Source organism: Podarcis cretensis, assembly GCF_951804945.1.
Source record: "Podarcis cretensis genome assembly, chromosome: 8".
Taxonomy (NCBI): Eukaryota; Metazoa; Chordata; class Lepidosauria; order Squamata; family Lacertidae; genus Podarcis; species Podarcis cretensis.
This window is the reverse complement of record NC_137177.1, coordinates 1,415,822-1,860,525: the sequence shown is the minus strand read 5'-3', so window position 1 is coordinate 1,860,525 and position 444,704 is coordinate 1,415,822. Positions and strand designations below refer to the sequence as shown.

The window sequence follows — 444,704 nt, the reverse complement described above, 5'->3', positions numbered from 1 at the left end:
ATAAGAAAATGCAAATAAAGTGGGCAGGAATCTGCCCTTTGACCTTGGGCTGGCTAATACGAGTCTCAGCCTAAGTCACCTCACAGGGTTGTTGGGTGGATAAAATGGGTTCTGCTGCCTCTGAATTCCTTGGAAGAAAAGTGGGAATAGAAACAAAAACCTTCCCGTTTAAGTTAACCTAAATATTTCGTGCAGCCTAGGATAAGACCTGAATGTTATTTGGGCGTTATTTTGCACGTGTTGCCGAAACACCAGCTCCTGGGTCAAGGTGCCCTATTTCATTATATATCTTGGTGAAGCTGCTGCATGTTGAGAGAACTGAATAAGAAAGAGGAAAAAAAAGCAACCAGCCACTCTCTGCTCCAACCAACCAGCCACCCTCTACCTCGACTTTTCCAAGGGGACCCAGGCGTCCTGCCTGTTTCCTCTCGGCGTTCCCTCTAATACAGCAGCTAGCCGGTCTCATTGTGCAAAGAAGAAAAGAGAAGACGTCGGGGGGAGTCGGTTGGGGTTGGAGGGGGGGGAGCGGTTTGGAAAGTTTTTGCTTTTCCGAGGGGCGTGGCCTCTGGCTGCCGGAGGCGGGGCCAAGGCCCGCCCTGCCTATAAGAGTTTCGGAGGTGCCCCTTGACGCTTCCATTCATAAGCTGCGCGCCTGCCTTCCTGCTTCGGTTTGATCTCCAGCCTGTTCCCCAGGGCGCACCTGCGGCTTCGTCTGCGCTCCCCGCCGCTTTGGCTCCACTTCCCCCCTTCTGCTGCTCTTGGACGCCGCTCGCCGGGGACTTGGCTCTCTGCAGAGCCTCAGGAGCTCGCCTTCCTCCTCTCCTCGGAGTCCCGGCTACATGGCTCTCCGCCTCCTCTTCTCCGGCTTCCTGGCGCTGCTGTGCGCCCCGCGGGTGAGTGCGCAGCGACCGGATTCTCGCGCGTAAAGAGAGCGCGCAGCCGGACCCGTTTCCTACGCGCGAGGAGTGGTGTAGGCGTTAAAAGGTGCCTTTGCCTCCCGCTCCCGATGCCTGTTTACGGAGATTTTAGGTGCATCCGAGGAGGACCAGGTGGTTTGCTGCGAATAAAGTAGCCCTTTCGCTCGTGTGTGTACAGACACTTGGGTATCGATCTGCCCAAGCTTTGCTCTTGAGTAGGAGACAGACAGACAGGAGTGTCAACTTGGCCCCGCGGCCGTGGGTGCCGTGCAGCGTGCATGGCCCTGGCACCGAAATTTGTGGGTGCCCCGGGCCCCTTAATAGAATTTTGCGGGTTCCCGGGGACCCAGGGAGTTGGCATCTATGGAAGGAGACTGGTCCGTTTGCGTGCGCTCTGGGGAAGAAGGCTGCGTTTGGCACCCCAGCCTTCAGGTTGCAAACCCCGAGGTCTCAGGCAAGGTGTTCATAGTAAAAGGAAGGACGTGTCAGATGTCGGGTTTTTCAAGTTTCTAGTCCACATTACTGTGTATAGGTGGGAAAGGTGTGCAGCCTTTTGGAAGCCTGCGTATCTCTAGATAGGACTTGCTTAAACAAGTGCTATCATGAAACTATGGATCCTTATAATAGCTACTTCTTATTAATTGTATATCCTGCCTTTCTTCCAAGGACCTAAATGTAGTATAATATGGCTCCCCCCATTTTATCCTTTCAGCAACTGAGTGTTTCCCAAGCTTGGGTCTCCAGCTGTTTTTGGACTACAGTTCTCATCGTCCCTGATGACTGGTCCTGCTAGCTAGGGATGATGGGAGTTGTAGTCCAAAAAGAGCTGGAGACCCAAGCTTGGGTAACAGTGGTTTAGGTTGAGGGACCAAGGTCATGTGGTGAGGGTCATGGCTGAGTGGCCCAGTCCTCACCCAACACTCTTAATTTAAGCAACTGTGATGGTTACTATATCCTTCGGAAATAGAGCAGAACAGAAGGAAGCTCTTTGTTTGTTTGTTTGTTTTTAAAGGAATCTGGTCCTTGATTGGTAAAGCAAAAGGAACTTGTGTGGAGCACATCTGCTGTTGTCTTCAGAAGTTTTTTGTACTGCATTTAAAACAAAATGTGATTTTTAATTAGGCTGCTTCCTGACAAGGGCTTCATACTGTAAATGGGTTGTTGCCATATTGCAAGTGGGTTGTTTGCAACAGGTTTTTTTGAAAAAGAAGCACTCAGATTTCAATCCAGATTGAATAAAGAGGTGGGGTGCAGGCTGATGTTTTATTGATGTACGTACAGTATATGTATTTATCGCTTCCCCCTCACTGTGCAATTCCAGAGGCAGCTCAGTACACCAACTTTGGGCACACTTTCGGAAAACGCTATTTGCACGTGTGATGATAACGGGTGTCTGGTGAGGCTAAGATTCTGATGCAGCAATTGCACAGAGATTAAAAGGGCAAAATCTGGAAATGTCTTCTGTGTCTGTGCACAGCCCCTTCCCCAAAACTGGGATTTTAATTAGAGTGGATGACGGTGTTCTAAAAAGAGAAGTTTGGGGGTTGAAGTTTGCTTAGATTTGGTTGCTGTGTGTGTCAGTGGTAAAGAGAAGAGTAGTTGAATGAATCGGGATCTTTCTCGAATCAAAGTGCCGTTTTGTCTTTGTTTCCTGCGGCCCCCATGAAAACTTGTTGCTGAATCCTTTGTGAACTGGGTTTTTCCTCTCCTAAACTTTTGCCTTTTCAAACCTCCATCCGCCATAGCCAAAAGTTAGGGATGATGAGAATTCAGCAACAGCCACCACTGTTTGGCCACCACTGTCCTAGACTTTAAAAAATCTCTAACTCAGCAATCTGTTTGGGCAGATGAGCGCATGGATGTTCATTCTTGTGTGCTGTTGGCATGAAATATTGAGCAGGAGTGATAAGCCCCTTGCCTTGGCTACTCCTTCTCTGACCTGGCAACGAGGCCCCCGCCTGGTTGCAGAAGGCATTGACCTGAAGGACAGGAATAAAAAGAGCAGATGTTTTCTTCCACCTAATGATTCCAACTTTCAGGGTATGTGTTAGGGGTGTGTGTGTGTGTGTGAGAGAGAGAGAGAGAGAGAGAGAGAGAGAGAGGGAGATCTGCACATGGAAGTATTGCTTTAGTAGTGGATTTCTCGCAGCATTTGTGGCTGTTTGGGGGCATCCCCAGAAATCCTCTCTGGCCCATAGCATGGACCTCTTATTTGGGATCCACAGATCTGGTTGGCCACTGCAAGAACAGGATACTGGATTAAATGGGCCCTTGGCCTGATCCAACAGGTCTCTTCTTAGGTTTGTTATATGGACATCAGTGTAGTCATGGAATCAGTCAGAAGGGATCCCCGGGGGTCATCTAGTCCAGCCCCCCTTGCAATGCAGGAATCTCAGCTAAAGCATCCATGACAGATGGAAACCCAACCTCTGCTTCAAATCCTCCAGGGTAGGAGAGTCCGCCACCGCCCTAGGGAGGCCATTCCACTGTCTAACAACTCTTGTTTTTACACTTAAATCTTACCTTCTTCCTGCCCACCCTGACCTGTGCTCTTTCTTGCCAGGCCATTTGCATTTTAATCTTGCATCGCAATTCCTCCGGTCTCTGCTGGACCAGCGTGTAAGCACAGTGATCATCTTTTTGACACACACACACACGCACGCACGCACACACACACACCCTTCTTCACTGTCCTCTTTGTGCGCTTGGTTCTTGCCACGATAAATTAGTCTTTCAGGTGTTTTTGGAACTGTGTGTCGTCGTCCCCCACCCAACCCCATCTTTATTATTCCAAAGTTGACCCTTGGTGTTGAAACCCTTTTTCTGGCAGTGTTTTGGATCACGGTTGTTAAATGTAGTTTCATTTAAAAAAAAAAATATTTATTAACATTTTAAAGACTGCAAAAGAAAGACAAAGAATTAAACAAAATAAAACAATACAATACAAAAACACCACACAACACCAACCCCCAAACATTAAATTAACCAAACCAAACAAACACAATTTAAAACACATCTAATAAGTTCAGTATCTTAACTTTCATTTACTTGTTTCAATGACCTCCTCACACCTCCCTTTTTTGTATTCCACTTTAATTAACTGTTTCAGCAATTCCTTTCCATCTTCCTCTGTTTTCTGTCCTGTAATTTATCTTAACATATTCTAACCTTATTTTTTCCCTTTAATATATAATTGTCTTAACATATTTTAACCTTATTTCCCCTTTAATACTCTAATAATCTATTTGTACTTAATTCCTTGTAACATTTCTACTAAAGCCATATAACTCCTTTCCAACATTTTTCTAACACTCATTAATTTTACAATATTTTTATAAATAGTTTTTAAACTTTTTCCAATCTTCTTCCACCGACTCTTCTCCCTGGTCCCGGATTCTGCCAGTCATATCCGCCAATTCCCTATAGTCCATCAACCTGGTGATCTTCTGTCCGATGCTCTTGACTCTTTTCCAAGTCCCTTCTGCGAGTATTCTTCATATTTATACATGAACTTTACTTTGTCTTCCACTGATCTTATTTTTATTTTCCTTCCTTTGAGGCTAAAGAGTAGATCTTGGGGAAACTCCCACCTAAAGATGATCTTATTCCTTCTCGACAGGGCAACCAAATCTCCGTAGTTAAATCTAAGATCCGAAAGGTATTTCAGGACGTCTTTCAAAATTTCCACTCTTGACTGTTGTTCTTCTAAGTTCCTCTGGTATTTCCAACAGTCTCTTATTTTGTTCTTCTCTTTTTCCCCTCCTCTTCCAAGTCTGAGAGCCCTCACAGTTTTAATCTCTTCTTGACCCAAGTCCCGGTCCCAAAAGTCATCAAATTCCTGTGTAAGGAAATCTATCAAACTTTCCTTCTCCAGTTCAGGTAGGGCTCTGATCCTCAAAATCTGATTTTCTTTAAATTCAATCATAGCAGGCATCAACTTATGGTCATCAAATTGCATCTGTAAGGCTGGGACTCTCTCTCTCTCCAATTGTGTTACTTTAGGTTCAACGGCAATAACTTTCTCCCTAGCCTTCTCCGCAGTTTGCCATGTCAAAGTAGATTCCTGTGTCAGTTTCTGAATAGTTTCTATATTGGTGTTCACTTTTTGTCCCAAATTGTCAATTTTGGTAATTACCACATCCACCTTTTTGTGAAGCTGTTCCAGTGAGTCACTTATCTTACATAATACAACCACTAAGGCCTCTTCTGTCAACATTCTTAACCGATTCAAGATCCCCAGAATCTCACAGGTTTTTATCTTGCAGCTGGAAATTCCCCCAGCTCAACTCTTGTGACAGTTTCAAAGGCTTCCTCTAGAGGGAAACAGTTTCTATTTGTATTAGTCCTTTTAAACTCAATTCAAACAATAAAGTTAGTTTCAATTTTCTGTTACTTTTACTCCTTTTTAAACGCAGACGGAGACAATGGAAACAATGTATTCCTCTTATTTAAACGAACTGTCAGTGAACGTTCTAATCACGGTCAGTCCTGTTGGCAGCCCGTTTCCAGGTTCGGAGCGGTGGTATATTAACTCTGTTCGCTCTCTCCTGCAGGTATACTCAGTCCAAAACTTTCCCCCCTCTTCTCCTGCCACCAAGGGGGGGTTTAGTATTTTTTACTGATGGAAATTTAGTCCTTTACAATAGGCTTTCTGAGACTTCAGCTTGCATCCTCATTGCTTCAATCTATTTGCAAAAGGGGAAGGTGGACTTCCTGTTTTAGACCTCCCCGTTTCGGCACCAAATTAAGACGTTTAAAAATCCAATTCTCCGCTCTACTCACGGGTAGTTGCTTTAAGATCAAATTGTCCACAGGAAAAAGTCAGCGCTCTCTGGCAACAGCTATGCGGCTTCGCTCCGTGGAAGAAGCAGTCAATTCGAAGCACCGCGCCGCTCACCCCACGTCACTCCGGATCCCCGAAACTGGGTTTCCCCGTGAGTAGGGGAGGCGCAAAAGGTGCCAGCCGAATCCCACGTTCACAGGCTTCACCCGCCTGTGATTTTTAGTGGGTCTCCGCCTTCGCCGTGGCGGCCAGACCCGGATTCCTACGAAGCAAATTCCTCCCGATCAGAGGAATTCCGCCATTACCGGAGGCGCTAACCCGGAAGTACGTTAAATGTAGTTTCAGCCTTTCTGATCCAGGACTTTAAATTGTGCTTTTATAACAAATTTCCTTTTCTACGGATACTGTAATGTTTTACTGTTGCTAATGCGAATAAAGTTTATTTATCTTCTTGGTGTTGAAAAAGCAGACTCTGGATGCTAGTGTGGTTAGAGTGTCAGACTCGGACCAGAGCGCCGGGTTCAAATCTCCACCCATCCATGAAGCTGACTGGGTGGAGCCCGTCACTGTCTCTCAGCATAACCTACTTCTCAGGGCTGTTGTGGGGATTAAATGGAGAGGGCGAGAACAGTGTGTGCCACCTCAGACTCCTTGAAGGAAAGGTCATAGAATCATAGAATTGTAGATTTGGAGTGACCCCAAGGGTGATCTGGTCCAACCCTCTGGAATTCAGGAACGAAGGAGAGATCTAAAATGTACCATAGTAAAGATAAAGGTAAAGGTACCCCTGCCCGTACGGGCCAGTCTTGACAGACTCTGGGGTTGTGCACCCATCTCACTCAAGAGGCCGGGGGCCAGCGCTGTCCAGAGACACTTCTGGGTCACGTGGCCAGAGTGACAAAGCTGCATCTGGCGAGCCAGAGCCGCACACGGAAACGCCGCTTACCTTCCCGCTAGTAAGCGGTCCCTATTTATCTACTTGTACCCGGAGGTGCTTTCGAACTGCGAGGTTGGCAGGCGCTGGGACCGAGCAGCGGGAGCGCACCCTGCCGCGGGGATTCGAACCGCCGACCTTTCGATCGGCAAGCCCTAGGCGCTGAGGCTTTTACCCACAGCGCCACCCGCGTCCCAAGCAAAATGTACCATAATGAATATTAAACTCCGGCTGCAATTAAGTTTAGGCTTAGGCTGCAATCCTTCTTGTAAACCCTTCCAGGAAAGCATGCACAGTGGTACCTCAGGTTAAGAACTTAATTCGTTCCGGAGGTCCGTTCTTAACCTGAAACTGTTCTTAACCTGAGGTACCACTTTAGCTAATGGGGCCTCCCGCTGCTGCTGCTGCCGCGCCGCCACCGTGCAATTTCTGTTCTACACCTGAAGCAAAGTTCTTAACCCGAGGTACTATTTCTGGGTTAGCGGAGTCTGTAACCTGAAGCGCCTGTAACCCGAGGTACCACTGTATAGGCTCAGGTTATTAGTTATTATTTTTCACCTTCTTCAATACTGGGGTGTCTTTATAATAAAAATAAATAAATAAATAAATAAATTTTTATTTGTATCCCGCCCCCCCCCCCGGCCAAGACTGGGCTCAGAGCAGCTAACATCATAAAAACAACACAATGTGCATAAAAACAGACACCAATGAATTAAAATGCATCTTAAAATTAATTCAGACAAGTTAAAATCTAGACAGGTGGCAATTACCAGGTTGGAGTTGAGAGTGGTTAATACTTGCCAGGATCAATTGTTGCCATTGATCATACAAGGACCTGTGAGTGGATTGGGGCCTCCTTCTGGCTTGTTTTATACAAAGGAAAGTAAGTACAGTGGTACCTCTGGTTACGTACTTAATTCGTTCTGGAGGTCTGTTCTCAACCTGAAACTGTTCTTAACCTGAAGCACCACTTTAGCCAATGGGGCTGCCTTCCGCTGCTGCCGCACTGCCGCTGCGTGATTTCTGTTCTCATCCTGAATCAAAGTTCTTAACCCGAGGTACTATTTCTGGGTTAGCGGAGTCTGTAACCTGAAGCGTCTGTAACCTGAAGCGTCTGTAACCCAAGGTACCACTGTAAGTCAAACTGCATCCTGCCCAAAGGCCTGGTGGAACAGCTCTGTCTTGCAGGCCCTGTGGAAAGATGTCAAATCTCTGGTGACAGAGCGTTCCACCAGATTGGGGCCACGGCCAAAAAGGCCCTGTCTCTAGTCGAGGTCAGTCTAATTTTCACCATGCCGGGGCCGCTTCAGGAAGCATCTGAGGGGTGAGCTATCTGGCCATAGATTCAGTGAGGAGAAGCAGGAGAGCAGCAAATTTGTTTCACGTGGCTGTTTGCAAAAGTGCGAGGGTTTCCTCACAAAAGTGGGGCAGGTACTACGTCTATAAAGTCTTTATAGTTCCTCCAGGAAGCTAGTCTCCTTCCCTCCTGCCGCCAAAACACACAAATATATCTACCTCCAAAGTTGGGAAAGTAGGGTGGAATTTGTGTGAAATGTTCTGTGTGTATATATATGAGAGAGAGAGAGAGAGAGAGATGCACAACGGAAATGTCTAAGCAGAGACCAATGGAAGGCCAAGAACTGCTGTTTCCAGAATGGACGGAAAGTGTGCAGTGTAATTAATGTAGACTGTAATCTAGATTCTGCTGTCAGTGCAGTGGATGCTCGGGTTGCGAATGTGATCCATGCGGGGTGCACGTTCACAAGCTGCAGTGTTCGCAACCCACAGCTGCGCGTCTGCGCACGTGCGGGTTGCAATTCGGCGCTTCTGCGCATGCATGAACCTGAAATTAACCCGTTCTGGTACTTCCGGGTTTTGGCAGTCCATAACCCGAAAAAACACAACCTGAGGTATGACTGTAACCCGAGGTATGACTGTATATGGTTTGCTATTGTTGTAAAAGAGACGGAGAGTGACTTCAGTTTCCTGCTCTAGATGGGGGTGTCTGGGAATGAGACATTGCTTTCTCTGCAAAAAGAGCTCAGAGGAAGAAAGAGCCCTTGGCATGGTCAGATGATGTTGATGGGGTGGGGAGCATGATGCACGTTTCTGGGCAACATGTTCCCCACAGACATCTGATTAGAATCATAGAATAGAATCATAGAATCATAGAGTTGGAAGAGACCACAAGGGCCATCGAGTCCATAGAATCAGAGAATCCTAGAATCATAGAGTTGGAAGAGACCACAAGGGCCATCGAGTCCAACCCCCTGCCAAGCAGGAAACACCATCAGAGCACTCCTGACATATGGTTGTCAAGCCTCTGCTTCAAGACCTCCAAAGAAGGAGACTCCACCACACTCCTTGGCAGCAAATTCCTCTGTCAAACAGCTCTTACTGTCAGGAAGTTCTTCCTAATGTTTAGGTGGAATCTTCTTTCTTGTAGTTTGGAACCACTGCTCCGTGTCCGCTTCTCTGGAGCAGCAGAAAACAACCTTTCTCCCTCCTCTATGTGACATCCTTGGCCACTGTGAGAACAGGATGCCGGAACACTGCGGTTGGAAGCAGCGCATGGGTGGGAAAACGACAAAATGTCCGGCAAAATTTTGCCCAAAAAGCTCAACAACTTCGGACATCATTTTTTAAAAAGTTCGAGAACTTTTGTGTCTGGATTTTTACTTTTTGAAATATGACAGACCTACTCACCAACAGTTTGTAGAAATCAGCAGGCAATTGTTAATTTTTTGACAGCATGGAGATGAACACTTTCAACTGGTTGTTGTTGTTTAGTTGTTTAGTCGTGTCCGCCTCTTCGTGACCCCCTGGACCAGAGCACTCCAGGCCCTCCTGTCTTCCACTGCCTCCCGCAGTTTGGTCAAACTCATGCTGGTAGCTTGGAGAACACTGTCCCACCATCTCGTCCTCCATCGTCCCCTTCTCCTTGTGCCCTCCATCTTTCCCAACATCAGGGTCTTTTCCAGGGAGTCTTCTCTTCTCATGAGGTGGCCAAAGTCTTGGAGCCTCAGCTTCAGGATCTGTCCTTCCAGTGAGCACTCAGGGCTGATTTCCTCCAGAATGGAGAGGTTGGATCTTCTTGCAGTCCATGGGACTCTCAAGAGTCTCCTCCAGCACCAGAATTCAAAAGCATCCATTCTTCGGCAACCAGCCTTCTTTATGGTCCAGCTCTCACTTCCATACATCACTCCTGGGAAAACCAGAGCTTGAACTATACGGACCTTTGTTGGCAAGGTGATGTTGCCAAATCCAGCTGTACTTCCTGGCACAAGAGCTCAGGGCTGTCTTAAGCATATCCGGTGCTATGGTGCAAAAATATCTCCGTTTTCCAGAGTTGTTGACCTTTCGGGGGGGGGTGTGCTTTGGTCTGGCTCCTTTACATCGTGTGGTCCAATGTGCGCTTGGCGCTGCACATAACTAAGAGGCGCACAGATTGCAACCCAGATGGCCTCCCACGAAACCTCCCTCTAGGCACCTGGTGCCCCTGAAATGCCCCCGTCTGGGGAAGTCTGCGCCACAGGAGGGCCAGCAAGCAGATCAGGTAGTTTGCCGGCTGTGCCATCCTCGCTCGGCATCAGGATCGCACAGGGCAGACTCCGCAGGGAGGTGCGCAGGCAGCGACGCAGCCAGAGAGGGGTGCCCTGCGCCCACCCCCGATCGCACCCGTCAGGCACCCAAGCTGCCCCGTCAGGAGGGGGATGCAAAGGGGCTTCCCTGAGCCGGACGCAGCATGGCTTAGAGGGCGGCTTAGAGGAGGGGAGCGGGCTCCCCCGGACACTCAGCCTGTGGCACCCTCCAAAATCTGGCACCCTGGCGCCCCGCGTCACTAATGTCTATGGGTAAGACACCCCTACAAGAGCTTCTGAAAAGGTTGGTACCTCTGGTTACAGACACTTCAGGTTACAGACTCCACTAACCCATAAATAGTACCTCGGGTTAAGAACTTTGCTTCAGGATGAGAACAGAAATTGCGCAGCAGTGGCACGGCGGCAGCAGGAGGCCCCATTAGCTAAAGTGGTATCTCAGGTTAAGAACAGTTTCAGGTTAAGAACGGACCTCCGGAACGAATTAAGTTCTTAACCTGAGGTACCACTGCACTCTGGGAACTGGCTGCAGCATTGGAGGGGCTTTATGAAGTTTCAGAGGTCAGCAAACTTTTTCAGCAGGGGGCCAGTCCACTGTCTCTCAGACCTTGTGGGGAGCTGGACTATATTGGGGGTGGGTGATGAACGAATTCCTATGCCCCACAGATAACCCAGAGATGCATTTTAAATAAAAGCACACATTCTACTCATGTAAAAACACACTGATTCCCAGACCGTCCGCAGGCCAAATTTAGAAGGCGACGGAGCCGGATCCAGTCCCTGGGCCTTAGTTTGCCTACCCATGAAGTTTGTGCTTTGGGAACAGCTACAGTGCAGCCCCCCCCCCCTGCCTGGGCCAGGGGGGTTGTGGGCTGAGGCCTCAGGGCAAGCATATTGGGTCCAGAGCATAACTTGGAGGTTGGCTAGCTGACAGTTGCCCACTGTCGACATTTCACTTCCTGCTTGGATAAAAGGCTGTGAGGAAGGAGTAAGGATGGGGAAAGGGACATTGTTACTGCCACTTACTGCTGAGCTAGGTTCAAGGTTCTTGAACAACTTAGGTCAAGGGTACCTCAGGGATTACCTGAACCCTTACATCCCAGCTCAGATCACTGAGATCTGCTGCAGGCAGTGTTCGAAATTAGCCAGGCGCTAGGCGCATTTTGCACCTGGCTTTGGACCACTTGCGACCAAGTGAAGATTCCTGGGCGTCATAATGGCACCTGATGTCTCCACCATCTGGGGATCATTGGATTTGGACTGTTTTCACACACTAATACCCCACCCTATAGTATTCTGTCAGTTCTATTTTATCTGCACAATCAGAAATGAATTTCTGGAACCAAATTGCATTTTCTGGGCAGCCTGAGCAAGAAGAGTCACTGTTAAGAAAAAGAGGTTGGAATAATAGGGCAATATATATGTGAAAAGACCCTGATGCTGGGAAAGATGGAAGGCCCAAGGAGAAGGGGACGACAGAGGACGAGATGGTGGGACAGTGTTCTCGAAGCTACCAGCATGAGTTTGACCAAACTGCGGGAGGCAGTGGAAGACAGGAGGGCCTGGCGTGCTCTGGTCCAGGGGGTCACGAAGAGGCGGACACGACTAAACAACAACAAATATATGTGGACTATCCCTCGACCAAGTGACTTCTCTTCTTTCAGTTCTCAAAGCTCTTAACCTAGCTCAAGGTTGCCATCTGAACTAGCCAGATGTTTAACTGAGAATCCATCACAGTCAGTCCATTACAGTGGTGCCTCGCAAGATGAAATTAATCCATTCCGTGAGGCTCTTCATATAGCGGTTTTTTCGTCTTGCGAAGCAAGCCCATTGACAGCTTAGCGGATTAGCGCTATTAGCGTCTTAGCGGCTTTTAGCGGATCAGCTGATAAGCGGCTTAGGGCTTAGGAAAAGGGGGGGGGAGGGGAAAACCCCCGCAGGAACTCGCAATACATTTTCGTCTTGCAAAGCAAGCCCATAGGGAAATTCGTTTTGCGAAGCGCCTCCAAAACGGAAAACCCTTTCGTCTAGCGGGTTTTCCGTCTTGCAAGGCGTTCGTCTTGCGGGGCACCACTGTATTTGAAAAGTCTTTAGAGCTGTCTGGCCCCCAAATGGCAATTAGACATTCTGTTTTGGCGACTGCAGCGTTGGTTTAAGGAGCCATTTGGTGCCTAGTTTATATATCCGAGTTTCTAACACTGGCTTCAGGTACGTTGTTGGTCATTCCCCAGGTTGGTGAGGCTCATTTGACAATGAGAAACCAAGCCTTCTTTGTCATTGGCCCAGCCCTGTGGGATACTCTGCCAACAGTATGGAATAACTGTGCCAACTTTCTTTTCCACCAAACCTATGAAGGCAGTTAAGAATTCATCCTTCCATAATGCGTAATTGATGTCTGTATTTAACCTTAGTATGGTTTTCTATTTCTATCGCTGCAAACCGCTTTGAGATACACCATTATTTCCCCGTGCACAAGACGAGGTTTTTTATTTATTAAAAAATGATGTTAAAATTTGGGGCTCACCTTATACACAGGTAGTGCGGGGCGGGGGGTGATTGGTTTCAGCTGTGAGCAGGAAATTCTCCGCGTCACGAGGGTGGGCGATTGGTGGCTGTCACAAGGGCTGTTTGTGATTGGCTGCCGCTGCGGCAATTGGGCGGTTGTTTGGCGGCTGCCGGCGTTGAATGGCAGACGATTGGTGGCTTCAGCGACGCTCGCGTTTGTCAGTATTTGCGCGTTGGGTGATCGATTTTCGGCAGCCCCCCCCCAAAAAGCTTAACAACCCTTGGCAGTCTCCCCCTATTTTCTTAATTTTGAGTCCCCCAAAATAGCGGGCGTCTTATACATAGGGGGGGGGGGTGTTATACACAGAAAATATGGTTATATATCTATATCTATTTATGACGTAAAGGTAAAGGACCCCTGACCATTAAGGCCAGTCGCAGACGGCTCTGGGGTTGCGTGCTCATCTCACTTTACTGGCCAAGGGAGCTGACGTTTGTCCGCAGACAGTTTTTCCAGGTCATGTGGCCAGCATGACTAAGCCGCTTCTGGCGAAACCAGAGCAGCGCACGGAAATGCAGTTTACCTTCCCGCCAGAGTGGTACCTATTTATCTACTTGCACTTTGATGTGCTTTTGAACTGCTAGGTTGGCAGGAGCAAGGACCGAGCAATGGGAGCTCACCCTGTCGCGGGAATTCGAACCGCTGACCTTCCGATCAGCAAACCCAAGAGGCTCAGTTTAGACCACAGCGCCACGTGCGTCCCTTATTTATGACATAGTGGTATACAAATATTGGTATCAATAAATGAATAGTTCAGTGGCAGAGCATTTGCTGTGCACGATGCAGGAAATTCCAGCATCAATTGCTAGCGGCATTTCCAGGAAGGGCTGTGAAAAGACCCCTAGCAGAAATCTTGGAGAGCCACTATACAGGGTTATAAAGACTAGGACTAGCCACCTGGGAAACAGTTTCTACCCAAATGCATTTCTAGTTTTAAACGCAGTATAAGGAATCTCTGTAGGAGTATATTGTATTTTAAAATGGGGTTTCAGAGTTTTTAGGGGGTTTTGAATGTCTTATGTAGATTTTTCAATTTCATTGTTCTGTATGGAACAATGACAATAAAGATATCGTATTGTATCGTATGACCAGTCAGTGCAGAAAATGCTAATCTGGATGGACCCAATGGTCTGATTCAGTATCAGACAGATAGCCTCCTGTGTTCCTGTAAAAGCTGAGAGGGAGGGGGCTGCAAGGTCTCTCCTGCGTTAACTGGTTTTCCCCCACCCTCTTTTTATTGCTCACAGGCTGAGCTGGCTGGCGTCTTTGAACTTCAAGTCCACTCCTTCACCACCTCCAGCCTGCGGAGCTTCTGCCACGGCGGCCAGCCCTGCCGCCTCTTCTTCCGCGTCTGCCTGAAGCACGCCCAGGCCGTGGTTTCTCCAGAGCCCCCCTGCACCTTTGGGGCAGCCTTGAGCGACATCGTCCCTGCTGACCGCAATGCCGTGGCCACCAGCGGGCCGATCCGGGTCCCTTTCCACTTCAAGTGGCCGGTGAGCTCCTTTCCCCCCAGGCCTTAGCTCTGCATGTTCTGAGCCTCTCAGTTTCAAACTCAGGACAGGAAGCCGTGCTCTGCACCCCTTTCTCCCATGGGATCCTGATGAATTTGCTACCTGTGTCCCATATAGTGGGCATTTTCTGTCCGGCACATGCCTTGTTTCTGTACTTTAGTGTGCAGCAAGAAGGTATGGGAAAAGATGTGTTGCGGCATGTGTGGGGCTAGGATATCTGTTGGGGGGTGCAGAACCTCAGTTAAGTATTTTTATTGATTTACTTGAATGTGTGGGAATGTTCAGGGTGGCAGGAGAGGATATATTGTTTATTAATCTCCTTTCTAACTTGCTATAGCAAGTTCCTTTACTTAGCAGAGTTTACATTCCCCTTTTTACATGCACAGCAGATAGCTGGTTGCAGGCTCGTGTGAGCCTCTCACTATTATACAATTCGGTCTGTTTCAGATTGAATTGTACGTTCCTGGTAAGTTCCCTCAATCCTTAAAAAAATAAAGACACCACAATCTTATTCAAAGTCCAGGGCAGTCTTTAGCATATGTGCCACCGAAGTGCAAAGATCCACCCCCGCCATCCCCAACCAGAGACGAAACAAGTCCATGGTTCCACTAGTGACTCCGACTGCCGGTTATTTCTCTCGTGGGCTCCTTCTACAGTTGCAGCCTCGGGCTGGAGGCTCCTTCGCCTCGCCTTCGCCTCCCCAACCCACCGCCGGAGCCGCTTCCTGCGAGAAGCTTCCAAGGTTTTAATTAATTTGCAGCAATTAAAGCACGGTTAAGAGAGGAGGTGTGGAACAGCGGCGCAGCTCCCCCACAAAAAAATCTCCAAACAAAAACAGGCGTGGGGTTGCCCTCCCTTGTTCCCATATTTCTTTTCTTAGCGGGTTGGAAACGGTTCGCCAGATGATTTTTCTTTCGATCCCACAAACTTGAGGGGAAAAGCAGAGAGTGCCACTGATGGCGTGGCATGTCTTTGGTAAATGAGTGCACAAAATTGAAAGTCCTTTAGTGAAACAGTAGGCATACATTTTGGTAATACCTAGGTATATATGTATTTTATTTTTCTAGCTTGATCAAAATTATTATTTCATAACAGGTAGATAGTTAAGAGCTTAGGTGGCTTCAGCTGTGGGCGCCTGGTGCCCCCTAGAATTCAGTGTGCCCGGGTGCCCCACAACCATGGGTAAAGACAGCCCTGTCAAAGTCAATAAAAGAAGTTGACTTACATCAGTTCACAGATGGATCTCTGAAGGCGGACTTAGTTACCAATGCAGTCATACCTCCAGTTGAATGTGATTCGGGTTGAGTGCGTTCGAGTCGCGCTCTACGGCAACCTGGAAGTATCGGAGCGCGTTACTTCCGGGTTTCGCAGCTCACGCATGCGCAGACATTAAAAATGACATCATGCGCGGAAGCGGCAAAACGTGACCCGCGCATGCGCAGATGCGCTGTTGCGTCTTACGTTCCGTTCGGGATGCGAACGGGGCTCCGGAACGGATCCCGTTCGTATCCCGAGGTACCACTGTATGTACATGTGGATCTATTACAAATGGGGGGATAATCAGGAAGAATGGCAGATGAAGTTGATGGACTACATGGAATTGGCGGAAATGACTGGCAGAATCCGAGACCAGGGAGAAGAGTCGGTGGAAGAAGATTGGAAAAAGTTTAAAGATTATTTACAGAATTACTGTAAAATTAATGAATGTTAGGAAAATGTTGGAATGAAGTTATATGGCTTTAGTAGAAATGCTATAAGGAATTAAGGATAAATAGATTAATAGAGTATTAAAGGAAAAATACGGTTAGAATGTATTAAGATAATTATAAGATTAAAAATAGAGGAAGATGGAAAGGAATTTCTGGAAAAATTAATAGAAGTGGAATACAAAAAGGGAGGTGTGAGGAGGTCGCGGAAACAAGTAAATGAAAGATAAGTTATTGAAAGTATTTGATGTGTTTTAAATTGTGTTTATATAAAAACACAAAAAGTATTTGATGTGTTTTAAATTGTGTTTATGGGACGCAGGTGGCGCTGTGGGTTAAAGCCTCAGCGCCTAGGGCTTGCCGATCGAAAGGTCGGCGGTTCGAATCCCTGCGGCGGGGTGCGCTCCTGCTGCTTGGTCTCAGCGCCTGCCAACCTAGCAGTTCGAAAGCACCTCCGGGTGCAAGTAGATAAATAGGGACCGCTTACCAGCGGGAAGGTAAACGGCGTTTCCGTGTGCGGCTCTGGCTCGCCAGAGCAGCGATGTCACGCTGGCCACGTGACCCGGAAGTGTCTCCGGACAGCGCTGGCCCCTGGCCTCTTAAGTGAGATGGGTGCACAACCCCAGAGTCTGTCAAGACTGGCCCGTACGGGCAGGGGTACCTTTACCTTTACCTTAAATTGTGTTTGTTTTGTTTTGTTAGTTTAATGTTAGTGTTTTGTTAGTGTAATGTAGTGTTTTTGTGTATTGTATGGTTTTTCTTTTCTGTAGTGTCTAAATTGTTGGAAAAGGCAATAAATATTATTTTAAAAAATAAATAAATGGGGGGATAATCCCAGTGCTTCTGGGCAGTCCTAGCTAGAAGCTGGTCAAACGAAGAAGGAAGTGAAAAAGAGAGAGGTGTGCTGTGTGACTCGTCCTTTTGTTATCTGGACAGGCTAGGTCACGCCCACCTTCTATCACATGCAGAAGGATGGATGCTCCAGCCAGGAGGAAGAGGAAGTTTCGACTGGCTGGACCAAACATCCCCTTGCATGTCCACTCTAGGAAAACAAGGAATGTTGTATTTGACTGCTCTTAGTGGATTACATTCCACAGAATGTGGGGGTGGGGAGCTGCCCCCTTCCCACCCCCTTGGCTACACCCATGTGTTGAGCGAAGGCTCACATCCATATATACGTGCCCAGCTTCCAACTGTCTGGAGACCCAATCTCCTATCTGGTTTTTATCCCGCCTTTCTTCCAAATTGCTCAGGGGTGATATGAATGATTTCTCCCCTTTCACTTCCTTTATCCTTGGGTTAGACGGTGTTTGAAGTCAATTCCCATCACCTGCAGCCAGCATGACCAACAGTCAGGGCTGATGGGAGTTGTAGTCCAACAACATCTGGGGAGGGGGCAGCAACAGGTTGGCTACCTCTGTTTTATCCTGCACAGCTGGATCAGACACAGTGATCCGTTCAGTTCGGCATCTTGCTGTTCGGGTATCACTTGGAAACCCATGAGGAATTGGTATTTGCAGACATTTTGGGGGGCCCCTGAAACTCGAGCTTCCATGGGGGCCCCTGCACATCCAACAACAAGGTCTGGGTTGGTCTCTTCTTCAGTCGGGTTCTTCCGCAACAGATCACGACACCTTCGCAACATTTGTGCTTCTCACTCTCAACCATTGGGATTGTTGAAATATATACGAAAATGGAATAATTCAGGGGTCAGCAAACTTTTTCAGCAGGGGGGCCGGTCCACTGTCCCTCACATCTTGGGGGGGCGGGCTATATTTTGGGGGGGAAATGGACCAATTCCTATGCCCCACAAATAACCCAGAGATGCATTTTAAATAAAAGGACACATTCTGCTCATGTAAAAACACGCTGATTCCGTGGGCCGGATTTAGAAGGCAATTGGGCCGGATCCGGCCCCCAGGCCTTAGGCTGCCTACCCATGGAATAATTCATTTGAGTCACTGGACTCAAAGTGGGTCTCGTTTTAGGCAGTATTTGCCAACTCAGAGTTTCTAATTCAGCCTTTCTCAACCTGTGGGTCCCCAGATGTTGTTGAACTACAACTCCCATCACCCCTAGCTAGCAAGGCCAGAGCTCAGGGATGATGGGAGTTGTAGTCCAACAACATCTGGGGACCCACAGGTTGAGAACCGCTGCAAGGCTTTTCCTCTTTATATTTCCCCCGTCCTGCCCACTCATATACCTTTCAAGGTATTTTTACCCATTTCCTGCAATTTCTTCTCCAGTTCTCCTTTCACACTCAACTTATAACTTAGTCTCTCCCCCACCATTGAAAAAAGAAGCCATTTTATCTCATTCTTCCCCTCTAATTCCTTTTGCATTGAGCCCTTTCTCTCGTCAGAGTTTCCTCTTATTCACTTCTCTGTTCCTATTTTTTTTTAATTCTCTTTTTATCTCGCTTTCTAATTTCCTTTTACACCTCCTCTGGCCTTTCCACTGCCTTTTCATCCCTTTCTTCTCCACCCAAAAATGCTTCTCTGTCTCTCGGCCATCTTTACTCATTTCAGTGGTGTAACCAAAATGTGTGCGCATTATCGAAAGACAAGTAAATTATCAAATCATGTGTGCGCATTATCAAAAGACAAGTAAATTATTAAATTATATGTGCGCATTATCAAAAGACAAGTAAATTATCAAATCATGTGTGCGCATTATCGAAAGACAAGTAAATTATCAAATTATGTGTGCGCATTATCAAAAGACGAGTAAATGCTTCTTCTTTTTTTCCTTTTTGGTGGTATGGTTTATCCACGTGCAACAAATTTGACCAGGACTTCTTTAAAGAAGTGATACCCTTGTTAAGACTGCTGGCCCTGCCATTAGGCAGGATGAGGCAAGTGCCTAAGGCAGTTGATTTTGGGTGTCATGACAGCCAACTGTTAAGTTAATATTATTATTATTATTATCATATATTATTTTACTGCCAGGGAAGAGGGGAAGCAGTTATGAGATTTTCTGCTTCAGGTGCTAAAATAAATTAGTCAGATTTTGGGTATTAGGTACCTTGACTTGGAGTGGAGCTGGGGGGTGGGGGTGGCATTTGCTCCTCAACAATATTATTATTAGTAGTATTATTATTACTACTACTACTACTACCGTATTCTTCCATGTATAAGATGCCTCCTATTTTTGGGGAATCAGAATTAAGAAAATACACTATCTGTGTATAAGACAACCCCTTATTCTAAACTTAATATTAATTTTTAATCTCCAGCACCGACTTTTTTCATGTATTCCTTAACGCATTCCTGCTCTTTATTAATTTTTTGATTAGAGTAGCCTCTAATTGATGCTGTTAATTTTGCCATCTCCGCAAATTCAAGAAATTTGGTTCTCCATTCTAATAATTCTGGTATTTTATCAGTTTTTTGCCACTACGATTCTGGCTGACGCGGTTGCGTAAAGGAATACATTCCTTTTATCCTTAGGGATGTCACTCGATACTAAAACCAGCAAAAGTGCCTCTGGTTTTTTACAGATCGAATTCCTAAATACAGGTGAAACTTGAAAAATTAGAATATCGTGGGAAAGTTCCTTGAGTTCTGTAATCCAACCTGAAAGGTGAAACAAATATATGAGATAGACTCGTGACATGCAAAGCGAGATATGTCAAGCCTTGATTTGATATCATTGCGAATGAGCCTGGCGGACAGCTGATGAAAAGCCCCAATTAACAATCTCAGAAAATTAGAATATTCAAGGAAATATTCAAGGAATATTCAAGGAAATCAGCAAAACAAGGATTGCAAATCGAGCAAGATTGGACCTCTGAGAAGTAGAAGCACATCTCGCTTTGCATGTCATGAGTCGATCTCATATATTAGTTTCACCTTTGAAGCTGAATGACAGAAATGAATGAACTTTTCCACGATATTCTGATTTTTCGAGTTTCTCCTGTATCTTTTTAAAGCTCTTCATGTATCATAATCCAGAATTGTTTCACCACTTTGCACCCCCACAACTCTCCTCTCTGCCCCCCCCCCAGCATTTTTCCTGACGTATAAAAATGGTTTCCTTGCATTCGCCAGCTTGTGAGAACGGACCTTGCGTGCGCAAGTCCTAGTCTTAACCGTAGCTGAAAAAGTACCAAGGTGGATGCGAAATGGCTGCTTGACAGCAGTTCCCTCACACCTCACCTGGAGTACTGTGTCCAGTTCTGGGCACCACAGTTCAAGAAGGACACTGACAAACTGGAACGTGTCCAGAGGAGGGCAACCAAAATGGTCCAAGGCCTGGAAACGATGCCTTATGAGGAACGGCTAAGGGAGCTGGGCATGTTTAGCCTGGAGAAGAGGAGGTTAAGGGGTGATATGATAGCCATGTTCAAATATATAAAAGGATGTCACATAGAGGAGGGAGAAAGGTTGTTTTCTGCTGCTACAGAGAAGCGGACACGGAGCAATGGCTCCAAATTACAAGAAAGAAGATTCCACCTAAACATTAGGAAGAACTTCCTGACAGTAAGAGCTGTTTGACAGTGGAATTTGCTGCCAAGGAGTGTGGTGGAGTCTCCTTCTTTGGAGGTCTTTAAGCAGAGGCTTGACAACCATATGTCAGGAGTGCTCTGATGGTGTTTCCTGCTTGGCAGGGGGTTGGACTCGATGGCCCTTGTGGTCTCTTCCAACTCTAGGATTCTATGATTCTATTCTATGATTCTATTGTGGGTGTTTACTAAGCCTGAGGCGGCCATTTCAGAACAACAGCCTCACCTCCCATAACAGTACTTTGGAAGTAAAACTAAAGTCAAAACTCTCTTTTTCCCCCAAATTTATTTTCATTGATTTTCCACATTTATTTATTTATTCAATTTTTTTAATTGATTTTCCATTTTTTTTAAACAAACAAACATAGATCTCAACCGTTTTTAAACCAATCCTAATAACATTGTCAAATGACTTCCTCGTACCCCCCTAGTTGAATTTCAGTGTATGTCATTTTACGTTTTCCAAAACCAATTTTCTCGTCAGATTAACTTGTTCACTTAACATCTTTCTTTCTTTCTAATGTGGCATTAAACATATTAATTCCTAACATTACGTATTTAAATCCTAAGCCTATCTAACATTTGCAAGCTTTTCCAATTAAATTAACTTAACATATTTAACTAAATAGTCTTTAAATTTCCTCAATTCCTCCTGGTACTCCTCCTCCTTCTGGTTGCGGACTCTTCCAGTCAGGTCGGCTAGCTCCGAAAAATCCATCATCTTCATCTGCCATGATTTTCCACATTTATAACAGATATAACATATAAAACACACAAAAGAAAACATGTTACAATACTGGAAAAAAATAAACAATATAAACACTTATTACTTCTAAAACCCAATTTAACTTTCATTGTTAACTGACTGAATTTCATTCTATCACCTTGTAACAGTTCTAATCCTAAGCCTATTTGATACTTTCAAGTGACTTCTAATTATCTTATGCTACAATATTTGGCTAAATAATCTTTGAATTTCTTCCAATCTTCTTGATACTCCTCTTCTTTCTAGTCGCAGATTCTTCCAGTCAGGTTGGCCAGCTCCAAAAAGTCCAACATCTTCATCTGCCATTCTTCTACTGTTGGTATTTCTTGAGATTTCCAGTTTTTAGCTGGTAGCAGTCTTGCCGCTGTATTGGCATACAAAAACTAAGATCGTGGCCACTGGTCCCATCACCTCCTGGCAAATAGAAGGGGAAGAAATGGAGGCAGTGAGAGATTTTACTTTCTTGGGCTCCATGATCACTGCAGGTGGTGACAGCAGCCACGAAATTAAAAGACGCCTGCTCCTTGGGAGAAAAGCAATGACAAACTTAGACAGCATCTTAAAAAGCAGAGATATCACCTTGTCCGTATAGTTAAAACTCTGGTTTTCCCAGTAGTGATGTATGGAAGTCAGAGCTGGACCATAAAGAAGGCTGATTGCCAAAGAATGGATGCTTTCGAATTATGGTGCTGGAGGAGACTCTTGAGAGTCCCATGGACTGCAAGAAGATCAAACCTATCCATTCTGAAGGAAATCAGCTCTGAGTGCTCACTGGAAGGACAGATCCTGAAGCTGAGGCTCCAAGACTTTGGCCATCTCCTGAGAAGAGAAGACTCCCTGGAGAAGACCCTGATGTTGGGAAAGATGGAGGGCCCAAGGAGAAGGGGACGACAGAGGACGAGATGGTGGGACAGTGTTGTCAAAGCTACCAGCATGAGTTTGACGAAATTCCATGAGGCAGTGGAAGACAGGGGTGCCTGGCGTGCTCTGGTCCAGGGGGTCACAAAGAGGCAGACACGACTAAATGACTAAACAACAAGTCTTGCCGCTGTATTGGCATACAAAAACATCTTTTTGGGGCTAAAGTGAAAACTAAAATACAGCAACTGCTAATTTTTTTAGCACATATGTCACTTGGTCTGCTTCTACCGACCAGAAGGGAACAGTTATGTGAACAGGAATTGTTGCTGAGGGCAATGGCCGAGTCCCAGCGCCACCCGCTCAAAGTGGCGGCACTCTTGCCCTTCCAGAACTTGAGATTATTATTTTTTTTCGTAATTGTAGCCTTGCGTAAAATAGAACGAAATGCATTTAACCACGAGGAGGAGATATAACCATCTTGGGGCTATTGTTTTGGCATTTTGTGAAAGAATCACCAGCCTTGTTGAACACAAACTCAACCGCTGGCCCATTTGAAAATAACTGAGTCTCAAGAAGGAAAACAACAGGAAGATTTAAAAGAACTATTAGAAATGACTATCAAAAGCAGCAGAGATATGAGATGATCAGAGCCGCCCCCCCCAGACTCGAAGCATGGGAAGCCCCAACAAAAAATTTATAATTCGGCAGAATATTTGGATTATTTGATATGTATATGTATAATGTGGAATATTTAATGTGATTTGATTGGAATGTTAAAATGGAAAACTTAATAAGAATGATTTAAAAAAAGAAAGAAAATAACTGAGACTCAAAGTTGTTGTTGTAGTTAGTTACCTGCCCTTTGCTCTAAGGTCCCAAGGTGGGGTGCAAAGTGAAAACATCATATTGAGAACACCTTAAATCACAATCACAAAAAGTAACGTGGCAATTATTGTTATCCTTGAAGACTGATGAAGAAGCTGAGGCCTTTCGCTGCACCATAATAATAATAATAATAATAATAATAATAATAATTATACCCCAGCCACTCTGGGTGGCTCCCAACAAAATATTAAAATAGAATAATTCATCAAATATTAAAAGCTTCCCTAAAGAGGGCTGCCTTCAGATGTCTTCTAAAAGTCTGGTAGTTGTTGTTCTCTTTGACATCTGGTGGGAGGGCGTTCCACAGGGTGGGTGCCACTACCAAGAAGGCCCTCTGCCTGGTTCCCTGTAACTTGGCTTCTCGCAGTGAGGGAACCGCCAGAAGGCCCTCGGAGCTGGACCTCAGTGTCCGGGCAGAACGATGGGGGTGGAGACGCTCCTTCAGGTATACAGGACCGAGGCCGTTTAGGGCTTTCAAGGTCAGCCCCAACACTTTGAATTGTGCTCGGAAACATACTGGGAGCCAATGTAGGTCTTTCAGGACCGGTGTTATATGGTCTCGGTGGCCGCTCCCTGTCACCAGTCTGGCTGCCGCATTCTGGATTAGTTGTAGTTTCCGGGTCACCTTCAAAGGTAGCCCCACGTAGAGCACATTGCACTAGTCCAAGCGGGAGATAACCAGAGCATGCACCACTCTGCCGAGGCAGTCCGCGGGCAGGGAGGGTCTCATCCTGCGTACCAGGTGGAGCTGGGATACAGCTGCCCTGGACACAGAATTGACCTGCGCCTCCATGGACAGCTGTGAGTCCAGAATAACTCCCAGGCTGCGCACCTGGTCCTTCAGGGGCACAGTTACCCCATTCAGGACCAGGGAGTCCCCCACACCCGCCTGCCCCCTGTCCCCCAAGAACAGTCCTTCTGTCTTGTCAGGATTGAACCTCAATCAGTTAGCCGCCATCCATACTCCAACCGCCTCCAGACACACTCACACAGGACCTTCACCACCTTCACTGGTTCTGATTTGAAAGAGAGGTAGAGCTGGGTATCATCAGCATATTGATGAACACCCAGCCCAAACCCCCTGATGATCTCTCCCAGCGGCTTCATATAGATATTAAAAAGCATGGGGGACAGGATGGAACCCTGAGGGACCCCACAAGTGAGGGGTCTGAACACTCAACCCCCAACACCACTTTCTGGACACGGCCCAGGAGGAAGGAGCAGAACCCCTGTATAATAATGTGTGAGGGAATTGCCAGCTGGTTGCCAGTCTACATCTCTGCCCCAACATGGCCAACACATTTTAGTCACAGTAGGCCGTGTAATAATAATAATAATAATAATAATAATAATAATAATAATAATAAATTTATTTATACCCCACCCATCTGGCTGGGTTTCCCCAGCCACTCTGGACGACTTTCAACAAAATATTAAAATACAGTACATATCAGGCCCATTCTGGAAAGGCAAGAGTGCCGCCATTTTGGGGGCTTCTGGGATTCGGCCATTGTCCTCAGCAACCATTCCTGTTCACATAACTGTCCCCCTCTGGTTGGTAGAAGCCTGTACAAGTGACACATTTGCTAACAAAATATGCAGATAGCTCTTCTTCTTCTTCTTCCCCCTCTTCAATTTTACTTCAAAAGTAGTTTGTTGTGGCTGCTGTTCAAACATGGAGAAGGCGTATAACCCAGTCTCACAGTCAAAATAAATTAAAGCAATTCTTTAAAAAGGTAGTGAAAAAAGACTCTTCTTAAAAACCTAAAAACTCCCTTAAAACGGTCAAGTCTTCAAAAAAGTTATATGATCTAAGAAGGTCTTTAAAAGAATCCTTCCGAAAGAATTTAAAAATTCCTTAGAGACCAACTGAGTATAATACAACTCTTTTGAAGACTTGATTCTTTAATTTATTTTGACTACGGCAGACCCAACATGGCTACCCACTTGAATCTCACAGGCTTCATTAAAGTGGTTTGGACCCTGTTCAACATATTTTAAAAAGGGAGCAGATTTTATGATGACTGATGGTGTGTGGATTTTTTTTGAGAGAGAAAGTGTGTGTGTTATTTTTATTTTTTTGAGTTTTATTAATTAATGTTATTGTGTTACATCGGTAAACATTATCATATTACATCACAGGGCTTATTATAATATAATTTTCAGCATGTATACAAAGTTTATATACAAGGTTTATATACCTAAAGAAAAGAAACAAGGACAAAAAACTATTCCAAAATCATACATGTGCCAACACTTTGGACTTCCTGTCTATCCCGTTATATATTCCTTTTTTACAAATGAATGTACTCTTATTATTGTATATTTCTTTACATTTTATCTAATACATTCCTATATCAGTATGTACCCTTGGGTCTTATTTCTCAGCTCAGTCAATCAAATGTGTGTGTTTTTAACGAATGTTTTAAAGGATTTTTCTTCTGTTGTGTGCTGCCACAAATGTGCGTACAGGTTTAAATGGTGGGATATAAATGTTTAAATTAAGGGAAATTGAGGTTCTCCCATGTTCCATATACTTGGGGCTATTCTAAACTTGGAATTGTTTTTTTGCCAAATTAACCCCCCCCCCCATGAGTAGTGAAAACTGGCAGCATTTTATAGTAGAAAAACATCTGCTGTATTTCCTCAAGTCTCTCACTTGTCTTTTCTGTTTTTCCTTCACTCCCAGGGCACCTTTTCCCTCATTATTGAATCTTGGAGGGCAGAATCAGGAGAGCCATCGACAGGTAAGTAAAAAAAAAAAAAAAGTTATACGACGAAAATATTCAAAGTGCTGCACATTCATAAGTCCAAACAACAATCCTGTAAAGTAGGCCAATAGCACACCCAGAACAATAAGAGAGAGATGAAACAACGACCAAAAAATACGCTAAGGGGGCAGGAACATAGCTGTCAACTTTTCCCTTTTCTTGCGAGGAATCCTATTCGGAATAAGGGAATTTCCCTTTAAAAAAGGGAAACGTTGACAGCTATGGGCAGAAATAGGAAAGTTATCGTGTGAGAGATATAGAAAACGCTACATTCCTTTTTTTTTGCTTGTTTGTTTTCATTGAGTTTATTTACAACACATAAACATACACACTTGTCAAACTAAACTTGGAAATAATAGTACAGAGTCAAAAGAAAAGCAAACAACAACAAAACACACACACACAAAAATACAAATACAGTGGTACCCCTGGTTATGTACTTAATTCGTTCCGGAGGTCCGTTTTTAGCCTGAAACTGTTCTTAACCTGAAGCACCACTTTAGCTAATGGGGCCTCCCGCTGCCGCTGTGCCGCCAGAGCACATTTCTGTTCTCATCCTGAAGCAAAGTTCTTAACCTGAGGTACTATTTCTGGGTTAGCGGGGTCTGTAACCTGAAGCGTCTGTAACCCGAGGCACCACTGTAAGACATGATAACGTACAAAAACTTATACAAAACAAATACAGTGGTGCCCCGCAAGACGAATGCCTCGCAAGACGAAAAACTTGCTAGACGAAAGAGTTTTCCGTCTTTTGAGTCGTTCCGCAAGACGAATTTCCCTATGGGCTTGCTTCGCAAGACGAAACGTCTTGCGAGTTCTTGCGAGTTTTTTCCCCTTTTCTTAAAGCCGCTAAGCCGCTAATAGCCGTGCTTCGCAAGACGAAAAAACCGCTAGACGAAGAGACTCGCGGAACGGATTAATTTCGTCTTGCGAGGCACCACTGTAATCAATAATATATATGTACCATAGTAAAAATATTCCTTCCAGAAGCACCTTAGAGACCAACTAAGTTAGTTATTGGTATGAGCTTTCGTGTATGTGCACGAAATATCTGAAGAAGGTGCATGCACACAAAAGCTCATACCAATAATTAACTTAGTTGGTCTCTAAGGTGCTACTGGAAGGAATTTTTAAATTTTGTTTCAACTACAGCAGACCAACACAGCTACCTACCTGTAACTAGATATATGTACCATATTTCAGTTCTTCTTTTCTTCTAATTGACTTCCTTCATCCTCAACATGGTTCTTTTTTTGTTTTTGGTAAACAGTCTCCTTTTTAGAATAATAAATTATTATTATTATTATTATTATTATTATTATTATCTGGCTGGGTTTCCCCAGCCACTCTGGGCAGCTTCCAACAAAATATTAAAATACAATAGACCGTCAAACATTTAAAGCTTCCCTAAATATGACTACATTCCTCTTTTCTTTTCTTTTTTGCATATAATTTTATTGATTTTCAAATTTTAACAATTATATAGTACCATAACATAACAACCATTATCTCATTTGCTCTGCCGAGAATACGACTTCCCTCTGTCCTTTTTCTGGTTTCCTTCTGTTACATTTTATTTTGCACATTTGTAACACCTCCATCCTATATTTATCTTAACTTGTCTTAACACTCTTTTATCTTAAATAGAATGTTAATTCTTCTCACGAAGTGAGCCTTATCTTAGAAAGCATTACAGTCCTTATTCCTAATAAGTTTTGAGGTAAAATTGTTCCTTTAAAAATGTGAACCGAAAAGGCTTATGAATTATCCTTAAAACTTCATATACCGTATTTTTCGCTCTATAAGACACACCAGACCACAAGACGCACTTAGTTTTTGGAGGAGGAAAACAAGAAAAAATATATTCTGAATTTCAGAAGCAAGAACAGCAAGAGGGATTGCTGTGCAGTGAAAGCAGCGATCCCTCTTGCTGTTCTGGCTTCTGGGATAGCTGCGCAGCCTGCATTCGCTCCATAAGACGCACACACATTTCCCCTTACTTTTTAGGAGGGAAAAAGTGAGTCTTATAGAGCAAAAAATACAGTATATATATTTTGTATTGAAGGTCTTAAATGTTTGTGGGTTTTCATTTTTGAGTCATTTTTGAGTCATTTTTGAGTCAAAAGCCAGGTGGAACAACTCTGTCTTACAGGCCCTGCGGAAAGAAATCAGATCCTGCAGGGCCCTGGTCTCATGAAATAGAGCGTTCCACCAGGCTGGAGCCATCACTGAAAAGGCCCTGGCTCTGGTTGAGGCTAATCTGACTTCCTTAGGGCCCGGGACCACTAGGGTCTTGCTATTTATGGACCTTGAGGCTCTCCGTGGGGCATACCAGGAGAGGCGGTCCCGTAGGTACGAGGGTCCTAGGCCATGAAGGGCTTTAAAGGTCAAAAGCAGCACCTTAAATCTGACCCTGTACTCCACCGGGAGCCAATGCAGTTTGAAAAGCACTGGGTGAATATGCTCCCATGGCAGAGACCCCGTGAAGAGCCTCGCTGCAGCATTCTGCACCCGCTGGAGTTTCTGGGACAGCTTCAAGGGCAGCCCCGCGTAGAGCGAATTACAGTAGTCAAGCCTGGAGGTGACCGTTGCATGGTTCACTGTGGCCAGGTCGGGCCATGAATGAAACCCATGAGCCTGGAAAAAAATCTCAAAAAGCCTAAAAATACTTCTCAGAGTGCTGTTAAATCCTTACATGACTATTTCATTCAAAATGAGAGCTCTTCAAAGAATGCAGTTACATGAAAGGAACCAGGGGCACCGGAGAATATTCTCACCTCACCTCACTAACCAGGGCTCTGTATTCAGAGTTCAGGCAGTCTCAAATTCTGCACTTAAAATGTTATGACCACAGTGTGATCTGTGGAAATTGGAACAAATTTGCATCATTTCATATTGTGTAATTCTGGTTTGGGTAGTCAAGGGGAGAAGCTCAGGAGGAAAACTGGAAATAAAAGCTGTTATCGCTTCTCGGCCTTTTGGCTAAGATCAAGTGGAAATAAAAGCTGTTATGGGCATCACAAAGTACCCATTTCAAAGAAGAAACACTGACTCCATAGACACCGCCCCTTCACAAAACAAAATATAGGCAAGAAGCAGAAAAACCCCTCCTAACAAAAAACAATTTCTATCCTTAGCAAATAAAAAGTAGGAGCCTTAGTGGGAATTGTGGCGTCCAAGATGTAGGCTAGCTAATGTCCTACACACAGTGACGGTCAAACTTCTTTAGCTTCTGAAATCTTTGTAGGCATCAACAGTTTCAAACATACCCCACAAGTGATAGGAATTTGCAAACAAGGAAATGGTAGTTTCTGAGGAAGCTGGGTTCTGCACTCATGGCCACATTTTGCATGTCTTCTTTGCTTCCGCACCATCATAGAAAACTCACCAAGCCCTGGAAGTGATTGTTGGTGCACAAAGCTGTCCATCTTAATAATAGCATCCTTATTTTGCCAAGCTTTAGGAAGCATGGTTTATGAAGTGCAAGATGTGTTTCTGGTCCTTAGGTGTGACCATTTGGATCAATTTAGAAAAACAGCAACAATCTACAATCAAAATGTTTTTAATAGAAAATGTTAATACTAGAAAAGCAATGAAAGGACACAGATAACAGCTAGTTTTGCGTAGCAGTAAGGGGCACAAGATTGAAATATATGTTCACCCATGACACTTACGTGGTGCCTTGCAGAATGCTGTGGTGAGACTCCTTACGGGGTCCTTGCCGTGGGATCACATTCACCCGGTGCTATACCAGCTGCACTGGCTCCCGGTGGAGTACAGGATGAGGTTTAAGGTGCAGGTTTCGACCTTTAAAGCCCTATACACCTAGGGCCCTCGTACCTACGGGACCGCCTCTCCTGGTATGTCCCACGGAGGACCTTACGGTCTTCAAACAAAAACATCTTGGAGCTCCCGGGCCACGGGGAGTTTAGGCTGGCCTCAACCACAACCGGGGTCTTTTCAGCTCTGGCCCCGATCTGGTGGAACGCTCTGCCACAAGAGACTAGGGCCCTGCGGGATTTTTGGCATCTTTCCGCAGGGCCTGCAAGACGGAGCTGTTCCACCAGGCCTTTGGCCAAGGCACAGTCTGACCCCCTCCTTGGGTAATCCTCATAGAACTCTAGCCCAATGGTTGCCATTAATTTGATTCTGAATTGATTTTAGTATGTATTTTAATTAATTGACTGTGTGATTTTATGTACACTGTGCTATTTTTACTTGTTAGTCGCTCTGAGCCCGGTTTTGGCTGGGGAAGGCAGGATATAAATAAAAATATTATTATTATTATTATTATTATTATTATTAGGCCAGTTACTGTCTCTCAGACTAACCTACTTCATAGAGTTCTTCTGAGGATAATATAAGGAGCAGGAAAAACATGTACACAAATGTGGAGTAGTAGTAAAGAATCCCAAGGTTCTTATATATTTATTGTGTGACTACATTTGTAATTCTTTGTACGGTTCTGGTCACCTCATCTCACAAAGGATATTATAGAATTGGAAAAGGTTCCAAAAAGGGCAACCAAAATGTTAAAGGAAATGGAGCAACTCCGCTATGAGGAAATGCAGCATTTGGAACTTTTTAGTTCAAAGGTGAGTAAGAGGTGACATTAAAAGGTAAAGGTAAAGGGACCCCTGACCATTAGGTCCAGTCGTGACCGACTCTGGGGTTGCGGCGCTCATCTCACTTTATTGGCCGAGGGAGCCGGCGTACAGCTTCCGGGTCATGTGGCCAGCAGGACTAAGCCGCTTCTGGCGAACCAGAGCAGCGCACGGAAACGCCGTTTACCTTCCCGCCAGAGCGGTACCTATTTATCTACTTGCACTTTGAGGTGCTTTTGAACTGCTAGGTGGGCAGGAGCAGGGACCGAGCAACGGGAGCTCACCCCGTTGCGGGGATTCGAACTGTTGACCTTCTGATCGGCAAGTCCTAGGCTCTGTTGTTTAACCCACAGCGCCACCTGCATCGTTACATAAGTTTATAAAACACATGCGTGGCATGGAAAAAGTGAATAGAAAAAAGTGTTTCTCCCTCTCACAACACTAGAATTCAGGGGCATTCAGTGAAGCTGAATATTAGATGATAAAGTATTTCTTTAGAATCATAGAATCCTAGAGTTGGAAGAGACCACAAGGGCCATCGAGTCCAACCCCCTGCCAAGCAGGAAACACCGTCAGAGCACTCCTGACATATGGTTGTCAAGCCTCTGCTTAAAGACCTCCAAAGAAGGAGACTCCACCACACTCCTGGGCAGCAAATTCCACTGCAAATTTACACAGTGCAGAGTTAGACTATGGAGCAGGAGGCAGTGATGGTCTTGGGTGGCTTTACAAAGAGGATTAGGCCGTTTCATGGAGGATAGTGCTGTCAGTGGCTGCTAGCCATGATGGCTGTGCTCTGCCTGTACCTTTCCCCTCAAGTGTGCATGTGACCAGTACAGATGTGAAGTGTGCTCCTCTTACTAGATTCTACAGAAGTATCCAGTATGAATTTGCTCATTTTGATATGCACAGAGCTTTCTCCAGCACAATTTCTTGAAGCCCCTGCCTTCCAAGAGCCTGTGATTCTTGGATTCAAAGGTTTGAACCTCACTTCTTGTTGGCTATTTGCAGTTGAGTAGCGCTGCAGAGAGCTTGCTGGGGAGACCATGCATAACAAGGAACTCAAAAAGAACTTTAACCAGGTTTTAATAACAAAACAAAAACTCCTTTTACACTTAAGATAAGAACAACAAACATGACCCAACCACCAACCCATCCCCCAGGGTAATGAGAGAGCTGGGTGCTGCTCCTTATATACTATGCCCAAATGCTGACACAGCTTAATTAACACAACCTAGCAGCACCTACTATGTTTCATAGCTGTAAGACTGGGTCTCGTTATTTGCCCTGGCCCTTAAAGACATACACAACTTAACTTCCGGGTTAGAGCCTCCGGCAATGGCGAAGCTCCTCCGATCGGGAGGAACTTGCTCCGTGGAAAGCAGGGTCTGAACCGCCTCGGCGAAGGCGGAGACCCTTGGAAATCACAGGCGGAAGAGCCTGTGAACTTGGGATTCGGTTGGCACCTTTTGCGCCCCCCTTACTCGCGGGGAGACCCGGTATCGGGAATCTGGAGTGACGTGGGGTGAGTGGCGCGGTGCTTTGAATCAACCGCTTCTTTCACGGAGTGAAGCCGCATTGCTGCTGTCGAAGAGCGCTGACTTTTTCCTGTGGACAATTGGATTTTAAACAACAACCCGTGAGTAGAACGGAAAATTGGATTTCCAAATACCTTAATTCGGCATCGAACGGGGAAGGCTCAAAACAGGAAGTCTGCCTCCCCTTTTTGTAAATTGACTGAAGCAAAGTATTCGTAAGCTAAGGTTTTGGAAAGCTTCATGTAAAGGATCAAACTTCCATTGATTGAAACTATAAAACCCCCCTTGGAAGCAGGGGAAGAGGGGGAAAATTTTGACCAAGCATGCCTGCAGGAGAGAGTGGAAAACTAAATTACCACGTCTCTGAACCTGGGAACGGGCTGCAAAAAAAAAAAAAAAAGAAAAGGAAAAAGGAAAAAGTCCATTGACGGTGAACAGTACATATTTGACAGCTAGCTATAAGAGAAAGATACTGTTTCCATTGTCCGCTTCTGCGTTTTAAAAGAAGAAAAAGTAACTGAAAATTGATACTATTTTTCACCTTTGGAACGATGTTGGAAAGGACTGAGTTTTTGAAACTGTTACAAGAGTGGAGCGGAGGCATCCAGCTGTAAGATAAGGACTTTGAGAAACCAGAGCTTGTCCTTGAACATCCCAATAATGTCGGTTAGGGAAGATTTAGTGTCTGCATTTTATAAGACAAACTATTTGCTGGAAAAGTTTCATAAACAGATAGATGCTATGGCTATTAAAATTGACATCTTGGGATCAAAAGTGGGTATTAACACAGAAGTTGTCAAGGATCCGGCACAGGAATCTATCATGACTGAATAAATCGTTGAAAAGGAGAATGAGAAAGTTGCTGTGGTCGAACCTAAAGTAATACAAGGGGGAGCCTTAATCTTACAGATGCAAATTGAGGATTACAAATTGAGGCCCTTTATGATTGAAACTAGAAAAAGCCAGATCTTGAAGATTGGAGCCTGGCCTGGTCTGGAAAAGGAAAGTTGGAGAGATTCCCCAATGCAGGGATCAATTGACTTTTGGGAAATGGATTTGGGTCAAGAGGAGATTGGAGCTTTTGGGGCCTTTGGTTTTGGAAGAATTTTGAAACAAGATTTGGAATGCTTTATGGATCCTAGCTTTAACTATGGAAATCTGGCTGTCCTGTTAAGATGGAATAAAGGCATTGTTGGGATGGAGCTCCCCCGAGATCTGCTTTTTAGCACTAAAGATTATGAACAAGATCGGCAGAAGGGACGTGAAGAAGAGTTAAGAGCCTCGGATATAAGATCTCCAGGTTGATGGACTGTTTGGAGTTGACAGAAGGGACGGCAGAGGCCGAGACCAGGGAGAGGAGACGGTGGAAGAAGTTTGGGAATTTAAAGTTTATATTTGGAAATTTTGTAAAAATTTAATGAGGGAGAGAAAAATCGTGGAATGAAATCTCTATGACCCTAGTGGAAATGTTTTAAGAGTTTAAGTTCAAATAGATATTTTAATTTTAAGGAGAAATAAGATTAAAAAAGCAAAAGCAAAAACGGATTGTTAATTGGTGAAAGAAGAGAATGTAAAATTATAGTGTATTAAGATAAATTATAAGGATAAAATAAAGAGGGAAAGGATTTACTGAAATATTTAACTGAATTAGAATACAAAAAAGGGAGGTGGGAGGAAATCAAGGAAACAAGCAAATGAAAGATAGATTATGTGAAGGTTTGATGTGTTTTTTGCTTTTGTTTTTCCTTTTTTCTTGATCTTTTTTTTCCTTTTTTTATTTGTATGGTATTCTTTTTTTCTATTGTGATACACTGTTTTGTTTTTTGTTTAAATTGGTGTTTTTCTGTTTTATCTGTAACCTTTAAAACCTCAATAAATATTATTATTTTTTTAAAAAAAATAAAGACATACACAACTTGTGAAACAATCATGAACCTTCACATTTTACAGTGACCATTCAACACTTCTGACTCTCGCTCTCCCTGCCCACCATTCCTCCCATTGTTTGATGACTTATCCATCTGCCAACTTCTTTTCTCCCTTTCTCCAGAAGATGCCCAGAGGTTGATCAGTCGCTTGGCTACGCGCCGCCGCTTGGCTGTGGGAGAGGACTGGTCGCAAGATGTGCAGCTGGGAGACCAAAGTGAGCTGCGTTACTCCTACCACGTCACCTGCGATGAGCACTACTATGGGGAAAGCTGCTCGGACTACTGCCGGCCGCGGGACGACACCTTTGGGCACTACAGCTGTAATGAGCTGGGCAGCCGAATCTGCCTGGCAGGGTGGCGGGGCGAATACTGCTCTGAGCGTAAGTAACCTCTAAGGAGAGGAGGGTGTAGCAACCACAGCTTGTAGTAGTAGGGGGAAGGAATAGAGTTGAGACGCTGGCATTTCACTTGCATGAATTTAACACGACTCCCATTTAACATAAAACAATACAGTCATAGAACTGTTGAGTTGGAAGGTATGCCAACGGTCATCTATTCCAGTGTTTCCCAACCTTGTGCCTCCAGCTGTTTTTGGACTACAATTCCCATCATCCCTTGCCACTGGTCTTGCTAGTCAGAGATGATGGGAGTTGTAGTTCAGAAACAGCTGGAGGCACAAGGTTGGGAAACACTGATCTAGTCCAACCCCCTGCAGGACAGGACCACAGCTGAAGAATCAATGTCAGGTGGCCAATACTAAATTATCAATGCATCTATAGTGGGAGAGTATATGGTGTTTTCTAGTGACCTACATACAGATCCATATGGCAACAAAAGTCTGCAACCCTATGCAGGCATGGCCAAACTTGGTCCTCCAGCTGTTTTGGGACTACAACTCCCATCATCCCTAGCTAACAGGACCAGTGGTCAGAGATGATGGGAATTGTAGTCCCAAAAGAGCTGGAGGGCCAAGTTTGGCCATGCCTGCGTGGGGTTGCAGACTTTTGTTGTGGAATCTGCTCTGCTAAGAATTATTAGGAAAGGGATTTAAAATAGGTAGTATCATAATAGCCTTTACATATTCGTAAAGGGTGGCTACACATGGGATAATGTGTGTTCGTGTGGTTGCTTCACTCTAGAGGATATTATTACTTTTATGTGGTATTTATTACCTGGACTTCATCCTATGGTTCCAGGGAAGCTTACAACATTAAACCACATTAAAAACAATAAAAAAGAAATGAAGTAAGATGGGTCATGAAGTATATAAGGTACCGTATTTTTCGCTCTATAAGACGCACCAGACCATAAGACGCACCTAGTTTCTGGAGGAGGGAAACAAGAAAAAAAATATTCTGAATCCCAGAAGCCAGAACAGCAAGAGGGATCACTGCGCAGTGAAAGCAGCAATCCCTCTTGCTGTTCTGGCTTCTGGGATAGCTGCGCAGCCTGCATTCGCTCCATAAGACGCACGCACATTTCCCCTTACTTTTTAGGAGGGAAAAAGTGAGTCTTATAGAGCAAAAAATACAGTATATACTGTAGAAACAGAAAAAGGGAGAAAAACAGAACAAGGGACGAACTTTTTTCCGTTGAGAAAAAGCTATATTGAGTTTTTATAGTTTAGAAAAAAGGTGACTAAGGGCATGTGATGGGCTTGTAAAATTATTTATGGTGCAGAGAAAGGAAGAAAGGTTTTCTTCCCTCTCCCATAACATTAGAGTTCAGAGTCTCTCCACTAACTTGGTTGGCAGTAAATCCTGGATGGACAAACTATTTATTTACACAATGGCGTTCTCTGCCAGAAGATTTGTGATGGTTCACTAGGGTAGATGGCTTTCATATTATAAGAAATTCAGATAGGGTTGGGCTTATTCATAGCTATTTCCTGTGATGCCTAAATGGAACTTCCAGGTATGGAGGCAGTCTACCTCAGAATGTCAGTTGATTTTGGTGGGGTAAAAGGTTGAAATATTGCACCTTCGTTCTCTCGTTGTGGGTTTCCTAGAAACACTTTCCCAGCCACAGTTGGAAACAGGATTCTAGACTAAATGAGCTTTGCCAGCAAGGTAGTTCTTACATTCTTAATCATGGATCACTTTTCTTCCAAGTCAATCCATAGCGGTAGGAGTTTTTTTGGTGGTGTAACACCTCTTTATCAAACTGCTGCCTTAACATATAGTAGCTATGGGATATATCCAGACAAGGTCTACTCAGAGTAGACCCATTAATGTTAGCAGACTTAAGTTAGTTTTGTCCATTAATTTTAATAGGTTTACTCTGGATGCAACCAGTGGTGTACCTAGGGTCCCTTGCGCCTTGGAAAGGAGGTATTTTGGTGCCCTCCTCCCCAGAAAAAAAATCACTTTACAGCAGTAGCCCCATGAAAATATTCTACATTTTATGTGACCTAAGTACAGTGGTGCCCCGCAAGATGAATGCCTCGCAAGACGGAAAACCCGCTAGACGAAAGGGTTTTCCGTTTTGGAGGCGCTTCGCAAAACGAATTTCCTATGGGCTTGCTTTGCAAGACGAAAATGTCTTGCGAGTTCCTGCGGGGTTTTTTTCCTTCCCCCCCTTTTTCTAATCCGCTAAGCCGCTTATCTGCTTATCCGCTAAGCTGATAAGCCGCTAAAAGCCGCTAATAGCGCTAATCCGCTAAGCCGTCAATGGGCTTGCTTCGCAAGACGAAAAAACCGCTAACGAAGACACTTGAGGAACGGATTCTTTTCGTCTTGCGAGGCACCACTGTACTTGAAGTATTCGAAGTGAAGACGAAGGAGAAAGGGCAAAAAAAATGTTCACACGTCTTTGAGCTGTGGTGCAAGAGGACAGTAAGTTTCTCTCCCACTTGATCTTGGCCTTGACAGCGGTAGTGCAGCGCTGCACACAAATACATCACACACTCCATAGTTTCCAGCAGTCAACCTTCATGCAACCTTGCCATTTCTCCTACTGCTCAGCTCCAAGCTCTTGTCTAAACTCATGACCATACACAGATAACTGGAGACTGATTTCTGTGATGATTTTTGCGCACAAACACACACACACACCCCAGGCCTGCGCCCCAGGCGAGGGCTGGTTTTGTTAGCCCCTTATGCCTCTGGACGCGGGTGGCGCTGTGGGTTAAACCACAGAGCCTAGGGCTTGCCGATCAGAAGGTCGACGGTTCGAATCCCCGCAATGACGGGGTGAGCTCCCATTGCTTGGTCCCTGCTCCTGCCAACCTAGCAGTTCAAAAGCATGAAGGGCAAATAGATAAATAGGTACCGCTCCAGCAGGAAGGTAAACGGCGTTTCCATGCGCTGCTCTGGTTCGCCAGAAGCGGCTTAGTCATGCTGGCCACATGACCCAGAAGCTATATGCCGGCTCCCTCGGCCAATAAAGCGAGGTGAGTGCCGCAACCCCAGAGTCGTCCGCGACTAGACCTAATGGTCAGGGTCCCTTTACCTTTACCTTTAACCCCTCTGGATACAACCCATTATTTCTGTTAATCAAGAGTTTTCACCATGTTGGGATAATTTCAGTGCTGGAACATTGACTCTGCACTGTTTGAATGAGCTCCCTCCTTTTGTGTGTGTGTGTGTCCTGGGGGGCGGCGGGTTGTAACTGCCTTCTTAGTGTAATTCTCACTGTCATCAAATATACCTGGGTATACAGTGTTCAAAACACTGCAGAGCAATTGACCCCCTTAGCTATAGACTAGAGATGGGGAACCTATGAGCATCTGGAAGTTTCTGGGTTACAGCTCCCATCAGCCCTGGCCACTGACCAGGCTGGCTGCTGGAGTCAGAAAACACCTGTTGTTGAAAACAGTGGCGTAAGAAGCAGGTGAGGGAGAAACGATGCCTTATGAGGAACGGCTAAGGGAGCTGGGCATGTTTAGCCTGGAGAAGAGGAGGTTAAGGGGTGATATGATAGCCATGTTCAAATATAGAAAAGGATGTCACATAGAGGAGGGAGAAAGGTTGTTTTCTGCTGCTCCAGAGAAGCGGACACGGAGCAATGGTTCCAAACTACAAGAAAGAAGATTCCACCTAAACATTAGGAAGAACTTCCTGACGGTAAGAGCTGTTTGACAGTGGAATTTGCTGCCCAGGAGTGTGGTGGAGTCTCCTTCTTTGGAGGTCTTTAAGCAGAGGCTTGACAACCATATGTCAGGAGTGCTCTGATGGTGTTTCCTGCTTGGCAGGGGGTTGGACTCGATGGCCCTTGTGGTCTCTTCCAACTCTAGGATTCTATGACCTGGAAGGCCCACAGGTTCCTTATTTCCCCCATTGTTGAAAACAGTGGCGTAAGAAGCAGGTGAGGGAGAAACAATTTTATGTGTATTTGCAGCCTTTTGAGAGTCTCCTATGACCCCCAAATCTATAGGAGAATTTAGATAGCTACCAGGCCTTGACAAATAGACCCTGACAACCAAAAGAAAAACATTGCTTATGCTGAAGGAACAATTGGGGTTTTAATGTCAGTGCAGTTAAAAGGATCAAGGGATTGTAGGGAAGGACTAAAAGAGTTGTTAGTTTAGAGAAAATAATAGCAATTTTAAAAAGTTTTTAAAAATAAAAGTTATAAACCATGGATTGAAGTGCCTAAAATATTTTTCTCACTCCCATTAATTGAAATGGTTAGGTTTAGTGCAAAATTTATTTTTAGAATTCACTCCCAGAAGCTGTGGTGGACCACTAGTGTGAACTAGCTTAGATAGTCTTAAGAAAGTTTGAGTAAACCCATCAAAGAGGAGAGGTCTTATAAACAGATATTGTCCAAGAAACGTAACTGAAACCAATATGTTAATCATTCTCTTGTGGTTGAGCTTTCAGAAACATTTGGCTGGCTGTTGCTTGAGGGAGATTGGTCTTTCTGACTTAGGCAGTTGGGTTCCCAAACTGTCACACTATTGAAAGCAAGGGATTTTCTTAAAATGGGCAAAACCACCGCTAGCAAGAGACAGCCTTTCTTTCATGCCGTGAGGGAGAGAGAAGTCATTCCTTTTGACCAGGAAAACATTGTTGCATGGCAAGGTCCCATGAAGTGGAATAAAGACACATGAAATAGTATTTTAGCTTAATGGGCGAAAAAGGCCTCAACTTTATTGGTTACAGAATGTGAGTGGTATTGGCTTAAAGGTAAAGGTAAAGGGACCCCTGACCATTAGTTCCAGTTGTGGCCGACTCTGGGGTTGCGGCGCTCATCTCGCTTTACTGGCCGAGGGAGCCGGCGTTCAGCTTCTGGGTCATGTGGCCAGCAGGACTAAGCCGCTTCTGGCGAAATCAGAGCAGCGCACGGAAACGCCGTTCACCTTCCCGCTGGAGCGGTACCTATTTATCTACTTGCACTTTGATGTGCTTTCGAACTGCTAGGTTGGCAGGAGCAGGGACCGAGCAACGGGAGCTCACCCCGTCACAGGGATTTGAACCGCCGACCTTCTGATCAGCAAGTCCTAGGCTCAGTGGTTTAACCCACAGCGCCATCCGCGTCCCTTTGTATTGGCTTAGGCATTGGAAACCACACAACTATACCTGACTCCTGCCTGTCTGCAGGAGTCTTGGAAGGGTTAACCACCAGTAGGGGGAGCCCTGCTGATACACATCAACTAGGGACTCCCCCAGGGTCACCGCTAGGGGTCATGCCATGGCCCTAGCGCCCCCCCCATCTTGGGCTTTGGATGGAGACCACGCCCCCTGGATTCTTTTAATGGAATACCCTTGAATTAGGAGGGTTAGGTGATGGCCACTACCTCCCCTCCCCTTCAACCTAAGAAAAACAGGGGCGAGTCCTCCGCCGTGGGCAGTTTAAATAGCTTGTGCCATGCCCCTGGACTGTCCGATTTGGACGGCCTAAGGATGATGTGGCAGAGGACCATCCAATGCTCCCAGCCCGCAACGGCATCTCCGGGATGATGTTTCCGGGAACGGGAAATGGCTCTCCCTCCAGAGTGTGGAGTGTGATACTTTCTGAAGATGCTCAGAGGCGCTACCCTTTCACAGCAGAAAGTGTGATTAATTCTGCTGCTTGTCTTTTCCTGAGGTTTCTGGGATCAGAGATGGTGACCCTGTGTTGCTCATACAGATTTGTGAGTTATTTAGATGTTAAAAGGATTAGACGGGGGGGGGGGGGAGAGACACACAAAATGTGCACGTGTGAACGCCTTCTAATCCTCAAAAGTTGAAGCAGGAGAATGGGCAGAAAGGGCAAACTTGGCCTAGCTCCGCAGCCCTTGTCGGTTTTGCCAATCTCCATGGAAATGGCTGTGGGCCTGGGGAATCCTTCCTTTTACAGTCCCTTAAATCACAACGGTTTAATTGCCGCACAAAGCTTCCCCTTGGAGCCTTGGCATATGGAGGGGCTGGTTAACTTCCCAAGGGGAAAAGGGGGGGGAGGGACTGGATAATTAACTAGGGTCATGTGAACCACACATTCCCCATTCCTTTGTTATAGTGTGCCTTAGCTGGATGTGGTGGGGAGGCCAAGTTTTAAAAGTGGGTCGGGGGGGGGGAGGACACATTCCCCCCTCTTTCCCCAGACACTCTGCTTTTGTTACTGAGGAACAATGGAGAGCAGCCAGAGATTAAAAGGGGTCGCGTGTTCCAAGCCAGCCATGCCCTGTCCTGTGGTGGCTCGCTTTTTGGGTGGCATGTGGGCCTTTTGTTTGGTGCAGCGGCAGGCGCCAGATGTTGGCGTGACGCGTGAAATCTATACAGCAACAGCACTGGCTCTCTCCCCCCCCTCTCTCCTCCTCTCTCTGCTTCCCCTCCCTTCTTTTCTGTTTAACTCTTTTCAGCAATTTGTCTGCCTGGCTGCAGCAACAGCCACGGATACTGCGAGAAACCTGGAGAGTGCAAGTGTCGTATTGGCTGGCAAGGGCACTTCTGCGACGAGTGCGTCCGCTACCCAGGCTGCCTCCATGGCACCTGCATGCAGCCCTGGCAGTGCACCTGCCAAGAAGGTTGGGGAGGGCTCTTCTGCAACCAAGACCTCAACTACTGCACCAACCACCGCCCATGCAAGAATGGCGCCACCTGCACCAACACAGGGCCTGGGAGCTACACCTGCAGCTGCAGGGCTGGTTTTGCGGGGACGAAATGCGAGATCGAGACCAACGAATGCGACAGCAACCCTTGCAAGAATGGAGGCAGCTGCAGTGTCAGTATAGCACCTTAACCCTCAAACTCCACCTTCCTTTCTCCTAAACCCATTCTCACAACTTCTATAAGTTTTGCACATCCACCGCGTAACAACAGATGCGTAGGTATCTCTCATTAGATTACAGGTGGATAATGTAATTTCTGTGTTCTGGGATGTTTCCAAATTCACATTTAGTAATCCTGGAAAACAGTGTGGGCTACACTGAAGAGAGAGAATGTAGGTTACTAATAGTAAAAGTTATAGGAGCTCTGTGAGCAAGTTGAAGTCTTGCACCAACTATGAACTCACTTAGGGAAGCTGCTGTTTTCTCAGTCTCTGCATATTAGACATGGCCTACCATACAAGGAGGTTGTAAAGCTCATTGAGACCATGTCTGATGTATTTTGACACACTGGAATTGTGGTTTAGAACTACTAGAAGCTACCATCAGGAAGGTGTGGCAGTCTCCATGGAAGTCCCAGGTTGTATGTTGTCACTGCCAGGTATAATGCTGAACCACGTTTAGGAACCAGATGCGAATTCTATCTCATATTACATGACAGACTTCCTTTGAGGGTTGGGGGAAGGCATTTCTGTACTAAAGTGTGCATCTGAGACAGTGGCGTAGCGTGGGGGGTGCAGGGGGGGCCGGGCGCAACATCGGGGGGGGCGCTCGCCGCCTCCGGAGTCGCCGAAGAGCCTCGGGCGCAGGCTGTAGCAGAGCCCCATGTCTCGCGGAACCAACGAGCTGTGCACGTGTCCGGGCTGAAGGCATCCGGCAGGCAGCGGCTCTCAGCGCTCGCTGCAGTCCCTGCGCGTCAGGGCCACGGAGGGCGCACCAGGCAGCCCCTCCTCACAGCCCCGTCGCCGCCACTGCTGCTGCAGCTGCTGGGCCATGTTGCATTTTCCTCGCCTCTCTGCCCTCCTCCTCCTCCGGGCAAGCGGCGTCGTTTGGGCGGCAGTGCCAGCGGCAACTCGCCTCAGATCACCTGACACGGACCCGCTGCCGCCGCCGTGGCTACCTTACCGTAAATACCCCAGCCCAGGCAGCAGCAAGAAGAAGCTGGCAGAGGCGGCAGGTTAGGGGTTAGGGGCGCAAATTACTTGCCTTGCCCTGGGTTAGGGGGCGCAAATTACTTGCCTTGCCCCGGGTTAGGGGGCGCAAATTACTTGCCTTGCCCCGGGTGCTGACTACCCACGCTATGCCGCTGATCTGAGAGAACTCTGCTGGAGACAGATGTACCCTCTTCCCTAATGGTTGCAGCAAAGCCCAGTGTTTCCCTTGGTTAGTGTGAATGGTACCCTGTGCTGAACTCAAATACCAATTCAGTTGTGTAAAACCTGGCATACCCCTAAGATCACTTGTGCATAGAATCATTGAATCTTAGAGTTGGAAGGGACCCCTGCGGTCATCTAGTCCAGCCCACTGCAATGCTGGAATCTCAGCTCAAGCATCCATGACAGATGGACACCCAACCTCTGTTTAAAAACCTCCAAGTAAGGAGGGTCCACCACCTCTTGTGGGAGTCTGTTCCACTCCTGAACAGTTCTTCCTATCAGAAAGTATTTCCGAATTTTTAATCTGAATCTCCTTTCTTGCAAATTTGAAGCCATTGGTTCGAGTCCTCCCCTCCAGAGCAGGAGAAAATGAGCTTGCTTCATCTTCCATGGGACAGCGCTTCAGATACTTGAAGTGGCTATCATATCTCCTCCCAGTCTCCTCTTTTCCAGGCTAAACCTACCCAACTCCTTCAACTGTTCCTCATAAGGCTTGGTTTCCAGACCCTTGATTGTCTTTGTCGCCCTTCTCTGCACACATTCCAGCTTGTCAACATCCTTCTTAAATTGTGGTGCTCAGAAGTGGACATAGTACTCCAGGTGTGGTCTGACCAAGGCAGAATAGAGCGGTACTATGACTTCCCTGGATCGGGACGCTATACTTCTGTTGATGCAGCCTAGAATAACATTCATGTTTTTTGCTGATGCATCACACTGTTGTCTCCTCTTAAGCTTGTGGTCCACCAAGACCCCTAGATCCTTTCTACAAGTACTGCTAGTATGCCAGGTGTCCCCCATCCTGTATTTGTGCATCTGATTCTTCCTGCCTAAGTGCAGAACCTGACATTTGTCCCTGTTGCAATTCCTCGTAGGAGTATGTATGCGAAGGTAAATTTGTGTAACTGCCATGATTTCTCTACTCTGAACTTGGGGGGCTTGGAGCTAGCTAGAGGGCCTATTCTTTTTCTCATATATCTAATGGGAACAGTCTTTGCAGATTCTACTCAAGAATGTTATTCATAAATGCCATCTTTCTAAGAAGAGGGTGCTGTAGGGAAATCCTCAAGGATTAGTCATTTCGCAAATCAGAAGAGCCTTATCTTTATTTGAAAACTTGCTGGTCAACTTCAGAGTTAGCACACACAGTGTGCACTTAAGATGATGGTGACATGAAGTGGTGACAGGGTGGATTAACAATGTGTACGCAGGTGGCGCAGGTGACCCGGAAGCTGTACGCCGGCTCCCTCGGCCAGTAAAGCGAGATGCGCGCCGCAACCCCAGAGTTGGTCACGACTGGACCTAATGGTCAGGGGTCCCTTTACCTTTACCTTATACATACATACCAGAAGTCATAAGGCCAAACCCAGAGATGAATGACAACTTTCAAAGGTGAAATTCAGTAGCCCAAATGGGAGATCAAATATGTTTTGTACAGACAGTCTGGCCGTAAGCCAATCACCCCATGTAGCAGATTTGGGGCAACACTTTGGGAGATGAAGATGGGACATAAATCACTAAGGGAGTTCTCCTTTCTAAGCTATGCTGAATTAAACTGAATAGAATTTGCACAGCAGGCAGCAAGTGTGAATCTGGACCCTGACATGCTGGTATCCAAGCCCTAACCCTCTAGGAATCCAGGGTGGAACAGGGAGCAAACATATATTCCCTTGCAGATTTGACATTGCTGTGCCCTGAACAAGACACCCTTCCAATGAGTTCAGGTTTTAGCTAGCAAAGGTGCTCTTGCATTCAGAAGTGCCAATGACAACTTTGTTTAGGAAACCAAGGATTATGAAAAAGAAATGGTTTATGTTGCACTTAAATGAAACTGATTCAACACAAGCTGGCTGAAAGGTAAGGTTTCTGGGGAGGAATGTGCAGCCTGGCTTCTATTTATTTTCTATTTTTCAGTGTGGGAAAAATGCATCTTATGTTAGGTTTCTTGTTGCTTGTTCTATTTCACCTGTGCTTTGACCCGTGCAGGTGGTCTTAAGAGAGTCTGGTTTATTTTATTGATATAGTACAATGCATGCGCATTGGTGTCCTGAGTGATGCAAGTTGCTCCTACCCCAAGCAACTTGTGCTTTAAATCTTAGAATCATAGAATCCTAGAGTTGGAAGAGACCACAAGGGCCATCGAGTCCAACCCTCTGCCAAGCAGGAAACACCATCAGAGCACTCCTGACATATGGTTGTCAAGCCTCTGCTTAAAGACCTCCAAAGAAGGAGACTCCACCACACTCCTTGGCAGCAAATTCCACTGTTGAACAGCTCTTACTGTCAGGAAGTTCTTCCTAATGTTTAGGTGGAATCTTTTTTCTTGTAGTTTGGATCCATTGCTCTGTGTCCGCTTCTCTGGAGCAGCAGAAAACAACCTTTCTCCCTCCTCTATGTGACATCCTTTTCTATATTTGAACATGGCTATCATATCACCCCTTAACCTCCTCTTCTCCAGGCTAAACACGCCCAGCTCCCTTAGCCGTTCCTCATAAGGCATCGTTTCCAGGCCTTTGACCATTTTGGTTGCCCTCCTCTGGACACGTTCCAGTTTGTCAGTGTCCTTCTTGAACTGTGGTGACCAGAACTGGACACAGTACTCCAGGTGAGGGGGGGGGGAGGCAAGGGTAACTCAGGCTTAATTTTTGTAGCAGATAAGAATCAAATGGTTACACAGATGTTTTAAGGAGGGTTTTTAGGTAAAAGGGAATAGTCAAAGTGGCTTGCTCAGCAGCACATGAACAAATGTGTGTCTACTGCAGGATTTTAAGACAAAGCCCACTGGGGGAGAATTTTCCACCCTTGCAAAAGCAAACACCAGCTTCATAAATGGAATATGCAGCAGGGGAGAAAATGAATCAATTCAACTTCCAAAGGTGCTCCGATACTTTTCAGTTATCCCTGCCCCCAAATAATGTAATTTCATTTTTTAAAAACCTGCACCTTTACATGCAAAGATGCATTTAACTTTGCACTGAAACTTTTTACACCTCTTCTTTTTCTTCCCGCCAGTCACAATAGAAAAATATAAAGGGGTGGGATTCTCAAGGAAATTCTACATCACTTGCTTAAAATTAGCATTTGTTTCCTAAATGTGAGGGTTTGTCATCATGTCATCCCCTCCCCCCTCCCCTGCAAACACACTTTCTCTTGTAGTTGGATAATGTTTGAAAATGGAAAATTTATGCTCAGTGCCATTTCTTTAACTCAGTGGTTTTTCTAGGTTTTTCTGCCCTCAGGGAGCTCTTTTATGTTAAGTGCAAAACTGGGGAGATGGGGAACTATAAAGGACCCATGTTTCAGTGCCCTGGGTTTTTCAGATGCCTGATAATGCTTTAATCTGAACTACTTCTAGAGTAAAAAGTGTGTTTGAATGCTTGAAGGTAAAGGTAAAGGTACCCCTGCCCGTACGGGCCAGTCTTGACAGACTCTGGGGTTGTGCGCCCATCTCACTTAAGAGGCCAGGGGCCAGCGCTGTCCGGAGACACTTCCGGGTCACGTGGCCAGCGTGACATCGCTGCTCTGGCGAGCCAGAGCCGCACACGGAAACGCCGTTTACCTTCCCGCTGGTAAGCGGTCCCTATTTATCTACTTGCACCCGGGGGTGCTTTCGAACTGCTAGGTTGGCAGGCGCTGGGACCGAGCAGCGGGAGCGCACCCCGCCGCAGGGATTCGAACCGCCGACCTTTCGATCGGCAAGCCCTAGGCGCTGAGGCTTTTACCCACAGCGCCACCTGTGTCCTTTGAATGCTTAAGCACTTACAAATGGGTATCCTTGGATCACCAGAACATTTTGACATGTCTTACATCTTGATTCAGCCTTGAATTAGCCCTCAAAACTTTACTAGTCAGCCTTCCCACCTGATAGTTGCTTGTTGTGTGTTATGTTGCAGTGATTTTTAAATGCATGAGCTGCAACTATTCTTACTGTGAACATGTGTTTAGTGTTGATATTTTAGCAAAGGGTGCCACCTACTGGAAAAATCCTGAACTTGAACTTCTGACATCAAGTTTGTACAAACCTCTCCAAACAGTTCCAAGCAACTTTCACTGTTAACCTTTATACAGATACAGTGGTACCTCGGGTTACATACGCTTCAGGTTACAGACTCTGCTAACCCAGAAATAGTACCTCGGGTTAAGAACTTTGCTTCAGGATAAGAACAGAAATCGGGCTCCGGCAGCAGCAGCGGGAGGCCCCATTAGCTAAAGTGGTGCTTCAGGTTAAGAACAGTTTCAGCTTAAGAACGGACCTCCGGAACGAATTAAGTACTTAACCCGAGGTGCCACTGTATTTCCTTCAGGACAATCCATGGAGATGATGATAATTATTATTATTATTACCCATCTAACTTGTTCTCTGTGCCCAAGGGGCACCAAAGCAGATTGTGAATATGAACACAGTGGAGTCTGATGTTCAAAACAAAAATACCACACTTTAGAATATTCAGAACATTTAATATAGCTGAATAATCCTCACCGCCTTACCCTTGTAAGGTAGGGTGTAATTATTATCCCTATATTGTAACTGAGGCAACTGAGGATTCAGAGGCAAGACCACCAAATGAGTTTGTAGCAGGGATGAGATTCGAACTGGGGTTGCTTTTATTTGTAGCTCGGTCCTTTGGCCACTTTGCTGTACCCAATCCACTGAGTACCGGCAAGTTTGTCAAAATGGCAGTGTCACTGCGAGTATCCCTGTCTGTTATTGACAGAAGAAGTGCAGCATGAAATAGGGAGAACATGAGAAGCCACATCTTTCTGTTTCTACACTGCTATTCATGTTACAAGAGCCCTGCTGTCTTCCTTTATATCTGGTCACTCAGGGGAAGGTGTTGGTAGTGGAAGGAGGGCAAAGACAAGAAAATAAACCTTATTGCATTTTTCTAGGAGGGGTATATTCTAATGACAGAGCTTTCCTTTATTTTTTGCAGTATGGTACTATAACCCTTGGGAAGCGGGTGGTGCTGTGGGTTAAACCACAGAGCCTAGGACTTGCCGATCGGAAGGTCAGCGGTTCAAATCCCCGCAATGACGGGGTGAGCTCCCGTTGCTCGGTCCCTGCTCCTGCCAACCTAGCAGTTCAAAAGCATGTCAAAGTGCAAGTAGATAAATAGGTACCGCTCTGGCGGGAAGGTAAACAGCGTTTCCGTGTGCTGCTCTGCTTCGCCAGAAGTGGCTTAGTCCTGCTGGCCACATGACCCAGAAGCTGTACGCCGGCTCCCTCGGCCAGTAAAGCGAGATGAGCGCTGCAACCCCAGAGTCGGTCACGACTGGACCTAATGGTCAGGGGTCCCTTTACCTTTACTATAACCCTTGGAGCTGGTTCAGCTATATGAAGCCACCAGGACATGACTTAACCGGTAAATGGGTGCATGAATGAGGGGAAGCAACACCACTCTTCCCCAACACATCTCCTTACAGCCTCACCCTGCCCCCAAACACAAAGCACTGTTCTCTTTGCAGAGTTCACTTCCAGCACTGGAGATTAGCTGAACAGAAAAGTGCCTGGTGAGACAAACTAAGGAGGTAAGCCATTTTCTGGAAGGCTTAGCATCCCCATTAGCCTGTCACTTTTCCTCCAAAAACCAGACACACATCAACCATACTTCTCACTTTTTAAAACGTGGGTTTAATTAACCCCTTTCAGGTGCACTGCTTTTAAATGGAGTCAGTTTAAGCTATTGTTGTTGTTGTTTAGTTGTTTAATCATGTCCGCCTCTTGGTGACCCCCTGGACCAGAGCACGCCAGGCACTCCTGTCTTCCACTGCCTCCCGCAGTTTGGTCAAACTCATGCTGGTAGCTTCGAGAACACTGTCCCACCATCTCGTCCTCTGTCCTCCCCTTCTCCTTGTGCCCTCCATCTTTCCCAACATCAGGAGCTTTTCCAGGGAGTCTTTTCTTCTCATGAGGTGGCCAAAGTCTTGGAGCCTCAGCTTCAGGATCTGTCCTTCCAGTGAGCACTCAGGGCTGATTTCCTTCAGAATGGAGAGGTTTGATCTTCTTACAGTCCATGGGACTCTCAAGAGTCTCCCCCAGCACCAATTCAACTATTATATGCATATACAGTGGTACCTTGGGTTAAGTACTTAATTCGTTCCAGAGGTCCGTTCTTAACCTGAAACTGTTCTTCACCTGAAGCACCACTTTAGCTAATGGGGCCTCCTGCTGCCGCTGCGCCACAGGAGCACGATTTCTGTTCTCATCCTGAAGCAAAGTTCTTAACCTGAAGCACTATTTCTGTGTAAGCGGAGTGTGTAACCTGAGGCGTATGTAACCTGAGGTACTACTGTAATATACATATTCCTCCTCATGGAGTCTGGTCTCCTGTGTGACAAGCAGGGATACTTCTTCCTATACTTCTGCCGAGTACGACCATCACACATGGGACAACTGCATGGGCCCCTTTGGTATTGGCAGCATGAATGACAACAGAGAAAGACTGCTTGAGCTGTGTGCATCACAGCCTCTGCATCACAAACACATTCTTCCCTACCAAGGCAAAACACCAAGCCCTGGAAACATCCAAGGTCCGGCCACTAGCACCAGCTGGACTTGCTTGTCACCAGGCGATTGGCACTAAACTCTGTTTTCGTCACATGGAACTGCCACAGTGCTGACTGTAACATGGATCACTCCCTGGTTGCAAGGAAGATTCAGCTCTAGCCAAAGAGAGCCCATAACACAAAGGCAGAAAGTGCAGCCTCGAATTAACACCGCCAGAACAGTCACACCTGATCTTTGAATGCTTCTCTGATTCCGTCAAACAAGTCCCACTGAACTGCCTCAGGGATAACACTGAACCATATCAAAGAGGCAACCAAAACACAGCTTTGTCCTCCTTTGGCAAAAGAGAGCAACAGATCCTCAATTAGTTTGAGGCCGGCATAAAGGACATGTTGCCTGTTATCGCTGCCAAGCATGAGGTTCTTGTGAACGACAAGGTTGCACCCTGCAAAAAGAGACTTGCTGCACCGAGAGAGGCAAGGAGCAATGCCCAACAGATTGCCAGACAATGTGCGAAGGACTACAGGCTAAAGCTGTGCCAGAGCATTCGACTCGCTGCTGACACTGGCAACACTTATAAAAGGTACGAAGGCGCAAAGAAAGCCTTTGGACCAACAGTCAGGAAAACTGCACCACTGAAAAGCTTGTTGGGAGAGATCATCACAGGCTGCTGTATGCAGATGAAGTGATGGGCAGAGCACTATGAAGAACAGTACAGGTAAAGGGACCCCTGACCATTAGGTCCAGTTGTGACCAACTCTGGGGTTGCGGCGCTCATCTCGCTTTATTGGCCGAGGGAGCTGGCGTAAAGCTTCCGGGTCATGTGGCCAGCATGACAAAGCCGCTTCTGGCGAACCAGAGCAGCTCACGGAAACGCCATTTACCTTCCCGCCAGAGTGGTACCTATTTATCTACTTGCACTTTGACACACTTTCAAACTGCTAGATTGGCAGGAGCAGGGACCGAGCAACGGGAGCTCACCCTGTTGCGGGGATTCCAACTGCTGACCTTCTGATCAGCAAGTCCTAGGCTCTGTGGTTTAACCCACAGTGCCACCCGCATCCCATGAAGAACAGTACTCACAGATAAACATAGTCTCTGACACTGCAATTGACAGCATCCAGACTACCTGTCCTGCGAGAGCTGAATGTTCCTCCCTTGACAAGCTGAAGGACACCATCAACTCTCAGGCATATGTTAAAACCCCAGGTCCAGGAGGGAATGCTAACAGAAATGCTGAAAGCCTGCTTCAGTGCCTCCCTCATGACACATCTCCACAGCCGCCTCTTGCGGTATTGAGATCAAGGATCAGTGCCACTTGACATGTGCAACTCCAGCATTGTGACCCTCTACAAGAACAAAGGAAGGTGACTGCCGTGGCTGTAGCTATTGTGGAATCTTCTTGCTGAGTACTGTGGGTAAAGTCTTTGCCTGTGTAGTTCTCAACAGGTTGCAGTCACTCGCTGACAGCATCTGTCTATCTTGAGTCGCAATGTGAGTTTGGAGCTCAGAGGTCCACAGACAACATAACTTTATCGTTGTTTCAGCTGCAGGAGAAATGCTGAGAGCAGAGACGCCCCTTGCATGTTGCCTCCATAGACCTGGCAAAAGCCTTGCCCACCTAAGCTTCACAAGATGATTGTGTCATTCTACGAGAACATGCATGGCACTATCCAGTATGATGGCTCATGTCAGGAGTGTGTGCAGGAGCCAGGCCCTGTGACCAATAGGACTCTGCAGGACTGGGGCCTTCCTAAGTTTGTTCTGAAGAGGCAAGGCGCAGCCACACAGGTGAGGCCGATTGGTAACTCACAGCACCTGGTGGCAAGAGCCGGGAAGGGATATAAGGTTAGCATTTTCGGCTCTTGGCCACAGCAACACATTCCCTGCCTTGCTGTGTTTGACTTCTTGACTCCTTGCTTCTTGATCCTCGGACCTCTGACTTCGTGACTCCTTGCTTCTTGATTCTCGGACCTCTGACTTCGTGACTCCTTGCTTCTTGATCCTCGGACCTCTGACTTCGTGACTCCTTGCTTCTTGATTCTCGGACCCCTGACTTTGTGACTCCTTGCTTCTTGATTCTCGGACCCCTGACTTTGTGACTCCTTGCTTCTTGATTCTCGGACCCCTGACTTTGTGACTCCTTGCTTCCTAACCCTCAGACTCCTGGCTTTCTGACTCCTGGCTTCTGGACCCCCGTTCCTGCTCCCACCCCACCATCTTGCCCCCAGTCCTGACGTCCCCAGCTGGGATTTCGATCACCCCTGAACAGGACTGTGACAGCTCATCTGCAGAGGCTGTGTTTTTGCTGCGGTTGTCTTTGACATATTCCTCTCCCTGGTGCTCTCCTATGCTTTCAGCTTAATGGAAGATGGTGTGTACTTTCATTCAAGGAGCAACTGGGGTCTGTTCAACCTCGCACATTTCCGCACCAAGAGGAAAGTGTGACAGGTCTGAAATAATAAATTCAAGTGTGACGGGTCCTTAACTAAGAGATATTGTTTGCAGACGATGCAGCCTTGACAATGCACTCTGAGGAAACTCTACAGCGATTCATCAACCGTTTTGCCCAAACCTGCAGGGAGATCGGCCTGATAAAGAACAAGATCCTCGGTCAGGACATCACCAGCACTCCATGCGTCAGCATTGGTGATCCCATGCTTAAGGCAGTTGATGATTTTTGTCTACCATAACCAGCAATCTTCCCAGTGCTGGAAAATTGTATCGGCAAGGAAGCTACGGCAATGGCTTGGCTATCCAAAGGGGTATGGGAGAATGCGATACTAACATCCAGTACAAATATGAAGGTCTACTATCCTTGAGTGTTGAGCACACTCTTTTATGGAAGTGAATCATGGGCAATGTAGAACCGCCAGATGTGAAGCCTCAGTGTTTTCCACATGTGCTGTATCAGGAAGATGTTGGGCATCATAGAGTCTCAAACAAAGATGTGCTCTAATTCCCAGCCTCTTCACACTCCTGTCTCAGCAATGTCTATGCTGCCCTGGTGTGATGGCCTGGGAATCTGATTCAGAAGCTGAACCTGAGGAGTCTCAGCCTGCACAGGAGTCCCCGCCTCCAGGGCCGGCTGAGCCGGGGCAGGGCCTTGAATCTGAAGTGCCTGCACCTGTGCCGGATCCTCAGGAGCAGACACCAGATGTATCCACTCTGGCTCCGGAGGTGATTGAGGACCCACTGCCGGCAGGTGCACCTCTCCCAGTCCTGTCAGGGGAAGGTGAGTAACCCTCCAGCCTCTCCTGAACTGCAGAGGCTCAGGGCAGAGAGGCGGAGGGAACTGGTTTCTCCCAGGAGGAGTGTTCGCCTTAAGGCCAGGAGAGGCGGGTCACCTGTGGGCCGGGACCGCCCCGGCCTCAGAGAAGATAAAGGTCAGTCAGCCCGGTCCCAGGTTGCAGGAGCAACGACGTTGGAAACCTGTTTCTGCCAGCACCCAGATCTGTTTTTCCGGAGTTCCTGACCACAGCCGGCTTCTCGCTTTGGACCCCGCTTCGCCCTTGGTGGACAGTCTCTAGACCCTCGGCCCAGGACCAGACTCTGACCACACCTCACGGTAACCCCCCCCCCCGGGGCCAGGACACCTGGGCCTATCCACAGAATGGAAGATGGCAGGATAATTATTATTATTATTATTATTATTATTATTATTATTATTATTTATTTGTTTGTTTATTTATACCCCGCCCATCTGGCTGGGCCTCCCCAGCCACTCTGGGCGGCTTCCATAGAAACCAAAAATACAGTAAAATAGGATCCCTAAGGATGTGGTCTATGGGGAGCCAACTTCAGACACCAGGCCCATTGGCAGACCGACGCTGTGTTACAAAAATGTCTGCAGATGTGACATGAAGGCTGGCAACATCAACTCTGCTGTGTGAGAATCCCTTGCAGACAACCACAGTGCTTGGAGGCAGACAGGACATGTTTCCACAGCAGTGACCAGAGGGAGGAATGACTGCTGGAAGGAGTGCAGAAAGAAGAAATGCCATGGTGCTTCTGCAGCAGCACAACTGCACACCATCATCTGCCCCAGCTGCAACAAAACATGTCTCTCCTGTATTGTTCTCCACAACCACAGCAGACGCTGCAACTCTCCAACCGTTTAACCTCCAAAGGTGCTTTCCTCCATTGTCTCCTGAGACAGACAGATATCAACAAAAGGTACCATATTGCGAAGGGCATAACCGGATTCTTCCACACCAAGAAAGCAGCAACATTCAAAACAAAGAGCCAGGTGCTTTAATTTTAATTTTAATTTTAATGCATCTTAGAGTAGTAGTGCTTGAGTAAATTATTCCTGTCAGTTGTGCCTACAGCAGCTAGGTGCTTTATATTCAGTTCATAAGTTTATTGTTCTAGCCAAAGACCATGACAAACTTGTGTTAAATGATAGTATTAGTGAAATAATACAGACCATACATCCATAATATAAAAAAAAGACTTCGCCAAGTTCCAGAGCATTAAAACAGTTTCCCTTGTGCATCTGATGGCTCCAATTCTAATATTATTTTGCCTTTGTAAAATCCAGTTTGCTAACATCCATGATGTAAGAGAGAGAAGTTACCAGAGACAGTGGCGTAGCGTGGGTTGTCAGCACCCGGGGCAAGGCAAGTAATTTGCACCCCCTAACCCGTGGATTTGTGCCCCCTAACCCTAACCCCCAGATGTTGCACCCGGTGTGGCCGGCCCCCCCTGCACCCCCCACGCTACACCACTGACCAGAGACACCAGCAAATTGAAATCCGTCTTGATTTAAGATTAACCACAACAACTTATAGCGATTTTATCTAACTCCCTTTTCCTGATTTTTATTTTATATGCTTGTGTGTGTGTGTGTGTGTGTGTGCGCGCGCACACACACACACACACACGCACACACACACACAGAATTTCTCCCTGGGTGTACCTGTTTGCTTATGTGAACAAGGGTTTCAGAAAGCGATCTCTTGGACAGGTTAATAGATAATAAGTGATGCCTACCACTTGAGGTTGACCACAAATAAAATGTCTGTCTGTGTATGGGACCATGCTGTAGTGGCCATCCAAAACTGCAGTGGGCATCACTTGGAAATGCAGCTCAATAAAAGCATTTTTTACTTTTTTAAAAAAAATATTAAATTTGTATACCACTCTATGATTCTATGTAAATTTTAGCCCTTTAATCTACGCAAGTCCCCACTGTACCATTTGTATATTATAAACATTTTTTCCTCATTTAATCATGCATTTATGTGACAGCAGTGGGTGCCAAGACCAGGTCAGCAATAAATCACACACATTAAGTGATGTTAACTCTTTATTAGAAGAAACAAGGTCTGCTCTGCATTGCCAGGCCTCATGAGCACAGCAACTCTTCTTGGTAGATCTTGCCCCTATCAGGCAGTTGTGGAGTTGAAAGGTCTCCACCTTCCCACAGCTGCCTAAGTCTCCTCCTGTCCTGGGTGCTTCCCATGCAGTCTGAGACGCTGCTGCCATGTTTGTTTTTGCTCCTCTTCACATCTCTCCTGGTTCTGGGAGACCAGGGGGGAGCGTAGCTTTTTGCAGCGTGTGGTGGGGTGTGAGAGAGAGAGACACCCTGGCTTCTTCACCAGCGTGACTCATCTCTGCCTCTTGGCTTCTCTCCTCTTCTGCTTCTGCTTCTACTTCTGATTCTGGAATTCTGTCTGCCACAGACTCTTCCTGCTTTCTAAACCCCATTACCTCTTCAGCTTCTGACACCACCATCTCCCAGGCTTCTCCCTCTGACCACAAATTGCTGTCTTGCCACCAATCTCTGGGCTCTGAGTCTCCATCCCTTGAGGGTTCTCCAGCTGGTTGCCTCCCACCATTCTTCTGTGTCCAGCCAGCCCATGACATTATCCCATACATCAGGATCCTAAAAGGTTAGTTCAACACTGCCACTTTGGTTATAATTAGACAGGTATTTACAATGTAAACCTTGAAAGATACCATCAACGGTGTCTCCGAAAATTTTTACACATTACTTGGGAAGACAGGTGAACTCATACCAGTGTCCTGGAAGAAGCAAAGATCACCAGTATTGAAGCAATGATTCTTCAACATCAGATTTGTTCCCCTGGTCATGTTGTGCGGATGCCTGATGATCGTCTTCCAAAGCAGCTACTCTATTCCGAACCTAAAAATGGAAAGCGTAATGCTGGTGGTCAACAAAAGAGGTTCAAAGACTCAAGGCAAATCTTTAAGAATGTAGTATAAACACCAGCAATTGGGAAACACTGGCCTGCAAGCGCTCCAGTTGGAGAACAGCCTTTACCAAAGGTGTCCTGGGCTTTGAAGACACTCGAACTCAGGATGCAAGGGAGAAACGTGCTAAGAGGAAGACATGCTTGGCGAATCCACACTGGGATCAACTCCCGTCCAGAATGTCCCCACTGTGGAAGGACGTGTGGATCCAGAATTGGCCTCCACAGTCACTTACTGTTTGTGGAATACAATCTTTGTCGGCTACCAGTGATCTCCAAAGAAGAAGACGATGATGTAAACCATTTCCTAAATCCAAGGACGCACCTACAATGGCTTGAATTTCTGCTTGCAGTTCAGATTCTGTTTTCATTATTCTGCTGGGTTTCTTCACTGGCCAGTTATGGGTGACCACCTGTAGAACATATGGCGACCTCTTTCTTCTTCATGCACTATTTTTCCAGGTATGCTTATTAATTCATTGTTCATTGCCTTTTCCTCTTGTCTGTGCAGTAGAGCAGGAAACATGGAGTGCTGACCTGAAGCCTCCATATTTCCATTGCAAGATTGAGGCTTGAACAAATTAGGGTAGGTGAGAGACCAGTATCATTTCCTTGGAAGGTAGCAAGTGGGTTATCAGCATACTCATCCACTATCAGTCGCCTTGGATCTGAAGGGGTTAAGTTGAGAATGGAAAACAAATCCATCTCTTGAGCATTTATATCGGTGTAAAAGCTGGTAAAAGCAGAGTTAAAGTCCCAATATTGATAGATGTCATTTACCGTATTTTTCGCCCTATAAGACGCACCGTCCCATAAGGCGCACCTAGGTTTTTTGGGGGGAAATAAAGGTAAAAAAATTATTTTCCCCCCCCAGGCGCGGGGCTGGGGCGGGGGAGGCCTGAGCTTCCCCCGACCCCAGTCCCCAAACAGGCAGCTCTCTGCAAGCCGTGGGAGCCCAGGGCTGGCTCCCGCTGCTTGCGGAGAGGTCCGCGAAGCCTGGACGCACTGATCTCAGCGGGCGCAGGCTTCGGCATGCAGGCACCTCTCCGCAAGCAGCGGGAGCGCTCCCGCCGCTTGTGGAGAGGTCCGCGAAGCCTGGAGAGCGAGAGGGGTCGGTGCGCACCGATGCCTCTCGCTCTCCAGGCTTCAGCGAAAGCCTGCATTCGCCCCATAGGACGCACACACATTTCCCCTTCATTTTTTGAGGGGGAAAAGTGCGTCCTATAGGGCGAAAAATACGGTAATTGTTTGGTTACTGAATCTGATAGAGCCTTAGTGAACTCAGGCCTATCCCTGTCTTGATGTACCTTCAAGCCATCACTAACTTCAGTTTCTTTGCAACCCTGCAGATAAGCCCTAGCAGAAATCAGAATTCCTGTGTCCAGTATACCAATTATGGCATTTAAGGCTGAAAAACCCTTTCCCAGTGTGTCAGTTCTGCTAAAGCTTCTCTCTGCTGTCTATTTAGACAGGTGACATTGGTCGCGTAGAAGTTCCCACAGTGAGGGAGTCTCTGTTGTGGCGGAGTCTATTGCGCCAAGATTGTTATTACACCTAGTTGAAGTTTCATTATATGGAGGAAGCTGATGTTGCCTGGGAGCAGATATACAGTATTGGCTCCTAACAAGTTTCAATCAATTGACCAGTTAGCTAAGCTCAGGGCCGTCTTAAACATATCTGGCGCTGTGGTTCCAAGATCCCTCCGGCGCCCCCCTCCCCCTTCCCCAGAGTTGTCGACCTTTCCCCAAGCCTCTGCGGGGATCGCTCTCCACCCATGGAGGCTTGGGAGGCAAGCTGCACGCCCGTTAGCCACATGGTTGACAGAGCACAGCTGGTGGGTGTGCAGGGAAAGGGGAGGCCACCGGGAAAGGCACACAGCTCCCCCACTCGCTGGAGCACCCCTGAGAGGCCAGCACCCTGGCACAACACGCCAGTATGCCCAATGGGAAAGACAGCTCTGGCTAAGCTTTCATTAGAGGAACATGTAGCAAAACCTCTTATGTAGATAAGGCCTCTCTAGCCCCATTACTTGCACACACACCATGTAAAGCAGGGGTCACCAACCTAAGGCCCATGGGCTGGACACGACCCATGGAGGTCGTTTGACCAGCCCATGAGCCGCCCCCAAACTGAGTTGCCCACTTGTGTGCTGCGCTAAACCTGCACAGCGACTCGCTTCTGCGACGCCAGAAATCGCGCCTGCACAGGCCTGAAAATGCAGGCATGTGCGGCCCAGCCCAGCCCACGGGGGATCTCCATGGGACCAATCCGGCCCAGGCAAGATAAACCTTGCTGACCCCTGATGTAAAGGACCAGAGCTGTCCATGTAAGGCATATTTGTTGTTTAGTCGTTTGCGACTCTTCGTGACCCCCTGGACCAGAGCACACCAGGCCCTCCTGTCTTCCACTGCCTCCCGCAGTTTGGTCAAACTCAAGCTGGTAGCTTCGAGAACACTGTCCCACCATCTCGTCCTCTGTCATCCCCTTCTCCTTGTGCCCTCCATCTTTTCCAATATCAGGGTCTTTTCCAGGGAGTCTTCTCTTCTCATGAGGTGGCCAATGATTGGAGCCTCAGCTTCAGGATCTGTCCTTCCAGTGAGCATTCAGGGCTGATGTCCTTCAGAATGGAGAGGTTTGATCTTCTTGCAGTCCATGGGACTCTCAAGAGTCTCCTCCAGCACCAGAATTCAAAAGCATCCATTCTTTGGCGATCAGCCTTCTTGATGGTCCAGTTCTCACTTCCATACATCACTACTGGGAAAACCATAGCTTGAACTATCCGGACCTTTGTTGGCAAGGTGATGTCTTCTTTTTAAGACGCTGTCTAGGTTTGTCATTGCTTTTCTCCCAACCTGTTGACTTTGTCCATGGAGTTTTCTTGGCAGGGATATTGGAGTGCCTTGCCAGTTCCTGCCCCAGGTGGATCACGTTTGGTCAAAACTCTCCAGTATGACCTGTCCATCTTGGGTGCCCTGCTCAGCATAGTTCATAGCTTCTCTGAGTTATTCAAGCCCCTTCGCCATGGCAAGGCAGTGATCCATGAAAGCATATTTAGATGCTTTATGTACAAACTTGCACTTGGTTTCTATCATTGAACTCAACCCAACTGGTGCACAAGAGGAGAATCTGGAGGTAGAGCGAGGGGAAATAAAAATGGGGGCCGGAGTGGGAGAGATGACGAAGAAAAAGTCCAAGTGTTACATAAAAGGTAAGTCTGAAGGTGCTAAAGAAGTGTCACAAATTCCATGAGTAGAGCACCAGAATAGAAAATGGATATTCTACAGAGAAGAACAGATTAAAAAAAAAGATTGAAAGCAGCAGGATGAAGGGAAGACGGAATTCATAGAGTACAAGAACATTAAAGACATAAAAGCAACTTTTTGGTGAGTGCAAATAGGATAAAGAAGCTGATGTAGATAGAGATGGGGTGAAGAAAGGAAAGAGATGGTTGAAAGGACAGGTAGAATGAGCAAACCAACCAGAAGAATAAAGGCTGGAATGAGAAATAGGACAGAGATCACAGAGTCCAGATGAAAAATAACCATGATCAAAGTAAGAGTGATGTCCACAGAGGAAGGGCTGGGGTTTAGATTGTGAAGATACAAGCAGCAAGTTTTAGAAATCTGAGGAGTTGAAGGTCAAGAGGAATTAAATATACTCTGCTTAAGCGACTATGAGGACGGATAGGGACGCGGGTGGCTCTGTGGGTTAAACCACAGAGCCTAGGACTTGCCAATCAGAAGGTCGGCAGTTCGAATCCCCACGACGGGGTGAGCTCCTGTTGCTCGGTCCATGCTCCTGCCAACCTAGCAGTTCGAAAGCACGTCAAAGTGCAAGTAGATAAATAGGTACCGCTCCAGCGGGAAGGTAAATGCCGTTTCCGTGCGCTGCTCTGGTTCGCCAGATGTGGCTTAGTCATGCTGGCCACGTGACCTGGAAGCTGTACGCCGGCTCCCTCGGCCAGTAAAGCGAGATGAGCGCCGCAACCCCAGAGTCGGTCATGATTGGACCTAATGGTCAGGGGTCCCTTTACCTTTATGAGTACAGATAAAAATATTGTCATTTGAAGCATGCAGAAGAACATGAATGCAGAAGAGGAAACTGGAGACTTAGTTTTATCAGCTTCAAGAAAATGTCCTTACAGTCATGAAGGAATGGCAAAAGACAATTGATGAATGGATAAGCGCTGCTGAAAAAGGTTTGGCTAAGTACTGCTGGAACAGGTTTTGAACACAAGCAGTAGAATAAGGTAAGAGGCAAAGACTGAAGGCATGGCCAGAATGATGCCAGTATATGTAAGGCTTTTGACAAAGTCCCCTATGATAGTCTTGCAGAGAAGCTGATATAATGTGAGCTGGACAGGCCAAATGTGAGCTAGCAGCTAGGTGGTTTTGTAGCGGGTTGACCGAACCTAAAGAGTGCTCACTAATGGTTCCTTGACATCCTGGAAAAAAGAGAAAAATGGGGTGCTGTGTTATCTTCCAGGCCCGTTATTGTTCAATGTCTTTATAAATGACTTGGACAAAGGAATCGAGGGGATGCTCATCAAATTTGCAGATGCCACCATACTGGGAAGGGTAACCAATGCAGCAGAAGACAGAATCGGGATTCAATATGACCTTAACAAATTGGAAAACTGGGTCCAGACTAACAAAATGAATTTCAAGAGGGACTAACAGAAGGTTATAAAGCTAGGCAGGAATACCCAGCTGCACAAATATAAGATGGGAGACACCTGGCTTGCCAGTAATACATGTGAAAAGGATCTAGGGTAGTGGTTCTCAACCTGTGGGTCCCCAGATGTTGTTGGACTACAACTCCCATCATCCCTGAGCTCTGGCCTTGCTAGCTAGGGGTGATGGGAGTTGTAGTTCAACAACATCTGGGGACCCACAGGTTGAGAAAGGCTGGACTACGGGTCTTAGCAGACCACAAGCTTAACATGAATCAAGAGTGTGATGCAGCAGCAAAAAATGTGAATGCTATTCTAGGTTGCATCAACAGAAATATAGTGTCCCAATCAAGGGAAGTAATAGTACTGCTCTATTCTGCTTTGGTTAGACCACATCTGGAATACTGTGTTCAGTTCTGGGTGCCACAATTTAAGAAAGATATTGACAAGCTGGAACGTGTGCAGAGCAGGGCGAGCAAGATGATCAAGGGTCTGGAAGCCAATCCTTATGAGGAAAGGTTGAGGGAGTTGGGTGTGTTTATCTTGGAAAAGAGGAGACTGAGAGGAGATATGAGAGCCATCTTCAAATATCTCGAGGGCTGTCACATGGAAGATGAAGCAAGCTTGTTTTCTCCTGCTCTGAAGGGTAGGACCTGAGCCAATGGCTAAAAGTTACAAGAAAGAAGATTGCGACTCAACATCAGGAAGAACTTTCTGACAGTAAGAGCTGATGGACAATGGAATGGCCTCCTTCGGAAGGTGGTGGACTCTTTTCTTGAAGGTTTATAAACAGAGTTTGGATGGTCACCTGTCACGGACCCTTTAGCTGTGATTCCTGCATTTCAGGGGGGTTAGACTAGATGACCAGTACCATCCAACTCTACAGTTCTGATTCTGGAGGGACTGGGCACAGAACTTCAGCATTCAAGAAACAAACATAAGTATTAAGTGTGCATGTTACAAGTGGCATAAACATAATAGGGCCTGCTGCCCACCTACCTTCTGTGAGGCAGGACATTTATGAACCTATGCATGTTTACTTAGAAGAAAGTCCAACTAAATTCCATGAGACGTGCCCCAATTAAGTACGCATATAAATTACATTTGTACCCTTAAAACTCCCAAATTCAGTTGCTCTCTTCTGATTGTCCAGTGCACTTCATCCCCCCCCCAAAAAAAAACCCTTCTGGAACCAGGTGGCCTTGACCTCCTATCAATCATGTGGTTGGTTGCAATGACTGTAGACCCAAAGTGCTGACTCTGGATGGTTGAATGTTTACTTTGCTTGTTTAATACCTTCATGGTTGTCTCCAATACTCAAAGGAATCAGCTTAGTCCTCCCCAGAGATGCATCTCTTGTTCCTGGCAGTATGTACCAGAAGGTGAAGAGCTTTACAGATGTACCCTGTGCTTTAGGATGTCAACAATGGTCCCCAGTATTGCTGCATGTAGCCAATTCTACTTTTTAAAATCCAAAACTTTATTCCAGCAACCTGATGATCCTGTTTATGAAAGACTTACTTCACTCATATTAGGGCTAATAATTTTGCTTGTAACTTCAGTCCTTTTCTATCCATGCTGAGCAATATATTTTATTGACAGTAGACTACCTAGAGAAGAAGTCAGTTGGCCATGTTCCCTTCCCAGGTGGCCAGTTAGTGGGGACGGATTTGCTGAAAGCACTGAGGGAGCAGGTGCACAAGGTTTGCTTCTCTTTATGGTACAGTGGTACTTCGCAAGACGAATGCCTTGTAAGACGAAAAACTCGCAAGACCTAAGAGTTTTTCGTTTTTTTGAGTTGCTTCGCAAGACGGATTTCCCTATGGGCTTGCTTCGCAAGACAAAAACGTCTTGCAAGTTTGTTTCCTTTGTCTTGCAAGTTTGTTTCCTTTTTCTTAAAACCGTGCATTCAGGGGGTGCAGTTGCGACTTGACTTCGAGGAGCAACTCATCGCACGCGGTGTGGTAGCCTTTTTTGAGGTTTTTGAAGACTTTGGTGATTTTTGAAGCTTTTCCAAAATCCGTGCTTCGCAAGACGAAAAAACTCGCAGAACGAATTAATTTCATCTTGCGAGGCACCACTGTACTTTCAACTCCATTCCTATTGGCTTTCCAAAGATGACAGCTCAGGGAGACAAATGCAAATATGAAATGGAAATGCATCAGTGAGAAATAGGGGCTCCCTCCTCTTTCTCGGTCTCTTGCTGTCTACCCCCTATCCTCTTGAGCTTTTCCAGTAGCTTGGAGGGAGAAAGATGTAGCAAGTGAGAGATGTCAGGTTTGGCTCAAAAGCCTACCAGTTGTTGACTTTTAGGCTATGCATAATTAGTGTGGCGTATGTGTCAATATAATATTTAAAAAATGTATTGGAAGGTACTTTAACATATGCTAGCTTCTCAGTGTTAGTAATGCAAGATTTTTGGATGATCTCTCTACTTACCGCTCACCTAATTGTGTTTCTCCCATTTCATGCCTGTCTCCATGTGAACATGTGCTAATGTGTTACATTGAGTAGCACAATTGTTCAAAGTACCACCTGATTTAAAATTCCATTTTGCAATGCAGCTCTCTGAGCAGAGAAGCTTCATCTTTCTCCATTTGTTCAGTCTCAGTACTGGTGAAAATAATTTGTCTTAGATAATAGACAGCAGCTCAGTCAGGCTATCTGGAGACCATTCTACCATTTTTGTTGTTGTTTAGTCGTTTAGTCATGTCCGACTCTTCGTGACCCCCTGGACCAGAGCATGCCAGGCACTCCTGTCTTCCACTGCCTCCCGCAGTTTGGTCAAACTCAGGCTGGTAGCTTCGAGAACACTGTCCCACCATCTCGTCCTCTGTCGTCCCCTTCTCCTTGTGCCCTCCATCTTTCCCAACATCAGGGTCTTTTCCAGGGAGTCTTCTCTTCTCATGAGGTGGCCAAAGTCTTGGAGCCTCGGCTTCAGGATATTATTATTATTATTATTATTATTAATAATAATAATTTATTATTTATACCCCGCCCGTCTGGCTGGGCCTCCCCAGCCACTCTGGGTGGCTTCCATAAAAACCAAAAATACAGTAAAATATCAATCCTTTCAGTAAGCACTCAGGGCTGATTTCCTTCAGAATGGATCTTCTTGCAATCCATGGGACCCTCAAGAGTCTCCTCCAGCACCAGAATTCAAAAGCATCAATTCTTTGGTGATCAGCTTTCTTGATGGTCCAGCTCTCACTTCCATACATCACTACTGGGAAAACCATAGCTTGAACTATACGGACCTTTGTTGGCAAGGTGATGTTTAAAACGGATCTCAAGACCTTCCATGAGCCCAGTTAATTTTATGGGAGGAAACTGATTCTGTATTATCCTCATGGCTGTCTTGTAGCTCTGTTTGACACTCTTCCTGTGTTTACACACATTTTAAAGTGAGGATCTTCTAGACTGGAGTGGACTAGGGTGGTTACATGTAATCAGAAACAGGTTATATTTATAATGCCTTTGGTTTGCACAGTGCGATGTGCCTTGAGATAATGGTCTCCAAGACTTGCCCTTGGGGTGTTAAATACCACTACTCTGCCGTTTAATGTGGTGGTGATTAGAGTGCCCCTGGTCATGTGCAAAATGCTTCTCCCATTGCTGCTGAATATATTTTCAAGGAGCATCTTCCCCCAGCATGTCAGGGAGTGGTGAGAGTGAGGAGGCTTCAGAGGTAGAGCAGTCATCTGAGAAGGTTTAATGCCCCCTTTCTCAGAAATTAATAAATGGTTTTTAACCTCCTACCCCTGGAAGTAATTCCATTTGAAAAAGTTAAGGTCCTAGAAAACTATTGCCAGTCAGTGCTAATGCTGGTGTTTGGGATTGCCTGTTGCCTTGGCATAAGACAGGGCCCACAAGAGCAAAACACAAATGGAAAAGACAATTGAAAAGGCTGAGAAGTCCTGCCCACCTCTCTCTAACTGTATGGTGTGTCAGTGGTAAGTATTCAGGGCTCTGTACAGGCTTAGAAGACTGCTCTTCTCCAGCCCATGCTCATCTCTGAGCTGCCGAAAGGAATCAAACTGGTCCATGAGATGCAGAGCTGAGCCTGAATCTCTCACTATAAATGCCCTTGTGCAGAGATGCTTTTCTAGGCTCTACTTTAGACTGATCCTTTTAAACTTAAGGGCTTTTTATGACATTTTTAAGAGGCATGTCATTGGATGAGTGGCACTAGCTGTATTGTAGTAGCACTGTGACCCAGTCTTGTGTCAATATGCCTGATGGTCACAATCTGTGCACCTAGGGCAGTGGTGGCGAACCGTTTAGAGAATGAGTGCCCAAACTGCAACCCAAAAACCACTTATTTATTGCAAAGTATCAACACAGCAATTTAACCTGAATACTGAGGTTTTTGTTTAGAAAAAACAACTCGTGCATTAACAACCCTCCCCACCCACAGCGGAGGCTCCCCAAGGGAAAACGTGCACCCTGGAGGTTGTGACTCTGTTTTGCACCCCTCGATGCCCCATCTGAGGCACTTCTACTCGGACACAAGTCCCAGGATCCGTGCCCAGCCTCTAAAAACAACAAGAGCGTCTGCATCACATATCCGAATGAGACCCATGCCTCACCTGGCCCTTCCCGTTGCACCTCCCTGGCCACAAGGCTGCCTTCTTGGTCTGGGCATCCTGTGCGGAGCAACTGAGCAAAAGGAGCCCTAAAGGCGCTGCAGCAAACCGGCCAATTTGGAGATTCCGGCTCTTTACTGTCCTGCTTGCGCAGCATCCGAAACTGAGGGCCCACCATAATCATTGCCAGTGCTATTTCGCAACCTGCTTGCACAAAATACAATATGCCACAATATGCTCCGGAAGCCTCCACGCAATTGGGTGCAATGAACTCAGGCCAAAGAATAGCTGAGACCCCCATTTTGGAGAGAGTCGGCACCCTGACGGGTATAGCACCCCGCCCCTGCTGCGCACTTTCCTACGCCGACCCACTACGCACATGGTGCTCTGGCTGCCCAAGTTGAGCTGAGGAATCGGCGTGCCACCTTCGCCTTCTGCCAGTTCTGTGCTGGGGTGCCAGCATGTGTGCCCACAGAGAGGGCTCTGAGTGCCCCCTCTGGCAAGCGTGCCATAGGTTCGCCACCACTGACCTAGGGTAACTTGCAATATGATGTCAGATCTATAAACTGCTACATATGAAGGTAACCTGTATTGAACTTTTGTTTCGGTCTAAAGACCTATGACCTTTAGGTTTTCTAAGCCAAGAGCATTCATCATTAAGCCTTGCAAAACCTGAAATGCTTTGACCAAATCAAGTCTAACCAAAGCAAGGCTCCTCTGCAAGTAAAATGAAGTGAAAGATTAGCTATAAGTCCAAGGTGTCTTTCATTCCTTCTATCCTTGAAAGTGCTTTAGCTGAAACAGGGCTAGCCAACATGGAGCTGTCCAGATATTGTTGTTGTTTAGTTGGTTAGTCGTGTCCGACTCTTCATGACCCCCTGGACCAGAGCACGTCAGGCACTCCTGTCTTCCACTGCCTCCCGCAGTTTGGTCAAACTCATGCTGGTAGCTTCGAGAACACTGTCCCACCATCTCGTCCTCTGTCGTCTCCTTCTCCTTGTGCCCTCCATCTTTCCCAACATCTGGGTCATTTCCAGGGAGTCTTCTCTTCTCATGAGCCTCAGCTTCAGGATCTGTCCTTCCAGTGAGCACTCAGGGCTGATTTCCTTCAGAATGGAGAGGTTTGATCTTCTTGCAGTCCATGGGACTCTCAAGAGTCTCCTCCAGCACCGGAATTCAAAAGCATCCATTCTTCGGCGATCAGCCTTCTTGATGGTCCAGCTCTCACTTCCATACACCACTACTGATGTAGTCCAGATATTATGAGACTCCAACTCCCATCAGCTGCAGCCATCATGGCCAATGATCAAGGACAGTGGCATAGTGTGGGTTGCTGGTGCCTGGGGCGGGCAAGCCACTGATGCCACTAGAGCACCCCCCACTGGAGCCAAGCTGTGCCATGCTGCACTGCCTGTCTGCCCACGCAAGGGGGAGCCCAGCTGGCTGACATGGCCCTTGGTGGATAACCCCCAACACACACCTGCAGAGAGGAGCACTGGGCCCCTTGCCTGCCTCCCTCTGTCCACGCCTGCTCACTGTGCACCTTGGATGCTCTGCCACCTGTGCCAGGGAGGGGATCCTTATGGAAGCTGGCAACTGCCAGGGAGGCCAGGTTGCACACCCCCAGGATTTTGCCTCAAGGATGGTGGGAACTAGGGCCCAACAACATCTGGAAGGCACCCCTGGGTTAGCAACCCTTGAGCTAGAGCATTTACAATGTTAAGTATGCTTTTCAGGAGCTGAACTGATGGGACCAAGCCCAAATAATGATCAGCTGGTTCTGCTTGGAGCTTAAATGTGAGAATGTGATCAAAATGTAAACCCTATTTAAAACACATGACAGGTATGTCTTTTGTATTGATTATATGTGAGATGAACAACTGCAGTGGATTAGGGGTCTGAACACAGTGGGACATGAGCCACTGGGAATATCTCCTGTGCAAACTCCAATGAAACACACACAATTTTTTTTAATTGTATTTTTATCCAATTTTGAAGATTAGTACAGCGGTGCCTTGCTTTAAGAACAGTTCTGTTTATGAACAATCCGGTTTACGAACTCTGCAAAACCAGAAGAAGTGTCCCGGTTTGAGAACTTTACCTCGGTCTAAGAACAGAATCCGAATGGTGGAAGGGCACTGGTGGTGGGAGGCCTCTTTAGGGAAAGCGCACCTCGGTTTAAGAACAGTTTTGGTTTAAGAACGGACTTCCAGAACGGATTAAGTTTGTAAACCGAGGTACCGCTGTATTGTCTGTCTCCTGAAAACCTGAGTTGGGCCCTGTTCTCAGACTTATAAACTAAGAGGCAAAAAATGCACAAGGAAAAGAGTCAAGAGGAAAGGTAACCGTAAAGCAAGCATTTAAATCTAGCTGGGACCGGATCAATCTCCCCTTTCCGATGGTCTTACACAGGAGACAACCTCAGTGGGTTGTGCTTAAGCCTCTTTCATCCTGGGCAAAAAGGCCTAATCACTCGGCTGTCTGTCCTTATCCTGCAGGACTTGGAGAATGACTACAAATGTACCTGCCCTCAAGGTTTCTACGGCAAGAACTGCGAAGTCAGTGCTATGACCTGCGCCGATGGGCCTTGTTTCAATGGCGGGACCTGTGTGGAGAAACGGATTGGCGGCTACACTTGCCACTGCCCAATTAATTACCACGGTTCCAACTGTGAGAAGAAGATAGACCGGTGCAGTAATAACCCGTGTTTGAACAGTAAGTGTTCCTTTCCTCTCCGCAGTGTTTCATTGCACTAATTATGGCGATCCTAATTTGGATTTTGAGTATCACAAATGCAGTGGGGTTGTTTTTTTATGCATACGCTTTTAAGAGGTGAACTGTAATCTTGCTGTGTCTTAAGCAAGGTTTCATTTATCTAGCACAGAAGACTACAGCAGTTGTAAGGTTTTAAAGAATGTCCAGTAGTCTAGGTTCCACAAAGCTTGGCAGGGTACTTGAGGAGGGACATGGTAAATCACTTTATATTTGGGTAGACATTTCCCATATCTGCATACTATTGTGTCAAAAGTGTCCGTAGCTTTTTGGTACAGAAACCCTAGTGAAGTAGTTTGCAGTTAAGACAGCATTTGTTAATTTATTGTTAAAAGGCGAAAGGTTACAAATTGGCTCTTAGGATAAGCTTTTCAGGGCTATCCTGCTAGATTACCAAAATGTATGTTGAGGTTCCCAAAAGGTAAAGGGACCCCTGACCATTAGGTCCAGTCGCGGACGACTCTGGGGTTGCGGCGCTCATCTTGCTTTATTGGCTGAGGGAGCCGGCGTACAGCTTCCAGGTCATGTGGCCAGCATGACTAAGCCGCTTCTGGTGAACCATAGCAACACACGGAAACGCTGTTTACCTTCCCGCCGGAGCGGGACCTATTTATCTACTTGCACTTTGACATACTGCTAGGTCGGCAGGAGCAGGGACCGAGCAACGGGAGCTCACCCCGTCGCAGGGATTCGAACCGCCGACCTTCTGATCGGCAAGCCCTAGGCTCTGTGGTTTAAACCACAGTGCCACCCTGGGAAGGGTTAAAGTTTGCTTGCATTCTCCCTGCCAAATGCTGTTGGGTGATGGCTCCAGTCATCCCAGTCAGTATGGCCAATGGTCAGGGCTGATGGGAGTTGTAGTCCAACTATGTCTGGCGTATACCACCTTGGCTACCCCTGATCTGCACTATGCCTCTTGATCCCCTCCTCCCCAGTAAATGAGCAGTGACGTTTTCCCCAGGGACAGAGTGAGCATGTGCCAGGGTACCCTAATGCATCCTGCAGTATAGCTGCTAGTTGTGCAGGGACCTCAGAGGCTTCGTTTCTTACCCAGAAACACAGACTTAGTCCTGAACTCTGACAAAGGGAGGGCAGAGTGTCAATGTTAATTAAAACTCCCATGGAAAGGCAGGAACAGAATATTCAGTTCTCACATGGTGAATTTCACTGGGAGGAAACTGACTTTGCTGATGTGTATAGTACTGCTTGCATAGCATCCCAAAAAAACTGACTAGTGGGTGCTAGTAACATTCGTACCACACATTGTGCATAATAATAATAATAATAATAATAATATATTATTTATCCCTCGTCCATCTGGCTGGGTTTCCCCAGCCACTCAGGGTGGCTTCCAACAGAATATTAAAATACAATAACCTATTAAACATTAGAAGCTTCCCTAAACAGGGCTGCCTTCAGATGTCTTCTAAAAGTCTGGTAGTTGTTTTTCTCTTTGACATCTGACAGGAGGGCGTTCCACAGGGTGGGCGCCACCACCAAGAAGGCCCTCTGCCTGGTTCCATGTAACTTGGCTTCTCGCAGGGAGGGAACCGCCAGAAGGCCCTCAGAGCTGGACCTCAGTGTCCGGGCTGAACGATGGGGGTGGAGACGCTCCTTCAGGTATACTGGACCGAGGCCGTTTAGGGCTTTCAAGATCAGCACCAACCCTTTGTGCTTGGAAACGTACTGGGAGCCAGTGTAGGTCTTTCAAGACTGGTATTATTCGGTCTTGGCGGCATAACATCCATGACAGCAGTGACTGTATTACAGGGACCAACCCAGGGCTCTGAGTTGCCACACCCAAATCTAGACTTGGAAGATTTATTCTGCAGCCAAGTGCCTTGAGGTTGGTTGTTAGAGCTGGGGCTTTGAGCAGAAAGCTGGAGCTGGAAGTCCAGTGAGCAGAAGATGCTGCTTGGTTGAATTCTCTACTGAAGCTCTATATCAGGCCTTATACCAGGGGTCTTCAAACTATGGGCTGTGGGCCGGATCCAGCCCACTAGGCTCAGAAATCTGGCCCGCAGACCCTGCCGCCTGCTCAGTCAGGCCCTGTGCGTATTGGGAGCCAGCGAGCGCGGTGTTTCCTTGAAAAGAAGCCTCAGATGACTCGCCACACGGGGTGGGGGACTGGGTGGGCAATGGTGCTTCCGCTGCTTCTGGAAGCTCCTGCAGCCAATTGGAAGCTGTGGACACCTCACTGCATGGGGGGGGGGGGGAGGGGACTGACTGAGTGGGCAGCCCTGCTGGTGAACGGGCTTGGTGGGCACAGCTGCAGAAGGGGCTACGCAGTGGTGGTGGTGGTAGAGAGGCGGGTTGTTTTGTCGTTTAGTGGTGTCCGCCTCTTCGTGACCCCCTGGACCAGAGCACGCCAGGCACTCCTGCCTCCACTGCCTCCCGCAGTTTGGTCCAACTCACACCGGTAGCTTCGAGAACACTGTCCCACCATCTCGTCCTCTGTCGTCCCCTTCTCCTTGGGCCCTCCATCTTTCCCAACATCAAGGTCTTTTCCAGGGAGTCTTCTCTTCTCATGAGGTGACCAAAGTCTTGGAGCCTCAGCTTCAGGATCTGTCCTTCCAGTGAGCACTCAGGGCTGATTTCCTTAAGAATGGATAGTTTTGAGCGGTAGCGTCAACCTAGTTGGCGAAGTGCACACAGCTTTGCTCTCCCAATCGCCTCCTCTCTGGCATGCGCTCTTCGGCTCCCACTCCCCTTCAGGTTAGTGCAGGTCGGGGGCTGCGGTTGTCCCGAGAAAGTGCACGAGAGGAGACTACTTTTGCTAGAGGCCGCAGTGAGTCGTGGTGATGGGCGACTCATGGGCAGGCCGTGCTGTGGGGATCGGGGGTAGGGAGATGTGGGCAGGCTGGCGCATGAGGATTTTGGGGTTGAAGGGCAGGCGTGCTAGCTGGGTGGTGGTGGAAAGGGGTTAGGGAGACACGCAGCAAGTTGGATAGGATAGATAAAACTTTATTCGCATTAGCCAATGGCCATAGCAACAGTAAAACATTACAGTATACGGAGAAAAGGGAATTTGGTATAAGAGCACAATTTAAAGTCCTGAATCAGCCGTCAGTTAGTGGCCCTTATTCTGATTGCCCCTGCTATGAACCCAGCGACCTTTGCTGTTATCTGCTCATTTTGATCTGATAGAAGAAAGGCCATTGTGGCAGTGGCTGAGCGCCCTGGGATGGTTAGTACGAGTGGGGTGATTATCTCGTTCCTCAGGTCTTTGTAGAGAGCGCAAGACAGGAGGACGCGTGCCGCTGTTTCGGTGCTACCGTCTCCATAGGGGCAAAGACGTTTCTCAGGCGGGATCTTTCGGAATCGACCCTCGAGTACCACAGATGGCTAAACATCCAGTCTTGCACGTGTAAAAGCACATCTGTATTTTGGGATAATAAGGTTGTTCCAGATATGGGGCCAGAGAATCAAAATGGAGAGGTGGAAAATGAGCAGCAAGTTGGGTTGTGAGGATGGGGCTTAAGGAGACACAAGTGCAGCTTGGGTCATGGGGATCTGGGTTAGGGAAGCACATTCATAGGCTGGGTTGTGGGGAAGGGGGTTAGGGAGACGTGTATAGACTGGGTTGTGGGGATGGGGGCATGGAAGGCCTGCATGTAGACTGGGCCATGGGGGTGACGGAGATCCATGTGTAGGTTGGGTTGTAGGAATGAGCATTAGCGATACTGACCATCTCTTTAGCCAAAAGCAGGCCCATACTTCCAACTGAAATACTTGTAAGTTTATTAAAATTGTTCTTCTTTTTAAATACTTATTGTTTTTCCTGTTTTTTGTGCACTACAAATAAATTACCGTATTTCTCGCTCCATAAGACGCACCTGACTATAAGATGCACCTAGTTTTTAGAGGAGGAAAACAAGAAAAAAAAATATTCTGAATGAAACAGCGGATGTATGATTTTTGTGGTTCATGCTGTGGCCACAGACATGTGATCTGGTGGTGAGTTTGGGGTAGTCCAATGCAAAAATCCTGAGAATCCATGTGGTTCCGTTCTTTGTAACCACATTTTTGTGCCTTTGCGGCCCCATGAAACAGTGGATGTGTGGGTTTTTTGGTGCAGGCTATAGCCATGGACATGCTATGTGATCTGGTGGTGAATTTGGGGTGACCCAATGCAAAAATCCTGAGGATCCATGGGCTTTTACCTCCCCCCTCCCAGGCAGCCTCCTTTATTGCTAGCGTCCCTCATCTCCCTCCCAATCGCTTGCCGATCAGCTGCTTCCTTTCAACACCCCCTTCCCACTTTCTAAAAAAAGAAGAAGCATGATCTGCTTTTCTCCCCTGGGCAATTCGGCTCTAGGGACCACGCATTCGCTCCATAAGACGCACAGACATTTCCCCTTACTTTTTAGGAGGAAAAAAGTGCGTCTTATGGAGCAAAAAATATGTTATGCGAAGTGTGCATAGGAATTTGTTCATATTTTTTCAAACTTATAGTCTGGCCCTGACTGTGTCTGAGGGTCAGTGAAATGGCCCCCTGTTTAAAAAGTTTGAGGACCCCTGCCCTTGACTGACGCAGAGTCATTTAAACTTCCTTAGCTTAAATCACTGAATTACATCACCAAGAAAAACAAATAAATGTTCCAGTTTATCATCCATATATTTCCTGAACAAGCTACTAATGGACTACTATTATAAATAAAGCATATGGTCTATGAACACAATCATACAAGCCCATGTGCTTTTTGCACTATGGATCTGGCCTGACTTTAAAAGCCACAGAACATTTGTGAAATTAAGCCATTATGGTTCTCTGTGCAGTAAGAAATTGTGCAAATAAACCACAAACAACTTACTAATCGAAATATTTGTGCTTAATTTTCCAGAAGCAAGCGTAGGTAATTAGTGGATAGGTAAAAGAGGTAAAGGTAAAGAACCCCTGGACGGTTAAGTCCAGTCAAAGGTGACTACGGGGTGCAGTGCTCATCTTGCTTTCAGGCCGAGGGAGCCGGTGTTTGTCCACAGACAGCTTTCCGGGTCATGTGGCAAGCAGGACTCAACCATTTCTGGCGCAGCTGAACACCATGACGGAAACCAGAGCAGCGCACGGAAATGCCGTTTACCTTCCCACCGCAGCAGTACCTATTTATCTACCTGCACTTTGACGTGCTTTCGAACTGCTAGGTTGGCAGGAGCAGGGACCGAGCAACGGGAGCTCACCCCGTCGCAGGGATTCGAACCGCCGACCTTCTGATCGGCAAGCCCTAGGCTCTGTGGTTTAACCCACAGCGCCACCCACGTCCCTGTTAGTGGGTAGAAGAGCAGCATGGAAATATGATGTCCAAACTGTTTGCTTGGCAGTACCTATATATTGCTGACCTATACATGATATTAGGACGCAGGTGGCACTGTGGGTTAAACCACAGAGCCTCCTGGGCTTGCCGATCGGAAGGTCGGCGGTTCAAATCCCCACAACGGGGTGAGCTGCCGTTGCTCAGTCCCTGCTCCTGCCAACCTAGCAGTTCAAAAGCATGTCAAAGTGCAAGTAGATAAATAGGTACCACTTTGGCGGGAAGGTAAACGGCGTTTCCGTGCGCTGCTCTAGTTCGCCAGAAGCGGCTTAGTCCTGCTGGCCACATGACCCGGAAGCTGTACGCCGGCTCCCTCGGCCAGTAAAGTGAGATGAGCGCCGCAACCCCAGAGTCGGCCACGACTGGACCTAATGGTCAGGGGTCCCTTTACCTGTTATACATGATATTAATAGTACTTGGCTGGGGGAGCCACCTTAACTGGGTGGCTGCATCCAGACATCACAATGACTCAGTGTGAAAGAAATGACGTTCTTCTTCCCCTTGCATGTGCCCCTCTTCTTCTCAAGGGTGGCCATCAAGACAGAGAACTTTCACTTCTATTATTGATTAACTGAAGTTTGATATTATGTCCAAAGCCTGAACTGTAATTAATTTTAATAAGCATTTGTTGAAAGAAACCCGCAACGTAAATCAGTTTGCAGTTGGCTTGTTCCAACAAAATTCTGGTTAAGATTAATGTACTTGTCAGAGAGTTGTGGATTTGGTTTTAAAGAGCCTACGACGTATTGCATTTGATTATCTTCAATTTAGTTTTCTTTCTTTAAAAAAACACATTTTTACAAGCACACTTAATATGGTTGACAAATCAGGTGCAGGTTTTCTTAATCACAGATGTTTATCCACCCTTGCTCTGGACAGACAAGGCCTGGTAGTAGCAGCAGTAGTAATAATAATAATAATAATAAATAACAATAATAATTATTATTATTTGTACCCTGCCCATGGTATAAGGCAGGGGTCCTCAAACTTTTTCAGCAGGTGTCCAGTCCACTGTCCCTCAGACCTTGTGGGGGGCCGGTCTATATTTTTGGGGGGGGATGAACAAGGGACGAAGGACACTGTTGGCATTTGATGGCATACACAATGTTAGACGATGAGCAATTAAATAGTCCTGAGATGCCACCCAATCTTAAACAACTCCTAACCCACAATAATACTACAACCAGACCTAACACGGACACTGGCACCAGAGCCTGCAATAAACCCAGATGCCAACTTTGCTGCCACATACACCCGGACAACACCATTACTGGCCCCAACAACATCACACATACCATCTCGGGACTATTTAATTGCTCATCATCTAACATTGTGTATGCCATCAAATGCCAACAGTGTCCTTCAGCTCTCTATATTGGACAAACAGGCCAGACCTTACGCCAAAGAATAAACGGACATAAATCGGACATCAGGAACCACAAGACAGAGAAACCAGTAGGAGAACACTTCAATCTCCCAGGACATTCTATACAAGATCTCAAAGTAGCTGTTTTACTACAAAGGAATTTCAGAAATAGACTGGAAAGAGAAGCTGCTGAATTGCAACTTATCACCAAACTTAAAACCATGGAGAGACCTGGTCTGAACAAAGACCTTGGATTCTTATCTCATTATACATGACAAAGCCATTTTTCACCTTCTCACCCCTTGCTTTTTCCTGTAAGACCTATTGCAGTCGTTAAGAGTCGTCAACAGGCTCATCACAGCTATCTGCCAATCACCCAATCCCACCACCCTTCTGAGTAATACCCCTCCCCACCTTCTCACTATATAGAAGGGTCTGGAAACTTCTGTTTCAGTGTATCTGAAGAAGTGTGCATGCACAGGAAAGCTCATACCAAGAACTGACTTAGTTGGTCTTTAAGGTGCTACTGGAAGGAATTTTTTTGTTTTGACTATGGCAGACCAACACGGCTACCTATCTGTATCCTGAACATTGTATTTACAACGTTCCGATAAACAACTATTATGGGTTTAAAGGTAAAGGTAAAGGGACCCCTGACCATTAGGTCCAGTCGTGGCCGACTCTGGGGTTGTGGCACTCATCTCGCTTTATTGGCCGATGGAGCCGGCGTACAGCTTCCGGGTCATGTGGCCAGCATGACTAAGCCACTTCTGGCAAACCAGAGCAGCGCACGGAAACGCCATTTACCTTCCTGCTGGAGCGGTACCTATTTATCTACTTGCACTCTGACGTGCTTTCGAACTGCTAGGTTGGCAGGAGCAGGGACCGAGCAACGGGAGCTCACCCCGTCACGGGGATTCGAACCGCTGACCTTCTGATCGGCAAGTCCTAGGCTCAGTGGTTTAGCCCACAGTGCCACCCATGTCCCATGTGTGTGCCCCATGCCATGATGTAATGACATTCCATGCCATGATGTCACATCACTACGTCATGATGTTGCAACACAGGGCGCGCATGTGCTCCAGGAGCAACTGGGCTGGGGCTTGGGTCTCCACTACAGCACCTCTATTGGGGCCTGCTGCAGCTACGGACACACCCCAGAAGCACGGCAGCAGCAGCAGCAGCAGCCCCCAACAGAGGTCCCACAACAGCAACTGGGCCTGGGCCTGCGTGCTCCGCCAGAGCACCAGAGGAAAGGCTGCAGCTGGTGCCAGCAATGTCCAGCAGCGGAGTCAGAGGCGTTTTCAGCTCGTGGTCAACGATCTTCCATGAGTCATTGACCTGCAATAGTTCGGTGAGGAAGCCAGGACACATGCGCCTGACGTGCCTGCTTGCTAAGCAAAATAGTGTTTGTTTCTTTTCCTTTTTGCCTGGTGCAAAAGTTCAGTTTGCTTCCCGACCGATACTCTGAGCACTAAGCACCCTTTGAAGTAGGCAGACAGTGGCAGGCCAGCACTTGACCAGGGGCTGCCAGGCTTAAGGCAGGCAGTCGCTGACCAGTGAGATCTGATGATCTCTCCCACCAACAAAGGCAGGCCAAAAATACTCGTACCTTATGCCAATCAGGTTGAGCTCCCAGCTCATGGCTGCTGCCTCGCATGTTGTTGATGAGGATGTTGATGATGACATCGAAGTGACTTTGCTGGGGCGTAAGCTTGTGTATATAGAGGTCTTTGGCTGTCCAGACGACAGAACCCCTCTCTTTAGCCTTGTTGTGGTTCAAAGGAAAGAAAGCAATGCATTTGACAACAGGTTAGCCTGCCATTCAAAGCCATTTCTGGGGTGTGGCCGCTGTCGCATGATGACAGCTTCTTGAAGCCACAGATGAGAGCTGCGTGCAGGGCGATGGGGAAACCAGTGGTGGATCACGAAATGTTCCCCACCAGAGATACTGCCTCTCCCCTAACACCCCATGCACCCCATAAATTGAATAACAACAACGACAACAACAGCCACAACAACAACAACAATTACATAAATAAATACCTACTGAGAGAAATTCTGGCATGTGGAATTTTTACTCAACAATATCTCTGTTTAGAATTATTTATGTATTAGATTTGTATACCGCCCTTCATCCGTAGATCTCAGGGCAGTTTACAGCATAAAAATACAATATAAAAACACAAAATATAAGATACAGAATAAAAACGAGAACATAAACAAAACAAAACAATAACCCTCTATCCCACAAACACATATTTTAAAGGGTATAGGATGTTAATCAGACAAAGGCCAGGATGAAGAGGAATGTTTTCACCTGCCCCCTAAAGGTGCACAATGAAGCATCCTTTGTTGTTGTTGTTGTTTAGTCGTTTAGTCGTGTCCGACTCTTCGTGACCCCATGGACCAGAGAACGCCAGGCACTCCTGCCCCCCGCAGCTTGGTCAGACTCATGCTGGTAACCTCGAAAACACTATCCAACCATCTCGTCCTCTGTCATCCCCTTCTCCTTGTGCCCTCCATCTTTCCCAACATCAGGGTCTTCTCCAGGGAGTCTTCTCTTCTCATGAGGTGGCCAAAGTACTGGAGCCTCAGCTTCACAATCTGTCCTTCCAGTGAGCACTCAGGGCTGATTTCCTTCAGAATGGAGAGGTTTGATCTTCTTGCAGTCCATGGGACTCTCAAGAGTCTCCTCCAGCACCAGAATTCAAAAGCATCAATTCTTCGGCGATCAGCCTTCTTTGTGGTCCAGCTCTCACTTCCATACATCACTAATGAAGCATCCTATGGACAGTCAAAGCTGTGCAGTCCTTGCAGGTGGGGGGGAACCACAATCCACAATCTGCAGTGCTCTACCCACTTATCTTGGGGTAAGCCTCATGGAGTTACTTATGGGCAGGCATGTATAGGATTGAACTGCAAATGTATCTGTGCCTAACTATGTAGTTTTATCTTCTTTTTAAAGAGAATGAAAGGTGGGAGTTGAGACCGCTGGTATGGCGAAAGAGCAAATATTTCAATTCTTTCCCCTCTCCATCCGCAGTCCATGCCTACTTTCTGGTAAGCCCCCAAATAGGAATGAGAACCGTTTTTCTGCTGGTGGAAAGATCCCAACCTCCCCTGTGCTCTGTGGGCCACTTTGACAGGTGGCCGTCATTATGATGTGTGATTGCAGCTTCAAAGGGGCTGAAAGTGAATGCCTTTGAAAGCGAGGTACTTTCAAATGAACTCACCCTGCTTTGTCAGTTTGCAGGCATGGTTTGGATTCAAACCACTCTTGTAAATGGACTTTTCCATTCACCATTGATGGGGTTGAAAAATAGTTAGCAATTATCATCAATGTTATTTGTGTCTTGGAAGAACACAGGTGCTTGTCAGACCACCTTGTTTTTAAATGTCTGTATTAATTCACAAAATTATACCCCTGCATACCTAACGAAACCATTGTCTTGTTTTGAGCAGCCCCATCTTGTGGAATTCAGCCACTTGAGTTTGCAATTAGAGGAAACCCATGGAACCTGCGACCATGTTGCAGCATGGTGTGTCCCTGTTTAGGATGCCTAAACTGGGATCAGCTTTATCTCTTTTGTCTGATTAAGTTTCACTTTGTTAGTTTGCATGCAGTCTTTAAAGCACCTTGGTGCGATTTTCACTTGCATTTGTGCAATCTGATGAAAAGGTCGGAGAGCAGTGATCATCAATGTACTGATGATGATATCTTACTCTTCATTAAAAGGTAAACAACGTCTGACAGTTAAGTCCAATCGTGAACGATTCTGGGGTTGCAGCGCTCACCTCGCTTTATGGCCGGGGGAGCCGGCGTTTGTCCGCAGACAGTTTTTCCAGGTCATGTGGCCAGCATGACTAAGCTGCTTCTGGCGAAACCAGAACAGCGCATGGAAACGCCGTTTACCTTCCTGCCGGAATGGTACCTATTTATCTACTTGCACTTTGATGTGCTTTCAAACTGCTAGGTGGGCAGGAGCTGGGACTGAACAAAGGGAGCTCACCCCGTCACGGGGATTCGAACTGCCGACCTTCCAATCGGCAAGCCCTAGGCTCTGTGGTTTAGGCCACAGAGCCACCCGTGTCTTCATTACAGCAGTATAATTACCGGTACTTCCTAAGCCCTAGAAATGATTCATCTTGAAACAGGAGGTCAGTTCAACACATCACATGCAAACAACATGAAAAGTACTTCGCGTGGATCCTGTTTTTTCAGGCTCCAACAGTCTCCTGCTGCAGGAGGAAGCCCAGCTGCCTGAAGCAATTGGAGAGGGCTGGGAGGGGGGCAAAGAAGAGGCAGGCATCTCCTTGCAGCAGGAAACTCATTTGCTGTCTTGTGCTATCCCCCCCCCCAAATGCTACAGCCTTGCCAAGATGAGCTTCACTGCACTCACTCAGCAGGACCAGTTACCAAGTAAGCTGAAGTAACTGTGCCTGAAAGTGATACCGTATTTTTCACTCTGTAAGATGCACTTTCCCCCTCCTAAAAAGTAAGGGGAAATGTGTGTGTGTCTTATGGAGTGAGTGCAGGCTGCGCGGCTATCCCAGAAGCCAGAAGAGCAAGAGGGATTGGTGCACAGCGATCTCTCTTGCTCTTCTGGCTTCAGGGATAGCCATGCAAAGCCTCTTGAGCGCAGCCGGAGCGCTCCTCCCTCTTCGCTCAAAAGGCGTTGCATTGCTTTCTTGTTTCTTGCTTTCCTCCTCTAAAAACTTTTTTTTTTAAAGATATTTATTAAGGTTTAACAATTACAAATAAAAGGAAAAACAGACAATAATAGTAAGAGAAAAAGAAAAAAAAGTTACAATACTTCAAAACTATAAAGAAGATACAATACTAAAAAGAAAAAAGAAAAACAATACAACTAAACAATAACAATAACATTTAAAAAACACTAACATCCAGTATTTTCGTATCTTTATCCTTCATTTACTTATTTCCTTGACTTCCTCACACCTCCCTTTTTGTATTCTAATTCATAATTGTTTCAGCAAGTCCTTTCCCTCTTTCTCAGATTTTGTTCCATAAATTTATCTTAACACAATTTAACCATTGAATTTTTCACTTTAACCCATTAACACTCCAATTTAACTTAATTCTTTACAACCTTTCTGCTAAGACCATGTAAATTCACTCCAGCATCTTTCTAACATTCATTACCTCCGCTAAAAACTAGGTGTGTCTTATGGTCGGGTGCGTCTTATAGAGCGAGAAATATGGTAATTGCTGACCTCTCTATAGAAATGTTGTATTGCCAGTATCTGTATTCACAGAATAATAGAATCTTAGAGCTGGAAGGGACCCAAGGGTCATCTAGTCCAACCCCCTGCACTGTAGGAATCTCGGCTAAAGCATTCAGGACAGATGGCCATGAAAACCTCGAAGGAAGGGTCCACAACCTCCCGACGGAGACTGTTCTACTGTCAAATAGCCCTTACTGTTCAGATGAAGCCTATTTGGGGATTCTGGTAAAGACGTCTGCATAGCATGGATGTTTGCTTTAGTGTTTCCAAAATGGCTGCTTCTTCACCTCGTGTTTTGCAGAGTAGTTCTTACCTCCCACAAGTCACTGCCAAGTTGTCTTTCTTTCCCTCTTCCTGGATTTTAACCAACTCAAATCCTCGATTAGCTGTATTTGTTCAGAAAGCATTTTGTCAGAACCAGTGAAGGCGGTGAAGGTCCTGTGTGAGTGTCTGGAGGCGGTTGGAGGATGGATGGCGGCTAACAGATTGGGGTTGAATCCTGACAAGACAGAAGTACTGTTTTGGTGGGACAGGGAGCAGGTGGGTGTGGAGGACTCCCTGGTCCTGAATAGGGTAACTGTGCCCCTGAAGGACCAGGAGCGCAGCCTGGGAGTCATTCTGGACTCACAGCTGTCCATGGAGGTGTAGGTCCATTCTGTATCCAGGGCAGCTGTCTACCAACTCCACCTGGTACGCAGGCTGAGACCCTACCTGCCTGCAGACTGTCTCGCCAGAGTGGTGCACGCTCTAGTTATCTCCCGCTTGGACTACTGCAATGCACTCTACGTGGGGCTACCTTTGAAGGTGACTCGGAAACTACAACTAATCCAGAATGCGGCAGCTAGACTGGTGACTGGGGGCGGCCGCTGAGACCACATAACACCGGTCTTGAAAGACCTACATTGGCTCCCAGTACGTTTCCGAGCACAATTCAAAGTGTTGGTGCTGACCTTTAAAGCCCTAAACGGCCTCGGCCCAGTATACCTGAAGGAGCGTCTTCCCCCCCCCATCGTTCTGCCCAGACGCTGAGGTCTAGCGCCGAGGGCCTTCTGGCGGTTCCTTCATTGCGAGAAGCAAAGCTACAGGGAACCAGGCAGAGGGCCTTCTTGGTCGTGGCGCCTGCTCTGTGGAACGCCCTCCCATCAGATGTCAAAGCGATAAATAACTACCTGACATTCAGAAGACATCTTAAGGCAGCCCTGTTCAGGGAAGTTTTTAATCTGTGATATTTTAGTGTATTTTTGGTTTTTATGGAAGCCGCCCAGAGTGGCTGGGGAAACCCAGCCAGATGGGCGGGGTACAAATAATAAATTATTATTATTATTATTGTCTAGAAGCAAACTTTCTTTGTTCAGCCTTCTTATGAAAGGCTTTTCATCCTCAAGAAGAATGTGGTGCATGATGCAACAATTGAGATTTCAGAGTTCTTTGACAGAAGTAGGCCCTCATAAAACCACATTCTTTTTGAGGATGAAAAGGGCATCAGACTGCCAGGAGAAGTTCATATTTGTTCATATTACCTTACCTCTTCAGCAAGGTAAAAGATCCACAAACTTCACAAACTTCTTATAATAGACTTGCACCATTCCTTTCTCCTTGTGGAGTCTTGTGGCCTGGCAAAAGCAAGCAAATGTTACTTTCCATGCAGGTCTTGCTACAGAATTATTAAAAGCTAAAAAGATTTCTAGTTTAGGGAACTGTGTCATTTTGTTTTGTTAGGAATTTGTGGGTTTAAAACTTGACTTCTGACACTATGTCAAAGAAGGCTTTGAGGACAAACCAATCTGGAACCTACCAAGAACCTGTATGATTCTTATCATAAAGAGACAAACAACAGGAACTCCACTTTTTTTAGGCAGCATCGACAGAAGTAGAGTGTCCCGATCAAGGGATGTAATAGTAAAGATAAAGGGACCCCTAACCATTAGGTCCAATTGTGGACGACTCTGGGGTTGCGGCGCTCATCTCGCTTTATTGGCCGAGGGAGCCGGCATACAGCTTCCGGGTCATGTGGCCAGCAGGACTAAGCCGCTTCTGGCAAACCAGAGCAGCGCACGGAAATTCCGTTTCCCTTCCCGCTGGAGCGGTATCTATTTATCTACTTGCACTTTGATGTGCTTTCGAATTGCTACGTGGGCAGGAGCTGGTTCTGCCTCGGTCAGACCACACCTGGAGTACTCTATTCACATCTGAGCACCACAATTTAAGAAGGATGTTGACAAGCTGGAATGTCGAGGAGGGCGACAAAGACGATCAAAGGTCTGGAAACCAAGCCTTATGAGGAACAGTTAAAGGAACTGAGTAGGTTTAGCCTGGAAAAGAGGAGACTGGGAGGAGATATGATAGCCATCTTCAAGTATCTACAAGTAGCTGTCACATGGAAGAGGGGACGAGCTCTGGAAGGTAGGACTCGAACCAATGACTTCAAGCTACAAGAAAATAATAGTACTGCTCTAGTCTGCCTTGGTCAGACCATACCTGGAGTACTGTGTCCAGTTCTGGGTGCCACAATTTAAGAAAGATATTGACAAGCTGGAACGTGTGCAGAGCAGGGCGAGCAAGATGATCAAGGGTCTGGAAGCCAATCCTTATGAGGAAAGGTTGAGGGAGCTGGGCGTGTTTATCTTGGAAAAGAGGAGACTGAGAGGAGATATGAGAGCCATCTTCAAATATCTCAAGGGCTGTCACATGGAAGATGAAGCAAGCTTGTTTTCTCTTGCTGTGGAAGGTAGGACTCGAACCAATGGCTTCAAGTTACAAGAAAGAAGATTGCGACTCAACATCAGGAAGAACTTTCTGACAGTAAGAGCTCATGGACAATGGAATGGCCTCCTCCGGAAGGTGGTGGACTCTTTTCTTGAAGGTTTATAAACAGCGTTTTCATGGTTACCTGTCACGGATGCTTTAGCTGTGATTCCTGCATTTCAGGGGGGTTGGACTAGATGACCCCAGGGGTCCCTTCCAACCCTACAATTCCATGTCTAGAGGTGCTTACCCAACTGTCACTATCTTCAGATGGGATTCAATCACATGCCAGCAAATTTGGGTAGTGCAATTAAAGTGGATTCAATGCACTTTCACAACAATCCCATCATCTTTCTCTCTCAAGTCAGACTTCTTCTTTTTTTGCAAGAGGAAAAGGGAAAGTGATATGATAATGCAATAGGAAGTGTGGAATAGCAATGCAATGTCACCTACTCTCCCTGCCCAAAAAAATCTTGATGAATGCTCAATCGCCAGGTTGTGTGGCTGACCTAAGTGCAATGCTGCTTACTGACTGAACTATATGTCAGTTGCACCCACAAAACATAGCCACAAGCCAGTGACAGACCTTGGGATCTCAAATTTCAGCAGTGCCCTGTGCAGTGCAAAAAGGTGACGCGGGTGACGCTGTGGGTTAAACCACAGAGCCTAGGACTTGCCGATCAGAAGGTCGGCGGTTCAAATCCCCATGATGGGGTGAGCTCCCGTTGCTCGGTCCCAGCTCCTGCCAACCTAACAGTTCGAAAGCACGTCAAAGTGCAAGTAGATAAATAGGTACCGCTCTGGCAGGAAGGTAAATTCCATTTCCGTGCGTTGCTCTGGTTCGCCAGAAGCGGCTTAGTCCTGTTGGCCACATGACCCAGAAGCTGTACGCTGGCTCCCTCGGTCTCAAGCGAGATGAGCGCCGCAACCCCAGAGTCGGCCACGACTGGACCTAATGGTCAAGGGTTCCTTTACCCTTTACCTCTTGCACTCCATTCTAAAACATAGTTGCAACACATCCCTTAAGCTTCATGGGCAGTGCAACCAAACTGGCTGCGCTGCCTTAAATCCGCCTCTGCACAAGCCACTAGGGATCCCACAGAGGCAACAGCGGAGGAAGCCGCTCAGGCACCTGGGGCAGCGTGCCCAAGGGCAGAGCACATCGCGAAGCCTCCAGAGTCTGCCTGCCTCCTCTCACTCAGCCACCCTACAGCTGGGGGGGGAGGGAGCAGTGGGTGGACAACTTGGGCAGCATGGAGCATTGACGCGCCCAAGCCACTACGTCTCTCCCGGGAGTGCCGCCCGGCATTTTGTCACACACACCCCAGTGGTGACACCTGGGGCAGTCTCACCTACGGCACCCCCTTTCTCCGCCGCTACACAGAGGCCTCACACAAGAAGAAGAAGAAGAGGAGTGGATTTGATATCCCACTTTATCACTACCCGAAGGAGTCTCAAAGCGGCTAACATTCTCCTTTCCCTTCCTCCCCCACAACAAGCACTCTGTGAGGTGAGTGGGGCTGAGAGACTTCAGAGAAGTGTGACTGGCCCAAGGTCACCCAGCAGCTGCATGTGGAGGAGCGGAGACAAGAAACCCGGTTCCCCAGATTACGAGTCCACCGCTCTTAACCACTACACCACACTAGAAGGCAAAGCATAGGACTGTTGGTAACCACAGCATGATTAATCAATACGTATCAATTAATCAATACGTGATTAATCAGTGGAATGTGTGCACAGCATGACAGCTAGGATGATCAAGGGTCTAGAAGCCAAGCTTTATGATGAGGAATGGTTGAAGGAGCTGGGTATGTTTAGCCTGGAAAAGAGGAGACTGAGAGGAGATATGACAGCCATCTTCAAACATCTCAAGGGCTGTCACATGGAGGGTGGAGCAAGCTTGTTTTCTCCTGCTCTGGAAGGTAGGACTTGAACCAATGGCTAAAAGTTACAAGAAAGGAGATTCTGACTAAACATATGTAAAAACTTTGTGACAGTAATAGCTGTCCAACAGTGGACTAGATGATGGTTTGGATTAGATGCCCTTTGGGGTCCCTTCCAAGTCTACAATTCTATGATTCTGTGATTCTGCAGTGTAACAGAGCAGTGTGGCCAAAATACCTTCATTAGCAGTGCTTCAGAGGTGGCTAGAAAGTACTTTGTTGATCATGGATAACAAAGTGAATTGGAAAGCCTAATAAGAAGCCCCTTCATGGATCACCGCCTTGTCGTCGCGAAGGGGCTTGAATAGCTCAGAGATGCTATGAGCTGTGTCGTGCAGGACCACCCAAGACAGACAGATTATAGTGGAGGGTTTTGACTAAACCTGATCCACCTGGAGCAGGAACCGGCAAGCCACTCCAGTATCCCTGCCAAGAAAACTCCACGGACAAGAACAACAGGCATATAAAAGTTATGACGCTGGAAGATGAGCCCCTCAGGTCGGAAGGCGTCCAACATGCTACTGAGGAAGAGCGGAGGATCCAGAGCTGATGAAGCGGCTGGGCCAAAGCCGAAAGGACGCTCAGTTTCGGATATGCCTGGAAGCGAAAGGAAAGTCCAATGCTGTAAAGAAAAATATTGCATAGGAACCTGGAATGTAAGATCCATGAACCTTGGTAAGTTGGATGTGGTCAAAAATGAGATGGCAAGAATAAATATTGACATCCTGGGCATCAGTGAACTAAAATGGACGGGAATGGGCGAATTCAGTTCGGATGACCATCATATCTACTACTGTGGGCAAGAAACCCGTAAAAGAAATGGAGTGGCCCTCATAGTCAACAAAAGAGTAGCGAAAGCTGTACTCGGATGCAATCCCAAAAATGATAGAATGATCTCGATACGAATCCAAGGCAGACCTTTTAACATCACAGTTATCCAAGTTTATGCACCAACTACCGGTGCTGAAGAAACTGAAATTGACCAGTTCTATGAAGACTTACACATGACCCAGAAGCTGTACGCCGGCTCCCTTGGCCAATAAAGCGAGATGAGCGCCGCAACCCCAGAGTCGGCCACGACTGGACCTAATGGTCAGGGGTCCCTTTACCTTTACCTTTTTATGAAGACTTACAACATAAAAGGAACAACTGGCAAGTTTGGCCTTGGAGTTCAAAACAAAGCAGGGCAAAGGCTAATATAGTTCTGCCAAGAGAACAAGCTGGTCATCACAAAAACTCTTTTCCAACAACACAAGAGACGACTCTACAGATGGACATCACCAGATGGGCAGCATCGAAATCAGATTGATTATATTCTCTGCAGCCAAAGATGGAGAAGCTCTATACAGTCAGCAAAAACAAGACCTGGAGCTGACTGTGGCTCAGATCATCAGCTTCTTATAGCAAAATTCAAGCTTAAACTGAAGAAAGTAGGAAAAACCACTGGGGCGGTAAGATACAATTTAAGTCAAATCCCTTATGAATACACAGTGGAAGTGAGGAACAGGTTTAAGGATTTAGATTTGGTGGACAGAGTGCCTGAAGAACTACGGATGGAGGCTCGTAACATCATATAGGAGGCAGCAACAAAAACCATCCCAATGAAAAGGAAATGCAAGAAAGCAAAGTGGCTGTCCAATGAGGCCTTACAAATAGCGGGGGAGAGAAGGCAAGCAAAATGCGAGGGAGATAGTGAAAGATACAGGAAATTGAATGCAGATTTCCAAAGAATAGCAAGGAGAGACAAGAAGACCTTCTTAAACGAGCAATGCTAAGAAATAGAGGAAAACAATAGAATGGGAAAAACTAGAGATCTGTTCAAGAAAATTGGAGATATGAAAGGAATATTTCGTACCAAGATTACCATAATAAAGGACAAAAATGGAAAGGACCTAACAGAAGCAGAAGACATCAAGAAGAGGTGGCAAGAATACACAGAGGAATTATACCAGAAAAATAGGGATGTCACAGGCACCCCAGACAGTGTGGTTGCTGACCTTGAGCCAGACATCCTGGAGAGTGAAGTCAAATGGGCCTTAGAAAGCACCGCAAATAACAAGGCCAGTGGAAGTGATGGTATTCCAGCTGAACTATTTAAAATCTTAAATATGTTGTTGTTAAGGTGCTACACTCAATATGCCAGCAAGTTTGGAAAACTCAGCAGTGGCCAGAGGATTGGAGATCAGTCTACATCGCAATCCCAAAGAAGGGCAGTGCCAAAGAATGCTCCAACTACCGCACAATTGCACTCATTTCACACGCTAGCAAGGTTATGCTCAAAATTCTACAAGGCAGGTTTAAGCAGTATGTGGAACGAGAACTCCCAGAAGTGCAAGCTGGATTTAGAAGAGGCAGAGGAACCAGAGACCAAATTGCAAACATTCACTGGATTATGGAGAAAGCTAGAGAGTTCCAGAAAAACATCTGCTTCTGCTTCATTGACTATACAAAAGCCTTTGATTGTGTCGACCACAGCAAACTATGGGGGGGGGGGGTTTCTTAAAGAAATGGGAGTGCCTGATCACCTCATCTGTCTCCTGAGAAATCTCTATGTGGGACAAGAAGCTACAGTTAGAACTGGATATGGAACAACTGATTGGTTCAAAATTGGGAAAGAAGTACGACAAGGCTGTATATTGTCTCCCTGCTTATTTAACTTATATGCAGAATTCATCATGCGAAAGGCTGGGCTGGATGAATCCCAAGATCGCTGGAAGAAATATCAACAGCCTCAGATATGCAGAAGATACAACCTTGATGGCAGAAAGTGAAGAGGCATTAAAGAACCTTTTAATGAGGGTGAAAGAGGAGAGCGCAAAATATGGTCTGAAGCTCAACATAAAAAAAACGAAGATCATGGCCCCTGGTCCCATCACCTCCTGGCAAATAGAAGGGGAAGAAATGGAGGCAGTGAGAGATTTGACTTTCTTGGGCTCCATGATCACTGCAGATGGTGACAGCAGTCACGAAATTAAAAGACGCCTGCTTCTTGGGAGAAAGGCGATGGCAAACCTAGACAGCATCATAAAAAGCAGAGACATCACCTTGCTGACAAAAATCCGTATAGTTAAAGCTATGGTTTTCCCAGTAGTGATGTATGGAAGTAAGAGCTGGACCAAAAAGAAGGCTGATCGCCGAAGAATTGATGCTTTTGAATTATGGTGCTGGATGAGACTCTTGAGAGTGGAAAACAGGAGGGCCTGGCGTGCTCTGGTCCATGGGGTCACGAAGAGTCGGACACGACTAAACGACTAAACAAGAAAAAGAAGAAGAAGAAGAAGCAAGAACTATGTTGTACCACAGTCTGAGGAAAGAAATGCTAAATGTTATTCTCAAGGATATCAAGGTTTGACCAAATACTGCAAGGGAGCCAAGCAGACAGTTCCAGTACCAGGTCGCTGGCATAAGGAACAGACTCTCACCCTGTGACTGCTGCAGAAGGAATAGATCAACACAATGGAAGGAACATTTAAATCACCACACCTTTACCTGGTAGATCTTGGAAAACACTTGTTCCAGATGAACTCACTACTGAAAACATGACCCAATTTATGGCAGTAGGTCATTCAGGCAGCTTAAAACTTTAGCCATATTATCACTAGTCATCACTACCCTCAAGCAAACTGGGAGGCAGCGAGAGCAGTATAGGCAGGAAAGATAATCTTGAGACAGCATGAACCACATATTGCTCATTTACGTTACAATCATCTCCACTGACAGCAATTCTGCTGAACTATTATAGCTATGGATAGATAAATTTGAACACCTATTCCAACCCTAGAGAATTTCATTGCATAGTGGCCTGACCTGCAAAAAAGTTGCTTGTTCAGACTATGAAGCTATAACTTGTGCAATTCATTGAGAGAACTATTGCGTTTAGAGCCTTGAGAGAGTTTTGTCCTTGAGACTTTGAGATGGGTAAATGATTACCTGAACTACCAAATGTTGCACAAGTGCTGATTTATTTGTTTGTTCTTTACACAAAAGGCAGTACAGCAAATGTATGAATAGTGTCATTTTATAGTTAGTGCGCTGTGGGTTAAATCACAGAGCCTAGGGCTTGCCGATCAGAAGGTCGGCGGTTCAAATCCCCGTGACGGGGTGAGCTCCTGTTGCTCGGTCCCTGCTCCTGCCAACCTAGCAGTTCAAAAGCACGTCAAAGTGCAAGTAGATAAATAGGTACCGCTCCGGCGGGAAGGTAAACGGCGTTTCCGTTTGCTGCTCTGGTTCACCAGAAGTGGCTTAGTCATGCTGGCCACACGACCCGGAAGCTGTACGCCGGCTCCCTCGGTCAGTAAAGCGAGATGAGCGCTGCAACCCCAGAGTCGGCCACGACTGGACCTAATGGTCAGGGGTCCCTTGACCTTTACCTTAGGTGGCACTGGACTTAGTTGTAAGAGTCGGGAGTTTCTTGTTGGAGAGAGGCATATTGCCTATCTTCCTGGCTGGTGTGTCCTACAAGCCTTCCATGACTAGGGTTGCCATGTGTTCTCTTTTTTCAGGACACGCCCTCTTTTTCAGGGGTAATTTTTTTTTTTTTGTCCAGGTGGATTTTTTAAATTTGCCAAAATGTCTCTGGTTATACTTTCTGGATGAGACATAGACATAACTGGTGGTTGAAGACTTGCTTTCCTCTACTCTTCTCCTAATCCCTTCAACACTGTATCACAGCTTCTGTAGCCTACATATAGTAAGGTAAAGGCCCTGACCATTAGGTCAAGTCATGGCCGACTCTGGGGTTGCGGTGCTCATCTTGCTTTACTGGCCGAGGGATCCGGTGTACAGCTTCCGGGTCATGTGGCCAGCAGGACTAAGCCGCTTCTGGCGAATCAGAGCAGCGCACGGAAACGCCGTTTACCTTCCCACCAGAGCGGTACCTATTTATCTGCTTGCACTTTGACGTGCTTTCGAACTGCTAGGTTGGCAGGAGCAGGGACAGAGCAATGGGAGCTCACCCCGTCGCAGGGATTCGAACCACCGACCTTCTGATCGGCAAGTCCTAGGCTCTGTGGTTTAACCCACAGCGCACTAACTATAAAATGACACTATTCATACATTTGCTGTACTGCCTTCGGATTTCGACATCAGGGTTGGCCCTTGTGGAAAGGTAACTGCCTAGGTAGGAGAAGTGATCAACACTTTCCAAAGTTACACCAACGTTACACTGCAGAGGGGTTGTTTTGTGCTTGGTGCAGCACTTCAGTTTTTTGGATGTTGAGCGATAGACCGAGCTTTCTGTAAGCTTCTGCGAAGATATTTAGGATGGAGTGGAGGTTGTCCTCTGAGTGTGCATACACCATGTTGTTGTCAGCATACTGAAGCTCTATGACGGAAGTTATGGTAACCTTACTCTTTGCTTTCAGCCTACTCTGATTAAAGAGCTTTCCATCTGTTCAATACATGATTTCTACTCCTGTGGGGAGTTAGCCTGTTGGTTTTTGGCAAGTTTTATTCGAAGGGTTGAAAGCCACTCATTAATGCCAGTAAGGATTTCTGACAAGAGGGGGGCCACTAGGGGGCGCATTGGAAGATGGCTGACAATACCATCTCTCCGACCCACACGGGGTAATTAAGAGGCTGTTATGGGAGTAGGCAGCCTCCCTTGTTGCCCCAAGGGAATGGGGAACACTGGCCTTGCCTGCTGTGCCCATAAATCACCCCCTAATTCGAAAGAAGAGGATGAGGGCACTAGGCAGAATGCCCCCGTGTGGACATCGGCTCTCCTGGACACAGTCTCTGATCGCGCACTAGCTGCAGCAATTTGGAATAATTAATTACAAAAGAAGCAAATGCACATATTTCAAGTGAAGAAGGGGAGTGAAGTCTGCTAATTTAAGGGATCTCTGCGAAAGAAGATGACGGGTTGGAGCAACAGGAATATTTTACGATGAAGATACACCAAAGGCTGGGTATGTCGGCAATGGGACTGAATGGGGGGGGGGGACCTTTTCTACTTTCCTTCTATGTGATTTACTAAGAACCCCTCCTCATTAGAACCATCGGTTTAACTGACCCAAGCAGGATTATTAAGGTCTGTGTGGAGATAAACTTTAACCAAAAGTATGCTTTATGGAGATCGAGAAGCAATAAGAGCTTTTGGAATGGCGCAGCAATTAATTCAGAGTCGCCATCTTGCCAAAGGATTTATAGCCGGGAGGAGGAACAGACTTGTTTTCAGACTGCATTCCTGGTGAATCTCCTCAGAGGTTTGAGAAAGGAGGCAGACTGGTGAAGATTAATGACGCTAAGACTGTTTTGATGTATGGAAGTGATGTTATATGGAAAACGTCTGGATATGGCTACTGGATTAAATATATATATATATATCCACGCAGGATTACAAACTGTTTTAACCAGCTTGTGGAGACTATCAGAGGTCACAAAGAGAAAGGAAAAATATATGAAAATAATAACAAGAGATGTGGAAAAGCAATAAGAAAGGACTGGATAGTACTGTGAACATCATATGGTTAGATTTGTGGACATTAAAACAGCAGTAAGAAGCAAGAAGTTGATTGGATCCCCTTCGGAACTTGAAATATGGGTACCCCCAACAAAAATTTAAAATTCGGCTGTGTAATTTGGAATTTATGTAGTTTAGTTTGATTTGATGTGATTGGTTGTTTAATAAAAAATTATTCTTCAAAGGACTTCTGACAAGAGCTTCACAAGATCATTTTTGATAGCAAAACCTACTCCATGTATTTGACGTTCTTGTGTACGTAGACCTTTCCAGAAGAATGTGTAGCCTCCTTTTTCTTCCTTCACTTGTCCCTCTCCTGCTCTTCAAGTTTCTTGAAGCGCTACAATATCGATGTTAAAACGTCACAACTCTCTTGCAACGATGGAGGTCCTTATTAGCTCATTAGCTGTGTTATCCAACAAAGTCTGTATATTCCATGTTCCAAAGTCCAATTATATTTTACGACCACTGGGTGGTGACCCCACTGGGTGCGGTAATCCAGGGAAAAAAGGAGGCTATGTTTAGAGACACCTTTTCTAGTCTCGCCCCCTTTTCGGGGTGAGCAGAGTAGATCCTAAATAGGACTTCTCAGTCATGGATACAGCTGCTGAGCTACTCAAGGGCCTCTTTCCTTGCGTCAGAACGACTGAATCTGTATCCACACCCCATATGCCGGTACATGACATGGGGCTTCCAGATTTCACGGTCCTGCCCTCATTACTATTTGCCAATCGCCATGAGACATTTTTTGGGTTTTGGATGGGTTTGGATGTGCGTGAATTTGTTTTATATGTAAAGATCAGTGCATGGTGACCAACATACAGTCTTCAAAGGAAGGCTCTATTCCAATGGCATGAGTATCACGATGACCGGTAGATTCTTATCTGCTACAGCCTTCATCCACCTTCACAGCTGTTGTAACATACCGCTTGTTATCTTCCACCTGTTCTGCCATTGAGGACTTCTTGGATCATTCTTTGTCTAGCTCCTCCCATTTGACCTTACCACATTGAGTGACCCTTCTGGGTGTACAAGACCTCTGATGGCTTCGCTCATAAGGATCATAGGAACGTGTGAGGCCACTCACCACAACAAGGGGATGATCCAAACCCTGTGAGAAAAACCAGTTTTGTTCCCCTGTTGCAGAATTGGGGATGAGAGTGAGGTCACTTAGTGAGTTGTTGTCTGCCTGTGACGAGATCTAAATCAGAAATTGCCTATCTCCCTCTATGTTCTCGGAAGCATGGTTATTGAATGCTTAAATTAAGCCTCAATGGATTTTGAGGATGCTGGCTCTTCAAACGAAAACATTTGCTGAAAGAAAGCTGCTCTTAAAGGCATGCCTTCATCTCTATGAAGGAAACCACTCAGACTCTCTGTCTCCATTTTGCAGGGTATGGATGAGAACTTCTATGTTTGGAGATAGTACGCCAACAAATATTGATTTCTGTTGGCGAGGGCTCTTGCCTGCATGCTCTGCTTGTGGACTTCTCAGAGCCAAGTGATTGCTCTGGTCACCGTAGAAAACAAAAATGCTGGACTAGATAGATTCTTTAGCCTGATCCTGTAGGCCTGCTGCTACATTCTTCTGGTAATAGGCAAAGGAGGTGGCTGCGATAACTTTATGCATTCCTATTTCCTTGAGTCGTGAGAAGCCCCAGAAGCTGGGACTCAAGGCAGCTCACAACATATTAAGAAATATACTTACTGAATACAGTGGACGCTCAGGTTGCGAATGTGATCCGTGCAGGAGGCATGTTCACAACCCGCAGCACCACATCTCCGCACGCGTGAGTCGTGATTCCGCGCTTCTGCGCATGTGCAAGTGCCAAAACGGTTCAGCACGGTTCGTAACCCAAAAACACGCTACCTGAAGCATCAGTAACCTGAGGTATGAGTGTACAAACTAATACAAACTAGATAAACACAATACAGTAGTTAAAATAAGATGGAATGCATTTAAAACCAGCATTAAAATAATGATTACCTTGATAGTTGAGAGATACCCTGAAGGAAGGAGACTTTTGTGCTTTCTAAATATTTCTTTTATTAACACATCCAAAAGCAGAGCAGCAGGTCCCAAGAAAACAACTCTGCAGCCTCCTTAAGTGGCACCCCCAGTTTTAGCTGACTTCAGTGTGAAACTCCCAACTTTCTCTTCTGAAACCACCTGATAGTGGCACACACCTGCCCTTTCCCTCAATGGAAAGGTCTCGCTTTCTATAAGCCTTCTCAGTACCTCATTCAGTAACTTAGATGTTGACAAGATGTTGTTGCTGTTTAGTCGTTTAGTTGTGTCCGCCTCTTCGTGACCCCCTGGACCAGAGCATGCCAGGCACTCCTGTCTTCCACTGCCTCCCGCAGTTTGGTCAAACTCATGCTAGTAGCTTCGAGAACACTGTACCACCATCTCGTCCTCTGTCGTCCCCTTCTCCTTGTGCCCTCCATCTTTCCCAACATCAGGGTCTTTTCCAGAGAGTCTTCTCTTCTCATGAGGTGGCCAAAGTCTTGGAGCCTCAGCTTCAGGATCTGTCCTTCCAGTGAGCACTCAGGGCTGATTTCCTTCAGAATGGAGAGGTTGGATCTTCTTGCAGTCCATGGGACTCTCAAGAGTCTCCTCCAGCACCATAATTCAAAAGCATCAAGATAGGCTTGCCATATTTCAAAAAGTCCAATTCCTGACACCCCCAAAGTTGTTGAACTTTGTTGAGCTTTGTCTTTCTTTTTTTAACTTCAACTCCTTCCTTCCTTCCTTCCTTCCTTCCTTCCTTCCTTCCTTCCTTCCTTCCTTTCTTTCTTTCTCCCCTCCCAGGGGGAAGGGGGCAGTGGCGCAGCCTCCCTCCCAAAAACAAACAATAAAAAACAAAACAACCCAGTGTCTCCAAGAGCAGATTCGTCTTTTTCTTCTAGCAGGGAAAGAAAGGGAGGTTCCTTGTGGAGGTCCCCCTTGCCCCTGCTTTGGGAGGTGGGACTGAGGAGGTAAGTTCCTTTGGATCTGCTCCCAAGCAAGTGGCCACAGGTGTCCTGTTCCCTTTTAGCCGGGCTCCTTGCCTCCTGCTCTGCGTCCTGGGAAGGGGAGCGATTGTCTTCCTCGAGGCAGCAGCTTTGGCAAGGTAGTACAGTAGCTGTCGAGGGGGGAGGAAGGTGGGGACAGGATAACTGAGTCGTCTTTTTTTCCCTCTCCGGGTGGCTGGCAGACTCTCGCCCTCCTCTCCTGCTTCTCAGCTGGGGCTGCTGCATGTGGGGAGGTCGGGAGCTCAGTGGGGGAGGGAACCGGGTTACCATACATACGGGAAATTCCGGACATCTCTTTGAAATTCAAAAAATCCCCCAGGATGTCCAATTTCCTGGCACTTGCAAAATTTTCCAGACGTATGGCACAAGCCTGTCACAAAACATCTCCTAACCCATGGGTAGGCAAACTAAGGCCCAGGGTCTGGATCCGGCCCACTCGCCTTCTCAATCCGGCCCATGGACGGTCCAGGAATCAGTGTGTTTTTACATGAGTAGAATGTGTCCTTTTATTTAAAATGCATCTCTGGGTTATTTGTGGGGCATAGGAATTCGTTCCTTTTTTCCCTTCAAAATATAGTCCGGCCCCCCACAAGGTCTGAGGGACAGTAGACCGGCCCCCTGCTGAAAAAGTTTGCTGACCCCTGTCCTAACAGATTCCTTTGATGAAACATCAAGTCAACCATTTCTGGACTGTTAACTAGTAATCTGTCTAATCTGTGAACTGCCCTGAGACCCCCAGGTAAAGGGCGGTATATAAATTCAATAAGCAACAACAACAAAGGGATGTTCAGCCATCGGCCATAGCAATCTGAACGTCAGTTTTATTAGTCCTTCTTTTTCTGGGTTCTTGAGACAGCGCTTTGGCTTGTTACTGCAGAGCAAGGAGGAGAGTAAATCTTCCCATCTCATGCTTCCCTACCCATTTCCAATGAATGCTATGTGAGAGGAGAATGGCTAAGAGATCAGGGATTGGGGAGATGGCTTGAGAGGGGAAACACAACTCCAAGCCTCTTTTCGGAGCAAAATTAATTATGTCAACTGGCAGAGGGCCGGGGTAAAGGATACCTGTGCTCCAGCAGGTGAATGAGGTACTAATGAGTTTCAAGTTTTGCTGTTGTTCATGACAGATTAGCATAGAACTTGGTTTCCCAAACTGTGGTCCATGAGTTTCATTCGGTGGCCCAAAGCATGTCTGTGAACTTGTCATTGAAGATGAGAGACAATATATTAGTCAATACAGTGGTACCCCTGGTTGCGAACGGGATCCGTTCTGGAGCCCCATTTGCAACCTGAGAGAAACGCAATCCGTGTCTGCGCATATGCGCATGCACGGGTCGCGATTCGCCGCTTCTGCGTATGCGCGTGACATCATTTTGAGCGTCTGTGCATGCGCAAGCGGCGAAACCCGGAAGTAACCCATTCCGTTACTTCCGGGTCGCCGTGGGACGCAACCTGAAAAGATTTAACCCGAAGCGTCTTTAACCCGAGGTATGACTGTATAGTACAGTGGTACCTTGGGTTAAGAACTTAATTCGTTCTGGAGGTCCGTTCTTAGCCTGAAACTGTTCTTAACCTGAAGCACCACTTTAGCTAATGGGGTCTCCTGCTGCCACCACACTGCCGCTGCATGATTTCTGTTCTCATCCTGCAAGCAAAGTTCTTAACCCGAGGTACTATTTCAGGGTTGGCGGAGTCTGTAAGCTGAAGCGTCTGCAACCCGAAGTACCACTGTATGTGGTGTTGTGGGATGGGTAGTACCTCTGGTGGGGGCCATGTTGTGCTCCTTCTGGGATAGTTTGTCCCCCTTTGGTCCCCCACCCTGAACTCATCTCTCACCTGTGGCTCCCAGAAGTTGTCAGCGTGCCACAGTGGCCACACCCCAGAAACACAGGGGCGTTGTGTGGGTTGCCGGCACCTGGGGCAGGGCAGGTGTTGCTCCCCCCTGGTGGAGTGGGCAGCAGTCAGTCCCTTCACCGGCCAGTGTCTAATCAGGAGACTCTCTCCTTGCAAACTAGCTCCATCTTGAGAGCAGAGATAAGGCAGAGAAGTGAGAAACCAGGAGCACCGCTGTGTTGCCTCACCCTCCTGTCCTTGCTGCAAGGCAAACTGGGCAACATACATGGCTCCGGAAGTGCTTTCCTAACTCCCTTTTCTTCCCTCCCTCCTTGGCGGGCAGTGGCAACCCAATGGCACCCTCCCTCTTCCTCTCTCCCTCTTGGCCAGCCCAGGTAAGGCACAGGTATGGCTTCTCAGTGGTGGCTCCGACCTGGTGCAATGCGCTGTCCCATGAAATTATGGCCCTTCAGGATTTAACCTCCTTCCGCAGGGCCTGCAAGACAGAGCTATTCTGCCTGGCTTTTAATTTGAATTCAGCCTGATCTTTTATTTCCCTTCTCTTCCCTTCCCCTTTTATGAAGATTAGCCGCTCAGAGACCCCACAGCTAATTCTCCCCTGACCTCCTCGCTGGCCCAAGTAGGACCAATTCAGCCAGCTAGCCCTGGGGATTATCTAATTGATTTTTGAATTTTATTGTTATGCATGTTTTTATACTGTATTTTATGCTGCTTTTATAAGTGTTTTAAGTTTGTTGTTAGCCACCCTGAGCCCGGTTTTTGAACAGGGAAGGGCGGGGTATAAATAGAAGTTTATTATTTATTATTATTATTCATTGGCCATGAGTAGAAGGAGGCCTGGGCGCAACTTGCCTCCCTGCAGCTCTGGCCTTGATGAGGGAGTCTGTTGTGGGGGTGCCCAGGGCCATGGCTCCCCCCACCCATGCTATGCCACTGTAGGAATGGCTTCAACTGGCGGCTAAACCAGGTGAGGGTGGCTGATGGCACCTTGTACTCCTCCTTCCAGCAACTCCTGCAGCCAAACTGGTGCAAAACATATTGCTCTGCTTGTTAGAATTCCTGCTCCATGATTGCAATCATGGGATTGTTGTCTTTCACATGACATTATATGTTTTGACTCCACAGAGTGGGGAGTGACGGAGACAGGATGTTTGTGTTCCTGTGTTCCGTGAAGGGGGACTATTGTCCTTTGTTCTTTTTCTCTTTGCTGTCTGATGCTAGAGAGAGAGGGAGCCGTATTGCAGTGCTCCGTGTGTGTTTATATGTAAATAAAGTAGATTAGCCAAAATGCTGAGTTGCTGAGGTCTGTTTCGCAAGCCGCGAAAACTTTGCAGATCCCTAAGTGGGCTGATGTCTGTTGGCATTGGTCGCTGTGATGTTTGGGCAGAAGAAAGCTTATGAAGCTCCCGAATGATCGGCCAGGAGGGAGAAAACATGCCAGTCGGGCATGTGTCTCTGCCAGGCTCCTACTCGAGTGTAGGCTGAACTCCTGACACTGCTTTCCTTTGGACCACATCAACGAGACCGAGGGGGGGGGTATTGTTCTCTGGGCAGCCCATGACCTTCATGCACACTGCCCAGGCTTGCGCTCCAGAGAGGTCACTTTGCTACTTTTAACGCAGCAGTATGACTTCACCCCTGTAGGCGCACTCCATTGTCTCTCAAGACAGACAGATGCCAACGACAATAATATAATAAAAGAAACAATTAAATGCAATTAAAAATCACAGAGTATCTACATGGTGCATTGCAGCTGCTATAGCAGCCAGAAAAGCCATTAAGCGTTCCACCAAGACCAGCAATTTCCAAGTGGTCCATGAGAGGTGGAGGTGGGAACTGCATACACAAGAGAAGCTGGAGAATGGGGAAAATAAACAGAAGTTGGATACTTCTTCCCTTTTCTTTGAACGGGGTTCCTCCTTCATGCTAGCAATTTCAATGATAACATTTAATACAATTGCATTTCTTTTTAAAAGCTGAAGGTTTCGTTTCAGTTGACTAAATATCCTTTGATTAAAGCTTAATGTGGTTTACAGGCAGGAACTATGTGATTAGCACTGCTATATTCAATGGTGCTTACTCCTGTTGTTGTTTAGTCGTTTAGTCGTGTCCAGTTCTTCGTGACCCCATGGATCAGAGCACGCCAGGCACTCCTGTCTTCCACTGCCTCCCGCAGTTTGGTCAAACTCATGCTGGTAGCTTCGAGAACACTGTCCAACCATCTCGTCCTCTGTCGTCCCCTTCTCCTTGTGCCCTCCATCTTTCCCAACATCAGGGTCTTTTCCAGGGAGTCTTATCTTCTCATGAGGTGGCCAAAGTCTTGGAGCCTCAGCTTCAGGATCTGTCCTTCCAGTGAGCACTCAGGGCTGATTCCCTTCAGAATGGAGAGGTTAGATCTTCTTGCAGTCCATGGGACTCTCAAGAGTCTCCTCCAGCACCAGAATTCAAAAGCATCTATTCTTTGGCGATCAGCCTTCTTGATGGTCCAGCTCTCACTTCCATACATCACTACTGGGAAAACGATAGCTTTAACTATACGGACCTTTGTTGGCAAGGTGATGTCTCTGCTTACTCCTAGAAAGCTGCAAAAGACTGCAGTCATGCTAATCCCAAAAAACTGGGCATTGTGCCAAGAACTGCTGCTCTGTTTGCATGTTCTGTTGGATCAACACAGCTGCCTGCAATTTTTGATTCTCCTTGGAGGGATGGCTTGTTAGACTATTCCGTTCCACCTTAAGTACAGGCGTGACTGTTGTGTGTCACATGCCTGTTTACACTCCAGCACAGCTTGCTGGGAACTTCTATTTGTGTATAGCTTTTGCTTATGCTGCTTGCTTGGACACAAAAGGGAGAAGACATGTTTTTTCCTTTGTCTTGATGTACGCTGAATAAACTGCCTGTAAATATGCTTTTGGGACGTGGGTGGCGCTGTGGGTTAAACAACAGAGCCTAGGACTTGCCGATCAGAAGGTCAGCGGTTTGAATCCCTGCGATGGGGTGAGCTCCTGTTGTTTGGTCCTTGCTCCTGCCAACCTAGCAGTTCGAAAGCACATCAAAGTGCAAGTAGATAAATAGGTACCACTCTGGTGGGAAGGTAAACGGCGTTTCCATGCGCTGCTCTGGTTCGCCAGAAGCGGCTTAGTCATGCTGGCCACATGACCTGGAAGCTGTATGCCTGCTCCCTCGGCCAATAAAGCGAGATGAGCGCCGCAACCCCAGAGTCGGTCACAACTGGACCTTTACCTTAAAGGGGTCCCTTTACCTTTACCTTTAAATATGCTTTACACAGCCTCTCTCTGTCACTTCTGTTCCGTGTTAATTACTCTGCTGATTAGAGCGTGCTCCAGCTTCTGAAGGCTTCTGAAGCTGCAGGTCGCTGTTTCATGCTAAGCCAAGGAGATTGCCTGGCCGGTGGGCTTGAGCCAGCTGTGGGCTTGCCAGTTGCCCCAGTTTGCTTGGAAGCATCCCAACATGGCTATGGGGGTTCAGAAGATGAGTTCCTGCACTTCCACATTTATATCCCTGCTTGGCAATAAACATGGGATCATAGAATCTTGGAGTTGGGTCCTCTAGTCCAACCCCCTTACAATACAGGAATCTCAGCTAAAGCATCCCTGACCGATGGACACCCAACCTCTCTTTAAAACCCTTCAGGAAAGGAGAGTCCACCCTCTATTGTGGGAGTCTCTTCCCCTGCTGAACAGCTCTTACTGTCAGAAGATTTTTCTGAATGTTTAAGCAGAACCTCCTTTCTTGCAACTTGAAGCCATTGGTTCGAGTTCAGAGCAGGAGAAAACAAGCACACTGCCTCCTCCATGTGACAGCCCTCAATATATTTGAAGGTGGCCTGGCAAGAGAAATTGATGGGTTATGTGGAATTGGCGGAATTGACATACAAACTGCGAAACAAGGACAACTGTGACTTTAAAGAAGAATGGGAACTCTTTACAAACTACTTTAAAAAAAAACACAAAATGAATTGGCAGGTTTTGAATAAACATACACAAATTTATTGATTGTCAACATAATAGACAGATAATTTAAGGATCTTTACAATTTTATAATATGCAGAGAATAACATGTGCTGAAAAATCAGAGAGAGGAAGCTGAGGGAAGTCTTTGGGGGGGAGGGAGGGTTTTTCTTAGGGAGGGGGGAAATTGGGGGGGATGAAGATGATATGCTTTGATACTTGGTTATGTTGGAATTCATAATGAAAATTATTTTAAAAAAGAAAAAGATATTTGAAGGTGGCTATCATATCCAGGGACGCAGGTAGCGCTGTGGGTTAAACCACAGAGCCTAGGACTTGCCAATCAGAAGGTCGGCGGTTCAAATCCCCGCTACAGGGTGAGCTCCCGTTGCTCGGTCCCTGCTCCTGCCCACCTAGCAGTTCGAAAGCACGTCAACGTGCAAGTAGATAAATAGGCACTGCTCTGGCGGGAAGGTAAACGGCATTTCCGTGCGCTGCTCTGGTTCGCCAGAAGCGGCTCAGTCATGCTGGTCACATGACCTGGAAGCTGTACGCCAGCTCCCTTGGCCAGTAAAGCGAGATGAGCACCGCAACCCCAGAGTCGGCCATGACTGGACCTAATGGTCAGGGGTCCCTTTACCTTTACTATCATATCTCCACCCAGCCTCCTCTTTTCCAGGCTAAACATACCCATCTCCTTCAAGTGCTCCTCATCAGGCTTGGCTTCTAGACCCTTGATCATCTTGGTTGCCTTCCTCTGTGCATGCATGCACACGAAAGCTCATACCAAGAATTAACTTAGTTGGTCTTTAAGGTGCTACTGGAAGGAATTTTTTTATTTTGTTTTGACTATGGCAGACCAACACGGCTACCTATCTGTAACTTCCTCTGTGCATGTTCATCTTATTCCTCTCCCCATAATTTGAGCACTGCTTCTCACCCTTGCGGAGGGCTTAGTGCCTGATGTTGCCTATGAGACTTAGAGGTTTCAGACCCCTCAAACTAGGAACAATACGAGAGTATACCCTATTGAGAATTCCCCAACTCCCTTTGCTTCCCTATATGCAGCCAGTTGAGAAGACAAATGGTGCATAGCAGCGTGCAAGGCTGAAAGATAGGACTCTGGTCCCTTAAATTTCTGCTAGCTCATGTCTAAGAGGTGGTGCTTGTGTACTCCTTATGGGCTCCTTACGGGGTCCTCGCCGTGGGATCACATTCATCCAGTGCTTTACCAGCTGCACTGGCTCCCGCTGGAGTACAGGGTCAGGTTTAAGGTGCTGGTTTTGACCTTTAAGTCCCTACACGGCCTAGGACCCTCGTACATACAGGACCGCCTCTCCCAGTATGCCCCGTGGAGGACCTTAAGGTCCACAAATGACAACATTTTGGAGGTCCCAAGTCGCAAGGTGGTTAGACTGGTCTCAACTAGGGCCAGGGCCTTTTCAGTACTGGCCCCGACTTGGTGGAACGCTCTGTCCCAAGAGACTAGGGCCCTGCAGGACTTGACATCTTTCTGCAGGGCCTGCAAGACGGAGCTGTTCTGCCTGGCCTTTGGTTTGGACTCAATCTGACCCTTATGTTCCCCTCCCCTTATGATTTTGACTTTTAAAATGAGGCTGCATTTTTAAATTGCAATTTAACTGTATTTTAAATTTTTTCCCCCCTTTTTTTCTCATGTTTTTACTGAAATTTTATTGGTGTTAGCCTCCCTGAGCCCGACTCTGGCCGGGGAGGGCAGGGTATAAATACAATTATTTAATTATCATCATCATCATCATCATCACTCAACAGGCCTGTCTGGGTATCGAGGTTCGGTTACCTCCTTGTTACCTGGATTGGAACCTGATTTTTTTCCCCCTGCTTTAACTTTCAAGACTTCCAAGAAATTGAAATTTCTTTTTTTTTTAATTCTTTTTATTAATTTTCACATTAGATCACCAAAAAGAAAAACAAATCAACGGTTACAACAGTTGTAAAAAACCCCAACACACACAAAAAAGAAAACTAAATAAATATCAATACATAACGTATAAACAATGTCGATTTCCATTACGCTTCTTTGTCTTCTCATTTATATCTTTATATCTTTAAATATTTTAATCATTCTTCTACACATCTATTGACTTCCATCCCTCCCGGTTTCAGGGTTCTTAGTATGAATAGTTTGTTTCTCCTGCAGTTGATAGTTATAATGATTTGCACATCGTAAGATCTATATCAGTCCTGCTATAGTTTTTAGGTTCTTGTAATTCCCTTCAATATAAATCATAAATTTATTCCAGTCATTAATAAACTTTGTATTCTTTTGGTTTCTAATTTTTTGTGTCATTTTTGCAAGTTCTACAAATTCGAATAACTTTGTTTGCCAATCACTAATTGGTGGGATACTTTGGCTTTTCCAATTTTGGGCAATTAATAATCTAGCGGCAGCTGTAGCATACTGGAATAATGTTTTATCTTCTTTTTTAATTTCGTCCCCAATTATTCCCAGAAGAAAAGCCTCTGGTCTTTTGGGAAATGTATATTTAAATATTTTTTTTAACTCATTGTAAATATATTCCCAGTATTTCTTCATTTCGTCGCATGTCCACCACATGTGGAAAAAATTACCTTCTTTAGTTTTACACTTCCAGCAAAACTTATTCCCTGTCTTGTACATTTTCCCTAGCTTTGCTGGGGTAATGTACCACCTGTACATCATCTTTTCTAAATTTTCCCTCAGTGTTACACATGCCGTGAATTTCATTCCGCTAGTCCATAAATTCAGCCACTTATCATACTCTATATTATATCCCAGATCCATTGCCCATCTTGTCATGACCTCCTTTATTTCCTCATCTTTGGTGTCCCATTCTAATAGTATATCATACATTTTAGATAATAATTTGGATTTACCCTCTATTATTTCTATCTGAAATTTGGATTTCTTCTCATTCATCCCTACTTTTTTATGTTCCGTCCATATTGCGTTTATTTGGTGGAATTGTAACCAGCTTGTTAATTTCTCTTTCAGTTCCTCATATGTTCTCATCCTCCATCCACTTTCTGATCTTATTAGTAAACCTTTTTCCTTCCATATTGGTTTTTTTGATCACTGAAATATCGATTGGTGATAGCCACCAGGGTGTTTTCCATTCAAGGAGTTTTTTATTCTTCTCCCACACTTCATATAGAGGCCCCCTAATAATATGACTAGAAAACCCTTTATGTACTTTTTCTTTGTTTTGCCATAGGTAGGCATGCCAGCCGAACCTATTGTCGAACCCCTCGAGGTCTAATAAGTCAGTATTTTCCAAATTGATCCAATCTTTGATCCAGCAAAGGCAGGCTGCCTCAAAATATAATTTTAGGTTGGGTACCGAGAATCCCCCTCTTTCTTTCCGGTCTGTAAGGAGTTTGAATCTAATTCTTGGCCTTTTTCCTTGCCATATGAATTTCGAAAGAGTTTTTTGCCAATCTGTAAACATTTTAGAGCCTCTGATCACGGGGATGTTTTGAAACAAAAACAGCATTCTTGGAAGTAAGTTCATTTTTATTGCCGCCATCCTTCCCATCCACGAGAGTTTCACTCTGCTCCAGGTGTCCAGGTCTTTCTTAATCTGCTTCCATGTCGTAAGGTAGTTGTCTTGAATCAAGTTTATATTTTTAGTAGTTAACCAAATTCCCAGATACTTTATTTTTTTTGCCACTTTAATTCCATACTGTAATTCTAGCTTTTCATTTTCATCCTTTTGCAAATTCTTCGTTAAAATTTTGGTCTTTAATTTATTCAATTTGAAACCAGATACCTTACCAAATTCTTCTAACATCTCCAAGGCCTTACCAACACTTTCTTGTGGGTTTTCCAGGGATAGCATCAAGTCGTCGGCATACGCTTTTAACTTATACTCCTTTGTTCCTATTTTGATCCCACGGATCTCTGATGTTACTCTTATTTTATTTGTGATTACCTCTAGTGCCATAATAAATAGAAGCGGGGATAGAGGGCAACCCTGTCTTGTTCCTTTTTCAATTTTAAATGAGTTTGTTAAGTTATTATTTATAATCAGTTTTGCAGATTGTTTCGAGTATATTGCTTTTATTCCGTTCATGAACTCGCCCTCTAGCCCCGCTTTTTCCATGCTCTTCAATAGGAACTGCCAAGAGACGTTATCAAATGCCTTTTCAGCATCGATAAAAATCAGCGCCGCGGGTATCTCATTCTTACATTCCAAGTACTCAATAATGTTTATAGCGTGCCTTACGTTATCTCTAAGTTGCCTATTTGGAAGAAATCCTGCCTGATCTTTATGTATTAAATTTACTAGACATTTCTTAAGTCTGCTTGCCAACACCTCTGCGAAGATTTTATAATCATTATTTAATAGTGATATCGGTCTATAGTTCTTAATATTCAGTTTGTCCATATCTGGTTTAGGGATCATCGTTATATAAGCCTCTTTCCAGGACTCTGGAATCTTTCCTCCTTTCAATATCTTATTCATGGTGTCACATAGCACTGGTGTTAATTGGTGTTCTAATACTTTATAGTATTTGGCTGATAATCCGTCCGGTCCTGGGGCTTTTCCTGGTTTCATCTTCTTTATTGCCTCCTGGATCTCTTCTATTTTTATGGGATTATTTAATTGGTATCTTTCTTCATCTGTTATGGTCTTCCCACTATAGTCTTCTAAATATTTTTCTATTTGGGCTATTCCTTTCTCTTCTTTTTTATACAGCTTCTCATAGAATTTGAGGAAATTCTCTTTTATTTCTTTTGGATCTTCAATCAAGTGCTCTTCTACTTTTATCTTATTTATTACACTTTGTTCTTGCCTTCTTCTCAATTGCTATGCTAATAATTTGCCCGTTTTGTTTGCTGATTCGAAATATTTTTGTTTCATTACTTTGATTTTCCATTCTATTTCTTGACTTGTTAACATTGAATATTGAGATTGTAACATTTTTGTTGTTTGCCTGTTTTGATCATCGTTGGGGTTTGTTATTAATTTTTTCTCACACTCTCTTATCTGATTGAGAATTTCCTCCTTCTTTTGTTCTCTTACTTTCCTCCTGTAGCTGTTTTGCTGTATAAAAAACCCTCTTAAAACCGCTTTACTAGCATCCCAGACTATGTCCAGACTTCTCCCAGTATTGAGATTCAGGGTAAAGTATTCTTTTAAGGTGGTTTTGGCTTTTTCCACAGCCTCCTCATTTTCTAATAGGTATTCATTTATTCTCCATCTGAAACCGCCCTGTGATTTACCTTTTATTTCCAATATAACCGAGTTATGGTCCGAGAGAGTTCTCGGTTGAATTTCGCAATTTGTAGTTCTTAATGCAAGCTCTCTAGAGACCCAGATTTGATCAATTCTACTCCAACTCTTATGCGGTTCTGAGAAGAAGGTGAATTGCTTCTCTATTGCATGTTTGTGTCTCCAAATGTCTATTAAATCTAAGTTTTCTTCCAAGTTCTTAAAGGATTTTGGCAGCTTCCCTTGTTTATTTTTCCCCTTTCCTAATTGTTTATCTAATTCCGGTTCCGGCACTCCATTAAAGTCTCCCATTAGGATCGTCTTATTAGATTCCAACTCCAATAGCATTTGTTCCAGTTTCTTAAAGAATTCTGGCTTGTTCGAATTTGGGGCGTATATGTTTATCACATTAAGCTTTTCACCTTGGAAGTTAATTTGTACTCCCAAGATCCTTCCTTCATTATCTCTACAGATCACTTTGGGGTCCTATTTTTCTTTCACATATATCGCCACCCCTCTTTTCTTTTCCGTTGTGCAATTTATAAACCCAACTCCCAACTTTTTATGTACCAGGATATGTTTGTTTTTTATACACGTGTGTAAACAGATTACGTCTAATTTCTTTCTTTTCAACACATTTACAATTTTATTCCTTTTGGTTTTTTCATTCAGACCATTCACATTCCACGACAGAAATTTTAAGTTCATTATAATGACTACTTTTCGGTCTACAAATAATTAGTGATTTAAATTCGAGTGGTTTTGTTTTCTCTGTTCTCCTCCTCTTCTTCTACCTCTTCTGCTACTACCTCTTCTTCTTCTTCGTCTGCTTCCTCTCCTCTACCTCTCTCTTCTTGGTCCTTTCCTCTTTCTTTTTTCCTTCTTCTCTCCTCTGTATCCTCGTTTCTTCCTTCATATCTCTCTTCTATTCTTCCTAGCTCTTTCTCATATCTACGCAGAAATTTCTTCACTTCTTGCTTCTCGGCGATCCTGAATCTTTTGTCTTTATAAAAAAAGGAGATTCCTTCAGGGAACTCCCATCTATATTGTATATTGTTCTTTTTTAGGACATTTGCCAATTGTTTATAGCCTTCCCTTTTGCGCAGGAGTCTGGTTGGTATCTCTTTAAAGATGATGATTGGTCTGCCGTCAATGACTAATTTTTTTTGATAGCTTCTTTTAATATCAAATTTTTCATCTCTATCGAGTTAAAGATAACCAAGCAGTCTCCTGCAATTTTCCTTAATTTCACTTGTTTTGTCTTTATTTTAATTCTGAAAGCGTTTTCCATCGTATATGCAACCTCTTCTTCTTTCAATTCTAACCATTTCGCTAGCTCTTTGATCATTTTTTCCTTAATATTTTCATTTATCTCTTCACCTACTCCCCTAAATTTCAAATTTAATTGTTTTTGTTTCATATTGATCATCGCCAGATTGTCTAAGATTTGGTCCTGGTTTTTATTTAGTTCTCCTATCTCATCCCTTATCCTGTCTGTCTCCTTTCTTTGTTCTTTCATTTCTTTCTGTATTTTTTTATTTGTTTCCTCCATAGCCTTTGACCGACTTGCCAAGTCTTTGATTTTGCTTGACAGTTCCCCAACTGCACCCTCTATTCTCTTATCTATTAACTCATGCATCTCTCCTAGTTTTTTTTCCATATGTATTTCACTCTGTTTGAACTCCTCTTTTATTTTTAACCATAAGATGTCTAAGTCCTTTATCTCTTCTTGTCAGGATGTTTTCCTTTCCAATGGTGTTCCTCCTGCCTTTTTTCCTTCTTTCCCTGCCATTTTCTCTTTCACTGGTTTTAAATTAAATCTCCTACAATACTTATTCTCTCCCCTAAAGGGCACACACTCTAAGCTCTATCTAATTAATTATCGAGCAATGAGTTCAAAAACACTCTCTTAGACACTCTCCCCTAGGGGGCGCACACTCTGAATTCTGTCTAATTAATTATCGAGCAGCGGATTCACGAACACTCCTTTAATCATTCAGAAGGAATGTATGAAAGTCAACTCTATACTTATAATAGATCAGGCTCGTCTTTAGACACTTTAAATTCCAATAAATTCATTTGAAATTTCATTTTTCGTTTAATCCCTGACCATTACCTCACAGCACAGTTCCCACAATTGCCTGGGAAGAGGGAATGTCCTTTTAAAGCTATGCAAATATATTCTCTGGTTTTTGGATGGGTTTATTGCTTTGCTTGATGTATCGTGCTTTAATAGTGACTTACTCTAAACATTTGTCTTGGGGTAGAAACGATGGCCTGGTTGCCACAGGTGTCCAGGACTGAATAAACTACCGTATTTTTTGCTCTATAAGACTCACTTTTTCCCTCCTAAAAAGTTAGGGGAAATGTGTGTGCGTCTTATGGAGTGAATGCAGGCTGCGCAGCTATCCCAGAAGCCAGAACAGCAAGAGGGATTGCTGCTTTCACTGTGCAACGATCCCTCTTGCTGTTCTGGCTTCTGGGATTCAGAATATTTTTTTTCTTGTTTTCCTCCTCCAAAAACTAGGTGCGTCTTGTGGTCTGGTGCGTCTTATAGAGCGAAAAATACAGTAATTATTTGGCTGGTTTTAATAATAATAATAATAATAATAATAATAATAATAATTTTTATTTATATCCCGCCCTCCCCAGCCGAAGCTGGGCTCAGGGCGGCTAACAACACTAAAACAGTGCAACATTATAAAAACATTATAAAAATGAATTAAAATCAAAATTGATGGCAACCATAAACTAAAGTTTTGTAAAGATTGCCAAAGGAGGGAGTCAGGCTGTGCCCTGTCCAAAGGCCTGGCGGAACAGCTCTGTCTTGCAGGCCCTGCGGAAAGATGTCAAGTCCCGCAGGGCCCTGGTCTCTTGGGACAGAGCATTCCACCAGGTCGGAGCCACAGCCGAAAAAGCCCTGGCTCTAGTTGAGGCCAGCCTAACCTCTCTGTGGCCTGGGATCTTCAAGGTGTTTTTATTTGAAGACCGTAAGTTTCTCTGTGGGGCATACCAGGAGAGGCGGTCCCGTAGGTACGAGGGTCCTAGGCCGTATAGGGCTTTGAAGGTTAAAACTAGCACCTTAAACCTGATCCTGTACTTCACCGGGAGCCAGTGCAGCTGGTATAGCACCGGATGAATGTGATCTCTAAGCGAAGGCCCCGTAAGGAGTCTCGCTGCGGCATTCTGCACCCGCTGGAGTTTCTGGGTCAGTCTCAAGGGCAGCCCCACGTAGAGTGAGTTACAATAATCCAGTCTGGAGGTGACCGTCGTGTGGATCACAGTGGCTAGGTCAGGGCGAGAGAGATAAGGGGCCAACTGCTTAGCTTGGCAGAGATGAAAAAATGCCGCCTTTGTTATAGCTGCAATCTGCGCCTCCATGGAAAGGGAGGTGTCAAAGATTACACCCAAACTCTTAACGGACGGTGCTGGCACTAATTGCACCCCCGCAAGAGATGGGAGTCGCCCCCTCAATCCCATATCGTCCCGCCCCAGCCAGAGGACCTCTGTCTTCGAAGGATTTAACTTCAACCGGCTCCCACGTAACCATTCAGCCACAGCTTCCAAGCATCTGATCAGTGTGTCTGGGGCCGAGTCAGGATGGCCATCCATCAACAGATATTGGGTGTCATCAGCATACTGATGGCAGCCCAGCCCAAAACTCCAGACAAGCTGGGCGAGGGGGCGCATAAAGATGTTAAAAAGCATCGGGGAGAGTATTGCACCCTGGGGCACACCACACACCAAGGAGTGGCGGGATGACAATTCCCCCCCAAGCGCCACCCTCTGTCCCCGACCAGAGAGAAACGAGCGCAGCCATTGAAGGACCGTGCCCTGGATCCCCACGTCGGCAAGGCGGTGGTCCAGGAGTTCGTGATCGACCATGTCGAAGGCTGCTGACAGGTCTAGAAGAATCAGCAGCCCCGACCCGCCTCGATCCAGCTGCCTGCGGAGATCATCTGTTAGGGCGACCAGAGCCGTCTCGGTCCCATGACCAGCGCGGAAGCCGGACTGGAATGGATCCAGAGCCGATGTTTCATCCAGAAACCTACCAAGCTGTTCAGCAACCGCTCTCTCAATCACCTTACCCAGGAATGGAAGATTCAAAACCGGGCGGTAATTGGATAGATCTAAGGGATCTAATGATGTTTTCTTTAAAAGCGGGCGCACCACTGCCTCCTTCAGTTCCCCTGGGAATGTCCCGGTGCCAAGGGACAAATTGATGATATCCCCCAGGGGGGCCCGCACCTCGTCTGGACATGCTCTAATCAGCCAGGACGGGCACAGGTCGAGAGGACAAGTGGTGGGCTTTCCAGCTCGGAGGAGTCTGTCCACATCGGCTGGGGATATCCGCTCAAAGTGGTCCAATACTGGACCCGAAGACAGTCGAGGGGCCTCCCGTTCCTTTATTGTATCCAAATTGGCAGGGAGGTCATGGCGGAGCAACAGGACCTTCTCTGCAAAAAAGCTCGCAAATGCCTCACAGCTGTGTGTCAAATTGTTATTTAAATTTGGCTGTCCTTCGAGGGACGTTAAAGACCGAATTATACTAAATAATTGCGCCAGGCGAGAGCTAGCGGATGCAATGGAGGCCGAGAAGTAGGACTTCTTAGCGGCCTTCACTGCCATCTCGTAGGTTTTCATAAAAACCCTATAAGATGTTCTTGAAGCTCCGTCACGGGCACCCCGCCATACTCGCTCTAGCCGTCTGAGGTCCCGCTTCGTTTTCCGGAGCTCCTCGGTAAACCAGGGACCCCGGTTTCTGCGGGGTCACAGAGGGCGCTTAGGTGTGATCTCATCGATGGCTGCCAGGAGCTGGGTATTCCAGCCCTCAACAAGCTCAGTCAATGAGTCGCCAGGGGGAGCAAGGTCCCGCAAGGCTTGACGGAATCTATCAGGGTCCATCAGCCTCTGCGGGCGAGCCCAAATCGGCTTGCCACCTAAGCAGGGTGGGGGTGGAACGTCAATCCTGGCTTTCAGAGCGTAGGGATCAGACTATGGCACCTTCATCGAAGGAAACATGATCACATCTATACCGATGCCAAAGATCAAATCCAGCGTGTGGCCTGCTTGATGTGTGGGGCCCGAAACAAACTGGGAGAGCCCTAGTGTCGCCATGGAAGACACCAGGTCCAGAGCCTGTGAGGAGGGAGTGGCATCAGCATGGACGTTGAAGTCCCCCAATACCAATAGGTTAGGGAACTCCAAGGCCCAGCCGGCCACCGCCTCCAGCAGGCCTGACAGGGTGGCTGCTGGTGCGCTAGGTGGCCGGTACACCAGCCGGACAGCCAAGCTCTCCTCGGAGCCCCACACTAGGCCAACACATTCAATGCCGGGGATCGATGGCGATGGTAGAGCCCTGAAAGAACAATCTTCCCGGATTAATAATGCCACCCCTCCCCCCCAGCCCACAGTCCGTGACTGGTGGAGGACGGAGAAACCCGGGGGCGCCATCTCTCGTAAGGTAACAGTTTCCCCTTCGCGCACCCAGGTCTCCGTCACACAAGCCAGGTTGACCCCCTGCGAGGTGAAGAAATCTCGCAGGGTGGCGGTTTTGTTGTCTATAGACCTAGCATTGCACACCAACAGTGACGGAGGTGAGTAATCCTTGCTCACCCTACCCTCGTCTCTCGGGATGGGGCGCAGATTGGAACAAAATAAAAATACATGGATAAAAACCACCGTTTATGGTGGTACAACAAAGTAAAAAGTTTTCAGCCATTAACCTGCTTGCATGTCTCTGTAATTTCCTCTCCTTTCCTTTCCAGGTGGCCACTGTCTGGATCTGGGCCGCAGCGTGATCTGCAAATGCCGCCAGGGTTTTGCTGGCCCTCACTGCGAATTGAACATAGATGATTGCGCAGGAAACCCTTGTGCTAACGGAGGCACATGCATCGACGGCCCCAACAGCTACACCTGCTCCTGCACCCTGGGCTATGGCGGAAAGGACTGTGGTACCCGCATGGATGCCTGTGGCTCCAACCCTTGCCTGAATAGTGGCACCTGCTACACCCACTTCTCGGGCCATGTCTGTGAGTGCTCCTCCGGCTACATGGGCTCCAGTTGTGAGTTCAAAGTTCAGGTTCCCACCCCTGTGAGCAGCCAGCGGGTGGCTGAAGGTCCTTTTCCCGTTGCCCTGGCCGTTTCCTTTGCTCTGGGGCTCATGACGTTGGTGCTCGCGGCATGTGCCGCTGTGGCTGTGCTTCGGCACATGAGGCAGGGCCGCAAAGCTGTGAAAAGCAGTGTCCGCAATGACCTGGCGACCATCAACAACCTCAAGGAGAGAGATGGCTTCCTCATCTCCCCCGGGCGCTTTAAGGTCTCGAACAAAGACAGCCGATTCGGTGGAGACCAGTTCAACTGCAAGAGGAAGTTGCTGGATCAGAGCCGTGAGTCTGTCTGCAAGAAGAAGCTGGAAAAGTGAGTGGTACCCATCTGTCCCATTTGGGCTCCTTCTGTTTGCTTGTAACTTGAAGACTGGGGTGAAGTTCTGGGGTAGGGTGCATGGGCAAATATTAGGACAAGGTTATTAACGTATTTATGGGACCGCATCTCCTGGTCTGCCCAGCAGAGGACCTTAAGGTCCATGAATAATCATAGTTTAGAGGTCCCGGGCCCTAAGGAAGCTAGATTATCCTCCCCCAGGGCCAGGGCCTTTTCAGTGATGGCTCCGACCTCGTGGAACACTCTGTCCCATGAGACCAGGGCCCTGCAGGATTTAACCTCCTTCCACAGGGCCTGTAAGACAGAGCTATTCCATCTGGCTTTCAATTTGAACTTAGCCTGATCTTTTATTCCCCTTCCTTCCCTCCCCCTCCCCTTTTTATGAAGATTACCCACTCTGGGATCCCACAGCTAATTCTCCCCTGGTCTCCTCGCTGGCCCAAATAGGACTAATTTAGCCAGCTAGCCCTGGTGATCATCTAATGTTTATTGGACGGATTTTCCCCCTAAACTGATTTTTGATTTTATTGTTATTCATGTTTTATACCGTATTTTATGCTGTTTTTTGTAGCATCAACTGTGTTTTAAATTTGTTGTTAGGCGCCCTGAGCCCTGTTTTCTGAACCCAGAAGGGTGGGGTATAAATAAAAAATTATTAGTATTATTACTATTTATTAATTGGGACTAGGCATTTCAGTCATGTTACACCAGTGATTTATCATCTACACCAGTTTATCATCTACACCTAGTCCATTTCTGGGTCCACTTTAAAGTGCTGGTTTAAAACCTTTAATAGCTTGGAACTAGGATATCTGAGGGACGCGGGTGGCGCTGTGGTCTAAACCACTGAGCCTCTTGGGCTTGCCGATCAGAAGGTTGGCGGTTCGAATCCCCGCAATGGGGTGAGCTCCCATTGCTCGGTCCCAGCTCCTGCCAACCTAGCAGTTCGAAAGCACACCAGTGCAAGTAGATAAATAGGTACTGCTCTGGCGGGAAGGTAAATGGCGTTTCCGTGTGCTGCTCTGGTTTCAGTGTTCCGTTGCACCAGAAGCGGCTGCCTTCCCCTGTATATACCTTACAAAGCCTTAAGATCCTATTCAGAGACCATTTTCCTTGTACCCCGGTAAAGCGGATGGCTGCTGAGGGTCTTCTCAGCTGTGGAATAGCCCCCCCCCCCCCCCCGGGAACCCTGGCAATGCCTTTATCTGGTGCTGTTTACCCAAGTCTTTTAAAACACTTGCATTAAAAAAGCAATGATGTGGCAACTTGGACACTTTATTGAAGGCAGCCCTATTTAGGGAAAATTTTAATGTTTGATGTTTTGTCGTGTTTTTAATATTCTGTTGGGAGCCACCCAGAGTGGCTGGGGTGTTATTTATTTATTATTCTGAACTGCTACTTTGGGGCTCTATTCTCATCTGATAGAATGAAAGATTTCTATTTCATTTGATGGTTTATTGTGCTGCTCGTATTGCATTTTATTTCATGCTTCTGTGAGCTGTTTTCAGTAGTAGTGGAAGTAATTTAATTTAAAAGTCCATGTAGATTTGGCAGGTAAGTACAAGAAAACAAGACTGTCCAAGCTAGTGATGCTCATAAGGCTGAGACATTGAGTTTATGCTAACGTGTTGGCTTATTGTAGTACATCTAAGAATATGTATATGTAGAAATCCTCGTTTGCTTGTGAGATGATCCTGTGATTTCTTCAGGAAAAACCTATCTGAGCAGGATCCTAAAGGACTCAGAGCCTCATTCGTGGGATTGCTCCCGGAAACTGCCATTTAGATCTACCTCTTCTCAGTGTTTGTGTGTACATTTGTGGGTAAACAGGAAGGTTTTACAATGTTCATCTCAAATTTTAAAAAAAATCAGTTATTTCAGGATACTGTGTAAGGGAATAAATGCCTTTGCATTTTTAGTGCTTCTGGTGTGGGCTATATAAATTACACAGAGGAACAGCCCTTTAAGATGGACCACCATTACATTATATAGGCAATTACCATTAGCATCCATCTGTCTCATCAGACAATGGAAGGCACCTTTGTGGGTGAAATCAAACCATTGGAGGGTTACAGCGCCTGCTGTGGCTGTAGAGACCGATACAGGAGAGATATATTTTGCTGCATCTGGGGCAGATGAAGGCATCAGGTTGTGTTGCTGCAATGCTCCAGGGCATTTCATCCCAGTGGTCATTCCACCTGTGGTCACTGCTATGGATACACAACCTGACTGATTGTCTCCAGGCAATGTAGCTATGACTTAAGAGCATCTGAACTGCCTTACCATACTGGACTTAGCAGTCATCTAGTGCAACACACTGTCTCCGACAGACAGCCTGTTGATGCTGGAAACTTGTGTGTGTGGAAGCAACTGTGCCTTCCCTTCTTGCTTGTACCCCAGTATTCAGCACTACCTCTGAACACTAAAGTTCCATTTTTATCCCTCATGATTAATAGCAATCTATAAACTCCATGATAAACAAATTCAGAACACTCTACTGGTCAACACCAAGTTTTGTAGCAATTAATTCTGTAAGCTTATTTCTGCATATTGAGAAGAAATATTTTATTTTGCTTTTGTTCTCGATCAATTGCAAATCAGTTTCATTAGATGGCCCAGATCCCAGAGTCTTCATTTTCTCTTTCTCAGCAAGTGTTTTCTACCAGTAAAGAGACAGTAACTGTGAAGATTTACCGTATTTTTCGCCCTATAGGATGCACTTTTTCCCCTCCAAAAATGAAGGGGAAATGTGTGTGCGTCCTATGGGACGAATGCAGGCTTTCGCGCACCGACCCCTCTCGCTCTCCAGGCTTCGCAGACCTCTCCGCAAGCAGCAGGAGCGCTCCCGCTGCTTGCGAAGAGTTGCCTGCATGCTGAAGCCTGCCCTCGCTGAGCTCAGTGCGTCCAGGCTTCGCGGACCTCTCCGCAAGCAGCGGGAGCCAGTGCTGGGCTCCCACGGCTTGCAGAGAGCTGCCTGTTTGGGGACTGGGGTCGGGGGAAGCTCGGGCCTGGGGGGAAATAATTTTTTTCTCTCTTCTCTTCATGCCCCCCTGGACCAGAGCACGCCAGGCACTCCTGTCTTCCACTGCCTCCCGCAGTTTGGTCCAACTCATGCTGGTAGCTTCCAGAACACTGTCCAAACATCTTGTCCTCTGTCATCCCCTTCTCCTTGTGCCACATGCATACACTTGTTCATAAATTTTATCAAAGCTTTTCCAGCATCTAATGATAGAATAAGAAAGTCATCTTTATTTTTATTTAAATCTATTAGATCAACCACTAAACTGCTATTGTCTGTAGCTTGCCTAGTTTTAATGAATCCTGCCTGGTCACTCTTTTTTTAAAAAAACACCACATTTTTATTTGTTTTTCCACAAATACAATAGCCATTAAAAGCTTATCCAGCAGTACAGCTAATGGTGTTTGTTTCATCCATTGTCTCTAGACATACACTTACACATTTAACATTCAAACATATTACTTAACGTAACCTCTCCACTGAGAATATTGAGCGGTTGGTATGCGATCTTGATTTTGGTCATTAACATAGTTAAAGACAGGGGTCCACATTTCTTGGAAGGTGTCTCTATTCTTTATGTCTTTAATTGCCCCCCTGTGTCTGGTGAGACACTCACACATTGCTGTATCCCAGATATTATTTTCCCTTATGTTCAGGGGTATTTTAGTCTGGTTCTTCCATTGCTGAGCTATCTCTAATTGTGCTGTGGTCAGTAAGAAGCCTACTAATTCACCTAGCTTACGTCTAGATCCAAAGATCGTAGGGCTAAGACAGAATTTGGAGGGTTTGGCCTGTAATTGCAGATATAATGGAGAATATTCCAAAAGTTTTTTATGTAAGGTCATTCCCACCAAACATGATTAATGAACCAAGTGACCCCCTGGACCAGAGCATGCCATGCCCTCCTGTCTTCCACTGCCTCCCTCATGCTGGTAGCTTGGAGAACACTGTCCCACCATCTCGTCCTCTGTCATCCCCTTCTCCTTGTGCCCTCCATCTTTCCCAACATCAGAGTAGTCACTCTTTATTATTGGCGATATCAATTGTTGCATTCTATTTGCCAAAATTGTTGTTAAAATCTTTATATCTATATAAAGAGCCAGTGTGGTGTAGTGGTTAAGAGCGGTAGTCACGTAATCTGGTGAACCGGGTTCGCGTCTCTGCTCCTCCACCTGCAGCTGCTGGGTGACCTCGGGCCAGTCACACTTCTCTGAAGTCTCTCAGCCCCACTCACCTCACAGAGTGTTTGTTGGGGGGGGAGGAAGGGAAAGGAGAATGTTAGCCGCTTTGAGACTCCTTAAAGGGAGTGGGCAGCGGAGGACCCGTGCTCTCCCCACTGGTCTCCTGCGAGGAGTCCTGGAGCCTTCTCTCCGATTCCCCCATCTGCCCCCCTCCTCTACTGATGCTACTCTGATTTCCTTCCCCACCAGATGGGCTGCCTCTCTCCCTACTGGGACCCTCTCCGGCATCCCTCTGGAGCCTTCCCTCCGCCTCTGGCTCCGATGGCAGTTCCCTGACATGAGAGTAGGTGGCTTATGAGTTCTTTGTAGTGTGAGCATTATTGTCTTGAAAAATATTCAATAGGGCCAGTTCTGGTGTTGCTTCTAATACTTGTTCTATTACTTTACATCAGTAGGACTGATGTCCAAAAGGGTTGGATTTTGGGACAATCCCACTACATGTTGAGGTATATGCCTGAAGAGGTGTAACGCCTGCGGCATTTTGGTGAGGTTCCTGGATGTCTGAGTGCCAACTTCCATGGTGTTAGGTACTATCTATAGATAAATTTCACGGTGAGTTCCCTTCTATTGACTGAGATGGATCTAAATGATGGTTTTGACCATAGTCTCTTTAAGCCCCTTTAAAAAACTGCAGAGTTTTATGTTTGTAATGTTGGAATTTACCAACATCTCAAAGATAAAACCCTGCAGTTTTTTAAGGGGCTTAAAGAGACTCCGTAGTTTTCTCTGGGTTGGATGGTTGTGAAGGTTTCAGAGGCATTGAGAGAGCCTTTGTTTTGAGGTACCATATTTTTCACTCTATAAGACGCACCCAACCATAAGATGCGCCTAGTTTTAGAGGAAGAGAACAAGAAAAAAAATATTCTCTCCCTCTCTGTGCAGCGCCTCTCCATCAAAGCGGGAGGAGAAATGGAAGGGGCTCCATTTCTCTTGCCGCTTCGCTGAAGGGGCGCTGAGCAGAGAGGGAAAGCTGTGCAGCACTTCTCCAGCGAAGCGAAGCCAGGAGAGCAAGAGGGATCGATCCCTCTTGCTCTCCTGGCTTCAGCGAAAGCAACGCGAAGCCTCTGGAGCACAGCGGGAGCACTCCCGCTGCACTCAGGAGGCTTCGGGCGGCTATCCCTGAGAACCTCCAAGGAAGGAGAGCCCACCACCTTCTGAGGGAATCCATTCCACTCTTGAGTAGCTGTTACCTTCAGAAAGTTTTTTGCTGATGTTGCAGAATCTCCGGTCTTGTAACTTGAATCCATTGGTTTGGGCCCTACTCTCCAAAGCAGGAGAAAAGAAATTTGCTCCATCTTCCATCTGACAGCCCTTCAAATGTTTGAAGATGGCTCTCATATCTCCTCTCGGTCTCCTCTTTCCCAGGCTAAACATACCCAACTCCCTCAACTGCTCCTCATAAGGCTTGGTTTCCAGGCTTTTGATCATCTTGGTCACCATCCTCTGTACACATTCCAGCTTGTCAATAACCTTCTTAATTTGTGGCATCCAGAACTGGACACAGTACACAGGTGAGTTCTGACAAAGGCAGAATAGAGTGGTGCTGACTTCCCTTGATCAGGAGACTAATCTTCAGTTGATACAACTAAAATAGTACAGTGGTACCTCAGGTTACAAATGGTCCAGGTTGCAAACTCCACTAACCCCAAAGTAGTTAGCCCAGGATGAGACCGGAAATCGCGCGCTGGCGGCAGCGGGAGGCCACATTAGCGAAAGCGCACCTCAGGTTAAGAATGGTTTCGTTTTAAGGACGGCCCTCCAGAATGAATTAAGTTTGTAACCCGAGGTGCCACCAAATTCACCTTTTTTCTGTTGCTGCATCACAATGTTGACTCATGTTAAGCTTGTGGTCTATTAAGACCCCTAGATCCTTTTCAAATGCAGTACAGGCCAGCAAGCTGTCCCCCATTTTATATTTGTGCACCTGGTTCTTCCTGTCTAAGTGTAGAACCTTGCATTTCTCTCTGTTGAAATTCATTTTGTTAGTTTCGGCCCGGCTTTCCAACCTTAGGATGAGTTAGGGGTGAGCAGTGAGGTAGCCAGATTTGTTGCAGAAGAAATTACTCAAGGAAGAAGAAAAATCAAAATTGTTTTTTTTCATAAGCTAGAATTCAGATGCAGTTTCTCCAAGCCTAGTCACTGAAACTCTATGTCAGGCATCCACAAACTCAGCCCTCCAGCTGTTGTTGGACTACAACTCCCATCATCCCTAGCCAACAGGACCAGTGGCCAGGGATGATGGGAATTGCAGTCCCAAAACAGCTGGAGGGCCGAGTTTGGGGATGCCTGCTCTATGTCCTGCAGATTTAAAAAGCTACACTGGGCTTATTTTTAATTGGCATTCATGATGAAGTAAGACTTGGCATGCAAACTCGTTCATTTGGCACCTTTAGAACGATGATCTATTTCATCCAACTGTCTGTGTGACAAGTGATCAAGGTGGCCACTTACACATTGCCAAAAATGCAGAAATGCATCACTGAAAAGGAGGATAGAACACAAGCTTATTTTTAAAAATAAGATGATACTTTAAATGGATAGAATGCTTACCTTAATTTAAAAGAGAAAAACAGTGTGTCTCATTGTAGTGGAAATGACTGTGACCAGGTGTTTTCTGTGTGCCTGCTTAGCCTTCTGCCCGGATATTAACTGTTTAAGGAGAACTTCAACAGCCCTCCTGTTCTCCCTTCTTAAGGTTCTTTATCTTGAAACTTAGGGCTTATCCACACTTCCACTGCTCCCTCCCTCCGCCCCCCTGGGGAAACAGCTCTTTAGTGCTCAATTGGAACAAACAGCAATTTGAGTTTTCTTTGGATTCAGGTTTGCTCTGATTTTTTTTTTTTTTTACTAAATAGCTAGTTTTCCCTGGGAATGGAGCAGGGCAAGGGAGAAACTGGTCAGACCTGTGCCCTGGACTTGTGTGGAAGTGTGGATGAGTCCTTAAACTATGTAGACAGCCCTTCAGAGGACTGGCACTGTCCTTTGTAAAGTACGACATATGGCCACACTACAAATGATATTAATATAATCGTGCCGTTGCAATAGCAGTTAGAGAATCCATAATTGTTGTAATGGGAAGTTAGAGAATCCATAATTTTGCTAGGTTATAAAACTGGTATAAATGGATAGTTAGTTTAACACTATTTCAGGTTTTTTAATACCCTGCGCTTCCTCCAGGGCACAGGGTAGCTTACAACACAACATAAACTGTAAAATACAGTATAAAATGAAACAACAATGAAAACAGCAATATTGAGCCCCAACACTGGGTTCCAAAAGCCTGGAGAAATCCACAATAAAAATGCATAACTTTGCTAGTAAGGCTCACTGAGCTTTTGTTTAAAAAAGCATCTTCTTCACCCAGCAGAAATGCAAACCAGCTTTAAGTTGAAAATTTCAACAACCTTACGAAGAAGTTTTATCAATTAAACTGCTCCTCTTAAATAAGACTCCCATCAAATAAAAAGAAGTCTCCAACCACTGCTTCATTCTTTTCTTTCCTCTCCTTTATTAATGTTTTTCAGTGTGTTTTCTTTAAAATGATACTTTACAGTAAAATAAATTCATTCCCTTCTTACATTTTCCATTGTTATTGTAGTGACTGCAGTAAGCAAACTTTACCTTCGGAAAACCTTACCTTCTGTGAATCAAATCAATTTATCTATTTCTGCAATCTCCAAACGCTTGTGGATTTTCCCAGTTATGATCCCATATACTCAATGCTGCTTTAGGCAGCAGTGATGTGGTAGCACTGGGGAAGTATTGCAGAACTACTAAATAAAGCAGAATAAATCTACCACTGATGTACTATTGTTGTGCCAAAAACAGGCTGTAGATTACAGCTTGAAGGGGTCCACAAAATCAGGCTCAGTTCCTGTTGTTTTAGAGCTAGAACATGGATAGGCAAACTAAGGCCCGGGGGCCAGATCCGTCCCCATCGCCTTCTAAATCTGGCCCGCAGACGGTCTGGGAATAGTGTGTGTTTCTCCCCCCCACCCCCAATATAATTTTTATTGACAAGCCAATCAAATCACATCACATCAATTCCAAATTACACAGCCAAATTTTTAAATTTTTGTTGGGGGTACCCATGCTTCGAGCTCAGAAAGGGATCCAAACATCTCTCTTGCTGCTGCTTTAATGTACTAAGTTCTGTCCAAATAGCATTCACAATTCTGTTCAATCTTCTCTTTGTTATTTTCCTCATCTTCTTATTGTTATCATATATTCCTTTCTTTGTGATCTCTAGTAGTCTCCACAAGCGGGTTGAAAACAAACGTTGTTATATCCTGTGTGGATTTTGCACTCCTCCAAGAGCCATATCAAAATAGACAGACGCCATTTCCGCTCCTCTGTACAAAACATTTCCAAAGTCTGTCCTTTAATTTCCACAGGCCTGCCAGTCTCTCCTCAATTTTCTCAGGGGGCCCTGCCAGATCAAACTCACAGTCCAGTATAATAACAATCCATGGTCCTCCTCCCCCTCGATCATCCTGTAGCCAGGCCTGCCGTAACAAATCTCTTTTTATAACTGCGTCACAAAGAGCTTTCATTCCTTTCCCGATGTTTCCACAAGCCATGTCTTTGATTAGTGATTTATTTTCACACAGTTCTTAATCATCCTGCTTGTAATCAGTAATTGCAACGATTCTTTCTTGGGGGGAGGATTGTTAGGTACTCACATAAGATAAAAAAAGAAAAGTCCCCCCCCCCCTTTTCAGTCCCGCTCCGACATACCGATCCTTTGATGTATCTTCTTCTTGATTTATTGTTGTTGAATCTAGCCCGTCGCTCCACTTCACAGAGATCACTTCAATTAGCAGTCTTATCTCCCAATCTTCACTCGAAAAATGTGCATTTGCTTCTCTCTAATTGTTTATTTTGAGCTCCTGCAGGCAGGCGCGCGATGAGAGACAGCGTCAGGGAGAGCCGTCCCCCACAAGGGCTGTGTGCCTGGTGCCCTCACCCCCTTCTTTCGAATCTGGGGGTGATTTATGGCAACCACAGGCAAGGCAGTGTTCCCCATTCCCTTGGGGTAACAAGGGAGGCTGCATACTCCCATATCAGCCTCTTAATTACCTCGTGTGAGCCGGAGAGATGGTATTGTCGGCCATCTTCCAATGCACCCCTAGTGGCCCCCAAGTGGAAATCGTGTGTTTTTACATGAGTAGAATGTGTGCTTTTATTTAAAATACATCTCTAAGTTACTTGTGGAGCATAGGAATTCGTTCATATTTTTTTTCAAAATATAGTCTGGCCCCCCACAAGGTCTGAAGGACAGTGGACTGGCTCCCTGCTGAAAAAGTTTGCTGACGCCTGATCTAGAATCTTTGCATCCTCTGCATAGTACCTCTGGTGGGGGGACACATCATGCTCCTTCTGGGGTAGTTTTATCCATCTTTGGCCCCATCCTGCACTCAGCTGTCCCCTGTGGCTCCTAGAAGCTATCAGCATGTGACAGCCTCCACAGCCCGGGAACAGCTTTGGCTGGCTGGCTGGCTAAACCAGGTAAGGGTAGCTGACGTTTGTATAAGAAAACTTGTTTTTAAGGGGATAGGTTCAGGGCTCCTCAGGAGTGGGCCCTAGCCAATAGAATGGCTGGGGCAGGTTCTGCTGGGGGTGGATGCACTGGGACACCCGATCTCAAGTGATAATGGGTAGGAGGAGTTATGCTAGCACCAGACCATGTCAGGTTTAGTCGTTATCTGAAGACTATCCCTTCCTCCAGGTCTGTTCCTGACCAGAACGATACTGGAATCAACAAGGGTGACCCACACGACTTTAAGGTGCTGCTGTGCAATGGCAGGTCAATCATTCAAAAGACCACTGCCATCCATGATTTGTTCATGGGTGGAGGGATCTGGCATGGTTGGACATGGCAGATGGGTCTGTTCTTGCCACTGCTTGTCTGCCAGCTTTCACTTATGCACAGCAACCCTGGTCACGTTGCGGTTATTTTTAGGAGGTCATTAGCTTGCACTAGGTGGCGTTCTATTGGGAGTTTTCTGAGTGCATGTTCTGGAAGTTGGGAAATAGGAGCAATACAGGATTCCTATTGGTGTACGTATTCCCCGCTGCACCAAGGAGTCCCTGGCTGAGTTGCTTCAGGTTATGGTAGATGTTCTCCAGGAGACACCTAGTCTGGTTGTCCTAGGGGATTTTCTTTTTCTTCTTTGGCAATCACTAGTAGCCAAGTAAGATGGTCTTCTATGAACATGGTCTTAGCGGTGTGTCTACAGATGACTGTGGAGGCCAGTTCTGGATCTACGTGTGGGGACACAAGTTTCTGGGCAAGAGTTGATCATGATGAGGGTTTGCCAAGCGTGCCTTCTTCTTAGCTCGTTTCTCCCTTTTGTTTTGAGTTCAAGTATCTTCAAACCTCAATTTAAATTATTCAATCGGTGGCATTGGTGGAGGCGGGGCCAGCCGAATGGGCCATCAGTGAGCAGGCTTCACTCAGGTCCGCTCATGGTGTTTATTGGGGGGGGGGCGCGACAACAGAACACCCGGTCGACTTTGGAGCTTCACTCACTCACCCATCCCTGTGTTTTATGCTTGAATATAGGTTAACCTCTTCCTTCCAGGTCAGTGGGCGTTGCTACGGTCTTTAGATAGTTGCTGTTAAAGGACCGGGAAGAAATTTCTCCCTGCTTTGCAGGTTGTGCCTTCCCCGTAGCAATTGTCACAACTTCGGTGGTTTCAAGCCTTGGGCGGAATCCTTTAGTCTATCTTACCTAAATTGGGGGGTGGGGCGTAAAGTGGTGACTCCCCCCACCCCGCGATGGCAATTCCAGGGTTCCCCGTTAAAGGGGTTTGTAAAAAGGGAGTCACTGGCCATACACTGAAAGGTTAACAGGGAACTCCCCTGCGTTGTGCGGAAAAGGGGGGGGCTGCCTGCGCACACAAACGTCTTGCAGTGCCCCCACCCCAGATCTGATTAACCCTGATGAGCCTCAGTCCCCCGGCTGGGCGGCTGGGAGGGATACACGCCCAATGCCTGAGCCAAGGTCTTTCCTACATCTGAAAGAGTTAATAAAGTTGTGGCCAATTAATTAAATTGATTAATTTAATTTAATCAATTTAATGACACCAAACTGGGAGGGGTGGCTAACACCCCAGAGGACAGGATCACACTTCAAAAGGACCTTGACAGATTAGAGAACTGGGCCAAAACAAACAAGATTAATTTTAATAGGGAGAAATGTAAGGTATTGCACTTGGGCAAAAAAGATGAGAGGCACAAATACAAGATGGGTGACACCTGGCTTGAGAGCAGTACATGTGAAAAGGATCTAGGAGTCTTGGTTGACCACAAACTTGACATGAGCCAACAGTGTGACGCGGCAGCTAAAAAAGCCAATGCAATTCTGGGCTGCATCAATAGGAGTATAGCATCTAGATCAAGGGAAGTAATAGTGCCACTGTATTCTGCTCTGGTCAGACCTCACCTGGAGTACTGTGTCCAGTTCTGGGCACCACAGTTCAAGAAGGACACTGACAAACTGGAACGTGTCCAGAAGAGGGCAACCAAAATGGTCAAAGGCCTGGAAACGATGCCTTATGAGGAATGGCTAAGGGAGCTGGGCATGTTTAGCCTGGAGAAGAGGAGGTTAAGGGGTGATATGATAGCCATGTTCAAATATATAAAAGGATGCCACATAGAGGAGGGAGAAAGGTTGTTTTCTGCTGCTCCAGAGAAGCGGACACGGAGCAATGGCTCCAAACTACAAGAAAGAAGATTCCACCTAAACATTAGGAAGAACTTCCTGACAGTAAGAGCTGTTTGACAGTGGAATTTGCTGCCCAGGAGTGTGGTGGAGTCTCCTTCTTTGGAGGTCTTTAAGCAGAGGCTTGACAACCATATGTCAGGAGTGCTCTGACGGTGCTTCCTGCTTGGCAGGGGGTTGGACTCGATCATATCACCCCTTAACCTCCTCTTCTCCAGGCTAAACATGCCCAGCTCCCTTAGCCGTTCCTCATAAGGCATCGTTTCCAGGCCTTTGACCATTTTGGTTGCCCTCTTCTGGACACGTTCCAGTTTGTCCGTGTCCTTCTTGAACTGTGGTGCCCAGAACTGGACACAGTACTCCAGGTGAGGTCTGACCAGAGCAGAATACAGTGGCACTATTACTTCCCTTGATCTAGATGATATAGTCCTATTGATGCAGGCCAAAATTGCATTGGCTTTTTTAGCTGCCGCGTCCCGTGGCAAGGACCCCTTAAGGAACCACGCTGCGGCAATCTGCACCTGCTGGAGTTTCTAGGTCAGCTTCAAGGGCAGCCCCGTTTAAAGCGAGTTACAATAATCAAGCCTGGAGGTGACCGTAGCGTGGATCACAGTGGCTAGGTCAGGGCGAGAAAGGTAAGGGACAAACTGCTTAATATGGTGGAGATGGAAAAATGCCACCTTTGCTGTGGCTGCAACCTGCAGCTCCGTGGAAAGGGAGATGTTGAAGGTTACACCCAAGCTCTTGACAGAAGGCGCTGGCACTAATTGAGCCCCCGCAAGAGATGGGAGTTGCCCCCCCAACCCCATGTCGTCCCGACCCATCCAGAGGACCTCTGTCTTTGAAGGATTTAACTTCAACTGGCTCCCACGCAGCCATCCAGCCACAGCTTCCAAGCATCTGGTCAGTGTGTCCGGGGTCGAGTCAGGGCGGCCGTCCATCAACAGATAAAGCTGGATGTCATCAGCATATTGATGACAACCCAGCTCAAAACTCCAGACTGTCTGGGCAAGGGGGCGCATAAAGATATTGAAAAGCATCAGGGAAAGGATTGCACCCTGTGGCACTCCACACACCAGGGAGTGCGACAATTCCTTCCCTAGCGCTTTCATCAGCATATTGAAGCTCTATGACAAAGGTTATGGTAACCTTACTCTTTGCTTTCAGCCTATTCAAGTTAAGGAGCTTTCCATCTGTTCGATACATGATTTCTACCCCGGTACGGAGTTTCCCTTCAACAATGTGTAGGATCCTGGCAATGAAAATAATAACTAGAGTTGGGGTGATAACACATCCCTGTTTAACACCTGATCCCTCTGTGAATGGTTCACTTTGAGAGCCATTGTTATCTGAGATTGTTGATGTCATATTATTGTGGGGGAGCTGAAGGATGTTCACAAATTTATCTGGCCAGTCAATTTTCAAAAGGACATTCCACAGGCATTATGATTTACAGCGTTGAAGGCCTTAGGTCAATAAACACCATATACAGCAGTTGGTTTTGCTTTCTGCATTTTTCTTGAAGCTGTTGAGCAGTGAAAATAATGTCCACTGTCCCTGTAGAAGGTAGACAACCATTTTGGGATTCAGGAAGGGTAGCCTTGGATATAGTTAGGAGAAGGTTTGCTAAGATCCTTGCAAGAATTTTGCTGGCCGCAGCTAATAAAGAGATGCCTCGATAGTTTTCGCAATCCATTCTATCACCTTTCTTAAAGAGATTGATAATTTTGGCATCCCTAAAGTCTGCTGGGGTCTCTTCTCTCTCCCAGATATTTCCGATGAGCTTGTGAAGTTGTTGTGTTGGTTCAATTCCGCCCACTTTGAAGACTTCAGCAGGTATCCCATCAGTTCTGCGGGCTTTGTTTTTCATTTGGTTAATAGCTGTACACAGATTTGGAGAAACTCCAAGCACATCTCTAATTTGTTTTTTGTGGAATTTGTGAGAGGACCTAGCAGATACAGAGGTGATGGTTAAGGAGATGCTGGTAATTTTCTTTCCAGCACAAGGCAATAGCTTCTTTATCTTTTCGAAATCTGGTACTGTCTGTTGAGCGTAGTAGGGTGAATAAAGCATGATTTATTGGCCTATAGATGGTCTTTGTGGCTTTAAAGAAACTCTGTGCATGAGTGTAAGCTAAGTGCTGGATCTTTTGAGCTTTTTTTTAATCCACCAGGTATTCATCAGTTCTCTTTAGGGACTTCTGACAAGAGCTTCATAATATCTTAAATGGATTTTAACATCCATGCCAACATGACCTCACAAGGGGCCACTCAGGGACATCGTGGAAAGCATGGCCTCCATGGGGCTGTCCCTGAATAAGTTTGGCCCAACTCATAGCCGCGGACATGCCTTAGACTTGGTGTTCACCTCTATGGATGTTGGTGATCTGACACTAAGTAAAAGTGAAACAAAAGAAGTGCCATGGTCAGATCACTTCCTGGCACCACTTGTCTTCTCTGCGACCCATGCCCTCCACAGGGAGATGGGACCAATTTGGATGGCCCGCCCCACCACTTAATGGATCCAAATGGTTTCCAGAGAGTGGTAGGGAACATATTATCCCATGTTGATGGCCTGACTCCCTTGTGGCCCACTGGAACATGGAGTTAACCACGCTATCCACTTGTCTGGCACCAAAGCGCCCTCTCCAATTGCATGGAGCCTGGACAGTCCCATGGTTTTCCCCAAAGCGGAGAGTGATGAAACAATTGCTAAGACAGCTGGAGCGCTGGTAGTAGAAAAATCATTCTGAATCGGACTGAACATGGGTTTGAGCTCAACATCAAGCCTACCAAGTGGTGATAGCAACAGAAAAGAGGACCTTCTTCACTGCCTCTATTGCATCTGCAGAAAATAGCAGCAGGAGACTCGGGTGGTTCATAATCTAACTGAACCACCGTAACCATTGGGAAGACTCCACCGTGGTAGCAGGGCCGGCGTAGGAGAGTGCTAGAGTTCTGTCTACTCAAGTTGTATGGGATCAATTTCAATCTATTACCTCAGAAGATGTGAATAGGCTGTTTGGATGAGTGAAGCCTACCACCTGTCTCCTTCATCCTTGCCCATCCTGGCTCATAAAAGCCAGGGCTGCATGATGGGCCCCGTGATGTGGTGAACACTTACCTCTGTGAGGGAGTCTTCCCAGACCCACTTAAAGAAGCAGTTATTAAAAAAAATATTTGGATCGAGCCACTATGGCCAACTATTGCCCAGTCTCAAATCAGTGTGCAGGTGATGTAGAGCTCTACCTACCCAAAGTGGTGTTGGGGGATGAGTGTTCAGACCCCTAGGCTCTCATTTGTGGGGTCCCTCAGGGTTTCGTCCTCTTCCCTCATGCTTTTTAACATCTACATGAAGCCACTGGGAGAGATCACCAGGGGGTTTGGGATGGGTGTTCATCAATATGCGGATGATACCCAGCTCTACCTCTCTTTTAAATCGGAACCAGTGAAGGCAGTGAATGTCCTGTGAGAGTGTCTCGAAGAGGAGGATGGATGGTGGCTAACGGATTGAGGTTGAATCCCAACAAGACTGAAGCACTGTTATTGGGTTACAGGCAGCGGGTGTGGAGGATTCCCTGGTTCTGAATAGGGAAACTGTGCCCTTGAAGGACCAAGTGTGCAGCCTGGGAGTCATTTTGGACTCTCAGGGGTGGAACAGTTATTCTGAAGTTTCTCAAAGGTCTGTGCATCACTCCATCCCATAATACAATGTTTCCAAACAAACAACAGCCTGCAACAGTCCTCTCTCCCCCACTGGTTAAGCTATGTCTCAAATCTTTGCCATTTCCTCCTCAGCCTCATTCATCCTCTATCTGAAGGAACCCTGCAGATACAATTTCATTTCCAGTAACACTTCATTATGATCAGAGCATGTTCTAGGACATATTTGGATTTTTGTTACCCTTGAAGCTATATCCCTTGTAATCCAGAGGTAATCGATTCTCAAGAATGTTTGGGACGAATTTGAAAAAAAAAGTATAGTCTTTCTCTGTAGGATTTCGTAGTCTCCATATGTCTGACAGGTCATATTTGTCTACCATATCAAAAAACAATGTTGGGAGTCTGCCTGCTTTCTGCTCTTGTGATTTATCCATAAGTGTGGAGACTACTCTATTCAAATCTCCCATTAATATTATTTTATAATCCAGGTATTCATTGAGCTTTAAATCCAAATTTCTAAAAAAATCCACTTTTCCATCATTTGGTGCATAAATTCCCAATAAAAGATATTTATCACCTTGTGCTGTGATTTCAGCAGCAATGTATCTCCTATCTCCCTTCTTCATCCTTAAACAACAGCTTGGGGGTCCATTTTTCTTTGACATAAAAAACCACTCCTTTTTTTTTTACCTTATCTGATGAAATAAAGTCCTGTCCAAGTTTTTTATTTTGTAAATTTTTTCTATGCAATCTAGTAACATACGTTTCTTGTAAGCAAATTATATCCAAATTTGTCTCACCAAGATATGAAAAACTTGGCCTCTTTTTTTCAGAGAATTTAAACCATTAACATTCCAGGAGTAAATTTTTAAAGACATCTTAGTTTTTTAGGGGCCTTCCGCACCCAAAGGAGGAGAACTTTCCAAGCCGAGTTCCTTTGCATTTTTCTCCAGAAATCTCTCTTTCTCTCCCACAGTTCTGATTTTTTGTTTCCTCCCCTGAAATTCCCGCCTGAAGAAAATATTTTTCTTCCTTAGAGCAGTTGCCAGATCTGTGTAGTTATTTCTCAAAGATAAGAAATGTATTGGGACTTCCTTGAACAAAATCACAGCTTTCCCATCTATCTTTAAACTTTTTTTATAGTGGTGTCCTAATATCATATCTCTTTGTTCTTTTGTTTTGAAAGTCACCATACAGTCATGTGTGATTTTAGAGTCCTTTTTGGGGCCAAATCTGTATGCTTTATCAATCCACAAATTTAATTCTTCTTTTGGAATCTCCCAATAAGTTGAAAATTCTTCAATAAGCCAACCCCTCAGATTGTCCTGCTGCTTCTGGACTACCCCTCTCAATCTCAAAGAGCCTCCTTCTCCTTCAATTGAAGAAACGCAATTGAATTTTGCGCTTCCTGCTGTACAGTTTCTAAGTCCCAGACCCTTACTGTTTCCAATTGTGTAATTCTTGCCTCATGTGAAGTCATATCTGACTTCACTATCTTCAGGTCCTCCTTCAGTTCAACAAAGTCGTTCCTCAAATCTTGAATAGTGTTTTGGTTCCCTCTTACTTCTGTTTTAATTTCCTGAAGAAGCTGCATTACAGATTCTTCAAATGTAGGTGTTCTTGAGTCTCTCGGTTTATTTTTGGCTTTGTCTGGTCTCTTTGGCTTCTCTGTCTTGTCTCTTTGTCTCCCCCATCCATACTTTCTCTCTTTTTTTCTTCCCAAGGTCAGCTACAGTCACCAGGGGGAGATAATAAAGTAAGCAGGCTAGGTTCCCAGCTTTCAAAAGTCCCCACTCCAAAATAAGAGTCTTTCCTTCCCACAGTCTTCTAATCTGTACAAGTCTTTTTGTTTACTCCTCTAACCAAGTCCCCAAAAGCTTATTTCAAATCTTTCACTTAGTAACCAGAGGGTAGAGATACAATTCCAAGTAATTTTTGAGTTCTGGCAGCTGTGATTACTTTGTATTCCCCAAAGCGGAAAACAAAAGTTGAAAGTATCCGATTCCTTTGTTACGTCACAATGGAGTCTAGCCTTCCCTTTCCTGGGAAGTCTGCTTCCACAAAGATATAACAGTTCAAACAGTTCCCGAATTCTTCTGCAGGGAAATTACTTTTTGTCTCCCCCCCTTCCCCCTGCTAGAAAGGGGGTACAGTGGTACCTCGGGTTAAGTACTTAATTCGTTCCGGAGGTCCGTACTTAACCTGAAACTGTTCTTAACCTGAAGCACCACTTTAGTTAATGGGGCCTCCTGCTGCCGCTGCGCCGCCGGAGCATGATTTCTGTTCTCATTCTGAAGCAAAGTTCTTGACCTGAAGCACTATTTCTGGGTTAGCGGAGTCTGTAACCTGAAGCGTATGTAAACTGAAGGTGTATGTAGCCTGGGGTACCACTGTAATTAGTACACTTGAAAGTTTCTAAAAAAAAATAAAGTTAAAGTTGCGGCTTTTGGTAATGTTAGCTGCTTTCACTTTTACTTCAGCGGAAGGGATCAACCTCCATTTGTAAATCCCTTTCCTTCCCAATTGGTAAATCCAATTTGAGTCACTTTACTCACGATTTTCAGAAGAATTAAGTCCAAATTTTCTTTGGAGGAATTGGCCGCTCACGATCACCAGACTCAGAGCTTCGCGCTTTGAAGGAAGCGAGTTGATTCTCCAGTGCCACCGTCTCCAACCCCGCTCTCAATCGGCACTCTTTTTTGAGCTTACCGAGGAGCGGGGGAGTCGTTCCCGGCACCCGCAGGAACTCCAGGTCCTCACAACACTCGATCTGAGGGTTTTTCAGGGTGCCGCTGCGCTCTAGTGGCTCTCCCCTGTCTTCAAAGCGCCGGTGCCCTTTCCACGAAAGAACTCCTGTCCGCCATAATCGGGCGAGCCAACCGGAAGTAGATTTCTCAAATTCTTTTGCTTTCTGACTTGATTGCAGGTTACGTGTTGGAATTGGAATTATTATTTTTTAAAATAATATTTATTAAGAGTTTAAAGATTACAAAAAGAAAGAAAATTAAAACAAATCAATATAATACAATACAAAAACAAAAACACTACGTAAAACATTGAATTAACAAAACAAAACAAAAACAATTAAAAACACTTCCAATATTTTCAATCTTAGCTTTCATTCACTTGTTTCATTGACTTCCTCACGCCTCCCTTTTTGTATTCCACTTCAATTAACTGTTTCAGCAATTCCTTTCCATCTTCCTCTGTTTTCTGTCCTGTAATTAATCTTAACATATTCTAACCTTGTTTTTGTCCCTTTAATACATTAACAATCTATCTGTACCTAGTTCCTTATAACATTTCTGCCAAAGCCATATAACTTCATTCCACCATTTTTCTAAAGCTCATTAATTTTACAATATTTCTGTAAATAATCTTTAAATTTTTTCCAATCTTCCTCCACCGACTCTTCTCCCTGGTCTTGGATTCTGCCAGTCATTTCTGCCAATTCCATATAGTCCATCAGCTTCATCTGCCATTCTTCCCGGGTGGGTAAATCTTGTGTCTTCCAATACTTCGCGATGAGTATTCTTGCTGCTGTTGTTGCATACATAAAAAAAAAGTTCTATCCTTCTTTAACACCAATTGGCCGACCATGCCCAGGGGAAAGGCCTCTGGTTTCTTCAGAAAGGTATATTTAAATACCTTTTTCATTTCATTATAGATCATCTCCCAGAAGGTCTTAATCTTTGGGCATGTCCACCAAAGGTGAAAGAATGTACCTTCAACCTCTTTACATTTCCAACATTTATTTTCGGGCAAATGGTAAATTTTTGCAAGCTTGACTGGTGTCATGTACCACCTGTAAATGATTTTCATTAAATTCTCTCTTAGGGCATTACATGCCATAAATTTCATACCTATGGTCCATAACTGTTCCCAGTCAGCCATCATAATGTTATGTCCAACATCTTGTGCCCATTTAATCATAGCAGATTTCACCGTTTCATCCTGAGTGTACGTGTTGGAATTGGAATTAATGGGGGAGCAGTTGTATGCTGCAAAGTATGACCCTATAGACACGCCCATCTTTCCTTCACATCTCACTCCCAATCAACTAATTAACAGGAGCATGTCCCACCCAGCAGCTTCATGTGGATGTTAAACAACTTGGGGGATAGGATTCAGTCCTGCGGAACCCCACTTTGAAGGTTCAGTGGGGCTGAAAAGCACTCCCCAAGCAGCAGCCTCTGGGAAAGTCCATCCAAGTTGGACTGGAACCTCTGCAAAGCAGTGCCACCCATCCCTAGTTCAGACAGTTGCTTCAGAAGGATACCATGGTCGATGGTATCAAAAGTCGCTGAGAGGTTGAGGAGAATTAACAGGGACATGTTTCCCTTGTCTCTCTCTCGACAGAGGTCATCAAACAGGGCAACCAAAGCAGTTTCTGTGCCAAAACCGGGTCTAAACCCCGACTGAAATGGATCCAGAAAATCAGTTTCTTCCAAAAGCGCCTGGATCTGGTCTGGGTGGGGCACAAATAATAATTTTGTTGTTGTTTTAAGAAACTCTGGAGATAGACTCTTGATTCAAATTGTCACCTGCCCCCCAAACATCAACATAAACCCCCACTCCAGGAACTCTCATGTCAAGTTTGGGGATGATATTTGAAGAGGCAGCCAAACCTATGTAAAAAATGGGCTAAGTCACACCGAAGTCATATTTTGGACCACCACCTTGATTCAAAATGGCAGCTGTCAACTTCAGGACTCCTCGTGCCAGCTTTGGCAACAATATTTTGAGAGGTGGCCAGATTTATAGAGAACAAACAGATAGACAATTCTTCAAAAAATCTAGTCGATATCTTCATTTGCTAGATAGCGAGGGGTGGGATTTTAGGGGACAGGTAGTCTAGGACGTCCAAGTAGCATTTTCAGAAGTTTGCTTACCTTCAATGGTCAGGTGGCATTGCGGCCTGGCCATGGGCCTCATCAGCGTTCCGGCAGCTGGCTGGGGAAGGCTGCAGAGTGGGTTCGGGGATTCCCCAGGGGGCAGGTCCAACTAGCCAATGGGCCTTGCTTGGGTCTGCCCCCTGGGGAACAAATTGAGGCGATCACAACACTCCTCCTCAGTTTTTCTGTGGTGGTTAGGCATTGGGTAAGCCTTAGTCAGGCATCCCCAAACTTGATCCTCCAGATGTTTTGGGACTACAGTTCCCATCATCCCTGATGACTAGTCCTGTTAGCTAGGGATGATGGGAGTTGTCGTCCCAAAACATCTGGAGGGCCGAGTTTGGGGGTGCCTGGTCTTAGTCTTGGCTGGAGGGGAGGTTGTAGCCTCGACCTGCCCCTCCATTTTTCTCAGTCTGACAGTTTCCTATTGTGAATGTAACCAGACATGTTCCCTCAAATTACTCTTGATATAAAGCAGCATTAAAATAATCTAGACTAGTACCAGCGTATAATATGTAGGGTTTCCTACTATCAGGAAAGTTGCATGTGTTAGGAATTTGATACTCTTATCCATTCACTTAAATTTTCCAGCAGTTCTGATATTTTATGATATCTCCCATCAGCAGACTGGACACATGCTCTTTCTGCAAGAGAGACTCCTTTCATCAGATCTGTCGGAGGACAAACAACAGAGGGCTGTGTTGTTCTTTAGTCGTTTAGTCGTGTCCGCCTCTTTGTGGCCCCCTGGACCAGAGCACGCCAGGCACTCCTGTCTTCCACTGCCTCCCACAGTTTGGTCAAACTCATGCTGGTCGCTTCGAGAACACTGTCCAACCATCTCGTCCTCTGCTGTCCCCTTCTCCTTGTGCCCTCCATCTTTCCCAGCATCAGGGTCTTTTCCAGGGAGTCTTCTCTTCTCATGAGGTGGCCAAAGTAGTGGAGTCTCAGCTTCAGGATCTGTCCTTCCAGTGAGCACTCAGGGCTGATTTCCTAAAGAGGGCTAGTTTCACACAAATCTCTGGGAGCCAAATCCTTCAAATGGTCTCAAGGATTTCAAGCTAGTTATCTGCAGTTTTAATTTTAGCTGGATACAGTGGTACCTTGGTTCTCAAACTTAATCCATTCCACAAGTCCGTTCCAAAACCAAAGCGTTCTAAAACCAAGGCACGCTTTCCTGCAGAAAGTAATTCAAAATGGATTAATCCATTCCAGACTTTTAAAAACAACCCCTAAAACAGCAATTTAACATGAATTTTACTATCTAATGAGTCCATTGATCCATAAAATGAAAGCAATAAACAATTTACTACAGTCACACAATCAATCAATCAGTAGCTGAACTGGGTTCCATACAGTCACAAAAACAAACAAAAAAGAACCATAAAAACAAAAACACAAAATAAATAGCAAAAACAGACAGACCTCAGTGTAACACTCAAATTGGAAGCGTAACAGTCAAAATGGAGCATGTTCAGCTTCCGAAAAAAGTTTGCAAACTGGAACATTTACTTCCGGGTTTGCAGTGTTTGGGTTCCAAGTTGTTTGAGTACCAAGGTATTTGAGAACCAAGGCACCACTGCATGTGGAAATCCTTCTTCAGACATTATGCATGGTATTCAAGTAAATATTACTCAGAGTAGACCCATTAAAATTAATCAATCCTGGTCATATAATTCAATGTGCCTACTCTGAGTAGAATCAACTTGCATAATACTATGTCATTTAAGACTGATAAGATTGACATTTTATTCAAGAAGAGCTTCAACCTTCTAGTTGATCTAGAACTTTCATTAGCCAGGTCTCATTCTCAAATACTGTTAAATCATCAAATATTCCAAGGATATTAATCTCTCTTATCACTTTCTCCATCAACCATTTAAATGTAGCTGGAGCCTCAGTCACTCCTTGATGCATCCTTCAAATTGATAGAAGCCCAGAGGGCAAATGAAAGCATTTTTCTTTGTTTGCCTCTGCCATAGTAATTTTATAATAGCCACTCCTAAGTTCCAGCACTTTAAAACACTTAGTACTTCCAGTCAAACTCTTCGATGCACCATCTATCCAAGGTGTATTTATCAGGAATGGTCTGTCAGCTTAATCAGTGCCTACCTGTATGGTACAAGTCTTTTTGCACACAATTACAATGAGTGGTGCAAATGGACTCCTGGATGATCCCTGCAAGAAGTAGTTATTAGAATCATAGAACTATAGAGTTGGAAGGGACCCCTGGGGTCATCTAGTCCAACCCCCTGCAATGCTGGAATCTCAACTAGATCACACAATACAGATGGCCAACCAACCTCTAAAAACCTCCAAGGAAGGAGAGTCTGTACCACTGTTGAACAACTCTTACTGTCAGAAAGGTCTTTCTGATGTTTAGTCAGAAAGTCCTTTCTTGTAACTTGAATCCATTGATTCAGTTCCTACTCTCTGGAGCAAGAAAAAACAGTTTATTTAGGCATATCCCATGTCCTCTCCCCCAGGCTTTTCAACATTTACATGCAGCCGCTGAGAGAGATCATCAGGGAGTTTGGGCTGGGTGTTCATCAGTATGCGGATGATACCCAGCTCTACCTCTCTTTTAAATCAGAACCAGTGAAAGCGGTGAAGGTCCTATGTGAGTGACTGGAGGCGGTTGGAGGTTGGATGGCGGCTAACAGATTGAGGTTGAATCCTGACAAGACAGAAGTACTCTTTTGGGGGAGAGGAAGCGGTCAGGTGTGGAGGACTCCCTGGTCCTGAATGGGGCAACTGTGCCCCTGAAGGACCAGGTGCGCAGCCTGAGAGTCATTTTGGACTCACAGCTGTCCATGGAGGCACAGGTCAAATCTGTATCCAGGGCAGCTGTTTACCAGCTCCATCTGGTACGTAGGCTGAGACCCTATCTGCCCGCAGACTGTCTCGCCAGAGTGGTGCATGCTCTGGTTATCTCCCGCTTGGACTACTGCAATGCACTCTACGTGGGGCTACCTTTGAAGGTGACCCGGAAACTACAACTAATCCAGAACGTGGCAGCTAGACTGGTGACTGGGAGCGGCCGCCAAGACCATATAACACCACTCTTGAAAGACTTACATTGGCTCCCAGTGCGTTTCCGAGCACAATTCAAAGTGTTGGTGCTGACCTTTAAAGCCCTAAACGGCCTCAGCCCAGTAGACCTGAAGGAGCGTCTCCACCTCCATCGTTCAGCCCGGACACTGAGGTCCAGCTCCGAGGGCCTTCTGGCGGTTCCCTCACTGCGAGAGGCCAAGTTACAGGCAACCAGGCAGAGGGCCTTCTCGGTAGTGGCGCCCACCCTGTGGAACGCCCTCCTATCAGATGTCAAAGCGATAAACACTACCTGACATTCAGAAGACATCTGAAGGCAGCCCTGTTCAGGGAAGTTTTTAACGTGTGATATTTTACTGTATTGTTGGTTTCTATGGAAGCCGCCCAGAGTGGCTGGGGAGGCCCAGCCAGATGGGCGGGGTATAAATAATAAATTATTATTATTATTATTATTATTATTATTATTATTATTATTATTTCTTGTTGGAATTGTCTGCATTTGGGCCCTTCATTATTTCACCTTTAAGAAACTTCCATTCATCTTGGACTCCTTTTGCTTTGAGTATTTCTGACCATGGGACCTTATCCAGTAGTTCCTTACTTTTTGAAATCCGCCTTCTTAAAGTCTAGAGTGCATGTCCAACTACACTCAGCTGTCCCCTTGTCTCTGTATCATGAAGCCCAAGAGGACATGATCACTTCCTCCCAAGGTTCTCTGTACTTTCACTTTGTTGACCAGTTCCTCCCTGCTGATGAGGACTATGTCTAAGACAGATGACAACCATGTTGCTTCTTCTACTTTCTGGGAAAGAAAGTAGTGAGGCAATGGAGGAATTTGTTTGATCTTACATTCTTGGCAGAGTTTGATTTCCAGTAGATATCAGGGTAATTGAAGTCTCCTATGACTATTATGCCTGTTGTCTTTGTCCATGGAGTTTTCTTGGTAGGGATACTGGAATGGCTTGCCGGTTCCTGCTCCAGGTGGATCATGTTTGGTCCATCTTGGGTGGCCCCGCATGGCATAGCGCATAGCTTCTTTGAGTTATTCAAGCCCCTTTGCCACGGCAAGGCAGTGATCCATGAAGGAGATGGTTGGATAGTGTTCTCGAAGCTACCAGCATGAGTTTGACCGAACTGTGGGAGGCAGTGGAAGACAGGAGTGCCTGGCATGCTCTGGTCCATGGGGTCACGAAGAGTCGGACACGACTAATCTGCTGGAGGAAGGCATCATCCAGGTCTGGCTTGACAATCCATAGCAGAGACCCACAGTAAGGACATTGTTGTTTCCCTTCTATAGTTTTTACCCATATACTCTCAATCTGCCCTCCATGCTCTAAGTCATAGATCTCTTCACAAGTGTACAATCCTTTACATTTAATGCTAGTCCTCCTTCCTTCCTGATCTATTTCTTTTGAGAAGGATTAACACCTCGGTTTCTACATTCTGTGGGATGTGGGTGGCGCTGTGGTCTAAACCACAGAGCCTCTTGGGCTTGCCAATCAGAAGGTCGGAGGTTCGAATCCCCGCGATGGGGTGAGCTCCCATTGCTCGGTCCCTGCTCCTGCCCACCTAGCAGTTCAAAAGCATGTCAAGTGCAAGTAGATAAATAGGTACCACTCCAGTGAGAAGGTAAACGGCGTTTCCATGTGCTGCTCTGGTTCACTAGAAGCGGTTTAGTCCTTCTGGCCACCTGACCCAGAAGCTGTCTGTGGACAAACGCCGGCTCCCTCGGCCTATAGAGCGAGATGAGCTTGCAACCCCAGAGCTGTCCGCAACTGGACCTAATGGTCAGAGGTACCTTTACTTTACCTTTTCTACATTGCAGTCATGAGTCTCATCTAGGGTAACCATATTTCAAAAAGTAAAAACCAGGACCCCCCCGAAAGTGTGTTGTTGTTTTTTAGGAAGACCCGAGAATTGTTGAGCTTTCCCCCCCCCCAAAAAAAAACTGCCAAAAAAGCAATTGACTTTCAGAAATTCCCTCCTGCACGTCAATTCTGTCTTTGAAATCCCAGTATTATCTGCAAAAATCCAGACGTATGGCAACCCTAGTCTCATCCCACCAGATTTCAATACAGTGGTACCTCGGGTTAAGTACTTAATTCGTTCTGGAGGTCTGTTCTTAACCTGAAGCACCACTTTAGCTAATGGGGCCTCCTGCTACCGCCGCGCGATTTCTGTTCTCATCCTGAAGCAAAGTTCTTAACTTGAGGTACTATTTCTGAAGCATCTGTAACCCGAGGTGCCACTGTAATGCTTTTTAGGTCATATTTGCCATTCTGTATTAAGAGCATTCATGTAGAGACAACTGAAACCATGACTCATTCTACTGCACACTGTTGCCTGTTCCCTTCCACCTGCCACCACCACATTTCATTTTCATTTATTCAACTTATTAGTTGCTTGACTCTCAAAGGTCTCCCAGTGACTTACAGCAACAACACACCACACACACACACACACACACACACACCCCATAGAGGGGGAAATTAGAGGGAATCATAGTACATTAATATTTCATATATTGTAACATCCATTAAAAACATACTCAAATAATAAAGCAATACTCAGACCCACTAATTATCAATAAATAAATAAAATCTCACCCTCCCTCTAGTCCAAAAATCATTCACATCAAACCAACAATTTCTCCCCTTTAGCCTCCCTACTCTGTCCAGAAGTCTGATGCCAAGACCAGCTGTTAGAATCAGTGGTGGGTCGGCCAAGTGTCCTCCAGGAATAATTCGGCAACCCTCCTCTTCCTTCAGGGGGAGCAGTAGCACAGCAAAGCAGGAAGATGGTAAGAAAAGTTTTACCTGCTTTGCAGTTGACCTGGCTACTGATCCTCTCCTGTTGCTCGAGAGCCAGTGTGGTGTAGTGGTTAAGAGCGGTAGTCTCGTAATCTGGGGAACCGGGTTCGCTTCCCCGCTCTTCCACCTGCAGCTGCTGGGTGACCTTGGGCCAGTCACACTTCTCTGAAGTCTCTCAGCCCCACTCACCTCACAGAGTGTTTGTTGTGGGGGAGGAAGGGAAAGGAGAATGTTAGCCGCTTTGAGACTCCTTAAAGGGAGTGAAAGGCGGGATATCAAATCCAAACTCTTCTTCATCTTCTTCCTGGCAGTCCTCCTTTGTTGTGTCATGTTTCTCCAGGGGTTCATCTCCTGCACTGGGCAATCTTGTAGATGTTCTATTAACACCCTTAGGCACCTGGGAAAGTCATGGGTCATGCAGACAGCTAGGTATCCTACCACTTTGACAAAACCAGGTCCTATTCATTTGATGAGAAACCTTTGTGTTTAGATGCCTGTTGTAATTTCAAACACTCTTTCCACTCCATTGGTTCAAGAGAGTCCTTAAGGTTAAACTTCTCTGGATCAATGCAAAGGGTTACCTCACTGTGGTCTTGCCTGTCACCAATTATAGCAGCCTCATAGATGTGAACTCAGTGCTATCCCTGTAGATGCCGTGATGTCCCCCCTAGATTCATTCCTCAGAAGGATCTATAGTTCTTCAGTGAAGATGTAGGCAAGGCTACATCTAAAAGTCCTCCTGGCAACTCATTGTTTGGTGGGATTTATGCTAAAATCATCTGATTTGGGGGGGATCAGAAGGGTATTAACTCTGCAAGCGACAAATGTCTTCCCTCCAGCAGGAAGCGTTGTGAAACTTGTTTGACTGAGACCAACAAACTATCTGGAATCTCTTCTGGTTCAACCTTGACCTTTTGATAAGCTTTCAGCTGCATGCAGAGCCAGCCCACAGATGAGGCAGGTTGTAGTACCAACCTCAGGCAGCAAAACTGCAAGTTTCAGTGAGAGGGGGATGTTTAAGTGGAGGAATGAAGGCAGCACATTCCCATTTCACCTTATGTGGTGAAACAGGACATGCCGTCCCTCACCTCATGGGGTGTATTCTCAAGGCTTGAGCATACTGGGGTCCTACCAAATCTCCATGTCTTTGGTACAAGCAGCCAAATACTGGCATTAATTCCTATAATTACAGAAAGGTCATTGTACTTTTAATGAGGGTGAAAGAGGAGAGCGCAAAATATGGTTTGAAGCTCAACATCAAAAAAACGAAGATCATGGCCACTGGGCCCATCACCTCCTGGCAAATAGAAGGGGAAGAAATGGAGGCAGTGAGAGATTTTACTTTCTTGGGCTCCAGGATCACTGCAGATGGTGACAGCAGTCACGAAATTAAAAGACGCCTGCTTCTTGGGAGAAAAGCAACGACAAACCTAGACAGCATCTTAAAAAGTAGAGACATCACCTTGCCAACAAAGGTCCGTATAGCTAAAGCTATGGTTTTCCCAGTAGTGATGTATGGAAGTGAGAACTGAACCATCAAGAAGGCTGATCGCCGAAGAATGGATGCTTTTGAATTCTGGTGCTGGAGGAGACTCTTGAGAGTCCCATGGACTGCAAGATCAAACCTCTCCATTCTGAAGGAAATCAGACCTGAGTGCTCCCTGGAAGGACAGATCCTGAAGCTGAGGCTCCAATACGTTGGCCATCTCATGAGAAGAGAAGACTCCCTGGTAAAGACCCTGATGTTGGGAAAGATGGAGGGCACAAGGAGAAGGAGATGACAGAGGATGAGATGGTTGGACAGTGTTCTCGAAGCTACCAGCATGAGTTTGACCAAACTGCGGGAGGCAGTGGAAGACAGGAGTGCCTGGTGTGCTCTGGTCCAGGGGGTCACGAAGAGTCAGACACGACTAAACGACTAAACAACAACACCTTTTGGGTGCTGAGCACACAAATGCCATTATGCCAATCTTTTTCATTCCAGTACCATCTTCAGGACACTACGTTCTACAGTGACATAGCCTGTATGGTGTTGCTTAGGCAAGTCTTTCTACGGACTGGAGACAGGGGTGTCATAAATGCTGTTCATACCAGTTATTGAAAATTATGGTAACTTGTGATCATCTGTCTAACAAGGCTTCGCAAGTCCAACACCCAAGTTTAACTGTGATCATTGGTGCTGGCCCAATCAATCCTTGGGAAGTAGTTAGTGCTGAGGACAATATGCTGATAGTGGAACTGTTTCTTGTTGGGGAGCTGAGGCACTCCAGAACTGCGCCACATATGCTTTAACCCTTTACTAGCCTCCTTATTAGCCTCTGGGGTTTTTTGGAGACAATAATTATAATATCATCTTCTCCACATCTATAACAGGAAGATCCAACTGACTCATGACACGGTGCGGGACCAAAAAATGTGCATCTTTTGGTCTCATGTGCATCTTTTGGTGTGGCCACAGCACGGGAGCCAAAACGGGACATCTGGGATTGAGATGAGAAGTTGGAGCAGCTTCTGTAAACCTGGGATATCCTGCTTAAAAGAGGACAGTTGCAGTTGCAGTTAAAATGGGACAGTTGGAGCCCCGTTTGCATCCTGAAGTGAACGCATGCACGTCCGCAGGTCGTGATTCATAGCTTCCGCGCATGCGTGTGACGTCATTTTGAGCATCTGCCCATGCGCGAGTGGCGAAACCCGGAAATAACGCACTCCGTTACTTCCGGGTTGCCGCAGAGTACAACCTGAAAATACCGGTACTCATCCCGAAAGCTACTTCAACCCAAGGTGTGACTGTACTGCATCTTATGGCCTTCACTTATACAGTGGTACCTTGGTTTACTAACTTAATCCATTCCGGAAGTCCATTCTTAAACCAAAGCGTTCTTAAACCAAGGCATGCTTTCCCATAGCAGTGGGGGACTCAATTTACAAATGGAACACACTCAACAGGAAGCGGAACATATTCTACTTCCAAGACAAAGTTCACAAACCAAACACCTACTTCCGGGTTTGCAGCGTTCTTAATCCAAGTTGTTCATAAACTAAGCCACTATCCCTCTCTCACTAACACTTCAATGCAGTTTCTATGCAGTGTTCTAGAGATCTCACCAGGATTTGCACTAACTGCAACATCTAGTTCAGAGTGAATACAAGTAATTCTGCCACCATATTGATAAGCACATTTGGCAGAACAGGTCTCTGAACGGTGAGACATTCCCATTAGACCTAATCAACCAGTTTACCATTCAAAACAGCTCTGCTGGATGATTCACTGAGGATACAGTAGTGGCAGAGAAGTGTGCTTTTTTTGCTGCTACTGTCACATGTTACGCAGTTATGCATTCCAACCTGTGTTATTACAGGACTTTCACCATCTGCACGCTAACTCTTTGGCTTCTTTCCTAGTTTTGATCTCCTCTGAGTGCTCAGGGTCACCGCAAGCTCCACCAGATCACAGAGGGCACTCGGGAGTGATCACATCAATAGAACTTCTCATATTGCCATTCCATAGCAAGACTAAGGCATCGAAACACCCAAATGGCTTGGGTTATTGACACGATCGCCCCTGAGCGCCCTCTCCCACTTCGTGGAGCCCGTTTGGGCCCCTGGTATACTCCAGAGCTTAGGGCAAGGAAACAAGCTGGGAGACGACTTGAACGTAAGTGGAGGAAAGATCCAAAGGAGCCTACCTAGTGGCAGTGAAGGCAGCAAAGAAGGCATACTTTGCTACCTCGATTTCATCCTCACTATGTTGTCTGGGGCCTTTTACAAGCTGGCCTGAAGGAGGTGGGAGAACCAACAGTAGCTTGTTGTGACTCGTTCGCAAGGCATTTTGAGGATAAAATCACTTGCATCCACCAAGACCTTGACTCTGCTGTTATAGCAGAGGAATCTCATGGGGTGCCCAGAGCACAGACTAGTCCTGTTGTGTTGGATGAGTTTCAGCTGGTAGGGCTCAGAGACATGGACAAGGTGCTTGGATCGGTCACGGCGACCACTTGCGCTCTAGACCCTTGTCCCTCCTGGCTGATAAAAACCAGCAGGGAGGAAACAGCTGGCTGGGCCAGGGAGGTGATCAATGCCTCTTTACAAGAGGGGTGGTCCCTGCCTGTTTGAAGGAGGCAGTGGTAAAACCACTCCTTAAGAAACCTTTCTTGGATTTGGAAAACCAAATGAACTACAGTTGCTAATCTCCCTTTTTTGAGCAAGGTTCTGGAGCTAGTAGTCACAGACCAGATCCAGGCACTTTTGGAAGAAACTGAATTTCTGGATCCATTTCAATCGGGGTTTAGGCCCAGTTTTGGCACAGAAACTGCTTTGGTCGCCCTGTATGTTGACTTCCGTCGAGAGAGTAACAAGGGAAACGTGTCCCTGTTAATTCTCCTCGATCTCTCAGCGGCTTTCAGTACCATTGACCATGGTATACTTCTGGAGCGGCTGTCCAAATTAGGGGTGGTTGGTACCGCTTTGTGGTGGATACAGTCCGACTTGGATGGTTGTTCCCAGAGAGTTCTGCAGGGCTCAATCCTATCCCCTATGTTGTTTAACTTCTACATGAAACTGCTGGGTGGGGTTGTCCAAAGATTTGGAGTACGTTGTCAGCAGTATGCTGATGACACTCAGCTCTATTTCTACTTTACATCTGCAGGTAAGGCAGTGGAAGTGCTGGACCAGTGTCTTGCCTCGGTAATGGGCTGGATGAGAGCCAAAAAACTGAAGCTCAATCTGGATAAAACTGAGGCACTGTTAGTGGGTGGTTCCCTGGATCGGATGGGTGGGAGATTGCCTGTTCTTGATGGAGTTACACTTCCTCTGAAGCAGCAGGTTCATACCTTGGGGGGTCCTCCTGGATCCTTTGCTGTCACTCGAGGCTCAGGTGGGCTCAGTGGCCCAGAATGCCTTCCATCAGCTTCGGCTGGTGGCCCAGCTATGCCCCTATCTGGACAGGGATAACTTAACTACTGTTGTCTGTGCTTTGGTAACCTCAGTGTTAGATTACTGCAACAAGTTATACATAGGGCTGCCTCTGAAGATGGTTCAGAAACTTCAGCTGGTACAGAATTCAGAGGCTAGGTTGCTCACCGGAGCAAGACGGTTTGAGCATATTACACCAATCCTGGTCTGATTGCACTGGCTACTAAGTAGTTTCCAAGCCCAATTCAAAATGCTGGTTTTGACCTATAAAGCCTCAGGACTGCAATACTTCAAGGACCGCCTCTTTCCATATGAACCTACCCAGACCCTGAGATCATCTTCTGAGGCCCTCCTTCGTGTGCCTCCTCCTCAGAGGTCCGGAGGGTGGCAACACAAGAACAGGGCCTTCTCTGCAGTGGCTCCCCAGGGAAGTTTGCCTGGCGCCTTTATTATACACCTTTAAGTGCCAGGCAAAAACATTCCTTTTTAACCAGGCCTTTGGTTGATTTTATTGATATCCTATGCCCTTTTAAAATGTTGGGATTTTTTTTATTTTTTTGGGAGGGGGTGGGGTATTGGGTTGTTTTTATTTTATGTACTTTGCGGTTTTATATTTTGATTTTATTCTGTTAACTGCCATGATACCAGCAGGTATAGGGCGGTATACAAATTCAATAAATAAAAATTCATTACACACCTTTAGGTGCCAGGCAAAAACATTCCTTTTTAACCAGGCCTTTGGTTGATCCAACACCCTTTTAAAATGTGGCTGGGGGGGGGAGTTATTGGGTTATTGCTTTTGGTTTGATTTTAGATGTTATGGTCTTGTTGTGAACCTATACCTTTGGGTATAGGGCGGTGTATAAGTTAAATGACTGACTGAATAATAAATAACTCGCACACCATCCATGTCTGCTGAAAATTGCCCAAGAGCCAGCAAGAATCCCCCAGATCCTATAAACCTTCTAAGGCAGACCATCATAATTAGCAGTTCCCACTGCTGCTGGGCGGATCTGGCACAGCCAATCCAAATCTGACAAAGGAATTATTCATCCATGATAATGGGGAAACAAACACTTCCCCGACTATTGGTTCACTCCCACCCTGATTTACTACAAAGGTGACATCAAGAGTATGACCTGAACAATGCACTGAATCAGTGATGTACTGAGACAGCCTATGGTTGTCATGGTAGCAACCCAGTCCCAAGCCTGGCCAGACAAGGCAGGTTTAGGATGGAGAATCCTAGAACAGTAGTGTTGGAAATTGAGGGTCATCTAGCCCAACCCCTTGCAATGCTGGAATCTCAGCTCAAGCATCCCTGACAGATGGCCAACCAACCTCAGCTTAAGAACCTCCAAGGAAGGAGAGTCTGCCACATTATTATTATTATTATTATTATTATTATTATTATTATTATCATTATCATTTGGGATGCCCATCAAATTTGCAGGTAACACTAAACTCAGAGGGGTAGTTAATTTGGCAGAATTAGGATTCAAAATGACCTTAACAGATTGGTGAACTGGGCTCAAACTAACAAAATGAGTAACAGTAGGGACAAATGTAAGGTTCTACATTTAGGCAAGAAGAACCAGATGCACAAATATAAGATGGAGGAATACCTGGATTACTAGTAGTACATGTGAAAAGGATCTAGAGGTTTTAGTGGCCCATAAGCTGAACATGAGTCAACATTTTGATGCAGCAGCAACTAATAGCTGGTGCTATTCTAGGATTCATCAAGAGAAGTCTAGTGTCCAGATCAAGGGAAGTAATAGTACCACTCCATTCTGCCTTGGTCAGGCCACACCTGGAATACTGTGTCCAGCAGGATAGTGCAGAGAATGGCTCAAATGAGAACTCAGTGCGCAGAGCCTATATTTAGTACAGGGTCATGGATATACACCCTGCCTGCACACCCTACCTGGACGAACTTGCAGACAACAACACATTGGATTTGATGAGGACCTACATGTAAAGTCCAGTGTTTATAGGCATGAATAACCTGTTTGTGTCCTAGAGTCTTTTCTTCTTTGTTTTTTAGGTTAGGCTTTTTTCCTCATTCCAAACCTGTCCCCTGCCCCAATTCATAATTGGGGGCAGGCAGGCTGGAGACAGACTTTTTTATTTGTTTACATCCATTCTATCTTTCCACTTAGGGTGGCACTCATTGGTCTCCTTTTCCCTGTGTTATCCTCAGAGCATCCCTGTGACCTAGTATTAGAATTATTACAATTATAATTTATTTTTATTTTTTTGAATTTGCATTTTATTTATTTGTTAACACTCTTATATTACATCGGTAAACATTTTCATATTACATTACAGCACTTGTTGTTTAGTCGTTTAGTCGTGTCCGACTCTTCGTGACCCCCTGGACCAGAGCACGGCAGGCACTCCTGTCTTCCACTGCCTCCCACAGTTTGGTCAAACTCATGTTCATAGCTTCGAAAACACTGTCCCACCATCTCGTCCTCTGTCATCCCCTTCTCCTTGTGCCCTTCATCTTTCCCAACATCAGGGTCTTTTCCAGGGAGTCTTCTCTTCTCATGAGGTGGCCAAAGTCTTGGAGCCTCAGCTTCAGGATCTGTCCTTCCAGTGAGCACTCAGGGCTGATTTCCTTCAGAATGGAGAGGTTGGATCTTCTTGCAGTCCATGGGACTCTCAAGAGTCTCCTCCAGCACCAGAATTCAAAAGCATCAATTCTTCGGCGATCAGCCTTCTTGATAGTCCAGCTCTCACTTCCATACATCACTACTGGGAAAACCATAGCTTGAACTATACAGACCTTTGTTGGCAAGATTACAGCACTTACTATAATATAATTTCCAATATGTATACAAAAATTATATACAAAGTTTATATACCTAGAAAGAAAATGAAACAATAAAAAAAGAGAGAAAACAAAAACAATTTCCCCAAAAAATATCATATACATAACAACACACTAGACTTCCTGTCTATCCATCCCATTGTATATTCCTTTTTTACAAATGTATGTACTCTTATTATTGTATATTTCTTTACATTTTATCTAATACATTCCTATATCAATATTTGCTCTTAGTCTTATTTCTCGACTCATTCTCACTCCAATGTCAATCAAATGCTAGCATAGATAGTGAACCTTTACTGTATTTTTGAACATATGTTTTATATATCTCCCACTTTTCCATAAGTTTTTGTTTTGAATTGCCTCTCAGGGTATTTGTTAACTGGGCCATTTCAGCACATTCTTGTAGCTTGTAATGCCAGTCCATTATTGTCGGGGCTTCTTGTTCCTTCAACAATTATTATTACAATTATAATTTAAATTTGTATACTACCCTATACCCATGGATCTCAGGGCGGTTCACAACTTAAAATTACAATATAAAAATCACAAATCACATCGTAAAAATAAGAACAAAAACAAACTAATAATCCACCCTTCCACAATGCATGAAACAGGCCATTGGATTTCAATCAGCCAAAGGCCTGGTTAAAGAGGAGCATCTTCGCCTGATGCCTAAAGGTGTATAATCGAAGGAATGGGTTTCCCAAACCCAAAACTGACTATGCAGGCAGTTTTAAACTGCACCAAAATCCCTATTTTTCCTTAGCTAAAATGCATAAACTTGAGCCGTTGAGCAAATGCATAAGAAGAACACAGCTCTCTCCTTTATCAGTTTGTGACGTCAAGGATGACCCTGACTGTACCAGTAGAACAGAGAAAAGACGTCTGTGCCTTATCTTATGTTCTGACCACAAAGACGCACAGACCCAAGTCTGGGAACAACGCCAGAGTGTGTTCTCGGAAATGGTGACCTCTGGCTCCAAGATAAGAGTAGGAACAGGAATATCCTTTTATGGTCAGGAGTGTGGGAAGGAAATCCCTTTTATGGTTAAGAGTGCCAGAGCAGGAACATCTGTGATGTCAACCTGCGTGGATAGGCTGACGTGGCTGGATTCCTGGGGAAGGGGGGAGAGGGTGCCTGGAGGATATATATACTGCATGGAATTTCTTATTTCTTTGGACTTGCTGTGGACTGACCACGGAGGTGCCTTTCTGCTGTTCCGGAGAGCAGAAATAAAGAACTCTTTCTCTGAACCAACCCTCGGTGTTATTTGACTTCCTTCCACCTGTCTGGGAGCAACGCAGACCCAATCGGCGAACTCCAATAAGGCTACATTTCTTGGTGCATTGGCCGGGATACATAATGAAGGCGCTAGTCGAACCTCTGTGGCGACAGAACGAGCAGGGAGCAGAAAATGCCCATTCTCACGTTGCCACCCTCCAGACTTCTCAGGGTCTGAGTGGGTTCATATAAAGAGAGGCGGTCTTTGAGGTACGGCAGTCCTGAGCCATTTAAGGCTTTATAGGTCAAAACCAGCACTTTGAATTGGGCCCGGAAACTAACTGGTAGAAATTGTGACAGCAGGGATCCCTTCTGAACCAAAGTAAGACACCTATTTGCTAAGCATTAAGAAACTGCAATGATGACAGCAGGGACCCCTTTTGAACCATTTCAGTTACTTAAGGGCTAACCAATTGCAAAATTGGAACGCTGAAGCGTCCACAACAGTCGTGCAAGGAAGGAGGAGAATAAAATGAAAACTGAAAATTTGGGGAAAGGAGCAGGCATATCCTAAGGGGCGGAGGCTCCTACAGGTTGTCTTTCTCCCTTCTGCTGTTGCATTCCTGTTTCTGAAACTCACAAATCCATGTTGCTATCTTGGAATAGCAAATGTATGTGGTATTCCCTCACCCTCCTTCCCAGTAGAAATGATCCACGAGTCCTCAGATACTTCCTATATCCTTTTCCTCCACAGTGCTTCCTTCCTAAATCCATTTGGATTCAAATGCAGAATGTTCTATGTGTATATTCCTCCCATTCTTCATACACACACACACACACACACACACACACACACACAATCATTTCCAACAGTCATTTAACATATATTTTTATCTTATAGTTTTTCAGACTTCCGTCAACTATCTCTGAAGACTTTCCATTCTTTATCACTTAATCTGCATTTCTTAATTTCTCTATTACTTTTAATTATCCTTAACTGATATTCTCTTCATAATCTTCCTTGCAATATTTCGCATAATCCTCCTTACAAAACTTCTTGCAGTCCTGCTAGCGTAATCTGTTTATTACAATTGCTTTTCAGATAGTTCAAATATTTACTCCAGTCCTCTAAGAATCTCTGGTCCCGCAGGTTTCGAATCCGTCTTGTCAATTTGTCTAATTCTGCATAGTCCATTAATTTCATTTGCCACTCTTCTTTCGCTGGTAATTCTTCTTGTTTCCACCTCCCATTCTTCTTAAATCAGTTGTGCCTTTGCAGTAATGTGACCCATCTAGCAGTAATAGCATTTTTGAGTCAGCCGATTCATAAACAAGCTCTGAAGAGATTTCTCTACAAGTGGAGCAGATGTGGCTGATCATGTTGAGAAAAGGTGTCTTAATTGCTACTAATCATGATAGCTAAATGAAGCACCCATGGGCAGAAGCAGCTTATGTCTAAGCACCAGATACTGAGGACAAGGATGTGCTTTATTTGGGAGTTTCCTGGAGGTATCTGCCTGGTCCCTTCTGGAAACAGAAGGATGGGCTAGAATATGAACCCATCTTGATGTGTCCCTGCGAGAAAGTTCTTAATTCCTTACTTTCCTGATGGAGGAGCACGTGTCCAAAGGCCGCTTTAGCTTATGGAATAAGCTGCGCCGCTCTTTGCATTTTGTCCAGTATGGCCAACTGAGCTTCTGTTCTGGCGTTATTACTAGATTTAGCCCTGGAAATGTTCCCAGCTCAGGAAAGCACCATATTTTTTGCTCCATAAGACATACTTTTTCCCTCTTAAAATCTAAGGGGAAATGTCTGTGCGTCTTATGGAGCAAATGCGTGGTCCCTGGGGCTGGGGGGACGGACCCGGGCTTCCCCCACCAGCCCTGACAAGCTCTGGGAGCAGCAAGGAGGCTGCGCGCAACCTTTCCGCTGTTCCCCGACCTGCGGAGGCTTCGCAGGCTGCCCCAGAAGCCAGAACAGCTAGAGAGAGCACTGCGCAGCGCTCCCTCTAGCTGTTTTAGCTTCTGCCTTGGCATCCCGCTGCCCTGGGTAGGCTTCATGTGGCTCTTGGGGGCTTTTGCAGGAGGTGGGGAAAGGGACAGAGCGAGGCTCTCTCACTTCCCCTACCTCCCGCAAAAGCCCCCAAGAGCCGCATATTTTTTTTCTTGAATTCCCCCACACACAAAGTAGGTGCGCCTTATGGAGCGAAAAATACGGTAATTTGTCTTGAATTCCAAATTTATTTTGTGGTATGTATTGTGAAACTGACTATTGCATTATCTTCAGTTTTCTCTCCCCCGTTAACAGCAGTCACCATGACCCAAAATTAACAAGAAGCTCAGAGGCGCTTTTAAGTGTCTCGTGTGTCAATTGCGTATCATCTTGTAGACCAACTTGCAAGGTAACAAAACATTAAATATTAGCAGCAGAGCAGAAAGCTTTCTAGGGCAGTACAGGATGGTTTGGCAACCATCCCATGATCTAACACAGGATTGGGAGACCTTTGGGCTTCCAGATGTTTCTGAAGTGCAACTCCCATCATCACTGGCCATGTTTGCTGGGGCTGTTGAAAGTTGTAGTTCAGCAACCTTTTAACTGTTGCTGTTATCTCCCTTTCCCTGTTTCTTGACACTCTACAGGAGTAGTCAAATATCAGGATGATAAATTGGGTGTTTAAATATATTAAAAATTGAATTTTAATGAAAATTTTGGGGTTTCGGCTGCCGTTTTCTCTTTAAAAAGAACCTGGTTTGAAATGAAATCTGAATTTAATGCAGACATCTATCAACTGAATTTATGACGCTCTAAGTAACTTATAAAAGACTATATAATTGGGCAGCTTTTTCTCATAAAGAAAGAACTGTAAAAAAACACACCACATTTTAGTCTTGTCATTTTATACAAACCTGTAGTTTATATAACTGCTTGATACTGAAGGCCAGAGTGGCAAATTACCACAGCCATCATCCAGTTTTCCATCTATGCGACCTTATTTATGCTTAGGGACAGCATGTTCTCTGCAATTAGAGTCGGTAGTATAATTATGAATGAATATGGTTATAGCTACTAATTATAATACACTTTGGTAACTCAAATAATAGATGAAATAATTAAAAGTGAGGCCAATAATTCAAAATAGTTTTTCCCCTTGATGATTTAAATCAGCCAAAATTGCCAGATATTGTATTCTCAGTGGCTGCTCTGTTCCTCATCATGTATTTGATGGTACAAATTATGGGTTGTCTCCAACTAAGTTCTCTGAGTATACCCACTGAAATTAACAGATCTTCAAATATCTTCAGGGCTGTCACATGGAGGAAGATCGGGTTTTCTTTGTTTTTGGAGCCAGTGTATAGAATGCCATTCTCAGTGTTACAAAGCTATTATTGTCACTCAAAAGAAACAGGACCATTTCTGCTGGGGCGTACCTGTTTGCTTTTGTGAACAAAGGTTTCAGAAAGAAATCTCTTGAGTCTCTATATAATGGGCAGGCTAACAGATAATCAGTGATGTACAGTGGTACCTTGCAAGACGAATGCCTCGTAAGACGAAAAACTCGCAAGACGAAAGAGTTTTTTGTTTTTTGAGTTGCTTCGCAAGACAAATTTCCCTATGGGCTTGCTTCGCAAGATGAAAATGTCTTGCAAGTTTGTTTCCTTTGTCTTGCAGGTTTGTTTCCTTTTTCTTAAAACCGTGCATTCAGGGGGTGCAGTTGCGACTTGACTTCGAGGAGCAACTCATAGCACGCCTTTTTTGAGGTTTTTGAAGACTTTGGTGATTTTTGAAGCTTTTCCAAAGTCCGTGCTTCGCAAGACGAAAAAATCGCAAGACGAAAAAACTCGCAGAATGAATTTCTTCTTGCGAGGTACCACTGTATTCCACCTGAGGTTGACCACAAATACAAAGTGTGTCTGTGTACAGGGCCTTCTTGTGGAGGCCATCCAAGACCACAACGGGCATCACATGTAAATGCAACACAATAAAGGCATTTATTAAGGAAGCTGGGGAGAGTTTGGTCAGATAACTAGCTCTAAAATGTTCTGTTCTCAAGAGTGGATACCAAGGGGTAAATTTTGTGTTTCCAATTAGTCGTGGCAATGCTGTTTTTCTAGAAAAAAATAGACCATCTCTCCTGGTATGCACTGCGGAGGACCTTAAGGTCTACAAATGACAACATTTTGGAGGTCCCGAGCCTCAAGGAGGTTAAATTGGTTTCAGCTAAGGCCAGGGCCTTTTCAGTACTGGCCCCGACTTGGTGGAACGCTCTGTCACGAGAGACTAGGGCCCTGTGGGACTTGACATCTTTCCGCAGGGCCTGCAAGACGGAGCTGTTCCACCTGGCCTTTGGTTTGGACTTGGTCTGATTTATCAGCTAGTTTAAAATGAGGCTGCATTTTAAATTGCATTTTAACCTTTATTTTAAATTGGAGGTTTTTTCCCCTTTTCCTCCCCCCCCCCCTTTCCCCCTATTACGTTTTTACTGTGATTTTATTGGTGGTAGCTGCCCTGAGCCCGACTCTGGCTGGAGTGGGTGGGGTATAAATAAAATTTATTCTTATTCTTGTTATTAAAAAGAGGTGCCGGAACTCACCATGAATGCCTCCCTTGTTCTCTTATAACGGCACCATCCCTGAGAGGTGCAGAAATTGAGTTCTGGCTGGGAAAAGCCCTGATTACAGGAGACCCATGAATGCAAAGTCCATGGTGTTTGTTTTTTGAAGTGTAGGGGTTATTCTACACCGTATTGGAGGTTTCACCCCAAACATGCCACAAAGAGGAACAATTTGTGTTCACTGTGCATGTAAAATGAGGTCATCCCGTGGATAATCTCTTCAGTCACGGAGTAGCTGGCAGAATGGGACTTTTGAAAAAAGTAGGACTACTAAAAGGAGTGTTCAGAGGTCTACTAAAAGGTAACAGAACTTCTGGCAACAGAACAACCTCCCCTGCTGATCTTAGCACACAGATCATGCCAGCAGGTGATTCCAGTCACACGACATCAGGTTTTGGACAGGTGGTTGTGGTTTAGGGAAAAACCACAGGCCACATGCAAGCCAAATTGGGCCTGGAGGCCAGAGGAGCTTCACAGCTGCCATGAGAATGTCATGTGTTGCTGCTGGCAGTGTTGAACCAAGCTATGGAATGGAGATGGTGGAGCCATATGGTCCTTAACCTCAGGCGGCAGGGCTCCAGAAGGAGGAGAAATAAAGCGGTATGTCATCTGCATATTGAGGATGACACACTCCAAATACCACACTTCAAGGGGCACTGTCCCCTAGTGGTTTCACAAAGAGGATGAGAGTGAATATGGAACCTTGCAGAACCCTGAAGGGAAGAGGCAGTGGGGTTGAACAGAAATTCCCCAGCACCTCCAACTGGAAACAGCTGTCTAGGTAAGAGAAGAACCACTGCAATACAACCTGCCCACACCCAACTCAGGCTGCCTCTTCAGAAGGATACCCTGGTTGATAGTGTTGAAAGCTTCGCAGCTTGTTTTGATGCACACTGGACCACTCTCAGCTTTCAGCTGCAAATTTAAGCAATTGGGAAATCTGATTTGGTAAAATATATGCTTTTTATTTATTTATGATTTTATCATATTGAAGAGTTTAAAATGTTCATAAATATTAATAAATCTGTCTGATGACCCTGATGAATGTGCCCTCTCAAACCAGTTGAGTATGTAAACACTCCCCTTTTTTGTATTATTTTCTATTCATTGCTCATTCTCACCTCACCCTTGCTTTCCAGAGTAGCAACAAGAGAACACTTCCCTTGCCATGAGCTGATAACAGACTTTAAACATGAGGAGCAATGATAAAGCCAAGGCCTGTATGCTCGTTCAGTGGGTAAAGAGAGTCTACTAGGTGTATGTTATGAAGGTGGTTAAGCAGGCAAGAGTGATCAAAGGTGCCATAAAGTCTTGATGAGAACTGAGTTTTTAATTTCTGGATTGAAAATTGCCACCATAATCAAGGCTTACTAGGAGGCAGAGTCCACTGCCACTTAGCACTGTGACTTGTTTACATTACCAGTTGGGTATGCTGTACAGAATGTCTTTTTTCGCTTACTGGTGAATGGCCCTAACCATCCCGTTCCCACATATTTTGGGAGGGAACAAAGCTTCCCCCTCCAGTTTTTAACATCCCCCTTGCTTCTTTTTTCCCTTTACCGCAGTAAAAAAACTGAGCCCATCCGGTCCATTGCTCCTGCTGGATACCCCAAAGAAGGCACCTACCACCCCATCTATATCATCCCAGACCAGATGGAGCAGTGCATTTATGCAACCGAGGTAATGAATATATGCTCACTCCTCCAGCCTGCCCACTCTGTTACCCTGGAACTAGCTCGGGGTCAGAGATGGCAGTCACTTCCCATCAATACGGATCAAATGGTCATGTAAGGTTCACAGCTGATGGTATAACTATACACAATCCAATAGCAGAATCAGAAAATGTGCCAGTTCTGTCTTGTCCCAGGGCTCATGGTGTCAACTTATTAAACACAAGCAGGGCCCCACAACAAAATGTTGGCTGTTCCTGGGGGAAGCAGCCTTTGAAGCTCAAGCAAGTGTTGGCTGACAGAAGATTGAGTGAATGGGTGCATGCCTTTACAGTCGTACCTTGGATCCCGTACGCCTTGCGAGTCAAACGTTTTGGCTCTTGAATGCTGCAAACCCAGAAGTGAGTGTTGGTTTGCGAACATTTTTGGGAACCTGAACGTCCAATGTGGCTTCCGGTTGGCTGTAGGAACTTCCTGCAGCCAATCAGAAGCCGTGCCTTGGTTTCCGAACGTTTTGGAAGTTGAACGGACTTCTGGAACAGATTCCGTTCAACTTCCAAGGTACCACTGTATATCTTGGCTTCCTTTTCTCCATCCACCTTTTCAAGACAAATAATTTCACTCTTCCCATCTTTCATTTTCTGCCTCCTTTTTTATTTTTAATGACACTCACACCTCTTAGCCAGAGTTGCAGGAATACTTGCTGAAGCAACGTCATTCGGCTGTATCCAGCTGCCACTGTGCAGCCTTCCAATAAATGCAACCACAGTCTTCTAAGACTTTAAAAATCTGCCTGAGTTAGCTGCAGCTGCTGAATGATATCTGAGCAGTTTCTTACTATGCTTTAGGAATAAATTATAAATAGCTAGAGAATAATCTTTTCCCTTGAAAAATATTACATCATGAAATACACTGGAAATCAAGAACCATCTACTGTTTTGTTTTGTTTTTTACTAGCTTGAAAGCCCTGAAGTGGCTCAGCAGAACTTCTTTACCACTAAACCACATCTCAAGGGGCAACTACCTTTTCAAGGAAAACACTTTTAGGGTAGAATTTTATGAAAATCTTAATGTCACACTAATCCACACAGATATATTTTTTCTAATTCCCATCTTGCACTTCAATCTCGTTGAAAAGCAAGTTGTGTTTTTTTACTGGTTCTGCTAAAAGCATGAAACAGTCTCACATATTCATATTATAATATGCATATACATTCCAGGTTTCCTAAAGTAACCAGCCCATATTTATTGTATGTAGATGTTTGTATAAAAATATATCATACATACATTTTGCATATAGTTTTGCGTATAATTAGTTCGGCTTTTGAAAAACAGCAACACAACAATGCATGAATGGCTCTGACCTAGGCACTCAATGCAAAGGCGCTCCAACGCAGGAACTGCCAAATTTCATGTATAAATCCTCTTGCATCTCTGACCACTTTCTTTTAGCCCCAAATTGCTCAGAGCAATGCCCTTTCAATTTTCTGCCAGGATAATAATAATAATAATAATAATAATAATAATAATAATAATAATAATTTATTTATACCCTGCCTATCTGGCTGGGCTTCCCCAGCCACTCTGGGCGGCTTCCAACAAAACACTAAAATACAATAACCTATTAAACATTAAAAGCTTCCCTAAACAGGGCTGCCTTTAGATGTCTTCTAAAAGTTTGTTAGTTATTTTTCTCTTTGACATCTGGTGGGAGGGTGTTCCACAGGGCAGGCGCCACTACCGAGAAGGCCCTCTGCCTGGTTCCCTGTAACTTGGCTTCTCGCAGCGAGGGAACCGCCAGAAGGCCCTCGGCGCTGGACCTCATTGTCCGGGCTGAATGATGGATAGCACACATCTCCCTGAAGCCGTAGTTCACTGCTCCATAAGCTTCTTGCTGTTTGCTTCCTGGCCTTTGCTCTGCATCCGACCTGCATGCTCTGTCCTTGGTCCTGACACCGGACAAGCTCATCACCCCTGATTCTTGCTTACTTCTGTTTGCTACCTGCCAAGCTACCTACTCGACTGATGCAGTGAACTCTTGAGATATAGTGAGGGATTATCCAAGTTAACAGTGTGAGGATTAAAACTAATGGAAACAAAAATCACACTTTCCAAAACACTAAATATTGTGCAAACCAAATACAACTATGCCACTGACATATTTTTAAAAATATACAACCATGTCATGTTTCTTTACTCAAGCCCTGCAGAAAACAACATACGTAAGGTATTCAGTCTTGGTACGGTAACTGATCTCTGAAAATATTTTTAAGGTCGAGGCCAAAGTGTCTATGAAAATGGAAATGTTTAGGTAGGCAACAGGTTCTGAGTTTCCAGTTTTAAAGTTTGGCTACCCTTCAGCTGCGGTCCTTGTTTTGGTTGTTCAGTGTAAAATTCTCAAAGGCATTTCTGAGAGCTGGTGGTATAAACAACATTGGAGATGTGTATCTGACTGAGCTAGTCTCATGTGGTTGCTGTTGTGAGGTCCACCCTGTCGCTCCCCAATCTCTGCTCCAAAGCTTTTTCCCTCCCTTACAAAAATAGCCAAGGAGTTCACCCTATTGGAAGCCACAGATTGCAATAACAAATTTGATCCTTCCTCCAATGAGTTGAAATGGATTAGTTTCTCACTGGCTTTCTCAACCTCGGCCCTCCAGATGTTTTTGGCCTACAACTCCCATGATCCCTAGCTAGCAGGACCAGTGGTCAGGGATGCTGGGAATTGTAGTCCCAAAACATTTGGAGGGCCAAGGAAGCCTGGTTTGGCCACACAAGGACCTTGTAGAAAAGAGGAGTGGGCAAAGTGTTACTAGTCTGAAGCCCCTCCAGTAAGTTTTTAAACTGAATGGTTTTTTTCATGCATCCAAGCCCAATTAATCTCAGCGAACCCATTTGATAAGCATTGCAGGCAAGGGTATTATATTATAACTAGTAGACTTAATTGGTACTACTGTGCTTTGGCTGATTAACATTCTATGTCCCTTTAAATGTGTTTGTGAGAGGGAGGTTATTGGTTTTCCCTTGTTCTTGTTTTTATTATGTGTTTTGGGTTCTCATTTTGTACATTTATGTGAACTGCCCTGTGCTCTTTGGATGAAGGGAGGTATATAAATTTTATTGATAATGATAAACCTCTGACAGTTGATGGCTAGCAATAATAATGTATTTCATGATTAGTCTATGGGCCAAAAGGAATGATCAATATCATTTTGAAGGATTAAACAAAGTAGCTTCCCCAGTGCCTATGACCCTAATAAAATTATTAATCATAGTGACCATCAGTGATGAGTAGCTGCTACCATAACACCTAGTGTTTTTGAAAAAGAAAACATGTAATATTCAGTTTGAGGATATACATTGTACATTGCGCAAAAGGGGTTCAAATTGACCAGAAAAAAATCTATAACATAATGAGAAAATTGAGGGCAGGGTATCGTTGAAAAGATGCTAAACAAACCCCAAAGCTGTAACTCTTGTTTTTTTTAGATTTTACTTATGGGCCCAATCATTCACAGAGGTTGAGTTTTGCTCTACATCAGCATGTGCCCTATTAAGTATTATAGGCAAGTGCTTTATAGCCTTAGAGAGATGTGCACCGAATCCTGAGTTTTTGCCAAGGGATCGTTACATGCAGGAACAAACAAATCAATGGACACACTCAGCATAGGGTGATGGAGGATGGATTTCCCTGTTTCGTTCAGGAAAGTTAGGCAAGACATGGAAGCTGCTGAAGTAAAACCAGCAGAAAGGTATAATGTGCAACACCACATCAAAATGTGTGATCATAGAATCATAGAGTTGGAAGAGACCACAAGGGCCATCGAGTCCAACCCCTTGCCAAGCAGGAAACACCATCAGAGCACTCCTGACATATGGTTGTCAAGCCTCTGCTTAAAGACCTCCAAAGAAGGAGACTCCACCACACTCCTTGGCAACAAATTCCAGTTTCAGCATATGCGAGAAAGCAGAGGTAACATGTCTTTATGGGGGGGGGGGTATCTATATATTGTGGGACGCGGGTGGCGCTGTGGGTTAAACCACAGAGCCTTGGGCTTGCTGATCAGAAGGTCGGCGGTTCGAATCCCCGCAAAGGGGTGAGCTCCCGTTGCTCAGTCCCTGCTCCTGCCAACCTAGCAGTTCGAAAGCACATCAAAGTGCAAGTAGATAAATAGGTACCGCTCTGGCGGGAAGGTAAACGACGTTTCCATGCGCTGTTCTGGTTCGCCAGAAGCGCCTTAGTCCTGCTGGCCACAGGACCCAGAAGCTGTACGCCGGCTCCCTCGGCCAGTAAAGCGAGATGAGTGCTGCAACCCCAGAGTCGGTCATGACTGGACCTAATGGTCAGGGGTCCCTTCTGTAAAAAAATTAATCGGTATGTCAAGGGAGGGGAACTGAAAACCACATTTTGAAGCCACAGAAACTATAATTCCCTGGTGTTTTGTGTATGATGTGATCAACTACTGTCATTACCTTCCATGGTACACTCATCTCTCAACTTACACAGGGGTTATGTTCCGGGGCTGGTACTTGCCAAACTTGCATATAGTCAAAACACAACTCCCTGCACCTCTGAACACTCTCCCAAGGCCACATGCACCCTCCCAAGGCTGCTGTATACTCTCCCTGCACCTCCAAATGCTCTCCCAAGGCAAGTGCAATGGAGGGTGGGATTGCCAACAGTTCCCCCCCCCCCCCGGATGCCCACCTTATTATTTATTATTTTCGGCCAAATGCGTAGTGCTGAATTCACACAAGTTAAATGTAAGTTGCAAGTTGACTGTGCAGTGGTGCCCCGCAAGACGAACACCTCGCAAGACGGAAAACCCGCTAGACGAAAGGGTTTTCCGTTTTGGAGGTGCTTCGCAAAACGAATTTCCTATGGACTTGCTTCGCAAGACGAAAATGTCTTGCGAGTTCCTGCGGGGTTTTTTTCCCCCTTCCCCCCCTTTTTCTAAGCCGCTAAGCCGCTTATCAGCTGATCCGCTAAGCCGCTTATCAGCTGATCCGCTAAGCCGCTTATCAGCTGATCCGCTAAGCCGCTAAGCGCACTAATCCGCTAATGGGCTTGCTTCGCAAGACGAAAAAACCGCAAGACGAAGAGACTCGCGGAACAGATTCTTTTTGTCTTGCGAGGCACCACTGTATTTGAAAGATAGGTTGAACTTATCAGGTCACCCCCCCCCCCCCGCCCAAGCGGTAGATACTCTGAACAGATTGGACAACATAATTATGTTTGGAAGGATGCCAATGGACCAGGCCATTGAAGACACAGTTAAAAGGATGTGTTTGCCAGGTGGGACTAAAGGATTCAGTTCTCGTAAAGAAGCAGCTATCAGGTATCACACTCCTCCGGATTATGGAAGTCCATGTATTTGTTAACTATGAAACATGACTGCTGTTACAAACAACTGGTTTATCTAAGCCAAACATGACAAAGTGGGTGTGAGGCCCATGACAGACATGTTTCAAAACACCTGAGTAAAATCTATTCAGTTCTGTGACTAGAACTGGTGAGGTAAGCTGGATAGTGATTTTTTAAAGGCACAATAATTTGGGTTTACTACAAGTTTCAGGCAGAGAGACCCAAACATAAATGAAGTAATAGGATTCTCAAATTGCAACTGAAATGATCTTCTACCCTTAACAGAATGGCACAAGTCATAGCTAAAGGAAGAACCGTATGCTGAATGATGACAGAGCTCTGTTTGGATAGATGATTTTGACTGCGTAAGGCCATCATTTGTCATTTAGAGATATTCTGGACCATTTGGCCCACTCAGACCTTTGTCATTAGCGATGTGCTGTTTATTTATCTTTTTACACAATTAAGGCTGCATTCTTATACACACCTACCTGGAAAAAAGCCCTATTGAACTCAGTGGGATTTAAGTCTTGAGTAGGATTGCAGTGGTGTTTTGTTTTGCAGAGTATAAATGATCAAATCAAAAATCAAATCAAATTCATTGTTAGCAGCCATGGTGTTAATAATTTTACTAGGGTTGTAGGTTTGTTTGCTTTTTAAGCTACTATGTTGAATCCTTCCAACTGGTATGTTTTAATGGCCAGCGGCTACAAGCAAGGCAAACCCGACTGTCTGATATCAGCCACGCCACTTTTAGATCTGTGACCAAATCGGCTACGTTTCCTGAGATTGTTCTCTTATACCGAAAAAAGTAAAAAGTGGCTCTCAATATTATCTGAATATACAAGCCCCCTCCTTGATGTCAACTTCTAATTAATTTGGACATCAATGTGGATTTTGAGAACTGTGAACAGGTATTGACCGATGGCCAAGACCCAGAACAGGCTGTAGCTCACACAACTGGGATCACCCCCTTGTGTGATGCAGCCAATTCTGCGTATGTTTAAAACTTGCTATTGGTGAGTTTCACAATTTAACATTATGGGGCAGGAAACATACAGGGGCCAAAAGTGGCTATCTTAGCTATAGCAGCAGAAAGAGGTTTATCATCCAAATTAAATGTGCATGGCTCCTTTTACACTGATGCAATAGATGAGTTCTACAGGAAGTCTCGACGGTCGAGCTCTTGTACAAATAATGTGGGTAAGCCGAAATAATTATTTATTTTCCTTGATGCATGCCTCGAATGGATAAAACAAATTTACCCATCCATAGTCATACTTTTGCTGAGATTAAACCTTACAACACTGGTTCAAAGTGACGGAATTCCCTTGTAGAAATATGTGTAAGTAGCAGAGTAATACAGGAGTTTAATTGTCACAGACAAGGATGGTACAAAAGCTTCTGTTTAAAAAAGAAAATGCAAGCCTTAACATTTCAGGATCAAGAATCTCAACATGAAATTCTCCATCCGTGAATAGAGTGTATACTGGATCAGGTTATATCTCCCACTTGCTCCTGGCAGAACAGTGTGAATCAGCAAACTTTATCCCTTGTGGCAAGAGGGGAACCCATGCGCTGCCTGTTCCGCGGGGGTCAGGACATGCGCAAAGGTCCCCCCCATCACCATGCGTTCCTTTTTTTAGTACAATGCCTCAGAATTTTTGTTTTCATTTGACCCATATTATCCCTGACATGGAGAAAAAATACCTACCAGGCCTTGCTAGGGCTGGGAGAACTGGGAAAGGCATACACAGCCAAGACGTCAAGGAGAGCCCAATGGAAGGCTCAGGTGAGTTGACGGAGGCAACAGCCCATGCCCATTCTAGAAGATGTAGCTTCCTGATCAGAGGGTGGCACCTCCAATCACTCATTGCCCACTGGCACCAAACCCATCTGGAGCATGGCAGTCATTCCTTTCTCAATGTCGCCTTTGGTTTTGGTTTTAGGGAGTTCTGGTTTTCTATGTTGTTCGTATTTTTGTGTGCAGTGCATTTTGTGGGTTTGATTTGATGTATAGTTGTTGTAAGTTGCGTTTAGTTTCTTTCCCCCCAAAAATAAGATACTTAATTTTAAGATAAGTAGAGTGCAGCTCCCCAGGAGTAGGCAAAAGGGCTGCTGTGCAGCATGAATTATGGTCTTTCTACATCCAGGGATTGTATAGCCACTCATGTATCAATGGCCCAGCAGTCTGACAGCTCTGCACATGGAAACCCTCAGTGGTGGGGATGACCCTGGGGTATCTCTCCTACTGGACAGAGAAGAACACCCAGGGATGAAAGTCCTGCTCCCCTTTTTCAGACAGATGACCTTTTTTTGGCTCTTCTGATCAAAGTGGTGTCTGGTTCTGGAGCAAGTGGTAGAGCCTGCAGCCCAGAAATTCCCCATCCCCTCCTGTCTTGGCCATATAATTCCTCTCCCCAATGCCTTCAGATAGGTGCATAAACCAGGGACTGGTGCTCACCCTTCGTGTATAAGGAGTTGTCAAACATATGGAAGCACTCCCACCCTCGGCAGTGGAGGATGCACTCTTGGGCACTATTCTCCCCAAGGATGGGAGACAACCAAGTTCATGTAGGCATTTGCTATCTCTAATTTTTCTGGGGAACATCTGTCCTCGTGGCCAGTGATTTCCTTCAGCGGAACAAATGTTGCACACAGGCTTGCTGAAGCTTTCTGAGGCTGATCACTTTATGGTTCCAAGGTCAACCTGACTCTAGCACTCTGTCACTTGGAGAGCAAGCTCTGGGGGAAGTGTTGGTAGAAACCAAGATAAAAAGAAACCTTGCCTTCTGTCCAAGGAGGGAGGGAAATGTATGACCCATGAGGTGTCCCATGGCTTCCTTCACCCCTTGTACCCAATTCTGATGCAAGGAAACCAGAGCTTCCAAAATAGAACCTAGACCCCTTCTGCTACGCACCATTCTCCCAAGCAAGTATAGAACAGGTTGAAGACCTCAGCAGTCATAAGATCAAAAGGAGAAATCAACTGTGTCTCTCTTAGGAATTGACATGTTCTCCAAGGGACAGGTTTCTTCTCTCAAAAAGGATTCATCAGTTGACTCAACAGTTAAGGTGGTGTGGTTAATGTAAGATGTTAACATTCATGTTGTGTTTGATTTCATGTTGTGTTTGTTGAGAGGTGTCATGTTATAAATTAGGGGTTTTTTATGATGTTGCTGGAGAAACACCTCTTGCCTCTTACTCTCTATGTCAGCATGATGCCGCCAAAGTGTAGCCATTACCTGCCCCTTCTGGGGGCACAGCTCATTCATTGACAGCAAGGAACCGTCAAACTTCATTGGAAGAAGGATGTAACAAAGACATCCAAGATTCATCTTCAGCTTTTGGGGAGGCAGCTAGTCCAACAAGTTATTTCTCCTTAAGCCTGGAAGACAAGATTGCCCATCCACAGTGTTATGTTAGCTTCTGTTTGAATTAAGATGACTATTGAGAACATCTCTGCCAGAGGGTACCTGCTTTATACCTAGAACGTCCTGAAGATGTTGAATCATCAGCTGTTGAGAAAACACCTTCACAGTAGTCCCAATGCTTCTTCCTCTATCAGCGGAAGAGGATATCCTGGAGCAGTGTGTTCAGATGCAGAGGATTTGGGTCCAGGAGAATAGAGCGTCAATGTATATACAGGGCAATAGCCTGCACACGTACATCATCAGCAAGCAACAAAGTGAGCAGTGTTACCTCAAGATTCCTAATGAAAGGAGCAGAAAGAGCAACTAGCCTAATATATCCACAATTCTACTTCCTATGCCTTCTCCAGCACAGCTGCTTTGAAAAATCAAAAAAGGCAAAAGCCATCCTAAGCATCGTCTTGTTGACCAAGGCATCTGGGTTTTGGACCTGAGGAGGGTATGCTAAGCTCACCTGTGTGGCAATTGGGGGAGGGGGGTCTTTTGGGCCACAGAGCTTTTAGTGCAGTGCAGCTTGAGTCCTGGGGTTGACACCCTTCCTGGCCCTCTTTTTCTCTGTTAGAGCTTCAGGGAGTTTTATTGTTTTGAAGATTATTTCCAGCTGTAGAGTGACAGTTACACCAGCTTCATTATATCCCCAAATGGGGGAGGGCGCCTCTCACCAGAAGGAATAAAGTTTGCTGATTTACATGGTCCCCTACACGAGAGCAAGGGGCAGGAGTAACCCGCCCAGGATACCCTCCATTCACCAAGGAACCTCCACGGTAAGTCCAAGGTTTCTTTCTCCAGCTTGGCTCAGGTGTCCCTCCAAACGATGTGCTAAAATCCCTCTTGGGGCTGTAGGAGGCAGGCTGCGTAAGGAAAATTGGTTGGAGACTGCCTCTAGGAACCCTGCACAGCCTCAGCTGAAGAGGGCAGGGTGCTCAAACAGGCAGGTGAGCCAAGGAGTATTGTGGGAAGGAAGGTGAGCCCTTCCTCCTCCTAAGTCTTTGTTTACCTAACCACACAACTGTAAGGCCGCATCAACTCTGACCACATCAGTTATCTTTTCTTTCTCACATCTTGCACATGGCCAAGCATTACCATACCACCTCAGGCCAGATCCCAGAGAACCAACACAGTGCAGTGAGACTGTGGTAGCTCCCATGAGTAGGTTGTATAGAAATCCATCTCTCCCCTCTCTTCCTAGAGTTGAAGCTTTAAACTTTGCAGGCTTGGGGTGGATACCAGCAGCATTATCTTTCATTTCTGGGCATTTTTAAACTATGGCATCTTCAGAAGAGACTCTTCTTCTTTTTTTAACATATATAACTTATTTTGTGTAAGCTAAGAGGAAATTTATACACTGAAATTTAAAAAAAACCTCAGGCATGCACATAAACCTTGTTAGAGGTTGTTCTACATAGCATTCTCTTTTTTTCCATAGGAATTTCCCCAAACATTTACAACCCATAGTTTTACTGTACATACAGCCTAAACCATAGCAATCTATGATCATGTCAAATTTACACTGTGCAAAATCAAAATATATGGATAGTGGTACAACAACAAAAAATGTAACAGGTATATTTCAGTGTAAGACATTTAGACAGTTTTGGTCCTTCCATCCCAAAGCAAATTGATTAACACATAGGTCTCGAGAATCAAGTGCTTAGGCAGTGATCACTTAACTAAAGACTCTTTTTGTGAGCCACTCATAGCCCCGGCAGAAAAACAAAAACCTCTGTCTCCAATAGTTTCATTTTCCTCCCTGCCAGTAACCATTGGAAAGGAAGATTTCACAGGCTCTGTTCACAGCCAAATCAACATTTTATCATTCAGGCTACTTGATATCAGTCTAAATGGGGAAAGGTGGTCCAGAGATGATTCCAGCAGCATCAGTGTCCCTAGAATCATGGCAACTGCTCTGGAGGTCTCCTCAGGGCCAAGTAGGAGGGAAGTAGTCTTGGTCCCCTAAAATATGGAGAACACTCAGTTACACTCGCTGTTGCCAACTAGATCTTTTGGACTACAGGTCCCATAAGCACTGGAAACTGTCATCTAAAATATCTGGAGGCTGCCAGATTGGCAAAGGCCAGCTCGCATGAAATAATTTGTAAATTCACCAATGAAATGTGTGTGATATGCCTTAGCACAAAGTACTTGCCCCCCACCCTGCCAAAAAAAGACTTGCTATTGGAGGGTATCACTCAGAAGAGAGAAGCCCACAAGACCAGAGAGGGAAGAGGGTGGGACTGTTCTATAATTGTCTTAGTTCCAAGAATGAGAAGGAAGACGAATGTATTGTGAACTACAAAACAAAACAAAAAGCAGGCAACTTGCAAAACCCAGATCTTCTGAATGGGCGTTAAAATGGAACTGGACGATTTCATGAGATCAAGAGCTGATAAGGACTTTGTGCCAATAAGGATAAGGCTGTCATACAAGAGAGAACACCAGTTTTATTCCATTGAGAGGTGTTCTCAATATCTGATCTTGCCCAATGTTCAGAAGCATGTTGAGAATAGTGATCACTCTACCATGGGAGCCCTAAATACATAGTTCTGCATCTCTCAACTATCTGCTGACACGTGCAAGAGAAAGTCAGACATAAACATATCTTTTAACAGCAGTAGGGATGTACAACATCCCCAAGTTTGGCTCTAAAATGAGCAGGATTTTGCGAGCATTTCCTTCAAGCGAGACTCTCAAAAGATCAAGCACTTTGGTAAGTGAATTTAAATAAAAAATTGGAAAAGTTCTTATATGCCTATTGGAATCAGCAGGACCCTGGCTTCCACATAACCCTAAACTATGGCTTAGTGAACAAACCCTTCCCAGAAGCTTTACTACGGTTTACTTACTGCCAAGAGACCATGAGCTAAAGCCATGGTTTGTTGTTGACATGAATTTTGGTTCCCTTAGTTATGACTTGGCAAGCCTTCCTTTAACCACAGCTTGTTTGGCCACCAGATGCTCACCAGGCTACAAAGGCACAAAGTAAGAGCAGAAGGAAGGGATGCAGGTGGCGCTGTGGGTTAAACCACAGAGCCTAGGGCTTGCCGATCAGAAGGTCGGCAGTTCAAATCCCTGCGATGGAGTGAGCTCCCGTCGCTCGGTCCCTGCTTCTGCCAACCTAGCAGCTCGAAAGCACATCAAAGTGCAAGTAGATAAATAGGTACCACTCCGGCAGGAAGGTAAACAGCGTTTCCGTGCGCTGCTCTGGTTCGCCAGAAGCGGCTTAGTCATGCTGGTCACATGACCTGGAAGCTGTACGCCGGCTCCCTCGGCCAATAAAGCGAGATGAGCGCTGCAACCCCAGAGTCATCCGCGAGTGGACCTAATGGTCAGGGGTCCCTTTACCTTTAAGAGCAGAAGGAAACCACAGTTTGTTTGATCACCTGTAAGACAACTCACATTTAACTTGTAGTTTGTTAAACAAGCCATGGCTTAACGTTATGTGTAAACCCGGCCATAATTTCCAAAGCCAGACTAAAACCTCCATGTTTCACTGATTTCAATTGAGACATGCTGCAAAACAGCTGCTGGGAGAAAAAGCAAACCAACTGCTGCTGTAGCTTGCTTTTTGTCCCTCGCTAACCTTTTCATGGCTTCAGGGTCTTTAACTCCGTCTGTTCAAGTTAATAGTGATTTCAGTACTGAGAGCTAAACATGCTGAGAGTCTACACACATCTGGAACAGAAGAAAACATCCCATCCACCACTGAAGCTATTTCTGCTCCACCTGGTGTTGAGATCATGAGCTCTGGCAGTAGCCAATGTTGTTGTTGTTGTTTAGTCGCGTCTGACTCTTTGTGACCCCGTGGACCAGAGCACGCCAGGCACTCCTGTTTTCCACTGCCTCCCGCAGTTTGGTCAAACCCATGTTAGTAGATTCCAGAACACTGTCCAACCATCTCATCCTCTGTTGTCCCCTTCTCCTTGTGCCCTCCATCTTTCCCAACATCAGGGTTTTTTCCAAGGAGTCTTCTCTTCTCATGAGGTGGCCTAAGTCTTCAGGATCTGTCCTTCCAGTGAGCACTCAGGGCTGATTTCCTTCAGAATGGAGAGGCTGGATCTTCTTGCAGTCCATGGGACTCTCAAGAGTCTCCTCCAGCACCAGAATTCAAAAGCATCCATTCTTTGGCGATCAGCCTTCTTTATGGTCCAGCTCTCACTTCCATACATCACTACTGGGAAGACAACAGGCAGTAGCCAATATCTGATTGCAAAAGTAGCCTGTCCTGCTACGCAGCTTCACCTTGATACCTGTGACCTAATGAGAGGAGAACACCAATGACAGCAGCAAACAGAATGGTGCTGAGCAAGAACCACCTCAGGAAGAAGAATCCAAGCAAGTTCTCACTCAGCAGCAGCAAAACGAGCCAAATGTTGGCAAGGCATTGCTTTCCTGTAATCACTACATAAATACGAGGTAGTCACAGGCAGTAGCAGTACTTTTCTTATATCAAGCGTCTAAAGTGGACTCCTTTGCACTATTCTGTTGGGAATCTTTGTAGCATCTTACTGGCCTGGACTTGCTGACTCTAATGATGCAATGGTAGTCTTAACTCCCATGGGCTTATGATGGAGCGTGGAGGATTTAAAGATAGTGCAAGGACTATGAGCTACACCCAACCAAAGTGATGATCTGTGATGTTCTGGTGTTCTTGGAAGGTGGCCTCCAGAAAAGTCTAAATCAAACACCAAGTGATGGGGGACAGTTCTGTGGCTGCTTGGCATGAAGGCTGCCATAAACAGATTTGCCCTGCACGCTTCCCACCACGGGTCCGCAGAGCTGAAACACAGTCAGCAGCAAAGCATGAGGAAATGGTCCTGAGTCTTGATTAAAGAGCAACACATGATTGTTCTAGGCAGCTTTATTGCCTCTTATGAAGCTTAACGGTTGCTATATACAGAGACTGCCGTGGATCCCCACAGGAGCAGATCTGCTTGCATCCTCTCAGCAGGTCAAAACCGAAAACTCTCACAGTCACTCAAATAATGCAATTTCACTGTCATCTTTGCACCTTTGTAAACAATCCTGCTACACGGCCAGAGCTTCATGTTACATATGGAAACTCACAGACATTTTCCTGAAAGAACGACCAATATCCCCAACACCCCCTTCTCAGTCTTTTCAGAACAAATATTTACAGAGCATAAACAGAGTGCTTACTTAGTATGGTTGTTGCTGTTTAGTTGTTTAGTCGTGTCCGCCTCTTTGTGACCCCCTGGACCAGAGCACGCCAGGCACTCCTGTCTTCCACTGCCTCCCGCAGATTGGTCAGACTCATGCTGGTAGCTTGGAAAACACTGTCCCACCATCTCGTCCTCTGTCATCCCCTTCTCCTTGTGCCCTCCATCTTTCCCAACATCAGGGTCTTTTCTAGGGAGTCTTCTCTTCTCATGAGGTGGCCAAAGTCTTGGAGCCTCAGCTTCACGATCTGTCCTTCCAGTGAGCACTCAGGGCTGATTTCCTTAAGAATGGATACATTTGATCTTCTTGCAGTCCATGGGACTCTCAAGAGTCTCCTCCAGCACCAGAATTCAAAAGCATCAATTCTTCGGCGATCAGCCTTCTTTATGGTCCAGCTCTCACTTCCATACATCACTAACTTAGTATGGTTATCAAAACCATGAACTTTTGTTCATCCATCATTTTACATTTAAGGAATGTCAAAGGTTTCGTCATTGCATCAGCAACATTCTGGTTCCTTTCATAGTACACTGGCATAATTACATTCTGTGCCACGTTACTGTACATTTTACATTCTGATATTTAATTTTGACATGTTTTGATCTTCCTTTAAAATGATCAGATTTAGCAAGAGATATGGTATATATGCCTGATTATCAATAGAGACATTTAATGGAGATTCACCTTTCATTCCCATGTCAATTAGTAACTGTTTAAAATAGACCAGTTCACTGCACAACTCACTCAGAGAACAGTACTTGGCTTCAGTGGAGGATACACTTGCAAGACCCTGTTTTTGTGATTTATTAGCTCAGTTTGGGAAAGCTTAATGGAAAAACTTAATTGACTGAACTCTTTTTTTAAATGCAAACTGTCACCTCTTAGGCAGAGGTCACTTGCTTTGGTATGGTCCACCTCTTGGAGCGGCACCTGAGACCATCTGGAGAACAGCCAGCTGTGCACTACCCTCACCTGTGATTTGTCCTTCTCCAGTTCTCTCAAGTGCTACTCTAACCTCCTATAGGAAGCTGCCTTATACCGTCAGATCATTGGTAGCTGCACCGCAGCAGTGTGTCTTTGGGGCAAATAAAACCCCATTAAGAGTGGTTATTCCTGGCTGGCTCTTCTCATTCAGGGCAGACAAGGAGGAACCTTAAGGAGGGAGGAGAGCCCATCTTCAAGTTCTGCTGCCTTCTTCCCAATGTCTGTCTTCATTTTTAAAATTTATGCTTATTCAGGAACTAATGGTTAACAAACTAGGGTTGGGAGGCTGCAGAAAAGGGCAATATAGTGTTCCTAGAGGCAAACTCCAAACAATTTCTGTTAGGGAAATCAACTGTACTCCTGGCCTCAGAGGTGTTTAACCTAATCTTTTGGCGCGGCACCTGAGAGGATGTGAGGACGTCAACTTACAGGTGAGTACACACAGTTGGCCACCCCCTGACATTTACTGCTGGGCTGGGGAGTTCTGTGTATATATATATAGAGAGAGAGAGAGAGCGCATTACAAAGAGACTCCCTTTTCCTATTTACACCTTGAGCCGAACTATTTGCTCATATGAAACAACTCTACAGCACCAGCTTTGAGCTGAAGAGAGAATACTTTAAATATATCCATTATACTTTGTAAGACAGTGGTTAAACACCTCTCCGCTCCCAGTACCCCTGCTCCAGTGGGTATTATTTCAGTCATCCTGGATAGGTAGGTCAGTTGTACATGGGGGGAAAATGGTGCAGGAATCGCAATATTCATCATCTGCACAAAATTAAGAAGAGCCAAAAATTTCACAGAGATCCAGGTTTTAGAAATGCCGAATGACTGCTGGTGGTACCCGGAATCTGGACGTCCTTCCCGTGCCTGCAAGCCCCCTCCTTACCTTGGGCTGGTTTGCCGGTTTGGTGGTGACGCACCTCTTGCTCCTTGCAAAGTTTTCCTTCCTTCAGGGAGCTGGGAATGTGAGCAGCTGCCGCTGTGCATTACCTTCTCAGTTTCCTGAATGGAAAAGGTATTTTGCGCTGGGCAGGGCAAAGGAGTAGCAGGCTTCTCAGTGGCTTCTCCAGGAAACTCTTGGGTCAGGAACACGCCAGGCACAGCAGCAGTCTATCTGGGCATCCTATCTGGCATGATGATTAATCCAGAGTTGGCGGGGCTAATTCCTTCCTTGGAAACATGCTCACTTAGTTTTGGGGAGGGGGGGGAGGGGGAGGGCAAAAAGGCAATACTTGGTCATTGTGTTCCGTTCTAACCCTCCCTCCCCTTCTCCCTCCTTTTTCATATTCATTTCTAGGTCTGAAGAAAACCCTTCTCCCAAGCCTTGGACTCCACCACCTGAATTTTATTTTAATTCCCCTCCAAATTCTCAGCTAAAGGAATGTTTACAGAGCAGACTGAACGGACTCCCGGAGCAGCCAATGTCTTACCATTATTAATTTTTTTATCTATATAGTATTATTATAAAAAAGACTCCTTTTTTAAAGGAAAATATTTAATATTTATTCTTGCTGCTATATTTTTTTTATTTTTGCATCGAGAGCAACAGACTGACTCAGAATCTTAGGAAGCGATCGCTGGATTGGAAAGTCTTTGAAAGTCAGAGCTGGGTTTTGGAGAGGTTTGTCTGGGTTTTCTCTTGAAAGAGGGAAAAAGAAGGACGGAGGCTGATTTGGGGGGGGGGGAGGCTGCCCTAGGATTGTCTAATCTGGAGAAAAGGCAGGTCCTTTTCCCATACAAGTGCCAGGAAGGAAGCGATTATTTTTTTCATGTTCCTATTTTTTTATATGTTTTTAAACTGTTGCCCTTTTTAAACCGGTTTCCCTTCCGTTTTGTGGGCTCTTCGCCTCAGCCCACGGTGACTCTCCTCTCAGTCTGAAGGAGTGCAGAAAAAAACAACACCCCCCCCCCCAAAGAGGAAGCTATGATTGATTGGATTTGAGTGATGCCTCACCTTTCAACTGCAAAAGAATCCACAAGGCACCTTTCATTGAAAAAGGAAAAAGGAAATAAAAATTAAGAAAGCACAGTGCACATCTGTTGGCTTGATGTGGTTGTAAAAAAAACCAAGGAGGAGAGGATCTGCTAAGGGGAACCCAGGTGAGATACTCACCTGTAAAAGTACCTGACAGGACAGGTTCCATGTGTCCTCCTTATTTTGCCAGTAGTGGTTCCAGAAGAAGCATTTTTCAACTGAAGGAAATGGTATGGTCGCACCACTCTTTATCACCATACAGGGACAGCATTTATACAAGGCAAGTAGCACGTGGGAGACTAACAGATTCCTCCCTTTGTAGTGGAAGTTCCCTGGTGTGTTGGTTTTAATCAGAGACTGGGAGCCTCTGGTCCCCAGGCTGGGTGTGGCCCCTGGAGGCTTCCCAGGGCCACTCTTGCCTGGCCCCACCCTCTCTCCCTCCCGTTCCATGGTGGCCGTAGGAGGGAGGGGGGAAAGCAGCAAACAGCAGGTCCCAGGGACCTGATCTGGATCAGGACCAAGGTGCAAGGTGGCCATTTAACCCTCCAGTGTGGTCCTGAGCTGAATTGTGGCCGCCCTGCTGCCCATCCATAGATCCTCAAAAGCTCACTTAGGTCTCTAGCCCCACCTACTGCTGGAATATTGCCTGCAAAGATTCCCTATCGCTCTTCTGAATGATTTGGGAGGAAAACTCAACCAGACTCATAGGGGACACCGTTGTCCTTCATTGCGATGCAATACAGCAAGAGGAGATTCTTTGTGTCCTTGGGGTGAGTTGCTTCCGAAGGCTCACCACAACCCCATCTGCGCTCCCTCCACAAGAACAACCCCCCTTGGCCACCACCGAGGCCTCCTGGTCATGGAGATGGGCCTGGACCAAAAGCAACATGGAATATAAAAGCGCACTCTGACAAGAGATAAGTCATCATTTTTGGCTATCAAGTCAAAATGGAATCCATTGTGGTTTACGTGACCAATTGGATGAACGTCGTGATAGCTTATTTTGCTTTTTTTTTTAAACACATTTTGAGAGATGAACTTCTTGTTCTGTTACCTCACAAATGGCAATTTGAAGCTTCATATAAAGAAAAGTCAACATTTCCCCCCTCCAATAATGGTGAGTATTTTTTTATACAAAAAGGATGGAGTGAGTGGAATCATGCTTTGGTAGCAACTCAGTCAGTTTACTACAGCTGCGGCAACCTTTTCATTCCATTAAAAAAAAACACCTGCAATCCTAGACTTGCTTACCTGGGAGTAAATCCCATTGAAATCAATGGCTTTTACTTCTGAGTAGTCGTGTAGGATTGCAGTTACATTTTCAGCCTCTGATCCTAATGTCACAGATTTTAACAGAAATATTTTGGTGATGCGTAGCAGTTCTTGTTCCTTTTTAAACTGTTTCCCTCCTGCCCCATGTTTTCTTTTTTAATTTAAAAACACAATAAATGCTGTGTACAAAAAAAGTCTGCTGGAGATGCTTTATAAACATATTTAAGTTGTATATACTGTATATTTATAAGTGCCATGTTTATATATCCTTCCCCACCCTCTGTGACTTTTCTTATGTATGGTCCTTTCTCTCAAAAGAAAGTTATATAAAATATCTATTTTGCTCAGTGAAACCTAATCTGCCTGAAGCTGTTTTCTTCCACTGTTTCACTTCATTTCTATACCACACCTTTACACAACCACCACATCCAGGTGGAACTTTTAGGGTGGCTGTGATGGGGACAAACAGCCGAGCCTGTGCCCAATTTATTGCACTGGGCAGCGGACTAGCTCAAGAGGTTTTGCCGCCCAAAGCGCTGGCACAACGGCAATCTGAGAGGAGCAACCCAGGCTCCTCACATCATCATCCCAAAGTCTGTGGTCTTAGCATTCATTGACATTGCCAAGGGTACCAGCGTGTGGCCTCCCAGTTTGCATAAGGCTGTTTAAGGGGCATCTCTAAAACTGCTGCCACCCCAAGTGGCTGAATGCATTGTTTTGAGTTAGGCCTGCCCTCAAGGGATACTTCCATGCCCACTCAGGTCCCACCACACTGAAAAACAGGCCGCAGGTGGAAAGCCACCAAGGTGGTTGGCCTTCCATGGCTGCCACCATCCCAAGCCTGGGGCCATGCTGGGTGGGCGGGCTTCATGGGAGTTGGAGTCCAGTCATATCTGGAGCTGAGGCTCCAAGACTTTGGCCACCTCAGGAGATCATAGAATCATAGAATCATAGAGTTGGAAGAGACCACAAGGGCCATCGAGTCCAACCCCCTGCCAAGCAGGAAACACCATCAGAGCACTCCTGACATATGGTTGTCAAGTCTCTGCTTAAAGACCTCCAAAGAAGGAGACTCCACCACACTCCTGGGCAGCAAATTCCACTGTCAAACAGCTCTTACTGTCAGGAAGTTCTTCCTAATGTTTAGGTGGAATCTTCTTTCTTGTACAGTAGTTTGGAGCCATTGCTCCGTGTCCGCTTCTCTGGAGCAGCAGAAAACAACCTTTCTCCCTCCTCTATGTGACATCCTTTTATATATTTGAACATGGCTATCATATCACCCCTTAACCTCCTCTTCTCCAGGCTAAACATGCCCAGCTCCCTTAGCCGTTCTTCATAAGGCATCGTTTCCAGGCCTTTGACCATTTTGGTTGCCCTCCTCTGGACACGTTCCAGTTTGTCAGTGTCCTTCTTGAACTGTGGTGCCCAGAATTGGACACAGTACTCCAGGTGAGGTCTGAAGAGAAGAGAAGACTCCCTGGAAAAGACCCTGATGTTGGGAAAGATGGAGCGCACAAGGAGAAGGGGACGGCAGAGGACGAGATGGTGGGACTGTGTTCTCTCCCAGCATGAGTTTGACCAAACTACGGGAAGCAGTGGAAGACAGGAGGGCCTGGCGTGCTCTGGTCCAGGGGGTCACGAAGAGTCGGACACAACTAAACAACAACAATAATATCTGGAGGGCCACAGGTTCCCCACCCCCCTAATGTAGGGGGAGCCCTTGTGAGGAGCAGGAGAATCAGAGGTCTCACACTCAAAGAAACCAAGCGCAATATTTGTGGGAGGCAGGCAGTGGCATCATCAAACAGGAATCCTTTTCCCTGAACCAGCCCACCCAAAGTTGCAAAAACAGTTTAATAAAGCATCCCTGCTTAGGGAAGATTTTAATGTTTAATAGGTTATTGCATTTTAGTGTTTTGTTGGAAGCCGCCCTGAGTGGCTAGGGAAGCCCAGCCAGATGGGCAGGGTATAAATTATTTATTATTATTATTATTATTATTATTATTATTCCCCCAACTATTTGCAAAAACTTTCACAATGTTTTGCGCAGAAAGGACATTCCATGGGGCCCAGTTCCCGACACCTCTTGGGAGTTAAAGGGTCTGAAAGACGTTCCTAACTTCCATCCACTTCCTGACACTTGATAACCACACATGGCTTTTCGTTCTTAAATGGAAAGGGCAAATAATTTTTCTTCCTGCTGACAGTCAGTTTGTCCACTATTGTAGTAAAGGGGGGGGGGGATCTTCACAGTAGGGATGGGAGAACATTTGACTGTACACAGCCAGCTACCCCTGAATAGAGGCCCCTTGGAGATGAATTGGCTCCCTGCTTGGCCAAAGCTTTGTCCCCCTATGCCCGCCCCCAGGAGCAGAGCTCCCTGAACTAACAGAGGAAAGTGTTAATGGAGAAACCATAAGGCAGGCAAGTGAGAGAGGCGGTGACCTACCAGCTCTGGGGCAGCTGTTTACAAGCAGCTGTCAACACATGGCTGAGAAATGAGTGTGTCCACTCAGGGTGTGGGTCATGGCTGTCAAGGCTTTGAGATGGGCATGCTGGGGAGTCATGGCGCTCCCATGAAAGGAATGTTTTTTTTAAAAAAATTAAATATATAGTCACTGGTTTACTAAAAGCATTTCTCCCCCAGTGATTGGGTTTAAACGTAGCATCACATGCCGGTAAAAAGGGGGGGAGGGCAGTCACCACCCTCTCTCCATCAGATAGAATTAGAGGAATCAAAAATGACACCTGGTTGCGTTCCATTTAGAATCAAGGAAGGACACATCTAACCTGTAAAAACCATGCCTAGATTCAGCCAAAGATCCAAATACAGTAGCACCTCGGGTTACATACGCTTCAGGTTACATACACTTCAGGTTACAGACTCCGCTAACCCAGAAATAGTACCTCGGGTTAAGAACTTAGCTTCAGGATGAGAACAGAAATCGCGCGGCGGCAGCAGGAGGCCCCATTAGCTAAAGTGGTGCTTTAGGTTAAGAAGAGTTTCAGATTACGAACGGACCTCCAGAACAAATTAAGTACTTAACCTGAGGTACCACTGTACCAGGAAGCAAGCCAGAGTCTGGTCTGCCGTGCCTTTTGAACCCAGGCTCCTGTACAAATGGGATGTGCCACTGGGCCACTGTGAGGCCTTGGGCAGTTAGCCACATCTGCCTAACAAGGAATGGTGCACTGCAAATGTGCTAAGGGCACTAAAAATAACGAAGATTGTTAATAATAATAATAATAATACATTATTTTTTAAAATTGTATCTTGCCTTTCTTCCATCATGGAAACTGAAGCAGAGTCCATGTGGTTCTGAGACAGTTTCCACTCCAGGCAATGCCAAGACCCAGGGCTGCTTAGCTTCAAAGTGACTTTAGCCTCAGGTGACTTCAGATCATGCTCAATGGTGCACGCTAAGTGCCTAACATTTCAAAACAATGTTTTGTGTAAACGAAGAGGAGCAGCCTGAACAGCTTCAGTTAGCAACACTCATTACTGGGCATGAACTCTTCTTTGGCGATCCCTTGTAGCCGAGTAAGATTGTCTTCCATAAACATGGTTTTAACAATGAGTCCGAAAGTGACTGTGGAGGCCAATTCTGGATCCACACATCCTTCCACAGTGGGGACACTGGTTTCCAGGTGGGAGTTGATCCCGGTGTGGATTTGCCAAGTGTGCCTTCCTCTTAGCACATTTCTCCCTTGTGTCCTGAGTTCGAGTGTCTTCAAAGCCCATGACGTCTTTGGTCAAGGCTGTTCTCCAACTGGAGCGCTCGCAGGCCAGTATTTCCCAATTGTTGGTGTTTGCACTACATTTTTTAAGATTTGCCTTGAGAGAGTCTTTAAACCTTTTGTTGACCACCAGTATTACGCTTTCCATTTTTAAGTTTGGAATAGAGTAGTTGCTTTGGAAGACGATCATCAGGCATCTGCACGACACAACCAGTCCAACAAAGTTTGTGTTGAAGAATCATTGCTTCAACATTGCTTCATCCATCTAACACAACAGCTGTTGCTTCCTCAAACACAAAGCGTCTTACACCTGCACACCTTTGAAGATGGCATAAACAGAACTGCATGGTTCAAAAATTTAAAGAAAAATATATACTAAAACATTACTATTGGTCCAGCTATTCTGTAAGGACCTAAAAACAGCTTGCTGGATGAAGCCAATGGCCTGTCTAGTCCAGCATCCTGTTCCCAGTGGCCAACCCAAAAAGGGGCATCTCTTCGCCCTACATGCAGGTTGTGGGGCTTGAACCCGGGGCCTTTTGCATGCAAAGGAGGTGCTCTCTATCAACGACCCACCACAGCCCTTCCCCACAAATGGCTCAGCAACACCTTGCTGCTTGATTTCTAAAATAAGATGAGCTGGGTTCAAACAAGCCTGGATACTTGATCCGCAGAACTAGAAGCTGCCACCCTAGCCCCAAATATGCTGGGGTTAGCTGCAAATACTCAGTACAGTGGTACCTCGGGTTACATACGCTTCAGGTTACATACGCTTCAGTTACACACTCCACTAACCTAGAAATAGTGCTTCAGGTTAAGAACTTTGCTTCAGGATGAGAACAGAAATCGTGCTCTGGTGGCACAGTGGCAGCAGGAGGCCCCATTAGCTACAGACCTCCGGAACGAATTAAGTACTTAACCCGAGGTACCACTGTACTGCAGAAAAAGTGCGCGGGACACACTGAAAGGATGAGTTGCACATTTATCACTGAGCCAACACTGATTGAACTTTTGAATCAGTCAAGCACAGGACATTTCGGTGGAGTCAGTTCACAAGTACAGCTTCAACTCAGCAAGCAACCTGCCTGCATTCAATTTTCCGGAACTGAACCATACCTCAAGTGAAGTAAGTCTGATTTCTGACAACGTTACCAAGGGCCCATCTTAATAAAGCTGATTTATTTAATAAATCTGCATTCCCGTGGCCTGTCTTAATAGACACACACTTTGCATTCACCCAGAAATACCCTGCAGATCATTCCAGCAGTGCCCCCCAGTGTCTCAACAATGAATCAAGTCATTCTATCACGAAGTTCCAAACTGAGCACAATTCTGTTCCCTGACAGATATAAATTGCTGCTTTCGATTCACTGCTCTCCCTGATATCCCTTGATGTCAGCCCTGTTTAGGGAAGTTTTTAAAGTTTGAAGTTTTATTCTGTTTTCAGTCCTCTGTTGGGAGCCGCCCAGAGTGGCTGGGGAAACCCAGTCAGATGGGTGGGGTATAAATAATAAAAATGATGATGATGAAGATGTCCAGGCTTAGAAAGTCTATCTAGCTACATTTCAACAAAGCAAGACTACCACCAACCTGCTTCTAAAAACAGCAAGTTTCTAGATTTTATTGTTGCACGATAGGGGGGAAAGTATAGGCAGGTTTGTACAAAGAAGCCCAGAACAGAGAAGGTGGTCAAAACTGAAGGGGCATTCAAATGTTCTGAAGAAGCTGCCCGGCCAATGTCAAACCCTGTGGACTTCCAGACGTTGTTGGACTACAAATCCCATCATCCCTGTCCATTGACTAGGGTGAAGGAAGCCAAGGTCCAACAACACTGGGAGGGCCCCCCATCCCTAATCTGTTAGCTTTCTCTTGACACCAAACTAGCCAGCAAATAAATGAGGAGGTACAGAGCCCTAATCATAATTTGTTTCTTAGGAATAATTTGTACAGATTTGCATATCATTAAAATATTTCTATCCCACCTTTTGTGCCAAAGCACTTGAAGGCAACTTACGGCAGGGGATCACATTTAAAAAACAAACGAAAACCATTAAATCTGCAACATCAGTAAACAAGCATCATTTTGAAAATTAAGACACAGCCAGCAGCAAGAAACTACAAAAGCCCCCTGATATAGTCTGCAACCAGAAAGCCTTGGGCAAAGGGGACACACACACACACACACACCACCCCTGAAAGGAGCGCCATAGCCCGGGAGATACGGTGGGAAAGGACAGTTGGGGTGGGGGCCCACATGGAGAGGCCCCTCCACAGCTGAAACGGAGAGGGGAATCGGCCCTTCAAGTACACTAAGGACTTTATAAAGGCCAAAACTGGGGCCCTTAAACCAACTGGAAGCCTACAAAATGTTTCAGGATTCGGATCATAAGCCTTTTCTAACAACAGCGGTTTCCCAAAATCTTGAAAGGGGGCACTATAATTACCAAGGGTTGAGGTCTCTCCCCCCCAAAAAAAAATATTCTGCTGAAGAAGAGACCTTTGTAACCCAAGGACTTGCATGCAAGTTGTTCTTCTGCAATCCCTCCTAGCCGAGTATGATTGTCTTCCACAAACATGGTTTTAACAGTGAGTCCCTAAGTGACTGTGGAGGCCAATTCTGGATCCACATATCCTTCCACAGTGGGGACATTGGTTTCCAGGCGGGAGTTGATCCCTGTGAGGGTTTGCCAAGCATGCCTTCCTCTTAGCACATTTCTCCCTTGTGTCCTGAGTTCGAGTGTCTTCAAAGACCAGGACACATTTGGTCAAGGCTGTTCTCCAACTGAAGTGCTCACAGGCCAGTGTTTCCCAATTGTTGGTGTTTATACTACACTTTTTAGATTTGCCTTGAGAGTGTCTTTAAACCTCTTTTGTTGATCACCAGTATTACGCTTTCCATTTTTAAGTTCAGAATAGAGTAGTTGCTTTGGAAGATGATCATCAGGCATCCGCACAACATGACCAGTCCAACGAAGTTAGTGTTGAAGAATCACCGTTTCAACACTGGTGATCTCCTTGATAAAGAGTTTTGTGAAACCCTAAAGTCTGCATTTGCCTACAAGACTGGTGGTCTTTGCTTCTTCCAGTACACTGATATTAGTACGCCTGTCTTCCCAAGTGATGTGTAAGATTTTTCAGAGACCCCGTTGATGGAATCTTTTGAGGAGTTGGAGATGGCATTTATAAGTGGTCCATATTTCACAGGCATACAGTAAGGTTGGTGGTACAGTAGCTCTGTAAACAAGCATTTTGGTTTTCCTGCAATTGTCCCCGTCCTCAAACACTCCGCACTTCAACTGGGAGAAAGCCGCACTCACAGAGCTCAGGCGATGCTGGATTTCGGCATGCAACTTACAGCAGCCACTTAGCATTGCCTGCCTCTCTCTTCTCCCTGCCTTTCCACCTTAAAACAACTCTTCCCGGCCCTTCCCAAGTCCCTCCTCCCCTTGCAGTGGATTAGCTGTCTGGCTTTGATAACAGCTGCTGGGAGTGTGTGACTCTCTGCTGAAGTTGGTAGGTGTCCCGATATTAATATAGATGCACACACACAGAGAGAGGCACGCCCTGTAAACAGCTTTGGCTGCCCTGGAGGAGTCAGAAGTGCTTCAAGATGGGAGGCCAAACTTCTCAGCTCTTCACCGTCCCTGAGCAGCAGGAGATCATGAAAGAAACTGGCTGTACGGGAAAACTTTATAAGAGAGAACGGTTTGCTTTCCTTCTTTCCATGAATAGAGGGGGGAAATGGGGAAGGAGGGAGTTAGCAACAGAGCTCGGAATTGTTTTAAACCCCATTCCCCAAAATGAGAAGCCCACCTGCCTTGCAGTGCATTTGCTCTCGTCTTGCCAACCCCACAGACCAGCCTTAGATCTCTGGAGCTGTCCCAGGATGAGACTTAGCTTTGCTGGGAAGAGAGAAAATCCTGGCTGCTCCAGACCTTACACAAGGGGTGGGAATCATGGCCAGTGGGTTTGGGTAATCTCATAGGAGGGAAAGATCCAGCACTTGTGGAGAAGAGCCTGGTGACCAGAGAGGATCAGAATCGGGACTTCATAGCTGAAGCACTGCTCAGTTTGGGAGCTGGGAGGAAAGGGGTGTTGGGACTCCAGAGATCCACATCAAAGCACAGGGCAGGGAGCAATTTAAGAAGAGATGAAAGGGGGGCAGCAGCTGTGGCTCTATGCAGCTGCCATGATGCCAACGCACCCCTCTCACCTTGAGCCAGAGAGGGAACAGGCACTGGGAGAAGAGGCTAATCCGGATTTTTGGGTTCCAGCGTTCTGGGCCTGTCCTGTTCCAGCCTCACCCCAGCGGGGCCACCCGCCTCCTGTCCCCAGCTCAGGGCACAGAGCAGAGGTGAGGCGACTAACGGAGATCAGAGACCCACAAAGTCTGTTCCCAGCCAAGGAAATAGGAGTAAACGACAGCGCATCAGCTAGTATTGTGTGAGTGCAGAACTTCTGGATAATTTGCAGCTGTGGAAGAAATGTTGTTGTTTTTTCTTGTTCTGATGAGTCAGCCAAAAGCAGAGACTTGGGACACGGGAATCTTTCATCTGGGACGCGGGGTGAGGTTAGTTTGGGAGAGATCATCATGCTCCTGGGGTGGAATGTGATCCTCCCTCCTGCCCCTTTAAAGAGTTATTTTACCAAAACAAAAAAAATTCCTTCCAGTAGCACCTTAAAGACCAACTAAGTTAGTTCTTGGTATGAGCTTTCGTGTGCATGCACACTTCTTCAGATACACTGAAACAGAAGTTTCCAGACCCTTCTATATAGTGAGAAGGTGGGGAGGGGTATTACTCAGAAGGGTGGTGGGATTGGGTGATTGGCAGATAGCTGTGATGAGCCTGTTGACGACTCTTAACGACTGCAATAGGTCTTACAGGAAAAAGCAAGGGGTGAGAAGGTGAAAAATGGCTTTGTCATGTATAATGAGATAAGAATCCAAGGTCTTTGTTCAGACCAGGTCTCTCCATGGTTTTAAGTTTGGTGATAAGTTGCAATTCAGCAGCTTCTCTTTCCAGTCTATTTCTGAAATTCCTTTGTAGTAAAACAGCTACTTTATTTTACCAAGTTCTGGGTGAAAAATGAGCTGTTGCTTTTGAGCTTGGCACTGTGCCCCACCCAAAGCCTTGCATCTTATCTGGCAGCTGGCTTCCTATTGTTTGCGAAATCTCCAGAGGAGGAAAGGGAGGGGAGGGGGCTGACTTTGAGATTTCCATCCTGTTCCCCACTTCAACAAGTGGGGGGAGGGTATTAAATTCCCTCAGCAGGGGGCAGAAGGTTTGGATGTGTGTGCTTTATTACGCTGGGCTTGTCACTTTTCCCTGGAGAGAAGATGCAGCACATTTCAAAGCAACAAGTGCTGTGCCAGGAATAATAGTCACAGTGGCACCCTCCATTTCCCATCTGCCCCAGTTAGCATGGATAATGGGAGGTTGTGGGGGGGGGGGGAAGACACCAGACTGACAACCTTTGCTCTATACCTTTTCCCATTTCATCTGGTATTTGGAATTTTAGTTGCTGCTAAAATTCATTTATAGGGTGCCGCTGCAGTCTAAACCACTTAGCCCCTTGGGCTTGCCGATCAGAAGGTTGGCGGTTCAAATCCCGAGACGGGGTGAGCTCCCGTTGCTCGGTCCCTGCTCCTGCCAACCTAGCAGTTCGAAAGCACACCAGTTCAAGTAGATGAATAGGTACTGCTCCAGCGGGAAGGTAAACAGCGTTTCTGTGCACTGCTCTGGTTTTGCCAAAAGCAGCTTAGTCCAGCAAACCAGACGAAACTGATCACCAGCGCTCCCTCAGGCCTGCGACCTTCTTTTCCCCAGCAACCACGTTGCACGGTCCCCACGTGGACCAGGAGACTGCCCTGAATCTGGACAGTCTGTTCCCATTTCCTTGCAGTGCAGGCGTGCTCAAGCCTGCTCTCCAAGCTTCAAACAGTTCGCCTTTAGTTTCAGGGGAATGTTAATTGCATCTGGCATCTTCCTTTTTAAAAAAATACATTCGTTTCAAGGTCATTATACCTGCTGCTCATGGCACTTTCTTGGCTAATCATTAAACCTCTCCTTTCCTCTTGCACCCAGTCTCGGAAGCTAATGTTGTGCGCCTTTACCAGCGCTTCCAGGCTTTGGACAAGGATGAAAAAGGCTTCCTCAGGTAAGGAAGAGGGAAGGGGAGGGGAGGGGAGGGGAGGGGAGGGAAAGAAAGGAAAGGAAAGGAAAAGAAAGAAAGAAAGAGGATGGCAATCTGAGAACAAGGAAGGAACTCAGAGGCCTCCGTCTGAAGACATTGCCCCACAACCACCACCCCACTGACCTTTACACAGTAGAGATTCAGACGGCTGAGTTGAGATTTGTGCTTTTCCTAACCTGCCATGTTCTATTCTACTTGTGGACATGATATAGCCATGGGAACAGGGAGGACACAATTCACATGAGAAGTTTTTTGTTCTTAAATTAAAAATAAGGAAATATGAACTCTTCTTCAAGCGCTAATTCTCCATTTTCTTCTTCCAAGACTGGTAAAAGGTTTTAAAGTTTGATTCAAGAGCAGTCAATAAATACAGAACTAAATACGCCAGAGCAAATTGGTAAAAAAATAATGACACATTAAAGGTGAGCGGAGTGGCAATAGGTTCACCTGTCCAATGTGACAGAGCACAAGTCAGAAACATACTGCTCTAGAATTCTGTGATTCCAAGAGTCAGCAGAGTAGAATTAAGAACAATTCACACCTGCAGAGAACAGCAGTTCTGCTCTGTTCTGGGGGTCTTATTAAGTTAGTTTTTCTGCAGGCAGAAGACCCGCAAGAGGGGAAAATGCAGAAAACACAGCGGAGACAGGGATTTTCATAACAATGTCACGCTGATGCCCCATAAAAAGTTAGTAAACGCAGCAAAGATATGCCATAGTAAATGCCTACAGAAGCCCCTTAGCCACTGCTTTTGACCACCAAATTCCTGCTCATTTGTCAACACCTGATGTATTTCAGTTTTACAGTGCTTCATCCAGCTGACATAGGATGTTAGGGTGCCCTGGCAGAAACAACTACGTTATCAGCACAGCTTTCTGCACCACAACATCTGGGTGACAGATTTAGGGATGCAGGAGTTGAGCATGGCCCCTGAGCTCCCAGTACGTTTAGTAGGCTGGTCTCTGCTACGAACAGCAGTGCAGAAACTTTTATGGCTGTCCACTTCTCAAGTACTTAGGAGGACTGTAGCAGGAAGAGAGGCAATGTGGATTCAAAATATTCGCTGCCCGGACACTGAGGTCCAGATCCAAGGGCTTTCTGGCAGTTCCCTTGCTGCGAGAAGCCAAGTCACAGGGAACCAGGCAGAGGGCCTTCTCAGTAGTGGCACCTGCCCTGTGGAACACCCTCCCACCAGATGTCAAAGAGAACAACTACTACCAGACTTTTAGAAGACACCTGAAGGCAGCCCTGTTTAGGGAAACTTTTAATGTTTAATAGACTATTGTATTTTAATATTCTGTTGGAAGCCGCCAAGAGTGGCTGGGGAAACCCAGCCAGATAGGCAGGGTATAAATAATAAATTATTATCATTATCATCATCATCATCATCATCATCATCACTGCAGGCCAGTCAAAGGAGGCGGGTGTGGGGTTAACAATTACACAGACGGCGCCTGAGCCGAATGGAACGAGTCGCCATGTCTCGTACAATTTTGCTTGTTCAACCTACCAAACAATTACACAGACTTTGCACCAGGAAGACAAAGAAACCTTGGGGGTTTTTCTGACTATGACCAGAATTCCTTTTATGTGTTTCCCCCCTGCTCGTTTTGGTCATCAGCCACTTCAGATATTCACTGTGAACAGAAAAGCTGGATAAGATAAGATAAGATAAGATAAGATAAGATAAGATAAGATAAGATAAAATAAAATAAAATAAAATAAAATAAAATAAAATAAAATAAAATAAAATAAAATAAAATAAATGGAAACCTAACATAAGCCCCCTTTGAGTTGTGGGGGTTGGGCTAGATACCCCTTGGGGATCCCTTCCAATTCTGTTGCTAAAACTTATATGTTTTGTTATAGCTATGTTTTCTCCCTCCGCAGCAAAGATGACTTCGAAGGGATCGGAGAACTAGCAGTGAACCCCATTGGCGACCGGATCATTGATGCCTTCTTCCCAGATGGGTGTGTATGGGTGTGGGTGTGGGTGTGGGTGTGGGTGTGTGGGTGTGTGTGGGTGTGTGTTGTGTGTAGGGAAGTCTCTGGCCCTGCCTAGTGCCATAAAAAACAGAAACTGCCCTTGCTTGCCCCTTGCCCTCACTTCAGCACCCTGTCCTCTTCTAACAATACAGTGGTGCCCTGCAAGACGAACGCCTCGCAAGACGGAAAACCCGCTAGACGAAAGGGTTTTCCGTTTTGGAGGCGCTTCGCAAAACGAATTTCCCTATGGGCTTGCTTCGCAAGACGAAATGTCTTGCGAGTTCCTGCGGGTTTTTTCCCCCTTTTCCTAAGCCGCTAAGCCGCTTATCAACTGATCCGCCGATAAGCCGCTTATCAGCTGATCCGCTAAAAGCCGCTGTCAGAGCTGCCTCCAGGTCCCAGCTCACAGAGGACCAACGCTAGGCTGTAGTTATGTACAAAAGTCTTTATTGAGATTCAGTCTCCATTTTAAAGCCGCAGCGTGCAGCTCTACGTCCCGACCTTAGACCGGCGAAGTCCTGTCTGAGTCTCCTCCCCCTCCACACCAGTTTAAGACTCTCGCTTTGCTCCACCTCTTCCTAAATTCCTTTCTCCTCTGGGCCCTCCTGCCCGCTAGGGTCTCATCCTTCCTGGACTCCTCTGACGCTGATCCTGACGATTCTTGCCCTTCCTTCCGGCGGGCTTTAGGACCTGGTTCCCTATCCGGGCTACCTTCTGTGCCGCTCGCCTGTACCTTTGAACTTGGCGCGCGCACCCAGCCTGCAACTTTCCTCTTAACCGTTAACTCGCTCTCCGATGGAGGCGTGGCCACCCCTGACTCATCTTCTCTCGCTGGTGGTGCATATGTGGGCTCTGACACCTGGGACTCCTCCCCCCCACTACGCTCTGGTGGGGAAGCTGGTCCTGATTTCCAACTGCTGCTCTGGGAGTCCCCGCTGGCCCCTTGCTTCTGGGGTGTCCCCCTTGGGTCGCCCCTTGCCCTGCCCATCGGCGCCCCCTTCTGTGAATCTTCCGATTCGCTGGAGAGGCTCATGGAATCTATCGGGCTGCTGTCATATTCTCCTACGCTGCCCTCGGATTGCTCCCCCTCGCTTTCCATCTCCTCTCCTCCCTGCGCTCCCGCTGAGTCCCTGACAGCCGCTAAACCGCTAATAGCGCTAATCAGCTAAGCTGTCAATGGGCTTGCTTCGCAAGATGAAAAAACTGCTATACGAAGAGCCTCACGGAACGGATTAATTTCGTCTTGCGAGGCACCACTGTACAGGGAATCAGACCTTAGTGCACAAGAATGATTCTAGAGTCCATTCTATGATTCAGGGTACTGCAACAGCCAAGTGTCCCTGGAGGGCTCTTCCGCTCCCTGCTGCTTCTTGATTCTAGTCTATTATGTTCTTCCACAGATGCATTTGCTCTTGGCGAACATCCACAAGGAACATCTCCCAGCCCCAATTCCCAAGTCTCATGAAAGGGCTCGTCCTGTGTCTGCCTGAGAGCCACACAGAGTTCCTGCATTGTCGCTGAGACCCAGCCAGGCAGGAGTGGCCTCTTGCAGGCAGTTCCCCAAAGTCCACGCAAAGAGAAATCACAGGACTGAGAGGTGTGAGGCAGACACTGGCCTTGTCCAATGTAATCAAGGCCTGCCTCTTTTGCAGCCCTGATGCAAATGCATAATTAAGAAACACCCTCAGGCTGATCAGGCTTCCTCAAGCAGTGGCATGCTAAAGAGAGGAAAGGAAGTACCGTATTTTTCGCTCCATAAGACGCACCTAGTTTTTAGAGGAGGGAAACAAGGGGAAAAAATATTCTGAATGAAACAGTGGATGTATGATTTTTGTGGTTCATGCTGTGGCCACAGACATGTCATCTGATGGTGAATTTAGGGTGAGCCAATGCAAAAATCCTGAGGATCCATGTGGGTCCGTGCTTTGTAACCACATTTTTGCGCCACTGCAGCCCCACGAAACAGTGGTTGTGTGATTTTTTTGGTGCAGGCTGTAGCCCTGGACATGCTATGTGATCTGATGGTGAATTTGGAGTGACCCAATGCAAAAATCCTGAGGATCCATGGGCTTTTACCTCCCCCCTCCCAGGCAGCCTCTGCTAGAGTCCCTTATCTCTCTTCCGATCCCACCGATCAGCTGCTTCCTTTCAACACTCCCTTCCCTCTTGTTTGCCTTAGTGTCTTTACCTTAACTGGAGCAGTTTTTTGCTCCTCCTTTTCTCCTAATTTCTCTCCTCATTGCTTTAGTCTTCCTGTCTCCTCTCCTTGCAACTTCGCTGTCTTTACCTCCCCCCCCCCCCGCCGGCAGCCTCCTTTATTGCTAGCGTCCCTTATCTCCCTCCTGATCACTTGCTTATCAGCGGCTTTGTTTCAACACCCACTTCCCTCTTTCAAAAAAAAAAGCATAATCTGCTTTTTGCCCCTGGCCAATTCGGCTCCAGGGACCACGCATTCGCTCCATAAGACGCACAGACATTTCCCCTTACTTTTTAGGAAGAAAAAGGTGCGTCTTATGGAGCGAAAAATACAATAGCTCAGGAGCACAACATCTGCTTTGCATGCAGAAAGTCTCAGATTCAAACTCTAAGCATCTCCAGTGAAGGCAATGCAGAGCTAGATGGGCCAGCAGATTCCCGTGTTCCTTCCTAGTAGGTAAGATTCCACAAAGGGTCTTGTTTCTCCCTAGGAGAGAGACTACGGACTTCCGGACATTCACTCGTGTGCTGGCCCACTTCCGGCCAGTGGAAGGACCCGGAGGCTCGCAGAATGCTAACAGCCGGCTTAGCAAGCTGAAGTGTGAGTGGATATAATGGGTGTCCCAAGGAAAACAACTACAGGAGGGTGCCAAGAAGTACCCCTTGTAGCTGTAAGGGCGAAACGCTTGGTTGATTTCATTTAAATGAAAACCGAAACACAGAGTTCTGCAGTCACTGCCAAGTTCCCCGGTTATGCTGTGCAATAACAAAAGCACAGCATGCACCTGCAACCTGGGCGCTTAATGTCCACCCTTAAGCTGAACAGATCTGTGGGCCGGCAGCACAACACGGTGTCTCGCCCTAAACCTTCCCCATTGCTAACCTCCCCCCTGTTGTTCTGGTTCCTGTTTAGTTGCTTTTCAGCTCTACGACCAAGACAAGGATGGGAAGATCTCCCGAGCAGAAATATTGCAGGTAACTCTTGCAAACAACTGGGGAAAGCTGCAAGGGTGGGGAAGGGATGTGCGTATGAAGAATTAAAACCAGGGAGGGGCAGTGCTTAAAGATGTTACCCAAAGGCAAATATATCCTGCCCCCTAAACCTCAATGGAGGAGGAGAGCTGGCGTCACCCTGACAAAAGGAATCTGCTCTCTACATGCTTAGAAGCACTTTTTTAAATTCACATGTACCAGGCTAGAAACGTCTTGGGCTCAAAGCTAACTGTTGGAAGACTCAGGATGGATAAAAGAAAGAACTTATTCATGCAGCACATAGTTAAACTGTGGAACTCGCCGCCACTGGAGACAGTGACGGCCACCTACCTGGATGGCTTTAAAAGAGGACAGGACAAATTCACAGAGTGCAAGGCTGTCCTTGGCTACTACCGATGATGGCTATCCACTGCCTCCATGGTCAGAGGCTGTAATGCTTCTGAATACCAGTTGCTAGAGGGACGCAGGTGGCACTGTGGGTTAAACCACAGAGCCTCTTGGGCTTGCCAATCAGAAGATCGGCGGTTTGAATCCCCGCAACGGGGTGAGCTCCCGTTGCTTGGTCCCTGCTCCTGCCCACCTAGCAGTTCGAAAGCACGTCAAAGTGCAATTAGATAAATAGGTACCGCTCCGGCGGGAAGGTAAACGGCGTTTCTGTGTGCTGCTCTGGTTCGCCAGAAGCGGCTTAGTCCTGCTGGCCACATGACTCGGAAAAACTGTCTGCATAGCGGACAAACGCCAGCTCCCTCGGCCTACAGAGTGAGATGAGCGCTGCAACCCCAGAGTCGTCCATGACTGGACCTAACGGTCAGGGGTCCCTTTACCTTTACTTCTAAGTTGCTAGGAATCACAGGTGGGGAGAGCTGCTGTTGTACTTGAATCCTGCTTTCGGGTTTCCCACTGGGCATCTGGTTGGCCACTCAGAGAACAGGATGCTGAACTATACAAGCCATTGGCCTGATCCATAGAATCATAGAATCATAGAATCATAGAGTTGGAAGAGACCACATGGGCCATCGAGTCCAGCCCCCTGCCAAGCAGGAAACACCATCAGAGCACTCTTGACATATGGTTGTCAAGCCTCTGCTTAAAGACCTCCAAAGAAGGAGACTCCACCACACTCCTTGGCAGCAAATTCCACTGTCAAACAGCTCTTACTGTCAGGAAGTTCTTCCTAATGTTTAGGTGGATCCAACAGGCTCTTCTTACATTGCAAAGGTCACAAGTGATTATTGTTCCAGGAACCCCAGGAAATTTATCCAAGGACATCGGTGCAGAAGCACGCCCATGTTTGTGCTCCAGCCGTCAGCAGAGCAAAGCTTTAGTCCCTCATCTTGATGAAGGCAGAAGAATAGGGGAAAACAGCGCCCTTAAAAACCCCTCATCTCTCTGGCTACTCCTCTTCCCCAACCCCCAGGTGCTGAGAATGATGATTGGGATCGAGGTGACGGATGAGCAACTCGAGAGCATCACAGACCGAACCATCCAAGAGTCTGATAAGGATGGAGACAACGCCATCTCCTTTGAGGAGTTCGCAAAGGTCTGGGATAGGGGAGGTTCTTCCACACTGGCCATTCCCAGGTAGTGCCCTCCAGATGTTTCGGCCTCCAATTCCCATCAGCCCCCAGATGGGAGCAGGAGAACAAAACATCTGGAGTGGGACCAGCTTGGGGAAGGCTGGTCTATGCGCTGAAGAGATACGGACCCTGAGGAACATAAGTTTAATTTCCAGTAATTTTTTTTAAAAAGCCAAAGATATCAGACAAGTGGATCTGTGTCTTCAAGGCAGCCATAGCCCAGGTGTGGAGAACCTCAGGCCTGGGGGTTGAATGTATCCCTCCACACCCTTCTATCTGTCCCTCAGGACTCTACCCAAAATACTCCATCCTCTCTCCCCAGGCCACACACACACACACACACACAAAAAAAAAAACCACGTCCTCTGAACTCTGCTTGCCTGGATGGCAGAGATGGTTGTGGGAATGTGTGCATGTTAGCAGCTGTCCCACAAAGGTAATATTTACATTTATTGTCCCACCCAACACATCATGTGATCCCCAGAAGATTTCCCAGAAGGGGGCCATGACCCTTGGGCTGAAGGCAGGGAAGGCGGGGTATAAATAAAATTTATTATTATTTATTGTTACTATTATTATTAAGGAGGTCCCGCACCCCTACACTAGCCCCTCGCGGGCACTCGGCTCCTTAACCCCTGAGTGGTGCTTGGTCCTGGTTTCCCCACTCTGTTTGCTATTTATTAAGAGATTTATAAACTGCTCTTGAAAAAAGCCATGAAAAGCAGTTCTAGCTCTGAGAAAGGCTAAAAAGCCCCAGTAAAGCTTTTTTTTTTGGTAACGCCAATCTTCTCCACTTTGTTTTGCAGTCTGTGGAAAAGCTGAACATTGAACAGAAGATGAGCCTCCGGATCCTGAAGTGATCCATCAGGGACCAGAGAAACCCCTGACAACTTGGGAAATGAACAAGTCTGGCTCCTGGCAGCAAAGGCTGCAATTGCAAAAACATGTGGGATACTGTCGGATCTCAGCTCTGCTCCTGATGGGCCGCAAAGAAACCAAATTAGAGATCTCCATCTAACAAAGATCCCTCACTGACAACAAGATGGGATCAGGAGCTGTTGACCAACGGAGGCCTGCCATTCTGTCTGCCGTGTCTAAGCAGACCTCCATGACAATATTTCAACTAGAAGCGGCACTACCGTTTCCCCATTTTCTGAGAAGCTGTGCAATCCCTACGCCATGCACTAAAATACACATCAAACCAGATTTTCTTTTTCTTAACAGGAGGGTGCAGAAAGCAACTCTGGCACCCTCCCCTCCCCATTCGTTGCAAGCGAGCCCAAAGTCGTAACCTTGTAAAGAAACCGTGGAGCATCATGCAAAGATTTCAGAATGCAGTTGGGGCCTAAAATGATTACTTCCTTTGGAAAAGCCCCCAACAGCCTGGGGTGGGGGGCGTGGGAAAGAGGAGTTCATACCTTTGAGACCTCCCCTCCTTTTACGAAAAGCTTCGCAAAGGCAGTAGAATTTAATGCTGCCAGACAGCAAACAAACGAGTCAGAATTCATTTCCGGGAGATTTGATTTCAAGGTTTCATCAAAAAGGTAATACAAACTGGAACTGTGGCACTGGTATCTGAAAACCAGTTATCATTCTTCGATCGCATTTTCAGTCATTAAAAGATAAGCAGATTGCATCCACACAAAGCTGGAAGTGGTTTTAAATTATCTGCCCTATTTTATTTCCATACTCGCATTCTGCAGCTACGTAGTAAGTATGTAGGAAGCTGCCTTGTACAAGGTCAAGTTTCTTCTCTTCTCTTCTTGGGGGACGGGGGGGGGGGGGGGATATGTCTCATGCATAAAAGGTTCTTTCCCATCACTCTGTACCCGATGCTTTGGGTTGAAGCAACTCCCCTAGGAGGAAAGGTTTCAGGGCTTTTAGAGCCAAAGGAAGAGGTGATGTAACAGAGGTGTATAAAATTATGAACAGCATGGCAAACAAGGACAGAAAGAAGTTTTTCCTCCCTCTCATGTACAGTGGTACCTCGGGTTACATATGCTTCAGGTTACAGACTCCGCTAACCCAGAAATAGTACCTCGGGTTAAGAACTTTACTTCAGGATGAGAACAGAAATCGTGCAGCGGTAGTGCAGCAGCAGCAGGAGGCAGCCCCATTAGCTAAAGTTGTGCTTCAGGTTAAGAACAGTTTCAGGTTAAGAACAGACCTCCAGAACGAATTAAGTTCTTAACCCGAGGTACCACTGTAATCCTAAAAGCTCGTGGGCATCCATTGCAGCTGAATGTTGGAAGATACGGGACAGAAAAAAGAAAGGATTTCTTTACACAGCAGACAGTTAACCTGCAGCAGGAGGAAGGGGTAGCCAACAATCTACATGGCTTTAAGAAAGGATTTGACAATTTCATGGAGAATAAGACTATCAATGGCTGCTAGCTGTGATGGCTATTCTCTGCCTCCACATACAGATAGGTAACTGTGTTGGTCTGCCATAGTCACCAGACCCTGAAACAGAAGTCACCAGACTCACTATATAGAAGGGTCTGGTGACTTCTGTTTCAGTGTATCTGAAGAAGTGTGCATGCACACGAAAGCTCATACCAAGAACTAACTTAGTTGGTCTTTAAGGTGCTACTGGAAGGAATTTTTTTATTTTGTTTTGACTCTGCCTCCACAGTTATGCCTCTGAATATCAGTTTCTGGAAAGGGAAGAGTGTTCTTGTACTTGCATCCTGCTTGCAGTTTTCCCGCAGCCAACTGGATGGCTATTATTAGAACTGGGTGTTGGACTAAATGGGACACTGGCCTGATCCAGCAAGCTCTTCTTGCGTGTTTAAGAAAAGGGATGTCCTGCCAGCTTGGGACCTTCTGCATGCAGAACAAGGGCGGCTCTGCCACTGAGCTAGGCGTCTCCCTCTCTCCTTTATGTTTCCCTGAATGGGAAACCTGGACTTTGAAAGTCATCTAATCTTCCTTGCTGTATTATACTGTATTGTTTTAATTAGTGTTTTTATAGTTGTTCTGATTTTGAGTGGAGTGCCCTACCTGGGTGGATGGAGCAGCCAAGTAATTTCGTTGTCCCCGAGAGGGGGCAATGACAATAAAGATATTATTATTATTATTATTATTATTATTATTATTATTATTATTTCCTACATCTTTGATGCTCTTGGTCTGTTGCTGTTTGTTGTTTAGTCATTTAGTCATGTCCGCCTCTTTGTGACCCCCTGGACCAGAGCACGCCAGGCACTCCTGTCTTCCACTGCCTCCCGCAGTTTGGTCAAACTCATGCTGGTAGCTTCGAGAACACCGTCCCACCATCTTGTCCTCTGTTGTCCCCTTCTCCTTGTGCCCTCCATCTTTCCCAACAGGGTCTTTTCCAGGGGGTCTTCTCTTCTCATGAGGTGGCCAAAGTCTTGGAGCCTCAGCTTCAGGATCTGTCCTTCCAGTGAGCACTCAGGGCTGATTTCCTTCAGAATGGAGAGGTTTGATCTTCTTGCAGTCCATGGGACTCTCAAGAGTCTCCTCCAGCACCAGAATTCAAAAGCATCCATTCTTCGGCGATCAGCCTTCTTTATGATCCAGCTCTCACTTCCATACATCACTCCTGGGAAAACCATAGCTTGAACTATACGAACCTTTGTTGGGAAGGTGATGTCTCTGTTTTCTAAGATGCTGTCTAGGTTTGTCACTGCTTTTCTCCCAAGAAGCAAGCGTCTCGGTCTGCTCGCTGCAGTTATACACTTTCTCCTTTCCAGATCAGCATTCCGATCTTAGCATCAGGCCCAGCTCAGGCATTGTAAAAAACAGAACAAGACAATTGAGAAATATGCACATATGCAGCTTATAGCCCCTTCTTCATATGCTTTGTTCAGCTACAGAAAAATAGGTGGTGTGGTTTTTTTTTTTTTTTGGGGGGGGGGGGGACTTGCAGTTGAGAATCTTGTGCAGTGAGAAGGTATCCTGATAGAGAGAAAAAGGGGTCCCATCAACCAAATGATACTAGGGAGCAGCATGTTAAAGATAACACAAACCTCTTTTATCTGGTACTAACTGTTGCCAGAGCAAATACTTTTATATGCAAAGAACTCCACATGTCAGCTGCTGGTCAGCAGGAGACGTGGGATGATCAGCAACTACACAAAGTATTCATGGTATGCTCTGGTACAAATCATGCAAAAATTTGCTGGGGCATACATTTCCCCAGTGGCGTAGCGTGGGGGGTGCAGGGGGGCCGGCCGCACCGGGCACAACATCGGGGGGGGCGCGCTTGCCGCCTCCGGAGTCACCGAAGAGCCTCGGGCGCAGGCTGTAGCAGAGCCCCATGTCTCGCGGAACCGACGAGCTGTGCGCGCGTCCGGGCTGAAGGCGTCCGGCAGGCAGTGGCTCTCAGTACTCGCCGCGGAGGGCACGCCAGGCAGCCCCTCCTCACAGCCCCGCTGCCGCCGCTGCTGGGCCATGTTGCATTTTCCTCGCCTCTCTGCCCTCCTCCTCCTCCAGGCAAGCGGCGTCGTTTGGGCGGCAGCACCAGCGGCAACTCGCCTCAGATCACCTGACATGGACCCGCCGCCACCGCCGTGGCTACCTTACCGTAAATGCCCCAGGCCAGGCAGCAGCAAGAAGAAGCTGGCAGCGGCGGCAGGTTAGGGGTTAGGGGCGCAAATTACTTGCCTTGCCCCGGGTGCTGACAACCCACGCTACGCCGCTGCATTTCCCCAAGAGAGTTCCTCGTGTCAGGCAAGAACTCAGATCTTTGTCTCATTAAGGGGCCAAAACATCTCCCCTCCCTGAACTGTTGCAGCCTTTCTGGAAAGCTGGGCACAGAATTATAAATTTTTGATGACACCATTAGCAGAGGTCCATCTTTTGTTCTCCGTTAGCAAATCTGCAGCCAAACCCAACTCGGGAGACAAAACTTGAGAAAGCCTGCATCGTCCAAGCAATGCCTCTTAGCCCAATTGTCCTGCAGGCAAGAACAGCACCTCTCGCCCCAAAAGCACACTAATGTGTGCAGCACACATACGCCCAGCCTTTACATCACTGTAATGTTTGAGAAATACCTCAATACAAGATTGTACCTCTGTACTCCATGCAAATGAATGTGGGTAGTCTTATCACTCCCTGTTTCTGTAAGGAGTCATTAAATGCAGATCACAACCACTCATAAACATGCCCTGAAGCTCCACCCTGCGAGTGACCATGACAGAATGTTAAGCCCTATAAAGCCATATTCATGACACCCCAGTATTTGCCCCGTATTTCCCATTTAAGCCCACAGGCGCCCAGCCCACCCAGCCCTGCCCCGCTACCCCCACCATTTCTCCTGCAGGGACCCCTCCTCCCTCTTTGCAGATCCAGCCCTCCCCCTGCAAGATTAAAGATATCGGCAGGCCAGTCCTCGCTGCATCATCAGATGATGTCATCTCCAACAGCTGGCCAATAGGGGAGCCCCCAGCTGGGAGCATCTTTGCTGCAAGACAGGAGAGCTGGGGAGGGAGCAAAAGCAGCTGCTGGGGGAAACTGGGGGGGGCAGGGAGGGTCGGGTGGGGAGCTCCTTTGTTTCTCTTCCCTTTGAGGCGGCAATCCCACTGCTCTGTAAATCCAACCTGGATTCTCCTCCTCGGGCGGCTGGCTTTGACATTGCAGGCTGGCTTTGACATATCCACCTGCGGCAGGAGCTCATTCATCGCTCTCCAGCAGCGGATAGTTCAGAAAAGGACTGGTCTCCCTCCGATTCTTTAAAAGGGGACTCTTTGCCTCTGCAGAGCAACTGGACTGCACCTGCTTCAGCTAGGAAAACACAGAAGCCAAGGCCACAGGGAAGGTACATTTCCTCTCATCAACCTTCGTATCAGCATCATATTACCTTTATTCCAGGGCAGGGAGATAAATGAGGGTGGGGGAGGGTAGAGAACAAGAGGGACGGAAACCCCTCTTTCTCATGCAGGGTGGGTTTCCAGGAAGGAGCATGCAGAAGAAACTGGGAGACATTTTACTGCATAGCTACCAGCTTGCGAGGTATAAGCCAGCCAAAGGCTTCCAGTGGGCAGATTAAGGGAATGGGGTGTGTTTCTGTGGATGTGAATGGATATGCCAGCAACATTGCTGGCCTTCTTTCAAGAGATGTCATTTTTTAATTAGATTTGGGACTCATTTTATTGTGGGGGGCAGGGAGGCAGTGTCAGAAATAAACCTTTTTGCAGATCCATATCCAGCGGTGCCCAGTATGAATTGCAAACATCCGCTGAAACACTCCCCCAAGTTAACCAGGGGTGGGGGTGAGTCTTCCCAGTTTTTGACAAATCTGAACATCTCTGTCAGATTTATGTCCCCCCCCAAACTGAAATATCTCCGCCCAGACCCAAAATCTGCTGCATATGTTTCTATCCTACCTCCCCCCCCCCCCAAGGTTTTGCCCTTAAAAGATTGTGGATGTCAGCAAACTGTCAACTTGCCAGGATTTCTTTTCTTAGCTAAGGCAGAAGAATTAAGGCATCACCACCAATCCTACATTGTATTTCAGTAAACACTGGCTGTTTGCAGGGATGTAAAACAAGAACTCAGGCTAAACACGGAAGAGCAGTCGGTGTCTTAACAGTGAAAACGACACAGCCCAGTAACAACTTTGTGCATATCTGAATCAAACTGGTCTGGTAGTTTTCGCTCTTCCTAGGGAGGGTTCCCTGGGAACTGTAGTTCTGTGACAGAGAGTGGGACGGCTAGGGAACTCTACCTGTTATTGCAGTGGACTACCATTCCCATAATCCTTTGAGGGAAGCCATGACAGTTCACACTGTTATAAAACTATTATGGTTTGTTGTTGTACAGAGAGGCCCTTGGAGAGTAGCCATGTATTGTGGGGAGGACGTTTCGTAGGCATGAGCCAGCGTCACCCGTCCCATGCACAATGGGAATTGAAACAAGACCTAATTTGAGCCAGGGCTGAACCTGGAAGAAGCGAAGAAGCTTCTGTGCAGACTGCCTTTCCCTCGCCTGCACATCTGGAAGGCCCTGCACATCTGGAAGGAATTAAGAGGATGGGCTCATGATGCTAGCTGAGGAGTGGAACTGAGAAAACCAAAGGCAGGTGGAAGCAGAGGCAGGTAAAATCACAGGACAGGGCACATTAACCAGGGGTCAGCAAACTTTTTCAAGGGCCGGTCCACTGTCCCTCAGACCTTGTGGGGGGCTGGACTATGGGGGGGGGGAATGAACGAATTCCTATGCCCCACAAATAACCCAGAGATGCATTTTCAATAAAAGCACACATTCTACTCATGTAAAAACACACTGATGGCGGGCTGTCCGCGGGCCGGATTGAGAAGTCGATTGGGCCGCATCCGGCCCCTGGGCCTTACTTTACCTACCCATGACATTAGCCAAGGGTAGAAGCAGGCATAATGTGGCACAGCCAACACGCACCAAATGCCAGAACGTCAAATATATTGATGGTTTGACACCAAGCCAAAAAACAGCAAAACAATGTACTCTGAATGGGAAAAACTACCTGGTACCTGTGACAAACATAATCAGAACAGAGAACTGAATTAGAAAAAACACTAAAAAGGAAAAGCACTTGACAATTTCGTCTGAGGAACCTTGCACACACAAATCCCAACTTCCTCCTCCAAACTCTTTGAATGCATTAAAAACAAGCAAAAATGGAGAAGTGCAGTTTCAAAAATTCTCTACCCAATGAATCTTTTTGTTTATCACATAGCAGACACAAGTTGGGAAACTGCAACCTTCCACACCTGCTTTCTGAGTACTCAAAACAGAGGGTCACACCTGGTTTTCTGCATGCCTGCCTGCCTGCCGACATGTCAACTATCAGTCCTGAATAGTGAGTATCTAGTGACTAAGGGAGAAGCCTTGTTGGTAAGAGGCTGTCTTCACAGCGAACAAGGGAGGTGGTGCTGGGTGAAAGGGCATTCTGAAGTCATTCCAAATTGAGCACTGGGTTTTGGGTGCTCAGCCAGGGAGGGAACGAAACCACCAATCAGAGGCATCACAGACACTGTGGATTAATTACTTCCTATTCATAATTCATAGAATCATAGAGTTGGAAGAGACCACAAGGGCCATCGAGTCCAACCCCCTGCCAAGCAGGAAACACCATCAGAGCACTCCTGACATATGGTTGTCAAGCCTCTGCTTAAAGACCTCCAAAGAAGGAGACTCCACCACACTTCTGGGCAGCAAATTCCACTGTCAAACAGCTCTTACTGTCAGGAAGTTCTTCCTAATGTTTAGGTGGAATCTTCTTTCTTGTAGTTTGGAACCATTGCTCCGTGTCCGCTTCTCTGGAGCAGCAGAAAACAACCTTTCTCCCTCCTCTATGTGACATCCTTTTATATATTTGAACATGGCTATCATATCACCCCTTAACCTCCTCTTCTCCAGGCTAAACATGCCCAGCTCTCTTAGCCGTTCCTCATAAGGCATCGTTTCCAGGCCTTGGACCATTTTGGTTGCCCTCCTCTGGACACGTTCCAGTTTGTCAGTGTCCTTCTTGAACTGTGGTGCCCAGAACTGGACACAGTACTCCAGGTGAGGTCTGACCAGAGCAGAATACAGTGGCACTATTACTTCCCTTGATCTAGATGCTATACTCCTATTGATGCAGCCCAGAATTGCATTGGCTTTTTTAGCTGCCGCGTCACACTGTTGGCTCATGTCAAGTTTGTGGTCAACCAAGACTCCTAGATCCTTTTCACATGTACTGCTCTCAAGCCAGGTGTCACCCATCTTGTATTTGTGCCTCTCATTTTTTTTGCCCAAGTGCAATACTTTACATTTCTCCCTATTAAAATTCATCTTGTTTGTTTTGGCCCAGTTCTCTAATCTGTCAAGGTTGTTTTGAAGTGTGATCCTGTCCTCTGGGGTGTTAGCCACCCCTCCCAGTTTGATGTCATCTGCAAATTTGATCAGGATGCCCTTGAGTCCATCATCCAAGTCGTTGATAAAGATGTTGAATAAGACCGGGCCCAAGACAGAACCCTGTGGCACCCCACTAGTCACTCTTCTAATTAAAGCTTGCTCCTCTTCTCTTAAGAAGAAAGGGGGGAACCCATGTACGTGGCTCCCTTCTACCCAAACCAGTTTACAGTTGCTCACCAAAATGTCTTTCTCTTTTCTACCTTGTCAACAGTGACTACTTGTTTAAGCTTCTGCTGATTGGCGATTCTGGAGTTGGGAAGTCATGCCTTCTGCTCCGTTTTGCGGTAAGGCTCTTTGGAAGGGGTGTTCTGGCACCTTGGCTAGCTTCTGCTGAAGTCTCAGAATAATTATTATTATTATTATTATTATTATTATTATTATTAATACCCCACCCTACCCGGCCAAAACCAGGCTCAGAGCGGCTAACATCAAATGTATAACACATTAACATAAAATAATTATTATTCTTATTATTTTATAAAAGGGACAAGGCAAGCAGGGCTCTCAGCCACATTTTCAACGTCAGGGCTTGCCCCAAGATATAAAGAGGAAGATGCCTCTGAGCATGCACAAAGCATCTTAGAAATAAAGCTCCTATATTTGGCCAGTCAGACTATTGGGTCCTGTACTGTCTACTCGGGGCCTCAGCCAAGGGTCTTTCATATCACCTGCTCCCAGGTGCTAGGCCTTATCCTAGCCTGAGTCCAGTGTCCAACCATCAGACATCCACCTAGTCAATGCAAACCACAGAAGTCACAAGCTGTGCCACAGAAGAAACTTACAAACAGCTCCAGACCCAGAGAAAGGAACAAAAAAATGAAACAGCAAGCTAATTTTGATTGGGGGGGGGGGAATCTGCAACCCAGGCTGCCGCCTGTTCTTCGACAGCGTGCTTGGCTTAAAAGAAATAGGTTCCAGGTGAGCCTTTTCTAAGGGTGTTTTCCCCACGTCAGAAAAAGTTTTCCTGGGTCACTTCCAGGAAGAAGCCTTATACTGTGTTCACAGGTCATAAAGATCTCATTTTTCCTTGTACATTAGCTCCCATGCACCCCCATTTTAGATAGCCAGTGCTATTTTTGTCCACATTAATGAGTGGAGCTTAACAAGAATGGAGGTGAGCTGTGATTTGTTTTTTTAAAGAAATCTCTTCCCACCCTGAAATTCCAGACATGGATGGAGGGAAGTATTGGGCTGTGGGGGAGGGAGGTGAAGGGATTAATTGAAATTGTTTATAAAGGAAAAAAAGGGGGGACACAAAATACTGTGCACATTGAACACTGGTAGAGCAATCATTTCATAATCCAACACCCAATACAGATTTATCTGCAGTCTCTTTGAGACATCAGCCATCTGCATGCATTGAGACAGAAAAACGATAAAGACTTACTTTTTCCAAGATAAAAAATAATTTAAAAAATAAATTCCAGACTTTAAATTCCCCAGATTTTTCATTTTAGCATTAGGATCACCATGAAGGCAGCCAAGGAAACTGAACTGGCAGTCAAGAGATATGGTGGCTCAAGTGCTGGACTAAGACCTGGAAAGTTAGGGTTCAAATCCCCACTCTGCCATAAAACTCACTGGGTGACCTTGGGCCAGTCACTGCCTCTGAGCCTAACCTACCTCACAGGGCTGTTGCAGGAATTAAATGAGGGGGGAGGGACGTTTGCCACCTTAGGCTCCATGGAGGAAAAGGTGGGATACAAATGCAGTCGATAATAGTGGGGTGGGTGTCAAGGTAAGAAGCTGCCTTGCAGAGAGACAGACCACTGGCCCATCGACCTTCACCCTCCCCAAGATTTGAGGCAGAGGTCTTTCTCAACTCTACCTGAAAAGAAGATGCTCTACCTCTTCAGTATCTTACGATTTCTTAACTTACAAATGATACCATACGATACGACGTCTTTATTGTCATTGTCCCATACAGAACAATGAAATTGAAAAATCTGCATAAGACATTCAAAAACCCCTAAAAACTCTGAAACCCCATTTTAAAATACAATATACTCCTATAGAGACTCCTTATACTGCGTTTAGAACCAAAACTGCATTTGGATAGAAACTGTTTCTCAGACGGCTAGTCCTAGTCTTTATAACCCAGAAGGCAGAAGCTGAAAGAGATCATTTCTGGGGTTCGCACTATCCTGAGCTATTCTCTGCAGGTTTCTTATGGCACCTGGAAGCGTAGATTTGATCCAAGGTGGGAAGAGTGCACCCAATTATTCTCTCTGCAGTCCTTACAACCCTGGATAGCATTGTTTTTCCCCTGACTGTGCAGCTCCCAAACCACACACACAGACCATAAGTTACAGTACAATGGTGAAATGCCATCAACAAGTCCTTTGAGAGATTATTTTTCCGGAGGATTCTCAGAAAATATAAGCTCTGCTGTGCTCTCTTCACCAGGTCTTTGCTGTTTTCTCCCCAGGTTAGGTCATCTCTCAACTCCATTCCCAGAAATCGAAACACTGAGACCTGTTCCACACACTTCCCCTCAATAATAAGTGGCTGAATATTCAATTTACATTTCCTAAAGTCCACAATAATCTCTATTGCTCCCACTCAGACACCAGCACATTATCTCAGCAGAATGCCACTACTCACATGGACACTTTCTTTTCTTCGTCTCTAGGATGACACCTACACAGACAGTTACATCAGTACCATCGGCGTGGACTTCAAAATCCGGACAATAGAGTTGGAGGGGAGGACCATTAAGCTGCAGATTGTAAGTATATCCTCAGGGCTGTGGAAACAGGAGGCTGGAAACTGAGCCTCCTGGATTCTCTCCCTCTGGTTGCAATGGCTAAGAGCTCCTGTACCTTAAACAGCTGCACAGAATCTAGACTCACAGCAGGTGCAGCTTTTTCTTATTGTTCCACTCAGTCACATGTAATTAAGGACCCCTTAAAAACACCTTGAATGTTCGGTGAAATGATAATCTTCCAGTGGAAGTTTTGACATTCTTTAAGAGCAGCCTTAGGAGCTGCTTCAAATTCTAGATTCGCTGACAAGTCCAAGGGATGAATCCAAGGAGAACAGTGTGCTGAAATATACAGTATGTGTATTTATGTAAATGTTGTGGCAACGGAATATAAATGCATTAAAACAGACCTATCATAACTTCCCCATGTATCTGGTTACAGGTAGGTAGTCATGTTGGTCTGCCGGAGTCGAAACAAAATAAAAAATAAAAAAATTCATTCCAGTAGCACCTTACGAGACCAACTAAGTTTGTTACTGGAAGAAGTGTGCACGCACATGAAAGCTCATACCAATAACAAACTTAGCTGGTCTCTAAGGTGCTACTGGAGGGACGCGGGTGGCGCTGTGGGTAAAAGCCTCAGCGCCTAGGGCTTGCCGATCGAAAGGTCGGCGGTTCGAATCCCTGCGGCGGGGTGCGCTCCCGCTGCTCGGTCCCAGCGCCTGCCAACCTAGCAGTTCGAAAGCACCCCCGGGTGCAAGTAGATAAATAGGGACCACTTACTGCTGGGAAGGTAAACGGCGTTTCCGTGTGCTGCGCTGGCTCACCAGATGCAGCTTTGTCACGCTGGCCACGTGACCCGGAAGTGTCTCCGGACAGCGCTGGCCCCCGGCCTCTTGAGTGAGATGGGCGCACAACCCCAGAGTCTGTCAAGACTGGCCCGTACGGGCAGGGGTACTTTTACCTTTACCTTTAAGGTGCTACTGGAAGGAAATTTTTTATTTTTTATTTTGTTTCCCCTAGTAAATAATTACACACACACACACACATATATATATGTGTATGTATGTATGTGCGTGCAATTCACCTTGTATACAATGCAGTGGGAAACGAAGCCACTGTCTTGATTCAGACCTATATGAACAGAATCAAAATTTCTGTTAAGCTCCATTTTGGTTTCACTCATTTTCTCATACTCTTATTACATTCTCTTGTTGAAAACTGAGTCACATTTCTAACACTGCCCACTAGAAGGCAGCGCTGACCAGAACAAACACATTTCTTTGCCCCACAGTGGGATACTGCAGGGCAGGAGCGCTTCCGAACAATCACGTCCAGCTATTATCGAGGTGCACATGGCATCATCATTGTATATGATGTGACAGACCAGGTAAGTTGGACAGAGAACAGCTTTTCATTCAAGAAAAGCAGAGGGGTGACACTAGACCTTAGGTAGGACGTTCCTCAGAGGGCAACTGTAATCATCACAGCACAGAATCATAGAATTGCAGAGTTAGAAGGGACCCAAGAGTCATCCAGCTCAACCCGTTGCAATGCAGGGTATCTTATCCCTTAAAGGGGTTGTCAGTATGCCTTGCAACCGATGTCAGCAACTGGGCTCAATAACTGGTTCTGCCCCGACTGGGCTAGGTGACTGGAGCACTTTCAGAGACCATCCAATCCTGGAAAACAGGTCCCAGTGCACTGGACTCACAACTGTGCACTGTGAGCACCAGGCACATGAAGAGTATAAATAACGCGGAAGCTAGCTGTGAAGCATAACTCCTTTTATTTCTAATAGCTACTACAAACTAACGAACTACTGGCTTGCATGAGTGTTACAGCTCACACTCAGCCCTCTAGTCACTACATAGATAAGACTCTCTACACAGACAAGAGTCAGGCAGGCAGTCAGGAGCGGAAGAGTAGAAGAGCAGTTTCCGCCCCCTCCTTTCTCAAAACATCAGATCAGGAGATTCTGGCAATGGGAGGGGGTGAAAATATCAGCAGGGATATCCCTGCAAGGGATAAGATACATGGCAGCAAGAAAAGCAGTTGCTCCAGCCAGCTACCTTGGGCTACCAGTAACAGAGGCCAAAGGGCAGACTCCCACAAAAATTCAGTACCACAAGATGCAGCAATGTCCACTCCACTATCTTGTTGTTGTTGTTTAGTCGTTTAGTCGTGTCCGACTCTTCGTGACCCCATGGACCAGAGAACGCCAGGCACTCCTGTCCTCCACTGCCCCCCGCAGCTTGGTCAGACTCATGCTGGTAACCTCGAAAACACTATCCAACCATCTCGTCCTCTGTCGCCCCCTTCTCCTTGTGCCCTCCATCTTTCCCAACATCAGGGTCTTCTCCAGGGAGTCTTCTCTTCTCATGAGGTGGCCAAAGTACTGGAGCCTCAGCTTCACAATCTGTCCTTCCAGTGAGCACTCAGGGCTGATTTCCTTCAGAATGGAGAGGTTTGATCTTCTTGCAGTCCATGGGTCTCTCAAGAGTCTCCTCCAGCACCATAATTCAAAAGAATCAATTCTTCGGCAATCTGCCTTCTTTATGGTCCAGCTCTCACTTCCATACATCACTACTGGGAAAACCATAGCTTTAACTATACGGACCTTTGTTGGCAAGGTGATGTCTCTACTTCTCAAGATGCTGTCTAGGCCTGTCATTGCCCTTCTCCCAAGAAGCAGGCGTCTTTTAATTTCGTGGCTGCTGTCACCATCTGCAGTGATCATGGAGCCCAAGAAAGTAAAATCTCTCACTGCCTCCATTTCTTCCCCTTCTATTTGCCAGGAGGTGATGGGACCAGTAGCCACTATCTTAGATAGGTTTAAAAGCAGACATGAAAGATTCCCCTTTAAAAGACAGAAGGAGAGCTTTATGAAACATTCCATAAACCTCCATGTTATGGCTCCTCTGTTCAGAGGCGAAATGACGCTAAGCATCATTTGCTTGAAATCAACAGCGGAGGACAGTTATTGCCCAGTTTGTGGGATTCCAAAGGTGTTATGTACTGAGTTGAATAGGATCCAAACTGCAACAGTCTGATTGGTCCTAGAACAATGCAGCAGTATGATTTGTCGGCAGGAACCACCCAATCGTGCTCCAGATAGAAGTGGATCCACAACCTGATTGGCCTACAGAAGAATTCCAGAATTAGCCAATCACGTGCAGCCCATTGTGTAAATAATGTATATAAAGTAGATACTTTGAGGGGACATTCATTCATTCCTCCTCACCACTATGAGCTGAATAAAGAGCATGAAATCCACTCTCAACTCTGAGTATATTTCAAAAGGGCATCTGATTGGCCACTGTAAGGGATCAGGATGCTGGACTGATGAATTTTGGTCCAAACCAGCAGGGCTCTTCTTATTGCCACCAGAAAGTTCTCTTGCCAAGCCCAATGTAATGAATGAGGGTAGCATTGCAAATGCATCCATATAATTTAATAGCACACATTTTTAACTAACCTTCCTGCTCCATCTATCTCAGCGTTACTGATGGGCAGGGTAAGAGAGGCAGAGAATTAACTTTTGGAAAGCATCCCTATTTAATCCCCTGGAAGGGATTCTTGCTCACCATAGGTGACTAGGCAAGCAGTTATTTAGAAGCTTGGTTGGTAAGAAGAAGCCAGGGACAGACAAATGAACAATATGGTTAGGGAAGAAGAGGGGTTTCAGCAAACATGAGGCCAGAGTAGCTCACTGCTGCTGCTACCCACATACTTAAACGAACGACTTCTCTGAACTTTGTTTGTGCCCCTTTCCAGGATTCCTTCAACAACATGCATCTCTGGCTAGAGGAAATCAACCGCTATGCCAGTGAGAACGTCAACAAATTGATTGTGGGAAACAAGAGCGACCTCACCAGCAAGAAAGCAGTGGATTACACTACAGCCAAGGTGCATAAATAGGGGAAAGGGAAGGGCATGCATCAAACCAGCTTTTACCCTTAAATTGCTGAGAAAGCAATTTCACCTTCAGTGAAACTAGCTGCATTTGCACTCTTTCATTTTCATTCATTCTCTTTGTCGTCTCTCCGACTCCTGAAGGAGCTTTGAGACTGTAAATTTCGTGATACAAGAACCTAAGCTATAAACATATTGCTTATGTTATTTCATAAACTGCAATGGCGCTAGATCAAAAAGCCAGCTTCTACCTTATGAAAAGCTGGGCAGCAGAGAGTCACCTACTGATAGTCTCCTCTTGTTCTCTTTCGGATCATCCCATACTGCTACTATTTCTACTAATAATTTTATTATTTGTACCCGCCCCATTTTTATTGGGCTGCTAATAGCTGTCAGGGCCGCAACATTTGTTTAACAAGTTTATTTAGATATTTTAAAAATGTACGAACAAAGCTTTCTGTAAAAACAGATTCCAGGGCGCTACAGAGAGAAATCTAAAATTACAGAAATAACATTTATTTGCTATGGAAAACAACAAAGCGTTTCTTGTGACATGTTAAGAGATTCTTAGTTGTTTTTGCTGCAAAAGGCTTAGCACGGCTACCTGTCTGCAGATCATCACTGAGTCTTCATTGTTGTTTTGTCTCGACCTCCCTGCACGCAGGAATATGCAGACTCCCTTGGGGTGCCCTTCCTAGAGACCAGTGCGAAAAACGCCACCAATGTCGAACAGGCTTTCCTCACCATGGCGGCAGAGATCAAGAACCGGGTGAGCAGCGGCCCAACCCAGAACGACAGCCATAAGTCCAACCTCCACATCCAGAGCGGCCCCCTGAGGCAAGAAGGGCCTGGCCAGGGAGAAGATGGCGGAGGAGGCTGTTGCTAAGAGAGCAGCCGCCCAACGAGCGAAGGAGTGGGAGGTTCAAGGAATGCACAAGGGGGAGGGAGCAGCGGTGAGCCTTGGGCCTGCAGAATGGCCAACGATGACGACAGGACCCCCTTTTTCTTCACAGCATCCCAACGTATCTTTATGGACTTGGAATGCACAACAGAACTTCTCCTGGCAAAACTGCCTTGGCCAATCTGTGTTTGCTTCATCCCGTTTCCCTGACTTTGGAGCTGTCCTATCTTTTCCTGTTTAGCAACCACCTCCTGACCTGCTGTACCAGCACACACACACACACAGCCCAGTTTCTTTCTCTTAGCAAATCTCCTCCCAGCCCAATGGAACATGGGACCTGCCATAGAATCATAGAATCGTAGAGTTGGAAGAGACCACAAGTGCCATCGAGTCCAACCCCCTACGAATTGTCTTGCTGCATAGAAAGAGGGAATCGAGGGTAGCAAGGAGGCGGAGAGACCCTTATACCAGATTCATTCGCCTAGAATTACCATCATTACCTGGTTCCGCTTCCACGCACACCAAAATGGGTTTCGGAGCATGCAATCAAGATCCCTTGGCACGGTCTAACAGCCACCACCTCCCCCTCAAGCCTTTCCTATTTTTTAAAAAAATCAGTACTGTATTGCTGAAGGCTGTTCAACTGACAGAAAGGGTAGATTTCCACTCTTCTCTCGGCCACCCCTTCCCGCTACCATCTCCCCAAAACTCCTGCCTGCTAGCTCTGAGAGCATAACTGCATTACAAACTTACATTAGTCCATGGATCCTGGGGGTCGTAGTTTGGCAAGGGTCAAGAGAAGTTTCAATTCCATAGAGTTCCCCACCAAAGAACTACAGATCCCAGAATTAAGGGGAGGACTGGAATAACTCTTTAACCTAATGTAAGCATGTGACGCAGCCATAAACACAGTACATCCACACCCAACGTTTCATGGATGAAAATACGGACACCGTTGCGCATGCGTAACATGCCTGTTCCGCCACTACAGATCACTGTCTTGGCTCTCCCCAAACACCGCAGTACATAGGCATTGTTGAAGGTTCTCCTCCCCCAGTGCACCTTAAGGCTCAATTATTTATGTTCATGTAACTTAGATATCGGTGGGAAGGGCTGAAATTTGAGGAAATCCTAGTCTGCGCACATGTGCTAACGAGTTTAGAGAAGGGGAAAGGGCACTCCCCAAAGCCCAAGCAGGGATGATGTTTCACCGTGGGCAACTACTAGGATACAGGGACAGGCAACCCACCTGCCAGCGTATGGTGCGTGATTTGCAACCTCATGGCGACGCAACTGTAACCCCATGCCTGCAACAGGTCAGAAGTCCAGGGAAACAGGATCTAACATTTTCAATAGTCCACTTGCCTTTTGGTGCTCCTAACACCGACAGCATCAAGAAATGGTAGCAATCAACTCTTGTTGGCAGAGCACAATGTCTAACTCCTTTTTCTCATCCTTTTTTTATTTTATATTTTAACATTTTGCCCTCAAGGATTGCAATGCTAATTTGCCCTTTGTTTAAATAAGTAGGTTGGCAAGTTTTCTATTCATCCAACATACATGCGTAGTATGTATGCTGCTACCCTACAGATTTATCTGTCACTCTGGAAAATACTGAAAAACTGTAAGGTGTTAAGAGAGAGCAAGCCTCCAGTCCTCATGGGTGTGAAATACACAAGGCTTCTCTGTGGAAAGCTCCAAAAGGCAGGGGCCCCAGGGCTTAGAGGAAGGGAGCTGTGGTCCTATCTGGTTCCCTATCTCCCTTCTCCACATGCCTATTTACCATGCAATCCTGATTTCAATACCCCTGCACTGATTTTGAGGCCATATTCCTCACCGCCAGAGATGAACATCAACAGGAGGCGAGGACTTTCCCACTGTCAATGGGAACTATTGAAATCAAACTGCCCAGCATATGAAACACCTGGTGGGACTGAGAAGAGGACCCTGAAGAACATCTGTCCCCATGAGCTCACTTTGCTGCTGTCGCCATATCTGGGGGGAGCACAGCCAGGAATCACATGATACCATAGGCTACTTCTTTTTAAAGGCAAAAGCATTCCCCTATAAATGTTTGTATGTGTGTCTGGTTTTTTTTTGCTTTTTTTTTTAACAGTGAACTGCTTAGAGAACAAATAAGGTTGAAAATATTTTGAAGTAAACTTTGCTTCTCTCCTTGCCCTGGGTCTCTCGCCCAAAACGAAATTTCTCTTTTAACAGATTGGATTTGTCAGCCGGACTAAACGCAGAACCAAGCAAAGGCTCGCAACATTTATAATCTGGCAGTTTATTCAAACGGCAGAATTCAGCATGAACTCCTCCAGAACTTGGTTGGGGGGCAGGGGTATAAAACGAGGGCAAGGGTTTCGTGTGTTTCTGGACTGCGTCACAACATCTTATGAAAACTGAAAGCGGTTGCTGGATGTAATTTGTCTGATTAAAAGCTTGACAGGGTGCAGATTAAAACAGAAAACAGCTCACTGATTAAGTGGAGTGATCCATCTGTACTCTCTTGGGGCGCTGGGAAACAGAGGGCCTGATTTCTGGCCGCAGCCTCTGAGCTTAGCCCCAGTGGAGGTCACAGGTCTGCCAGCATAACAGATGAAGGACAAAAGTGCAGGGTTTCAGAGTTGCTGTATTTGATGTTTTGAACTGTACACTGCCCTGGGAGTCTTGCACAGAAAGGCAGCCTAGAAACAGATCACTGCTGGCAAGGTCCTTTGCCAAACCCACTGAGTGATAGCAGTGCAGGGGGAGGGGAATTCTCTCCCTTTTTCGGTGCTGCTTCTTATTAATTTATGAATTATAAACTCAAGAGCCTCAAGGTGATTTGTAAACATACCATTTTGACATTAAGCAGTATATAAATAAATGAACAAGTTGAAAGAGCTTTTTTTTAAGGGGGGGGGGAGAGGCTTCCACTGTTTCCAGTAAGTGCAAAGAGCAGGTGTGGGTGCCTGTCAAACCTCAATGGGGATGCTGTTATGGCTGCCATTGTGACTCATGGCCATTGATAAATAAATGTGAGCAAGGGAAGAGAGAGGTCAGGGCATCTGAAAGCTCACCAGGCAATAGACCAAGATGTTTCAGGTATATACCTTTTCTTAAAAACAATTCCCAGTCTTTTAAATACTCTTTAATATATGATGGGATTTTAACTCATGCCTGGATTTTTTTTGATGTAGCCTTTTATCTGCTACACTGCTTTATAATTTGCATTTTAAACCTTGCTATTTGAGAATATAAGAAGCAGCCAGTTCCTTTCTGTTCCTTTTGACTGTTTTGCACAAGACACAGACTTCCTCTGTTATCAAGGCCACATGCTCACCCGCCAGCATAACACAGCAAATGAGCAGAGAACCAGGAAGAGCCAGGAAGACAAGAGCTGCTCTGAAGTTGGGTCAGAACAAAGGCCCATCTAATCCAGCATTCTGTTCTCCCATTGGCCAGCCAGGTGCCCCAATGGAAAGCCCATAAGCAGGGCATTGGTTCTGCCAAAAGCTCACAACATACCCTTAGGCAAGTCAGTTACCTCCCCAGCCCATGATAGCCATCCTCAAATACTTTCAATTATTGGAACACTTCTATGCCGCCTTTTGGTCAAGCAGGCCAGGCAAGTTATCTAACAATATAGTGGCACCTCTGGATGCGAACGGGAGCCGTTCCGGATCCCCATTCGCATCCAGAGCAGAACGCAACCTGCGCCTGCGCATCTGCACATGCACGGGTCGCTATTTGCCGCCTCTGCGCATGCGCGTGACATCATTTTGAGCGTTTGCACATGCGCGAGCGGCGAAACCTGGAAGTAACGCATTCCGTTACTTCCGGGTCACCGCAGAGCGCAACCTGAAAATGCTGGACCTGAAGCAACTTTAACCCGAGGTATGACTATACAAGGAAGGGGAAAAGAAAACACACACCAACTCCCAAACAGAACAAAACATCAAGCTCCCACACACACACATACACACTGTATTCAGCATTTCAACTACCCAAGCTCAAAGTCTTGGGTAAAGAGCATTCCCTTCACCACCCACTAGAAAGCAGGCAGCAAGGAAGCCAGGTGCCCCCCCCCCCCCGGGAAATGCACCAGCAAAAGACGGCAGAGCCGATCCACCCGTCTTGCTCCAATTGCACAGGCAGATTCATCTGGGGAGGAGGTGATCCTCAAGACATGGGGATAATAGTAAACTACTATTGGGGATAATAGTAAACTACTTGGCAAGGTTGTTGAAAGGATTGCTGCGACATGTGTTGGAAGTATTTCGAAGACTCTAAAGCAAGGGGTGGCCTAACTTAGGCCACCAGCAAATGTCCTGTCCCTCCACTCAGACTCCACCAGTTTTGACACTGGAGACAAAAAAGAAAAATGATAATAACGTAGAGTGTGCTGCGATGGAGAGAGCCCAAGTTGCCCTGATAAGCAGAGATGGAGCACTAGCCCCACTCCTTAGCTGATCTCCACATAGCAGGGGGGAGGGTTAGCAGGGGAGTGGGGGGGGGGCTGTGTGCAAGCATGCAAGAGCCTGTGTCCAAGAGTGTGGACTGGCCACATCCACTGCTGGCATGCAACTCCCAGAGGACTGGCAAAGGATGGATGTGGACCTCATCCTCAGGCCAAAAAATATTAGCCACCATCTGCTCTAAAGCACCATATAAATGTGCTTGTTGTTACTACTGCTACTCATTTCTCGCTTGTGAGATCATAAACTGCTGAGCTCCTGAAGCTCCAAATCATCATCATCTTATTATTTGTATACCATTTTTCCAGAATCGTGCTCAGACCAGCGCATCAGTGTCTGAAATAAGGGCACCAGGACATCTCATTTAGATAAAGGCTTTCAGAGTTTATACAGAAAGCCTGGCAATGTGGTTAATAATAATAATAATAATAATAATTTATTATTTATACCCCGCCCATCTGGCTGGGCCTCCCCAGCCACTCTGGGCGGCTTCCAAAAGAATATTAAAATACTATGATACATCAAACATTAAAAGCATCCCTAAACAGGGCTGCCTTCAGATGTCTTCTAAAAGCCTGGTAGTTGTTGTTCTCTTTGACATCTGGTGCGAGGGCATTCCACAGGGAGGGTGCCACTACCGAGAAGGCCCTCTGCCTGGTTCCCTGTAACTTGGCTTCTCGCAGTGAGGGAACCGCCAGAAGGCCCTCGGTGCTGGACCTCAGTGTCCGGGTAGAACGATGGGGGTAGAGACGCTCCTTCAGGTATACTGGACCGAGGCCGTTTAGGGCTTTAAAGGTCAGCACCAACACTTTGAATTGTGCTCGGAAACGTACTGGGAGCCAATGTAGGTCTTTCAAGACCGGTGTTATATGGTCTCGGCGGCCGCTCCCTGTCACCAGTCTGGCTGCTGTGTTCTGGATTAGTTGTAGTTTCCAGGTCACCTTCAAAGGTAGCCCCACGTAGAGTGCATTGCAGTAGTCCAAGCGGGAGATAACCAGAGCATGCACCACTCCGGCGAGGCAGTCCACAGGCAGATAGGGTCTCAGCCTGCGTACCAGATGCAGCTGGTAAACAGCTGCCCTGGACACGGATTAAACCTGTGCCTCCATGGACAGCTGTGAGTCCAAAATGACTCCCAGGCTGTGCACCTGGTCCTTCAGGGGCACAGGTACCCCATTCAGGACCAGGGAGTCCTCCACACCTGCCCGCCTCCTGTCCCCCAGAAACAGTACTTCTGTCTTGTCAGGATTCAACCTCAATCTGTTAGCCGCCATCCATCCTCCAACCGCCTCCAGACACTCACACAGGACCTTCACCGCCTTCACTGGTTCTGATTTGAAAGAGAGGTAGAGCTGGGTATCATCCACATACTGATGAACACCCAGCCCAAACCCCCTGATGATCTCTCCCAGCGGCTGCATGTAGATGTTGAAAATAATAATAATAATAATAATAATAATAATAATAATAATAATAATTTATTATTTATACCCCGCCCATCTGGCTGAGTTTCCCCAGCCACTCTGGGCGGCTCCCAATCAGTGTTAAAAACAATACAGCATTACATATTAAAAACTTCCCTGAACAGGGCTGCCTTAAGATGTCTTCTGAATGTCAGGTAATTCTTTATCTCTTTGACATCTGATGGGAGGGCGTTCCACAGGTCGGGCGCCACTACCGAGAAGGCCCTCTGCCTGGTTCCCTGTAGCCTCACTTCTCGCAATGAGGGAACCGCCAGAAGGCCCTCAGCGCTGGATCTCAGTGTCCAGGCTGAACGATGGGGGTGGAGATGCTCCTTCAGGTATACAGGACCGAGGCCGTTTAGGGCTTTAAAGGTCAGCACCAACACTTTGAATCGTGCTCGGAAACGTACTGGGAGCCAGTGCAGATCTCTCAGAACCGGTGTTATGTGGTCCCGGCGGCCACTCCCAGTCACCAGTCTAGCTGCCGCATTCTGGATTAATTGCAGTTTCCGGGTCACCTTCAAAGGTAGCCCCACGTAGAGCGCGTTGCAGTAGTCCAAGCGTGAGATAACCAGAGCATGCACCACTCTGGCGAGACAGTCCGCGGGAAGGTAGGGTCTTAGCCTGCGTACCAGGTGGAGCTGGTAGACAGCTGCCCTGGACACAGAGTTAACCTGCGCCTCCATGGACAGCTGTGAGTCCAAAATGACTCCCAGGCTGCGCACCTGGTCCTTCAGGGGCACAGTTACCCCATTCAGGACCAGGGAGTCCTCCACACCTGCCCGCCTCCTGTCCCCCAAAAACAGTACTTCTGTCTTGTCAGGATTCAACCTCAATCTGTTAGCCGCCATCCAACCTCCAACCGCCTCCAGGCACTCACACAGGACCTTCACCGCCTTCACTGGTTCTGATTTAAAGGAGAGGTAGAGCTGGGTGTCATCTGCATACTGATGAACACCCAGTCCAAACCCCCTGATGATCTCTCCCAGCGGCTTCATATAGATGTTAAAAAGCATGGGGGAGAGGACGGAACCCTGAGGTACCCCACAAGTGAGGGCCCAAGGGTCTGAACACTCATCCCCCACCACCACTTTCTGAACACGGCCCAGGAGGAAGGAGCGGAACCACTGTATAACAGTGCCCCCAGCTCCCAGCCCCTCTAGACGGTCCAGAAGGATGTTATGGTCGATGGTGTCAAAGGCCGCTGAGAGATCCAGCAGAACTAGGAAACAGCTCTCACCTTTGTCCCTAGCCCGTCGGAGATCATCAACCAGCGCGACCAAGGCAGTTTCAGTCCCATGGTGAGGCCCGAATCCCGACTGAAAGGGATTCCAAGACATGCTAGGTACTATTTTAGAGTAATAAGTAAAATTCACAGCTTTGCCTCATTTTGTACAAGCAGCCACACACAAATTCTAAGGTTTGCAATTCTTTACTTCAGTAGTAATATCTGCAAAATTAGCAGCCAAAACAAGTGCATTTCCAAACAAACACAAAACAGCCAGCTCTCAAACCCCTTGTCATAAAAGACATCCGGTTAAGTACAACCTGAATGTGTGACAATTTCTCATTCACTTCCACCATGAAACAGAACAATAGTGTGAAAATTTGTGGAGAGGAGCTGATAGAAACCAAACTGCGGTTTAAGTGAAAAATTGGCCTAGGGTGCTCAACTGGATCCTGTCATTAACTGTTAAAGTTTCAATTGCAAATAGCAAAATAAATAAATAAAAATCCCCAAAGCTAAGCCTTCAAATCCACAGTAATGAAATCTGAAGACGTTTGCTTACGTGTTCTCTGAGATTAGCGTGTGCATAAAGATCAAGGAAATGTGCAGTCTTTATAGAGGTACACAAAAGTTCGTCACACAGCCTCCTTCCCACATGGCTGTGCAACTCCTGCGTATTTCACGTTACCCTGACCTTCCTGCAACACACAGACAGAAACTGAATTAAAATGTAACAATAAACTATGGTTTAATAGCCCATTGTATATTATTCCAGGAATAAACTGCAGAGGGAGGCTGCACACTGCCTGCTCTCTTCCTCCAGCAGGGTTGAGAGATCAGAAGCTTTCACTTCCTTTTATGATTAACCATTTGATTAATCCTAAACCGGTTAATCTTAACTATGGTCTGTGTTGAAACAAGCCTGTTTCATTACCCATCCCAGAGGAGAGGCAGGGGAGTGGGAGAGCTCGGAGCTTTCTGTGCCTCATTTCCGTAACAATCACCATAGTTTGTGGCTGTGTTTGGACACAGCCCCAAAGCAGGTACAAAGAAAAAGTAGAACTCTTAAGTAAATGTCAAGTCAGAACTTTAAGCTTCAGTTACACACCCGACTTTCCTATTCCATCATAGGAAAGGACCGCTGTGAAAACGGCATCACGGCAAAACGATGTATTTAAACATTTATAGCCCCATCCACCCCAAAAGTACAGCAACGTTTAGAGCTCTCCATTTGCTAGGTGAAGATTTACCAGCCTTGCGCACACCCACCCAGCCCTCCACCTTAAGCCTGAAATGTCTTCAGTATGCAGGCAGGCAGTAGCTTAGCCGGCAGGGCACTCTAACTGGGGAAGATGTCCACCAACTGCTTTTGGGGCCACTTGCCAAAGTCTTGAGAGCTCAGCTGGGCATACACCTGGCGCTTGGCTGTCTGATAGACCTCAGCTTTGACCTAGTTGAGGGAAAGAAAGGAGGAGTCCAGAAGGGATGTTCGAGAGAAAGATTGGAGAGCCCACCAACACCCACCTTGAAATTCTCCTCATTTACTTATTTACGTATTTTCTTTATCATCTTTTTTCTCATTATTAAATTTATATGCTGCCCTTCATCCGAAGATCCCTGGGCGATTCATTCACAACATAAAATAGAAAATGAGAATACAAAATACTTAATGAAACAAATACAACCCTCCTGGGGATAGCATTCCATAAACAGGGAGCCACTGCATGGAAGGCCCACTCTTGTGCGGCCACCCTCTGGACTTCTCACTGAGACACATGGAGAAGGGCTCAGGCAGCTGGGCCTACCCTGTCAGATGGGTGGCACATAAATATATTATTATTATTACAGAGTCTGGGTCAGTTCATATGAGGAGAGGCGGTGCTTGAGGTACTGTACTGCAGTCTTGACATGTTTGTTGTTGCTGCTGCTGTTTAGTTGTTTAGTCGTGTCCGCCTCTTCGTGACCCCCTGGACCAGAGCACGCCAGGCACTCCTGTCTTCCACTGCCTCCCCCAGTTTGGTCAAACTCATGCTGGTAGCTTCGAGAACACTGTCCCACCATCTCATCGTCTGTCGTCCCCTTCTCCTTGCGCCCTCCATCTTTCCCAACATCAGGGTCTTTTCCAGGGAGTCTTCTCTTCTCATGAGGTGGCCAAAGTCTTGGAGCCTCAGCTTCTGGATCTGTCCTTCCAGTGAGCACTCAGGGCTGATTTCCTTCAGAATGGAGAGGTTGGATCTTCTTGCAGTCCATGGGACTCTCAAGAGTCTCCTCCAGCACCAAAATTCAAAAGCATCAATTGACATGTTTAGGGCTTCATAAGTCAAAACCATCACTTTGAATTGGGCTCAGAAACTAATTGACAGACACTGCAGTTGGGCCAGGATTGGCATTGTATGCTCAAACTGTCTTGCCTCTGTGAGCAACATGTCCACCAAACTTTGCACCAGCTGAAGTTTCAGAGGCAGCCCTATGTATAACATGTTGCAGCAATCTAACCTAGTTACCAGAGCACAGACAACAAAAGTTAGACTATCCCTGTCTAGGTAGGTGTACGGCTGGGCCACCAGCCGAAGCTGATGAAAAGCACTTCGCACCTGAGACTCAAGCAACTTCAATGGACTCAGAAGTACCCTCAAGCTACGTACTTGCTTCTTCAGAGGATGTGTAACCCCATCAAGAACAGACCACCTCAATGAAATGAAAACAAGGGAACCCAAACCCACCACACACTCTTTGGGGCAACTGAAAAGACTCACCTTGGCTTCATAATATGTGGGCAGCAGCAGCAAGTCCTCTCTCTTCATCTCCTGAGCCACCTTCCTGAAGGATTTCAGCATGGCAGCCTTGCAGAGCCGACTTGGGCGGTACTGGTCAAATGGATTTGTCATGCTGGCAGAGGCAAGAGCGATCCATCAACAAGGGGCTTTACATGAATCAACAGCAACACCTCACAACAAAGCAGGACCTCAACAACAAAAGCCAGTGTGTCCCAGCACACAATTCAACCACAGTACCAAGAAAGGCCATGAGTGAGAATGACCAGGTTCTGACTCAAGAATCCAAATTCGAGAAAATGTGTGGAATTAACAGAATCTGAATTCAGCAATTACCACTATGCCTTCCTTTCTACATGACCCATGCAAGCTTGCATTTTATATTTATGTGTGTGTGTGTGTGTGTGTGTGTGTACACCCACACACCCACACACCACACCCACACATTCTTCCTACATGTGATGTGGTTATGTGCAGGAGGAGTAAGTCCTCGTTTTAAGAAAAAACAAACTATAGTGTTCCATTGACATGCAGCCATTTTTAGCCTATCAGTAGTGACAAAGTGGGACATGGGTGGCACTGTGGGTTAAACCACAGAGCCTAGGGCTTGCCAATCAGAAGGTCGGTGGTTCGAATCCCCGCAACAGGGTGAGCTCCTGTTGCTTGGTCTCAGCTCCTGCCAACCTAGCAGTTCGAAAGCACGTCAAAGTACAAGTAGATAAATAGGTACCGCTCCGGCGGGAAGGTAAACGGCGTTTCCGTGCGCTGCTCTGGTTCGCCAGAAGCAGCTTAAGTCATGCTGGCCACATGACCCAGAAGCTGTACGCCGGCTCCCTCGGCCAGTAAAGCGAGATGAGTACCGCAACCCCAGAGTCGGCCACGACTGGACCTAATGGTCAGGGGTCCCTTTACCTTTACCTAGTGACAAATTAGCCTTTAGTATTGGATTTGAATTTCTTTATGGTTTTATTGCCAATGTTTAGAGCTTAGAGGTAGGGAAGACTGCACTGGACTCCCAACAGCTGGAGGACCTTTTCTTTCTCAGCCCCCTGCCTCCCAAAACACAGGCCTGAAGCAAAACTTGGCATCAAACAGTAGCTAACCCTCAGCTGTTTCCCATTTCAACCACCTGTAATGCAGTGAATTTTCAGATACCCAAACACATAGAGACATTGTCGGCTTTACTTTTGACTGGCTGCCCCTGCTCCTGAACAACCCAAATGACTTATTAGCACAAGGGGTGCCTGCATAAAGAGCGTAATTTACAGAAACAGAGAAGCCACCAAATTCTGCTTGTCGAGTCCGGATCCTTTTATTAGCAGTAAAACCACAACTGATTCCACACACACACACACACACAAACACACACACTCATAGGCCTACCCCATTCCCACACCCAAGCCCCCAGTGGCCCAAACTCACTCCTGTACTGCCTTCCCAACAGCTGCATTCACTAGTTCCAGCATCTCGTCTCCCCCACACCAGTTGAAGCTCAAGGAGCGAAACTCTGCTGGCGTGTCAAGGGACGCGGCACAGGGACCCTTAAAAAGGTATATCTGCCTGTGGTTAAATGGCTTTGGCAAGCTATCCGAGGCTGCCAGGTTCAATCGCTCATTGATGACCTTATGGAGGGTGTCATGGTCTTGGTAAGGATCAGCTGAAACGTGAAATTAGGAGAGAGAGCAAGTTACTTGCGAGGAGAAGGTAGCGAATTCTAAGGCTGATGTTGTCTAAGGGAGCTTAGTGAACAGCCAGCCCCACATCTGCACCCCACTAGAGGACTCTAGGGGCTGCCAACCCTGCCCAGGACAACTGAGGCACTGATGTGATTTAAGCTGCAGTCAGAGAGCGGGGCAAGGAAGTAAATAGCTCAGCTGCCATTTAAGGAGCCCCGACCTGCCCCTGCACTTACTGTGCCATGGGGTATTACTATGACTATTTTATTTATTAAATCTGTATACCACCCTTCATCCATAGATCTCAGAGCAGTTACAATATAAAAGCACAAAATGCAGAATTAACATAACGAAAACAAACCAATAATCCGCCCCTCCTACAACACATTTAAAAGGGCCTCAGATGTCTATCAGCCGAAGGCCTGGCTGAAGAGGAACATTTTCAACAGGCATCTAAAAGGGTGTAAGGAAGACGCCACATGAATCTCCCTGGGGAGAGGATTCCACAAATGGAAGCCACTGCAGAGAAGGCCCCGTTCTCGTGTTGCCACCCTCCTGACCCCTTGTGGAGGAGGCACATGAAGAAGGGCCTCAGAGGATGATCTCTGGGTCCAGGTTGGTTCATATGGAGAGAGGTGGTACCCCTGAAGGGAGTGTCCCCCCAATTATTTTTTATTTTTGCAAGCCCCAGAGAGTTGGCTTTGGGGGCATCCCCTGTACGAGGGTCCCCTGTAAGAGGCTCCTTAGGACCCTGTGTATTAGCATGCTGATAAAGCTCAAAATAGGGACGCGGGTGGCACTGTGGTCTAAACGACTAGGGCTTGCCGATTGGAAGGTCAGCGGTTCGAATCCCCGCGACGGGGTGGGCTCCCATTGCTGGTTCCAGCTCGTGCCAACCTAGCAGTTTGAAAGCACACCCAAAAGTGCAAGTAGATAAATAGGTACTGCTCCAGCGGGAAGGTAAACGGCGTTTCCGTGCGCTGCTCTGGTTTCACCAGAAGCGGCTTAGTCATGCTGGCCACATGACCCGGAAAAGTTGTCTGCAGAGTGGACAAACGTCGGCTCCCACGGCCTGTAAAGCGAGATGAGCGCCGCAACCCCAGAGTCGTTCGCGACTGGACTTAACTGTCAGGGGTCCTTTACCTTTTTTTAAAAAAAAAAGCTCAAAAGGATTTTTGTTCATTTAGTGCCCCAAGGCAAGGAAAGCCCAGTGTCCTGGGATGTACAAGCCTGGAATGGAAACATTTCTGCAGTTTGGCTGCTGCCAATGCAGCTCATGGGCTCTTTATGCGAGTTCTGTAGTAACAAAAACATACGTCACCTAGGACAATGCTGGTGATGTACACCGGGTGGATGATGTGGCTGAGAAGGGCCCCCTGCACTCCCAAGGCACTCCAGCGGGTCAGCTTATCGCTGCTGGAGACACAGTAGACATAGGCAGACAGCGCGCTGGGGCGGCAGTACGAGACGGGCCTGAGGACCCCTTTAACGCTGATGTGGAGCCCAATGGATGGATTCGGCTGTGGAGACACAATCCTGCAGGCCGCAGGAGGGGAAGGGGAAATTCCATAAACTCAGAGAGGGAAGTGTGGGGAGGATTCAGGTACAGGAATTGGGACTGGAAGATCCCAGTGGGTGGTCTGAAGAAACAGTGCTGCCACTGTGTTGACGCTAAGCAGGTCTGCACCCTGCCAGCAACTGGATGCAGAGACCGCCAGGGAACCCTGCATGTTACCTGGAAAGCTACGATGGAAATAAGGCAGAATATAATAAATTAAAAGTATTATTCTTTTGTTCTTAATGCCAAAAGCAGCCTCTTGGATTGGAGGAAATGCAAAGATAGACAAAACTTCGCCTTATGTAAGCTTGGCTGCTGAGCAGCTATTTTGTCAATTGTCAAAAAAACCATAGAAAGGGAGGATAAATAGCTTTTACAGGTTTTAGGGGGCTGCTTCAAAAACCTGTCTGACCAAACACAAGAGTGGGCCAGAAGTAATTAGCGTGCACCTTACAAATTGCGAATGCCTCTCTCAGAGCGCTTGCAGTTCTCCTACAATCTATCGTCTTCCTGCAGCCTGAGTGGGGATCAAAACCCTTCTCCTGGGTTTCTTAGCTTTCTCCCAAATGGCCCTTTGGGGCCAGAGGGCAAGGAGGCCAACTGCTAAGTGGAGCCATAATGAACAACAGGCAGAACCAGCTCCTTCTAAGTTCCATCCCCCTCCCTCCCACCTTCTGCAAGGGCAATGCTAAGACAAGAGGAGGAAGCTAAAAGGAAGTGCCAGTCCCCAGAACAGTTACAAGTAAGAAGGCAGGCCTGGCGGGGGCTGGCTGAGGGCAGGTGGAGGTTGACAGGATAGTGCCTCATTTGCCCTAAGGGACCAGCTGCCACTTGCCACCGAGATCCCCACCACAAAGACAAAACAGCCCATCTGACCTGCATGATCTCTCTCTCCTCCCCCCAGCTACCTCTCCCTTCCACACACCGAGACCTTTCTGCTCTGTATCCTGCTCTGAGCCACAGGCAAACACTCACCGGGTGTTCTCTGAAGCTCCTTTGGGCCTCCGACTCAGGTAGAGATGCAGAAAGTAATTTGGTTTCAGAGTCAGGTGCACCCCGTCCTCTGCCAGGCGGAAGATGCACTTCTCAAGGGCGGTGGGGTCTTGGCAGCAGTACATCAGTAGCTGCTTGTATAAGTACCTGGGAATACCAAATATTGTAGCTTGTAAAGGCTGTTGTGTCTTTGGGCCTTCAATCAGATCGCAGGGCAACCTCCTGCCACCTATCTCCAGATACAGTGGTACCTCAGGTTGCATACGCTTCAGGTTACGGACTCCGCTAACCCAGAAATAGTACCTGGGGTTAAGAACTTTGCTTCAGGATGAGAACAGAAATCGTGCTCCGGCGGCACTCAGCAGCAGGAGGTCCCATTAGCTAAAGTGGTGCTTCAGGTTAAGAACAGTTGCAGGTTAAGAACAAACCTCCGGAACGAATTAAGTACTTAACCCGAGGTACCACTGTACTCCCTTCTGTTTGTTTCCCTTTTTCTTCTTCTTCTTCTTCCCACCCCCTTCCATGTATATCAATATAAGAGATTATAGTTTGCCTACTTTACCCTCTGTAATCATTGCTTCACATATCAGTTGATTGTTAAAAGAGTTTGTTTTCATTAACAAAAAAACTAACACCATAAAATTCCAGATTTTGAAAGAGACCTATGTTTCAGTTTGCACATTGGATAATGAACTGTGAATTCAGCAGCTTCTCATTAAAGTGCAAACAAAAATTGATTTTCTCCCCAATCCATGTAACTGAGACATGTATCTTTGAAACACGACACCAACCAAAGTAACTGAGCAATGCCTGAAGAAACCCCATTGCTCCTCAGTCTTGTTACCAAACTCCTCTGCTCCTCTGTTTGAAGAACTCCCTTGTCCAGTGTGGCAGCTATAGCTAGCTGCCAACTCCAAACACCAACTCCAGTCATGGGCTTTCTAGTGATAAGAGGGTTCATCTCTACAACATGCAAGGCAGCGTTAGAGAAGAATAAAGGTAAAGGGTAAAGGGACCCCTGACCATAGAAAGATCTAGAGATATGGTCGAATTTGAAGCTTTCCTTGTTAGGCCAAATTGCAGTGATCAAAATGAATGTATTGCCTAGAATGTTGTTTTTGTTTTAGACATTACAAATTGTGGATAAACTAGATTGCTTCAAGAAGTGGCAGAAAGATATATCTAAATTTGTCTGGCAGGGCAAAAAGCCCAGAATAAAATTTAAGATACTCACTGATGCAAAAGAAAGAGGGGGGTTTGCCCTGCCGGACCTAAGATTGTATTATGAATCAGCAGCTTTTTGCTGGTTGAAAGATTGGCTACTTCTTGAGAACGCAGACATTCTAGATTTGGAAGGATTTGATAATAGGTTTGGTTGGCATGCATATTTATGGTACGACAAGGTTAAAATTCATAAGGGATTCAAAAACCATATTGTTAGGAAAGCATTACACAATGTTTGGATTCGATATAAGGATTTGTTGGAAAATAAAACCCCTAGGTGGTTATCACCTATGGAAGCCAAAGAGGTGAAGAAACTCAACATGGAATCTAAATGGCCAAAATATTTTGAAATTTTAGAACAAGAAAGTGGTAAATTTAAACTACAGAGCTATGAGAAAATAAAGTCTAAAGTACAAGATTGGCTCCATTATTATCAAATAATGGAGACTTTTAAACAAGACAGGAAAATTGGATTCCAGGTGGAGAAATCGAAACTAGAAACAGAATTGTTAGAACCCAATACTAAGAATTTATCAAGAATGTATAACCTGTTGCTGAAGTGGAATACAGTAGATGAAACTGTTAAGCCAGCTATGATCAAATGGGCACAGGACATAGGTCATGACATTATGTTTGCTGACTGGGAACAGTTATGGACCACCGGTATTAAATTCACGGCATGTAATGCCTTAAAAGAAAATATTATGAAAATGATTTATAGGTGGTACATGACCCCAGTCAAGCTTGCGAAGATTTATCATTTGCCCAATAATGTTGGAAATGTAATGAAGCTGAAGGTACCTTCTTTCACCTTTGGTGGACCTGCCCAAGGATTAAGGCCTTCTGGGAAATGATTTATAATGAAATTAAGAAGGTACTTAAGTGTACTTTTCACAAGAAACCGGAGGCATTTCTCCTGGGCATGGTCGGCCAATTGGTGTTAAGGAGGGATAAGACTTTTTTTATGTACGCCACTACAGCAGCAAGGATCCTTTTAGCAAAGTATTGGAAGACACAAGAACTACCCACACTGGAAGAATGGCAGACGAAAGTGATTGACTTTATGGGACTGGCAGAAATGACCGGCAGAATCCGTGACCAAGAGAAAGAGACAGTGGAGGAAGATTGGAAGAAGTTTAAAGTATATCTTAAGAACTGTTGTAAAATAGAGGAGTGATAAAATGTCAAGGGGAAGGGAGATGCAGAATTGCAGCAAAAACTGTTTGATGATTTAAGGTAAAATTGAGAATGATAATGAGCTTAAACTTAATTGGCAAAAAGAGTTGTTGAAAAACTGTAAAATAAGGATGCAAAAAGGGTGAGGTATGGGGAAGTCCGAGAAAAGAGGCTTATGAAAATGAGGTTAAGAAATGATATCTTTGTATGTGTTTGTATTTGTTGATGTTTGTATGTTGTTGTTGTTGTTGTTTTGTGTTAAAAATTGGAAAATTAATAAAAATTATTATAAAAAAAAGGGACCCCTGACCATTAGGTCCAGTCGTGGCCGACTCTGGGGTTGCGGTGCTCATCTCGCTTTACTGGCCGAGGGAGCTGGCGTACAGCTTCCAGGTCATGTGGCCAGCATGACTAAGCTGCTTCTGGAGAACCAGAGCAGCACACAGAAACGCCGTTTACCTTCCCGCCAGAGTGGTACCTATTTACCATATTTTTCGCCCTATAGGACGCACTTTTTCCCCTCCAAAAATGAAGGGGAAATGTGTGTGCGTCCTATGGGGCGAATGCAGGCTTTCGCTGAAGCCTGGAGAGCGAGAGGCGTCGGTGTGCACCGACACCTCTCGCTCTCCAGGCTCCAGGGAGCTATCCGCAAGCCTTGCGTGCCCTGAGGAACTCCCTGCGGGCGGCAGCCGATAGCCCGGAGCACGGGGTGCCCTTTGGAGGGTGCCCCGTGCTTCGCGCAGGTGTCCGCAGCCTGCCGCCCGGTGGGCGGGGTGCCCTGAAGCAGAGCGCCCTGCGCGCCGGACAAACATCCGCAGCATGGGGAGCCCTGCAGGAGTTCCCCGCAGGCCTCCCCACCCTGCGGATAGCAGCCTGCCGCCCGGTGAGTGGGGCGCCCTGAAGCAGAGCGCCCCGCGCGCCGGACAGACATCCGCAGCGTGGGGAGCCCTGCAGGAGTTCCCCGCAGGGCTCCCCACGCTGCGGATAGCAGCCTGCCCCCCCGGCGCACGTGGTGCCCTGAAGCAGAGCACCCCGCGCGCCGGACAGACATCGGCCAGCCCCACAAGCTCGGGGGACAGCGGGGAGGCGCGGCGCCGCCATCCCACTGTTCCCCGACCTGGTTTTGGGGGGGAAATAAAGGGGGGGAAATTCCTTTATTTCCCCCCCCCAAAAAAAAGTAGGTGCGTCCTATGGGACAGTGTCCTACGGGACGAAAAATACGGTATCTACTTGCACTTTGACGTGCTTTCGAACTGCTAGGTTGGCAGGAGCAGGGACTGAGCAACGGGAGCTCACCCCGTCAGAGGGATTCGAACCGCCGACCTTCTGATCGGCAAGTCCTAGGCTCTGTGGTTTAACCCACAGCGCCACCCGCATCCCTAGAGAAGAATACCTCTGAGCAAATACCAAGTGAGTTTCCCTAATCATTAGGTTATCCCAACCAGTCCTCAACATCTGGGATTAGAAATAAGAACCTCTTGTGATTTCCAGGAACAGTTGATTCCTGGCACCCCTCACTTGTAAAATCACATCCTGCCTTCAACCTGCTGCTTCCCTCCTAAATTGCTCCTTTAACCTGGCCGATAAAACCAGCACTGCACATCAGCGCTGGGAAGACAGGTGCCTTACCTCAGAAGCGCTCTGCGGGCAACCACTAGCCCATGCATATCATGGATTCTCCTGCCTTTGAACTCCATCCAGCCCTCATAGCATACATCTCCTGTTCCCAGGGCAACCAGCTCGTAGGTCTCCTTGTAGGAGCTCGGGCTGTTGGCAACCTCTGAAGGGACAGGAAAGAAAGAGTCAAAATGTTAATTGCGACTTCAAAGGCAAAGGCCGGCTCAAAACAGGGAGGGAATATCCAGGGAGGCAACAACCATTCAGGAACAGCCCCTTGCCTAGCAAACATTTGGGCCAAATTAAACCTTATGCTGAGTGCTCTGCTGAGTGGGGAATAAGCCAAAACTAGCCAAAACTGCTGCAATGTCTTGCTTGGAGCCGGTATAGGACCTCAACTAGATGGAGTTTCCATCCCTCCCACCTCTGGAACTACTTTGCATTTCCTTCCTCTGAAGAATGTAAGAAGAACTCTGATGGATGAGAGCAAGGATCCATCCAGACCAGTGGCTCCCAAAGTGCACTGTACCAGTGGGATTACCCAGGAGGGCACTAAGAGGCGAGGGGCAAAAGGGGGCATTGAAGGCACAAATGATTATCAGTCTTTGTTGTTGTTTTTTAATATGCTTTATTGGTTGAAAACTTTATAACAGAAACGGACAATAGATGTTATAGGCAAAATGAGAAATAAAAAATTAACAATTATTCATACTTGCTTTGTGTATAGTATACATTTGAGATTCAATTTTACAAGGCTTATCTTCCTTAAATTCCTTAAATACGTGCTTAGACTTTACTTTCTCCATGTTATTTCACTTACTATCAATTTTATTTTATAAAATTATCCTAATTGCACATCGAAGATTATCAGTCTTTGAAAAGCTGGTATCAATGGAGCAAGCTCATCCATTTTGTTAACTAATTAAACTAAATAGTTTTAACTCGATTTTGAATAAATATGCAATTAATTGTTACTGTTTTGAATTTTATTGTGTTATTATATTCCCCAGTGGGTCTTGCAAACTGCTATTCTGAATAATGTTTTTAATATGGTAAAGGTAAAGGACCCCTGGACGGTTAAGTCCAGTCAAAGGCGACTATGGAGTGTGGCGCTCATCTCGCTTTTCAGGTCAAGCTGTCTGTTTGTCCACACCCAGCTTTCCAGGTCATGTGGCCCGCAGGACTAAACCGTTTCTGGTGCAACAGGACACTGTCACAAGTCCCAGAGCACATGGAAATGCCGTTTACCTCCCTGCCGCAGCAGTACCTATTTATCTACTTGCACTGGTGTGCTTTTGAACTGCTAGGTTGGCAGGAGCTGAGACAGAGCAACGGGAGCTCACCCCATTGCGGGGATTTGAACCGCCAACCTTCTGATCAGCAAACCCAAGAGGCTCAGTGGTTTAGACCACAGCGCCACCTGTGTCCCTAAGGTAAAGGACCCCTGAATGGTTAAGTCCAGTCAAAGGCGACTATGGGGTTCTGGCGCTCATCTCGCTTTCAGGCCGAGGGAGCCGGCGTTTGTCCACATACAGCTTTCTGTGTCATGCGGCCAGCAGGACTAAGCTCTGATAATAATAATAATAATAATAATAATAATAATAATTTATTTATACCCCGCCCATCTGGCTGAGTTTCCCCAGCCACTCTGGGCGGCTCCCAATCAAGCCTGGCTTCAGCTGGGGAGGGCAGGATATAAATAAAATTTTATTTTTATTTTTTTATTAAACTGCTTCTCGCGCAACAGAACACCATGGCGGAAACCAGAGCACACAGAAACTCCATTTACCTTGCTGTTGCAGTGGGAAGGGACACTGGAGACACATCATGGAACCAGAGGAACAGTGGACCAAAAACGTTTGGGAATTCCTACTCCAGACCAGCATCTCATTTCCCATAGTGGCCAACCGGTTGCCTCCAGAAAGCAATCCAGCAAGCCATGAAGTTGTTGCTCCTCAGCAGCTGACACTCAGCGGTATTCTGGCTTTCATCCTCGAGAGTCAGTATAGCCATCATGCCTAAAGTCCAGGTAGGATTCCACCCCCACCAAAAAAACAGCAACACCCCAAAGACGACAGGGCGCCAGTGGCTCACCTCTCTCTAGTATGAATGCTGCCACACTGCTCATGCAGCCTTGGTACCGCACGTCTTCTCCGATAAGCATTTCACAGATATCACTGGTAATAGCGGCACAGCGTTGTGTGTGGGAAACTTCGATTTCTGGTGGAGAGAAAGGGGGCAGGTTGTTTTCCTTGGGGTAACTGTTTGGACACCTCTGCTTATTCTGCAAACGTGACGAGATCTAATGCCATGTGGGGAGGCTCAGCCCCAGTACCATTTTTCAAATGCCAGAGACCTCATGAAAAGAGAGTGGACACTTGCTGACTGTTCCCTCCTCAGAGGGCTGGAGACAGATGACAGTTTTAAGCATGGGCAGGCAAATTATGCAAGCCTCAGGCTGAGAAAGGTTCCCCTTCCCTTGGCACTGTTTGCCAGGGGCTCTCAAAGATCTCTGGAAGGGATCTTTCCCAGCCCTATAGTCGCCCTTGTGCAGAACCCTGTACCAAGCGCAGGGAAGGCAAAAGGCCACGGGCAGTTTGTCACTTGCATCTTAAAAAGCAGAAAGACTATTAAAAGGAATACATGCATTCAACATTTGCTATGAACAACGCATGAAAGTTATGGATCTAGGACAAGGAATTAATAAGTTAAAGGAAAGCCATGTTTTTGAAGAATGTTATTCTTACCAGGAGGCCGAGGTTTTACAGAAGAAACTGGGAGAACAGGCAAGCCTACAAGACACAAAAGGCAACTGAGGTGAAGAGATGTACTGAGAGACAGCCAGCTTGTATTAAATCTGCCTGTTACAAATTGTGGTACAGTACATTGTGTCATTCCCATGATAACCTGCTTTCTACGTTTATGTGTGAACCCACCCACACAATTTAGGATTGGAAAGGAAATGTTCAGCCTCCACCAGTTTGGAGAGACAGCACTCAACTTCAGAAATGCCTCTCAGTGCGTTGGGGCATGCAAGGCGACAGAGCAGCTCTGAACATGTGCAGAGCACCTTTCCCTGGAAGTTGCATAACCAGAGAACGCACCATGCTACACACCATCAGAAAACCAGAGCTCATTCCTAGCCCTTATGAGAACGGGTGGGGAGGATGCCTCTCCAAGCTGCTTAGACCACTTCACTATTCTAGAATTCAGAGTATCCATGGAAAGGGAGTGAGAATTTACTAGGCAGAAACTGTACATTCAAAGTACACTGCTTGCCGAGAAGTATGCTGGGAACTGTGGCTCTGTGAGGAACACACTGCCATCTGTTCCCAGGATTTTTAAAGCCATATGCTTTAAATCAGGCATAGGCAAACTCGGCCCTCCAGTTGTTTTTTTTATTAAGCTAAAGATCATCTTTATTGTCACTATCCCATACAGAACAACGGAATTGAAAAATCTACATAAGACATTCAAAAACCAACAAGCCTGCTATCCCAACTATCCCAACCTGGTTAGCCCCCTAAAAACTCTGATACCCCATTTTAAAAATACAATATACTCCCACAGAGACTCCTTATACTGCATTTAAAACCAAAATCGCATTTGGGTAGAAACTGTTTCTCAGGCGGCTAGTCCTAGTCTTTATAACCCTGTACCTTCTTCCAGAAGGCAGAAGCTGAAAGAGATCATTTCCGGGGTGCGCACTCTCCTGCGCTATCTCTGCAGCTTTCTTATGGCACCTGGAAGCATAGATTTGATCCAAGGTGGGAAGAGTGCACCCAATTATTCTCTCCGCAGTCTTTACAACCCTGGACAGCATTGTTTTTTCCCTGGCCGTGCAGCTCCCAAACCACACACACAGACCATAAGTTAATACACTCTCCAAAGCACAATGGGGAAAAATAAATAATACTACAGTTCCCATCATCCCTGACCACTGGTCCTGTTAGCTAGGGATGATGGGAGTTGTAGTCCAAAAAACATCTGGAGGGCCGAGTTTGCCTATGCCTGCTTTCAATATACAGTGTGGGTGTCTCACACAAGACATACTTTCATTTTGCTTCTCCAGTTGTGCATCCGAAACATCATCGATTGGTTGATCCCATCCATCCAGGAGTGGCTCCTTAAAAGAAGCGGAGGGCAGAAGGTGTGCTGCAGAAAGAACATCAGTGGGGAAGTGAGGAGGGGTGCAAAGCAGAGAAACAAAACACGAGAGTGGGGCAGAAGGGAAAGCAGGAACCTCCCTCTTACCCTCAACGCCCACAAAATATACTGACCTTCCAGCTCCCAATATCTACACACAAAGAGGAAGAAAACAGGGGGTAGACCTGCAGCAATCATGCAGTTTTATTTACATTAATCCACAACTGATATACCGTATTTTTTGCTCTATGACTCGCTTTTTCATTCCTAAAAAGTAAGGGGAAATGTGTGTGCGTCTTATGGAGCGAATGCAGGCTGCACAGCTATCCCAGAAGCCAGAACAGCAAGAGGGATTGCTGCTTTCACTGCACAGCGATCCCTCTTGCTGTTCTGTGTTCTGAGATTCAGAATATTTTTTTCTTGTTTTCCTCCTCCAAAAACTAGGTGCGTCTTGTGGTCTGGTGCGTCTTATAGAGCGAAAAATATGGTAAATCTTACCACGAGGCAGGGCAAAAAGAGCTACCCGTATCCCTCTTGCTGTTCTGTCTTCTGGGATAGCTGCGCAGCCTGCATTCACTCCATAAGACACACACACATTCCCCCTTACTTTTTAGGAGGGAAAAAGTGAGTCTTATAGAGCAAAAAATATGGTACTTAAGGTAGAAACAGTTGGGGTGGATGATGGTTACAAGACCCAGGCTGCTCTGTAACGTCACCCATACCTCCTGTACAAGAAGGAAGAATGTGCTTTTAACCTTTACTAAATTTAACAAGTTCTCATTTTTCCCACTGCAGAGTCGGGAGGTGTGCACATCCGGTTACCTTTTATCAGACATTCACCTCCAGTGCTTTGTAAAATATTTATTAAGCAGCATTTCACATACAGAAAGCTTGACAAAATAAATGGATCGTATGGTTAGAATTGTGATTACAAAACGAAAATGGGTGCTGCTGCAGGTCTGCTACTACTTATTTTCAAACTCTTGAGATACATAGACATTTCTAGGAATCACTTTCTGCACCATTTATCATATATTGTAAGAATTCGCCCTTTGAGCTGACACGGCTCAAGCACTAAAAGAATCCTGTGGCAACTTTTAGCATATGCATTACAGCTTAAGCTTGGTAGGATAGGTGGGATCTAAATTTAATATAAATAAATAAAATAATAGGGCAATGAAGTGGTTGTTGGAATAAATTGAGCCTTTGGATCCCTACAAAGACTGGATTTTGCAGGAAAAGGCACCGCCAAAGAGGTCAAATTGCTAGTGTTAAGAGCATCAGAGCCCTGAAGCTGGAGGAGACCAAAGACCCATCTAGTCCAGTATCCTGTTTCCATGGCGGCCAACCAGATGTCCCTAACGAAGTCCACAAGCAGGACATGAATGCTACAACATTCGGCAGGTTTAACCTGGCAGATTCCCTTGCCCTCTTAGTGCAATGGTAAAAAGGTAAGTCCAGTCAAAGGCGACTCTGGAGTTGCGGCACTCATTTCACTTTCAGGCCAAGGGAGCCGACATTTGTACACTGTTTTCCGGGTCATATGGCCAGCATAACTAAACCACTACTGGCGCACAGAGGGCCGTGACGAGTGCCAGAGTGGACGGGGTGGCGCTGTGGTGTAAACCACTGAGCCTCTTGAGCTTGCTGATCAGAAGGTCGGAGGTTCAAATCCCCGCGACGGGGTGAGCTCCCGTTGCTCTGTCCCAGCTCCTGCATGCCAGTGCAAGTAGATAAATAGGTACCACTGTGGAGGGAAGGTAAACGGCGTTTCCATGCGCTCTGGCACTCGTCACGGTCCTCCATGCGCCAGTAGCGGTTTAGTCTCTTTCAAATCAGAACCGGTGAAGGCGGTGAAGGTCCTACGTGAATGTCTGGAGGTGGTTGGAGGATGGACGGCGGCTAACAGATTGAGGTTGAATCCTGACAAGACAGAAGTACTGTTTTGGGGGGAGAGGAAGCGGTCAGGTGCGGAGGACTCCCTGGTCCTGAATGGGGTAACTGTGCCCCTGAAGGTCCAGGTGCGCAGCCTGGGAGTTATTCTGGACTCACAGCTGTCAATGGAGGTGTAGGTCCATTCTGTGTCCAGGGCAGCTGTTTATCAGCTCCATCTGGTATGCAGGATGAGACCCTACCTGCCTGCAGACTGTCTGGCCAGAGTGGCGCATGCTCTGGTTATCTCCTGCTTGGACTACTGCAATGCGCTCTATGTGGGACTACCTTTGAGAGTGACCTGGAAACTACAACTAATCCAGAATGCGGCAGCCAGACTGGTGACTGGGAGCGGCCGCCGAGACCATATAACACCGGTCTTGAAAGACCTACATTGGCTCCCAGTACGTTTCCGAGCACAATTCAAAGTGTTGGTGCTGACCTTGAAAGCCCTAAACGGCCTCGGTCCAGGATACCTGGGGGAGCATCTCCACCCCCATCATTCTACCTGGACACTGAGGTCCAACTCTGAGGGCCTTATGGCGGTTCCCTCACTGCGAGAAGTTACAGGGAACCAGGCAGAGGGCCTTCTCGGTGGTGGCACCCGCCCTGTGGAACACCCTCCCACCAGATGTCAAAGAGAACAACTACCAGACTTTTAGACGACATCTGAAGGCAGTCCTGTTTAGGGAAGCTTTTAATGTTTCATAGGTTATTGTATTTTAGTCTTCTGTTTGAAGCCGCCCAGAGTGGCTAGGGAAACCCACCCAGATGGGCAGGGTATAAATAATAAATTATTATTATTATTATTATTATTAGTCCTGCTGGCTACATGACCAGGAAAGCTGTCTGTGGACAAACGCCAGCTCCCTCGGCCTGAAAGCGAGATGAGCGCCGCAACCCCATACCATCCAGGGGTCCTTTACCTTTACCATAGCAATGCTGCAACCGCAGCGTTATTAATTCTCCTTTCAGGCCCAGTCCACCCTCTTCCGCATCTACCCTTTCCTTGTGTGGCACCGCTAGCGGATCCAGAGAGCTCTGGAGAAAGAAGAGGCTCCTCAACGGCAACGGTTTGAAGTTGTCCTTCCTTCCAAGGAGACTGCATCCGATCTTTCTGCAGAGATGCTGCGGCATTTATTTTCTGGCAACCCTCTCCTGCCGCCTCTTCTTTGTCCGACATTTTTCTGGGAAGAAGGGAAACAGATAAAAATTTAAAACTTAAAATTTAAACTTAAATTTTCAAAAAAATTTAAAAAAAAAATAAAAGGGGTGTTTACAATTACAACCTTTTTGCTTGAATGTCTAAGTTTTGTACCAATGTTGTGTTGCAGGGGCAATATAAGTTTTGTTATGTACCAAGGTTCCTGCATTGTTGGCAACCATCTGCCTCGAGATGCTATTGTGCTATTATTATATTTGGGTATTTTCTGTTAACTGCTTTGAGGAAACTACTATACATAGCTTTTAAATTGGGGGGGTCTGTCTGGATACCCTTCCAAAACCTGTGATCTTGTGAGGGTAGAAGGTCTAAGACGAAGCTTGGGTATGAAAACAAGATAATTGTGAGGAGAAGCAGGACTAAGATGTGGAGATCTGCTCCAGAGATCCAGACAGTGGGGAGCCCCAAGAAATTAATAAATACAATTTGGACTATAATTTGAACTTTTTTATTTCCGTTTTTTATTTTTCTAATTGGAGTATTATGTTTGGATATTTAATTGGATGTTTTTTATTGGAAAATCAATAAAAATGATTTTAAAAAAGAAAGAAAACAAGATAATTCTGCAAGGCCAGGGGCCACCACAGAAAAGGCCGTGTTTTTTTGAGGCGGATGACAGTCTGCCTTCCCTCATCAATGGTTATGCGGAACTTGATGGGGAGATTTTTAAGGGTCTGGATTTTCCCCCTCCCTAAATTGATTTTTGAATTCTGAATTTATTGCTATTCACATTTTATACTGTAGTTTATGCTGTTTTTTGTTGCATCAATTGTTTAAAATTTGTTGTTAGCCGCCCTGAGCCCGGTTTTCTGAACCGGGAAGGGCAGGGTATAAATAAAAAAAATTATTATTTATTTAAATGGAAATGGATTGTTTTTTAGAGACTACCAGATTAAAGAAACATGAGTTTTAGACCATTATTTGACCGGCCATGAACCATTTTGACGGGGTTCTGTTTTGTTTCTGTTTCGCAATTAAGTGGCCGTGAAGAAAAGAATTGTAAATCTGTGTAAAGTGGTACATGCAAAAACCCTGATAGATCAATCTTCAGGTTTTGTCCCTCAGGAGAGGCCTTCTTCTTCTTCCCCACTTTGGTCCCAAACAGGGAGAAAAGGCCTCTTCCAAGATGGCGCCTGAGGCGCTAAACCAAAAACTGTGGCCCATGGATTCAAATTCAAAATCTGTTGCCCGGCCAACTGATCAAACGGCTCATCCACAAATCCCCGGACTTTTCCGTGTATAAGACTAGGTTTTCTCACTCTAAAATAATCTTCAAAATCGTGGCTCATCTTACACCATCTTAAATTGGAGTCCCCAAAAATAGGGGGCGTCTTATACATGGGGGCATCTTAATAGATGGAAAGCCACTTAAGAGAGGCTTAAATTTTGTTAAAACAGAATAAACCAAACACCGCAATGGCCGCTATTGCCCCCTCCCAGAGCTTTTCCGCTCGCAAAATGGCTTCAGCTCACCCCAAGTTTCCCCAAAGCTCTGAGGACCCCCCAAAAAACATGGCCTCCTCCCCCCCAAAAAAACCTGGAGGGGATCCCCTCTAGAAAAATGGCCCCAAATTGGCATCAGTGAGGAGGATTTCATGGAGAAGGGGGGCTCACTTTTAGTATTTCTCCCCCCCCCAAAAAAAGCCCCAAATTCCTTCTCATTGCCCCCCCACAGGAGATATCCCCCTCCAAAACCCTCCCCAATAATTTAACCCAATAATTTAACCCAACAGAGCAGCCCCTTTGCCCCAAAGCTCAATAACCCCCCCAAATAAATCAAAAATCGCTCTCCCAAAAGATTAAACGTCCCACTTAAATCTCCCTCCCTGAAATACGAAGGAGACCCACCCCGCCTATCCCATAATAATAATAATAATAAAATTTATTTATACCCCGCCCTCCCCAGCCAGGGGGCTAACATCACAGTAAAAACATAATGGGGGGGGACCAATTTAAAATACAGGTTAAAATGCTATTTAAAATGCAGCCTCCACAGCCCCCCCAAAAGGTGTTTCCACACAAGCCCCTTTCTTGCCTCCCCCCCGTTAATTCGGATTAATTGGGGAGGCGCTGAGGAGGAGATGGGGCTTTGGAGCTGGGGGGGTGAAGTGGAGGGGGTATCCTATGAAATGTGCATTAACTCCAGCAGTTTGGGGGTGTTTTGCAGAAAAATGGGGTGCATGGAAGAGAAGGGGGGCGCTGAAGGCCATCACAAAAAAATGCCTTGGTGCAAACAGGTGGAGGGGGCAAAGGGGCGCCTGCTGCAAATTAAGAGGGGGGATGGAGCAAGTTCAATGCACCCCTTGGGGTGCAGAGGGGTGCAATTTTTTGGGGGGGGGAACCTGCTTGCAAACACAGCTAGCTAGAAAGCTAAATGGGCGAGGGTGCAAAATGGATGCAACAAGGAGAAGAGGCGGGGGGGGGCAAAGGGGCGCCTGCTGCAAATTAAGAGGGGGGGGAGAAGCAGGTTCAATGCACCCCTTGGGGCGCAAAGGAGGGGTGCAATTTTTGGGGGGAGGGGGTAACCTGCTTGCAAACACAGCTAGCCAGAAATCTAAATGGGAGAGGGTGCAAAATGGATGCAACAAGGAGAAGAGGGGGGGGGCAAAGGGGCGCCTGCTGCAAATAAAGAGGGGGGAGAAGCAGGTTCAATGCACCCCTTGGGGTGCAAAGGAGGGGTGCAATTTTTTGGGGGGAAGGGGTAACCTGCTTGCAAACACAGCTAGCCAGAAATCTAAATGGGAGAGGGTGCAAAATGGATGCAACAAGGAGAAGAGGGGGGGCAAAGGGGCGCCTGCTGCAAATTAAGAGGGGGGAGAAGCAGGTTCAATGCACCCCTTGGGGTGCAAAGGAGGGGTGCAATTTTTTGGGGGGGAGGGGGGAACCTGCTTGCAAACACAGCTAGATAAAAAGCTAAATGGGAGAGGGTGCAAAATGGATGCAACAAGAAGAGGCGGGGGGGGGGGCAAAGGGGCGCCTGCTGCAAATTAAGAGGGGGGGAGAAGCAGGTTCAATGCACCCCTTGGGGTGCAAAGGAGGGGTGCAATTTTGGGGGGGAGGGGGGAACCTGCTTGCAAACACAGCTAGATAGAAAGCTAACTGGGCGAGGGTGCAAAATGGATGCAACAGGGAGAAGAGGCGGGGGGGGGGGCAAAGGGTTTGATACCACGGGGGTAACTCATGGGGGGTAAGTAGGTTTTCCTTGCACCCCACGTTGGAAGAAAAGACCACGCAGACTTGCTCTCCCACCATCTAGGAACCCCGCTTCCAATTTCCCCTACCAAGTTGCAAATGAATTAAAACCCAGCTGCTTCTCCACGTGTTTGAGTTTGGATCCACTTGGAAGCTGGGGGGGGGGGGGGAGAAAGAAATCTGCAATGGCGACCAATCCGGTAAAAGAAAAGTCAGTTAATCCGTTTTATTGCACATATCCAAAGGCTGCCGCAAGGTACACAGAATCATTCAAAAATTAAAAGAAAATATACTGGATTAATACAAAAAACTTTAAACATTTGTTATCAATACGTTACCTGCTCTAAACAGAGCTATAAAAGTACCTTCATATACAAATCAAGACATTAAACAATAAAATTTATAAGCTGAAATTATCACATGGCCACTAATGCATTAAAAAATTATGTTAATTAATACAGTGGTAAAAGAAAAGGAGGGAGATCTCACAGGCTCCTCCCACCCCGCTTGGGGATCCATTGCAACACCTTTAAGGATCGCAGCCCGAGGAATGGGTGTCTTTTAATAACTTGGAGGGAGTAAAAAGCAGGATTAAGATTTGCGCTCCAGACTTGGAAGGGAAACTCACCACCCTCACCCCGGGGGGGGGGGAAATCTGCTTGGTTTCTCAGGTTAAGCCAGGTGCCTTGGGTTTATTTATTTATTTTATTTTATTTTGCACGTGCAATTTGCACGCCCCATTTACTCCAGAGGGCGCTTTGCATACGGATCCCGTGCAAATGGGATTCAGAAACAATTGCTCTCCGTCTAATCCTTGTTGTGCGTGAGGTTGTTTTACCTGCTAAAAGATGTCGATGTCTTGCCCGGGCTCACAAACGGTCTCTGCAAAATGCAGTTAAACGGTTTTGAAACATAAACGCGGGACTTTAAACCGCTGCAAGGAGGAAATGGCTCCACTTTGGACCTCGCAAGTTGCGCCTCTAGGTGGCGTATCCTAAGCATGTGATCACTGCAAACCGGAGTTTAAAGGGGTGGCGGCAGGTGACCTTTTTATTTGCAACACCATCGTGTAACATTCAGGTTTGCAAACCTTTGCAATTGCTGCCTTGAGAGCGCTTGCATTAAACAAAGATTTTAAAAGAATCGAAAGAAAGTGTTTGCTTGCTTAAATAAATTAATACTTCTGAGAATAGTAATAATAGTAATAATAATAATAATAATAATAATTAATAATTTGTACCCTCCCATATGGCTGGGTCTCCCCAGCCACTCTGGGCGGCTTCCAACAAAGATTAAAAATACATTAAAATACATTAATATATATAGTTACAGATAGGTAGCCGTGTTGGTCTGCCATAGTCAAAACAAAATAAAAAAATTCCTTCCAGTAGCACCTTAAAGACCAACTAAGTTAGTTCTTGGTATGAGCTTTCGTGTGCATGCACACGTGTGCATGCACACGAAAGCTCATACCAAGAACTAACTTAGTTGGTCTTTAAGGTGCTACTGGAAGGAATTTTTTTATTTTGTATTAATATATATATGATTTTCAAGTTGCAACATGGCAGCTCCCAGTGTGGTCAGTTTTTGCTTTCATTGGGGGAGGGGGGAAAGTTTATTTCACTGAGAAAAGTGGAAATCCCACCAGGAGGTGCGAAAGGTGATCTCAAAGCTTCCTCTGTGTTTGCAGAAACTGGTATAGTGGAAGATTTATTTCATTTATATCATACTTTTCCTTCAAATAGGTTTAATGTGGTTCTTCCCCCCACCCTCTGCATTTTACCCTCACTTTATGCTCACAACCCTGCAAAGGAGGTTAGGCTGAGTGAGAGTCTGGCTGGCTCTCTCGCCCATGAATTTGTCTAATTTTCTCTTAAAGCCATCTAGGTTGGTGTCCACCGCAGGCTCTTGCAGGAGCGACTGCTGAAGCTTTGATAAAAATAAAATTAATGAAAACAACTGATAACTTGGTGACCTGCAATGGTCCCTCCAAATGGTTCCACTGCTTGAGGTGGAAAGATCACCTTGTCTAATACAGTGGTACCTTGGTTCTCTGCAGGGACGCTGGTGGCGCTGTGGGTTAAACTACAGAGCCTAGGGCTTGCTGATCAGAAGGTCAGTGGTTCGAATCCCCACGACGGGGGGAGCTCCCATTGCTCCGTCCTTGCCCCTGCCAACCTAGCAGCTCGAAAGCACAAAGTAGATAAATAGGTACCACTCCGGTGGGAAGGTAAATGGTGTTTCCTTGTGCTGCTCTGGCTACATAACCCGGAAGCTGTACGCTGGCTCCCTCGGCCAGTAAAGCCAGATGAGCGCCGCAACCCCAGTCATCCGCGACTGGACCTAATGGTCAGGGGTCCCTCTACCTTTACCTTACCTTGGTTCTCAAACACTTTGGTTCCCAAACGCCAAAAACCCAGACGTAGGTGTTCCGGTTCTGAAACGTTTTTCAGAAGCTGAACGTCTGATGTGGCTGCTGGCTATTATTTCCGGGGCGTCTGCACCAATCAGAAGCTGCGCCTTGGTTTCCGAACATTTCAGAAGTCAAACGGGCTTCCGGAATGGATTAAGTTTGGCGCTTTTGTTTTTGCTCTTTATTTTGCGTTTTTGTTTTCGAGGCCTTTTAGTTTAATTTGCTTTTGTGACAGTGTAGAACCCAGTTCAGCTACTGATTGATTGACTGATTGTGTGACTGCGGAAATGGATAAAAGCCCACCATCCAAACAATGACTATCATCCGTGCAGGTAAGAAAAAAATTAATTTTAATTTTTATCATCTACAAAATTGTTTTATTTATTTAATAGTACAGTACATTGATTATTGCTTTCATTTTATGGAGCCATGGTCTCGTTAGATAGTAAAATTCATGTTCAATTGCTGTTTTAGGGGTTGCTTTTAAAAGTCTGGAACAGATTAAGCCGTTTTGCATTACTACCTATGGGAAAGCGCACCTTGGTTTTGGAACGCTTTGGTTTTGGAACGAACTTCTGGATTAAGTTTGAGAACCAAGGGACCACTGTAGTAGAGCCCAGGGAATTCTATTAAAAGAACACACACCAGAGTAAGTATCCATTCCTAAAGTTTTTATTTTGATTTTGGCTTCTTCTAGCCTTTTTGTCCACCTTGCAGAATTCACATCTCCGCCTGCCTGGAATCAGGGGCAGGGGTTGCGTGGGAACTTCTGGCTGGTGGGAAAATAGAAAACCGTCCTCTCGCTCCTGCAGGGCTTATAAGGGGAGATGTTGTAGTCGGAGTCCTCGATGCAGCTGGAGGAGAAATTGCTGTGGAGCAAAACCTTTATTTGCACCAATATTTGACGCCCCTGCAAAGAGGGAAAAAAAAGATTTGAGAAGAGGAGGGGTACCGTGCTATATTAGAAGCAAAAAAACTTTTGATGAATTGGAAGAGCCGCAAAAAGATTCCACTGAGCTCATGGATTGATAATATGGACAGATTAGCTGCATACGAACGAATTGCATGTCGACGAAAAAAATAAGAACGGATAAATATGAAGAAATCTGGAACGAATATTTAGATAGATAGATAGATAGATAGATAGATAGATAGATTCTTTATTGTCATTACACAAGTGCAACATTGCACAGTGCAACGAAATTGGATGTCATCCCTTAAAAAAAAAACAACAAAAGCAAAACAGCAACAACAACCAAACAAACCACATTCCAGCCACACCCACACCCACACCCATCAAACTCCCAGGTCACACTATCGAGTTACAGCATTCAAAAAGGCCACAGCTCTTGGATAGAAACTATTTTTCAGTCTATTTGTCCTTGACTTGATGTTTCTATATCTCCTGCCAGAAGGCAGTAGTGCAAACAGACTGTATCCCGGGTGAGATGCATCCTGCAGGATGTTGTTTGCTTTCCTAAGACAACGGGAACCTTATTTAAGCGATAAGGCGGGTAGTGATGGGAAGTAGGGGGAGAGGAGAGCGATCGGAAACCATTGTTTAAAAAGGTGTAGTCATAGGTATATCCGTGTATTCAAATCTGAATTGTCAAATTGTGTTGTTATTGTTTTTGTTGTATGTGTCTTTTGTGGTTGATGTTTGTATCGAAAAACGATTAAACAAATCAACCCTTGAACACTTCATAGCTAAAGAAAAGGTAACCCACCCGGACGTCGGTCACGCACTGGAGTTCATATTGGTCTCCCAGGACGGGCCGCAACACAGTTATGAAGGTGCTGAGCTGAGAATGAGAATTGCAGGCAGGATGGGGCAGAGAACTACGGTTAGGACATATACAGGAAGCTGCTAAGCCATTGGTCCACCCACATCAGTGTTGTCTACACAGGCTGCCAGCAGCAGCTCTCTGGGGTTTTCAAGCTAAGTCTCTCCCAGGCCTAGAATCATATGCTGTCGGCTGCTCTTTGGGGCTGGGGGGGGGATAATATTTTTTTCTTGATTTCCCCCTCTAAAAACTAGGTGCGTCTTGTGGTCTGGTGCGTCCTATAGAGCGAAAAATACGATAATTGTTTCCCTCAAAGAATTCTGGGCACTGTGGTTTAACCCTCCCTGAATTACCATTGAAAGGAACCCTTATTAAACTGCAGTGCCCAGAATTCTTTGAGGGGAAGGTTGTCCTTTGAAGTGATAGTGCGTACGCAACCTTTTCTGTGAATCTTTTCTGTGAACCGCCCTGAGACCTCCTGGTATAGGGTGGTGTAGAAATTCAATAAATAATAATAATAATTAATAATAATAACCACCTTAATAGACTTATTGCAGGCCAGGAGGATGAGGAGATGAATTAAAAGCGTAATGAGGTGGCCTTCCTATTTTATGGTGGCCTTCCGTAACCCACCTCCCTCTCCTCCCCAATTTCTCAGATCTCCACGGAAACAAAAAATAGGATGGAATAGGTACCTGGTAGCTCTGGATACAAGATGGGATGATGGCAGCTCTTTGAAAGGCGCTGTGTTCAGAAAGAGAATGTAAAACAGGGTCATTTAGCTACAGCAGCGACTCCTTTCTGCCCTAGAGACCACTTGAAAAATGATGGTGATTTTGGGTGCGGCACTTAATTATTTTTCTGCCTGTGGCAGCCATTGTAAGGCACACAGTACTAGATGCCGTTTGGGTTTTAGTTGTGTTTTATGTACATCTTTCACGCCAAATCCAAATTGTGATACACCGCACGGCCGTATCAGCTCACCTGTCGATGTTATATTTTGTGCGCAGGAAGAGGGCGGCTCGGAAGTATTTGTCGGGAGAGCTCAGCGCTTCCACGCAGCCGGCGCAGCTCCCGTGTTTCTGCCACTCTTTGTCCCTGTGCGGGAGGAAACAGCCGTTGGCAGGCACACCCAGCATCTCTCCACCTGAGCCTTCCCCAACTCTGCCCCCGCCAGATGTTTGGGACTACGACTACCATCAGCCCCAGCTAGTGCATGTCCCTTCTCCAACCCCAGCCCCCTTCTCTGTGAAGCCCCCTGCCTTGGTTACCAGAACTGGAAGTTGCTCAGGTTGATGAAGGATGGCCAGTGCTCGTTCAGTTCAGACGTCAAGTCCTGCAGGAAAGGAAGGTGGTGGGGAGTGTTAGTATTCCTGCTCCGTGATTGCAGTCATGGGATTGTTGTCTTTCACATGACGGTGTTGACTCCACCGAGTGGGAAGTGACGGAGACAGGATGTTTGTGTTCCTGTGTTCCGTCAAGTGGGACTATTGTCCTTTGTTCTTTTCCTCTTTGCTGTCTGATGCTAGAGAGAGAGGGAGCCGTGTTGCAGTGCTCCGTGTGTGTTTATATGTAAATGAAGTAGATTAGCCAAAATGCTGAGTTGCACAAACTCTGTGGATCCCTAAGTGTGCCGGTGTCTGGTGGCATCGGTCGCCGTGATGTTCGGGATGAAGAAAGCTTTTGAAACTCCCGAACAATCGACCAGGAGGGAGAGAACATGCCAGTCGGGCATGTGTCTCTGCCAGGCTCCTACTCGAGTGTAGGCTGAACTCCTGACAGGGAGCAGGCTACTTGAGACAATCGTATCACCCTGAGGACTACGTCTGGGGCCGGCCCTACCATTAGGCAAGTCAGCTCAAGGGGCAGATCAGGGCCCTCTTAAGCATATCCGGCGCCGTGGTGCAAAAATACCTTTGGCGTCCCATCCCGTCCCCCCCTCCCCATTTCCCAGAGTTACCGACAATTTTTTTTTAGGGAGGGAACACCAGCAGCGGCAGAGGAAGCCTCGTAGGACGCGACGGCGGTTATTGTTCTTATTTTGATTTTATATATTGTGATTTTTTCTGTGAACCACCCTGAGACCTCTGGGTATAGGGCGGTATATAAATCAAACCAACAAACCACAAGGGTTGCCTTGTCCTGCAATGCAGAAATCTTTCACTTAGCGTGGGATTCGAACCCTAAAATTAAACCTAAAATTAAATGTCTTGCGCTCTACCCGCTGAGCTGTCCCAGGTCGTTGGAAGCAGGGCCACCGAAGCCGAACTTTGCAGCGAAAAGATTCTACTCACCACCAGGTCGGAGGGGAAGAGGTATCTATATGGGCAGCAGCCCATGATGTTGCTGGGCCTGTGGATTTAAAGGGCAAGGAGAGGAGGTGAAGGAGGCTGGAACCTTTTCTATTCCAGCAGGCAATTAAGAATGCATCATATTGTCTTAATTTAACTTTGTTCTATGGTTTTAATTGTATGGTTTTAAGTATAATTGTTGTAAGCAGCTCTGATATTTTTAAGTAGCATGTGTGCGTGTGTTGTGTGTGTGTGCACGCATGTACACACACACACACACTCTCTTAATATCAGGGCCAGATTTAGGTATGATGAGGCCCTAAGCTACTGAAGAGAATGGGGCCCTTTATATGTCCAGCTGTCCTTTGTCAACAACAAATTGTCGCTATTTTTTTTTGGTGCTGAATATATGCTAGATGGTAATTTGTGGACTGAATAGGTATCTCAAGCCATTTGCGCATGTTGCCCTGCAACCAGTCCATGCAGAATGTGGGCACCCTATATATAGAAAGGAGCAAACCAGGGATATTTTAGGGAGCAGGCAGGGCCCAGGACTTACATTATAGGAGCCTACACAACACAAAACATGGTTGCTGTAGGTAGGTTTTATTTTATTTGTTTTTTATCTTATATTTTGGAAACGTACATCCACTTTTTTCCCCCTTTAAATTTTCTGGGGGCCCCACTCTCTTGGGGGCCCTAAGCTAGAACTTGTTCAGCTTATACGTAAATCCGGCACTGCTTAATATATATATTTAAGTAAGAAAATAAATACTTCACTTAAGTCCAAGCAATAAATACATGCCTCCCATACCAGCCCAAATGAGATCGCCTCACCATAATCCATGAATGGTCCAGCTGTTTGCGTCTTTTGGCAGAACGCACTCAAACCTCCTTCCCAGAGCCTACAAATGCATGACAGAGAGCAGAAGATGGGTTAGATTCCCGAAGGTACAGCATAACCACAAACCTCATTTCCCCCTTTTTGTGTTTGTGTGTGTGTGATTTGTAGAATCGTAGAATTGTAGAGTTCAAATGGGCTCCAGGGGTCATCCAGTCCAACCCAGGAATCTTTCACCCAACATGGGGCTTGAACCCACGACCTTGAGATTAAGAGTCTCGTGCTCTACTGGCTGAGCTATCCTCTATTTATTAATACAGCTTAACAATTAAGCAGAGGTTTGATTTCATTTCTGTTCTCTTCAACTCATATTTCTCCTTCTGCTATTGGACCAAGTCCAAACTCCATTGAACTACAATTCCCATCATCCCTTGCCACTGGGCATGTTGCCTGGGGCTGATGGGAGCTGGAGTCCCCCACGGCTGCTTCTTTTAACCCCTTCTCACGGATGGCGCTGTGGGTTAAACCACAGAGCCTAGGACTTGCTGATCGGAAGGTCGGCGGTTTGAATCCCTGCGCCGGAGTGAGCTCCTGTTGCTCTGTCCCTGCTCCTGCCAACCTAGCAGTTCGAAAGCAAGTCAAAGTAGATAAATAGGTTACCTTGCCTGGGCTGGTTCATTCTAGCAGAGCTCCCTCCATGGGCTGGATCGCGCATGCGCACCTGCGATTTCCAGTGTTTGTGTCTGCACAAACATGATTTCCGGTGTCTGTGTGTGCGCAGATGCGATTTTCAGCATTTGCACATGCAGAGATGCGATTTCCGGTGCCGCGCAAGCGAGTCCCTGTGCTGCGCTGCGTCGGTTTAGCGCAGTGCGCGGGGACTCAGCGAGCCGGCGTCTCGGTTCTTGGGCAGCTCGTGGGCCGGTTAAACAACCCCAAGGGCTGCTTGTGGCCCATGGGCCTTAGGTTGCCGACCCCTGGACTAGACTTAACCGTCCAGGGGTCCTTTACCTTCACCTGTTGCAACTGCTCTGCAGCTGTCTTATTTAGCCAGGTAATACGCAGAGGTGTCAACTGTTCAGAAAGGGAGTCTCCCCGAATTAGAAACTCTTACTCACTATGCAGAAGGTTCCAGGCCACATCTGGACAAAGCTCATGCAACGCCAAGGACAGGACCTGCAGTCAAAGAAAGAGAAGTCTCCCAGTTTCTCCTCCTTTCAAAAGTCTTCAGATCAGTTCATTCTTCGCCCCCTCACTTCCACCAAAAGACTGATACTGATTCACTGGAAAGATAATACTATGAAACACCCCCCCCCCCCTTGATCAAGGGATAGAAAATGAACAGGTTGCTTTTAGACGCATATTGTGCATGGATAAATGCAATAATACTTAGAATGCATTTATTAAAAAATATTACGACTTGTTAATAATTGTATACTCGTTGGAATAATCACCTTACTTATGCACCTGCATATCGCATTGAAGTTTCAAACACCTTTCTTTCACTTTATTTGCCCGTTGAATTTTTTCAATAAAATATATCTTTTTAAAACAAGATCAGTTCCCAACATTTCTGTACCAGTTTGCGGTTTTATTTATTTATTGAATTTTTTAGTCTCTATCTTGCCCAGGGTGACTTCCAACCAACCTTTCCTTTTAGTAAACACTTTCACTGTGTGCGTGTGTGTGTGTGTGTAAAAGTCCTCGTGAAAATTTTTAAGGTCAATTTCTCATTAATTACACATTTTTGCAAGCCATTTCACCTAACATATTCATCTACCTTATTTTTATTTCCTAACATTTACTGTATTTTTCCATGTATAACATGCCCCCGTGTATGACACCCCCTATTTTGGGGGACTCAAAATTAGAAAATGGGGGGGGGGAGAGATTGCCCCCTGTGTATAAGACTACCTCCCCTTTTTAACATAATTTTTTGTAAAAAAAAAAAAAAAAGTAGTCTTATATACGGAAAAATACGGTATATAGTACTTGATTGTGTAGAAAACAAAAGAAAACCTCAAAGCGGTTTACAAAAAGAGCGAAACAGTAAAACTATCAGTAAAATATAAACCACTATTTAAAACATCCAAAAAAATAAAATGAAACCAACAATCAACTAAAAACAGATGAAAACACATGTCATCATTCTACATCTCTGCCTAGGCTTGTCTAAACAAAAATGCTTTTAGCAGGTGCTGAAAAGAGTACAGTTTTATGTGCGCTTTGATACACAGTTTTGCTTGGAGAACTGTATTGCAAAATTCAGAGATGCACAAAATTCTCATGACAGCTGTGTTCCAGTTTGCATGTTGTTCAGGGAAGCGTGAATCAGGTTTTTCATTAAAACACAAACTGAAATTCTCCATCCATCCCCACCTGTAATGCAGAGACTGTTGTTGTTTAGTTGTGTCCAACTCTTCGTGACCCCCTGGACCAGAGCACGCCAGGCACTCCTGTCTTCCACTGCCTCCCGCAGTTTGGTCAAACTCATGCTGGTAGCTTCAAGAACACTGTCCAACCATCTCGTCCTCTGTCGTCCCCTTCTCCTTGTGCCCTCCATCTTTTCCAACATCAGGGTCTTTTCCAGGGAGTCTTCTCTTCTCACGAGGTGGCCAAAGTCTTGGAGCTTCAGCTTCAGGATCTGTCCTTCCAGTGAGCACTCAGGGCTGATTTCCTTTAGAATGGAGAGGTTTGATCTTCTTGCAGTCTATGGGACTCTCAGGAGTCTCCTCCAGCACCAGAATTCAAAAGCATCCATTCTTCGGCGATCAGCCTTCTTTGTGGTCCATCTCTCACTTCCATACATCACTACTGGGAAAACCATAGCTTGAACTATACGGACCTTGGTCGGCAAGGTGATGTCTCTGCTTTTTAAAATGCTGTCTAGGTTTGTCATCGCCTTTCTCCCAAGAAGCAGGCGTCTTTTAATTGGAGCAGGAACCAGCAAGCCACTCCGTTATCCCTGCCAAGAAAACTCCATGGGCAAAGACAACATGCAGAGGCTGAGAGTTCACAAATTCATCGTGTCCCACTTTCTGCCCATCCTCTCTCACTTTTGCATGAGGTTCTACCTACCTAGAGTTCTCCACCTTGGCCTGCTGCTGCCTCCAGAGATCCTCAGGACGAACCAGCAACCAGAAAAAACTCATGCAGAAGAAACCCAGAGCGACGAAATTGGCTGCCATCATACCTGCAAGCAAAGCAGAGCTGATGAAGAAAGGAGGGGGGAAACAGCAAGGAGAGGAACCCAGTCTCTCTGTCAACGTGCAACCCCGGGTATAGAAACCCTCAAGTAGGGTTCAGTAATCCCAATCTCTGACAACAAAAACATTGGCTAGATTGTTCTCAGTCATCAGGGAGTCATAGCTCAGCCACAGAGCACAAGCCTCAGTTCCAGGATCCCAAAATTAGGCTAGGAAAACCCAGCAGGGCCTCTGCCTGAGCTCAGTTGCATCAACGACCTGATTTTGTATAAACCAGCTACCTAAGCTGTCCCAGCCTGGGGTTGCACAGCAGCAATGCACATGCCCTGATACGATGTCGTCCTTTCAGTACGAGAGCCAGACACCAATCTGGTGTTTAAAAGGAGAGGTTTCGCTTCCCTGTGCAACAACTAAGAAGCAAAGGCTCAGCTCCTCCTGGAATCGCAGACTGCAGAACGATTGCTTTGAACAGACCAACTTGGGCCGCTGTAGGCAAATGTAGACTTTAGGGTTTCACAGAACTCTTTATCAAGGAGATCACTGGTGTTGAAGTGGTGATTCTTCAACATAACTTTGTTGGGCTGGTCGTGTTGTGCGGATGCCTGATGATCGTCTTCCAAAGCAACTACTCTATTCCGAACTTAAAAATGGAAAGCGTAATGTTGGTGGTCAAGGGGAGGGGGGGAAATAGGGGAAATTAAGGATGATATGTTTTTCGATAAAATGTTTTGTTGAAATTCCTAGTAAAAATATTTTTTAAAAAAACACACAAACACACACAAGCAGCTTCTGTTGCGCAAGATGCACATTGCGGTGTTACGTCGGTTGCAAGTTTTGTTACGCATAAAACACGTTTCAGGTAACACCTTGTCACATTTTCTTAATGCTAAGAACCTCAAAGAAGAGAATTAAAAGCAGATCTTTCTTTTCTTTTGTTAAGGGGGGAGAATTACATGGTGTTTTTTTACCGTTGTAACACACCCAGCCAACCTAAGTCCTATTTTGTAACCTGAATCTGATTCTGTTCCCAACTCCTGTCCCTTAACTGTTTCCATTCCAATTTGAATAAGAGCTACTATTTAACATTTTGTGCCCAAATTTCCTCTACCCTCCCCATCCTCATTTTCTTCTGTGCCGTGTCTGTTATATAGTAATCCTGCAGGGAGAGATTCTGTTGCTTTGCCTGACTCTGTAGAAGCTGCTCTGAGAAGCCTTTTGGTTGAAGGAGGGGTTTAAAAAATCTGAATGCCTGATGATCGTCTTCCAGAGCAACTACTCTATCCCGAACTTAAGAATGGAAAGCGTAACGCTGGTGGTCAACAAAAGAGGTTCAAAGACTCTCTCAAGGCAAATCTTTAAAAATGTAGTATAAGCTGACAACTGGGGAACACTGGCCTGCGAGCGCTCGCTCCAGTTGGAGAACAGCCTTGACCAAAGGTGTCCTGAGCTTTGAAGACACTCAAACTCAGGACGCAAGGGAGAAACGTGCTAGGAGGAAGGCACACTTGGCAAATCCACACCGGGATCAACTCCCGCCCGGAAATCCATGTCCCCACTGTGGAAGGACGTGTGGATCCAGAATTGGCCTCCACAGTCGCTTACGGACTCACTTTTAAAACCGTGTTTATGGAAGACAATTCTATTCGGCAACGAGGGATCGCCGAAGAAGGAGAAGAAGACATGGGCAAATGGTCTGACTCGGTATAAGGCAGTTTTCTATGTTCTAAGTGGGGTGGGTGGATGAAGGTGGGGGTGCTGTGGTACGGCAGGTGGCGGTCAGCTCAGTGGGATCCCATCCTCGTCGCCAGTGAAATATACTCGGAATTGAGAGTGGATTTCATGCTCTTTATTCAGCTCATAGTAGTGAGGAATGAATTTCCCTCCAAAATATCTGCTTTATATACATTACTTACACAATGGGCCCCACATGATTGGCTAATTCTGGGATTCTCCCGTAGGCCAATCAGGTTGCGGATTCACTTCCACCTGTAGCTGGATTGGGTGGTTCCTCCGGACCAATCAGACGGCTGCATTCTGGGTCCTATTGTTCTAGGACCAATCAGACTGCTGCATTTTGGATCCTCTTGTTCTAGGACCAATCAGACTGCTGCATTTTGGATCCTATTGTTCTAGGACCAATCAGACTGCTGCCTTTTGGATCCTATTGTTCTAGGACCAATCAGACTGCTGCCTTTTGGATCCTATTCAACTCAGTACATAACAGTGGGGTTGCCCTTGTGCCTTTACTTTCTGCAAAAAAGCTAATTTCAAAAGACAATGGGTATGTTGGTGTTAGAAGAGCACCAGGCCTAGTAGTCACCCGGCATCAAAGGCAATTAATCTAAACCCTATGGATCACCATTTAGTGTGAGGCTATGCAAAAATCTAGAAAGGGGGGGGGTCTCACTCCTGTGGGGGTGAGTTCCACAGTTTAACTAAGCTGTGGGTGAAGAAGGGCTTTCTTTTAGCTGTCCTGAACCTCCCAATGTTCATCTTCGTTGGATGCCCAAAAACTCCAAGAGCTATGAGAGAGGGAGGGAAACTTTTCTGTCTGCTTTTATTGTGCTACGCTGTGCAAAACCTGATCCCAGAATACGGACCCATTCAGGGCCAGATTTAGGTCTGATGAGGCCCCAAACTACTGAAGGTAATGGGGCCCTTTATACGTCCAGCTGTCCTATCTGGCTAGATGGTAATTGATGGACCTCATAGGTATCTCAATCCATTTGCACATGTTGCCGTGCAACCAGTCCATGCAGACTGTAGGCACCCTATATATAGAAAGGAGCAAACCAGGGATATTTGAGGGAGCGGGCGAGCAGGCGGGAGCCATGTATTACATCATAGGAGGCAACACAACACAAAACACGGTTGCTGTAGGTAGGTTTTATTTTATTTCTTTTTTATCTTATGTTTTGGAAATGTACAGTGGTACCTCGGGTTAAGAACTTAATTCGTTCTGGAGGTCTGTTCTTAACCTGAAACTGTTCTTAACCTGAAGCACCACTTTAGCTAATGGGGCCTCCTGCTGCTGTTCTCATCCTGAAGCAAAGTTCTTAACCCAAGGTACTATTTCTGGGTTAGTGGAGTCTGTAACCTGAAGCGTATGTAACCCGAGGTACCACTGTACATCCACTTTTTCCCCCTTTATTTTTTGGGTGGACCTCCAAGAGAGTGTGGGACGCGGGTGGCACTGTGGGTTAAACCACAGAGCCTAGGACTTGCCAATCAGAAGGTCGGCGGTTCGAATCCCCTCCTGTTGCTCAATCCCTGCTCCTGCCAACCTAGCAGTTCGAAAGCACGTCAAAGTGCAAGTAGATAAATAGGTACCACTCCGGCGGGAAGGTAAATGGTGTTTCCGTGTGCTGCTCTGGTTCACCAGAAGCGGCTTAGTCATGCTGGCCACATGACCCGGAAGCTGTACGCCGACTCCCTTGGCCAATAAAGCGAGATGAGCACCGCAACCCCAGAGTCGTCCGCAACTGGACCTAATGCTCAAGGGTCCCTTTACCAAGAGAGTGAGGGCCTAAGCTAGAACTTGTTTAGCTTATACTGTACGTAAATCTGGCACTGGTCCCAAAACTCACAACGTACAGCTCCAGGGCTACGAGAGAAGGAGGGAAACTTTTTCCTATCTGCTTTCTCCGTGCAATGCCGTGCATCATAACATGATCCCAGAATACGGTCCCATTTAAAGGCAGCTGCTGCCCCTTCTGCACCGCAGGCCCTCTGAAATGTCCCTCCAGCCTCCGCATTCCAGTCCAAAGTTTGAACTCGCCAGCTGCCCTTCTGGCAGGCGGTCAAGGAAAACAACTGCGGGGGGGCCCCCCCTCCCCTCCGCCCTGGCAGGGAGGCAATGCCCTTGTAAGGCCCAGCTGGAGGTCAGCAGAGACGCAGGCAGAGAGAAGGAAGGGAAGGAGAGAGATCAGGAAGGAGGCAGCAAGGACCACCGTCAAGAGCATGAAATCCCTTCTGGTAAAGACCCCTCCCTCTCTCTCTGCACGGCTGCTTGCTAAAAGCAGGTCACTAACTGTGGGGTGTTTGTGTGCCCTATTGCTTCCTTGCTCCTAACCCATAAGCTACTGGACTTTTGCTGGTGTTGAAAAACGCTGGCGAGGCCCAAACGGGCGAAACACAGTTTCAGGGTGTCACAGAAATTACGGGGGGGGGGGCACATCTTTAAAGTTGTTAAATGTTATAAATATTATGCCTGAATGTATCCTTTCAACTTGACAGGTCAGGGAAGTTACCTAGCTTTAAAAAATACAGTGGTACTTCGGGTTAAGAACTTAATTCTTTCCAGAGGTCTGTACTTAACCTGAAACTGTTCTTAACCTGAAGCACCACTTTAGCTAATGGGGCCTCCTGCTGCCGCCGCTGCGCAATTTCTGTTCTCATCCTGAAGCAGAGTTCTTAACCCAAGGTACTATTTCTGGGTTAGCGGAGTCTGTAACCTCAAGCGTATGTAACCTGAAGCGTATGTAACCCGAGGTACCACTGTAATATAAAATCAACTCCTTTGCCAGTTTCCTCCATTCCAAAGCTATTTTCCCCTTGAAAAAGGACTCCTGGAAGTGCCCAGAGGTGACAATTGCTGAGCAGATTGTTGGCCAAGGAAAGCCTAATCCCATCACCAGAATTGACAAGGGGTCCAGACATGCAAAGGAAGTTCTATTGTACTTTTGGGTGGTGGGTACTTAAGACATATTTGTCTATGCTAATCTTATACCTTGCCCTGACATGTCTGCTTATGCTAATCTTGTACCAAGGACTTGTCTGGACATGTTTGTCAAGGTTAAACTAGTGGAACCCCTGTCTAAAGGTCAAGGGACCCCTGACCATTAGGTCCAGTCGCAGCCGACTATGGGGTTGCGGCGCTCATCTCGCTTTATTGGCCGAGGGAGCCAGCGTACAGCTTCCGGGTCATGTGGCCAGCATGACTAAGCCGCTTCTGGCGAACCAGAGCAGCGCACGGAAACGCCGTTTACCTTCCCGCCAGAGCGGTGCCTATTTATTTACTTGCACTTTGACGTGCTTTCGAACTGCTAGGTTGGCAGGAGCTGGGACCGAGCAACGGGAGCTCACCCCGTCACGGGGATTCGAACCGCCGACCTTCTGATCGGCAAGTCCTAGGCTCTGTGGTTTAACCCACAGCGCCACCCGTGTCCCAACCCCTGTCTACCCCTCCCCTTTTGTGACATGTCAGTGATGCAGCAATGATGCTGTACGAACTGTATTCTGGGATATGGTGGGAAAGTTTTAAAAGTCCTTGTCACCCCATCCTCGGGGTTCAAAATTCCTCTTTGAACCTGTTGCGCAATAAACTTTGGTCTACAGCTATTTGCTCCGGTTGGTGGCTGGACTCCTTCCTTTATTCCGCAGGGACCCACGGGCTCCGCCCGAGCAGCTGGGGGACTGAGCAGCCTTGCACCTAGATTTTTCCATAACAAGGGGGATAGCCTTGCCAGTTTGTTCCAGAGTCCCCTTAAAAAGATATATATATTGAAGCAGAAAGTTCTGTGTGTGATACAGCCTACTTCGTCAGATGCATGGGGTAAAAAACAGCCATGATTATATTCCACCCTTTCCCTGCTCCTATATCTTTTTTTCTCCCCCCCCCCATTATATTTTATTAAGTTTCTACTTTTTTTGTAAGTTTCGACGTTTTCAAACCTCTACAGCCAAAATGCAATTTCGTCTTTTCTCTTATTTTTGTTGACTTTCCGCCCCGTTCTCCACAGTTGTTGTTGTTCCTCCCCTTTGGCTGCACCCTAACTTCTGTCTATTAAATCTATCAAACTGCAATATTATAATCCCGTTGCTTCTGTCGCTCAGAACTCCAATCCTTCTCGTGAGCTCATCGTACTGTAATATTTCTTTGGATAGTCAATTCTTCCGTAAAACACTTTTAATTCCCTTCTCCTATATCATGGCGTTCTTTTCTTCCTGTCCATCGCTGGGAAGTTCACAGCAGCTTTCGGAGGAGAGCGGCTCACCAGTTTAGTTACATCGCTTTATTTATCGATTGCATTTATATTCAACCTCTTACTCCTCAATGAATCCCCACAAGAACCCTGAGATTTAGGTCAGGTTGAGAGGCAGTTTCTGGCTCAAGGTCACCCAGTTGAACTTCACAGCCGAGGGGGTTATTTCCAGTCCTTCCTATTCCTTCCTCACAGGGCTATTCATTTCATTTATTTCATAAGATTTCTCTTTGCCTGTGAAACAGACACAGAACAGAGATCAGCCTTAGCTACTTATTCCATCTGCCACCCCACCCCCCCAAACCTGCTGCTTCCATGGGAGAAATACTTTACCTTTTGAAAAACTGATGTTTTGGGAGGAGCTGGAGTAAACCTAGATTTAAGCCTAGGCCCGCCTTTGCCAACTGGGTACCATCTAAATTGTTGTTGTTTAGTCATGTCCGCCTCTTTGTGACCCCCTGGACCAGAGCACGCCAGGCACTCCTGTCTTCCACTGCCTCCTGCAGTTTGGTCAAACTCATGCTGGGAATTTTGAGAACACTGTCCCACCATCTCGTCCTCTGTCATCCCCTTCTCCTTGTGCCCTCCATCTTTCCCAACATCAGGGTCTTTTCCAGGGAGTCTTCTCTTCTCATGAGGTGGCCAAAGGCTTGGAGCCTCAGCTTCAGGATCTGTCCTTCCAGTGAGCACTCAGGGCTGATTTCCTTCCGAATGGAGAGGTTGGATCTTCTTGCAGTCCATGGGACTCTCAAGAGTCTCCTCCAGCTCCATAATTCAAAAGCATCCATTCTTCGGCAATCAGCCTTCTTTGTGGTCCAGCTCTCACTTCCATACATCACTACTGGGAAAACCATGGTTTAACTATACAAACCGTCTAAATTAGGGCGGTCCAACTTTTCCTACCAAGTGGACTGCAAGAGCCCGGAGGCCCCACACTGCCTTGTTTTGGGGAAAGAGGGGAGAAGCGAGCCCAAAATGTTGTTGTTGTTGTTGATACTTATTATTATTTATTTATACCCCACCCATCTGGCTGGGCGGCTTTCAACAGAATATTAAAATACTATAATGCATCAAACAATTAAAGCTTCCCTAAACAGGGCTGCCTTCAGATGTCTTTTAAAAGTTTGGTAGTTGTTCTTCTCTTTGACATCTGACAGGAGGGCGTTCCACAGGGCGGGTGCCACCACCGAGAAGGCCCTCTGCCTGGTTCCCTGTAACTTGGCTTCTCGCAATGAGGGAACTGCCAGAAGGCCCTCGGAGCTGGACCTCAGTGTCCGGGCAGAACGATGGGGGTGGAGACGCTCCTTCAGGGATACTGGACCGAAGCCGTTTAGGGCTTTCAAGGTCAGCACCAAAACCTTGAACTGTGCTCGGAAATGTACTGGGAGCCAATGTAGATCTTTCAAGACCAGTGTTATGTGGTCTTGGCAGCCACTCCCAGTCACCAGTCTAGCTGCCGCTTTCTGAATTAATTGCAGTTTCCGGGTCACCCTCAAAGGTAGCCCCACGTAGAGCACATTGCAGTAGTCCAAGCGGGAGATAACTAGAGCATGCACCACTCTGGCCAGACAGTCTGTGGTCAGGGAGGGTCTCATCCTGCGTCCAGAGGCCGCCTCAGCCTCCCCTGACCCAACTGGTAGTGGAGCAGCTGTAAGTGATGGCCCAGCTGGAGGCAATGAGGGAATCCCTACTTCTGGAGCCAGGGCAGGCTCAGGCCCCTGACTCGGCCCAGCTGGTGCTTGTTGCAGGGGAACCTGTGCAGACTGGGACACTTCAGGATCAGGTCCCAGACTTGGTTCAGATGATGCCTGAGGCAAAGGATCCGGTGCAGACTGAGTCCCCTCTGGTTCTGAGTCCGAGCCTGAGTCCCAGGCCATCACAAGTCCTTCTTCACACAGCGCATGGTTAAACTGTGGAACTCCCTGCTACAAGGCCGCAACGATGCAAACCAACTTGGATGGCTTTAAAAGAGGATGGAACAAATTCATGGAGGAAGAGAGTTGCTGGAAACCACAGGAAGGGAGAGTCGCTCTTGTGGGAATGTTCAGGGATGCAGGAGAGGATAGATTGTTTGATTATATCCTTTTCCAACTTGTGTTAACAAGTTCACAATTTAGCAGAGTAACATTCCCCTTTTTAAACTCGCAGCGGATGTGTTAGCTCAGGCTCGCTAAAGCCTCTATAATAAGGTAGATAATACTTTATTCGGCTATAAGCCCACAAGGTAAGACAAATCAATAAATAAAGTAGCATTTTACATTCTAGAATACGCTGATGATGCTGTGATCCTCTCATATTCAAGAATCGGTTTGAGGAGGGAGGGCCCTTAAGATTTTTGCGTTATATTGCCAAACAAATTTACTTACTATTAACCATTCCAAATCTAAAGTCTTAATTTTCTCCAGGAGTCATAAACTGTATAAGTGGGAACTCGAGGGGAAGCCAATTGAACAAGTTTACAAATTTCAATATCTAGGAATTTACTTCCAGTATAATATGGGATGGAAAGCGCATATCACATACCTACAAAATAAGGTTAAAGCCCTTATCTACGCTCTATTACGCTTCTTCTATACTGAGGGGGCTATGCATGTTCCATCCGCCTTAAAAGTTTACAGTGCAAAAGTGGTTGCAACTATGGCCTATGGGGTCCCTTTATGGGGCGCCTTTGTAAACCTCATGCCTCTGGTGACATTGCATAATCTTTTTCTAAGACGCCTTTTGAAACTGCCCTCCTGTGTAAGCAACTCTGCCATTCGCTTAGAACTTAAGACCCCCTCCTTAGAGATTCTGATGTGGAGACATGCCTTTAATTATTGGCTGTCCCTTTGGCATAAATTGCCAAATTACCATCTTATTCAGTGCCTTTGGAGAGACGAATTCACCAGCCCATGGGCAACAGAAATCCATTCCAAACTGTTGTCTTATGGAATCTCTCCTTCAGATATACTAAATTTAGATCTAATTACAGCTAAAAAGGTCATCAAACAAAGATTGGAGGAGGTTGATTTGCAACAAAATCTTACTACAGGTGGAGGTACATGTTCCCCGATAAATCAGGGCATTACATCTATGTCCCAGATACCTCGATATCTGTCTACCTTATCGGTTGCATCGCATAGATTCGCATTTGTTAGAGCCAGATTTAATGTGTTCCCCTCAAATGTGCTGAACAATAGATTTTCTAACGGTAAAACCTCTGTTTTATGTGCATGTGACAACAAATCAATAGAATCCCTTTATCATATCTTGTTTGATTGCCCTTTATACATTGTTCCCCGATCAAGGATTCTGAGTTCTATCATTCTGGAAATTGTTGCTAAACCTCTATAATAACCGTTCTGGTATTTCCCGCTTATTCCCCCATAAAAGATAAGACACGACACAGTCTTCTATAAAAGTATAAAAAGGTTTACTTACACATCATTCTGTTCACAATAGGATCCCAGAAGGCAGATTTAGCTTAGAAAAGTAACATACACCTGGAAACTATCTCATAAGGAGACTGTGATGGCCTGGGATTCCGATTCAGAGGCTGAACCGGAGGAATCCCAGCCTGCACAGGAGTCCCCGCCTCCAGGGCCGGCTGAATTGGGGCAAGGCCTGGATTCTGAAGTGCCTGCACCTGTGCCGGATCCTCAGGAGCAGGCACCAGGTGATCCCACTCTGGCTCCAGAGGTGGTTGAGGACTCAGTGCCTGCAGGTGAGTCTCCCCCTGGGCCCAGTAACCCTTCAGCCTCTCCTGAACTGCAGAGGCTCAGGGCAGAGAGGCGAAGGGAACTGGTTTCTCCCAGGAAGAGTGCTCACCTTAAGGCCAGGAGAGGCGGGTCTCCTGGGGGCCGGGACCGCCCCTGGCCTCAGAACAGATAAAGGCCAGTCGGCCCGGTCCCAGGTTGTGGTAGCAATGTCGTTGTTGAGTTCCTGTTCATGCCCGGACCCAGACCTGACTCTTCAGTGCTCCTGTCCCCGCCCGGCTTCCTGCTTCGGACCTCGCCCTGCTCCTTGTGGACTGATTCCAGGCTAGTGACCCAGGACCGGACTTTGACTACGCCTACAGTAACCTTCCCCCCGGGATCAGCACAGAGACAGTCCCTTTGTCCTCTCTGGAGGCCAAGAGGGCATCTTTGGCGAAGCAGATGTTGCTTCTTCCATGCATGTAGTCAAAGAGAGAGATGGCTGCCCTGCCCTGTGTTTTTGTCATTACCTGCACAGGTGAGGCCACGCCCACCTCTAGTGCCATGCAGAGGAAGTCTGTCCCAGCCCAGAAGGAAACAGGAAGTTGACCTGCTGGCTGGACAAACATTCCTCCCCATGTGCGAACATGCTCCCTCTAGGAAGGTTGTACTTGACTACTCTTGGGTTTCACATCCGACAGCTCTTGTGCTTGGATCCTGCTTCCTGGTTCCCCACAGGCATCTGTGGGAAGATGCTGGGCTAGATGAGCCACTGGCCGGATCCAGCAGGCTCTCTTTATTCTCTTACGTTCATGGCTGGTGGGGGTTTTGTAGTCGAAAACATCTGGAGGGCACCCAACGGGTCTGGAGTGGGGTGGGGAAGGGGGGGACAGGTGGCGACCGTTCTGCATGTCACTGGACCCAGGTTTCACTTGTGTTTTTAGAGCCCCCCAGGGACAAAGCCCTGAGTGCTTTTACATCTCAGCTTCCGGAGAAAGCAGAAGTTCCAACGACGGCTGTAACCACAGCTGGCTAAATACCTGAGTTAACAGTGAACTAGAATTTACATGCAGCGAACTTAAGAGATTTAATGGCAAACCTTTGCAAACATTAAGCCGGTTCGCTTTCACAACAACCCTATGAGGTGGGCTGCAATTATCCATCCATCCCCTGTGCCAAATAAATAAATAAATAAATAAAGCCCCACCCTCCCCAGCCAAGACCGGGCTCAGGGTGGCTAACACCAGATAGCAATACAATTGATTAAAATACAACTTAAAAACAAGATTAAAATGCAACATTAAGATGCAGCCTCATTTCTGTAGAAACTCAAATCAAAAACTTTTTGGGGATGAAAACATCAGCAACGCTAACTATCCAGACTGGTAGAAAAAACCAGGGAAGTCCCCAAATAGGAGTTCCATCACAGAAGGAGAAAGGAAAGAGGGGGAGGGGATCAAGTTGATTCCAAGCCAAAGGCCAGGCAGAACAGCTCTGTCTTACAGGCCCTGCGGAAAGAAATTGGATCCTTCAGGGCCCTGGTCTCATGAGACAGAGCATTCCACCTGGCCGGGGCCAGTGTTGAAAAGGCCCTGGCTCTGGTTGAGTCTAACTTCCTTAGGGCCCGGGACCTCTAGGGTGTTGCTATTTGTGGACCTTGAGGCTCTCCGTGGGGCATACCGGGAGAGACGGTCCCGTAGGTACGAAGGTCCTAGGCCATGAAGGGCTTTAAAGGTCAAAACCAGCACCTTAAATCTGACCCTGTACTCCACCGAGAGCCAGTGCAGCTGGAAAAGCACTGGGTGAATATGCTCCCATGGCAGAGACCCCGTGAGGAGCCTCGCTGCAGCATTCTGCACCCGCTGGAGTTTCTGGGCCAGCTTCAAGGGCAGCCCCGCGAGGGAATTACAGTAGTCAAGCCTGGAGGTGACAAATTCGTGAAGGAAAGGGTTATCCATGGCTCCTTGGGACTTCCTAATGCGATTCTCCTTTTTTTGTTCCTCATTTCCTCTCTTCGCTAGGCTTCCCGTATCAGTTCTCTCCGGTTCATCTCCACCTCCGCCCCTCGGACATTGAAGAACAAGGTCCCAGAATACCAGAAGCTCTTCCAGGTGAGAGATTTGGCTGCGTCCAGAAACCAGCTGTTTATGGTAGCAACAGCTTTGCTCAACCAGACATGGCAGGAGGGAGGGAGGGAGGGAGGGAGGGGAAAAGAGAGAAAAGAGGGAGGGGGAAAGAAGAAGGGTCTAGGCTGGTCACAGGTGTCCTCCTTTTTTATATATATAGAATATTTATTAAAGTTTTCAAAAAATAATACAATGTAAAAAAAGAAAAGAAAAAAAACAACAAAAATAAAAAAGGCTTAAAAACAGATAGAATTTTCATTACTTATTTTCTTTTAACTTATTTTCCAGACCTCCTCATACCTCCCTTTCTTGTATTCCAATTCATAATGTTAGTTCAGCAAATCCTCACCATTAGTTTTTACTTATTTCTAAGCCTTTTTTTTTCATATCTCTTAAGCATTACAGCTGGAAACCACTTAATTTCTATCCAACATCATTCTAGCATTCATTAATTTTACAGTATTTCTGTAAGTAGTCTTTAAATTTCTTCCAGTCTTCTTCCGCCGACTCTTTTCCCTGGTCTCGGATTCTGCCGGTCATTTCTGCCAGTCCCATATAGTCCATCATCTTCATCTGCCATTCTTCCAGAGTGGGTAGATCTTGTGTCTTCCAGTATTTTGCAATCAATATTCTTGCTGCTGTTGTAGCATACATAAAAAAACTTCTGTCCTTCTTTGGCACCAATTGGCCAACCCTGCCCAGGAGAAAGGCCTCTGGTTTCTTCAAGAAGGTATATTTAAATACCTTTTTCATTTCATTATAGATCATTTCCCAGAAAGCCTTAATCCTTGGGCACGTCCACCAAAGGTGAAAGAATGTACCTTCGGTCTCTTTACATTTCCAACATTTATTATCAGGCAAATGATAGATTTTTGCGAGCTTGACTGGTGTCATGTACCACCTGTACATCATTTTCATAATGTTCTCTCTTAAGGCATTACATGCCGTAAATTTCATACCGGTGGTCCATAACTGTTCCCAGTCAGCAAACATAATGTTATGTCCAACATCTTGTGCCCATTTAATCATAGCAGACTTCACCGTTTCAGCCTGAGTGTTCCATTTCAGCAGCCACAGGTGTCCTACTTTTCAAAGGATGGTTCTCTCTCTGAATAGAACAGTGGTGGACTCTCCTCCCATGGAGGTTTCTAAGCAGAGGTTGGGTGTCCATCTGTCATGGATGCTTGAGCTGAGATTCCAGCATTGCAGGGGTTGGACTAGATGACCGCAGGGGTCCCTTCCATGATTACTTTGATGATGATAATGATGATGATCTTTTTCTTTTTCTTTTTTAAAAATTTTTTATTCAAAATTAAAACAAAACATATTATCCAGAAACATATCATCCTTATTCCCCCCCCATTTTTCCTCCCTCCCCCCTCCCACACAACCCCCCCGACCCCCACCCCCCGACTTCCCTCAGTTCCAGTCTTTGGTTTCTTTGAGAATGCTGTTTTCTGCATGTTACAAAGTTGTATAGATCTTCAAACTATTTAGCTACTATCAATACAAAGTTTGCGAATATTTATTCAAAGCCAGTTGGCTTTGTTGCGTCTTCAAATACTTTGTAAAGGGTTCCCATTCCTCTTTAAAGTCACATTTATCCTTGTCCTGTAGCTTATATGTCAGTTTTGCCAGTTCTGCGTAGTCCATCAATTTTTCCTGCCATGATTCTTTAGTTGGGGTTTCTTCAGTCTGCCATCCTTCTGCTACCAGAACTCTCGCCTCCGTTGTCGCATACATGAAGATGTTTTCCAGCTTTTTTGGCAGGTCTTTCCCTACAATCCCTAACAAAAATGCTTCAGGTTTTTTAACAAATGTTAAATGGAACATTTTATTCGATTTGTTGTATATCATTTCCCAATTTTTTTAAATTACATTACAACCCCACCACACATGATAAAATGTCCCATCCTTTTCCTTACACTTCCAACACATATTTGAACTAGTTTTGTACATTTTCCCTAACTGCACTGGTGTCGTGTACCATCTGTACATCATCTTCATGTAATTCTCCTTCAATGATCGTTTTATTATTTATACCCTGCCCGTCTGGCTCCGTTTCCCCAGCTACTCTGAGCAGCTTACAGCATCTATAAAAATAGCCTTCTTGTGTTTTGGCTCATTTTCCTTTTTTTCCTTTTTTCCTCCCCCCCCCCCCTTTTCCTCCTCCTTTCCTTTTCCCTTTTTCCTTTCCCATAATGGCTTATGTTCTATGCCATGTACTTTGATATTTTTTGTAGTTTTTTTTAGCTCTTTCCATTATTATTATTAAGGATTTTTCTTTTGTAATTTTGGTTCTTTGTATTTATCTGTATTTGTTTAAAGCTAAATAAAAGTATATTTTTTAAAAAAATGTAAAACATCAGACATTTAAAAGTTTTCCCCAATACATACCGAATGAAATCAAACTCCGAACCTCCCTTTCCAGCAACAGGGGTCATAATCACTGTTTCCTTTCTTCAAAATAAATAGAGTAATATCATATTGATAGCAGGTTTAGAAGTTCTCCAACGTCATATTGAAGAACGCCCCCAGAATTCCTCCCCAAACTGATGATGATGATGATGATGATGATGATGATGATGATGATGATAGTAACAAATTTATACTTCACCTTGTCATCTGATGAGACAGAGTAGAGTTTGGAGGGCCAAGTCATAGAATCCTATAGTTGTGGACAGGGCCGGATTGAGGTTTGATGTGGCCCTCAGCTCCTGAGGGTAATGGGGCCCTTTCTATGTCCAGCTGTCCTTCATCAACAACAAATTGCCACTGTTTTTTGTGTTGAATAGATGCTATATAGTATGGGACGCGGGTTGTGCTGTGGGTTAAACCACAGAGCCTAGGACTTGCTAATCAGAAGGTCGGCCGTTCGAATCCCCGCAACGGGGTGAGCTCCTGTTGCTCGGTCCCAGCTCCTGCCAACCTAGCAGTTCGAAAGCACGAAGTGCAAGTAGATAAATAGGTACCGCTCCGGCGGGAAGGTAAACGGCATTTCTGTGCGCTGCTCTGGTTTCGCCAGAAGCGGCTTAGTCCTGCTGGCCACATGACCCGGAAGCTGTACACTGGCTCCCTCAGCCAATAAAGTGAGATGAGCGCCGCAACCCCAGAGTCGGCCACGACTGGACCTAATGGGCAGGGGTCCCTTTACCTTTATATGCTATATGGCAGGCACGTCCAATGGGTAGATCGTGATCTACTGGTAGATCACTGAACGTCTGTGGTAGATCAGTGGTAGATCACTAGCTCCCCCCCCAAAGTAGCTCAACCACTATGCCCTGCACCCCTCAAAACAGGGCTTTCCTCCTCCCTAAAAAAAGCTCAAAAACTCTGACCTGAACCCCTAAAAACAGGACTTCCTCTTCCCTAGAAAAAGACCAGAATCCCAAAAAACAGGGTTTTCCTTCCTAATAAAAGCTCAACAACTTTGACCTGAACCCCCCAAAAGTGGCCAGTTTTTAATTCTCTGAGTAGATTTCAGTCTCTTGGGAGTTGGCCACCCCTGCTATATGGTAATTTATGGACCTAATAGATATCTAAAACCATTTGCCGTGCAACCAGTCCATGCAGAATGTGGGCACCCTCTATAGAGAAAGGAGCAAACCAGTGATATTTTAGGGAGCAGGTTAGCAGGCGGGGCCCAGGACTTACATCACAGGAGCCTACACAACACAAAACACGGTTGCTGTATGTAGGTTTTGTTTTATTTGCTTTTTATCTTATATTTCGGAAATGTACTGTAATGGTTCTAGGGGGTTGCTCGTGCGTAAGTTGGCGCCACACCTGGCTGGGTTACCTGGGTGAACCCTTTCTGTCCGGACAGCCACCCATCCGTGGCTGTCTCAATCGCTGGCAGAATCCGTCAGTGGGTGTTTCTTGAACTTCTTCCAGCAAAGAAGTTCTTTGACGCCCAGTCTCCTCCTACTCTCCCTGCGCGGAAGTCTTCTGCGCAGGGAGGGTGTGGGCAGCAGAGGACCCGTGCTCTCCCCGCTGGTCTCCGGTGAGGAATCATGGAGCCACCTCGCCAATTCCCCCTTCTGCCCCCCTTCTCCACTGGTGTTACGCTGATTTCCTTCCCCAGCAGATGGGCTGCCTCTCTCCCTACTGGGACCCTCTCCGGCATCCCTCTGAAGCCTTCCCTCCGCCTCTGGCTCCGATGGCAGTTCCCTGACATGTACCTCCAGTTCTTTTTTCCCTTTAATTTTTTTTTGGGGGGGCCAAGAGAGCGGGGCCCTATGCTAGAGCTTGTTAGGCTTATACGTAAATCCGGCTCTGGTTGTGGAGTTGGAGGGGATCCCAGGGATCATCCCAACCCCCAGGAATGCAAAGTTCAAAGAGGGTTGCCTTGAAGTTGCTCGTCCATAGCGAACAGCGCCCAGTGCACCCACTGAGCATGATGCACACATATTGAGGTGGACTGGGGGGAGGGCAGGTGACTAGATGACCTTTGGCGTCCCCTCCAATGAATGGGGCTAACTCCTTGCCTCTCCGCAGGAGGACAATGGGTTGCCTGTGTATCTCAAAGGAGGCACCATCGACGCCATGATGTACCGTGGAACCATGATCCTCAGTGTCTTTGGTAAGCAATACCTCCGTTCTTAATTCATTTCCAGATTTTGCATAATTGTTCAGAGGTGCTATCCTCCTTTAATTTTTAATTTTTTTATTTAACTAAAAATATAGTTATTTTTATAGTGGGTTGTATTGGGTTTTTTTTAAAAAAAGGAATCTGTGTTTGTTTGTTTTTAAAAAAATAAATCTTTCCCCTCGCTTGCATGGAAACAGATCGTTTGTGCTTGGAATTTGGGGTCCGTGGCCTATGAAACGACCTGAAGTTCAGTATGTATAGCAAATGTAGAAGACAGGTGAAACACCACAACAAACCAAATTCTCTCTTTCACTCTCACTGTCAAAAATAGAAGCCTTCTTGCTTCTCTTTGCGGCGAGACAAAACGGAGAAATGAAACACAACAAAGTGAGAGCAGATGGGCTTGTGTTGTTTTTTTTTCTGTCCATAAATATTTCCTTTTCAAACTGCAGCCAAGCTCAGGGAGCAGATTGTGCCTTTATTTGGCCTGAGAATGATAACGGTGAGAGAAATCTTCCGAAACTTTTTGCGGCCATTCTTTCCCGTTCCTTGGTGGGTTTGGGGGCCAGCAAACTCATTGCCCCTTCCTCTTGGACGAACGGACCTACAGGCTCACATACAGACAGAGAGACTGGTTTGGATAACCCTTGGTTGACTTTATTCGGAGGGATACATTGGGGAGGAATGCAATGCACAAGTTTCTGATTTCCATGCTGCCGCCACCACCCCACCCCACCCAGGTTAGAATCCAGAAGTCAGCTTTCAAAATCTCCATAGACTTAGACATTATATGTGGTACCCAGGGCTACAACAAGCAAGAAGGACCTTCAGTTACACAGTGGAACATCTCTTTCCACAGCCATCGTTTTCACACACCCCAAAAAATCTGCTCTGTGTTACAGATTGTGTCACCTTAAACCTCATTAAACACCCTTTAGCTGGCTCTTGCTGAGTTCAACTGAGCAAACCTTTAAAAACAATAAAACCAGGCCAAGCAATTCCCAGTTCTAACTTGATCGGAGAAAGCCTTATTATCCGAGCAAAACCCAACTGCAGAGGTCAGCAAACTTTTTCAGCAGGGGGCTGGTCCACTGTCCTTCAGACCTTGTGGGGGGGCCGGACTATATTGGGGGGGGGGAATGAACGAATTCTTATGTCCCACAAATAACCCAGAGATGCATTTAAAATAAAAGGACACATTCTACTCATGTCAAAACATGCTGAGTCCCAGACTGTCCGCAGGCTGGATTTAGAAGGCAATTGGGCCGGATCTGGCCCTCAGGCCTTAGTTTGCCTACCCATGGAATAAGGGTTGCTTCCATGCTAAAGCCTTTTGGCGAAGCGGTTTGGCTGTTAGCAGGAACTGGTATTAAACTGGACATTGCATCGCTCAGTAGCTCCTTCCGCACCGCTTCTGTACAGTAATATATAATGTTTCTTCTCACGTCAACCCCCCTACAACATTAATTAAAAGCTTCCTTCTTTCAGTTCCATTGTGTTTTATTGCTTCCTGTTCAGCATCGCTAAAGAGCAGCCATTGGCGGTCCCTTAACCAACTTCTGTTTCCCATTTTTTTCATACGACGCGAAATGACTGGCCAGTGACATTTTCCTGGATTTATCATTGTTGCTTTAATATTTACCGGAATATCAGAGATCTTATGTTATCGGGCAGCATGCAGATGTCATAAATACAGGGGAACGAAGGATGGCAATTTCAGGAGAAAGGGTTGGCATGAAACCAACAATGCTTCGAGCCTTGCCAAATTTTTTGATAAGTGACATGGAGCTATTTTCCCCCCCAGGTGTCGGCCTCACGCTCTTTGTCCTGTTCCAAGCTGCTTCTCCGAAGAAGAACAAATGAGAATAAAGCTTTAAGGGGGGGGGGGAGAGACTTGGAAGTCCCCACCCCAACCACCAATACCTGTTCCATCCCTCAGAGTGAGAGAGAGAAGGACGATCGCCTTGTTTTCTGGGGCGGAAGAATTACCAAACCTGTCAATTCTTAGGAACTTTTCTTCAGGATGGCAACGAACAAATGAGGTTGTTCGGAGACATAAACAAGCGAATGAATAAAATGAATTGAAAGAAAGATTTGCCCCTTTTTTAAAACAAAAACAAAAACCTGCATTTTTAAAAACAGACAGACACCCCACTTACACCACAAATTTTAAAGGCTGTTAACAAAACTGGAATATCAAAATTCACACGCATTCCTGTATAAGCCTAAGAGGCTGCCTCAAGACTATTTTGTCGACAACAGGCCTTGCGGCAAGAGGGTGCTGTCTAGCGGTTTTTTGACTACATCTCCCATCAGCCCCAGCCAATATGTAGTCCAAAACAGCTAGATTTCACCAATTTGACTGATGCTTATATTTTGGAAATGTTCATCCACTTTTTGATGTACTGGTGTTGCTTGACTCTGACCGGAAGCAGCTCTGCAAGGTCCTTCCTTCCTTCCTTCCTTCCTTCCTTCCTTCCTTCCTTCCTTTCTTTCTTTCTTTCTTTCTTTCTCCCCCCCCCCCCCCAATATTTTTTATTGGATTTTAATACAGTTGTGCCCCGCAAGACGAACGCCTCGCAAGACGGAAAACCCGCTAGACGAAAGGGTTTTCCGTTTTGGAGGCGCTTCGCAAAACGAATTTCCTATGGGCTTGCTTCGCAAGACGAAAATGTCTTGCAAGTTCCTGCGGGTTTTTTTTCCTCCCCCCACCCCCTTTTTCTAAGCTGCTTATCTGCTTATCCGCTAAGCTGATAAGCCGCTAAAAGCTACTAAAAGCCGCTAATAGCGCTAATAGCGCTAATCCGCTAAGCCGTCAATGGGCTTGCTTCGCAAGACGAAAAAACCACTAGACGAAGACACTCACGGAACAGATTAATTTCGTCTTGCGAGTAACAGCAAATGAGGAAAAAAAAGATATCACCTCTTCGCCATTTTGGTCTAATTTTATTTCACATACAAGGAGCACTAGGTACCACCGGTCGATACGAGTTCCTGGGGTTTTGTACAGGCCAAGATTATTTTCGGAATAAAAATCATAGTATCGTAGAGTTGGAAGGGACCCCGAAGGTCATCTACTCCAACCCCCTTCAACGCAGGGACTCCAGCTAAAGCACTTGAGGCAGGTGGACTGCCAAGCTCTGTTTCACCACCTCCACATTTCTAATTGTTTAAATTTTGATCGTGGAAACCTTTGCAGTTATAGACCAGGCATCCTTTCCCTCCTATGTTTTATCATTGATTTCATAAATCACAATTCCGTAAAAGTTGTGACAACTTGCCTTTGAGACAACGACAACACTAATTTTCATTTCCTTTCTCCCCCCCCCCCCCGCCCCGTGACTTATTTCCTGTAACCAAACAGTCATCTAGCCCAACGCCCCTGAAATGCAAGAATCACCACTAAATAATTCCTGACAGATGTCTATCAGGCTTCTGCTTAAAGGATTCCAGTGTAGGAGAATCTCCCACTTTCAAGGCCAGATTTAGGCTCCTGAAGGTAATGGGGCACTTTCTATGTCCAGCTGTCCTTTGACAGCTTTTTGTGTTGAACATATGCTTTTTGTGTTGAACATATGCTATATGGTAATTTCTGGTCCTAATAGGTATCTCAAGCCATTTGCACATGTTTGCATGCAACCAGTCTATGCACAATGTAGGCACCCTATATATAGAAAGGAGCAAACCAGGGATATGTGAGGGAGCAAGCGAGCAGGCGGGGCCCATGACTTACGTTATAGGAGCCTAAAGGTAAAGGTAAAGGGACCCCTGACCATTAGGTCCAGCCGTGGCTGACTCTGGGGTTGCGGCGCTCATCTCGCTTTATTGGCTGAGGGAGCTGGCATACAGCTTCTGAGTCATGTGGCCAGCAGCAGCACACGGAAACACCGTTTACCTTCCCGCTGGAGTGGTACCTATTTATCTAATTGCACTTGACATGCTTTGGAACTGCTAGGTTGGCAGGAGCTAGGACCGAGCAACTGGAGCTCACCCCATCATGGAGATTCGAACCACCGACCTGATCGGCAAGTCCTAGGCTCTGGTTTAACCCACAGCGCCACCCACGTCCCTAATCACAGGAGCCTAGACAACACAAAACACGGTTGCTGTAGGTAGGCTTTATTTTATTTGCTTTTTATCTTATATTTTGGAAATGTAAACCCAGTTTTTCCCCCTTTAATTTTTTTGGGGGCCCCCAAGAGAGGGGGCCCCTAAGCTAGAGCTTGTTTAGTTTATAGGTAAACCCGGGACTGGTCCCCCACCTTCCACAAAAGTCCGCCCCACTGCTGAACATCTCTTGCTGTCAGGAAGTTCTTCCGAATGTTTAGTCAGAATCTCCTTTCCCGCCATTTGTTGTTATTAAATCCCAACATTCCTGTTCTCACGGCCGCCATCGCAGTCTTCCCCGTCCCGTGGGACCTACTGTATTTTTCGCTCTACAAGACGCACCAGACCACAAGACGCACTTAGTTTTTGGAGGAGGAAAACAAGAAAAAAATATTCTGAATCTCAGAAGCCAGAACAGCAAGAGGGATCTCTGCGCAGTGAAATCAGCAATCCCTCTTGCTGTTCTGGCTTCTGGGATAGCTGCGCAGCCTGCATTCGCTCCATAAGACGCACACACATTTCCCCTTACTTTTTAGGAATGAAAAAGCGAGTCTTATAGAGCAAAAAATACGGTAATATAAATTGGGCCTCTTATAGAACTGCGCCCGCCTGCCGGTCACCTGACACTGCAAACTGCCAGGCACAGGGGTCTGTTCCGCTATCCCTATGCTACACACAGCCTGTCATCCATCCCAGAATGCAAGGGGTGGGCCTTGTTTGCCCCAGGTTGCTAGCTCCAAGGTAAGTCATTTACCTGTCCAGTCCCCCAGTGGAATCTGAAAGCCTCACAAACCCGCTCCACTTCCCTGAGAATGACTCTCGTTTGGTCGGTGATGTTGGAGAGACGCGTTTGGCGTGGCAGCAATTCCCCAGCCGCTACAGACCGTGCCCGGAAACGTTTGAATCATTCCATTTCACAGAAAGTGGTTGCATTGGATGGCCGGGTGATTGCGCACCCTTCCGTTCTTTTCAGTAAAATGGCCTTATTTCACGATGATGGCATGCACCTTTCTGACTGGGAAGGTGATATATGGCTGGCTGATATTGCAGAGGGCCTGAGGCATTGGTTACAGATGTGAGGGTGTCATAGCTGTCAACCTACAGATTTGAAAATAAGGGACCAGCAGCCTCAAAAATAAGGGACCAGCAGCCAAAATAAGGGATTTTCCAAACACAGGTATGTTCAACTTCTGAGCCCCTCCGAGCCAAAGGCAGAAAGCCCAGCCAGCAGCCAAACGAAGCCTCAAGCGGTGGTTCCCACAGCGCAGCAACCCGGCAAAGGGGATGCAGCAAGGAAAACCACCGTCACCTCTCCGCTGGGAAGCGCTGAGCAAAGGCGAGTCCCCAGGCAAGGCAGCCGATTTGATTGGCACAAGGCATGCAAGCTCCACCCCCCAGTCGTTCTTAGACTCCTTATTGGGTGAGCAACGCAGCCAAGCAACACAGCTGGAGCCTCCCTCCTCCCTGGCCGGCAGAGAGGGAGGGAGAGGAGCTGCTTCCTTTGAAACCCGGGAAATTTAAGGGACATCATCAATAAGGGACAGCAGCGGGACACTGCGCTGGGATAAGGGACTTTCCCGCCAAATAAGGGACAGTTGACAGCCATGGAGGGTATTTGGCAGTGAGCCTTTGGGGCTCTTGTGGCGGTTAGGCATTGTTTGACCTTGGGGGGGGGGGTAAAGGTGTGGCCATCACCTGCCCCTCCATGCTTAAGCATATTCCGTTAAAGGAATCCAGGGGTGTTGATCTTGTCCGAAGCCCAGTCAGGGGCTAGGGCCTTAACACAACCCCAATGGGAACACCAGGGGGAGCTTGAGTTGGTTCGCATCGACAGGGCTCCCCCTACCCGTGGCTTACCCTTACTGCACAATGGGCAGGAGTCAGATATAGTCGGGTCCAATCAATGCCTAAGCCAATACCGCTCACATTCTGTAATTTCAATAAAGTTGTGGCCAAAATTTGCCCAGTAACATAAACCTGATATCTGTGTCCTGGTGTGAGTTATTTCCCAACGAGAGGGTGGCTGCGGGGTCTCGACACGCAACAACACACCTCCTGGCTTAGGGCACAGCCAGGCTGATCTGCGGCTGCATTTTCCAAGAGACCTCAAAGTAGGGGGGCAGAGGGGTCGGTGGAGATCTGGCGCGGTTGGAGGGTGTGTAACGAAAACGATGCAGGTTTTTATTTTCATTAGGAAAGGTGGGGCTTCTCAAAACTGAAATCTTTTTAATTAACTCCAATTATATCATGTCTCTTTAAAAGAAGAAGAAGAAGCCTGGCTTAAACCGAAATCAGAATTTAATAAAGATGCTCTGTTTACAGTCTCGTACGATGGGATTGTCACGGCCATTCATCCCACAGTTAAAGCTTGGTTTTGGTTTGGTCTGCATGCACAAACACGGAGAGAAACATCTGGCTTCTGAGGTTAGCAGGAACAAAGAAAGCAGCCTTAAACCCAGTCACTTGGTTGGTCCATCTAGCTCAGTATAGTCTACACAGACTGGCAGCAGTGTAGCTACGGACATGAGTTTCTCCCAACCCTCCCTGGAGATTCTGCCAGTGGGAACAGAACTTGGGAGCTCCTGAATGCAAAGCAGGTGGCCTACCCCTGATCTGTGGCCCTTTTCCTAAAAATAAACTAAGATCCCAGTCCTCATGGATGTGAATCAAGGGGTGCCCCAGGGAGCTGCCTTACGCCAAGTCATATCATTGAACCCGGGGTCTTCTGCTTGCAAATGCTCTACCACCCAGCTACAACCCTTCCCCCAACCGAATTTGTCATAATAAATAATGAATTGTACTTATTATTGTGGGCGTTGTCCTGGGCCAGTCCTGGGGGCCAAGAACAAGGAGATGCCATCTCCAGAATCTCACCAGGATCACCCGCTGAGCCTGTTCAGGGCATCTTGCGCCTCTGTTTTACGTCGCCGCCATCCAACATGTCACCTAAACCTTGCAATGTGTTGTTAAGTTCTCAGGTTATGACTCTCCTAACTAAACAGGCTGGACATCTGCATCCCATCTATGGAGAACCACTGCTTTTACCCAGTGAGAGCCAATCCTTGCTTATTGAAAAATGATGCACGGGAGCAGCCCAATCCTGTGTGTGTGTGTGTGTGTGTGTGTGTGTGTGAGAGAGAGAGAGAGAGAGAGAGAGAGAGAGAGAGAGTTAGTTTAGCAGGAAGCAACTCCCACATTGATCAAAAGGACTTACATTCAAATAGGACGGCAGCCACAGCTTTCCAATAAGTGGTCTTGCTCAGTGTCCCTGCGTGTTTACAGAAAACAGTCTCTTGTGCAAACAGGTATAACAATTCTGAACATGGATCCAGGAGGATCGTGTCCCTCGTGTGTACAAAGGCGCTATTTCCCTACAATCCACTCTGCTCTCGCCTTCACTTTCCAGCATCCTTTTCTAGTTAGTCGCATGCAAGCTTACTCAGGAAGTGGACGCGTCTCAAAAAGGGAAACGTGATTTGGAACTGCCTTGATTTGAAACCAATTCAGGTGGATGAAGCCGTTTCTTTTAGGGGTGGGGTGGGGAGGATAAAAGGCGGTTGGCAGGGCGATTCAGGCATTTTTCAGCATCTTGGTAGTCTGGTTGTTGGCTGCGTTGATGCTAATCACGTTGGCGATGGCCTGCGGAGAAAAGAAGAAAGTGAGAAAACAGAGGCAGAGGCTGTTTCAAGCAGCAGGCTTCAGACTACACCTCCCATCATGCTGGCTGCTGAGCCTGATGGAAGTTGTAGTCCAAAGCACGTGGAGAGCTCCAGGCACAATTCAAAGTGTTGGTGCTGACCTTGAAAGCCCTAAACGGCCTCGGTCCTGTATACCTGAAGGAGCGTCTCCACCCCCATCGTTCTGCCCCGACACTGAGGTCCAGCTTTGATGGCCTTCTGGTGGTTCCCTCCCTGTGAGAAGTGAGGTTACAGGGAACCAGGCAGAGGGCCTTCTCAGTAGTGGCGCCCGCCCTATGGAATGCCCTCCCATCAGATGTCAAAGAGATAAACAACTACCTGACATTCAGAAGACATCTTAAGGCAGCCCTGTTCAGGGAAATTTTTAATGTATGAGATATTAGTGTATTTTTGGTCTTTGTGGAAGCCGCCCAGAGTGGGGTACAAATAATAAATTATTATATATATTACTATTATTATTAAAGGCTGCCTTAAGGGAATCACATGTTGTGTGAAGAGTTTTCCCTCACCTGTACTAACACTACCACAACGTGTTCCAGCCCCCCTGACCATTTCATCCTTTACTGAACCTTTCCAAGCTCTGTATTACCTCTTTGTTCATTTTTTTAAAAATTCTGGGGCAACCAAAACAGTACACAGGATTCCATACGAAGGTGTTAACTAGAACGATCTTTCCAAAGGAAGTAAAGTCACAGATCCTCCCGCTGGTGGATCCAGAAATAGTCAGAGTGGGATGTAACATAAGCAGTCAAGTGTTGTACCCAAGCTGTTTGCCCAGAGTGGACACACACAGGGGGGTGTTACTGCGGCCAGGAGGACTTCCTGTCACACCTGGTCTGGAGCATCCAGGTGGACGGGCATGTGACCAGGTGGATGGGCGTGGCCCTATAAGACCCTGTAAATGGGCCGGTCACGCAGCCATCTCTCTCTCTCGTCCCTTACCCTTTTGCTGCTTTCTTCTGATACTGGTGTATTTTGCTGTCTGCTGGCTCTTAGCCAGCAGCACATGGGCTCAATCCCCATATGGGACGAACTCACACTCTCTTCTGTAACTACAAGCTAAAGTCTTCCTTCAGGGAACCAATTGTGAACTGAATGTAAGTAAACTTCTTGTTATTCTTAACAGAAGACTGTTGTGTCTTTATTATTTTAAAGAGTGGATTAAAGGGGAAATTACCAGGAATAATCCAATCTGGACAAGCCAGACTGGATTGCTTAACTAAAGAGATTCAAACGAATCTACCAACTAGCTTCCTGCAATATACTGGGGAATGCACTTGCTACTGACTCACAAGGGTGAGTGAGGAAGGATAATAATAATAATAATAATAATAATAATAATTATTATTATTATTTATTTATACCCCGCCCATCTGGCTGGGCTTCCCCAGCCACTCTGGGCGGCTTCCAACAAAATATTAAAATACCGTAATACATCAAACATTAAAAGCTTCCCTAAACAGGGCTGCCTTCAGATGTCTTCTAAAAGTTTGGTAGTTGTTGTTCTCTTTGCCATCTGGTGGGAGGGCGTTCCACAGGGCGGGCGCCACCACTGAGAAGGCCCTCTGCCAGGTTCTCTGTAACTTGGCTTCTTGCAGCGAGGGAACCACCAGAAGGCCCTTGGCGCTGGACCTCAGTGTCCGGGCTGAACGATGGGGGTGGAGACGCTCCTTCAGGTATATTTCACATATACTTAATCAATATATCCTCTCCTATATCCACAACATTCCCACAGAGTGGCGCACTCAAAATATGTGCATATACAAACCCTCCCTAACATGGTGTCTTCCAGTTGTGCATCTTGGTATAGAATTTGGAATTTTAAACTTTTTATTTAAAAAAAATCACGTTACGTTCTACTGCATATGTTCTCTGCCCCGGCCCATCCTGTGGGTTCGGCAGGGAGCATCGCTCACCTTTTCCTTAATGCTGTCCACCTGCTTGCTCTGGACGTCGATTTCGTTGCTCATGTCCACCGCCATGCTGCGAAGGTTGCTCAGCATGCTGTCTACCTGTGTCAGGTTCTGTTCCATCTCTTCTTCCACGTCGTCTTTTGTTATCCTGAGCAAAACGCACAAAGAGCGTAAGAGCCTGGGAGCTGGATCAGGCCAGAGGCTCCTCGTACTCCATCATCCTTTCCTTGCAGTGGCCAAGAAAAAGTTCGACAACTAAGTTTTCAATCCAGGAAAATAAAAGGCGTGATTGGGCTGCGGAAGGTGGATGAGGACGATGGCCATTTTCTTGTTGTTATTATTAGGGTTTTGTTTTGTTTTGTTGTAACCATCATGGTCATATCAACCGCAGAATAAAAATACATACGCTAAGAATACTTTGCAAGACCCGTGCCCCTAATTTCTCTTTGTAGCCAGCTAGGAAGTAATTATACAAAGTTATTTTTAAAAGTCCAGTTACGTTAGGGCTCAGAGGAATGAGCTACTAATTAAAGTACTCAAAGTCTCTCAAAGTAAAGAGACACAAAGATTTTGGAAGCTTATCAATAATACTTCTCTTAAAAGCATCAACCAAGATACAGCTTCACATTTACAGAAAATTATAATCTGCAGGCTAAAAATGTTAAAATACAAAAGGATAAAGGAACTCATACATTGGAATTGTCCGATTAAATATTTAAATCAGCTGATTAAATATTGGCTAATCACCATGTTATTATTACTACTACCATGGATTTATTAACTGCCTTTAGGCATAAGAGAATTAAAAGCACAAATCAGGACTAAAACCCTAACAAATGGGACGCTTGTCATATCAACCCATTTATCCAGCTGGAACAAAAACACCTTTTGACCGTTTCCGGAAAGGGCAGAGAGCAGCTGCCTATCTCACCTGGCTTGAGAGCAGTACATGTGAAAAGGATCTAGGAGTCTTGGTTGACCACAAACTTGACATGAGCCAACAGTGTGACACGGCAGCTAAAAAAGCCAATGCAATTCTGGGCTGCATCAATAGGAGTATAGCATCTAGATCAAGGGAAGTAATAGTGCCACTGTATTCTGCTCTGGTCAGACCTCACCTGGAGTACTGTGTCCAGTTCTGGGCACCACAGTTCAAGAAGGACACGGACAAACTGGAACGTGTCCAGAGGAGGGCAACCAAAATGGTCAAAGGCCTGGAAACGATGCCTTATGAGGAACAGCTAAGGGAGCTGGGCATGTTTAGCCTGGAGAAGAGGAGGTTAAGGGGTGATATGATAGCCATGTTCAAATATATAAAAGGATGTCACATAGAGGAGGGAGAAAGGTTGTTTTCTGCTGCTCCAGAGAAGCGGACACGGAGCAATGGTTCCAAACTACAAGAAAGAAGATTCCACCTAAACATTAGGAAGAACTTCCTGACAGTAAGAGCTGTTCGACCGTGGAATTTGCTGCCCAGGAGTGTGGTGGAGTCTCCTTCTTTGGAGGTCTTTAAGCAGAGGCTTGACAACCATATGTCTGGAGTGCTCTGATGGGGTTTCCTGCTTGGCAGGGGGTTGGACTCGATGGCCCTTGTGGTCTCTTCCAACTCTAGGATTCTATGATTCTATGATTCTATCTCAACAGGAATGCTATTCCACAGAATGGGGCAGCCACAGAAAAGGCCCTGCTTTTGACTGAGGTGGCTTCTGACACCTTTGGCGCTTGCAGGAGAAATTCTCCTGGAGGCTGCAGAGGTGGTTGTGCGAGGTGGTCTTGGAAGAGAAGATCTCCCCACTCCTTACCTCTGGATGAAGGGCCCACTCATGACCATCTGGTTTCCATCGGCCACCACACAGGGTTGTCGAGAGACCACCTGGCCGTTGCTGGCCTTGGTGGCCTCCAAGTCTTTTATGTTCTTTAACCTACGTTTCAAGAGAAAAGATGTTCAGGCAGAAGTTCAACCTGTAACATACTTTGCTCTGATCGAAAACAAAGAGAGAGAGGCGCCCCTGGCGCTTGCACGGACAGGGGACTTACTTTGCGCAGGGGCAGACGAAGAGGCCGCAACATTTCGCCATGTCCGTGAGGTTCTTCTCGGCCTCCTTCATGTCTTGGATGATCTGATCCAAGCCGTCCTCAATCCGGTCCAGCTGCTCTGAGGAAGGGGAAAGGGAAGAGGAGACAGAGGAGACACTCAGGAACCTACAAACATTATGCACGGCCCTCTCTGAACACGCAGGATGAGTCTCACAGGTATTGTGAGATGGTGGAGAGGAGTGGCCAGTTTCTCATGCTCCCTTGAGGGATGTCAGCTGGTTTTCAAATCTCCCCTCCAATAATAATAATAATAATAATAATAATAATAATAATAATAATAATAAAATTTATTTATACCCTGCCCTCCCCAGCCAGAGCTGGGCTCAGGGCGGCTAACATCAATGAAATTTCAGTAAAAACATAACAAGGAAAAAAGAAAAAGAAAAAAACCCATTTAAAATACAGGTTAAAATGCAATTTAAAATGCAGCCTCATTTTAAAAGTAGCTGATAAATCAAGACCATAAGGGGAGGGAAACATAAGGGTCAGACTGAGTCCAAACCAAAGGCCAGGCGGAACAGCTCTGTCTTCCAGGCCCTGCGGGAAAGATGTCAAGTCCCACAGGGCCCTAGTCTCTTGTGACAGAGCATTCCACCAATTCGGGGCCAGTACTGAAAAGGCCCTGGCCCTAGTTGAGACCAATCTAACCTCCTTGCGACCTGGGACCTCCAAAATATTGTCATTTGTGGACCTTAAGGTCCTCTGTGGGGCATACCAGGAGAGGTACCCCATAAGGGAAAAGGGCAATTTTTGGTTTACAACAATAGCATTCCTCATGTTGCAAGGCAGGAATCACAGCTCTGGGAAGCTCTGAGGCTGGCGCTGATGGGAGTTGTAGCGCAGCACCTCTTGAGGGCACCAGGTTAGCAAAAACTGCCAACGCAACCCTTAATGGTAGCAAGTTCTGTAAGTTAATTATGCACTCTGTGAAGAAATTACTTTCTCAAGCCTGTCTTAAGCCAACCAGACAATCAGTTTTACCCCGTAGGTACGAGGTTTTACCCCGTAGGTACGAGGGTCCTAGGCTGCATAGAGCTTTAGAGGTTAAAACCAGCACCTTAAACCTGACCCTGTGCTCCACTGGGAGCCAGTGCAGCTGGTAAAGCACTGGATGAATGTGATCCCGCGGCAAGGACCCCGTAAGGAACCTTGCAGCAGTATTCTGGAGTTTCTGGGTCAGCTTCAAGGGCAGCCCCGCGTAAAGCAAGTTACAGTAGTCAAGCCTGGAGGTGACCGTAGCGTGGATCACAGTGGCCAGATCAGGGCGAGAAAGGTAAGGGACCAACTGCTTAATATGGCAGAGATGGAAAAAATGCCACCTTTGCTGTGGCTGCAACCTGCGCCTCCGTGGAAAGGGAGATGTTGAAGGTTACACCCAAGCTCTTGACAGAAGGCGCTGGCACTAATTGAGCCCCCGCAAGAGATGGGAGTTGGCCCCCCAACCCCATGTCGTCCCGACCCAGCCAGAGGACCTCTGTCTTCGAAGGATTTAACTTCAACCGGCTCCCACGCAGCCATCCAGCCACAGCTTCCAAGCATCTGGTCAGTGTGTCCGGGGTCGAGTCAGGGTGGCCGTCCATCAACAGACAGAGTTGGGTGTCATCAGCATACTGATGACAATAGCAATGGAGCCTGGTCTATTAGCTGCCGAGGCCTAGTGGTTAGGGTTGCCATACGTCTGGGAAATCCCAGACACGTCCTCTTTTGCGGGGCAACCTTGCTATCGGGGGGGGGGGGGGGTTCATTTCCAAACAAAACTCCGGGTTTCTGTTTGTTTGTTTTTCTAAAAGTGTGCAGGTGTGTGAGCAGGCTATTGTGCCGACAACTCTGGGGCTCAATGACTGTCCGGATTTTTACTTATTGAAATGTGGCAACCCTACCCACCCGGGAAGAATGGCAGATGAAGTTGATGGACTATATGGAACTGGCGGAAATGACTGGCAGAATCCAAGACCAGGGAGAAGAGTCGGTGGAAGAAGACTGGAAAAAGTTTAAAGATTATCTACGGAAATATTGTAAAATTAATGAATGTTAGAAAAAAGGTGGAATGAAGCTATATGGCTTTGGAAGAAATGTTAGAAGGAACTAGGTATAGATAGATTGTTAATGCATTAAAAGGGAAAAAACTAGGTTACAATATGTTAAAATTAACTTTAAGATAGAAAATAGATGAAGATGGAAAGGACTTGCTGACATAGTTAATTGAAGTGGAATACAAAAAGGGAGGCGTTGAGGAAGTCAATGAAACAAGTGTATGAAAGTTAAGATTTGAAAATATTGAAAGTGTTTTTAATTGTTTTTGTTTTGTTTTCTTAATTTAATGTTTTATGTAGTGTTTTTGTTTTTGTTTCTGTCTTTGTATGTTCAATTTTTCTTTTTTCTTTTTGTAATTTCCAAAATCTTAATAAATAATATATATATATATATATATATATATATATATATATATATATATATATATAAAAAGAAATGTGGCAACCCTATTTCAGGTCTTAGTGTGCCAGACGGAAACCTGGAAAGACCAGGGTTCGAATCCCCACCAGTGGCGACCTTGAGTCGGTCGTACCTCACAGGGTTGTTGTGGGAATTGAACAAGGATGGAGAGACCCACATGCACCAGCTTGAGCTCCTTGGGGGAAAGCTGGGGTATGAGTGTGAGAAATGAAGGAATTAAATAAATCAGGGCGTCCTCTGCCAACCTAAGCCTGCCCTCCGCTAGCCCCTCAGCTGCTTGTCTTCTTACATACTAGCCCTAGGGGGTGGCCCTGTTATTCAGATTCCTACTGCTCCTCAATCTGAGTGCTGCCCCTTGTAGAAGGAGGATGGGGATATAGAGAACTAGAATTAGTTGCCTCTGCCTGTTGTTGACTCTGGCGCCCCCTACTGCTGGCCTCCCTGCCTTCTACCCAACCGGTCCCCAGTGACCGAAAGCAAACTAGCATTTCTCCTCAGGATGCATATTTTCTGCTTGCAAGAATTACTGCATTTTTCGCTCCATAAGACGCACTTTTTTTCCTCCTAAAAAGTCAGGGGAAATGTCTGCGCGTCTTATGGAGCGAATGTGTGGTCAATCGCTGGCTCCCTTTCTGGCCCTGCCGCCTTGCCCAGGCCTCCATTGTTGAATGTTTTGCAAGTGACTGGCTGATTAGATTATCTGTCTGGAAACTGTAGAAACGGTTCCCTTCCTTTCCTAAAGAAGCTGCAGAACTGTGAGTTGAACCCCATAAAAACAGGATTTTTTTCCCTTTGCAAAGTAAGCTCAACAACTTTGAGCTGATCCTCAAAAAAACAGGGCTTTTCCCCTTTCCCCCTCTAAAAACTAGGTGCGTATTATGGTCAGGTGCGTCTTATGGATCGAAAAATACGGTATTTTCTATCCTGTGGAGCCGCACTCAAAAAGAGTATTGCCATCCCACTTTCTGAAGTGGTACCCGTTCATTCTGGCACCTTATTCTGCTGCTGTGTGCATTCAAGGGGGTTTTAAGACTGGTCAGCCAACCCACAGAGGGTTTTAATTATAGCAACTGCAAACACAGAACCAGAACACAGCTAATACCTCCATGGTCTGCAAATGATCTGCCATCAAGCCAGAGGCCTTACCTCCCTGGTCATCCAGCATGACCAAAGTTCGAATTCCGGCATCTTTGCTCTGTTGGGAAGGAGAGATGGGGAGAGAAGAGAAGAACGTTAAATGTCTCTGGGATTCTGCAAGATTTCTGGGGCCTGATGTTGCTCAAGGGATTGAACGCAACGAAGGGCACATTCACACCAGGTTTCTGGTCCTCATGCATGTGGCCAAAAGGAAAAGCAGCCACAACTTGAGAACTCTCTGCAAAAGGCTTGCAAAGCAGAATGGACAGGTTGTTAAAGAACGTCATCCCATCATCCTCAGGTCACTTTCGCAACAGACATTTAATAACAATAATAATAATAGTAGTAGTGGTAGTAATAATAATAATAATAATAATAATAATAATAATAATAATAATAATAACAATAATAATAATAGATTACTTATTCCCCGCCCATCTGGCTGGGTTTCCCCAGCCATTCTGGGTGGCTTCCAACAGCAGATTAAAAATACATTTCAAGCGCTATGGGGCCACTTTAAACAGTCCAGGTTTCGCTTATGTATTCAGTCTGGGTTTGTATTCAGTGGTCTCTGTTTGCCTGAGCTGGAGTCTGGACTAAGGATTCTGAGCTCGTGTGTTCTGATTCGATACATGATATCCAATCACAGAAAGCCTCTGCCATTGGCCTTTAAACTCTGAGTCACGATTCGCAGCTTGGAAGTTTAGTCAGCCAATCACGTTGGGAGTGGGTGTGGCCCAGGCCTCCAGAAATGTATATAAGCAGTTGCTTTCTCCCTGTCATAGAATCATAGAAGAGTTGGAAGAGACCACAAGGGCCATTGAGTCCAACCCCCTGCCACTCCTTGGCAGCAAATTCCACTGTCGAACAGCTCTTACTGTCAGGAAGTTCTTCCTAATGTTTAGGTGGAATCTTCTTTCTTGTAGTTTGGAGCCACTGCTCCGTGTCCGCTTCTCTGGAGCAGCAGAAAACAACCTTTCTCCCTCCTCTGTGTGACATCCTTTTATATATTTGAACATGGCTATCATATCACCCCTTAACCTCCTCTTCTCCAGGCTAAACATGCCCAGCTCCCTTAGCCCTTCCTCATAAGGCATCGTTTCCAGGCCCTTGACCATTTTTGTTGCCCTCCTCTGGACACGTTCCAGTTTGTCAGTGTCCTTCTTGAACTGTGGTGCCCAGAACTGGACACAGTACTCCAGGTGAGGTCTGACCAGAGCAGAATACATATATAAGCAGTTGCTTTCTCCCTGTCGTCCAGTTCTGTTAGTTCAATAAAGGTTCTTGTTAAAACAAAATAAAAAAATTCCTTCCAGTAGCACCTTAAAGACCAACTAAGTTAGTTCTTGGTATGAGCTTTCGTGTGCATGCACACTTCTTCAGATACACTGAAACAGAAGTCACCAGACCCTTCTATATAGTGAGAAGGTGGGGAGGGGTATTACTCAGAAGGGTGGTGGGATTGGGTGATTGGCAGATAGCTGTGATGAGCCTGTTGACGACTCTTAACGACTGCAATAGGTCTTACAGGAAAAAGCAAGGGGTGAGAAGGTGAAAAATGGCTTTGTCATGTATAATGAGATAAGAATCCAATGTCTTTGTTCAGACCAGGTCTCTCCATGGTTTTAAGTTTGGTAATAAGTTGCAAGGGACGCAGGTGGCGCTGTGGGTTAAAGCCTCAGCGCCTAGGACTTGCCGATCGAAAGGTCGGCGGTTCGAATCCCTGCGGCGGGGTGCGCTCCCGCTGCTCGGTCCCAGCGCCTGCCAACCTAGCAGTTTGAAAGCACCTCCGGGTGCAAGTAGATAAATAGGGACTGCTTACCAGCGGGAAGGTAAACGACGTTTCCGTGTGCGGCTCTGGCTCGCCAGATGCGGCTTTGTCACGCTGGCCACGTGACCTGGAAGTGTCTCCGGACAGCGCTGGCCCCTGGCCTCTTGAGTGAGATGGGCGCACAACCCCAGAGTCTGTCAAGACTGGCCCGTACGGGCAGGGGTACCTTTACCTTTAATAAGTTGCAATTCAGCAGCTTCTCTTTCCAGTCTATTTCTGAAATTCCTTTGTAATAGAACAGCTACTTTGAGATCTTGTATAGAATGTCCTGGGAGATTGACTATGGCAGACCAACACGGCTACCTATCTGTAAAAGGTTCTTGCTGTTATCGCTGTGCCTTCCCTGGTGGGAAGCTTCCCCCAAAGAATCCTGGGATCTGTAGCTGCATAAGGGTGCGGACGGAAAACTGCTGAGTTCCCTGGGAAGAGGGGCTGTTTCTTACCTCGTCTACCAGCTGCAACATCCTCCTGGTGCTCTCCAAAGCCTGAAGCGAAGATAAAAAAGAGCAGGAAATTAAATATTATTGATTTATAGATTCATAGCGTGATAGGAATTTTATGGTCTTAGATATATGGTAATGTTCATAACCACATGTACGTAGATCAGCACCTGCATGGGCCTATGGCCGTAAATAAAGTTCTTCTTCTTCTTCTTCTTCTAGATCAGCACAGGAAGACCGACCTGAAGCCATTTTGATTCCTAAACTGACCAAATGTTTTCTCTGCAAGGTCAGAGGAAAATGGAAAAGCCTCCCCATTGTCTTTTCCTTCACAAATCCTGTCTTAAGGGAATGTCTGTGTTTGAATAGGTTGACCCTGTGACCTGGCCCAGGAACTAAGTATTTATCACTACAAAAGCATGGCCAGGCTCCGCTGGCAATCCAATCAAGTAAGCTGCCAGACAGGAGATAAAACAACATTCAAATGTTCTGTTTTAGACAGCCTTTTCTGTGATGTAGGTGTGATCTATCTGAGGGGTGGTCTTAGGTTACACCCCTCCTGTGATGTATGTATGATGTTTCTGGGGGTGATCTTGATCTACAGGGTGGCAATTTCAAAGTCTTTATAAGGCCTTGCGCACCATTTTTCTGGGTCCTCCTCCTTTCCTGTTGCAACAGCTTTAATAAAGATCAGGCTTACTAGCTGCTTTGCTTCTCAATATTCTCTGGTTGGCCTCTGTTATTTTCTCCTCCCAATAGGGAATCTATGTAAGGACTCTATATACGGGCTCTTGGGTACCCCATAAGGGAAAAGGGCAATTTTTTGTTTACAACAATAGCATTCCTCACGTTGCAAGGCAGGAATCACAGCTCTGGGAAGCTCTGAGGCTGGCGCTGATGGGAGTTGTAGCGCAGCACCTCTTGAGGGCACCAGGTTAGCAAAAACTGCCAACGCAACCCTTAATGGTAGCAAGTTCTGCAAGTTAATTATGCACTCTGTGAAGAAATTACTTTCTCAAGCCTGTCTTAAGCCAACCAGACAATCAGTTTTACTGGATTCTTCACTGAGTAACCCCAATAAAACTGCACATCCTTTCTTGCCACCAACACCCACCCACCCTGGGACAAAACAAAACAAAACACCATTTGGCAGTGCAACGCACGCTCAAGCAAATTAGTTCCATAGTTCGAATCTGTCTCATTTGCATAAGTATTCTTGTAGCCGTTTTGCAAGAACAAGAATTGTTCTTCAGAACAAAGCCAACTTCCTTGCAATTATATCTCTGGCATATTTGATCAGGAATGCCAAACTGGGGTTGTGGAGGGGGGGGGCAGAAGGTTCTCCAGATTGTAGACTGGGACACAGTCATGCTGCTGTTATAGTAAACTGGGAGCAATTTAAAGCTGGAGGAGGCCATTTCTTCCGGAAGAGGAGGCTACTAACTAAAGGTGCAATGGTCCCGCCAAGTCTTAATAGTCCTTTGCCAGTCCACACAGACCTTATGCATAAACTGATTAGAGAATGAACTGATCCACTGGGTTTTCTACCTTTTTCATTGAACATTATGAGCTACCGTATTTTTTGCTCTATAAGACACACTTTTCCCCTCCTAAAAAGTAAGGTGAAATGTGTGTGCGTCTTATGGAGCGAATGCAGGCTGCCACAAAGTGGTGCGCAATGTAAAAAATAAACAAAAAAAATCAGAATCGTAGAGTTGGAAGGGATGCAGGAATCACAGCGGAAGCATCCCTGATAGATGGCCATCCAACCTCTGCTTAGAAATCTCCAATGAAGGAGAATACTGTATTTTTCTCTCCATAAGACACACTTTGTGTGCGTCTTATGGAGCAAATGTAGGCTGCGCAGCTATCTCAGAAGCCAGAACAGCAAGAGGGATTGCTGCTTTCGCTGCGCAGCGATCTCTCTGGCTTCTGAGATTCAGAATAATTTTTTTCTTGTTTTCCTCCTCCCAAAACTAGGTGCGTCTTGTGGTCTGGTGCATTTATAGAGCGAAAAATACAGTATATTTTATTTTTTCAAATGTACAGCCAGTTACGTCTTGTGTGTTTATTATAGTCCACACAGAGCAGCTGAGCACGGCAACTGCATTTAATGTGCGGGGATGGTCGTGAGGGCAAATCACCACAGATCAGAAAGGATGTGGGAGAACAAGGCGGAAGATATTGGAAGGCAACAGGCTGGCCACGATGCCAGCCGGATTCGCCACAAATCGTCAATAAACAAAGGAGAAATAGTGTAGAGTCGACCCAGGCGAGACTGGGAATAATCTGGTTCTGGGTTCAAATCAGCTCATAGAGGGGGGTTGCCTTCCCAAGTTCCTTTCTCCCCACCCCTCTGGGCAATACCAGCAGCAATTTTGTAAGGAAAAGGGGAATCTGGCTGGTAGAGGCAAAAAAAAAGAATTTTCCCGACCTCATTGTTGACCTGGTGGATGCGCTGTTCAAGGTCTTCCGACTCTGAACCCACCACACCGTTGGCCGCCATCTTGGGATCTTTTGGGAAAGAACCAAGGGGGACGTTTTTCCTTGTAGGGATAAATCCACGGTCTCCTACAGAAAAAGACATCATCATCATCATCATCATCATCATCATCATAAATTTTATTTACACCCCACCCTCCCTAACACCAGTAAAAATTACAGTAAAAACATAATGGGGGGGGGGGAGAAAAAACAACAACCCCAATTTAAAATACAGATTAAAATGCAATTTAAAATGCAGCCTCATTTTAATAGTAGCCCATAGATCACATAAGGGACGCGGGTGGCACTGTGGGTTAAACCACAGAGCCTAGGGCTTGCTGATCAGAAGGTTGGCGGTTCGAATCCCTGCGATGGGGTGAGCTCCCGTTGCTTGGTCCCTGCTCCTGCCAACCTAGCAGTTCGAAAGCACGTCAAAGTGCAAGTAGATAAATAGGTACCGCTCTGGCAGGAAGGTAAACGGTGTTTCCGTGCGCTGCTCTGGCTTGCCAGAAGCAGCTTAGTCATGCTGGCCACATGACCCGGAAGCTGTGCGCCGGCTCCCTTGGCCAGTAAAGCGAGATGAGCGCCGCAACCCCAGAGTCGGCCACGACTGGACCTAATGGTCAGGGGTCCCTTTACCTTTATAGATCACATAAAGGGAGGGAAACATAGGGTCAGACTGAGTCCAAACCAAAGGCCAGGCGGAACAACTCTGTCTTACAGGACCTGCGGAAAGAAATCAGATCCCGCAGGGCCCTGGTCTCTTGTGACAGAGCGTTCCACCAGACCGGGGCCATTGCTGAAAAGGCCCTGGCTCTGGTTGAGGCTAATCTGACTTCCTTTCCTCTTCAAAGAGAAGGAAACACCCGGTTTGAGAGATCACAGGTGCCCAGTCATGTATCGTTTCACATAGTGGTCACCCCACGAGCCAGAAGGAACCCCCACGATCCTTTCCAAATAGCAAAGCATTCTGGGGCTAACCCACAATCCTCTGGGGCATGACTCCAAGTGATCAAACAGCAGAGTCCAAGCAGCCTCTGCTGGGGGCTGGTGGATCTGTCGATTCCAAGTTCTCTCTTTTCCTGATGTTAAACCAGTCTTCCTCTACCGTGGCCCTCCAGATGTTTTTGGGACTACAACTCCCATGATCCCTAGCTAGCAGGACCAGTGGTCAGGGATGGTGGGAATTGTAGTCTCAAAACATATGGAGGGCTGAGTTTGAGGATCTGCGTTAAAGTGAGTTCTCCCCATATCCACCTCAGTCTGCAAACGCATTTATTTCCGAGCCACCTTCAGGAATCTGAACAAGCAGACCCTTCATAGAATCTTAGAATGGGAAGGGACCCAAAGGTCATCTAGCCCAACCCCCTGAAATGCAGGAATCTCAGTTAAAACATCCATTACAGATGGCTGTCTAACCTCTGCTTAAAAACCTTCAAGGAAGGAGAGGCCAGCACCTGCCAAGGGAGTCTGTACCTTGGGGTGACTAATCCAACCAACATAGAATAGAAATAGAAATACTTTATTGTCACTGTGGTGCTGTGGGTTAAACCACAGAGCCTAGGGCTTGCCGATAAGAAAGTCGGTGGTTCGAATCCCCGCAACGGGGTGAGCTCCCGTTGCTCGGTCCCTGCTCCTGGCAACCTAGCAGTTTGAAAGCACGTCAAAGTGCAAGTAGATAAATAGGTACCACTCTGGCAGGAAGGTTAACGGAGTTTCCGTGCGCTGCTCTGGTTCGCCAGAAGCGGCTTAGTCATGCTGGCCACATGACCCGGAAAAATTGTCTGCAGAGCAGACAAACGCCGGCTCCCTTGGCCTGTAATGCGAAAGTTGGTCATGACTGGACCTAATGGTCAGGGGTCCCTTTACCTTAAGGGACGCAGGTGGCGCTGTGGGTTAAACCCCTGAGTCTCTTGGGCTTGCCGATCAGAAGGTCGGCGGTTCGAATCCCCACGACGGGGTGAGCTCCCGTTGCTCAGTCCCAGCTCCTGCCAACCTAGCAGTTCAAAAGCACGTCAAAGTGCAAGTAGATAAATAGGTACCGCTCCGGCGGGGAGGTAAACGGCGTTTCCGTGCGCTGCTCTGGTTCGCCAGAAGTGGCTTAGTCCTGCTGGCCACATGACCCAGAAGCTGTACGCCGGCTCCCTTGGCCTATAGAGCGAGATGAGCGCTGCAACCCCAGAGTCATCTACGACTGGACCTAACGGTCAGGGGTCCCTTTACCACCTGTTTACAGTGAGATTAAACGAGCCCCCCTCCCCCCACAATCTCTCAGTCCTTGTTAAACTCTGTGTGTTGGTGCGGCTTATCATGCTTCTATATCTTTTGCCCAAAGAGATAATCTGAAAGAGTCAGAATATCCGGGATCACTGTCCTACGTTGATATTTACTTACTACTTCGGCAAAAGTTTTACCGCTTAGCCCACAGGATAGCATCTATTACTTTTTTCAACCATAGACTTATTATACTTCTACGGACTTTCAAAGATTGACAGGTGTGTGTTCATTTGATTTCAATATTAGAGAATTTACAAGTGTACACATTTTGTTTTTGTTGTACTAAATCATGTAGATTGTCGCAGGAAACCCCCCCCCCAATCATTCAGTTTGTACAAACTTCACACACACTCACACTCACACACTTCATACGCTACGCTTCTGTTATAAATTCATAGAAAATCAACCATACATCGGATTTGCACTGTTCCACTTTTATTTTACTCCGTGAAGGAAGGACTACAAAATGGGGAAGGTTTGATACAGGCCAGCCATAATCCCTTGAGCATACCAGCACATCCACAGGAGCCCTGCCCAGTTGCTATGCCAACCCTGATGGTCCCAGACAGAAGACCATCAAGGTCACGAAGAACTTGCATATGGGAGTGGATACAGCACTGATTGGAACAAAGGACAGTGACCAGCCCTTCCCTCTGCAGGCAGGAAACTGCAAACTCCCCTTTGTCACCTGGAAAGTACTCATGGGGAGGGGGAAAGGAGGAACCAGCCCAGATACTCAGGTTACCTCCACAACTCCTTCCTCAACCCCTCCTCTTTGTGATGTGTCAATGATGTAGTCATGATGTAGTCTTAGGGATGTAGTTTGGGGGATTAAAGGTAAAGGATATTCGCCAGGCGCGTGACAAAATGGCAGAGCCCAAGGAGTAGACTGTGGTGCAATGGGGTTCTGCAACACCGTGCCGGCTGTCTTGTTGGACGCAATTCCAATGTCCACCTGCTCTGTGCCCGTACGGGCCAGTCTTGACAGACTCTGGGGTTGTGCGCCCATCTCACTCAAGAGGCCGGGGGCCAGCGCTGTCCGGAGACACTTCCGGGTCACGTGGCCAGCGTGACATCGCTGCTCTGGCCAGAGCCAGAGCCAGAGCCAGAGCCAGAGCCAGAGCCGCACACGGAAACGCCGTTTACCTTCCCGCTGGTAAGCGGTCCCTATTTATCTACTTGCACCCGGAGGTGCTTTCGAACTGCTAGGTTGGCAGGCGCTGGGACCGAGAAGTGGGAGCGCACCCCGCCGCAGGGATTCGAACCGCCGACCTTTCGATCAGCAAGCCCTAGGCGCTGAGGCTTTAACCCACAGCGCCACCTGCGTCCCTAGTTTGGGGGATTAGTAACTAATAAAAGTTGGGGTCTTCTTTTGTTCTGGACTTCCATCTTGCTTCATCGTGTTGTGGGTGGGAGCCCTGTCGCGACAGTATCCAGTAAAGGCCAAGCCTAAAGGCTGCTGTTTTGCTCCAAATTGTCCTGGTTGGTGTCTTTGTTTTTTGTCCAAGGGGGCCCTCGGATCCCTCCGTTAACATATTATGCAGTAAGAATTGCAGTGCTATCCAGTATACTGGTCTTTGTGTTGCTTGTATTGCTTGTTGTTTGGTGAGCTTGTCGGCTGGCAGACAGCAAACCAACAAGGCAGCTTTTAGGGCGGAAGCTACTGACTAAAGGTGCAATCATGTGTTAACAATACTTTGCCAGCCAACACAGAGCAGGTGGACATTGGAATTGCGTCCAACAAGACAGCCGGCACGGTGTTGCAGAACCCCATTGCACCACAGTCTACTCCTTGGGCTCTGCCATTTTGTCACGCGCCTGGCGAATATCCCTGGGGAGGGTGGACGGAACCTGCCATAACTCCAGCCCCCACCTCCTCCGTCGGGCGATATGATTCTTCATCCGCATCCCCCGAAGCAGCCATATAATTATCGTGCTTGGAAAGTGCAGCTGTTTGCTCTTTGGGAGCTGAGAAACAGCCGCCCGCCCACCCCCTCGCCCTCCCCCCGAAGGACCTTCCCGGGCTCCCACCTTCTGCTGCTCGGCTCTGCCTGCAAAATTCGTGCAAATTAAAAATAGAGGCTTTGTGTGTGTTTTGTGCTTTTGAACAAAGCGAGAGAGAGAGGAGGGGGCAGAGGTGTAGCTGCGGCAGCAAAACTTTTTTCCCAAGCTGACAGCAAAAGAAAAATGGAGGTAAAGGGTGGGTTGGATGGGAATAAAAGCGGTTTAGGAATGATTCACAGAAACAGAGGAAGAGGGGCCCTAAAGATACCCTTTTGATTGTGTTCGCTGGATGACTTGCACTCTTGAAGGTATCAAAGCGACCAATTAGTTTCTGGGTTCAGTTCAAAGTGGGGTTTTTTTTGTCCTAGAAAGCCTTATGTATCTCAGGACCCCAATACCTCAAGGACTTCCTCTCCCCCTAGGAACCATCCTGGACTTTGCAAACATCATCTGAAGCCCTTCTCCGTGGGCCCCCTCCATGAGAGGTCCAGGGGTGGCAACACAAGAACAGGGCCTTCGCAGTGGTGGCTCCATGTTTGTGGAAAGCTCACCCTGGGGAGGCCCGCCTGGCACCAACATTCCATACCTTTAGGCAAAAGCATTTCTTTCCTGCCAGGCCTTTGCCTCTTCATTACCTGCGGCCTCTTTAGTGAGTGCCGCTCCCTCCTTCTGGGCCGTGTTCAGAAAGTGGTCTTGGGGGATGAGTGTTCAGACCCCTCACTTGTGGGGTGCCTCAGGGTTTCATCCTCTCCCCCATGCTTTTCAACATCTACATGCAGCCGCTGGGAGAGATCATCAGGGGGTTTGGGCTGGGTGTCCATCAATATGCGGATAATACCCAGCTCTACCTCTCTTTTAAATCAGAACCAGTGAAGGCGGTGAAGGTCCTGTGTGAGTGTCTGGAGGCGGTTGGGGGATGGATGGTGGCCAACAGATTGAGGTTGAATCCTGACAAGACAGAAGTACTGTTCTTGAGGGACAGGAGGCGGGCAGGTTTGGAGGACTCCCTGGTCCTGAATGGGGTAACTGTGCCCCTGAAGGACCAGGTGCGCAGCCTGGGAGTCATTCTGGACTCACAGCTGTCCATGGAGGCGCAGGTCAATTCTGTGTCCAGGGCAGCTGTCCACCAGCTCCATCTAGTACGCAGGATGAGACCCTCCCTGCCCACAGACGGTCTCGCCAGAGTGGCACATGCTCTGGTTATCTCCCGCTTGGACTACTGCCATGCGCTCTACGTGGGGCTCCCTTTGAAGGTGACCCGGAAACTAAAACTAATCCAGAATGCAGCATCTAGACTGGTGACTGGGAGCGGCCGCCGAAACCATATAACACTGGTCCTGAAAGACCTACATTGGCTCCCAGTACATTTCCGAGCACAATTCAAAGTGTTGAAAGCCCTAAACGGCCTCGGTCCAGTATACCTGAAGGAGCGTCTCCACCCCCATCGTTCTGCCCGGACACTAAGGTCCAGTGCTGAGGGCCTTCTGGCGGTTCCCTCATTGCGAGAACCAGAGCTTTAAACACTGTTCATACCTGTGAACAATTGCTTCATCTCCAGTTTGTCTGTAACTCCCTGATGAAATCTGGTTCCTTTTTATACCACAAATGTTTAGGGGGCTTTGTCCTGATTTTGTTCAGCTGTAGAGGGACAGAGATCCTCCAAATGGCAGAAAGTCCCAGATTCAGTCTCCAGGTAAAGGTAAAGGTAAAGGTACCCCTGCCCGTACGGGCCAGTCTTGACAGACTCTGGGGTTGTGCGCCCATCTCACTTAAGAGGCCGGGGGCCAGCGCTGTCCGGAGACACTTCCGGGTCACGTGGCCAGCGTGACATCGCTGCTCTGGCGAGCCAGAGCCGCACACGGAAACGCCGTTTACCTTCCCACCAGTAAGCAGTCCCTATTTATCTACTTGCACCCGGAGGTGCTTTCGAACTGCTAGGTTGGCAGGCGCTGGGACCAAGCAGCGGGAGCGCACCCCGCCGCAGGGATTCGAACCGCCGACCTTTCGATCGGCAAGTCCTAGGCACTGAGGCTTTAACCCACAGCGCCACCTGCGTCCCTTATAGTCTCCAGGTAGGGGCCGAGAAAAACTCCTCCCTGGAATCCTGCAGAGATGCTGCCAGCCAGTGTAGGCAATATTGCACTGTATTACCAACCTTACTGTCTGCTTGTGAAACATGGACCACTAATAAACTCCATCTCCAACTCCTTGGACAATTCCATCAATGGCGTCTCCAAAAATTTTTGCATATCACTTGCGAAGACAGGCAAACTAATACCAGTGTACTGGAAGAAGCAAAGATCACCAGTGTTGAAGCAATGATTCTTCAACATCAACTTCGTTGGACTGGTCATGTTGTGCGGATGCCTGATTGTCATCTTACAAAGTACTGTAACTACTCTATTCTGAACTTAAAAATGGAAAGCGTAACGCTGGTGGTCAACAAAAGAGGTTTAAAGATTGTCTCAAGGCAAATCTTAAAAATGTAGTATAAACACTGACAATTGGGAAACAGTGGCCTGCGAGTGCTCCAGTTGGAGAACAGCCTTTCCCAAAGGTGTCCTGGGCTTTGAAGACACTCGAACTCAGGACGCAAGGGAGAAACATGCCAAGAGGAAGACACGCTTGGCAAATCCACACCGTGATCAACTCCCACCTGGAAACCAATGTCCCCACTGTGGAAGGATGTGTGGATCCAGAATTGGCCTCCACACTTATGGACTCACTGTTAAAACCGTGTTCATGGAAGACAATCTAACTCAGCTATGAGGGATCGCCAAAAAAGGAGAAGAAGACATGGACAAATGGTCTGACTCGGTATAAGGCAGTTTTCTATGTTCTAAGTGGGGTGGGTGGAGTTGCCCTTGTGCCTTTACTTTCTGCACGAAAGCTAATTTCAAAAGACAATGGGTATTTTGGTGTTAGAAGTGTACCAGGCCTAGTAGCCACCAGCCATCAAAGGCAATTCACCTAAACCCTATGGATCACCATTTAGTGTGAGGCTATGCAAAAATCTAGAAAGGGGGGGGGTGCTTACATTGCCAGGTGATGTTGGAGAAGGACTTTCAAAAAGCATTTTTAGCAGGGTTTAACGGCCTGCTCTTTTATTTATTCAATTTAGATTGCCAGTGAGTAGTGCATTTCTAAAAGGATTCCAGGTGGCTGTCTCTTACGCATGGTAATAACTGTAACGAAGTTATCGCCCTTTTAAAAAATAAGGAAGTGGAAGCATTTGAGCCTTAATGCGTGCCTAGGACATTGGTTAATTAAATTAAGTGATTCCGTGTGAAGAACACTGGAAAAAGCTCGCTACTTTCTGGGACCTCCTCCTGACTCCCCAGAAAAGTGCCCTTGAATAGATGTAGGATTACAGCATTATTATTTTTTTTCATCCTGTGCAACTGGCAGGGCCATCGCAGCTACAAGAATCATAGAGCTGGAGGGGAACCAGAGTATCATCTAGTCCACCGCCCTGCAATAATAATAACAATAATTGTTATGTACTGAAGTTCTTACCCTGGGCCAGCAGGGGGATACTGTAGATAGTTATGCAAATGAAGGATCGAAAGTGACCTTCAGTGATTGGATAATTTTAGAAGGTTGTTACAGTAGCGAGGTTCTGGAGCTCTATATAAGCAGGCTGACTGAGCTCCTCAGTTCAGTTCTGTTCCAGCTTACAAATAAAGAGCTGCTTTGGAGAAATTGCTGTGTCGTCTGATATGTTCACCCACAACCTAATAATAATGATAATGATAATGATAATGATGATAATAATAACAACAACAACAACAACAACAACAACAACAACAATAATACATTTTATTTATACCCCGCCCGCCCCTGCCAAAGCTGGGCTCAGGGCGGCTAACACCAATAAAATCAGGTGCTGTGGGTTAGGGTGGCACTGTGGGTTAAACCACAGAGCCTAGGACTTGCCGATCAGAAGGTCGGCGGTTCGAATTCCCGCGACGGGGTGAGCTCCCGTTGCTCAGTCTCTGCTCCTGCCAACCTAGCAGTTCAAAAGCATGTCAAAGTGCAAGTAGATAAATAGTTACCGCTCCGGTGGGAAGGTAAACGGCATTTCCGTGCGCTGCTCTGGTTCGCCAGAAGCGGCTTAGTCATGCTGGCCACATGACCCGGAAGCTGTACGCCGGCTCCCTCGGCCAACAAAGCGAGATGAGCGCCGCAACCCCAGAGTCGGCCACGACTGGACCTAATGGTCAGAGGTCCCTTTACCTTTATCTTTTAAAAACATAATGGGGGAGAACCCCAATTTAAAATACAGGTTAAAATGCAATTTAAAATGCAGCCTCATTTTAAAAGTAGCCCAAAAATCAAAACCATAAGGGGAGGGAAACATAAGGGTCAGACTGAGTCCAAACCAAAGGCCAGGTGGAACAGCTTCATCTTGCAGGTCCTGCGGAAAGATGTCAAGTCCCGCAGGGCCCTAGTCTCTTGTGACAGAGCGTTCCACCAAGTCGGGGCCAGCGCTGAAAAGGCCCTGGCCCTAGTTGAGACCAATCTAACCACCTTGCGACCTGGGACCTCCAAAACGTTGTCATTTGTGGACCTTAAGGTCCTCCGTGGGGCATAACAGGATAGGAGGTCCCATAGGTACGTGGGTCCTGGGCTGCTCCTATGCGGGGATCGAACCTGCAACCATGACATTATCAGCACCACGCTCCAGCCAACTGAGCTTTCCAGGCCAGCCCATCCATGAGGCAAGTGGAGCAACTGACTCAAGTGGCAGAATCCCAATATAGTTCTTTATTTCCCCATTTGCTGCTGATGTAGATCTTCCGTCACCCCTCCTTCCCTGGCAAGGAGGGGCCACCGTTTTGCACTTCGCCTCAGGTGCCAAAATGCCTTGGGCATCACACACTTCGTCTCTGCATGGCAGGCGCCGGATCAGTGCCATAGATTCTCCCAACACCTCTCTGAGAGCAGCTTTCACCACAGCCTCACCCAGAGACCATTTGAGTTCTTCGAGAGACAAACTATTTCGTCAAGCAAGTCCTGCATCCTGTCTCCCCGAAAGATTCCATCAACGGTGCCTCCAAAAAATTTTACACATCACTTGGGTCGACAGGTCAACTAATACCAGTGTACTAGAAGAAGCAAAGATCATCCGTGTCAAAGCAATGATTCTTCAACATCAACTTTGTTGGACTGGTCGTGTTGTGCGGATGCCTGATGATCGTCTTCCAAAGCAACTACTCTATTCCGAACTTAAAAATGGAAAGCGTAATGCTGGTGGTCAACAAAAGAGGTTCGAAGACCCTCTCAAGGCAAACCTTTTAAAATGTAGTATTTTTTTCATCCTGTGCAACTGGCAGGGCCTTACGGGGTCTTCGCTGCGAGATCACATTCATCCGGTACTATACCAGCTGCACTGGCTCCCGGTGGAGTACAGGATGAGGTTTAAGGTGCAGGTTTTGACCTTTAAAGCCCTATACACCTAGGACCCTCGTACCTACGGGACCGGCTCTCCTGGTATGCCCCACTGAGGAACTTACGGTCTTCAAACAAAAACATCCTGGAGGTCCTGGGCCATAGGGAGGTTAGGCTGGCCTCAACCAGAGCCAGGGCCTTTTCGGCCATGGCCCCGATCTGGTGGAACGCTCAGTCCCAGGAGACTGGCCATGGAGGCGCAGGTTGCAGCCACAGCAAAGGTGGCATTTTTCCATCTCCGCCATATTAAGCAGTTGGCTCCTTACCTCTCACGCCCTGACCTAGCCACTGTGATCCACGCGATGGTCACCTCCAGACTGGATTATTGTAACTCGCTCTACGTGGGGCTACCCTTGAAACTGACCCAGAAACTCCAGCGGGTGCAGAATGCTGCAGCGAGGCTCCTTACGGGGTCTTCGCTGCGAGATCACATTCACCCGGTACTATACCAGCTGCACTGGCTCCCGGTGGAGTACAGGATCAGGTTCAAGGTGCTGGTTTTAACCTTCAAAGCCCTATACACCTAGGACCCTCGTACCTACGGGACCGCCTCTCCTGGTATGCCCCACAGAGGACCTTACGGTCTTCAAACAAAAACATCTTGGAGGTCCCAGGCCACAGGGAAGTTAGGCTGGCCTCAACCAGAGCCAGGGCTTTTTCGGCCATGGCCCCAATCTGGTGGAACGCTCTGTCACAAGAGACCAGGGTCCTGAGGGACTTGACATCTTTCCACAGGGCCTGAAAGACGGAGCTGTTCCACCAGGCCTTTGGCCAAGGCACAGTCTGACCCCCTCCTTTGGCAATCCTCATAGAACTCTAGCCCAATGGTTGCCATGAATTTGATTCTGAATTGATTCTAGAATGAATTGATTTTAGAATGCTGTGTTACTTTTATTGCTGTTAGCCGCTCTGAGCCCGGCTTCGGCTGGGGAGGGTGGGATATAAATAAAAAATTAGTAGTAGTAGTAGCAGCAGCATAAACACCAACAATTGGGAAACACTGGCCTGCGAGCGCTCCAGTTGGAGAACAGCCTTGACCAAAGGTGTTCTGGGCTTTGAAGACACTTGAACTCAGGACGCAAGGGAGAAACATGCTAGGAGGAAGACACGCTTGGCAAATCCACACCGGGATCAACTCCCGCCCGGAAACCTATGTCCCCACTGTGGAAGGACGTGGGGATCCAGAATTGGCCTCCACAGTCACTTACGGACTCACTGTTAAAACCGTGTTCATGGAAGACAATCTTACTCGGCTACGAGGGATTGCCGAAGAAGAAGAAAGCATTCTGACCTCACAATGGCCAACCAGATGCCAGTGGGAAACAGGATCCGAGCGCAAGAGCAAGTCTCCTCTCCTGCAGTTTCCAGGGACTGGGACTCAGAAGCCCCACTGCCTCCAACCGCGGACGCTGAGCTGAGCCATGGAGGCTTGAAAGCAGCCACTGACAGCTCTTTCCCCCATGGATTTGGCTGACCCTCCTTTAAAACTGTCCAAGTCAACGGCCATCGCTGCCTCCTGTGGCAGGGAGTTCCATAGTTCAATCTGTGCTGTGTGAAGAAGGACTTGCTTTTCCCCTGCCCTGAATCTCCCAACGCTCAGCTTCACTGGATGTCCACAAGTTCTAGTAGAGAGGGAGAATCACTTTTCCCTCTCTACTTTCTCTGTGTCATGAATCACTTCTATTTCAGTTGCTCCATCCCAATTTGCTTGCCCAAAAACCTCACATGGAGGCCAGACTACACCCTGGACTCAGTTAAAAAAAAACACCCAGCATTTTGAACGCATTATAAACATGCAACACCAGGAGGCACTGTAGAGCACAAAACTTTCCCATGTGATTTTACATAGCGCTTTTTTCCTTTGGTTATAACGATTTAATTGATGACTTCTTTATAGCATTCCCCCCCCCCCCGCCGTGTGTAGATCCACCCCCTGTCTTAGAGAGCATTCTTCCTGATTTCATAGAATGATAGAATCATAGAGTTGGAAGAGACCACAAGGGCCATCGAGTCCAACCCCCTGCCAAGCAGGAAACACCATCAGAGCACTCCTGACATATGGTTGTCAAGCCTCTGCTTAAAGACCTCCAAAGAAGGAGACTCCACCACACTCCTTGGCAGCAAATTCCACTGTTGAACAGCTCTTACTGCCCGCATGGAAGATAGATGACAAGGATTACTCCTCCCAATTTCCTTGCAGGGATGTTCGTACACCTTTGCATTCGTCGCTTGTTTGCCCCACACTTTTCAATGTATCTCCCCATCACTTTCCTAAGTGCAAACAGTCCACTCCTTTTTTAAAAAAAAAAAACCTGTGCACACTTGAATTTCCCAGATACGCACTGACTCAAACCCCCACCTGCAAAATGCTGGCCCTTGAAGCAACATAGACTCTCAGAACTGCAGCACCTCAGCCGTGACTCAGTTTCCCCTTCGTCAAGGACCTGCCTGCTGGTTAATGCCTCACGGCTGACTGAAAGCACAACATCAGATTTGGCCAAAGCTATTGAGCATGACTCATCGGAGCCTTTCAGCTTCCCTTCGTTCCCTCTTACACTGGGGGAGGGAGGAGAAGAACAGGTCAGTTGTGGGGGGTGGAGAGCAAGAAGGATCTCAAACCCATTAGAGCCCGGAGCCTTCACAACCCATTAGGTGGGGAGGCCAAATGCCTGACAGTTTACAAGCCTTCTCCTCTGCCCCATCTCTCTTGTCAATATAACCTTTCAGTTCTTCTGGCATCGGAAAGTGGGAATAATGCTATTACTATAGATGCCCCTCCATCTCACAGTCCCCTGGGCTGCTGCAGTTATGGAACAGGATGCCAGTCTCGAAATGAGCCCTGCTCCTCTGCCGTCCAGCGTGACGTATGGACAGAGTCCTCTGTTTTTGGCTGCACACATCTTAAACTGTAAACCCATCCCTAGCTCAGCAGTACAGGAAACACACTGGTACTGTGATAGGAATTTTGAGGTCATAAAGGTAAATGGACCCCTGACTATTAGGTCCAGTCATGGCCGACTCTGGGGTTGCGGCGCTCATCTTGCTTTGTTGGCCGAGGGAGCTGGCATACAGCTTCCGGGTCATGTGGCCAGCAGGACTAAGCCGCTTCTGGCGAACCAGAGCAGCGCATGGAAACACCATTTACCTTCCCGCTGGAGCGGTACCTATTTATCTACTTGCACTTTGATGTGCTCTCGAACTGCTAGGTTGGCAGGAGCAGGGACCGAGCAACGGGAGCTCACCCCGTCATTGTGGGGATTCGAACCGCCAACCTTCTGATCGTCATGTCCGAGGCTCTGTGGTTTAACCCACAGCGTCCCCCACGCCCCTTTGAGGTCTTAGATATATGGTAATGTTCATAAGCGTACCAACCAAGCACGTACATACATCAGCCCAGGAAGACTGACCTGGAACCATTTTGATTCCTAAACTGAGCCAATGTTTTCTCTGCAAGGTCAAACTGGGAAACTTCCCCATTGTCTCTTTCCTCACAAATCCTGTCTTAAGGGCACATTTAAGATATGAACAGGGTGTGAGCCTGTGACCTGGCCCAGGAACTAAGTATTTATCATTACAAAAGACTGGCCAGGCTCCCCAAGGTATCCAATCAAGTGAGCATTAACAGGTAACCTGTCAGACAGGAGATAAACAATGCACTCAGATTTCTGCTATAGACCGCCCTTTCTGTGATGTATGTATGATGTATCTGGGGGTGGTCTTGATCTACAGGGTGGCAATTTCAAAAGTCTTTATAAGGCCTTGCGCGCCATTGTTCTAGGTTCCTCCTCCTTTCCTGCGGGTGAGGGGAGCACCCTGTTGCAACAGATCAATAAAGATCAGGCTTACTAGCAGCTTTGCTTCTCAATATTCTCTGCTTGGCCTCTGTTATCTTCTACCAATCGGGAACCTATGTAAGGACTCTATATGGGCTCTTGTGTCCCCCATAAGGGAAAAGGGCAATTTTTGTTTACAACAATACCAAGCCCCTGAAGGACCAGGTGTGCAGCCTGGGAGTGATTCTGGACTCACAGCTGTCCATGGAGGCACAGGTCCATTCTGTGTCCAGGGCAGCTGTCTCCCAGCTCCATCTGGTACGCAGGATGAGACCGTACCTGCCCACAGACTGTCTCACTTTGCAAACATCATCTGAAGCCCTTCTCCGTGGGCCCCCTCCATGAGAGGTCCAGGGGTGGCAACACAAGAACAGGGCCTTCGCAGTGGTGGCTCCATGCTTGTGGAAAGCTCTCCCTGGGGAGGCCCGCCTGGCACCAACATTCCATGCCTTTAGGCAAAAGCATTTCTTTCCTGCCAGGCCTTTGCCTCTTCATTACCTGCGGCCTCTTTAGTGAGTGCCGCTCCCTCCTTCTGGGCCGTGTTCAGAAAGTGGTCTTGGGGGATGAGTGTTCAGACCCCTCACTTGTGGGGTGCCTCAGGGTTTCATCCTCTCCCCCATGCTTTTCAACATCTACATGCAGCCGCTGGGAGAGATCATCAGGGGGTTTGGGCTGGGTGTCCATCAATATGCGGATAATACCCAGCTCTACCTCTCTTTTAAATCAGAACCAGTGAAGGCGGTGAAGGTCCTGTGTGAGTGTCTGGAGGCGGTTGGGGGATGGATGGTGGCCAACAGATTGAGGTTGAATCCTGACAAGACAGAAGTACTGTTCTTGAGGGACAGGAGGCGGGCAGGTTTGGAGGACTCCCTGGTCCTGAATGGGGTAACTGTGCCCCTGAAGGACCAGGTGCGCAGCCTGGGAGTCATTCTGGACTCACAGCTGTCCATGGAGGCGCAGGTCAATTCTGTGTCCAGGGCAGCTGTCTCCCAGCTCCACCTGGTACGCAGGATGAGACCCTCCCTGCCTGCAGACTGTCTGGCCAGAGTGGCACATGCTCTGGTTATCTCCCGCTTGGACTACTGCCATGCGCTCTACGTGGGGCTCCCTTTGAAGGTGACCCGGAAACTAAAACTAATCCAGAATGCAGCATCTAGACTGGTGACTGGGAGCGGCCGCCGGGACCACATAACACCGGTCTTGAAAGACCTGCATTGGTTCCCAGTATGTTTCCGAGCACAATTCAAAGTGTTGGTGCTGACCTTGAAAGCCCTAAACAGCCTCGGTCCAGTGTACCTGAAGGAGCGTCTCCACCCCCATCGTTCTGCCCTGACACTGAGGTCCAGCTCCGAGGGCCTTCTGGCAGTTCCCTCCCTGCGAGAAACAAAGTTACAGGGAACCAGGCAGAGGGCCTTCTTGGTGGTGGCACCCACCCTGTGGAACGCCCTCCCATCAGATGTCAAAGAGAAAAACACCTACCAGACTTTTTAGAAGACATCTGAAGGCAGCCTTGTTTAGGGAAGCTTTTAATGTTTAATAGGTTATTGTATTTTAGTGTTTTGTTGGAAGCTGCCCAGAGTGGCTGGGGGGACCCAGCCAGATGGGCGGGGTATAAATAATATATTATTATTATTATTATTATTATTATTATTATTAGTCAGATCATTGGGTCCAGCCGGCTCAGTACTGTCTGCACTGGCCGGCAGCAGGGCTTGGGACAAGGCTCCTCTCCCAGAGATGCTGTCGAGGATTGAACTTGGACCTTCTGCATGCTCTCTCGCTGACCCACAGCCCTTCCTCGACTTGTTTCCTCTGCGTCTGCTACATGACCTGGTCTGGCCCTGCTGCTAAGTGGTTTCTTTTGTGGTCCAGCCAATCTCCCTCTGGAACAGAGATGGGCAGCGGCATGCAGGCAAAGTGCCCGTCAAACGTCCCTAAGGACACGGGTTCAAGACCCGCTGCCAACTAGAGCGTCATCACATCGGTGCAAACACAAATCTCCTTTCTACGAGGTACCTAAGTGCCTCCATCCTGCGCGGTTCAGGCGTCCAGGCAGGCCCCTTTCCTTAATGAGCAGAGCAGTCTTGTAACTGCCAGTGACAAAGGGCTCCCTTTTATCCAGCGCTAATTGGCGGAAGACTTTGCAAGCAGCCACTTAATGCATCCGTTCCCTAATGGCTCCTAGCTGAAATTAAGTGAAGAGATCCAAGGAAGATTTATCCAGGCAATTACAAGCTTTGTTGTTCGCGGAGGGCAAGGCTACGCATGGCTGCCAACCACAATGGCTGTGCAGCACCTCTGTTGCTGGAAAAGGCAGGGGGGGAGAGTACCGCTCTTGTGTTCGAATCCTGCCTGCCACTTTCCCCTCGGGGCGTCTGATTGGCCACTGTGACAACAGGGTGTTGGACTAGACAGGCCACTGATCTGATCCAGCAGCCAGAGTCTTCTTATGTTCTAACTGAACCTCCAGCTCCAAATACTATCTGAAGAAGTGTGCATGCACACGAAAGCTCATACCAAGAACTAACTTAGTTGGTCTTTAAGGTGCTACTGGAAGGAATTTTTTTTGTTTTGACTCCAGCTCCAAAGACAGTCTATCTAGGTTCCTAGGTTCATAGGGCTATTTGGTCACGGTAAGAACAGGCTAATAATAATAATAATAATAATAATAATAATAATAATAATAAATTATTTATACCCCGCCCTCCCCAGCCAGAGCCGGGCTCAGGGCGGCTAACACCAGTAAAGTTACAGTAAAAACATAATAGAAAAAAGCCCAATTTAAAATACAGGTTAAAATGCAATTTAAAATGCAGCCTCATTTTAAAAGTAGCCCATAGATCAAAACCTTAAGGGGAGGGAAACATAAGGGTCAGACCGAGTCCAAACCAAAGGCCTGGTGGAACAGCTCTGTCTTGCAGGCTCTGCGGAAAGATGTCAAGTTCCGCAGGGCCCTGGTCTCTTGTGACAGAGCCTTCCACCAAGTCGGGGCCAGTGCTGAAAAGGCCCTGGCCATAGTTGAGACCAACCTAACCACCTTGTGACCACCAAAATGTTTTCATTTGTTGACCTTAAAGTCCTCTGTGGGGCATACCAGGAGAGGCAGTCCCATAGGTACGAGGGTCCTAGACTCGATGGGTTGCTGGCTGATCCAGCAGGGCTATTGGGCAGCTCAGAAGGAGGGTGAGAACGTGGTGCTGATAATGCCAAGGTTGCAGGTTCGAACCTGTACGGGCCAGCTGCATATTCTTGCATTGCAGGGGGTTGGACTAGATGACCCTCAGGGTCCCAACTCTACGATTGCATCATTCTTTTCCCATTGGCCTACACAGATAATCCTGCCAAGCTACAAGGGGAATTGTCCTGCTTCCCCAAAATTTCTAAACCAGGACCACAGCTCAGCACAGGATGCAGCTGATTTGCACGCAGAAGGACACAAGGTTTTTCTTAGCATCTCGAAGAGAACCATGCCTAAAATCCTGGAGGGCTGCTGCCAGTCAGTGTACGCAACCCTGCGCTAGATGGACTCAGCATAAATAGGGTGGCTTCCTTTCTAAGCGCAGCAAGGGTCTGCTCACAGCTTTGCAAGCTTCCAGTCGTCTCAGCGGCTTCTGCGTTTGCCTTCCATTGCAGCCACAACCCAGGAAAAAAAATAACAATAACAGAACCCGAAGAGGGGACTGAGACGAGGAAGGTGAGCCTGCAAGGTTTACACCAGGATTTCTAAAGGCTGAGGTCCCTCCAAAACATTTAGGAGTGCCAGTGAATCGGTATCTGGGGAGCCCAGAGATTCCCCCCTCCAATTTCTTGCAATATGTCACAGCGAAGGGGATTCCCGGGTAGAATTTGTGGGCCGCAAGCTACCACATGCTTAAAAGAGCAAAATATATTGGGCAAGTCATGCTTACTGCCATCCCAGAAGGGAATAATATATTATTATTATTATTATTATTATTATTATTATTATTATTATTATTAATACCCCGCCCATCTGGCTGGGTTTCCCCAGCCACTCTGGGCGGGTTCCAACAAAACACTAAAATACAATAACCTATTAAACATTAAAAGCTTCCCTAAACAGGGCTGCCTTCAGATGTCTTCTAAAAGTTTGATAGTTATTTTTCTCTTCCAATTATATTCCTTCCAATATACCTGAAGGAGCGTCTCCACCCCCATCGTTCAGCCTGAACACTGAGGTCCAGCGCCGAGGGCCTTCTGGCAGTTCCCTCACTGCAAGAAGTGAGGTTACAGGGAACCAGGCACAGGGCCTTCTCGGTGGTGGCGCCCTCCCTGTGGAACGCCCTCCCATCAGATGTCAAGGAAATAAACTACCAGACTTTTAGAAGACATCTGAAGGCAGCCCTGTTTAGGGTAGCTTTTAATATCTGAAGGACTATTGCATTTTTATATACTGTAGGTTAGGCTGAGAGGCAGCCCAAGATTGCCCAGTGAGCTACATAGCTGAGTGGAGATTTGAACCCTGGTCTCCTAGTCCAACACTCCAACCATCAAAGTTAAAAAAAGTAAAGGACCCCTGGATGGTTAAGTCCAGTCAAAGGCGACTATGGGGTTGCGGCGCTCATCTCGCTTTCAGGCCGAGGGAGCCGACGTTTGTCCGCAGACAGCTTTCCGGGTCATGTGGCAAGCAGGACTAAGCCACTTCTGGTGTAACGGGACACTGTGATGGAAACCAGAGCGCATGAAAACGCTGTTTAGCTTCCCGCTGGCGTGGTACCTATTTATCTACTCGCACTGGTGTGCTTTCAAACTACTAGGTTGGTAGGAGCTGGGACAGAGCAACGGGAGCTCACCCCGTCGTGGGGATTCGAACCACCAACCTCCCGATTCGCAAGCCCAAGAGGCTCAGTGGTTTAGACTGCAGCACCACATTACCCCACACTAGTCAGATCATGGTCACAAACAGAATCAGCTCCCTGATTCTTTCAAAACCAAGGAGAAGGGGGGCACTCAGCCCTCCACACGCACCTGTTTTACAAAGCTTTGACACCAGCCTCCAACTCTATTTGCTGCCTCTCAAATGCAAAACACAGATTTGCCACCTTTACATTTTTCACACAGCCAACGAACCCTTCCAAAAAAAGACCAGGCTAGCCACCCTCCCACTTGCTTTCGAGCTTCACAATCTCAGCGCTGCAAAACAGTTTGGTGACGGTCTCGATTCCTTCACGAGTTTTCTGAAACGTTTCTTGCGGCAGTGAAGGTAAACACAATGCCCTTGCAAGAGGTGATGTGCTCAAAGAGCTCCCTCCATCTGTCTCCAGATGCACTTTGCAAGAGGTCAGCTGCAAGCCATGTAAAATCAGAGCTTGTAAACAGAACCAAGCAGCAGAAAAGGGTTTACAGGTCTGCATTTCAAAATGTCTGGGTATTCTGGGAATCTTCAGGTGGAAGGGGAAACATATGGGGACTTCAAGACTGTCACTATTTTCCAAGTGGGATTCAATCAAACACCAGCAAATTCGTGTTGCACAATTAAGGTGGAACTGATGCTCTTTGAACAAACTCGTTTCCAAAACAAAACAAAACCCAAACATTTTGCAGGAAGGAAAGTGATGGTGAAAATGCTCTGGAAAGCAGGGAATGGCAATACTTCAACAGAAGTATAGTGCCCAGACCAAGGGAAGTAATAGTTTTGCTCTATTCTGCCTTGGTCAGACCACACCCGGAGTCCTGTGTCCTGTTCTGGGCGCCACAATTTAGGGAGGATATCGACAAGCTGGAAGGTGAGCAGAGGAGGGTGACCAAGGTGATCAAGCCTGATGAGGAACAGTTGAGGGAGCTGCATGCAGGCCTGGAGGTGACATGACAGCATTTTCAAACACCTGTAGATTTGACACATGGGAGATGGAGCAAGCTTCTTTTCCGCTACTCTAGACGGGAGGAGATTTTGACTAAACATTAGGAAGGACTTACTGTCAGAAAGAGCTGTTCAACCGTGGAACAGACTCTCTCTTGGAGGTTATAGAGCACAAGTTGGTCAGGGATTCCTTAGCAATCATTCTTGCACATCAAGGGGTTGGACTGGATGATCACTGGTGCCCCTTCCAACGCTACAGTTCTAGCGGATTGACACCACGTTGTGTAACCTACTTGCAAACAAATCAAAACAAATGCGCAATAAGCAGATGGTGCCCCTTAACCTCCCTGTAAATTTGGAGTAAGCAAATCGAGATGAACGCTCCACAGTTTGTCTGGGAGTGACCTAGAATCACAGAATCCTGGAGTTGGAAGAGAGCACAAGGGCCATCGAGTCCAACCCCCTGCCAAGCAGGAAACACCATCAGAGCACTCCTGACATATGGTTGTCAAGCCTCTGCTTAAAGACCTCCAAAGAAGGAGACTCCACCACACTCCTTGGCAGCAAATTCCACTGTCAAACAGCTCTGCCTCTCCTGTGACAAGATGAGAGAGGGGAAAGATGGAAACTTATAGCTGAGAACCAACTCACAGTTGCTGGGCCTTTATATACTGCTGTGATATAGTATTACGACGCAACGGTACATATTGCTCCCTCAGGCGACACTCTGGAGCGAGGGGAAGGGTGAGTCTGTACACTTCAAACGGTTGGAGCTTGCAAGAGAACCCAGGAGTCCTAACTTGGGTTGCAGAGAGAGAGACAGTGTGGTGCATTGGTTAGAGCAGGCAAAGGCAAATTCAGCTCTCCAGATGTTTTGGGACTACAGCTTCCATGATCCCTAGCTAACAGGACCAGTGGTCAGGGATGATGGGATGATGGGAATTGTCGTCCAAAACATCTGGAGGGCCGAGTTTGCCTATGCCTGGCTTAGAGTATCAGAGGCTTGGGTTCAAATCTCCTCTCAGGCATAAAGCTCACTGGGTGCCCTTGGGCCATCTCTCGGCCTAGCCTACCTCACAGGGCTGTTGTAGAGATTAAATGGTGAGGGGGAGAAAACCATGTATGCACCTCAGGCTTCCTCAGGGAAATAATAATAATAATAATATAATAATAATTTTTATTTATACCCTGCCCTCCCCAGCCAAGACCGGGCTCAGGGCGGCAAACAAGCAATAATAAAAACAAGTTGAATGAATACAACTTAAAAACAAGTTTAAAATACAACATTAAAATATTAAAATGCAGCCTATTCATTAAAATGAATAGATGAACACTGATAAACAGCAGATTAACTCAGGCAACTTCACGATTCCCCATTCCTGTGGTCATTTCGAAACCATCCACACCACTCCCTGCATTTCAGGGGGTTGGACTAGATGACCCTTGGTAGTCCCTTTCAACTCCAGCCCCCTAATTCCAGCCTCCGCTTGGACCCTCAGAAACACCTGTTCCCCCATCACTCGCATCCAGAATTAATCCCAGGGAAACCAGATCAACGCATCTGACACCAACACACCCCTCCTCCTCCCCACCACCCACCATCCAGAATTTCCCTCTGGACTCCCCCTCTATTCAGTTTCAGATCCAAGGCGCCCCTCTCCCCTCCCCAAGGCGCACGACGCTCAATCCGCCTCTTTTATAAGGGGGGAGACCCATCAAGAACTTTGCCCGTTCGCTCGCAGTTCCCGACAGAAGGGAATAAACAACAGGTTGGTGGCTCGCAGGAAGAGGTTTTTGGCAACTCCCTGACGCATCGCAGAAGCGGCTTCGGGATTCAGGCGGACCGGCGCAAAACGCAACGAAATAAAAGGCTGAAGTTTGTTAGAGGCTGGAACGAAAATGGCCAAAATGTTGCAGGACCACAATTCCGAAGGAATGATGCGCCGCCTTTGAAGTTTACCTGCTCATTTTCGCTCTCAAATCAAACAGTAAATTTTTTTCAAAAATTCTTCTTTTGATGAAGACTCACTTTCTTGAGCTTCCCAGCGACCCCCATATCGCAACAGCTCCCCCCTCCCGCCCCCAAATCTTTTTTTACCTGTTTCTCCTCCTGTCCCAGACTCCTGCCTCCCAGTCCTCCCTCATCAGCCACAAGCCCAGCGCGCAGGATGGAGCCCCGCCCTCCCAGCCTGGGGCGGCCGACCCCCCCCCCCACTGCACCGCCTCTGGAGCCACCCCATTGGGCGGGGAGCCTTGAAAGGCAGCCGGGGGAGGCCTCTGGTTGGCTGCCGGGCTGGGGAAAGGGACAGGGCGGGGCCGGGAAAGCCTTGGGCTGGTACCCGCCCGCCTCTCCTTCCCCCCAGGGGATGCTGTTGCCAGGGGCAACCTGACGTGAGCCAGGGGAGGATGCAGATCGCAACTTGGCACAACTCTGCGTCTGCCAGAATGAACTTCAATTCCCAGGGGAGTTTGGCTCCAGGCTGGGCATCTAGGCAACCCTGAGCGGAGCGCAGTGTTAGTCAACGCAGGGCAAGGCTGGCACCGCCGTGTGGTGGGCAGTGGGAGCATCTTGGCAGCCGGGCCGCCTCAGTCAAGGCTGGGTGACATCCTGGGCATCTTTGATAACCTGGCATGGTAACCCAGGCAACTTGGACCTCTCTTTGTAACCTGGGCAACTGGAGCGTCTTGGTAACCCGGCAACTTGGATGTCTTAGTAACCTGGGCAACTGGGGGCAAAATGAAGATTGAAAATCTTAGGGCTTTGGGTCATGCCTTGGGAAGAAGGGGCGGGGGGGGGGGCAATCAAAGGCCTCGCTGTGTACCCAAATGCTCATCCGAGGGAGATCTCAGAAACAGACTTGGAACCTCTTAAGCAGGGGTAGGCAACCTAAGACCCGGGGACCAGATGCGGCCCAATCGCCTTCTCAATCCGGCCCACGGACGGTCCGGGAATCAGCGTGTTTTTACATGAGTAGAATGTGTCCTGTTACTTAAAATGCATCTCTGGGTTATTTGTGGGGCATAGGAATTCGTTCATTATTTTTTCCCAAAATATAGTCCGGCCCACCACATGGTCTGAGGGGTGGTGGACCGGCCCACGGCTGAAAAAGGTTGCTGACCCCTGCTCTTAAGAGTTGTGGGCCCTGGGAGAGATCAAAAGGCCATTCATGTTAACCTTTTCGTCTGTCGGGCTAATCATACACCTGCCTTCCCTTCTTCTGAAATTGTTTCCTTTTGCACAACCTAGATCACACTGTGTTTGCAAGGCAGAGGAAAGCCACGCATGGCAAAAGGGTAACGTCAGATATATAGCCAACTCGAGGAAGTAAGACCAGCCACATTTGGCAAAATACACCCTCTAGGGATCCCTCCCCTCTCTCCACGGGTCAGTTTTTGATCTTAGGTCTGGCTTGGACGGAAAGGAAAACTCTCATTGTCAAAACCTTGCTATAAAACTATTATTTAATGATTCATTGGCCCATGTAAAGGCTCTTTCATTGTCTCTCTGTTTCTCTCTCCCCCCACACCAAATATTTCTATCTCTTGCAGAAGGAGCCTGGACAATTTCACCGTGTTGTGTTCTAGGGTCACACTAGGTGACAAGGTTGAGAGATTTAGGCTTGTATCTCCCATCTTTATATATTTCTGTTTACAACAGTTGTGGGGGTTCTGAGTCTCTTCCACACAGCTTGTTTATTGCGCATGCATCATGATTTGTTTGTAGGGAAGTCAGAGCATGTTGTACCAAGTATAACCCCATTGTTCTGCTGGACACTGAGGTCCAGCGCCGAGGGCCTTCTGGCGGTTCCCTCCCTGCGAGAAGCCAAGTTACAGGGAACTAGGCAGAGGGACTTCTCGGTGGTGGCACCTGCCCTGTGGAACGCCCTCCCACCAGATGTTAAGTAAATAAACAACTACCTGACTTTTAAAAAATATCTGAAGGCAGCCCTGTTTAGGGAAGCTTTTAATGTTTAATGCTATACAGTCATACCTCGGGTTACAGCTGCTTCAGGTTGTGGACCGCCGAAACCCAGAAGTACCGGAACAGCTTACTTCTGGGTTTTGGCAGTTGTGCATGCACAGAAGTGCTAAATCATGCTTTGCGCAGAAGCGCCGAATTACAACCCGCGCGTGTGCAGACGCGGGTTGCGAATGCTGCAGGTTGTATTGTGTTTTTAATATTCTGTTGGGAGCCGCCCAGAGTGGCTGGGGAAACCCAGCCAGATGGGCGGGGTATAAATAATAAATTATTGTTGTTATTATTATTATTGACTTCACCCCCCAAGGCACACCCCTTCCATTGTCTCCCAGGACAGATGGATGCCAGCCAACAAGGTAAAGTAAAGGTCAAGGGACCCCTGACCATTAGGTCCAGTCGTGGCCGACTCTGGGGTTGTGGCACTCATTTTGCTTTACTGGCCGAGGGAGCCGGCGTACAGCTTCCAGGTCATGTGGCCAGCAGGACTAAGCCGCTTCTGGTGAACAAGAGCAGCACACAGAAACGCCGTTTACCTTCCTGCCGGTTGTGGCTAATGCCTGTTGCTTAGACACCATGATAAATATTGCTGGGGAGCAGTTGATGGTCGTGGTGCCCATTTCCACTGGCGACTCGGGGAAATATAGCTGTGAGGTCCTGGAAGCCATATCTAGGTTGCTAGGAAGGATGCACTTAAATTTTTAAGTGTTGTACATTTTTCAGGGCACTTCCCTTTCACTCTCCTTATCACAAAAGCCTGGTTTGGGGGGCAGGAGTGTAGTATGTTTGTGACACAGGAGTGCCAAATGAATTTCAACTGCATTGCCTGAATTTGCAGGTATACAACCCCATCCACAATTAGTGATGGTCTGGGAGCGCTCCTGGAATTGAATTGACGCCGCTGTACAAATAACTCCTTCCTTCATACTGTTTCCCAGATATATCCCTCCCTCCTTCAAGCGCTGTTCGCCTCATTAGGAAAAAGCAAAAATATTGGTCTGTTTCCATATGGGAAACACCAACGTATAGCCAACCTGAGATCTATTTGACAATTCAACCTGAGATCTGTTTGACAAACAACTCGCTTAGATCAAATTCCAGAGGTGTCGCTGTGTTGACAGTTGCTGCCGCCGCAGACGAAAAAAGCACACCTTGTGACAGCTGAAAGACTCACCAATTTCTCGAAGCAGAGGCCACAGACTGCTTTGTCAGGTGCATGACAAAGGATTTGTGTCGTCTAGATGAGGACAACAAATTGTGCACCTGTCGGGAGTCAGATCTAATCCGCTGCAGCTTCCGCCAAAACAAATCAGTCAAATCACTGAAACGCAGGTGGCCAACCTGGTGCCCTCCAGATGTTTTCGGGCTCCATCCGATGCCTCTCTTGTCCCTTTTTTGGCACCTGCTGAAGACGCTCCTCTTTCAACAACCCTTCTAAAAGTTGACATCTGTCTAGGATTCAAGTTGAATCCTTTTTTTAAGCTATTACCTGTTTTTAACATACATTTTCTACCATTTGTTTTTATTTATTTTTCAGACAGAAGGAGAATCACAGCATCATAGAATTGTGGAGATAGAAGGGGTTCCTGGAGTCATCTAGTCCAGGGGTTTGGCCAACTTCCAAGAGACTGCGATCTACTCACAGAGTAAAAAACTGGCAGTGATCTACCCCCTTTTGGGGGGTTCAGGTCATATTAGGGGTGCAGGGCAAAGATGTTGAGTTTTTTTTAGGGGAGCCAAAGTTTTTTAGCTTCTTTGGGGGGAGCCACTGATCTACCAGTGATTTACCACAGACGTCCAGTAGATCACGATCTACCTGTTGGACATGCCTGATAGCCCAACCACCCTGTGAATTCAGGTATCTCCATGCATGACAGGTGGCGATCCATCTGTTTTAAAACATTCAATGACAGACAGTCCACCACCTTCTGAAGGAATCCATTCACCTCAGTCTTCAGAAATATTGCTTCCATGTCAACAAACAGCCCCGTCTCCCCTGCTGGTGAGGTACCGAGTTAATTTTAATTTAAAAAAAATTAAAATAACATTGTTTCTCTCATCAAACAAAGGTTTCGTTCCACAGGTGTCTGTGCCTTGCCAGTGGTCTGTAGCCGCGTTGGCCTGATGTTGCCTAGGCAATAAAATTATACCAAGTCAAATAAAAAGTATTGAGTTCCTTGCCTGTCCTTTTCTTGCCAATATGAGTTATTAGTTCATCCGTCAAGATCAAGTGCCAAAGCTTGCGAAAGCAAGGCCTCAAAGAGGACCAAATTCAGCGTCCTCCAAAAAGCGTAAGTCCAATCACAGAACGGCAACCCCATTCAAAGATTGAACTGGACGAGATGTTCTTCAGTAGGTCTTGAGTTGGAAACACAAAGCTGTAGGCATAGATCAATCACAGGAAGGCAAATCAAAGCCACCACCCTGGTGAGAATAACACAAGACCTATTGAAGAACATCTCAACCAGTTCAATCTTTGCAAAACAGCTTTGAAAAACTTTTTCATATTCTCCAGTGTGCTACCCTTGCCGTTGTGGTGGCACGGGGTTGCCGTTCTGGGATAGGAGTTACGCTACTTGTTGAACGGTTCGTTTATCCAGTCTGTATAACATTCATTGCACATGTAACTTGTTAAGATACAGTTGTACATTTATCTAGTCCATGTTTACAGTACAGTCGTACCTCAGGTTAAGTACTTAATTCATTCCGGAGGTCCGTTCTTAACCTGAAGCACCACTTTAGCTAATGGGGCCTCCTGCTGCCGCCGTGCTGCCGGAGCACGATTTCTGTTCTCATCCTGAAGCAATGTTATGAACCCGAGATACTATTTCTGGGTTAGCGGAGTCTGTAACCTGAAGCGTATGTAACCCGAGGTACCACTGTATCTCCAGGCTTTGTTTTGCACATGGCACCATAGTATGTTTGTTGCTTGAATGGTTACAAGTCTATCTCTATTCTAGTTATTATTCTAGTAAATTTGGTTTTATACTTATAAGCCAGTTTGTGGTGGTGGTGTTGTTTTGTTGCATTATTATTACTGTCACCACATTTGATACTTGGTGTATACAGCAGCGTAGCGTGGGTTGTCAGCACCCGGGGCAAGGCAAGTAATTTGCGCCCCTAACCCCTAACCTGCCGCCGCTGCCAGCTTCTTCTTGCTGCTGCCTGGGCTGGGGTATTTACGGTAAGGTAGCCACGGCGGCGGCGGCGGGTCCGTGTCAGGTGATCTGAGGCAAGTTGCCGCTGGCACTGCCGCCCAAACGACGCCGCTTGCCCGGAGGAGGAGGAGGGCAGAGAGGCGAGGAAAATGCAACATGGCCCAGCAGCTGCAGTGGCGGCGGGGCTGTGAGGAGGGGCTGCCTGGCGCGCCCTCCACGGCCCTGACGCGCGGGGACCGCGGCGAGCGCTGAGAGCCGCTTTCTGCCGGACGCCTTCAGCCCGGACGCGCGCACAGCTCGTCGGTTCCGCGAGACATGGGGCTCTGCTACAGCCTGCGCCCGAGGCTCTTTGGCGACTCCGGAGGCAGCAAGCGCGCCCCCCCCCCAGATGTTGCAGCCAGTGCGGCCGGCCCCCCCTGCACCCCCCACGCTACGCCACTGGGTGTATATACTATGCATAGGCATTGCCTTAGGAGATAACAGAAATGTATATTAAGGGGCGCAATCTGTTGGGCGTAGACTTTGGAGTCTATTCCTCTGTGCCTATTTTGCTGGCTAGCAAAATAAAGCCCTTTGTTTTACTCATTTGCTGCGTGAGTTTTTTATCAGCCCCGAACGTTGATTTTTGCAATAAAGTTTTGCAATAAAGCCTGCTTCATGGAACACTTTTAACCGGATGGAGGGCCCCTGAGGGTTAAACCACCTGAGGGTGGGTGTTGGGTTTGAATAACAGCAAATTACAAGATAGTTTAGTTGAGATTCCTGCCTTGCAGGGGTTGGACTAGATGACCCTCGGGTCCCTTTCCAGCTCTACGGTTCTGTAACCGTACGAAGCCGTATTGCTACAATTCCTCCAGCAAAGCTTTGTAGTTGGCATTGTTAATTTTATTTAATGTTACCAGGTGCATTTTCCAACGATGTGCGACTTTTCGGTTGTTCTCCCAGATCCTTGTGGATGTGGACTTCAAGGGAGCCTTGACCCAGATTGTATTCCATTCAGTACCTCCCAAAGACTCACCTAGATCCTTTTTCCTAACGAGTTTTTAGCCTTTCAAGATGAGCTAACGAGATACAATGGTTAAGGCTTTTCAGAGCTAGAAAATGAAGCCTTTGCCCAGCAGGCTGGAGGTTTGCTCCACAGGAGTCAATGGACAGGTTTGCTTGCAACGATGGCTTGTAAAATGTACAATTTGGTGCATCGCAAGCCAATTATAATTTAGGTTTCCAAGTTTTTGTCATATCTCTGGGGCTGCCAGCTGCTATTAAAATCTCAAAACCTGCATAAACCAACGTGTTCCCATTTTCCCAAAAGTCTGAATAGCACCAGCTTTGCAAAAGGAGGGTGAAATATTGAGGGTGCCCTGGATGACATTGCAAAGAATGAGTTTATTTGCCTATGTGGGGGTTGCGGTATATATGTTATGATCAGTGCCGGATTTACGTTTAAGCTAAAAAAGCTCTAGCTTAAGGCCCCACTCTCTTGGGGGGCCCCAAAAAATTTAAAGGGAAAAAAACTGGATGCACATTTCCAAAATATAAGATAAAAAACAAATAAAATAAAACCTACATACAGCAAGAGTGTTTTGTGTTGTGTAGGCTGCTATTTTGTGATGTGCAAATGGCTTTAGAGGTCCATAATTTATGAGGTCCATAAATTACCATGTAGCATATATTTTAACACAAAAAAACTGTGACAATTTGTTGTTGACAAAGGACAGCTGGACATAGAAAGGACCCCATTAGCTTCAGGAGCTGAGGGCCGCATCAAACCTCAATCCGGCCCTGGCCCTGAGGCTAAGCAACGAGGAACACTGAAAAACTATGCTGCTTCGGTTTGAAGAAAAAGGTCTGCAAGTTCTGTTACATACAATGGAACTTAGAGGAAAACACAACTTAAGAAGATATTGGAACGCTCTGGGTCATTTTGCCTTTGCTGCTGTGTGCACAGAAAATGGTAGAACCAGCTGAAGGACAACACATGGAGATCTGCATTGATCGTTACCATGCCTCTTCAATTATCATCACTGTATAATTATAAAATGGTTGTATAATCTTAGAAGGGGGCCTGGCTGTGAGGGGATGGGGTTGCAACTACCATGAAGAGACCCTAAACTTCTGAATTTGACCCGACACCACTGTATGTCCTCTGACAGCGATGCACCTCGGAGACCAGGGTTCGAATTGCCACCCAGTCATGAAGTTTGCAGGGTGAGCTTCGGAACCAGTCTCCGCCTCTCACCCTGGCCTACCTCCCAGGTTGTTGTGAGGATTAAATGAGGAGGGGGCAGAACCACGTATATGGTGCCACGAGCCCCTTGAAGGAAACAGTGGGACAGAAATGCTATCCTGAAATCAATCAATGTGAAACACACCTTGGCAGCCAGATAATAATAATAATAATTTATTATTTATACCCTGCCCATCTGGCTGGGCTTCCACAGCCACACTGGGCGGCTTCCCACAGAACACTAAAATACAGTAATTCATCAAACATTGAAAGCTTCCCTAAGCAAGGCTGCCTTCAGATGTCTTCTAAAAGTCTGATAGTTGTTGTTCTCCTTGACATCTGATGGGAGGGCGTTCCACAGGGTGGGCGCCACTACCAAGAAGGCCCTCTGCCTGGTGGTTCCCTGTAACCTCACTTCTCGCAATGAGGGAACCGCCAGAAGGCCCTCAGCGCTGGACCTCAGTGTCCGGGTAGAACGATGGAGGTGGAGACGCTCCTTCGGGTATACTGGGCCTTTGAGGCCGTTTAGGGCTTTCAAGGTCAGCACCAACACTTTGAATTGTGCTCGGAAACGTCCTGGGAGCCAATGTAGGTCTTTCAGGACTGGTGTTATGTGGTCTCGGCAGCCGCTCCCAGTCACCAGTCTAGCTGCCGCATTCTGGATTAGTTGTAGTTTCCGGGTCACCTTCAAAGGTAGCCCCACATAGAGCACATTGCAGTAGTCCAAGCGGGAGATAACCAGAGCATGCACCACTCTGTCGAGACAGTCTGTGGGCAGGTAGGGTCTCATCCTGCGTACCAGATGGAGCTGGTAAACAACTGCCCTGGACACAGAATTAACCTGTGCCTCCATGGACAGCTGTGAGTCCAGAATGACTCCCACGCTGCGCACCTGGTCCTTCAGGGACACAGTTACCCCATTCAGGATCAGGGAGTTCTCTACACCAGCCCGCCCCCTGTCCCCCCAAAACAGTACAGGATTCAACCTCAATCTGTTAAGAGTGTTATCTGTTAATGTGATCATTTTTGGCATCTCACGATGGGCGTTTGGACGGGACACCCGCTCCTTCTGTGCTTGGGGTGGGGGATATGGCCAGGTGTGAACACGTAACACTCAGGCTTTTAGCTGCAGGTGTGATCCACTCCCCTCTGGAGAAAACTCTGCGCCAGGGGATGCTGGCAGCGGAGGCAGATGGCCCAGGCAGAGAAAGGCTGGTCCCTTGTTATGCAACTTTTATCGTTGCTGTTGGAAAACAGAGTGGGAGTCAGGGAGAGACACAGGCAGCTGGCACATTTGCAGACAGAGCCCGACACAGGGTGGCAGCGAAACTGAAAGGCTCCTCTCTCTCTCTCTGATCCAAAGGGGAGACAACCCTCCCTGCTTTCCGTCTTGGACGTTTTAAAAACACAACCACCCCAAAAAGCAGGCATTCTCTGCAGATCCATCCCACGAAGTCATCTCAGGGTGATGCTGCTGATGGGCTCTTGCTATTTTTTGAGAGATTTAGTGTCACACTGGGAAATCCAGGCTGCACAGCTAAGAGTTGATGGGGAGATTCTTGCGCAACAAACCCCTTTCCCCCCCGCAAAAAAATGGACCTTTTGCAATAAGAAAAAGAAAATGCAGCCATGCCCACAAGGAGACATAGAGGCAGCATGGGGGTGGCAGCGGTTCTCAACCTGTGGGTCCCCAGATGTTGTTGGACTACAACTCCCATCATCCCTGAGCTCTGGCCTTGCTAGCTAGGGGTGGTGGGAGTTGTGGTTCAACAACATCTGGGGACCCACAGGTTGAGAAAGGCTGAATTCTAAACCCTTGCTGGGTTTGACACAGTATTTTGCAGCAGTTTTACCTGGGGATTGTGTGTGTGTGTGTGTGTGTGTGTGTGTGTGTGTGTGTGTTCACCTTGCCTCAAGGGTCCATGTCCCCACACCAATTGAGCTGCAATTCCTGCATCGCACGGGGTTGGACTAGATTGCGCTTTGTGGCTCCCTTTCCAACTCTACAATTCTGCGATTCTCTCCTTTCCTTGGGCTCTGCCATTTTGTCACGCGCCTTGCGAATATCCCTGGGGAGGGTGGACGGAACCTGCCATAACTCCAGCCCCCACCTCCTCCGTCGGGCGATATGATTCTTCATCTGCATCCCCCGAAGCAGCCGTATAATTATCAGGCTTGAAAAGTGCAGCTGTTTGCTCTTTGGGAGCTGAGAAACAGCCGCCCACCCACCCCCTCGCCCTCCCTCCCTCCCCCCGAAGGACTTTCCCGGGCTCCCACCTTCTGCTGCTCGGCTCTGCCTGCAAAATTAATGCACATTAAAAATAGACGCTTTGTGTGTGTTTTTAACAAAGCGATGGGGGAAGAGGTGTAGCTGCGGCAGGAACATTTATTCCAAGCTGGCAGCAACAACCAAGAGTCTCTTTGTTTTTGGGGCCTTAAGGGTTGCCAATGTTTGCCAAGGGGGCTGCCCCTTTGTTTTTTTGACTGCATCTTTTTTGGAGCGTGTGTGTTTCACGTGCTGTTTGGGCAATTTTGAGCATCACCAGTTTTGCTTCAGAGTATTAAACGGGTGTTATGTGCTACCCACACGAATCTTTTTTAGATTTCCAAATGTCTCCCTGGGATTATTCACATACCCGCATTGCAGCGGCAGGGTTACCCCTAGGGTGCCTTCCACATTTACGGTTCTGCGCTCCTATGACCTTTAATGCTACATTTGGCACAGCAGCTTATTGCATTTCCCTACTGATTTCTGCATTTTATTTGAGCTTTCACGCGACGGGAAAGCCGCTTCTGAGAATCCGCTGGAAGCTGAGCCCGAATGTACGTCTTAATTGCTTCCAGAAATAATCCAGCGTCCGTGGTTGTCACACGTCACACACACTGGTATGAATAAACTTTAGCACGGCATGCTGGTCTATCAAGTCAAAATGGCAGAGTTCCTACATCAGACCATGTTGTCGTTTAGTCATGTCCGCCTCTTGGTGACCCCCTGGACCAGAGCACGCCAGGCACTCCTGTCTTCTACTGCCTCCCACAGTTTGGTCAGACTCATGCTGGTAGCTTCGAGAACACAGTCCCACCATCTCGTCCTCTGTTGTCCCCTTCTCCTTGTGCCCTCCATCTTTCCCAACATCAGGGGCTTTTCCAGGGAGTCTTCTCTTCTCATGAGATGGCCAAAGTCTTGGAGCCTCAGCTTCAGGATCTGTCCTTCCAGTGAGCACTCAGGGCTGATTTCCTTCAGAATGGAGAGGTTAGATCTTCTTGCAGTCTATGGTACTCTCAAGAGTCTCCTCCAGCACCAGAATTCAAAAGCATCTGTCAGGGACTCAGCGGGAGCGCAGGGAGGAGAGGAGATGGAAAGCGAGGGGGAGCAATCCGAGGGCAGCGTAGGAGAATATGACAGCAGCCCGATAGATTCCATGAGCCTCTCCAGCGAATCGGAAGATTCACAGAAGGGGGCGCCGATGGGCAGGGCAAGGGGCGACCCAAGGGGGACACCCCAGAAGCAAGGGGCCAGCGGGGACTCCCAGAGCAGCGGTTGGAAGTCAGGACCAGCTTCCCCACCGGAGCGTAGTGGGGGGGAGGAGTCCCAGGTGTCAGAGCCCACATATGCACCACCAGCGAGAGAAGATGAGTCAGGGTGGACCACGCCTCCATCGGAGAGCGAGTTAACGGTTAAGAGGAAAGTTGCAGGCTGGGCGCGCACGCCAAGTTCAAAGGTACAGGCGAGCGGCACAGAAGGTAGCCCGGATAGGGAACCAGGTCCTAAAGCCCGCCGGAAGGAGGGGCAAGAATCGTCAGAGTCAGCGTCAGAGGAGTCCAGGAAGGATGAGACCCTAGCGGGCAGGAGGGCCCAGAGGAGAAAGGAACTTAGGAAGAGGTGGAGCAAAGCGAGAGTCTTAAACTGGTGTGGAGGGGGAGGAGACTCAGACAGGACTTCGCCGGTCTAAGGTCGGGACGTAGAGCTGCACGCTGCGGCTTTAAAATGGAGACTGAATCTCAATAAAGACTTTTGTACATAACTACAGCCTAGCGTTGGTCCTCTGTGAGCTGGGACCTGGAGGCAGCTCAGACAGTAAGTCCTGTCTCACATTTCAAAGTACCTCGCAACGTGAGAGGACGCAGCGAGGGGCGAAGATAGGTGCTTCGCGAGCTCACAAAAGCAGCACAAGATGACTACAGAAGAACGACTGGCAGCTTTGCAAGAAGCCGTGGTACAACTTAACGCAGAAATACGAGCGGCAAGGAGGAGAGAAGAGGAATCAGATGCTGTCTGCAAGGATCTGCAAAACAGGTTGGAAATGTTGACTAAACAGGGGCCACCGGCAGCCAAATCAGAAGGGATCGGGCTCGGGAAGAGAGGGGGGAGCCTGGTGTCGCATTTCGATGGGAGTCTGCAGCAATATCCTAACTTCAGAGCAGACGTAGTTTTTGCACTAAAGTTGCTGGAGAAGGACTTTAGAGATGAGCAGGAGAAAGTAGGCTTCATACTAACGCATCTCCATGGAGAAGCTAAAGCGTGGTTGCGCAATCTGTGGAGAGATAATGATCCAGTCCTCCAAAACGCAAAAGCCTTCATTAAGGCGATGGACGATTGTTTTTTATCGGAGATAGATGTGGATGTCGCTAGAAAAGAGGTTCACGGTTTGAAACAAGGCAGAGCCACTGTAAGGCAATATCATTCCCGCTTTTTTGCATTGGTCAACGCGCTGGGATGGGAAAAAGACTCAGCGTCCGTCAGGGACCTGTTCTGGGAGGGGCTGAACGGGGCTGTGAAAGACGAAATAGCAAGGGGGGAGAGGCCACGGAGCACTCAAGAAGTGGTCCAGAAGGCGTTGACGATTGGTGTGCGGCTAGAAGAACGTCCCTGGAGCAAGGATGAAGGGCGTTGGGGACGCACGCCAGCAAGGGCACCTCCTTTCTTTCCCAGAGACTCAGCGCGCGCTCAATCCACGCCTCCACTGGGAGGGGGAGAGGAGCCGATGGAGATAGGTGGTGCCAAGGCTCAGTCAGCGACCAGAGCCCTCACACCAGGAGCAGCCAAGGTGAAGCCTCCTAGAGGGAACAGGAAGTGTTACATCTGCGACAGTGCTCAGCACATGGCAAAAGAGTGCCCCCAGAGGCTCCGCAAGCACAATGCAGCCTCAGCAAAAGTAACAGAAGCAGCTCAGCAGAGGGAACCGCAGCAGGGAAACGACGAAGTCTGGCTGGAAGCAGAGCCGCTGGGGCCCAGCCAGACGAATCAGTGAAGCAGTCCCCAGGAATCTTACAGCCCACAGACCCCCTCCCGCCCAAACCAGTGGTGCAGCTCACCGCAACACTCCAGCTTCCCAATGGGCTCACCATGGAAGTGCCTATTACCATTGACTCTGGTAGCAATGCAGACTTTATAGGAGTGGATTTCATCAAGCAACATAGCATAGCGCTCCTGCCGGCCACGATGCCCCTGAAAGTAGTGACAGTCGATGGAAGAGAATTGCTGGGGGGACAGGTGGTACAGCAAACGCCGCCAATGGTGATGCGCATTGGAAATCACCGCGAAGTCATCAGCTTCAACGTCACCCAACTGTCAGACACGCCCATAGTGTTGGGCATGAGCTGGTTGGACAGGCACAGCCCGGCATTGGCATGGTACCAGCGTAAATTGACCTTCTGCTCCTCCTACTGCGCAGAACATTGCATCATGACTAACCAGGAGGACGAGGGGCAAGAGGATGACCCACAGCTACAACTGGGCATGCTGCAAGCGGTACCCGACAAGTACAAGGCGTTTTTGGAGGTCTTCTGCGAGAAGGAAGCGGACAAGCTGCCTCCCCACAGACCCTACGACTGCAAGATTGACCTCCTGCCGGGGGCAACGCTGCCGACCGGAAAACTGTACTCCATGTCTGAAGACGAACTGCAAGAGCTCAGGGAGTTCATAGATCACAATTTGAAGCGGGGATTCATCCGAGAATCCAAAGCAGTGGGGGGCAGTCCTGTGTTCTTTGTGAAGAAAAAAGACACGCCCCAGAAGAGGCTAGTAGTTGATTTCAGAATTTTAAATTCGAAAACCAAGCCCACGGCTTTCCCGATGCCCAAGATCGACGACTTGCTCGCGACGGTGAGGAAGGGACGCATCTTCACCAAGCTGGATCTACGCGGGGCGTACAATCTTATACGCATGCGGGAGGGCGACGAGTGGAAGACGGCCATGTTCACGCCCTTGGGCACCTATGAGTATAGGGTTATGCCCTTCGGTTTACAAAATGGCTCCCACTGCTTCCAAGCCTTCATGCATCACGTGTTAGCGGGGCTCCTCTACAAGAAGTGCGTCTGCTTCCTGGACGACATTCTGATCTTCTCGGAATCGCAGGAGGCTCACGAGAGAGATGTCAAGGAAGTCCTGCAAAGACTACGGGAGCACAGGCTTTACGCCAAACTGGAGAAATGCCAGTTCGACATGACGGAGGTGGATTTCCTGGGCTACAAGCTGTCCGACAAGGGAATCGCCATGGACAGCGCCAAGGTACGATCAGTACTGGACTGGAAGAGCCCGCGCAATCGGAAGGAGGTCCAGAGGTTTGTCGGCTTTGCTAACTTTTATCGCAAGTTCATCAAGGGTTTTGCTATGCAGACGGCGGCCATCACGGACACCCTCAGCTCCAAGAAGAAGAAGTTCATCTGGACGGAGCAGGCGGAGCAGTCCTTTCAGAAACTCAAGCGTCTTTTCGCTTCCGAGGAACAACTGCTGCATGTGAACCCCAGCAAGCCCATGAGGGTGGAGACGGATGCCTCCGACAGAGCCGTGGGGGCAGTCCTGTTGCAGCGAGACCCGCAAGGGGATTGGAGGCCGTGTGCTTTCTACTCCAGGAAACTCAGCAAGTCGGAGCAGAACTACACCATCTGGGACAGAGAGTTGCTGGCCATTCATGCAGCATTCAAGGCGTGGCGGCACTTCCTCATCGGAGCCAAACACACGGTGCAAGTTCGCACGGACCATAAGAACCTGGAGTACTGGCGCACGGCGCGGTTCCTGAACCAGCGACACATCCGCTGGGCGGAGTTCTTTGCGGATTTCGACTTCAGGATAGAATATATCCCTGGAGACAACAACATCATGGCTGATGCGCTATCCAGGAAGCCGCAGTATCTGGAGGAAGCAGCACCGGTAGCGGCCAAACACATTTTCGCACCCAAGGCGTGGGCATGCGCTTCTGCCACAGTAGACCTGGAAGCGATACGGCGCGAGCTGCGAACAGATTCCTTCGCGCGCTCCAAGATGGAGGAGGTGCGCAGCGGCACGGCAAAGGACGACGAGTTCCAGATACGCGACGGACTGCTCCTCCGCAAGGGGGCCATCTACGTACCGGGAGATGAACTCCGCGCGACAGTACTGCAACAGCTACACGACGCACCCAGCGCCGGACATTTCGGCAAGGAAAAGACGGTGGAATTAGTAGCCAGAGACTTTTGGTGGCCCAAGATGCGGGGAGAAGTTGCGGATTACGTCACGAGGTGCGACACCTGCCAAAGGGCCAAGCCAGTACACAGACCGCCGGCGGGACTGTTAGAACCGCTACAGACCCCGTCCGAACCGTGGGAGAGGGTAGCCTTGGACTTTGTCACTGATCTGCCCAGCTCGAGGGGCAAAACAGCAGTACTCGTGGTAGTCGACATGTTCACCAAGATGGCGCACTTCATTCCTTGCGCGAAGGTGGCCACAGCGGAACAGACAGCCAAGCTGTTCATAGACCACGTGTTCAAGGTACACGGCCTGCCACGGTCTATCCTGTCCGACAGGGGGCGCCAGTTCATCTCGAGTTTCTGGCGGAAGCTGATGGGGATCCTGAACGTCAAGGTCAACCTAGCGTCGGCAAGACACCCGCAGACCAACGGACAAGCGGAGAGGGTCAACGCCGTCATGCAGCAGTACCTGAGATGTTACGCCAACCAGCAGCCCTCGACCTGGGTGGACTATCTGCCCCTGGCCGAGTTTGCCTACAACAACACACAACACGTGTCCACGGGGGTGACACCGTTTTTTGCCAACCACGGGCGACATCCCAGGACCTTCCCGGGCTTAGAGAAAGCGGGGGAGGGGGAGCCGCAGGGAGCAGAGGCATTGGCAGAGGAGTTACAGGAGGTCCATGAACAGCTCCGTAGACAGTTAGACCTAGCAAAACACGTATACAAGATGCAAGCAGACAAACACAGAAGAGTGGGGGAGGACATACGGGTAGGGGACTGGGTCTGGTTAGCGGCCCAGGCAGTGCCGGCCAGATCCTTAGCTAAGAAGAAGCTAGGACACAAGCAGTTGGGCCCTTACCTAGTCGAGGCACAGATCAACCCAGTGGCTTTCCGTTTGACACTACCGGAGGGTTCCAGAATGCACCCTGTCTTTCATAGATCGGTGCTAACGCCCTACAAGGCACCTCACAGGTTTCAGGAGCCAGGGACAGCTCCCAGTCCGCTTAGAGATGCACCCATGACAGGGGGGTCGCCGAGGGCGGGGCCACTCAACGAGGTGACGGAGATTTTGGACTCGAGATGGGGGGAAGAGGGAGTCGAATATCTCATCGCAAGGGAAGATGCCCCGGCCAGCGCCAACAGCTGGGTGCCGTACTATGCGGTGGAGGAGCACTACCTCAAAGACGAGTTCCACGCACTCTTCCCACACAGGCCCATGCCGGAGGATTATTTTGACGAATATCTTTTCACCCCCACACTCTCAGCCAGTACGTTTCAGGGGTTCTCCTCGGCTGAGGAGACGGTTCCAGAGACTACCTCGCCGGAGGGGTCGGTCTCAGACTTGGGTGCGGAACGCTCTTATTGGTGGGACACTCAACCCGAGGAGGAGTGGCGCAGGAGACTGCTCAGAGGGCCCTGGCACGCAGACTACCCAGAGGAAATGGGGGAACAAGGGGGCATGGACGGGTTGGGGGAGGATCCTGGTTTCGAGCACGCCGGCAACGAGATGGAAGCGGAGGAGAGCGACGTCGATGTACCCGTCACGGACTGGCAGCATGCCAGGGGGGAAGACCGGTATCCGGCATGCACCCCCACAGCATTGGAGCACCCGGAACCCACGCCAGAAGAGGGGGAGGGGGGAAGGGGGGGCTTCGAGGGGGGGATGGATGTCAGGGACTCAGCGGGAGCGCAGGGAGGAGAGGAGATGGAAAGCGAGGGGGAGCAATCCGAGGGCAGCGTAGGAGAATATGACAGCAGCCCGATAGATTCCATGAGCCTCTCCAGCGAATCGGAAGATTCACAGAAGGGGGCGCCGATGGGCAGGGCAAGGGGCGACCCAAGGGGGACACCCCAGAAGCAAGGGGCCAGCGGGGACTCCCAGAGCAGCAGTTGGAAATCAGGACCAGCTTCCCCACCAGAGCGCAGTGGGGGGGAGGAGTCCCAGGTGTCAGAGCCCACATATGCACCACCAGCGAGAGAAGATGAGTCAGGGTTGACCACGCCTCCATCGGAGAGCGAGTTAACGGTTAAGAGGAAAGTTGCAGGCTGGGCGCGCGCGCCAAGTTCAAAGGTACAGGCGAGCGGCACAGAAGGTAGCCCGGATAGGGAACCAGGTCCTAAAGCCCGCCGGAAGGAGGGGCAAGAATCGTCAGAGTCAGCGTCAGAGGAGTCCAGGAAGGATGAGACCCTAGCGGGCAGGAGGGCCCAGAGGAGAAAGGAACTTAGGAAGAGGTGGAGCAAAGCGAGAGTCTTAAACTGGTGTGGAGGGGGAGGATTCTCAGACAGGACTTCGCCGGTCTAAGGTCGGGACGTAGAGCTGCACGCTGCGGCTTTAAAATGGAGACTGAATCTCAATAAAGACTTTTGTACATAACTACAGCCTAGCGTTGGTCCTCTGTGAGCTGGGACCTGGAGGCAGCTCTGACAGCATCCATTCTTTGGCGATCAGCCTTCTTTATGGTCCAGCTCTCACTTCCATACATCACTACTGGGAAAACCATAGCTTTAACTATACAGACCTTTGTTGGCAAGGTGATGTCTCTGCTTTTTAAGATGCTGTCTAGGTTTGTCATTGCTTTCCTCCCAAGAAGCAGGCGTCTTTTCATTTTGTGGCTGCTGTCACCATCTGCAGTGATCATGGAGCCAGACCAGGACCTGGGTCCCTTGGCAACAAAGCTCACTTCAGTAACCTTGGGGGCCAGTTACTGCTTCTTAGCCTAACCTACCTCACAGGGTTGTTGTGAGTATTAAACGAGGAGGTGGGGAGAACCATGTCCGACGCTTGAGCTATACTTGAAATGTAAGGTAGAATGTAAATGCGATAAATGAACTTAACAAAATGTTCCCCCAGGTCTGAATTGAACAGACGGAATCTGTTCACCGAAAAGAGGAGGCATTAAGCCATCGGGTTTGCCAGCAACGGAGACAAAACACTGATGCCCGGAGAGGATTGTTCTCATTGCACAACTTTTATTGTTGCGTTTAGAAAACAGAGGGGGTGTTGGGAGAGGGAGAGGCACAGGCAACTGGCAAATTTTCGAGGCAAGGAGTTCTCTCTGCAATCCGACAGAAAGGCAACCCTCCCCCTCCCTGTCTTGGATACCTTTTTTAAAAAAATAAAAATCAAAGGCACACATTCTCTTCATCTGGTTGAAACAGCTCTTTCACCAGGTTCCAGTGGGACAGACAGTGGGTGATCCTTTTCCCACAGCTGCTCGGATTTTCAAAATTAGACAAATTTACAAAAAATAATAATAATCCAATGCAGGACCAAACTTTCCTTGTGATCACCCCTTCTGAGCGGGGTACATCAAAACAGGATGTTTGAGTGGGCAAGTGTTAAAAAAAATAATAATTATTTGGACATCCCTCCAGGGCTGGTATCTAAAAAAGCCGGACTTGAGAACTGTTTGATTTCAAAAACCACATTCAGAAATTCAGCACTAGAGGCAGATACTGGGGGGGGGGGGGGAATTCTCTCCAGATTAAAATGGGAAGGCACCAAACAAAACTCTTTCACCAGTTAGTTTTCTGGATTCCCAAGTGGGGGGAAACTCTACTGTAATACCAAGTAGGGCCACTAGAGGGTGATAGAGCAACATGGTCAAGGAAATCTGTTCTAGGAATACTTCTCATTCAAGGCACAATATACTGTGTGTATATATATATATATAGAGAGAGAGAGAGAGAGAGAGAACAAGTTGTTTTTCTACTTTTATTCCTTCAAAATGCATGCATAGAAACTGCATATGTATTGCAAGTATAGAGCTTAGGGGGGAGAGTCTGCATGGGAGTCTAGTCTCCATGCAATTTGCAAAAATAAAAAAGGGTAGTACATTGTTTTTAAACTGCCAGGAATACTGTGGTTGCACAAAGCAAACATTTCGCAGTTGCCCTTGGGTAGAATCATACCAGCTGTTCCTTGATTTTTAAAAATATTTTTTAATAAACTGCAAGCCTCTGTAACTGGCGTTCCTTAAATAGTTTTGGGCAGACTTCGGCTGTTACTGACCTATTGCTTTTGAAATTGCATCCATGCAAAGTGCTACAGGGGCTCACTCCCCGGTTTATAAATGGGGGGGGGGGTGATTTCCTTCATTTGTGGGGTGCGTGCTGTTGCCTTCACGTCAGTCTAGTCCGACTCCCATCACAACACTCCTGGCCTAACTTGCCCATAACAAATGGAGATAAAATGGCAGACTACAGGAAGTGATGGATTTTTTATTCCTGAATGATTCTCAAGGATTAGTGGGGGCAAACTCCAGCCACAGTGCAGAATTCGCACACGGAACACACGCAACCGCTGTTGCGATCTTGCCACCAGCCCAGACACAGGTCCCCCAAGGAGAGCTGTGGCTTTGCTAAGGGTAAGAATTTCATATTCAGGCCCTCTCAGCTCCCCAATTCCTGAAATGAAGGCAATTGTTCCGTCGTGAAACTATAGTGAATTATAGAATCTGCACGGGCACCGCCGTAAACCGAGCCAGCCTGGGGAAAGGAAAAGCAAATACCACTGCAAACTGGAGGCTTCTTTTAAAAAGACACCCACCCGCTGTTAGTAAACAAAACAGTTAACGTAAATCTGTATTAGCAGTTGCTTTTGTAATGGAGGTTAAAAATGCAAAATAAAACAAACATAGTAAAAGGGGCCCCCTGTTGTTGTTTTGCTTTAGCAAAGGGAGTGGAAGAGAAACTGAAAAAAGGAAAGAAAGGGATCTATTAGAGACTGTCCCGCGTCGCAGGGAGGACTGCTGGGCAGATGTAGCATGGAACTTCTAAAAACAGTCCAGAATAGGCTCGGTGATGTCGGAGTGCGGGGAGCGCGATCCCACAGGCGGACCGGCCTTACGAATACATGGTGAGCTGCAGCCACTGGGGAAAAGAAGACGAACGTCACTCTCCACATCCTCTCCAAGTTTCTAGATCTCATCTTCAAAGCATCTCAGCAGCCCAACTCCTTCCCCATCTGCATCTCTCCGTCTCCTGCAAGCTGGTCTGCTGCTTCCCTATCCTGCCCCATATCTCCCCATCTCACCCATAGGCTGCTTACGCCCCAGCATCTCCTTGTTCTTTATTTTCCTCCTCGGAAGCAGAGCTCACGGCAAAAGCTTTTCCTGAGGCGAACTATAGCAAGTTTGCCTCCGGCAAATCAACGGGAGACTCAGTTGCTCCCTTCCCTTTCTGCTGGGTCCAGGAAAATAAGCCCCGTCTGCACAGTGCGTTGAAAACGGTGTCCCACCGCTCTGAAAAGCCATGGATTCCCCCCAAGGAATCCTGGGAACTGTAGTCCGTTAAGGGTGTTGAGCGTCGTTAGGAGACTCACCGAGCTACAACTCCCAGAATTCTCTGGGAAGAGGGATTGACAGTTCGACCACTCTGGGAACTGTAGCTCTGTGATGGCATGTGATCCACGCGACGGTCACCTCCAGACTGGATTATTGTAACTCGCTCTACGTGGGGCTGCCCTTGAGACTGACCCAGAAACTCCAGCGGGTGCAGAATGCTGCAGTGAGGCTCCTTACGGGGTCTTCGCTGCGAGATCACATTCACCCGATACTATACCAGCTGCACTGGCTCCCGGTGGAGTACAGGATCAGGTTTAAGGTGCTGGTTTTAACCTTCAAAGCCCTATACACCTAGGACCCTCGTACCTACGGGACCGCCTCTCCTGGTATGTCCCACAGAGGAACTTACGGTCTTCAAATAAAAACATCTTGGAGATCCTGGGCCACAGGGAGGTTAGGCTGGCCTCAACTAGAGCCAGGGTTTTTTCAGCTGTGGCCCCGATCTGGTGGAACGCTCTGTCCCAAGACACTAGGGCCCTGTGGGACTTGACATCTTTCTGCAGGGCCTGTAAGACAGAGCTGTTCCACCAGACCTTTGCTCAGGGCACAGCCTGACTCCCTCCTTTGGCAATCTTCACAGAATTTTGCTTATTGGTTGCCATCAATTTGATTTTAATTAATTTTTATAATGAAATGTTTTTAGAATCGTTGGATTATTTTGATTGTTGTTAGCCGCCCTGAGCCCAGCTTCGGCTGGGGAGGGCGGGATATAAATAAAATTTATTATTATTATTATTATTATTATTATTATTATTTTGTTAGTTGTTTTATCTTGCCCAGGGCAACACAAAGCGACTTACAACCAGCCAGACAATCGGCCCCACATAAATACATTAAAACCAAGAGGAAAGAGAAATACGTTAAAACCATCCCAGGCAACAGATAGTTTAAAGCCAAAGGCCTGGTTATAAAGGGAAGTTTTCAGCTGGCACTTGTAATGAAGGTGCCAAGCGAGCCTTCCTAGGTAGGGCATTCCACAAACAGGGAGCCATCACAGAAAAGGCCTTTTTTTGTGTTGCCACCCTCCAGACTGGAAGGGTCTCCTAAGGGCTCTCGGCAGCCATAACAAACTGCGGTTCACAGAATCCCACAAAAGGTGTAAGATTCTGACTGAACATGTACAGTGGTACCTCGCAAGACGAATGCCTTGTAAGACGAAAAACTCGCAAGACGAAAGAGTTTTTCGTTTTTTGAGTTGCTTCGCAAGACGGATTTCCCTATGGGCTTGCTTCGCAAGACGGAAACGTCTTGCAAGTTTGTTTCCTTTGTCTTGCAAGTTTGTTTCCTTTTTCTTAAAACCGTGCATTCACTTCGAGGAGCAACTCATAGCACGCGGTGTGGTAGCCTTTTTTGAGGTTTTTGAAGACTTTGGTGCTTTTTGAAGCTTTTCCAAAGTCCGCGCTTCGCAAGACGAAAAAACCGCAAGACGAAAAAACTCGTGGAACGAATTAATTTCGTCTTGCGGGGCAGCACTGTAGTCAGAATATCCTGATGGCAAGAGCCATTTGAGAATGGACAAGACTCCCTCGGGTGGTGATACAACGCATTTTTCACTCTATAAGACGCACCAGACCATCAGACGCACCTGGTTTTTGGAGGAGGAAAACAAGAAAAAAAATATTCTGAATCTCAGAAGCCAGAACTGCAAGGGGGATCACTGCTTTCACTGCACAGCGATCCCTCTTGCTCTTCTGGCTTCTGGGATAGCTGCGCAGCCTGCATTCGCTCCATAAGATGCACACACATTTCCCCTTGCTTTTTAGGAGGGGGAAAGTGTGTCTTATGGAGAGAAAAATACAGTATTCTCCTTCATTGGAGGTTTCTAAGCAGAGGCTGGATGGCCATCTATCAGGGATGCTTCCGCTGTGATTCCTGCATCCCTTCCAACTCTACGATTCTGATTTTTTTTGTTTTGTTTATTTTTTACATTGCGCACCGCTTTGTGGCGCTTTTTAAAAAGTGGTTTTATAAATGCTTTCAAATAAACAATAAATGCATGTGGTCGTTTTTTGCTCGGCTCATTCCTTAGCAACCCTAACCCTTCTGTCCCCAAGATCTTTGGATCCTTGCTGGGCTTCCACACTTGGTGGATTCCCCCTGCTCAGCTCCCTTGCCCTGGAGTGGAACAAGAGTCAGACGTTCTCCTTACCTCCTTCAAGCTCACACGGATCTGCCCGCTTCCATCCCTGTCCAGAGATTTGAAGGCACCTGAAATCAGAACGGATACGATACGTTAATCTTTATTGCCATTGTCCCATACAGAACAACAAAATTGAAAAATCTACATAAGACATTCAGAAACCAACAAGCCTGCTATCCCAGCTATCCCAGCCTGGTTGGCCCCCTAAAAACTCTGATACCCCATAATTAAATACAATATACTCCCATAGAGACTACCTTCCACTGCGTTTAGAACCAAAATCACATTTGGATAGAAACTGTTTCTCAGGCGCCTGGTCCTGGCCTTTTTAACCCTGGACCTTCTTCCAGAAGGCAGAAGCTGAAAGAGATCATTTCCGGGGTGCGCACTATCCTGCGCTATCTCTGCAGCTTTCTCATGACACCTGGAAGCGTAGATTTGATCCAAGGTGGGAAGAGGGCACCCAATTATTCTCTCCGCAGTCTTTACAACCCTGGACAGCATTGTTTTTTCCCTGGCCGTGCAGCTCCCAAACCACACCATAAGTTAATACAGTGGTACCTCTGGATACGAACGGGATCCGTTCCGGATCCCCATTCGCATCCTAAAGTGAACACAACCCGAGTCCCCGCGTCTGCGTATGTCGCGATTCGCCGCTTCCACGCATGTGCGTGACATCATTTTGAGCGTCTGCGCATGTGAGAGCGGCGAAACCCGGAAGTAACGCATTCCGTTACTTCCGGGTCGCCATGGAGCGGAACCCGAAAGCACTCAGCCTGAAGCACATTTAACCCGAGATATGACTGTATCGTCACAGAAGGATGTGGTTCTGCACTTAAGAGCCATGAAGTTTGGGAATCAGTGATGCCCTCAACCTAGGCCATGTTGACATTCGCACAAGCGGGTGCAAGGACTCCCGTGCAAAGGCAGCCAGCCTCAGGGTGGGGTCACCAGAGGCACCCTAGCCGAAACCAGCGGCTGCTTGAGACAGCTCTTTTTGGAAAGGAAACAAGGGACCCACGAGGGACCCCTCTGGCAGAACCGACTTACGAAACATGGCGTCCAGGCGCACCAAACAGCTGATGAAGTTGTCAAAGTCCATGTTCCCGTTCTCATCCGAGTATCTGCGCACGATCATGCTGTACAGCTGCTCATTCAGCCGGAAGCCTGGCAAGGAAAGGGGGGAAATCAGAGGGCAGGAAAGAGGGAGGAGCTAGTCAGAGAACAGCTCTTCTGTTGTTGTTGTTGTTGTTGTTGTTGTTGTTGTTGTTGTTGTTGTTGTTGTTATTAATTGTTGTTGTTTATACGTTTCAAGTTTATACATTTCATTAGTTTTACAATCAATTTAACATTTCAAAGTTTTTGACTTCCCTCCCCCCCCCTTTCTGTGGTTCCTTAATTTTATTTCTTAATACCTTCTGCATATCCAAATTCATTTACCGTATTTTTCGCCCCATAGGACGCACCGGCCCATAGGACGCACCAAGTTTTTTGGGGGGGAAATAAAGGAAACAAAATTTATTCCCCCCCCCGGCGCTTGTGGGGCCGGCAGTGGGGAGAAGCGCTCTTCTCCCCGCCGCCCGCCTGCAGACCAGGTCTGGGGACAGCGGGAAGACGCGCTGCGCCTCCCAGCTGTCCCCGGAGCTTGCAGGCTGGCGGCAGGGAGAAGCACACGTCTCCCCGCCGTCAGCCTCCAAACCACATTGGGAGACAGCGGGATGGCAGCGTTCCGCCTCCCCGCTGTCCCCCGACCTTGTGGGGCTGGCGCTGAGGCTCTCCTGAAGCCTGGAGAGCCAGAGGGGTCGGTGCGCACCGACCCCTCTCGCTTTCTAGGCTTCAGCGAAAGCCTGCATTCGCCCCATAGGACGTACACACATTTCCCCTTCATTTTTGGAGGGGAAAAAGTGCGTCCTATAGAGCGAAAATGCGGGACGCAGGTGGCGCTGTGGGTTAAAGCCTCAGCGCCTAGGACTTGCCGATCGAAAGGTCGGCGGTTCGAATCCCTGCGGCGGGGTGCGCTCCCGCTGCTCGGTCCCAGCGCCTGCCAACCTAGCAGTTCGAAAGCACCTCCGGGTGCAAGTAGATAAATAGGGACCGCTTACCAGCGGGAAGGTAAACGGCGTTTCCGTGTGCGGCTCTGGCTCTGGCCAGAGCAGCGATGTCACGCTGGCCACGTGACCCGGAAGTGTCTCCGGACAGCGCTGGCCCCTGGCCTCTTAAGTGAGATGGGCGCACAACCCCAGAGTCTGTCAAGACTGGCCCGTACGGGCAGGGGTACCTTTACCTTTACTTTATAGAGCGAAAAATACGGTAATTATCTACTTTAAATATATACTCTGCAGGTTATTACAATAATAATGTTTTTATTTGTTTGCAATTTATCTGTAAATATTTAATGAACCATTTCCATTATTTTTTAAGTTTGTTATCTTGATTTCTTATACTTCTGGTACGTTTCGCAATTTCTGCATATTCCATAAGTCAGAGAACGGGTCTCAATTCAGACATGCTTATAGCCCTGCAAACATTGGGCACCCTTTTCGTTCATCACCTAAACATCAGGTGTCGCCAGAGAAACCCTCTTTAGGATTTAAAAAAGCACGGTAAGTGTTTGGCCCATCTAGCTCCATAGTGTCAACACTGGACGGCAGCAGCTCTCAAGGATTTTGGGCAGGGGGCTTGCACTCCATCTGGAGACCCTTGGGATTGAATTGAATTTTATTATTACGGTCACAGACCAGTTCCGGCTCACTTACAATATCAGGAAAATCATAAAACACAAGAGGAATACATTGAATCGCAACTGGGTATAGCAGAGGCAATTCAGATATAGGGGCAGTTAAAAATATATATTAAATCTTGATCACTAAAATATAACCTAAAATTGTCATTTAAAACCATAGTACAGCTTGTTCCCAAAGTTTTATGGCAGTCACACAGAATTTGGCCACCCTGAGCGTGATCTCTGGATCCTTGTCCTCTACCAGGAGTTTTAGACATTGAAGTTCGGACCCATTTGGAGATTTCTGTATAACAGGAGTGATGAATTCCGAGCGTATGTCCCCGTAGAAATCCCTTGGGACTGGACCAGGACCTTAATGCATGCCAAGGGATCACGCAGTCCCAGATGCCCCCACCTAGCTTTGGGCACAATTATGCGCCCCGGCTGACGGTCCCATTGGTGGGTCTTCTCTAACCAGCAGCGACCTGGATGTTTCAAACTACAGTTCCCATCAGACCCTGAGCTGTATTCCAAAACAACTGGTAGATTATTAGGCAGAGGAAGGCTGCCCTGGGCACTGTTAGCGGAGAAATCTGAGGGCTCCCTTGGACAAAAAACAAGGACCCCAGCCAGGAATACCAGAGCAAAACAGGAGCCAGTAGGCTTGGTCTTGATTGAAGACTGTCGCGACAGGACTCCCACCTGCCACCAGGTGGAACAAGATGGAAGCCCCGAACAAAAGAGAACCCAAAAGTTTATTAGCTAATCCCCATGTTAGGGACGCGGATGGCACTGTGGGTTAAACCACAGAGCCTAGAACTTGCCAATCAGAAGGTCAGCGGTTCAAATCTGGACAGGGTGAGCTCCCGTTGCTCGGTCCCTGCTCCTGCCAACCTAGCAGTTTAAAAGCAAGTCAAAGTGCAAGTAGATAAATAGGTACCGCTCCTGCGGGAAGGTAAACGGCATTTCCGTGCGCTGCTCTGGTTCGCCAGAAGCAGCTTAGTCATGCTGGCCACATGCTGGCCCAGAAAAACTCTGCAGACAAACGCCGGCTCCCTCGGCCAATGCAATTCTGGGCTGCATCAATAGGAGTATAGCATCTAGATCAAGGGAAGTAATAGTGCCACTGTATTCTGCTCTGGTCAGACCTCACCTGGAGTACTGTGTCCAGTTCTGGACACCACAGTTCAAGAAGGACACTGACAAACTGGAACGTGTCCAGAGGAGGGCAACCAAAATGGTCAAAGGCCTGGAAACGATGCCTTACGAGGAATGGCTAAGGGAGCTGGGCATGTTTAGCCTGGAGAAGAGGAGGTTAAGGGGTGATATGATAGCCATGTTCAAATATATAAAAGATGTCACATAGAGGAGGGAGAAAGGTTGTTTTCTGCTGCTCCAGAGAAGCGGACACGGAGCAATGGCTCCAAACTACAAGAAAGAAGATTCCACCTAAACATTAGGAAGAACTTCCTGGCAGTAAGAGCTGTTTGACAGTGGAATTTGCTGCCAAGGAGTGTGGTGGAGTCTCCTTCTTTGGAGGTCTTTAAGCAGAGGCTTGACAACCATATGTCAGGAGTGCTCTGATGGTGTTTCCTGCTTGGCAGGGGGTTGGACTCGATGGCCCTTGTGGTCTCTTCCAACTCTATGATTCTATGATTCAATAAAGCAAGATAAGCGCCACAACCCCAGAGTCGGCCACGACTGGACCTAATGGTCAGGGGTCCCTTTATCTTCACCTTTAATCTCCATGTTACACCCCCCCAAACTACATCACTCATACATCATGGTTACATCATGAAAGGGGAGGTCTGATGGCAGTAATCTGAGCATCCCGGACCCTGCCCCATGGTTCCCCTTGCCCTCCACCAAACACCCATCAAGTGTGCCAAAAAAAGATATTTACATTTCCCTGTTTCCCTGCCAAGTTCATCACACTTGTCTATATGAATTTCTGAAGTTTTCCCAGTGAGCCAGTACATAGATACATTTATCAGTGAATTCTTACATTTGGTATCGTGCAGCAATGGCCCTTGGAATAGATACGAAGAAACTCTGATGAAGTGTTTTGTGGCGACAAATCACAAAAGTCACAAAAGCGATTGTGCTGGTTTTGGTAGAATCATAGAATCCAAGAGTTGGAAGAGACCACAAGGGCCATCGAGTCCAACCCCTTGCCAAGCAGGAAACACCATCAGAGCACTCCTGACATATGGTTGTCAAGCCTCTGCTTAAAGACTTCCAAAGAAGGAGACTCCACCACACTCCTGGGCAGCAAATTCCAGTGGGCTGCATGTGCATGATATCTGCTGGAGGGGCAACCCCCCCAACCTATACATAAATTCCTGCAACAGCCCCAACAGCCTAGCTCTAGGCAGGATCCATTTGCAGAAAGGGCCCCTCGCCTTTCCGATCAGCCCTCCCCACGACGCAGAGATTTCACTCGCGATCCCCTAAAAGCCATGTTCACACTGTTCACTGAAAGCCATTAAATACCACTTTGAACACCCATGACTTCCTGCAAAGGGTTCTGGGAGCCAGCAATTGCTCAGGGTACAAGGAACTGCAAGGAGACCCCGATTTCCCCTGCCAGAACTTCAGTTTTCAGAGTAGTGTAATGATCAACCAATGCCAGATTTACATTTAAGCAAAACAAGCTATAGCTTAGGGCCCCACTCTCTTGGGGGCCCCCCAAAAAATTAAAGGAAAAGAACCTGGATGTACATTTCCAAAATATAAGATAAAAAACAAATAAAATAAAACCTACCTACAGCAACCGTGTTTTGTGTTGTGTAGGCTCCTGTGGTGTAAGTCCTGGGCCCCGCCTGCTAGCCTGCTCCCTAAAATATCCCTGCTTTGCTCCTTTCTATATACAGGGTGCCCACATTCTGCTATTTATCACTATTAGTAGTTTGCATCATATGTTTACACCTCTTGTTATTTCATGTTATAGCAAGTTTCTAGAGACTTGATTATGAGTGTTAAGTTGTGGGTGAACATATCAGACGACACAGCGATTCTTCAGACAGCTCTTGTTTATTCACAGGCCAGAACAGAACTGAGCTGAAGGGTTCAGCCAGCCTGCTTATATAGAGCTCCACTACAACGCAACAGTAGCCACCTTCTGTAACTATCCAATCACTGAACGTCACTTTCGATCCCTTATTTGCATATGTGGACCTGAGTGAAAACTATCTACAGTATCCCCCTGCTGGCCCAGGGTGAGAACTTCAGTACATAACACTGAGTCTTTGTAAATTGTGTTTCTAAAGGAACTTTTTGTTATAGCCAAATGCCAGTGTGTTTGCATTATTCAGTTTGTTATCAATAAAAAAAATCATTTCAAGTTAGAGCTTAATAATTATTTCACTATTAATATACTACTTCACAATTAATATACTTCTTCTTAATTGTATTTCAGTTCAACAATTGCTTTGATAAAATACATCTTTTGTGATGTGCAAATGGCTTGAGATACCTATGAGGTCCATCAATGGCCATCTAGCATATATTCAACACAAAAAACAGTGACAATTTGTTGTGGACAAAGGACAGCTGGACATATCAAGGGCCCCATTACAACTGTCAACACCCTTTTAACAAACTACAACTCCCAGGATTCTTTGGGGGAAGCCATGACTGTTGAAAATGACATCATAGTGCTTTAAATGTATGGTGTGGATGGCGTTTCTCGGGTACCCAATCACATTGGCCCCTTACCTGCTGCCTCAAAGGCTCCTGGGAGTTCACTGCTACCGATGGTCCCAGATCGATCCGTATCAAATTGCTTGTAGATGCACTGATGTCCGGACAACCCCAAAATTGGGGGTGGGGGTGGGGGGAGCAAAAAGACAGGTAAGGCAAGCGGGACAGCTAAAAGGAATAATGTTCTCACCAACCCAAGACTCCACAAAAGCCCAGGATGGATTAAAATCCATGGTTTTTAAAAAATAAAATTTAGAAAAATCATATTTTTTAAAATTTAAACCCAATTTTTAAAACAAAATGGTTTTGGAGGAAAAATCTTTCTAAAGATAGTTTTCTGCTTAAGTGACATTATAGCCCAAAGGCTATTCATCAGGAAATAAGGATTTGTTTAAAGTTTTTCATGTGTGCTAAAACTCAGTCTAAGCTTTTTTAAAAAAGAAAAAAGTCGTTTAACCACATTGGTTAACAAACATGGATACATATGTGATAACGTTATTGTTTTAGTTAAATAAATTGTTTAAATTGTTATGAAGGAAATGATTATTTTTCTCCTTCCAATGAAGTACAGCAGAAAAGTTGTCAAAATAGAAACAACAATTTTGTAATTATCTGCCTGTGTATTTCCAATAGTATAACCAAATCAGTCATTTTTTACATAACTGTAAAAACTACTCTGAAAATTTATGATTCCAAAAATGAAACCTTCCTCTGGTTGTACATATTAAGGGGATGCCAGCAAGGCTGAACCTTTCTGTACAAAAATTATTTAAATCAAGTCTTACTGACTAGTGATTTAAATCAATTCTTACTGACTAGTGATTTAAATTGATTTGATTTAAATCAAATTCACCCTGCCAGAGCCCCATCCCTAAATAGGAGTGTGCTAGATGCAAAATAAAAATAAAAATTCAATTTACCTGCCACTTCTTGATGTTGTTCCAGAGGTACTTGAATTCCTCAAAGCCCAGTTTTCCGGTTGTGTCGCTCTGCACAGGGCACAGTCAAGGAGCAAAACGCCACAAGCGCACAGATTCCCACCCCTTTTTCCCAGAAGCAGCACGAAAAGCAGGCAAGCAGGGATATCGGGAGCCAGAAGGCAAAAGTCCTCGAGAAGCCACACAATTTTATTATGCACCCTTGTTCCTAAAATACTTCAGTTTCAGAGATCTTGCAACTTGGAGGTAAACGAGAGAAAAAATATTCTGAATCCCAGAGGCCAGAACAGCAAGAGGGATCACTGCGCAGACTACATTCGCTCCATAAGACGCACACACATTTCCCCTTACTTTTTACGAGGGAAAAAGTGTGTCTTATAGAGCGAAAAATACGGCATATATAAAAGATAATGTAGAGGGAGCAAAACCCAGACCCAGATCCCCAGCTGGCAAGAGGATACATCCATGACGGCCACCATGCTGCGACAAGTGTCAATCCCAAAGCCGTCCGTCTTCAAGTCCGGATCTGGAAAGGAAAAGGCAAAAGGAGGGTAAAACCAATGGCGGAATCAGAAGCCGGAAGCGCCATCCAGCCGGGGCGGACGGGACTTGGCTGTTGGGACCTCAACCTCCACTAGCTCCAGCCAGCATGACCAATGGTCAGGGGTGATAAGGTTTAATAGGTACTGAAATAATAAATATGAAACCCTCCCATCAGTGTTGGCATCCCACCGGCTCCCAATACCACCCCCATTGGCCCCAAAGGAAACTAATCTTCCACTTACGCCGTGTCACCACTTTGTTCAGGATATTCATGAGTTCTGTGGCGCTGACTTCCATGTCCTAGGACAAAAGAAAGGGAATGGTGTCGGCTGCAGCGCAAAAGGGAAAGCTCAGAGCCTAGAGAAAGTTGTTTTGCATTTCCCATGTGCGTTTTACTCAGATGTAAGGCCCACCGGATGGGATTCGGGTGGCGCTGTGGGTTAAACCACAGAGCCTAGGACTTGCCGATCAGAAGGTCGGCGGTTCGAATCCCCGCAATGATGGGGTGAGCTCCCGTTGCTCGGTCCCTGCTCCTGCCAATCTAGCAGTTCGAAAGCACGTCAAAGTGCAAGTAGATCAATAGGTACCGCTCCAGTGGGAAGGTAAATGGCATTTCCTTGCGCTGCTCTGGTTCGCCAGAAGCGGCTTAGTCATGCTGGCCACATGACCCAGAAGCTGTACGCCGGCTCCCTCGGCCAGTAAAGTGAGATGAGCGCCGCAACCCTAGAGTCGGCCACGACTGGACCTAATGGTCAGGGGTCCCTTGACCTTTAAGACCCACCAAGTTCGCAGAGAAAACTGCAGCGGGCAGCTGCCTCAAAATAGCAGTGCCATTGTGCTGGATGCAACTCAAATTCCCCGCCTAGGACTTCTTTCCCCCTCATCAGCCAAATTCCAGAAGCAACAGGCTAGTCCTCAGTGTTTAGGCCACCAGGGGAGAAAAACACTCACGTCTCCCGCCAGCTGCACAAAGAGCTTCCGGAACTGCCGCTGTTCTTCGCTTTCGTTGGCTTCGATGTTGGAAAAGTGGCTGCGAGGAGGCTGAGAAGAGAGAAGCAGAGAAGCACGGAATTGGACGAGGGCCGTAGCTTGGAGGGAGAGACCCTGTGCAGGACGTCCTGAAAAATCCCATGCCTGGGAAGCTTGAGAACAGTGTAGGCCGGGGGGACAGGGGACAGACCCAGCCTGCCCAATTCTATTCAATAAAATCCCAGGCAGTGGCCAAAATCAAACTTTGGGCAGCTTCCTGAATTGGCAGCCCAGTATTCTGTCTCCAGCGCAAGCGGCAATGAATATTTGTTTCCGAGCACAATTCAAAGTGCTGGTGTTGACCTTTAAAGCCCTAAGCGGCCTCGGTCCTGTATACCTGAAGGAGCATCTCCACCCCCATCATTCTGCCCGGACGCTGAGGTCCAGCGCCGAGGGCCTTCTGGCGGTTCCCTCATTGCGAGAAGCAAAGCTACAGGGAACCAGGCAGAGGGCCTTCTTGGTAGTGGCGCCCGCCCTGTGGAACGCCCTCCCATCAGATGTCAAAGCGATAAACAACTACCTGACATTCAGAAGACATCTTAAGGCAGCCCTGTTCAGGGAAGTTTTTAATCTGTGATATTTTACTGTATTTTTGGTTTCTATGGAAGCTGCCCAGAGTGGCTGGGGAAACCCAGCCAGATGGGCGGGGTACAAATATTATTATTATTATTATTATTATTATTATTATTATTATTATTATTATTATTATTATTATATTGCGGAGCAAGAAAAATGGAAATGAAGGACTTACCGGAGGTTCTGGGTTGTACTGAGCGGCTGCTTCACTGATGGACGGCAGGCATGGAGGAGAAAAAAGATAAACGCGATCAGCGGTGGGTCTTTCAAAGCATCGCCACGGGAATAGATGGTTCAATACAGATCCTGCCAAGCAGGACTACAATTCCCATCAGCCCCAACTGAGGTTTCCCTGGGCCTCACCCAAAAGCTATATCCTGCTCTTCCAGAATTCATAGAGGAGTTCATAGAATCAAAAGATTTGAAGAGCTGGAAGGGACCCCTGGGGGTCATCTAGTCCAACCCCCTCCAATGAAGGAATCTCAGCCAAGGAAGGAGAACGCACAACCTCCCAAGGGAGCCTGTTTCACTGTCAAACGACTCTTACTGTCAGAAAGTTCTTCCTGATGTTGACTCGGAATCTCCTTTCTTGTAACTCGAAGCCCTGGGTTCAAGTCCTACCGTCCAGAGAAGGAGAAAACAAGCTTGCTCCATCTTCCATGGAGGTTGGGCGGCCATTTGTCGCGTATGATCTAGGGCAGTGTTTCCCAACCTTGGTCCTCCGGCTGTTTTCGAACTACAATTCCCATCATCCCTGAGCTCTGGCCTTGCTAGCTAGGGGTGATGGGAGTTGTAGTTCAAGAACATCTGGGGACCCACAGCTTGAGAAAGGCTGATCTAGGGGGTTGGACTAGATGACCCCTGAGATCCCATTCAACTTCATAGTTCTATGATTCTATGTGTGTGTCTTTATTTCATAAAGTATATACACCGCTTAATTGTTGTTGTTTTTTAATATGGTTTACAAAACAGCAAAACTGAGAAAAAACCACAACGATACTTTAAAACAGGCACCCCCAACCTTCGGCCCTCCAGATGTTTTGGACTACAATTCCCATCATCCCCGACCACTGGTCCTGTTAGCTGGGGATCATGGGAGTTGTAGGCCAAAACATCTGGAGGGCCGCAGGTTGGGGGTGCCTGCTTTAAAACATACAAAAATTAGAATATTAAAACAGATTAAAATTACTTCAACTTTCCACACTCCTGGGTAGACTGGTCTAAACAAGTTTTTTAGCAGGCATCAAAATGCAAGGAAGAAAAGAAAACAACAGTAACATGTAAAAATGTGCATGTGCACATTTTAAACCAAGCTTCTAGCCCTCACTGTCTCAGAGATAAGCTTGGAATGGTGGGAACATTGCTTTTAGAAAGCTCAGAAGCAGAGCTGACTTGGAATCATCGTGTCTCATGCTGTGGCCTTATTTGCATACAGGATAGTTGGAAAATTCCAGGTATGATTCAGCAGGAAAAGGAAGAAATAACTCATTCCCCTCCCAGACCTACAATTCACAGAGAGGTTTAACAGTCAATCCCTCTCAGTGTTAGAAACTCAGATATATAACCTAATCGCCAAATGGCACCTTAGACCTGGGTTACGGTCGCCACAATGGAAAGTCTAGGCTCCTTGCCCCTGAAGATTATTATTATTAATTTTTTAATGCATTTTTATTGGGGGGTTTTAACATATCATTTCCAACAGTCATATAACCTAACTTTTTATCTTATACAATGTTTTAGACTTCCATCAACACCTCTGATGAGTTTTCGTTCTTTATCACTTCTTCTGCATTTCTTAATTTCACTATTACTCTTAATTGTCATTAACTAATAATTCTCCTCATAGTCTTTCTTGCAATATTTCAAATAATCCTCCTTAAAAAACTTCTCGCAGTCCTACTAGCCTAATCTGTTCATTACAATTACTTTTCAAATAGTTCGTATTTTTACTCCAGTCCTCTAAGAATCTCTGATTCCGCAGGTTTCGAATCCTTCCTGTTAATTTATCAAGTTCTGCATAGTCCATCAGTTTCATCCTCCATTCCCCCTGAAGTTTATTATTATTATAACTATAATTATCACTATCAACATATCTTTACCACTTTATATTTTAAATATGAAGTCTCAAGTTGACAACACCTTAAAACATCAAATCAGACAATCCAGAATAAAACAAATTAAGGCTCCAAAGAAAATATCTCAGATCCTTCTCTAAGTGACATTTGGCTTTTCCCAGTCGCCAGCCTGGTATCCAGAGATCTCCGCAATTTGACCTGTGCCAGTCCCAAAACAAACCCGGCTGATTTCTGTTTCTTCTTCCCAGGGAACTCTGGGAATTGTAGTTCTATGAGCCGAACAGGTGTCTCCTTACAACTCTCAGCGCCCTTAACGAACTACAATTCCCGTCATTCTTTGGGACGGAGGGAAGCCATGACTTTCTAAAGTGGTATCGTGGTTCTTTATATATATCTGAAGGAGCGTCTCCACCCCCATTGTTCTGAGATCCAGCTCCGAGGGCCTTCTGGCGGTTCCCTCCCTGCGAGAAGCCAAGTTACAGGGAACCAGGCAGAGGGCCTTCTCGGTGGTGGCGCCCGACCTGTGGAATGCCCTCCCATCAGATGTCAAAGAGATAAACAACTACCTGACATTCAGAAGACATCTGAAGGCATCCCTGTTTAGGGAAGCTTTTAATGCTTGATGTATTACTGTATTTTAATATTTGGTTGGAAGCCGCCCAGAGTGGCTGGGGAAGGCCAGCCAGATGGGCAGGGTATAAATAAATTATTATTATTATTATTATTATTATTATTATTATTATTATTATTATTATTATTTAAAGGTAAGGGGTGAGTGTGGCCTTCCTCCACTCACAAGCCCTGGACTTCACTCCCGAGAGTCCAAACTTCAGCAGCAAAGCTGTGAGTGGTACAATAATAACTGCAGTCCTCAGTATGTTTACCCTGAAAGGAGTGTCCCAAAGTTAAGTGGGACTCACTCCCTAGGTAAGCGTATTTGGGACAGAAGCCTGACTCTTCTTCTGATAGAGAAGACTTGGGTTTCGTCCCACCTGGTGGTGGCTGTTTTGCTTGTTGACCCAGGTTTCCCTGCATGCTAGCAAACCAGTCTGACGGTAAACACGAAATAGCCGTTCAGCTACCAGCCCATCTCTGCAAACAGTGGAAGGAAAAGTACTCATTGGCAAAATTCTGTATTTTTTCGTGTATAAGACGCCCTCTCTTTTTGGGAACTAAAAATTAAGAAAATGGGGCGAAATTGTCCAGAGTTGTTTGGCAGAATCCGAGACCTGGGAGAAGAGTCGGTAGAAGAAGATTGGAAGAAATTTAAAGACTATTTACAGAAATACTGTAAAATTAAGGAATGTTAGAAGGATGTTGGAATGAAGTTATGTGGTTTTAGCAGTAGTGTTATAAAGTGTTATAAAGGAGTATTTAAAGATGGATTGTTAACAGGTGAGAATGTAAAGTTATAATATATTAAGATAAAAGCAAAAATGGAAAGGATTTGCTGAGATAACTAATTGAACTAGAATACAAAAAAGGGAGGTGCGAGATGGTCAGGGAAACAAGTAAATGAAAGTCAAGTTATGGAAAGGTTGATTTGTTTTTAATTGTTTTTTACCTTTTTGTGTTTTGTATTTTTCTCTTCTTTTTCTTTTCCTTTTTATTATTGTAACTTTTTTGAAATCTTAATAAATATTATTCAAAAAAAGAAAGAAATTGTCCAGAGTTATTTTTTGGGGGGGGGAGGATTGCCCAGTGATGTTGAGCAAAAGCCACCAAACGTCTTACCGCTCACCACCAGCAGCTGCCAATCACCCACACGAAAGCCGAAGACAATCTCAGGCTCGCGGCAGCAACCAGTCACTCACCCCCCTCTGCCTACCGGTGTATAAGACGACCCCAATTTTTAAACATTAATTTCACATAAAAATACAGTGGTACCTCTGGTTGCGAACGGGATCCATTCCGGAGGCCCGTTCGCAACATGAGCAGAATGCAACCCGCGTCTGCGCATGCGTGGGTCGCAATTCGCCGCTTCTGCATGTGACGTCATTTAGCGCATCTGCGCATGCGCGAGCGGCAATACCCAGAAGTAACCCTTTCCGGTACTTCTGGGTCGCCGCAGGATGCAATCTGAAAACGCTCAGTCTGAAGCAAACATAACATGAGGTATGGCTGTACTCGTCTTATACACAGAAAAGTACGGTATTTCCCAGTGGAGGAGAACTTTGCTTTTCCTTAGTCCTCAGAACACACATAAACCCCTTTTGCTTTCAAGACTGGATAGAAGGAGAAGATGGAGCTGGGAACCTGCAAAGGTCTTCAGCAACCAGATGTTTTGGACTACAACTCCCATGGCTGTGCTGGGAATGTAGTCCACCTGGTTGGCGAAGGATGGTATAAGCCACCTAACCCCCAACCCAAAGGAGAAGGAAGTTTTGCCCAAAGCCCAGCTCCATCAGGAACCTCCTACCCCTGAACTATGCAAGCTGGTCATTGCATGAACAACTGTTGCCCGAGTTTGGTTTCTTCGTTTTCCTCTTCCCTCCCCGTCCTGTTTGCCTTGTGTGCTGCCTATTGGTTATTTCTAGATTGAAAGACGGCGGGCAGGAACCGTCATAGAATTGTAGAGTTGGAAGAGACCACAAGAATCATCTAGTCCAGCGGTTCTCAACCTGTGGGTCCCCAGATGTTTGTTGGACTACAACTCCCATAATCCCTGGGCTCTGACCTTGCTAGCTAGGGGTGATGGGAGTTGTAGTTCAACAACATCTGGGGACCTACAGGTTGAGAAAGGCTGAATTCTAGTCCAATGCCCGGCAAGGCAGGAATCTTTTGCCCAATGTGGTGTTCAATTGGATAACCCTAAGATTAAGAGTCTCGTGCTTGACCAACTGAGGTATCCAATTGTCTTGTTTTGACCATCTGCATGTAAGCCACTCCGGAGCCATTTTGCCTGAGGAGCGGGATTCAAATGCTCTAAATAAATCAATAACAAATAAATAAGGAAGGTGAGTTCTGGGGCTGTGGGCTTTTGGGACTCAGTCCAGCCTAACCCTACACGCAAAAGTATGCAAAGGTTTGACACTTAATATAAGCCATTTGCCTTGACATTGCTCTCTCTCAGCCACACAAACAGAAACACACACAGGAAATAAAGCAAAGTGACATCACACACCCACCCCAGATCCAGGTTCCTAAGCGATATTTCATTTCAAAATAAGAAAAAGATATTGGGGATTGAGCTGATTTGCAAGTTATTCTTTCAGTTCTGGAAGCCTAATCCAAGATGTGTGCAATGTAGCAGCTCAAGGATTATGGAGCAAATAACTTTGCACGTGCTCAGAGTTCCTCTCTTCTTTCATATCCCTCCCCATTTTTCAGGCTGGGTCTTGGCACTAAAAGCGGGTTCAGGGTCAGACCTTTGACTCAGATGAATCCATCTGCTGCCTTAGTAGCCTAAATACTGAAATCTCCAATCACGTTAGGAGGAAACTGACATATTTTGATTGGTGGGATCCAGTGAGCACTGTGCCTGGATGGATCCCAGATCGCTGGGCCATTTTCATGCTGCCCTGCCACAGGGTGGCAGACAAGGTATAAGGCCATAATAATTTATACCTGCATGCCTCTGCAATAATTTGTGGTGCGTTAAACACTCGGAAGAAAAACTACCACTGTCTTCCCTTTCCGGTTACCTGGTAAGCAGGCAAGTGGCTATTTACAAGCCAGTTACATAAGCAATATAATAAACTCACTAATTGCCAAAATTTTGGGAAAAAAGAAATAACACCAACAAAAAAAGAATGGCAGGATAAATTATTTGACTATACTAAATTGGCCAGACTTACAGAGGCAATTAGGGGGTCAGTCCAAGCAAAAATTTCAAAAAGAATGGGGGAAACATAGAGAACAGCTTAAAAAGCAGTCCCCCCAAATTAATACTTGGACTTGTTTCGATTAACTTCTGCAGGATAATTTATGGTACTTAAGTTAAAAATTGTATTAAAAAAAGGGGGGATAACAAACTATGATGGAGATAGTTTACTAAAAATGAAGAGAACCGTGTAGAGGGGATGAAGGAAGTTAACTGGAAGAAAGGAAGAACAGAAATATGGGGGGGGGTGTTCGCTATTTGTTTTGTATAAATTTAGGTACCCACTTCAGGTTGCGTTTTTTGGGGATATGGACCGCTGAAACCCAGAAGTACCAGAATGGGTTACTTCCGGGTTTCGGCGGCCGCGCATGCGCAGAAGCACTAAACCGCGCTTTGTGCATGTGCAGAAGTGCCGAATCGCAACCCGCGCGTGCGCAGACGCGGGTTGCAAACGCTGTGGGTTGTGAACGTGCCTCCCGCATGGATCACGTTCGCAACCCGAGTGTCCACTGTATACTTTTTTAATTTGTTTTTGGTTGTGGTTTTGCTGTTGTTTGTTTTATAAACGTTTGTGTATATGTTGTAAATAAACTCGTTTTTTTAAAAAACTCACCTGATGGCGCTGATGACTCCTCCCAGGATTCCCATGGCTCCGCCTCCTCCACCGCCGCCGCCTCCACCGCCTCCACTCCCCCCTCCACCACCTAAAAACCCTCCGATAACATTGCCAATGTTGATGTTCGCTCCCCCAATCTTGATGTTGCCCCCTCCGCCGCCGCCGCCTCCTCCTCCTCCACCAAGGAAGTTTTTGACAAGGAACATTTTCTGAAGTGTTTTCTCTGTTTGGAGAAAAAAGAAGGTTTGTTTAAAACACACACAACACACAACTTCTGCTTATTATTATTGAAGGGTTTATTATTGAAGGGTGCATATAACATCCTGCCAGAATGGGAGACAAAAGAAGAAGAGGTGAAATCAGGGATGATTAAATGGGCAAACAAATTATGAACAAATTAAGGGATAAATTCACACATCTCTGAGTAAACTTCAAGGAAATAGGAAGAAACTTCCAACCAATGATAATATAATCCTGTGCCCACAGACTGGGAGAAGGTCCCATTGAAGTCAATGGAGCTCTTTCTTTTTCTTTCTTTCTTTCTTTCGACTCACATTTATAGGATTACACTGTAAAGAAGAACACAAAACTGGAATAGATTTCTGGATGTGATATCTGAAAAAGATTATGCAGCAGGGTGTCTTGCCTTTATTTATCAATTTACAGGCTGTAACACCCACCCACTCCAAAAAATGGGGGGAGAACCCCCTATGCCTTTACCTCTTTTTAAAACTAAACTATGACCCTTAATATTTAATGCACATCACTTGGGAAGACAGGCGAACTAATGCCAGTGGACTGGAAGAAGCAAAGATCACCAGTGTCAAAGCAATGATTCTTCAACATCAACTTCGTTGGACTGGTCGTGTTGTGCGGGTGCCTGATGATCGTCTTCCAAAGCAACTCCTCTATTCCGAACTTAAGAATGGAAAGCGTAATGCTAGTGGTCAACAAAAGAGGTTTAAAGACTGTCTCAAGGCAAATCTTTTAAAATGTAGTATAAACACCGACAACTGGGAAACCCTGGCCTGCGAGCGCTCCAGTTGGAGAAGAGCCTTGACCAAAGGTGTCCTGGACTTTGAAGACACTCGAACTCAGGACGCAAGGGAGAAACGTGCTAAGAGGAAGGCACGCTTGGCAAATCCACACCGGGATCAACTGCTGCCCGGAAACCAATGTCCCCACTGTGGAAGGACGTGTGGATCCAGAACTGGCCTCCACAGTCACTTACGGACTCACTGTTAAGGCCGTGTTCATGGAAGACAATCTTACTCGGCTATGCGAGATCGCCAAAGAAGAAAAAGAATGGTGCATGTTGTTTAAAATGTCTCCATCCTGTTTTCTTTCCCAAAGAATACTCAAAGAGGTTAATAGTAAAAATTCTGCCTGTACCCAAAGGCTAGATATCAGCCTCCTAGAAGCATGCCTGAGAATAGTTTTTTGGGGGGGTTACATGAAATGGGACCCCTCCTTGCAAGGGGGGTGGGGGTCAAAGACATAGCATGCAAACAAGGAAGCTGCTGGGTTGCAACAGTTAACCCCTCCCTGCCACAAACTCTGTATAGAGACTATTTTAATGCGGCACACCCCCTCCTGGAGGAACAGGAGGAACAAAAGAGATCAGGCGATTTAGAAAAGCTCAGGGAAAGGTCTTTAGCCACGCTTGGAAAAAACAGGCTTGACTTAATGGTCACCGTTCAAAAAGGTAATCACCACTCCTTGTACTTTTCCTGCATTTTATTTCCTACTGCCCTCAACAGGGCCGGATTGAGGTTTGATGCGGCCCTCAGCTACTGAAGGTAATAGGGCCCTTTCTATGTCCAGCTGTCCTTTGACAATAATAAATTGATGCTGTTTTTTGTGTTGAATAGATGCTATATGGTAATTTGTGGACCTCATAGGTATCTCAAGCCATTTGCACATGTTGCCCTGCAACCAGTCCATGCAGAATGTGGGCACCCTATATATAGAAAGGAGCAAACCAGGGATATTTTAGGGAGCAGGCTAGCAGGCGGGGGCCATGACTTACATCATAGGAGCCGACACAACACAAAACACTGTTGCTGTATATAGGTTTTATTTTATTTGTTTTTTATCTTATATTTTGGAGAGAGTGGGGCCCTAAGCTATAGCTTGTTTAAAGGTAAAGAGACCCCTGACCATTAGGTCCAGTCGTGGCCGACTCTGGGGTTGCGGTGCTCATCTCGCTTTACTGGCCAAGGGAGCTGGCGTACAGCTTCCGGGTCATGTGGCCAGCATGACTAAGCCGCTTCTGGCGAACCAGAGCAGCGCACGGAAACGCCGTTTACCTTCCCGCCAGAGGGGTACCTATTGATCTGCTTGCACTTTGATGTGCTTTCGAACTGCTAGGTTGGCAGGAGCAGGGACCGAGCAATGGGAGCTCACCCCATCACAGGGATTCGAACCGCCGACCTTCTGATCGGCAAGCCCTAGGCTCTGTGGTTTAACCCACAGCGCCACCTGCGTCCCTATAGCTTGTTTAGCTTATGCATAAATCTGGTGCTGGTCCTCAACCTTAACCATTCCCACCCCCTAACTGTGTGCGTATCCATTTGTGCGTGATTTCATGTGTGCATGTGAGAACCTGCAACTCAGGATAACCCTGCATTCGGGTAGAAATGGACTGGGGTCCAGAAACATTTCTGCCATATTTGCAGGGGGTTGGACTAGATGACCCCCAGGGACCCCCCCCATACCTATGATTCTATGAAATATGCTGATCTTACAGGTGCCATGAAACTCTTTGTTGGTTTTTGTTTTGTTTAGTTTTTGCATGTTCAACCTTTCCGGCGAAGGGTTATTTGCAAATCTCGTCACACCCAAACAGCACTAATTCTGGTTTTAAATGTTGGTGGCGAGGAGCAGAGGACACAGAGAGGGAGTTTGGGCGATCGAAAATTGTTCAGATCCCATATGGACAAGGAAGGGGCAGCGGGGAGGGAATGCAACCGGCTTTTCCTGCTCTAATTACTCCTTGTCCCCACACCCTTCCACACTACTAGATCTATAGTAGATCTAAACAATACTATAGATCTAAACAATTCTAGATCCGCAGGGCCTGTAAGACAGAGTTGTTCCGCCTGGCCTTTGGCTTGGAGCCAATTTGATTCCCTCCCCCTCTTTCTTTTCTCCTGTGATGAGGCTGCATTTTAATATTTTAATGTTGTATTTTAATCTTGTTTTTAAATTGTATTCATTCAACTTGTTTTTATTGCTTGTTAGCCGCCCTGAGCCCGGCCTTGGCTGGGGAGGGCGGGGTATAAATAAAAATTATTTTTAAAAATATTATTATTAATTATTATTATTATTATTGTTGTTGTTGTTGTTGTTGTTGTTGTTGTTGTTGTTGTTGTTGTTGTTGTTACTACTACTACCTGGAAATTCTGACATCCAGCCTTCCCAAACCTAGTGCTGATGGGAATTGTAGTCCAAAACATACAGAAGACACCATGTTTGGCCAGGTGTTTGTGTGTGCATTAGTTGGATAAAACTGCTCAGACTTCCCCAGCTACTTCCTTCTCCCCCGCTAGTAAAATTTTTCTTTCCAAAGCTGCAAAGACGACCCAGATACCCCCATGTTTCTTCTTTTTAATCTCATTTTCCAGTGGATTGTTAACCCCCCCCCCCCCCGCCGCCAAAATAAAGAAATCACTCAAGAGCAGGACCCTCTAAGAAACATCGCTGGCGTTTGGAGAAAGGAAGGCATTTAAGAAATGTTTTTGGAGCACCAGTTTAAAAACAGAAGCTGGAAATGTCCTTTCCAACATTCCTGTCTTGTGGGTTTTTGTGTGTGTGTGTGTTTGGAGGAAGTTTGCAGGCCGAACAGCCTGGCGTGTCTGTCGGGTGGAGTGAAACCGGATTAACTGTCCCAGGCTCCTCCTCGGAAGGAAGTCTGGGGTGTGTAGTTCTACGGGCGCTTACGGATCTGCCTGTTAGAGCCTCCTGATTCACGGCCCTGCCTACACCTCCCAGGGTTCCCTGCGGTTACAAAAAAGGGTTTTCTGTTTAAACTATGGGCACATCCACACATTCAAAGAATAGCAAATGCGCATTTAAAGCACATGATTCCCCCCAAAGAATCCTGGGAGTCATAGCTTCCCTTCACAAAGCTACAGTTCCCAGCATTCTTGGGGTGAAGACATGCTCTTTGAATGTGCATTGAATATGCTTCAAATGTACGGATCTGCCCTTTGTTGGAGCCCTGGGCACGTTTACCTGGGAGTAAGCTCCACTGTGCGCAATAGACTTCCCACCCCCACAAAGTAAAAAGGTTTCCTGGAAATTTGAAGAATGCTTCGGAATAAAAGGATGGTTTGGCGTGTGCTTCTGCTCCTGAAATATAACAAAAGTGGGAGATGGCTGCACTGAAACCTTGAGATCTGGGCCGGGATCCAGACCATTGCAGCAGAGTAAAATGCTCCAACACAAGAGGAACCCTCCCCAGTTTGGAGAGCAGCTCAACACAGAGAGCAGGGATCGGTTGACTTCGCTGGAGCTAATATTTTGCAATGGTTTGTGGAGGAGTTTGCAATAGTGTTGCCTAGGAGAGAGAGAGAGAGTGTGTGTGTGTGTACAGCCCTATCGCCAAAGGAGCTGTGAGAATTGTAGAATTGTCGATTTGGACGGGATCCCAGGGGTCATCTAGACCAGCCCCCGGCGATGCAGGGATCGGGGCTAAATTGGGGCAGTTTGGGGCTGGGAAAACACACAGAAAGAGGAATCCCTAGACAAAATTTCTGCAAAGTATTAAATCCTGTAAGGTGAATGGATTAAGGTCACCAGACGTCCCCGTTTCCTGGGGAAAGTCCCCGGATTTACAAATCAGTCCCCATACAAAATCGATTGAAGTTGAAAAGTGTCTCTGGATTCACTGAAAAAATCTGGTAACCTTAGAATGGATCCCTTACTAGATTATCTTGCTCCCAACACCATATGCGTCTCATTGTAGGCCTGGAGGGAGACCCCATCAAGTTCCTGGATCTTTTGAAGGGTGGTTGGGAGGCATCGTTTGTGGATTGGCCTCGGATTGGGTCCAAGGGCAACAGATCCCAGGAACGGATACAGGACCCATAACGGGAAAAGTTGGGTGGGAAAGGAAAAGCATTCCCAGTGGAAAATCACCAGATATAGGGGGATCCAAGAAAAAAAGAGGGCTATTGTATCCAACTAAAGTCTACTCAGAAAAACACCCATTAAAGTCAATGGGCCGAGGCGAGTCGTTTGCATTAATCCCAATGGGTCTACTCTGAGTAGGGTTGACAATGACGACAGCCCGGATGATTAAGGTTGGTTGGTTGAGAGATCTTCTTCGAAGGAGAGGAGATGTGTGTGAAAAGGAAGGGCGAGTTTGCGGCGGGGGGAGTAGATTACAAAACGGAAACTAATGCTGAGAGGGAGAGAGAGAGAGAGAGCAGGGAGAGATCTAGTGCGCGCCGGATCGTGTCCAAATGGGCTCCAGGGGATTTAGAGGGAGGGGAAATGGACAGTGGACAAGATTTAGGGCAAGGGAGCCAGAGGAGGCCCAGTGGAGGAAGTAGATCCTCCCCGTAGTTATTAATGGGGGGACCGGGATCCACCCGTGATCTCCCCAAGGGATCCACTGCCTGGAAGAAGAAAGAAACCCCAGTTGGGGCCCAGAACCAGCCTGCAGGTCGGGATCTGCTCCCAGACTCTTCTTACCTTGTGGCCGAGGCTGCTGCGGGGTCGCTTCTGCGGCGGGCGGCTCTCCGTCGGGTCCGCTGCGGGATCTACCACGCCCGAGCGAGTCACTGCCGCGGAGCCGCCCGGAGGGCGCCGCGGGGTCCTAGCGCCCGCCCTCCAGTTTGGATCCTGTGCTGGGGAAAGCTTCACCGGTTGAATTTCCGCCTGCCGTGCCAGAAAAAAAGAAAAGAGACAGAACGAGGTTGAGATCGGCGTTAAATGACTGTTTCTTTTCTTTTTTCAATAGTTTTTACTGAATTTTACAAATGTTATATTCATCACAATTCATGCGTTCAAGAAAATAGTATATAAATCCCCACCCTTCTTCCCCCAACCTCAACTTCAGGTTCATTAAGTATTTCCTTCTTCTGCCTGTTGTCTTTTAGTTACATTTTATAATCTTTCAGTTAAATATTGTTACAGTCGTTTCAATTTTTTTATCATCTTTCCCATATTACATCTTATCTTTTTTGTTTGTTTTCTTCATTGTGAGTCGCCTTCTTTACAATAGTTCTTTAAATACAGCATAAACAGTTCATAATCTTTCTTAAAATCTCTCTTATCTTTTAGTTTCCCCTTACATGACTGTTTCAAAAGGCTAGATAGAGGTCCTTTTTGAATGTGTGTGTGTGTGTGTATGGAAATTTATTTCAATTTAAATAGAAATATTTGTGAGTAACAGATTGGCCTAGGATGTAACTATGTGAAATTGTATAATATTATGGATTGAAGTCAAAATGAAAAGAAATAAAGATGTTAATTGAACAAGTAAATCTTTTACAAAAATAGTGTTGGAAAACTGCTATGATGAACTATTTGGAAACTCAACCAGGGGGATATGAGGAGGTCACTTTACAATGATAACAAAAGTGGGATTATAATAGTTAAGATAAATGTTTTGTGTGTCTGTTTGTTTTTTGATCTTGTAATGTTTTTCTTGTTGTTGTGTTTGTTAAAATATTGGAAAAACAAATAATTTTTTTTTGAATATATATATATATTTCAGACTCCCCTTTCTCATCCCCACCCTTTCATGATTTCCCAGCATGCCCTGTCTTTTGCAGGCTTGCAGCTGTGGGGAAAAATGACTGGAGGTGTATCCCATTGAGCTCAGTCGAACCTCCAGCTTCCAAGGCAGTCTACCACTATGAATTGGCAGGTGCCGCTAAGAAACAACACACCGCCTTGCCTTCACACCCCCTGCTGACGGGCTTGTCCGTTCCATCATTTATTTCTAAAAACAGTTCTGTAATAATAATAATAATAATAATTTATTATTTATCCCCCGCCCATCTGGCTGTGCTTCCCCAGCCACTCTGGGCGGCTTCCAACAAAACACTAAAATACAATAATCTATTAAACATTAAAAGCTTCCCTGAAAGCCTTCAGATGTCTTCTAAAAGTCTGGTAGTTGTTGTTCTCTTTGACATCTGGTGGGAGGGCGTTCCACAGGGCGGGTGCCACCACCGAGAAGGCCCTCTGCCTGGTTCCCTGTAACTTGGCTTCTCGCAGGGAGGCCCTCGGATCTGGACCTCAGCGTCCGGGCAGAACGATGGGGGTGGAGACGCTCCTTCAGGTATACTGGGCCTTTGAGGCCATTTACGGCTTTAAAGGTCGGCACCAACACTTTTAATTGTGCTCAGAAACGTACTGGGAGCCAATGTAGGTCTTTCAGGACCGGTGTTATGTGGTCTCTGCAGCCGCTTCCAGTCCCCAGTCTAGCTGCTGCAATCTGGATTAGTTGTAGTTTCTGGGTCACCTTCAAAGGTAGCCCCACGTAGAGCGCATTGCAGTAGTCCAAGCAAGAGATAACCAGAGCATGCACCACTCTGTCAAGACAGTCTGCGGGCAGGTAGGGTCTCATCCTACCTGGTAGACAGCTGCCCTGGACCCAGAATTAACCTGCACCTCCATGGACAGCCCTGAGTCCAAAATGACTCCCAGGCTGCGCACCTGGTCCTTCAGGGGCACAGTTACCCCATTCAGGACCAGGGAATCCTCCACACCTGTCCACCTCACTGGAAGGACAGATCCTGAAGCTGAGGCTCCAAGACTTTTGTCCACCTCCTGAGAAGAGAAGACTCTCTGGAAAAGACCCTGATGTTGGGAAAGATGGAGGGAACAAGGAGAAGGGGACGACAGAGGACGAGATGGCTGGACAGTGTTCTCAAAATTCCCAGCATGAGTTTGAGGAAACTGTGGGAGGCAGTGGAAGACAGGAGGGCCTGGCGTGCTCTGGTCCAGGGGGTCACGAAGAGGCAGACACGACTAAATGACTAAACAACAAAGAGCATATCTGAAGAAGTGTGCATGCACACGAAAGCTCATACCAAGAACTAACTTAGTTGGTCTTTAAGGTGCTACTGGAAGGAATTTTTTTTGTTTTGACTATGGCAGACCAACACGGCTACCTATCTGTAACTGCAACAAAGAGCAGTTTGCGAGGGAGGAGCGGCTCCTCCTTGAGACTAACAATCCGAAGCGACTCCGAATTAATAGATTCGCATCAGGCGTTTCCCCCACTCGGACCAGAGAGAGCTGTTGGTTTTGCACAGGGAGGAGCAAACTTCTTTTGCTCTGCTCGCTTTCTCTTCCTGCTGGCGAACTGGCTCGGCCGGTTCCTGGACTGCAGCGAGGAAGCGGAGCGTGTCCGATCCGGAGTCACTCCCCCCCCCGCCCCCCGGATTCCGCTGCTCGGCCCCAGCAGCTTCTGATTCAGGCGCCAGGAATGCGCCCGTGGGTGGGGGGGGGGGTGCCCAAAGGAGGCGACGCCCTCTTGCGGGAAGAGAGGGGAGGGGGCAATGCGGAGTCACTCCGGATTAAGGCCGACGCGGCTGCCAACTCCTGGAAGCTGTACTGAAATCTATTTCCTCCATCCAGGCCCAGACAGGGGGGGCGGCATATGGGCCACTTGGCCCAGGCTTCCAATTCCAAAGGGGGCCTCGGTCAGCTAGGAAAGCATTTTTAAATGTCAATACTTAAAATAATCCTTTTCACTATGTATTTTTAAAAAGCACTGTTGCTGTTGTTTAGTCGTCTAGTCGTGTCCGCCTCTTGGTGACCCCCTGGACCAGAGCACGCCAGGCCCTCCTGTCTTCCACTGCCTCCCGCAGTTTGGTCAAACTCATGCTGGTAGCTTCGAGAACACTGTCCCACCATCTCGTCCTCTGTCGTCCCCTTCTCCTTGTGCCCTCCATCTTTTCCGACATCAGGGTCTTCTCCAGGGAGTCTTCTCTTCTCATGAGGTGGCCAAAGTCTTGGAGCCTCAGCTTCAGGATCTGTCCTTCCAGTGAGCACTCAGGGCTGATTTCCTTCAGAATGGAGAGGTTTGATCTTCTTGCAGTCCATGGGACTCTCAAGAGTCTCCTCCAGCACCAGAATTCAAAAACATCCATTCTTCGGAGATCAGCCTTCTTTATGGTCCAGCTCTCACTTCCATACATCACTACTGGGAAAACCATAGCTTTAACTATACAGACCTTTGTTGGCAAGGTGATGTCTCTGCTTTTTAAGATGCTGTCTAGGTTTGTCATTGCTTTTCTCCCAAGAAGCAGGCGTCTTTTAATTTCGTGGCTGCTGTCACCATCTGCAGTGATCATGGAGCCCAAGAAAGTAAAATCTCTCACTGCCTCCATTTCTTCCCCTTCTATTTGCCAGGAGGTGATGGGCCCAGTGGCCATGATCTTCATTTTTTGATGCTGAGCTTGAAAGCATTTTTAAATGTACGTAAATACTTAAAATAATCCTTTTCCCTATGTATTTTTAAAAAGCACTATTGTGTATCTATATTTTCCATTTTGTCTTTATATGCAGATACAGTTCAAGCCTTGAAATAAAATTATTTGTCAGCGTAACTTTGGTGAAAATTATTTATATACTTACTTATTTATAAGACTTCAGTTATCCCCAGAGTAAAAAAAGGGGGGGCACATTATGTACCTGGCCAGAGCCTCTGCCTGGCTCTGCAACCCCCCCCCCCCCCGCGCCTTATTATTTTTTATTGAACCTTTGGTGCAATTGTAAATGCAAAGGCAATTCGAAATGCAAAAAGTATGACTTAAAAACAACTTTTTTAAAAAATAAATGAAATATAGGGAAATGAAATTAAAAAAATATATATTAAAAAAATGTCCAGTAGCACCTTAGAGACCAACTAAGTTTGTTCTGGGTGTAATTGTGCATGCACACGAAATCTTATACCCAGAACAAACTTAGCTGGTCTCTAAAAGGGACACGGGGGGCGCTGTGGGTAAAACCTCAGTGCCTAGGACTTGCTGATCGAAAGGTCGGCGGTTCGTGGCGGGGTGAGCTCCCGTCTTTTGGTCCCAGCTCCTGCCCACCTAGCAGTTCGAAAGCACCCCTAAGTGCAAGTAGATAAATAGCGGGAAGGTAAACGGCGTTTCCGTGTGCTGCACTGGTGCTGGCTCGCCAGAGCAGCTTCGTCATGCTGGTCACGTGACCCAGAAGTGTCTTCGGACAGCGCTGGCCCCCGGCCTCTTAAGTGAGATGGGCGCACAACCCTAGAGTCGGACATGACTGGCCCGTACGGGCAGAGGTACCTTTACCTTTACCTTTTAAGGTGCTACTGGACAATTTATTATTATTATTATTTTATTTCGACTGCGTCCGACCAACACGGCTACCTACCTGAATCAGGGCAATGAGGCATCGTAAGGAATTTCTGCACATGCTTGCAAAAATCCGCTTCAGATTTGAATCGGGTCAATCGTAATAAACCGATTTCCTATTATGGCAGTTATTTCATTGTTATTTTTCTCTCTACTTTATTACATGATAAGACAAAGTTGTGCAAGCACACTGTAGGCCTGTCCTTTCCATGTGCTTCATTCTTCATATGAACAATAAAACCATGCCAAATAACATAACAATGGTCATGTTTCTTTTAAATCTACTTTCAGTGGAGTTTTATACATAGTTACCCAAAATTGCCAGTTTGTTTTTTAAGTGGCTTAAATGTTACATGGTTTCATCAGGGCCCAGGAAGCCAGTTGGTGACCGGGTGCCGGAGATTGCATTGAGAAGAGATTGCTCTTAATCAGGCATAGGCAAACTCGGCCCTCCCGAAGTTTTGGGACTACAACTCCCATCGTCCCTGACCACTAGTTAGCTAGGGATGATGGGAGTTGTAGTCCCAAAATAGCTGGCAGGCCAATTTTGCCTATGCCTGCTCTTAATCAAAAGCACGATAGTCAGAACTGCCACAGACATCGACCATAACTTCTGCCGGAGCTTGCTTTTTCCTCCTCCCTCCCATTCAGTTTTCCTTGTGTGTCGTGACCCTCTAGAGGGCAGGGGCCGTCTTAAAGCTGATGTTTTGCAAGGCAATAATACTTCTGAGTACCAGTTGTTAGAAACCCTGGGGGGCAGGGGAGGGGCAGCTCTGGTGCCCGAGGGTTTCCCAGAAGCATTTGCTTGGTCTCCTTGAGAACAGGATCATGGACTAATAATAATAATAATAATAATAATTTATTTATACCCCGCCCTTCTCGGACTCAAGGCGGCTTCAAAGCTCTGCTGCAAACAGTCTTAAATTAGTTACAAAGTAGACGTTGGCAAAATTCAAAATAACACATTGCTTTTAAACAGGATTGCAGTTCCTTATTCTTTTTGTTCTTAGTGAATAATAATAATAAAATTTTATTTATACCCCACCCTTCCCAGGTCAAAAACCGGGCTCAGGGTGGCTAACAACAAATTTAAAACACTTAATTATAAAAGCAGCATAAAATACGGTATAAAAACATGAATAACAATAAAATTCAAAAATCAATCAGATAATCCCCAGGGCTAGCTGGCTGAATTGGTCCTACTTGGGCCAGCGAGGAGGACAGGGGAGAATTAGCTTGTTTAGCTTGTATGTAATTCCGGCACTGCTCTCTCTCTCTCTCTCTCTCTCTCTCTCTCCCCAATTCTACTTATCTATCTATAGATCTGTCTGTCTATCTATCTATTGATCTGTCTGTCTGTCTGTCGTCTATCTATCTATTGATCTGTCTGTCTATCTATCTATCTATCTATCTATCTATCAAGCTGTCTGTCTATCTATCTATTTTTCGGTCTATCTATCTATCTATCTATCTGTCTGTCTATCTATCTATCTATCTATCTATCATCTATTGATCTGTCTGTCTTATCTATTGATCTGTCTATCTATCTATCTATCTAGCTGTCTGTCTATCTATCTATTTTTTGGTCTATCTATCTATCTATCTATCTACTATCGATCTGTCTGTCTGTCTATCTATCTATCTATCTATCATCTATTGATCTGTCTATCTATCTATCAATCAATCTATCTATTGATCTGTCTGTCTATCTATCTATTTTTCGGTCTATCTATCTATCTATCTATCTATCTATTTCTATCATCTATCGAGCTGTCTGTCTGTCTGTCTATTGATCTATCTATCTGTCTGTCTATCTTTCTCTCTCTCTCTCTCTCTCTCTCTCTCTCTATCATCTAATGATCTATCTATCATCTATCTATCTATCTATTTTTCGGTCTATCTATCTATCTATTGATCTGTCGGTCTATCTATCTATTTTTCGGTCTATCTATCTATCTATCTATCTATCTATTTCTATCATCTATCGAGCTGTCTGTCTGTCTATCTATTGATCTATCTATCTGTCTGTCTATCTTTCTTTCTCTCTCTCTCTATCATCTAATGATCTATCTATCTATCTATCTATTTTTCGGTCTATCTATCTATCTATCTATTTTTTGGTCTATCTATCTATCTATTTTTTGGTCTATCTATCTATCTATCATCTATTGATCTATCTATCTATCTATTGATCTGTCTGTCTATCTATCTATTTTTCGGTCTATCTATCTATCTATCTATCTATTTCTATCATCTATCGAGCTGTCTGTCTGTCTATCTATTGATCTATCTATCTGTCTGTCTATCTTTCTCTCTCTCTCTCTCTCTCTCTCTCTCTCTATCATCTAATGATCTATCTATCTATCTATCTATCTATCTATTTTTCGGTCTATCTATTGATCTATCTATTTTTTGGTCTATCTATCTATCTATCTATCTATTTTTCGGTCTATCTATCATCTATTGATCTATCTATCTATCTATTGATCTGTCTATCTATCTATCTATCTATCTATCATCTATCTAGCTCTCTCTCTCTCTCTTTCTCTCTTTCTCTCTCCCTCCATCTATTGATCTGTCTATCTATCTATCTATCTATCTATCTATCTATCTATCTATCTATCTATCTATCTATCTCTATCATCTATCTCGCTGTCTCTCTCTCTCTCTCTTTCTTTCTTTCTCCCTCCCTCCCTCCCTCCCTGGCGCCGCCTTCTTCGTTCCTTCCCGGGGCGGCCTCTTTCCTCCCGCTCCCTGACCCAGGGGGGAGGAGCCTCCTCCTCTTCCTCCTCCCTCCCTCCCTGGAGGCCCCGCCTCCCCCCGTGACTCCCGCTTCCGGAAGCGGAGGGAGGATGGCGTCGGGTGGGCGCCTGGCGCGCTGCTCGGCGGGGCCGCCCGGGCTCCCTCCGCCTCGGCGGGCGCTGCCGCTGCTGCCGCTGCTGCTGCTGCTGCTCGGCGGGGCCGCCCTGGCGCCCAGGCCCGCCCAGGGGGCCGCCTCCCAGCCGGGACGCTGGAGCCTCCAGGCCCGCGGGGTGAGCGGAGGGGGGAAGGGAGGAGCATGAAAAAGGGCCATCAAGGCAGCTTCATGCGGGATGGCCAAGAGGATATGGTCCATATAGTGCGATTAATACATAGTGGGGCATGATATAGTATAATTAATAAGGGTTAATGTGTCATTAGTAGACTATGCAATCAAGGCAGCTTCATGCGGGACAGCCAATATGATATGGTCAATATAGTGCGATTAATACATAGTGTGGCATAATGTAGGACAATTAATAAGGGTTAATGTGTCATTAATAGACTATGCAATTAATGCAGTTTCATGCGGGATAGCCAATAGGATATGGTCAATATAGTGTAATTAATACATAGTGGGGCATGATATAGGACAATTAAAAAGGGTTAATGTGTCATTAGTAGACTATGCAATTAATGCAGTTTCATACGGTATAGCCAATATGATATGGTCAATATAGTGTAATTAATACATAGTGGGGCATGATATAGGACAATTAAAAAGGGTTAATGTTAGCATAATAGGCAATTAATGCAGTTTAATACGGTATAGCCAATAGGATATGGTCAATATAGTGCGATTAATACATAGTGGGGCATGATATAGGACAATTAATAAGGGTTAATGTGTCATTAATAGACTATGCAATTAATGCAGTTTCATACGGTATAGCCAATATGATATAGTCAATATAGTGCAATTAATACATAGTGTGGCATAATATAGTATAATTAATAAGGGTTAATATTAGTATAATAGGCAATTAATACAATTCAATATGTAAGTAATATGATACAGTCAATGTAATATAGTCAATATATTATGATTACAGTGGTACCTCGGGTTACATACACTTCAGGTTACAGACTCCGCTAACCCAGAAATAATCCCTCGGGTTAAGAACTTTGCTTCAGGATGAGAACAGAATTTCTTGCTCCGGCAGCGGGAGGCCCCATTAGCTAAAGTGGTGCTTCAGGTTAAGAACAGTTTCAGGTTAAGAACGGACCTCCGTATTACAGGTACCACTGTAATACATAGTGTGGCATAATATAGTATAATTAATAAGGGTTAATATTAATATAATGGGCAATTAATACAATTCAATACGTAAGTGATATGATATAGTCACCGGATTATAATCAATATATTATAATTAATACATAGTGTGGTATAATATAGTATAATTAATATAATGCTTGTGGATATTAACTTTAATATAATAATGTGGGGTTCTTATTTATATCATTAATGTGGGGTTCTTGTTTTTGTTTGTATACCACGGTACATATTTTTGTGTTTTTATATGGTAAACCACCCTGTGCTCCTCCGATGAAGAGTGGCTTAGAAACTTAACAAATAGTAATATAATGGCCTTAGAGAGTAAAATAGCCAACGTTGTCATGAATGGCACTCATAACAATGTGTGTGTTTGAATTAAAATTCCTCAGAATAAACAGGCAGCCCATCCGCAACTGCTTGTCACGTTACGGTGTGACCAAGAAGCCAAACCAGAGCAGGCTTGATCCTCCGTGGCCATTAGGAGGAGAGGAGCAGAGCAGAGTCTGGACCAGGGGCCCCAAATGTATGTGGGGATAATAAGAAGAATAATGGCCTTGTTCCTGACCAACATTCAGCGGCAGATCCCTGCTGGGGATCTTGTGATCCCCTCCCTTCTTGTCCTGCTCCTGTCTGTTGGGGCATCTGCAGGACACTTAATAATAATAATAATAAATTTTATTTGTACCTCGCCCTCCCCAGCCAAGACAGGGCTCAGGGCAGCTAACACCAAAAACAATTGATTGAAATGCAGCTTAAAAAACAAGATTAAAATACAACATCAAAACATTAAAATGCAGCCTCGTTTCAGTGGAAACTCAATCAGAAACTTTTTTGGGGATGAAAACGTCAAATCTTCACGAAGGCTAACTATCCAGACTGGTCCTACATGGGCCAGAAAAAAGCCAGGGAAGTCCCCAAACAGGAGTTCCATTACAGAAGGGAAAAAGGAAAAAGGGAAAGGGGGAGGGAACCAAGTTGATTCTTAGCCTCCTCACTTTGTCCATGTCAGGCATAGACCAACTCCGGCCCTTCAGATGTTGGGGACTACAACTCCCATCATCCCTAGCTAATAGGACCACTGGTCAGGGATGATGGGACTTGTAGTCCCAAACATCTGGAGGGCCAGAGTTTGCCTATGCCTGGTCCATGTCATTGAAGGCACCAGGTCTGCCATTCATCCCAATGGAGCAGGTGAAGACTTTTCCCTCTGTGTGCACTGTGCTAACAGATCTAGGAGTGAACCATTTCTGAGTCCTGTTATGGACACTGTTTTTTTTTGGGGGGGGGTGTTGTGCATGTTTGGGGAAAAGTTGGGCATGGCAGGTTGGAAGGGGGGGGAGGTAAGAAAAGTCTGCACCTCTCATTTGGGTCTTAAAGGATCACATTCCATAGAAGGCAGAGGTATTTTAAGGTGGGTAGCAAGATGCGGGCGGGGGGGTGGGGGGCGTAAGTTTCCTTGAGCAAGAAAAAGATCAGAAGTCTCCTGTCTTTGGGGTTGTTTCAGGGATGGGAATGGGCAGATTATACCATCTATGACAGCGGTCAGCAAACTTTTTCAGCAGGGGGCCGGTCCACTGTCCCTCGGACCTTGTGGGGGGCCGGACTATACAGTGGATACTGGGGTTGCGAACGTGATCCGTGCAGGTGTGGGTTGCAATTTGGCGCTTATGCGCAAAGCGCAGTTTAGCGGTTTTGCGCATGTGCAAGCACCGAAACCTGGAAGTAACCCGTTCCGGTACTTCTGGGTTTGGCGTGGTGCACAACCCGAAAACACAAGCGTCTGTAACCCGAGGTATGACTGTATTTTGGGAAAAAAATAATGAATGAATTCCTATGCCCCACAAATAACCCAGAGATTCATTTTAAATAAAAGGGCACATTCTACTCATGTAAAAACATGCTGATTCCCGGACTGTCCGCGGGCCAGATTGAGAAGGCGACTGGGCCGGATCCAGCCCCCATGATCTATGAACAAGGAAGTCTGCCTCTATTTACAAGCTGCCCCTAACTGGAAGCTGCTGGCGGTGGGCAGGATGGAAGGAGCGCTTGAGAAATCAATCACACTGAGTGATTATTAACAGGCGGAGGTGGCATCTAGCGGGAAATGCTTTCAGGTTCTCACCGCAAGTTCTGATATTACCTCTGAATGTGAGAAAGTGGGGAGACCTATTTCTTCATTTCCTGAGCACACAACCCACCCCCAAAAACCACCACCCTCAATTTCATTTTTTCGGTGGCGCTGCAGACGCGAAGGGCGCATGCATGCTCTTCCTGTGGCCTACTTTCCCCGGTTCTTCAGGGTCATAAACCTCGCCCACAGTCCTGTGTCCTGGGCCAGGTGTTTTTCTGTAACTGCAAGATAAAGGCTGCCCTTTGAGACTGCAGGCTTCTTTTTTTGTTCTCGGGGACAATAAAGCCCCGTGGAATGTTTGCCCCCGAGTTAATATTCGTTTACCTCGGCAAACAGGTTGCATTGCTGATTTGGGTAGCAGGTGAATTTCGCCCATGTTGGTCTAAACCTTTGGGCTAACACAGTTGAGAAAACTACAGTTCCCAGGATTCCTTGGGGGAGTCCGCCATGAATGTTTAAAGCAGCACTATGGAGCTTTAAATAATAATAATAATAATAATAATAATAATAATAATAATAATAATAATAATTTATTATTTATACCCCGCCCATCTGGCTGGGTTTCCCCAGCCACAAAACACTAAAATACAATAACCTGTTAAACATTAAAAGCTTCCCTAAACAAGAATGTATAGTGTGGACCAGGCACCCCCAACCTTCGGCCCTCCAGATGTTTTGGGACTGCAATTCCCATCATCCCTGACCACTGGTCCTGCTAGCTAGGGATGGTGGGAGTTGTAGTCCCAAAACAGCTGGAGGGCCGAGTTTGCCCATGCCTGGGCTAAACTATCCTTCTCCAGGCTGGACCCCACCCAGATGTTTCAGACTTCAGCCAAACATCTGCCCAAAACATCTGGAGGGCAGCAGGTTAATTCAGGGCAATTGAATGACTGCGTTTCCCTGACTTGCAGAGAGCGAAGGCAGATCATGTGCTTTCCGTCTGCCTCGCGAGTAAAGCCTAGTTCACCTGTTGGAGTTCCAGGCCAAAAACATGAGTTTGCAATAGGACCACCGCCAGTTGTGTCTGCAACTAGGGAGGGCAGCCATGGGGCAGCTGCTCCAAGTTTCTGGCTTTTGCTTCCAACCCTCCTTCTTTGCTAGAGGAAATAATGGCTGACAGACGCTGGATGTCCCAAAATAAGCCCAGAGTTTAGTCTCGGGGCGCAAGCTTTGAACACAGAAAACAACCCGAGTTTCTGCCCTGATCATCTCTGGGTTAGGAAATACTCCTCTCTCTGCCGGAGTATTACTGTGCCAGATCAGCTCCCCCCCCCCCAGCTTTGTGGCCTCCCAGAGTTTGGGACTCCGACTCCCATCAGCCCCTGCCGGCATGGACAAATGGGCAGGGATGATGGGAGTTGTGGTGCAGATCAGCTGGAACTTTGATGGACATATAATCTGACTCCGTATAAAGCAGTTTCATACCCTTAGCTAAGAGGAGAAATGTGTGGGGCTGAGGCAACAGAGAGGGGCATTAATGATAAATAGTAATGATTAATTTTTATTTATACCCCACCCTTCCCGGTTCAAAAACCGGGCTCAGGGCAGCTAACAACAAATTTAAAACAATTATAAAAGCAGCATAAAATACAGTATAAAAACATGAATAACAATACAAATAAAAAATCAATTAGATAATCCCCAGGGCTAGCTGGCTGAATTGGTCCTACTTGGGCCAGCGAGGAGCCCAGGGGAGAATTAGCTGTGGAGTCTCAGAACGGGTGATCTTCATAAAAGGGGAAGGGAAGAGAAGGGAAATAAAAGATGAGGCTGAATTCAAATGAAAAGCCAGGCGGAATAGCTCTGTCTTACAGGCCCGACGGAAGGAGGTTAAATCCTGCAGGGCACTGGTCTCCTGGGACAGAGCATTCCACCAGGTCGGAGCCATCACTGAGAAGGCCCTGGCCCTGGTGGAGGATAATCTGACCTCCTTAGGGCCCGGGACCTCTAAACTATGGTTATTCATGGACCTTAAGGTCCTCTGCGGGGCAGACCAGGAGAGGCGGTCCCGTAGATACGAGGGCCCTAATGTTTACAGCTAAACATCAGGCAACTCTTTCTGTGTGTGGGATGGATGGTCCTCAGGTTGTGGTTTAGGATCTGCAGCAGTTGGGGGGGGGGTGATATATGTTGCCCCACCTGCTGGTCCCACAACCTGCCTCCCGCCCACCTCTCACCCTGATGCAATGCTTATTGAACATTATATGGTGCACTTTGGGTGTTGCACTGTTCTCATCTCAGTCCTCTGCCATCTGTATTATCCCCATGATGCAGATGGGGAGACTGAGGGTAGTGACCTGCCCCAAACTGCCCAGTGGCTTCCTGTCCGGCATGTGACTTCGCTCTGGCTTTCATTCTTGCCTTCTGAGCTTGCATTCTTTGGAAATTTAACCCACGGGGACGCACAGCCTGTAACACAAGGCTGCTCCTGTTTCCTCGCCGCTCAGCATCTCTTTCTCGCTAGGAGCAGGCTGAAATTTTCCACTTGCAAGTTGCCGCTCCGCTGAGGCTAAGTGGTTGTTCTCATTGCGAGTCTGAACCAGAGGAGACGTCCTTGCGTGGGGGCCTGAAACTATTTGGGGGAGGGACGAGCCCGATCGAGGGTGTCTCTAATCAATCCATTTTTGCTGTTCTTCTTTTTCAGAACAAAACGAAGAACTTGTTTATCTTACCCAAAACAATGTTTAAGGACACCCAGATTATCCTCAAATGTAAGTTCCGGTGCTGTTATAAAAGGGAAACTTCTCACCTGTGCAAAGACTTACCTTGTGTCCCACTCCTGTCGATAAACTTCCATCGTCGGGAGAGATGCTTTAGTAGTACGATACGCTCCTAGGGTTCGTCTTATTTCCCACTAAGACCAGGGCCTTTACTGTGGTGGCTCTGGGGTGCACCAACAATACTGGCATTTAGGCCTCCAATTCAGATATAGGATGGAGGGGAACCTGGCTTGACAGCAATGCATGCCAAAAGAATCTAGGGCAGCCTTTCTCAACCTGTGGGTCCCCAGATGTTGTTGGACTACAACTCCCATCACCCCTAGCTAGCAAGGCCAGAGCTCAGGGATGATGGGAGTTGTAGTCCAACAACATCTGGGGACCCACAGGGTGAGAACCGCTAGTCTAGGGGTTTTAGCTTAACAGTGTGATGCAGCTATAAAAAAGGTAATTCTATTCTAGGCTGCATCAACAGAAGTCTAGTGTCCAGATCAAACGAAGTCATAGTACTGCTCTATTCTGGCTTGGTCAGACCCTGCCTGGAGTCCTGTGTCCAGTTCTGGGCGCCACAATTTCAGAAAGATATTGACAAGCTGGAAGGTGTGCAGAGAGGGGCGGCCAAGAGGATCGAGGGTCTGGAAACCAAGCCTGATGAGGAACGGTTGAAGGAGCTGGGTCTGTTTATAGCCTGGAGAAGAGACGGCCAAGAGGTTATTTGTCAGCCATCTTGGGTTGTCACCTGGAAGATGGAGCAAGCTTCTCTTCTGCTGCTCTGGAGGGTCGGACCCGAACCAATGAATAATAATAATACATTTTTATTTATATCCCTGTCATTCCTTCATTGTAGGGGGTTGGTCTAGAGGGCCTTTGCGGTTCCCTTCCAACTCTGCTGTTTACCCAGGCTTTCTCCAAAGGAGTGATTCAGCTCCCTTTGATTCACTGACTTGTGATATACAGTACTTGTTTCATGGTGGTTTTTTTTATTGTTGGCTTTATGCCGTCCAACAACGCGTTATTTCTTCCTTCCGTTGGCAGTAACGTGTGTGTGTGCAAAGATATACATTCACAGATAAATAAATTAATGCCTTAGGTCCTTAAGGTCCACAAATGACAACATTTTGGAGGTCCCAGGTCGCAAGGAGGTTAGATTGGTCTCAACTAGGGCCAGGGCCTTTTCAGCGCTGGCCCCGACTTGGTGGAACGCTCTGTCACAAGAGACTAGGGCCGTGTGGGACTTGACATCTTTCCGCAGGGCCTGCAAGACAGAGCTTTTCCGCCTGGCCTTTGGTTTGGACTCAGTCTGACCCTTATGTTTCCCTCCCCTTATGGTCTTGATCTATGGGCTACTTTTAAAATGAGGCTGCATTTTAAATTGCATTTTAACCTGTATTTTAAATTGTGGTTTTTTTTTCCTTTTGTTTTCCCCTGTATTATGTTTTTCCTGTGATTTAATTGGTGTTAGCAGCCCTGAGCCTGGCTCTGGCCTGGGTAAAGGTAAAGGTAAAGGTACCCCTGCCCGTACGGGCCAGTCTTGACAGACTCTGGGGTTGTGCGCCCATCTCACTTAAGAGGCCAGGGGCCAGCGCTGTCCGGAGACACTTCCGGGTCACGTGGCCAGCGTGACATCGCTGCTCTGGCCAGAGCCAGAGCCAGAGCCGCACACGGAAACGCCGTTTACCTTCCCGCTGGTAAGCGGTCCCTATTTATCTACTTGCACCCGGAGGTGCTTTCGAACTGCTAGGTTGGCAGGCGCTGGGACCGAGCAGCGGGAGCGCACCCCGCCGCAGGGATTCGAACCGCCGACCTTTCGATCGGCAAGCCCTAGGCGCTGAGGCTTTAACCGGAGGGCGGGGTATAAATTTTATTATTATTATTATTATTATTAGCCCCAAAGGTAAGGCAGATCAGGGCTCATTTTCACGCCTGGTTAGCGCCAGACGCTTGCTGCCCTCCTGGAGTCTTTGCCTAATGCTTATTTCCCTTTGCAGTTGTGGAAAAGAACTGCGTCACCCCTGATTTGTCCCTGAACATCACCTGGTACCTCCGCAGCTCCCACTGCCACGACGAGGTCTACATAGACGTGAGCAACCGGCCCCTTCTTTGCTTTTGGGGTGGAACTGGGGCGGGCGGGTTGAAGAGTCCCTGAGAACCCCAGGGGCTTCTGGGCTGTCTGTGGGCGGTGCAGAGTTAGACTGCAGAACTCCCTCCCACAGGAGCGCCACCGACCTTGGTGGCTTTAAAAGAGCATTTGACGAATTTGTGAAGGAGAAGCCTATCGATGGCTGCTTTGCCTCTATGGTTGAAGGCGGCAATGCTCCTGAACACCATTTTTTAGTTTTTGGGTTTTTTTAAAAAAAATATTTTTATTGAATGGTTTTATGTTACTAAAAACAATACAACCATACTACCACTAGAAATAATTAAGGAATGAAAATTACATACATCAATATTTAGTTTATTTGTTATTTACCGTCTTATTTCCTCCCAAACGTTCCATACAAAAACACACATATGTGCAGACACCCACACAAAATGATAATAATGAAAGTAAATATTTTCCCCCCTTTCATCTTCCAAAATCTTTTCTTCAACTTTGACTTCCTGTCAAGTCCCTTTGCAGATATTTTATCTTACAATTGAATGTACACAAAACAATAAACCTTTCTATATAAATTTTCCAATACATTCTGAAAACATAATAAATCCTTAATTGTTGTCCACCTCCTTTTAGTTCCTTTATCACTCGAATGCTAGCACGGAGCCAAAACTATTATTGTATTTTTGAACCTATCTTCTATAACCATCCCATTTTTCTGCAAATTTCTGCTTTGAGATTCCTCTGAGTTTGCTAGTCAATTGAGCCGTCTCCACCAATTCCTCTAATTTGATTTGCCAATCTGTTATTTTTGGAGACTCCTGATCTTTCCACCCCTTGGCCACAAGTAGACGAGCCGCTGCGGTTGCATACAAGAATACCTCTCTTAGATGTTTTTGGGATCTCTTTATCTAAAATAGTTAATAGAAATGCCTCCGGTTTTTTAAGTAAAAGTTATCCCCATCATCTTTTTTAATTCATTGTATATTTCCCCCCCCAAAAAAAATCTTAATCTTTTCACACGTCCATTTTTTAGTTTTCCGACAACTCGTTTCTCAGTTTCCTCCTCTGCCCTCTCAGGAAACCAAGGCGGAGCAGTACCTGAGCCATTACGAAACGGAGGCCAGCGTCGCCGGAGGCGGCCAGTACATTTGGTACACGACCCTGGTCCCATGCAGCCAACTCAATGAGGTGGGGAATGCAAAATGGCGGGCAGCGTGTCGCTGGGACGCAGGTGGAGTGAGATCCGTTTAACGGGGAAGGCGGCTGCGTTGGGGAGGGCTGGCCTTTGGGCGGAGCAGGAAAGAGGATTTGTGTCTGCAGAAGGAAGGAAGATTTGGGGGGAGCCCAGGGCGGCCTGCGGAGAAGCGTTGTTTCTGCTCCTTCGCTAACGGGGTGAAGGTGATCAGCGGAGGAGGAAAGATTTTGAAAGGAAACCGGACGTGGGAAGCGGCTTTTGGGCAAAGTGTGTGTTGTCGTGGCCCAGTTGGCTCAGCGCAACCCGGCGAACGTTTGGGTTTCCGGGCTGAAGATCGTGACCCCTTCGCTTCTCCTTGGTTCCTTCCTTTTAATGATTTAATGTCTCCACCTCCATCGTTCAGCCTGGACACTGAGGTCCAGCGCTGAGGGCCTTCTGGCGGTTCCCTCCCTGCAAGAAGTGAGGTTACAGGGAACCAGGCAGAGGGCCTTCTCAGTGGTGGCACCCGCCCTGTGGAACGCCCTCCCATCAGATGTCAAAGAGAAAAATAACTACCAAACTTTTAGACATCTGAAGGCAGCCCAGTTTAGGGAAGCTTTTAATGTTTCATAGGTTATTGTATTTTAGTCTTTAGTGTTTCATAGGTTATTGTATTTTAGTCTTTAGTGGCTGGGGAAACCCAGCCAGATGGGCGGGGTATAAATAATAAATTAGGATTAGGATTAGGATTTTGTTGTATTTAACCTTGTTTTTTAAGTTGTATTCCAATCAACTTGTTTTTATTATTGGTTGTTAGCCGCCCTGAGCCTGGCCTTGGCTGGGGAGGGCGGGGTATAAATAAAATTTATTATTATTCTTATTTACTTGGGGAGGAAGCCTGAGGAGCATGGAGGGAAAAGAGGCTTTTCTTTGGACCAAGAAGAGGTAGAAATCTGGTCCAATTTTGCAGCCAAGGGTTTATCCCCAAATTAGGAGATGTGGGGTGCGTTTTCCCTTAGGAATTGCAAATTGGCGAGGGGTCGTGGGGGGGGAGGCTTTTGTCAGGAGAAAAGAACAGGGCGCTAACAACCGTCTGTCTCCCTTTCTTTTTCAGCTGCACTTCCCAGAGCTGCCGAAGCCCCAAAAGCTTCAGCCTTTCAAGGAGGAAGGCGTGGTCAGTTCGGTCAGTGGAGAGTCGGGGAACTGGGGGGCTGGGGAATGGGACTGTGGTCTCACTCTAGACAGAAGTCCCTGGCCTTCTTATTGCTGCCCGACGACATAGTGAGGGGCTGCAGGCTTGCTTTAAAGGAGGGGGTTGGGTTGGATGGCCATTAAACTGTGGAACTCACTGCCACAAGGGAGACAGGATGCTGGACTAGACGGGCCCCTGGCCTGATCCTGCAGGCTTTCCTTATGTTCTTTCTCGTACCTACAGGACCGCCTCTCCCGGTATGCCCCACGGAGGTCCATAAATAGCAACACCCTGGAGGTCCCGGGCCCTAAGGAAGTCAGACTAGCCTCACCCAGAGCCAGGGCCTTTTCAGTGATGGCTCCAGCCTGGTGGAACGCTCTGTCTCATGAGACCTGGGCCCTGCGGGATCTGATTTCTTTCCTCAGAGCCTGTAAGACAGAGTTGTTCCACCTGGCCTTTGGCTTGGAATCAACTTGATCCCCTCCCCCTCTTTCCTTTTTCCTTTCTCGTTCTGTGATGGAACACCTATTTGGGGACTTCCCTGGCTTTTTTCTGGCCCACGTAGGACCAGTCTGAAAGCTGGCCTTGGTGAAGACTTGACTTTTTCATCCCAAAAAGTTTTTGATTTGAGTTTCCACTGAAATGAGGCTGCATTTTAATGTTGTACTTTAATCTTGTTTTTTAAGCTGTATTTCAATCAATTGTTTTTATATTTGGTGTTAGCTGCCCTGAGCCCGGTCTTGGCTGGGGGGGGCGGGGTATAAATAATTTATTATTATTATTATTATTATTATTATTATTATTATTATTAATGGAGCAACAGCGGGGGAAGACTCTTACTCTCCTATGGGATTTCTGGAAGCAAGCAGCCCTGTATCGGGCGGATCCAGCAAGTTGCAAGTGCTGCTCTCAACTGCGCTCCTGGAGCCCCTGAAGCCAGCCTTTAATGAAATTCAGTGGTGGGATGGATCTTCCCACTAGGCCAGATGGTTCTTCCCTAAATAGGCAGGGTGTTTCTGTACCATTCAGCATGGCGGGGGGGGGGGGGCTAGCAAAGCCAGAAGGAGAGTGGGCAGTGCAAATTTTACCATTGTAGGGTAGGCTAGTTTCCATAGATATTCAAACACACCTCTCTCTCCTCTCCAGAGCTATTATCAGTATATTCCAGGGATTCAGTCCATTCAGGAAAAACAAACTCTCAAGGTGGGGGCAGGGGGGAGAAAGCTGGGGGGGAGTGTGGCCTGAGGGAGAGACCCAAATGGGAGTTGGAGGGTAGCATTAAAATAATAATAATAATAATAATAATAATAATAATAATATTACAGTGGTACCTCTGGATACGAACGGGATCCGTTCTGGAGCCCCATTCGCATCCAGAAGCGAACACAACCCGCCTCTGTGCGTGCGTGGGTCGCGATTCACCACTTCTGCACATGCGCATGACGTCATTTTGACCATCTGCGCATGTGCGAGCGGCAAAACCTGGAAGTAACACGTTCTGTTACTTCCGGGTCGCCGTGGCGCGCAATCCAAAAGCGTTCAACCTGAAGCACATTTAATCCGAGGTATGACTGTATTATTATTATTTATACCCCGCCCATCTGGCTGGGTTTCCCCAGACACTCTGGACGGCTTCCAACCCAATATTAAAAACACAATACAAGATTGAACATTAAAAACTTCCCTAAACTTCCCTTCCCTGGCCAGACTCAGAAGTTTCCCCCCATCCCTGGTATAACAACAGATATCGTTGGTGGCTTTGCTGCAGCCCTGTGGATGTTCTGCCTGATTTTCTCTGAAATCGCTAACTGCTGGGTACCAGATGTAGCTTCTCTTGTTTGCCACCCCCTCTTTCAGTGGGTGAGAGAGAGAGAGAGAGAGAAGGGTATTTGAAGAGCATTAGGCTAGTAGAAGAAGTTTTGTAAAGAGAAATACAAGAAGTGTTACAAAATGGATAAAGAATAGAGATGATTGGTTATGAGTTTTAAATATAATAAGAAAAGTAAGAAATTCATACTAAGAGATGAGATTGGAAAATTTTCAGACAGGACCAATGGAAGTCAAAAAAATTGAATAAGATGTAAAAGCATGTTTAATTACTGTTGAAAATGGTATGTTAAAACTAATAAAAATTTGTATATATTAAAGAGAGAGAGAAGGGATGTTTCCCCCTTCTTGGGACCCCTTACAATTTGCAGGCATGGTGGCTCCCAAGATCTGTGGGTGGACCGATTCCTCCATGAGATGCCACCCTTTCGTTGGCGCACCCACCTTTTTCCTGATGCCCATTTTCCCGTTTCGCCCGCAGCCCCAGTCGGGAGTGAAGAAGAGAGAGGCTCCCAAGCAGGCAGAAGAAGAGGCCGTGGGGAAGGAAACAGGAGCCACACAAGTGAGCAAGGGTGTTGCGCAGCCGGCTGCCTCGGCCAACGAGAAGGAAGACAAAGGCGCCGCAAAGAGCACAGTGGCGAAGAAGCAGAAGTTAGAGGTTGGTTGTTGTTTAGTCGCTTAGTCGTGTCCGCCTCTTCGTGACCCCCTGGACCAGAGAACGCCAGGCACTCCTATCTTCTACTGCCTCCCACAGTTGGGTCAAACCCATGCTGGTAGCTTCGAGAACACTGTCCCACCATCTTGTCCTCCATCGTCCCCTTCTCCTTGCGCCCTCCATCTTTCCCAACATCAGGGTCCTTTCCAGGGAGTCTTCTCTTCTCCTGAGGGGGCCAAAGTCTTGGAGCCTCAGCTTCAGGATCTGTCCTCTCAGTGAGCACTCAGGGCTGATTTCCTTCAGAATGGAGAGGTTGGATCTTCTTGCAGTCCATGGGACTCTCAAGAGTCTCCTCCAGCACCAGAATTCAAAAGCATCCATTCTTCGGCGATCAGCCTTCTTTATGGTTCAGCTCTCACTTCCATACATCACTCCTGGGAAAACCAGAGCTTGAACTATGCGGACCTTTGTTGGCAAGGTGATGTCTCTGCTTTTTAAGATGCTAGAGGTTAGTAGGTGGTAAAAATGGCATGCTCCTGGTTCCTTGTTTAGTAACCGCTGTGCCCAATCCTGCCCTCTAGTTCATCAGGAGTTTTCTCTGCTTGCAAAGGTGGCAGGGGCATCTTCTTTGCACCCCTGGCAACTCCGAGGAAGGTGGGCAACCTGCGACCCCTAGATATTATGGGGCTATTGTGCAGTTCTGCTCTTCTGTGTTCAGTTCTGGTGGCCCCACGTCAAGAAAAGGGCATAGTAGGTTTGGGGAAAGGGCGACCAAAACAATCGAGGGATCAAGTTTGCAGCCTCTGGGACTTTTCGTTTAGAGAAAAGGCGAGGTAGAGCCGATGCAGAAGAAGTTTATAAAATTACGCATGGGCTAGGGATGCAGGGGTCGAGAAAAAGGACCCTTGCTTTCTTGTAACACTGGCAGCATTAGAATTTGGGGGCGTCAAACAAAGCTGAGAGTCGGAAAATTCAGGACAGGGAAAAGAACGTCGCTATTCACTTATTCACTCAATGGTTGAACCGTGGAACTCCCTGCCACATGAGGGAGAGATGGCTGACAACCGGGATGGCTTTTCAAAGAGGATGGGGCAAATTCATGGAGGGGGAGGGCGGCCAAAGGCTGTTTCCATGATGGCTATGCCATGCCCTCCTCGGTTGGGGCAGCAACGCTTCTGAGTCCCAGTTGTGGGAAACTGCTGGAGGGAAGAGTTTCTCTTGTGCACGGATCCTGCTTTCAGGTTTCCTGGAAGTGGCAGGTTGGCCGCTGTGAGAACAAGATTCTGGACTAAATTGGCCAACGGCCTGATCCAGGAGGCTCTTCTCCTGTTATGATATAATACAATACGATATGATACAATAATCTTTATTGTCATTGCCCCATACAGAACAATGAAATTGAAAAATCTACATCAGACATTCAAAACCAACAAGCCTGCTATCCCAGCCTGGTTGGCCCCCTAAAAACTCTGATACTCCATAATTAAATACAATATACTCCCATAGAGACTACCTTCCACTGCGTTTAGAACCAAAATCGCATTTGGATAGAAACTGTTTCTCAGGCGGCTAGTCCTAGTCTTTATAACCCTGGACCTTCTTCCAGAAGTCAGAAGCTGAAAGAGATCATTTCTGGGGTGTGCACTATCCTGCGCTATCTCTGCAGCTTTCTTATGGCACCTGGAAGCGTAGATTTGATCCAAGCTGGGAAGAGTGCACCCAATTATTTTCTCCGCAGTCTTTACAACCCTGGACAGCATTGTTTTTTCCCTGACCGTGCAGCTCCCAAACCAGACACACAGACCATAAGTTAATACACTCTCCAAAGTACAATGGGAAAATGCCATCAACAGGTCCTTTGAGAGATTGTTTTTCCAGAGGATTCTCAGAAAATATAACCTCTGCTGTGCTCTCTTCACCAGGTCTTTGCTGTTTTCTCCCCAGGTTAGGTCATCTCTCAACTCCATTCCCAGAAATCGAAACACTGAGACCTGTTCCACACACTTCGCCTCAATAACGAGTGGCTGAATATTCAATTTACATTTCCTAAAGTCCACAATAATCTTTTTTGTTTTCTTTAAGTCAGTGTTTCCCAACCTTGGGACTCCACCTGTTTTTGGACTACAACTCCCATCATCCCTAGTTAGCAAGACCAGTGGTCAGGGATGATGGGAATTGTAGTTCAAAAACAGCTGGAGGCCCAAGGTTGGGGAACACTGCTTTAAGTTAAGTTCTTCTGCCTCTGTGCCACGAATCCAGCAGCAAGGAACTGGGGGGGGGGGGAGGAAGGATGGGGTGGGTGCAAGTTTGGCACAGCTTTGAAGTCGCCACAAGTTCCGGCCGCAGCACCAGAACCTTGGCTGACCTGGGGGGGTTCCTTTCAGGTTTCGACGGTCGCTGTGACCTGGGAAGACGGGCCATATGTCTTCATCCTTAGGATCTTGAGCAACAAGACCCCGTCTCCTAACTGGGAGATCAAAAGTGAGTGAAACGGCACAGCTTTTCCGTGGGCGGCGAGGGTTGAGATTAGTCAGCGGAGCGGCGTTTGAGTCGGTGGTGAAAGCTTTGCCTTCGTGCCTTCTGTGCCTGGCATTAGATACCCGGGTGAAGAGATGGGCTTTGTTTTCCAGCTCTGTTGTGTATAATGCAGGGTGGATAAAAATCAATGGGTTTTTTAAAAATAGTAATCAAAAAAATCAGATTTATACAATACAGTATACAAAGAATAGAAATAAAAACATCAATTATATAAAGTACATTTTGGGGTTTTGAGTCCGTAGTCAAAGTGTGGGTCTTATTCTGATTGCCCCAGCTAAAAACCTTGCCGCCTTTGCTGTCACCTGCTCATCTTGATCTGCCAAGAGAAAGGACCCTGGGGCAGTGGCTGGGTGACCCGGAATGGACAATAAAAGAGGGGCGATAATCTCATTCCTCAAGTCTTTATAAAGAGGGCAAGCCAGAAGGGCATGTGCCCTTGATTCGGTACTGCCATCTCCACAGGGACATAAGTGTTTCTCGTGTGGAATCTGTTGGAATCGTCCCTCAAATGCAGCCGAGGGCAAGACATTCAATCTTGCGAGAGTAAAAACGTGTCTGTATTTTAGGATTGCTCAGTTGTGCATATAGGCTGCCAGAGAGTCGAAATGGGAAGGTGTAAAATAGTCATGCCATGGGCCAAAAATTCCTTATTGAGGCCAAGTTGTTCTGACGCTGATATCATTTAGGCGCTGGCAAATTAGACTGTTGCTTGACTAAAACCCACAGTGAGTAGCTGTTGTGGTGATAAAACACAAGAGTGAAGTTTTTGATAGACAATTTGAGTCCAGGCGCTCTTGTGACCATATTGCAGCACGAGGGATATTAGACCAGGGGGATTTGAGTTTAGGCGAAGCCAAGAGTTAAGTGTCCTACGCCAGATCCATAATTCTACCGAGGGAAGAATACCCTCTAGGCGCAATGATGTGTTTGGGACACAGGGTGGGACAGAGGAAATTTGCCTTAAGAGCTTTGACTGGACAGCTTCCGTAGACCCAAGGTGAGTTCCTGTCCAAATCTGAGCCCTGTATAATAGCTGTGCTGGCGGATTAGCTTGGAACTCTTACAGGACTGAGGGTATATGTTTGCCACCTTTTGTGTGGGAAAAGCGTGTCAGAATTTTGGTGCTTCCTCTCCCGTAGCCCCTTCCGCTCACCTGTCTCCTTTCCCCCTCCAACTTTCAGTTGACGTGCAGATGAAGCATCCTGACCACCAGTACATCTCCGCCTCCGAGTGGCCTTTGATGGTGGTGAGTTCTTTTCCTCCCCATGGGTTCCCCCTGTGGGGCTCGCCGATGCTGCGTGTGGGGTCCGGCGGGCAGCTCAGAGAGACTGACAACCAGCACAGCCGTTTCAAAACAAAGAGACCCCGGGCAATGATGCGCTTTGGACCAGTCAAATTTTCCGAGTCGTCTCCAAGGGCAGCCCCACGTAGAGTGCATGGCAGTAGTCCAGCCTGGAAGCTAGCGGAGTACAGCGGCCAAGACACCTCTGTCCAGTAGTTGGCGCTGTGTCAGGATTTCTGCCTTGACCCATTTTTATATACCGTGTCAGTAGCCAGGTGTTGGGACTACAGTTCCCAGCATGGAACTGGTGTGACGCGGCAGCTAAAAAAGCCAATGCAATTCTGGGCTGCATCAATAGTATAGCATCTAGATCAAGGGAAGTAATAGTGCCACTGTATTCTGCTCTGGTCAGACCTCACCTGGAGTACTGTGTCCAGTTCTGGGCACCACAGTTCAAGAAGGACACTGACAAACTGGAACGTGTCCAGAGGAGGGCAACCAAAATGGTCCAAGGCCTGGAAACGATGCCTTATGAGGAACGGCTAAGGGAGCTGGGCATGTTTAGCCTGGAGAAGAGGAGGTTAAGGGGTGATATGATAGCCATGTTCAAATATATAAAAGGATGTCACATAGAGGAGGGAGAAAGGTTGTTTTCTGCTGCTCCAGAGAAGCGGACACGGAGCAATGGATCCAAACTACAAGAAAGAAGATTCCACCTAAACATTAGGAAGAACTTCCTGACAGTAAGAGCTGTTCGACCGTGGAATTTGCTGCCAAGGAGTGTGGTGGAGTCTCCTTCTTTGGAGGTCTTTAAGCAGAGGCTTGACAACCATATGTCAGGAGTGCTCTGATGGTGTTTCCTGCTTGGCAGGGGGTTGGACTCGATGGCCCTTGTGGTCTCTTCCAACTCTAGGATTCTATGATTCTATCCAGTGTGGCCCAGTTGCCATGGATGATGGGAGTTGTAGTCCAGCAGGGTCCTGTTTTTGCTGCCCCTGCGGAGCTGGTTGCTGCTGCTCCTCCTCCAGCCTCCTCCCTCTCCTGCCCTTTCCTCCCCCCGTAGTTCTACATGGTGATGTGCATTGTCTACGTGCTTTACGGGGTCCTCTGGCTGGTCCTGCTGGCCTGCTACTGGCGAGACATCCTTCGCATCCAGTTCTGGATTGGCGGCGTCATCCTCCTGGGAATGCTAGAGAAGGCCGTCTTCTACGCTGAGTTCCAGAGCGTCCAGAGCCAAGGGACGTCAGGTCAGTGGGGACTTGCTGATAGCGACGTGCTTTGCAATACAGTGGGCGCTTCGGTTGCGAACGGGATCCGTGAAGGGTGCATGCTCACAACCTGCAGCGTTCGCAGCCTGCAGCGGCGTGTCTGCGCATGCGCGGGTTGCAATTCGGTGCTTCTGCGTATGCACAATTTAGCACTTCTGTGCATGCGCGACCCCCGAAACCCGGAAGTAACCCCTTCTGGGTTTCAGTAGTCCGTAACCTGAAAATCGCGTCTGTAACCTGAGGTATGACTGTACACACACACACACACACACACACACACACACAGTTCCCAGGATTCCTTGGGGGAAGCCGCCATGACCGTTTAAAGCAGCACCGTGGAGCTTTAAATGTACGGTGTGGACCAGGAACCCCCAACCTTCGGCCCTCCAAATGTTTTGGGACTACAACTCCCATCATCCCCTGACTACTGGTCCTGTTAGCTAGGGATGATGGGAGTTGTAGTCCCAAAACATTTGGAGGGCCAAGTTTGCCTATGCCTGGTCTAAACTACCCTTCTCCAGGCTTAACCCCACCCAGATGTTTCAGACTTCATCAGGGGTGATGGGAGTTGTAGTCCCAAAACATCTGGAGGGCCGCAGGTTGGGGACGCCTGGCGTGGACCTTGCAGGAAGTTTCTGGTTCCTGTCTACAGGGTCTGCCCCACATTTTCACAGCCTCTGCCTTCTCTCAAAATGGCGCCTTCTCTGCTTCTGCTTTCCAGTTCAAGGGGCGGTGATATTTGCCGAGGTCCTGTGTGCCGTGAAGAGGATGCTGGCCCGGGTTCTGGTCATCATCGCTAGCCTGGGATACGGCATCGTCAAGTGAGTGTGTCGGCCAGGGAGAGGGAGGGGGGGCCAACCCCTTGGCCAAAGCGGCGGAGGACACCTGCTTGGTGTGCAGAAGGCCCCAACTGCAGTACCTGATGTCGCCAGTTAATTTTCCTGGGATGGGGAAGATCTCATGGAGATCCTCGGCCGGGGCTAGGGGAGAAAGCATGTGGGGCAGCCAGTTGTATAATAATAATAATAATAATAATAATAATAATAATAATAATAATAATAATTGTCAGAGCTGCCCAAGGTCCCAGCTCACAGAGGACCAACGCCAGGTCGTCGTTATATACAAAAGTCTTTATTGAAGTTCAGTTTCCATTCCAAAGCCGTAGCGCGCAGCTCTACGTCTTAAACCCTAGACCGCCGAAGCTCCGTCTGAGTCTCCTCCCCCTAGACACCAGTTTAAGACTCTAGCCTTGCTCCACCTCCTCCTCTGCTCTTTCCTCCTCTGGGTCCGCCTGTCCGCCGGGGTGTTGCCCTTTCTGGACTCTTCTGATGCTGAGTCCCCGGATTCTTCCCCCTCCCTCCGGCGGGCTTTAGGACCTGGCTCCCAATCCGTGCTTCCTGCTGTCCCGCGCGCCTGTACATTTGAACTTGGCGCGCGCGCCCAGCCAGCAACCTTCCTCCCGACCGTTACACTGCTCCTGTCACTGCTTCCCCCCTCGGGGGGGCTAGCTGGACCCGACTCCCCCTCCGTTCCCTCACTCTGCGATGGAGGCGTGGCCAGTTCTGACTCATCTTCTCTCCCTACTGGGGGAGACGCTGGTCCCGATACCTGGGATCCTTCCCCCCCACTACGCTCTGGTGGGGAAGCTGGTCCTGATCTCCAACTGCTGCTCTGGGAGTCCCCGCTGGCCCCTTGCTTCTGGGGTGTCCCCCTTGGGTCGCCCCTTGCCCTGGCCATCGGCGCCCCCCTCTGGGAATCTTCTGATTCGCTGGAGAGGCTCATGGAATCTCTCGGGCCACTGTCATCTTCTCCTACACTCCCCTCAGATTCTTCCCCTTCGCTCTCCATCTCCTTTCCTCCCTGTGTTCCTCCTGAGCCCCTGACAATAATAATATTAAATTTATTATCTATACCCCGCCCATCTGGCTGGGTCTCCCCAGCCCCTCTGGGCGGCTTCCAACAAAACACTAAAACACAATAACCTGTTAAACATTAAAAACTTCCCTAAACAGGGCTGCCTTCAGATGTCTTCTAAACGTCAGATAGTTATTTTTCTATTTGACATCTGATGGGAGGGCGTTCCACAGGGCAGGTGCCACCACCCAGAAGGCCCTCTGCCTGGTTCCCTGTAACCTCACTTCTCGCAATGAGGGAACCGCCAGAAGGCCCTCAGAGCTGGACCTCAGTGTCCGGGCAGAACAATGGGGGTGGAGACGCTCCTTCAGGTATACTGGGCCGAGGCCGTTTAGGGCTTTAAAGGTCAGCGCCAACACTTTGAATTGTGCTCGGAAACGTACTGGGAGCCAATGTAGGTCTTTCAAGACCGGTGTTATATGGTCTTGGCGGCCGCTCCCAGTCACCAGTCTGGCTGCCGCATTCTGGATTAGTTGTAGTTTCTGGGTCACCTTCAAACGTAGCCCCACGTAGAGTGCATTGCAGTAGTCCAAGCGGGAGATAACCAGAGCATGCACCACTCTGGTGAGACAGTCTGCAGGCAGGTAGGGTCTCATCCTGCCTACCAGATGGAGCTGGTAAACAGCTGCCCTGGACACAGAATGGACCTGTGCCTCCATGGACAGCTGTGAGTCCAAAATGACTCCCAGGCTGCGCACCTGGTCCTTCAGGGGCACAGTTGCCCCATTCAGGACCAGGGAGTCCCCCACACCTGCCTGCCTCCTGTCCCTCAAAAACAGTACTTCTGTCTTGTCAGGATTCAACCTCAATCCATTAGCCGCCATCCATCCTCCAACCGCCTCCAGACACTCACACTGGACCTTCACCTAGTTTCCAACATGCCCTCCTCTATCAGTCAGCAGAGCAGGTGACCCTTAATCTCAGGGCCATGGGTTTGAGCGTAAAATTTCCTGCAAATCAGTGGGTTGGACTAGATGATCTACAGGGTCCCTTTCTGCTCTCTGTGGTTCTATCCTCCACCCAGGGAAGCAAGGGGCATTCCCAGGTGCCTGGGCACTTCCGGGCCAAGCAAACTCGGGTTGCAGAGCAGGGTATAGGCTGGGGGGTGTTCTGAGGGCCACTTGGAAAGGCCTGGAGGGCCACATCTGGCTCCAGGTCTGAAGTTCCCCAGCCTGCCCCAGCCATTGCCTGTCTGAGTTCTGGATCAATTGTCTTCCTATGGGTTTTGTGCCACTTAGGCAGGGGCCAGCAAATGTTTTCAGCAGGGGGCCAGTCCACTGTCCCTTAGACCTTGTGGGGGGCCGGACTATATTTTGGAAAAGAAAAAAAAAGAACGAATTCCTATGTCGCACAAATAACCCAGAGATGCATTTTAAATAAAAGCACACATTCTACTCATGTAGATTCTGTGCTGATTCCCAGACCACCCACAGGCTGGATTTAGAAGGTGATTGGGCCGGATCCGGCCCTGTTTAGGGAAGCTTTTAATGTTTCATAGATTATTATATTTTAATATTCTATTGGAAGCTGCCCAGAGTGACTGGGGAAACTCAGCCAGATGGGCGGGGTATAAATAATAAATAATTATTATTATTATTATTATTATTATTATTATTATTAGCCTCTTTGGGGCTGCTGCATCCTCTCGCCTGGGAGACGTTCTCGGATCATAGAACCGGTCGCCAGAATTGTAGACCTGGGAGGGGGCCTCCCATCTCGCCCAACCTGCTGCGGCACAGGAATCGCGGCAAAGTGCCATCACGTTCACAAGAGACCTGCCCCGTTTTTCCGGCGACGCGGCTCCTCGACTTCTGCCCCTCTTTTCTCTCCAGTGTGGTGTAGTGGTTAAGAGCGGTAGTCTCGTAATCTGGGGAACCGGGTTCGCGTCTCTGCTCTTCGCGTCTCCGCTCCTCCACCTGCACCTGCTGGGTGACCTTGGGCCAGTCATACTTCTCTGAGGTCTCTCAGCCCCACTCACCTCACAGAGTGTTTGTTGTGGGGAAGGAAGGGAAAGGAGATTGTTAGCCGCTTTGAGACTCCTTTGGGTAGGGATAAAGCGGGATATCAAATCCAAACTCCTCCTCCTCCTCCTCCTCTTCTTCCTCTTCTTCTTCTTGTTCAAATATTGTTCAAATATATAAAAGGATGTCACATAGAGGAGGGAGAAAGGTTGTTTTCTGCTGCTCCAGAGAAGCGGACATGGAGCAATGGCTCCAAACTACAAGAAAGAAGATTCCACCTAAACATTAGGAAGAACTTCCTGACAGTAAGAGCTGTTTGACAGTGGAATTTGCTGCCCAGGAGTGTGGTGGAGTCTCCTTCTTTGGAGGTCTTTAAGCAGAGGCTTGACAACCATATGTCAGGAGTGCTCTGATGGTGTTTCCTGCTTGGCAGGGGGTTGGACTCGATGGCCCTGGTGGTCTCTTCCAACTCTAGGATTCTAGGATTCTATGATTCCTCTCCTCCTTCTCCGCAGGCCACGGCTGGGAGCTCTCTTGAATCGGGTCGTGGGCGTGGGGCTGATGTACTTGATTTTCTCCATCATCGAGGGAGTCCTGCGGGTCAAATCGGTAAGGGCGGATGGCGGGGGGGGGAGGCAGAAAGGGGGTCGTGGGGGGGGGGTTAAGCCCAGGAACAGCCCTCTCAGCCTGACTGTCCCCTCCCACCCCAGGAGCAAACCAAAGCCGCCGCGCTCATCTGTGAAATTTTCTTGGCGTTTGTGGATTCGTGTATCGTCTGGTGGATATCCTTTACAAGGGACTAGAAACTTGGGCAGTTTGCCTTCTCTTTGCTCTTCCCTTGCCTTGGAATGGAGATTGGGAGGGGGGTTTCTAAATGAAGGGAGAAGGATAAAGCTTTGCAATCTAATCCGGCAGCCCACAAAGGATTTCTGTGTCTCCACCCCCGGACACCGGGGTCCATCTCCTGAGGGCCTTCTGGCGGTTCCCTCCCTGCGAGAAGCAAAGCTACAGGGAACCAGGCGGAGGGCCTTCTTGGTGGTGGCACCCGCCCTGTAGAACGCCCTCCCATCAGATGTCAAGGAAATACACAACTATCTGACTTTTAGGAGACATCTGAAGGCAGCCCTTCAAAACCCAACAAGCCTGCTATCCCAGCTATCCCAACCTGGTTAGCCCCTTAAAAACTCTGATACCCCATTTTTAAACACAATATACTCCCATAGAGACTCCTTACACCGTGTTTAAAACCAAAATCACATTTGGGTAGAAGTTGTTTCCCAGGCGGCCGGCCCTAGTTTTATAACCCAAACGCTTTATATTGCGTGGTCGCCTGGAAGTGAATGTCCGCTCGCCCTAGGCGCCTGGCTTGTTCAATGAGCTGTTTGATTCTCCGCTGCAAATCGATTCAGCTTCCCGCCTGCACTTTGGCCTCCCTGCTCTTTCTGCCTCTCCTCTTCACCACCTCTTTCTCCTTCTTTTCTCTCGTCTCTCTCCCCCCCCCCCCCCCCCCCGTTTTATCGCAGGCGCAAGACGACTTGGTGCTGCTAGCTGCTATCCCTCTGGCTATGCTCGACTCTGCCCTCTGCTGGTGGATATCCTCTGTGCTCTGCCTGGCCGAGCCGGGTCCCGACTCCCGTTCAGTTTCGCCTGCATGTGCCTTTCGGTTTCTTGCCCTCCTTCCCCCAAAAGTAATTTTTTCAACGATCTGCTCCTTTTTGGGTGGTTGAGCTCCCTGCCTGTAGCGACGCTCCTTATCTGCTGGGAAGGCGTAGTTGGCGGTGGTTAGAACATGGGAACAGCCCAGTGGCCCAGATAACTCAAGGGATCCAGATAGACTGCAACTGGACTTGGAGGCTCTATAAAAAGAACCCTGTGGGGTCTGGCCAGCTTCCTCTTATGGGGGCCAAACAGAGGCCTGTGGGGTAAACCCACAAGTACGATCTAAGCGCAGGAGCCCTCTCTCCTTTCCACTCTTAATAACAGTAATAAATAATAAATAAAATTTTATTTATATCCCGCTCTCCCCAGCTGAAGCCGGGCTCAGAGGTGCTAACAACAGTAAAAATAACCCAGTTTATATAAAATCACAATCAATTGATTGAATCTGGCGGTTCCCTCACTGTGAGAAACCAAGTCACAGGGAACCAGGCAGAGGGCCTTCTGGGTGGTGGCGCCCGCCCTGTGGAACACCCTCCCACTAGATGTCAAAGAGAACAACAACTACCAGACTTTTAGAAGACATCTGAAGGCAGCCCTCTTTAGGGAAGCTTTTAATGTTTAATGTATCACAGTATTTTCATATTCTTTTGGAAGCCGCCCAGAGTGGCTGGGGAAACCCAGCCAGATGGGTGGGGTATAAATAATAAATTATTATTATTATTATAATAAATACATTCTAAAATCAGTTCAGAATCAAATTAATGGCAACCATTGGGCTAGAGTTCTGGCGGAACAGCTCTGTCTTGCAGGCCCTGCGGAAAGATGTCAAGTCCCCCAGGGCCCTGGTCTCTTGTGACAGAGCGTTCCACCAAGTCGGGGCCACAGCTGAAAAAGCCCTGGCTCTGGTTGAGGCCAGCCTAACCTCCCTGTGGCCTGGGACCTCCAAGATGTTTTTGTTTGAAGACCGTAAGGTCCTCTGTGGGGCATACCAGGAGAGGCGGTCCCGTAGGTACGAGGGTCCTAGGTGTATAGGGCTTTGAAGGTTAAAACCAGCACCTTGAACCTGATCCTGTACTCCACCGGGAGCCAGTGCAGCTGGTATAGAACCGGGTGAATGTGATCTCGCAGCGAAGACCCCGTAAGGAGCCTCGCTGCAGCATTCTGCACCCGCTGGAGTTTCTGGTCAGTTTCAAGGGCAGCCCCACGTAAAGCGAATTACAATAATCAAGCCTGGAGGTGACCATCACCTGGATCACAGTGGCTAGGTCAGGGCGAGAGAGGTAAGGAGCCAACTGCTTAATATGGCGGAGATGGGAAAATGCCACCTTTGCTGTGGCTGCAACCTGCGCCTCCATGGCCAGTCTCCTGGGACTGAGCGTTCCACCAGATCGGGGCCATGGCCGAAAAGGCCCTGGCTCTGGTTGAGGCCAGCCTAACCTCCCTATGGCCCAGGACCTCCAGGATGTTTTTGTTCGAAGACCGTAAGGTCCTCAGTGGGACATACCAGGAGAGGTATGTCCGTGGGACATATTGTAGGTATAATAATAAGAATAATTTTATTATTTATATTTGGCCCATCTAGCTGGGTTTCCCCCCCCCCCAGCCACTCTCCCCCCCCCCACCGCCACCCACTGCTGTCTTCCTTAACGAGCAACACATACTCATTAGCCTGGTGCAAACCATGAAGCTGCTGAAACTGCGCCGGAACCTGGTCAAGCTCTCGCTCTACCGCCATTTCACCAACACGCTCATCTTCGCCGTCATCGGTGAGTCTGGGGGAGAAGGGGGACCCCATCCTGTCTGCTTCGTGTCTGTATTATGTGCACGTCCAGGTTTCCCAGTCCCATCTGTAGGTAGAATTCACGGGATTGTTGAGCTGATTGGGACACCCAGAGGTTATCCAGCCCGACGCCCCGCAGTAAGGCCGGGATTGCCATAGCTGTCAACTTTCCCCTTTTCTTGCAAGGAATCCTATTCAGAATAAGGGGATTTCCCTTTAAAAAAGGGAAACGCTGACAGCTATGGGGATTGCGGCAAAGGGGTCCCCGGCAGGTAGCTGCCCAGTGTCCGCGGAAGATTCATTCTCTGAGCCAAAAGCCCACCATGGAAGGTAGCAGAATCCTCGGCGGGGAAATGCGAGATTTTCAGAAATACAGCGGTACCTTGGTTCTCAAACTCAATCCGGAATTCCGTTCCAAAACCAAAGCGTTCCAAAACCAAGGCACGCTTTCCCCTAGAAAGTAATGCAAAATGGATCAATCCAGTGGTATCCAAACTTTTTACAAAGAGGGCCAGATTTGATGGAGTGAAGGGCCAACCATAGGGGGTTTTTTTACCTTTTTTAGGATTGATGTTGTTGAGGTTTTTTTCAGGATTTTACCCCAGGAAATAAACTGCCACAGGGGCTGGATGAAACCCAAAACGGACTTTGGACATGCCTGGGTTAATCCGTTCCAGACTTTTAAAAGCAACCCCTAAAACAGCCATTTAACATGAATTTTGCTTTCTAACGAGACCATTGATCCATAAAATGAAAGAAATAAGAAATGTACCGCAGTCACACAATCAATCAATCAATCAATCAATCAGTAGCTGAACCGGGTTCCACACAGTTACAAAAGAAAAAGAGCCACAAAAACGTAAAATAAATAGCAAAAACAGACAGACCTCAGCATAACACTCAAAACGGAAGCGTAACACTCAAATCAGAGCATGTTCGGCTTCCAAAAAAGGTTCACAAACCAGAACACTTCCGGGTTTGCAACATTTGGGTTCCAAGGCGTTTGAGAACCAAGAGACCACTGTACCTAAATAAATAACTCTCTTAAGTTGCAGTAATCCCCCAAACAGCTCCGATGCGCACTGAGCACACTCGGCACGCACAGATAGCTGATGCTCCTGGAGGCGGGTGATGAAACGGGCCACCCTGGAGGGAGGATGTGGCTGGCAGGCCGAAGTGGAGCTCTCCACGCCGCAACCTTACGTTGCAGCGCTGGCTTGCATCTTGGTCATTTCTCAAAGGGAATAATCAAGGCAATGGACGGCCCAAAAAACACCTGCGGTCGTATTGAAAGGCAGGATACCTGGAGTTCGCAGAGGGCGCCGCTGGTTTAAATGACACAAGAAAAATATTTGGCATTGCTTCCAAAGTCTCATCCAACTCACCCAAAATTTGTTTCCTCCGCAGCGTCTGTCATCTTCATAATCTGGACCACTAAGACTTTCAGGCTTGCCACATGCCAGGCAGTGAGTACTGAGGAAACCCATCCAAACGGGGGGTGGGGAGATGGACAGTTTTTTGGGGGTGCTGAGCTAATGGCGATTATTATCTACATTTGAACAGATCTTTACAAATACTGTTTAAATCCTGTTAAGAGTTTTAACTGCTTTTCAGCGATCCCAGTTACCGTACTTTTCCGTGTATAAGACTAGGGTTTTTTTTTACTTTAAAATTATGTGGAAAACTGTAGGTCTTCTTATACACGGATAATGAATGGTGGGGATTTCTTAAATTGGAGTCCCTAATAATAGGGTGCATCTTATACACGGAAAAATACAGTATATATCAGGGGTCAGCGAACTTTTTCAGCAGGGGGCCTGTCCACTGTCCCTCAGACCTTGTAGGGGGCCGGACTATACACTGGTGCCCCGCAAGACGAATGCCTTGCAAGACGGAAAACTCGCTAGACAAAAGAGTTTTCCGTTTTTTGAGGTGCTTTGCAAGACGAATTTCCTATGGGCTTGCTTCGCAAGACGAAAATGTCTTGCGAGTTCCTGCGGGGTTCCCCCCCCCCTTTTTCTAAGCCGCTAAGACGCTTATCCGCTAAGCCGCTAAAAGCCGCGAATAGCGCTAATCCGCTAAGCCGTCAATGGGCTTGCTCCGCAAGACGAAAAAACAGCTAGACGAAGAGAGTCGCAGAATGGATTCTTTTCGTCTTGCGAGGCACCACTGTATTTTGGAAAATAAAAAAAGAACGAATTCCTATGCCCCATGAATAAGCCAGAGATGCATTTTAAATAAAAGGACACATTCTAATGTAAAAACACGCTGATTCCCGGAACCGTCCGTGGGCCGGATTTAAAGGTGATTGGGCTGGATCTGGCCCCCGGGACTTAGGGGGTTGCCTACCCATGGGACATATGTTTTCAGCTTTTTGTATTTTACCTGTGCAAGCTGCCTCAAGTCCCAGTCTAGGAAAAGAGGCAGGGTGATCATTATTATTGTCGCTGTCATCGCTTCGCCCCGGGTCACAGAAATCCTATTGGTGCAGCTTTTGTCTTTTTTAAAAAAAGGCTCATTCGTGTCCTTACCTGGCAAAGAAGACACCTTGAACATGAAGTGTCCTTGAGTTCTCTCCAGATATGCCAAAAGTGCAAGGCTGGGTCTGGGGTTTGAGAGGAGAGTAGGCCAAGTTTGACTCAAGATGAGATTAATTTCTTCCTCGCTGCTCATCAGGACTGGAGGGAGCTGTGGATCGATGATGCTTTTTGGAGATTCCTCTTCTCCATTATCCTTCTGGTGATCATGTTCCTCTGGAGACCGTCTGCCAATAACCAAAGGTACAGCAACCTCTGGGCAGGCAATGCTCTGAAGCACAACTTGATTCTTGAGGTTGAATCCTGACAAGACAGAAGTACTGTTTTTAAGGGACAGGGGGCGGGCAGGTGTGGGGGACTCCCTGGTCCTGAATGGGGCAACTGTGCCCCTGAAGGACCAGGTGTGCAGCCTGGGAGTCATTTTGGACTCACGGCTGTCCATGGAGGCGCAGGTCAATTCTGTGTCCAGGGCAGCTGTTTACCAGCTCCATCTGGTACACAGGATGAGACCCTATCTGCCCACAGACTGTCTCGCCAGAGTGGTGCATGGTCTGGTTATCTTCTGCTTGTACTACTGTCATGCGCTCTATGTGGGGCTACCTTTGAAGGTGACCTGGAAACTACAACTAATCCAGAATGCGGCAGCTAGACTGGTGACTGGGAGCGGCCGCCGAGACCACATAACACCGGTCTTGAAAGACCTACATTGGCTTCCAGGACGTTTCCGAGCACGATTCAAAGTGTTGGTGCTGACCTTGAAAGCCCTAAACGGCCTTGGCCCAGTATACCTGAAGGAGCGTCTCCACCCCCATCATTCTGCCCGGACACTGAGGTCCAGCTTTGATGGCCTTCTGGTGGTTCCCTCCCTGTGATAAGTGAGTTTACAGGGAACCAGGCAGAGGGCCTTCTTGGTGGTGGCACCTGCCCTGTGGAACGCCCTCCCATCAGATGTCAAGGAAATAAACAACTATCTGACTTTTAGAAGACATCTGAAGGCAGCCCTGTTTAGGGAAGCTTTTAATGTTTAACAGGTTATTGTGTTTTAGTGTTTTGTTGGAAGCTGCCCAGAGTGGCTGGGGAAGCCCAGCCAGATGGGCGGGGTAGAAATAATAAATTATTATTATTTTTTCGCTTAGAAGCATTCACTAACTCCTGGCTCGGCCTACCTGATAAGGTTGTTGTGAGGGGAGGGATGAGGAGGCAACGGACGCTGCTTCTTGGAGGAGAAGCAAGCAGGCTGTGAACTGCGACTTGAGGTCTTGGCCGCTCTCCCCAGGCATTGCGGGGTGGGTGTGCTAGATGACAAACCCCCCCCCCCCCGCTGGTTCCCTTCTAACTCCGCAACTCTGTGACTCCAGGTACGCCTTCATGCCATTGGTGGACGAAGGCAGCGAGCCGGAGGATGAGGACGAGGAGCCCATGGTCAACGAGGCCTTTGGTAAGAGGCCAGCACTGGGGGAGCCTTGCTGCATTGTGTGGGGCAGGCCTGGGGGTGGGGGGCTCAGGGAGGTGAAGTTGGAGCATCTCTCAAGGCTACTGGCTGTCAGTTGTTACCCGGAGAGGCACAATGTAAGACGTAAAGGTTCCCTGTGGGAAAAACCGAAAACACACAGCCTTCTCAAGTGATGCAAATTTGCATGAATCTCATCAAATCAAAATGTATTGCTTAACCAAGCGTAGCCCAAAAAAGAAATAAGCAAACGTATTTCCCGTAAAACGAACAGGCGTGGTGCATATCTCAAGTCGCAAGGCTAGACTCGCAGGCATAAGGTTCGTAATTTGTTGTAATTAAACTGATGTGTAAAAATGTTACATGGTAAAAATACGAGAGAGAGACATTACACATACTTTTGTAAATCAAGAAAATTTTTATTAAAAATACATTAAAATAAAATAAAATAAAAAAGATTTTGTTGAAATTGCATAAAATACTATCGGTATGTAAAGCCAGAATTACTTGGGAGCAGTTTGCCTTTCCCCACTTGGCTCTGCGGATCAGGCCCTGTTCTAAGTGCCCCCATAATCCCCGTTCCGCGTTTGTAAGAGGTGTCCTTCTCGCCCCCTCCCTGTTTTCAGAAGGGATGAAGATGCGAAGTTCAAAGCCTGAAGCCAATGGGATCCTCAAGGGCAGCAGAGTGGTAAGGATCCTGCACCCTGTCCTCCGCAAGCTGCAGTCCAGGCACCTCTCCCGGTGGCCTGGTTTGCAAGTCGCACTCAGCCAAACCATGGTTAGCCGGGACCATGAAACCCCAGTTCACCCTAAACCATGGTTTGGCCTCGCCTCCTCCTTTTCCTTACTCTTTTGTCAGTTCTGGATCATAAGGCAGCTGGCTGCCTCTTCTGGTTGTAGCAAAGTACCCAGTAATCTTATACAGTGGTACCTTGGTTCTCAAACAATCCGTTCCAGAAATCCGTTCCAAAACCAAAGCGTTCCAAAACCAAGGCACGCTTTACCATAGAAAGTCATGCAAAACGGATTAATCCGTTCCAGACTTTTAAAAACAACCCCTAAAACAGCAATGTAACATGAATGCTACTCTCTAACAAGACCATTGATCCATAAAATGAAAGCAAGAATCAATGTACTGTATTATGAAATAAATAAGACAATATTGTTGATGATGAAAATTAAAATTAATTTTTTTTCTTACTTGCTCTGATGATAGTTATTGTTTGGATGGGGGGCTTTTATCCATTTCCACAGTCACACAATCAGTCAATCAGTAGCTGAACTGGGTTCCAGTCACAAAAACAAATTAAGCGAAAAAGCCTCAAAAACAAAAATGCAAAATAAATAGCAAAACCAAAAGCACCAAATACAGGGGTACCTTGGTTCTTGAACTTAATCCGTTCCGGAAGTCCGTTTGACTTCTGAAATGTTTGGAAACCAAGGCGCAGCTTCAGATTGCCGCAGGCGCCCCAGAAACAATAGCCGACAGGCACATCGGATGTTCGGCTTCCAAAAAAAACGTTGGAAACCAGAACACTTACTTCCTGGTTTTCAGTGTTTGAGAACCAAGGCGTTTGAGTACCAGGGTACCATTTTATTTCTTACAAATAAAAACACACCGATTTGCCGTCCTTCGCCATCTTTTTGGGATGGCATCTCGCTCTCTGCTGGCTTTCTCTGCGTTTTCCGGTTCTGAAGCCTTGCTTCGTTCCCCTTTCTCAGGATGAAGACTTGAAATGGGTTGAAGAAAACATCCCGTCTTCCATGGCTGACGTGTAAGTTGTTGGCTTCCAACCCCTCAAATGCTTGTTTGTGGGCCGTCAACTGATTTATTGTTCAGCTGTGTAGCATTTAATCAAATAAGCAAGTCAGTGGTTTGGAAATGCATTTTGTGCAAACGTTCTGTAAAGACAGCACTTTGAGGATTCTGCAGTAAAGGGGGCATTCACAATTATTACTACTACTATTATTATTATTATTATTATTATTATTAGGATTCTGCAGTAAAGGGGACATTTATTATTATTATTATTATTATTATTATTATTATTATTATTTGGGGGATTCTGCAGTAAAGGGGACATTTATTATTATTGTTATTATTATTATTATTATTATTATTATTATTATTATGGGGATTCTGCAGTAAAGGGGGCATTCACAATATTATTATTATTATTATTATTATTATTATTATTCACAATCTATTATTATTATTATTATTATTATGGGGATTCTGCAGTAAAGGGGGCATTCACAATCTATTATTATTATTATTATTATTATTATTCACAATCTATTATGATGATTATTATTATTATTATTATTATTATTATTATCATCATCATCATCATTATTTTGAGGATTCTGCAGTAAAGGGGGTGTTCACAATTATTGTTATTAAAATGTATTAGTCCCTTTTTTGCCACAGCAACTCAGAAGCCTCATTAGACAGCAGCTGGGTGGCCATTTGTGACTTATTCCTCCTCAGTGATTCCTGCATGGCCGGGGGTTAGACTAGATATCCCTTGGGGTTCCCTTCCAGCTCTACACCTCTGTGATTCTAGACAGGCCCAAGCTGATCTAATCCGCTCCCGAGTTTGACTCTCCAGTGAAAGACCTCCGTTTTATTTGCTCTGATTTTATCAGCTGACACCTGCAGCCCCTGTCTAGCAATATTACAAAAATTCACATTAATAATCTTCCTTTTCCCTCTTCCAGCGTGCTCCCTCCTTTGTTAGATTCTGATGAGGTAAGCCAAGTTCAGTTTTATTTGTGCGTTTTGGCCTGATGGAGTGGGGCCCTTGCTATGTTTCATGCGATAGGCACACTGTGTCGGCATTCCTGGCCCGGCCATTGAGACTGCAACCCAGAACTAGATAAACTACCGTATTTTTCGCTCCATAAGATGCACCTAGTTTTTAGAGGAGTAAAACAAGAAAAAAAATATTCTGAACGAAACAGTGGGTGTATGATTTTTGTGGTGCATGCTGTGGCCACAGACAGGTGATTTGACGGTGAGTTTGGGCTAGCCCAGTGCAAAAATCCTGAGGATCCATGTGGATCCGTGCTTTGTAACCACGTTTTTGCACCATTGCATCCCCACAAAACAGTGGCTGCATGATTTTTTGGGTGCATGTTGTGGCCACAGACATGCTATGTGATCTGATGGTGAATTTGGGGTGACCCAATGCAAAACTCCTGAGGATCCATGGGCTTTTACCTCCCCCCTCCCAGGCAGCCTCCTTTATCACTAGCGTCCTTTATCTCTCTCCCCGGTTGGCAAAAGCTTCGTTTCAAACCCCCTTCCCTCTTTCTAAAAAAAAAAAAAAGTGTGTTTTGCTTTTCACCCCTGGCCAATTCGGCTCTAGGGACCACACATTCGCTCCATAAGACGCACAGACATTTCCCCTTACTTTTTAGGAGGAAAAAAGTGTGTCTTATAGGGCGAAAAATACGGTATGTCCACTGAATACCCTTTATCTACTTAATCATAAAACAACGTAAGGCCTATGCGTCAATTCCCTTTTTCCCACCTACCATCTCCCAGACTGTTCCACTAATTTGCTCCTGGGCAACGGCTGGTTTTAATGAACAAATACGCCCACAAAATTCAAGTTACATGGTTTTCCCAATCCCTCCCTATAGCGAATAATTTGTCAGGCCCACCTGTGAGAACCATTGGCCGAGCTTCTGTGAAGTCACAGCAGTTAGAACTTTTTACAACCATCGTGATAGAACTGCAAAGGAGCTCCTGTTCTTATCTGAAACATACTGTATTAAAGCTTTTGTAAAAAGTGGGTTTTCCCTTGTCCTCCCTCTCTCCACCCCCCCTCAAAAAACAGGAAATAGTGACCACGAAATTTGAAATGTCCAAAATGGAATGAAGTCTGGATCTGGCCGAGCCGCTCAGCTGCACTCTTTTCCTGGTGGATTTTGGAACGGACGAAGAGTCGCCAATGGTCGTCCTTTTCCCTTTTTTCCTTTTTACACATGCACATATATAATATATATACATATATATATATATTTGTATATGGTCAAAATATTATTTTATTACTTTTTGGTGTTTCTCTAACTATGGAGCTCCGAGGCTTTTTGGGGTTGGTTTGTTTTTTGGCCAGGCGAGGACCTTACGCCTGACCCCACCAGTTGCGGGGCAGGCGTGCAGCCGAGATCGCCAGCGCCCCCCACTGGAGAGGAGGGGGATTGCGGGACAGTCGGACCGGCGTTGCTTTCTTGTCGACTTCTTTCCCGAACCCTGTTTTGAAGCAGGCCTTCTCGGATGAGGAAACTCGAGGGGGACTCTTTGTAGCGCCATTTTGTGTCCTTTGCCATTGGCCTCGGGGTACTTGTACAGTTGGGTCTATTGACGTTGGCTTGGGACCCGAGTCGCTTGTGGGAACGGGGTGCAAAGTTCTGGGGTAGGGAGGGTGGCGAACCCAAAGCTTGCGCAGCTTCGAAGCTGCTTCTCTGACCGCATGGAAGCGCTCTAAGGGGAGCCATAAAACAGGCAGTCCTCTCTTTTTGGAGCAATCCTTAGGACAGGCACCCCCAAACTTGGCCCTCCAGATGTTTGGGACTACAACTCACATGATCCCTAGTTAACGGGACCAGTGATCAGGGATGATGGGAATTGTAGTCCAAAACACCTGGAGGGCCGAAGGTTGGGGGTGCCTGCTTTAGGGGGACAGCGGCTGGTTTTTTGCGGAGGAGACGCAGGCAAGGGGCATGCCCGACTCTGCAACGAAAAGGGGTAGCAGGTTGGAAAGGCTGACTTTTATGGCCAAGGAAAGCATTGGGGCAGATCTATAGGGCAGGCAGATCTACAGGGTGGGCAGTTTCATTGGAACTCTGGAATCAAGTTTCCCGCAGCAGCTAGCTGTGTTGAGCCGCAGGAAACTGTATGGGGGGAAAAGCCCCCGATTGGTTTATTTTTGGGGGGGCATAAGGGAAACTGGGGGTGAAGGGGAAGCCATATGGGGAGCGCAGAGAGCCCAGCTTGCTTGAGACCACAGCCTGGTTCTTGTCTCAACAACGGCAGCCTCAAAAGGACTTTTAAGTGTCCTTTGGGCAATAGCAGGCAGCAAGCACCCTTCGATGTTGGATCGTAAGAAGGATCACAGCCACCCCCGTCCTCCCCCCCCCTTTATTCCCAGGCCAGCCTTCTCCCTCCCCTCAACCTGGCTGCAGAAGGCTTCCCTGGGAGATCCTTCCTGGACCACTTGAGATATATATATATGTTGCTTCCTGCCTTGTTTCCGCATTCAAAAGATGCATTTTCTAAAAATAAAATATAGAATTCCACCCGGAGCGGTGTACAGACTTCTCCCATTGGGAAGCTTGCTCTTCTGAACAGCTTTTTTCAAGTTCCCAAAACTTCAGCCGGACTTTCTGATGTGATGCTTTCGAGGATACGCGGGGAGGGAACCTCGGATTTCTTCTCAAATAAACCCTTTTATTTATTTTTGAAATTGTACATACATCTTTGGAGAGGGAAAGCTGTGTGTGTTTTTATGCAGCCCTATTAAAAAAAAGAGAGGAACAAAAAGTTCACCCCCTAGAGTGTGTGTGTGTGTGTGTGTGTGTGTGTTTGCTGCGTTCCCCCGCGGGTTGGAGAGAAGGGGCAAAGGTTCACCGGGACAGAAGCTGCTTTGAGTGCAGAAGGCACCAGGGTTTTGTCACAAAGCGCCTCTAAATTTGAAAAGTCTCAGGCGAGAGGACAGGCGACCCTGGGCTCAACAGAGAGTCCAGTACCACTTTCTGGACTACCCCCCCCCCCAAAAATGAGTCACAACATACAGTGGTGCCTTGCAAGACGAAATTAATCTGTTCCGTGAGGCTCTTCGTATAGCGGTTTTTTCGTCTTGCGAAGCAAGCCCATTAACAGCTTAGCGGATTAGCGCTATTAGCGGTTTAGCGGCTTTTAGCGGATCAGCTGATAAGCGGCTTATCAGCGGCTTAGGAAAAGGGGGGAAAAAGGGGAAAACCCCCGCAGGAACTCGCAAGAAATTTTCGTCTTGCGAAGCAAGCCCATAGGGAAATTCGTTTTGCAAAGCGCCTCCAAAACGGAAAACCCTTTCGTCTAGCGGGTTTTCCGTCTTGCAAGGCGTTCGTCTTGCGGGGCACCACTGTATACCCAGTTCTGGTTGAGGGCAACTGTTGCTCAATGGTTAGAGCATCTGCTTTGCATGCAGGTCCAATCCCCTTTTCATCTCCACGTAGGCCCCCCCCCCTGAAACCCTGGAGAGCTGCTGCCAACCAGTGCAGTCTGCGTTGAGCTGGAGGGACCAATGGTCTGACTCAGTAGAAACCTCCTATGTTCCTAAAACCAGCCCTGCAAGAGGGCAAGGTACAAACGAGCAGACGGAAACTTCATTGGAACAGGTTTAATTGTATTTTTGACATGTCAAACCTCACCAGTCCTCCGCTCCTGTTCCTCTTGCCCACAGGCTCCGGAATAAAGGTCTTTTAAAAAATAAAAATGGGGGATGCCTTAAATTACTAAGGGATTAAGTGGGGAAGCTGGTGAAGGCAGTAGGGGAATGGAGGCGCAGGCCTGGCCCCTGAACCAAGCCTTGAAAGCATGCTCTGTCAACCTGGTGCCCCCCCAATGCCTTGGACTTCAACTCCCACCAGTGCCGGGCAGGAGAGCTGAGGTGCATGAGAGCATGGCTGGAGGCTGGATTCAAAAATATCTGGAGGGCACCAGATTGGCGAAGCTTGCTTTCAAAATTCTCTGCTCTTGCCAGGAATGGGGACCTCAAGGAACTTCTCTGCTGGACCCCTGCTCCCCTTGCTTCCGCTCGGCCGCCTTTGCCAGCTGCTCTGCTGCGGCATCGATGGCGGCGCTCACGATCTCCACCGCAGCCTGGTAGAGCCGCTGCTTGTCGTCCTCTTCTCCCAGCTCTGCCTCACGTTCCTCTGTGGGCGATGGCAGCTTCCGCCCGGAGCTCCCTCTCCTTTGGCAAACTTCCCATCCTCCATCCTCGGTGAGAGCCTGGCAGGGCCTTGACGGGGGTGGCCCCTCCTGAAGGCCACTGGGTGGAAGGGAGGGAGGTGGCTCCAGGGGGGTCAGCAGGGTCTGTGGGAAACCAGGAGATGGCGCCCTTTCTTCCTCCGTGATGTAGGCCCTGGGAGCGTCATAAGGGTCTGGTTCCAGGGCATGGCTTCTGCCAGGTGGCGAGGCTGGCGGAGGAACCGAGCAGCTGCTAAGATGCAGCACTTCCTGGCGGATGTGTTGGGTCTCTTTGCTGGCACGCCCGTTCTCTCCTTCAGTTGCTTGGCTTTCGGGATGGCTTGCGGCGGAAACCTCCCTTCCCCGCTTTTCCTGCAGCCCACCCATCCCAACCACCGGGCTTGCCAGCAACTCGCTGTTCAGCCAGCCCAGATCTCTCGTCGCCATCAGCATGCCCTGCCCACCTGGGTTTTCGGCGAGATCGGCGAGAGCCTGTTCCTCTCCGTCCGACACCTCGGCCCAGTACCCGTAGTCTCCCAGCTCAGGGGCCTGGTCTGCGACGTCTTCCGCCTCTACTCCCTCCCCCCCAGGAAGGTGGCAAGTTCCTCTCCACTCGAAAACGCCCCTGAGGCCTCGACTCTCTTCCCGAAGCCGCCTTCCCTCGCTCAAGAAAGTGCAGAGCTCGTCCACTTCCCGTTCAGTCGCGGGATCTGAAATATCGTCCTCTGCCTGCCCATGGATCTCCAGCCCACACCTGGAGCTCAGGTGCTCGCCTTCATCCTCCTCTTGAGTTTCACCCACATCGGATGCAAGAGTTTTGTCCTCCGTGGGTGAAAAACGGGGGGATCCGTCCACCCTGGCGATGGGCGAGGTTTCTGGCTCCATGGGGAGACGAATATCCTGTTCTTCCACTGCCTTGGGACTTCTCTTGCTCTCTGGGAGAACCGACCTTTTCTTGGCTCTGGATCTCAGCATGGCCCTGAAAGCTCTCCACGGCTTCATCACCCACCAGCCAACAAACCTGTCCACCGGATCGGCCGCCGCCGTCTCCGCGATGGAGCTCGGCTCTGCCAGACTCGGGGCCTTGGCTCTGGGCGTCCACCTCAGAGGAGACTCCCCTTGTGGGTCAGCGGTTCTGCTGAGGGCGGCCACAGGCCCGCACCGGACTCTCGCCCTCTGGGCCGCTGATGCCGGTGGACTGGTAGGCGTCTTCTTCAGGCACAGGAGTTTCCTGAGGAGAGAGGTGCCGCTTTTCCCTCGCACGGATTCCTCGTCGGAGTCCGGCCCTCGGGCGTCTTCCCGCGTGGCCGGCTTCCGGACGGCCTGGATGGGGCTCTCGTGAGTGGCCTCCATGCAGAGGCGGCTCTTGGGGGCCATCTGAGGCGGATTGGCGGCCCCTTTCCTCTTCAGCCAGAAGGGGCACCTCCCCTTGAAGAAAGCCCTTCCAGAGGGATACGGTTCTCCTGCCTCAGATTTGCTCACGGACCCCCCAGCCCCAGGAGAAGGTCTTGAAATCAGGCTCTTTCTTGACGCTTCCCCTCCCAGCGAAGGGAGTTTGTTGATATCATAAGATAATGAAAGGTGAGCCTCTGTTATCCTCTCGGAGGAGGTCTGCATGTTTTGTTCCTTGCCTGGAGCTCCGGTTTATTTTTGTCCCTTGCTCCCGGGATGGCTTAAAAAAAAATAAAAATTGATGCTGGTGGTGATTCTAGCCCTCAGCATTTCTCGGCTCACTTGCCTCCATCTGTGGTCAGCCTCCTTCAAAACTTCATGGCTTTTAATCCAGGCTGGAGCAGGTATCGAAACTCACATATTTCTTCTTCAAATAACAGCTGCCAATAGGTTTTTTTTGGGGCGGTGGGAGGGGGACAAGACAGGCGGGGGACAGCGTTCCTCCATCAGGTATTTCCCTGCCTGCCAAATTTTTTATTACCATCTGCAGTGTGTCCACAGGCTCTGCTGCTTCTCATGTGGATGCAGAAAAGGCTTGGAAGCACGAAGGGGGCGTTCCTTTGCCAGGCTTCCTGCAGAACGACACAAAATAAACATGTCCACTGAACAAATAATTAGGAAATTTATACAGCCAGGGGGACGGCTGCACATACCCTGAGTGGCGAGCCCACTGAGGATTCCCCACAAAGCCCCCTTTTTGGGCAGAGAAACAGACTTTGGAAGGCTCTCGCTTCAATCCCTGGAATCTTCAGAAAAAGCCCATTTCTACTCCTGCCTGGAGATGTTGAACATGCTGCATGCACAGATGATGCTCACCATCTATGCTAGGCTCCTCCTCCAGTGATCACGAATGAGCCAGCAGTAAACCACACTGTGCAAGTTGGCGTTAACTATTAGCAAAAGCGCGATCTGCAAAGAAGTGTCAGGCCTAATGAGTGCAGCAACTCATCCCCCGCAGGTCTTGCCCCATGGATCAGTTGCCCTGTCTCCCCACAGCCATCTAAGTTCCCTCCTCTCCAGGGCTTTCCCCAAGCAATCAGAGACTGTGCCTGGGTGCAGCCAACCTCTCCTCTACCTCTTTTTGTGCCTCTTCTGGTCCTGGGAGACCAGCTGGGAGGGGAGCTTGTTGCAGCAGCAGGGGGAGATCCATTGTGACTCTTCATCAGCCCGACCCATCTCTGCCTCTTGGCCCCCTCTCCTCTCCAGCCTGAGTCTAGACTGCTCTCTGCCACAGCCTCCTCCTGCTCACCAAGCCCTGTTGCCTCTCCAGCTCCCAACACCACTGCCTCCTCCCAGTCAGCTCCCTCTGATCGCTCATCATTGTCCCACCACCACCACCCCGGCTCTGGACCTCCTACCCTTACCCAGCCAGTTCTTCCCACCATTCCTCTGCATCCAACCAGTTCATGAGACCAGTCTTTGAAGCCACTTGATTTCTTACGCCCAGGTGCCCCTCCACCTCTCTTCAGAAACCACCCCATTCCTAGGAATCCTGGTGTTGCTGCTTGAGATGAACAGGCCAAACTCCCCCTGCGTACATTTTGTTTTGCCTTGATCGCTGGACGTAGTTTTCCTTCTGCAAAGCCGGGAGCTGCGTCTATTTCTGGCCTTTTGCCGGCTCCCTCCACTGGCACAGAACTTGTGGCCGTGAAACGTTCTGCAAAAACATCTCTCCAGAATCCCAGCTGTTTTCCTAGCGAGCCGGAGAACATTGCTCAGCGACCCTTATGGCTCTGCTCATATTGAGGAAGGCTGAGCTCAGCAAGAGATTGAGCGAGGGAGGGAGGGAGGGAGCGGGGAAGAGACCTTGCATTTGTGCTCATTCTTGAAGGATTAGGGAGCAAGGATAGCCTGATTCGAGCCCTTGGAAACTAGCAAGCACACTTTCTGAGCATGTGCAGAGAGTCATCTCTGCCTCACCACTTTGCAAACGCAAGCTGCCTCCGGGTATATTTTGTTGCAAGACAAGATGCATGCATAGCTCAGTTGGTTAGAGCGTGGTGCTGAGAACGCCAAAGTTGCAGGTTCGATCCCGGTATGGGGCAACTGCATATTGCTGCATTGCAAAGGGTTGGACTGGATGACCCTCAGGGTCCCTTCCAACTCCACAATTATATATAAGGTTTTGAGCTCAAAAAAGCCCCCAAAATGTGACTTCCAACAACACCAAGCAGGCAAATTGCTCCTGGTATACCTTTCCTCAGCCCTATTTATTTAATAAAATCATAAAAGTGATTGGTGCTGACCTTTAAAGCCCTAAACAGCCTCGGTCCAGTATACCTGAAGGAGCGTCTCCACCTCCATTATTCTGCCCGGACGCTGAGGTCCAGCGCCGAGGGCCTTCTGGCGGTTCCCTCCCTGCGAGAAGCAAAGCTACAGGGAACCAGGCAGAGGGCCTTCTCGGTAGTGGCGCCCACCCTGTGGAACGCCCTCCCACCAGATGTCAAAGAAAAGAACAACTACCTGACATTCAGAAGACATCTGAAGGCAGCCCTGTTCAGGGAAGTTTTTAACGTGTGATTTTACTGTATTTTTGGTTTCTATGGAAGCCGCCCAGAGTGGCTGGGGAGGCCCAGCCAGATGGGTGGGGTATAAATAATAAATTATTATTATTATAATTATTATTATAGAATTGTAGAGTTGGAAGGGACCTCTGTGGTCATCTAGTCCAACCCCATACAAGACAGGAATCTTTTGCCCAACATGGGATTTGAATCCACGATTAAGATTCTCATGCTCGACTGACGAATCAAAAACAAAAATTTTTTTGCTTCATAAAATGTATACAGCTCTTGATTATAAAACACAAAAAACCTCAAAACAATATTATAAATAGTAAGAATATTTTTCCTGCGACTTTCAAAAATCCTCTAGGGTAGCTCAGTCGGTAAACTATGGGACTCTTCATCTCAGGATCCAAGCCCCATGTTTGCCGGAAAGATTCCTGCAATAGACTAAAAACAGATTCACCAACCTGGAGACGGCCAGCTGTTTTGAACTACAAGTCCCATCAGCCCCAGAGTGCCCAAGACTGCCTAAGGCAGTTCCTGAGAATGGGGGGCTGGATATGTGCTGGGAGGGCTGTGGGAATCTGGCACCTCGGTTTGCAACCTCCCCCCCCCTCCTCGCCCAGTCCTTTAATCCTGGGGAGGAAGAGGGCGCAGGGAGCGCGGCGGTGGGGAGACAGAAGGCAGCGACCCCCGAGCAGCTCCCGTCCTCTGGAGGTTGTAAGGCGGGGTGGGGCCACGAGTAAGCGGTTCCCCCCCCCCCGCTTGACTCCTCCGCCCCCAACCATGCCATGTAAGTCCTTGCTTCCCAAGGACTTTGCAGCCTGGGTCCGTGCGCGCACAAGATGTGCGCAAAAACGCTCGTAGCATCCTGGCCCTGCCTGCTCCTGCTGCTGCAGGATGGGGACCCTCTCCTTCAGCGGTGACCTTCATCTCCCCACTCCCCAGCAAGATCTACACCCCCCTCCCACCCCCAGGGATCGCACGGCACCCCCTTTACCTGACTGATGCCCAGCTGGTACCCAGAGCATCCGTGCCAGCCTTGCAGCGGCGGGAACAGAGACGGGCGCAGCCAGCTCCGCTTTCTTCTCCTTCCCACCAGCCCCTCCCTCTCCCCTCCGCACGTACCGGGGGGAGCCACGGGTCCCAAGCGCGCCTTGCGCTCCCGGCCGCGCGGAGGAGCAGCCTCGGACGCCCACCACCCGTCGCAACGTCTGGAGGGCGCGCACGGGAAGGCGCCCTTCACACGTTCCGCGTGACACGCGGGCGGGCCCCACGTGCCCAGACCCCGCCCGCCTGCTGCTCTCTCCTTCGCGGCCTGTAGGAAGGGGCTAAGCGGCACGCAGGCACCCCACCGATTTCCACAGGGGCCTGGCTACTGGGATTCACGCGTCTTGCAGGAACGTGGGAATGGAGGGAGGGGGGGGAAATTGGTAGGAGGAGACGTTCCTAAGGTGGGATGGAATGGAAGCCCAGCAAGGAAACACCAGGCCTCTTTTTCTCCTCTTTATTAGAAAACCTTTGATGCCAAATATATTAAAGAAGGGGTAGTGGAATGAAGGGGTCATATACATGCTCAGTTCTGGTGGCGCCTGGCTTCTCTGAAGGCAGGAGGTGTATCTTCTCTGGCCCTCTGCTGGGCACTGGCTTGTTCATCTTCAAGCAGAGTCTGTGGCAGCAAAATGTTCTGCAGAAAAGGCCACCCGGAATTCCAGATGGTGCCACGTCTAGCAAGGGAACGTGGCTCGGTGGAACACAGCAAGGGAAGAGCAGAGCTTGCCAGAATTACCACCTAAGGTCCTGCGTTTCAAAATGCAGCCAGCCGCCTGCGATCTACGGAACTCCTAGCCACAGGGTGATGTACGCAGACACACTGAACTTAATGGGGATGGCTAACCTAGGTTCCTTGTGACTCTGGAAGAAAGGCGGTGCGCACATCATACATTTAAAGCACACCCAAACACAGGAATCCTGGGTATAGCTGTTTGTCGAGGGTGCTGGGAACTGTAGTTCTGTGAGACTCATGCTACAGTTCCCCGGATTCTTGGAGGAAGGGAATGTGCCGCAAACGGAAGGGGCATGCATAGTTGGGTACAAGTTCCTTCTTTTTTAAATGAATGGAGGAGGATAGGCCTAACAGTGAATATTTGTGTTAACAACTAATAATTGAACACTTGGGGGGGGGTTCTTTCTTTCTCCTTTCACCAGGTGCTACAGCCCATCTCTGAGCAGATGCAGCCGGGCACTGCACTGCAGGAACAGATTCTGGAACCCGCCGGAGGAAGAGCCTGTGGAACTCCCAGAGACACCTTTCTTCTCTCCATGCATTATGAAGAGTCTACGCCCCCCCAGCACTCCCTGCCTTCTAAGTGGGTGGTGGCCCACTGTACGTGAGCATGAGGTGGAAGGATCTGGCGTAGTGGTTTTGCTGGAGGCAGGAGAGCTCCGTCAAGAGCTCCGACGGGTACAGAGGGAAGGGGCTGGCCAGGAACAGCAGCAGCAGGATGGCGCTGAGGATCATCACCGTCCTGTTCCATATGGCGGGGAGTCTGGGGGGCTTCTGGGTTCGGAGGCAGGAGATGATCGAAGGCTCTTGTAGGCTGGTTCTGGAAGGAGAAGCAAATGGTTCAGATTCGTAATCTGGTTGTTGGGACACTTTTTTGAAGAAGAAGAAGAATTAATAATAATAATTATAATAATATTTTATTTATATTCCACCCTCCCAGCCAAAGCCAGGCTCAGAGTGGCTAACAACAGTAAAATAATACAGCATTCTTTATGGACTTAGGTAAAGGGACCCCTGACCATTAAGTCCAGTCGCGGATGACTCTGGGGTTGTGGCGCTCATCTTGCTCTATAGGCTGAGGGAGCTGGCGTTCGTCCACAGAAAGCTTCCGGGTCATGTGGCCAGCATGACTAAGCTGCTTCTGGCGAACCAGAACAGTGGACAGAAATGCCGTTTACCTTCCCGCCGCAGTGGTGCCTATTTATCTACTTGCACTTGACATGCTTTCGAACTGCTAGGTTGGCAGGAGCAGGGACCAAACAACGGGAACTCACCCCGTCGTGGGGATTTGAACCACCGACCTTCTGATCGGCAAGCCCTAGGCTCAGTGGTTTGACCACAGCACCACCCAAGTCCCTATATTACATTATTGCTATTGTATATTACATTAAAGGTAAAGGCAAAGGGACCCCTGACCATTAGGTCCAGTCACGGACGACTCTGGGGTTGCGGCGCTCATCTCGCTTTATTGGCCAAGGGAGCCGGCGTACAGCTTCCGGGTCGTGTGGCCAGCATGACTAAGCCGCTTCTGGCGAACCAGAGCAGCGCATGGAAATACCGATAACCTTCCCACCAGAGCGGTACCTATTTACCTACATGCACTTTGACGTGCTTTCAAACTGCTAGGTGGGCAGGAGCAGGGACCGAGCAACGGGAGCTCACACCGTCACGGGGATTTGAACCACCAGCCTTCTGATCAGGAGGCCCAAGAGGCTCAGTGGTTTAGACCACAGCACCACTCACATCTTTATGGACTTACAGGACCTCAAAAGGTCACTTCCACAGCAGGGTCAGAGGTCTCCTCCCACAGCCCTCTTTGGCCTCTCAGGGTTGGAGCCGTCAGAATCATAGCAGATTTGGCTCCCAAGGCCGAGCAGCTGCCCAGCCCTATCCCGAAGCGCACAGCGCACAGCCCTATCCCGAAGCGCACAGCGCACAGATGTCTTTGTCAAATTGTAAGGAAGCTCGCTTACCCCTGCTCAATGGTGATTGCGATTTCTGCTGGTCGGGAGTCGTGGTGCTCCTTCTTGCAGATCTAGGAAAACAGGCACAGAGAGTGAAAAGGAAAAGCAGGCAATAAACGAATAGAAAATTAGTTTTCGTTGGTGGCGAGAGAGATTGGGGGCCATGGTTGGTTTGACTTCATTTACAGTGGTACCTTGGTTCTCAAACTTAATCCGTTCCAGAAGTCCGTTCCAAAACCAAGGTGTGCTTTCCCATAGAAAGCGATGCAAAACAGATTCATCCATTCCGGGCTTTTTTAAAAAAAACTCTAAAACAGCAATTTAACATGGATTTGACTATCTAACGAGACCATGGCTCCATAAAATGAAAGCAATAAACAATATACTGCAGTCACACAATCAATCAATCAATCAATCAGTCAGTCAGCAGCTGAACTGGGTTCCACACAGTCACAAAAACAACAAAAAAAGAGAAGCAAAAACGCAAAATAAATAGCAAAAAAACAGACAGACCTCAGCGTAATATTCAAAAAGGAAGTGTGGCACTCAAATTGGAAGTGTAACACTCAAAACAGAGCATGTTTGACTTCCGAAAAAGGTTCACAAACCAGAACACTTACTTCCGGGTTAGCAGTGTTTGGGTTCCAAGTTGTTTGAGTACCAGGGCGTTTGAGAACCAAGGCACCACTGTATTATGTTCCCACAGAGGACCTTAAGGTCCACAAATGGCAACACTTTGGCGGTCCCGAGTCGCAAGGTGGTAAGACTGGTCTCAACTAGGGCCAGGGCCTTTTCAGTACTGGCCCCAACTTGGTGGAACGCTCTGTCACAAGAGACCAGGGCCCTGCGGGACTTGACATCTTTCCGCAGGGCCTGCAAGACTGAGCTGTTCCTCCTGGCCTTTGGTTTGGACTCAGTCTGACCCTTATGTTTCCCTCCCCTTACGGTCTTGATTTATTGGCTACTTTAAAATGAGGCTGCATTTTAAATTGCATTTTAACCTTGGTTTTTTTCTTTTCCTATTATGTTTTTACTGTAATTTTAGTGGTGTTAGCTGCCCTGAGCCTGGCTCTGGCTGGAGAGGGTGGGGAATAAATAAAAATATTTATTTTTATTTTTATTTTTATTATTATTATTATTATTATTATTATTATTGCAAGCAGATGCCACCAGGGCTAAAGTCTGGTAGGAAGCATAAGCTCAATGGGCCTCCTAAATCCAGAGGGGTGGAAGTGGCTGGAGGTTGTCCAGTGTTACCCAAAGAAAGCACTCTGCACATGCTCAGAAGTGCACTCCTTACAGCTTCAGGATCTCCAAGCATTCCTTTCTCGGTTGCAGCCCAAGGCAGCGAAGCCGCAAGGATCCAGGGATTCCTTTTCCGGTGTTCCCAACCTATCAACTGCTTCCCTGCCCAACGTTGCTGGCTGGGGTTGGCAGAGTTGTCTTTTTCGCCCGTTGCTGTGACTTCTGCCTCTTTGGTCCTTTCCTGCTTGCCTGGGATTGCACTGGGAATTGCAGATTGAGGACACGTAGGGAGACAGGCCCACAAGTCCCAGTGACCTGCAGAGTGGACCGTCAGATTATAAAGTGCTGCCCTCTATGGAGCCAGATCATTGGTCCATCTAGTTCAGTGGTGGCTACACTGGCTGGCAGCAGCAGGATTTATTGCCCAGGACTGAACCTGGGACCTTCTCCATGCGAAGGATGTGCTGGACCAAGGAGTGGTGGGTTCTCCCCCTGTTATTTGGAGCACCTGGTTGGCATGCAGAAGGCCTTGGGTTCCATCCCTGCCATCTCCAGGTAGGGCCAAGATGGGAAAGGCTAAAACCCTTGACAGCCACTGAGTACACCAATATTTCTCAAACCTGAGTCCCTGGTTGTTGTTGGACTACAACTCCCATCATCCCTAGCTAGTGGGATGAGTGGTCAGGGATGATGGGAGTGTCGACATGCAGAGGGGCCGGGAGGCCAGCTGGCAAGCCCAGCTTGGACGTCTCCTGCCATCGGCCCGTGCTCCGACGTAAATCAGCGGCGCGAACTTCAAAAGCCAGGGCACACAATTAGCCGAGTGATGCCACTGGTCCCATCACCTCCTGGCAAATAGAAGGGGAAGAAATGGAGGCAGTGAGAGATTTTACTTTCTTGGGCTCCATGATCACTGCAGATGGTGACAACAGCCATGAAATTAAAAGACGCCTGGTCCTTGGGAGAAAAGCATTGACAAATCTAGACAGCATCTAAAAAGTAGAGATATCACCTTGCCAACAAAGGTCCGTATAGTTCAAGCTCTGGTTTTCCCAGGAGTGATGCATGGAAGTGAGAGCTGGACCATCAAGAAGGCTGATCGCCGAAGAATGGATGCTTTTGAATTCTGGTGCTGGAGGAGACTCTTGAGAGTCCCATGGACTGCAAGAAGATCAAACCTCTCCATTCTGAAGGAAATCAGCCCTGAGTGCTCACTGGAAGGACAGATCCTGAAGCTGAGGCTCCAAGACTTTGGCCACCTCATGAGAAGAGAAGACTCCCTGGAAAAGACCCTGATGGTGGGAAAGATGGAGGGCACAAGGAGAAGGGGATGACAGAGGACGAGATGGTGGGATGGTGTTCTTGAAGCGACCAGCATGAGGGAGGCAGTGGAAGACAGGAGAGCCTGGCGTGCTCTGGTCCAGAGGGTCACGAAGAGTCGGACACAACTAAACAACAAACAACAACAACAACTGCGCACACAGAAGTAGGCATGAGGCGTAAGTCATGCTTCAGCTACAGATTTCTTGAACATAAATCAGAACAAAGAAACATGTCGTCTCTCTCTCATGTCGTCTTGGAGAGAACAGCAAAAGCAAAAGCTATGCACAAAGGGAAGCTCCCAGCATATTGTGCTGGAATGTAAACAGACATGCAACATGCAACAATTTCATGTCTGTTCCTTAAGGTGGAACGGAATGCTCACCAGGGAGTTGTGGACTCGAGTTTGAGAAACACTGGTGTGCACCATCTTTCCTCGACCTGGTGCCTCCCCCTCTCCTGATGTTTTGGACTACAACTCCCATCAGCCCATAGCCAGCACAGTTACGGGAGTTGCCATCCCAAGAGCTTGGAGGGCACCAGATTGGAGGAGCCTTTTGCAGAGAAGGCACAGGAGATTCCTGCACCCAATATATACATTCTCTACAACCCGAGATGTTCTCGTCCTGCTCCATCGGAAGAACTTACTTGTTCCACCTCCAGCTTCCCTCCCATCTTCTCCCGGCAGCTCTGGCCCAGCCAAGTCTCAATCCGTTCGGGGTCAAATCCCATTGGTTCCGCTTGGCAGGGGCTCCCTTTCTCTGGCGGCCCATTTTGGGGGCGCTGACATCCCTGGAGCTCCCATGAGTGCGACGTTCCTACCAGAGAAGGCAGCAAGAACATCAGATCAGGGCGGGAATCCTGTCCCTAAAGTGGAACCCTAGTCTCCAGAGTACAGTGGTGCCCCGCAAGACGAATGCCTCGCAAGAGGAAAAACCGCTAGACGAAAGGGTTTTCCGTTTTTCGATGCGCTTCGCAAGACGAATTTCCCTATTGGCTTGCTTCTCAAGACGAAAACGTCTTGCAAGTCTTGCAATTATTTTCGCTCCCCCCCCCTTTTTCTAAGCCGTTAAGCCTTTAATAGCCTCTTAGCCGCTAAGCCGCTAAGCCGCTAAGCCGCTAATAGCGCTAAGCCGCTAAGCCGCTAATAGGGTTGCTTCGCAAGATGAAAAAACCGCTAGACGAAGAGACTCGCGGAACGGATTATTTTCGTCTTGCGAGGCACCACTGTAGATGGTCACAGAGCGCTGGCAAACAAGAAGGAAACGGACGTGCCTGGTCTTTATTGAGAATTTGTTTCTCATTTGCTTGCCAGCAGGTTATACGGCATTGAGCATCCATCCTGAGTTGCTTGTGTGGTGGTTATAGGTCTTCCGTTAACCCATGGGTAGGCAAACAAAGGCCCAATCGCCCTCTCAATCCGGCCCCCGGACGGTCCAGGAATCAGCGTGTTTTTTTACATGAGTAGAATGTGTCCTTTTATTTAAAACGCATCTCTGGGTAATTTGTGGGGCCTGCCTGGTGTTTTGACATGAGCAGAATGTGTGCTTTTATTTAAATTGCATCTCTGGGTTATTTGTGGGGCATAGGAATTCATTCATTTTTTCCCCATCAAAATATAGTCCAGCCCCCCACAAGGTATGAGGGGCAGTAGACCAGCCCCCTGCTGAAGAAGTTTGCTGACCCCTGGACTTTAACCAGTCATTTATCCACACTTTTAGCACATTTTCCCCATCACTTTCCTAACTGCGTAAATTAATAACAACAACAATAAATTATACTTCGACTTTTCCCCTGACAGGATTCAAGTCAGCTTAGAGATAAAAACAAGAACCACTAAAAACACAGTAAAAACAATAATTAAGAAACAATTGTGGTCGTTTTCACACCAGAGTGCTTTAATATACTATAAGTGGGCAAAAATCTAAACTTCCAGTATGTCATTGACTCAGTCTCGCCAAATGCTGGCAATCTGGAGAAAGCCTTTTGTGCCAGACTTTACACACCTGCTGAAAACTTTTCTATTCTGCCAAGTCTGTGCTGGCCATTAAGAGCACATCTTTCAAAATAATAATGTGGTTTCTGATTTTGACTTTCCATATGGTCTTTCCAATTTGTATGGTTTTATGTCCTCTTGTTGTAAACTGTTTTGATTTTGTTTTAACGAAATAACAGGATGAAAATGTTTTTACAAATAAGTTCCAGGCACACCCAAAGGGATGATTCATCTTATTAAACTAGCATCTCCTCTAAAAAGACTCTGGGAGATCAAATGCAAGGACTTACCAGAACTGCACCTTTTTATTTCCTGGTCTGTGACGGAGGAACTGAATTGATCCCACTCCACTTGGAAGCCATTCTGCACCTGTAAGAAAGGAGGGGAAAGATGGGGGCAGTTATGAAATGACAAGGAAAACTATTAAATTGGCAAGAAGAACGGCAAGATTTTGGGGTGGGGGAATCGGCCATTCTGAAAACCAGATGGGGTAGGGCGGAGGGGTTACGTGGCATGGGGTGAACATGGTTAATCTGTGGAGACAGCGATGGCCACGAGTTTAGATGGCTTTAAAAGACAATTGGGCAAATTCCTGGAGGAGAAGTCTTATCAATGACCACGAGCCAGGATGGCTATTGCTCACCCTCCACATTCAGAGGGGAGAGTTGATCTCGCACTCAGGTCCCGCTTGCAGGTTTCCCAGAAGAGACACCTGGTTGGCCCCTATGGCCTTCCCCAGCTTGGCACCCTCCAGATGTTTTGGACTACAACTCCCATCAGCCCCAGGCTACGAGGCAGTAACTGGCCCAAGGTCACCCAGTGAGCTTGGTGACTGAGTGGGGATTCGAACCCTGCTCCCCCAGGTCCTAGTCGACGCATGGCCACTGTGAGAAGAGGGTGCTGGACTAGATCTAGCAGGCCAGCTTAAAACATCCTTTTGTTGCTGTATATACCTATTTTAGGCAGAAAAGTGAAGCAACCATGTTCCTGCTCTCTCTTCCTACCAAGCCCTGGGAGTAAGACCTCTTCCACCCACCCCAGCCTTTCCCAAATGCTTACAGAAAAGTCTTCCTGGCTGCCACATCTCAAAGGCAAGGAACGGGATGCACAAACACAAGGCCTGCACTTCCGGCGAGGTTCTTCCCACTGGCCCATACCTGCAGGATAACAAAACAGGTGAAAGGACCACTTCAGAATATCTGCTTGTGTTTTCTTTAAAAAGTCAACTTCCAGCCCTTATGAGCCTTCTCCAGCTTGGGACCCTCCAGATGTTTTGGGACTACAACTCCCATCATCCCTAGCTAACAGGGCCAGTGGTCAGGGATGATGGGAATTGTAGCTCCAAAACAGCTGGAGGGCCAAGTTTGGCCATGCCTGTCCTAGCCCAACAGCCTAAGCACAGTGCCTCTTCCGCGGTGAAAGACTCTTAGAGCTGAAGGTGCTGTTTGATGGGGGTCCATTAGGTCCAGTCGTGACCGACTCTGGGGTTGCGGCGCTCATCTCGCTTTACTGGCCGAGGGAGCTGGCGTACAGCTTCCGGGTCATGTGGCCAGCAGGACTAAACCGCTTCTGGTGAACCAGAGCAGCGCATGGAAACGCCGTTTACCTTCCGGCCGGAGCGGTACCTATTAATCTACTTGCACTTTGATGTGCTTTCGCACTGCTAGGTTGCCAGGAGCAGGGACTGAGCAACGGGAGTTCACCCCGTCGCGGGGATTCGAACCACCGACTTTCTTATCAGCAAGCCCTAGGCTCTGTGGTTTAACCCACAGCGCCACCCGCGTCCCTGTTTGATGGCTGTAGGTGCTCAGAAACTCTGAAACGAATGCTGGGGGTGGAGACGATGGTCATGATGATGATGATAGTAATAATAATAATAATAGTAATAATAATAGTAACAACAACAACAAATTATTTCTTATACCCCTCCCATCTGACTGCGTTGCCCCGGACACTCTGGGAGGCATCCAACAAAAATACAGCATCAAAAATTAAAAGCTTCCAACGCCAGGGCTGCCTTCAGATGTCTTCTAAAAGTCAGATAGTTGTTTATTTCCTTGACATCTGACAGGAGCGTGTTCCACAGGGTGGGCTCCACCACTGAGAAGGCCCTCTGCCTGGTTCCCTGTAACCTCACTTCTCGCAGTGAGGGAACCGCCAGAAGGCCCTCGGAGCTGGACCTCAGTGTCCGGGCTGAGCGGTGGGGGTGGAGACGTTCCTTCAGATATACTGGACCGAGGCCGTTTAGGGCTTTCAAGGTTAGCACCAACACTTTGAATTGTGCTCGGAAACGTACTGGGAGCCAATGTAGGTCTTTCAAGACCGGTGTTATATGGTCTCGGCGGCCGCTCCCAGTCACTAGTCTAGCTGCCGCATTCTGGATTAGTTGTAGTTTCCGGGTCACCTTCAAAGGTAGCCCCACGTAGAACGCATTGCAGTGGTCCAAGCGGGAGATAACCAGAGCATGCACCACTCTGGCGAGACAGCCTTCGGGCAGGGAGGGTCTCATCCTGCGTACCAGCTGGGCCCTTGTTCCTGTGTCATGATTCAACCCAGCTCCATACCCCCAAAGCGGGGGCCGTCCCTCCCTCCCAGGCCACGCCTACCTGTGATGGCGCTGGAGTATGAGGAGTCCTCTTCGTCATGCGACGTAGATCCCCCTATATCCACAGAAGGATCCCACTCCAGATCCACGTTTGCCTCTACAGCGGGAACTGGCTGCTGGCGGTGCAGCGAGGGGTTCTTTGGGGTCGACTGGCGCATGGGGGCAGCAGGAGGCTGGGGCAGCCCAGCACCATCATCGCCCCCCCACTCCAGGGATTCTTCCGCAAGGGACTCAGACTCCAAGTCGCTGTCCCGGTCTGACAGCCACTCTTCCTCAAAGACCTGGGGGCAAGGTAATATGTTCAGGAGAGAAAGAGAGAGATCTGCAGACATGGAAGAGTTATCGTCCACTTAAAGAAATCTCAGGCAGTAAACTTACTGCACTTCAATGCCCATTTGCAACACATCCTTTCCCTAGAGGAATTCTGAGCGCTGTCGTTTTCCCGTCACAGAGTTACAATTTCCAGCTTAGCCCAGGATTCTTTGAGGGGAAGAACGGGCTTTGCATGTGCTTTCAAGATACCGTGGGTTCCTAAAGAGATGTCCAAGATTGAACCTGGGGATATGCTCTGCAAATATGCTCTGCCTCTGAGCAACGCCCTTCACTTGCAAGGGGCTGGATTCTGTGAGATTTTGACCAGCTTCGGCCCATCTGAAGCTGATACAGGCTCGTCTTATCTTGAGCCCAAGCAGAGCGTCGTCACACAGCAGAAGGATAAGCAGTATGTGCTACATTCTTAATTTTTATTTACACTCTATGCTGAGAGAATACAAACATGCATCTTGCCTCTGTGAGAGCAGAGAAGCAACTCCTCTCGGAAACAAAGAACACCGAGAGAACAGTGAAAAACAGGAAACCAGTGAACGTCACATCCAGTCTCCCATTCCCGTGGGAATCCAACAGTAACTCTGACTGTGGAATGCAAAACAATGTCTTGTGACCGCAGTTGCTGCTCAGTGAGGGAAATAGAAACCAACAGATTCTGCACCCTCGTAGGGGTTTCTGTCCTTCTGTCGTGCAATTCGATATGATACGATACTCTTTATTGTCATTGTCCCATACAGAACAACGAAATTGGAAAAAATCTACATCAGACATTCAAAAACCAACAAGCCTGCTATCCCAGCTATTCTAACCTGGTTAGCCCCCTAAAAACTCTGATACACCATTTTTAAATACAATATACTCCCCCATACAGACTCCTTACACAGCGTTTAAAACCAAAATCGCATTTGGATAGAAACTGTTTCTCAGGCGGCTGGTCCTAGTGGCCGGTACTCACCAGCCGCATGCTGACCAGTCGCCCCTGGAAGCGGAAGACTCTGCGGAAGACCTCCTGGCAGAAGCAGCTCAGGTCCTGCAGCTCCTCCTCCACGAGCGCCGCGTCCTCAGGCTGGCTCTTCTGGATCAGAGCTTCCCCATGCACCAGTAGGTGGTCAATGCGCTCTGCATTGGCCTGAACGTCTTGCTGGAATGCCTGGACGTCAGGAAAGAGAGAGGCAAAGGGCTTATCCCTTAGCTGGTTTTGGACTACAATTCCCATCATCCTCCCTAGCTAGTAGGACCAGTGGTCAGGGATGATAGGAGGCAGTGACTGCCATTAACCTGGGTGGCTTTAGATTTGTATTTCGATCTGTTTTCCATTTACTGCCGATTTTAATCTTTTAAAAATACAGTATTTTAACTTGCTGCTTTCTTTTTCTTTTTTATACGTTTTTATTATTTTTTTAACATATCAATTCCAGCAGTCATACAACATAACTTCTCATCTTACACAATATTTTAGACTTCCGTCAACACCTCTGATGATTTTCCGTTCTTTATCACTTACTATGCATTTCTTAATTTCATATTACCTTTAATTGTCCTTAACTAATAATTCTCCTCATTATCTCTTTTGCAACATTTCAAATAATTCACCTTACAAAACTTCTTGCAAACCTACTAGCGTGATCTGTTCATCACAATTGCTTTTCAAATAGTCCGTAAGTTTACTCCAGTCTTCTGAGAATTGCTGGTCCCACAGGTTTCGAATCCTTCCTGTTAATTTATCTAATTCTGCAAAGTCCATCAATTTCATCCTCCATTCTTCTTTCGTCGGTAGTTCTTCTTGCTGTTTTCAACTGTTTTTACTGATAATTCTATGGGTTCCCCCCCCTATTTGTAAACTGTTTTGCTTTTTTAAGAAATTTTTCAAGCAAAATTTATGTCTTTTATGTTGTTTATGTTTGTTATAAATTTGAAAAACCAATAAAAAAATTTGGGGGAAAAAGAAATCAAGCAAAATATACATTTTTATGCAGTGTTTTTTTTTTCTGGGGGTATTCAAAGGTATACAGTACCGACACCTTCCCCCCCCCCCAAAAAAAAATGTTTAATTTGTGGCACTTCCTGTAACAACTTCATGGTGAGTGAGGTAAAGGTAAATGTACCCCTGACCATTAGGTCCAGTCATGGCCGACTCTGGGGTTGCGGCGCTCATCTCGCTTTACTGGCTGAGGAAGCCGGCGTACAGCTTCCGGGTCATGTGGCCAGCATGACTAAGCCGCTTCTGGTGAACCAGAACAGTGCGCGGAAACACCGTTTACCTTCCGACCTATTGATCTACTTGCACTTTGACGTGCTTTCGAACTGCTAGGTTGGCAGGAGCAGGGACCGAGCAACGGGAGCTCACCCTGTCGCGGGGATTCGAACCGCCAATCTTCCGATCGGCAAGTCCTAAGCTCTGTGGTTTAACCCACAGCGCCACCCATGTCCCATGGTGAATACCAGCCCTTAAAAAAACAAACACTGAAATTATTATGAAATCAGATAAATCTCTGAGCTTTTGCTGGACACTATCCATGCATGGGTTATTATTATTTTTGCAAGAATATTGAGGTGTCCAGAAATGTTTTCCTCAGCAAATGTCAACCTGCTCAAGATGCCAGGTCCTGAGCTGAGATACCAGACTCCAGATGTGTTTGGTGAATCACGTTTCCCTGGGGAAACGTGTAGCCTTGTGGGAAAACTGCAAGAGCGCAAATGCTTGATTCCCCCTTGCCTCAGCTTTTTCCCTACCTGCAGCTGTATCATTTTCTCCAGCGACGTCCCTCCGGAGAAGTGCTCCACGTCAGTGAGTCGAAGGTCCAGCTCCACCAGCCACACCCGGATGGTCTCTTTCTCCAGCTCAAACTTTTCCCACTGGTTCACAAAATGCTGGCGGGGGAAGGAAGGGAAAGAACATATCAAACGCCGCCCTTTATTCACAGAGCTAAGAGATACCTGGACCATACAAAAGAAGAATGGCAGGCGAAAACCATGGAGTATGCAGAATTGGACAAAATGACAGGAAGAATTCAAAACCTGCGGGAACAGAGGTTTACAGAAGATTGGAAGAAGTATATGAACTATTTGAAGAGCATTTGTAATCAACAGATTACGCTAGTAGGACTACAAGAAGTTTTGTAGGGAGAAATATATGGTGCTACAAAGTAGATAAAGAATAGAGATATGGGTTGTGAATTTTAAATGTAATAGGGAAAATAAGAAAAGTATACTAAGGGATTAGATTGGAAAATGTTCAGACTGGACTGATGGAAGTCAAAATATTGAATAAGATGTAAAAATATGTTTAATTACTGTTGAAAATGGTATGTTAAAAAACCATATATATATATATATATATATATATATATATATATATATATATATATATATAAATACTTGAACAATATTGTAGGAGGAACATCTGCCCTGAAGTGGCTATTCAAAAATGGCCTAGGTTATCCCTGTGGAATTGTATGATGCGTAATCCACAGCCGAGTCATCTGTGGCTGCCTTTGCAGAGCCACAGTCCTAGGGTTTGAATGTGGCCCTCGAGACCTCTCTATGTGGCCCCCAGGACCCTTCCCAAGACACACCCCTCATTGGTCCCAATTTCCTTGGGTGGAATAATATATCCTTGAGTTCTGGCAATGGAGGGAGGAGAGAGACAGGTGTTTGTGAATGTGCCTAGGAGAGCCATAGCTCAGCCGCAGGGTGTCTGCCATGTAAGCGGAAGGTTCAGTGCGCGGCGTCTCCAGACAGGGCTGCCTAAAATCCTGCAGAGTCGCTGCCAATCAGTGTACACAGTACTGAGTTAGATGGAGCAAAGATCTGACAGCTTCCTGTGTTCCTGAACCAGCCCAGTGTATAAAGTTAAAATTCAGGTTCGCTGCTCCACAGACCACTGGCATGCGGCCCTCGAAAGGTTATTGTTATGCACTGAGTTGAATAGGATCCAAAATGCAGCAGTCTGATTGGTCCGCAGGAACCACCCAATCCAATTCCCGGTGGAAGTGAATCCGCAACCTGATTGGCATACAGGAGAATCCCAGAATGAGCCAATCACGTGGGGCCCATTGTGTAAATAATGTATATAAAGCAGACATTCTGGGGGAACTCCCATTCCTCCTCACCATGAGCTGAATAAAAAGCATGAAATCCACTCGCGACTCCAAGTATATTTCAGTTATCCCGGAGGGAAGGTGGACCTCAAGGTGACTGTGGAACTCCAAGGTCCAGCGCCCACCAGGACCCACCTTCAGCCTCTTGCAAATGGCAGCCGTCCGAGCCTGCAGGTCGTCCCAGCGCTGGTTGACCTCTTGCACCGTGGGCCGGAGCTGTGGGCCGATGGCCGCACTCCTCACCAGCTGATGGTATCGCCTGTTTAAGGATTCCAGAGGAAGCAGCTTGTCTGACACTTGTCTTTGTAGCACCTGAAAAGGAGTCATGCAAAATGCCAGTGGGGATTGTGTTGCAGGAATTTATGTATAGGTTTGGGGGGGGGGGTTGCCCCTCCAGCAGATATCATGCACATGCAGCCCACTACCAAAATCAGCACAATCGCTTTTGTGACTTTTGTGATTTGTCCCCACAAAACACTTCATCACAGTTTCTTCCTATCTATTCAAAGGGCCTTTGCTGCACGATACCAAATGTAGGAATTCACTGATAAATGTATCTATGTACTGGCTCACTGGGTAAACTTCAGAAATTCATCTAGACATGTGAGCTCAGCTACCTGAGTGCCAGACAGGTAGCCATTCCAGAAATAACAAACCCAGTTGAAGACAAAAGGGTGGGATTCACTTGGCTGGGAAACAGGGAAATGTAAATATCTCTTTTGTTACCCTTGATGGGTGTTTGGTGGAGGGCAAGGGGAACCATGGGGCAGGGTCCAGGATGCTCAGATTACTGCCACCAGACCTCCCCTTTCATGATGTAACTATGATGTAGTTTGGGGGGTGTAACATGGGGATTAGCAGCTAATAAAAGTTTGGGGTCTTCTTTTGTTGGGGGCTTCCATCTTGTTCCACCTGGTGGCAGGTGGGAGCCCTGTCGCGACAGTCTTCAATCAAGACCAAGCCTACTGGCTGCTGTTTTGCTCTGGTATTCCTGGCTGGGGTCCTTGTTTTTTTGTCCAAGGGAGCGCTCGGATTTCTCCGTTAACAGGGACTATTGAGACTAGAGCAGGCAGAAGTCTTTGCCCCCACCTCCCTACAAAGTGGTCCAAGGCTGCTTGCAAACAAATAAATGGGTGATAAAATGTTATTAATGTAAGGTTAGCAGGTGTCCCTGTTTCCAGGGGACAGTCCCTGGATTTACAAATCAGTCCCCTGACAAAATCCATTGAAGTTGAAAAGCGTCCCCAGATTAATTGAAAAAAATCTGGTAACCTTATATTAATGGTTCATGAAGTTTTTGTGTGGATTCACCCAGAAGTCGGTTCTGTCTCCTTTCTGTGTGATGCCATGATCTTTTAAAAATATTTTAAAAATATTTTTATTTTAATAATATTTTAGAGTGCATTTTCCTCTCAAAAACATTTCCTTCAAAATACCCATTTCTCACAGCTGTCCATGGAGGCGCAGGTTCATTCTGTGTCCAGGGCAGCTGTTTATCAGCTCCGTCTAGTACGCAGGATGAGACCCTCCCTGCCCGCGGACTGCCTCGCCAGAGTGGTGCATGCTCTGGTTATCTCCCGCTTGGACTACTGCAATGCGCTCTACGTGGGGCTACCTTTGAAGGTGACCCGGAAACTACAACTAATCCAGAATGCAGCATCTAGACTGGTGACTGGGAGCGGCTGCCGAGACCATATAACACCGGTCCTGAAAGACCTACATTGGCTCCCAGGACATTTCCGAGCCAACTCAAAGCATTGGTGCTGACCTTGAAAGCCCTAAACGGCCTCGGTCCAGTATACCTGAAGGAGCGTCTCCACCCCCATCGTTCTGCCTGGACACTGAGGTCCAGCTCCGAGGGCCTTCTGGCGGTTCCCTCACTGCAAGAAGCCAAGTTACAGGAAACCAGGCAGAGGGCCTTCTTGGTGGTGGCACCTGCCCTGTAGGACACCCTCCCTTCAGATATGAAGGAAATAAGCAGCTATCTTCTCTTTAAAAGACATCTCAAGGCAGCCCTGTTTAGGGAAGTTTTTAATATTTAATGCTGTATTGTTTTTAACACTCGATTGGGAGCCGCCCAGAGTGGCTGGGGAAACTCAGCCAGATGGGTGGGGTATAAATAAATTATTATTATTATTATTATTATTATTATTATTATTATTATTATTATAAATGTCCTTGTCTGACAGCTGTGCACCCTCCCTTCCCCAGACATTTATTCACCGTGAAGCAGGTGTGAGGGAACCGCAGGTCCTCCAAATATTGCCTGAGCTACAACTCCTAAGAACCCCAGCACGAATGGCCAGGGCTGGAGAAGAGTTGTAGTTCAACTGTGAAGCCCGAGGGCGGGGCCTGTATTTATTCCAGATCTCTGGGTTCTGTGATGAAAGCCATTGTGATGTAGTGGTTGAGTAGCACCTTGGAAACCAGGGTTCACATCCCCACTCGGCCATGAAGCTTAGCTCACCGCTGGTGACCTTGGGCCACTCGCTGCCTCTCAGCTAGAATCATAGAATTGTAGAGTTGAAAGGGACCCCCAAAGGCCATCTAGTCCAACCACCTGAAACGCAGGCATCTTGCCCACAGCCATCCCTGGCTGGGCTTGAACCACCAACCTTCTGGTTACACACACTGACCCACTGAGCCACACAGTGCACTGACTTAATGTTGTGGAGATGAAATGAGGAGGGTGGGCGCCTTGGAGAAAAAGGCGGGATATAAAACAAATAAGTAAATAATGGGTGCTTTATAAATTACCTATACTGAGCAAACTGAAAGAGGGGGAGAGACGTGTAACCCAGAAGCAGCAGAAGTCACAGCACCTGCAAAATTTCCGTGCAAATTGCGTTTGTCGTAAGTGATGCTGCAATGTCAATTAACGCACCACCGCAAAATTAAGCGAGTCCCAGAACCGTCTCCATTCTAGCAATTCCACCTGCTGGCTGGCAGTTCAGATGCATTGCTTTCAGCGCTATGAATTTCTGAGTGAGCCGTTCTCATCTTTCCATTCCTCTCTGTTGTGCAGAAACATGCACAGAAGGTGACCTGGATTGCTGCGGCTTCAAAAGTTGTTAATTCACACAAAAGTGTCGGTGGGGAAGAGAACAAAGGCGCATTCTCTCTCCCGCTGGCTCCCCTCGGAAGGGTGGCCCATCCTTCCTAAAGGCCTCACTTGTTCACTCATTTGTTATTTTTGGCCCCTCGCCGCTCCTTTAAGATAAAAGGGCTGGCAAATCCCAAGCTATCAAATGAGTCCCTGGCAAGGAAGGCTCTGTAACTGCAGCTTCAGGGCTGCGTAAGACACAGAGTGCACTTAAAACACATGGATTCTCCTGAATAATCCCAGGAACTGCAATTCAGAGTGCTAAAATTCCCAGCGTTCTTTGGGGGGAAGCAGTGTGCAGTATGTGGACCGAGAACTCCCAGAAGTGCAAGCTGGATTTCGAAGGGGCAGAGGAACCAGAGACCAAATTGCAGACATGCGCTGGATTATGGAGAAAGCTAGAGAGTTCCAGAAAGACATCTACTTCTGCTTCATTGACTATGCAAAAGCCTTTGACTGTGTCGACCATGGCAAACTATGGCAAGTTCTTAAAGAAATGGGAGTGCCTGATCACCTCATCTGTCTCCTGAGAAATCTCTATGTGGGACAAGAAGCTACAGTTAGAACTGGATATGGAACAACTGATTGGTTCAAAATTGGGAAAGGAGTACGACAAGGCTGCATTTTGTCTCCCTGCTTATTTAACTTATATGCAGAATTCATCATGCGAAAGGCTGGGCTGGATGAATCCGAAGCCGGAAGTAAGATTGCCGGAAGAAATATCAACAACCTCAGATATGCAGATGACACAACCTTGATGGCAGAAAGTGAGGAGGAATTAAAGAACCTTTTAATGAGGGTGAAAGAGGAGAGCGCAAAATATGGTCTGAAGCTCAACAACAAAAAAACGAAGATCGTGGCCACTTGTCCCATCACCTCCTGGCAAATAGAAGGGGAAGAAATGGAAGCAGTGAGACATTTTACTTTCTTGGGCTCCATGATCACTGCAAATGGTGACAGCAGTCACGAAATTAAAAGACGCCTGCTTCTTGGGAGAAAAGCAATGACAAACCTAGACAGCGTCTTAAAAAGCAGAGACAGCACCTTGCCAACAAAGGTTCGTATAGTTAAAGCTATGGTTTTCCCAGTAGTGATGCATGGAAGTGAGAGCTGGACCATAAAGAAGGCTGATCGCCGAAGAATGGATGCTTTTGAATTATGGTGCTGGAGGAGACTCTTGAGAGTCCCATGGACTGCAAGAAGATCAAACCTCTCCATTCTGAAGGAAATCAGCCCTGAGTGCTCCAAGACTTTGGCCACCTCATGAGAAGAGAAGACTCTCTGGAAAAGACCCTGATGTTGGGGAAGATGGAGGGCACAAGGAGAAGGGGACGACGGAGGACGAGATGGTGGGACAGTGTTCTCAAAGCTACCAGCATGAGTTTGACCAAACTGCGGGAGGCAGTGGAAGACAGGAGTGCCTGGCGTTCTCTGGTCCAGGGGGTCACGAAGAGCAGGACACGACTAAACGACTAAACAACAACAAAATTCCCAGTGTTCCTTGGGGGGAAGCAGTGTGCTTTAAAGGGCATGGTGTGTATGCAAAGCAAGGGCCAGACAACCCGGCCCTCAGGAGGTCCCTCCTTACCTTGAACCTTTGCAGCTCTTTCTTGGAATTGGCATAGGAGACCTGCGAGGAGTTTGGGGAGACAGCCATCAGCTCAGCCGCCCACAGCCAGTCCTGGAAGCGGAAGAGCAAGTCTTGGAAGGCTTTCTGGAGTTGCCATGCCTGCTCCTCTCTGGTACGGGGAGAGGAATCGATCCGTCAATGCACGAAACCAAGGCAGACTCTGGGAAGAAGGACCACCCCACCAACCACCTGCCAGAACTCCCATCTTGAATTTAAAAACATTTATACAGGGTGAGTCTTTTAAAAGAGACTCACCCTGTATACTCTGTATCCACGAGGCCTCTTTTAAAGGACTCACCCTGTAAATAGCTTAATTTTTTTAAAAAAAAAACACCTCTAAATGTTATTTCAATTACTATGTACTTTTAAAAACATTTTTGTGTGTGGCAACAGGCCTTTGCAGCCGTTTAAATGTTGATTGATCAGTCTCCTGAGTGATTATCTGTATCCCCACCTGCACTTTATATTTAAGGCACTACGATAGCAATTTAAACTGTCATTGCTTCCCCCAAAGAAATCTGGGAGCTGTATTTTTTTTAAAAAATAATGTTCTAATTCAAAGATTTTTTCATGAGTAACAGAAGTACATTCAGCATCTCTGCTTTCAAGTCGTAGAGTCCTTCGTACAGTTCAGCTACATTCAGTTTTGAGACATCATTATTAGGGATAGTATGAATTTGAGGGAGAGAGAGAGGTGGAGAAAAAAAAATGGGAAGAGTTGTAAACTTTCATTCCTTTTCGTAATACGTGAGCGGAGCTATAGGTATCTTGGTTTTGCTGTAGCTTGATCAGGATGCTGAGAGTTCTTAGGAGATGCCCTATTCCCTTCCCAGAGTGGTTTAGCAATAAACCCCTCTCCATGGGGAACTCTGGGAATTGTAGTTCTGGGAGGGGCTCTCCTAACAACGCTCCGCATCCTGAACAAACTACACTTCCCAATATTCCCATCCACCATTCCCACGACTGTTCAAAGTGCTATCATTGTGCTTTGAATGTGCGGTGCGCGGGTGGCCTGTATTTTTTTTATTATCTCGAAACTCCATTTTGCATTTCGCACTCCCTCCTGGATACGATACGGTGGTACAGAAATACTGGTCTGCCCCACAGAGGACCTTAAGGTCCATGAATAATCATAGTTTAGAGGTCCCAGGCCCTAAGGAAGTCAGACTATCCTCCCCCAGGGCCAGGGCCTTCTCAGTGATGGCTCCGACCTGGTGGAACACTCTGTCCCATGAGACCAGGGCCCTGCAGGATTTAACTTCCTTCCGCAGGGCCTGTAAGACAGAGCTATTCCGCCTGGCTTTCAATCTGAACTTAGCCTGATCTTTTATTCCCCTTCCTCCCCTTTTTATGAAGATTCCCTGCTCTGAGACCCCACAGCTATTTCTCCCCTGGTCTCCTCGCTGGCCCAAATAGGACTAACTTAGCCTGCTAGCCCTGGTGATCATCTAATGTTTACTGGATGGATTTCCCCTCTAAATTGATTTCTGAATTTTGAATTTATTGTTATTCACGTTTTATGCTGTTTTTTGTTGCATCAATTAAATGTTTTAAATTTGTTGTTTGCCACCCTCAGCCCGGTTTTCTGAACCAGGAAGGGCAGGGTATAAATAAAAAAATATTTATTATCAGTGGTGTAGCGTGGGTTGTCAGCACCCGGGGCAAGGCAAGTAATTTGCACCCCCCAACCCGTGGATTTGCGCCCCCTAACCCTAACCCCCAGATGTTGCGCCCGGTGCGGCCGGCCCCCCCTGCACCCCCCACGCTACGCCACTGGTGGGTTGTCAGCACCCGGGGCAAGGCAAGTAATTTGCGCCCCCTAACCCGTGGATTTGCGCCCCCTAACCCTAACCCCCAGATGTTGCGCCCGGTGCGGCCGGCCCCCCCTGCACCCCCCACGCTACGCCACTGGTGGGTTGTCAGCACCCGGGGCAAGGCAAGTAATTTGCGCCCCCTAACCCGTGGATTTGCGCCCCCTAACCCTAACCCCCAGATGTTGCGCCCGGTGCGGCCGGCCCCCCCTGCACCCCCCACGCTACGCCACTGTTTATTATAATAATAATAAATAAATAAATGTTAAGGTTGCTCACAGCTGGGCAAGGGAACCTCTTTTGAGGGGCTCTGGGTCTTCACCCAATTAGTGCGCTAACCAAAAACCGGGAGATTTTTTCAAGAGCTCACCTGATGCGTTTCTCGACGGACACTGTGGAAAGGTCGCAAGCAGCCATCTCTGGCACCGGCTGCTCTCCACGGAGCGTGGCACATCCGTGGCAGTTGCTGAAGTCAAGGGGCATTTCCTGCCTCCAGCCGATTCTCTGCATCCCCAGCCCAGAGTTTTGGTGTGATGGCTTCAGCTGACTATGTCTGTGGCGGAGGATGTGCCAGCCCTGTTCGAGAGTTTGCAGACAGTGCGGGAAACAATGAATGCCACATGGCGGCCCCCTCGGTTCGTGGAGCGAGTTCAGGATCTGCCTGCCAACTCTGTCTGAGAAGGAGCAATTTTAGAGAAGGAAAGGAAAAGAGAGAAATTAGCCGTTGCAGATCTCAAGGAAGGGGGAACGTCAAAGTCTATCTGGAGAAAAGACAAAGGGGTCAAATCCAATTTCTGACAGGCTTAGCCCAGGGGTGGGGGAGCCGCGAGAAAGGACTCTGGGCATGTGCAGAGTGCATTTACCTAAGCATCACCACACATCTTGGCTAAGAAATAAAAACACTGAGGGCGAGGGCAAAGGCCAACAAAAGACCAACAAGTTTCCTTCTCCTTTAGTTTATCGCTTAGGTAGCCAAGTTCATAACGACATATCTGCTTCTAAGCAAATAAACACAGGAAGGTTTATTGCCCAGGGAACCCATTAATTAGTATTATCTTAAAGTCTGCTGAGAATTTTCCGCATCACCTACTGTGCACCATCAGTGATATAAAAGGAGACCAGTAACAGAGGCTCATGCAGTCCAGACTGGAAAATTTTCAGATGAGATTGATGGAAGTGAAAAAAATGTATAAGATGTTAAAATACCTTTCATTACTGTTGAAAACGATATGTTGAAAATTAACAAAAAGTTATATATATAAAAAAAGAACTAGATGATTCTCCCTTCCAAATCTACGATTCTCCACTCCACCCCCCCCCCACTATGATCATTCTGGTCGCCCTTTTCTGAGCCTTTGCCAACTAGACAATATCCCTCTGAGCAGAACTCTGCAAAGCACAGCAAAAATGGCAATCAAGGCAGGAAGACGAGTGGAAAAAGAAATGTCAGGTTTAGCAAGAAAGCTGCAAAGCCAGATTCCACACACACACACACACACACACCACTTCTGTGGTGGTTTTCACAATTAACAAATACTACTCTGAGGTGCTGGATTGAGGGCGGGAGGGGTGGCATTTCAAACTAGAAAGGAAGGAAGGAAGGAAGGAAGGAAGGAAGGACAACTCAGTCCTTTTGTTAGAAGGAAAAGACCAAATGGGTTTTGTTGCAAAGGAAGCAATTTAGCCAAGATTCGCAAGAGGCAGAAGAATCACTGTCTGAGCAGAGGCTGTTAAAAGAAAAGAAAAGAAAAGGCGGGGGAACCATAGAAGCATAGAATTGTGGAGTTGAAAGGAGAACCCAAATGGTCATTTGGTCCAACGCCCTGCGGTGCAGGAATCACAGCTGAAGAATCCCTGACAGATGGCCTAGCCAGGATTTTTGTTTGGGGGGGGGGCAGGCCTTTCGTTAGCAGAATGTTTCCAAGCACAATTCAATGTGTTGGCACTGACCTTTAAAGCCCTCAATGGCCTCAAAGGCCCAGTATACCTGAAGGAGCGTCTCCACCCCCATCGTTCTGCCCGGACTCTGAGGTCCAGCTCCGAGGGCCTTCTGGCAGTTCCCTCCCTGCGAGAAGCAAAGCTACAGGGAACCAGGCAGAGGGCCTTCTTGGTAGTGGCACCTGCCCTGTGGAAAACCTTCCCACCAGATGTCAAAGAGAAGAACAACTACCAGACTTTTAGAAGACATCTGAAGGCAGCCCTGTTTAGGGAAGCTTTTAATGTTTAATAGGTTATTGTATTTTAATATTCTATTGGAAGCTGCCCAGAGTGTCTGGGGAAACCCAGCCAGATGGGCGGGGTATAAATTATTATTATTAACTGTAAATCGGAATGCCTTCTCCCTAATCCTTAGTGAGAAAGAAAGAAAAAAAGATACTTTGCCCATTCTCAAAGGTACTTTTGTCCTTATGATTAGCTCTGGGAAAAAAGAATTAACGCCTAACAAAATTAAGCTCCAGCTGGCTCTCTTTTCCTCCCAAAAGGCCACGGAAATGGTTGGGAACAATGCCAGCCTCCTTCCCATTTATGCTCAGGCCAGAAGATGCCCCCCTCTCTGTGCCCTGCCTTATCAGCCCTTGTGACTTTTTCAAATATTGCAAATATTCTCACTGCAGCTAAAACAAACACCATGTTTCCCTGATGGCCCTTGCAGAATTATTGCGGCACCAAAGCAAGCACAGCAGCAGCTTCCCTTGGGTCGTCTGCGGCGTCCCCTGCCAATAGACTTGGCAAACACGTATCGGTGTACACAGAGGTTTGCTTGGCTTCTCTTTTGGCACGTAGCTGAGGGCATGCACCTTGCAAATGGGCTGGCCACGGCACTCCAGCCAGGGATCTGTTATCCAGAGTTTGTGGGGTGAAACAGTAAACAGGACAGTGGCTCTAAGCATACACAGAGTTCAGTCTTTTTCCCGCACAGGTGTCCATACGTGCCTGGGATCAGGGAGCACAGAACCCGTGCCCAAATCTGTGGTCTCTAGGTAGATCGGAGGCATCTGGTTTTCCAAAATTGAGCATCCAAGCTACATCCAAGCCAGAGGAAATATATGGTTTGATTAGCCAGAGTGAGAAAGAGGCATTCCTCAAAGTTGAAACGGCACCACAGACACACAGGCAGGAAACTATTTTCAAATATAGGGCTTTGGTTCAGCTAGCTTAGTGTTGTCTACACTGACCAGAAGCAGCTCTTCAGGGTTTCAGAGTGTCTCTGAACAATGTTTTGCTGTGGGACTCATGGGTCCTCTGCATGAAAACTTTTGCGCTTGGTGCTGTTGCCGTCCAAATGCCAGCCTGCATTCCTCATCCACCTTTAATCTTGATGCAACCTTTCTGGTGAAAATCCACTCCTATAAAAATAAACCTCTTGCCAATATGACTTTGCAAACTATCCTCGTTAACTGTGTGCCTTGTCGATCCCATAATTTAGCAGCAAGAGAGAGTGTGCCACACCTGCAGGATTGCTATCTGCGATTTCACATAGGTCAAACAGCCACCAAGAAGTCCAACAAATATATTGTTCTAGCATATTGCAATGACATTTTGATTTCCCAAGATGGAACAGGCTGTGTCTCTCTGCCTCATGCCATCGTTGTAGTTTTCCAAACTGGGCCCAGTCCCCTCACTGGCATGATATTCACTAGGCATGGTACTTAGATACAGCCCCAATATTTGCATGTTTTCAAATGGCAGAAATTGATCAAAGGTTTGGGTTTTGTCTGTTTCTCCAGACCTGCACAAACATCCAGTAGTACGGCTCAGCTTTAGAAACTTTTATTATTATTATTATTATTTTAGCAACGACAGCATGCCAATACCTGAGATAGTGAGATAGCCCACAAGCATGCACAGAGCGTGATTCATTTGCCATTGAGTAAACACTGCCTCTCTATAATTATCTGGCATTTTGAGAAGCGTGCTCCCCCCCCCCAAAAAAAAAAATAAACTGAAGGAACTGCAAGAAGCAAATAATTTAATACCCAAAATTTAATAAAACACAAATTGCTGCTCCTTTATTATTTTCATTGCCTATTTACTCTTAATGCACTGAAACCAAAACAGCCCCAAATGTGCTCTTAAGGTGCCATCCTACTAGCCTAATTTGGACTCCTTAATAAACTGCATTTCACATCATCCAATCCAGCAGTTTAGGCTGCAATCCTCACCCCGCTTCCCTGAGAGGTGAGAGCAAGCTGCGTTGAATTCAACAGGATTTCCTTCCAAGTACTGTAGACGCGGCTGGGCTTGCACTGTAAGACTGCAGTCTGACATCATGCAAACCGAGACTGAAACGCTGCCAAGTTTTATGGCACTTCACTCTCACCCTGACAGCAATTTAAGGAGCAGGTAGAAGGTTTCACTTCACGCCGGGGGCATATAAGCCTCAACCTGGACAGCTGGCACGGGCAGGTGGCAACTTACCTGAACTGCCTTTCTAAAGAGTCACGCAAAGCAGCCCAGATTCGTGTGGATCAGCGATCCCCGCCAGATCGAAACCCAGCGTCTGCGGGAAGCTCGGAGGCTGCATCGACAGACTGACCTTTTGCATTTCTCCCGCGCGCCTGTCAATCATTAAACAGGTGTCCTAGCGCGCTTGCCACATCACCCACAGCGGGGAGCGCGCAAGAGGCGCCACAGCTGGCTCCATCCTCTCCTCTGCAGGGCGCGCACACCTTGACGGATGGAGACCTGGAAGCGACGCGATGGGAAAGGGGATGGACTTTGCAAGCGAAGGGTTGAAAAGGGCAACCCAAAAACGTCTGCCCCAAACCTCTGCCGCTCCGCCTCCTCCTTCCGCCCTCCCTCCTTCCTCAACAGGTGAGCTGTGTTCTCTCTGCAGATACCTGCACAAAGAGAAACCAGGAGCAGGGAGGGTTGCCAGGTAATTTGATTCTCCAACGGTAACACGGGTGTGTGGGGAGGGAGCCCAACCCATCGGTGCACTCCCTCGGACAAGCCAGGTGCTTCTTCTCCCTTTGCAACGAACAAAAAAGAAAGCACACACTCTGCACCGTGCAAGCAAAGGCTGCAGTGACCAAGGAAGAGGCGAGAGAGAGGGAATAAAGTACATCTTCACGCAGCAAGAAGGAGAAATGGTGGCCTTCTCTCCCCACTCATGTGAATGGCTGTACAAAGAAGATCAGGCAAATCTGTGGAGGAGAAAGCTATCAATGACTGTCAAGGGACCTGCCTAAGCTAGATTGCTTTCAGGCAAAATTTCTACAATCTCTGCTGCAGGTACCCAACTGTGCCCCCAACTCCATGCGTCTGTTAGTAGCTGGTGAAAGCCTAACAACTTTGGTTGGCTCTCATGGCCGTTCACTTAATCAAATCTGGCCCTCTTTGAAAAAAGTTTGGACACCACTGTGCAGCATCGTGCATTAAATGCATGGCGTTAAAAGTGGCTTGGGACTGGAAGGGAAGAAAGCAGAGAGGCCAACCTTAGGTGCAGCCAGAGCCAATGACATCCCATCCTCCTCCTTGCTGCTGCAACCCTGAGGAGGAAGTTCACAGCCAGTGCCACCCCCTGGACTGGAAGGCAGACAGGTGGGGTCCAGCTCAGGGCTGGGTGAGATGGGGTGGAGCAGTGCCAAATTTCCTCCAAAGGACCAGCCTCCAGGTCTCGAGACCTGGGAGAAGAAGCGGTGAAAGAGGACTGGAAGAAGTTTAAGAACTATCTGCAGAAATACTGTAAAGTGTACGAATGCTAAAATGATGTTGGATATGAAATAATATGGCATCAGTGGTACAGTGTTAAAAAATATGTAAAAAATGAAATGGAAAAAGGGTGGAAAAAGAAGGTTATATTATGTCAAAGTAAACAATATGTTAAAGGTGTTTAATTATAAGGAGGAAAGATTGGAGACATAACAGAAGTGATTACAATAATCAGAAATGAGTTTTGAAGAGGGGTAAGGATTTACTGTATCTGATTGGACAAAGAGGAATACAAAAAACGGAGGTGTGAGGAGGTCAAGAAAGAAATTTTTGTAAACATGAGTCTGAAAACTGGAGTTTTTGTTTTTAATTTTTTCTTTTCTTTTTACTTTTTTAAACGGTGTATTATTTTTGCTGTTTTGTGTTGTTTTGATGTTTCTTTTGTTTTTTGAAAAATAAATAAATATATTTTAAAAAAACAACAAAGGACCAGCCTCCACTGACAACAGTACAATTAACACACAACAGCAGAAACACGCAATAAAATATTGGGCAACTGAGGCCAGTAAATGCTTGTTAGAATAAAAATGTTTTTAAGGTGCTAGCAAAGGCAGAATACTGAGGGCGGCCACTGGATCTTAGACGAAGATTCATTTCCCCTGCTGCCAGCCCCATCGTTCCCAACAAAACCTTGAGCTGATAAATGGGCACCTTTTCGTTTGTGTACATTTTAAAGGCTTCCTAGTCTAGTGCACTTTAACCCACAGCCCAGATGCAGAAGGCAATGAAGTCATAGGTGCATGGTGGCTCCTTGTTTTACCAGACAGCATAAGCCGCATGAACAGTATGCCATAAACTTAATCAAGTGGAATAATCAACATCGTAAAGTTATGAACCAGGATGGAACTGGCTGTTTCCATCTCTGAGTGATAGCAAACAACACCAGATCGTAGGATATCAGAAGGAAGTGACCTGAAAATGGGCATTTTCTGCTGTTGCCCCTGCACTGTGGAATGCCCTTTTCTTTACTACATTTGAAGCATCGCCCAACAATTGCATCAGATCTCTTGTAAAGACAGCGTATCTTTTGCCCAGGCTTTCCCTGATGCATTATACTGAACCCTGGTATTAGTGAATTCCTGTTTTTATGCTGTAATTGTTTAAAACACTGTTTTATTGTGCGTATATTCTCTTTTTGCATATAGTTTTGAGATTTCAAAATATTAAGCAGCTTAGAAATGTGCTCAATTAGTAGACAGGCTCTCTCAGCAGCCCACCCTGTTTATTCCCACAAAACTTTGCACAGAGTTGCCTCAAACGCTGTTGCATCTGCTGCAGATTTTGCAATGGCCCCGTTGTGTCCCAGTCGCACTACAAGATGCCTTGAATCTGGACAGCTTTGTTTTGAATGAAAGGCAACAGTCCACACAGAAATATATGTATTTTTAATTCATTGTATGTTGAAAAACACCCCAAATTTTAAGCCTTTGAAGTTCTCAAGTTTCCTACATGTACAAAAATGTACAACTGCAGAAGCCCTACTGGTTCTTCTCCCCTCAAGGCAAGCTGCAGAAGCAAGGGGAAGCTCCAGAAGCTAGGGGCTGGTTGCCAATGGAGCTGGTAGGGCAGAAGCCAGGGAGACGGACAGTAGGGGGAGCCAGAGTCAACAACAGGCAGAGCCAATGCCTTCTAGGCTTGGCCCCATCCTCCTCCCTGCTCAGTTCTACAAGGGGTTTTGGTATGGGTTGCCACAAACGAAGACGAGGCCAGCAGCTCAGCCTTGGCCAAATAACGTTGAAAGCCCATAATATTCAGGTGACGTCCTTCCAATCGCTGTTTCATGGGCCCAGCAAGCATGTCCAACCTAAACCTCTTTTATTACAGTATTTCTGTTGATTGTAGCTGGCAAAATTGCAGCCCCGACACACTTCACGGTCCCGGCGATGGAAGTTTTTGACGTCTGATGATTCTCTGTGTTTTTATATTATGCTGGAGTGACTGGGGCAACAAAGTCAGAAGGGCGGGGTGTAAGTAAAAAAATATTATTATTATGGAAGACTTTGAAACGCTTGACTCTCCTAGCTCGCTACGCTGGTACAATAATATTTACCCATAACTGGACAAAAAATCACCCATAACATACGCCTATTAAAAAGGAATTTCTTATTTGGTGGAACTTTATTTTGTATTCCAGTGCATCAGACGTACAGTTCTCTATGTCAGCAGCATATCTGCATGTTGTATGATTTCCTCCTTTGTCTCATTGTAAATGGACTTTCTCTTTTCTTCTACTGTTGTATCTCAGTAACCTCTTCACCCCATAGCTATCTTTAAATCTGACTTCACATTTATTTTTCGCCACTGATTGCAATGTGCTGAAGTCGGCCTTGCAAACGATGCTTTGACATGCCCCGACAGAACACTGGAAATGTACCCTGGGATTCAGGGCATCTTTGGAGTGCTAAGTTCAGGCACAATAGTGTGGATTTAGTCTTTGGGGCAAAACACAAGGAGCTCATTTGATCTCAACGGTTTTCAGAACCACAAGGGTTTTGCAAGAACCACACACAAAACCTTTATGACGTTAGCACATGCCCAGCAAGTCATTTATTTGAATGTCCCAGCTTCAAAGCTAGCCCTTCCTCATAAAACATTTCCAAGAGTGGAAATATGCCTTACTTGAAATGGTCTTTTGAGCCAGAACTAGCATGGATAAGGAGCGATGTAGAGCAACATGTTAAAACCAGGAGATGGAAACCTATCCAATAGCCCAGATTTGCAGTTCTGCAGGCCGGGCACTGGACTTCTGTCCTGTATGGCAGGGCCAGGATAGATCTCCCTCACTGCCTGCTTGTAAGTCACCTGACACCACAATGTTTGAACCCTTGTGGTTTGCAATCAGACCATGATAGCAGAAAGACACTTTGCAAGCCCTCACTATGACATGATCCTTGTGGGTTTGCAAAGTGCAGGGCTTTGCAGGCCCCGACAATCAGCTGACCATCAGTGCCTGCAAACTCCCTTTTGGCAACCATCAGCATCTTTATCTATAGGACAGGTGGGCATGGTTTGGCAGAAGCTTTTAATGTTTAATAGGTTATTGTATTTTAGTGTTTTGTTGGAAGCCGCCCAGAGTGGCTGGGGAAACCCAGCCAGATGGGTGGGGTTTAAATATTATTATTATTATATTATTATTATTATTGTGGGCCAAACAGGGAGGTCTGGAGGCCTAAGGACATGCCCACAGAGCAAGCCAGAGCCTCTCTGCCATGGCTATGTGGCATGTGAGTCAAACCCAGGCATCCAGTCTCCTGCTAGCAAAGTCAGACACGGTTCTTTGCTGGGAAGAGAATAAGGATGGCCTGACTCTCTGGCTTTGCTGGAGGGAGAAGCATCTATTCCATGTGCCAGGGCACATTGCACGCTGCGTGTTATAGAACATGTTACGCACCAGAGCGCAGCCTCGTCCTCTCCCTTGCCTCCAGGGCTTACTATTCTCGTCTCTCTCTTCACTCCCCGCCCCCCCACCCCCGCTTAATAGCTCATGCAAATTTGCAGTCTACAGCGGCTGCTCTTTCTCTCCGGCAATTCACAGTCTTTCTCTGAGTTAAGATTCACTCTCTCAAACATCAAAACATCAGAAGAGGTGGTCAAGCATGGACTGCAACACTTCAGATTACAAGGAGGACTACTCCTCCATACTAAAAAAACAAAGAACTACCACAAACTCTCTGTATGCAGAAACATTCCCTGCATCCCAGAGAGAGAGAGAGAGAGAGAGAGAGAGAGAGAGAGAGAGAAGTCTAGGCTAGAACCCTTCTCCCTGAGATGCTGGCTCTCTGCATGCAGGGAGCTGCTTGTGGACAGAAAAGCGTTCCAGTGTGTGGGCCACCACAAAGCAAAACGGTCACTTCCGTCTGCCCAGGAAAATAGAGGTTTTCAGCACTTTGGGGACGTGACGGATGGTGAGCGACACCCGTGTCCCCCGCTGCAACGTGTCCCCAAGTTCGGCATCACACAGGCCTGCGTTGGCCACTTTCTCTGTGACAGTGTCCTCTGCAACCGGGCGGATGCCGTGAAGGTAGCGGCAGTACATGTTCTCCCGCAAGACCAAGAGGCTACGGGGCTTCAGGAGCAAGGACAAGAAGTGGCGCTGATCCTCAGTCTGAGGGATGGGCCCCTGGAAAGGGAAACAAAAACCTTTAGCTGTGATGTTTCCGAGCTCAATCCAAAGTGTTGGCGCTGACCTTGAAAGCCCTAAACGGCCTCAAAGGCCCAGTATACATGAAGGAGCGTCTCCACCCCCATCGTTCTGCCCGGACACTGAGGTCCAGCTCCGAGGGCCTTCTGGTTGTTCCCTCGCTGCGAGAAGCAGGGAACCAGGCAGAGGGCCCTCTTGGTGGTGGCACCCACCCTGTGGAACACCCTCCCGTCAGATGTCAAAGAGAAAAACAACTACCAGACTTTTAGAAGACACCTGAAGGCAGCCCTGTTTAGGGAAGCTTTTAATGTTTAATAGGTTATTGTATTTTAATATTCTGTTGGAAGCCATCTAGAGTGGCTGAGGAAACCCAGCCAGATGGACAGGGCATAAATAATAAATTATTATTATTATTAAGATGTGCGCAGCCTGAGAGCAATACATTTTGGCATGCAGGCAGAAATGGAAGTGTGCTTTATAGCAGCGCTCATCAAATTATTGTGCCACACAACTCCATCCCCTGGGTTTGCCGCTGGGGGATTCCCCCCCCCCCCGCACATCCCGATATATCTGTTGCTTCTTACTGCTAAATGGTACCCAAATTCCACGCACCCACATTTCCAAAATATGCCCAAGCAAAGGCAGTAGCATTGGAATTGCCTGGTGACACCTGTAAGTGGGTTCTGCCTGTCCGTTTTACACGATGTAAGCACAGCTAGGATCAGGGCAACAGCAGCTACCTAGAACAGCGGAGAAAGATGCAATTTTTGCGGCGGGGGGGGGGGGGGAATAACAGGCAGATAATTTGCATGGTTAACGTGGCAAGCAGGCTATCAATGGGGACTCAAACAGCCATAGGTCATTGAAAGGGCATCTATTTTGCATGCAGAAGGCCAGATCTCCAGGTTAAGGCTGGGAGACTCTCTTTGCTTGAACCCCTGAAGCGCTGCTGCCAGTCAGTGCAGACTGCACTGAACTAGATGGATGAATGACCTGGCTTGGTAATGAGGCACCTTCCCATGTTCCTCTAAATGGCAATTATTACTGGGCCTCCCTTGAACTCCCTGATCCTCACGTCCAGCAGAAATTGAGCTGCCCATATCGGAGTGGCAGTGCTAACCAACACTCCCCGCAGCTCTGGCCAGAACCAGTTAACTGCCAAGCAGCGGAAATGGGACTGGACTACTTGAAAATGATTTACAGATGGCATTTAACTCTGAGTAGGTTTGCTAAGACGTATAAGACTGAATCAGGTAAGCGCTGGAGATGAGAGTACATTCTTTCATAGGTGGTGGACCTGTAAAAGGGTAAAAGAGTATTGGGAAATGATCCATAATGAATTGAAAAAAATGTTTAAAAGTATTTTTCCAAAGAAACCAGAGTCCTTTTACTTGGGGAGAATTCAAACGGAAATTCCCAGGTGTCAAAAAAAGGTTATTTATGTAAGCCACTACTGCGGCCCGTGTTTCGTTAGCCCCAAAATAGAAAAGGAGCGAGGTCCCAACTAATGAAGAATGACAACTTAAGCTGATGGAATATGCGCAGCTTGCAGATTTAACATATAGAATAAGAGAACAAGAAAAACATACGTTTAGAGAAGATTGGGACATGTTTATTGATTATATGGGGGGAAATTGTGTACACTTGAAAATGCTGGCAGCATTAACATAAATTCAACAGTGCAAATAGGTTTTGATGGATGTAATAATGGAATACTGAATGGTTTCGTTTATGTAAAATATGCAGGGATTCATGACTTGCAAAATGAACCATGGAAAGAGAAGAAGGATGAGACCAAGGTGAAGAGTTGGTGGAAGAAGATTGGAAAAAATTTAAAGTTTATCTACAGAAACATTGCAAAATTAAGGAATGTTAGAAGGTTGTTGGAATGAAGTAATGTGGTTTTAGCAGAAATGATATAAAGGATTAGGTTAAAATTGATTTTTTAATTGGTGAAAGACGAGAATTACAGTATATTAAGATAAATTATTAGGATAAAAACAAAGCTGGAAAGGATTTGCTGAAACATCTAATTGAACTAGAATACAAAAAAGGGAGGTGTGAGGTGGTCAAGGAAATAAGCAAAGGAAAGAAAGTTATGTAAAGGTTTGATCTGTTGTTTTTTTTGTCAATTGTTTGTATTTTTTCTGTCTTTTTTATTTTTATTTTTTTGTCCTTTTATTTTTTTATCTTTGTAATCTTTAAAATTTGAATAAATACTATTTTTTTTAAAAAAAAAGGAAAGAGAAGAAGGGAAGTCACTGATATTTTAAGGATGTTTAAAGGAGGATTCTAAATTGTAAAACAGAAAATTTAATAAAAATTATATTTAAAAAATAAATGAAATGAAATGGGGCTGGAGGAGACGTCCTCTTGCCCAGTATTATTGTATTATTTACCTCTCCGCCTTCTGTTTGCTGCCTTCTGCTGATGGGATGGTAGAAGTCGAGGAGGGTGTGAGACCCCAGGTTGATGGTTGTGACGGTGGGGAAATAGAGGGGACCATCTTCGTGAGGCTACGGGCAAAAGAGACCCAATGTCAGAGAGGGGAAAGGAGATATTTTTCCGCCCAAAGCAGTGCCAGATTTACGTAGAAGCTAAACAAGCTATATCTTAGGGCCCCACTCCCTTAAAGGTAAAGGTAAAGGTAAAGGTACCCCTGCCTGTAGGGGCCAGTCTTGCCAGACTCTGGGGTTGTGCGCCCATCTCACTCAAGAGGCCAGGGGCCAGCGCTGTCCGGAGACACTTCCGGGTCACGTGGCCAGCGTGACATCGCTGCTCTGGCAAGCCAGAGCCGCACACGGAAACGCCGTTTACCTTCCCGCTGGTAAGCGGTCCCTATTTATCTACTTGCACCCGGAGGTGCTTTCGAACTGCTAGGTTGGCAGGCGCTGGGACCGAGCAGCGGGAGCGCACCCCGCCACAGGGATTCGAACCGCCGACCTTTCGATCGGCAAGCCCTAGGCGCTGAGGCTTTAACCCACAGCGCCACCTGCGTCCCTTAGGGCCCCCCCAAAAAAATTAAAGGCAAAAAAACTCTGGATGTACATTTCCAAAATATAAAAAAACAAATAAAATAAAACCTACGTACAGCAAGAGTGTTTTGTGTTGTGTTGGCTCCTATTTAAACAATTTATTCAACTAAAGCAATAACATTATAGCAATATGTATCCATGTTTGTTAACCGATGTGGTTAAACGTTTTGGGTATTTTTTTTTTTAAAAAAAAACTTAGACTGAGTTTTAGCTCACATGAAAAACTTTAAAGAAATCCTTATCTCCTGATGAATAGCCTTTGGACTATAACGTAACTTAAATAGAAAGCTATCATTAGAAAGGTTTTTCCTCCAGAAGCATTTTATTTTTAAAAATCTGATTTAAATAAAAAAAATCCGATATAAATTTTAAAAAATCAAATTTTTCGATTTTTTAAAAAAACATCATTGATTTTTATCCACCCTGCGACCAGGTCACCTCTTATTCGCCATTTCTCTGAACTAAAAAGTCCCTTAACTGCTGCTTTTCCCCTCCCAAGCACGGTTGCGCCATCCCTGGGGCCATTTTGTTTTCCCCATTTCTGAACCTTTCCCAACGTAAGTGCCAGCCTTTTCTGAGGCGAGGCCACCAGACATGGCATGATTTGTACGAAGAGCCTTAAGGATATCTCTGCGGTTTGATCCCGGGCGCCATGTGTGAGGCAGCTGGTTACCATGATGCCCTCGCCAGGGTGGTACTCGTTGACCAGGACGTGGTTCGCCATTTTCCCTCCGAAAACGCCGAGGGAGGACACTTTGTCGGCGCAGGCCTGGAGCCAGGCGGGCAGCTTCTCCAGAACCATCCCTTTCGGGTGCGGCAGCCCTCCTGAGGGGGAAAAAGGATTAAAAAAAGCCACAAATTTAAAATACTGTCTACAGCGGCATTGGCAAAGTTTCTTTCGGTAGTCATACGTATCAAAGATCATCATACTCTTTAAGAGAGAATGTAATGAAAATGCAATACAGGTGGTAAACAACAATCTAGGGCCCTGCACTTTCGAACTTGACAAGGGTGGCTAAAAATAATATCCTGATAAATCTTTCCCCCCACCCACCACCCCCATCTCAACAGGTTGCGGCACAGTGTCCTGGAGCCCTTCCAGACGACCCGTTCAATCAGCATTCACCCCGATTTATTTTCAGAGAGATTAGACGCCGTTGGCGATTTCGTGAACATTCATTTTTGATTTGTTGGCAAGGAGGTTAATACGACGTTGCATTGAAGTGAGTGCTGTCCCTCACTTTCCTTATCACGAAAAAAGAGGCCTGGTCTCTGGGAGAAAGCAGGTTTGTATTTCTGGTTATTCTATCCATGACGATTATTGTGATTTATTATTTATATGATAGGATGAGGGGAAGGAAAAATTCACGCCTCCATAATCACTGCTTTCATTTCTTTCTTTTTTTAAAAAGCAATTTTTAACCCTTGCAGATTAAAAGAGAGGGATTAAAAAGGACGGATGGTGAAATATACTCGGAGTCAAGTGTGGATTTCATGCTCTTTATTCAGCTCATAGTGGTGAGGAGGAATGAAAGTTCCCCCAGAATGTCTGCCTTATATACATTATTTACACAATGGGCCCCACGTGATTGGCCAATTCCAGGATTCACCTGTAGGCCAATCAGGCTGTGGATTCACTTCCACTTGGAGCTGGATTGGGTGGCTCATGTGGACCAATCAGACTGCTGCATTCTGGGTCCTATTGTTCTAGGACCAATCAGACTGCTGCATTTTGGATCCTATTCAACTCAGTACATAACACCAAAAATTTACAAAAGCTGTAGTAATGTATGTTGGAGATTGATTATGAAAAATTGACTATGCTTCATTGACTATGCAAACGCCTATAAATAATAAATTATTATTATTATTATTATTATCAGTATCCGCTTGCACTGTCAAACTCAGACATATCTCCCCCTATTCTTCCTAATGTCTCAACAAATTAAACCGATTTGTAAAAAAAAAAAAAAGCGTTACTTGGAAAAAAAAATACGAGAGATATTGCACACACCTTTGTAAATCAAGAAAATCTTTAATAAAAATATTTTTTTAAAAAAGCAAAGGAAAAAAAAGCACCATAGATTTAAAATACTGTCTACGGTGGCCTTGGCAAAGTTTCTTTCAGTAGTCATACGTATCAAAGATCATCATACTCAAGACTAAATAAATATTGCCTCAGTCCTCCTCTGTCTGCTGTCTGCATGAATCTGTATTTTATTCTGAATCTACGTTACGGGTCTTTGGACCGCAATAAAGATTTATTATTAAAATACAGTCTATAGGGCACAAGATTTAGGACACAATATACAAATGGAGGATTGGGGGAAGCTGTGGAAAGTGAATTTAAAATTTGCTGATTGTGGAACTTTGAAAAGAGAATTGTACGAAAATGTCGTATCAGTGGTATATCACCCCGGAAAAAATGGCAAAAAAGTACAGATAAAGAGAAAGAGAAAGAGAAAGAGAAAGAGAAAGAGAAAGAGAAAGAGAAAAAGAAAAAGAAAAAGAAGGCACGTTTTACCATCTGTGGTGGGATTGTAAAATAATCAAAAGCCATTGGGAAATCATTTAAAAGGAAATGAAAAGAACGTTTAAGACAACTTTGTTAGAAGTCCTGAAGCATTTTTGTTAGGTATTATAGGCCATGAAATGGCAAAAGAGTGGAAGAAATTATTTATATATGCTACAACAGCGGCTAGGATATTACTATCCCAAAGATGGAAAGACGACAAGATATCAATGAAAGAAGAATAGCAAGAAAAGCTGATAGAATACTCTGAAATGGCGAAGCTGACCGAGAGACAAGGACAAGGAGACTTGAAAAAGGATTGGGAATTTTTTAAAAAATTGAAAAAAAGGATTGGGAATCATTTATGTTGTATCTACAGAAATACTGTAAAGAAGTGGACTCAGTAGCAGGATTTGAGTCAACACTTACGATTAAGAAAATAAATATAAAGTTAAGACGTTATAATTGGGAAAATAATGAAATGTAAGATGTGATTCAGGAAATACGGTACGAAAATGATAAGAATATAATAATATTTAGGTAAAAGGTTACAAAATTAAGAATAAAACAGGCAGGAAAAACAAACATTTAAAGAACCAGAAAGGGAAGTTGAGGGAAGTCAGGGGAGGGGATTGAGACTCAAATATGTTTTTTTTGTGATATTGATGATTGTGCGGTATATAAAATTGTAAAACCCAATAAATTTGTTTCAAAAATAAAATATAAAATAAAATAAAATAAAATAAAATAAAATAAAATACTGTTTGTAACAGGGGTAGAGGGTTGTCACGTCAAGGTTGATGGCAGCCACACTCCAACAAACGTGTCTCTTGACTCAAAACATGGCGGTCTCCCACATCTGGAAGGCCACGTCATGGTTTCCTGAGTCAGCCCACGTTTCTTGTCAACTTTTCCCTTTTCTTGCGAGGAATCCTATTCGGAATAAGGGAATTTCCCTTTTAAAAAAGGGAAAAGTCGACAGCTGTGTGAATTTCTACCTCCGGGCTAATGGTTTTCTGAGTTGATGGACTTCTGGTGGGGACTGAAACCGGGAAGGGGGTGTGGGTGGAATGGAAATGGGAAACTCAAAGGATATACAATATGATTTGCTTTTTTGTCTTTTTTTGTTTTTTATGAGAGTTGGGAAATTTGTGGAAGGGAATCGTTTTCGACCTTAGAAAAATGTTTTAAGAATAAGTATTGGTATATAGGTTTGAGTGAGAGTTAAGATTGTACAAAGTAAAAGTGGTTTTTTTAAAAATTAAATTGTTTAAATGAAAATAAGGTTGGAAGGATTTGCAGAAATAACGATTTGAACTAGAATACAAAAATGGGAGGTGCGAGGAGGTCAAGGAAATAAGTTAAGGAGGAAAGTTTTGTAAAGGTTTAATCTGGTTTTTTTTGTTTAAGTGAGTGTATTTTTTCATTTTTTCTTTGATGTTGTTATACTCTTTGGTTTTTGTATTTTGTATCTCTTCTTCTTTTCTTTTTGTAATTCTTAAACTTTGAATATGCTGTTACCTCAGCTTCACTTTAGTTAGTGACTGTGTGTGTGTTTTTTAAGCGTTTTAGCTGCCATTGGTTTAATTCAGCGGTGTCCAAACTTGTTTCAAAGAGGGCCAGATTTGATGAAGTGAAGGGCCGTGGGGGCCAAGCAAAATGGTTGACCTTTTTTAAGGATTAAAGTTATTGAGCTTTTTTTGGGATTGAAGCTGTTGAGGTGTTTTTTAGGATTTTACCCCAAGAAATAAACTGCCGGATTAGGCCCCCAAAATGGACTTTGGACATGCCTGGTTTAATTCCTCAGCAATTCACAATTTTATTCACCTCATGTTGCAAGTTATCAGACTGCAGGGGGAATGGGACTTGATTTGGTATTTCATGGTTATTCAATATATTTTTGTGTGTGTTCTGGTCCAGATTTAAGCACTCCCAAAAGGGTGGGTTTGATTTAAATCAAATCAATTTAAATCACTAGTCAGTAAGACTTGATTTAAATCTTTTCTTTTTTACAGAAACGTTCAGCCTTGCCAGCATCCTCTTAAAATTTACAACCAGATGAAGCTTTCATTTTTGGAATCATAAATTTTCAGAGTAGTTTTTAAAGTTATATAAAAAAATCACTGATTTGGTTATACTATCAGAAATCCATAGATAATTATGAAATTGTTGTTTATATTTGGACAACTTTTCTGCCGTACTTTATTGGAAGGGGAAAAATAATCATTTCCTTAATAACAATTTAAACAATTTATTTAACTAAAACAATAACATATGTATGTATCCATGTTTGTTAACTGATGTGGTTAAACGATTTTTAAAAAAAACAAACAAACCTTAGACTGCTTTTTAACACATATGAAAAACTTTAAAGAACTCCTTATTTCCTGATGAATAGCCTTTGGACTATAATGTAACTTAAATAGAAAACTATCTTTAGAAAGGTTTTTCCTCCAAAAGAATTTTATTTTAAAAATCTGATTTAAATAAAAAAAATCTGATTTAAGTAAAAAAAATATATTTTTTTTTAATTTTTAAAATTATTGATTTTTATCCACCCTGACTCACAACTGGGTGAACGAACAAACCAAGTCCAGCTTTCTCAAAAAAATAATAATATTTATATCCTGCTCTTCTGTCAAGAAAGTCAGGATGAGGTGGGGGTTCCTCATTTTCCCCCTGGCAAAATGGTGTTTCATAAGCTTCACAGCAAACAAGGGATTCACCTCTCCAAGTCCACATCTAACGCTCTTAACCACTAAACTAGCTTTTGGTGTGAGGAGAGGCCTATACAGTGGGACCTCAGTTGTCAAACGTAATCCGTTCCAGAAGACTGTTTGACTTCCAAAAATGTTCCAATAACTGAGGCGCAAAGGGCTGGCTGCAAAGATTTTTCTTTTTCTTTTTACTGCTTTATTGGTTGAAAATTACATTACATAACAAAGAAGATCAGTTGATGATAAAAACAAAAGTATACAATCTTTCATTCCCTAATTGATCCTTGCTTTGTACATTGTTTTATAATTCAATTTAACTTGACCTCCAATCCTCCCCTTGCGTTCCCTGATTAAATTCTTTAAATACGCACTTGCCTAAGACTTCTCCATGTTGTCTGACTTTGAGTTTCATCAAATTTTTCTATTTTACACACAGAAGTTCGGTCAAAACCTGCCAAACGGATTGGTAATTTGACAGTGTTCTTGTACATAAACTCTGTATATATGTCCCATTCTCTGATAATTTTTTCATCTGCAATGTCTCTCAACCTTGGTGATATCATCTCGCCAGTTCAGCGCATTCCCTTAATTTGTTTTGCCAATCTGATTTAGATGGGATATCCTCTCCTTTCCAGTCTTTTGCACAGGGCTGGCTGCAAAGTCCACGGAGAAAATTGGGGGAAGGCAGCAGAAACCATTTGGCTTCCGAGGCGTGTTCAAAAACGGAAGCCATTACTTCCGGGATTTTGGCGTTCGGAAACGCTTGGCTTCCGAGACGCTCAAAAACCAAGATATCGCTGTATATCACCCTGCCAAGTGGGGATTTTTTCAGAGATTAGGGGCAGATGTGTAGCAAAATAGCCGCCTGAGCCCAGTGGTGTCGCAGTTGGGGGGGGGGGCAGTGCGTCCCGGGTGCCATGTCGGGGGGGTGACAAAAAAGGCACCCTGCGGGGATCCCGGCACTGGCGGCAAACTGCTATGTACAGCGCATGTGTGGCGTCGCACACATGTGCTGTACGTAACGCCGCCACACATGCACTGTATGTTTGCCACCAGCGCCGCTCGAAAGGACAGGATGGGATCCCTCCATTGCCGCTGCAGCCACATGTAGAGGATTCTCCGTTCGGCTGTAGCGGCGATGGAGGAATCCCAGCACCGTCCCTATGGTGCTGGAGAGGTGGCGGCAAACCGCTATGTACAGCGCATGTGTGGCGTTGCACACATGCACTGTATGTAATCACGTCATACATGCGCTGTACATAGCGGTTTGTGCCGGTGCCGTTCAAGTGCTGTACATACAAGGGTGTGATCCCTCCCATCGCCGCTACAGCCGCATGTAGAGGATGCTCCGTTCGCGGCTGTAGCAGCGATGGAGGGATCCCGGCACCGTCCATACGGCGCTGGAGCAGTGGCGCCAGCAAGCCACTATGTACAGCACATGTGCATCGCATGTGAGCCCTATGTAGCAATGCTCCGCCCCGGGTGTCATGACGCCTTTGTTCGCCCCTGCCTGAGCCTCCTTCATGCCGTTGAAGAAAGCTGACCCCACTGTACACTGGCCTTCTGAGCCTCCTTTGTGCGCTATAGGAGTGAATGGGGATCCACACGATTAAAGAGGGCAGTGAGGTTCCCCTCCGGCATCCGCACGCAACATTTACCCCAGTTCTGCAGCCTCCTCCCCGACAGCTGAGTCCACTTGGGCTTGGGGGCATCATAAACCTGCAGGCGGTGGGGGAAAAAGCAAGATATTCACATGGAAACTGCAGGCATCAGAAGAAGTACCACCCAGATAATGTTTAAAAATACATTTGTGAAAAACCCAGAAGCATTTCTGTTAGGTATAGTAGGGAATGAGATCCCAAAGAGAGATATAAAAGGGTTTACGCGGGTACCAATGCATGCGCGTCTCTGCCCCTGTATGTCTAGTAAGGTATAATCTGTCACTCACATCCTTCTATTTTGCGAATTCTATAGTGAAGAACGAGTTCAACTTATTTTGCCGCTTTTATCAAAATTTATACCCCTTCAACATTATTTGGAATCCTCCCCCAAAATTCTACGAAAATACCTTCTGGAAGATTCCTCAAGCTCAATATCATATGAGGTGGCCAAATTTTGCACTTTAGCAATCAGGAAGCGTAAGTCTCTTTTGTTGAATGGCACACTGCGAAGTTCCCTTGTGTAATTTTTTTTTTCCCTTGATGCTGTTGTTGATTTCCTTTTGTTTGATCTTGTGGTGTTCTGTGTCGCTGGCTTTTGCCACAATAAAACTTGATTTGATTTGATTTGATTTGATAAAAGGGTTTATGCATGCGACAACAGCAGCAAGAACTCTTTTAGCCCCAAAATGGAAGCAACGGGAAATCTCATTGCTGGAAGAGTGGCAGGCGAAGGTGATGGACTTTGCGGAATTGGCAAGGCTGACCAGGAAAATCGGAAACCAGCGCGATCCAGCTTTCCAAAAAGACTGGAGTAAATTTGTACAATATGTGAAGGACAATCGCAAGCAATTAACAACACTAGCAGGGTTGTCAACATGCAATGCCAAGGATTTGTACCTTTTTATATTAATTTAAAAATTTGTGATTAACAGGAGTGAAACGTAAATAGGAAAATGTATAAAATGCTAAGAGGTGATAACGAATTATGGAGACGAGAGGGCGGGAAGTCGAAGCTCGATTGAGCAAATATGTAATGAGTACAATAAGCTGTACACCATTATTTCCCATATATTCAATAAATGTTTTCCAATCTTCTCTAAATGCATGTTCTTCTTGTTCTCTTGTTCTATATTAAGTCCGCAAGTTGGAACATTTATGTTCTCCATCACAACTTTGTCAAGAACGACAGGGAGGCGTGGAAAGTGAATTCTGCCTATTGTAATGTTGCACCAGAAATTATCTCTGGTGATCTAAGGCTGGAAATCAGTCATAATAATAATAATAATAATAATTTATTACTTATACCCCGACAATAGCTTTGGTTTGCATGCCGACAATAGCTTTGGTTGGCATGCATACTTATGGTACGACAAGGTAAAGGTGTATAAAAGTTTTAAAAATCATATTGTAAGGAAAGCATTGTATAATGTTTGGATTAGATATAAAGATCTGCTGGAAAGTAAAACCCCTAGGTGGGTGTCACCAATGGAAGCTAGGGAAGTAAAAAAGCTTAATATGGACTCTAAATGGCCAAAATATCATGAGATTCTAGAATATGATGGTGAAAGGGTGAAACTTCAGAGTTATGAGAAACTAAAGCCTAAGGTCCGAGACTGGTTGCATTATCATCAGATAAATGAGACATTTAAACAGGACAGGAAAATAGGATTTCAGAAAGAGAGGTCAAAACTAGAGACAGAATTGTTGGAACCCAATACTAAGAACTTATCAAAAATGTATAACTTGCTGTTGAAATGGAATACTCAGGATGAAACGGTGAAATCAGCAATGATTAAATGGGCACAAGATATTGGTCATGATATTATGTTTGCTGACTGGGAACAGTTATGGACCACCGGTATCAAATTTACTGCATGTAATGCTTTAAAAGAAAATATTATGAAAATGATCTATCGGTGGTACATGACCCCAGTCAAGCTTGCAAAAATTTACCATTTGCCTAATAATAAGTGTTGGAAATGTAATGAGACTGAAGGCACCTTCTATCACCTTTGGTGGACCTGCCCAAAGGTTAAAGCTTTCTGGGAAATGATCTATAATGAAATTAAGAAGGTCCTTAAGTGGACTTTTCCTAAGAAACCAGAGGCTTTTCTCTTGGGCATGGTTGGCCAATCGGTGCCAAAGAAGGATAGGATTTTCTTTATGTACGCCACTACAGCAGCAAGAATTCTACTGGCAAAGTATTGGAAGATGCAAGAACTACCTACTCTGGAAGAATGGCAAACAAAGGTGATCGACTTTATGGGACTGGCCGAGATGACGGGCAGAATCCGGGACCAGGGGAAAGAGACAGTGGAAGAGGACTGGAAGAAATTTAAAATATATCTTAAAAACAATTGTAAAATTGAGGAATGTTAAGATGTCAGGGGGTAAGAGGTAAAGAATTGCAGCAGTAATCAAAAAAATACTAAAGGAAACTTTATGAAAGGGAATTAAGACAATGGACCTAAGGGTTGCTAAAGAACCATTAAACAAGGATGCAGGGATGGGGAGGTATGGGGAAGTCAAAAGAAAGAAGGGTATGAAATGATGATTTTGAAGCTATATTGTTCTATATTGTTTTTATTATCTGTCTGAAAAATGAATAAAAATTATTATAAAAAAATAATAATAATAATTTATTACTTATACCCCACCCATCTGGCCAGGTCTCCCCAGCCACTCTGGGAGGCTCCCAACAGAATATTTAAAACACGATAAAACATCAAACATTAAAAACTTCCCTAAACAGTCATTATAGAGAGAGAGAAAGAGGGAAATAGAAAGAGGGAAAGCAGGAAGAGAACTGAGCTCTGTGTATATCATTGGAAACACCATGCGCAACCTGATAGCTGTTCCTGGCAAATTTGATATTGATAGCTGTCAAGAGTATACCATATGGCTGCTTTAACTGCTATACCACTTTGATGTTTGCTGCCTCGGGGAGGAAAATGTGCAAGACAAATTTAACAACAATGACAAGGAAGCAGATTTTTAAAAAGATTAGCTCAGAAGGACATGTCTGTCAACAGCCAGGATCCAGGAATCCTACAGGGGTCACAATATAAGATGACCCTTGGCAGTTTGCCCAGCTTTGGGGCCACCCAGAGGCATCTGGCTGGTCACCGCTGAAGACATCCTGGGGTGAGGAACCCCTGGTTTGAAGGCCAGTTTTGGCTCAGCAGGCTGTTTTCCTCCAAAGCATGGGCACATCAGTTGGCACATCACCATTGACACCAGCTGATGTACTGGCAGCACAAACCTGTTCCCAGGATTGCACAGCCTAAACAGCAGGATTTGATCTCTGCTCATCAGCCTTTGCGAGTCTCCCTTTAAGATCACACTGAAAGGGATTTTGTCAAATTTGGCCAATGGGGCAGATCCTGATATGCATGTGAGCCATAGAGGCCAAAAGGTCTCTCCCCCCCCCCCACTCAGTTCAAATTCAACGAGACAGTTCTTAAAACACCGCACAAAGGTGAACATAAATGTGCGCACACCTGTTGCAAAAGGTACGCCTCCTCTGCCTCTGTGATGAAATCTGGAACATAATAAGCGGCTGGTGGAGACTGCATACGAAAAGAGAAAATGTGAAAAGTACAAAAATGCAGATCTATGGGAAGAACCCTCCCCCCAAAAAAAACCTCCTAGCCGCTGCAATGTGAATTAGGGAACTTTGCATGCTCCTCCTCAGTCAGAATCATGGCTCTCTGTATGAAAAATGAATAATATCTATAAAATGAAGATTTCCCCTCTGTACAAAATATCTGGCATTTAATATTTGGTGGTTTTGAGAATGTTGCTCATTAGCCAGGCCTTTGGCTAATCAAACAACTGTTGATAATGTTGGTTAATTAAAGAACCGATGGACTTTTAAATTGGGTGGGGGGTATTGTTACTATGGTATATATTTTCGTGTTTTTTAATATTGCAGATCACCTTGTGGATGAAGGGCGGTATGGAAATTTAATAAAGAAGAAAAAGAAGAAGGGGATCAAATTCTGGGGAGGTTTTTGTCTGTTTCTCCCTCTTTGGGATAATTATTCTGTCTCTTCTCTCTAACCGCCACCCCAATCTATACTGCTCATAGACATTTGCAGCACATTTCATTAATGTGCACATAGGTTTGTTTTTAAAATGGCAAACTTTTATTGAATATGTACTCATACTCAAAACATAAAGGATATTGTCAGGGACTCAGCGGGAGCGCAGGGAGGAGAGGAGATGGAGAGCGAGGGGGAGCAATCCGAGGGCAGCGTAGGAGAAGATGACAGCAGCCCGATAGATTCCATGAGCCTCTCCAGCGAATCGGAAGATTCACAGAAGGGGGCGCCGATGGGCAGGGCAAGGGGCGACCCAAGGGGGACACCCCAGAAGCAAGGGGCCAGCGGGGACTCCCAGAGCAGCAGTTGGAAATCAGGACCAGCTTCCCCACCAGAGCGTAGTGGGGGGGAGGAGTCCCAGGTATCAGAGCCCACATATTCACCACCAGCGAGAGAAGAGGAGTCAGGGTTGACCACGCCTCCATCGGAGAGCGAGGGAACGGTCAAGAGGAAAGTTGCAGGCTGGGCGCGCGCGCCAAGTTCAAAGGTACAGGCGAGCGGCACAGAAGGTAGCCCGGATAGGGAACCAGGTCCTAAAGCCCGCCGGAAGGAGGGGGAAGAATCATCAGGGTCAGCGTCAGAGGAGTCCAGGAAGGATGAAACCCTAGCGGGCAGGAGGGCCCAGAGGAGAAAGGAACTTAGGAAGAGGTGGAGCAAGGCTAGAGTCTTAAACTGGTGTGGAAGGGGCGGAGACTCAGACGGGACTTCGCCGGTCTAAGGTCGAGACGTAGAGCTGCACGCTGCGGCTTTAAAATGGAAACTGAACCTCAATAAAGACTTTTGTACATAACTACAGCCTAGCGTTGGTCCTCTGTGAGCTGGGACCTGGAGGCAGCTCTGACAGATATCATTTTCATTCATCAAACTAAACAAATTAAAACCTGACTTAGTTTTTTTTTAAATTAGCAAACAATGTTTTACTTTAAAAATACAAAACTGAAAAAATGAGATGCAAAACAGGCGCATGATCTTTATTCTAGAGTTGGAAGGGACCCCTGAGGGTCATCTAGTCCAACCCGCGGCAATCTTTAACCATCTTTAATCTTTATCTTTACTATTATCTTTAACCAGATAACAAGCAGCCCCAGAATGACCAAAAGGTGTTCAAGTTTCTTTCATCTTCCTGTCCTAGAGAATGAGACGTCGCTCACCAGGTGTGAGCGGAAAGGTGTGACGTCCCTTGTGACTTAACTATGGCTTGATATGTAGCATTAAAAGTAGGTTGTGCTCATCTGCTTCCTGGGAAAACCTTCACCGCCTCTAGACAAATCCATGACGGTGTGTGTGTGTCTGTGAACAAGTGTACTCCTATCACTGAACATAATACAGTGGTACCTTGGTACTCAAACGCCTTGGTACTCAAACAACTCGGAACCCAAACACTGTAAACCCAAAAGTAAGTGTTCCGGTTTGCAAACCTTTTTCGGAAGCTGAAAGTGCTCCGTTTTGAGTGTTACGCTTCCAATTTGAGTGCCACACTTGTGTTTTGAGTGTTACGCTGAGGTCTGTCTGTTTTTGCTATTTATTTTGCGTTTTTCTTTCTGCAGCTCTTTTTTTGTGACTGTGTGGAACCCGGTTCAGCTACTGATTGATTGATTGATTGATTGATTGATTGATTGATTGATTGTGTGACTGCAGTACATTGTTTACTGCCTTCATTTTATGGATCCATGGTCTCGTTAGATACTAAAATTCATGTTAAATTGCTGTTTTGGGGTTGTTTATAAAAGTCTGGAACAGATTAGTCCATTTTGCTGTACAGTGGTACCTTGGGTTAAGTACTTAATTCATTCTGGAGTTCTGTTCTTAACCTGAAACTGTTCTTAACCTGAAGCACCACTTTAGCTAATGGGGCTTCCTACTGCTGCTGCGCCGCCAGAGCATGATTTCTGTTCTCATCCTGAAGCAAAGTTCTTAACCTGAAGCAATATTTCTGGGTTAGCGGAGTCTGTAACCTGAAGCGTATGTAACCTGAAGAGTATGTAACCCAAGGTACCACTGTACTTTCTATGGGAAAGCGCGCCTCGGTTTTGGAACGCTTTGGTTTTGGAACGGACTTGCGGAATGGATTGAGTTTGAGAACCAAGGTAACACTGCACAAAGCTTCCTAATCAATAGCAAAGACGTTCCAATAACCCTCTAGGAAAAAGCATCCCTCCGACAAGACGGTACCTGCGTCACACGAAACGGCTCCAGAGCCATGATCCCATCAGAAGTTGCCGACATCTCAGAACAGAGAGCTGAGCTTTCTTCGTTTCTTCTCACTCCATCACAAATCCCTGAGCCTCACCCAGTTGCTCACCTGGGAAAGACAAAAGCAGCAGCACATCAGACATGGGAAATGACCTACTTTCAAGAAAGGCCTTTTCCTACTGGAGACATTTACTCACATCCAGCCCTAGAATCATAGAATCATAGAATCATAGAGAGTTGGAAGAGACCACAAGGGCCATCGAGTCCAACCCCCTGCCAAGCAGGAAACACCATCAGAGCACTCCTGACATATGGTTGTCAAGCCTCTGCTTAAAGACCTCCAAAGAAGGAGACTCCACCACACTCCTTGGCAGCAAATTCCACTGTCAAACAGCTCTTACTGTCAGGAAGTTCTTCCTAATGTTTAGGTGGAATCTTCTTTCTTGTAGTTTGGATCCATTGCTCCGTGTCCGCTTCTCTGGAGCAGCAGAAAACAACCTTTCTCCCTCCTCTATGTGACATCCTTTTATATATTTGAACATGGCTATCATATCACCCCTTAACCTCCTCTTCTCCAGGCTAAACATGCCCAGCTCCCTTAGCCGTTCCTCATAAGGCATCGTTTCCAGGCCTTTGACCATTTTGGTTGCCCTCCTCTGGACCCGTTCCAGTTTGTCAGTGTCCTTCTTGAACTGTGGTGCCCAGAACTGGACACAGTACTCCAGGTGAGGTCTGACCAGAGCAGAATACAGTGGCACTATTACTTCCCTTGATCTAGATGCTATACTCCTATTGATGCAGCCCAGAATTGCATTGGCTTTTTTAGCTGCCGTGTCACACTGTTGTTACTCTTATCTCCCCCAGCCTCTTATATCCCCCCCTTCCCCTTTATCCGCTGCTTCTCTGAATTGCCTACCCTTGGTTTGGAAGCTCCTTGGGGCAGCGACCTCTCTGTGGCTTTGCATCACCTTGACTTATAATTGCCACTTTATCCTCAGACTTTTAAACAGTGCTTTAAAGGACTCTTGCATATCCCCCTCCTCCCCACCCCCCACCCCCAAATTAGAGATGCTTTTTACAACAGTTTTAATGCCTTGGTTGCATTTTTGCATATTCGTTTTTCATTTACACATGGCCTTGAAAACTGATGTTAGAAGGGCGGCAAGGGAATTCTTTGAAAAAAACGATGAAGCATCACATCCCTTGTGGCTGTTGTGTAGATACTACCTTGGAGTAACAGCTTAACCTGCTGAAGTTCTGCCTGCCATGCAGCTGGTTGTTGTTGTGGTGGTTGTTCAGTCGTTGTTTAGTCCGACTCTTTGTGACCCCCTGGACCAGAGCACGCCAGGCACTCCTGTCTTCCACTGCCTCCCGCAGTTTGGTCAGACTCATGTTCGTAGCTTCGAGAACACTGTCCCACCATCTCGTCCTCCGTCGTCCCCTTCACCTTGTGCCCTCCATCTTTCCCAACATCAGGGTCTTTTCCAGGGAGTCTTCTCTTCTCAGGAGGTGGCCAAAGTCTTGGAGCCTCATCTTCACGATCTGTCCTTCCGGTGAGCACTCAGGGCTGATTTCCTTGAGAATGGAGAGGTTGGATCTTCTTGCAGTCCATGGGACTCTCAAGAGTCTCCTCCAGCACCAGAATTCAAAAGCATCCATTCTTCGGCGATCAGCCTTCTTTATGGTCCAGCTCTCACTTCCATGCATCACTACTGGGAAAACCAGAGCTTTAGCTATATGGACCTTTGTTGGCAAGGTGATGTCTGCTTTTTAAGATGCAGTCCAGGTTTGTCATTGCTCTTCTCCCAAGAAGCTGGTGTCTTTTAATTTCGTGGCTGCTGTCACCATCTGCACTGATCATGGAGCCCAAGAAAGTCAAATCTCTCACTGCCTCCATTTCTTCCCCTTCTATTTGCCAGGAGGTGATGGGCCCAGTGGCCACGATCTTCGTTTTTTTGATGTTGAGCTTCAGACCATATTTTGTGCTCTCCTTTTTCACCCTCAATAAAAGGTCCAGCCATGCAGCTGGACATTCTTGCAAATGGGAATAAGGGGTGCAATGGAAGCACCCCCATTCCAACTGAGCCAAGCCTTGCCAGGACGCCTAAGCCCTATAGCAGGGCTCCCAAGGGCAGGAAAAGGAACCCAGGAGTCCTGAGCCGCCCCCTCCCCATTGCAAACTCCTCCCGCCCTTTTGCTCCATGCATACTCACTCATTCCAGCAGACAGCAAGATGATATTTCCGGGTAGCTCGTTGACTGACAGCTGCATCCATCCAATGAAAGAAAGCGGGCAAAGCCTCCGCGGGAAGGATCAGTAAACAGCTGAGCTTTGTAGGTCCCGCCTTCCTTCAGTCTAGTGAACCAATCAATTGTCTGGCTGCTCAAAATGCGTCTTTGGTGGGGAGGGGCGTGGGTGTTCTTGAAGAGCAAAGGACGCTGGGAGCCAGGACTCCTGGGTTCCTTTGAAGGGCTGGTGAAAGGAGAAGGGGCTGGACTCCTGGGTTATTTTGATTGTCTGGGGAAAAGATAGGGGCCAGGACTCCTGGGTTCTTTTGAAGATCTGGTTAAAGGAGGCGGGCCAGAACTCCTGGGTTCTTTTGATTGTCTGGGGGAAAGATAGGGGCCAGGACTCCTGGGTTCCTTTGGGGGCCTGGAGGAAGCAGAGGGGCCAGGACTCCTGGGTTCCTTTGGGGGTGTGGGAGAAGGAAGTATTGCTATGAGGTTTTCTTGGGGAAGCTGAGTGAACTCGAACCCTGCTCTGATCAAGCCCAGGAAGGTAAAGGTAAAGGGACCCCTGACCATTAGGTCCAGTCGTGGACGACTCTGGGGTTGCAGCGCTCATCTCGCTTTACTGGCTGAGGGAGCCGGCATACAGCTTCCGGGTCATGTGGCCAGCAGGGCTAAGCCGCTTCTGGCGAACCAGAGCAGCGCACGGAAACGCCGTTTACCTTCCCACCGGAGCGGTACCTATTTATCTACTTGCACTTTGACATGCTTTCAAACTGCTAGGTTGGCAGGAGCAGGGACCGAGCAACGGGAGCTCACACCGTCACGGGGATTCGAACCGCCGACCTTCTGTTCGGCAAGTCCTAGGCTCTGTGGTTTAACCCACAGTGCCACCCGCGTCCCTAGGAAACCAGAGTCCAAATCCCCATTCATCCACATAAATCTCACTGGGTGATCTTGGGAGAATCACTGTCTCTCTGCCTAACCTACCTTGCAGGGTGGCTGTGAGGAAAAAATGGGGAGAACTATGCGTGTCACCTAGAGGTCCTAGGAGGGAAGGTGGGTTCTAAATGTGGTACAATAAACAATACATTTGGGAAACGTGTTTTGAACTGCGGCTTTTTGCTATATTTCTGGAGTGAGCTCTTGTTTGTGGGTAGCTAATATGGTGCACTTCTGATGTTCTACCTAGACTACATCTCCCATCATCCCTGACCATTGGTGCTAATGTGAGCTGGAGTCTACAGATCTGGAGGCTGCCAGCTTGGCTGTCGTTGGGCAGGATGAGCCTTTCTTGACCTTGGGTCCCCAGATGTTGGACTACAGTTCCCATCATCCCTAGTGAAATAAAAAAATTAAGGTCTTATATGTATAATAAATGTTCATAAATGTACCAGGCAAACACGTACAGGAAGCAGCACAGGAAAACAGCCCTGAAACCATTTTGACTCCCAAACTGACAAAATGTTTACTCTGCAAGGTCGAAGGAAAATGGAAAAGCCTCTGATTGTCTTTTCCTTCACAAATCCTGTCTTGAGGGTATGTCTGTGTATGAATAGGTTGAGCCTGTGACCTGGACTTAGGAACTAAGTATTCATCATTACAAAAGACTAGCCAGGCTCCCCAGGCAATCCAGCCAAGTAAGCATTAATAGGTAACCTGCCAGAGAGGAGGTAAACAACACACTCAGATTTCTGTTGTAGACCACCCCTTTCTGTGATGTAGGTATGATGTATCTGGGGGGTCGTCTTGAGCTACACCTCTTTCTGTGATGTAGGTATGATGTTTCTGGGGGTGGTCTTGGACTCCAGGGCGGGCAATTTAAAATGTCTATATAAGGGCGGACACGCCTTGGTTCTGCGTCCTCCTCCTTTCCTGCGTGTGAGGGGAGCACCCTGTTGCAACAGTTCAATAAAGATCAGGCTTACAAGCTGCTTTGCTTCTCAATAT

General features: G+C 46.8%; 10 protein-coding genes and 3 long non-coding RNA genes across 21 annotated transcripts; 5 read left to right on the top strand and 8 right to left on the bottom strand.

Annotated features, from left to right (window-relative positions):
- Nucleotides 1-637: 637 nt before the first annotated feature.
- On the top strand, nucleotides 638-170,845 carry DLL3 (delta like canonical Notch ligand 3). Of its 2 annotated transcripts, XM_079985492.1 has the most exons (9): nucleotides 638-893; nucleotides 14,047-14,292; nucleotides 25,722-25,779; nucleotides 33,996-34,253; nucleotides 40,658-41,019; nucleotides 66,759-66,975; nucleotides 109,951-110,602; nucleotides 152,179-152,293; nucleotides 168,543-170,845. In XM_079985492.1, exons 1-9 carry the CDS (start codon nucleotides 840-842, stop codon nucleotides 168,546-168,548), a joined length of 1,968 nt encoding a protein of 655 aa, XP_079841618.1. In that variant the 5' UTR covers nucleotides 638-839; the 3' UTR covers nucleotides 168,549-170,845. The 2 variants fall into 2 exon arrangements, with proteins under 2 accessions (XP_079841618.1, XP_079841619.1); XM_079985493.1 differs by lacking the exons at nucleotides 638-893; nucleotides 14,047-14,292 and adding an exon at nucleotides 24,947-25,062.
- Nucleotides 170,846-177,723: 6,878 nt separating this feature from the next.
- On the top strand, nucleotides 177,724-188,823 carry LOC307221343 (calcineurin B homologous protein 2-like). Its single transcript, XM_079985800.1, has 7 exons — nucleotides 177,724-177,907; nucleotides 180,317-180,389; nucleotides 182,316-182,396; nucleotides 185,099-185,208; nucleotides 185,521-185,582; nucleotides 187,018-187,140; nucleotides 187,984-188,823. Exons 1-7 carry the CDS (start codon nucleotides 177,841-177,843, stop codon nucleotides 188,035-188,037), a joined length of 570 nt encoding a protein of 189 aa, XP_079841926.1. The 5' UTR covers nucleotides 177,724-177,840; the 3' UTR covers nucleotides 188,038-188,823.
- A 1,244-nt stretch (nucleotides 188,824-190,067) lies between these two features.
- On the top strand, nucleotides 190,068-190,259 carry LOC307221419. The gene is made up of 2 exons (XR_013841391.1): nucleotides 190,068-190,153; nucleotides 190,195-190,259. It is a non-coding gene; the product is annotated as an uncharacterized lncRNA (long non-coding RNA).
- Nucleotides 190,260-192,663: 2,404 nt separating this feature from the next.
- LOC307221331 (ras-related protein ORAB-1-like) lies at nucleotides 192,664-203,932 on the top strand. 2 transcript variants are annotated; one of them, XM_079985781.1, is made up of 7 exons: nucleotides 192,664-192,959; nucleotides 194,859-194,978; nucleotides 196,287-196,359; nucleotides 198,708-198,803; nucleotides 200,074-200,169; nucleotides 202,557-202,688; nucleotides 203,359-203,932. In XM_079985781.1, exons 2-7 carry the CDS (start codon nucleotides 194,956-194,958, stop codon nucleotides 203,578-203,580), a joined length of 642 nt encoding a protein of 213 aa, XP_079841907.1. In that variant the 5' UTR covers nucleotides 192,664-192,959; nucleotides 194,859-194,955; the 3' UTR covers nucleotides 203,581-203,932. The 2 variants fall into 2 exon arrangements, with proteins under 2 accessions (XP_079841907.1, XP_079841906.1); XM_079985780.1 differs by having other exon boundaries at nucleotides 192,665-192,959; nucleotides 194,856-194,978.
- Nucleotides 203,933-211,074: 7,142 nt separating this feature from the next.
- ADAD2 (adenosine deaminase domain containing 2) lies at nucleotides 211,075-252,220 on the bottom strand. The gene is made up of 21 exons (XM_079989355.1): nucleotides 252,199-252,220; nucleotides 242,667-242,781; nucleotides 240,707-240,764; nucleotides 239,585-239,652; nucleotides 238,751-238,808; nucleotides 237,728-237,792; nucleotides 237,441-237,554; nucleotides 237,152-237,200; nucleotides 236,400-236,474; nucleotides 235,421-235,582; nucleotides 232,749-232,948; nucleotides 228,848-229,032; nucleotides 225,821-225,922; nucleotides 224,515-224,559; nucleotides 223,862-223,987; nucleotides 221,780-221,930; nucleotides 217,733-217,897; nucleotides 216,521-216,735; nucleotides 214,946-215,180; nucleotides 213,506-213,638; nucleotides 211,075-212,199 (listed from the first exon to the last, which is right to left on the bottom strand). Exons 1-21 carry the CDS (start codon nucleotides 252,203-252,205, stop codon nucleotides 212,089-212,091), a joined length of 2,439 nt encoding a protein of 812 aa, XP_079845481.1. The 5' UTR covers nucleotides 252,206-252,220; the 3' UTR covers nucleotides 211,075-212,088.
- Nucleotides 213,645-214,939, bottom strand: LOC307221418. The gene is made up of 3 exons (XR_013841390.1): nucleotides 214,436-214,939; nucleotides 213,954-214,068; nucleotides 213,645-213,893 (listed from the first exon to the last, which is right to left on the bottom strand). It is a non-coding gene; the product is annotated as an uncharacterized lncRNA (long non-coding RNA).
- Nucleotides 252,221-265,556: 13,336 nt separating the features above from the next.
- Nucleotides 265,557-300,916, bottom strand: LOC307221333 (synaptosomal-associated protein 25-like). The gene is made up of 8 exons (XM_079985783.1): nucleotides 300,812-300,916; nucleotides 279,281-279,417; nucleotides 276,850-276,891; nucleotides 274,585-274,633; nucleotides 270,925-271,042; nucleotides 270,690-270,809; nucleotides 268,891-269,035; nucleotides 265,557-266,915 (listed from the first exon to the last, which is right to left on the bottom strand). The coding sequence occupies exons 2-8, from the start codon at nucleotides 279,350-279,352 to the stop codon at nucleotides 266,847-266,849; spliced, it is 615 nt and encodes a 204-aa protein (XP_079841909.1). The 5' UTR covers nucleotides 279,353-279,417; nucleotides 300,812-300,916; the 3' UTR covers nucleotides 265,557-266,846.
- Nucleotides 300,917-318,476: 17,560 nt separating this feature from the next.
- CAPNS1 (calpain small subunit 1) lies at nucleotides 318,477-344,859 on the bottom strand. Its single transcript, XM_079985736.1, has 11 exons — nucleotides 344,736-344,859; nucleotides 339,033-339,258; nucleotides 332,697-332,730; nucleotides 331,868-331,957; nucleotides 331,159-331,216; nucleotides 330,835-330,899; nucleotides 330,356-330,424; nucleotides 329,451-329,529; nucleotides 324,062-324,178; nucleotides 323,021-323,079; nucleotides 318,477-320,398 (listed from the first exon to the last, which is right to left on the bottom strand). The coding sequence occupies exons 2-11, from the start codon at nucleotides 339,239-339,241 to the stop codon at nucleotides 320,372-320,374; spliced, it is 807 nt and encodes a 268-aa protein (XP_079841862.1). The 5' UTR covers nucleotides 339,242-339,258; nucleotides 344,736-344,859; the 3' UTR covers nucleotides 318,477-320,371.
- Nucleotides 344,860-352,227: 7,368 nt separating this feature from the next.
- Nucleotides 352,228-386,554, top strand: LOC307221172 (transmembrane protein 87A-like). 4 transcript variants are annotated; one of them, XM_079985519.1, is made up of 20 exons: nucleotides 352,228-352,416; nucleotides 358,238-358,304; nucleotides 360,299-360,390; nucleotides 361,486-361,596; nucleotides 362,697-362,756; nucleotides 365,083-365,259; nucleotides 367,641-367,737; nucleotides 368,976-369,040; nucleotides 370,140-370,323; nucleotides 371,066-371,165; nucleotides 374,735-374,828; nucleotides 374,930-375,004; nucleotides 377,539-377,644; nucleotides 379,066-379,124; nucleotides 380,335-380,438; nucleotides 381,554-381,633; nucleotides 382,272-382,333; nucleotides 383,368-383,420; nucleotides 384,367-384,397; nucleotides 385,491-386,554. In XM_079985519.1, the coding sequence occupies exons 1-20, from the start codon at nucleotides 352,237-352,239 to the stop codon at nucleotides 385,530-385,532; spliced, it is 1,839 nt and encodes a 612-aa protein (XP_079841645.1). In that variant the 5' UTR covers nucleotides 352,228-352,236; the 3' UTR covers nucleotides 385,533-386,554. The 4 variants fall into 4 exon arrangements, with proteins under 4 accessions (XP_079841645.1, XP_079841643.1, XP_079841644.1 ...); XM_079985517.1 differs by lacking the exon at nucleotides 374,930-375,004 and adding an exon at nucleotides 375,743-375,814 and having other exon boundaries at nucleotides 362,697-362,765; XM_079985518.1 differs by having other exon boundaries at nucleotides 362,697-362,765; nucleotides 382,275-382,333.
- LOC307221392 lies at nucleotides 385,905-387,426 on the bottom strand. Its single transcript, XR_013841360.1, has 2 exons — nucleotides 386,776-387,426; nucleotides 385,905-386,740 (listed from the first exon to the last, which is right to left on the bottom strand). It is a non-coding gene; the product is annotated as an uncharacterized lncRNA (long non-coding RNA).
- Nucleotides 387,427-388,408: 982 nt separating this feature from the next.
- On the bottom strand, nucleotides 388,409-392,151 carry LOC307223389 (uncharacterized protein; the record flags this gene model as incomplete). Its single annotated transcript, XM_079989354.1, has 2 exons — nucleotides 391,581-392,151; nucleotides 388,409-390,613 (listed from the first exon to the last, which is right to left on the bottom strand). Exon 2 carries the CDS (start codon nucleotides 390,218-390,220, stop codon nucleotides 388,409-388,411), a length of 1,812 nt encoding a protein of 603 aa, XP_079845480.1. The 5' UTR covers nucleotides 390,221-390,613; nucleotides 391,581-392,151.
- Nucleotides 392,152-394,055: 1,904 nt separating this feature from the next.
- SYNE4 (spectrin repeat containing nuclear envelope family member 4) lies at nucleotides 394,056-419,727 on the bottom strand. 4 transcript variants are annotated; one of them, XM_079985489.1, is made up of 12 exons: nucleotides 418,869-419,727; nucleotides 414,820-415,123; nucleotides 412,597-412,747; nucleotides 408,041-408,217; nucleotides 406,539-406,676; nucleotides 404,761-404,955; nucleotides 403,480-403,759; nucleotides 401,933-402,030; nucleotides 401,164-401,242; nucleotides 399,526-399,695; nucleotides 396,322-396,383; nucleotides 394,056-395,168 (listed from the first exon to the last, which is right to left on the bottom strand). In XM_079985489.1, exons 2-12 carry the CDS (start codon nucleotides 414,957-414,959, stop codon nucleotides 394,928-394,930), a joined length of 1,731 nt encoding a protein of 576 aa, XP_079841615.1. In that variant the 5' UTR covers nucleotides 414,960-415,123; nucleotides 418,869-419,727; the 3' UTR covers nucleotides 394,056-394,927. The 4 variants fall into 4 exon arrangements, with proteins under 4 accessions (XP_079841615.1, XP_079841616.1, XP_079841613.1 ...); XM_079985490.1 differs by having other exon boundaries at nucleotides 414,820-415,119; XM_079985487.1 differs by lacking the exon at nucleotides 418,869-419,727 and adding an exon at nucleotides 418,613-418,838.
- A 2,536-nt stretch (nucleotides 419,728-422,263) lies between these two features.
- On the bottom strand, nucleotides 422,264-442,878 carry ALKBH6 (alkB homolog 6). Its single transcript, XM_079985759.1, has 7 exons — nucleotides 442,740-442,878; nucleotides 440,506-440,635; nucleotides 437,731-437,799; nucleotides 434,228-434,288; nucleotides 428,014-428,165; nucleotides 426,705-426,821; nucleotides 422,264-424,284 (listed from the first exon to the last, which is right to left on the bottom strand). Exons 2-7 carry the CDS (start codon nucleotides 440,557-440,559, stop codon nucleotides 424,012-424,014), a joined length of 726 nt encoding a protein of 241 aa, XP_079841885.1. The 5' UTR covers nucleotides 440,560-440,635; nucleotides 442,740-442,878; the 3' UTR covers nucleotides 422,264-424,011.
- Nucleotides 442,879-444,704: the final 1,826 nt, after the last annotated feature.

What these genes read in the sequence shown, in the direction of transcription:
- DLL3 (XM_079985492.1), top strand. Translation starts at nt 840, where the DNA reads ATGGCTCTCCGCCTCCTCTTCTCCGGCTTCCTGGCGCTGCTGTGCGCC. An exon ending in GGGCGAATACTGCTCTGAGC is followed by an intron (nt 34,254 to 40,657) that starts GTAAGTAACCTC and finishes AACTCTTTTCAG; the next exon opens with CAATTTGTCTGCCTGGCTGC. An exon ending in AGAATGGAGGCAGCTGCAGT is followed by an intron (nt 41,020 to 66,758) that starts GTCAGTATAGCA and finishes CTTATCCTGCAG; the next exon opens with GACTTGGAGAATGACTACAA.
- LOC307221343 (XM_079985800.1), top strand. Translation starts at nt 177,841, where the DNA reads ATGGGAGGCCAAACTTCTCAGCTCTTCACCGTCCCTGAGCAGCAGGAG. An exon ending in GATGCCTTCTTCCCAGATGG is followed by an intron (nt 182,397 to 185,098) that starts GTGTGTATGGGT and finishes GTTTCTCCCTAG; the next exon opens with GAGAGAGACTACGGACTTCC. An exon ending in CCTTTGAGGAGTTCGCAAAG is followed by an intron (nt 187,141 to 187,983) that starts GTCTGGGATAGG and finishes TTTGTTTTGCAG; the next exon opens with TCTGTGGAAAAGCTGAACAT.
- LOC307221331 (XM_079985781.1), top strand. Translation starts at nt 194,956, where the DNA reads ATGTCAACTATCAGTCCTGAATA. An exon ending in GGACCATTAAGCTGCAGATT is followed by an intron (nt 198,804 to 200,073) that starts GTAAGTATATCC and finishes TTTGCCCCACAG; the next exon opens with TGGGATACTGCAGGGCAGGA. An exon ending in TATATGATGTGACAGACCAG is followed by an intron (nt 200,170 to 202,556) that starts GTAAGTTGGACA and finishes GCCCCTTTCCAG; the next exon opens with GATTCCTTCAACAACATGCA.
- ADAD2 (XM_079989355.1), bottom strand. An exon ending in GGAGCTTCAGAGAACACCCG is followed by an intron (nt 216,736 to 217,732) that starts GTGAGTGTTTGC and finishes TGCGGCCTGCAG; the next exon opens with GATTGTGTCTCCACAGCCGA. An exon ending in CATCACCAGCATTGTCCTAG is followed by an intron (nt 215,181 to 216,520) that starts GTGACGTATGTT and finishes TTCACGTTTCAG; the next exon opens with CTGATCCTTACCAAGACCAT.
- LOC307221333 (XM_079985783.1), bottom strand. Translation starts at nt 279,352, where the DNA reads ATGGCGGCCAACGGTGTGGTGGGTTCAGAGTCGGAAGACCTTGAACAG. An exon ending in TCCACCAGGTCAACAATGAG is followed by an intron (nt 276,892 to 279,280) that starts GTCGGGAAAATT and finishes TCTTCGCTTCAG; the next exon opens with GCTTTGGAGAGCACCAGGAG. An exon ending in TGGACAGCATTAAGGAAAAG is followed by an intron (nt 266,916 to 268,890) that starts GTGAGCGATGCT and finishes TTTTCTCCGCAG; the next exon opens with GCCATCGCCAACGTGATTAG.
- CAPNS1 (XM_079985736.1), bottom strand. Translation starts at nt 339,241, where the DNA reads ATGTTCCTTGTCAAAAACTTCCTTGGTGGAGGAGGAGGAGGCGGCGGC. An exon ending in GCATGGTGGCCGTCATGGAT is followed by an intron (nt 330,425 to 330,834) that starts GTATCCTCTTGC and finishes TGCCCTGTGCAG; the next exon opens with AGCGACACAACCGGAAAACT. An exon ending in AGGAGCCTTTGAGGCAGCAG is followed by an intron (nt 324,179 to 329,450) that starts GTAAGGGGCCAA and finishes TTTCCTTGCCAG; the next exon opens with GCTTCCGGCTGAATGAGCAG.
- LOC307221172 (XM_079985516.1), top strand. Translation starts at nt 352,237, where the DNA reads ATGGCGTCGGGTGGGCGCCTGGCGCGCTGCTCGGCGGGGCCGCCCGGG. An exon ending in TCCTCAAGGGCAGCAGAGTG is followed by an intron (nt 382,334 to 383,367) that starts GTAAGGATCCTG and finishes CCCCTTTCTCAG; the next exon opens with GATGAAGACTTGAAATGGGT. An exon ending in CTTTGTTAGATTCTGATGAG is followed by an intron (nt 384,398 to 385,490) that starts GTAAGCCAAGTT and finishes CTCAAAAAACAG; the next exon opens with GAAATAGTGACCACGAAATT.
- SYNE4 (XM_079985487.1), bottom strand. Translation starts at nt 418,721, where the DNA reads ATGATGTCAGACTGCAGTCTTACAGTGCAAGCCCAGCCGCGTCTACAG. An exon ending in GACTGGTCAGCATGCGGCTG is followed by an intron (nt 403,760 to 404,760) that starts GTGAGTACCGGC and finishes CCTTGCCCCCAG; the next exon opens with GTCTTTGAGGAAGAGTGGCT. An exon ending in AATAAAAAGGTGCAGTTCTG is followed by an intron (nt 399,696 to 401,163) that starts GTAAGTCCTTGC and finishes CTTCTCTGGTAG; the next exon opens with GAACGTCGCACTCATGGGAG.
- ALKBH6 (XM_079985759.1), bottom strand. Translation starts at nt 440,559, where the DNA reads ATGTCGGCAACTTCTGATGGGATCATGGCTCTGGAGCCGTTTCGTGTG. An exon ending in ACCCTGGCGAGGGCATCATG is followed by an intron (nt 426,822 to 428,013) that starts GTAACCAGCTGC and finishes TTTTGCCCGTAG; the next exon opens with CCTCACGAAGATGGTCCCCT. An exon ending in AGCAAACAGAAGGCGGAGAG is followed by an intron (nt 424,285 to 426,704) that starts GTAAATAATACA and finishes TTCCCTTTCCAG; the next exon opens with GGGCCCATCCCTCAGACTGA.